This window comes from Elgaria multicarinata, chromosome 2 (genome assembly GCF_023053635.1).
Source record: "Elgaria multicarinata webbii isolate HBS135686 ecotype San Diego chromosome 2, rElgMul1.1.pri, whole genome shotgun sequence".
NCBI lineage: Eukaryota > Metazoa > Chordata > Lepidosauria > Squamata > Anguidae > Elgaria > Elgaria multicarinata.
Window position 1 is genome coordinate 90,294,573 of NC_086172.1, and position 423,847 is coordinate 90,718,419.

At 43.9% G+C, this 423,847-nt stretch overlaps 5 protein-coding genes and 1 long non-coding RNA gene across 9 annotated transcripts; 4 read left to right on the forward strand and 2 right to left on the reverse strand.

Annotated features, from left to right (window-relative positions):
• Positions 1-50,126: 50,126 nt before the first annotated feature.
• LOC134392656 (uncharacterized) lies at positions 50,127-334,994 on the forward strand. The gene is made up of 2 exons (XR_010025054.1): positions 50,127-50,172; positions 332,967-334,994. It is a non-coding gene; the product is annotated as an uncharacterized LOC134392656 (long non-coding RNA).
• ASCL2 (achaete-scute family bHLH transcription factor 2) lies at positions 164,196-164,951 on the reverse strand. The gene has a single exon (XM_063115829.1). It carries the CDS (start codon positions 164,949-164,951, stop codon positions 164,196-164,198), a length of 756 nt encoding a protein of 251 aa, XP_062971899.1.
• TSPAN32 (tetraspanin 32) lies at positions 194,462-243,804 on the forward strand. Of its 2 annotated transcripts, XM_063118751.1 has the most exons (8): positions 194,462-194,540; positions 195,757-195,874; positions 197,473-197,570; positions 205,603-205,677; positions 229,547-229,648; positions 235,065-235,157; positions 238,251-238,334; positions 243,164-243,804. In XM_063118751.1, the coding sequence occupies exons 1-8, from the start codon at positions 194,475-194,477 to the stop codon at positions 243,257-243,259; spliced, it is 732 nt and encodes a 243-aa protein (XP_062974821.1). In that variant the 5' UTR covers positions 194,462-194,474; the 3' UTR covers positions 243,260-243,804. The 2 variants fall into 2 exon arrangements, with proteins under 2 accessions (XP_062974821.1, XP_062974822.1); XM_063118752.1 differs by lacking the exon at positions 229,547-229,648.
• On the forward strand, positions 257,671-334,994 carry CD81 (CD81 molecule). The gene is made up of 8 exons (XM_063117160.1): positions 257,671-257,988; positions 298,512-298,626; positions 317,642-317,739; positions 319,398-319,472; positions 325,185-325,295; positions 326,369-326,467; positions 327,386-327,475; positions 330,345-334,994. The coding sequence occupies exons 1-8, from the start codon at positions 257,923-257,925 to the stop codon at positions 330,405-330,407; spliced, it is 717 nt and encodes a 238-aa protein (XP_062973230.1). The 5' UTR covers positions 257,671-257,922; the 3' UTR covers positions 330,408-334,994.
• Positions 334,995-345,765: 10,771 nt separating this feature from the next.
• TSSC4 (tumor suppressing subtransferable candidate 4) lies at positions 345,766-351,832 on the forward strand. Of its 3 annotated transcripts, XM_063117136.1 has the most exons (4): positions 345,766-345,871; positions 347,760-347,871; positions 348,587-348,657; positions 349,807-351,832. In XM_063117136.1, exon 4 carries the CDS (start codon positions 349,893-349,895, stop codon positions 350,943-350,945), a length of 1,053 nt encoding a protein of 350 aa, XP_062973206.1. In that variant the 5' UTR covers positions 345,766-345,871; positions 347,760-347,871; positions 348,587-348,657; positions 349,807-349,892; the 3' UTR covers positions 350,946-351,832. The 3 variants fall into 3 exon arrangements, with proteins under 3 accessions (XP_062973206.1, XP_062973205.1, XP_062973207.1); XM_063117135.1 differs by lacking the exon at positions 348,587-348,657; XM_063117137.1 differs by lacking the exons at positions 347,760-347,871; positions 348,587-348,657 and having other exon boundaries at positions 345,767-345,871.
• Positions 351,833-354,482: 2,650 nt separating this feature from the next.
• On the reverse strand, positions 354,483-409,719 carry TRPM5 (transient receptor potential cation channel subfamily M member 5; the record flags this gene model as incomplete). The annotated part of the gene is made up of 24 exons (XM_063118412.1): positions 354,483-354,586; positions 356,937-357,027; positions 357,866-357,938; positions 359,033-359,165; positions 360,461-360,639; positions 362,582-362,747; positions 363,664-363,838; positions 366,514-366,646; positions 367,304-367,422; positions 368,424-368,682; positions 372,756-372,851; positions 377,793-377,905; positions 379,233-379,378; positions 383,407-383,530; positions 388,646-388,777; positions 392,089-392,439; positions 393,077-393,195; positions 398,768-398,870; positions 399,869-400,060; positions 402,075-402,139; positions 403,887-404,067; positions 406,614-406,780; positions 407,390-407,570; positions 409,675-409,719. Coding segments are annotated over 24 exons (3,447 nt in total), but the record flags the coding sequence as incomplete, so codon positions are not given.
• Between the last annotated feature and the right edge of the window lie 14,128 nt (positions 409,720-423,847).

The following is a 423,847-nucleotide window of genomic DNA, read 5'->3' on the forward strand; positions in this document are numbered from 1 at the left end:
CAAATGAGAAGAGGCAGATGGGTAAATAGGATCTAGAACCTGCACTGGGGGGATGCATGTTAAGGGTTTGTTTTGGGGCAGGTTGGTGCATCAGGTCAGATCTTCATCTGCATGATGTGCAAAGCATTTGTCTGAAATGCTGGGCCTGTGGGGTGCAGAGCAGCTGGCTTCTGATCACCCACAGCTATGTAGGAAAAGGGGGATGAAGTGTCAAAGAGCCCAGGATGGGGGTTGGAGAGCCAAAAGTGGGTCTTTGTGAAGGGCACATTTGGGACACATTTCTACTGATTCAGTGAGCTCCCAAAGACTAGATCCCTGGTGCAAATGGGTGCTGTTCCACTGATTTTACACACACACACACACACACACACACACACACACACACACACACACCACCACCACCAACACCACCAGCAGCATCTGTTACTCTGCTGCTTCTGAACATAGAGGTTTCATTTAAAACTTATGATTAATAGTCACTGATGAGCCTGTCCTCCATGAAGAAAAGGTACAGCCACCCCATCATCCTCAGTAAAGCTTAGTCAGTAGGGATCTGTACATATGACCTATGGCACCTACACGTAAATCCCAGTTCTAGATGCTAGCAAGTCTGTCTGTCTTTTTCTTTATATTCATTGCCCACCTATCCCTGTTAAACCAGAACAAAAGTCCATCACATTGCAATATTCCATCACCCACCCTCTGATGCATGAGGTAGCTCTTAAACTTAAGTATTCTGATACCTAGATGAGGCTTGTCATAGGATGTCCTCTGGATGAGGAGACAGAGCCTAGAGCAGTCTGGTGGTAAAGCTAGGGTTTGGGGTGGGTTTGAGTGTGAACCCTAGTGCAAAAGGGGCATAGCTCAGGGGTAGAGCAACTGCTTTGCATGCAGAAGGTCCCAGCATCTCCAGATAGGGCTGGAAAAAATTGTGCATGAACCCCTTGAAGAGCTGCTGCCAGTCAGTACCAAGAATACAGAGCCAGCTGGGCCAATGTTCTGACCCAGTATAAGACAGCTTCCTATGTTCCTGTGAGGATGGCCAATAGAGAGATGTCCTTCTCAGTGGTGACCCCACCCAAGATTATGGAATACTCTTACCAGGGAAACTTGTCTGGCACCAACATTGCATTCCCTTCAGTACTACTTTAAGGCTAAAGACCTCAGTACCCAATGGAACTCCTTCTCCCTTACTGTCTACTTATGCCCTATGGTCATCTCATGCCCTCCCTATGCAATCCTCTGACATTTAGGAGAGGCCATAGCTCAGTTTTGGAGCATGTGCTTTGCATGCAGAAGATTGAAGATTCAGTCCCCAGCGTCTCCAGGTAGGACTAGAAAAACTCCTGCCTAAAACCCTGGAGAACCTCAGCAGCTCTGTTCCTCTTTCAAAGTCTGATAAATAAAAGAAAAATGTTTTTAAAAGTGATGGAACACAGAGGTAGCCTACTCTTTAATGGATGATCAGGGGTCTGGAAACAAAGCCCTATGAGGAGAGACTGAAAGAACTGGGCATGTTTAGCCTGGAGAAGAGAAGATTGAGGGGAGACATGATAGCACTCTTCAAATGCTTGAAAGGTTGTTACACAGGGGAGGGCTAGGATTTCTTCTTGATCATCCCAGAGTGCAGGACATGGAATAATGGGCTCAAGTTACAGGAAGCCAGATTCCAGCTGGACATCAGGAAAAACTTCTTGACTGGTAGAGCAGTAAGACAATGGAACCAATTACCTAGGAAGGTTGTGGGCTCTCCCACACTAGAGGCCTTCAAGAGGCAGCTGGACAGCCACCTGACAGGGCTGCTTTAAGGTGGATCCCTGCATTGAGCAGGGGGTTGGACTTGATGGCCTTATAAGACCCTTCCAATGCTACTATTCTATGATACTATGATTTCTCTTTGGGCATGCATGCAATGACCTGGTCAATAGCAACTCAACAGTCATTACTCTCATGATACTGACAGTGTGACAGGGGAGATAGGGCTGTAGCCACTGCCCTGCTCCCACCATCTGGTCCTTGCTGGCCCCATCCACATATTGGGGGGAGAAGGTCTCAAACAGGCAGCCTGCGCTTGACACAACGGGAAGGGTGGATCCAGTGAGATTTCCCCCTCACGTTATTGAAATCAAATGAGTTGAACACCCAAAGAAAGAATGGTGCAGGATATATGGTGATCCCATAGATGTTCTGGAAAGGTAGAGGACCACTGGTTTACTGGATGATGTTTCTCAAGCCTTCTACTCATTGAAAACCTAAAGCAGGGTGGGGAACATCTTTAAGGGAGGAAGGGTGAATTGCCCCTATCAGCCCTTCCAGGGGCTGGATGACATTAGCCGGTGTGGCTATACCTGCTGAGGTCATTGTCCATTTTGCTTTTCTCCATGCTTTTCTCAGCATGGAGAGAAGGACTCACGCAGTACTTGGAGGAGTGGTTCCTCCAGGCACCAGCTGAGTCAAGTGCCTCTTTCACATGCCTCCCTTGTATGTCTCTTGCCATCTGTATCAGGGCAGTAGACAGTGCAGGAAGGGCCTCGTGCTTTGAGGTGCAGATATTCTAGGCCATGGCTGACTGTCCAGCTTTGTGCATCACTCATCAGACCAACTGAGACAGCACACCATGCTTGAACGCACTGGGCTGGTAGGAGGAGCTGCTCCTCTCATTCTGGGTGAGTCCCTTGCTTCATACACATACTCACTACTTTCTCACATCTGTGATCAACAATAACATTGAGGATCACCAGTTGTGGGGAGAAGCAGCACATAGAGGAATCCCTGCTTTTACCTCCAATCACAGATAGGAAACAACACCAGGAATTCCTTGAGGGGGCAGGGATTAGAGGGCCAGCCTTGCTCTCCAGAGGACCCCAAGGAGGCTCTGCAGGATGGAAGTTCCTCATCCCTACCTCAGGCCACCATACATACCAATATTATGTGCAACATGGGTTGGATCCATATTTAGTTATACTTAGAGTAAACCCATTGAAACGTAAGTTAATCATGGCTAACTTAAGTCTCATTGATTTCAATGGGTCTACATTAAATGTGAGTAAATCTGGATCCAAATCCATTACTGTAACACCATTGTCATTCCAATGAAAATGGAACTGGGTGCATCCATGGCAATTTCTCCAATATTCATTTTTGGAGCATTAGAGATCCTAGAACTTGTAATGGCTAAGAGAGAAGAACTGCCAGCTCACATGTTGCTTGTGTGACTGCAGACATTGGTGCAGACATTGGTGAAGTCCCAATGCTGGCCTTCTTGTCCCTTCCACTCCACAGCCACTAGCCTTTCAGCTACATGTCCTATCAGCAACAACAAGGCAATTTGCAGCTCTGGTATTTGCCTCATATAGATACCTCAGTATCTCTATTATTTGTCTACCAGGTTAGTCCTTAATGCCAAGTGTGATTTGAGTATTTATTTATTTATTTATTTGCATTTTTATACCACCCAATAGCTAAAGCTCTACCATAACATTTGTGTCTCTGTGGTTTGATTAGGTCGTCATCCTCTTAATGAAGAAAAACAAGCTGTTAGGAAGGGAATTATACATGAAAAAAGCCACCCAGCCTTTGTTCTCCCAGCTTTTGAATGAAAAGATTCTATCTGCAAGGGTATTGGAGTACACACATTAAGGAATGCATGTGATGTGGTTCCTGAAACAAGTAGGAAACACAAAACAACCCTGGGGGGTTGGCTTAGCAGAACCACTCAAAAGGGAGAGACACAATTCCGGCTGTGCTCAAACTAAGGGCCAAAAGAGATAAAAGAAATGGCATCATCAAGTACAGTCATGCTAATCCGTTGGATGCTTGCTTTACCTTCAGAGCATTGTGCTAGACATATAACAGGGAGATAAATAGCATAGGAGCACTCACATTTAGGCCTTCCAGTCATATTCATTTAGACTTGGGTCATCTTAAAATGTTGTAATAAATGTTTTCACTGAAGTGCTCTGAATTAGGCTTGGTTAACTTAAAAGGTTTGGGATGGCGGGCAAAATTCCAGAAATGTGCAAGACATGGGTAGAGTTGTGGCGCGAGCAGAGTTGCATCCCACCCATGTTCTCATGAGGGTTAACACCCAAGACAGTCCTGCTCCGGGCAGATATTTCTCATTCTGTGGCAGCTCCCTGTTCACCACAAGTGGATCATCTGCCTGTCAGTACGCATTTGGTGTGTGCAATAACAGGGTAAAATGGATAGAGGAGCCCATGTGTGCCAGTCTACATTCCTTTGAGGAAGGGTGGAACACAAAATGTCATAAAGAAAGAAAGGACAGATAATGAAGGTAATGGTTTGGAACGTATTTTAATTGAGTCCCCCTCCTAAAATCTCACCTTCTGTCCTGCATACAATAGTGCTGGGACACAGATCCCAGGATCATGTCTCAAAGCAAGGCCAGTATGCTCTCTAAAGTCAAAGAAGGACAATCCAGAAGATGACCAAAAACAAAAAAACCCACCTAGTAATCAGAAACATCATCCCAGTATCTAGTGCTTGGAACTGAGGGAGTTTAAGCCTGAGCCTTGAGAACCCAGCCCAGAGCCCAGCTGCAAGCTATTAGTACTGCCAGAGAAAAGGTCTACTCATGAATATACCTTTACTCAGAAGGAGCCCATGTTCCTTAGGCTAGCAGTCCTATGTCTGGTAGCTGATGAGGTCTTAAGCAGTGCTAGGGTGACCATATGGAAAGAAGGACAGGACTCCTGTATCTTTAACAGTTGTATAGAAAAGGGAATTTCAGCAGGTGTCATTTGTATGCATGCAGCACTTGGTGAAATTCCCTCTTCATCACAACAGCTAAAGCTGCAGGAGCTATACTAGAGTGACCAGATACAAATGAGGGCAGGGCTCCTGTGGCTTTAACTGTTGTGATAAAGAGGGAATTTCACCAGGTGCTGCATGCATACAAATGACACCTGCTGAAATTCTCTTTCCTATACAACTGTTAAAGATACAAGAGCCCTGTCCTCCTTTCCACATGGTCACCCTAGTTAAGCAGCCTCCAATCCCTGCCTACATCCTCCTAAAATGACAGCTTCCCCAGGCCATGTTTGGTAAAAGTAAAGCTTTTAACAAATCAACCTATGTTTCTTTGTGTGTGTGTGTGGGGGGGCAATCTTCCAGTCCCCCACTCTGGAGTGGCCCCATTGACTGTAATGAGATGACACGCAAATATGTCATTTTGCAGAGTCTACATTCAGCATCTGGGCTGCTATGTAATGAGAGGCTGTGAAGTTCATGTAGTGCGGTGGATTTTAATTCTATTTTTCCTGCCGTTGCTCAAGTCCGAGAAAGGTTGCCGGTGGCGCTAAGGCGTGAGGTGTCATTATGGGTTATTAAACTCTATTGCTTTTGGTTCTGTTGATTGGGGCTGTTCAGGGGGAATTGGGACTGTTTTACAGTGAAAGCTAAAATGTGCTGTAATTGCTTCAAGTGACAGACTGTAATTATTCAAGATTATAGGAGAGAAAGAGACGGGTGGGGAAGGGGGAAAAAGGCGTGAAGATTGGGCTCCATCAGTGACATTTCATACAAGTTTCATCTCTTCACATGATCATCAGGAAGTACTTGCCATGGTCACAAAAGTGTATGCAGCCCTCAATAAGGACAATGTTGGGTTTTCCTGGTCATTGCATATGCCCTCATTGTCAAACTTCAGAGCACCATCCAGCCTCAATGTTATGTGCCAATACACATGCCCAATGCTGTCCACATGTGCTAAACTCCACATGTGTGGCAGGAGATTAGCATGCAGAGCTGCATATGGAAGGAGCTGGACTGAGCCCAGAGACAGCATGCTACTTTCTGGACACTGATCTGCCCCACTTCTTATAAAACATGTTACATAAGGTACAATGAGGAGGAGGAGGAGGAGGAGGAGAAGGAGGAGGAGGAGGAGAAGGAGAAGGAGAAGGAGAAGGAGAAGAAGAAGAAGAAGAAGAAGAAGAAGAAGAAGAAGAAGAAGAAGAAGAAGAAGAAGAAGAAGAAGAAGAAGAAGAAGAAACCACCACCACCAAGAAATTTTCTGGTTCACATCAATGCATAATTTTTAGCTAATTAAGTACTCCGGGTGCATCAGAAAGCCTTGAGTGCAAATAGGGGTCACAAAGGAGAGGGGGATGTTGTCTTGCAGCCAGGTGCAGCCAAATAAGTTTCCCTTTAGCTTGTTTTTGGGCGTATAAAAGTATTACATATTCACTAGGGGTGTGCCTTCCACCCCAGAATTATCTGGTAACCACAAAAATCCACAGAGCATTCAATCTTCCAGAGCAGAAATTGGCCACTTTCAAACCCATTGAATACTGTCACAGCACAGATGTGCCCAATCGGAGCTTCTAAAGTCTCCAGAATTAACCTGGTGTGTGTGTGTGTGTCTGTCTCCATATTTGAAAGATGCTGAGTGGGCTGAGGGGTAGCTTTCATATTGTCTTCTGTGGCTAACCAATAGGAATAGCCATAGTGCTGTTCTCCTCCAATCGCAGTGTTCAGGGAAGTGGGAAACAAATAACAGGGAGCATGTTTCTGCTCAGACTCATAGAAATCAATCATCCACATTTCCACAGTGTGAAAGTGCTGCTGGGATGGCTTGCATCATGAGTGAGAAAGCTTCTACATCTGAGTAAGGCACAGGCAGGCTTTTCACTTCAGTGGTTGGGTCCAGGGGGAAGGGGGTTATGTCAGTTTTATACTAGTGTAGGAAACTGTTTCATACTAGGTGAAACTATTTGTCTGTCTAGTCTGCCCTTGTCTAATGTAACTGATTGCAGCTTTCCAATAAAGGTCTTTTACATCAGCTACTACTACTTGGTTCTATTAAAAACTGAACTGAGATCTAAGCTGCAGAGCCTTCCCCCTCTGGTTAGGTATCCAGCTGTTGTATTTTACTACAGTAGATCTATGGCAGGGCAGAAAGGCCCTCATGTAGGTTGGGCAGCTCGGTGGTGTGAGCAGAGGCTTCAAGTAAGTCCCATGGATGGGCAGTCGGGGAGGGCGGAGCAGGACTTATCAAGCTTCCACTCATGCCAGCAAGCCACCCATCCTCCATGAGGGCCACTCTGCCCACTGTAGATCTACTGTAGTAAACTATGGCATCAGAAATGGCCATATCATAGAGGATGGGCAGCTCGCCAGCATGTGCAGAGGCTTCGGGTAAGACCCACAGGAGGGGAGGGGGGCAGCGGTTGGCCATTGGGCCAAAATCCAAGTGCCTACTCCGAGGGAAGCTCGGAGGATGGCAACAAGGGAGAGGGCCTTCTCAGTGGTTGCCCCCCGACTGTGGAATGATCTTCCCGATGAGGCTCGCCTGGCACCACGTTGTTATTTTTTCGGCGCCAGGTCAAAACTTTTCTCTTCTCCCAGGCATTTTAACAGCATTTAACAACATTAAGTTTGTTTTTAATGGACCCCAGAATTTATTTATTTATTTATTTATTTATTTATTTATTTATTTATTACATTTTTATACTGCCCAATAGCCGAAGCTCTCTGGGCGGTTCACAAAAATTAAAACCACAATAAAACACCCAACAGGTTAAAACACAATTACGAAATACAGTATAAAAAGCACAACCAGAATTGTTGCTTTTAAATAGATACTGTTGTTTTTATACTGTTTTTATGTTTTTTTAATTTTTGTATACTTTTAATGTTTACTATTTTTAATTGTTGTAAACCGCCCAGAGAGCTTCAGCTGTGGGGCGGTATATAAATGTAAATAAATAAATAAATAAATAAAATGGGCCAAAGCACTTCATCTGCTTTTGGCCAAGGCAGCCCAATCCAGTCTTGAAATTGATTTGGGCTAAGGCAAGCCAAATTGGCACACTTTGACTCCGATTCAGGATTCAGGACCATGGTGAAGCACACCCCTAGAACTGAACACATGTCTTGGCATGCCAGGCAAGAATGCTAGCTATTATACTGCAAAGCCAACCCAGATCAACAACAACAACCCCATCTTCACTCATATCTGAAGATGAGGGAGACATCAGGTTACTCCTCCAAGAAAAGATCCCCATGAGTTAATTATTGCAATGGCTTTATTTCTTGTTTATTTATTTCAGCACTGATTCTGAGAAAAATCCAGATTCACACCATAACACCTGTTATTTACTGGGTTATCAATCTTTTAATGGGATGTATAGGTCATCTGAACCTTGTCATTCTATTTCTGTTACAATATGGAAAAAAATCATAAAGTTTTTAAAAGGGGGGGAAAGCATGTGAAAGGCAAGGTATGCCTAAACAGATGGTTTTCCAAGTATGAAATCTATTAGGCATGTGCTCCGCTCCGATTAGAAGCGCAGAAGCAGGAGCGAATTGGCCTGCTCCGCCTTGCCCAGAGGCGGAGTAGAAGCGGACCGTGGACCCTAGAAGCAAGGAGAAGAGAAGCACCCATTTTCGGAGCGCTCCGGTTTCCGCGGTCCGGTCCGATCGCCATCTTGAAACATTTCACCCATAGGATTGCACTGCAGAAAAGAAAGGGGGATAACTGTGTTGTTTTTGAAGCTATCATTCTGAAAATTCTTGTGCTCAGAGAGTTGTGGATGGGGGTCATTTTGAGACTACTTTCAGCTCTCTGCGTGGTGCGGGTCACACACTAGAATTTTTTAAAAAACCGGCGGGAAATACCTTTTTTGAAGGGCTGAGGGGCAGAGTCAACTCCCGGTCATGATCACATGATCCCAAAGTTGGAGGAGGGGATAGGCAAAACGGGTAACTTGGGATTCTGGGAAACTTCTCTTTCTTAGTCTGAACGGACTTTTCCCAGTGTTTTTTAAAACAGTAGCCCCACCAAATGCACAAACACAACCTGAAATCATATACTAAGCCAATAATAAGTGAGCACTGCTACCCACCCTAACTTTGGGGAACAACTGAAAAGATGTGGTGCAAGGGGATGAGCTCCTCTAGGGCATGCCATGTGGACGTGCCCCCACTCTCTCCTGTACTTGGGGGGCTATCACAGCCCTCCAAAGAGAGTAACCCGGTGGAGCAATGCCTATCGTGAGTTGAAGTGAGCATTTACTTCTTAGTGGTGGAGCAATGTCTTTCATGAGTTGAACTGACAGCGTTGCTTCTTAAAAGACTGGTCACTAGGACCAGTAAAATTGGCAGCTGCTTCCCCCTCCCCCGTGCACGTCCCCCTATTACTGGTAAAAGACAGATATAGCCTTTTTAAAAAAGTTCTTCTTGTTGTTTATTCAGCAACACTGCTGCTTTTAATTCCACCCCTCCTTTGTTTATTTATTTATTTATTTATTCCATTTTATATGCATTATTGGCATTATCCTTGGCTCACTTCCTTATGCCCCCAGAAATGTCTGCTGTCTGCCTGCCTTCCCTCCCTCCATCCCTGCCCGCCTCGCAGGGATGTTGTGTGTGTCTGGCTTTGACTCAGGGGAGAAGTCCTTCCTGCGCTCAAGTTAGACTTTTGGAAGTTCCAAATCCATTTTTCAAGTGTGGAAGAAGATTTCATAGGTTTATCTCTACTCCCCAATTCATGGCATGTTGGGATTTCCTTTGAAATGGCCCCATTGAGATGTCTGCAGGTTTAAGCCCCGCCAAAAATCAGGGGATGATGGGACTGCCTTGAGTCTTGGCGTGCGCGTATCCCTGGATAAGCTTTCATGGTGGCGAGTTTGAGATTTTTAACGTGCAAATTGACGGAGCTATGGAAAGGGGTGTGAATGGGGTGTTGGATTTTCATAAATTCCCCAAAAATCAGGGGATGATGGGACTGCCTTGAATCTTGGCATGCTTATGTATCCCTTGACAAGCTATCATGGTGGCAAGTTTGAGATTTTTAACATGCAAATTGATGGAGCTATGGAAAGGGGTGTGAATGGGGTGCCCGATTTTCATAAATTCCCCCAAAATCAGGAGATGATGGGACTGCCTTGAGTCTTGGCGTGCATATGTATCCCTGGACAAGCTATCATGGTGGTGAGTTTGAGATTTTTAACGTGCAAATTGACAGAGCTATGGAAAGGGGTGTGAATGGGGTGCCCGATTTTCATAAATTCCCCAAAAATCAGGAGATGATGGGATTGCCTTGAGTCTTGACGTGCGTGTGTATACCCCCATGAGGTGTCATGGTGCCAAACCTGAGGTTTCTAACTTTCACAGAAAAAAAGTTGTATACTTTTTTAGTTTAATGCAAGCCTATGGGGGGGGGGGGGAAACAGAGCTCCAATCCGGATCCGGAGCTCGGAGCGGAGCGGAGCGGACATAGGCAGAGCGGGGGCGGGGTGGAGCGGACCGATCCGCAAATCGCAGATCTGGAAGAGAAGCAGAGCGGGGGGTCCGTGCACACCCCTAAAATCTATACAACTGCTCAAGGTATTGAAGGGGAAACTTCCAAAACAAGAGTCATTTAATTTCTTTCAGAAATATTGCATTTTACCCTGATGTAATGAAGTTTGTTCTAGGACGGACTTCTGTGATATTTTTAGAGCAGGATTTGATCTGGACACTGTTCATTTCAGAATGTATTTGTTTTTATTTCTAGTCCATTGACCCCAAAGACCTCAAGTTAGGGTGGCCACTTACACATCACCAAAACAGAGGAAAAGCATCAACAAAAAGGAGGACAAAAGAGGATACAGATTTGTATAAAAATTGAATGCGCACACACAAACACACACCACTTATTATAATTTAAATAAAATACAGCACATGTTACCATAGATGATCTTTGTGTGCCTGCTCAGTCTGCTGTCCAGGTACTAACAGTAGATGGACAAATTCAAGGCCCCTGCTCAGGCTTCTGATGGCTCTTTATCTTTAGACCAGACTTGGGCCTTAGCTAGAGCTACCGGTATAGTGGGACAGATGGGTGAAGCTCTCATGATATTTTACCCCCCTCTGTTCACACACAGTGTGCAACGACCTCAGAGGGAGAGGTGTCGTGCCCACCATTTTGGGTTTTTTTTCCGTAAAGAACAAGATGCACATGAGTGCTCATGTGCAAAAGGTAACTGTGTTTTTTTTAAAAAAAGTCCCTGCTACCCCACCCCACCCCCAATGGGCACAGTGCTCCTGAGGAGCTCTGCACCACATGCACAGGTCCCAGCTCCTTGCAAGGAACTGCGAGGAACCAGGACAAACCGCAATGCCTGCACACACGTTCCGCAGTCTCGGGCTCAGATACCTGTAGGGCGAGATCCCAGGGCAAGGGAGGGATCATCCCTCCCTGATCCCAGGATCCCCTGTGCATCATGTGTACATACAGGGATGGTCCCAGGGATTGCCCCAGGATTTTGCCCTCTCTAGCTAAGGCCTTGCACTCAACAACCCATCAAATAGAGGACACCTTCAAACAGAGGGCTCTTCACTCACAGTCCTTCAAATAAAAGAGACTCTGTAAGCAAGGACATATGGTAAATGGTAATACCCATATTAACCCCAAACCACAATAAATTATACCAAAACTTTGCCAATAAGCCTGGAGTCTGCTCTTCATTCTAAGCAAAAGCTTCAACTATTCTGAATTTATCTATTAAAATTCTTTGATCCCAACTCACAGACTCATTGGAGGTGAGTATTGTGCGGACGTTTCATATCCACTAATGGGACAAGGTGGTAAATGAAATTTGTTGCATTTTTTTATGTTTGTAAATACAAATAAACTGGTGTTTTGGCACTATTGTATGATTGGAAAGCCAGTTTTGACTTCTAATTAAGAAACTAATAAACAAGGGAAGGGGGTGGGTCTCCATCTCAGAAACAGAAATGTTATTGTAGCAATTAAATTCAAGAAGAACCAGCAAAAGGGCAGCAAGAAAACAAAACAAAAATGTTGAAAAGCCATATCGATGATTCAAATAGTAGTGCCAAATTCAAAACAATGATCTCCTCTTCAATCAATGTGGAAGCACTTAAGTATAATTTGGTTTATCAAAACTCTGGCAGCAAAAAGACAGAAGCGGGTGGAGGCAGAATAGAGTAGTGATAGGTCAATTCCTCTTGGCTTGATTTGGAACACAATTCGTTTTCAAAATAACACTTACCCAATAGTGGCAGCAAACCATCCTGACTCCATTAGACCCTAGATACTGAAAAAAGGCCACTGGGCACCATAGAAAATGTTCTCATGGTTCCTGGTGGGACCTCAGCAACATGGAAGCTCTAATGGAGGGCCTGTCCATGAGCCCTCACCACCTGGCAAGTGTAGGTCAGGGAAAGGAAATGGGGCATTGGTGGCAGCAAAGGCTCATAGCTTGGGGTGCCCAAGTGAACCCATGTTGCTGTGCCTGGACTTTAGAGGCATCCGGCCTTGACATGGGTTCAGGCAGATAAAACATTGAAGTTCATCTTTTGAGTCCCTTCTACCCCAAAACCAAATGTTCTACCTTACTAGAATAAAATGCACTTTCTGATGCATGATGGTAGGTTTTTGGTTTTTTTTTTACCAGTGTAGAGATTTATCAGTGGCCTGACCTCATAATGACAAAAATATCACAAATCAGAAATTGGAGATTGACAGACACCTATGAAGCTGGGCAAGTATTATTGGTAGAAATCCATTCAGACAATTCTCTCTTCACTGTACTGTCTTATGAAACCCATTCGTGTTCCCCAAGCCTCTCTTATATTTGGTGGAACTTTGGTGGAATGTTCATATAATCCATGCCTGGCTTGTCTTAGATTTGGTCATGGGTGTACAGTGGCATTCACTAAGGATGGCTGTGCGCACTCACTTGTTTTGCCTTAGCAGTGATTCATCTGAATATGTGCAAACCAGGCCAAGAGCTGGCGGGTGCACACACAGAACTGCACATCTAGATGCACCATCCATGCTTCTGAGAGCATGACACTTAAGAGGAGCCACAAAGCTATATTTAGAGGATAATTCCCAGAAGCCTCTGTGTGGTGACTACATGTCATGTTAAATCCATAGTGTGCAGCTCCGTAGGTGATTGTAGTTGTTGCTTTTATTTAAAGGTGTGAGGGACTCACTGCTGCCCCAGGCTAGATGGGAATCTCCATAATTTTAAGTAGTTTTTTTTAAAAAAAAAATCCTACAGGGTTGTAGTACACTGTACAGGTTACATTGTGGGAACTAGGCTTTTTTCCCACATGTGTGTTCTGATCCACCATGATCAACGCCACTAAGAGGAGGCAACAGAAGATGGAGAAGGGCAGGGCCAAAGTTCTGGAGCCAACTTGGTGCTAAGGCAACATCAGGACCCTGGACGGGGACAGAGAATCTGGTTCAGTGGCTAGAGTTCAGGACCATGGGCAGCAATCCTGCAGCAGAGACAAAAGAAAAAAAGTCGCCTCAGTGCTGTCCTAGAGCAACTCTCAAAACTTTAAATCTGGTCTAGAGAGTCAAGACTAAAGCCCCGCCCTCTGAGCGTTGCCTTGCGCCAGCTAAAGCTCCAGTGCCTTTTTATGCAGCCATTTGCTTCTTCTAGAAAATGGGGCTTTGAATTGTGGGGAATCATTAGAGGAATGATTTCCTGATCTCTCAAGGAATCTGAAGTGCATTCATCAGAGAAAACTGGCAGAGCTACCTCTTTGGTGTTCATGGGATAGGACATAGCGTCTGGTGCTGGAATGGATTCCGGTACACAGGATGGGCCAAGGAGTAAATGCATCTGCTTCTCAAAGCTATTCGTTTTCAAAGACTCCTGGCCTGCAGTATGGCAATGTGTGCACATACATGCTTGCATGCTATGTCCACAAACTAATATGGTCTTAAGCACACCTAACTATGTGTAGCCTATACATATGTGGACTGTAGTACTTCCAGACCTCAATCTACTACTTCATCAGATGAATTGGTTACAGAACCTATTTGAAATCTAAAGCCATTCATTGGACAGGACAAACGATTTCGGCACAAGAGTTATGCAAGCTTTTGACTTACACAGACTTCTTCTAAACAGAATTTACTTTTTAAATTCCATGTATGCGATGAAATCATCAACCTCAGTTTTGAGGACTTTGGGCAAATTATCAACATGTCAAACAATAAGTGATGTACCAAATGTGTTACAGACTCATTCATCAAACAGGCCTATGTATCAGCAGCTGTATTGTGACAAGGAATCATGGGTGATTGCAGTTGGCATGAGATTTCTCCCTCTTCCCCACCAACCTCATTTCAGTCTTTCCCATGCGGTTTCCTCTTTTAACTACATTTGCTCCTGTCTCATTTCTGACCAAGCAAACCACACAGAAAGCACTAAAGCTTGTTAAATGTTTTGTAGCCTGCATGGATCTTTTCAATAACCATATAGGTTTCAGGACTACGAAATTGTTTGGGGGAGTTAGGGTGCTGCTAATCATTAATATTTTTGCTGAGAAACTGAGAGATGGAAAATACATACATTGCTATAGTTGTGACCAAATGTGGGTACTGAAGAAAGAAAGCCCCTGGCAATTAGGGTGGGGTGGGAGGTCATCAGGTATCAAGTAGGACACTAGGCACAGAAGTGTCTGTCACTCATCTGTTCTTTAAGTGTCTTTGGACTGACTCCAGAGTTAGGGCCTAAGTAGATGTTAGTAGATGTCTCTCCCATGTCTCACCCTGGCAATGTCTGATAGATAATATGAGTGACATGTTGCCATAGTGTTACATATTTTCCTTCCCCTGGAAAAAGCAGCTAATGAATCAGAGCATGAGTAGGGAAACACTGGACATGAGAATGCCCAACTAATGTTGCATCTTACTTTCACTAGTTGTCACCAGAAAAATACATGGGAGTGAGGTGAGATTGTGGCAGCCATGTCTGTGTCCCTTGTAACATCTAATTAGGCCCTTAGGCATGTCTCAGTCCCATTGAAACCCATGAGACAGGGCACAGCTAAATGCTTCAGGCTATGATCCTATGCACATTCATGGGCAAGGGAGACTCTCCAATCTCAGTGTGCTTCTCCCATGTCTCAAATGCTCACCAGGGGTGAGTTTGAAATTTCTTACAGGACAGCAAATGCATCTCAGCTCCCCTCAGTCATCTGGGCAACCATCTGTCAGTGATGCTTTGAGGTGGATTCCTGCATTGAGCAGGAGTTTGGACTCTATGGCCTTATAGGCCCCTCCCAATGCTACTATTGCATGTTTCTATGTTTCTATCACAAGGAGCCACTGGGGGGGGGGATGACTCTGAGGAGGCCATTGCATCCCATGAGCTGTCCAACTATATCACCAGCCTCCTCCAGGATGCTCCTTCCTGCCAGTCCCCTATCAATGGATCTGTTCAGCACCCTAACTCTTCACCACTGAAAGGATTGCAATGGGAGGACAACTGAGGGAGCATATTTTGTGTCCATCCTTGGAGTCCAACCCTTTCCATGAAGGATCCCAAGGAAGGGGTGGGTGGGGGATAAGCTCTGAGGACATAGAATCACAGAATCATAGAATAGTAGAGTTGGAAGGGGCTTATAAGGCCATTGAGCCCAACCCCCTGCACAATGTAGGAATCCACCTGACAGATGGTTGTCCAGCATCATTGAAATGCAAGGATGGTTCCATTGCTGGTGAGAGACTGCTTCTCTTCACCCCTGAAAGGATTATGAGGATGGGGGGAAATTAAACTCCCCTATTGATTTTTACAGGTCCCCACTATATCACACATTCAATATACGGTCAGTGCTGTGACTGTCTTCTGTTTGATGTGCTGTGGCCTTGTTGGTGATTTCCATAATAATTTGGAAGTGCGGAGGGCGTGTGTGTCAAAAATTATCTAGCGGTATTTGCAACTATGAAAAGCACCAGACAAAGCTGTGGATATGACATAAATAGATGTTTACAGCATACCGTTGCATACATGAATAACCTTTCCACAAGTGAACATGACCTAGCTCTTGCTGCAGGTGCAAATAAAAAATGACAGGGTCAGAAAAGGGGAAACGTTTTCCAATTATATATGGTCTCTTTGCCAGTGTTTACCACATGATTTCCTTCACTAATACCATATAATTATAATATTGAAAAGCATATATTTTCCTCTCTTCCAGCACCTTTTATACTCATCTTTCTTCCTTTGGGCAGTGGTTTAAAGTCAGTCAAGAAAACAATAAGTGCAGCAATGTTACTAAGTCACAAAATGGCCTACCTGTCATGGTACAAGTACCATTTAATTCTAGGCTCAAGGGCCTGAACTCATAAAAATGTCATCAATTCAACTGAAGATAGCCATGAGTTTACTGAAGAGAGCCAGTGTGGTGTAGTGGCTAAGGTGTTGGACTGGGAGTCAGAAGATCCAGATTCCAATCCTCACTTGGCTATGAAAACCCACTGGGTGACTTTGGGCCACTCACAGACTCTCATCCCAACCTACCTCACAGGGTTGTTGTTGTGAGGATAAAATGGAGAGGAGGGGGATTATGTGTGCCACCTTGGGTTCCTTGAAGGGAAAAAGGAGGGATATAAATAAATTAATAAAAGTAAAATAAATACTCATGTTTTGTTAAATATAGAATATATTATGCACAGCAATGTAGGAACATAGCTGAGATGATTTATTATGTCAATTGAAGTGAATATAAATGATGAGAGTGTGTCAGGAATGATGAGAGTTGTAGACCAAAACAACTGGAGGACAGAGGACACTAGGTTGGGGAAGGCAGATCTAAATAAATAAATGAATAATATTTCCAAACCAAAAAAAAAGTGTCTTGATTTTCTGGATCTCCTATGTAACATCCCCATCACAACGTTCCTTACAAATCCTTTCCTTACAGAAAAAAGCAAGCAAGTCCATCATTGCTTCCTTTTACACGGAACCCTGAGAGGCTGAGACATGCGTACAAAATTATGCATGATGTGGAAAATATGGATAGGGAGACATTTTTGTCCTTCTCTCATAATGCAAGAACCTGGAGACATCCCATGGAGATGGCGGGTGGGAGATTTAGGTCAGATGAAAGGAATTACTTCTTCTCATAGAGCGTAGTCAAACTATAGAATTCACTACCACAAGACATAGTGCTGAACACCAATTTGATTGGCTCTAAAGAGGTGTTAGATAAATTCCCTGAAGAGAAGGCTATCAATGCCTACTAGTCTTGATGGCTATGTGTTACCTCCAGTATCAGAGGCAGTAAAGCTATGTACACCAGTTGCTGGGGAACATGGGTGGGAGGGTGCTGTTGCACTTGGGTTCTGCTTGTGGGTCCCTGGTTTTATTTATTTATTTATTTATTTATTACATTTCTGTACCGCCCAATAGCCGAAGCTCTCTGGGCGGTTCACAAAAATTAAAATCATAGTTGGCCACTGGTTGGCCACTGTGTAAACAGAGTGCTGGACTAGGTGGACCTTAGTCCGCTCCAGCAGGGCTCTTCTTATGTTCTAATCCACCACTTATTTGCACGTCACCTTACCATGGTAAAAACCCTGCTCAAATCAATTTACAGTAACATTGGGGGGGGGGGGAATCCATAGATTACAGAAACTTTTCCAGATAGTTAATCATTACAAGTCATAACATTTAAATAGCCATACAAATAAGCCAACATCTCATGATAAATATACACCATGATTAAACAACCCACAAATGATTCACACTAAAGCCTAACAAAAGAGAAACACAAAACAAAAATCTAATGAGGAACAAAAATGATACATTTCATCTAAAGGTAAATGTTATCCCAACCACAAAACTTTAACAAGGACTCACCCTGATGGTCTCTAAGTACCTTCAGCATGATGAATTGCCATCATACCTGGAGTCAGTCAGCGGCCCCACCCATGCAGGCCAGGTGGGAGTGGGCCAAACAGAGGAACAGGGAACAGGTCTTGCAGGACTTGCTGGTGGGTAGGCAGTCACTTTACACAGTCATTCTTTAATGGAAAGTCAGCAGATCCAGAGGTGCTGCTTAACACATCAAGGATTATTTTCCTACCCAAACACAGTGGAGGTGGGTGGCTCTGATATCGGTGGGGCTGTAAATCTATTCTGAGTTTCAATCAGAACCAGGAGGAACTCTAAAGGAGCTGCCCAAGGTGCTGAACCCCACCGCAAACTAGGTTCAGCACCCTGGATAGGTCTTTTGGAGTTCTGGCTGGTTCTGATTGAAACCCACCAGCCTCCGGCAGACCTACCCAGATGAATTTTAAATCTAAGAATTTTAAGATGTTGTGATTGTTATTTTAATATTGTATCAGTTTTATGTGCTCTTTTAATCAGTTTTATGTATTTGATTTATATTGTATTGCTGTATTTAATGCTGTTCCCCACCTCGATCCAGAGGGAGAGGCGGGTATGAAATAAATTATTATTATTATTATTATTATTATTATTATTATTATTATTATTATTATTATTATCCTTGTGAATCCCATCTGATGGTTGTCAGAATACCATGCCTTCGATGGGGGTTCCTGAGTCCTACCTTGCTGCTGTTCCCTTTGCCTGAAGGGGATTCCATGAGTGCACCCTTTGGTTGGGATCACATTTGACTCATTTGTCTCACCCCTGCTGGGTCCACTGTGTTTTGTATTCCCCCGTCTTTGTTTTTCTCTCTCCCATCTGGGGATGTACCATTCGGGGCCAAGGCAGGTCGAGAGGGTGCACACAAGTGACTTATGGTAATTGCAGGCTCTCAAGGGCTCTGCGGATCTAAATTCCTCCCTGACATTTCCAGTCTAAGGCTCGCACTGACTCAGCTGCTGCTTGTGATATTTAAACAAGGATTATCTCATGTGCGATTCTTATCCTTTGGATCAGAAAGGAAAGTTATTTTAACACTTTCCTGTGATCTGCCTTTGGTGTCGGAGGCATAGCTGGCCAGGGTGCCACCAGATCTCCAGTTGCCCCATCACTAAGGCGTAGGCAAGGCATCCCATCACAGAGTCTGATTCGCACCACCATGCTCAACTCAACATGGCTTCTGTTAGTGGAGCTTTTGAGACAGGAAGTCAGGTTCATGAATGTTTCAGTGGCTTTCAAAATTATAGTTTCCCAGGGCTAAATCCACTTTTCAAACATATCCAGGACAAGGGAAGATGATTCTTGACAGAGGCCAGAGCATTCAGAAAAACTGGAAATCATGTGAGCTGCCATTCAATCGTAGCAAGGCTTCAACAGGTCTGGGATATTATAATTATGTATAACCTTACTCCTCTAAATAAGCTGGAAATCCAGTTCAAGCACATGATTTGAGGGCTACTTAGTTCTATGAAACCCTTGCCATCTAAAGGCCAAGTACCCTTTAAATACTAACTTTTTTTTTACCCTGAACTAATACTATATCCTGCATTTAGATATATCTCAGGTGGGAAATATCTCTCTTACCTTTTTTTGGTTAAATATTAACCACTTTGGGGCTTTTGTAAGGGCTAAAATGCATGGTTTAATTTGTTTATTTTAAAAATATACAGATAAATAAAAATATCTTCAATTTATTTGTCCTCCCATCACCTTAGGTAAATCTATTATTATTATTATTATTATTATTATTATTATTATTATTATTATTATTATAAGTTACTACATTTAGATTCCCTTGCTGTATGTATTGCACTAATTCTTTTCTATGTCAATTTTTTATGTGTGTTTTTTGTTTGCTATTGCTTTCAGTTGTGTGCATCCTGATAAAAAAGTTAAATAATGTTTTAAAAATTGCCAAACTGGTCAGTAGGGAAGCCACTCGGGGGTGAGGTGTACAGCTTGCTTTGAATGAGGTAGCATTCCCCTTGAAGAACCAGGTTCATCACATGGCATTGCTCTTTGCCCAAATTGTGCTCCTGCATGACCAAGTAATGGCTGTGACCAGAACCAATTTCCCACTGTGCGTTCTGCCACCACTGGAGGTGTGGTTGGCAGGTAGATGGATGGATGCCACAGTGGTGTCCAGACCACAGAATGCCTTGCTCCAGAAAGCTCATCTCACCTTCACTCTGATGGTTCTTGGGCATTTGGTGAAAACAGCACTTAAAATCTTTCACTTTGGCTCGGCTCTATTGCCAGTTTTTATCTTGATTTCATTCTGATGCTGTTTAATTTCATTTTGATATTCATTTCCTATTTTAGGTTTTCAGCTTTTATTCTGAGCTGCCCAGAAGACTTTTTATTTATGGCAGTATGCAAAGAATACAAATCAACAAGCCATCTTATTCTGCTTAAAGGACTCCTCTTCCGTGTTAATTCCTGCTGTTGTCGTGGCCTTTTTGTTTTCTTTTATGACCTCTTTTATTTATTTATTTATTTATTACATTTCAATAGCCGGAGCTCTCTAGGCGGTTCACAAAAATTAAAACCATTCAAAGTATAAAACAACAGTATAAAACCATAATATTAAATACAATATAAAAGCTCAACCAGAAAAAAAACAGCAGCAATGCAAAATTACAAATTTAAAACACCAAGTTAAAATGTAATTATAGACTGTTAAAATGCTGGGAGAATAAAAAGGTCTTCACCTGGCATCTAAAAGCATATAATGTAGGTGCCAAGCGAACCTCCTTAGGGAGCTCATTCCACAGCCGGGGTGCCACAGCAGAGAAGGGTCTCCTCCTGGTAGCCACCTGCCTCACTTTCTTTGGCAGGGGCTTACGGAGAAGGACCCCTGAGGATGACCTTAGGGTCCGGGCAGGTACATATGGGAGGAGGCGTTCCTTCAGATAACCTGGCCCCAAGCCGTTTACGACTTGAAATGTTAATACCAGCACTTTGAATCGGGCCTGGACCTGGAATCAATAAAAATTGATTCATTTTTATTTGTTTTAACATTGGTTGTTATTAGCCATGTTGTGGAAGGTTCCTCTCTGGACAGAAAGATGGGATACAAATATTTTAACCATTAAAAAAAAAAAAAAACCTCCCCAACAGCCAACTGTAACTTTTGTTGTTAAAAGGTATTTTAAAAACCCACAAAATATGTTCTTAAAATATATTGCTTTGTTTTAGTTTGTTGTTATTTTTGAAATATCATGATTCCAGAATCAGGTCTTTGAACCTTGCTATGAATCTTGCCTTCATTCCAAAATGTTGTCTCCTGTCCCACTACTGTTCTTGGAGGTGGCACCCTGGTTGAGCTTTCAAGCACCTTCCTTAGAAACATAGTCTTATGGAAAGCTTAGAGGACATACCAGACAGGAGCCTAGACATCAAACTATTGACTCACTCCAACAAAAACAACACAGTAACAGGAAACTCCAGACTCCATCTGCTACAACTGGACGGAGGGTGTTCAATCTGTCCTGGATGGGGGTGCACTCCCCCTGAAGGAGCAGGTTCGTAGCTTGGGGGTTCTCCTAGAACTATCTCTGTCACTTGAGGCCCAGGTGACCTCAGTGGCATGGAATGCCTTTTACCAGCTTCAGTTGATGGCCCAGCTATGCCCCTATCTGTACAGGGATAACCTGTCTTAGTTGTCTATGCTCTGGTAACCTCCAAATTAGATTACTGCAATGCACTCTACATGAGACTGCCTTTGAAAATGGTTCAGAAGCTGCAGCTTGTGCAAAATGCAGCAGCCAGATTGATAACCAGGATCAGAATGTTTTAGCATATAAGACCTGTGAAGGAAGCCCGAGTCAATCGGGTCTTCCCAGACACTTTACGTTCATGGGACCAGTAGTTTCTGGAATAAAGACACCCAAACACACTAGGCTGACCAAAGCAAAGTTTAATACATAAACAAGACAATTAACAAGTAAGGCTTTGGTCTGGAACAGCCACAAAAAAATAAAAGAAACGTGGGGAATAAAGGGAGGGGGAAGGGAAGGGATGAGGTAGATTTGTAGCAGATATCACTAACCGCAATTCCATCTAAAAATTTGTGCATAACATTTTAATTTTAAAAAAAATCTATCCTGGCTTTCAGCATTAATTTACAGGGTAGTTTTAATAATAATAATAATAATAATAATAATAATAATAATAATACCACACTAATGGACATCATCATAATACAACCACAGCAAAATGCTGCAATTAAAAGCAGCAGCAGATGCTGCTGTGACCATTTTAAAAGAATAAAAAGGTCTTTGCTTGGCAGATAACAAGGTAGGTGCCAGGTGAGCACAGATGTCCAGCTCCTTTGAGGGAGCTCCTTTGAGGTGCACAGATTCTCCAAATAAGCTGATCTGCTTTGGGTGAGGAGGCCCTGGACTGGCAGGTTTGAGTGTTATTGCATTTATGAAAAGAACAATGGTATTACCTTAAAAATAAAATGGATTTTTTTTAATCCTTGAGAGAGCTGACAGGGCATGAGGATTAGGTGAGGCTAGCAAAAGGTTTAGTAGAATATTATTGTTCCAAAGTTGATCTAAAAACATGGCAAATGTCATTTTCAGCCAGATCTGAAATATCGCTAAAACTAATATACGCTGAAGAAGTGGAGAAAGGGGCAACATTGCCAAGACAAATAAGATAACTTTTCAAAAGTCCACATGAAAGGGGGATATTTCAGGGATGTCTGGGTGATCTGAGAAAGAACTGAGGATGTTCCTGAGGTGGTGCTGAAGCCCCAGGTTGGACTGAGATCCATAGTTCCATCAGCAGGTGGGAGAACTATCCTCCCACCTGCAGCCCACCCCCACTCTGTGCCAAGCCCCCTGGGCTGATTTGGAGGGGGTGCACAAAGCTTCAGGGGAAGGGAGAGGATGTGGAAGTCCTTCCACTGCAACAACAGATCTAGATCTGGTGAGTTTTTATTTGACTACTCTGTCATGACACAGACCAATGGAGGAATCTTCAATTACTCTGGCAGGAAAACATATATGAAATCATATAGGTATGAGGAGGTGGAAAGCATCGATCATCCCTGAAAAGGGGCTTTTCAGTTGTAGCACCCTATTTCAGGTATGCTACTCCCAAGGAGGCTTATCTGGAACTGTGTCTGGTGTTGGTTTCGGCACCAGGTGAAGACCTTTTTAAGAGCGCAAGGAGAGCCCTACTGGATCAGACCAAAGGCCTCTCTAGTGCAGTATCCTGTCTTTACAGAGGCCAACTAGGTGCTTCTTGCGATGCCTGCAAGCAGGACACGGTCCTCTCCCACTGTTAGTCCAAGGCATGCTAGTCTTCAAAGGCATGCTGTCTCTGATCCTGGAGGTAGCATATTCACTCAGGCATTTTATTTTTGCTCAGTTTTGGCCCTTCTACTGGCAGTGCAGGGATGCTGGTGTGAAGCTCTGCTGATGGGTCCATGAAGATGCACTGACAGCTCTCCACTAGCACAGGCTTATCTCGCCATTTGCCAGGGTAGTAAGGCTTCTGCCACCTCCTGAAGCCCCATTGTTTATTGCTTTAATCCATCTCATGTTGTTCCTCTGCTGCACTTGTCTTATGTTGTATTTATACATAATGATGATTACTTTATCATTATTTTATTGCTAATATAGCCACTCTGAGAGCTCTAGGCTGAAGTGTGGGGACATAAATTCTCCATATCATCATCATTGTCATCTTTGTCATCACCACCACCACCACCACCCTATTTCTATGACTTATTGCAACATTAAAACCAAATATGTGCATGACCAAAATATCCCCTAGTCATGGTTTGGCCATCTCAAGCACAGATATTGAATCAACCCATCATTTCAAGCTGATTTAGAACAGGTTTTTCTTTCTGCAATGGGCTTTGCCATTGCCAAATCATATGTTTAAGTACATATATTGAATAGTGTTTGGATAGGAGAGGGTTAATGGAGGACGGAATGACTGCAAATATTCCATAATAGTCCATGGAAAAGCTGCTAGATACATCTTCTGTAAGGGAAGGTACAGGTAAATGCTCTAGAAAGGCTAAGAGATGGTTGGAGAAGGTGAGTCATCCTGACCACCAAAACAGCAAGTGCCTTTTAAGACAGCAGGAGCACTGGAAAGATTCTTTGCAACACATTTGAAGAAAAGTAAGTAGCCCCTGAGGAGGGAAAGTTTCATCCTGACCACCACCAGCTTCCATCCAGAGGAAAGGGGCAAGCTAGTTGTGATTGAAAAAACAATGCGCATTGGGGGGGGGGAACTGCAGCTCTGAAAGAGTAACACAGAGAGCTGCGTTTTGGGTTGCTGTAAGCTAACAGCATGTTAGTGGGGCCTTGGTTGCCTTTCCCATTGGCCCCAGCTATCATGGGCAATGGTCAGGGATGATGGGAGTTTCAGTCTAAAACATTTGGAGTTCCCCAGGTTGCCTCCCTCTACAATAAACCTCAAGCAACCTCTTTCCAGAGGACACCAAACCAGGGTGAAAGCCTGCACCTCTGGAACTTCTCACTGGGGTGAACCTAACCATAAACCTAGATTCTTTTTAGGACATTCATCACATAACTGCCACTAGCTAAAGTAGTCAAATTCACACCACTTTTTTCTAAAATGGTTCTCTATATGTTGGTGACCTCTTGGTTAGACTACAAAAATCTCCTCCTTGTTGGCCTCTGCTAATCCCATTTTCCCTCTCCACATGACTTTCTGCTGGTCTCCCTCATGCTCCATCAACATCCACTTCAAGTTTCTAGTGCTTCTTGCTCTTAAAGCACTTCACTCTCTGCCTCTGATGGTTTTCCCCCTTACACCCTATGTCACTCCTGGCTCCACCACATTCTGGGCAAGCTCGTTTGTAATCATTCCTGCTCCCTTGTCCCATCTCTGTGGCTCTTCTTCCTAATTGGAACAGCCTTGCCCTCTCTCTGCAAGGGACGAAGCAGGACCTGGCCGGCTGACACGGTGTAGCTGTCGTACCTGGTGAAAGGCTAGAGGTGCTGCAAACCCATGAGGTCATTTGAGCTACTTCAAGACAGAAAAGTTTTCAAGATGATGTTTCATAATGCAGAAGTAATCATTTGTGCCTGATAACATGCAGCTATAATGTGCTCCATATTGCTTCTTCCTTGAAAAAAAAATCATCATTAGAAGTGGCCCTCCATTAGAGAGCAACCGGGGAACCAGTTATTCCTAAAATTGATAGACAAAGAGTCTGGCAGCATCTGCTGAGGAGCAAAATCCTGATAAGTGCTCAACGTAATTTCCTATCACCTCATGCATCTGGTATCTGATGCGGAACAACCACCAGCCCCATTTTAGATTTCCAATGGAAATCAAACAATTGAGATGTGTGAAGGGGTTTCTCCAATCTCTGTAATGAAGATGAACAGCCAGGGAGGGCTAAGTATGTGCACAGAATGAGAAAGCAGAGCAGTAGGGGCACCAAGGCAAAATCATGGGGTGGGGAGGCTCAGAAGGGGCAAAGTGAATTTCAGTGGGGTGAGGCTTGTCCCGCTTGTTAGATTTCTAAAAAAAGAAAAGAAAGAAACAGCAGTATATTTCACATTAAGAACATAACAGCAGCCCGGCTGGATCAGACCAACGGTCCATCTAGTCCAGCATTCTGTTCACACAGTGGCTGCCCGGCTGCCCATGGGAAATCCACAAGCAGCGCGAGAGTGCAATAGCACCCTCTCACCCATGTCCCCCAGGAACTGGTGTACTCCAGATTTGTGACAAAGAATATGACACCAGTATAATTGGCAAAAACCATTACAGCAAATTGTTCAGCAGCTTCACACTATTATCCTGATCCACAGGACCATAAGCCATCCTTCCCCAATCTGTTGCCCTCCAGATGTCTTGGTCTACATCTCCCATAATACCTGACCATGGTAACTTCCAGAGGGCAACTGTCTGGGGAAGCCTGCTATAAGCCATGCTAACCTGCATATTGCAAGTGTTTGGTGTTAACAGATTCTATAAAGCGCAGACAAGAGGAAGACCAAAAATCAAGGCAGAGGAGTTCTCAGGGGAGCATACCAAGGGGCTCGCACAGTGCCAGATCCAGTTTTTTGGGAGGGAGGGTCCTTGGAGAAGGCAGTCTCCCTAAGGGCCCATCCATAGTGTGAGTTCATTTCCTTCTCCTTGCCACTACCTTCATATTTGCTTGTCTTCTTCTGAGTCCAGTCTATGCTACTGTCCAGAAGAAGATGGTGAAATGAACTGAGCAGAGGTGTCAAACCTCAGGACAAATTCCACACTCCTTGGGGTCCCATGCCCTCCCTTTCCCCAACTTTTGTGCAATTTCCCCTCATTCTTAAAAGGTTGAAATGCCTCTCCTAAGGCTTAGTTGCTGGCAGTAAGAGCTTGAAGCTACAATAAGCTGGCACTATGGCCCTGCCCCTTTTTCTTTTGGCTTCATGCACCACTGGAATTTGGGCCTTGATTGCTTTTCCAAAGCTTTTCCTCCTGGCTCTGGGCTTGCTTGCTCTCTCTCTCTCTTTCTGGGAATAAAGGGAAGCAGGTAGTGACAGCAAGGAGAAGGTGTTGCAGAGCCAAGGGGTTCCTGGAATTGGTGACCAGCCCCCTGCTTGGATGTGGGACTCAGCAGGTGCCCCAAAATGCCAACCCCTGATGCCAACCTTAGGTATCTAGCAGCCAAGAGACCCACCAGAATACAGCCAAGAGACCCACCAGACTGGGAACTCCGTAGTTCCTGGACATGAACTTGATAACTGTAGCAACGTGAATGCGGTTACTGGTCATTTTGCTGTCTACTAGGGCAGTGCATAGCCCCACCCCAACTCACCTTGGAAGCTATTTTGGAGCCTCTGAAAGGTCCCCAATTTGACTCAGGCCACTTCGGGACTTTCCCTCCTCACTTCAGCACCAAAGTGAGACTTGGGCCCCCTGAAACTGATCAGCTTTGGCAGTGTTCCTGGGTACTGGCTGCATGGTGGGTAGCCCAGGAAAGCTGGGAGCAAGGCCAACTGGGAGTCCACTGGACTGGCTGCCTCCAAGCCTCCTGCCTGCTCCTTCCTTCCCCCCAAACCTGGAGCCGCCGCCACCAGGACTTAGCTTCCTGTGCATCCTCTTTCCTGAGAGCCAAGCTAAGATTTAAAGGTAAGATAGTGGGGGCTCTCTTTTTTAATAGCTCTATAGACACAAAGTACGTGAAATAGCCCCTTTCAGCCATAGTTTGCAGCCATATAGCTACTACAAAAAGAGAACTTACCTTCAAATCATAGCTCAGCTCTCAGGGAGGAGGACACATCAGAAAGTAAGTCCTAACAGCAGCAGCAGCAGAAGGTGACCGGGGAGGGCAGGGAAGGAGAGGGAGATGAGTCTAGTGAGTCCAGTGGACTCATGGCTGGCCTTGTGCCACCTTTCCCAGGTGGGTGGGCAGGCAGATGGAGCAGCCAGCCTGAGGCACCCCGAGGGCTCTGGTACCAACCCACATCGGCCTCGGGGTGTCTCGTGCCAACCCAGCACCACCTCGAACTCAGGCCAAGGTAGGCTGAATCGGCCTGCCTCAACTTGGATTCAGGGTTTCAGGGTGAGGCAGTGCACAGCCCTACTTTCCACAAGCCTTCCTCATGATGAGAGAAACACTAAACAGGCCAAGCATTCAGGGAGGGAGAAGACTCACAGGATCACTAATAAAATACTACCTAGTTGGGATCCTTGACATAGCTTTCCCTGAGCTATCTCAGAAAGGGGAGAAGGTTGGCACTACTTCCTTTTCAGCCCACTCCTGATGTGCAAGATTAAAAATGCCCTGTTTTTTTACTGCACTTTTCCTATTCACCAGAGGGACTCACAAAGTGTAAAGTAATAGCTTGAGAACTGCAGCCTTAATGGCATGTATTTAAACTGGAAAATAAATCCAAACAGAAATGGAAAGGCAGGCTAGATCCTGTGTAAGTGACAGGACGTCAGCACCCACGTCACGGCAGAGATAAAAAGAAGGAAGAGGAAGCACCATGTATCTCCTGACAGCTCCTATCGCACTGCCACATTCAGCCTAAGCAAACATAGCCCTCAATGAAGATACTTGAGCGCACCCCTTCATAAGCATTGGAGGGCAAATGTAGAAATGGCCGGCTGTTGGTTCCTGGCCTCCATTGACGCAACTCCTGCATTCAGTGAGAGCATCAAGTGGCAAAGATCCCTTTACAAAGCCCTTTGATCAGAATCAGGGCTAATTTGAACTACATTAGGGACAAAAGGGAAGAGTCCAGCAAAGAAGGTCATCAGAGCTTTACAAGTATCAGGTCACTGCTGTGGTCATCTCCAAGCTTCTGTTTATTATTTATTTATTTATTACATTTTTATACCGCCCAATAGCCGAAGCTCTCTGGGCAGTTCACAAAAATTAAAACCATAATAAAACAACCAACAGGTTAAAAACTCAAATAAAAAATACAGTATAAAAAGCATAACCAGGATAATACCACACAGAAAAATTGATGTAAGATTAAAATACAGAGTTAGAACAGTAAAATTTAAATTTAAGTTAAAATTAAGTGTTAAAATACTGAGAGAATAAAAAGGTCTTCAGCTGGAGATGAAAAGAGTACAGTGTAGGCGCCAGATGGACCTCTCTGGGGAGCTCATTCCACAGCCGGGGTGCCACAGCAGAGAAAGCCCTCCTCCTAGTAGCCACCTGCCTCACTTCCTTCGGCAGGGGCTCACGGAGAAGGGCCCCTGTAGATGATCTTAAGGTCAAGGCAGGTACATATGGGAGGAGGCATTCCTTCAAATAACCTGGCCCCAAACCGTTTAGGGCTTTGAATGTCAATACCAGCACTTTGAATCGGGCCAGGACCTGGACTGGCAGCCAATGAAGTTGTAAAAGGACTGGTGTAATGTGATCTCGCCGGCCAGTCCCTGTTAGTAGGCGGGCTGCCTTGTTTTGTACCAGCTGAAGTTTCCAGACCGTTTTCAAAGGCAGCCCCACATATAACACATTGCAGTAATCCAAACGAGAGGTTATCAGAGCATGGATAACTGTAGCTAGGCTATCTCTGTCCAGATAAGGGCGTAGTTGGTATGTCAACCTAAGCTGATAAAAGGTGCTCTTTGCCACTGAGTTCACCTGTGCCTCAAGTGACAGTTCTGGATCCAAGAGCACCCCCAAACTACGGACCCGATCCTTTAGGGAGAGTGCAACCCCGTCCAAGACAGGGCAAACATCACCTCACTGGACAGATGAACCACCCGCTAACAGTACCTCCGTCTTGTCTGGATTGAGTCTCAGTTTGTTAGCTCTCATCCAGTCCATTACCGTGCTCAGGCACTGGTTCAGAACAGCCACTGCCTCACCTGGGTTTGATGAAAAGGAAAGGTAGAGCTGGTTATCATCCGCATATTGATGATGCCTCAGTCCACATCTCTGGATAACCTCCCCCCGTGGCTTCATGTATATGTTAAGCAGCATAGGGGATAAGATAGAGCCCTGTGGAACCCCATGGCTTAGAAGCCATGGCACAGAGCAATAATCCCCCAGCACCACTTTCTGTAATCAGCCATCCAATTAGGAGCAGAACCACTGCAACGCAGTACCTCCAACTCCCAGCTCAGACAACCTATCCAGAAGGATACCATGGTCGATAGTATCGAAAGCTGCTGAGAGGTCCAGGAGAACCAACAGGGTCGCACTCCCCGGCAAAGGTCATCCCACAGGGTGACCAAGGCAGTTTCCATTCCAAAACCAGGCCTGAAACCCAATAGAAATGGATCTAGATAATCCGTTTCATTCAAGAGTGCCTGGAGTTGTCCTGTAACCACCCGCTCAAGCACCTTGCCCAGGAAGGGGATATTAGCCACCGGCCTGTAGTTGTTAACATCCTCCAGGTCCAGGTTTGGCTTTTTCAGGAGTTTTCCTACTGCTCTTCTCCACATGCTGCAGTCATGCATATGGGATGCAGGAGGAGGCTCACCAGGGTTGCTTGAATGTGCAGGCTTTTGAAGGAAGACTAGCGAGAAGACCAGTAAAGGCTGGTGGCTCCAATGTCAGTGCGGCGGTGAATCCATTCCAGGTTTCAGTCAGAACCAATCAGAACTCTAAAGAATTTAGAGTTCCTTTAAACCCTAAACTCTAACTCCTTTACTGTTCTGACTGGTTCTGACTGAAACCCGGAGTGGATTCACAGCTCCACTGACAATGGAGTCATCAGCCTCTACTGGAGGACAATGTAGACTTGACTCATGCCCATTCTGGGTGCACCAAATTGGATCTGAGTTTGAAGTTTGATGCAGAAAGGAAGGATCTCAGGAGGAAATTTCCCCTGAAGTCCCCCAAAGCATACCCTTTTTGAGCAGGGGCAGATCTAGACAGTGACCTGAAGGCGCTTGCATGAGCCTCCAGTGCACCTTGAAACTGATTGTGTAGATCCTGCCTACCTGCTGGCCAGAAGAGACAGAGGAGGAGGCAGCGGCGGCAGCCCCGCATCGCCCCTCGCGGGGACGGGGCGAAAAGTTTCCGGCCTTGGCGGCTTCGCTAGGGAGTCCTTGCCGCCGCCGCCGCCCATCTCCCTGCCGGCCTCCTGCTGCCGGCGAAAGAGCCCCCCAGGTCGGAAAGCTCGGCGGAAGAGGCGCCTTCTTCCGCTGAGCTCTCCAACCCGGGGGGCTCTTTCGCCCGCAGCAGGAGGCCGGCGGAGAGGTGGGCGGCGGCGGCAGCAAGGACTCCCCAGCAAAGCTGCCGAGGCCGGAAACTTTTCACCCTGTCCCCGTGAGGGGCGATGCGGGTCCGCCGTCGCTGCCTCCTCCTCCGTCTCTTCTGGCCAGCAGGTAGGCAGGATCTACACAATCAGTTTCAAGGCGCACTGGAGGCGCACACAAGCGCCTTCAGGACGCCTTCACGGCACTGTGTAGATCCACTCCAGGTTGCTGCTGTTCACAGCCCCAATCAAGCCCCATTACTATTTGCAAGTATAAAGTGGCCCTAGATCAGTTCATAAGGAAATCCAGTCCAGAACCTGGCACAGCTGAACAGAAGAAAGAACATCTTCCAGCCTTCACCAAAGTGATGACCTACAGATGTGTTGGAATACAAGTCCCATCATCCTCAACCAGCACTTCCTTTGCCTGCAGTGGGTGGGGCTGTTGCAAGTTGTAGTCTAACACATCTGGAGGGTGCCAGGTTGAGGAAGGCTGGCTGAGAACTCTCTAGGGGAAGGTGGATCGAGTCCCCCGGAACTCTGACAGATGGGAGCCCTTGTGACAATAGGATTAGTCTATGGCCCAAAGCCATTTGCTGTTTCTTTGTTTTATACATCTGAATAAAGTCCAGGGAAAAAACACAAACAAAAAACAAATCAGTACAATAATAAAAATCAAATCACAATTAAAAGCAGCCATCATGACGGCAACAGTGAAAACCCTTTAAAAGGCTAGAGGAGGGGGAAGATCTTTGCTTTGCACTGAAAAGATTGCAAAGTGGCTACCAGTGAAGCCTTCATGGAGGAGTTCCATAAATGGGTCCCCACCAGTGAGAAGGCCCCTCCCAAGTCATCACTCCCTTCACCTCCTATGGCGGGGCACCCTCCACAGAAGACCTCAGTGCACGAGCAGGTTGATGCAGGAACAGGCATTCTTTTGGAGACCTAGGCCTCAAGCCAAGTACTGCTTTAAAGGTAAGCACCATTCTTTTGATTTGTGCTTAGAAACGGATTGGAAGCCGCGTCGTATCCCATGTTTCTGACATTCAGTCCCAGTTAGGAGGCTAGTGACCATCTTCTGAATTCAATGTCATGTCCAGGCAGTCTTCAAGCTACTGTTACATATAACACGTTGCAGTAGTACTGCTTTAGAGTAGTGAGTCCTGGATGTTACCAGGGCATGGATTACCATGGCCAAGTTATCTCTGTCCAGGAGAGCCATCAGGTGAACCAGACTCAGCTGATGAAAGGCACTCCATACTGCAAAGCACCACTTGGGCTTCTGGTGACAAAGCTGGATCTGGGAGCAACGCCCCCCCCTCGCCCCCCAAGATTGATACTTCAGGGTAGAAGTGGGCAAGGTTCAGGGATTGGGGAAACCACTAGAAGCACAGGAGGCAGCCCTCCATTCCTGCTGCTGAATTTGGTCCTGCCAAATAGTGCTGTTTTGCCACTGCTGTCACCGGAGGGGGGGCCTCTTTGATGGTGGGTGGAGGGCTTTAGTAGTGTGCAGGGTGTTTTGGTGGTAGCAGGCAGGCGGGGACCCATCGGCAACATTATGCTGCGCCCCACTTGGGTTTGGTGCTGGCCCGGTTCTCCCAACCTGATGCTTTTGTCCTCCAGCCATTTGGACTTCAACTCCCATCAACTCCAGTTAGCAAGGCCAATGGTCAGGAATGGAGGGAGTTGTAGTCCTGAACCCCTGGAGAGCACCAGATTGGGGAAGGCTGACATAGACCAATGTTTCATTTAGCCCTTGCCTCTTATTATCAGCCCACCTAGCTGCAGATGCCCAGTTTCTTCATTTCCCTTAACTGGGAAGTCCAACATATACAGCGCACAGTGACTTCTTTCATTTCAAATGCCATCCTGAACTTAATTTGTCATACTCTGAGGACTATTTCACATGTTACACAGAGGCAAACCCAGCTTCGCCAGAGAGGATAAGCTATATGTTACGTTAAATCGCATTTAAATAATGTCAGTTTTGTTTTTTGCTCTCTCTCTCTTTTTTTTTAAAAAAAGCAGGCACTGGAGGATGATTAGAAGCAGGAAAAGAGACTATAAGCTCCATCAGATGAGCATTTTATTGCACTCTCATTACCAGGCACTCACGGATTTCCAAAAGGTCCCTCTCACGATGTCATCTGCCTCCCACGTGCCTCCTGCCCCTTCTAGCCTTCTTCATGCCACAAAAAAACACCCCAGTAAGTCTGACTTATTTTTAAAGATGTAAGTTGCCGCTATCTCCTGCTGTGTGCAGGAGAAGTAGCGAGATCAAAATGGCCCACTGAATGGGCCACGTGCATGTTGTTTACATCCTCTTTCAAAAAAGGAAGTAATGAGGGACAAACACACCAGCGGAGAAGCTATGGTAAGCAAACACAATTTTCCTTTGTGTGATGACGCTCTATGATGAGTGGGGTGAAGAAGGTTTAACCTTTTGCCTCCTGTTGCAGTCCTGGCAAAAAATCTCCCTGCCAAGCAAATAGCAGCTTTTGGAAGAGGAGGGGCCCATTTTCAATGGGTCCGCAGCAGGGGGGGACTCCAGATTCCTGCCCACTCTGGTCCCAATTCTGATGGTTTTGTTTCTTCTAAAACGCGCACACACACATCCAGTGTCATAACATATTTCAAAGAACATGTTGTTTGCTCTTGAGTATATACACCCAACAGGGGGCTGCAACCAATCCCAGCTCCCCACCCAGAGTCCCTGAGGCTTTGTCGCCATCACACTTCAGAGTCTTCTGTGTACACTAGCATTTTGCAAAACATAATATGAGAGAGGAGGTTCTGGACTAGATTGCCTAAAGCAAAAGGGCTGGTTGTGGCTACACTTTTTTTAAAAAAAAAATGGGTGGGGGGATGAAACAACACCACAATTAAAAGCAACACCACTCTCTATAATAATGCCCTCTTTTTCGGATACACATTCTCTGTAAAATGCAGTTTGAATTGAATGACAATAATATTGATGCAATTAATTGTTAAAGGATTGCCTTGAAAATGTCAGCAAGGGGGAACGTGCCCATCATTTGAAGCCTGTCTATACTTCCCCCCCCCCCCGAGTTTTTAATCACTGTTTGGTAAAGGACATGTTGTTGTGGGTTACAGAGCACCTGTTCTTCTCCTCTCCTGCTGCTGCTGCTTCTATTTCTTCTGCTGCTTCTATTTCTTTTTCTTTTAATTGGTGTTAGTCACCCAGCTTTTTAACGGATCCACAACATCATGCCAATTATGGCTTTCCACAAATGTGTTCTCACTGAGCTGGGCTCTGTAATTTCCAGCCCTCTTGCACATCTGTTATTTCCGTGACATAAAATGCTTGATGATCATCTATATAAAACAACAACTATACTGACAGGTGCCCAGGGGCTGATCTACACCAAGCAGGATATAACACTTTTAAAAATGGTATGAAAATGGTATACGTAATGTGTCCTGGGCCTGAACAGTTGTCATAAACCTTATAAACCGTTATAAGCAGTAGTGTAGATCCTGCCCAGGAAAGAGCAAGGGAAGAAATGGCAGATGTGGTAAATCCCTTTGGCTTCAAATCATGACATCTAGGGTCACTTAGAGCAGGGATCGTGACGCTTTCATTGCTGTTGTTGTTGTTGTTGTTGTTGTTGTTGTTGTTGTTGAGAGCCACATTCCCTTGGGGGTAATTTGCTGATCGCCACATGCCAGCAGTGGGAGGTGGGGGGGATGGGGAGGGTGTCAGAGCCAAAAGTGGGTGGGGCCAAAAAAGGATGAATGAATGAAATCTTCATTGCTAAAAGTGATAAGTCATCAAAATTCAACATAATAAAAACAAGTAAAAAGGTAAGCGAAAATAAATAAGTTAAATAGGTTAAAAATGGATAATATAAAGTAAAATTAAAACAATGAACACAATTGGAATATAAAGATAAAAATCGCATTAATATACATTAAGAACTCCTGAGTGGGGAACTAGATCAGTACATATACCAGAACAAATCTCCAGCTCTCCATTATGAAACTTATTGGGAGTCTTGGTGCCAAGCTCTCAACTTACTTGCAGCTAAGGCGAATTTTGCAACCAGATCAGTAATAAATACATTATTGCCAGCCAGCAATATACAGATTTGCTCAAGGGATGATTGGTCAGAAAGATAACGAAGAATGTAATCGATAATTTTTTGTCTAGGGGATGTATATATAGGGCATCGCAACAGATCTTGGTGGGGCCAAGAGATGCTGGAGAAATCTGTGACAAATTAAAATGACTTTGGATATTTAAGAACCCAACCTGCAGAATCCACTGCAGGCAGTCCCCACTACCACCCCGGCCGTGCGGAGTCCACCAATGTTCAGATTTTATTTTTTTTTACTTTCCCGAAACATACACAAATTTATTCGCAGAAAAATATGCAAGTTTCTCCTGAGACATATGTTATGCTGGGAAATATACACAGGGAAACGTTGAATGGAATGGGAAGGGGGCACTAAATGTTACATACTAACATAAATTATGTACATTGTTGTGAACTTTCTTATGGAATTCCTTACATATTTTTCCACATAACAGGGATGGGTGTGGATCAAATTCATCTATGAAGGGACACCGGAACAAACAACACTGCACAATCCATGAATCATACATGGGAGAGTTTCCCCAAAAGCCAGGCATCCCTAGTGGGGCCACCCCCATCTGTCCCCTCCATTCTCTCCCTCTTTATGAACATTGGGGCTTCCTGCCTCTAGAGTCCCACCCCTGAATTACAGGGCTGGGAACCTAACCTGGACTCAGGAGCTTCTCATCTGATCTCCCCGACAGCCCTTGATCTCAAGGATCTGTCCAGGGCTATGATGCACCTTGGTTGTTCTCTCTTGAACTTAATCTATAGGCCGGGAACCTGAGGCCCTGCACATGTTGTTGGACTTCAACTCCCATAATCCCCAACCATCCTCCATGGCTGGCGCTATGGAATCATAGTCGCATTATGTTTCTGACATTAAAGGTTCATAGAAACTAAAATAACCGTTGGCCTTGGGCATGCCCAGGGGTGTTTTTACTGGTTATGAGATGACCAGTGACTTCTCATCTTACCTGGAAGCAAGGTCCATCCACACATGAAAGGCATCACTTCAAATAGCCTTCCGCAACTGGTGCCCTCCAGATATTTGGAACTACAACTCCCAGTATTCCTCACCATTTGTTATGCTGGCTGGGGCTGATGGAAGTCAGAGTCCAAAACGTCTGGGCCACAGGTTCAGCAAAGGGCTCTTTAACCCCCTGACTGCCTCTCACACCGTGAAGAGCAATTTGGAAATCTGCATATACTGTATGTAATTAGTCATATTTTCTAGATTGCATCGGTGTCGTGTGCCAGTCACTGACTCTGTCCGTAGAGTCCCATTCCCTATCCATGGCTTGCTGGTGCCACCCTGAGAGGAGCTGCCTCTCTCCAATAATGGTTAACAAATGTCCCAGTTTTATCATCTGAACCATGTTGGAGGTGAGGCGATTCTCAGAAGCTTTAGAGCAACACGGGCTTCCTGGAGCAATACGGGGCCGGCGGGCCGGTTCTTTCAGTAAACGCTAATTTGCTTAATGGGTTGGCAGAATGTGTTGCCATTTTAAGGCTGCATCATTGGCTCAATAAAATTACATGAAAGCAAGCGTGGGGCTGCGCACTGTCACTGGGTGCTGAGAGCTGGGAAAGCAAGGCTAGCAGGGAGGCCTCCTTGCTCCCCCACCCCACCCTGCTAATGTCATTTAATCTGGATCATGTTTTGGCCAAAGGCGATTTGCTTTAAACCCGGGCAACGTGAGTCCCGGCTTCTCCCTCTCCGATTCTGTTTCATCCACCTGCAGTCCTGGACTATGTCAAAGATAGTGATGGAGAACAGCACAGCGCGTCCACGTGCGCCATCTCCCTCACACACCTCTTTTAGGAACATCAGGGGTGTCAGAGAGGATTCAGCGCCCCACTGACACCGGAGCCACCATCCTTTGCTCTCCCCCCCCTCCCCCCTTTGATTCCCCGTCAGGTCGACTCTCATCAGCCTTTCTTCAGCACAGCTGACATGACCCCAGGTGGAGCAGCAGAGGCTGCTTCATCGGCAGGGCTGCCCATTCTTCATCAGCCATCCCCTCCGGGCCTGGTATTTTCTGCACTTCTGACCTTTGCAACCTGCGCATGTGCACATAGGCTTATATACCCCAGCTCAGCTGCCAGCCCCCTTAGCCCCTTTGGCAAATGGTGGATTATTTGCAGGGCAGGAGGGAGTGGTCAGGGAGCAGAGAGGTGCGGCAGCGTGGGTGGAAAATAAATTCTACCTTTCTGGCTTTGAATGGTGTGTGTGTGTCTCTGTGTGTGTGTGTCTGTGTGTGTACGCATGTGTGTGTACGCGTGTGTAATTAAGAGGAGTGAGCAATAGCAAGCAGCAGAAAAGTAGAGGTGAAAGTGTGTGTTTTCATGACACTGGTTGTGAAAAGTTAACTTTTCTCAAATATGTAAATGTGGGAGATGGTATTGTCATTTAAAACACAAGTTGGCTTTTCAATCCTGGTTAGCATTCTTAGAAGAACATAAATATTCACTCATAAGGTCACTTTGCTTATCTGAAGCTTTACATGGAATTGCCACAGACTATAATCCCCCCCCCCTATTTCATGGCCATTTGACCCCACAGTTTACTTTCCCGCCCCTCTCTATCCGTGTGTGTGTGTGTGTGTGTGTGTGTGTGTGTGTGTGTGTGTGTACACACAAACACACACACAGAATTTTACACACATGTGTTCATGCATCTGGAACTGAAGATGCATTTGAAGAAATGGACGCTAAGACCGCATCAGCTCATGTCATAATAAATATGTTAGTGCCACAAGTTTTTCAGTTGTCTTCACTCATAGTAGCTGCAAACCGCCATCTTTTTTCATCCAACACTCAGAGAACATCATCAGGCAAGCGTTTCATCGCACGCTTGTTACTAGCCACTCACATTTTTTCGCAGGTCCTTTTGACATCACCATCTGCCTCCTGTGCTTCTCCCACTCCTTCTGGACTTCTTTCTGCAACAAAATAAGACCTTGGTAAATCTGATTTTTGTTTTTTTGGAAGCAAAATGTGCCCCCATTTCCTGCTGTGTGCAGGAAAAGCAGTATGATGGGCCATGTGGTCATAGTTTACTTCCACTTTCTTCCCCATATGAAGAAAGAGGAGGTGTGAGACAAGCGGGGGGAGGAGCAACAGTAGGGAAACATGATTCCCCCCCCCAATCTGATGACACTCAGAGTCTCCTTACACATCACTTTTTATTTTTATAGGAATGTAGAACTGCACATTATAAAAAGCACCAGCCTGCCACCAAAAATGGCAGCCCATGTCCTGTTTCTCCTCCTCTGTAACACACAGAACCTCATGTTCTGATGACACACACTGTTACATATTTCCCTGACCCTACAGCAGTGGCCAATAACATGGAGCTTGGGCAGAGAAACATACAGAGAGGTTCACATGTTCCTCCCCTACACGTTGAAAGAATGCCTAACTGAACTGCATGGACCCATGCCAATATGCACTGTGGCCGTGCCTCCTCTCATCTGCAGATTTGGCTGGCATGAGAAAGGGCTTATGGGAAGTATGCAATGGGGTACCTGCACCCCTGCCCGATTCTCCTGCATCCTGCAGATTTCCTTGTGCAAGCGGCACCCATTGAGTGCACAAGGGAGATTTAGCACTTCTAAGAGCAACTCGAAAAACCCAGAGACCCTCATTTCTGGAAGGAGGCAGGTCAGTGGAGTTTGCACAAGAGAGCTCCACCAACCTCCCTTTTCCCAAAACGTTTCGGGGTTTTCCCTAGGAAATGCTAAATCTCTCTTGATGCATAAATAGTGGGTCCTGCTTAGGCAATGGAATCAGCAGGACCCAGCACTTGCAAAAGGGAATTGGTAAGGCAAAGGAAATTAATGGCGCTGTAAGTGCCCCATTGGCTACTGCCCTATGGACGTGAACAGAGCTTCTCCACATAACAGGAGACATGGCCCATTGAATGAAGAATGGACAGTGTAGTGTTGTCATCAAGATACGAGGTAATAGTACTACAGGTTTCAGAGGGAATCAGAAAACTTACAATGATTCTTATACCATGTCATTCCAGCCAATGTGGAGGAGGAGAGGAGAGTGACTGCGACAACAAACACATGGATTATAGACTTTCGGTCTTTGGCAAGTGGTGGTTGGCTGCAACTTCCTGTTGAGTAAACATTTGCCAGCAACCATGAGCTTCCCTCTGTGTGATATATGAAATGTCCCTGTCCCACACAGTGACTCCACAAGTGTAAATTCAGGTGTTCAGTCATACATTTACATGGGCAAGCTTAGAGTTCATTCTTCCATAAGAAGCAGAGCCCTGCTGGACCTGACCAAAGGTCCATCTAGTCCAGCATCTTCAGCAATTGGCACCAAGAGGTAGCATATTGCCATCATAACTAGTAGCCACTGAATCCCCCATAGATTTGTTGGAACCTCTTTTAAAGCCACCTGATTTAGTGACCATCACTCACGCATCTGAGGAACATCGGAAGCTGCCTTATACTGGCCTGGTTCGGACAACACCCTAAACCGTGCTGCTTAACCACAAAATGGTTAAGGGGACTTCCTTTTGTCCTGAATCTCCTGCCATTCAGTTTCATGGCATGATGCCGCAGGTTCTGGGATTCTGAGAAGTTTTTCTCCCTTCCTTTGTCCATACCACATGCATCATTTTACACTGTACATCTCTATCATGTCCCCACTTAGTTGCCCTTTTTTCTAAGTTAAGGAGCCCCAGCCATTGTAGCCTCCCCTCACAGGGAAAGTGCACCAGCTCCCGTGAGCATCCAGATGGGTCACTTGGGCCATCTCAGACGTGCGTAAGCCTTTCTCTGCACATAACTCATGCCTGAAACCTTTTGTTCTTTTAAATAATAGAGAATCTTGCCCAGTAATAGTACTGTAGATTTTTATTGTTATGGGCTGGATTTTTATAATTGCACTGTAAAGTGCCCCAAGTTTATAAAAAATGTATGAACGGTGGAATGCAAATGTCTTGAACTAGGGGTGCAGAACCTCTCTTAGCCCAAGGGAGAAGCTCTGGGGGGCTTCATTCCAGTGGTGGGTGGAGCCGAAAGCAAAAGGGGCAAAGCGGGTCCAAAATACCAGAAATAGCAACATATTGTAGCTTAAACCTCTTAGTGCCTTAGGAGTCATTTCAACCTCTTAGAATGGGGGCGGGGGCACTGCACAAAGGCCAAGAAGCAAGCAAATGATCAATAGTTGGGGGAAAGGGCATGGGGATAGTTCAAGGAGAACTTTCTGTTCTCAATACGGAGAGCCATATTGGGACCCCAGTAGGGTTGAATTTGGCCCATGGGTTTGATGTTCAACACCCCCACCTTAGATAAAATAAATACACCATGCTCAGCATCTAGGTAGATGCATCCACTGACTTTTCAATTGATGGACTAACGTTTATCTTGAGGTTTCTGTCCAAGTATGCGGAGAGCTTCCTCATGTTTTCTGTTTCTTGAGAGTTGCTTTACAAGACCTATCTTTCGGGGCAGCCTTCCCTCAATAACTACATAGAACAACAGCTGGTTAATAGTGGCATTCTGATTCCAAGAGGTCATTAAAGCAGTCACACACTCCCCCCCCTTAATACTCTTGTATTACTCATACATCCGATTAGAAAAGGGAAGAGAATTTAACTGGAGAAAATGTCAGCAATCAAGAAAATGTAATTGAGCCTCCAGACAGCGCTCCGATGCGCTCTGCACCTGCTGCGAAAGCCAGGCAGGGCTATCGATTCAGTTTTGTCAAGTGGTCTATAACTCCTATTAGCTGCTTGATGGGTGTTGGATGTGCTGCATCAAAGGACTATGGATTGTTCACGTCTTAATGGTAAAGGGTGCTTCTGCAATCTTTCAGGCCTCCAAATAAGAGGAAGTTTGTGATATCTCTGCTCAACACAAAATGAAAATTCGGAATGTAGTGTGTGTGTGTGTGTGTGTGTGTGTGTGTGTGTGTGTGTGTGCGTGTTTAACTTTGCTAAAGGTTCACCTCCCATAATGCAATGGACTGAGGACCTAACAATGCTATCAACATTTGAACGAGTGGTATATAGGCGCTACTCACGAATGGATAAATATATGAATAATTGGTCTGCTTTTCTTGAAATTTATGCATAATCCCCCTTTTTTAAAAGCATATTGTATATGACAAAATATTGATATTTCTATGCATGTAATTTTCAGTTCCTTCTTCATTTTTCTTTTCATGATTTGTCATTTATTGTTGTTCCCCACCTCAATCAGAGTGGAGAGGCGGGTAAGAAATAAATTTATTATTATTTATTATTATTGTTAAATTCACAACAAAAGGGGAAAAAAAGATTCAGTAAAAAAAAACTTTGAGGAACACGGGTTAGGATGGCCAGGTGTCCTCTTTTACAAAGGACAGTCCTCTCTTTGAAGGTGTGCTCTCTTTGAAGGACTGTCATGTCCAATTCTGGCTGAAAGATAAAGAACCATAAGAATTGTGGCCCATTAACAATTAACACCCATACAGCAAGCTGAATAAGCAGGAACACCAGGCACCTGGTGACAATCTTCCATACTATTTATTGATTTATTATTATACTTATATGCTGCCTTTTTTTCTTCTTGCAAGGAACCCAATGTAGTTTACATGGTCCTCCTTCCCCCACCTCATTTTATCTTCACAACAAGGTTAAGCTGAGACTCAGTGACTGGCCCTAAGTCACCCAGTGAGCTTCATGGCTGAGTAGGGTGGGGGTTCTTTTAGATCCATCATTGTCACTTGAAGCTCAGGTGACCTCAGTGGCACGGAGTGCCTTTTACAAACTCCGGTTGGTGGTCCAGCTATGCCCCTATCTGGACAGGAATAACCTGGCTTCAGTTGTCCATGCTCTGGTAACCTCCAAATTAGATTACTGCAATGCACTCTACGTAGGGCTGCCTTTGAAGACGGTTCAGAAGCTGCAGCTCGTGCAAAATGCAGTGGACAGATTGATTTCGGGAACCAGAAGGTTCGACCATATAACACCTGCTCTGGTCCGCTTGCACTGGCTGCCTGTATGTTTCCGAGCCCAATTCAAGGTGCTGGTTTTGACCTATAAAGCCTTACATGGCTTGGGACCACAATACCTGACGGAATCCTCTTCCGACGTGAATATACCCAGTCACTACGTTCAACATCTAAGGTCCTCCTCCGGGTGCCTACTCCGAGAGAGGCTCGGAGTGTGGCAATGAGGGACAGGGCCTTTTCGGTGGTGGTCCCCAGACTATGGAACGATCTCCCTGATGAGGCTCACCTGGCGCCAACGCGGCTATCTTTCCGGCGCCAGGTTAAGACTTTCCTCTTTGCCCAGGCATATAGCGGCACATCTTAATTACCCACATGTTTAGTTTTTTAACAGCTTTTAATGCTTTATGTGTGTATGTTCTGTGTTTTAGAATTTTAAATTTTGTATACTCATTTTTATCTGAATTTTAGAATTTCTGTAAACTGCCCAGAGAGCCCTGGCTATGGGGGCGGTATATAAGTGTAATAAATAAATAAATAAATAAATAAACATGAACCTTCAGGAGGGCAGTCCGCCAAGCTTGATTATGTCTTTATTTGAACAGGAATGTTGTGATTATAGAAAAGGAATAAATGTATAATGTTTGTACTGCCCAGCTGGCAAATGCCCTTGGGCAGTTTACAATAATTGCTTTGTTGTGATTTTAACTTACGTGACACTCTTCTTCAAGCATGACTTTACATTCTTTATTGTTTTTAGGTAACCCTAATTTACAGTGTGGGAATTGATAGATACTCAAAGCTGTGCCGTTAACCCATGGTGTGAGTGGGACCTGATCAGGAGCAACCTAGATCTCAGTCAAACGATCTAAACTGTGAACTATACGGTTTTTACTTTTGTACCTCACTATGCTGTTCACTAGCCACAAACGGCAAACATGTTTTTTGAGGGACAGACAATTTTATTTATTTATTTATTTAATTTATTTATTACATTTTTATACCTCCCAATAGCCGAAGCTCTCTGGGCGGTTCACAAATTTCAATGCCATGGGCAGTTGGTATTATAGGTATCAGGATAGGGCCTGGTCTCCCTGGTGTGTGTCCCGAATCGGACTTGGAGCTTGAAGAAGAAGTAGACCAGTCAAGATGGGAAGTAGGGGAGGAATCTTCCCAGGAGATTATTGAACAGAAGCCCAGACCCATAGATCATCTTCCCCATCCCTGGGAACTCAGTCTTTGTTGGAAGGGCAGGGAGTATTGGAATTGACAGATCACTGAGTAAGCAGCAGGGTCAAATGGCCGGAGCTGAGAGGAGATGAGAGGGTGTCTGCTAGGCTAGCCACTCACTAGAGGTTACAGCTTGAAGAACCTCCCACAGACTCAGTAAAAGCCCGTCAGGCATAACGGGAAACTGTCCATTAACTTGATAGGTAACAGCCTTGTTTGTTAGGGTAATCAGCTTAGAGGAAAGTGCCTAGCTTTCACAGTCACTACAGGTGTGAAGAGGTGTTTCTTTTACTGAATAAAGACTTTGTGGATTGCATGGCAGACCTCATTATTGTCTCACATCTCGGCACAAGGGCTTGGAAATGGTTTGAAAACTATATACGGAGTGTGTCCTGGGCCCCAACAGTTGTCACTACTGCTGGACAACCATCTGTCAGGGATGCTTTAGGGTGGATTCCTGCATTGAGCAGGGGGTTGGACTCGATGGCCTTGTAGGCCCCTTCCAACTCTGCTATTCTATGATTCTATGATTCTATAACCCACTTTAAAGCAGTAGCGTAGATCCTGCCTAAGTCTAGGAAACCTTAAAAAAAAGTCATGGAATTAGTCTTCAATTGAATTAATCAAAAGAATAGGAATTAGTTCACAGGAATGTTATGTTCATCACTTAAGAATTGCAACAGTTAAGGGAAAGGCTGTAGCTCAGTGGTAGAGCACCCGCTTTGCATGCAGAAGCTCCCAGGTTCAATCCCCAGCATCACAAAGTATGGCTAGGAAGGAATCCTGCCTGAAACCCTAGAGAACCATTGCTATCAGTTAGTGGCCTAATCTACACCAAGCAGGATATTGCACTATGAAAGTGGTATGAAAGAGGTATATAAAAGGCAGGAGCTGCACCAAGCAGGATATAGCAGTATGAAAGCAGTATATGGGTATGTGTCAATGGGCCCCAACGGTTGTCAGTGCACTTCAATACCGCTATAAAGCAGTCGTGTGTCTGCTGCCTTTTATATACCACTTTCATACTGCTTTCATAGTGCAATATCCTGCTTGGTGTAGATTAGACTAGTATCAACAAAACTGGACTAGATGGACCAATGGTCTGACTTAGTATAAGGCAGCTTCTATGTTCCTGTGGCACATGGCCACCTTAGCATATGCATACCTTATTCACACAGACATACACACACCTATGGGGAAGGCAAGGTGCAAGTGGAGCCATTGAGAGCCACTTCTTCAAGGCACCAAGAGCATCTTGAAATATGAGCCTCCTCCATATTTATGGGCCCAGTGGCTCCCCATTGAGCTGGCTTCACACACACCTTGCCATTCCTGTGGGGAAAGGTGAAGGACAAACTAGGCTGACTGAGCTGTCACCTTGAGGAATGCTGCTCAAGACAGTGGCTCAGTCAGGAGCCTGCTTCACTCATCTTTCTTGACCATGGGGCAAGGGAAGACCAAGGCACCTTCTTTAGGAGCACTTGTAGGGAGCTGCTCTCCTGCCCTCTCTCCCTTCTCCAGGGCAGAGGGAGGGACCACCCTGGCAGCCTTCATAGGCTGGATGGGGAAGCCTGTGGCAAGCTTATCTCATCCTCTAGGCCAGATGGAGCCCATCCCTACCTTGTAGGCTGGTACAAGGAATAGCATTCAAGTTTTAGGCATAATTGAATTGGAAGAAGCAGGCAGAAGCCGAGCCACTCGGAGCCCATAAATGTAACCTTGAGGAGCTACAGCTGAGAATCTTATACATTGGGATTGAAGTAAGAGCACCTGGTAGAATCCCTGCTGCAAGAGTCTCTTGAAAAGTGGACTTCCCTCCTTCCCTGAGACTCTTGTATCAGCTTCCCCTTGTGTATGGACTTAAGCACTACTAAATAATACGTTACCTTGAGAAAATTCACACTGAGACCTGTATCTAAAGGCATGGCTAGATGGGGCGAAATTCCAGGGATCACCCCGGGATCATCTCTGTGCATCCACATGATGCACAGGGGATCCTGGGAGCAGGGAGCGATGATCACTCCCTTGCCCCAGGATATCGCCCTACAGTTTTATTCCAATTTTCCCACAGTCTCGGGATGATCCTGAGACCACAAAATGTGTGTCCCGGCATCACAGTTTTGTCCTGGCTCCTTGTGAGTAACCATGAGGAGCCAGGACCTGGGCATGGGGCACGCAGCTCCTCAGGAGCTCTGTGCCCATCAGAGGTGGGGGGAGTGGGAGGGTATTCTCCCTTAAAAACCTCACATTTGTGCAGCAGCACTCCTGCGCTTCTCTCTGATTAAAAAAAAATAAACAAAATGGCGGGCGCAACGTCCTCTTCCTCCTGGGATGTTGCACACTGCGTGTAGATGAGGGTGATGATCTCGCGAGCATAAAATTGCGAGATCGTTGCCCTCCACCCCCCTCATCTAGCCATGCCCTAAATCTCACAGCCATATAGGTCTATGTAGCAGAAGGCCTAGCATGCTCCAAGCCTTAAAGACAACAGCTTTGGTTCCAGTTAGACTCGCCAGCCACAAGAACATTTTAAAACTTCAAGCTTTTAAAAATTCAAGCTTTTAAAACTTGATTTTGTTCTGACTTTATACTGTTAGTTTTACCCTACCCAGTGCCTGCTTACCCTACCCTGTGCCTGTTTGCATTCTCTTCCCCTCCTTATTGTTTTACTATGATTTTATTAGAATGTAAGCCTCTGCGGCAGGGTCTTGCTATTTACTGTTTTACTCTGTACAGCACCATGTACATTGATGGTGCTATATAAATAAATAAATAATAATAATAATAATAATAATAATAATAATAATAATAATAATAATATCTAACACCAACTAATGGTGTTAGATGTCCTTGTGGCTGGAGAGAAATGCACCACCAAAAGAAAAGGACAGGTACCAATTAGCATAAAAATGTGCATATGTTAATGTAGATGTTCAGATGCACTTTTATAAATAATTATAATTTTAATAGAAATCCAACACACCTCACCCTAGTGGGGCAGACTGTGACCGGGTGAGCTGGGTGCCTTGCTCCGTCTGCTGCCCAGATACTGTTGATGGGCAACTTCAAGGCCCATTTCTCCCTTTGGATGGTTCTTTATACTGGGCTTGGGCTTGACAAGCCTTCAAATAGAATGCAATCGGGGTGTGCACGGACCCCCCGCTCCGCTTCTCTTCCAGATCCATGATTTGCAGATCAGGCCACTCCGCTCCGCCCCTGCTCCGCCTATGTCCGCTCTGCTGCGGAGCTCCGGATCCGGATCGGAGCTCCGTTTCCCCCCATAGGCTTGCATTGAAAGCTAAAAAAGTATACAACTTTTTTTCTGTTAAAGTTAGAAACCTCATGTTTGGCACCATGACACCTCATGGAGGTATACACATGCATGCCAAGTTTCAAGCCAATCCCATCATCCCCTGATTTTTGGAGAAATTTTGAAAATCGGGCACCCCGTTCACACCCCTTTCGATAGCTCCGTCAATTTGCACGTTAGAAACATCAAACTCGGCACCATGATAGCTTATCCAGGGATACACATGCACACCAAGACTCAAGGCAATCCCATCATCCCCTGATTTTTGGCAGGGCTCTAACCTCTAACGCACCACCCATAACCCCAATTCACACCCCTTTTGATAGCTCCGTCAATTTGCATGTCAGAAACCTCACCTTCAACTTCATGACAGCTTATCCATGTGTCCACATGGATGCCAAGTTTCAAGCCAATCCCACCATCCCCTGATTTTTTGGGAATTTTTGAAAATCGGGCACCCCATTCACACCCCTTTTGATAGCTCCGTCAATTTGCATGTTAGAAACCTCAAACTCGGCACCATGATAGCTTATCCAGTGATACACAGGCATGCCAAGACTCAAGGCAATCCCATCATCCCCTGATTTTTGGCGGGGCTCTAACCTTTTAACTCACCCCAAATCAAGTCCCATTTTACAACTATGTCAATTTGTATGTCAGAAACCTCACCTTTGGTCCCATGACAGCTTACCCATGTGTCCACATGGATGCCAAGTTTCAAGCCAATCCCATCATCCCCGGATTTTTGGGGAATTTATGAAAGTCCCAGTATCTGCAGTATCTGCAGACAGCTCAATGGGCCCATTTCAAAGGAAATCCCAACATGCCATGAATTGGGGAGTAGAGATAAACCTAAATATGAATCTTCTTCCACACTTGAAAAATTGATTTGGAACTTGCGCACAGGAAGGACTTCTCCCCTGAGTCAAAGCAAGACACACAAAAAACATCCCTGCGAGGTGGGCAGGGGAGGAGGGAGGGAAGGCAGGCAGGCAGCAGACATTTCTGGGGGCACAAGGAAGTGAGCCAAGGATAGTTTCAAAGCCAGTAATGCATATAAAATGGAATAAATAAATAAATTAATTAACAAAGGAGGGGTGGAATTAAAAGCAGCAGTGTTGCTGAATAAACAACAAGAAGAATTTTTTTTAAAAGGCTATATCTGTCTTTTACCAGTAAGAGGGGAGTGGACGTGCCCAAGAGGAGGGGGAATCATCTGCCAATTTGACTGGTCCTGTCTAGGTACCAGTCTTTAAGAAGCAAACACTCACTTCAACTCATGATAGGCATTCTCTCCAGTGATTTACCTTTGGAGGGCTCTGATGGCCCTCCAAGGACAGGAGAGTGCACAGGGCACGTCCATGCCCTAGGGGAGCTCATCCCCTTGCACCACATCTATTCAGTTGTTCCCCAAAGTTAGGGTGGGTAGCAGTGCTGTGCTTTTTCTATCTCTTATTATTGGTTTAGTATATGATTTCAGGTTGTGTTTGTGCATTTGGTGGGGCTACTGTTTTAAAAAACACTGGGAAAAGTCCGTTCAGACTAAGAAAGAGAAGTTCCCAGAATCCCAAGTTACCCGTTTTGCCTATCCCCTCCTCCAACTTTGGGATCATGTGATCATGACTGGGAGTTGACTCTGCCCCTCAGCCCTTCGAAAAAGGTATTTTCCCTGTTTTACCCGATTTTTCCAAACATTCTAGCAAGCGAACCGCAGCACGCAGAGAGCTGAGAGTATGCTCAAAATGACCCACAGCCACGATTCTCTAAGCACAAGAAGTTTCAGAAAGATAGCTTAAAAAACAACACAGTTATCCCCTATTCTTTTCCGCAATGCAATCATATGGGCGAAATTTTTCAAAATGGCGATCGGATCGGTCCGCAAAAAGAGAAGCACTCCACGTATGGGCGCTTCTCTTTGCCGTGCTTCTACAGGTCCCCGGTCCGCTTCTACTCCACCTCTGGGCAAGGCGGAGCAGGCCAATTCGCTTCTGATTCTCCACTTCTAGAATGCAATGCTCTGACAGCCTTTCAAATAGAGGACTCTCTTGTGCAAAAGAGGGCATACAGCCTCCCTACCAAGTGCCCTGTGTGAAAAGAACATTAGCTGCTAGCTCCTGGTCAAATGGAGCCAGTTTTGTTTTGTTTTCCTTTAAGTGTGTGGTTCTTGCTGCTGCATCTGTTGTGTGTTTCTAAATGTTGTGAGCCACTTTGAGGGCTGAAGTCAAAAAGCAGGATATAGATCTACTAAATAATGAAGGCAAAATATGGATAAAGTAAAAAAAAAAACCCTTAAAGAACTTCATTGCCGTGGTAGACTTTAAAAATGTTGTGGAGACTCTCTGAAGAACCACTACAAAAAAATCTGTCCAATGAAGAACACTGTTAGGAAAAGATAGTGCAAACTTTTATGGTACATGGATTTTGTTTCAGGAAATAGCATCACTTCTAAGTCACGGGGACCAGCACACAGCACAGAATCCGATACTGCAAAAAAAAGGCTGATGAACGTATTTGGGCGATACACAAAGATGACCACAAGATGGGGCCAGGAGAACAGCTTTTTGAAAAATGGCTCCATTGCCGCACTTAAAATTCTCAACATCTCCACACAGCTGGGACTCCTGAAAGATTCCTGCTCTTAGAAAGCAGGAGCTCGAGACTCCCTGTAAGCCCCTTTCAGTTAGACGTCTGAGGGAGGAAAGTTCCCCAGCGCTGGTATTCCTAATCACAACTCTGTTACACATTTCACTATAGAAACGGTTTAGAAGCAGCGTAGGTTTTAGAGACAGCGATTGGCCCAAGACTTCAGAGAACAGTGTGGGGATTTGAACCTGCCCCATTTTCACCCCAAACATTGTTCATGGCATCGCAGACAAGAAATGTTTATGCCTTTTGACCTTCCTGGGTCTTGCTAAGATGGCCTGGAGAATCTGAGGACCTGTTGACTAGTGCCCATCATTATGTCAGTGGCCCTAGCAGTCCATCGTTATGACAGGCAGGGGTGGGGGGAGGCTTGTTCAGAGCCAGGAACGCTGCGGGAGCGGGAGGGGGTGTTCTTCCCTGCAGCAGAGAGGCCCATTGCGCTCCACAGCAGCAGATAATAAGGCAGTTCTCTAGGAGGAGAGGAGGGAAGACAGCTGCTGCAATGAAGGGAAGGAAGACCCATTAGCTTTTTTCATAGGGGCAAAATGAGGTGGCCGCTTCAAGCATGGCGGCTGCTATCTCAGCGCTGTGCAAGCGTGTGGATGCTGAGGGCCAAACTAAGTCTGGCTTTAATTTATACCACACCTGGGAAAAGTGCAAGAGTAATACTAACAACAACAGCAACAATTAGAAGAAGGAGAGGAAAGGTGCGTGTAATTGTCTTTTTTCTTTTCTCACACTAATAGCAAATATTCTATTACTGGTCTCAGAATACACTTATGATGCAAGACCCAGGTCACCTTGGGTTGAAGCAGTCTCCCACTACCAGTCAAAAAAATGGGAACTTATATTCTCCTGGTCCATTGAGTCTCAGTGATATTTCCTCTAGCACTCATGCCTAAGGTAGCCATAGTTTCAGATGTAGCTGATGTTCGCATAGCCCAGCCTCTTTTCTTTTCTTTTCTTTTTGTCATTAGAGAGACAAGATTATAAGGTTGCCTTCCAGAAGCTGAAATAAATGCATGCATAAAAAACCAAGAAATACATAACAATAAGGCCCTCTTTTTTGTCAATGCACAATGAACTTCTCCTATAGATGGAACACAGAGAAACACCCACCTTGATTATCTTAATGCTCAGACAGGTTGGTTCGGGAGGAAGTGCTTCTTCAGAGAGTTGAGACTCTAGCCAATTAGGGCTTTAAAGGTAAGCACCTGTACCTTGAATTGGGCTGAGCAGCAAACAGGGAACCCATGTTGTTCCTTCAGAACTGATATACCATGGGTCCATCTAGATAAACCAGTCAGAATTGTAGCAGCCAAATGCTGTACTAGTTGGAGCTTCCAGAACATTTCAAGGTCATCCCCATGTAGAAGGCATTACAGTAATCCAACCTGGGACCTACCAGAATAGGTAAGCTATTCCTATCCAGGAAAGGCTGCAGCTGATGAACGAACCTGACAAAAGTACTCTGAGCCATTGAGGCAACATGAGCCTCTAGTGACGATGTTGGATCAAGGCAGATCCCATCAGCTGCATGCCTACTCCTTCATGTGTACGTGTGTGTGTGTGTGTGTGTGTGTGTGTGTGTGTGTGTGTGTGTGTAAGGGGTGCAATCCCATCCAGGAGAGGTAATATACCCACTTCCTGGACCCAGGAACCACCTACATACAGTTCCTTCATCTTGTCAGATTCAGATTCTGTTTATCGGCCCACAAGCACCCATAAATGAGTGGATTCAGCACCTTCTCTGCCTTACATGATTCAGATGAGAAAGAGAGAGATAGCTGGTTGTCATCAGCTTCTTTGAAAGGCAGAGAGCCAGTGAGCAAGTAAGCAGTGGGATCAGTTGCTGCTCCTTCCCACCACCCTGCTGTCTGGTCCAGAGTGAGAGGCAGGTTGCAATGGTAAGGAAGAGGAGCAACTACAGGGGGCTCTTGCCAGTAAGCTCATGCTGGGGTCTGGGTCCTGAGCAGATGCTCAACCATGCCTACCCCTGATGGTGTCCCTGACACTCCCCATCTCTTTCCTGACAGAAGTCATCCATCAGGGTGACCAACCCTGTTTTAGTGACAGACCCCAGCCTAAACCCAGAACAAGATGGGTCTAGATAATCAGTGTCATCCAACTGCATCTGGAGCTGGGCTGCCACCACCCTCTCAAGCACCTTGCCCCAAAAGGGGATATCTGTTGCAATCTTCTGGGTCCAGTGAGGCCTTCTTTAGGAGGGGTCTCACAACCGCCTCCTTCAATGCAGTCGGAACCCCACTCCACCCCTCTATCTCAATGAGGCATTAATAACTGGACCCACCCAGTCAGACTCTCTTCAACTCAGTGTAAGATGCCAAGATGGGCAAGGGGCAACAACACAGATGGCGGGGCAAACTTCTCCATGTATTTTGTCCACATCCTCAGGCTGCAACGACTGCAGCAGATCTATACTTCCCATCCTCTGCCCTGAAACCTCCGGTGTAGTAAGGGGATGGTCCTTTCAGCATATTAGGTAGAGAAAGGAGACAAAGTGAAGTCGAGTGTGGCCTCATGGGCCACTTGCTGCTCTGTCTCTCTCTCTCATATGCTCCAAGGCCTGGCCATGCGACAGTGGCAATATTGGACCAACTCAATATAGCAGAAGCCTTGGAGCGTGTGAGGGGAGGTCCATAACAGCCCAGGAAATTGTGAAAGGCCTTGCCTTGTCTAGTACGGAACTTCATCTTCTCTGGCATGAGAACTTCAGCATGCTGAGTGGAAAATAATATCAGTGTGCAGAAGGCTTCATGTTCAGAGCTGGGCCTTTTTGGTGCTATAATTCATTCTGGAGTTTTAATGCTACTGGATAAATTCATTCCACTCTCCCAAAGTGTTTTGGCTTAAAACCAACTGGTGCAAAATGCAGTGGCAGAATGTGCGTGTGGATGCCCCTCCTCCTTTCCCATATCTATAAAGCGGGGATCATTTAACTGTACTACCTTTGTAAGGCATGCTAAGCTATCAGCGTGACTAATGTGACATCAAAGCCAAAGTTCACAAGTGCGTAATGCAACATTCCATCCCGCATTCAAGAGACCATAATTCAGTACAGCAGCCTTCCCCATTTCCACTCGCTAGGAGCACATTTTCTAATCCTGGGCATGTAAACTGACAAGCTTGAAAAAGAAAATAGGCCCAAGGTACTGTGATTTCTTTTGAGCAAGCTTTATGGGACAGATAAGATGCTTTAATGGTAATGATGGATGATTTGTTGCCGGCTAGGGACAAGTCCCTTCTGTAAAAACAAAAAAGTTTACAGTCTGGAATATAACAGTAATCTGAAGAGTCCTTTGAACTATGATTACTTGAGGCATTTGAATGACAATGGATTTATGTTGCCATGGTTGGAGTTTGTGGACAGACAAAAAGGAGGAAACTGATATCTTTTGCTGCACTACTTCTATTGGGGAAAGAAAATGAAAGCTTAAGTGCATGATGAAGTTCTCAGCTGCAAACAAACAAACAAATGGGGGGGGGCTTTCTAAATGCTCCAAAAGTCCCAGAGTGGGTGGGTGGTGGCATCAATTAAACAATGCAGCTGCATTGTTTAAAATGCACCCACCCCTAGTGCTTTCTGCTGTAGCAGGGGAGAAGAAAAAGTTGGGGACTTAGCCTGACTTTTTCCTCTGGAGCAAAGCAAGGATGCACAAGACAACGTCAAGAGAGCCCCTTGCCTTGCTCCAGAGTCGCAGTGGAGGTGTGGCCGGGCAGTGCTTGGTGGAAGGTGACCTGTCGTTGGTCGCCTTCCACCAGGAAGAGGGCGGGAGAGGCTCCAGTCCCTGGATGGCCACCCAGGAACCCTGCTCTCACTCCTCAGCATCAGGATTGCCTGATGCCACCACAGGGGAGGGAAGTTGTGGGGTTTCCAAAGGACACAGTGCCAACCCAGTGCCCTGAAGACACACACACTCCCCTGAACAGCATTGGGTTCAATTCACACCTTCAGTCCTGTGTCAGGAATAATGGGGAGAAATGTTACTGTGAACCAAGCTTGGATTCAAAAACAAAGGGCAAGGCAATCCTATAGTTCAGTCGGAGTGCTCCAACTTTTTCTAAGCCCTGCTGGGCTCTTGCTGTAATGGAGGATGGAGCAGCCTTTGCCAGTCTTTAAAACAACCACCACCACCTAAAAGATGCTAAGGTTCAAATCTCAGACCTTCTTTACTGCTGAGCTGTAGATATGGCTTGCAAGTGTTCCATTGATTGCTGAGTGGAGCCAACTGCCAAGGTTCTCTCCAGCCAATTGGCAGAAGAGTGCTGTCTCCAAGCCTGTTGAGACCTTGAGGCTTGAAGACCATAAGAACTGCCCTGCCACGAGGCTGGGAAGACTTCAGAGCTGGTGAGAGAAGAGAACTGGGGGAGAGGACTGCTCTACCATCCACAGCAGCCTGCTGCTTGTGCCACTGCCCCGCCCACCTCCCAGTTCCATTGATTGCTGAGTGGAGCCAACTGCCAAGGGTCTCTCCAGCCAATTGGCAGAAGAGTGCTGTCTCCAAGCCTGTTGAGACCTTGAGGCTTGAAGACCATAAGAACTGCCCTGCCACGAGGCGGCGGGCTGCCCCGGTCAGGCCGTCCCCAAAGGGGGTGACCCCAAAGGGGGTGCACCCCTTTGGTTTGCCCCCTTCGGGATGCCATGAGGGTGAGGGTGATTCTCTATTTCTCTCTCTTCCCTTGGGCTGTCAACTCGCTGCTTCTTTGAACCATTACCTCAGTTGTGTGAGAAGAGTTTCCCTGAGTCAGAGCAGGGATCTCATGGGAAATGATATAATAACTTCTTGTGTCCTCCCCACCCTGAGGTAGAGGTTGGGGGCTTCACCAATTATAGCTGCTTCATCTGCCCAACGTGAGAGGCTGTGGTACTTGAAGCAGGAGGCTCCCCTGTGTGAGAGGGGGAGGAGTGTGGCCACACATCAGGTAGTAGTAGAATTAGCAGTTACTAAGAGAGGGAGATTGTGGGGGCGGGGGAAAGCACTTTATCGCTTAGTTGGTAGTAGCCTGATGTCCATCTGTGACCAGTGGCTGGTTACCACAAGTAAGAAATGTGACTGTGTTGTTTGTATGACTGAGTGTGGGTTTGAATGGTAAGTGAGTGCATAGGTGGTGTAGGTAAAGATGTTTTTGGGAAGCCGTGATGCAGGGACACATGGAGGGGGAGCCACTATTCCAGTGATTTGGGGCAGAAGGAGATATGGCAGGAGGAAGGGATTGCAACATCAGCGTAGAACGGGTTTCAGGTGTCTTCACACTGTTCCCCTTCTACCCTCCTCCTCTAGTTCTCATGTACCTGGTAGCTCATCCACTGAGCCCTCCTTCCTTGTGGTGCTGCTCTTTAATGCCAAGTCGGTCTGCAATAAGACCTCTCTTATTCATGATTTAATCCTGGATGAGAGGGCTGACCTGGCGTGCATTACTGAGACTTGGGTGGGTGAGCTGGGTGAGGTTGATCTGACTCAGCTCTGCCCATCTGGGTACTCAGTGCAGCACCAACATAGATTGGAGGGACGGTGTGGGGGAGTCACCGTGATTCATAGATCTTCCATCTCTATCACCAGGAAACCATCTTGGAGCAGGAAACCATCTTGGAGCAGGCCTTGAAGGTTTGCACCTGGTGTTGGGCCAGAGAGACAGATTGCGGATGCTGCTGGTATACCGCCCACCCTGCTGCCTGGCATCCTCCCTGACTGAGCTGGCGGAGGCAGTCTCGAGTGTGGTGTTGGAGGAACCCAGGACGGTGGTTCTGGGCGACTTCAACTTTCATGCTGAGGCTGTCTCTGGGGCTCCGGCTCGGGACTTTATGGCCTCCATGACAACCATTGGGCTGTCTCAGTTTGTCATTGGCCCAACACATAAAGCAGGGCATACCCTTGATTTGGTTTTTGCTCCAAGCTGTGAGATGGGTAGTCTGAAGATTGGGGGGGGTCCAAGTAACCCCATTGTCATGGTCAGACCATTTCTTGGTGAGAAACTCACGGCGTTACTACCCTCCTGCAAGGGTGAGGGACCCATTCGGATGGTCCGCCCCAGGAGACTGATGGAATCCAATGGATTTCTGAATGCTCTTGGGGATTTTCCAGTGGAGAGAGCTGGTGATCCAGCTGAGTCCCTAGCCTCACTGTGGAATGGTGAGATGCGGAGGGCCATCGACTTGATCGCACCTGAGTGTCCTCTCTGGTCCTGTAGAGCCCGCTCTGCTCCTTGGTATACTAAGGAGTTGCGGTCAATGAAACAGGCTGGACATCGGCTGGAGCGCAAATGGCGCAAGACTCGAAGCGAAGATGACCGAGCACGTTGTAGAGCGCATAATCGTGCCTATTGCGTGGCAGTGCGGGCAGCAAAGAAGGCTTATTTTGCTGCCTCCATTGCGTCCTCGAGTAGCCGTCCAGCGGAGCTCTTCCGGGTGGTCCAGGGGCTGCTAACATCTTCCCCAGCAAATGGGGCCCTGGCTCCGTCAAGGACCCACTGTGACCTTTTTGCATCACACTTCGAGGACAAGATCGCTTCTCTCCGCAGCGAGCTTGACATTGTTTTTAGTGCAGCTCCAGTTGAGGTGTCCGATGCCACCATCTGCCCAATTTTGTGGGATCAGTTCCAGTTATTGCGGCCTGATGATGTAGACAAGGTGCTTGCAGCAGTGCGGCCGACCACTTGCCCTCTCGATCCCTGTCCCTCCTGGCTTATAAAAGCAAGCCGAGGGGGTCTGACTGGGTGGGTCCAGGGGGTGATAAATGCTTCTCTTCAGGAAGGGGTGGTCCCTGCTGTCCTTAAGGAGGCAGTAGTGCGACCACTCTTGAAGAAGCCCACCCTGGACCCGATGGTATTAGGCAACTACCGCCCAGTTGCTAACACTCCTTTTTTAGGGAAGGTACTTGAGAGGGTTGTGGCGGAGCAACTGCAGGCACTCTTAGAGGATACTGATTATCTAGATCCATTCCAGTCTGGGTTCCGATCTGGTTACGGGACTGAATCAGCCTTGGTCGCCCTGATGGATGACCTTTATCGAGAGAGGGACAGGAAGAATGCAACCCTGTTAATCCTGCTCGATCTCTCAGCGGCTTTTGATACCATTGACCATGGTATCCTCCTGGATCGACTCTGTAGGATCGGCATCGGAGGCACTGTTTTACAGTGGTTCCGGTCCTACCTACGGGGTCGTTTTCAGAGAGTAGTATTGGGTGACCAGTCCTCGGCCTCCTGGCAATTGAGCTATGGAGTGCCGCAGGGCACCATCTTGTCCCCAATGTTATTTAACATCTATATGAAGCCGTTGGGAGCGGTCATTAGGGGATTTGGAGCTAAATGCCATCAATACACTGATGACACGCAGCTCTATCTCCCTGTGACAACTGAATCAGGTGAGGCTGTGCAAGTCCTGGACCAGTGCCTAGACTCAGTAATGGGCTGGATGAGGGCCAATAAACTGAGACTAAATCCTGGCAAGACGGAAGCCCTGTGGGTGAGTGGTTCCCGAGTCCGGGAGACAGGCTCATTGCCTGTTCTGGATGGGGTTGCTCTGCCTCTGAAAGAACAGGTTCGTAGTTTGGGGGTACTCTTAGACCCATTTCTGTCGTTGGAGGCTCAAGTAGCCACCACAGCTCGGAGTGCCTTTTACCATCTTCGGTTGGTTCGCCAACTACGGCCTCTCCTGGACAGGGATAGCTTGACCACGGTGGTACAGGCATTGGTAACCTCAAGATTGAATTACTGCAATGCGCTCTATGTGGGGCTGCCCTTGAAGCTGCTCCGGAAGCTGGAGCTAGTGCAGAATGCTGCATCTCGGCTGTTGTCTGGAGCTGCCCCTTTCCAGCATGTAACTCCTCTGCTGAGGGAACTGCACTGGCTGCCTATTCGCTACTGGGCCAGGTTTAAGGTTCTTGTACTTGTGTACAAAGCCCTAAACAACTTGGGACCAGGATACCTGAGAGAGCGCCTTCTTCCCCATCAACCTGCCCGGTCACTGAGGCCATCCGAGGGCCTGCTCCTGGTGGTTCCACCTAGATCCATCCTCCGATTGGAATCCACCAGGGGAAGAGCCTTCAGCGTGGTGGCGCCCCTCCTGTGGAATTCCCTGCCTCTGGAGGTCAGGCAGGCTCCGACCTTGTACTCCTTTCGGCGCCTCCTGAAAACATCTTTATTCCAAGAAGCCTTTCTTTAACATGCAGCCTTGGATTTCTGTGTTGTTGTTTTGCTTCTTTTTTAAAAAAATTTAACTGTTTTATTCTGTTTTTATTTTCATTTTACCTTGTACACCGCTCCAAAAAAATTTCAATGAGGAGCGGTATATAAATATTCTAAATAAATAAATAAATAAATAAGTGTAAACTGGTCCTTCACAGCAACAATGAAACTATTTGGGGCCAACTCAAGTACATCGTAACAACAGCTTCTATCACATGCAAAACTTGAAAATGGCCAAAAAACTGAAGGAAATCTATAGTCCAACCTTATCCAATCTGGTGCTCTACAAATGTTTGGGGCTACAACTCCCAGCATTCCTGACTATCGACCATGCTGAGTGGGGCTGCTGGAAGTTGAAATCCAGAACATTTGGAGGGCACCAGGTTGGGGAAGGCTGAGATACACCTATATAACTTTGCAGTCTGAAATGGAAGGACAGAAGTGAAGCCAACAGGTTTCTAACCATGTCTGTTCAAGTCCCCCAAAGGGAAAGTATTCTCTTGTGTTGTTTGTTTGTTTTATAGACTATCTCTACAGACAGACAACGGTGCATCCCGCAGCACAAAGCCCAGTCCAAGAAGAAGCATTTGAGAGGGACAATAGTGCTCCGTGGGCTGTGTTTGTTTGCCTCCGATCATGCAAAAGGGCCCAGTGCCTTGGAAGGGAAATGGGACAGTGTACAAGTGTCTCTTGAGTCACCAGGAGAGCCTTGGTCCTATTCCTGTCAGAGATTTATCGGGCATACATTGTCAGGGTCTTTAACTTTCCCCCCTCCTCCTCCACCTCCTCCTCCCTTCAACACACACACACTCTGACCCCTAAATTAGCAATGAAAAGAAAGATGTTCTTTTCATCGCTCCCACAGCGGCAGCTTCTCTGCACTCTTTCCTTCCCCAGTGGTCTTTCAGGAGCTACTCAGAGGCGGTGGCAGCCTGACAGTCAGCAGATGGTCTCTCAGCAGGGGAACAAGTATTAAACAGAGGAGGAGGAGGGAAGGAAGAGGAGGAGGAGGAGGAGGAGGAGGAGGAGGAGGAGGAGGAGGAGGAGGAGGAGGAGGAGGAGGACGACGACGACGACGACGACGACGACGACGACGACGACGACGACGACGACGACGACGACGACGACGACTCAGCACTCCTGTTCTATTTCACCTTGGTATCTGCTTGGGGGGTTGGGCCAGCCCTGGGACTGCCATCCTGCCCTGTACTTCTGGACGCCTCCTAACCAGGGCCACCTACTGACTCTAAAACCAAAACCATCATGCTTGCTTTTTCTGGTGAGCAGGTTCAACCTTCTTTCTTAGTTCAGGCATATTGATTGATTGATTTGAAATCTTCATAGATTTTTTTAAAAAACCACTGTTCCTCTTTGACGATATCCAAAATGATGAGCAATCTCCCCTTTTAGGATTGCAATCTCACACCGCCTTTCCCCATCAGATTCGCATGCATTCTGAATTATGGGAAGAAATTCCATAACAGCAGCTTTCCCCCATTTGGTGGCTTGTGGTGGTGGTGGGGAGGTCTGCACTTGTTCAATGTCTGCCTGAAGACATTAAAAGGATATGAAGATTTGTTGGGGAAGAAAGAGGAGCAGACATATGGCTTGGGCCTCTCAGGTGTGGAAACATCATCTCCTTCTGGTCCCAAACAGCATTCATTGTCCCATTCAAAACTGCACTGTTATGTCGGCAAGCAAGACAGAGGCCTGGTTCTCTCAAAGAGCAGATGAGGTGGGTGGCAAACCTGGGTTTCAGCCAAAACCATTCAGACTACAGCTTGTTCAGTGCTCCTCCATATAAAAGAAAAGCCCTACATTCCCTATAAATAGCCAATTAAGTGTTGGGGAAAGGGTTCTAGCCTAGCTTTCTTCCTGACATGCTTATTTTCTATGTGGGGGAATTGGTCAGGATTGTTCCAAGATGTTCTGCCTGAGACAAAGGCCAAGATGGTGCTTCCCCCATTCCACAAACAGAAGCCAAATGGCAGCTGAATCTTATTTCAACATTGTCACTTGGGGCCGATCTACACCAAGCAGGATATAACACTTTTAAAACGGTATGGAAATTGTATATGTAATATGTCCTGGGCCTGAACAGTTGTCATAACCATTATAAACCGTTATAAGCAGTAGTGTAGATCCTGCCTTGGACAGCATCCTCCATTACACCTGAGGGCAGCTAGCTAGCTGAAGGGGCCCCATGGCAGGGCACATGGCACACACACCGTTCTGTCCTTCACCTTGCTGACCCTCCCTGCCCCCTACATTTGCTGCTTGGGGCAGCTGCCTCACTCTGCCTAACGATAGGACTGGCTCTAGAATCGGGGGGAGCATTCCATCACTGCATGGTCTGAAGAGCTACAGTTCCCCACCTTTATTAGTCACTTGGGGGGAATTAGGCCCAGAGAGACCCAGTGCTCTGGCTTGCCCAGTTCATTTCAGCCCCTTCATTCCTAGCTTTCAAAAATCGCCATGCTGTGAGATAATTCCCACCTTGCTGGCCCCTGGAGCCAATGAATTTGTTTAAGCCAGTATCAAAAGGGAGGGTGGTGTGTGGAAAGGGTCCCTTGTATGTCTTGCTTAGCTCCATCCTTCTTTTGACTGCAAGACAAAGCTGCAGCTGCTGACATCATGCTGAAGTCCTGCTCCTTACAATCTTTCACTCGCATTCAAACTTAACTCATTATCACAGGCAGCCTCCTCACGGGAAGTGGTGGTGACTGGCCGGCTGCCTGGCTGCCTATACGGCTCGCACGCTAGTGAATGGACTGAGGATTAAAGCTTTCAGCCAACGCTCCCCCGAATGGTGGGTCAGGAGGACTCAGGATCCTTGTGGGTGGGTCGTTCCACTGACAATGGCGAGTGTTGGGGGACAACATTGCACAGAAGTCCTGATGAAGTTTTCTAAGTGAGACATTGGGCCTGACAGGTGGGCACCCTTTCTGAAAGACTGAGCAATCGCTTTGCCTCCATTATCTGTCCAGAAAAAGAAATGAAGATGATATTCAAGAATGTTGTCAGGGGCCAAGCTACACCTAAAATAGAGCTGGCAAGAATGTCGATTAGAACTCAGATTCTTTTGGTATCCCCAAATCTCAGCTTGACCTTTGATAATACAGCATAAATATAAAAGACATGATCTAATATTTTACCAGTTAGGCTTTGGGATGTTGGAGAAATCTGCAACGGAATCAACCCATAGGTTCTGCAGCGAATCACCTTTTCTTGAACTGCCCGGATTTCACGGACTTGCAGACAGGGTTGTTATTGTTTTCGTTCCAGAATTTTACACAAATTTAGTTGTAGAAAAATATTTAAAATAAAAAAAACTGAAAATGTGCATTTCCTCTATACAATAAAATGTGGAAATGTGCACTTTGGGGGTGGGTGGGATTGGCACATTTTCGCAAGTGCGAATAGCAAAAAAACCAAATTTGTGCTAATACAACTTTGCACTAATTCAGGAAACTGGAAAAAAAATCTGATTCCATCAATGAATGGCCACTGGAACAAAAAGCAACTTACAATCCATAAATTGCAGATGGATCAGATTTTACAAAATCCACACATCCCTAGTTAGGCTGCTCTTTTAGAGTTGCATTTCCCTTTGGTGTAAACAATTCAGAACTGTGGATTCCATTTCACTTTTCCTTCTAATCAACAAACCTGATTTCAAGCGAGTCAGCGCGAACTCCTTCACATGACTCATTCCTTCCCTTATCATGCGATGATTTTCCAGTCACCTCATTTTAAGATTCAGGTATAGATTCATCATACGAATGGGCCCGAATTATGCGGTTTCCCACTATAGCACATCACACCTTCTGTGGTGAGTGAAGTATATGATGGAATTCCTGTTCCAAAGCCCATATTTTTTCTGCTATATCTTAGCATGAGAGGCTCATAAATATCAATTCATGCTCAGAACACTATTCAGTATATGCATATGTGCCTTACCCTTGCTGAGTAAGTGTGGCTGAAATACACGTGCTCATTTCAAGTCCTACCCAGGGGCAAGTGCTTAAGGTTCCAGGTTTGAAGAGTCATTATTTCAATCAAACTGAGTGAAAATCCCATATATATCTTTTCTACAACAATAATATTGGGGGGCAGGTAAAAAAAACCCAAACCAGAAATAAATTCTGCCTTCTAATTCTTCAAGTTACACTGCAATCACATTCTCAATTTTGCTCCAAAACATACGAACCAGAAACATAATGTTTTAAAATGAAAACTAAGGCTGCAATCCGAAAACCATTTATTAGGGAATAAGTCCCACTGTCCCATTGAAGTGAGTAGGATCTATTTCTGAGGATGTTTACTTAGGATCAGACCGCATGCTTCTGTGGATTTCAGCAGCTGCAGATTGAATGAAATAAAATAAACCAAAGATGTACATTGAGAAGTTCACACCCTCCCCTCCCCAGCCTGCAACACATTTATGTTGGTTTTTGTGTTTGTACAACTTAGTATACATATAAAATTAGGTTCTTTTTAAAAAAACTGCTCTAGGTCCAAAGGCTGTATATTGTTTGGGGATTTGCCTCCTGAGCTTTAGAAAGGCAGAGATAAACTTTCTAAATGTGAGGCGTGAAAAGAAGGCTGAAATTGAATCAAACAGTGAATAGAACGCAGGCACCACCACCACCAACAAAGCCAGAAACAATGGGACAATAGGCAGCCCAAGCAAAAGGGGGAGGCGACCAAAGCAGGGGGAAAGTACTTAAAGTTTGTTATGAATGCAACAGTGTCATGGTCTTCTTCTTCTTCTTCTTTTTGCAGACCAAAACCCTTCCCGGGAAGCATGCAGCTCCATTATCACACACTGAGAAGGAGTGATAAATGGTCACCGCTAACATTGACTCTGGCTGATAAACGTTCTGTTCCTCAGGGAGGCATCGGCAGGGGTCCGCGCTACGCCATCACCGTTTGGGTCACTGACAATAAAAGGAAATTAAAATGCATCTGCTCTGATGGTGTTCAGGGAAGGCTGGGGTAAGGAGGCCTGTAGGTAACGCCGCCTTCTCCTCCCTCCCTCTCTCCTTATGATTCAGTCGCCCCCTTTTCTGGATCAATGATGACGTCCTTGCTGTGATTTCACGGTTGCCACATCCAGCTGCTGCTATGCAGAGAATGATGCATGCCCGTTTCCCCCATTCCATGCCGCACACTCCACGCCTCCCCGCACCCCCAGTACACATCTCTCTCTTTCACGTGTGAGACCGCAACTCATTGCAGAACAAAGAATTCAACTGCGGCAAACAAACTCTAGGGCTCGGGTATTAGGGAGACACGGCCAAAGTCTGCATGGAAAGTAACATTTGTTACTAACAGCAGAGCAAAAAGGACTGTCTCCAGAACAAACCGGAATTTCTAATTCCACTGCTCTTGTCACGCATAGTTTCAGAAAACCTAAATATTTAAAGGTCATACAAGTTCAGGCCCCCTAAATCATTAGCGCGACTTTAAAACCATGGATTCATTTCAGCCTGGTCTTCCACATTCTGCTCTCAAATGCATTCTTCAGGCTAATTCATTCACACAGTATGTTTTCTGTCAACACAAACAGTCCCAGACCATCCCAGGGTACAAATTCAGGCTGCAAGTAGAGTGTGTGAAGTAGGCAAGCACAGATCTGACTGAGAGCAATTCCAGTTATCCATTATCATTCAGATAAAACTGCAAGAACTATGCACGATAGCCTGGTGTTGGGGGAAGGGGGCTGGGGGAGGTCAAAAGGGCCCACTTACCTTGACAGAAGCTAAAATGAGCCCCTTTTATGTTTCATGGATTCTATTCCTTAAAGCAGGGGTGGGGACACTACTTTTCTGGGCCATGGGCAGAACTGGTACTATGAGAAACTGTCCTGGGCACCACCACAAAATGGCTGCCATGGGAGACATAGCAACGGACAAATCATCTGCCCAAAAGACTAAGTACAAGGCAGAGAAGGGGTCTGATTTCCAACACATAAAACAAGTCCTTTGAGATTTCAGCAGCAACAGAAAGAAACCTATTTTACAGCAATCCCAGGGAGGGCACATTTACAGGCAACAAGAGAGGTGTCTGCCAGCACACTGGTGCCTGTGGGCACCACATTGCCTGTTTCTGCTTTAGAGGAACAAGGATTAGAAATCTGGTCACTTTTCGAATGGATGCTGGCTATGCATGTGGGGTTTTCTAGCATTTCAAGAGCCAGGTTTTTAAAGGTGTTTCCACACGTGGGAGAGGAAGAGCAGGTGGAAGCACCTTCTCAAAGTGGTCAGAAAGGACATCTATTATTATTATTATTATTATTTATTTATTTATATAGCACCATCAATGTACATGGTGCTGTACATCTGCTGTGGTCTTGCCATCCAGATGGTTTCTCAGTGCTGCAAAACACCCTCATCAATCCAGCATGACTTGGACCACACAAGCCTGTCAAGGGTATCTTCTTAAAGCAAATCCTGTCCTCCAGGGATCCCCAGATGGTCACATCCCCTTTCCATGGCCACACTTCCTTTCCATGGCCACACCCCTTTCCCTCAACTACCAATCATTTGATGGTTTCCCAGGTTTTATGCATTTTCCCCACCCCACCCCACCTCCATTCTAAAAGATAGAATTTGGCAGCTTCCTCAGCTGGTAGATATAGGTGCACACAGTAGTGGCAAGGGATTAGAAGGCAGAGGGCAGTGCACACCCCACCACCATGGTTCCCCTGAGCTAGCTTGCTGCTCTCAGGTGTGATGGAGGATGCTGTTGAATCACCACTGTAAGTTCAATTGCCAGTCCAGTCCAATTCTGTACATGGAATGGTTTGGGAGGTATTATTATTATTATTATTATTATTATTATTATTATTATTATTATTTATATAGCACCATCAATGTACATGGTGCTGTACAGAGTAAAACAGTAAATAGCAAGACTCTGCCGCATAGGCTTACAATCTAATTACCATCTTGTCCTTCATCTCAGGCACCAAAATACCTTGGCCCAGTCCTGTTCCTGGCCCAAAACAAACACTTCATCTATTACATCACAAGTCTTGTCTGCCCACCACACCTTTTGTCTCCCATCTTCTCCCAATTTTCCCCTTCAGGTCACATGTCATCTTTTATCCTTCTTGTACAATAAGAAGAAATGAGGATTATAAATTGTTCAAGAATCTCCCCCGTCTCCCATAAATCCACATTCTTCAGGTTGCACTGGAGAGGTGGGCAACTTCTGGCCCTTTGGATGTTTCAGCTTACAACTCCCATCATGCCTCACCATTGGTTATGCAGGCTAGGGCTGATGGGGGTCGTAGGTAGAGATGTCAAAAAAATCTTCAACAGATTCAAATGAGTTTAGATTTCTATGAATTCAACCTGTGGATTCTGGAGCAGATCAGATTTTTCTGAGTTGTGTGGATTCAGCAGAATTGCACGCCATTTTTAATTTGGGGTGGGGTTTGCACAAATTTGCAATTGCAGGTTAGCACAAGTAGAAAAAAATCCAATTCCATCATCGACTGGATGATGGAATGAAATATGCGTCACAATCTGCAAAACACAAACGGAATGGATTTACAAAATCCGTACCTCCCTGGTTGTAGGCCAAAACATTTGGAGGGCCACAGATTGCCCACTCCTGTTGTACAGGTTTGAGCCTTGGAAGAAATCAATGCAAGACCCTGCATTGTCCCTTCCGCTCAACCGCCTCTACGAGGGAGGAGCTGAAAGGTAAACTCCGTGACCTTTGGGGATCAATGGCAAGCTTGCTTGAAAGGACGGGCCCTAACAGGCCGTAGAAAGTGCTGGCCTTGATCTATTGTCTGCCTTCCAGACTCTCTGTGAGCCGATGGTTTGCTTAGCAACCAACAAATACGGAACAGAAGGACTGGCCCTGCTCCTACCAGCAGGATGGCATAATTTTGTAAACCTGCTCTTTGTTTCATAACGCACATATCTCAGCACTTTCCTTTGGACTCGCCTCATGACATTTCCTGAAGTAAATTCCCCTGAAGGCACAATATCAAGTACGGATGACCATTCATCAATTTGCTCATTTAAAATGGGTATTTTTATACTACCCATGAGTCATGTTCCAAGGGCAGTTTACATTTTTTTAAAAAAAAAATAGGGGACACACCCAACATCATGTGAGTGGATGTCTGCTTGTGCAATGGGACCTCCCCTTCCTCTTCTTCCCCCTGCACTCTCAAATCTGCTCTAGAGGCCACCAACCCTCCCGAGAAGATTTGGGGTGTGTGGAGGGGCAGGAATCCATTCCACTGCTGGACAGATACCATTGTATACAACCCTAAGATATTGAAACAACCCCAGTTTTAAAGTTCAGATTGGCCCACGGGACTCAGAAGAAAGCAGAATATTCCAGAAAGAATTTTATGATAGACCTGAAATGAGCATTGAAATTTGGCCAATTTTCCAGTTTTGTCTTCAAATTCTAGAATGAGACAAATGTTTAATTGAATTGTATTTGACTGAGAAACTTTTACCTTAGCATTCAAAATGTGAGTGCTTTGAAATTCTTGGTTGCTTTGGTTTAACAGGCTTCAGTAAGAAACATTATAAGCTGTCTGCTGTCAGGAACTAATACCATTGCATGTTAGAAATGCAATGCTATAAAAAAAAATTAAAGATCCCCTTACATATCCACTGTGGAATACTACCTAATGTTAAATATTGTTGCTCGGCAGCCATCAAATCATCATTCAGTCCACAGAATCATCTCTTCAGCCACTGAGTGTTTCAATCTCATGAGTTCTCCCAGTCCAGAAGTGTTGCATTAAGTGCAATGTCCACCCAAAATAAGATTAACTGTGGAGAACAGCTTCAGACTGGAATCCTTCATAAAATGAAATGTTTAAAAATCATCCCCAAATGTGGATCTCATTTCTCGGTGAGTGGCTTGGAATGAAAGCCTTCAGAGTGTGTGTGTGTGTGTGTGTGTGTGTGTGTGTGTGTGTGTGTGTGTGAGAGAGAGAGAGAGAGAGAGAGAGAGAGAGAGAGAGAGAGAGAGAGAGAGAGAGAGAGAGAGAGAGAGAGAGAGTTTTAACATATTGCCCATCCTCCAACTTCACTCCCATCCGCTTACTCTGAATGTCATCTGTGTTTGAAAGACCATTCCTCCGGGGTCTGAAGGCAACTCCTGTGACTGGTGCCCTCTTAAATACCAGAGGGGGAATCTGGAGCTTGGGCAGCTTTCTGACTCTGCTTTGAAATGACACTTGGAAGGGGAAGAAAAGAGCCGAAATGTCACGGTGTCACCCCCGATGAGCTTGAGGGGGCTTCAGCCTCCCTGAACCTAATCTAAAGGTACAACTCACTCCTTCAGGGAGCAACGCAGAGGCACAGAGCTCAAGCAAAGGTGTAGCTATCCCTCGACTTGCTCTTTTCATGTCTGCAGCAACCTTAAAAAGAAAATTAATCCCAAAGGCTCATTAATCATTCTTGGAAGGGAATCTCAGGCACGGCACCAGACTGGTATTTTTGTTCTTACCAGGAGCGATGTTGTCCGTACCGCATGGAGCACTGTTGACATATTAAAACCCAGACTCATCATAAAAAACAACAACACCTCAGGCCATCTATGAAAGGAGAACACACTCCCTCCTCACCCACTCACCCCTGTAAGAACTTTCCTTCAGGTCAACAGCAGAAGTCCTCCACTTCTGAGTTCTCCCACTGTCTGGATTTAGGCTGGTGACAGTGACCAGTGATTGGGTTTCTTAGCTGTAGCACCACACGTCTGAATTGCCCTCCCAAGAGAAGCTTACTTGACACCAACGTGGATTTCTTTTCAGCACCAGATAATGACATTTATGTATTTAACACCAGATGATGACACACTATTATTGATGGGACTGTTGAGCTACACTTTAGCATAAACTGCCAAGACAACATACATCTGAAAGTGGTGGATGCTGGTAGCTCCAATTTCAGTGGGGCTATAAATCCACTCTGGGTTTTGGTCAGAACCAGTCAGAACTCTAAAGGAGCCATCCAAGGTGCTGAACCACCAGCCTCCACTCTGAAAACAGGAACAAGCCCTATACCAGAAATACTCAACAGTAAAAGCCAAGCAATCCAGCATGCTGTGTTTGTGGTGCAGATGTTATGGCTTTGACTGGTTTTCCCTCATTTGATTGAAAAATGTTTTATTTACTATAAGCAGCCAAGCAAGTGTACATGGTTTCCCACCCCCCTTCTTTATCCTCACAGCTACCCTGTGAGGTAGGTTAGGATGAGAAGTGCTGACTGGTCTGAGGACATCCAATGAGCTTCATGGCAGAGTAGTGATTTGAACCCAGATCTCCTCAGTCCTAGTCTAACACTCTAACCACTATGCTACACAGGCTCTCTGGTAAGGGTTGCTAGTCCTGCAACCTTTATTGGATTTATGGTTTTTGTGTGTGTGTATCTGTTTTATTTATTTATGTATTTATTACATTTTTATACCGCCCAATAGCCAAAGCTCTCTGGGCGGTTCACAAAAATTAAAACCATAATAAAACAACCAACAGGTTAAAAACACAAATACATCTTTCTGGAATCTTTATGCCAAAGGGCTGCTAACAAATCTACAAAACAAATGCATGAATGAATGCTTGCTTGCTTGAATAAAATGCCATTTAAGACATAAATGTATGGCTGACAAACCAGGAGCCTGGCTCTTAAACCAACGTGTAATTGGAGTGGCATCTTGGGCCAGCAACTCTGTTTGAATTCCATAGCTCAGGCAGACCAATCATGTCTCCCTGAGACAGCCACCTGAAGAGGGTTAGATTGTGACAGAAGCACCCCTCTGCCAGCGGAGAGCAGCCCTGCCTGCAGGGATGGGGCTTCGTCCTCAGAGGCCTCCATTATACCCACAAAAAGGTCTGTGGTCGCAAATCTACAGCCGGCAGTGCTCCTGCTGGTGGAAGGCCCTGAAATAAATGGGGTGTTCTGGGTGGAGGGGCAAATTCCATTCCCCCAAGAGGTGCCTAGATCAAATCCCTCAACTAAGCCAGCCTGGAGCTGGTGTAACTTATCCCCACCACCACCACCATCACGATTGGCTCAAATAGGAGGATTTCAACAAAAGAAGAACCGCTGGGGTCAAACACCCTGGTAAAGCTACCACCCATAGCCTCTGCCCTGGCTTGTGTGAGCGACCCAGGATTTGGAAGCAGTGGCCCACTTACAATTCACCAAAATAAAATTGGAAATGCAGCACCAAAAACAAGGACAAAATATGCATAAAACTTTCATCTGCTAATTTACATGTAAAGATGCCAACTTGCAAATATTTTTTATAATTTAAGAAGTGCGACGAGGTGACCAGTGTGCCTGGCTGTGTTCAGCATGCTACGCAGGTGCTAAACATGGATGGTTAACTTCAAGGACCCTGCTCTCCTTTTTTATTGTTCTTTATCTTTAAACTTAGGGTGGCCATATGGAAAGGAGGACCGGACTCCTGTATCTTTAACAGTTGTATTGAAAAAGGAATTTCAGCAGGTGTCATTTGTATGCATGCAGCACCTGGTGGAATTCCCTCTTCATCACAACAGTTAAAGCTGCAGGAGTCCTGCGCTCTTTTGAATCTGGTCACTCTAGTATAGCTCCTGCAGCTTTAACTGCAGTGATGAAGAGGGAATTTCACCAGGTTCTCCATATATACAAATGACACCTGCTGAAATTCCTTTTTCTATACAACTGTTAAAGGTACAGGAGCCCTGTTCTCCTTTCCATATGTTCACCCTACATTGAACTACAGCCCCCATCATTTCCATCCAGAAAGCCTAATAGTAAGGGATGGTGGGAATTGTAGTCTAACACATTGGGAAGGCACCCTGCCTTAATATATTTATTGGGTAGGAGACCCCAATGAATCCAATGATTCTTGCTTCATAATAGCTTCGTTTAAGATGATAACCTCTACATGTGCAAGCCTAGACACATGTACTCAGAAGTAAGCCCCACTAAGTTCTCAGGTAAGTGTGTGTAGGATTGTAGCTGAAATCTTACTTAGCCATGGGATGGATAGTGGCCTAAGTGGTTCATAATAATTCATGCAGGCCCAGTCTAAAATCAGATCTGTTCACAGTCTGTCTTTCATGCACACATCCTGCTGGTTTATTATAAAGCTTCATAAATGTCACTGTAATCAAGCAAGCAGACTAGCATAAATCTCAGTGTGAATCTCAATTTGCTTGCAGATGAAACTGAGGCTAAATCGGTTTGACAAGACTCTGAGGCCTTTCAGGGCAGGCACTGGTGGGGGAATAGCTTGTCATTACCAAGACAGAGTCATAGCCATAATATGGGAATGAAGGAGCAAAGGCCAGGCAAAAGGCTACTATTCCCTTACTCCATAATAATTGTCCTTCTGGATCCTGCTCCTGGAATGCTTTAAAGAGGCCTACTTTAAAGGGGAAAGCCCTCTGTTTAAAGGCATTCTATTTTTGATGGGCTCTCCAGCCCAAGACCAGTGTAAAGACAAAGGACCAAAAGGAAGGAGAGCAGGGGCCCTTAAGTTGCCCATCAGCACCTGGGCAGCAGACTGAACAGGCAGGTGCACAGATGAGATCTACTTTGAGCCTGTTCAGATGATACACTAAACCACAGTGGTTAAGCATTTTGAGCTAAACATTATGGCTTAGTGTGTCCTGTGAACCATTCCTAACCATGGTGGCTACAAAACCATGGTTTAAACACGCTCACGAACCATTTGCTCAAAGGGGTTAGCAGCTTAACCATGGCTTAGTGTGTCGTTAGAACATGCTGTGTATTTCAATTTAAAGTATACTAATGACTTCTAGATTGCATCTATACATATAAATTAGCACGTGCAAATTTTATGCAAATCTGGACGTCTTATAGGAGCAAACCTATACATGTCTAGACAGAAATGTCCTACAACTCCCAGCATTCCCCAGCCAGCATGCTGGGAATTCTAGAACTTTTTCTGTCTAAACATGTATAAGATTCCACCTTTAAAAAAAAATATCTAAGGCAGTTACTTTAAAGGTTTTTAACTAGAGGTGGGCAGACTTCAGGCGTGTTGGAATCAACTTTTTTGTTTTTTGGATTATTATTATTATTATTATTATTATTATTATTATTATTATTATTATTAGAACTGTGAGATCCATCAACTGGGACCTGGTGCAAAAGACACAGAATTAACAATCCCAAGCTTAGGAATTCATTACACAAAGATCCAGTCCTGGTTACCCCAATCTTTCAGTGGTATAATTTGGGGAGGGGGGTAGAGAATCACAGAAAAGCAAAATGTTTAAGTATGGCCATTTAAGTATAAGAATATCCCATTGCCTTCTACAGGGTAGTACTTAATGTTACAGCTGTTCTCAGTGATTGTGCTGGATCATGTTCAAGTACTTGCAGAATGAATTTAGGACCTCTCCAGGCCAGTTTTGGTGCAGTGAGTTGTAGCAACTTGTAATCAGGGAGCAGATCTGGGGTCCTACCTCCAAATTTAGCCTCAAAAAGGAGTGCCTCAGGAGCCTGGACTCACACATCGCTCAGGTAGATCAGGAGATGGGAATAGCTTTGGCTTGAAAGGAAAAGGTTTGGCTTGCTGCACTCCAAGGCAAAAGTGGAGAGAGTGGGTGGAGTATTTATTCTTCTAACTCAGAAATCAATAGGAAACTAAATGAAATAGCTCATTGTTTAGGGGCCCTTTCTTGCAAAGACTTGCACCACACAACAAGTACCATTCCATACAAACATAAATATAATCTGATCACAGATTGTAAGAGCTTCATGCTTATTTCAAGTTTCCTCCTGTCTAAAATCCCATATTCCTCCAGGCCACTGTCTAACAATTATGCACATGTGTGTGTGTGTGCTGTGTGTACATGCTTGTGTGTCACAATTTATTCTAACATGCAGGTGGTACATTTTGTGCAGAGGGGGAAATATGGTGCACTGGTCTGGTAGCTCCATCAAATGAGTGTTTTATTGCACACTTGTTACTGGATGCTCATGGATTTTTGCAGGTCCCTCTCACAACGTCATCTGCCTCCCACCTGCCTTCCGCCCCTTCTAGCCTTCGCGCCACAAAAAAGCACCCCAGTTAAGTCCAACTCATTTTAAAGATGGAAGTTGCCGCTATCTCCTGCTGTGTGCAGGAGATGCAGCGGGATCCAAATGGGCCACATACACATTGTTTACTTCCTCTTTCGAGAGAGGAAGTAATGACAGGCAAACGTGCAGGCGGAGAAGCGATGGTAAACAAACGCGATTTTCCCCTGTGTGATGACACTCCGGGAACAAAGTTGTGTAATTCGACATTTGGAGTTTAAAAAGGAGCTAGGCTGTTTCTTAACTATAAATAGATGAGGGGACAAAAAAAAAGGTGAATGTTATTTTCAGATGAATGCTACTTCCTTTCAAGCTTTAGAACCTCATGCTACTAGTATATTAGAAACTTGTCTCACTCTTTCAGTCCTTTCAAGGCACTTCCACTTCCAGTGGGGGCTGGTAGCTCCAATGTCAGTGGGGCGGTTAATCCACTCCGGGTTTCAGCCAGAACCAGTCAGAACTCTAAATGAGCTCTCCAAGGAGCTCCTTAAGAGTTCTGAGTGAAACACAGAGTGGATTCACTAACACATACACCCATTGACATTGGACAGCCTCTGCTGTCCACTTCTCTTCTTCCTTAGGTGAAGGGTGGTAGTTCATTGATAGAGTAGAGCACATGTTTACCTGCAGATGGGCCCAGGCTTCTGTCCCTGGTATCTCCAGGTAGGGCTGGGAAAGAATCCTGTCTGAAAACCTGGGGAGCTGCTGCCAGTCAATGTCAACAAAGCTGAGCTAGAAGAACCAAGGGTGTGGCTCAGGGAGCTTCCAGACAAAGCTTTTATTGTGCACTTGCCCAGCCTCATTCACTGAATTTTGCAGATGGTCAAGATGAAGTTGTCAGTCATTTCAAATCAGCCTGTGTTTTCCCTGTGTTGCTTCCAGATTTTTTCAAAACACAAAACGAATTATGCATGGTGTGGAGAATGTGGATAGGGAGACTTTTTCTCCCTCTCCCATAATACTAGAACTGAAAGGGGTCATCCCATGAAGCTGATTGGTGGGAGATTCAGGGCAGATAAAAGGAAGTGCTTCTTCTTCACATAGTGCATAGTTAAACTATGGAATTCACTATCACAAGATGTATTGATGGCCACCAATTTGGATGGCTTTAAAAAGGGGTTGGATAAATTCCTGGAGGAGAAGGCTATCAATGGCTACTAGCCCTGATGGTTGTGTGCTATCTCCAGTATTCAAGGCAGTAAGCCTGTGAGCACCAGTTGCTGGGGAACATGGGTGGGAGGGTGCCATTGCACCGTGTGCTGCTTTGTTGGTCCCTGGCTGACAGAAGGACCCTTGGTCTGATCCAGCATGGCACTTCTTAGGTTCTTAAGAATCTGGCAAGGAGGGAAAGAGCAGAAGAACAGCGCAGTTTTTCAGCAGGTGTAAAGGTGCAGCTGAGGCAGGGTGGGGGGAGGAGTTGGGATGTCAGAGAAATCCGTAATGGAATCAAATAAGTTTGAATTTCTATGCGTCCAACCTGCAGATTCCATAGTGGATCAGTTTTTCCCGAGTTCCATGGATTCTGCAGACTTGCACTCTGATTTTCTTTCTTTCTGTCTCTCTGAAATATTTGTATTTATGTATTTATTTTATTTATTATTGCATTTATATCCTGCCTTTTTTCCTCCAAGGAACCGAAGCTGGCGTACTTAATCCTCCTCTTCTCCATTTTATCCTCACAACAACAACCCTGTGTGGTGAATTGGGCTGAGAGTCTGTGACTGGCCCAAACTCACTGAGTGGGTTTCCATGGCCAAATGGGGACTAGAACCCGGATCTCCTGACTTCCAGGCCAACACTTTAGCCACTATACCACACTGTCTATTATCTACAACTAAATATTATGCAAATTTAGTTGTAGAAAAATACATATATATATTTTTTAAAAAAAACTGGCCATCAAAAATGCACATGGGCTAAAGCTAGAAAATGCACATTTTAGGGGGAAATTGCACATTTGGGAGGGCCCATCAAAAATGCACATGGGCTAAAGCTAGAAAATGCACATTTTGGGGGGAAATTGCGCATTTGGGAGGGAGGATTGCAGATTTTTGCAAGTGCGAATTTAGACAAATTCAGGAAACTGGAACAAATCCGATTCCGCTAATTGGTGGCCGATGGAACAAAGTGCCTCTGACAATCTACAAAATGCAGTCAGAATGTATTTCACAAAATCCTTACATCCCTAGAGAGAGATTTTCCCTGGGAGAGGTAGGTGATATGTTGGAGTTGCACTTTCTTCCGTCGTAGCTTGCCATGCAATTCCAATTGAAGGGCCATTTCATGCCCTGCAAAGGAAATCTTCCCTCCCACAGATTCTTAAAGATTACAAAGCAGAGAGATCTCACTGAACACAGCAGTGTTTACTTCTGAGTATGCAAGTGTAGAATCAGGCTGTAAAGCTGCAATTGTTTTACTGGTACTCAATTTATATATTTTCAAGCTCTTTTCTTTTTAGCTGAAATTTCATAAAAGCAGTTGGTAATTGTGCAAGAGCTGCCAATTGTTATTTTTATTTATTTTATGGAGACATGTAGGTGAAACTGGCACACATCTTGTCAGTTTCAACTGCAGCCTTTTTGTCTCTTTGAAGAAATGTAAAGTTCTGCTTCTAGCTTGGTTGTGGAACTGACCAGAAAAACCAAGGGATGTGTTTGAAATTGACTTGAAAAACAAAGGGATGAGTTTGAAACCAACTTGAAAAAGCAAGCAGGCAGTTCTGTTTAGTCAGATGTAAAGCTACAATCCACTTGACTGGTATTCTTTAAAACAGTTTAAAAACAACAATTAGGGTGACCATATGAAAAGGAGGACAGGGCTCCTGTATCTTTAACAGTTGTATTGAAAAGGAAATTTCAGCAGGTGTCATTTGTATATATGGAGAACCTTGTGAAATTTCCTCTTCGTCACAACAGTTAAAGCTGCAGGTGCCCTGCCCTCTTTTAAATCTGGTCACTCTAGTATAGCTCCTGCAGCTTTAACTGTTGTGATGAAGAGGAACTTTCACCAGGTTCTCCATACATACAAATGACACCTGCTGAAATTCTCTTTTCTATGCAACTGTTAAAGATACAGGAGCCCTGTCCTCCTTTTCATATGGTCACCCTAAACAACATACTCATAAAAAGGAGGGTGCTAAAATGGTGTTGAGAAGCATGGAATTCAAAATGGTGTGAGAGGGGTTGTATGGTGACCATGAGGAATCAGGAAAGGGGACAACATTGTTGACAGCTATTTCACATCCACTCTGTGGCCAGAATATAGTGAGTTCCACCTCACCCCACCCCAAAATGAACTAGACCCTCTGAAGTGCAGGCAGTCAACACGGATCCCACTTTTAGTTTACAGCAAGAGAGCAGTGATGGACATCTGGAAGTACCCACAGTGTAAAGTAATTTTGTATTTTCCTCACTGTCTTTTCTCCTTCCGGCCTTTCTCTGGCCATTTCTACAGTTGCCTTTTTTCCTGGGATTGTCCCTGGATCATCCCTGGGGGAATCCACACGTCGTACTGAGGCTGCTTCCATGAGGCCCCAGTGCGACCCCAAAGCGAGCGTGTAACTTGCCTGGCGAAGAGACGAAGAAGAGGCGTCCTTGCCGCCGCCGCCGCCACCCACCTCCCTCCTCGCCGGCCGGGATGGAGAGCTCAGCAGAAGAAGGCGGGGCGAGCTCTCCGTCCCGGCCGGCAAGGAGGGAGGTGGGTGGCGGCAAGGACACCTCTTCCTCGTCTCTTCGCCAGGCAAGTTACACGATCGCTTTGGGGTTGCACTGGGGCCGCATGGAAGCAGCCTCAGTACGACATGTGGATTCCCGCCCCCCCTGTGTATCCAAATGACACACAGGGGATCCTGGGAGCAGGCAGGGACGATCCCTCCATTTTCCTGGGATAACCCTTAGGCCTCTTTCTATCTTTATTCTCATTTTCCCTTCTCTTTCCATTTATTTTGTTTCTTCTGGCTAGAAAAAAATCCCTGGGCATTTGGGATGCTTATGGATTGGACCACGTGCCAGCTGCTTGTGCAGTCTGGGGGAGCGGGGAGGAGAGGTTAGAAGCAACCTTGAGATTGTGTCTGTGTTGCCGGTGGCTGTAAGAACAGACCTCATGCTCTGTGCTTTTGGCGAACCAGTAAAGTTTAAAATCTCTTGAATGAAACGTTCTACACACAAAAGGGCTGTTTCCACATTTGGCAGCATTACAGTTCACTAACTTGCATAATTCCCCCCTTTTAATTGCACTAAATCAAGAGCAAGTTTGGACATATGCCCCTTTACGGGCATCTGAGCTGGCATGAGACTGAGTCCACACCTTGTCCTCAGGAACAAACAAAACCTCCCGTAGAGATATGCTAATTTCAGGTCTCGCCCTTCATTCCTTGGGCTTGGGGTAGCTTAGGTTTGTTTCTTCTCTAGATTTCCCTGAAAGCTCTTCTGCTGCTGCCCATCATGATATCCTTAGGTATGAGGAAGAAAAGTTTTATTAATAGCCTGGCAAGCAAGTAAACCTGCGTATGGGTTTCCAAGTGAGGAAAGAGATGCTTTGCACTCCCACATGATCCATTTTATCCTAAAGCCGTGTGCATGTATCTTGATGGAGATCTCACTACTGTCATACAATACACTTTTTCAATGAGGTTTGCCTGGCACTGGGGGACTTAATTGATTTTGAATGTAAAATGGCTAGAAAGTGTCGCAATGAATGAAAGGGATATTCAAGTTTTATTACGTCTAGCATTTAAAGGGAAGAGCAAAAAAAGGGGGGAGTAGTAAAAGAGCAGTTGAGAATGTGAAGATGCATCGTCTCTGATATATCTTATGCAGCAAGGCCTGCCAGGTCAAAAGCCGGAGAATGGACATGCACGACAAAACACCCGGATGAAGAGGAGATAAGACAAAAGTCACTTTTTCTCCCCAGTCCTCCCCTCTTCCTTCAGACCAGCCAAGTGGGGATCAGAGTTGTCAAGGGGCATTTGATGCAAAAGAGGGTGTTCCAGATGAGGCTTTTATAGCACTATCATCCTGCCTCAGTCACGTAATTTTACAGGGTGAGGTGTATGTGTGTTTCTAGATGGCGACATCTTCCTTACTTAACCTTCCTTTATTTTCTTAATACAGCCTCCATTAAGGAGAACAAGAAAGAATTGCTGCACCATGACTTCTAATTCAAAGCACTAGGAGCACCCAGAGTCGTTCTCCTGTCTCATCATTACTGCTGCTTGTAGCTTTTCTAATTTTTTTTAAATTAAAAATTACCACAATCTGCCACCCCTTTATCTGCAACCTGATAAAACGGTAGCCTCTCATAGAGGTGGTTGGGGGTGGGGGACCATTTCCACTTTCTCTCCTGGTGCTGCCTTTGTGCAAATCTGCAGGTGGGTTTGAATGAAAGCAGGGGTGTTGAACGTCTTTGAGCCTGAGGGCCTGATTTAATTTCAGAGACGCACAGGAGGGTTGCATTCTAATAGTAGGTGGGGCTAAATTCAAAAGGGGTGGGGCCAAAAGACCAGTAGATTTACCTGAAAGATCTTCCTGCATTAGGAGAGGCATTTCAGAATGGGAACAAAAGTGCGCAAAAGCCGGGGAACTACCACATGATTCGTGATTGGGGCAAAGGGGGCATGGCTCTCTGGGGAACCCTGGAAGGCCAGATTGTGTTCCTAGAAGAACCAGATTTGCTTCACACAACTGAGGTTCAACAAGCCTGAACTAAAGGTTGAAGCCTGCATTGAGCATGGGGTTGGATTGCTCTTGCATAAACAATACAAGTGCTGTGTAGAGTTTTCAAAAGCATTCAGTCTTTTTTGTGTTCTGTTACACAAGAGCAAGCAAGATGAAGCACGGGTGTTCCCTGCAATGGAGAAAAGTCAGAGAGAGGCAGGGAGGAGAAAGGAGAGAAGCACAGGAAACCACACTGTAGGCTATAGAGATCTAAGGCGATCTATGCCCCCAAATTCCCATGCATTAACTAGCTAACTGCAATACTGCCGCCTTCCCATAACTTTCAGGTAAGGTTGCAGTATTCCCAACACTGTCTTATGCCAGTGCCATGGGAACTGGATGTGGACTGCATGGCAGAAGCTTGCCATCCTTTAAAGGTGGCAGAGGTGTTATACATGTAGCTAATCCACTGAAAAAGCCACTGTCTAAGAATCTTGGGAGTTTGCTTAGCTGGGGTGCTGGCTTAGGCCTAATCTATGCCAAGTAGGATATTGCACTATAAAAGCAGTATGACAGCAGTATATAAAAGGCAGGAGACACACTACTGCTTTTTTTAGTGGTATTGAAGTCCACTGACAACTATTGGGGCCCATTGACACATACCCATATATATTGCTTTCATAGAGCTATATCCCACTTGGTGTGGCTCCTGCCTCTTATATACCACTTTCATACTGCTTTCATAGTGCAATATCGTGCTTGGTGTAGATTAGGCCCTATATAGCCTTTGCACACTGACTAATGTCAGGAGTGCTAGCTGGCCACAGGGCCTACCTTAACTCAAATCACAAAACTTTAGATGCTTACTCTGCACTTTTTTACATTCTTGGCTTTCATAACTCAATGACTGCAGGAAATTGGGCAGCTAGATTAGTTATGCTGGTGAACGGAGGGCTAAAGGGTGCTGAATATGAAAGCGGGTCCCACCCTGCCCCTGCTAAGTGGTGGCTGTTGCTTTTTGCTCAGTAACACTTTTTAAAAAACCTTAATTCTACAAAGGTATTAAGTTGCATCTCACAACTTCTGCCTGGAGATAGACAGCAAAGGAAACCTGCCAGTGGGTCTTTCAGTAACTGCATCTCTTTCTACTAGCTGGAACTAAGCAGTGACTGCAAGGTCATAACTACAAAATTAAATTCAGGAGAAGGTTTCTGCCTGACATAAAGCACAGTGATAGACATATTCCTACAGATTCTATAGGATTCTATAAATACTATAATTCCTATAACAGGGGTAGGCAAAGTGTTGTCTGCAGGCACCAGTGTGCCCCAAATACACATTTCTTGGTACCTGCCAAGATGCTCCACTTCTCCCACTTTTTTTTAAAGTGCATTTCCTTACTAGCAGTGAGGACTGCTGTGAAAAAGGTTTCTGTGGGTACTGAACATTGTGGGTCCAAAGGAGTTGTCTAGTATGTTGTGGCTCAGACTCCACCTCTATCTTTTGAGCAGGTTACTTGTCCGTTGCCACACCTCCCATGGCAGCCATTTTGTGATGGTGCCTAGGACAGTTTCTCAAATTGCTATATGTTCCCATGGCCCAAAAAAAGTTTGCCTACCCCTGCCTATGAAATAGATGTTTGCAACAGGGAAGGATCTAAATCTCTTCATGCTTGCTCAAACATCAATTTCCACTGGACCCAAAGACAGTGCCAGAACCTGAAAAGAAAATATCAGGGGAAAGCCACAGAAGGGGCAAAAGGCACTTGGGGGAGGGGGGCAGAGCAGGTTTTGTCCCACATGTTGGATTCCTGAAAGGCAAATTATATATTTCACATTAACACTCGCTTCCAAAAGTTTTTTTTGTCATGAAGTAAGTCCTACTCATTTTGATGAAGTTAACTTTCAAATCAGCCTTATTTTAATTTTTGCTGTATGATTCAGTTATAATTTGTATATGAAAAGTTCCTTTCCTTCCGTGTGGAGGTGTGTGATTACTCCCTGCTCCTTCTTTTGTCTCCACAGATGCCCGAAGACCTGTTGCCATCTCCAAACTCTGCATCGTAAGGACCATAATTTCACTAGCACTTCATCAGCGGTTGGAAGGCCGACTGTAATGCCTGTGCCTGGAAGGCCGTGTGGGTCACTCGGCTGGTCATGGAATGTCAACAGGTGAGTCGGGGGGGGGGGGGGCTGAAGGGTAGAGCCTGGAATGTTTAAGAAGGGGAGTAATGAAGGGGAGGAGCCCTTAATGGTGGCTTGTAAGAGCCGGAGGGATGAGTGAAGCAGGGGAGAATAAACCAGGACATGGAAAAGGAACAACAATGTTAAATATATAGGACAGTATTCAAGTAGCTGGTGAGCAGGCACACATAATTTCTGCATTTACCATCTGATCTTAACATTCGCCACAGTTCTCCTGAACTGTAGACATCTACATTGGCTGTCAAGGTAGTCAAGAGTTCCAAAAGATGGCATTAGATGGTTAAAAAGGAAATTGTTGGGTCACTCAATCACTTTATTACGGTCCAAGACCAGCACAACATTAATTCAGCAACAACAACCATACAAAGTAGTACAGATCCTTAGTTCCCATCTCCCAGAGATTTAACAGTCCTCTGAGGTTAATAGGTTATGACGTGTCCTCATAGCCAAGTGGCAGAATTTAGCAACCTTATAGGTAACTGAGGGGTTTCTATCAGCAAGGAGGAACTTGGTATAAAATTCATCGGTATTACTTGGAAAGTCCTGTAGTAGAGGTTGTCCTGTAGTAGACAACCCTTCTGGGCAGTCCTGAGTGTAATTGTTTCTCTGCCTCTCCTTGCATCTATCTCAGCCTAGAAGAGCCTTCCCCAACTTGGTGCTTCTCAAGTGGCCATGATGCCTGCAAATGAAGGGAGTTGCAGTCCAATACATCCAGAGGGCATCAGGTTGAGGAAGACTGATCTGAAGGCTCAGATTCATTATTCACCTATAACTATACATTCACAACGCACTGGTTAGGGAACCAGTGTTACATCTATATTTTTCTTTTCTTTTTTAACCCAGCCAATGGGAAGATGGGTTTTTGAGAACGCTTCCTGCCATCTCAGTTGTATGGATTAGGGTTTAGGTGACAACTGAGAATTTGTAGATTTTCATAAAAATATTTGTTGCTTTTCCCCCCCCAAAGACTTCTAAAAAGAATGCAGAATTCACAGTAGCTGACATAGGAAGGACCTCTGAAGGAAGCTGATTAGCGGAGAATTTTTCCAGTACCATGCTTTGAAAGTTGGGATCAGAAACATGGTGAATGTGTGTTACCTGTAAAAGCCTAGAACACCTTCTCCTGGAAACTGGACAAGCTCCATTCTTTCTAGGTGATGTCCATATAAAATAAAAAAGGCTGAAGTACATAGCTAGCTATGAATACTTCCTCCACAATATGAAGCCTTTAAGCCCATTTCCCCAGTGGCCATATCCATTTTGAGTTCCCCACAGCTGCTGGTCACTTCCTTTTAAAGAGCGATCCTGACTATGGCTCTCCCATGTCACTTCTAGTAGTTTGTCCCTCCGTTCTTATCACACTCTGTCCCACCTCCTATAGCATCTGTGGGCTGGAAGTATACCCCTGCCACCAGCAACGCGGATTATCACAGGATCAGTAATAAATAACAACATGCTAACATTCCAGATTATTAAAGAGTAAAACAATAACAATGGAACTACATTGACATTAGCAGCAGCAGAGAAAACAATGATTAAAACACTGCACTACACAGTTGTCCAAATGTAGACGGGAACAAGAAAATTTTTAAGGCTCTTCTGAAAGCCAGTGAAGATGGGCCCATACATATTTTCCGGCAGAAGGGTATTCCAGAGATACAGAGCCACCACCAAAAGAGCTCTGCCTCTCATACTCACTAACCTAACAGCTCTCACCAACAGAACAAGGAGCAGGGATGAAGTTCACATGGATGCAGGTAATCCTGGGGGGGGATCCGCACGTCGCTCCCAGAGCGCTTCTATGCGACCCCAGTGCAGCCTGAAAACGATAGTCTGACTTCCCTGTAAAAGAAACGACGAAGATCCGTCCATGTCGACGACGACGACGACGACGACGACGACGAGGAGAGCTCTCCGCCGGCGAGGAGAGCTCGGCAAAAGAAGGCGGGGTGAAGAGGGGAAGAAGCTCTCTACCCCGCCTTCTTTTGCCGAGCTCTTCTCGCCAGCGGAGAGCTTTCCTCGTTGTCGGCGGCGGCAGCAGCAACATGGACGGCTCTTCGTCGTTTCTTTTACAGGGAAGTCAGACTATCGTTTTCGGGATGCACTGGGATCGCATAGAAGCGCTCTGGGAGTGACGTGCGGATCCTCTCCAGGTCTCAAACCAGGGTTTTTAAGGTTAATAATACAAGAACCTTAAATTGGGCCTGGATTTGGCAGTTAATGGAAGTGGTGCAGAATAAATGTGATATGATGAGAACACCTAGCTTCTGGAGGTGTTCTTGTTACCACGTTCTGCACTTACTGAAGTTTCTGGACCATCCTTAAGAACAGCCCAACTTCAAGCACATTACTGGAATCTATCCTGAAGTAACCAAAGGATGTTACTATGATCGATAATAGGAGAGAACCTGAAGCATGTTACAAAGCATGAATGTAAAAGCATGAATAATAGGAGAGAAACATAACCAGGGGCAAAGAGATTTCAGGAAGAGATCTGGGTTCAGGTTACTGTAAATAATGAGCCTTAAGGCTGCCAAAATACTGAATTTCTATTACATTTGAAGATAGGAAAACTGGTTCTTTGAAGACAGCTGTTTGCTTTCTTAGATCCTAAAAAACATTCTTTTTTGGAATACAGACCTTTTGCTCTGGGTATTGATTGCCCCTGTATTCACCTCTTCTGTGTAAGGATCTTTCCCTCTTTCTCCCTTTCTCCACCCCCCCCTTCCTGGTTTTATATCATGATAACATGTTTGTCCTGTTTGTAAAAGTGCAGGGTAGGGCTGGGGAGTTGACGTACTACGAGTAAGCTGTGCTTCCAGCTAACTACGTTCTTTATAGCATACTGGGAGAGAAAACCCTTGCGGACTTATATTTTTGTGTATTGTTCTCTTTGAAAACGAGGCTGCGAGTGAGAAATATGACCTTATAAACGTATTGAGTGTTCCTGATTTGATTTGATTTTTTAATCGCAAGTACTGCATCTGAGCCGATCTAAACTCACATTTTCAGATGTCTGTGCTTAGGCCCTTTGATTGACATAATTGTCATAATAACACCCCAACACCTGTGCTCCCATCCTTGACAGGGCAATGTCAGCTGGCTCAGATAGAAGGTGCCATGCAGGGTGGGTGGATTTATATAGCAAGGCAATTGAAATCTTTGATTTAAATTGTGGGGTCACTCTCCAAAGTGTGTGGGGGGGGGAGTCTAGTTTAAGCCCCTGATTTAAATCAAGTTTCTATTAAGAAATGCATATCTTTCTGCCACTCTCAGTTTGTGGAATGGCTTGCCGGGAGAGATTCGTCAACTTAACAATCTTCCAGAATTTAAGAAAGCCATAAAGACTGATCTCTTCCGGCAGGCCTACCCAGTTGAATTTTAAGATGCCTTTTTTAATGGTGTGCTGCTTTTAATGATGCACTGGTTTTAAACGTTTGAATTAGTTGTATGTATTTTATGGTGTTTTTATTAGTGTTGTACCCCGCCTCGATCTAGAGGGAGAGGCAGGTAACAAATAAATATATTATTATTATTATTATTATTATTATTATTATTATTATTATTATTATTATATTTCCTGGTTGCTCTGATAATGAAAACAGTTTTGTTTGTAACTAAATAGAGCCTGCATGATAAACCATGGTGAGTGACAGCTTGTGTGCTCAATACCCTTTCCTTTCTTCCTTGGGCATGGCTGTCAGAAGGTGTTTGGAAGCTTTAGCTTCCATTTCTGATTAACCGATAAACTTTAGTGTTATATCTGAACCCTAAACTGTGATTAATCTTAACTACAATTTGTTGAAACAAGCCAGCTTCCTAACCCATGGTTTGAAGTTGGCTTGCTTCAAATAAATTATAGTTAGGCTGGAGCCCAGTTGGTCAGATTCAAACAAATGGACAAAAGGAGGCTAATATAAACAGAAGCAAAAGCTTCTGAACTACTACTACTACTCATGGGTGCACCAAAGGAAAGAGCATGTGAACTTGCACAGGCTAATTCCCATCATGATAAACCTTTATTTAAGTGTAACATCCAGATGCAGCCATTATGTAACCTAGGAACATAATCCCAACCTTTGGCCATGCATGTCTTTTGGAATACTCAGAGACAAGGAGTTGGATCCAGATGTAGTCATATTTAGAGTAGACCCACTGAAATTAATAGGACTTAAGTTAGTCATGATAACTCTAGGTATGACTAAATCGAGATCCAACCCAAGCAGCAGAACTCTGTTTGGCAATCACCACAAACATGGAAGTTCACTTACTTGAAGGGTAAGGCTGCAATCCGAAAGCCACTTATTTTTACCCTGTTATACAAAATGGTATTTAGGTAATAAGTATTCAGGAGGGAAGCAACCAAAAATCTGCTAATAATAGTTACTAAGGAAAGTTGCCTTTCTCAACGTGATGGAAAGAATATGACCACGCTGCTGGTTGGCAGAGTCATAAATATTCATAGATTGAGAACTGAGCACACTGCAGAGCTCAGAAGTTGGGGGACATCGAAAGCCCTAGCAGGGGGAAAGGGGGCCCTGACATAGGGAGGACCCCACCAGATGACACATCGAATGGTGACATTTGGCCATGAGCTCCAGGGAGCAGGGACTGCCCTGAGGAAACAGGTACAGTTCTAAGCAGAGTGAAAGGAGATAGTGTGCAAGGAAAGATCAGAGATTGCTTGACACGTGCCCAGAGTTGGCTTCATGCCCTGTGTTTATAGTACTGAGCAGAGTGCCGCCACTTTTCTACAGGATGCAATCATCAGAACATCAAGCAGAGCCGGCCTAGTTTTATTATTATTCCCCCTGTTTTATGGCAGCTTAAAATGTTACGCTCACTTTGAAACTGGCTGTCCTCCTTTTTGTGTGGAGGCACTTAAAACAAAGGGGTTTATGATGTCTCTGATTGCAGGTGGCAGAGGCGGGCCAAGTTTGATAAGATGACTGATACAGCACAAATCGCTTTTCTGGGTCAATGTGCTGGTTAATCTGGAATCTTAAGACATTAGGACAGCCTTCCCCAACCTGCCGCCGTCCAAATGTCTTGGACTGCAACTCCCATCATTCCCTGCTGGCTGGGAATGATAGGAGTTACAGTCGAACACATCTGGAGATTGGGGAAGGCTGTGATAGGACATTGCTTTGTGGTCCAGTTTCTCTGTGTGCTCTCTTGCTGGCCATTACCTCAGGGGTCCTGAACCCCTCACCCCCCTCAAACAAAACAGATCTGAGAAGCGGGCCGTATCTCTCGTTCTGTGCCCTACTGTATGATCAATCTCGTTACTAATGTACGAGTCATCTCCCTCCATAATGCCCTACCCTAATGCAGGGATCCCTGCTACTTCTCAGCTTTCTTATTTTGAATTATAATGTACACGCATGGCTCAAAGGGAACATACACACTAGAAAGAAAAGTTTCTGATTAACTTTACATGTGCCTTTGCACATGCATGCATGTTAACATTGAGCCCACAGTGGCAGCTGCAGACAGGCATCCAATGGGAAGACAGGGCTGCAGTAGTGGGTAAGGAATCAGCCAGTAGCAGGAAGAAGGGTGTGGGGAAAGGACAGGCCAGTGGTTTGTTTAAGCCATGGCGCATGCCAGGCACCATTTGGCTAATTACCCACCCAGGCATGGCCTGTCGTGTCGTCTGAACTTGGGCAACATGGCTCGTTGGAACTCTCAAATACCCCATGGTCTGTTGTTGCTTTATTTGAGGGTTGTCTCACCCTTCAGCAAGCCATGCCATCCAGGTTTGGACAAGATGACAAGCCATGCCTGGGTAGTTAATTAAACAAATGGCATCTGGTGCACACCAACATGTGCCATAGTTTAAACAAGCAACCGTGGTTTGTTTAAGCTTTGGTGATCATGTGAACTGGGCTTCCATTTGGGTTTGGCATTTTTTTCACTGGTCCTCCTCCTCTGCTATTCATAGCAGACAAAATTATCCTCTGCTGATATGGAGAAATATAGCAGATGAAGATTTTTCTCTCATTCTTCTCCCCGCCAGGAAAAGTTTCCCATGACTTACTAAATTTCTGCAGCTCAAGGTGCCATTTAAGACAGAGGAGCAGGAGTGTAAAGGTGTTGTGTTTTTTTAAAAAAAATGGCAATCCGACTTTCTGTCATTCTTCCATTTGTAAGAAACAAAACCAAAACCCCTGCATGGTCCTCAAAAATGCGTATATATATATATATATATATATATATATATATATATATATATGAATTTAAAATCTCATGTTTGCGGTTGTTTTTCTTAATGAAAAAATGTTAGACATTTTTATGATTTAGAGGGGATGGTTCTTGTGGCAACTTAATAAGTAACCCTTTGTTTATTTTTTAATCTAATAAGGAAAGATGAATCAGAACTTTGGTGATTATAGATTTTGTCTTCTTTTGAAGTGCCCAACGATATTAAGCAACTAACATAGCTGATCTTGAGGCATACACACTTTGACTTCCTTTTTGTAAGAAATCAATTGTACAGAGATTCCTGCTTCATATACCATACACATTTGCATGTATGGATTAGGGAATCCCTTGTCCCCTTCTTCCTGATTAATTAGTCAATATGGCAATTACATTGGTGAAGATTTATTTATTTTCCAGGGCTTTAATTTGCTGGTTCCAGAGTTCATGTCTAGAGATTCATAATGGTCAATGAATGTTTCACCAAGAGTTTCATTAAATTTACAAATACACTGTTGGATACCTTCTGTACCACATCTACAAAGCTTCTTGGTCAACCTGACCACACATTTCCCATTCTGAGCTGGAGAAGGTCATCCGAGGAAAAATTATGCTTCATTCATAGTACATCCAAGAGGGAAGAATGGAATAAATCCATATTCCAAAACCAGGTCATTATGAACACTGGCGACATTTCTGCTCTGGAGTGGCTGAATCCACGGGCCTCTGCCTCAGCCACTTGCCCTTTAAATGAGCAGCCCAGGGGCAAGGACTCTGGAGTGCTTTCCACTGGCGCAGAGCATAGGATTTGCAATTTGCCTGCAGTTTGCAGCCAATGGGAAGAGTGTGAAATGGGGAGGTAGGGGACTGTGGAGAAAGCAGCTTGGGTGCTCCGGCTGGGAGGATTGTCAGGAGCCATTTTGGTCTGTGAGAGGATTTTGTAAGTAGGGATGTTTTCTATCCATCTTTCTAAATTAAGCAATAAGACATACCCAGGCTTAATATGTCATACTGTGACAGATGCATTATAGTTTTAATGTTCCTTACTTTCAGAGAAGACAGGGTATACTAAATTTTGTAAGCCTCAAACCATAGGAAGTTTATTGAATAAGCAAACGCAGGACTGACTAGGAAAGTGAAAGTTTACCACAAGAAACGGTTTAAGGGTGGAGTCTTTAGCTTCAACCCAATATATTACAGTTAAGATTTAAAGTTTAATCCTGTTCTGTCCCATTGTTATATTTCCCCCCTCCTCTTAAATCACAATCCAAGAATAGTCTTTCCAATCACTAGGAGCTCTTTCTCTAATGCCTCTCCTCAAAAGCAGACCTCCTCTGGAAGAGGCCTGTCTCTTGGCAGCAGTCTGTCCTCCAATTCCACCCCCCCCCCCCAAAGCCCCTTAGAATTGTCCATTGGCTTTAGATCATCATTCTGAGGCCAATCAGAGTGAGGGCAATGCTTCCAACCTATGCTCTAAGGGGGTTCTGGCTGGGCGGGGGAGGGGGGAGCGTGGGATTCAAGAGATTAGAAAAAATCTGATGACATCAGTGAGCAGATAACAGAATGAAGGGCATCTAACAATCCACGAACACAGAAGGGATGGATTATTTAAAAAAAACATACATCTGGAGATATAAATATGTACAGTCATATATTACATGCATGGTACATACACAAACAAAAATAACAATATGTCTTTAAAGTGTGGTGATGGATGGAAGTTTATTTCTAAAAGCCAGGATTCCTTCCACCCCGTCACCATTTCCTGACGAGGAAAACTGCACACTAACTTTTTAACTATATCTTGATTAAAATGTGAGAGGGTCCCAGGGAGGAGTTGGGGGCGGGGGGAAGGACAGATAAAATTGCCTCAGGAGCTGGAACTGGCCCACAGGCTACCTCTGTTCCTGAATGTGCTGCCCCCTAAGGAAGAGGGCTCTGAAAAGAAGACTCCGCTGTTTCCGCTGCAGATAAGGGACTGTGCCAAGCAGAACGGGAAATTCTGTGGAGATGCAAGTCAGACAATCAACTATACAGACATCACGAATAAAGAGCAAGGAAGTGCTGGCTGGCTGCAAATCTGGTTCGCGATTCTTTTTGTGCATGGCAAGAGAAGCTAACTCATCTGACATTCCAGAAATAGCACAGCTACATCCCAGAGTGAATAAGTCACTGGGCCGTGTGTTCAAGCTGCAACATGCCGGATGTTGGTATCTCTCTCCGACCATTGCATTCAGCGCTTCTCCACAGAAAAGCACCGGTGCCAGCTCCACTCAGAATAGAGCCTCCCCTCCCTGGCAATCGAGAAAGATGCCCGAAATTACTAAGAGTGAAAGGGGAGCCTCGCTTCAGGCAAAAGCATTTGGACAGGTCTGCCGGGTCCATGAAAAGCAGCCAACGTGAGAGGACAACATGACACAACCTGCCGCAGGAATTGAACTGAAACTCCCCAGCATGTCGGAGCAGGCGGGCGTCAGCAGAGTGACTGATGAAAATTAGTCGAGATAGGGAGGAGGAATGGTATGTCAAAGAGGGAGGGGGAGCTGGGGGGGGAGGAAGAGTAGGGTGCAGCCCTTGGTGCTTCGCCTTGGTGCTTCGCCAAAGTACATATATGTTAATTGAGCAATCCTGTTCCACTGCTTTTCTGAGCAGGTAACAAAAGGCCAGAGTGCGCATAGTTGGTGGGGTGGGGTGGGGTGGGGTGGGGTGGGATGGGGGGGGCAGGGGGTGAAGGAATTATGAATGCACCACTGGCAGTGTGGAACTATCTTCAGATGCACTTTTGCTTCACAAAATGCCCGATTGCTCTGGAATATTCCAGAACTGGTCTCCAGACAGGGGGAAGAAGAAAAAAAAGATGATGATGATAAAACAGGCTCATTTTGCAATTGCAGGCTAAGCTTTACATTAAGCTAATGGGAATTTATTTCATTGACCAGTTACTTGTCACTTAAAATGTGCAGTGTGATTTTGAATCTTTGTACCACTCAGAAAGCATCACTCTATGACAGGGGTGTTGAACCTCAGGCCCATGGGCCAAATCTGGCCTCCCAGGATTACCCAGAAGGCCCTGCCCTTTCCATTTGGTGGTTTCCTGGCTTTTGTGTGGTTTTCCCAATACTAAAAAAACAAATGCCTCTTCTAAAGCTTAGTAAGGCTAGGCATGCTTAAACAGAAAAAAGTCCCATAATTCCCAGCATGCCTCAGGCAGACATTGAACTGTAGGATCTTTTTCTGTCTAAGCATGCATAGGATTGCACTCTAAAGCTCAAATATCTTTGGTATTTTCTCCCTCCCTTTGCCTTTGCCCCAGCCACGATTCGATTGAAGCCCCTGAGAAGTTGAATTTGGCTCTCCAATAGGCATTCAGGAAGAACTCCTGAACTCCTGCAAGTGCTGGGAATGTTTAAAACAAAAAACAAAAACAAAATAAAAATAGAAAGAAGACCTCTCAGAACTGCCTACACTTAAAAAGCTTTGTGGAAACTCTGTCCCTCTCCCCAAGGAAAAAATTCTCACCACTCCCAGCCTCTTTCACCAGATTTTTTGTTACGCACACACACACTGCACGATATGCCGAAAATGGAATAATCAATTTTTTTTACACAGCACTAGTTTTAAGGGTTCAGAGGCAGCCCATGTGATGCGCTGGCTGGTGTGTTGGAATTGAACCAGAGTAGCAATGGTTCAAGAGCATTGTGATTGAAATGGTAGCAATAATATCTGTGGTGTTACATCTGCAATGGTCCATTCGTATGTGGAAGTTGTGAGGAAGGGAGATACACTCCCACCTTCTTTATGAGGTAGGACAGGTTGTGAGACACCCTGTGTGTTATTTACTCATGAACAGAACTGCCACCACCCTTGCATTGTTACCTTTAGTCTGACTCTGAACTAGTAGGAATTCAGAGTTGTGGTGTTGTTGAGGGGGAAGAAACAGCCCTGAGCCCACTCCCTTCTGTTCACCAAGTAGCTTAGAACTGAGCAACCAGCCCATGGTTGAAAGCATGTGCAAGTCATGTTCTTCAATCAACACAAGGCTCTGAATTCAAGGTATTTATTAAATGATTCAAGCAAAATAAGTCAGAAATCAGAAAATAAAATAAACAGCCATTTTGAGCTGATTCATACTCTGATACTGTTCTAAGTTAGCTCCAACTTAAATAGCACAGAGCATCCTTAAACATACCTTATACTGGGTCGGACCATTGGTCCATCTAGCTCAGTACTGTCTACACCAGCCTCCCCCCAATCTGGTGCCCTCCAGATGTTTTGGATTAACACTCCCAGCATTCCTGACCATCGGCCTTGCTGGCTGGAGCTGATGGGAGCTGAAGCCCAAGACGTCTGAAGGGCACCAAGTTGGGGAAGGCTGGTCTACACTGAATGACAGCAACTCTCCAGGTTTCAAGTCAGAAGTTTTTTCCAGCCCTTTGTGGAAATGCCAAGGTTTGAAAGCATGTGCTTCCCCACAGAGCTATGGCTCTTTCCTGATGCGTTGGCCAAGAATGTGCTGAAAATGCACCGCAAAAATGATCTCAGTAATCCTTACAACATCCCTGTACAATACCTCATTATTCCATTGCTATTACTCCCTTTCCATGACTTCCTTTATGGACTTATTCCATTGTTGCTACTCCCATTGTTTGGGAGGAGGGTGGAAGGGAAAAGATTATGTATGTATATGTATTTTAAATGGTTCTGTGCTGCCTTTCCATAGCTCAAGGGACTTATGGGGGAAAAAAGACAATCAAGGCAGTTTTAAAATCACAGGGGGGTGGGAGGAAAAAAAAACCAGAAAGAAGACAGCATCACACAAGCCTCACCTTGTACTAAGTAGGAACACAAAGCAGAGGAATGCAATGCAGCGGGGGGGGGGGGGGGAGAACACCAGCCTCATATGCAGAAGGTCTCAGGTTCAGTCCCTGGCACCTCCAGTGAAAATCAGCAGGTGAACTGAGAGATCTCAACCTAAGATGCCAGAGAGCCACTGCCAATCAAAATAGTAGACAATCCTTCACTAGAGGGACAAATAGTCTGTCCTGGTAGAAGATTGGCCAATGTGGCCATATTATGCCAGCACTTTTCCATCTGCACTGGCTGCCAGTCCATGTCCGGATCCAATTCCAAATGCTGGAATTAACATTCAAAGTCGTAAACAGCTTGGGACCAGGTTACCTGAAGGATCGACTCCTCCCATATACACGTGGCGCACCCTAAGATCAACTTCAGTGGCTCTTCCCACCAAGGGAAGTGAGGTTGGTGACTACTAAGAAGAAGGCCTTTTCTGCTGTGGCACCCCAATTGTGGAATGAGCTTCCCAGAGAGGCTCGCCTGGCACCTACACTGTGCTCTTTCCAGTGCCAGGTGAAGACCTACTTCTTTTCCCAGGCACTTTAGACTTTTGGTTTCTGTTCTTTTAAATCTCTATTTTAAATCTTTGCATTGGCACTAGGTTTTATTTTGGTTTTTACTTTTAGTTTACACTGTAGATTTAAACTTTTATATAGTATCGTGTTGTATTTTGTGGTTTTAATTGTGAGCTTCCCAAAGAGCTTCTGCTAGAAATGAAATGAAATGAATAAACATCTTCCTGTGTTACTAATTCACTTGGAGGCTGTCATGAGAAGAGGCAGCCTCTAACCAGCCTTCCCCAACTTGTGCCCTTCAGATAGTTTGGACTACAACCGATGGCCATGCTGGTTACTATGGATAGAAGCTGAAGTCCAGCAATATCTAGGGGTGCACCAGGTTGCAGAAGGCTGCTCTAACGTATGTGGGCCCCAGGTTGTGCAGGGCTGGAGTAGCTAATACCAGCATCTTGAATTGGGCCCAAAGGTGAATTGGCAACCAGTGCCCTGATATAATGCAGGGTGTATATGTTCACATGCTCCAGTGTCTGTATGGAAACATGCAGTCACATTCTGCACACGCCGAACCTGCCTTATCATCTTCAAGAGCTGCCCTACATCTCTAGTTAAGCCCAAGGGTTATGGAAGCGGGGATTAATGATGCAAATTCCCCTCTACATTTGTGGATGGAGCTGATAGAAAGTGCTCCTATATACCACAGCCACTGCATGTCAGTCATGAAGGGCTGGGTCAAACAAATCAACCCCATTGATCACCAGCATTCCTCTCCAAGACCCAAAACCGTCTCACAAACATCACATCCAGTTTGTCTGGATTGAGTATATTTGCCCTCAGTGCAATTGGGATTACATCAAACCTTGTGTGGAACTCTACATTCCAACCCCCTGGATCCAAGGTGGCATCCCCAACGGCCACCCTCTGCCTCTGCTCAGGCCACAAAATGAATGAAACCTGAAACCCCAACAGAAGGTTGAAAGTGTTATAGAAGGATCACATGATCCATAGTGTCAAAAGCAGCTAAGAGGTCCAATAACCTCAACTTGATGCATTGCCCTTATAATTCTCTAGAATTCAGCACTCCCCAATGTGATGCTCTCCAGATATTTTGGACTACAACTCCCATCAGCCCCAGGCTACATGGTCAATTATAGGCAGTGAAAGGAATTGCAGTCCAAAACATCTGCAGGGAAGCACATTGGGGAAGACTGCATCACCTGTCAGGACAAGAGTTGTCTTTGTCCACAATCAGGTTGAAAGCCAGAATGAAAGGGGTCACAAAAGGATGTGTCATCTAGGGATGCCACTACTAGTAGTACTAGTTGCTTCACTACTAGCAGTACTAGTACATGTGGCTTGCTCTGTGTTTTTGCTTCTTTGTATATATAAAAAATTCTGCATGTACAAACTGGCTCAACTATAAGAAGTTGCACGTACACGTTTTTTAAAAAATCTTACACCTCTTGGGAAGAGCTCAGGGAAGCATATATAACCCCTTTCCTGCATTTATCCTCATATTAACTCTATGTAGTAGGTCAGTTTGACAGATAGCAACTGGCCCAAAATCACTCAGTAAGCTTCATGACTCAATAGAGAATTGAATCCAGATGTCTGTGGTCCTAGTCCAAAATACACCGCACTGGATAATTGTTTGTTTATATCAACCTTTGATGCAAACACCCATAAAGCAGCTTACATCAGTTAAAGTAATAAAATATATACATACACACTAACAACAACCACAACCAAGGAATATGGATCAAAATAACAACACCAGGGAATATATAGCATTTAAAATAATTAAAGGATGCAATTTTATGAAGATGGTTGGCAACCTCCGAACTTGGACACTGCCGAGTATCCAATGCAGGGCAGCTGGAGCACCAACGCGATCTTTGCCTCCACTCTCCAGCTGCCCTCCATTGCTGTTAGATGGGCAGTTTTTTTTGTGGCGGGGGGGGGGGGAGAGAAGGAGGCTGGGGCAGCCACAGGAAACTTTATATAGCCCATGCCTCAGTCTCCTCTCCCCACCACCCCTGGGAACTCCATCTCCATTTCCAAGCCTGGAAATGTTGCCAGAGCCATACTGGCTGCAAGGGGGAGGGTCTGAGAGTGCAGCAACTCGGCTGTGAGGTCTGTTTCTGTCCTCGGAGCCCAGAAACCAAACAATCCCATGTCCCCCACAGATGCTGTCTAGGGGGCATAGGATGCTCTCTTAAAGGATGCTTTTCATGAAAGCTAGTGTGGTGTAGTATTGGAGTGTGAGACTGGAACTTGAGAGATTTGGGTTCAAGTCCCCGCTCAGCCATGAAGCTCACTGGCTGACTTCAGCCAGTCACTGATTCCCAGCCTAACCTACCTCACAGGGTTATTTTAAGAATGAAATGAAGGAGAATCGTGTACACTGCCTTGGACTTCTTGGAGGAAAGGTGGGTTATGCATGTAATAATAAATAATGCTTGAGGGAACAGGACAGATTTTGCCTACAACACTGATTGTGCCAGGTGATCTTGTCTAGGGAGAAGGCATCACAATTTTGGCACCACCACAGAAGTCCAGGGGACGCAAAGATGTTCCTCTAATGAAGTTTTCATGTGGTGGGCATACGCAAAAGAATATAGGCCTTTATGTACCCTGTTAATATGATACGATGATGTTTGTCCATGTGGGTATTTTATTCTTCTTCCCTGGTGGCCCCAATTGCTGCTCTGTTGTTATCTCTCCCTCCCTCTATTTCCCAGTCAAAGTAGGTGGTGCATTTTGGCTTAGTTGTGCATATGTCTTAAAACTGTTCATGGTTGTAAATATCAGTTACTAGTATGATCTGGATTCACAATTGACACAGTGGAGAAGAACTTCACAGTAAAATATTTTTTGTGGGGAAAGCGTATACATCAGGGACAGGCAACCCGGTGTTCTGCAGATGTTTTGAACTACACCTCCCATCAGTCCTAGCCAGCATGGCCAATGGTCAGGAATTGTGGAAGTTGTAGTCCAAAACATCTGGAGGGCACCAGATGTTTGCCTGCTTCTAGTGTGCCTGAAGGACTTTCTAAGACAGATTTGCTTTGGCTCTGGGTTTTCTTTTTATAGTTTCTTTCTATACAGTAAATATACAAGAGCCTGTGTGCATCAGTTCACCCAGCAAGCACAAGTAGGGCTTTAGCTGTTGAGCAGAAAGCAGTTCAGGACATGCACAAAGGGAAATAATCCTTCCAACTGAAACTGTAAGGTGAAACTAATTGAAATGCCTGTTTGTCTAGGGCTCTGTAGGCATATGAAAAATGCCCAGAGCAGCACCTCTAAAGGCACAAGGATGTTGGTTCAGCACAGGCCTGACTCAGAGAGAACAGCAAGCTCGACTGAATCACAGGCTCCTCCTTCCTGTTGGGTGAGAGTAGTTTTGCTATGCTGGCCCTAACTCATGAGAGGCACGAAACAAGAGAAGCATTGGTTGATACTACCAAATTTGCCAATGAGACTGGGACAGCTTTCAGGTTCTTCACACTCTGCCTGGAAAAGGAATGCTGTAAAACTCAGAAGATTGTGCATTTTCATCAACTAATAAAAGGCATCTCTGAGTATCTGTATTCTCATCCTTTCTTTGTCTCGGTAAGTAAGATAGTCAATCCAAGCTTTACCAACCCATGGTTTGCTTGAGAGAGCACAGCTACTGTTAAGGCCAAATTCGGTTTGGCCACAATGAGGCTGGCAAAGTTAACGCTGCAGGTGCCCTGCCCTCTTTTGTATCAGTAACTCTAGTATAGCTCCTGTAGCTTTAACTGTTGTGATGAAGAGGGAATTTCACCAGGTTCTCCATATATTCAAATGACACCTGCTGAAATTCCCTTTTCTATGCAACTGTTAAAGATACAGGAGCCCTGTCCTCCTTTTCATATGGTCACCCTACTTTAGGCCAACAAGAAGACAAGTTAGAAGAAGGTAGAATCCATGTGACGATCAAAGTTTACAATCAACATTGGTTAGAGAAAGCTGGACAGGGGGAAGACACTAGCAGACGGAGAGATGAAAGTTGGAAGAAGTAGAACTTTACCATGGTCATCAAGTGAGTAGACGGCTTGTATGGGATTTGAACCTTGATATCTCCAGCTTCATGCCCTGTATTGTACCTACAAGACTTCAAGTGCCTCCAAGATTGCTCTTGTGAATTACATGGACCACTTAAATCAGTGCAGTCTCAATCCACTGTTTGTCACAATCCTATATACTGGAGATTAAGCTCCACTGAATTCAATGAGACTTAGTCCTGAATAGACATGCACAGGATTGCATTGTAATGCTGCAGTCCTATGCACAATTACCTGGGAGTAAGTCCCATTGAACAGTAAGACTTTCACTTCCAGTCCCAAAGTCTTTACAACTGAGCAGCTCTGGAAACCTATGAAATACCTAGTAACCAGGGTTTACCTAAGCCTAAGAGCACCACATAGGATTTTCTTTTGATCCAGAGCCTGTTAGTTACTCACCTGCCTTTTAAGCATAAACCACCTGTTCATAAAGCCAAGCTACTCAGGCAGCCATCATAGAGTGCTGTCTCCCAAGGCAAAACATAAGCCCCGTTCAGAAGAGACTTTAAACCACAACTTTAACCATGGTGGTTAATAGGGGTGTGCTCTCCGCCCTGGAATTATCTGGTAACCATGAACATCTGTGGAGCATTCAATCTTCCAGAGTGGAGATTGGCCACTTCCAAATCCATTGATTAATATAAGAGTGGAGACGTGCCCAATTGGAGCTTCTAACGTCTCTGGAATTATTCAACTGTTTTCCAGGTGTCAATGCCATGTGTGTGTGTCAATTGAATATCTCCATATTAGGAAGACGCTGAGTGGGGTGAGGGGTAGCTTTGATATTGACACCTGTGGCTAACCAATTAGGAATTGCCACAGTGCTGTCCATGACCATGTTCTCCTCCAATCACAGTGTTCAGGGGAGTGGGAAACACTAACTGGCTCCTGATTCTGGCTGGGGAGGGATGAGAGGGAGCATGTTTCTGCTCAGACTCATAGAAGTCAATCATCCTCATTTCCACTGTGTAAAAGTGCTGCTGGGCTGGCTGGCATCATGAGTGAGAAAGCTCCTACACCTTAGTCACGCACAGGCAGGCTCTTTATTTCAGTTAAACTAATATTCCAGTTGGCTGGCTGGGCTGGCGGGGTGGGGCGGGGCGTTTCCATCCAATAGATCTGGAGGGCACCAGGTTAGAGAAGGCTGGAGTAGAAACTTCCACCAGCATCAGCAAAGTAAAGGATAAAAGCTCCTTCCGTAAATGTGCAAGGGTGTGTGTGTGTAAGGGGGATAATCATTTGAGGGGGGAAATAAAAAATTCCTAAAAAATCAAGACATAAATGGATCTGCTAGAAACTTGGCATTCCTAAAGACCTCCTTAAGAGATATCACTGTGCCAAGTTTCATCTCTTTAACTTTAAAAATGAGGGAACTGTAAGCATTTCATTAATTTCCATTGACTAGAGTGGTATCCGAAAACAGGCATTTCTCCAATGGGTAATCCGAAGGGGTGGAGTAAGGGGAGCTGCTCTGAAATTGGGGCAGAGAATTGCCTCAAAGGAGCTCCAGCTCAAATTCTGAGGCAGAGAAGACCACTTTGCACACCCCTAGTGGTTAAGCCAAAAAGCTGCTTTCTGATTTAACCACCATGTTTAAAGCCATGGTTTAAGGTGTCTTTTGAATGGGGCCATATTCAGCTTAACAAAAGAGTTTATTTGAAAGAAAGAAAGAAAGAAAGAAAGAAAGAAAGAAAGAAAGAAAGAAAGAAAGAAAGAAAACAAAGGGGGAAATAGATACTCCAAGCTACATTGTCAATCTTTATCTGGTTGCCCACATTAAACAAAAAACTGTAAATCAAGGTGACTCTCAATTGAAATTCCACTGAAATTCCCTTTCTGCTCTCCAGAACAGACTTTGGGCAAGTGAATCATATAAAGTGGCAACCCCTGGCAGGTGGATGTCTATCTGGAGTTGGATATCTGTCAGAGGCTTTTTTTATATACTCCTGAGATTGCTTTTTAAATTCAAGGTGCCATTTGTTTCTTCTTCTGTTTAGAGCTGCAGGAGCCCAGCCTGCCATGGCCAGATACAAAAGAGCTCCTGCAGCTTTAACTGTTGTGATGAAGAGGGAATTTCACCAGGTGCTGCATGCGCACAAATGACAGCTGCTGAAATTCCCTTGTCTATAAAACAGTTAAAGATACAGGAGCCCTGTCCTCCTTTCCATATGGTCACCCTATATAAAGTATATATAAAAATGTGACTGTAGGGTTGTTGTTGTTGTTTTACATATATTGTGATGGACTATGGCTCCAAGCAATAAAATTGCTACTATTATAGATGATGATGATGTTGTAGGGTGACCATATGAAAAGGAGGACAGGGCTCCTGTATCTTTAACAGTTGCATAGAAAAAGGAATTTCAGCAGGTGTCCTTTGTATATATGGAGAACCTGGTGAAATTCCCTCTTCATCACTACAGTTAAAGCTGCAGGAGCTATACTAGAGTGATCAGATTTAAAGGAGGGCAGGGCACCTGCAGCTTTAACTGTTGTGATGAAGAGGGGATTTCACCAGGTTCCCCATGTATACAAATGACACCTGCTGAAATTCTCTTTTCAACACAACTGTTAAAGATACAAGAGCCCTGTCCTCCTTTTCATATGGTCACCCTAGATGATGACAACAACAACAAACTGATCACCTGTTTGAATACAGCTGCAAACCTCTACCCACTTACTTGAAAGCAAGCCCCACTGATCCCAATAGGATTTACTTCTGAGTAGACAGTGATAGGAGATTATGCTCTCAGAGGAGGTCCTGCCCATTAACAGATCTGTCTTCTGCCACTACCTTCCTCATTCTCAAAACAGCTTTCATCAGCTCTCATTAATATAACAGCAAGAAAGCATCTGAGGACCCAGAACCTTTGCTAAGTAACAATAGATGCCTCACTATTTGCTGAAGTCCCTGGAATGCAAGGGTTACTGACCTCCACGTGGGCCCACACCTACATTCCAGCACACAGAGTGTGCCCTCCAGGCACACAAGATAAAAAAACACTACTCACAATTGGGCGTTTCCATTCTACCAAGCATTTGGATACATAGCCGGAGGCTTCGTTTAAAAAAGAAAAGAAAAAAGTGTACATACACACTGATGACACCACCTTAGTTCTTCTAAGTCATGGTGAAATATTTAACCCTCCAAGGCACAGGTACTGTGGAGAGAAGAGCAAAGGTATTAATTTTCCATGGCATTTGCCTGCAATTGGCCCACAATTATTGAAGCTGACTGATATTTATTTATTTATTTAGCACCATCAGTGTACAGATAGAGAATACAAGGCTATCTTGCAATTTGGGGGAGGTCATTTGTGTTAAAGAAGAAGTCAAAATTAAAAGACAACTCTTCGTATCTATGGCCAGCTAGTGGTTTAGCAATATCTGTGGATGATGAGAGTTCAGAAATTAATTGAACTCCTAATGTTATGGCCCCAAATCCTGAGATGTGGGCTTGCCCCTTTAACAGGCAAATCTGCAGCACTCCAATGGTGGCGCTTCAGTCTGGAACCTCATGACTGCACGATCACATTCTGGCAGTTGCAAAGAGCCCATGCTGAGGCATCCCATCCTCACTTGTAAGATCATTGCCTGTGGGCTTGGAACTCTTGAACTCTAATCCAGCACCCTTAGCGCTCTCCTCACTCCAGCACAAAATGGGCTTGGGCAGTCCTGAGCCTGCTTCCTGCCATCTTGTTTGAGCCTTTCGCCTCCTTGTGGTGATGGAGATTGCTGTGAATTAGGGCACCTAGCCATGCTTACTCAGAAATAATTCCCCATTGCATTCAATGGAGCTTAGCCCCAGGGGAAAGTATGCCAAGGAAAGCAGCCTAAGAAGAACAGCTTTATTCAGTGATGTAGCAGAACCAAGGCTCACAGTGACATGGCGCCAGCACTTTTTTTATCAGCAAGGATGCTGACATCATCTGCCACGTCCCTGTTTAGCTGCAATCTTCACAGTAGCTGGGGGTGGGGGTGGGGGTGGGGTGAATTTTCCCAGCAATGATATATTGCTCTCTGATGTAATGCAAAGCATTTTGGGGGTGTCCTGGACTTGAATGGGCAATTAAGATCTCTTAGTTTTTACACAAGACTTGCTCCTAGCAGATGAAAACTCCTAGAACTGTTTAATTGATATGGATCAATGCAGTTGCCTGCATTTCTGGATGGTCCTTGGTGTAGCCCCCAAAGGGTTCTAGGTGGTGGTGGTGAATTTCCCCCCAGAAGTTGCCCACCCCTGGTTTAGACACATGGCTTTGCTGCTGTATAGTATGTGAAGTTGTCATCAAATCCATCACCCCTAAGCCAGATTTCCCTTTCAACAGGTGGGCCATACTTTTCAGCCATTCCAATCCAGGGAAGGGGAAGTGGCAGAATGGGTGACCATGTGGAAAGAAGGACAGGGCTCCTGTATCTTTAACAGTTGCATAGAAAAGGAAATTTCAGCAGGTGATATTTGTATGCATGCAGCACCTGGTGAAATTCCGTCTCCATCACAACATTTAAAGCTGAAGGAGCTATACTAGAGTGACCAGATTCATTAGAGGGCAGGGCTCCTGCAGCTTTAACTGTTGTGACGAAGAAGAGAGAATTTCACCAGGTGCTGTATGCATACAAATGACACCTGCTGAAATTCCCTGTTCTATACAACTGTTAAAGATACAGGAGTCCTGTCTTTCTTTCTATATGGTCACCCCAGACAGCCTGAATTCACAGAATTATTCTAGAACCAACAGGAGGTTGTTACTTGACTTTTGCCATGTCTCCCATGGCAGCCATTTTGTGGTGGTGCCCAGAACAGTTTCTGAAACTGCCAAATGTGCCAAAGGCTCAAAAACGTTGCTTTACAGACTTACCTGGGAGCAAGTCAATGAGGAGTTCTTTGCCTATCTACCAGGGAGTAAGTCATTGAATTCAATGGGGTTCACTTCTAAATAGACATGCATAGGATTGCCACTACCCTCATAAGAATATGTGTGTGGATGTATACATTCAAGCCTAACTGAAAGCTGCTTCTACTATAACCAACTTCAGCACATTTCCTTTGAGATTGTGGGCCAGATACCATTTTTGCACCTGAAATGAAACATCAAAATGATGCAAAGGCATACTGTACACCTCACTCTGAGCTGGACTCATTAAATATATTGGCTGCGTGCTTTCTACAGTTTGCCACCCAGATTGTTTTCTGCCATTCACAGCAAGGTTGGCTTTAAGACTGGAATCCCCACTTCTGTTGTTGATTGCACCATGTGCTCTTTTGGCTCATAGAATTTGCCCTGAGCAATTCCAAATAGAGATGTCTTCATGTCGGCTCCAACTGCTATCGTTTGCAGGCAATCTACTCTGTACTGGTTCTTCACCAGCCATAAATGTAAGAACTTTTACAACATCTTTGGCAAACATTTTCAGTTCTTTATATAGAACATCCACTCCCAGCAAAACCATTCCCTCCACTGCTTACCGTAGACAATGAAATTTTGCATGAGTTAGAACATAAAAAGAGCCATCAGACCAAAAATCCATCTAATCTAGAATTTGGTTCACACAGTGGCCAACCAGCTGCCTGTGAGAAACGCACAAGCAAGAGTGTAACAGTAGCCTCCCACCCATGTTCCCCAGCAAGTAGTGTATCCAGGCTTATTCCTCTGATACTGGAGGTAGCATATAGCCATCAGGAGTAGTAGCCATTGATAGCCAGCCTTCTCCTCCAGGAATTTGCCCAATCCCCTTTTAAAGCCATCCAAATTGATGGCCATCACCACATCTTGTGGTAGTAAATTCCAGAGTTGAACTATGCGCTGTGTGAAGAAGTCCTTCCTTTTATCTGTCCTGAATCTCCTACCAATCAGCTTCATGGGGTGACCCCATTGGGTTCCAATATTATGAGAGGGGGAGAGAAATATCTCCCTATCCACTTTCTCCACACTATGCATACATTTGTACACTTCTCTCAAGTCTCCCCTCACTCACCATTTTTCTAAGCTAAACAGACCCGGATGTTGTAACTGTTCCTCATAGGGGATCATTTTAGTTTAAGGTGTTTGATTAAGTGATTAGAGTACGCCTTACACAGTCATAATTCAAAGAAGTTGGGGACTGAGCATAATATTTATGTATTAATTTATTACATTTCCATACTGCCCAATAGCTGAATAGTGACTTCTCAATTCTTTAATTTATGTCAAAAGCTATCCTGGAAATCTGAGTTATAGTGAACTAGCATGCTTGCTTTGTTTTTGTTTTTCAAATTTGGCATATTCCCAGATGCATTGCTATGCCTGGAAGCTCCGGTTTACATTCTTGGCTAGACACATCTTTTACCAACTCTGGTGAAAAAGGGCTGGAGAGACCCTCTTGGTGGATTCAGTCCAAGTGATTGTCATTCATGACTCCATAAATCATAACTCTGAGGCTAGACTATTCTAATGTGTTCTATGTGGGGATTTCCCTTGATGATTGCACAGAAACATTTAAGTCCTGCCAAACATAGTGGCTTACTTCCTCGTGTGTATAGGGCACTGATAGTACAATATACCAGTGATCCTGCGTCTGCATTCACTCTCCATTATCTTCCAAACACAATTCAAGGTCTGTTTTTGAACAATAAAGCTGTACATGGCCTGGTCTCTGACTTGTCTTGTGTTCTATCACAGTTGTCAAATTCAACTGAGAATGGCCTTTGGATTGTGTGATCCAAGTTCCAAAAGCAACTGCATGTAACACGGAGTAACAGCCATGGGGCTTTTTACTCAATTTGACTATAGAAGTAAGTAAGAGCATCATCAGTTGCAGGTCAGAGCGGGGGGGCGGGGGAGGGAGAATCACGTTTCCTTACCGTCACTTTTCTGTCTCACAATAGGGGTGAGCAGCTTCCTCTTTCTTCACACGGGGAAGAAAAAGGAAGCAAGCAACGACCATGTGGCCCATTCAGTGGATGTTTTTATCACGCTGCTTTTCCTGCACACAGCAAGAAATTGCAACAAGTTTCGCTTCAATAAAAAAACCCTGATTTACCAGGTCTTATTTTGTCACAGAAAAAAGACCAGAAGGAGCAGGAGACACATGGGAGGTGGACGGCATCATCAAAAGGACCTGTGAAAAAACATGAGTGGCCAGTAACAAGCATGGGATAAAACACTCATCTGATAGTATATATTTGATGTGTATATTATATACATCAGTGAATGCTTAATTTTGTTGCTTTGATGGGTTGGTTGGTTTCCAAATGTGCTTTTAACCAGAACCCTAAGAATGCAACGGAATAGAAATATATAGAAGTTTAGAGTTTGCAGGATTTTAGAGTTAGAAGGGACCGTGGGGGGGGGGGGGTGTATATGCAAATTACATACAAAAGCTATAACAGAAATGTCAGTGTACATTTATGATTTATCTGTGTAGTTCCACACACAAAAATGGAGGGGGGACAGCAAATATGATTGTAAAGATACAGGTGAATATGCTTATACAGGTTGCTTATACATGCACGTGTATACAAAAGAATGCATAATACTCTGACATTTCACCACATAAGGATATGCACAAAGGCTTGCCTTGATAGCAGTTGTTCACATTTCCAAGACTGGGACTGCAGGGCAGTGTTAGGGCACCTGCATGGCATGCAGAAGGTCCCAAGTTCAATCCTCACTACCTCCAGCTAAAAGGACCATGGAGCAAATGATGGGAAAACATCTCAGCCTGAGACCTTGGAAAGACACAGAGTAGACAACACTGGGCTGGATGGACAAACCTGGTATATGACACATAATGGAAGAGCAGGAAGCATCCTGGAAAAAGGTAGGCAAGCCGATGTGAAGGATAGGTATAGTTGGCCACCTGCCAAGGGCCCATACCTCAGCAGGACCCCACTGACAAGAGCTCCCTGGAGCTGCTGCTCCTCTTCCTCACCATTGCAACCTCTTTGTTCACCTACCTCTTGCACTGGCCCAGACCATGGTGGTGGCAAGAAGGAGGAGCGAGAGAAGTGGCTGCCTGTTTACTCACTAGCTCTATGTCTGTCAAGCAAGCAAGTGGTAGCAATGATGAGAAGGAAGATGAAGATCAGGTAACAAGGCTGGGGAGAAGGTGGACTCACTGAAGGAGGGGCCCATTGAGGGTGTCTGGCCCAAGCATGGTCAAACCCCTGGAGCTGGCATTGAAGTTAGGCAGCATTTCCCCTAAGATCAGCATTCCCCAACCTGGTGCCCTTCGGATGGGTTGGACTTCAGACTCCATCTTTCCAAGCCAGCACGGCCATGCTCGCCATGGGAAGCCAAGCATGTACACTGCACCATGTGGGCTGGTTTGTACATACCCCTGTTGGTTTTGTGTGGACTGGCAGGGAAGGAGCACAAGCTGAAGCCAACTTTGGCCATGCTGAGGGCGAATTGCATGGAATGAACCAGGGGCTCTTACCCAGCTCAGGGAATGACAGGTGGATAAATTGTGGGACTTGTGTGCACCCAGGTTTTCCCCCTGTGGTTCTGTGGAGGTGTGCGCATACAATACCCTTCCCCCACTCCCCGGCCAAAGAACAGGATTACAAATCAGAAGGTTTCATAAGCCTGTGATCTGCATGTCCAGACTTTAATACCCACAAGTGTACTTCATTTCCCGTACAAGCACCTTTTGTTAAACCACAATTGTCAGTTCAGATAAACAATGGCGGCCTGTCATAAAACTGCATGGTGCACATGGAGGAGTGGGGCATATGTTTGTTTGAACTGGGTTGGGTTTTTTTTAAGGCATGCTAGTACACTTTTTATAGCATTACTGACAAAGCTATGTTTTACTGACAACATGAATTAATCTCCTGGGCTTGCTCATTCTGAACCACGCAGGCTTCAGCCGGTAAAATTCATTCTTTACCAAGAATCTGAGCTTTTATCGGGCTGATAAAAAAAGAAGGATTGTCACTGAGAAGAATGACTTTTATATGAATTAGAGAGAATGCTATATAAAAACTGACACAGGAAGTCAGTCCATTTGGAGGTGAGGTGAGCAAATGTTGCAAAAGACATTTCTAATTGCTCAGCTCTACAGTAAACGCTTGCGATGCCTGTCTGTTATCAGATAACATACAAGGTAAGGAGACTGAGAGCAGGCAGCGAAGATAAGGGGCGGGAAGGGGAGGCAGAGCAGCTCTTCTCCAGAAACCAGGTACTAAGAATCATGCAGATGAATGCAACATTTGGCGATGATCAGCCAATCAGCTTAGCAGGACAAACATTAACTCTTTCATGCCACAGTTCAGAATGATATTCATGGAGGTCTTTGCTACACCTGCTCTCACCTTTGCACAGAAAACACACCATGTACTTTGTGAGCTTGATGTCCGGGTTGAGCCAACAAACAAACCTGGGAGTCAGATGTGTGAGATGCATTGAAGCACTTCAGAGCCAGAAAGATCTTGTGCCACAGGAAAGGCCTCAGCCTCGATAGGATACCTTAGCTCTTCCTGCCCAGAAGGGTCCCAAAGCCAGCAGGGGTGGATGGGGCCAGTCCAGACTGAGAGACTTCATTGCCAGGAAGACCTTCCAAGCTGCAGTTATGATGGCTAACCACATGAGAGAGACACACAAACACACAAAGGATTCCTGGTTCTAATTCTGCCAGCTCCTGACATTTATTATTATTGATATATTACAAGAAAAATAAAAATAAGGATAATTAATATATCATAATGACTACAAAGGCTTGGACATTACTCTCACCGATGATGATGATGAAAATTATTAGTATTAACAACAATGGTAACAATTCTGTGCTAATGTCCTTTAAAATTTTCATGTATTTGATATGTTTTAATGTTTTAATATTGGAATATATTTTAAACTTTTGTATATTTCTATTCATAGGTTTTATGTATATGTTTTCAATTTTATAAGGCCCCCTTGAGGCCCAGGACTGGGCAAAAGGCAGGATACAAATAAATTTAATAATAATATAATATAATATAATATAATATAATATAATATAATATGGGAAATTCCTGGACCTTTTTGTGATCACGATAGTGAACAAATAATTATTTGAGATATTTATAGTAGGCATGTGCTCCGCTCCGATTAGAACCGGAGAATCAGAAGCGAATTGGCCTGCTCCGCCTTGCCCAGAGGTGGAGTAGAAGCGGACCGCGGACCCCTAGAAGCAAGGTGAAGAGAAGCGCCCATTTTCGAAGCGATCCTCTTTCCGCGGACCAATCCGATCGCCATTTTGAAAAATTTCACCCATTGGATTGCATTGCGGAAAAGAAAAGGGGATAACTGTGTTGTTTTTGAAGCTATCTTTCTGAAACTTCTTGTGCTTAGAGAGTCATGGCTGGGGGTCATTTTGAGCCTACTCTCAGCTCTCTGAGTGGTGTGGTTCGCTTGCTAGAATTTTTTTAAAAGTAGGGTAAAGGGGGGAAAAAGATTACCTTTTTGATTGCTGAGGGGCAGAGTCAACTCCCGGTCATGATCACATGATCCCAAAGTTGGAGGAGGGGATAGGCAAAACGGGTAACTTGGGATTCTGGGAAACTTCTCTTTCTACTCTGAACGGAGTTTTACCAGTGTTTTTTTAAAACAGTAGCTCCACCAAATGCACAAACACAACCTGAAATCATACTAACAGATAGGAAACACGCAGCAGTGCTACCCACCCTAACTTTGGGGAACAACTGAATACATGTGGTGCAAGGGGATGAGCTCCCCTAGGGCATGTGGACGTGCCCTCACTCTCCTGTACTTGGAGGGCCATCAGAGCCCTCCAAAGAGTAACCCAGTGAAGCAATGCCTATCATGAGTTGAAGTGAGCGTTTGCTTCTTAAAGACTTGTACCTAGAGAGGACCAGTCAAATTGGCAGATGCTTCCCCCTTTGGGCATGTCCACCTCCCCCCCTCTTACTGGTAAAAGACAGATATTGCCTTTTTAAAAAAGTTCTTCTTGTTGTTTATTCAGCAACACTGCTGCTTTTAATTCCACCCCTCCTTTGTTTATTTATTTATTTATTTATTTATTCCATTTTATATGCATTACTGGCTTATCCTTGGCTCACTTCCTTATGCCCCCAGAAATGTCTGCTGCCTGCCTGCCTTCCCTCCCTCCTCCCCTGCCCGCCTCGCAGGGATGGTTTGTGTCTGGCTTTGACTCAGGGGAGAAGTCCTTCCTGCGCTCAATTAGACTTTTGGAAGTTCCAAATCCATTTTTCAAGTGTGGAAGAAGATTCATATTTAGGTTGATCTCTACTCCCCATTTCATGGCATCTTGGGATTTCCTTTGAAATGGCCCCATTGAGCTGTCTGCAGGTTTAAGCTCCGCCAAAAATCAGGGGATGATGGGATTGCCTTGTACCTTGGCATGATTTTGGGTCTAGATGGCATCTGTGAGTGTGCCCACTTCCCTTTTTTTTAACTGTCCAAATGTCAAAGAACAGTCCACGTCTGCAAATGGGGTGCCCGATTTTCATAAATTCCCCAAAAATCAGGGGATGATGGGACTGCCTTGAGTGTTGGTGTGCATGTGTATCCCTGGATAAGCTATCATGGTGATAAGTTTGAGGTTTTTAATGTGCAAATTGACGGAGCTATCGAATGGGGTGTGAATGGGGTGCCCGATTTTCATAAATTCCCCAAAAATCAGGGGATGATGGGACTGCCTTGAGTCTTGGCATGCATATGTATCCCTGGATAAGCTATCATGGTGGTGAGTTTGAGGTTTTTAACATGCAAATTGATGGAGCTATCAAAAGGGGTGTGAATGGGGTGCCCAATTTTCATAAATTCCCCAAAAATCAGGGGATGATGGGACTGCTTTGAGTCTTGGTGTGCATGTGTATCCCTGGATAAGCTATCATGGTGGCAAGTTTGAGGTTTCTAACATGCAAATTGACGGAGCTATTGAAAAGGGTGTGAATGGGGTGCCCGATTTTCATAAATTCCCCAAAAATCAGGGGATGATGGGATTGCCTTGAGTCTTGGCATGCGTGTATATACATCCATGAGGTGTCATGGTGCCAAACTTGAGGTTTCTAACTTTAACAGAAAAAAGTTGTATACTTTTTTAGCTTAATGCAAGCCTATGGGGGGGGGGGAAACGGAGCTCCGATCCGGATCCGGAGCTCCGCAGAGAAGCGGAGCGGACATAGGTGGAGCGGGGGCAGAGCGAAGTAGCTCGATCTGCAAATCGCGGATCTGGAAGAGAAGCGGATCGGGGGGTCCGTGCACACCACTAATTTATAGCAAAGTACCAAAGGAAAATTATCTCAAAGGAATTTACAATGTAGCAGTTAGGCAAGTAGTGTCAAAACTAGGTTGGGCAATCCCCCATCTCCAAAAGACAATTGACTTGCATCATACCTTTGATTGACCTGGATTAGTTTGTATTTCATTTCCCCTAGTGGCTGGAGATTTCAACCCTGAATGGGCAAAACAAGCTACACATGACAGTAAAGGCCAGTGTTCTGCTTGTTGTGATCACCCTTGTGTTAGGACTGTTGGAGCCATTTCTCCGCATAGTTCTCTGCAGGTCAGCCCAGGTGATCTGAGGGGAGGGGTGGAGAGGGGGTGGAATTGTTGCCTCCAAGTGAGGTCATCAGAGAGATTCTTTTCTTATCATGACAACAAAATCCTGGCCCTAAGACTTTCTTATCACTTTAGCAACCTGCTAGAGGTCCTGTTCTGAATAATGGACAGTTAACTGTGTTCCATGGTGTTGTGTGTTGTGTGGATTTTTCCCTATTATTGTTGCTGCTCTGACAAAAAGTCCCAGCTGCACTCCACAATGTCCCCGCTCTACTAGTGGTGAGGCCTATGTGCAAGTCTGCCTACTAACCTTATGCATTTTTCCCGAAGCCTCTGTGTGGATCTGCCCCAAGGCATTTTAGAGTCCTAGTTCTAGATTTTTATGGCTGCTTTATCTATTCCTGCACTATTTGTTGTTTTGCCCTGTATTTTGTTGTTTAAAATATTTGCATTGTATGTTATATTTTTCTAAATACATGCATGGCATTTTAGTGTTTTAACTATTTGTAATCCACTCAGAGAATATTAATTATTGGGCAGTTTAAAATATAATGGATTCAAATAAAATAAAATAAAAATCTAAGGCCTTAGCTAGGCCTACCAGATAATCCTAGATGGAGGAGGGGAGATCTCACCCTCGTTTACACGTAAGGTGCAGCGACCTCCGGAAGAGAGGCATCGTGCCCGCCATATTTTTTTTTAAAGAAGATGGAGCGCACAAATGCTCGTGCGCAAAGGTAAGGCTTTTTTTCCTTTTTTTTTTTTTAAAGTCATTATCCCGCTCCCCCCAAACTACCCCCGATGGGCGCGGCTCCTGGCTCCGTGCGAGTAAACCAGCGGAAACGGGCCACACGCTCCACAGTCTCAGGCTCAGCCCAAGACCGCAAAAAAAGCAAGCCCAAAGTGTAGGGCTGTTTCCCGGGGCCAGGGAGGGATGATCCCTCACTGATCCCAGGATCCCTTGTGCGTCATGTGGATGCACAGGGATGATCCCAGGGTTTGCCCCGGGATAAACACTGGTCTAGCTAAGGCCTAGAAGACAACAAGGGTATTATATTGCCCTCCCCACCACACCACACCCTTTTCCCACTAGAAACACCAGTGGTCTCTTGCAGAAAGAACATAACACTTGCTTCTAAAAGTGTATATTTTATGTCCCAAATGAAAGTTTGGCAGCATTCAGATCTAATTGAGTAAACCGATGTTATGCATTTTAAAACTGACTCCAGAACTTTATGATTTCCTACAGCATTTATTTATTTATTTATTTATTTATTTATTTGTCCCCTGCCCTCAGCTACTTTGCAAAGGGCCTCTCCCCTTTAGCATCTCAGAGTGGCCCCTTCTGCCGGGAAATCCATTAAACACTTTGAGAACGGTGGCTGTAATAAGATAACCGACTGACACCTTCTCACAGAGTAAAAGGGTCTTCTTTATCAATAGCAACGGGCATGAAGAAAAATCCTTCCCAGTGTGGACTGGATGGAAGCTCTGGTTTTTGAGATATTGAGGCAGCTGCTCCTTTATGGGAGACAGGGAGAGATTTGGACGGAAAAGTTGATGGAGAAAGGGACATTCCTTTAAACTGGAGACAGCTGAAAGGGGGAAAAGGAGGCACAGGATGGCTAGACAATAGGAAGGTCAGAGCTAATGAGTTAAAAATATACATGCCCTCTCTCCAGTTTGATTCTGTTTCCTGGAAGAAGTTTTATTTTATTGCTGCTGAAAGGCTGAAAACTCTATGAAGCCTTTGCCAGCTGGAATAGCCTCTTTGCACCTGTCTTTTTGTTTACACAAATCCCTTCTCTAATAGAGCTAATCACTGAGCTTTGATAAATTTGCCAGGGCCCCTGATAGGAGCTCCATTCTAGTCCTCAGTGCTAAACAAACAGACCATTGTCTCCATCCGGCAAGCCAGCTTGTTAATAGTTAAACTGGGGGGGGTAAGTGGGAGAGGGAATGGGGGGCACCCCCATGCAGGATGAAGCATCAGAGAGTCGGACTGTGAACCGTCAGCTTGTTTATGCAATTTTATGATGAATACATTGAAATGCGGATATTTTGCTCATCTGCTGGCATGGTGCACAGAGCAGAATCTGGTGCAAAAATTGGCTTCCTGTGAATCTGATTATTCAGCTTAAAAAAAAAAAGGAGACAAGATTCCTGTCCTTCTGGCTTCCAATGGGAAATACAGAAATGTTTAGGCAACGTCTAGTGAGGTCTCAAGAGCATGGGACAAAGGTTCCAGTGTGACCGAGGGGGCGGGCAGGCTTCACTACCCTATGCAGCTGCCCTTGGCCCATGTCCCTCTCCCCTGTTTTCCACCCCAACTCATGCCCTCCTCTCCAATTCCTGCCTTGGAGAGCACCAGCTCCTTGGCAAAATATTCTGGATTCTCTGAGAATGCCAAGATTGCCCTCAGAAAACAGTCAACAAAATGTTTTATATAAATGGGACAATTTGCAGAGCTCATTTGCACCAGCCTTCGCTAGACTAGGAGATCTCCAGATGTGTTGGAATAGAAATCCCATCATCCCCCAGCCAGCATGAAGAAGGCTGAATTTGTTCCTGTTTACTAAATTAGTGGTGCTGGCAGGGGGAAGAGGACAGAGGTATCACCAGTCATCTTGCCTGCTACCCGCCACCCACCACCCACTTTTCTCTAGTACTCAGATGTGATGAGCACCCAGCAGCCTCTAGGAGAACCACCATTTTAATTGCAAGGGACTGCTTAATTCTTAGTAGATTGGTTCTCCTAGAGGCTGCTGGCTGGGGGATGATGGGATTTCTATTCCAACACATCTGGAGATCTCCTAGTCTAGCGAAGGCTGGTGCAAATGAGCTCTGCAAATTGTCCCATTTATATAAAACATTTTGGAAGTGTTTCCAGGGAAGTGGGCTACGATTGTCAGGAAAATTTAAAGGCATACTTTCCCTAATTGGCAGGCCCACCATCAGAACCTGGCATCCTTGGGCAGCTGCTAGGGTCCCAGCAGTCTGGTATGACCCACTGCTTATGCCTGCCTTATTTGCCAACAACCCCACCCTTTAACTGGCATTCCAATGTGATGAGCACCCAACTGGCTCTGGGAGAACCACCATTTTAATTTCCACAGTACCTCAATGCAGTACCACTTGGGAGCATTTTGGGACATTTAAATGGTGCTACCCTACCACCTCCTGTGTGGGCTACCACAGAGAAGACACCAATGTAGAAGGGGGCCACAAGAGATACTTTGCATAGAACCCCTTAAAACCTGCATCCTGCCCTGCTAACTTATGCCTCAGCAGGCAAGGGATAACCTATGTGCACCTTTCCCCCCACCCGTATAAGGTGGGGCTTCTACACTTATCTACTTGCACATGGGTACCTCATCCTTCCATTTCAAATAGCAAAATGTGACACCTATCCTCAAGAAGTCACTCTAACCTGACTTCTTAAAACACAGGTGAGGGCACAATGTGACCAAACAGAACTGTCCTTCAATTTTGTGTTTAGTTTGGTTTAGGATAATTAGGGGATATTATGGAGTTAAAGTGTGCGTGTGCGTGTGTGTGTGCGTGTGCGTGTGCTACTCAGTTTCAGCCAAAAAAATTATCGTTAGAATGTAAAGGCCAGAAAGTTTATCCAGGAAGCCAAAAGGTTATAAAATTTAACAAAAGGTCAGAGGAACAGAGAGAGAAAGTTTTAAACTCTGGAAGTAGAAAAAGAAAAAAGAAAGAGGGAGAAATAAGCAAGAAGAGAAAGAAGGCAAGCAGGCAGGCAAGAAGGCAGGCAGATAGGCTAGAGTTGCTGGAATTAGGCAACAGAACCAAAGGTAGTAAGATGTTGCTTGGACCCTATTGCTCCTTTTTGTGAGTGAGTGTGTGTGTGTGTTGTGTGTTGTGTATGAGCGTGCCTCCATTCAGATTTTAAATCTTTTTTCTATTGATATTTTTCTTTAGTAAAATTTAATCCTTTTTGTTTGAAGTTTTGTGCTCACTTTTTTATGTTAACAGCCCCACATTGAACAGCCAACCCCCACACTACCTAAAGTAGATACATGAGACCAAGAGAGTTTTCATGCTGGTTTGATTGAAGCAGCCAGAGAAATAAGAACACAAGAAGAGCCCTGCTGGATCAGACCAAGGGTCCATCTAGTCCAGCATTCTGTTCACACAGTGGCCAACCAGCTGCCCACAGGAAACCCACAAACAGAACATGAGTGGAGCAGCACCCTCCCACCCATGTTCCCCAGCAACTGATGTACGCAGGCTTACTGCCTTTGATTCTGGAGAGTTCCACTTGGTGGCAGTGTAAAGATCTCAGGAAAGGAACAACAACAACAAAAATAGGGTGGGCACTTGATCTTCCCTCATTTGCCTTCCATACGTAGAACAGGTTATTGCCAATTCATGACACACACAAACAGAGGTGCTAGGAGGTGAAGGCTCAATCCTGCGGGGTCCTTATCTGCCAGTGAATCTTCTCATGAGAATGTGCTCTGGCTTGCTTCTGGAAACAGCAGGCTGGGTATCCTTGTCCACAAATAATTTCTGTACTGTTCACTGTGCATGAGGATTGGGCAGGTACAGAGCCACACAAGAACACACTGAAAGAAAGGAAAGTACTTCTTCACACAACACCCAATTGATCTATGGTATTCATGACCACTAACATAGCTGGCTTTAAAGGGGGATTAGACAAATTCATAGGGTTTGGTCTATCAATGACTATTAGTTGTGATGGCTATGTGGAACCCTGTGTAGGATCTACACTACTGCGTTATGATGGCATTGAAGTGCACTGACAGTTGTTGGGGTCCATGATTCATTTCATATGCTATTTTCAAATTGCTTTCAAAGTGTGATATCCTGCTTGGTATAGATCTGGCCCTGGTGTTCAGAGGCAGTGTACTGGTGAATAGCAGCCATTGGGGACAGCTATTGTCTTCCAGCCCTGCTTGTGAACTTCCTGGATGCATCTGGTTAACCATTCTCTGGGAAGCAGGATACTGGACACAAGGCACAATCCTATGCATGTTTAGGCAGAATAAAAGTGCTACAAGTCCTAGCATTCCTCAGCAAGCATGGCTGACTGATGCATGCTGGGAGTTGTAGGACTTTTTTCTGTCTAAATATGCATAGCATTTCACCTTAAATGGATCAATTGGTCTGGTCCAGGATGGCTGTTTTTGTAAATTTTGTTTTATTTTACTGTTTTCTTGCTTGTACCCCACTTTAGAATTAAGTTCTAATAAAAAGCAGGTAAGAAATATTTTAAATAAATAAATAAATTTCATTCTTGTGAGAAGGAAGAGTAAGTTGCTTCTCACCTTCATTTTGTAGTCGTACTTAGGAAATGAATTAGACTTGTGTTGGAATCACATCGGATATAACCCACTTTCTCGCAAGAACATTTCCCATTTTTTCCCAAGGAAGAAAAGATGTACCATTTATAGTCTTGGCAAAATGGCATATGAACATTTGTTAACCCTTTCTCACTCTGCCAGGAGTCAGGAGCCTGCAGCTCTCCAGATGTTGTTAGACACCAGCTCCCATAAACCCAATCAGCATGGCCAATAATTATGGATGTTGGAAGCTGTAGTCCAAGAACATTTGGAGGGCCACAGGTTCCCCAACCCTGTACTACACCATTTTCCCAGTTTAAATCACCCCCTCCAAAGCTGCTATTTGTCCCACAGGGAAATATATACAGACACCATATAATGCATGTTTTCTTCCATGGGTCAATCAGCAGCTTCAGGGGGGATTTAAATCAGGAAAATGGCATGGGGGTGTTGCCTCTCCCTACCCTGTACAATGGCCCTAATCCAACTCCACACACACACAAACAGAGAGAGACAGAGAGAGAGAGAGAGACAGAGAGAGATTAATCTTTTAAAAAGTGGGGATCCAATAATGGTTTATATTTAGTTTGGCATGTTGAACAGGCCTCTCTCTTGTGTGAAAGGAAAGGGTGATCTCTTCTGAGACAGTGCCTACCACCTGCAATTATGATGAATGTATTATCTGCTCCCCGTTTAATCAGGGGCATCTTTTTAATTGCTCAGAAGATCGTTTAATTCATAACTCAAACCCAGTAATTGACTACACGCTGCAATCCTATATCACAATCGCATGCAGATGTTGTGTACAGATTATATAGGGCCATTAGTTCCCTGGAAGAAAAGTGCCATGTGCGAATCAGCCCTTGGGTGAAAGTCACCAAGATATGACAAGCAACGGAGGCTGTTCCTTTGCTATCTCTTGCAAGAGATGTTTATTGCTCTGAGTCTTCAGGGTTTGAATCTTTTGCATGGATGCTCTCATCCCTTCCAGAGACAGGGGTTTCAGATAATTGGAGCCTAAGGTGGTGATTGCAGCAAATAGAGTCTCTATTTTCCTTCTCCACCCTCAGCAGCCTCTCCCATCTGATCAAAACCTTTGGAGAGCAACACAATAAACCATTTTTTCTTCTCTTTTTATTTAAGTAGTTCACCCTGCCATTGCATTAAAAATATCCAAGGCAGCTTACAATGATATTAAAGGGGGGATAACAAAATCCCATGAAAGCCAACGTTATAAAATATGTACAATGAGAAAAGAACCAAATAAACAACAGTGGAAGTAATAAAACCAGCAGGGCCACCAACAATTTAAAATATAGCAGCAATAAAAGATATCTCAAGCATGTTTATTTTCCAGTTACCTTTATTGAGGTTTTCAGCAGACAAATAAATAATTGGGGGGGTGGGGTGGAAACATGAACTCTGCTGGATCACACCAAAGGCCTATCTAGTCCAATATTCTGCTTTCAGAGTGGCAAACCAGACACCTACAGTATGTGAAGCCCAAAAGTAGGACATGAGTACAGTAGCACTCAGTAATCAGTTTACATTGTAGGTAGAACTGATTCACATTTGAATCAACTGTGAACCAATCACAATTAGTTTGTATATTTTTGTACACCTTCCGCCTCTTGTATTCATTTTTGTGCACAATTTTCCATAAAATTGTGCACAATTTTCCATTTTTACACATTTTTGATTAGTGAACTACATTGCACAATTTGGAGAAGTGCATAAATGGAAAGATAACTGTATTCTGGTTCGCACTTGCTTGGGAAATATGAGATAGGTCAGTACATATTAAAATGTGAAGCAAACAAATTTCTCCCCTATCCCTACTCTCTGCAGAAATTAAGAACTGAAAGCTTTGTCAATTTCACTTTTTTATTTTTAAGGTTATTAAAAAATATGTATTGGTGAATTTTTTTTTTAAAAAAAAAAAGTTTTAAAAACATAGAACATCAATAAAGATGCCCTATCCCCCCCCCCTTTTCACCACTTTAGCCTTTCCAAGAGAGGAAATGAAAATAAAAACTTGTAGGCCACTAGAAAAAGCAAATAGTGATTGACACCGCTATAGCAAATAATTTCCAACCAGTCCCCTGAGATCCTATTCTTGGGCGAGATGCTGGAACATATGATGGTTTCACAACACCAGGGATTTCTTGATGATGCAGGTTAGCTAGATCCACTTCAATCTGGCTTAAGGCCCAGTTATGGTACAGAGACTGCTTTGGTTACCTTGGGGTGGGGGGACAATCTGTGCTAGGAACTGGGCAGGGGGAGTGTGTCCCTGTTGATTTTGCTGGACCTTTGGGCAGATTTCAATACACTTACCATGATATCTTTCTGAGCATCTGTCTGAGATGGGACTGAGAGGAACTGTTATAGAGTGGCTCTGATCCTTCTTGGAGGGGCCATCTCAGAAGGTGGTGCTGGGGGATTCCTGTTCAATGCCATGGCTGTTGGCCTGTGGTATCCCTCTGGATTCAATCTTCTCCCCTATGCTATTTAACATATACATGAAACCACAGGGATTGTCCAGAGTTTGGGGGTTTGGTCCCACCAGTATGCTAATGGCACCCAACCCTATTTATCCTTTCCATCCAAAACCAATAAAGCTGTTCTAGTTCTAAATCAGTGCCTGATATACATTAGCAGTGGACCGGATGAAAGCAAGCAAACTAAAGCTTAATCCAGACAAGACAGAGGTGCTCCTGGTTAGTCAAAAGGTAGATCAGGGGATAGGAATTCAGACTGTGCTGGATGGGTTTACACTTCTGCTGAAGACTCAGGCTTGCAATTTGGATGTACTCCTGAACTCGGCCTTGAACCTGGATGCCCAGGTTTGGTTTCAGTGGTAGACAGATGTGCATTGGCACAGTTGAGGCTAGTAGTGCGCAATCTGCCCCCTTCCTAGAGATGGCCCACAGTCACACATGCCTTAGTTATATCCTGTTTGGACTATTGTAACCCACTCTATGTAGGGTTGCCATTGAAAACTGTTCAGAAACTTCAGCTGGTCCAGAATCCTGTGGCCAGACTATTGACCGCAACTGGTTACTGGGATCACACCACTCCCTTCTTACAACAGCTTCACTAGCTACCAGTCTGTTTCTGGGCAGAATTCAAAGTTCTGGTTATGACCTATAGGGCTTGGGACCAGGCTACCTGAAAGACTGCTTTCTCCCATATGAGCTTGCCTGGCCCTTAAAATCTTCTGGAGAGGCCCTTCGTTGGGGACCACTGCCTTCAGAGACATGTTTGGAGGCAACGTGAAAGAGGGCATAGTCGGTGGTTGTACCCAGGCTGTGGAACTCCCTGCTGAGGGAGCCTAGGTTCTCTTCCCCTCTGCTGCCCTTCTGCTGGCAGGCAAACACCTTTATTCAAGGCAGCTTTTGAGGTGTTAGCAGGTCTGTTGGGTTGGAAGCTCTTTTTTATTTATTATTGCATTTATATCCTTCCTTTTTTCCTCCAAGGAGCCCAAGGCGACATACATAATCCTCTTCCTCTCCATTTTTATCCTCACCACAACCACCCTATGAGGTAGGTTGGGCTGAGAGTCTGTGACTGCAACTTCTGCCCCTTCTGGCCTTCCTTGCACCGCAACCCACTCACGCCAGAAAAAGTCTGGTTTCTGCTCTCTCCTGCCGGACTGAATGGGCCTCGTTACTTCCTGTTTTCAGGAAGCAACGGTGGAGCAATGACAGAAAAGCAACATGAGCCGTGCGTTTCTACTTAGATGTGATGGGGCTCACAGTCACAGCACTGTATTTATTTATTTATTTATTATTATTATTATTATTATTATTATTATTATTTATTTATTTATTTATTACATTTCTATACCGCCCAATAGCCGGAGCTCTCTGGGCGGTTCACTGTATTTGCAATACAGGCCAGGCCATAGATGTATTATGTAGACCAAGGCCAGGTCTACACAAAGCAGGATAAAACACAATGAAAGCCGTTTGAAAACGGTATATGGAATATGTCATGGGCCCCAACCATTGTCAGCATGCTTCAATACCATTATAAAGCAAGAGTGTAGATTCTGCCCATGGAAGAACAGACTTCAGACTTTCAGGATCTACTTTGGTTTTTACTAGAACCTTAAAATCCACCAAGTAGAGCGAGATGCCAAAGGCATACACTTAGAATTGAAGAATTCTGAGCCCAGGAACTTGTTTTGAGTAGCAGAACTAAATGGAGTGGTGCACTGTAGTGGTTAGGGTCTTGGAATGGGACCTGGAAGATCCAGGGTCTAGTCCTCCTTCAGACACAAAGCTCACTGGGTGACTTTGGGCCAGTCACTCACTGATTCTCAGCCTAACTTACCTCACAGGATAAAACATAATGGAGGGTCAGGTACGCTATCTGGTACTCCTCGAGGGAAAGGCAAGATATAAATATAATAAGTACATACAGATGTTCACAGCCCTTCCACGCAAAATTCCACACCATGTTACCTTGAGCTTTCTTCATTTCAGCAGTATAATTTCAGGCAGGTACTATTTAACATTTCAGAATAAGAAATCCTTTCTCATCTACTGCAGATTACTTAAGAGTTCTGTCCAGCCCCTGATCTCGACTATTCCTACTCCGGATTTCCAGGAGCCAGGGAAGCAGAACAGACCAAGTAAAACACACACACACACACACACACACACACACCAGCCTACATGGGAGGCTACAGTATTCCAGCCAATACAATATTCCTTCACTCCAATAAAATACTTCACTCCAATGATCCCCTGCTGCTTCGCCAAACAATTAATATCAATGTACAGAGGCAGCAGGTGCTCCTGGCTCGATGCTTCTCTCTTTTTTCTCCCCCCCCCTCCCTCCCTCTTTTTTCCCCTTGCTTTTATTTTTGGGCTTTTTTTGTTTACAAAGCACTCCTTGAAGATCATTTGTGTTGAAATCTTTCTTGGCTCTTTTTTCTTTCTCCCCCGCCCCCCATCTTATTAACATTCTCTGGGCCAGTTTTAGTACCCTGAGGGCTCCCTGTGACAAGCCCGACTTGCACAGTCTGCAAAGTGAACTGGAGCCTGAGCCAGAGACATTGAGGGAGAGAGAGAGAGAGAGAGAGAGAGGGAGAGAGAGAGAGAGAGAGAGAGAGAGAGAGAGAGAGAGAGAGAGAGATTTCCCCCTCCCTGCAGGAGCCTGCAGGGTGAACAACAGCAGCAGCAGCTCATAGTCAACCTTACAGTGAAGAATGGGGACTCTTCCAGTAAACCTCTTCTCTCACTCCTTTTGTCACTTGCCTTGGAGAAGCGCTCTCTGCACCATTGTCCAGAGGCGGTGTCAGCCCTACGCCCCTGACCCCATCATTTCCATTTGAAAAGCAGAATTAATGCCAAAGAAACTCCCAGAGTCATGTTTAACTCTCCATCTTCATAACTCATGTCCTTCAGCAAGCCTTCCTGTATCCTTTCTCTTTCCATCGATTTACTCCCAACACTGAAACTGTACATTTTCCCCCTCTCCCCGCCCTACCAATCTGGCATTTTACTCTTTCTGCACCTAAATTACCCTCTTTTCCCTTTTACTCCATTCACGCTGGCTTTACTCCGATGTTTGGTTCACGCTATTGTGCCTTTCTTTCGCTTGGTGTGTTTGTAGCAAGCTTGCCCATATTACAAGGCATATTCTAAACGACTCCACACCTTGTGGGTCAGTAGTTTCTGCCTAGCAACTTTAAGTTCATTGTTCTTCTTTCAAAGAGAGTTTAGGGAACCCACAGCAAAGCAGACAAAAGTAGCCATTCTAGCTGCATCTCTATGCTCCAGGAGGACTGGAAGCGGAGCTTTGAGATCCAGACCTCAAAATCCAGGCGTTTTTTTTTTAATTTCACACCTCCGTTATGACACGCTGTTTAAAATATCCTCTTGAGCAGCTCCATGCATATGTCAGCTGTGGCTGTGAAATGGGCCTTTTCAAAAACACTGTTTTAAAATGAAAATTAACTAAAGACAATGCCAGCCATCTAATCAGGGAACACATTAAAACACTCTGGCAGCATCTGACCATCAACTTGTTATAAAACATGGCAAGAGACAGATACCTTTAGAAACACAAACAAGTGGATGAAATAACTGATCACACATCAACAGAGAATGGAAAACCATCAAGGAAAGAGACTATTTGGGGCCTTCTAACATATAAGCATGATTCTTTACATTACAGCCTATATGATACTGTTTTGGGATTCAGTGGACAACGTGGGCTTTCAGCACTCAAAGGTCCATCTGATGAGCGTTTTATTGCACGCTCATTACTGGGCACCCACGGAGTTTGCTCAGGTCCCTCACATGACATTGTCTGCCTCCCACACCCCTTCCGCCCTTCCTTGCGTGACAAAATAACCCTCATTAAGTTCGTTTTTTTTCAAAACTCAGAATTGCTGCTCTCTTCTGCTGTGTGCAGGAGAAGCAGCACCATTAGAACAGCAGACTCAATGGGCTTGTGCTCATTGTGTACTTCCTCTTTTGAAAGAGGAAGTAACTGAGAAACAAAAACGAAGCGAAGGTAGGGAGCATGTTAACCCCCGGTGTGATAGAGCTTTCAGTCACCCAAGAACACATGCTCATATTAATGTGGCTCTAAGTGACTATATGAAAAGGAGGACAGGGCTCCTGTATCTTTAACAACAGTTGTATAGAAAAAAGGGAATTTCAGCGGGTGTTATTTGTATGCATGCAGCACTTGGTGAGATTCCCTCTTCATCGCAGCAGTTAATGCTGCGGGAACCCTGCCCTCTTTTGTATCTGGTCACGCTAGGCAGGGCACCTGCAGCTTTAACTGTTGTGATGAAGAGGGAATTTCAACAGCTGCTGCATGTATACAAATGACACCCGCTGAAATGACTTTTTCAATACAACTGTTAAAGATACAGGAGCCCTGTCCTCCTTTCCATATGGTCACCCTACTTCAAGCAATTCACAAGAAGATTAATTAAGAGTACAATCCTATGAATGTTTAAACAGGAAAATGTCCTAAAATTCCCAGCATTCCCCAGCCAACCAAGTTGTAGGACACTTTTCTGTCTAAAAACATGCATGTTTGCACCCTACAGATTGGACCCCAAATAAGTCCTACAACTCCCAGCATTCCCCAACCAGCATAGCTGCCCGAAGGATGCTGGGAGTTGCAGGGCTTATTTCTCTCTAAATGTGCGTAGGATTGCAGCCTTAAAATAATCTCTCTCTCTCTCTCTCTCTCTCTCTCTCTCTTTCTCTCTCTCTCTCTATATATATGCATCATAATAAATACAATAGCAAATAACATGGATTTGCCTGTGGTGAACATCTGAACCTGCCTTGCACTGTGTCTGACAATCTCATCTAGTCCAGGATTCTCTACTATAATTGGCAGCTGTTCGTCAGGATCTCAGGTACTAGATCTTCCCCACCCTTGCTAACTGAAGTCCTTTAAAAAGAAAAGAAAAAGGTCCACTGGTAACAGCTAATAGATTCTGATGGACTCATGCTAATGTGCAGCACCTTAGTTGATTCCCAAGCTGGGCAACCTTGGGCCCTCCAGATGTTTTGGCCTACATTTCCCATCAGCTCTAGCCAACATAGCCAATGGTGAGGGATTCTGGGAGTTATAGGCCAAAATCCTGGAGGGCCTCAAATTGCCTATCCCTGTTTTACTCAGGTGACTTCATTTTAGTTATCCATTTCCTTTTCTAATCTTTATTTATTGTAATTTGCCCACCCTTCTTTCCTGGTGGAACTCCAGGTGGCATACATGGAGAATCCCAGGTAGTCTCCTCTCCAGGCACTGACAAGACTGAGATCTGCTTAGTTTAAGTACGGTGGCTTTGTCAGGTGCCTTCAACCTGTGCCCTGATAAGCAGTGCTCAACTCTCGAGACGGTGTGCTTCCTGATAACGTAATCTCAGATGGTAGGCTTCACCTCCCTTCCCACCAATCTTCTCAATCTTTGTGTCTTTAAACAGCACCTGGAGCCATGCGTAACCATCTCAGAGCACACTCCTTGTCAAATCGTATTGCCTACGCAAAGCACACACCGCAACCAGTCCAGGCTGAATAGTTTCCGATGGCAAGTTCAACAGGGCCCTGAGATGTTACATGTGCAGAAGAGACATCTCAGATCACAGCAGGGGAGAATTTTGTAGAAGGCAGCTCAAAACATCCATTTTCCATAGGGTTTATTTTCCTCCTCTCCTCCTTCTTTAAAAAGATGCAAACCTATGCTTCAAGGAGCCATTCTTTGATCAGGATTTTTGTGCATAAAACACAAGGGTGGGGAACCTCTTTCAGACCAAAGCCCAAATTCAATTTCAGAAGCTCGGGGAGGGGGGACACACATCCCACTGGTGAGCGGAGCCAAAAGCAAAGAGGGTGGGGCAAAAAACAAAAATAAATTGTGGCTTGAAGCATACTGTAGCTTCAAGCTCTTAACTAAACTTTAGGAGAGGCATTTCACACTTTTAGAAAGGATGTGGGTGGCTGTGACTGCAGGTCCATGTGGAGGGCTGAACTGGGATCATAGGCCGGGGGAGGTGGGCAGTTCCACTCCCAGGCCTGAGGTTTCCCATTGTTAATATCGAAGAGCCGATTATTTGGGGAGTATGACATGCCCAGGATTTTAAAAATCATCCTATTAAGGATCCCCACCCTTAGGACAAGTAGCTGGTCTGAATACTTTCCCGACATCCAAACTAAAACAGGCTGTTCTGACGCTTGTTTTGAGATTCCGTTGAGTTAACATGTATATGGAGCCAATTGCCTCCTGCTATTAATGTGTGTCAATTAGAAGGGGAAGCCAAGCACTTGGTGAGATTAGGGGCTCATCCACACCAAGCAGGATATTCCACTATGAAAGTGATATATGAAAGGCAGGAACCACACTACTGCTTTATGGTGATATTGAAGTACACTGACAACTGTTGGGGCCCATGACACATACCATATACCACTTTCATAGTGCTATATCCTGCTTGGTGTAGATGTGTCATGGGCCCCAAGAGTTGTAAGTGCACTTCAGTATCACCATAAAGCAGTAGTGTAGCTCCTGCAGTGCACTTCAATACTGATATGAAGCAGTAGTGTGGCTCCTGCCTTTTATATACCGCTTTCATACCACTTTCAGAAATGGAATATCCTGCTTGGTGTAGTTAAGCCCTGGATCAGGTGTTGGACTTTGACAGGGAAGGCCTGGATTTATATCACTGCATGGCCATTAAGCTCCCTGGGTTGCTGTGGGCTATCGCTGAGCCCAACTCACTTTACTAGGCATGGTGCCAAGCTCTTTTGGAAAAGGGCAGGATTATAGAGACCGACAAACTGAAAAGATTTTGGTCAGATGGCACCTCAGATAAGAAAGATTACTTTCATCTGGATTCTTCTACTCCCAATCCTGCACTTATTTATTTATTTATTGACAACATTTGTATACTGCTCCATATCTAAAACAGATTCGAGTTTGGTGAACATAAGAGATAAAATAGTAAAAAGATTAAAAGTTTAAGCCTTAGCTAGACCTCAGGTTTATCGCAGGATCGTCGTAAACGACACACAGGATATCCCAGGAGCAGGCAGGGATGACCCCGGGAGGATCCCGGGATAAACCTTAGGTCTAGCTAAGGCCTAAGACACCATATTAAAATTATTCTTTTTAAAAAATAAAATGCCAATAGAAACCATGGCTGTCAGTCAAGGAACACTTCCTGGAATAGAGCTGTTTTCAGGAGGCACTGGAAGCAACACAGTGTTGGCCCCTGCCTGACCTCCAGGGGCAGGGAGTTCCACAGAAAGGGGGCCACCATGCTGAAGGTTCTTCTGAAGGTGGACTCCAATTGGGGCATAGGTCCATGCGGAACCATCAGGAGCATGCCCTCTGATGGCCTCAGTTATTGGGCAGGGAGAAGGCATTCTCTCAGGTATCCTAGTCCCAAGTTGTTTAGGACTTGTATACTAGTACCAAAATCTTAAACCTGGCCCAGTAGCAAATAGGTGGCCTTTTCCTTTCTTTTCAGTTGTCAACTAGAAATTTGGCTCTTGATTGGTGAGTGAATGAATGGATGTAACACATCTACGTGAAGCTGTATGGTGGCTGGTTGATAAGATAACTTGACTTGGACTTGGTAAACCTGCTAAAAAGGGGGGGGGAGTGTGTTTTTCTTAGTTTAAGGCATCTGGTGTTACCTTAGGCCTTATCAGGGTATATGGGAACATTCTGGACTCGCAGAGCTGTTAGCTGTGAAGAGTAACAAATATGGCACCTTAAGGGTGACCATATGAAAAGGAGGACAGAAATCCTGTATCTTTAACAGTTGTATAAAAAAGGGAATTTCAGCAGGTGTCATTTGTATGCATGCAGCACCTGGTGAAATTCCTTCTTTGTCACAACAGTTAAAGCTGCAGGAACCCTGCCTTCTTGACTAGATACAAAAGGGGACAGAGCTTTTCTATACAACTGTTAAAGATACAGGAGCGCTGTCCTCTTTTCCATATAGTCACCAAGTGTAACTTCTTTTCATAGTGGCGTTGACCACTGCTTTGTCAGCATAATTGCCTGCATCTAAGTCTCCAGGCAGCAAAAGCTTTATGTCCTCAAGGAAAAGTAGGTCTGTTTATGAACCAACATTTCACTCCTATTATTCCATCCCATGACCTGAATGACCATGAGCCTGCTCAGCAGTTTCCCAGAACCTCCGTGACATGTCACTTACAGTAGAGTGACCATATGGAAAGGAGGACAGGGTTCCTGTATCTTTAACGGTTGCATAGACAAGGGAATTTCAACAGGTGTCGTTTGTATATATGGAGAACCTGGTGAAATTCCCTCTTCATCACAACAGTTAAAGCTGCAGGAGCTATACTAGAGTGACCAGATTTAAAAGAGGGCAGGGCACCTGCAGCTTTAACTGTTGTGATGAAGAGGGAATTTCACCAGGTTCTCCATATATACAAACGACACCTGCTGAAATTCCCTTTTCTGTACAACTGTTAAAGATACAGGAGCCCTGTCCTCCTTTTCATATGGTCACTCTACTTCCAGGACACCTGAACTCCACATTAAGGACTGAGGTCAGGAGCCCTGGAAAATTACATTTCCTTGGGTCCCTGATACCTGAGATGCTGCCATTACAACATTCAGTGTGACAGGAAGGGAGGGGCTGGTTTGGGATAAATTCCAAGCTGGAGAAAGCCTTTTGGGGGACATGACATTTGCTTTGCAAAGGAGCCATCCATTATGAGATGTACAAGATCCTATTCTGAGCCAGGTAATTATGAACTTCGGTGACATAATTAAACATTTCCATTAAACATTTGGAGCCTAGCCTTTCCCAGGTTCCACTTTCCACTTTCTCTCTTTCTTCTTTTCTTTTCGCACCGCCCCACATTTGTCCGTTTGGAAATAGGTGAAGCTATCCTTGCAGCATTCCAGAGTAGCAAAAAAATTGAAAGGATAATAAAATATAATCTGAAATTAATAATAAATTGTGCACACAGGATGATGTTGTTGATTTTAATCTTCTTTATAGGCCTGAGCCAAAGTTAATTGAAAATAATTATTTATCATCTAGTCTCCTGTTCATGAAGTCCTGATTCATCATTTAGAAATGTTTCGGGTTGTTAGGGTGTCACATGGGCAAAGGATGATGCTAGAAATAATAGGCATTTTAAAAAAGCACTGTCTATGCATCTTTCTCCATCCAATCTCCTTCATTAGCCTGACATATGGAAAAGAGCAAGGACATTTTCACACATGACACACTCAAAACTCTCTCCCCAGATGGACTAATCCATCAGTTTTGCTATCTCAAACATTCAATTTTTTTAACACACACACTCAAGTTCTTTCCCTCCCATTTATAAAGGAATTTGCTAATTTTAATAAGTTCCTACCCCAGCCCCTCCAAAATGAACTGAACAACTGTGTATCTTCTCCAAACGTGCCTATGAGGATTCATAGAATACTTTATGTACATGCATGCTGAACATAGCAACTTAGCTAGTACATACTGGACTTTTGAAATTATGGGAATTGTAATGATGGAGAGCTAGATCAGTATGACACAATGGAAAATATACAGATTTATGGCATTTAAATCTAAACAAATTTACAGTGCACTCTCATACATTACTATTTAGAAGTAAGTCCCATGAGTTTAATAGAACTTATTCTCAGGCAAGTGTGTGCAGGATTTAAACGTAAACCTGAAATTCTATAAAAACGTCAAGCCCCAGTGAATATGCTGACTTGCTTGTGCGTCAATGTGCATGGGATTATGCTGTAAATCTATGAGAGCAGTTTGTTCACACTCCTTATTTTGTGCCATGCTATGAGGAGCTATTCTGTCAATTGGTATTTAAACAAGTGTGCTAAATTTAATCTGACATTTTTTTAGACACGCAGCCTTGCACAACCTCAAGTTCCTGGATGTTGTTGTACTACAACTCCCAGCACCCTCAGACAGCATAGCCAGTGGTCAGGGATGATGAGAATCATAATTTAACAACCTCTGGGGACCCAAGTTTCGGAAAGACGGTGAAGAACTTGAGGTTTCAACCTGAGATCTTGGGCAGGATCTACACTACTACTTTATAACAGTACTGAAGTGCACTGACAACTGTTGGGGCCCAAGACACATGCCATATAAGTGGCGTATCCTGCTTGGTGTAGATCTGGCCTTGAAGAACTATGTTGAAGACTTGGTGCAAGCCAGGTTTGATTACTGGACTACATGGGCTTTACTCAGTAATAATGTGGCTCCTTAACTTTTTGAGATCTTTCCTTTTGCAGAAGGGAGTTTTAGGTTGCAATCCTATATCCACTTACTTGGGAGTAAGTCCTGTTGAATGCAACAGAACCTACTTCTGAGCAGTTATGCACAGGATTACACTCTTAAATAATAACCTCTCTTTTTCTGCCATTGTAAGACGAACATACACAAGAAATTGTAGATGTACAAACACATGCACACATAAAGAAGACAAATAAAGACCAAATGCCTCTGAGCAAACAATAGAGATTTCGGGACAATGCTAGCTGAGCAATTCTAAGGAGAGAGAGAGAGAGAATAGCTTTCCAAAACACTTTGTAACTCACATAGCCCTAATCCTTTTAAGGAAAAGGCTGCCGGGCTTGTCATAACCTGTTTCAGGTGTATCAGCAGTGCCCTGCCTTATGCCTTTCACAGCTCAGAGCTTGAGGCCTCAGGGCAAGTGGAGAGGAGGGGGTGGAGAGAGGGAGAAGACGATAGCATGTTCAAAATAAATGGAGCAGAAAGAGAAACCTGGAATCCACACTGCCTGGGGGTGGGGGCAGTGCCGAACAGGTTCAACCTGATGCAAGGAGAGCAAAAGCACTGAGGGAATTCAGACAGATTCCCCCCAGTGTCTGGGTTGTGGTGTTGAGGTGGCATTCCTGAGCAAGGCACACAACCTAGCCGGAGCTTCAAAGGCAAGCATTTAAGCTGAGAGGGAATGCATAGTTGCCCATTTTCTCTCCGCAATTTATTCACAACTAAGAAATCAGGACCAGGCTTTGCCATCTGTCCCTCACTGACTCAATCAGCTCTTTTTTCCCCCTTGTGCTGATGGGTTTTATATGCTGTAAAATAAGTCTTGTACACCTCTGCATGAACAATATCGTGGCCGGTGAAAGCAAGTAGATTGTTGTTAGCAATGCCTGGCTGGGGTCAGCCCTGGAAAATAAGAGACAGTAAGCAGAGGCCAACTGTCCGAGGAAGGGTGGCCACTTGCACATTGCCAAAAAAGAAGAAAGACGTGACCCAAAAAAGAGGACATCGATTTGCATAAAATTTGAATGTGTAAATGTCTATGTCCCAGTTGCAAATTCAGAAATAATTACTATCATGTAAATAGAAATCCAATCCATCTCTCCATAATGGGAAAGGCTGTGACCACTTGCCCTGTGGACCTGCTCAGTCTTCTATGCAGGTGCCCATTGCTGGTAGGAAAACTTCTGGTCCCCTGCTCTGCTCTCCCTTCTGGTGGTTCTTTCTCTTCAAACTGGATTTGGACTGGCCAACTCTTCCAATAGAGGACTGTCCTTGGACAGATCTTCTAATAGAAGACTATCCTCTATAGATTAACCACCCTGGTCTGGGCATGTGATGAAAGGAGGAGACCCATGGGAATGCGGCAATAGACCTCTTTCAAAAATCAATATAGGGAGTTCTGTGTGTTCCCAACTCAACAACCACTTGACTTGGGCCACAGCTAGACCTAAGGTTTATCCTGGGATCATCCAGGGTTCGCCCCTGCCTGAGCGCTGGATCCCCTGTGTGTCACCTAGATGAACAGGTTTGACCCCTGGACGATCCAGGGATAAACCTTAGGTCTAGCTATGGCCTTGATCCTTATACCAGACTCTAAGCCATTTAGTCAAGGCAAAACTACATGAGAGGATGGGAGATCCATGTTCAGATCTCTCACATTTCTTTTTGAGCCCTAAAAGCTTCCATGAAAAGTATCAGGTTGGGCTGCCATTAGGGATGTATCCATTTGGTTAAATCTGTTCCGTCTGTGTTTGTCAAGCGTCTTTCATTGTGTCATCTGCTCATTGACAGAATCAGATTTTTTGAATGTATGAGAATTTCATTCCACTTGCAGTAATGCACATTACCACTAATTCACGCTTCAGCAGACTTAAGGCCAATTCTATGCTGCTGCTGGACCCCTTCAAATGACTTAGTTCTTGTGTATCCTTTTTGCATTACCGTAAACAAAAGAAAAATCATTATACAGTGGGCAGAATAAAACACACTTGTCTGAATCTACTTAGAGCAGTCCTGTCCAACCTGGTGCCCTCCAGATGTGGTGGCCTACAACTTCCAGCATCCCCCAGTCAGCCATACTCACTGGGGGATGCTGGGAATTGTAGGCCAACAGCCTCTGGAAGGCACCAGGCTGGGTAAGGCTGGCCTCGGGAAGATTATTAACACCTGAACAAAAACTGGGAATCTCTATCCTCTCTATTCATCTTTCAAATCAACCTGTAGAGGAGATGAAAGAGGATCACATAAAGCCAGAGAGAGCACCTGTTGTGGCCTGGTGCCAGAAGGTGTTACAATCAAAGAACTGTTAAGTTACCGCAACAAGCCTGCTTGTGGCTTGTATAAGGTAACCTGAAGTGATTTGGGCAGGGGTGGCGGGAGGGGGATGTTGTCACATTCAAATTTAACCCAAAAAACTGAGTATTTATATTAAGGGGATATATAAATAATTGCCTTAATTCCTTTGGTGCCAAATTGTGCCACAAAGATGATAAGGGCAGTTCTGCCCCACTTGGGTCTACTCAGTTCCTCCTGAATCCTCCTCCACCATCACTTCAGATTCCCCCCACCACCACCATTAGGGAGATGGGAGCAGCTTGCCTGTATTTTGAGATCTTCTATTGAAGCTCTACTCCAAATCCCTTCCTTACCAGAAGCGGGCTATGCAACAAGCAAAGGAGAGGGCTTTTTGGGTGGTGATGTCCCCAGATCTACACCAAACAGGATATAAGACTTTGAAAGCAATTCAAAAATGGGATATGGAGTGTGTCAATCCTGCCCGGTTGTGCAAGGCCCTCCTTAAAGAGGTGCACCTAGTGACCACTTTGCTTTCTTTTCAGTGCTAGGTTAAGACATTCTTATTTTCCTGTGTATTTTAATTTGGGAAATGCCTAATCCTGTTTTATATTTTTATTTACTGCCTCAGTTTTATAGTTAATGTTTTGATTTTGCTGCATGTTTTAGTGTTCTGTATTAAAATAGATTTGCCGTTTACCACCCTGGAATAATTTAGATGAAGGATGGTATACAATTTTTTTAAATAAATAAACCAAGCAAGTAAATAAATAAATCCCCTTGACAAACGTAAGGATGTGGCACGTCATTGATGGTTCCATTTCTCTTCCGTCACATCCCCATCCCTGACTCTCTCCCTCTCTGTCCAATAGATGCTTTTACTCAGGGCCCAAACAGAGCTTACTTTCAATGTATGTCTAGCAGCAATGTCTAGGAATATTGAGAAATCCATTAATGGATCTCTTGCATAATGTGTAGTTTGGCTCTTGCAGAAAGATGATGGTGCAATATAAAGCAGAATACTTACGCTCACTCCTCAGCCATCTCCCAAGCACAACAAACGTAGCAGAATTTTTAGACACAGCAGTACTGTGGATACACATTAGGCACAAGCCAAAAGACTGAAATCTATTCCTTTTAGAGAAGCCCATACAGAACAGGGAAATAAGATTGGCCATGTATTCTTCTAGCACATTATAAAAAAGTCAGGAAGACCTCCAGTCCAATTAATTTTTAGAAGAACAAGAGAGCAATGAACATGGGGCATAGTAGCAGCCTCCACCAGCATGGTGCACTCCAGCTATGCTGGACTACAACTCCTATCAGTCAGATCTAGCATGACCAATGGCTATGCTGACTGGAACGATGGGAACTGTAGTCCAAAACATCCAAAGGGCAACTGATTCGGGAAGGCTGCGTGAAGTTCCTGCCCCAATTCCACACTTCTCCAGTTTTTACCTCAGAACCTGAGAAGCAAACCTTTCAGGAATGCCTGCTTTCACTTGGATCAGTTGTCTCCACTGACACCCAAGCTTCATCTCTCTCTCTCTCTCTCTCTCTCTCTCTCTCTCTCTCTCTCTCTCTCTCTCTTGGGTTCCAGAGTCACCCAGTATGCCTTATTGGTTCCCTCAACCCACTACAGGAGAAGTAACAAGGAAAGATTTAATAAAGGGAGTGTAATAAGTCAGTCAACACACTGGAGTTTGTGTTTATTTAAAAAAACAAATAAAGATTTATTTTAAAATATGTTATTAATAGTAAGCATTGCTTGGTCCTAAATTCCCTGCCTATTCTATCCCTTCTGAAATCCTATACACATGTGGCTTCTTCAGTCCCTAATCCCCCTGTTAGATCTCTCTTTATATAACCTTAGAATACACACACACACAAAGGCCCCTCCCACCTTTCACGCACTCTCCAGCATACTATTAACCCTATCTTACCCGGGGTTACATTTAATAGGGGCATATACATTAAAATAACAGGCATGTATTACAGCTGCAGTACAGTAACATATCTTTCTATCAACAGTGTCTGCTGTTATATGCAATGGCATATGGCTCAAAGCAGTCTTCCCCATCTTGGCACTCTCAATGGTTAAGAATGCTGGGAGGTGTCATCGAAAACATCTGGAAGGAACCAGGTGGGGAAGGTTGACCTATCCCTACCACCACCACCAAGGTGCCCCAGAAACAGGTCTCTTCCCATGCAGGGCCAGTGTTGGAAGTAAAGCGATGATATGCCCATTCACACTGAAGTGGGCAGTGATGTGGTTCAGATGGTGGAGGACTGGGAGTATGGCCTGCCTCTCCATCAGGCACTGAAAGGAACATGTGGCATAGGTGCTCCATATGGAAGCCTGTATGGGACAGCTTTATTTCTCCCCCTTCAAAAAGGAGACAGAGATCATGAATTGCATGTACAAAGAGCTATGAAAACTGGCCCTCACAATAGTAGAACCCTATGCATGGAGAGCTTTCCCATTCTTTTTCCCCATTTTTTTCCTGGGAGGGAAATTTTGAGTGCATTGTGAGCATTATGACCTGTGTACTCCCACTTCCCCTTATTATGTAGGATGACCATATGAAAAGGAGGGCAGGGCTCCTGTATCTTTAACAGTTGTACAGAAAAGGGATTTCAGCAGGTGTCATTTGTATATATGGGGAACTTGGTGAAATTACCCCCTCATCACAACAGTTAAAGCTGCAGGTGCCCTGCCCTCTTTTAAATCTGGTCACTCTAGTATAGCTCCTGCAGTTTTAACTGTGGTGATGAAGAGGGAATTTCACCAGGTTCTCCATATATACAGTAAATTCTGTTACTGTGTTGCTCTGAATTACCTATACATCTGTTTTAAACCCCTTAGTGAAGAACAAAACAATTGTAGGGTTTTATATGAAACAAATCACAATAAAAACAAACTAAGAGCATGATCTGGCCCAAGAGTAATTATTTTGAAGTCCCATTGATTTAAATGAAAGTGATTTGAACACATGGTTAACTCTTCCATTGAAACCAATTGGCTTAACTGCATTTAACTTTGGCAAGATTATTCCCCCGGATTCTCTAAAATCAGATGCCATGCATAAGTTCACTATCTTATTATTTATTGTTTACATATGTATAGCAAAAGCATTTAAGATTCACCATCATAGTCAAGGGCCCCCTTTGTGAAAGAAACGAAATGGAAGACTCTCACTGCTGCAAAACATTTACAATTGGTATTAATGGGGAAAACAAGAAAGGAGCTTATGAAAACATTGTGACAGACAATATTGACCAATATAATAAAATAATAATAATAATAATAATAATAATAATAATAATAATAATATAATGTTTATTTCTTCCCCCCCCCTCCCTCTGGATCAAGGCGGGGAACAACATTGAATACCAAGATATAAAATACATAAAACTGATTAAAAACATAAAACGAATACATTATTAAAATCCTAAAATCTTTTAAAATATTTTAAAAATTGACTTGGTAGTAATAATAATATGCTTGTATAGGCAACTGTTTTTATGGAATCCATGTAGAGCAGATTGTGAAGAAGGCATTGTAGTGCAGGAGAGGGATGCAGTTAAGTGGATGTGTGGAGCTTTCTTCAGCCATCAACTGGAACACATCAGAATGCAACAGAACAGCTTGTTTTAAAATATAATGCGCAGGCAATGAGGACTAGTACCACTTGTAGAGCTGAGGATGAAATCAGCATTGCCATATAGCAACATGTGGCCTTTCAGATGTTTTGGCCTATGCGACGGCACCGACCTCACACAGAAGGCCTTGCCTAGCACACCCTTCTCAAGCCAAGCGCTACCTCTTGAAAATCCCAAGGAAAGGGTAAAAACAACACAACCTTTCCCCTATATGTGAGGGAACAAGATAAAGGGGTTTGGGAAATAGGTTCTATTATTGAGGTACTGAACTGCAGGTGTATTGTTACGATTTTTTACACTGTGTAATATAGCAGGTAATAAATCCGAGCTGACATGTGGTTTGTGGTAACAGAACACAAAGTAAAGTTTATTGAAATTTAACAGATCTTTGGTATTTCAATTTAGATCAAACCTGCTTATTTATTTATTTATTTATTTATTACATTTTTATACCTCCCAATAGCCGAAGCTCTCTGGGCAGTTCACAAATATTTAAAACAATAATCCTAAGTCCCTTAAAATTCTATCTCTTCTCACTCCTCACACCAAACACTCTCACAAAGCACAAGCCAGACTAAAACTCCCAGACTAAAACCAAACCTCAAACTAAACTAACACAATCTCCTCAGCCAATCTATTTATACTCCTCCCTCCCCCTTTCTCACAGCATCACTAGCCACACCCATTCAGTCAAACATTCCGCATTCACTAGACATACAAACTCAGACATACCTAAGGGACAGAAAGGTGAGTATCGCCACAGCCTACAACTCCCATCAGCCCTAGCTAGTATAGCCAATGGTGAGGCATTATGGGTGTTGCAAACTAAAACACCTGGAGGGCCAAAGGTTGCCCACCCGTGCTATATAGGATGCAGTGATTGTGGTGGGGGGAGGGTGCTAGGCCATGAATTCCATGTAGTGGAAGTGGCTCAGCAGGCATTCCTCTCAGTATGCTTAAAAAGTTCACACCTGTTATATAGTGCTATGCTTTCTAATAACTGTGGTATATAGGTTTGTGGACAGCATTATGATCCAAACTTAATTAATTTGTGTGGCTTGTACTTGCTCCCACATAAAAGAATAACACTTTGTCTGGGAGATGGTTCCCCTATGTGGATTGCAGCCACAAATTTTACACTTCGTTAACTTGTGCTGTGCTACCTTTTCTGCCACACAGTGCTTGCATTCACATGTCCACCTGCTAGGGATGGATGGATCTATTTCTGGTCGATGTCACTTTCCATGCGTTCATTCATAAGTCCATTCTGTCCCATTTCCTCATTACTCTGCTAATGTTTTAGAATATCTGCATGGGGGGAAAAATGCATTCAAATATATTTGAACATATTTTCTCACAAAGTATGCATGTCCAAATAGACATTTCTCAACACATTTGATTTTTTAAAAAGGCACATTTTTAAAATGCATGTTCTTTGAGCCAAACACTGCATCCCAAATTTGAGACAAGTGCAAATTCTGAAGGATAGCTATGTTCTGGTCTGCCCATTCTTCCAAATCAGGTCCATTCATATTGGAATTTGCAAAGAATGAATCCCTCAAGCATCCCTCCTCTCCATAACATTCCTGAAATACTGTGTGCTTTTAGCTACATATCACCATTCACTCACAGCCTGGAAGATGCAGATTTCCTCTGTAGTGGAAGAGCACCATGCGCTAACGTGCAGCATTGGCCAGATGGGCAAAGTTCAGCTTTACCTTAGTTGCTTAGTAAGCTCCAGTCTTGTTAACGACTCCCTCCCAAACGATTTATCGCACGTATAAAGGCTCAGCCCTTGACCTTTGTTGAGCAGATAGAGAGACCTGAAACGAAAGGGTTCTCCTAAGCCTTTTGCATGGAAGGATGCTTGTTCTGTTTCTGTATGCTCCAATCTCTGATTCTTTGAAGGAGGGCGTCTATAATCTTTACAAGGCTGTGGCAATATGGGCGCTTTGAATACACAGAGCACAGCTAACCATCTGGCATGGTGTGGCAATATTCATCCCTGCCAAGTCCACACCCTTCCTATTTTACCAGACCAATGCCAGTCAGTAAACCTATTTCATCCACAGAAAAGATGTACAGAGCTGTACCTGTATGGAGCCAGCCAGGTAAGTGCAAGGGGTTGGGTTCCATATTTACGCTGGATCAACTACGCTGGCAGATGTGGACTTCCCTGCCCTCTTCTTCCCATGGCAGTCCTTCCAATCCCCTAAAACTGCTACACAAAGGAGTCCCTGCTGCATGGAGTGCACTGAAATGTGTGTGGGAGCGGAGATCCCCCCAAATTGGGAAGAGGGTATTTCTGTCAGCAGAGCTTTCTTTGGCAGGATCTACATTACTGCTTTAAAATGGTTTATAACAGTAGTGACAACTGTTGGGGCCCAGGACAGTTTGCAAAATATTTTCAAAATTTTATATCCTGCTTGGTGTAGATCTGGCCCTTGTTGCAGAAGGTCCCTGTCTCTCATGTAAGGCAGATCCTGGATCCAACCGTTTGGATTTTTCCAACAAAATGCAGTCTAGGGTTGCTCGACTAAATGGTGTCATTGCTGTCAATGGTGGCTATTGCCCTCATGTCCTGCTGGTGGGCTTCCCAGAGGCATCTGGAAAACAAGATGCTGGACTACGGGCCATTGGTCTGATCCCTTCCATTCTTATGTTCACAGGATTGAACTCGCTGAAGACTGCAAAGGAAGGGTGTGGCTGAGTAGTGAAATGTACCTCATCTGGTCAGTATCAGGCTGGCACCTCTGATCTCTTATTCCATTCCTGGAATCCTCTGCTGGATCGATTTTTGGTTCATGCAGCCCCATACCAGGACACACGCCATACACATACGCCATACACACACACACACACACACACACACACACACACACACACACACACACACACACACACACACACTTTTACTCTCGGGCTTAGGGTTCTACTGACGTGAAGTGTTTTGTGTTCAGCTTGCCATGCAAGAATAATAACCGAAGTGCAAAAGTCCCTTCTGGTGATTAATGCTGTTCATGTACAAAGGAGCTCTGTGGTGAGTGGACGCTGGAGCCAGGCATAATTGCATACCTTGAAGTGGAGTGGTTTATGTAAGGAAATAGACTTGGCAGGCTGCCTTACCCAAGGCTGTGTCCCCACACCTGTTGCACTGCAGGAGCAAGACATCCTTCAATAATAGCTTTGTGTGTGCCGCAGCATCCAAATTCAAGCTCTCCCGACCATTTTATTTCAACTCTAAAGGGGCAATCCTATGCATGTTTAGACAGAAAAAAAGTCCTACAACTCCCAGCATTCACCAGCTTACTTCCAAATAGACGTACCAAATCCTTGTCTTGCTTGCTTCTGAGTAGGCTTCCAATTGGTAGTAATCACATTTTGGGCTCCACCCACAGATGGAATGTGGCCCCAGAGATTTTTCTCAGATTGGAATTGAGAACATAAGCGCAACAGCACCCTCCTGCCCGTGTTCCCTAGCAAGTGTGATACATAGGCATACTGCCTCTGGACATTTCTACATGAGGCTTTTCTTCCTGGAACTGTACCACTGTTTCTGGTCCCTCTTCAGTCATGGGCCCTTTACCCTGGCTGGTTTTACCCTGGAACTTTCCATTTATTTTCTTTCTCCTGAGCAGCAGCGTTGTTCCGAGTCAAGCCTTTATACAAAAGCTTGACTCTCGCATCTACCTCTGTGGTTCACGCCCATCTCCCTCCCCCTAGCTGGTTATTGGTCACCCTCTTGTGATTGGCACAGTCTTCCAGTATGGGTGACCTGGCAGCCAAGGCTCAATGGTTTCTACCCTGGTTTCTACAGGCAGAAGGGGAATCTTATGTGTCCAGTGGAAAAGCAAGTGGAAGGAAAGTGGTAAATTCCTATTCAAGAAATCTAAGCGGTGTGGGTGTCCATGTGTGGACATTTCACATGCTATATACTCAAAGGAATCAATGTCCCGAAGGATCTGAAGAGTTGTTCCTGTATTTTAGTCTCCCCACAAATATCCAGGAGATCAAGGGCTGCCAAAAAATCCCATGGCCCTGGAGGTCATGTGGGGCAGCAGCAGTGGGAGAAACAACACGCTCCACATTCTCAGCCATGTCGTTCTATCGTTGTTCAGCAATGGCTGATCTGCTGACTTGCCAACGCAACTGGAAATGGCAGAGGCAGAAGACACTCACACCCGTTGTTGTTCACAGCCTGGAAACCACACCCCTCAGTTCCTCCCACATAAACTGATATGGCAACAATACACAGGCAGACAATGGCGGTCTGAAGGCATGAGTACAAAAAACCTGCATTTCCCCCAGCTTAATAAAACAACTTGGGGTGGGGGATGGAATCTCAGGAAAGAAACAGTAGAATGATGGCGTCATGTAAAGGTCCCAGTACATTCTGTGCCTGAGGAATGTCCATTGCACCACAAAGTCATCATGTAGAGAAGCCCTCTGATACTGGAGGTAGCATATAGCCACCAGGACTAGTAGCCATTAATAGCCTTCCCCTCCAATTCCTTTTGAAAGCCATCCAAGTTGATGGCCATTGCCACATGTTGTGGTAGGAAGTTCTACAATTTGACTATGTGCTATGGATGTATCCAAAACCACGCCTAAGTGGCTTTGAAAACCACAGATGACATTTCCTAATTTAACCGCGCTGCTACTTCCAAGAGTTTTCCCTTCGTTGCCAGACAGTCCGGAATGATTTGAAGCAGACACCTTGACCTGTCTCCTGAAAGGATTGTGCTCAAAGGGATGTTGTAGTTGTAGTAAATATATAATTATTGTCCGCAGGCAGTCTGAGAAAGAAAAAAGAACCACCAAGTTTATTAAGAGTAAAAGATGAAAGCCCTTTTGAGCTTAATTGAAGCTCTGTGAGCAATACAAAAACTATTTCAAGATATGTTTAGTTCTACTCACATCTCCAGACAAAGAAAACTTGGGGTGTTGACAATACTTTAACATCAGGAAAACTTTGCCATCAAGTGATGGCAAAGAACAACCTGAGGCAACTGTCTAGAACAGAAGCAGAGCTTCCCCCTGTGCAAGGGCTAGTTTCCACCACCATTACCACCCATCTTTCCCTTGACATCATGTTTTGAGGGAAAATATGTTTCCATCACTTCCATACAATACAAAACTTTCAGGTATGACTTCATCCCTACATCAGACAGCAAAAGGAAGCTTGTAAAAAAATTAGCTAGCACAATCCATTCAAAGGGTAACGCCTATATTTTCTTCCTACCCCACAATTTTCTGCAGTCCGATTTGACTTCATTCTGCCAGTATACATAAAAGACAAATATTGCATAGAACTTCTAAGTTGAACAACAACAGCAAAAATTAGCACACCCAAGTCTGCACCTTTACTGAATTATATCATGCAATTATACTATTGCCATAGCACCCACCAGGGGTGTGCAAAGCAGGTCTGCTCCTCCCCAAAATTCAGGGCAGAGCTCCGTTGAGTGGGTTCCCCACTCCAATTTCTGGAGGTGGTCTCTCTCCACACTGTCATTTTACTGGTCAGAAAAACTCTCCATTTTCGGAGAACCGTGCTATTATCGTCAATGGGAATTAACAAAAATGCATAAATCTCCATCATTTTTAAAGATAAAGTGATGAAACTTGGCACCCTGGTAGCTCTTAAAGAGGGCTTTAGCCATGCTCTTCATCCCTTGATTTTTATGATTTTTTAAAAAAATCCCCCCTTAAACCACCACCCCTACGGACACGGACACACACACACACACACACATCTGGAACTGCGCAGGACCTTTTATTCTTTACTTTGCTGAAGCACAGTTGTGTATCTACAGTTTATAAAAATAAAGATCTGCTGCATTCCCTGACTGTTTGCTCTAATGGGGTGAAATGGGTGGGGGGTACTCTCCCTATGAGAGGTCAAACAAGAACAAACATAAATATTAGGCATGTGCTCCGCTCCGATTAGAAGCGCAGAAGCAGGAGCAAATTGGCCTGCTCCGCCTTGCCCAGAGGCGGAGTAGAAGCGGACCGCGGACCCCTAGAAGCAAGGCGAAGAGAAGCAGCCATTTTTTGGAGCTCTTCTTTCAGGCGAACCACTCCGATCACCATCTTGAAACATTTCGCCCATAGAATTGCATTGCGGAAAAGAATCGGGGATAACTGGGTTGTTTTTGAAGCTATCGTTCTGAAAATTCTTTTGCTCAGAGAGTAATGGATGGGGGTCATTTTGAGACTACTCTCACCTCTCTGCGTGGTGCGGGTCGCACACTAGAATTTTTTAAAAAATCGGCGGGAAAAATACCTTTTTCGAAGGGCTGAAGGGCAGAGTCAACTCCCGGTCATGATCACATGATCCCAAAGTTGGAGGAGGGGATAGGCAAAATGAGTAACTTGGGATTCTGGGAAACTTCTCTTTCTTAATCTGAACGGACTTTTCCCAGTGTTTTTTAAAACAGTAGCCCCACCAAATTCACAAACACAACCTGAAATCATATACTAAGCCAATAATAAGAGAGCACTGCTACCCACCCTAACTTTGAGGAACAACTGAATAGATGTGGTGCAAGGGGATGAGCTCCCCTAGGGCATCCCATGTGGACGTGCCCCCACTCTCTCCTGTACTTGGAAGGCCATCAGAGCCTTCCAAAGAGAGTAACCCAGTGGAGCAATGCCTATCATGAGTTGAAGTGAGTGGTCTACTTCTCTTAGTGGTGGAGCAATGCCTATCATGAGTTGAAGTGAGTGTTTACTCCTCAGAGCTGTTGGTGAAGCAATGGCTTTCATGAGTTGAACTGGCAGCTGCTTCCCCCTCCCCTGGGCACGTCCCCCTATTGCTGGTAAAAGACAGATATAGCCTTTTTTTTTAAGTTCTTCTTGTTGTTTATTCAGCAACACTGCTGCTTTTAATTCCACCCCTCCTTCGTTTAATTATTTATTTATTTATTTATTTATTCCATTTTATATGCATTACTGGCTTATCCTTGGCTCACTTCTTTATGCCCCCAGAAATGTCTGCTGCCTGCCTGCCTTCCCTCCCTCCTCCCCTGCCCACCTCGCAGGGATGTTGTGTGTGTCTGGCTTTGACTCAGGGGAGAAGTCCTTCCTGCGCTCACTTGGAGTTTTGGAAGTTCCAAATCCATTTTTCAAGTGTGGAAGAAGATTCATTTAGGTTGATCTCTACTCCCCAATTCATGGCATGTTGGGATTTCCTTTGAAATGGCCCCATTGAGATGTCTGCAGGTTTAAGCCCTGCCAAAAATCAGGGGATGATGGGATTGCCTTGAGTCTCGGCGTGCATGTATCCCTGGATAAGCTTTCATGGTGGTGAGTTTGAGGTTTCTAACGTGCAAATTGATGGAGCTATGGAAAGGGGTGTGAATGGGGTGCCCGATTTTCATAAATTCCCCAAAAATCAGGGGATGATGGGATTGCCTTGAAACTTGGCGTGCGTGTGTATACCCCCATGAGGTGTCATGGTGCCAAACTTGAGGTTTCTAACTTTCACAGAAAAAAAGTTGTATACTTTTTTAGCTTAATGCAAGCCTATGGGGGGGGGAAACGGAGCTCCGATCCGGAGCGGAGCGGACATAGGCGGAGCGGGGGCGGGATGGAGTGGGCCGATCCGCAAATCGCAGATCTGGAAGAGAAGCGGAGCGGGGGGTCCGTGCACACCCCTAATAAATATGATACCATTTTTTTCCAAAGCATATAAACTTGAGTCCTGTTTTCAAAACAGGAGATATACTAGTACTAGCAATAGTAAATTTTTATCTTGCATCTGTGGGTGGATCCAAAGCCAGAGTGGGTGGAGCCCAAAATGTGATTACTACCAATTGGAAGCCTACTCAAAAGCAAGCAGTTAAGCCATTTCATCAGACAAAAAGCCACACACATACACCCCAAAAATGAAGGAAGCATTGAGCTTGGACTTTAATTTAAAGTGGTTATTGAGTAGTCCAAAAAGAGCAGCAGGTAAAATTTTTGGATACAGATTCATTCTCTAATCCAAAAGATATTGAAGATCAATATACAATTGAAGCCAGAATATTTTCTTCTGGGTTTAATGGACAATCAGGTGGAAAGGAATTATGGAACCTTATTCTTATATATGATAACGGCAGCGAGACTATTATATGCACAGAAGTGGAAAGGATCAACATTACCTACAATGGATGAATGGCTGGTAAAGATGTTGGAGTTGGTGGAGATGGCAAAATTTACGTCAATAATTAGAGAAAAGTCAACATCTAGGTTTATAGTTGAATGGAAACCTCTCATTGACTTTTTGTGGGAATTAGAAAAAAATATTTGTTTATCTATGGATTCAACAAATAAGGAGAAAACTTTAAAACAATAGAAAGAGGGGAACTTCGTGGTTTTTTTTTTTTTTTGTAATTATAGAGTAAGAGAAAATATTGCTACATATCTTTGCTGTGGAGAAAATTGGAAGCCCATTTTAAGTTTGTGTGTTTGTTGTTGTTGTTGTTGTTGTGATGTTGGTTGGTTTGTGTGTGTTTTGAAACAATAAAACATTTAAAACACAAAAAGAGCAGTGGGTGGGTCCATGGGCAAGAGTCTTCACTCTTGTGATGCAAGAGAAAGCAGCGCAGCAGCACAGATTACAATATCATGTATATTTGAACGTTTAATAATTCAAGTACAGATGGGCAAACCTCCTTGTTTCTAATTCAGTTTGACTTTGGACTTGCTCCTGCAGGATACTCAGCTTGTTCTTTCAGTCTGATTTGTTCTGATAGCATTACCATCTAGCACACTCTGAGAAAGTAGAGAATCTCTTTTATTTGCGCGTCGTAAGAGATTATTGTTCCTCTGAAATTATTGGCACATAACTTTTCCTAATTATCCAGGGCCTAAGAAGGCAGGGTACCACCAGCTAGCCTTGTCTTATTGAGAGGCAAATGGATCTGGCAAAGGCCATTGAATTCCTTGGGCCAAACACAGCTAGCTATTTATAGGCGTCTACTGGGAGTGGGAAGGCATCTGGGCACATGGGTACAAGCATGCAGCCATGTGCTGGATCTTCAGGGGAACTCCTTTACATTTGGGTTAAAGGTTTAAAGTGCACCAAATGACATTCATAGCACTGGATGCTATTCCTGGCTTTGATTTCGACCTGGTGTGTGACTCTGGGAATATTACATCATCCCCTTGCACTTCTATTTCACCTTTCACCATTCTTTTGTCTGGTCTGATTAAAGTGTAAAGCCACGCTTGGCAAGAAGTATTCACATGCTGCAATTAAATATAGCATCCAGTACAAGTTTGACTCAATTGAAAATAGATCCTTGAAGGGTAAAAACAACATCATAAACCATGCTGAAACAGTGTTATAGAAGAAACTTTATGCATTTTCTGAAAAGTAGAGTTTCCCCTTAAAAACCAAGGATTTTCCTGTAATACCAACTCTAAAATCACTTCACTGGCTGCCAATTAGTTTCCAGGTGAAGTATAAAGTGTTGGTTATTACCTTTAAAACCCTATATGGTTTGGGTCCAGGTTACCTGCAGGATTGCCTTCTCCCATACAATCCACCCCGCATGCTCAGGTCCTCTGGGAAGAATTTACTCCAGTGAGCCAAAACTAGGCTGACCCAGACGACCTTCCCTTCTGCCGCTGCCAGACTGTGGAACGGCCTGCCGCGAGAGATTCGCCAACTTAACAGTCTTCCCAAATTTAAGAGAGCCATGAAGACTGATCTCTTCCAGCAGGCCTACCCAGTCAAATTTTAAGATATTTGACTGTTATTTTAATATTGTATCAGTTTTATATGTTTTTAACCGGTTTATGCATTTTATGGTATTTGCATCTGAAGTTGTTCCCTGCCTCGATCCGAAGGGAGAGGCAGGTAATAAATAAATAAATAGATGATGATGATGATGATGATGATGATGATGATGATGATGATGATGCAGGGATGGAGGTGGGGATCTCTTTCAGCCTGAGGGCAAATTCAATTTTGGTGAAGTTGTTGGAGCCACAAAAGGGGCAGGGCCAAAGATGAAACAAAAATACCAGCTCTTACTGCCAATAACGAAGCCTTAGTAGAGACATTTCAACCTTTTAAAATGGGGGGAAATTCTATGCAAAAGCCGGGAAAACAACAAACAATTAGTGGTTGTGGGAAGGGGGCGGGGCCAGATGAAGTAGGCGTGGTCATCTGGGGTGCCCCAGATGGCTGGATTGGGGCCCCAGGAGGGCCAGATTTGGCCCTCGGGCCTGAGACTCACCACACCTGCTGCAATATAACAGATGACACATTATGATGTGGCTGAATGGTGACCTGTATCACCTGCCAAAGGCCACCTCCTGTTCCCTATATTATTCAATTGTGCCACAACCTCCTACCACACACACACACACACACACACACTTCCAGTGGAAGCTACCAACTGTTATGTTACTATCCTTCATTTCCATGTCTGAGCCCCATAACTGTGAGCCATCAAGTGGGTGGGCCATTTAGTCCATCTGACAGGGACCCCTTTATTTCTAGATGTTATGATCAGAAACTGTATAGTACTATGTTCTTAACAATAACCTGAGACAGCGATGTGTACCCACCAAAGCAGACATAAATAAAGAGCATGTGTGGTACAGGTCGCCGCACTCTTAAAATCAACAGTGCACAAAAGGCATTCAAATATGAGACAAATATTTGAGATTGATAAAAGATCACTCGAAAAAAATGAAAGTCTGTTTGCAGTCATTGGAGTGGTGCATTGAGCTGATTTGAATATTAATTGGATTTTGTTTGATCATTTGCATACTTATCAATGGAGCTATGAGACTCTGAGGCACTCAGGCACGCAATACAAACCCATTAAACTTTGTTCTCATTGTGAGACAAAACTTTCTAGTGATTATAGGCAAATGAAAGGCAGAGCAGAGGAGCAAAGGCGGATGGTGGCGCAAGACAAGAGTGTAAAATAGTCTTTTATAAAACGAACTGTGAACGCTGGTGGCTCTGATTTTGGTGGCTCTGTGAATCCACTCTGGGTTTCGGTCAGAACCAGCCAGAACTCTGAAGGAGCTATCCAAGGTGCTGAATTTCTCTGAGGATAGGGCTCAGTACCCTGGATAGCTCTTTTAGAGTTCTGGCTTTTTCTGACTGAAACCCAGAGTGGATTCACAGAGCCACCAAAATCTCCCCACTGTGACCAGCATTGATTTTATATGAACTCCATAAATTCTAGCTCACTTTCATAAGCTCGTCTTGCATTCTGATTGGACACATGATTTGTTCACTTGGCTATAGACAAACAAGTTCCTGTTGATTTTGAAAAAGGTTATTTGAAATGAAGGGAAAGGGGAACTGTGCACAAAATTGAAAGAAATCAGGTTTGAACAGGAAGGTAGCTCGAATGTCCCATTTCCTCTGGGCAGTATCCAAAGCTGCCCTTCTGCTAGCAGGAATGACGCCTGGCACCATAGGAAGTGCTTCCTAGAACAGCCAGAAATAAAGCAAAATGACCATTTCTGGAACATAAAAAGGGGTTTGTGTTACCTGGTCTTGGTTCCAGTGCAAGAGGAGATTGGGTGAAATCCACTTAAGTTGTTCCGCTGATGGAACTACTTCTGTCAATCCCCCCCCCTCCTACTATAGCCCCCTGTGTACTCTCAAAATCTGCTCCAGAGAGTTGGGAGACCTCTGGAGCAGATTTGCAATGCCGGGGGGCTGCAAGGGTGCAGAAGAAGAAAAAGTTCCCTACTGCCAAGTGCGAACGGACATCAGATTGCACCCATTTCATATACCTCTCCTCTGAAACCACTCCAGTTTAATCAGAGTGGCTCAGCCCCTTCAAGGCAGCCCAACTGCAGCGTTAAGGAAAGATGCCCTTTCCCGCAGGTACTGAAATGCGTATTACAAACTCTAGAGCTGATGCAAAACTGCATTGCTCTTGAACAGGATTCCTGTGCTGCCGTGAGACGGTTGAGTTAATGTAATTAAACCCAACTTGATTCAGATTAGATGAGCATGCAATGAGAGTATAAGGCATGCAGACCCAAATATCACAAAGAGGATCTCGTCTGGGGCCCTCAGCATGAATTGCACATTTCATAATGATTGAAAAAACCCTGAACCCTTTAATAGTCCTCTGGGGAAATGGAAAAAATGAGCTACTTCTTAAAGGCAGACAGCTTTGCAACTGGTTAACAAGTTCGTTAATGCCAGCACAATTTCCTTTTGCCCATAGAACATGACTGGTTCTCTCTTTGACTTTATCTCAGGAGATAGATAGATATATATACTCTCTCATACACACACCCTGTGGAAGACACTTCAAAGACGCTTTTGATACCACCCTATTTCAATATGAAAAGAACAGGAGATCTGTTCTCCAGAGACCCTGAATGGCTCCTGTTCTATTTCATGTGATAATCTCAGCATGGGGCTTAAAAGGGGAAGGAGGGAAGGTTTTTAAAGGTTAATCGCAAACTGACTGTTGCATTCACTACAGGAATGGCAGATTGATGGTCACCATTAATCACTGACCACAGGGCTAAAGGTAATGCTGAAGCGCCAGGGTGGGGGGCCATGGGTGAGGAGAAAGAAGGAAGGGCAAGGGTGCCCAGACGCGAGCCAGGGCCCAATCAGGGAAGCGCCTGAGCAGGAGCTGAGGGTGAGACACGTGGCTTGCACACCTGCTCTCTGCTGGAAGTGCTGGGGCTTTTGAGCGGCATACTTTTCACGGGGCCGGGTGGCGGAAGGCTGAGAGCATCAGCAATATGAATTTATATCTGCACAGCCATGAAAAGGAAGAAAGAGAAGATTTACACATAGATCTTGCTGAACACCCATGTTGTTGTTGTTTGCACATACGTTAGGGCTATTGGTTTCCACTTGCGATACATGTTTTATTCAGCAAATGTAAGACTTTGCTAGAGGAAAAAGCAAAAGGGATAACAGTACAAAGAGCCTGGGGGGAGGGCGGAGAAAGAAAGATAATCTTAATATATGGAGAGTGAAAGGACTTTATTGGAAATGGTTATTTTTATTGTGTTTGTCAGCCTTCGGGCCATTTCTCATTACTGAATTAAATCGCTTTGGAAATTTATTTATATGGAGACAATCACAGCAGTAAAAGCCCACCCAAGTAAGGTCTGTGTGAGCTGGTGATTCAACATTTCCAAATGAGCTAATAACTGGTTTTAAACTTTTCCAACTCAGTTGACTATTCAGTGTGATGGGGAGTGAAAGATATTTACACAGTGGTAAGATAGATAGATAGATATCCCCCCTAGTCCAGTGCCAGGATCAGGTCCAGACAGGGTTACCAGATTCAGCACATGCAAGGTTGCCAGTTTCACCTAAGACCTGGTTTATACAGACTAGGGGTGTGCACAGACCCCCCCCCCCCGCTCCACCCCGCGGGCCGATCCTAAAATTTCGGATCTGCCCGCTCCGCGCCGCTCCGCCCATACTCCGCTCCTCTTCACTGCAGAGCTCCGGAGCTCTGCAGTGGAGGGGAATGGCGCCAGGTAAGGCCGGGAGAGGAGGGTGGGTGGGGGTTTACCGGGCCCAGACTTCCTGGTTGAACCGCGGGCTCAATAGAAGAAGCCGACGGACCGTGGACGGAGGCAGGTAAGGGAGAGGAGGGCGCGGGGGGGTACCGGGCCCTGCCGCCGTCGCCGCCCGTGCAGCGATGGCAGCAGAGCCCGGTAATGGACCAAGGGGGAGGGGGGCCTTACCTGCCTCCGTCCGCGGTCCGTCGGCTTCTTCAATTGAGCCCGTGGTTCAACCAGGAAGTCTGGGCCGCAAGTGCGGCCTAGACTTCCTGGTTGAACCGCGGGTTCAATTGAAGAAGCCGACGGACCGCGGATGGACGCAGGTAAGGGAGAGGAGGGGGGGTTTACCGGGCCCTGCCGCTGTCGCCGCATGGGCGACAGCGACAGCGGCAGGGCCCGGTAAACCCCACTTACCTTTCCGGCGGAGCTCCGGATCGAGGTGAAGGATCCGCCTTCACCTCGATCCTCTTTGCCACGCTCCGCCAGCCCCCCAATCCTCTTCGCCTCCGCCTTAAGGGCAGGTGAAGCCCCCCACTCCGCTTCTAATTCGCCGGTCCGATTAGAAGCGGAGCACATCCCTAATACAGACAATGGTTAACCATAGGCCAAAGTGTTTGGTCTTTATTTTGTCTCCGATTGCCCTGCTCATGTTAGACCACATCACTTAATGTTTGCACCTCCACAACTCTCATTTTGATTTTTTAAGATCCATGCCCTTGCAAAATGACACATTTCGAGCAAAGCTCCCAATAATTTTTTGAAGTGTGTGCACACCACATATACAATGTGGGATATTGCCACATTTTTAACAGAATCGAATAGAATAGATTTTATTTGTCTATGGCACAAAGGCCATTACAACCACAATAAAACAAGGTATCTATGACAGCCAAAATTCTTACAAACTCAGAGGGAGAGAATTCCTATAAAAGAACCAAACTGAGAGAAAAGGTTGAGATTTATACTGGTGAAAAAATGATACAGACCCTAGTAGCAATGATAACAGAAAATTATAGCAGGTGGGCCCCTCTGCAATCTATGCCTGATTTTTTTTAGAAAATTTTGGCAGTTTTGTTGAGCTGCTGCAGCAAACATTGCAACCTTGATTGTAATCACTTTACTATAATCTGCTAACACATCAGCAGTGGGCCAAACCACTCTTGCTCCTGGGATATTGCTACATTTTTAGTATTTAGGGGTTTTTTTCTTCTTCTTTTTCTTCTTTTCTTTCCCTAGAGAGCAAGTCTGGCTTCCCTCCTAAGAACATAAGAAAAGCCCTGCTGGATCAGACCAAGGGTCCATCTAGTCCAGCACTCTGTTTACACAGTGGCCAAACAGCTGTCAACCAGGGACCCACAAGCAGGGCATGGTGCAACAGCACCCTCCCACCCATGTTCCCCAACAACTGGTGTATATAGACTTACTGCTTCAGATACTCATCGATGATTCAAATGCTGGTTTCAGCCATCGACCATTGTAAACTAGTGATAGGTTTGTGATGTTACAAGTATCACCCAATCAGTGCTGTGTATTTATTTATTTATTTATTTATTTATTTATTTATTTATTACACTTATATACCGCTCCCATAGCCAGGGCTCTCTGGGCGGTATACAGCTAGTTCCCGCTGAAAACTGGCAAGGGCTGATCCCCTCTGATCTCGATCATGGACAGGGAATGGTAGGTCCCTACATAAGGCGGTTAGTATGCTTGCACAGCAGCTTGACTGTTCAAACTGTGTTCTTCCCTGTGCACCATCACATTCTGAATATTGCCTTTTACTTTACTGAAAATGAGATGATGGTGTTGCCTGAACAGCAACAATGACAGGACTTGAGTCAAAAGTAATGGCCAAAAGAAAAGCTATGGAGAAGGGAGATTGCATCTGTTTTCTGGTGTCAACGTGAATTAATGCATAGATAGGTTGGTAGTCTTCCTCAGACAGAAGGGCCCCTTAGGAGGCTCCTGATTCAACAGGAGAATCCAGGTGGCAGAAGGGAGGGGAGATGTTTGGTGATTTTCTCCTCCCCTTGCAATCTCCTAATACTCCCCCCAACCAAATCTGCTTTGGTGGGTTGGTGGATGCTCTGGAACAGTGGCAGAGATGGTGCTGAGATTTGCATAGGGATGGGAAATCAGTGAAGATCACCTCCCCCCACCCCAGCATAGGCTGGTGGCTTCAATTTCAGTGGGGCTGTGAATCCATTATGGGTTTCACTCAGAACCAACCAATACTCTAAAAGAGCTATTCAAGGTGCAGAACCCCAGGCCCAAAATGAATTCATTACCTTGGATAGCTCCTTTAGGGTTCTGGCTGAAACCCAGAATGGATTCACAGCCCCACCAAAATCAGAGCCAACAGCCTCCACTGACTCCCTCACTCCTGCTGCTGGGAGTGTTCTGAGCACTACTTGACTCATCAGCTGTTTCTAATGTAGGAGTAAACGCTGGATTATAAATTGTTCTCCAAGAATCCAACTTTTTATTTTTACACATGCTATAAACATTTTTAAAAAAATAATAATCAAATATTACAATATTACAATCTTAAGATGCAAACAACAACAACCACATTACCCAGTGTGAGAGGCAGTGTGGCATAGTGGCTAAAGTGTTGGACTGGAAGTCAGGAGATCCAGGTTCTAGTCCCCATTCAGCCATGGTAACCCACTGGGTGACTTTGGGCCAGTCACAGACTCTCAGCCCAACCCACCTCACTGGGTTGTTGATGTGAGAATAAAATGGAGAGGAGGAGGCTTATGTATGCTGTCTTGTGTTTCTTGCAGGAAAAAAGGCAGGATATAAATGCAACAACCACAACAACCACATTACCCTGCATCACTTCAGTCAGATCAGATTTGTTAGGGTGACCAACTGTCAGGATTTCCCCGGATTTGTCCTGGTTTTTGTTCTTTCCATGGTGTCAGGGGGGATTTTCTATAATTTTCAATAATGTCCTGGAATGACACACCTTCCCCTTTAAGGCTGCCATTAGCATGGCAGGAGGGAATGACATGCTTTCTTGAGGCACGTCATTCCCCCACCCCGAGCTCCAATTGAGGTCTTAAAGGGGAAAGTGGGTCATTTGTGGACATTATAGAAAAGGCCCCAATTGGAGTGGATGGTGGTGGTGCAGGATGAAATCCTTTCCCTCCTCCACTCCAATCGGGTTCTTTAAGGTGGCGGGGGAATAACGTACTTTCTGCAGGACTCAGAAAGCTGCTTCCCCCCACACACACTAGGTGTCCTCTTTTTTGGTTTCCCAAATATGGTCACCCTAGATTTGTAACATGCACACTCTACCTTAAGGACACATGTTCCATTTTGTTTGCCACACATATCACAAGCTTTGTTCAGAAATTACATTACAGACTTATTACTGATGGTGGGTACACACTGGGCATTTCAGAGCATTCAATCCTCCCACTTCTTACAATCTGCATAGTGAAACTGCATGTGAAAGCCTATGGAACAAGGTTCCCTCTGATGGAGGAAGCTGCTCCCCACCCACATTTCTGGTTCTCTTCGAAGGTTGTGAACTCAGAGGTCTGGGGCACCCAGTTGATAGCATCCACACAGAGGTTCCCAAAGAAAGCCAGCATCTGTTTACAAGATAAAGATGAATGTCGTGGTCCTGGGCATTGCTGGTATAATTTAGTAATCTCTGCTACTTTAGATGCAGGTTTTAATTGTAACATTATCGTTAAAAATAAGGGGGGAGGGCTTCAATTGTATACTGAAAGATAAAAATCAGCATTCACATGCAAATGAATGGATTCCAAAAGCTAGCTAAGAATAAGAGCCAGGGTTATTGTGCAACCAGAAGTGTCTGAAGAAAGGGAATTTTGTGGGCCAAAGTTCAACAGATTATAAAACTCCTAATTTGTAGGTTTTCATTGCAGATCCCTTTGGCATGTCTTATATTCTTTGAGTCATACAGTTCTCAATGTGATTCAGCACAGTAAAGAAATGATTAATAATTGCTGATACAATTCTTCTGGTGTGTTGTACTTCCGAGCCCTTATGGCCTTCATTCTGACAATTGGACTGTGAGGTAGGCAGTCATTAGATCCATTTTAAAGGAGCAAAATCAAGTCTGAGAATCAGTGGGCTGTAGGAAGCTGTACTATTTGCCTATCTAGCTCAGAACTGTCTACTAACGTTGGGGGCGTCTCTCAGTGTCTCAGGCAGAGTCATTTCCCATCACCTACCACCCAATCTTTTTAAATGGAGATGCCTGGGATTAGGGATACTGGAGAAATCCGCAATGGATTCAAATGAGATTGGATTTCTGTGAACCAGACATGTGGATTCAGACCAGCTTTTTCCAAATCATCGATTCCAAGGACTTGCAGACCAGTTGTTGTTTTTACAGTGGGGGGAACATTTCACAAATGTGCATTTGCAAGTACACATTTGCAAGTGAACAAAATTCTCATACTAAAAATCGAGTTCCGTCAATGAGCCGACAATGGAACAAAAGTCACCTAACAATCCTTGAAACACAGATGGAAGGGACTGAACAAAATCTGTACATCCCTTCCAGGGATTAAACCTGGGACCTTGTGCTTGCAAAGCAAATGCTTAGCCACTGAGCTATGGACCCTCCCCTTTCTAAAGGACACCTGACTTCATAGCTGAGCCCACTCTCCAGGAAACTACAACCATTTGGCCTGCAGTCACTTACCACTGATCATGGATAACCATGAGTGAAACCCATAGTGTCTGGTGGCCATGTGGCAGGGATGTGGAACATGTGGCTCTCCAGGTGTTGTGGAATTGCAACTCCCATCATTCCTCACCATTGGCTATGCTGACTAGGGCTGATGGGAACTGCAGTCCATCAAAATCTGGAGGGCCACGAGGTCCCCGTCTATACCATATGGCAAAGAAGGCTTCACCATACTCTGCTTGCCAGTTGTAAACACAGAGAAGCGGGGAATGCTAAATTCTTCTCATCATATGGGTTACCGATAAACATCTTAAAAAACCACTGGAAATCTGGCCCAAAATATACTTGAACTCACATTTGGGGACACCCATGTTTACTCAGTGACACACCACATTTACCCTCCCACTGCCAGCATCTCCTTCTTCAAATAAAGTAGTTGGGAGATCAAATAATGGTGTGGCTGGGTAATTTTAGACCCTGCACTTAATGCTCTTATGGGGGGATGGGGATGGGGGGGGGTTAGATGGCTTTTTGTATTATTTCAGTGGCAAAGGATGCAATTAGCAATATTCCTCCCTCTCCCACCATTCCATGATTTACAACTGTGTCTACATTCTTTATATGACAGCATGTTCACCAAACCTGATTTAAAAATATATTTAAAAAAAAAAATACTGAGCATATGCACGTTTGCATTTTCAGCTCCCTTCAATGGTCGCACCATCGTGACTACAGGAGTAAGATGGAGCCTATTTCTGCTGCTCTGACACCCTCTTCGCCTGCCATTCTCAGGGTGGTTATTTGGGCGGCCACCCCGAGCTTTGTCCCCAAGGTTGAACCGTTGCAAATAATGATGCCTTAATCAAACTGTGTATAGACTGCCATGCTCCCCACTGAGGATGGAGACCCCAATAGCACAGGGTTAGTTGTCAAATAACAACCTTTATATCATGTGTTTGTGTCTCCCCCCCCCTTTATTTCCTCCTACATGCCCTTTCGTCCTCTTTCCTGGGAGACCATTTTTCTGTTGCAGCTCAGATTCGCCCAATGACAGGTGAAGGGGGGAAAGAGGGACCTCCTCCCCATCTCAGCCCCCTCTTCTCTCCGCCTTCCCCCCTCCCTGCTCAATCTCCCATCTCTCCGCCCATTGCCATTCTCCCAGCCTTTCACTATAGAGTTTATTTACAAGGAGTTGGGACAGGATAATGGGGGGCGCACAATGAAGATAATGAGGTGCAAAAGGCCTCCACAAAAGGCTGCATTGTGTCATACTCGAGAGAAGAGGGAGCTGAAAGAGGGATTTGGGGAGGGAGGGGGAAGCTACAGAACCCCTTTGATCCATTTAGAGAAGGAGAGCCAGAGGGGAGGGGGAGGAGCAAACAGGGAGGAGGAGCCCGACAACAAAACAACACAACAAAACAAAAAACTCTCCCAGCTGGGACACAAGTCAGAGCCTTCTCTTTATTTAGATGGATAGAGCTGGGTACAATGAGCACGCTGACCCGCTTTCATTGTCCCCAAAGTTGCGCTGAACTCTTTCAAACCTCCCTCCCTGCCTCCCCCCCTCCACGCCCCACAACCCCGTCAAGGAGCTCTCCCTCAGACTTTATTCTGCGTCTGCTTTTCTTTCTTTTTTTTCTTTCCACACTCCCGATTTGTGAAAAGAGGAGGAACGAAAGAAAGCTCTGAAGTGATATATGATGTGAAATAGGTTTAGGAGTGTCAAGAGGAGATAGAACAAGGAAAGTACAGGGAAAGTGCGACTCAGTGCAAGTCTCTTCACATGAACAAGCCAGAAGTGCTGTGGGCCTTTCAGAAAAAGCCAAAGACTTGATCATCAGGGTAAAGGTTTCACTTTTAAGATACATTAAAAGTATCATGCCAGTTGTGCTCTCTTGTGGGCCTTCTATTTCTTCATTTCCCCCCAGTGCTTTCCCATTAACATCTCCTTTCCAGCCAAAGAAGTTTGCATGTGCAGGACACAGAGATCTTGAGGATGTCTACACGCACCCAAAGCCCTGCAATGGCTGTGAATCTGCACTGTGTCAGTTATATGCTGCAGCTGCAGATTCACAGCAACCACAGGGCTTTCCCTTGAAACTCTGAAGAAAAAAAAAGTCAGGGACTTACTTGGACTTTTTTCTCTGGAGTGAGGTGAGTATAGCGTATTCACCATCCAGCCTCACTCCGGAGTCACAAGCATAGGCATGACTGGGCGGATGGCGACCTCTGATTGGTCACTGTCTGCCCAGGCAGAGGACAGGGGGCATCCAGGCAGAGGAAACCCCGCATATTCACTACGGCAACAGGATTTGCCACCCACCCACAGCAGCAGCAAAAACATTGGGTTTGAGCACATGGCGGCGGCAACCACCGCCGTATAGATAGCCCCCTTGTTGACAGTGCGGAACGTGCTTGCGTATATCTCTGTAGTTTTGTGCACATATTGCCCCAGCAGTTGAGCCATAGATTTCAGATTGGGATGCAAGAGGCCTCTCTGATGAAAGGCAAACCTTTGCAAACCTCTAGCCACCTTGAGCCCCATCAAAAGTACATGAGGTGAGAAGGCTGACAGTTTAAGAATGAAAAGGCAGTTAGATTGTGTACAGGCAGTGTGGTATCGGACCGGGAGTCAGGAGATCTGGGTTCTAGTCCCCACTCGGCCATGGAAACCCACTGGGTGACTTTGGGCCAGTTGCAGACTCTCAGCCCAGCCTACTTCACAGGGTTGTTGTTGTGAGGATAACATGGAAAGGAGGAGGGTTATGTACGCCACCTTGGGTTCCTTGGAGGAAAAAAGGCAGGATATAAATGTAATATAATAATAATAATAATAATAATAATAATAATAATAATAATAAGAAGAAGAAGAAGAAGAAGAAGAAGAAGAAGAAGAAGCCGCCGCCACCACCGCCGCTGCCACTGTAATCTGGAAGACTTCTCTGGATATAGTTGGCAGACATACACATTCCTTTCAAGGATACAGCTCAGAGGGGATGAGCATGGACTTCTGGTGGCACGGGGGTGGGGGTGGAAAGTGGGGGTGTTGCAATCATATTGGCTGTGCACAGTGCTTATTGGCTGGCAGCTGTGACATCTTGTTCCTTCTATATCCTGGAGTTGTACGACATTATCAACACTATGCATTACAAAAATGTGCTGAATGAATATTAATTACTTCAAAGAAAGAAAGAAAGAAAGAAAGAAAGAAAGAAAGAAAGAAAGAAAGAAAGAAAAACCTGAAGCATGAGGGAGAAGCAAAATAGACAACTCTGTTATGGAGTTGCTGTAGCTTCATCTGGTTTCAAATGGCTTACAATATAAAGGATACAATTCTATATCTGCACAAGTTCATAAAATCATAAATTACTTTTCAAACCAATTTAAGCATGATCCAGTAACAAATAGCACGTATCATTTTTTTAAATTTAAATTTTAATAAAATAAATTGAAAGCCAAAACTTTAAATTCGAAGCCAACCAAAAACAACTTTAAAAACCTTCCTAAAAACTATAACAGACCCAACTGTTATATCACTTGGGACGGAGAGCCATAGGGCATGGGCCACCACTGCAAAGGCCCTACCTCTAGTAACTCCCAACCTTACATACCTTAATGGTTGGCTAGTGATGGCCTCCAACAATGATCCTAATATAAGTGCATATTCATAAGGAGGAGGTCCTTCAAATAAACTGGACCCAAACTGTTTAAAGCTTTAAAGGTCAAAACCAGCATCTTGAATTGGGGATGGAAGTGCACCTGCAACCAGTGCAACTGGTGCAGAATTGGTATAATATGTTCCAATCATCTACCACCAACAAAGACTTCAGAGACTGTGTTCTCCACCAGCTGAAGTTTATGAGATGCCTTCAAAGGCAGCCCCTTATAGAGCATATTACAGTAGTCCAGACTGGATGTAAGCAGTGCATGCATAACCGGGGCTAGGTCCGCTTTCCCTAAAAAGGTATGCAGGTGACATGCCATCTGAAGTAGGCATATCAGTTGCATACTCCTGGCTACTGCAACTACCTGTGCTTCCAGAGACAGTGTTGAATCCAGAAGCATCCCCTGACTAATACCATTTAAGTCCCTCTATCCAAATCGGCAGATTTCCTCACCCACAATATTTCCCTCTTGTCTGGATTAAGCTTCAGCCTGTGTCCCTTCACTAATCCTAAAAGCACCTCCAAGCAGCTATTCAGGAGTTCCACATCCTCCCTGGGATTAGTAAGGAGAAAACAGAGGTAGAAATGTATGTCATCCACACATTGATGACTGCAGCCCAAAACTCCGGATGACTTCCCCAAGCAGTTTCATGTAGATATTAAATAACCGTGAGGACAAGATGGAATCTCGCAGTACCCCACAGCCCAAAGGCCGTGGGGCAGAACAGAAGTCTCCAAGTAACACCTTTTGAAACCAACCTCCTGCCAGATATGAACAGAGCCGCTGAAACACGTGCTCTCCAAACCCAACCCAGGGGGCAACCCCAAAGGATTATCACGGTTGCTGGCATGGAAAGCCGCTGAGCAGTCCAGGAGAACTAGCAGGGTTGCACTCCCCCTGCCCATTCTTTGGCAGAAGTCATCTGTCAGGACAACCATGACTGTTTCTGTCCTCAAATTAGGTCTAAAACCAAATTGGAATGGATCCAAAACTGTAAATATAAAACGTTGCACCACCTATAATCCTCTTTCTGCTGGCTAAAGGCATAAGGGAGTAACACAAGCATTTTCTATCCAGATTGTTTTCCTGTCAGTTATAGCAAAACTTAATCAAGGTAACAACAACGTTTATTAGCTGTTGGTTGCTCCCAGCGCAGACTGTGGTTGCAAGACTGCTTCCTCAACAGGGCATTTATATCTTTAAGGGCACAATTCAAAGGTTGCTGCCTCCTTTTCCATGTTTCTGCTTCTGACTTACTACACACACACACACACACACACACACACCTTCCTCTGTGTGTGGCATGGTGAAGAACTGTAGAAAGTGATTGGCTAATCCTAGCCACATCATTTTTTCCCCTAAGCAGATGTTTCTTTTCAAGATTTTTCATACATTATGCCCCCCTACCTGCAAAAAAACCTAGGGGTGTGCACGGACCCCCCGCTCCGCTTCTCTTCCAGATCCGCGATTTGCGGATGGGCCCGCTCCGCCCCGCCCCCGCTCCACCTATGTCCACTCCGCTCCGCTCGAAGCTCCGGATCCGGATCAGAGCTCCGTTTTTCCCCCCCTCCCATAGGCTTGCATTAAGCTAAAAAAGTATACAACTTTTTTTCTGTGAAAGTTAGAAACCTCAAGTTTGGCACCATGACACCTCATGGGGGTATACACACGCACGCCTAGTTTCAAGGCAATCCCATCATCCCCTAATTTTTGGGGAATTTATGAAAATCGGGCACCCCATTCACACCCCTTTCCATAGCTCCGTCAATTTGCACGTTAGAAACCTCAAACTCACCACCATGAAAGCTTATCCAGGGATACATACGCATGCTGAGACTCAAGGCAGTCCCATCATCCCCTGATTTTGGGGGAATTTAGGAAAATCGGGCACCCCATTCACCATTTCACACCCCTTTCCATAGCTCCGTCAATTTGCACGTTAGAAACCTCAAACTCACCACCATGAAAGCTTATCCAGGGATATATAAGCACGCCGAGACTCAAGGCAGTCCCATCATCCCCTGATTTTTGGCGGGGCTTAAACCTGCAGACATCTCAATGGGGCCATTTCAAAGGAAATCCCAACATGCCATGAATTGGGGAGTAGAGATCAACCTAAATGAATCTTCTTCCACACTTGAAAAATGGATTTGGAGCTTCCAAAAGTCTAATTAAGCGCAGGAAGGACTTCTCCCCTGAGTCAAAGCCAGACACACACAACATCCCTGCGAGGCGGGCAGGGGAGGAGAGAGGGAAGGTAGGCAGGCAGGCAGCAGACATTTCTGGGGGCATAAGGAAGTGAGCCAAGGATAAGCCAGTAAGCCATATAAAATGGAATAAATAAATAAACAAAGGAGGGGTGGAATTAAAAGCAGCAGTGTTGCTGAATAAACAACAAGAAGAACTTTTTTAAAAAGGCTATATCTGTCTTTTACCAGCAATAGGGGGACGTGCCCAGGGGAGGGGGAAGCAGCTGCCAGTTCAACTCATGAAAGCCATTGCTTCACCAACAGCTCTGAGGAGTAAACGCTCACTTCAACTCATGATAGGCATTGCTCCACCACTAAGAGAAGTAGAACGTTCACTTCAACTCATGATAGGCATTGCTCCACCGGGTTACTCTCTTTGGAAGGCTCTGATGGCCTTCCAAGTACAGGAGAGATTGGGGGCACGTCCACATGGGATGCCCTAGGGGAGCTCATCCCCTTGCACCACATCTTTTCAGTTGTTCCCCAAAGTTAGGGTGGGTAGCAGTGCTCTCTTATTATTGGCTTAGTATATGATTTCAGGTTGTGTTTGTGCATTTGGTGGGGCTACTGTTTTAAAAAACACTGGGAAAAGTCCGTTTAGATTAAGAAAGAGAAGTTTCCCAGAATCCCAAGTTACCCGTTTTGCCTATCCCCTCCTCCAACTTTGGGATCATGTGATCATGACCGGGAGTTGACTCTGCCCCTCAGCCCTTCGAAAAAGGTATTTTTCCTGCCGATTTTTTAAAAAATTCTAGCGCGCGACCCGCACCACGCAGAGAGCTGAGAGTAGTCTCAAAATGACCCCCATTCACGACTCTCTGAGCACAAGAATTTTCAGAACGATAGCTTAAAAAACAACCCAGTTATCCCCGATTCTTTTCCGCAATGCAATCCTTTGGGCGAAATGTTTCAAGATGGCGATCGGAGCGGTCCGCCTGAAAGAGGAGCTCCAAAAAATGGGCACTTCTCTTCGCCTTGCTTCTAGGGGTCCGCGGTCCGCTTCTACTCCACCTCTGGGCAAGGCGGAGCAGGCCAATTCGCTCCTGTTTCTGTGCTTCTAATCGGAGCGGAGCACATGCCTAAAAAAAAAACCCCTCAGAGTTTAGGAGAAACGCTACACATTTCAATAATTTTATTCTGATTATAATGTCTAGGCAGTGGAGGCTGGTGCCTCCGATATCAGTGGGGTGGGGAATCTTCTCCAGGTTTCAGCCGGAACCAGTAAGAACTCTAAAGGAGCTCTTCAAGGTGCTTGGATAGCCCCGTCAGAGTTCTGACTGGTACCCAGAGCAGTTTCACTGCCCCACTGACCTTGGAGCCAGCAGCCTCTAGGTATTCACAGAAATCAGAACATTTTGATAACACAAGTGGAAGAGAATAAAAGAAGGAGGAGAGGGACAGAGTGAAGTAGAAGAAAGGAATTGGACACTAAGAGACACAGGGATCCCAAACCCTGACCACTGCAACCCTGTCCCAGGGTCCCTCTACCATTGGGGCTTCAGGAGACACAACAACCAATGTATTTCAAACATTTCATCTGCGATTGATGAGGGATATAAATATTTCCTTTTAAAAACACTGAGATTCTCAATAGGGCAAATTTGCACCACAAAAAATACCATCCTTCCCCAATCTAGTGCCCTCCAGATGTGTAGAAATACATAACCCATCACCCCTAGAATGGTTGTCCAATGCATCTGGGATGGGAAGGCTGATCTACTACACCCTGTGCTACACAGCTGATACTTACAAATATTTAAAACACCCTTCAGAGATTGGGAGGCAATTCAAGGAAGTTGTCTAGTTATAGCAACCGTAGTTGACATTAACAGCTTTACATATCTTTGACACATCCAAACTTCATTGGTTTTTTCTACAGATACGTTACGTAAGACTGGTTAACCTTGGCTACAGTCAGAAAGCTTTTTGGCACTAAATCTGCATCGACATTTTCTTCCTGGCAAAGGGGGCAGAAGTCTCAACTACTGCTTTTGGACAAAATGGTTAATGCAAGTTTGCTTTGGTCTCCAGTGGTCCCCAGAACTACACATGAGTGATGCAAAGTCCCCATTGCCTCCTTACCTCTTGCAAAGCAATGGAGGATCATCAGTGACTGTTCCTGCCCTGGCATAGGGACCTGCTTACCAGCAAAACTGAGCAAAACCATGCCTTTCCTTTGAACTGTCTGTAAGGAGGAATATTGTACAAGGTTCTGAAGAAGTTGCTTTCCAGACAAAACTACTAGTGAACCAATCAGGAACAAAGTATTCCTTCCAAGGGTGTGTCCCCTATCCTGTCCCCCACCTCACCCCAAGAGGCTGGTTAAATATACCAGTTCAGATGTAACAATAAGCCAGAATTTAGAGTCGATTGCTCTTGCTTGGCGCTTCCTGGCAACAGGAGAGCTAAACAAGCCAGGGGGTCTCATCTGTTTGTTATTTAGTGCAGGGGTGGGCAACTTGTGGCCTTCCAGGTGTTTTGGCCTACAACTCCCTACAGCCCACACCACTGGCTATGTTGGCTAGGGTTGATGGAAGTTGTAAGCTAAAACATGTGGAGGGCCACAAGTTGCCCACCCCGGTTTAGCATGATGCCCAAGCTGGGATCTCCATCTTGTAGCTCTCCCAACAAGCTAGAGTCATAAACCGAAAGCTTGGTTTATTATTCTGCCTTGTTAGGACAGCCACATCCCAGTTCGGACAGGAACATGGCTAAACAAACCACAGATTAAGGCTTCCCGGTTAATTTAGCTCCTCCCACTGGCAGGAGGAACTAAGCAGTAGCAATCAAGAGTGTGCATCAGTTCCTGATAAGTCAGAACTCTATGAAGAATTCTGGTTTATTGTTACATCTGAACAGGGACTTTCCATGAGCTATACAAATCCAAAACGTGCATATACTGGATTAAAATACACACATACACTAAATATTCTCATACTTGTTTCATTCCACCACCACCACCACCACAAGACACTGCCTGACGTAGACCTGCTAAGTTCAAATTAGCAAGGCCTTACTAATTAGGAAACTCTACCAAATAAAGCCTTGCCGAGTTTAATGAGAGCCTGAACTAAAGCCTATGGGGCACTTCTACAACTACTGTGCAATATGTGGTCTGCAGATTTCAGCCTTGATTACCAAAGTACTCTTGACTTGGGGCAGGAGAGGCGATCAGCATGGAAAGGGGAAGCTTGCACAGCTTGTGAGTGTGTTGTAGCTGGTCTCTTATTGCCCAGATGCTGATCTGTACACAAAATATATTCCAATCCAAAACCATGGAAGGGTTTAACACATTAAAATAAAATAAAATGGCAGAACGTGGCCAGAACAGCCTGAGAATACTGTTCAAAAAGAGTTTCAGGTTGGGACTTCTCTGTGTTGGTATTGCTTTGGCTTGTGGTTCTGTGGCTTCTGCAGGACAATTAAACATATGAATATTTTAAGAATGAAATTGTGTAATAAATGTGTGTCTCACACACTCTCTCATTTTCTTTTGGATGTGACAACTCTACACACTGAAAGAGGCCTTCAAAATAAAGCTAGAGGCAAGATGACTCTTACACAAGGTATCCTGACAAACCTTTGATGCTTATTCATTTGAAATACTCCTAAGTAACCTCCGGGTACAAACGAAATTGTCTGCTCATCAGCCCTTTATGCTTACCTCCAGTTAACAATGAGCCAGTTTTTGACACCCTTGTTAACACTGTACAACCAACTTCAATGGAGCTGAAATTTCTATTCCATTCCAAGCAGTCAAAGAGTAACAGGAGGCATCACAACACAAAGACCTCGTGCCAGCCTTCACTTTACTGCCACCCTTGTCTTCGACATTACTTTGGACTTCTAAGCCTTTTAATCCAGCTCAATAAAAGAAGTCCATTCAGACATGATCTAGATCAACTTTCACCAAGCTGGTACCTTCCAGATGTGTTGAACCATGGACACATTGGCTGGGGCTGATAGAAGTTGTAGTAGTCCAATACATTTGGAAGGCACGTTAGGGAAAGCTGATCTAGATTTTGATTGCCAAACAGTTATCATAGGACACAAACCCGAGGCCACTCTTGATGGCTTGATACCCCTTTACCTTTACTTAGTTTTGGATTTATTAATGACACCATATCTTTGCTAAGAATTAAGACAGTAACACACAATGGTTGTTTTGTCTTAAGCAAAGCCTCATGGAAATTGTGGGCTTTCCCTTCCACTGATGAAAAAAATACAGCAACATAGTAAGTATGGTGAATACTACTCACATTAAGATTTTAGTTGTAAAACATTCTCGTCAGAAGAGATAAGCATTTGCGTATATGCTTATGCCTTTGATCATAAAAAAAGCTGTCCCACTCACCAAAGTCACTTCAGAACTCTGAGCACCATCAGATGAGTGTTTTATTGCACGCTCATTACTGGGCACTCACAGATTTTCGTGGGTCCCTCTCACAACATTGTCTGCCTCCCGCACACTTCCCGCTCCTTCTAGCCTTCTTCATGCGACAAAAAAAACACCCCGGTAAGTCTGACTTATTTTTAAAGATGGAAGTTGCCACTATCTCCTGCTGTGTGCAGGAGAAGCGGAGTGATCAAAACAGCCCACTGAATGGGCCACATCCACGTTGTTTACTTCCTCTTTCAAAAGAGGAAGTAATGAGGGACAAATGCAATTTCCCCCCCCCCCCGGTGTGATACTGCACTTTGTTGTAATTGTTTGCCATGTAAAGAGCGTCATCAGATGAGTGTTTTGCCCCACTCTCACGACTGGCCATTTACAGATCTTCACGGGTCATTTAAACAACGCAGTGATCCTGCCACGTGTCTCCTGCTCCATTTCCCTGTTTTCATGTCTTAAAATAAGTCACAGAAAACCTGACTTTTTTTAAATAAGCCCGAAATTGCTGCCATGTGCAGGAAAGTTCTGCTATAACGAGCACTGTTCCCATTGTTCTGTAGGGGCCACATGGTCTCTGCACTCTCCCCCGTGAAATTTGAGCTCATCCCCAAATGCGGAAGTGAAGCAGAGAGCAGAGCAACGGTTTGTGATGGTAGGGAAATGCGATTTCCCCCATCTGATGATTCCCCAAACACTAAAGACACATTAATAAAGTAATTGTCCTACGCATTTGGCCTTTATTTCTGACAATGGCACTAGCTTACATGCCAAGCCAATATGATGGAGAAATGGTTATGCTGGCTGAGGAATGCTGGTGGCTGTAGAACATTTTTCTGTTTAAACATGCATAGAATTGAGTCCTAAAGTCTTTGTGTTGTTGTGTCCCCTATCTTGTCCCCCACCTCACCCCAAGAAGCTGGTTAAACATTTACCTTGGATGGTTTAGTTTAGTCAATTTGATGTCAATGAAGAAGGGTGTCTTTATGACTCTAGAATCCCTTCCAATGCTAAGATACAGACCACTTTCGGGGTTGGGATAATGCTACCCATAACAGTGTAATAGTCTGTGAAGACCCTAAGCAGTAGGTAAGTATATTCTTCCCTGTGGCTTTCCCCTTTCCACAGCCAGGAGGACAGAGGTGCACAGCTACAATAACAGCAGCTTATTTATAAATAGATTTTATTATAAAGTTGATTTACATAAAATAGGATACTCTTTTAAAAACTGCATACACACACACACACACACACACACACACATCTCAACAAATCTAGCAAGTGCATACAAAAATACCTTCAATACATTAAAAATAAAACTTCAGGGTTTTCTTTTGCTCCAGAGAAATGAACCTTCACACCAGTCCCAAAAACAAACAAACAAACACAAATGTGGACATCATATTTAAGACGAAGAATTTTCCACTCCTTTAGTATAAAATGTTAGGAAACTTATCTAAGTTGTGTAAGTTCTCAAAACATCCTAGCTGGCAGTGTTAAGAAGTAAAGAGTGTAGTCAACTTCTACAAATCTTTCCTCTCCTCTTGCAATTTCTAAAGATAATTTTGTACAAAAATAAGTCTTCATATTAACAGTGTTTTCATAGGCAGTTCAAGTTACACACAGAAAGTCTGTTTTTGACATTACAATAGTCCCCTTCCCCTTGAAAAAAAGGAAGCATCAAGTTTTAATCATTTCACCCCTTCCATATAAAATGCACACATCAAGTGGAAGCCCAGTAGATCTCCATCTGCCACTGGAATAACAAATAAACCTTTTCATTGGTCGTTCAAGAGTCAGAGGGCACCATAAACTACTGTACAACAGCAGGTAAAAATGTTGGTCCCTATTATCTATTTACATAATTGCACTTTTTTAAAAAGAAAGAAAGAAAGAATTATCACAAACCACCAGTCTTTTGCTTCATGAAAAAACATTGAAACCACGATGCCATGTGGTCACAAAGATCTGACCATCAAACATCCTTTGTAATGAGGCTTGAGGAAAGTAGGAAGCATATTAAATTAAGAGTCCTTGTTGCTCTTCTGTTGCATCTTAACAGGCGCCTGGGACAATGAGGTACTGAGGTTCTATATAGCACGGCTTTCAGTGTTGCTACAAAAGAAAACAGAGAGGCCATTAGGAACATGTAACTGACAGATCCAACAGAACTCAGGGGAGATGTCTGGGACTGTCTCCCTGGTCACATATCTAGACTAATCAGTGCATTTTAAAACTCTCTACAAATTCCTGTTGAAATGATTTAGGGCACAATCCTATGCATGGTTAGACATTAAAAAAAAGCCCTACAACTCCCAGCATGCCCCAGTCAGCATGGCTGGCTGTGGAATGCTGGGAGTTATAGGATATTTTTATGTCTAAACATGCATAGGATTGCACCATTATTGTCTTTAATGTCAGTAAAAGCAGAGTCTGGCCTATATGCTCTTTCAATATGTTCACTGTTATTTCAGTATGGCAAGCAAGTCTTCTATACATCTACCTTCTTCCTGCTTTCCTTCGGAAGATCTGACTGGATTTGTGATTGGGGGTGGGGGAACAGTAATAGCATTTTGTCTGAAGTTTCTTGCATGTAAAGCTGCAATAAATGAGCATATCTAGAAGGAAGTTCCACTGAAATCAATAGGCCTTATTGCAATCCTATACTCTCAAATAAATGACTAACGGTGCAATCCTATGCATATTTAGATAGAAAAAAATGGCAGGTTGGGGAATGCTGGGAGTTGTAGGACTTGTTTTCTCTCTAAACGTGCTTTTCTGTCTAAACGTGCATAGGACTGCGCTTTAAGTCTGAAGTTCTGCACTAAGTGATTGCAGTAAGAATCAGTTAATCTGCAGTACAAACTTGCTGCCAAGACTATATTTTTGTCCTTTCCAAATAACTAATCGCAAAGCTCTTCCTGAATCAAAACGCAAAACGAGAAGGAATTTAAGGGCAAACAGTACCCAACCAGAAATCTCAAGGTTTAAAGTTACCAATCAAATTGGTCCACACCTTTGAAGTGAAATCAGCTTGGGCACTATGCCCCTCCCTCTTCATAGAGAGAAACATATTCAACAGAAGATCAAGGCCACTGGCACACCAACTCTGAAGCACATTGACAGGGAGCCCCCTCATTTCAATGGAACTTAAGACTTGCACAGTAATCAGGACCGCAGGTGGGGGTTTAAATGCAAACCACAGCCCATTTATTCCAGGCTTCATGAGACGTTGTTGTACTCCAGTCTTCTCCAACCCAGCACCCTCTTTCTAGTTGTGTTGGACTACAATCCCCATCACACAACCAGTGGCTGGCATACTCTGTGGCTGAATGCAATCTCCAATCCCTCAGGGCAGATTCACAGAACAGCATGAGCCCTGGTTTTCAGTCAGTCAGGGTAATTTCTAGTCACATTTATTTATTTATTATTGCATTTATATCCTGCTTTTTTTTTCCTCCAAGGAACCCAAGGCGGCATACATAATCCTCCTCCTCTCCGTTTTATCCTCACAACAGCAACCTTGTGATGTAGGTTGGGCTGAGAATCTGTGACTGGTCCAAAGTCTGAGAGTCAGTGTGGTGTAGTGGCTAGAGTGTCAGACTGGGAGCTGGGAGATCCGGGTTCCAGTTCCCACTCAGCCATGGAAACCCACTGGGTGACTTTGGGCCAGTCACAGACTCGCAGCCCAACCCACTTCACAGGGTTGTTGTTGTGAGGATAACATGGAGAGGAGGAGGAGGATTATGTATGCCACCTTGGGTTCCTTGCAGGAAAAAAGCAGACTATAAATGCAATGATAGATAAATAAATAAATAAAGTCACCGTGAAAGTTTCCATAGCCGAGTGGAGTGTAGAACCTGGATCTCTTGACTCCCAGTCCAACACTCTAACCACTGAGCCAAGTGTGTGTGTGGTGCCACCACAAGCTGGATGGACTCAGCCCAGGTGACCCTTAGATTGCCTTTGCAAACATGTGCCAAAACCCAATCCTGCATGACAGGAACAAGCTGCTGCTGCTGTTGCAGCAGAAGCATGTGCCTAAGTCTATTGCCAAGGCTGATGGAGATGGCACAGCAGTAACAGTGGGCTAATGAAAACACACAGTTTAAAAGGGTCATGTGAAGGGAGCCTCACCCTAGAAGTCTCTTGCAATGACTTCATTGGCTACAATGAGAACATCACACACAAGCACACGCACACACACACTGCTTCCAGAAGGGGGGCTCCTACTGAAAACAATCAAAAGGTATTGATTGGCAGCCCCTCCGTCTTTTTTTCTTTTCTTTTTTTAAAGAAAAAGTGGTCTGGACTCCTTGAAAAAATTCCTGAATAAGGCCCGTGAGACTGCACAGTAAAAGGCCCGTCTGGAAGCAAGATGTTGGGGAACGCTCCCACTTTTCAGCCCAATCGTACGCAGGTGTACTCAAAAGCAAGCTCCCCCTCCCCTACGTTCAGTGGGACTGACCCCCCAGGTCAGGGCGCGCAGAATCGCAGTCCCCGGCTGCAACCCAAACCCCCATGGGGGCAAGCTTCATGGAACATTGCGGGGTGGGGGCGCCTCCGAGGAGGCATGCACCGAACCGCTCCGTTCACGTGCAATAGCACCAACTCCTCGACGCGCGATGTTTCGCGCGCAGCGATCGCGGCGTTTCGGGAGAAGTTTACGGCGTAGCGGGGAGGGCTGGCTTCGCTGCAGCGCGCCGAGCGGCCCTTACCTGCTCGGGGGCGGGAGAGGCGAGAGGAAGGGCGCCGTCAGTAGTTCACGAACCAGCTGGTGAAATCGAGCAGCTCCTGTTCCTCCGGGCTGAGCGCCCCCTCGTAGCCGCTCTCGTCCGAGGAATAAGCCGAGTGCGGTGAGCCGGGCACCGAGCTGCCGTCGCGGCCGTCGAAAGAGGGCGAGGCGGAGGAATACGAGCTGCCGCTGCCTCCGCCCGCGCAGGCGGCGGCGACGGCGGCGGGGAGGCCGCCGGGGGGTAGGAGCCCGTCCTGGAAGGCGGCGCTGACGGCGTCGTGCTCGTCCAGCAGCTGCTGCAGGGCGCGGATGTATTCCACGGCCGAGCGAAGCGTCTCCACTTTGCTCATCTTCTTGGCGGCGGCGCCGTTGGGCACGTGCTGGCGCAAGGTCTGGAAGCCCAGGTTGACCAGCTTGACGCGGTTCCTCTCGCGCTCGTTGCGCCGCGCCACGGCTGCCGCGCCGCCGCTCTGCTGCGCTGCCAGGCCTGGGAACGCCAGGCGCCGCTTGCAGCGCAGCAGCTCCGGCGAGCTCGAGCGCCGTTTGGAGCCTTTGCAGCGCACCGCTGAGGAGGACGGCTGAGCCGGCCCCGGGCAGCTCTTTGCAGCAACCCATTGCTGCTGCTGCTCGGACGAAGACGAGCCCGCGCTCTGCCCCGCCTGCAGCTTGATCCCCACGGAGCCGTTGCTGCTGCTACTGCTGCAACCGTGCAACGGATAACTTTTGCAAGCGTGGGCTGCTTGTTGCATGGCCGTTGCTACTGCCCCACCGTTCATCTTTGGGGCATCTACCCTGTTGCTGGCCTCCGCGCGAGTGCAGTTTGCTCCAAATTTTGCAAGACAAAATTCGGTGGCTGGAAGAAAAATGCGGTTGGAAGAGGGATTCTCCGCTCCCTTGAGATACACGCGTTGGCTGCGCGTCCCCTGCGCTAAAGCCCCGGCTCGGCTTGGAAGGAAGATGTCCCGCTCGTTCACTTCTTCCCTCTTCGCCAACAATCTTGCTCCCTTGCGCGCTGTCAAGGCACCTCTGCCGCGAGTCCCTCACAGCTCTGCCCCTTATCAACACGCGCGGCTGCTGCCGCCGCTCGCGGGCCCCCGGGAGCAGCACGCGACGCGCCTTGCGCCACACACACAACCCCCCGCCGCCCGCTTGGCTCCCGAGTCGCCTCCCACCCAATGGGAAGCTCGCTTGGCAACTTCGTGCGCCCGGCGCGTGGCTCCCGGCAGAGGTTCCATAAACAATCCCTCCTCCTTGCGAGGAGCACGCGCGAGGGCTCATTTGCATCCCAATGCGGCCAGGTCGGGGTCTGGGCATGCTCCTTCGCTCGCCTTCTAGCACCTGTGAGCTGTGCGCGAGGACGGGCGAGACCTCCCCGGGGAGCCGCCGCTGGCCGCAGACCTGCCCTAGTGCGCTTCTCTTCAAACACTTGAGGAGGTCTCGCCCATACACCTGAGGGGGCCTGGCCGGATTGGGGGGCGGAGGGAAGCGAGAAGCCCTCTCTCTGCGTCCTCGTATCAGCCTAGGCAGCTGTCTCAATCTGGAAAAACTTGCGTCTGCTGTTCCCTAGTACTGTTCACCTTGACTGGGCTGTCACCGATTTTGCTGCAATGAAAGCAGAGCAGGGTTGCCTGCAGTGTCCCTGGCTGCTCCTGCGTTCAGCGGAGAGGCAGCATCCCCTGGGCTTAGGGACGAATAAGGACTTTTGCATCAGTTCAGTTTTGAGAGGAATGTACTACAACTCATTCTCTGCATTTGGAACAAAAAGAATGGGAAACCAAAAACAATTCAAGTGTGGGGAAAACAGACAGATTCCTCCATCGGAGCTCAGGGCTTTGAGTGCTTAACACTTAAATGCCTGGGTTTAAATCAATTCTTTATATTCAACCATGTTAGTGCTGAATAACGTTGCCACTACTCTTCTGACAAGCTCCTAGACTATAACAGCTATATAGGCGGGCAGGCATATCATGGTCCTCCCCATGCTGAGAACAGCTGTGTCCATTGAATTTGGCTGGGACAGATGGGTGAGAATTTCATCTCAGCTCGTTTTTTTAAATAATAATTTACTAGATTTTGCAAAGTTATTCATAACCCTGAATTGCCCAGAGAGCTTCAGCTGTTGGATGGTATAGAAATGTAATAAAATAAACAAACATTTGGGAAAGAACTTGAGGTTTAAAAAATTCAAATGGGGAAAAGAGCGAAACTACCAAGAGTCATCCATCCCTAACTGCATATATAACTGTGGCTCCTTTTAGACAATCAGCAGAGGGAAGCAATGCAATATGAGTTGTTCCCTTCACCCCAGCACGTGCTGGTTGCGCAACGGGCATTTCCCTCATTATCGGTGCCATGTCATGGATTACCATGTCCTCTGAGCCCAGGGCACGCAGTGCGGGTTGCGTCTCACCCCCCTACTGCAAGGCGTGGGCTGTAGGGTGGTGATGAAGCCACCACTGCCACTGTTGTTTGGGCGACACGGCGCGTTGTTTCCCTCACTGATCGTCTGAACTTGGTTGGTAAGTGTGTGGGGCTCTCTATGTGGTTGGTAGCACTGCTTTTTATGGTCTCCTATTGTGCAGAAAGAATCCTGCATATGGACATTGGCTCTATCTAGATATTCAACTGAAGACCTGGAGGTCAGGAGCAGGGACACTCCAGCCCACATGCCTGCTTCCTCCCATCCCACTCCACCATGTGCTCGTGTTAAAGTCAGTCCTGAATCTTGTTAGGATTTCCCAGTGTCCAGAACAAGGGAGTTAATCCAAAACCACAGGGCTGAGCATATTCTGTATATTCCATAAGGGCATGGGAAAGGAAAAAATGGGATCTAGTATTAGGAGCATAATTTCCTCTTTTAAAAAAAAGGAACGTTTCTATCTCTCATGGCTACAAAGAGAAAATGTTGGAGCAATGGCTGGTAGAATCTCCAATTCTCAACCAGGCAAGGAGGGATAGAACTGGGTGTGAATGCTGGAATTTTGCACCTAGTGTCGAATGCCATGCTTGCAGGGTTCTTTCACAGAGCATACACAGCTCTATTTATATTGAGTCAGACCAACCGTCTATCCTATGACCTACTAGGAGCAATCAATGGTTACAATCAGAAGTCTGCCTCAGGCTTGCAACCTGAGATTCTTCAACAAGAAATGTCATAGAACCTGGGAGGGACCATATGCATATAAGAAGAGGGCTCTGCTCATGGGGTATGGATCACCCCCTTCTATCACCTTATGTTTATCCGAAGGCTACAGATTCACAGCAGTGATTAACATGAAGCAGAAGTCTAAAAGGTCTTCTGCAGAAAACTTAATTTAAAAGAAAGTGGGTTTTTAAAGGAAAAATCCCCTGACATATTGAACTAACAGAGGAACTTGCCGCACAACCACACTTCCACATTTTAAAGTAAGTCTGACTATCTAATGGGACTTAGTCGCTAATAAGTATTCTTAAGATTGCAGTTTAACAATGCAATCCAAAGCATGTCTACTCAGAAGTAGATCTCATTGTGTTCAGTGGCTTTTTCTCTCAAATAAGGTATCAAATTGCAGCCTTTCTCTACCTTCTAATCACTTCATACCAAATAAATTCATGATTAAATTCATAGATTTTTCCAGTTCCAGTGTGTCAGTTGTGAATGTGTCCTGTGGATAGCAGTTAGTGCATTGCTTCATAGAGTGCCTTGATGTTTGCTGTATTTTTCACAAAATCGTGATTTTGTGACTGGGTCCATTTAGTACACAAAAATATAACATACTGTATCACTTGGTCCACGTTTCCCCACAGACAAATACTTGCTAAGACGGGTGAGCAAGGTTGCAGTAACTATAAAACTATTGACAGGAATACAGGAAAAGGCAGTGCAGAGTGCCAAATCTTTTACTAGAATGTAAGCCTATGCGGCAGGGTCTTGCTATTTACTGTTTTACTCTACAGCACCATGTTCATTGATGGTGCTATATAAATAAATAAATAATAATAATAATAATAGTGTTGACCTCACCTACACACACCTCTTCCATCCATTCCATCAATGCATATACCTACTGACACATCGCTAGATCTACACTCCTGCTTTATAGTGGTATTGAACTGCACTGATAACTGTTGGGGCATAATCCACATTCCATATACCACTTTCATATTTCCTGCTTTTTATTCCACATTCGTAATGATTTGACATTGGTGTAGATCTGGCCATCCTTCTCAGGATCACTTTCCCTGGCTGAACTTGCAAGAGAAAACACAATAAAGCGTTGCCTTTTTGTTCCCCTGCAAACACATAAATTGTTGATGCTACTGTATTCAGTTTACACTTGTTTATATAATAACAAGCCCTCTATGCAACATTTCTTTAATTGCCACATACAAACCTTTCATCAACTTTGCGCTGAGTTGTAGTTTTGAAGAAGTAATCAAAAGGATTTTTTAAAAGGCCAGTTGTTGCCAAAATATAATGCTTTGTATTTCAAAGTTCTCTCTGCTACATCACTCCTTGAATAGTTCTTTCCACTTCAGCACAAGATACCACTGTAAGCAAATCTTGTATCTGATTCAATATTGATTGCTGCTTGCTTCTGAGACCCAATGGGATACTAGTGAAACTCCTAGCTGTAGTTCTAAGGGCTCCTCTCTTGCGAAAACCACAGGTTTTAAATTTCCCAGGCGGGGGGGGGGGGGAGCCTTTTCTTTCCCATTCACCCAGGATTAGATCCAGATCCATTGTTCAACCAGTGGAAGGATACCATTTGCAGAATAGAACTTCCCCATCATCTCCTCTCCCTTGCAAACCCTGGTGTGTCTTTGAAATCTACTCCAAAGGTTTGAGGGAACCTCTGGAGCAAATGGGGAGGCGGGTGCATGGGCAGGGGGTGAAGGCTGCATTCAATGGGAAGAGAGTACATGGAGTCGTGTTACACAAGTGCTATCCTTCCACAGGCAGAACAATGGATCTGGACCCAGCCCCCAATTTGGAAATATCCTTTAGGAGTTCTTTGCAGCCTGCTTTGATTTTCACCATTCTGAAAAATGTGGTGTCATTCCCAAACTTGGCTATCTAACTGTTTATCCTTGATTCCAGATCATTTATAAATAAATTAAGAGTTATTGGTCTCAGTACAGATCCTTCAAGGATCCCACTTCTTACATCCCAACTTTTTAAGAACTGTTGATTTACTCTTAAGTTTTTCTAACTATTTGCTGATCCATGATGTTAAGTTTTCTGAGGACCCTTTGATGGGTGACTAAGTCAAAAGCCTTTTGGAAGTCCAAGTATATGGCAACCCACTAGATAATCCTTACACTAAAAAGGTTACTGAGGTAGGAATCCCCTTTGCAGAAACTATGCTGATTCTTCCGCAATTCAGCTTGTTTGTCAACATATTCAATAACTATAGCTTTAATTATGCTTTCCAGCATTTTACAGATTTTTAAGGAAAAGGTTTGCATGTTTCAGCTCCCCACTTCCTGCAGTCCCTGATGCCTATATAAAAGGCAATAGTGTTACATTAGTTACCCTCCAGTCCTCCAGTAAAGTACTTTGTTATATGACAGTCTTGTGATGGCTTCAAGGACCGCTCTGACTTCTGCCTCAAAGGAATTCGGCAAATCAGCAATTTGCAGAAATATAAGAACAAAAGCCCAGCCCTACTGAATCACATCAAAGTCCTATCTAGTCCAGCACTGTGTTCACACAGTAGGCAAACTGCTCTTAGTGGGCAACCCACAAGCAGAACATGAGTGCAATGGCACTTGCCCATCCATGTTCCCCAACAACTGGTGTACACAGGCTTACTGCCTCTGATACTAGAGGTTGTATGTAGTCATCATGACTAGTTGTCATTGATTGGCTCATCCTCCTTGAATTAGTCTAACCCCCTTTTTAAAGGGAGAAGTGACAGCTACTACCTGTGTACTCAACCCTTGCCTTTCTTTTGTAATTAAATTGGCTAAAGGGAATCATTAATGCTTCTTTGCAGGAGGCAATTGCTCTCTTTTGCTTAAAAGAGGTGGTAATAAAGCCTTTACTAAAGAAACTTTCCCTTGACTCTGGAGATGTGTCTAGGTATTGGCCAGTCTCAAACATACCATTCCTGGCTAATGTGATTGAGGTGGTGGTGTTGCACATCCAGATGCATCTGAATGATCATGATTATCTGGACCCATTTCAATTGGGCATTTGGCCAGGATATAGGACTGACCTCTGTCAGGAACTGGATGAGTGTAATGCTATCCTACTAGTTCTCCAGGACCTCTCAGCTGCTACCATCTACTTTCTGGGCTTTCTGCCAGGGTGGGCTTTGGGGTGATGTTTTGCAGTGATTTTGGTCTTCCTGTCGTGTCACATACACAAGGTGGTATTGGAGAAGTACTGTTGAACTCAATGGCTGTTGGCCTATGGGGTCCCACAAGGTTCTATCTTGTCCCCCATGTTATTTAACATTTACATGAAACTGCTGGGAGAGATCATTTGGAGAAAGGTGACACTAATGTGCTGATGACACTCAGCTCTATTGCTCTTTGTTGGTCTGTAGAAACCCTGATTTGTGGGTTCGTAGCTTGGGAGGGCTGCTTGATCTTACATTGTCCCTGGTTTATCAGGTGGCAGCACTGGCAAGGTGTGCATTTGCACAATTGCACTTGATGAATCAGCTGTGACCCTTTCTTAGTCAGTCTGCTGTGGCACCAGTTATCCATGAGTTCTAGAGCTCCATCACATCAGCGATTTATCGCACTTTTGCCATGCCTGGTATGCGTTCTTGCAGAGTGGTACTCACATGACGTTGTCCCTTTCCTGTGCTCATCTCACCTCTTCCCCTCCTTTTCTTGTCTTATTTTGGAGCAGGGAAAGTCTGTTTTCCCCTTCCCTGTGCAATAAAGCCGTTCCTTCATCCCATGTATTGCTGTCCTTGCACTATATCAGACCATCCCCTTTTTGTTGGGGGCGTGTGTGTCAGAGGGCAGTCTTGCTGACAAAAGAGCATGGGGTGGTCCTCCGCTCAACTGTGATGAGGGAGGGAGAGAGGGCCAAATACCTTGCAGAGAAGGCGAACGAGGCCACTGCCATCCATGCCCGGGATTCACGGAACAGGTCTCCTCTGCTCCAAAATTGGAAACAGGGCTCCATTGATTGGCTTCTCTGCACTGATTTTTTGAGCAGACCGCTCCGTTTTTGGATAACCGTCATATTATGCCTATGGAAATTAACAAAAGTCTTACCGTTCTGTCATTTTTAAAGGTAAAGTGATGAAACTTGGCACAGTGATAGCTCTAAAGGAGGGCTTTAGCCACACTATGTTTGAATCAGATCTGTTTTCAACTCTTCTGTTTTGAGATGTGGTGACCAGCACTGTACAATTATTTCAAGTCTGATTACATCATAGATTTGTATATGGGCAGTATGATATTGGCAATTTTATTTTTAAATTCCTTTTCTAATTATGCCCAACATGGAATTTGCTATTTTCACAGTACACACACAGCAGGTCAACATTTTTATCGAGCTGTTCACCATAGTCACCACCAGTCCAGCATATATGTGAAGTTAGGATTTTTTGCCCCAACATGCATCATTTTACACTTGCTTACACTGAACCACATTTACCATTTTAATGCCCATTCCCCCAGTTTGGAGAGATCCTTTTGGAGGTTTTCTCAATCCCTTTTTATATTAGCCATTCTAAATAATTTGCTGCGATCCTGGCCACCTCACTGCTTGCTCCTAATTTCAGATCACTTATGAATAAGCATTGGTCCTAATTCAGATCCTTGTGGGACACCCCCACACACTGTTAAAGTCCATCCATTGTGAAAATGGACAATTTATTCCTACTCTCTTATTTCTGTTCTTTAACCAGCTACCCATCCATAAGAGAACTTCACCTCTTATCCCATGACTGCTACATTTGCTCATCGATCTTTGGGGACGGATTTTGTCAAAAAGCCTTTGGAAGCCTAAGTAATCAATGTCTACTAGTCATTTATTGATACTGTTATATATACTTCTGAGGTCCTCAGTCTCTATATTTTTCCATTCTAATATGGATCTTATAATCTAGAATAGAATAGAATAGAATAGAATAGAATAGAATAGAATAGAATAGTTATTTCTTACCCGCCTCTCCCTCTGGATCGAGGTGGTGAACAACATTAAATACAAAATCACCATAAAATGCATAAAACTGATTAAAACCATATAAAACTGATACAATATTAAAATAACAATTGGACATTTAAAAAAATATCTGGATAGGCCTGCCAGAAGAGATCAGTCTCTATGGCTTTCTTAAACTCTGCAAGACTATTAAGTTGATGAATCTCTCCCGGCAGGCCATTCCACAGTCTGGGAGCAGCAGAAGAGAAGGTCCTCTGGGTAACAGTTGTCAGCCTAGCTTTGGCTGTCTGGAGTAAATTCTTTCTAGAGGCCCTGAGTGTGCGGGTCAGATTGTATGGGGGAAGGTAATCCTGCAGGTAACCTGGACCCAAACAATGTAGGGCTTTAAAGGTAATAGGAAAGGAAAGGAAAGAAACCTCTCGTGCAAGCACTGAGTCATTACTGACTTTTGGAGGGATGCCAGCTTTCGCTGACGTTTTCTTGGCAGGCCTTGTAGCGGGGTGGTTTGCCGTTGCCTTCCCCGGCCGTGATTACCTTTCCCCCAGCTAACTGGGTACTCATTTTACAGACCTCGGGAGGATGGAAGGCTGAGTCGACCTGAGCCGGCTGCCTGAAACCAGCTTCTGCTGGGATCGAACTCAGGCCGTGGGGAGAGTTTCAGCTGCAGAAACTGCTGCTTTACTGCTCTGCGCCACACACTTCGCCCAGAAACTAATTGGCAGCCAATGAAGTGATTTTAAAGTTGGTGTACCATTCAAACTACTCTCTTCAGTAATTATCAGCACAAAATTGGTCCTGAGTTGTTTGGGGCTAGATAGCTCCCCTTCCCCACAATTTCAAGTATTGCAAGAAGACTAACACCTTTGTGTTCATCAAAAACCAACTCCCTGTTCCAAACTTTCTTCTGTATAGTCAAGTCCAAGACAGGGTGGCCTGTCCCACAACAGTCTTTGGCATCGGAGGCTAATACTGTGAGGCTGAAAACAATGTAGTGGTTGCCCAGAATTTTGAACCTGTCCACATGGAGACTAGTGAAGCAAATGTTGGCGACAGATGGCAGCAGTGCTGGTGTTTCTGATCATTCCAGAACGGGGACTTGTGGCCTTTGGCATCAGAATTGCCTGCAGTTACGCCTTTTTCAATAAAAGAAGATACACTGTCAACAGGAAGGCCATTTACACCCACCTTTCTGTTTAGAGTGACAGCCTGGATAATTTAAATAGATGATACCCTTCTGAGCCTGATCTCTTTCCTAGACTTGATTTGGCACAAGGCCTCTATTAATGTTTAGCCTCTTTCTCTCATAGACTGCTGAAATGGTTCTTCATGAAATTATTTATGTATTTGGTTGTATTTGAGCCTTGCATTTTAAAATATGGGTTTAAACATGCAAAGAGATAAAAGAAAAATCACTTTCATTTGGGGCTTTCCTTACAATACATTCACAGCAGAATAAACTTCACTTTGATTTATTTCACCGAAAATCCTACAGCAAGAATCTCATTGGCTTAGAACAATTATACCATTCTATTGAATTTATGTAGAGTGCTAAATTGAAAGTTATGAATGGATAGAGGTAATTGTTGAAGATTGGTGGAGGTTTGTGGGGAACATCTAAGTGTTCTTCTGCACACAGCATTGTTTCTACAGATGCTACATTTCCTGATAAATCGCTGTTTCTGAGCAATGAAAGTATATGCTGAGATTGCTGGGACTTTACAACTGAGATGTAAACAAGTACAACTTGCTCTTGTGTTTTGCTGTGGGGTGATCAGGCTGTGTCTCTCTCACCCCTCATTGGATAGTGTCTGTAATTCTTTATTCCCAGGCCTTTCATTACCTGGCTCTATTTGGAATGCCTAGGAACATCCGATTTTCCTTTCCTTTTTTTTAGGTCTGTCTGCTCTGATGCCCTAGCTTATTTCATCAGTAAAATAAATGTATTAGAGTAGCAGTCTCCAACATCAAAGCTTTCCTCCAGTACAAAGGGTAGCCACACTCCCCATCATTCACATGGGGATAGGGACAACTTGAAAATGATCATGTACTAGTGAGGAAGGCACAACATCACAGGCATATGCCAGTGCAGTGTACATATGAATGAATCTGTCCATTTGAGTTTCTCTCAGTTTCTCATTTTTTCATTCTTAAATTCGGTTTAACTCAAACTTTGAGAACTTATCCCGTCTTCAGTTTCATTTGTCTTCTACTCCCATAATTTCTTTTTAAAAGTTCACATAAAAAATCATAAGCATTTTTTTGCTCATTTCTCCTAACACATACATTTTTGTATGTATTTTTGCCTAAATAGTCATATTTTTGCAAGCAGTTTTCCTAATATAATGCATTTAATGTTATTTCCTCTAATATATGCATTTTTGTACACATTTTTTTGATTGAAGAACATGGCAAAATTAGGGAAAGTGCAGATATTGAAGAATAGTTGAGTTTCAGTTTGCATAGTGCTTCAAAAGTACAAAATTAGGTAAGTTCACTGATGGAACTAACTTTGCCCCCACCCCACCCCACCCCACCCCACCCCACTCCACTCCATCCCTAGTGCACTGTAGGGATTTTTTGCTCTTGATGTAATTAACAACACAACAGGCGCAGAAAACTATATTAAGGGCACTCAAATGTTTTTTGTGCCCCAGCGCCACCCTCTGGAAGAAAACTAGTCAGGCCCATGAACGTTGGGATTTGGTAGTCTCATTCCTACACTATCCTACAGCTTGATCTGTAGGTAGGTATTACAATCCTTGGGAATGCAAAGATTATTTTCTGTTTGGTGGCAGCATGCCATAATCTGTGCACCACCAGATAATATGGATCTATCCCCCACTTTCCTCCCAGACCCTTATTTCCAAATAGTTAGTTGCTTGCTGAGTTCTTTGTGGAAAAGAACTTCCAGCAAGTCTGTTACAAAACTCCCAATCTGGCCAATGAATTAATCAAGTTCATTTCTAGGAAATGAGAAGCTCCAATATTAAAATATAACATAGAAATACGTAATTGCTCTTTATTCTGTTTTGAGAGTAGAGTTGCTATTTCCCCCCCTGCATTTGCAAAGGCCCTACCCTTTTAATAGTTACACAACAATTCAACACATGCAGCATTGACTACCACTGAGTTGATATGCTGGGGAAAGCTTCATCTATTGTATTTCTGCATGTCATGGAGTCATTGACATGGCTTTAAGATAGAGCAGGGATAGGACAGAAGCAGATCAGATCTTTGGTTTCTATATCAGAGTTTAAAAAAACAGTTAAACATAAAATTCTGTTCCTGTGCAAAATCTATAGAGAGAAGTGTGGCTGGCTCTTTGTTGGGAGTATCTATCATCTACATCTTCTGGTAGGATAATCCATTCTCCTAAGAGAATGTATTTTATTTCATTTCTTTGATGTCAGAATTAAAGATTTCGGGTGTCTTGGCCTATGTATGCACCAATTCTTTAAAGGTACATAATTGTACTATTTTAATAATAAATCACTGCAAATTATGTTGACCTGTATAGAAACATTTCACTTATGCAAAGGCTTTTTCTTGTATTACATTTCAATGCCATCTTTCCTCTAAGGAGCTCAAGGTGGCATATATTGTTCTCTCTCCCCTCCCCCCTTTTATAAACAAAATACCTATTTTATATTCCCCTCCCCATTTTGTACTAAGAGATGGTGACTGCCCCAAGATCACCTAGCAAACGTCATGGCTGAATCAGGATTTGATCCTGAGACTTCCCAAGCCTAGTCCGACACAGTACACTGCACTGTACAGTTCATTAAAATTACTTTTTATATTAAAATGCCATAATATCCAGGTGCTTAAACTCAACTCCCCTTCTAAATTTTCTTTACATTCTGAGCCCTGTGAAACAGGTGGGCAGAAGCATAGATCTCCAGATGTTTTGGACTTCAACTCCCAACATTCATGACCATTAGCCATACTAGCAAGGGCTTATAGGAGATGAAGTCCAAAACATCTGGAGATCTATCTGCTACCTACCCTTGCTGAGAATACTGGCAGCTGCCACTTTAATAGGCATGCATACATAATATTTTTTAATCCTGTAACATGTGCATAAGAATCTATAGTTTGGGGCACTGACCTAAAACTAGCATTGCAAAATAACTAGAACAAGGCGTCTCAGGCTCCCTGCTAAAACCAGCCATCCAGAGGAGGAGGCAGGAGGATGGAAAAACTGCTACCGCCATATGTTCCCTGCCAATCTGCCCTTCCCTGGCAGTTTGGGTGGCTGCAGTGCTATACCTCTGCTATTAGCAGAGAAATACCACTGGTTCTGCCTATTGCAGGATCTTCTCTCCTACTGCCCCCCCCCAATCATATTGTGCCCCATTGTTGAAAGCCAGTACTTGAACTGAACAGTAACCCTTTGTCTTAATCACTGAATATACAGATGACATTCAACTAAGTGGCTTAAGTACTTCCTAAATAAATAAATAAATAAATAAATAAATAAATAAATGTTTCCCTTTGAGTGTCATTGAGGCAGATTACAGGGCTTTACTCCTATTCTAGTGAATGAAAACTGAATTTTGGAAACGCAAGATGTGTGAATCTGGCTGCTACTGGAAGCCCCCCCCCTCCCCCCATTACAAGTCTGATTCAAAAACAGAACTGCAACCAAACATTCCATCCCATGTGTGTGTAAGTTTGCTTTGTGTTGGAATCCTGGCCTCTATCTATGAGGTAAATGTCACGATTTTTACCATTAGAGGGGAAAAACTTCCTGTTTCAGACTTTTCTAATAATCAGTTTGTTTTGGACTGCACTTAAACTTTCTGCGTGTCCTAAAAGCACCTCATCTGCAGATACAATTCTTGCCTCTCCCGTATTTAAGAAGTTGTACTAATGTCTTCCAGCATTTTTCTAGCAGTCTGTGTGTCTTTGGCTACATGTATGCAAAATTTCAGTTTTCTAGACAGCCTGTAGATTTCTTAACCATTTGGGCATAATTTTCCTTGTTTCTAGGGTGGGACTTACAAATAAACCTCTGTTTCAGATTTTAATAGTAATCAGTGTGTATTGGGATATGTGAGTTTTGAATTTAACCCTTTGCAGTTAAAGTTTTGAGTATGAAAGCTTTGAATTCCCTGATTTGGAAGAGAGATGTACCATTTCCTATTATCTGTTTTTGTTTTACCCTACTAATCAGTATGCCTTGGACTACACATATCAATTATCAGACCTGTAGGTCATAGGGAGATACAGAGCTCCATCACACCTACTTTTTTCCCCTGGTATGTATCTGCGATTTCGACCTCCATTTCATTAGCGCGTCAAGCACTGGTCACTTTCACGTGCATGCATTGTTGCGCTATTTCACCTTGTTTTCTTTTCACCTGCACCAGCTTGCACTTCCTGATATTGCCTCCCCACCCCACCCCTTCTCCTTCCCCCTTCAGTTCATTAGTTCTTGTGGTTGATGGGCATTCTGATGGACGTGGGCATCTTCCCCCCACCCGCCCCGCTCTGGTTTTCTTGTCTAAAGTTTAGCAATTTAGCATTTCATCAGCTGGGCACCTCTTACAGTGGGCAAAAAAAGAGGGAAGTTGAAATGTGTGGATGATAGAGCAATGAGAGTGGGTTTGGAGCAGTGAAAATCCATTTGACCAACTTAGCATGCTGAAGAACTTCCCCCACCCTCCTCTTTTGTCAGCAAGACCACCCTTCAATGCACATAGCGTGAGAATGGCAATACACAGGGACGGAAGAGCACTTTTATCCCATATGGAGAAAAAATACCACACTTTCGCCGCCCTAGAGAAACACAGAAAATGGATGGGAAGAGGTGAGATGATTGCAGGACAAGGATGACATTGGGTGAGGGTCGTAGGGCAAAATGGTAAACAAGGCAGGATGACAGTGTGATAAAATGCTGGTGTGATGGAGCTCACAGTAAGAATGTATTAATTATTTTAGTTATATTTCACATTTCCATGGACAAACCCACAAGTGCCTCTGACAAAGTTACTTGGCCGCTTTACATTTTGTGTTGCCTCGTGTTTATGTTATTATTTATTAATTTTAAAATGACCTTCATATTCCTTCACATACTGCATTTCTGCTTTCTCCACCAGGTGAATTCTGTATCATTTGAGATTGTGTGAGTCTTCTTTAAGAGAAGGCGTTGTTCATCTTTGTGCTCTATTTCTATGTGATGTTTTCTAAAGGTGAGTGGACTTTTGTAGCCATTTCCCCTCTTCAACCTATTCACTTGCTTTAAATTCATTTGAAAATGCCTGGACCTTTGTTTAGGTTTCTAAGACACATTTTGAAAACTTTTTTTTTTATATATAACACCCACCCTCCCTCTCATTTGGGGCTTTTTTGTGAGGTTTCTCTTGATTTGGTTTCTTTTAAGCCAGCTACAGTCAAACTTTGTTCCCATTCACTGCAGAGTCGCATCATGAATTTTAAGCCTGGCAAACCCAAGAGCTCGCCTCCCTCCCTCTGCAACCTCTTCCGCTTCTTCCCTTCTTGAAAAGGAGACAGGCCTGGGTTTAAAAGTTTATTTTAGCTTTGATTGTGTGTATCTGCTAATGCATGTTAATCAGCTTTCACAATGCATCCTTGTGAGGCACCAGAGAATGCAGACTTGGGCTGTGGGGCCTTTTTGTTCTCAGGTAATTGTGATGGTGAAGGGGAGCTTGCTCTAATTAATTTAGTTAGTGTATGTTTTGATGAGGGGAAAGGGGCTTGGTGATTTATAGTGCATTGCTTTTCTTCTCTTTAGCAGGCAAACTCCAAAGTGCATATAACCATATTAAAACCAGTAGGCAAAAGACTGATTGGAAGGAGCCAGGGCCGACACCCCCTGTAATTGTCTGTTCTATTCTGAGACTGGTTTCTAGAGGAAGAGAGAAGTATTTCCAATGCCTGGCTTCTTTGTCTGCCTACAATTTTGCACGCAATGAGTGTCTGAATGGCCGTGAAATTATTTTTGTTCTTGTTTCATCTGAATCCCAAAAGAATGCCCCAAAGATTCAAGTCTTTGGTAGTGGTGTCATCAGAAATACTAGATCTAAAATAAAGAAGGGAAAACCCCAATATCAGAAGGAAATATTTATTCAGTCATGATAGTCTAGAATTAAAGGCGAAGTCTTTAAAACAAGGTTCATTTCCAATCAATTATTATGGGGTTGGAAAATCTATTGCATTCAATGTTATTGGACTACAGGTCCCATAATGCAAGACCATTGGCCATGCTGGCAGGAGCTGATGGGAGGTCCAACAGCATCTGGAGGCCTACAGATTTCCCAGCCCTTAATTGTAACTTTCTTGGCAACACAAAATAGAATGTTCTTAGCAGGGAAGCAGTGGGGGTAGTGCGATTTGGGTTTTGGCCCAAAATTTGGGGGTCAGATTTTGAATTCAACTATACTCAAGAAATACTTTTGTAAGCCGCCATGAGAGCCTTTTTTGGCTGAATGGCGGCATAAAAATACTTAAATAAATAAATATAAATAAATACTCAGGGCTCAAATGAAGTTGTAACTGAGCTTGATTGTCACATGCAGTATATTTACATGCATAGTTGCTGATACTTACACATAATGGAAGGCATAAACCCTACCCAATTAAGAGATTATCTCTTTCCCTATATCCTGGGACAATCTCTGAATTGTATTGTTATTCTTAAATTGGGGTTTTTATAGATCTATTTTATGTTATGTTTTATTTAAGATTTTGTTTTAAACTTGTCCTTTTATTATTGTCAGACTTCTTAAGCACCATTTCTGGTAGAAAGGTGAGCTATAAAATTCATAAACAAAAGCATCTGAGAAGGCTGTGCTGTTGGTTGTTCTGTTTGAGCAACATACATTGTAAATCCTTTTGGTTTTCACTGGCATTTAGCAGGGCTTGCAGGCATAGCAATACAGCTTCAGTTTGAGCTTGGGGATCTGTGCCTCAGATCTGAAACATGTGAGATAAGATTAGAAAAAAAGGATGCCACTGAGTTGTGTCACTACTGTATAGTCAAAACCACCCAATGCACACCTAGAATTAGGCCATATAATGCCAGGCTGGAGGACATGAATTCCAGGCAGGCTTCGCTTTTAATTTCTTATTAAAGCATTTTTACTCATCAGGGTAAATTAGTATAGTGAGGGGAAAGGGTTTATACCTGGGTTTACTTACAAATCTGATGTACTGTAGATATGCACAAGAAACAGGTATAAATTATTCCCATGTTATCACATTCATCACAGGGGTTACTAGTAGGCCCACTATTGGGAAAGAACTAAGTACCTATTTGGTTTGTTGTATCCAGGCCATAAGATGAATCTCTCAAGCTTTGCTAGCCAACCTAGCAAGGTGCATTCTCACCCCTTTTACAAACTTCCTGCATGTTCCTCCTCATAGCACTACATCAAGTCCTCAGAATATGGAGGATACTTGTTGTGGAGATTAGTCCATTTTGCTAAAACAGGCTTGTTTGCTTTTGTAGGTCTGTTATCATTTATATTCCCATTTTTCAGATTGGAATGGTGGTTTGCCCAAAGTCACCAATGTTTATCATGCTGCAGCTCAATACTCTGTCCATTTGACCATCATGGTTCCATGAATGGTCAACTGCTGAAAAATAATAAGTTTTCAGCAGTTGACCATTCAAATAAGACATCCATATTTTGAATTGAGAAGTCTAAAGTGGTAGCTTCTAATATAGCCTTCCCCACCCAGATGTATCGAACTGCACGTCCCATCATTCCCAGCCAGCCTCTTGTATACTGCCATGGAATGATAGGAGTTGCAGTCCAACACACCTGGGAAGCACCAGTGTGGAGAAGGCTGTTTTAATATGTAGGCAGCACTGACTGTTCCCTAAACAGGATTCACTGATTTGGGCTGCACTCCTAAACACAGACCCAATAAATTTCAAGCACATTATGTCCCAGGACTGCAGCCTTTGTTTATATGAAGTGGTCCCCTGAGGAAATATTTGTTTCTCAATTACTAATGGAATGAGAATGGACGTTTTGCTAGCACCTGGAGCTATTTAGAAAAGGGTAAATAATACATGAGAGCGATCAAAACAAAATGAATGGAAAACATGTTTTATGTTTTATTCCTTCTTTACTGTGTTCAACAAGAAGAAAGTGCATTTGACAAAAGGACAAATGTAAAAACTGCATGGCTATTATTCATGCAGTCATTTATTTTATCCAACTTGTACCCTGCCAGAGCCAGCCCAACCATTTGGCAGATGGAGACAATCACCTCTGGCAGCAGATGCTGGGAGGCAGCCTTCCGGTTTTTCCTCATGGACTCACTGGCTGTTCTTGTGTTGGAGGAAAGAGCTGTGTATGCCACATATTGTCCTGATCATCCTAAATTACCCTGCGGCCTCAGATGTGGTGCAGGGCTCCATCCTATCACCTATTTTGAAGTGAGATTCAACTGCCAGCCCAGTCAACTTCTGTATGTGAACTAGGGAAGTGGGTGCCACCTTGTCCTTCACCACAGGCCACAAAATGTGTTGAGGCAACCCTGTACCCTGCAACTTCAACACACTAATGTATTTCCAGGTAAAAACTGAGCAGCAAAGTAACAGCCCTACCCTAAACTTTTCAAGTTAAAAAGATCAGATTAAAAGAGCTTGGGGAAAATAAAAAAATCTACACCTGGCTCCAAACTGACATTAGAGCAGTATGACAATGGGACAAATTACTTAAGAAGGTTGTGGGCTCTTCCATAGTAGAGGCATTCAAGAGGCAGCTGGGCAGCCATCTGTCAGGTTTGCATTGAGCAGGGGGTTGAACTCGATGGCCTTATAGGTCCCTTTCAATTTTACTATTCTATGATTCTATGATTCACAACACATCATGCAGATATGTTCCCTTGATTGGACATCCCATACAACTATGATTTGACCTGTTACCAGATTAGAAGCTAACTTACATAGGAGTGGTGTACCATCTGCTCGTCATTTTAAAGGCAAATCCTGTAATATTAGCCCAAATAGGAAAAAGTGGGGCACTTAACTCATGGTATTCTTTGAGTATCATCCCATGCTATTTGTGGATCATTCCTCCAAGTTTCCATATAGTGGGTTTTCGGGGTCTGATAATGTCACAGGAGCATCCTTATAAAAGAGATAAATTATAGCTTTAGCGACTCCTTAACTAGAGAATACTTTTTTAAAAATATCAACAAGAAATGAGACTACGATCCTATTCAGATGACATGCTAAGCCACAGTTAGGCCACTAACCCTTTTGCGGGAAATGCTTATTGAGCGTGTTTAAACTGATTTTGTAGCCACCATGGTTAGGGATGGTTCACACCACATGCTAAGCCATAGTGTTTAGCTCAAAATGCTTAACAGCTGTGGCATAGCATGTTGGCTAAACAGGGTCTGTAAAGAATTATGGATAGCAAGAAACATTTCAGAGACAATCAGACAGCTCTGGTGACTTCTGCTGTTCTCCTTAATGCCATTTCGTTTACAGTCAGAACAGATTTGGCAAACAAACAGATAGTCTTGCTCATTAGCAGCAGCGGGGATATACAATGGCTGATGTCAAATATTAATATAATTTAATTAATTGTTCCTATCATATGTCCTACAGAAACAAAAGGAGAATATGTATTTGTAAATTAAAGCCTTTTTAAAAGAAATTAAAGAAGATCACAGATTAATAGCTTTTAACCTAATTAACCAAATGCATTTTTTGTAAACCACCCAGAGAGCTTTGGCTATGGGGTGGTATATAAATGTAGTAATAATAATAATAATAATAATAATAATAATAATAATAATAATAATAATAATTTAGAAAGTTGGGGTAAGAACAACAAGAATCCTGCTGAGCTCTTATAGGGCAAGGGTCCATGTTTTTCCTTTCTTTCTGCTGCTTGCTTCACATATCACAAAGGGAGTAGAATGGATAAGCTAACACAGCCTGAAGGCAGGATTACATGTTGGTAATGATGTTATCTCATCATCCCAAGAAGCCTCCCATTACATCCCCACAAGGCTTGTTCCCAAAGATGCGCTGCTGTAGGTGCCTTCTTCTCTTGAGGTAATATACACCAGATTAATCCAAATTTACTGCATCAACTTCCCACCCAACTTAATATTTAGCAAAGATTTAGAATTATACTCCACTCAGTAGTGTTGAGCAAGAGAATACAGGGCATTCTCACTTTTCAACTATTCCAATTACAAAAAGGGATAAAGTGCAGACTTGCTGCAATGTTTCATAATCCCATGACTCAGGATATGCAGGGGAGCTCAATACATTTTGCTGCTTGAAGTGAGGGACAAGATGGCGCCCCCTCATATTCCATATTCAAAGGCTGACTAGTCTGGCAGTTGAACCTTCCTACAATGCTGGCGTTGGAATAGTGTCTTCCACCGCATCTCAAGCCAGCAGGCGAGCTTACAGGGCACAAAGCAGGCTGCAAGGCACTCATACTTCTCTCCAACAATTTGCCGCTGCCTCCGAGCATCTGCCACCTGCGTCTGCTTCACTTTGCCTAATGGTAGGGCTGGCCCTGAGAATATGAACTTGGATGGCTGTTGATGCCTTAAAAGCAAGGGAAGCTTTAGGAAACACCCACCCACCCAAGTTCTTCTCTCCCACTATCGAGGTTAGTTGCTGGCTGCACCTCAGGAATCGATTGCGGCTATGGCAACTGCAGGGAGTGTGCACAATATATCTTCCCTTTCCGCTCTCTTCCTCTCTGCCTCCCATTCCTTGCTGGCATCTGGAACACTGGGGAAATGTAATTTTCCCAGAATGCCCGACAATGGCAGGTACCCCTGGGAAAATGGCAGGTGAGAGGATGGAAAGGTGCCAGTGAAGGGGCAGGAGAGAGGATGGAGAAAGAGAGTAACAAATCTGATCTCCTAACATCACTCAAACCTGCCTATCATGGCCACAGTAGCTTCTGTGGAGGGAGATCAGAGAGCACTCATTCCCAGCTTCCAATACTAGAGCAGCAATTGTAGCCATTATGAAAGGATTGTGGGTTCACAAGGGAGTGGGTTTGGATGCAGCAAATATGGCCAAATTTAGAATTGCCGGGGGAGGGGTTTCTGAGCATTCTCTACTTTTGATTGTAATTGCTGATCCCAATCCAAACTGAGCCTGGGAGATGTTGCCCATCTCTACTGAAATACGTTAAAAGAGCAGTGAAGTTGTGAGGTGGGCTCACACTGAGGAATCACATAGCTGCTTTAATACACATCCTATCACATATGCTAAGATGTGGCTTGACTGGTTTTATATGAATACTATATCTACTATCTAAGCGCATTAATTCATTCATGTTAATTGGATCTAATCAACATTGCTTTATTTAAAACATGTATATTCTGCCTGTCCAAAAAGTGATCTTAGACATGAAGAAGGTCTGGTGAAGGCAAGGGGAAGCAGGGTCACAGCTGGACACCCAAGAGATCCAAGGAAAAATGGAGGAGGAAAGTAGAGAAAAAGAAGACATGGACCCAGTTTGCACAGCACAGCCTGCTCATTGTGGGTAATTTAACCCACAATGAGCTGAGGCACATGTCAGGCACATGCCATGGCAGTTTTGATTGCACTGGGGTTTGATGACATGAGGGTTGGACCGTGTTACCTGAACCAAGCCATCTTAGGTTATTTGAGAGTTAAACTAACCTCTCTTAACCTGTATTTGCAATAGGGTTTAAGTGAGGGCTGTTTAAGCCTCAAATAACCCTCAACAGGGTTTGGATGACACGGTCCAACCCCCAACCAGCAGATTGGGGGGTTGCACAATTAAAACTGCACCTGGCACATGCTATAGCTCAGCATGAGTTAAATAACCCATGATGTACCAGCTGTTTCTACACCATAGAGATGGTGGGAATTGATTAGGAAGGGGGTTCCCCAATATTTTGCTCATTTCAACTCAAAGGAGCCACTGAGCCTGTCCTCTTCCTCTTATGTCTGCAGGTAACTACCAACATGAAAAGACTTGGTATCTTACTTTATCATCAGACATATCCTGGAAAGACACATGGATTCCTAAGTGCTTGCTTTTCTTCCTGTGCTATCACTAAAAAAGAAAGAGCTCTCCATCACATCGAACTGGTGTGGTTTATAAAGTATGCATATTAGGGAGGAGTCCTTATACAGGATGAAAGACATTTTGTTTTCCATATACAGGGAGAAGATAAAATAGGCATGTCTTGCTTAACAGTAAAGCATATAACATATAGCTGTCTTATATTGAGTCAGACCATTGGTTCATATAGCCCCATATGGTTTACTTTGATTGAACCCAGCTCTCCGGGATCTTAAGTAGAGATGATCTGATGATTCTTAGGGTCTGAGAGCCTTTAAAAAGAGATACCAAAGATTTAACCTTGGGCTTAATGCATGCAATACATACGTTATACTATACATTATGGGCTTAGGGCAGCAAAGAAGATGTCGGCCTTCAGGTTTAAGCACAGATGAATGGCTTGATGGGATTTTGCTAAAGTACAAGAACCCCGCATCTTGCATTAAAACCTAATTTGCTCTGAGAGCACTGGATCGGGTTTGCTCTGAGAGGTAAGACAAGAAAGTGTTGTGAACTTACTGACCGGCTTTTTTTCCTTTTCTTTCTCACTGTTGATTTGATATCAAGACGTGTGTTTCTAAATAATTCCGTTCTGATAACAGGCAACTCACCAGGGCTTGTTAAATGAAGTACCTGGCTGGCTAATCCTGATTTCAAAGTATGGCTCCTGCCACCTTCAGGTCTTCAGCAGAAAGGCAAAGAAGATCATTCGGCTCAGCTCTAGATGTTACAAGTAGTGTTGAGCCTGACATACCCTGGTGAGAAATTGGTGCAATTGGTTTTGAGGAGGGGTACCATTAGCTGTGACAACAATTCAGTGTTCCGTTTTTTTCTTTTACTATTTTAGCACAGCTGTCAAGTATTCTCTATGGCTGTCCTTCCCCCCAAGAATGCCCTAGACATAGTATCATTCAGAGACAAACTGTTTAAAGAATTATGGAAGCCAGCTAGCCACTGCTGAGAAAACACTCTGATCCCTGTGGCAGTGATGCTAAAATAGAGGGTGGGGTGGAGCATAAGGCTGCCAAAAGAAACGGTAAGCTCCCCAAAACCTTTTGGAGAATTCCCCCTCCTGAAAAATCTCCAAATGCCCTCCTCAGTTCAGAAAATGGACCGGCAAAATTGGAGAGGGGCATATTTGCCCACTCCTAGTTACAATAGTTAAGGAGCTGGCACTGCTGCACTTATCCACTTTTCCATGTGCCTTTGTCCCCTCTTCTTCATAATAACTAGGAGATAAATGCAACATGTGAAGGGGTAATCACACTGTGCATTTCCCCACCCATAGCCAACATTCAATGATGTGAGGTGGAGCAGGCAACATATGATGATGACACAATGCCTAGATATTACAAGGAAGAAGAGGATGAGACTAGGGCTCCATCTACACCAAGCAGGATATTGCACTATGAACACAGTATGAAAGCAGCATATAAAAGGCAGGAGCCACACCAAGCAGAATATAGCAGTATGAAAGCGGTATATGGTATGTGTCAATGGGGCCCAAAAGTTGCCAGTGCACTTCAATACCACTATAAAGCAGCAGTGGGACTCCTGCCTCTTATTTGTATACCGCTTTCATAGTGCAATATCCAGCTTGGTGTAGATTAGGCCATGGTAACTCCTTGTCTCTTCTAGCTTAAGAAGGACCCAGACTCTGTGGTAGAGGACATGTTTTGCAGGCAGAACTTCTCAAGTTCAGTCACTGTGGTAGAGCTGAGAAAGGCTCCTGTCTGAAACCCTGGAGAGCTGCTGTCAGTCAGTGTAGTAGAAAATATTGAGCCAGATGGACCAGTGGTCTTGACTCAGTATAGCGCAGTTTCTCAAGTTTTCCAGAACTACAAAAGATCTTTAGGGGGCGGGGAAGAGGGATCTTAAAACACCTCAATGAGGACTAAGAATGCTCAGTAGGTAGAACATACAGACTGACTGGTGTGTGTGTGTGTGTGTGTGTGTGTGTGTGTGTGTGTGTATGTATAACAGGGAAGGCAGAATGGAACTGGGGGTGTCTCCACACCAGGCTCACATCATGTGATCAAGATTAGTTCCAATTTTTGGTATACGGGGAGGCACATGTATTGTGCCTATTGTAATCCCTCAAAGATTCTGGACAAAGAAAGCCAGGTAAGGATGTGGGATTTTTGCTTTCATGTAGAGAAGCCCTGAGTATCCTGGAAAAGGATGTTTGATTGACTGGCATTCTCCAGACTGCAACATTTACTAACCAATCACCATTAGCCAAATCCCTATTCATTTTTTAAAATACATATAACCTTAAACAACTTGCTGTTATATTGCAGTCAATGTATGTCCCCCTCCTTTTTTCTTCTTCATCTTTCGAAGTGCAGCCAAGCCCAGATGCTGCCCATTTATTCTCCTGTGTTGCCCAACTTGATCATTGCAAAATCATCAGTGGACAACATAGACCAGGACCAACCATACTTTTGTTAGGACTTCTGGATGTTTAATTAGGAATACTTGAAGAATCCAATATTTGCAATATTTGACCTGATCCATGGATTTCCTGCTTTTATTAATGTAACATGAACTGCTGGATCTGTGTGTAGCTGCCCTGTGACAAGGCTTTTCAGTGAAAAATCTCCTGGCTCTGACTGACTCCACCCATCCAAGTGGAGTGGGTGGAGCCATTGGAATCTTCTGGACAACTGTTTCAGCTAAGCCTTACTTGTGCAAGATGGGCTTCCTGAGTTATGGTGTGTTCATAAGAACATAAGAAGTGCCCTGATGCTGGATCAGACCAAGGGTCCATCTAGTCCAGCACTCTGTTCACACAGTGGCCAACCAGCCATCGGTCAGGGATGAACAAGCAGGACATGGTGCAACAACATGCTCCCATCCATGTTCCCCAGCAACTGGTGCACACAGGCTTATAGCCTCGAATACTGGAGGTAGCACACAACCATCAGGGCTAGTAGCCATTGATAGTCTTTGCCTCCAGGAATTTATCCAACCCCCTTTTGAAGCCATCCAGATTGGTGGCCATCACTAGATCTTGTGGTAGTGAGTTCCATAATTTAACTATGCGCTGTGTGAAGAAGTACTTCCTTTTATTTGTCCTGGATCTCCCACTAATCAGTTTCATAGGATGACCCCGGGTTCTAGTATTTTGAGAGGGAGAAAAATGTCTCCCTGTTCATGTAGCCTTGGACATTTTTTAAGCTCCGCCTCATGGTTTAATCATCGGCTTCTGGCTTGCTGATGAGTCCCGGCTCCTCGCTTGCCCCTTCATCCTGCCTTCTATCCTGCCATTTCTTTAGTCCTCACTACTACTACTACTACTACTAATAAAAATAATAATATATTTATTTCTTACCCGCCTCTCCCTTTGGATCGAACTAACTCATCCCTCAGCCTCTGGCTCCTGGCTCACCATCAGCCATTTGCCCATGGTCCAATCCTGAGAAAATATTACGATAAATTTGTTAATATATTGTAATATTAAATACATATTTTCAGAGAAAATATACATTTAAATATTTTTGAGGGAAATGCACATTAAAATAATGATTAAAATACATAGTGAGATTTTTTTAAAAAAGAAATGCACACTTTAATATGGAAAGGAACAGAATTATGGGTAAAAACATGCAAAGAAAACATGGATGGGAAAATTAACAGATTTGTCCATTCCAATCTTTTATGGTTCTAAATATTTTGGATGGTGAGGCTGTTAGGACCACTGCAACACAATGCCATGAGAAGCTGCAACTGCTGACATTCCCTCTTTGTCACAAATAGTGACAGTACAGAAACCCAAAGTTTGAAAAGCTTGTTATTCCCAGCATAAATAATGCGAGGACTAATTCATCACAGAATGACAGATTTCACATTTTTCTATTATATGCAGATACACTTTGCTATTTGAAGAACTACTAATGCAATTGGACTGAAGTAAAATGCTTGTTTTAGTCTCTGAGGTCCTCTAGTGGACAAAGTGAATGTACATCTTTTATTATCTGGTTTAAGTTACAGAAAGATGTTCTATCTGCAAAAGAAAGGAAGAAAGAAATAATATTTTTCCATCTCAATCAAGATTGTTATCCAAATCAGTTTAGCATATGGATGATGAGACTCTTTAATATTACTGTTCCTGCCCACCACATAGAAAGGGTATTTTTAAGTGTAGAAATAAAACTTAAACATCTTAAAAATATTTGCTTTCACATTTTAAAATCTTGACATTAATTGCATTTGTTTACTACAGTGTTTCCTCTCAAGCAATTACGGCAGCCAACCAGACATTAAACCTGACCTAAATTATTTCTCTTTTAAAGTGTATTAAAAGGAAATAACCCTGGATGATAGAGGAAGTTGCCATTGATTACAACTGTCCATAAGGGTCAAACTGCAGTTGTGTGATGTTTGTCATCAAAGTTTGCTTTGCGTGGCAGGTTGGGTGAGGGGCAGTAAACTGAAGTGGAATCCCAACATGATGGAGGCAGTGTGGAATGGCAGGTCTTGGAATGAGACGTTTATGCTGCTCTGGATAGGGTTCCAGATTCCCTGAATGAGCAAGTGGGTAGTCTGGGGGGCGGGGGGTACTCCTTGATCCTACCTTGTCACTGGAGACCCAAGTAGCTGCAGTGGAACAGAGTTGCTTCTATTCCAGCTTTGGCTAATTCACCAGCTATGACTGTTCCTGGACAGAAATTGCCTTGCTACAATGAGGATAAGCACTCGAGACTGAAATCCTACATCCTTACCAGGGCTTTCTTCTTTGGGTTCTTTTTTTTTACGGAGTTATGAGAGGCTCTTTTAGACAGCGGACACATTATTTGAATTGAAAACTTCATTTCTCGGCAGTGCTCTATATGTTCAATGAAACAGCACCATCTGGCTGTATTATAGCAAAATGACAGCATTGCATACTGCTGATGTGCCACATTAGCAATATCAGAAGGAATCTTTAAGCGTGCATACTCTCATTGCCCGTAAAAGCCATTTGCAAGGACAGCACTTAGGTAGAGTGAGATGACTGCTTCAGATGGTTAATGCTGGGTGGCAAATCCCCAGTTCTTTCTGAGGCCTAATCTACACCAAGCAGAATATTGCACTATGAAAGCAGTATATAAAAGGCAGGAGCCACAATACTGCTTTATAGAGGTATGGTATGGGCCCATTGACACATACCATATACTGCTTTCATAGTACTATATCCTGCTTGGTGTGGCTCCTGCCTTTTATATATTGCTTTCATAGTGCAATATCCTGCTTGCTGTAGATTAGGCCTGATTCCCCCGGCAGTTCCTCTCTGTTGAAGGACAACCCTGCATGTGCTACACAGCCTGTCCTGCACCCCTTAAAATAGCTTACTACTCTCAGGTTTGATGGGGGGTGTTATCCTGTAGGCCAGGAGTAGACAACCTTTTTGGTCAGTGAACATATTTGGCAATTTGAGAAGCTCTCCTGGGCATGAATGTAAAATGGTTCCTGTGTGTCGTGTGCACACAAAACTATGAGAGGCAAGACAAAGGACTGGTAACCTGCCCAAAAGACTGAGAACAAGGCAGAGGTGGAATCTGAGCCCCAACACACTAAACAACTTCTTTGACAATTTTCAGTACCAACAGAAAGCTATTAAACAGTGATACCAGCTGCCAGAAAGAAAATGTGTTAATTGAAAAAACAAAAAAAAAAGGAGGAGGAGGAGGAGGAACCCATGGTGGACACCAAGAAAGGTGTCTGGGGTTGTATTGATGCCCACAGGTATAGGTACTGCAGTATTGAAGTAGATTCAACTTCCAGTCCAGCTCTGTACATGGGTACATGGAATGGAGGGAGGGACATCTTGTATTTCACCTCAGGCAGCAAAATGTCCTGGCCAAGTCATGGCCATTTGGCAGCTAACAAAATGTCTTTGAGCACCTTCAGATTGGGGGAAATTGTGTTCCCTTACTGTGGCTCTGCTTCCTGCCTCTCTTCTGGTTTTGCAACGGATTGTAATTACACATGGAAGAGAGCAGCGTCCACATGGCTTGTACAGCTCAATGTAGTTGAATGAGACAGTGCCCTCTAGTGGGAATTTTATAGTGCAACTTTGCCTGCACACAGCAGAAAAATCAAAATATCAATATATCCCAAAAGAGTTGGGTTTTCTGAGGTTTATTTTTTGTATGCTAAAACTAGAAAATGGAGTGAGAGACACACAGGAGGCTGACGTCATCAGAATGACTCATCATCAGAATGACCCACAAATATCCGTGAGTGGCCAGTCATGAGTGTGCTATAAACTGCTCATTTGAAGAAACACCTTGTCTCATTCTGTCCTGTGCACTATCTGTGCTTGCCTTCCAAGTTTTCCTACCACTACTACTTACTTTTTTAAAATAAAAATTAACACATTTTCTTACCGGCAGCTGGGGTGGCTGTAAAATAAGTTTCTGTTGGGTTCAAAGGAGTTGTTTAGTGTGTGTTAGGGCTCAGACCACCACCTCTGCCTTGCACACAATCTTTTGTACATATTTACCTCATACACTGGCAGTTTCCTCTTCATCTGTGTGAGAGAGTACTTTTCCATTAAATCTCATACCCTTGATTTGGGACATTGCTGTGATTAAGATTCATTCATATCTTGCAAAAATTACTTATTATTTCTTTATTACATTTCTATACTACCCATTAACCAAAGCTCCCTGGACAGTTTACAAGACAAAGCTTAAAAAACATAAAATACAATAATATAATGAAACAAAGTTGCAGGGTACAAGGTTGTGAAATATTGGTTTTGTATACTTGAGGCCTGTTATTGTGCAATTTGGCTTTGTTTGCTGCTTTTGGCATATTTTTCTTGTTTCTCCATAGTCATCATTGTTCTATTTATCATGAAATATTGTATTGACTGTGATGATATGTTAGAATTAGCCAGTATTAATCCAGGATCTTTGCTGTCCTCAGCAGAGGCAGCTGCTACTGAGAGCTACTCCCATAAGAACATAAGAAGAGCCCTGCTGGATCAGACTGAGGGTCCATCTAGTCCAGCACTCTGTTCACAGTGGCCAACCAGCTGTCAACCAGAGACCAACAAAGCAGGACATGAGTGCAACAGCACCCTCCCACCCATGTTCCCCAACAACTAGTGTATACAGGCTTACTACCTCTGATACTGGAGGTTGCACTTAACCATTAGGGCTAGTAACCATTGATAGCCTTCTCCTCCAGGAATTGGTCCAATTCCTTTTCAAAGACATCCAAATTGCTGCCCATCACTATGAATTTATGAATTATGAATTCCATAATTTAACTATGCACTGTGTGAAGAAGTACTTCCTTTTATCTGTCCTAAATCTCCCACCAATCAGCTTCATGGGATGACTCTGGGTTCTAGTATTTTGAGAGAAGGAGAAAAGTGTCTCCCTATCCACATTCTGCACGCCATGTATAATTTTGTACACCTCTATCATGCCTCCCCTTAGCCTCTATTTTTCCAAGCTAAACAATCCCAGCTGTTGTAGCCTTCCCTCGTAGGGGTGAGGCTCCAGCCCCTTAATCATTCTAGTTGCTGTTTTCTGCAGTCTCACATGTTACATAGGTCATAGACCTTGTTTTCTGACAAGATGCCCTCCGTTCCACTGATCATCCAATTGACTGATCACCAGTGTAGATCATTCATGACCCTGGCTGATGAGAACTGCTTCCAGCTGAAATCCTGGCTCTTCTGTGAACGAAATGTCTCCTTACCCTCTCCTCTGGTCTCTTATTTTTGCTTTGCTGGCTCAGTGCCAGATCCAAAGGGTGGTGGCAAGGTCAGACATTGGCCCAAGCCCAAGAAGATCCACTGTGCCAGCAGCAGCAGCACTTTCCCTTTACATAGAACCCCCAAGAATTTCAGAGGCAGTATTAGAAAATTCTTACAAATCACAGGCCGTAGCTAGACCTAAGGTTTATCCCAGGATTGTCCTGGGGTCAAACCTGTTCATCTAAGTGCTACACAGGGCATCCAGCACTCAGGCAGGGACGAACCCAGGATGATCCTGGGATAAACCTTAGGTCTAGCTACGGCCACAAGCTACCTCTTCCGGGCTAAGGAGGACCTCTGAAGTTACCTTTGTCAGGGCCCCCCACTCCACTCTAGCGCACTCTAATAAACCTGCCTCTGCCTGCCAGTTCGACCCTTAAGGTCTCCTGCCTCCACTTCTTCCCATGTTCCCTGCTTCTGAACCCAATATTCAGATTATCCTTCCTCTCCATCAGTCTGGCTTTTTCTGTGGACTGACTTTCCAGCAGTGGCCCTGAGATTAGTGTCAGACTCTGCTGACTGCACCACTTTGTTCTATGCCTATCATAACAACATTCTTCCTCCAGAGCAGAGGTGGGGAACCTTTTTTCTGTTGGGGGGTGCATTCCCTTCAGCGTAATCTATCCGCATGACAGTGGTGGACAGGGCTGAAGCTTGCTGTGAGTGAGCCAAAGCCAATAGTGAGTGGGGCCACCTCATTTTCTCAGTTTCTGTGACCCTCTTCTCTCCCTCTCCCTCTCCACCTGGTATGTTTCATTAACATAAAGCACTTGCAGGCCTTAGATTAGAGGAAAGGTCTTTATTCAGTTGTAGGTAGGCTCAATCACTCAGCTCTTGACAAGCTGCCATAAGTAAAAAAGCCCCCTCACAGACTTCCTGCCCTAGCACTTCTTGTCCTCTTACTAGGTCCTGAGTCTGTCCACTTCGCTCCATTGCTCATGATGCTCAGGAGGCTGCTGGGAGAGGAACAGATCCCTCCTGCAAGAGGTCTGAACTGATCGCTTGCAAGGGACTTTTGAAATTAGGCAGACGGCTGCAGGTTCCTGACCCACCAGCTCCAGAGGGCTTTCATCCTGCCAATGCATATAGTGCCCCCAAGCATTGACAATTACGGGTATCTGCGTAAAGGTATTGCTCTAAGGACATGTGAAAAACCTTTTTGTGATTTTCTGAGCTATTAAAGTCAATGTCCTAGAAAAAAAAACATGAATGGAAAGTCTTAGTACAATCATGAGAAAGTGTATGAAGTAATAAGCAGGACTACATTTCTCAAGATGCAGTGACGCAAGCCCCTCCTGTAAGCCAACCCATCTTTCCAAACGCTGTTTAGCAACATCTGCAGCAGAATGATTGCCAGTAAGAAGACGAAGGCATGAGGCAGCGATGTTGGGTCCGAGCGATGAAGTGTCAGCTGCTGGCAGCCAGCCTCTTCGTTATGGTAATGGAGCAGGGAGCTTTGCAGAAATTGTGCTGACTGAACAGATTATTGCAAATTGAACAGAGGTGGTAGTTTAATTTCATTAACCAAACTATTAACTGAACTGACTTTTAAAGAAGTATATGCCGAGTGTGTCTTCCTAAACAGCAAGGCTTGCCAGTGGGTCTGACGGTCTTATCACTTTTGCACAGCACTGCCTTTTCTTGTGTGTGGGGGGGGGTTTTTTGGTTTTTTTTTGGCCACTTGTCAGTCTAAAAGTCGTAAGAAATGCTCTTGAGAAATTTAACATCAGCAGACGCTGCAGCCTTAAATAGCAAGTTTCATTATTCATGTTATTTTAATGAGAATAATATATAGTTAAAGATGTTTTTTTTTTTAAAAAAAAAAATGTCATTTCTGTCATTTCTGAACTATACTTTCTGATAGATGTCTGGGTAGGTAACTTTGGATGATTGTTTGGAATAGTTTCTGCAAAACAAAACTTTTCCCTAAAGGGATTAATTGTGAATGGAAAGCACTTCTTGAAAACCTGGCCCTCTTACCTGGCCCATATATATATCATCAAAAAATAACCTGCTGGATTAAACAGCCATAAAATAAATGGATCCAAACTCCTCGAAGCCAGGAAACTGGAATCTGGCATTGTTTGTGCAATGTCATGATAATAGAGAATCTTCCTCACTATTTATTTGATGGTTCAATGTCTCAGGTCATAAGCAGAAAAACATATATTGCTGACGTTTTAAAGAAAAGTGCTAACTGCTCTGACCTTCAGTGGATATGGTTTTGGTGTTTGCTTTTTAATAATGACCGTACGATAGCAGGTAATGCCAGCATATTTTAAAAACGGCATTAGCCCTAGTCAAATAATCAGTAGATTTTATTGAGAAGAATGTAACTGAGTGTATTATAGGTGTTGAATTTTGCTGTGCGATGTTGGCTTTTAAAGTCTTAATATATGGATTGATTTTAGATGTTTAGATTTCTGCAAGTTGGCAATTCTGTTTTCTTGGAGTGTTATAATGGCCAATGGCTAAAGTATAAAAACTGTACTGAACACATAACCATGATTCATTCATCAATCTTAGTAATACCTGCAAGTCCAGTTTGAATGCCATTTTTTTGGTAGGAAGGCAGGATGCAAATCAAATCAAATAAATTAATGTACATGTTTTGCAGGCCTTCCCTTCAGTTTTTCTTTCTGCTCTCTTTTCAGCTGCTTGGGCTCTCAGTAAGCATTTTGACCCTTGTCACCTACTATGGGAAGCACTTCACTGTAATAAATGATGTCTCTTTGGAATCAAACTCCTTCTACAGAACTTTTCACAGTGCAAGTAAGTATAAGGGATTCTGGGAAATAGAAACACTACTCAAGGTTCACTATTTTAGCTTTACAGTGAAAAAGGGAAGCTAACCTGTTTAGCTGCTGAGACAAGAATGTATTCTGCATCTTATTTCCTTTATTATTTTAAATAGTTGTAATCTTATGGCTTGAATTCCTAGCCTTCCATGATATGGAAGAAATTCTGTATACTGTGGGTTGTGTCCAGTGCTCTCTGTCCACCAACAGAAAACCTCTGGCAGAACAGATTTCCCCGCAGAATAGGTTTTGAGGCACAAGAGGGGCTGCAAGAGGTAGGAGAGCAAAGGGAAATCCTGTCACCACGTTGGATTTAATCCTGGATGGTGGTTGTTGTTGTTTTTCTAGTTAAAAATGACATCAGTTTAATCATAGATTGATCAACGAATGCTTTGTTTGAGTAATCGGTGAGGCCAATTTTAACCCTTGAGGTAAAATTTTAATTGGTGTTGAAATTTAAGGGCACACTTTCTTATTCCCACCCCCCTGCTATTTTGTTACTGATGTGTTATTGTAACAGGGAATGTGAAAAGAAAATATTAAACATGGCCTTTCCTTCTAACAATGAGTGGTGGTTTTGCAATGTGTAATATCTTTAAAGGGTGCCTATATTGAAATGCTGATAATATGCAAAGAGATTTAAGTTTAATCGTTAAAAGCCCAGCTAATATTATTTAATCAACAATCAGTTGACCAACTTTGATAGCCTAAGGGCACTAAGTGGGAGGAAACCATATGTAGTGAGAGATAAGACTTAGGAACTGCAAAGAGAATTGGGAAAGACATAGGAGATGTAGTTTATCTTCCCACATATCCTATGCAATCATTGGTGCTTACAGATCTCCTCTTCAAGACCAGTATGGTGACACTAATTTTCCTTCTCTTCTTTGAAAGATAGCTCTCCATGGGCCGGATGACATCAGGGGGCATCACCACACCCACTGCTCTGCTCCCCACCCAATTTAGCATTGTGCTGATAATGGAGTTCCGTGCCTCAACATGGAGAAAGGGACTCAGTAGCATTGGGAAAAGCAGCTTTGAACAGTGCTTAGAGTACTCATGGAAACTGTGGGTGCCATGCAGTGACCTAGCTGCCGCCACCTGCATCATCACTCTTATCTCCTATCTCCATCCCCTGGAGAATCCCCAGGAGGCTCTACATGCCATATTAGGGAGCCCAGCAAAATGGATTAGGCCTGAGAAGTGGGAGCACCCCTGATTTAGTTGATAGAGAGCACTTGGCCTCCCTGTCTCACATAAGATTCTTGTAAGAGGCATGGAGTGTCCTTTCTCAGACACAAAGTTAGGGCATTAAAAAAAGGAGAGAAAACTGCAGGAATTCATCTCTTAGGGGAATTATCTTGGAAATTAGAAAATGATGCAGAGAAGCAAAAGGTACTGTCTGCAAAACAGTTTTGCTTACAATGTTGAGGCTCAAGGAAAGTCTTAGTATAATGTTTTTCCATCTTTGGAAAGGATACTAGTTACAACAGGATAATCATCACTGAGCGGAGAGCTTCCTAAAGTAGCAGAGCTTTGTATTCTTATTTGTATATTATCTCCATTCCTCAGTTTTCTACATTGGGATATGTCTGAGCGTCGTTCTGATCATTGCTGCCCTGCTGGGTATCGTTGGGACACTGAGAGAACTGGAGAGTGCCATGGCAGCGGTAAGTAGGCATAACATCTGTCCAAACTGGGGATTGCCAAACTGTCAAGATCAGAGCTTTGCAATAGGTTTAACCATCTAAAAAAAAGGGATCTTAGCTTGTTGCAGTTTGTCAGTGCTACCCAGCCTTGGGGGAATACTATTACATATTTTTTTGAATGAAACATAATGTATGCTTTTGTTTCAGTCTTCACTGTGGATATTGTAGGGCAGATACCCATGTGTGAACTGACTTTTTCAGGAAAGGAGCCTGACAGGCTGAGTGATGACAAGAGATGGAAGTTCTAGGCCTTACTGACAAATTAAAAATTAACAAATCTCCAAGACGAGAGGACTGGAAAGCAGCAATGTAACACCAGTTCTTAAAAAAAAAAGTGGGTTGGATCCAGGAGATTATACGCCAGTAAGCTCAACATCTGTCCTGCGTAAATTGCTGGAAAGCATTTTTTTAATGACAAAATAATCAAGCACGTAGAAGGGAAACTCTTGCTGAAGAACAGTTGACTTTTATTTTAGAGTTCTTTGAAAGTGTCAGCAAGTATATGGATGGGGTGATCTGGTAAAAATTGTGTACTTGGATGTTAAAAAAGCTTTTGACAAAGTCCCTCACCAAACATGTATGTCCTCTTATGGACATACTGGTTAAAGAACAGGAAGCAGGATGTGGGGTTAAATGTAGGGCTTTATACATCAGTACAAGCACCTTGATAAGCACCTTGAAGTTACTTGGTAGCTTATTGGCAGCCAGTGCAAGTCTTTCAGCACTGGTGTAAAATGTTCTCAGTAAGCTGTCCCACTCGGCAGCCTAGTTGTGGCATTTTGCACAAGCTGCAGCTATGTGTATTGCATTTCCAACACTCATATTGTTGTACAAGATATTCACTGTTCCACCGCTAGAGGACGCATAATTCCTAAAAACAAAAACAAAAAACCCAGGCCAGTCAGATGCTTCTTCAGCACTGAATGGTGTTTGCCATTATGTATAAAATAAATACTTGAAAGTTTGTCACACAGAGGAGGGCCAGGATCTCTTCCTGATCATCTCAGAGCGCAGGACATGGAATAATGGACTCAAGTTCCAGGAAGCCAGATTCTGGCTGGGCATCAGGAAAAACCTCCTGGCTGTTAGAGCAGTACAACAATGGAACCAATGACACAGGGAGGTTGTGGGCTCTCCCACACTACAGGGCTTCAAGAGGCAGCTGGAGAACCATCTGTCAGGGATGCTTTAAGGTGGATTCCTTATTGAGCAGGGGGTTGGACTCGATGGCCTTGTAGGCCCTTTCAAACTCTTCTATTCTGATTCTAATGTGTAACACATGGGTATGAACTGCAGCCAGACAGATGAAGCATCTGAAAACAAGCTTGGAATTGCACTAGCCGCATTCATAGAATAGCAGAGTTGGAAGGGGCCTACAAGGCCATCGAGTCCAACCCCCTGCTCAATGCAGGAATCCACCCTAAAGCATCCCTGACAGATGGTTGTCCAGCTGCCTCTTGAATGCCTCTAGTGTGGGAGAGCCCACAACCTCCCTAGGTAGCTGATTCCACTGTCGCACTGCTCTAACAGTCAGGAAGTTTTTCCTGATGTCCAGCCGGAATCTGGCTTCCTTTAACTTGAGCCCGTTATTCCGTGTCCTGCACTCTGGGAGAATCGAGAAGAGATCCTGGCCCTCCTCTGTGTGACAACCTTTTAAGTATTTGAAGAGTGCTATCATGTCTCCCCTCAATCTTCTCTTCTCCAGGCTAAACAGGCCCAGTTCTTTCAGTCTCTCTTCATAGGGCTTTGTTTCTAGACCTCTGATCATCCTCGTTGCCCTCTTCTGAACACGCTCCAGCTTGTCTGCATCCTTCTTGAATTGTGGAGCCCAGAACTGGACGCAATACTCTAGATGAGGCCTAACCAGGGCCGAATAGAGAGGAACCAGTACCTCACGTGATTTGGAAGCTATACTTCTATTAATGCAGCCCAAAATAGCATTTGCCTTTCTTGCAGCCATATCGCACTGTTGGCTCATATTCAGCTTGTGATCTACAACAATTCCAAGATCTTTCTCATTTGTAGTATTGCTGAGCCAAGTGTCCCCCATCTTGTAACTGTGCATTTGGTTTCTATTCCCTAAATGTAGAACTTGGCATTTATCCCTATTAAATTTCATTCTGTTGTTTTCAGCCCAGCACTCCAGCCTATCAAGATCACTTTGAAGTTTGTTTCTGTCTTCCAGGGTATTAGCTATCCCACCCAATTTGGTGTCATCTGCAAATTTGATCAGCGTTCCCTGCACCTCCTCGTCCAAATCATTAATAAAAATGTTGAAGAGCACTGGGCCCAGGACTGAGCCCTGCGGCACCCCACTCGTTGCCTCTCCCCAGTTTGAGAAGGTTCCATTGATAAGTACTCTTTGAGTCCGATTCTGTAGCCAACTGTGGATCCACCTAATAGTTGTTCCATCTAGCCCACTTTTAGCTAGTTTGTTAATCAGAATGTCATGTGGTACTTTGTCAAAAGCTTTGCTGAAGTCAAGATATATGACATCCACAGCATTCCCACAGTCCACAAGGGAGGTTATCCTATCAAAAAATGAGATCAAATTAGTCTGACAGGATTTGTTCCTGACAAATCCATGTTGGCTTCTAGTAATCACTGCATTGATTTCAAGGTGTTTACAGATTGACTTCTTTATTGCTCCAGAATTTTCCCAGGGATGGATGTCAGGCTGACTGGTCTGTAGTTCCCAGGTTCCTCCTTTTTGCCCTTTTTGAAGATAGGGACAACGTTAGCCCTCCTCCAGTCGTCCGGCACCTCACCCGTCTTCCATGATTTTGCAAAGATAATAGACAAAGGTTCTGAGAGTTCTTCCGCTAGCTCCTTCATTACTCTTGGATGCAGTTCATCGGGCCCTGGGGATTTGAACTCATTCAAGGAAATTAGGTGTTCTTTGACCATTTGTTTATCAATCTCAAACTGCAATCCTGCCCCCTCAACTTCTGCTTCACTTTTTCCAGGGGGGTCATAGATCCGCTTTTGGGAGAAGACCGAGGCAAAGTAGGAATTGAGCACTTCAGCCTTTTGTTTGTCGTCTGTTATCAATTTGCCATCCTCATTAAGCAGTTGAACCACCATTTCTTTCCTCTGTCTTTTACTACTCACGTATCTGAAGAAAGCCTTTTTATTGCTTTTAGCATCCCTCGCTAATCTCAGCTCATTCACAGCTTTAGCCTTCCTGACGCCATTTCGGCACTTCTGCGCCACTTGTCTGTACTCTTCTTTTGTAGCCTGGCCTTCCTTCCACTTCCTATATGTATCCCTTTTTGTTTTCAGTTCATCAATAAGCTTTTTGTGGAGCCACATTGGTTTCCTCTGTTGTCTTCTATCTTTTCTCCTTGTTGGAATTGTTTGTAACTGTGCCTTTAAAATTTCATTTTTGTTTATCAATTAATGCATCCTATGCACATGCAAACATGAGAATAACCTTCACATCTGCAATATCAATATAATACAATTTCAAACCAGCTCAAGAAAGCCCAGACTCAAGGTTCAAACAACCCATTCACAGTATACAAACATCAGAATAATTACTCCTGTTCCCTGGGAGATCACACGAAACACAGTTAGCCTGCATTCTTGTTCATAATTACATACAGGTAGATCCTATTAATTTTAATGCGTTTCATCCACATACAACTTAGATAGGATTGCGGCCTACATGGCTCCCCCACCACTGTTCCAATACGGGCCTCCAGAAAGCATATCATTCCCCACCCCCGCCGCCACCACCACCACCACACTAATGGTGGTCTTAAAGGGGAAAGTGTGTCATTCCAGGACATACTTTTGTATTTTATATCATGATTTTATACTGTTTGTTTTATACTTTGAATGGTTTAAATTTTTGTGAACCGCCCAGGGAGCTTTGGCTATTGGGCAGTATAAAAATGCAATAAATTAATAAATAAATTATTGAAAATTACAGAAAATCCCCCGACACCCAGGATAGAACAAAAAACAGGACAAACCTGGGAAAATCCTGACAGTTGGTCACCCTAGCAAATTTTCACCTGCTTCTACTTGGCCAATTACAGGAAGCCCAGCACAAGACAACAAATTGAATCTTAGCTTTTATTTTATTAGGCACAACCAATGGGTTGGTCTCTTGCATAAGCTCCATTGAAATGAAAGTAAGCTGGACAATAGTATCTTCAGGGAAAGTGCAGAACAGACAGGGAAGCACCTGGGAACAGTATACATTTAATCTTTGTAAACCTCCCAGAGAACTTTGGTATAATAATGATGATGATGATGTAGCTATTTGTAAAGTTGTCAGCTGTAATCAATAAGTTAAGTAACTTAAGCATTAGCTGATTAAAATTTGCCCTCCGCAATCTATCCGTGGGGATAAAGGCAGCATGTGTTTGTGTTTGCATCTATTTTTGTTCTAGTGTATGTATATTAGGGAACAAAAAAGAAAATATTTAAGAAAGCCTCTCCTCACAATGGGTTATCAGCTCTTGTTTATTAAACTCTACATTTTACACTTTAAGAAATATTTTCAAAAGGTATTTATATTGAGATATCGTATTGATAATATGCAAAGTTATTAAAATGTGATTAATTGGTTATGAGCCAAATTATAAATTAACCAGAAATACTTTAGTTGATTGGACATCCTAAGTATTTGATGTATGACTAATCTAATCAGGTAAACAGCCTTATATTGTCTCCAGGGCAGAGAAGCTTCATCATGAACAGCACATGTGTGAGAGAAAAGGAGGATAGGGTTAGGGTTATGCTTAGCAGTGAGGAGAAAGATGAGGACAAGAAAAAGGTAGGTGTGTGTATGAGGGAATGTGTGTGAAGCTGAGTGTGTGAGAAAGACAAGATGCATGATAAGAGTGGCATGGAAAGTTCAGGGGACAAAAAGAGACGGGACTGTTGTGATGGGAAAAGATATTGTGAAAGAAATGTTCTATGGAACATACATCAGGAATGGGAAAGGCTATTGATTGGGAGGCTAGGTTGGTGGGATGTCTCATGTACATGTTGGAATTTAGTTGCTTTAAACCTCAAGTATATAAGAATGTAAGTGCCATGCTGGATCAGACCAGGGGTCCATCTAGTCCAGCACTATGTTCACACAATGGCCAACTAGCTGTCAACTAGAAATCCACAAGCAGGACATGAGTTGCAATAGCACCCTCTCACCCATGTTCCCCGGCAACTGGTATATATAGGCTTACTGCCTCTGATACAGGAGGTAGCACATAGCCAGGAATTTATCCAACCCCCTTTTAAAGCCGTCCAAATTTGTGTCCATCACTACATTTTGTGGTAGCAAATTCCATAGTTTAAGTATGCACTGTGTGAAGAAGTACTTCCTTTTATCTGTCCTGTATCTCCCACCAATCTGCTTCTTGGGATGACCCTGGGTTCTAATATTATGAGTGAGGGAGAAAAATGTCTCCCTATGCACATTCTCCACAGCATACATAATTGTGTACACCTCTATCATGTCTCCCCTTACCCTCCTTTTTCCAAGCTAAACAATGTCAGCTGCTGGTAATCTTCTGTCATAGGAGAGATGTTCTAGCCTATTGATAATTTTAGTTGCCTTTTTATGCACTTTTTCCAGCTCTACAATATCTTTTTTTTTAAAAAAAAGAAAAGAAGAAGATGTGGTTACCAGACCTGTGCACAGTATTCTAAGTGTGGTCATACCATAGATTTGTATAAAGGCAGTATTTTACTTGTGTGAGCAGCACTTATTGAGTATAGTTGGTGAAGGGATAAAAATAAATTAGACGCACAGGCATAACTGGATAATAAATTGGCCACAAGTTTATTGACTCACTTGAATAGGCTTGGTGGCAGCATAGGGTGTGGATCTTGTAATCAGCCAGCCTGCCTGCTGACCGATTCCCCTTCCTGGCCCGCATGCCAGGGGCATTGGTGGTGGATGGTAGGGGCCAGGGACACACCAAGGCATGGACCACAAGTGTTAACCCCTTTCTACCACCCCAGATGTGGCCAGCTCACAGCCCCTATGTTGGTCTGGTCTTGGTGCTGTGTCCCCGAGATTCCTTATGGAAATCCTCACCACGGGGATCAGGGAGGCCAATCCCGCTCCCCCTCACCAATGGATCCAGCCCAATGCCTATCACATCTACGTAAGTTGTGACAAATGTTATATAATGACACATCCACACAGAATATTCTGATAGTCCAGATCAACATAACCTCCCTTGTGGACTGTGGGAATGCTGTGGATGTCATATATCTTGACTTCAGCAAAGCTTTTGACAAAGTACCACATGACATTCTGATTAACAAACTAGCTAAAAGTGGGCTAGATGGAACAACTATTAGGTGGATCCACAGTTGGCTACAGAATCGGACTCAAAGAGTACTTATCAATGGAACCTTCTCAAACTGGGGAGAGGCAACGAGTGGGGTGCCGCAGGGCTCAGTCCTGGGCCCAGTGCTCTTCAACATTTTTATTAATGATTTGGACGAGGAGGTGCAGGGAACGCTGATCAAATTTGCAGATGACACCAAATTGGGTGGGATAGCTAATACCCTGGAAGACAGAAACAAACTTCAAAGTGATCTTGATAGGCTGGAGTGCTGGGCTGAAAACAACAGAATGAAATTTAATAGGGATAAATGCCAAGTTCTACATTTAGGGAATAGAAACCAAATGCACAGTTACAAGATGGGGGACACGGCTCAGCAATACTACAAACGAGAAAGATCTTGGAATTGTTGTAGATCACAAGCTGAATATGAGCCAACAGTGCGATATGGCTGCAAGAAAGGCAAATGCTATTTTGGGCTGCATTAATAGAAGTATAGCTTCGAAATCACGTGAAGTACTGGTTCCTCTCTATTCGGCCCTGGTTAGGCCTCATCTAGAGTATTGCGTCCAGTTCTGGGCTCCACAATTCAAGAAGGACGCAGACAAGCTGGAGCGTGTTCAGAAGAGGGCAACCAGGATGATCAGAGGTCTAGAAACAAAGCCCTATGAAGAGAGACTGAAAGAACTGGGCATGTTTAGCCTGGAGAAGAGAAGACTGAGGGGAGACATGATAGCACTCTTCAAATACTTAAAAGGTTGTCACACAGAGGAGGGCCAGGATCTCTTCTCGATCCTCCCAGAGTGCAGGACACGGAATAACGGGCTCAAGTTAAAGGAAGCCAGATTCTGGCTGGACATCAGGAAAAACTTCCTGACTGTTAGAGCAGTGCAACGGTGGAATCAGGTACCTAGGGAGGTTGTGGGCTCTCCCACACTAGAGGCATTCAAGAGGCAGCTGGACAACCATCTGTCAGGGATGCTTTAGGGTGGATTCCTGCATTGAGCAGGGGGTTGGACTCGATGGCCTTGTAGGCCCCTTCCAACTCTGCTATTCTATGATTCTATGATTCTATTTACAATGGAATTAATCTTGCAATGGGGAAGGCAAAAATCCTGCACAGTCTTCGCCAATCGGTGTGCAGGTAAAATTCCTTCGCAGCCCCATTAACTGGTGACTACTTCTGCCACTGCAAGACATCTTACTACCAGGAGTGGGTGAGTGGGGAAGACAGCAACTGCAATCCTGGAGCCACATGGGAGGTCTGCCTTTGAGAGCCTCAGGTTGAACTGCAGGCAGAACAGCGGAAAGATCTCACGCTGCTGGGTCTGCCTCTTTGGCCCCACCCCATCATCGCACTGATTGGCTCAGCAGTCCCCTCCTGGGAAGGAGCTGCTGCTGGGTCTGTGCCACCACTCTCCACCAGCCTTTCTCCTTTTGCTGCCAGCCAGCGCGCCTCAACATTCATTGCGCCCCGTTAAGCAGGGAACTCGGCTTGTATAATTGACAGGAGGCTTAGCAGCCGCTCAGTAGTCGTTTGCATTCTCTCAATGCAACAGAGATGCTGTAAACACCAACTCCCTATTTTTAACAAAACATATATGACACTGCATATAAATACAAATGCCTGACAGCACTGCCCAGAAGGATTTATTGTAATGGTGCCTTCTGTTTATCTGTAGGGGTTCTTTTGTTTTGCTGTGATGTTCTGTGCATCAGTGCAGGCAACATATTGGACGATTACCAACAGTACTGCGGTAAGTACAAATGAAACACCAAGAAAAGGTACTGTATGATTGATAGTTAAGTACCACAACATACACTGATTGTCAAAATTATTGTGCAATTTCACGCATACCAATTACAAAATTCTCATTCATGCAAACAGGAAGTAAATGTCAAGAGTTCTAGACAGCCACTTAAGTCTCTTTCAAGCACTGCTTCTTTGTCTGCATGAACCTACAATAGGATCAGTAAATAGAAAGATATTTCTAATGCATTTGTGAAATCTATGGCCTGGTTCAGACAACATGCTAAACCATGCTGCTTAACCACAAAATGGTTAAGGGAATGCATTCCCTTAACTTTTTTGTGGTTAAGCAACATGGTTTAGCGTGTAGTCTGAACCAGGCCCTTCACAGTTTGGGGAACAGACTCAGGGCCTTCCTAGACAAGGGTTTAGCCCGGGGGATCCCGGGGTCAGGCTGGGCTAAACCCTCCCTTGATCCGGGATAACCGGATCTGCTTGTGGCCTGGTTTTTTCGCAGCCCCGGGCTGAGCCCGGGGCTGCAGAAGGTCTAGCTAGTTCCATGGCTTTTCCCAGCTGCTCGCTTACTCGCGAGAAGCCGTGCTGTGCCCATCGGACTGGGGGGGAGATCACGGAGGGGGCATCGGACATGGCGAGCGGGGCGAGCGAGCTGGGGGGTGGACATGGCGAGCGAGGGGGCAAGCGGACAGGCGAGCGGACGGGCGAGCAAGGGGGCAAGTAGATGGGCGAGTGAGCAGATGGGCAAGCGAGGGGCAAGCGAGCGAGCGGGGGGACGAGCGGGGGGGCATCAGACATTGGGGGGAATCGGGGCAGGGGGGAGCATGGAACCCTTTGGTGTTTTTTTTGTTAAGCCTACCTTCTGTCGCTGGTGCGCTCCTGCGCACCCTGCCCCTTTAAGTTCTTAAACAAAATGGAGGACGCGACGGGGCTTTCCTTTCCCCATCGCGTCTGACATGTGGAAAGGAGCGACAGCCCGCGCTACTTCTAGCACGGGCTGGCCCCTCCTCCCACACGAATTCTAAGTTAGGTCTAGCAAGGCCCTGAATTATATCCAAAGGGAAAAATCCCTTTCTGGGCTACAGGGCATTTGGAGTAGCTAATTTTTTTGGCTTATGAGAGCATTGGGAGTCTTGGGCCGTAGCTAGACCTAAGGTTTATCCCTGAATCGTCCAGAGGTCAAACCTGTTCATCTAGGTGACACACAGGGGATCCAGTGCTCAGGCAGGGGCGAACCCTGGATGATCCCAGGATAAACCTTAGGTCTAGCTGTGGCCATAGTTGGAAGAATGTCTTAAACCTGAAAGACTTGGAGCGATCCGAGAAAGAATGAACAACGCTCTGTGCAATTCATTCAGGCCCCAATGTCCTTATTTTACCTGCAGTATTACCATACAACTACACGTATTTTGGGTATGATCCTGGTCAATACCAACAATGGGGAGCCTATAGAGAATAAGCCCTTGCTAGTTAAGAGCCAGGTATGCTTCTTTCATTGGCTTCCTTTCATTTAAGTGAGTCTAAGGTTAGGGTTAGAGTTGGGATATACTCACAGGATGCTAATAATGTTCCTGGAACCATTCAACAAACAGGATTTAGCATGTGCTACAATTTTTACAAGGGTGAGCAATCTTTTTCCAATTATCTGAATTCCCTGACTCACTCAGAGCCAATGGAGGTATTTCTGGAATTACGCTTCCAGACTATGCCTTCTGCATATCTGGATTGGGGGTATATAAATGTTCCCATATTTCAATGCCTGTGTATATGCAGAGCTCCACAAATAGAGGAATATATATTGAACTGTATGCCTTATTAGCAGTGCTGGCTAAAAAGATTAGAGCAAAAGTCCTTAAAAATGGTGCTGTAGACGTGTTGTGCTAGTATCCCGCTATGTGTAATGGACCAGGACCCTGGCATCTCATCCTCAGAGGATCCTAGCATCTCATCCTCAGAAGAAGAGGTTCATGAGTTAACTGTTCAAGGAGAGGACTCAGGTACAGAAAAGTGTCACAAAGCTTCCACCTCCCCAGTACCCAGTTCTCCAGGAAGATCCCAAGAGTCTGCCTCCTGCATCCAGAGGAGGTCGCATTGCCATCTTCTCTGGGGACTCTGTCCATGAAGACACCAGCATGCCACAGCCACCTCCATGTTGTCACAGCCTGAGGCTACTTAAACAGAACAGGCTCCTTTATAAGAAAATGCCTTAGTCAGTGTGGAGTAGGGGTGTGCTCTCCACATCGGAATTATCTAGTGACCATGAACATCCGTGGAGCATTCGATCTTCCAAAGCAGAGATTGGCCGTTTCCAAACCCATCGATTAATACCAGAGCAGAGACGTGCCCAATTGGAGCTTCTAAGGTCTCCGGAATTATTTCCAGAGTTGCTATTTGTGGTGTGTGTGTCTAAAGTGAATATCTGAGTGGGGTGAGGGGTAGCTTTGATATTGACTTCTGTGGCTAACCAATAGGAATAGCCACAGCGTTGTCCCTAATCGCATTCTCCTCTAATCACAGTGTTCAGGGAGGTGGGAAATACTAACTGGCTGCTGATTCTGGCTGGGGCAGGGGGGCAGGGGGGGAGAGGGAGTCATAGAAGTCAATCATCCACATTTCCACAGTGTGAAAGTGCTGCTGGGCTGGCTGGTAAGTGAGAAAGCTTCTACACCTGAGTCAGGCACAGGCAGGCTCTTTATTTCAGTAGGTGAGTGCAGGGGTGGGGCTCCGTCCAATTGATCTGGAGGGCACCAGGTTGCAGAAGGCTAGAGTGGGGAATATTATTAAAAAAAAAAAAAACCTAAAAAAATCAAGGCATGAATGGGTTTGATTCAAACCTGTCACGGCTAAAGCTCTCCTTAAGAGCTATCACCTTGCCATGTTTCATCTCTTTATCTATAAAAATTACGCAGATGTAAGCATTTTTGCTAATTTCCATTTTAAAATTCCTAAAAAATCAAAGCATGAACCGATCTGACTTAAATTTGGTAAAGCTAATGCCCTACTTAAGAGCTACCACTGTGCTAAGTTTTATCTCTCTCTTTATCTTTAAAAATGAGGTTGCTGTAAGCATTTCTGTTAATACCGGCTACCCAAATACTGAACGGTTCTTTGAGGGTAATTCAACAAGGCAGAGGGGGAGAGAGTAGGATGGGCTCCAGATCGAATTTCGAGGCAGAGAAGATCCACTTTGCACACCCTAGTGTGGAGGTAGGACTGGTCAGCCTAAAGGAAGACCCTACTTAAGGTTCAGTCACAATCTTCTGCTTGTTGGAGGAACATACATACAAACAGGCATTGCTGTCTTCCAACCCCAGCAACACTCCAAGCATTCCAGGGTGCTGTCCTCTTCCCATTTCTGCCTTCCTGGGAACCCTGGCTTGTCCCAAACCCCATAAAGACCCAATCCACAGTGGAACCCTGTAATGTAGGCCTCACCAGTTGCCAATGACACCCAGCCCTCATCATGACAGAGGCAAAAGAAAACACAATGGTCTTTGGGCAAGCAAAAACATAGGCAGCAACCTTCATTATGCATACACTAGTATGAAAGATTGGGAGAGGGTTGCTGTTTAAGAAAGTCTCCTCTTACACAGGTGAATTTCAGAGCCACAGATTTAATTTATATAATAAGGCTACAACAACAACAACAACAATAATAATAATAATTTGTTACCTGCCTCTTCCTCTGGATCAAGGCAGGGTACAACACAAATGCAAGCTCCATAAAATACATATAACTGATTAAAACATATAAAACTAATACATTATTAAAAGCAGCTCATTATTAAAAGGCCATTAATTATCCATTAATTGTAAAGCACTGGATCTTAAGAGGTTAATTATGCTCATATCAGTTGTTATAAGTCAAATGTCTATGAGCGTTTCCTTTCAGGTTACAAGGAAATTGCCTCCTTGGACAAAAGTGTTGCCAGCTCTGTCCTCTGCACACAGGCACTCTGATCTCATAGCCCAGGCAAATATCCAGTGGCAGCTAGTTTTTTGGTAGACTGCAATCCTAAAGGATCGTTACTTGATAGAGAATCTCCCTGCTTCCAAGTAAATACGTAGAGCCAAGGTGTCAGTGAAAGAAATTTAAAACTTGCACAAAGACAATATCATAGAATCATAGAATCATAGAATAGCAGAGTTGGAAGGGGCCTACAAGGCCATCGAGTCCAACCCCCTGCTCAATGCAGGAATCCACCCTAAAGCATCCCCGACAGATGGTTGTCCAGCTGCCTCTTGAATGCCTCTAGTGTGGGAGATATCCCCCTTAGCTTTGCTATTGTCTCTGTTACCAATCAAAACCCTGCTAGTTGCAGGGTTTATTTTAAGGATTGAAAAATAATATTCTTATTTCACACTTTTTTTTTTTTTTTTAGCAAAGGGGACTATAAAATGATTATTCAAATGCATATTTTGTAAAAATGATTCAAAGCGCCACTGAAATATGTTATGCTGTTAGGTCATTCAAAGGCTAGATAGAACTCTCAGTCACCTCCCTAGTTTGGTACTAAAACAGAATTGGTGGGTATGAATCTCTATCACTTGATCAATTCATCTTCGCAACAACCAGCAGCCTAAAACACAGCAGTTCCAGTATTATTAACTGTGCATCTTGTTTGCCGTTGAGGAGCAAGCTGGGCCTCAAAGATAAAGCAGCAGTCGGTGGTGCGGTTTGCAAGCATTATCAGGATAAAAATACAAGGTGCAAAGAGAATATGTTCATGTGTTAATAACAGAAGACAAGATCCCACAAAGCTCTGCTTAGCAGCTGTCATTACACACATTTGCAAATAACTGAGAATTGGCTTTTAATTGTAAAATTGAATGAGAAGACTTTATAAATACAGGCTGTGTGTGCAGAAAAACATTGCATATCCAGTCAGAAGGGGCATCAAAGGTCATCTAGTCCTTTCTCAGCCAGTGTTGGAAATCCACTGTGATAGCATTCCTGACAGGTGGCTGTTCAGCCTCTACTTAAAAAAGCTTTAATGAGGGAGAGTCCATCACTTTCCAAGGCAGCTGGTTTCATGGTTGTGTGCAATTGTATGTTATCTAATATACGATGCCTCTGGGAGAGACCATCCAGAGCTTAGAAACATAGTCTTATCAATATGCTGATAGCCCTAATCCACTGCCACAGACCCAGAATCAGTTTCAAGTGGTCATCCATCAGAGTGCATACCTTTGTTGCCTCTTTAAGTAGTTTTTGTTACTATTTATCAGGGTGTCCTATTGGTTCAACCTTGTGGGCACAGTGAAGGGCCCGGTGATATGGTAGTTCCATTCCTACCTGCTAGATGGGTTTCAGAAAGTGGCATTGGGGGGGGGGGACTTCTGTGTGACTCTATAGAAATTGTGCTGTGGTTCCAATTGTACTGTAGTTCCCAGAAAGTGTCTCAGGAGATTTGGGTGAGGTGCCAGCAGAATGCTGACGACACCCAGCTCTCTCTTTCCATGTCATCTGAATCAGGGGAAGCTGTGCAGTCACTGGATCAGTGCCTCAAGGAGAGCTAATAGAATCCTGAATTCTGTTAAGATGGAGGTCTAGGGGGTAGTCCTGAGGTCTGGTAACTAGGGGTGTGCACGGACCCCCCGCTCCGCTTCACTTGCAGATCCGCCATTTTCCGGATCGGGCCGCTCCGCCCCGCCCCCGCTCCGCCCACTTCCGCTCCGCTCCCCCCGGAGCTCCGGATCCGGATCCGGAGCTCCGTTTCCCCCCCCATAGGCTTGCATTGAAAGCTAAAAAATTATACAACTTTTTTTCTGTTCAAGTTAGAAACCTCATGTTTGGCACCATGACACCTCATGGAGATATACACACGCATGCCAAGTTTCAAAGCAATCCCATCATCCCCTGATTTTTGGCGAATTTTTGAAAATCGGGCACCCCACACACAACATCCCTGTGAGGTGGGCAGGGGAGGAGGGAGGGAAGGCAGGCAGGCATGCAGCTGGCATTTCTGGGGGCATAAGGAAGTGAGCCAAGGATAAGCCAGTAATGCATATAAAATGGAATAAATCAATCAATAAACAAAGGAGGGGTGGAATTAAAAGCAGCAGTGTTGCTCAATAAATAACAAGAAGAACTTTTTTTAAAAGGCTATATCTGTCTTTTACCAGCAATAGGGGGACGTGCCCGGGGGAGGGGGAAGTAGCTGCCAGTTCAAGACACTGACAGCCACAGCTCCGAGAAGAAGTAAAACGCTCACTTCGACTCAGAACAGGCATTGCTCCACCACTGAAAAGTGAGCATTCACTTCAACTCATGAGAGGCATTGCTCCACCGTTTTACTCTCTTTGGAAGGCTCTATGGCCTTCCAGTGCAGGAGAGAGTGGGGGCACGTCCACGATGAGATGCCCTAGGGGAGCTCATCCCCTTGCACCACATCGATTCAGTTGTTCCCCAAGGTTAGGGTGGGGAGCAGTGCTGTGTTTCTATCTCTTATTCTTGGCTTAGTATATGATTTCAGGTTGTGTTTGTGCATTTGGTGGGGCTACTGTGTTAAAAAACACGGGGAAAAGCCCGTTCAGATGAAGAAAGAGAAGTTTCCCAGAATCCCAAGTTACCTGTTTTGCCTATGCCCTCCTCCAACTTTGGGATCATCATGACCGGGAGCTGACTCTGCCCCTCAGCCCTTTGAAAAAGGTATTTTTCCCGCCGATTTTTTAAAAACTTCTAGCCCGCGACCCGTACGATGCAGAAAGTTGAGAGTGGTCTCAAAATGACCCCCATCCACGACTCTCTGTGCACAAGAATTTTCAGAATGATAGCTTAAACCCCCCCCCAGTTATCCCCGATTCTTTCCCTCAATGCAATCCTATGGGCGAAAAGCCGAAAACGCAGTTTGAGCCGTGCGGTTGACCCGATTTTCACAAAAACATTGCACGTGAACCACAGCACGCAGAAAGTTGAGAGTAGTCTCAAAATGACCCCCATCCACGACTCTCTGTGCACAAGAATTTTCAGAACGATAGCTTAACCCCCCCCCAGTTATCCCCGATTCTTTCCCTCAATGCAATCCTATGGGCGAAAAGCCGAAACGCAGTTTGAGCCGCGCGGTTGACCCGATTTTCAAAAAAATATAACATGCGACACGGACAACGCAGAGAGGTGAGAGTGGTCTCAAAATGACCCCCATCCACGACTCTCTGAGCACAAGAATTTCCAGAGCGATAGCTTCAAAAACAACGTAGTTATGCGCGATTATTTGCCGCAATGCAATCCTATGGCGAAATGTTTTCAAGATGGCGACCGGAGCGCTCCGCCTGAACTCGGAGCTCCGAAAAATGGTCGCTTCTCTTCGCCTTGCTTCTAGGGGGTCCACGGTCCGCTCCTACTCCGCCTCTGGGTAAGGCGGAGCAGGCCAATCCGCTACTGCTTCTACGCTCCTAATCGGAGCGGAGCACATCCCTACTGGTAACTGGGTAGACAGCCTGTATTCCCCATGAAAGAACATGTGTGTGGTTTGGGGGTAACCCTTGATCCAGGTTTGTCACTGGAGCCCCATGGCCTCAGAGTCATAGAATACCTTTGCTCAGTTTTGGCTGGTGTGCCAGCTACAACTGTTCCTGGACAGAGATACCTTAGCCACAGTGACTCGTGCTCTAGTAACCACATGTTTGGATTGTTATAATGTGGGGCTGCCCTTGAAATTGATCTAGAAATTACAATTGGTATGAAAGGTGGCAGGATACTGACAGGAAAGGCTGTCAGGGATCATATAATATTGATCAGGTAAGGAGCTGCTTTGATTGCCTATCTGTTTCAGGGCTAATTTCAAGGTGATGGGGATGACCTACAAAGCCCTAAACAACTTCAGACCCAGGTGTCTGAAGGAACACCAGCCTGTCCATGCTCCCAGATTTGTGGGAGAGGACTATTTCATTGTTCCACCACTGGGAGAAGTACATCCAGTGATGACATTAGATAGGGCCTTCTTTGTGGCGGCACCCTGTCTTTGAAACGTCCTCACCCAATAAGTATGTGTGGTGCCAACTTTAGTATCATTTCGGCACCTGGCTAAGGTCCATTTGTTCACTTGTTTATGAGCAGCATGAGTCTGCTGCTGACTCATTGACTTTATTAGAGATTTATTTTTTGATTGTTGGATGTTTTAATATTGTTCTTATCTGAACTGGGATTTTTTCCTAAGAAGGGCAGGATATAAACAGAATATATATATATATATATATATATATATATATATATATATATATCTCCCCTCTGGCAATCGGCAGTACAAGAGACAAAAAGACTGGAAAACAGGGTGAGGACACACACATCAAAGATCAAATGCAGCTCCCCAGTAAAACAAGATGACTCATCAGAGCTCTTGGTTTCTTCACCCTGGATTAGGAGAAGAAGCTTCTCTTACATATAGGCAAAAGTAGCTTATGGAGCTTACCTCTGCTGATTTCAACCTCCACCTTCCTAGAAATAGGTTAATAATATGAGCAAATAAACATAAGAGATCAATAGGGAATCATGTGTATTTCATATCAATTAACAATGACAACCTCACGTCTTTCAAAATGCTAGAGCTGTGATGTACCACCTACTACATAATGGCAGCCTTTACAATTCAGAGACATTGGGGTCTCTGACGGATTGTCTGACATTGCTCAGCGATGCATCTTCTAGTGGCAATCCGGATGGAAACATGGCACTGCAGAATATTTAAACACACACATCGAGCAAGCAGATTATCTGGCATCTTAACTAATAATAAATCTCTCAGCAACAGATGCTAATATGGAGAGCTCTTTTTAAGCAATTGCTTGTGTATCTAATGGTGGTTTTTTGGGCCCATACAAGCACTATTCTGCCACAAGGGAGTTAAGTATCAGAAAGCGCTGTAACTTAATAGATTATGAAATGGTCCATATATAGCTAAGGTCTTTACACCTTAAATATCTGCTTTCAATAATATTGTTACTCAATTATAGCTAAGGTCAATAGATTCACCTTATGTAACTCTCTGTGTGTGTGTCTACACACACACACGTGTCCAACAGACCAATTACACTTGGGGAAAATCAATTTGCAAAACGGTATCTGTCATTGACAGCCCAGATAGATGCGACGGCCAGGAGTGCCTACTATCAGCTTCGGCTGATACGCCAGCTGTGCCCCTTCTTAGAGTCAGAAGACCTAAAGACAGTAGTGCACGCGCTGGTAACCTCAAGGCTTGACTTCTGCAATGCACTCTACATAGGGCTACCATTGTACCTAGTTCGGAAACTTCAACTAGTTCAAAATATGGCAGCCAGGTTGGTCACCGGTACACCTAGGGATGACCACATTACACCAACATTAAAATCACTCCACTGGCTGCCAATTAGTTTCTGGGCAAAGTACAAAGTGTTGGTCATTACCTTTAAAGCCCTAAATGGTTTGGGTCCAGGTTACTTGCGGGATCGCCTTCTCCCATACAGTCCGCCCCGCACACTCAGGTCCTCTCGGGTGAACTTACTTCAGTCAGCTAAAACTAGGCTGACATCAGTTTCCCAGAGGACCTTTTCTTCTGTCGCCCCCAGATTGTGGAATGGCCTGCCGGAGGAGATTCGTAAAATTAACTCTATGTGTGATTTTAAGGCAGCTTTAAAGACTAGCCTTTTCCGGCAGGCCTATCCAGATCAATGTTAAATCATGAATTTTTAAGATGTATTGATTCCTGTTCTAATGTTGTTCCCCGCCTCGATCTAAAAGGAGAGGCGGGTAAGAAATAATTTTATTATTATTATTATTATTATTATTATTATTATTATTATTATTATTATTATTATTGTAATGCTTCCACTGTGAGATGGGCCAGTTGTGCATGCATCTTTATAATTGGTAGAAGGTTGCTGCCACTCCCTTTTTGTCTAACCCTGGGTAGGGAGACCCCAGAGCTATGAGCTAGTTATCTGCCTGGTGACCAGCTGAGGCCTCTGAACCAAGAGTAGGCCAAATGTTTTCCTCACACTTATCCATAGATATAATTAAGTAAATCCTGGCAGCTGAATCAAGTGGCTAGGCTGGTGGAGAGAGAGTGGGGCGGGCTTTGTGTGGTCACAGGAGGAAGTGGTCACAAGGACAGAGAGACCGGTAATGACTGGAGTGACAGAAGGCATAAAGAAGCATATTCCATTTTCTTGTTTGGCTGGGGCAGAGGGGGGGGGCACCCAACATGTTCACTAGGGATGTGCTCCGCTCCGATTAGGAGAGTAGAAGCAGTAGCGGATTGGCCTGCTCCGCCTTACCCAGAGGCGGAGTAGGAGCGGACCGCGGACCCCCTAGAAGCAAGGCGAAGAGAAGCGCCCATTTTTCGGAGCTCCGAGTTCAGGCGGAGCGCTCCGGTCGCCATCTTGAAAACATTTCGCCATAGGATTGCATTGCGGCAAATAATCGCGCATAACTACGTTGTTTTTGAAGCTATCGTTCTGGAAATTCTTGTGCACAGAGAGTCGTGGATGGGGGTCATTTTGAGACCACTCTCAACTTTCTGCGTTGTCTGGGTCGCGGGCTATATTTTTGTGAAAATCGGGTCAACCGCGCGGCTCAAACTGCGTTTTCGGCTTTTCGCCCATAGGATTGCATTGAGGGAAAGAATCGGGGATAACTGGGGGGGGTTAAGCTATCGTTCTGAAAATTCTTGTGCACAGAGAGTCGTGGATGGGGGTCATTTTGAGACCACTCTCAACTTTCTGCATCGTACGGGTCGCGGGCTATATTTTTGTGAAAATCGGGTCAACCGCACGGCTCAAACTGCGTTTTCGGCTTTTCGCCCATAGGATTGCATTGAGGGAAAGAATCGGGGATAACTGGGGGGGGTTTAAGCTATCGTTCTGAAAATTCTTGTGCACAGAGAGTCGTGGATGGGGGTCATTTTGAGACCACTCTCAACTTTCTGCATCGTACGGGTCGCGGGCTAGACGTTTTTAAAAAATCGGCGAGAAAAATACCTTTTTCAAAGGGCTGAGGGGCAGAGTCAGCTCCCGGTCATGATGATCCCAAAGTTGGAGGAGGGCATAGGCAAAACAGGTAACTTGGGATTCTGGGAAACTTCTCTTTCTTCATCTGAACGGGCTTTTCCCCGTGTTTTTTAACACAGTAGCTCCACCAAATGCACAAACACAACCTGAAATCATATACTAAGCCAAGAATAAGAGATAGAAACACAGCACTGCTCCCCACCCTAACCTTGGGGAACAACTGAATCGATGTGGTGCAAGGGGATGAGCTCCCCTAGGGCATCTCATCGTGGACGTGCCCCCACTCTCTCCTGCACTGGAAGGCCATTAGAGCCTTCCAAAGAGAGTAAAACGGTGGAGCAATGCCTATCATGAGTTGAAGTGAATGGTCACTTTTCAGTGGTGGAGCAATGCCTGTTCTGAGTCGAAGTGAGCGTTTTACTTCTTCTCAGAGCTGTGGCTGTCAGTGTCTTGAACTGGCAGCTACTTCCGCCTCCCCCGGGCACGTCCCCCTATTGCTGGTAAAAGACAGATATAGCCTTTTAAAAAAAGTTCTTCTTGTTGTTTATTGAGCAACACTGCTGCTTTTAATTCCACCCCTCCTTTGTTTATTGATTGATTTATTCCATTTTATATGCATTACTGGCTTATCCTTGGCTCACTTCCTTATGCCCCCAGAAATGCCAGCTGCATGCCTGCCTGCCTTCCCTCCCTCCTCCCCTGCCCACCTCGCAGGGATGTTGTGTGTGGGGTGCCCGATTTTCAAAAATTCGCCAAAAATCAGGGGATGATGGGATTGCTTTGAAACTTGGCATGCGTGTGTATATCCCCATGAGGTGTCATGGTGCCAAACATGAGGTTTCTAACTTGAACAGAAAAAAAGTTGTATAATTTTTTAGCTTTCAATGCAAGCCTATGGGGGGGGGAAACGGAGCTCCGGATCCGGATCCGGAGCTCCGGGCGGAGCGGAGCGGAAGGGGGCGGAGCGGGGGCGGGGCGGAGCGGCCCGATCCGGAAAATGGCGGATCTGCAAGTGAAGCGGAGCGGGGGGTCTGTGCACACCCCTAATGTTCACCTCTCAGAGGAGCAACATATGAGCAGGAAGGTCCTCTTCTCACCCTTTTGGTGGCAAGGAGACAGACTAGCAAAGTGTACATTAACAGGAAGATGGCTTTAGCTAGCTCTGGCAGACTTGATACAACAGAAGGTTTCCTGTTTTGTGCATTTGGAAGCCCCAGAAAAGATGTGTGGTATTCCAAGTGGGTTATGGATGTCAGTATCAGGGTTGAAAATGTTTGTAGCTTTTGAGAAATAGACACTGAAGGAAAGCACAGTAATTATTACATTTGGGGTTTTTTAATATAAAAAACATCTAAAGATAAAGCTGTCTTATTTGTCTTTTATTCCAGTGGTTCTCAAACTATGATTTGGCCTCCTGTTGTAGGGGCATGGCAATACAGTTTGCCGGGGCTGGGGGGGAGCAAAGTTCCAGGAGAGATTGGATCCTGCAGCAGGCAGTGCTAACACATTTTCCTCCCATCAAAGGTTTAGAAAACGGCTATGTTTATCACAGAAGCTGAAGAAAGGCAGGGAATTTCTTTCTATCTATATAAAATTGAATTTTACATTAATAACAAAAGGATGTAACATCCAATCATGTCAAACATAACACAACAATCAAACATAGCAGCTCCTCTTTCTTCTGCCTTCTTCTCTGACTGCCTGGTTTTATGCCAGTGGTGGGCTGCTGCCCTTGTTCACAGATAACATACACAACTATGGTGGACTGAAATGACTCAGGAGTATTAACCATGGCTTGGCTAGCTTGTTTAAATAAACCATAGTTAACACAAACTACAGTTTGTTGCCAAACAAACCAGGGTTGGTTGAAAATGGAAGCAAATGGTTCCAATATCCTCATGCCTGTACTAGAAGAGGAAGGGGTTATATTTTACAGGAATCTGTATAGTAATTCCTGTAATGCTTATTTTTGTAGTCTGATAAATGGTGAAATGTATATATTCCATCAGCGCTGAGAGATAAAATAAAATGTTCTCTTTGAGAAAGTGATGTTTATAATCAAGAATATTACAACTGGCTAACAGTAATATTTACTCCTTTTAGTCCATCTTCATTTGTGCAATTATCAACCATTTTTCTACTTCTTTCCCAACTCTGGAAGGTGAAATCTAATTAAATCCTTCCACTGGCAGAAACAGGGAGGGGATTGGTTTCCCCTGCGCACCCTCAAAATCTGCTCTGGATTGCTAAGGGGCTCTCTAGAGCAGATTTAAGGAAGGCACAACATTGGATTTCACCCAGAATCTAAAATGTTGAATTTAAAAAAATAAAAAAAAAATCAGCAAGGTGACTTTGTTAGCATGGCTGATTTGTTATAAATCACACATGGAATTTTACTATTAAAAAAAGCCAACATGGAAACTGTAAATTTCAAACTGTAAATTAGAAGTGAAACTCTGCAACAAAACGTTGCATAGTGAAGTACTTCCGTTCAAGGTTTCAACCACTCCACTCCACTTCCCCTTCCCAAAATTTCCCTCCCCACCGCATCAGTCAGTCAGCATTCTGACTGGTTTTGGGCATGGGCTATGTGTGGACACACTGGTGCCCAATCTCATCTACATTACATTAAAATATTTGTCCTCCATTTTTTTGATATCAGATCACCTTTTATTAGAGAGGCTGTTGAGGAAAGATGGAGTAAAGGGACTCACAAGATAAGAGAGAAGGGCTGAATATGGAGACAGAGAGGAGAAATATGAGTTTGCTGCCTCTTCACTCACCCTAACCCATCCCCCACATACATGCACCAATAGTTTCAGCTATTGGGCGGTATAAAAATGCAATAAATAAAATTAAATTAAATAATAAATAAATAAACAACTGTTCAGGTTGGCTGCCTCTCGATATGCTGGAATACGAAACCCTTTGGGGAATCTCCCCTCAGTGTTTCTCTTCATCTTCTTACTCTTGGATTAAGGCTAGGAGGCAGCTGCAGTCCATTTATTGATAGCCATGTTACATTGCTAAGTACTGATAATGGGGGAAATGAAAGGGAGAAACCAATAAGTTGGTTGGAGTTTCCCCATACACACAAACACACACATATACACACACACAATTTCTTACTAACATTATTTATATCTTGCAAATGCTTCTGGCATTTCATTTATTGTGCCACCGTATTGCAAATAGTAGGGGAAAACATCCTGCTATTCTTTACAGTTCCATTAGAAGGGAGTTGTCCCTAAATGTGTCCCTTAAGTTTATTTAATGCTTTTCAACCTCATTCCTGATAAGGAAGCCAATAGATCCCTTCCTTTTCCTGACATTTCATTCGGATAACTGCTGAGACGCCTTGGCTAGGAGCATCTTGCTAGCTTTTACAGTCTTTCCCCCATGGAATTTGAAAGGTTCATTTTGGTTTAAAATGATAGCCAAATATCATTCTCAAGTCAATATTGAAGAGAACTAAAAGGGTAGTTGGAATTGACTGCCTATTAATGGAAAATAAAACTGCACCAAGGCTTTCATTAAAAAAAGAAGAAGTATGGCCTGCCTGTTAATGTGAATAAGAAAGACAGCTCTTTTAAGAGGAGCATAGGGCTTACGTCCAGTTCAAATATACATGAGTGCATCACGTCTCTCTTTACTTCAAAAGAATTTGGATCAGAGCCTTTAAACATTCCTGCACAGTATATTCAAAAAACTCATTTTATGATCTTAGTTTCTGTTCCAGAATCTTCATTTACGTTTTTCACATCCCATTTTATTTTGATGACAGATCATTTTCCTAGTCATTCTTGTCATTTTCTGCCTTCATTTCCTCCTTTGGAATGTTGCATTGTACACGTGCATATTAAGACCTGTATTTTAATACATATTCAAAGGTAACATAATTATGACTATATGTAAGCCTATCTTACTTTAGAGGTATGCAGTCAGAAAATCCCCTGAAATTAGCCCTAGGATGTGTTCCTATGTGCATGCCCTGTACTCAGTTATTGCAACATTAAATGCTGATTTGCATGTGTAAAACTACTATGACATATTAAACATCAGAAGAGCCTTGCTGGATCAGACCAAGGGTCCATTTAGTCAAACATCCTGTTTCCAACAGTAGCTAATCAGACGCTTCCAGGAAGCCCAAAAAGGGGGCATGAAGGAAGCTTTGTCAAAAGCTTTTTGGAAGTTGAAGAACACAATGTCAGCCTTGTGTTCCAGAAGTCTTAGACTTCAACTCCCAGGATTCTTGACCATTGGCCATGTTGACTAGAGTTGATGGGAATTGAAATCCAAAACATCTGGAGGGCACGAGGGTGCAGAAGGCTGGTCTAGAGGATCACCCCAATTATATTCGTTGATGCTCACAACAAACTCCAGAAGGTTGGTGAAGCCATTCTGATTTTTCAATATGGTTAATCATTTCCCCTTTTCCAGAAATGTTGTCCCTTTGTTATAACCTAAACATGCATATACCCAACTGATGCATGAGTAGCTGAAGTTATGCCACTGCCTACTTCCCCGATTCCTTTCTCTGTCTCAAGATCACCCTCACCATTTTGGTCAGCGAGGAAATAGTCTACAGCTGTACTAAACTCATTTTTTCTTTCTTTTTTTAGACTGGTATTTCCACCCACAGATATTCTGTAGAGGAGTTTGCTTCTCATATGTTTTCACATTTATTGGACCCTATGTCCTCTTTTGACATACAGAACTACACTTTTGTCAATATGCCTTTCCTAACTGTTCTATAGAATTTGTATCTACCACACTGATTCAACTCTGTTATTCCAATAGAGTTTTACATTTCCAATGATTCTCAATGTGATTGCCATTACGTGCACCCCTTGTTGAATCCACAATGCTTCTGTACGTTTACTACATGCAGCTAAAATCCACAATTTGAAGTAACCCAAAATTCTGAGGTTGAGAATGGGAGTTTCCAATTTTGGGCAGACACAATGTTTATGCTGTGGTACACATTTTAACTGAGCTTCTAGAACAGTGATTTTTTTAAATACCTTCCTCTTCTTCATACAAAAGGATGCTGAGGTCAAGAGCTCCAGTGAGTCTGGTTCTTTTCTTTTGAATAACATCAGAAGAGTGCCTTTTGCCAATATCTAATTAGACTATGAAGTAGAGTAGCAAAACTGTTCTGCTGCATCTCTTTGTTCCTTCCCCAACAACAGTTTATTGGTGATAAAGACAGCATTGCAACAACAAGAACATTGCACTGCCCCATCTTCCCTAAGGGACTCTCTGTTTGCTAAAGCCAGAAGTTGTAAACATAATATTGTGGATGATGTAAGGGATGATGATGATGATGATATATTATTATAATATATAATAATAAATGTATAGGATTGCATTGTTAGCCCACTATATGCAATAAGGAAAGTGCTCCCTAATTATAAAAACAAATGAACCTTTGCAAACCATTCTGGTTGTAGAGCTGGAGGCGTCAACTTTGGTTGGGCTCAAAGTTACCTACATAAGACTACGGTAGTGTAAAGGCTTATTATTATCAGACCGATTTTGCTCATTTTTGTTTTAAACTGAAGCTTGAGCAGTGTAGACATGCAGAATATTTTGAAAGTCTGAAAAAGTTCAAAGCCTGAGCTTTACTAGCAAGTAATTTTCTCCATGCCAAACAGACAGGGCAGCCCCTCTGCCAGCTAGATGATGGGCAACCCTGCACCAAGTGTAGCATGAAGGTAGGCCCTGGGCAGCCACACAGTTAGGCTGGCACAGCCAGAGGGAAGGGAACTGAGGCAGCCAACTGGGGCACACGAGGGGGGGGGGGGCGGACCGCATACCAATTTCACTATGCATGAGCTACCGCTGATGTGAGGCATCTGAGGGGCAAAAGTGGGAAAGGCGCAAGACTACTAGCACCCATGGCGACATGGGCTTTACACTAGTACTTAATAAATGTGCAAAGGCAGAGGGTGAATTGGGGTTTTGGAGTCTTTGGTCTGCTTCTTTTTTAAAAAATAATAATAAATCTGATTCTTCTGTATTGCATTAGCCACAGGCAGTTAGTGTGAAAATAAATCCTATAAATCAATTCCAAGGTACAAGAGAGACCGCAAACCAAGAAACACCGCAGCCTTGTAGCTCTGATGAATACAATTCATTATTCCAATTCTCATTACATGACAATACTAACTGGTGACCTTATTTAACAATCAGAGTTTAACCCAGAAAGAAGATAAGCACCATCCTAAAAAAAAAGTGGGATCTTCCGCCACTAGATGGTGGTGTCTCCAACTGAAGTAAGTATTAAATTCAAACTACATGCTCGCCCCTCTCCGTCCATGTAATTAAGCCAATAACAACCGTGCCAAAAATCAGGAAGCACAAACGTCCCAGATAAGCAATGCGATTTCCCCTAAATGTTATGATTCCCTGTTTCTTGAGGAGTGTATTTTTCAAATCACAACCATTGAGATTGGCAAGAGTTCAGATTGATTCTATGGCACACCTAAAGGGGAGTTAAGTGGGGTGACCATATGAAAAGGAGGACAGGGCTCCTGTATCTTTAACAGTTGCACAGAAACTGTTATTTGTATGCATGCAGCACCTGGTGAAATTCCCTCTTCATCACAACAGTTAAATCAGCAAGAGCCCTGCCCTCTTCTGTATCTGGTCAGAAGAGCAGGCCTTTCCCCTCACACAATTTTCTCAACATAAAGCAAGTTCTGGAAACTGCTATTAGCCATAAAGGGGAAATCATATGGGCATAATTTTTGTGCCTAAATATTCTCCTTTTCACAGGCGGGTGATTTTGGTTGAGGAATCAGTGAAGAGGAAAAGGCTAGCTCTTTCCCCTATATCACAACCACAATCCAAACTGCCTCCCCTCCCCACTGCTTATATAAAAGGGAAAAGGAAAGTCCTGGAACAGTGCTGAGTTTGTCTCTTTATAGTTATGAGGAAAGAGGATGGATCCTCTTAGAGTTGGTAACTGGTTAAACAGGATGGAGTAAAAGGACAGTTCTCGGAGTGAAGTTTTATTTTATTTTATTTTTCAAATAAGGTCTCCCAAGAATCTGTATTGGGACCAGTGCTATTTAATCTGTTTATATTTGATCTGGAGCTGCAGGTCAGCAGAGAGGGGCACAAGGTTGCAGAGGACACCAAATTATTCAGGATATTGAAAACCCAACCCAGTAAGGAAAGGCTAAAGCACTTGGCCCTTTTTAATTTAGAAGAAAAGATTGCTGAGGGGAAACATGTTAGAGAGTTATAAAAAAAAATGCATGGTTTGGAGAAAGTGGAGAGAGAGAGAGAGAGAGAGAGATTTTTTTCTCTATACTTAGGGGTCACCCGGTGAAAGTGATTGGCTGGGGTTGGTAAGTTCCACACCATGTGTAATTAATATAATGAAAATATGTTGATGCCTATTATCTTAGATGGCTAAAGAGGGATTAGTCTAGCCTTCCCCAACCTGGTGTCCTCCAGTTGTGTTAGACAGCAGCTCCCATCATACCCAGCCAGCATTCATGGATAGCATAGACAAATTCCTGGAAGACAGTCTATAAATATTAGCCATGCTAGAACTTGCAGTGGCTGTTGACCATGCCCAATATGTTTGGTGTCAGCTGCTATAGAAACTGCCTCAGGACAACTTACAGCGGCAATTCAATAGAAAATGAATTATTATTATTATTATTAAACAGCAGCATAGAGGTCTGCCCTCATTTTAAATAAGAATGATTTGCTGATATTGTTGGGGCAGTAGACACAACGCTAATTCATATACTATAATCTGGTTCCCTGTGGCAGCTTTTTTCTTTTTTTTTATTGCATCTGGTTGTTGTTTCTTGCCTCATTTTCCATCTGACCTTTCATTCACATATGGCCAATTTCCTCGGCTTCCTAACAACACCTGCTGTGTTACTGATTGTATTACTTGTTACCATCAAATCCACTCTAGGAAGATTATTGGTGCACCACATGTTAAACCCAACAAATCAGTCGCTGGGAATACTGTTCACTCACACAGATGTGTATGAAGTAATACACATGCTGAGAAAAACCTTTTTTTATTCTATTATTATTATGGAGGGCCTAGTATGAATGCTAAAACACCCCTTGACAATAAAATGGCTTCCCAGCTCCCATCAGTTCTTATTCCCCTTTGATTTGCAACCCCCTAAAGTGAAAATTACTTCTGATAATAGTGATTAGGATCAAGGAATGTAACCTCTTTTCTATGTTTGTTACATATTCGAATCATGAAGAGGCAGGATATACAAATGGAACAATGGGAAAATATGTGGTCAAAAGGTTTAAAGTTTAAATTAAGTTCAAGTCTTAAAGAAAACATTTATAAGATGATGTAAAGATGGTATATGTTCTCTTCAAAATTGCCCAAAATGTATAAAGGGGCCTCAGGAACCTGTTGGAAATGTGAACAACAAGAAGGAACATTTTATCATATATGGTGGACTTGTAAAAAAGCTTTAAAAAATGGATACAAATTCAAAAGATATTAAAGATCAATATACAATTGAAGCCAGAATACTTCCTTTTGGGTTTAATGGACAATCAGGTGGAAAGGAACTACAGAACCTTATTCTTACGTATGATAATAGCAGTGAGACTATTATATCCACAGAAGTAGAAAGGATCAACATTACCTACAATGGATGAATGGTGAAGATGTTGGAGTTGGCAGAGATGGCAAACTTACATCAATAATTAAAGAAAAGTCAACATCTAGGTTTATAATTGAAGGGAAACCTCATATAGTCTTTCTGTGGGAACTAGAAAAAATATTTGTTTATCTGTGGATTCAACAAATAAGAAGAAAACTTTAAGATAATAGAAAAAAGGGAACTTTTTTTAATTATAGAGTAAGATAAAATATTGTTGCATGTCTTTGCTGTGCAGAAAATCAGAAGTCCATTTTAATTTTGTATGTTTTGTTGTTGTTATTGTTGTTGTTGTTGAGGCATTTGCTTGCTTGTTTGTGATTTGAAACAATAAACTATTTAAACTGAAGAAAAAGCCTTCCCCACCACTGGGTTGCTGTAAGTGAGTAGTTCACTAGGCCAGAAAGTCTATATTTTCGATGGGAGGACATGGGAATCCAGAATCTCCTGCAGTTCCCCTCTCTGGCTGGCAGCTGGGTAATGTAAGTTAACAGGGAGTCATAGTGATTTGTAACCAGTGCCAGTTCTGCAGAGCTCCTAGTTTTGAGCCCTGAAGTACCTGGTACCCTGATGCAACCTCCATCTGAAGCAAGTTCTCCATCACATAGGTCCCCTTTACAGGGACTAGGGATTGCAGCAGCACTTCCCAAGTATAGTGGATACAGTAGGAGAGGTACACATGACTCGTCTCAGGTGCCCACCCAACATGAGAGGTGGTCATGGGACCACATTGGCTGAGTTCGGACAACATGCTAATCAACTGGGTGGGTGGGTAATAGGAACAGAATGGGAAACAACCATTGATTAGTGTGTCGTCCAAATTCAGCCATTGACTAGCCACACCATGCCCTTTACGAACTGCATGTTCAGTTGCAGTGAGAATGGGCCTAATACACATACAGATGATGTGTGTTTCCCCCTAACATGAAGGAGCCCTATGCATCTACACCTATATGCAGATTAAACAGATTAACTGAGAAAAGAAGTAGGAGACTCACAGGATGCTCACGATGGCATCAAAATGACCCATGAACCTCCGTGAGTGGCCAGCCACAAGCGTGTTATTAATTGCTCAACTAAAGAAGCTCCTAAACAGCTGGCAGGGGCTATAAGAAGCCTCCTGGATTCAGTAAAAATCCTTCATGTGACTTCAGCAGGCCTCAGCTAACACCCTTCTTGCTTCCCTCAGTTCTGTTCTCTGTATTATTGATTTTTGTGTTCTGAAAAGCTACAATTTGCCTTCAGGCCCACACAGATCAATAGGAAAGAACAGGGAAGAGAAAAAGAATAATAGAAATGGAAATCCACCAACTTCTTGATAAAGCCAAGATCAATTGTCTTTTTCTGAAGGCTAGACAATGGTCTAAATTTCCCAGAAGTTCTGCTGCTTACATTTTTTAGTAAACATTTAGGGTCTCATTCACTACATTATGGGCATGAATGTGGGGGGGGGGGGGGCAACAGTGACTTACTACAGTGTGCAGCTTTATTGCAGTGTCGTCATTACCCTGAATTTCTGATCTAGTGAGATGTATGGAAAACATCTGGTAAACATTACAGATGATTGGCACACCAAATAGGAACATTACCTTACATCAGGTCAGCCTGTTTGTCCATCCATCTAGCCTAGTATCGTTTGCCTTCTGCCTGGCATCAACACACCAGGGTCTTTGGCAAAGAGCTTGCATTCTACCTTCCATCCCATCCTTTAAAATGGAGTTGCCAGGAATCGAACCTGTGAGCTTCTGCATGTGCTCAACCATTGAGCTGTGGTCCCTATGATTGCTTACATGTGCACTATTGTCATTTACCATTTAGTAATTGGTTATCTGTGTTCGTCTTTACTCTTCCTAGTTCCATTCCATTAGACTTATGTAATTATAATTTTCTGTTTTTTGCTAAATTGCAAGTTGCCATCGGTGAAACGTGAAGGGATTCACAAAGACAGTCACCAGCTCATTAGTAGCAGCAACTGTAACTTTATTTCTGGAGCAGCAAATTGGCAGATCCATTTCGTCTTCCTCCTTGGATGAAAATGTTACTCTAATTCAGCTTTAGTGAACCACCACAGTTGGTCAAAAGATCTGGTTACGGAGACAGGGCATGAGAGGTTCTGATTGGGTTTTTGGCAGGTAGGATGTAAGTGTTCCCTGGTGCTGTCATTCTAAGAGTGTATGGGGTAGTGATGGACCAGTTAGGTAAAACCAGCAGTCAGGGGTAGTGGAAGATGCCAGGAGTCTGGAGCACCAGTGAATGACAGAGGGACTGATGCTGGAAGGCAGACAGACATAGCTTGCCAGGGCTTCAGAAGAATATAGTTATAGCAGGACTTGGGCTGTGGGAACCTTTGAGGGAGTCAGGAAGCATGGCACTGGCAATTATGGGTGATGAGGATGATGTGTATACCGCCCCATAGCCGAAGCTCTCTGGGCAGTTTACATAAGATTATAACTCTTAAAAACAATACACAAAATTTAAAACTACAGAAACATACATTTAAAACAACTATAAACAGCTTTAAAAACAAATCTAGGATCAGCAAAGCTCATCACATATTGCTAAATGCCTGGGAAACCTGGCACTGAAAAGATATCAACGCTGGTGCCAAACAGGCCTCGTTGGGAAGATAATTCCATAATTGGGGGGGGGGGGACTACAGAAAAGGCCCTCTCCCTTTGCTTGCCGTCCTCTGAACTTCCCTCAGATTAGGCACCCGGAGAAGGATCTTATAGTGTACCAAACCATTTGGGAAGAAATGCTATTGTTTGTGTTTTGAGTATTTTGGGGACCTTTTGTATTCATTACATTGGTGAATGGGACAATTCAACCAGTCTTCCCCAACCTGGTGCCCTCCAGATGTGTTGGACTGCAACTCCCATAATTCCCAGTGAGCATCTGCTGGGCATCAGTTTGGGAAAGGCTAATTTAAACAAATATGGGGTGATGATACCCCATACCTATAATTAAGCAATTGCAATAGAAATAAGTTAACTAAGTTCCACAGGCACTTACTTCATGGAAACATTGAAAAGAACCAGCAATGTCTGTTCTGCATCATGGTGAGAATCCTTTTATTCTTCTCAGAGGGATTATGGCAAGAATGTATGTTTTCACAAATACTGAAATATTTGTTTCTGTGTATTCCCTCCCATAGCAAAGCTGAATCAAATCATGCTCTTTTAGTTTCTGGATCAATCTTGTAGATCTGTTTATTTGGACAAATCTTTGTTTTGCACCATAAGAATGTAATTCATGTCTTGAATTCTAAGTCAACTGTGAATATTAATTTCAGCTGTTTCACCAGCAGAGTTAGTCAGGGTGGTGTCACAACGGCTTGTGGAGGATTCTTTTAGCTCTGCAATGCTATTAGTTGCTGAGTTTTGTTTCAGTCTCTCAAGAAGGTTTGGAGCAGGGCTGTCTGTACTATGCATTACTAAATATACAATTCTGTGCCCAGGCACAACCAAATTGTGCTCCAAGAAATGTTGAATTTAAAATGCAAATTAAGCAGAGTTTCACGGTTTACCTGATTTTGCATAATTTATTCTGGTTTGCTAATCATGAGAGTGGGGCAAGAAGATGCAAAGGCCTAGCATGATCGTATGAAAAGGAGAACAGGGCTCCTGTATCTTTAACAGTTGTATAGAAAAGGATATTTCAGCAGGTGTCAATTATATATATGCAGTACCTGGCGAAATTCCCTCTTCATCACACCAGTTAAAGCTGCAGGAGCTATACTAGAGTGACCAGATACAAAGAAGGCAGGGCTCCTGCAGCTTTAACTGTTGTGCTGAAGAGAGAATTTCACCGGGTGCTGCATGCATACAAATGACACCTGCTGAAATTCCCTTTTCAATACAACTGTTAATGATTACAGGAACCCTGTCGTCCTTTCCATATGGTCACTGTACAAAAGCTATCTCCAACCATTGGAAATTTTATTCAGCCTTCTGTCGTTTCTGAAATTTTAGCCGGCATTCTCCACAGCTTTCAGACATATCTTTGCAGTCCATAAGCACTCAACATTTGCTTCTTTTTTAAAAAAGAAACCTCTGATTCTCATGAAACTGAATTCTGTGCCCTCTACTACACTGTGAAATTTCTGTGCTCTTGAATAATTTTGGCACAGCCACTTTGATTGTTTGCTTACGAGATCATCTTGTAAAGAAAGTCTGGCATCTATGAATGGTTCTTATAGGCATATAATCTTTGTAGGTTGAAGATGCCATGATGGATGCATATGACTTCGTTTATGAGGATGTGAGGAGCAATTCTTCCGACATCAGAGGACAGGAGCTACATACCATCCACCAAACGGTGACTTGCGCGCATGGTTTGGTCTAAGCCAGGGGTGGGGAACATTTTTCAGCCTGACGGTCAAATTCCAATCTGGGAAAGGTCTCAGGGGCCGCATTCCATCTATGGGCAGGGCCAATGGCAAAGTGGGTGGGGCCAAATGGGATGCATACTATTTTTATGCCTAGTCAGAGGTAAACTGGACAAGGCTTTTGCATGTCTTCTCAGAAATAAGTAAGACTGAATCACGCAGCAGCATTCCCAAGTACCAAGCCTTTGCAGGTCTACTCACAAGTAAGCATGAACATCATGTCTGCTGACAAATAAGCAGGTTAAGCCTAAAAAGTAAGTAGCACTGAATCAGCCAACAGCTTCCTCCCCAGTACCTGCCCCCTCTCCCCTACAGGAAAAAGCTCTTATTTCAGATCAGCAGCTGATCAAAGTTTTTTCCCCTACCGGAGATGGAGCACAGCCAGGAAAAAATGCTGTTGGGCTTGATCGGGAACTCCCATGGATAGTATCCAGCCCACGTTCTGGAGGTACTCCATCCCTGATCCAGGCAGTTCCAATGAAACCAGAAACAATCCAATGTTTTCTTTTAGCAAGATCGCTTTCTCATTTATAATAAGTTCACAATTATGTTTTGGACATGATCCAACCAAATTTTAGTGCATTTAAGTCCCACTGATTTCCATCGGGGGAGATATAGATATAGATATCTCCATCCATCCATCCATCCATCCATCCATCCATCCATCCTATGGAAATCAATTTTTTATTTATTTATTTATTTATTTATTTATTTATTTATAGATGTAAATACCACCCTTCAGTGGAACTTCCAGGGAGGGTTACAAGAACAATACAAATAATTATAATATATAAGAACACCTTAGAAAAATACTTTTAAAAGCCTGAGGAGATGAAAATGTCTTTGGCATCAAAAGGCTAATGCTTTTGGTGCCAGGCAGGCCTCTCTTTTAAAGTGCTTTTACTTTGTCTGAATCATGCCCTTTAATGTTTGAAATGGAAAATGCCCAGTGTAAAACTTCCAAACTGGAGGAGAGAAGGAGACGCTTCCTGGGAATGCACAATGAGGCTGTCCTAAGGGGAATAGAATGGAAGGAGAGGTGTAACAATCTAAGAATGGATGGAACTACAAACAGTAACCTAGAAAGAGTGTTCCAACCCTCCTCTTGCATTAATGGGGCATGAAAGAAATAGTCTTGTGGAGATGTGAAGGACACAGCAGTGTAGAGGGAATATTTGTTGGGAGAAGGGGAGAGGTATGTAGGTCCTCTACAGATAGCTGACGAAAGGAAGTTCCAGATCCTTGCATTGTGGGGACTGTTTCTGATCAAGAGCTAATTGGAGCCATTGGGGAAGATCAACATGTGCTCATTCAGTTTATGGACTCCTCCCTGCTTTCTACACTAATCTTCCATTTCTCTGCACACAGAATTCGAAACGATGTTTTGTGTTTCTAATGACAGGATTTGTATGTTTTTAAAAGTATCAGCCCCAAGTCCTACATTCTGATGATATGAACACCAGCAAGGCACAGGGAAAACAACGAGAAGCCCATTTTTGTGGGTGGAGAAAATAGTAAAATATAGATTTAATTTCCTCCCAAGCATACTGGGAATCAGATGAGGTAGTCGAATCGTTGGTATAGGTTTTAACCTCTGTGAAAACCACCTGTACACTCAAATATCTGTGGCACCAATTAGGAAAACACTGCCGTTGTTACAGCACAATACTATGCATGTCTCCTCAAAACTAATCCCTACTGAATCCATTGGGGCTTAAACCTGATAAGTGTGCATAGGATTGCAGCCCTTCTGTGAACAAGCAGAAGACAGACTTTACTTTCTTCCTGAGCCAGACTCAATGGCTTCCTTAACCAGTCATGATGACCACAAGACAAAGAATCTGTTTGTATGCACTACAGGGATCCGGGCATCTAGCCTGGACTCCCCCCCCCCCCGTCTTGTTTTAGCCACTGCAGGGATGGGGGCAAAACCCTTTCAGCTTGAGAGCCAAATTAAATTTCAGAGAAGCATTCAGGAGCCACATTCCAGTGGTGGGTAGGACCAAAGGCAAAAGAGCTGGAGCCAAAAATATCAAAAAACAAACAAACAAAAAACCCCACCCTCCCCCACAGCATATTTTACCTTAAAGCTCTTACTACTAGTAACTAAGAGTTAAGAGAGGTATTTTAGACTTTTAGAATAGAGGAAAAACTGCACAAAAGCTGGCGAGCCACCAGACGTTTGGTACTTGGGGGAAAATAGGTGGAGACAGGAAAAAGGGGTGTGGCCATCTGGGAAATCCTGGAGGACCGGATTTGACTTCCCTGGTCTAAAGATCCCCACCCCTGTCATTGAGCTTTTCTGCACAAAGTATTTCTTATGTACTCATCATTCCTTTCTCATGGTTGTTCATGAGTCCTGCAGATGTTGCGACCTTCCAGTTTTGCTTCTTTGTTTTAAGAGCACTTTCCCAGTTGTTTGTTTGTTTAGAATGGGGGGAAATGGAGAATTATTTCTGAAAGGGAAAGAAAGGTATTTTCCTAGTTGTGTAATTGCAGTATTCTGCTAGAGCACAGCACCACCTAGAGGTTATGTAGTGGGAAAGCAGGAAAGGATATGCTCTTTCTGTAGAGCTTGGATCTCAATTCTGCAATGAAACTGAAAGCAGATGCAGCAGATTAACAGCCTCGTCTAGAAAAGTTCTTAGTGTGAACAAATGTAATGCAAGACAAGATTTGTGCATGTTTAAAAGTCATGGAGAGAAGGAATTTCAGCACCCTGGAAGCATTATGGGAATTTCAGCAGGCATAAGGTGTGCCTGCTGAAATTCCCAGAGGAGCCTGTACGGACTGTTTCTGGTCACCCTAGCAGTGTAGTGCTCTAGGGACAAAGCAAGCTCCTTCACTACACCAGGCTTTTTATTCCACAGTTTACCAGGGCTTCTGGTTCTGGATTCTTTGAGGGATTAAGATCGGCTCCTTATGTGGGGTGACATGGGCTGTTTTTGGAAGGCTATCTTTCTTGGGAAGTTCTATAAGTTTCAATTACAGCCACTAGATGGTGCTGTGATTATAGTGCAACTCAGTCATTACATACAGCTGTTACCGCAGATTAACATTCCATGGTTCTGAAATTCTCCAATCTTTTTAAAAGTGGGATAAGGGTCAGAAAGCATGGGAGACGCCCTGGAGGATGATAATGTTTTGTAAAGGTCCCACAATCTTCTCTGAATGACCAAGCATGAGCATGCAGTAAAAGCCTTATGTAGAAATGCTCGCTGTCTGGATACCCCTGTAGAATTCCCTGAATGAACTAGGAGATTTGCACAATAAGAGTCTCATCTGGAAGCACTCTGTGTAAATGACTCCTGTGCACTACAGTCTGTGTCTTCAAATAGTGTAAGTCAGCCTTCCCCAACCTGGTGCCCTCCAGATGTTTTAGATATCAACTCACATCAGTCTCAGACAGCATGGCCAATGATCAGGAATGCTGGGAGTTCTAGTCCACAACATCTGGAAGGCACTAGGCTGGGAGAGGCTGGTGTAGGTCATAGGTAATGGACATCATGTAAAATGCTGAGGCCAAACACATGATTTCATGCTTCTGCAAATACAGATCCTGAATCAGACTGATGCACAGACACATGAAACATTCTTATAGAAGATTTAATAAAAGCAATTTCATGGAGTAATCATCTATTTCAGATAAGTAAATATAAAAAGGGGTACTACTTTTGAGGAGCCAGACATGTACAATTGGAAAAGCTCACCCATGACAACCCTTTTATTTATTTATTTATTTTATTTATTTATTACATTTCTATACCACCCAATAGCCAGAGCTCTCTGGGCGGTTCACAAAACCGTGGGCTTTTACGAGCCCACAAGTGTGGCCAAGTTTTGATGCAGCCCATACAGCACTCATGTGCCAACTACCAATTCTGAACATAATGGGAATATTCATCTTATGTCTTACAGAATGCATGCATGTATATATGATGTACACGGTGTGGCCCAAGCAGGGGTGCATGCTGTACTTCCCCCTTGGTGCCACAGAGTGGCAGCCAAGGAAGAGGAGTGTGGTTTAGACAGTGCTGCATAGAGGCTCTGACCTGCTGGTGTGTCAATGAGATTTAAGCTTGCAAAAACGGCTTTAAGGGATCCATCACACCAGTGTTTTATCACACTCTCGTCATGCCTGGCTTGTGGTTTTGCAGCACAGCACTCAGATGACATCGTGCCTGTCCCCTCCCCTTTTTGTGTTTTCCTGGAGGGAGGAAAGTATGGATTATTTCCCCCAAATGGAATTAAAGCACCCTTCAGTCCCCATGTAGTGCCATCCTCTCGCTATTTCCTTTGTTGGGTGTGTGTGCTTTGAAGGGAGAACTTGCTGATGAAAGGGGAGGGTGAGGTGGTTCTCTTCCTCCAGCACCATGTCGTGCTGAGTCAGTTGAATGGACTTTTACTGCTCCAACCCCACTCTCATTGCCCGCAGAAACGGAGCCCAGCCAATGAAACATTAAATCGATAAATCGCTAGGCAACAAAGCCAGAGTGAGCGGGGAAGGAGCCCACACCCATTACAATATTACAACCAATGAACTGGAGCTGGAAGGAGAAAGGGCGGGGTGGGGCGGGGCGGAGGGGAAGAGCAAGCAAGTGAAAGGGAGGTTTCATCGGCATAGCACAATGCTACAAACCCACGTGAAAGGGGCCATTAGCTTAACTCATTAATGAAACAGAGCTTGAAATCACAGAGGAAAACCAGGGGGGCGGGGAAGTAGGTGTGATGGAGCCCTAAGTATGCTTGCCAGGAACAATGGCACAGAACCCGCATCACATGGAATCACATGAATGTGCTTCTCCTCCCAAACTCCCCACACCAGTTACAATTATATATTATATGCCTATGTAAAATGACCTGACCCTGAACAGAAGTACTCCATCCTGCAAGCTCCTTTTAAAACTGGAGAGAGACAATGAGTGGGTTCCAAGTGGATGGGCTCCTAGCGCCACCAGTCAAAAGGTATCATGCAGTTATCCTGTCTTGCCCTCCTTAATGGATTTTGGGTGGTATGAAAAAAGATGGAAGAAGCAGTGGAAATTACTGGAGAGTTTCAAATGGAATTTTGTTGCAGGACCTCGATCAATAGATCAATAGATAGACTAATTCAAGTCTTTACACATTCATGGAGCTGGAGGAAAAACCACACCATCCACATGCAAGGCACAATGTACTCCTAAGGTTTGCAAATACACCCAAAAACATTGGGGGGGGGGACCCTGAGGGTTGGGTAAAAAGAAAAACCAAACAGTCCCATATTAATTCAATAATTCTTGTGGGGTCTACATTTGAAAAGGAGACAAACAGTAACATGAGTGACGTTTTATTTATTTATTCTTTCAGTTTCTCTGTTGTGGGAAGAAGTCCCCCTTCGGAGAAGTAAGCAGTATTGAAAAGGAGTTGTGTCCATCAGCAATGGTGGGAACAACAGAAGAGGTAATCAGATGCAGCCCTTTTGCTTCAATCACATGCCAGTGCTGTTTATACATTGCAGCAGTAGTGTGGGAACCATTTCATTTGTTTTAGAAACTGCAATAGTTTGATATGTTTTAGTACTGTTGAGCCTTTTGGGTGAGAAAGCAGAGTAACAATGGAAAATTAAAGATAACTATATTTTGCGTTGTAGCCTAAACTCATTTAACTGAAGATTATCTTCGTTATCCTGCAGATCTTTATAAAACCATCGCAAGAACCCAAAAAATACACATTTACTTAGCTGCCTACATAGCTGTCACAGAAATGTGGTCACTGCATCGATTAATGCATTTTTTGTAGCGGAAGGGTAGTGTCATCTAAGTCCGATGACATCTTTCCTGCTTGTTAGGGCCAAACTATGTATTATGCTAAATGAGTAGCGTGTGCAGCTATGTCTCTGTGTGTTTTTTCATTAAATAATTACAGGTACAAGGCAGGTCAGTTGTGATCAGGACCCAGTGCATGAGGACGGGAGCTTTATCCCTTCCTTCCCCAGCTGCAATCCAGATGAAAATGCCACCCCACCCCACCCCTATGCAGGGGAGTGAGGCTTCGGAAAAAGTTTCCAGGTCTGGTTAACAAAGGAACACATTCCTATCCCGGAGTCCTCATTATTTTTGCAAGCCCCACTTTCATTGTCTTATTTTTAACATGAAGAACAATTCTCCGGCTTTCATAGCTGGAGAAAAACCTGGCAAAGTATGGGTGAAGACCAGTGAATTTTCAGCAACCCTGCATTTCAAATCTTTATTACCCCTTTTATCACTCTCCTATGGCTTCTAGTTTCTGTCCCTCAGTTCTTCTATTCACCACTTACGTATTTCTCTCCATCTAGACAGCTCTTTTCCTTCAGCTCTTGCCTCCTGTTTCTCAAAACATTGCCACGATACACTCTTAAACACATCTGCTTTGCGACTGCTTTACCATCCCTCCCCACGAGGTATTATTTTGAGGCTTCTCATCACCCACAATCTTGCCTTAGCTTTTCCCGATGAGCCCCAAAACCGCAAGCTTAAGAACATGTTGGGATGCGTGCGAGGCCGTTTTACTGCAAATTACACTCCAGTGTCAAGTTACTGAACAAACAGATATGCTGTTATGGCAGGAGGTGGCAGAACATAGCTCAGCCCTTGTACATCTACAGCAGAGAGAGTGTGGGCTGCTTGTGCTCCTATGATCCTCTTGTTGACACTGAGGACTGCAGCTGTGCACTGTGTGGCATGTATGTGAAGGCGCCGTATCCCTTCTGACGCTGTTTACAATCATACTCAACACAGTTTGGCAGAGTCTTGAGTGTTTCCATTGCCTTTGGCACGGCATTTACATGTATTTGTTTTATTTAAATCCCACTCTTCTTCACAAAGAGGCCAACATGGCTAGCAACCTATATAAAAGACAGTAGATATCAACAACATGAAAATCATGACTCTAAATTCACAACTATAGAAAAAATTACAATGAAACCATCGACACAATACATTCATCATCAACAACAACAATAACAACAACAAATAGACCACTTGCCTATACCCCCAAAGCCTGCACAAATAAATAGATCTTTAACTGGCACCAAAATGACAACAGTATGGGGATTGTTGGATCTCTACCAGAAGAGAGTTATGTAAGCCAGGGTGCTGTCACTGAAAAGGCCCTGCCACAGGTGTGGTAGCCCCATGGGCCACATTCCTCAAAGTCTCCACAAGCAAAGACTCCTTGGCTAATCTTAAATCCCAGGATGCTCAGTATTGGGGAACACTGTCCTTCATGTTCCTGGGTCCTGAGCCATTTGGGGCTTTGTATGCTGGTACTGGCACTTCAAATTGGGCCCTGTAGCTCACTGGCAGTCAGTAGAGAGATGTATGAGTAGCTGAAGTTAATGGATCACTACACATGCTACAAACGTATAAAGGCAAGCAAGTGTTCCCTAGTAGGGCGAAGAGTTGCGTGTGCATGCAGCTTCAAGTAAGAAAGAGGCCAGGCCACAGTGGCTGAGCCCTGCTGTCCTTTTCTTGCTGTCTCTCCTACGTCTTTACTTTTGCAAACATCTTCCTTACTTTTGCAAGCATCTGTAGTACAGTCTTTTGAAACTGCACTGCAGATGCTTGCACAGTACATTAAAAATGGCAAGACATCATGCCCAATGGTGGTAGCAGCAAACTGACGGGGTGCAGATCCACAGCCACTGCAAGGCTTTTCCCGTATGTAGACAGCCCCCTGCTCACTTTCAAACAGGATACATGCCAGACTTGCCCCTTCTGGGTGTTGGACTACATCTCCCATCACTCCCATCATTGGCCAGGCTGGTGGGGATGATGTGGGATTGTAATCAACACATCCCAAGGCTGATATATGCCTTCACCTGCCTAGAATATGATTTTGCTCTGTACAGAAAGTCAAGCAGGTCTAGTACACAAAAGAATAAATGGGGACAAAGCTGACATAAGGACTGGCAACACTCTCTAAAGAGAAGAGACATCAGTCTCCCAGGTCCTTCATCTGGTGACCTGAGACTCCCCATTCTTCAGCAATACAAGGCTCTTTGTTAGTTTTGCTGCAACAGACCAACGACCATCAGAACTGAATTTCTGAGTATACAGAGATGGGATTCGGGTGAAGCTTCTTTGTTTCCTTTCTGCATCAGCTTCTTCTCAATTGAGAGCAGAGAGCTAATATATCATTTTGGCATACAAGTTACATTCATCCCTATTCAAAACCAGCAATCGTGGCTGCTTTGAGGTTTAGAGGGGTGGGGGAATAGCATTACCTTTGTGAAGACATCATAAGAGCCTTGCTGGGTCATACCAACTCTCCATGTGATCAACCCATGGCTGGTCTGGTCTAGCATTTTCTGTTTCACAGTGGCCAACCAGATGCCTCTGGGAAAGCCATAAGGAGGACAGAAAAGTCCTCTTTCATCATGGCTCCACAGCAGCTGCTATTCAGAAGTAAGTCCCACTGTGTTTCAGAGGGGCTTATTCCCAACCCAGTGTGCATAATATTACAGCCTTAATTAAGGCTCCCCATGTCCTTAAAACTATTTCTCTCATAATGCAGGATTGCCTCCAAGAGATCCAGCACTTCCTGAAAAAACACATGGATTTTGTCTCCATATTGATGACCATCACCATTTTCTTCATGGTAAATATGTGTATCCTGGTATACTCCAGCTGAAGCTATGAAGAGCACCCCGTTTTGTGGGCATAATTCTGCAAAAATTTGCAGCGATTTGTTCAGTGGAAATAGGAGCTTAATCATTTGATGGGAACCTTAATCATTTGAGGGAGCTTCATCATTTGATTAAGCTTAATTCTTTTGGTGGGAGCCTAACCTTTATGAAATGAGACTTCCAGCTTCTTCCCTGAAAATAAGGCATTCAGGCTTTAAATTTTATTGTCAGTTGTGCATCCAGGCTTTATGAATATGTGTATAGGGACAGAGACTAGCCTGCCAAGTATTTTTAAGGCACTGGGTCCAGATTTTAGCTGGATCAATTGTGCTGGTGGAATCAGACTTCACTACCCTTCCTTCCCACTACTAACCCTCCAGTCCTCCGAAAATGCTGCACAGAGACCCTTTGGATTGGGGTGAGCTGTGGTTTGGAGGGGGAATCCCCCCAAAATTGGGCAGAGCAGCCTTCCATCAGCAAAACTTTGTGGAAGGCAGATCCTGGATCCAACCTATCTTCTATTCTTTTCTTTTTAATTTTATTTGACTCTTTCATATGAGGCTGCCTTATACCAGTTCACCCAATTTGCCCATCTAATATTGCCTGCTCTGAGAGGCAGCAGCTCTCCGTTAGCCTTCCCCAACCTGATGCCCTCCAGAAGTTTTAGACAACACCTCCCAGTGTTCCTGACCACTGGCCATGCTGGCTGGGACTCATGAGAACTGACAACCATAACATCTGGAGGGCACCAGGACAGGGAAGGCTTCTTCCCAGGGTCTCAGGCAGCAGTCTTCCATATCATCTCCTGTCTGGTCCTTTTAACTGGAGACGCCAGGGATTAACCCTGGAAGTTTCTGCATGCGAAGCACGTGTTCCACCATTGAGATATGTTCATATTAAAAAGTTAAAATTGGGCTGATGGTTAAGATGGTGTTCATTAAAAAGCATGGGTGAGTACAATCTTATCCCAGCTTATCTCACACTGATTATCAGTGAGGGTCCCAATTCTATGGGAACAACCCATGTGATTGACACCATCCATGTGGTCACATCATATGATTACACGCCATGGAAGCGGCTCCCACACTGCTGGCAATGCCTGTGAAGGAGGGCAGATTATACTCTCAAAATGTCACCTTCATTCTCCAGGTTTTAAAAACAAAATTTGTCATTAGAGCCAGAGTCACAATAATTCATTTAGTCTAGTACATTTACAAATACAGCTGTCACTTCCATGTAAAGAAAGCTTAGTTGATTTATATCAGCCTTCCCCAACTTGGTGCCCTCCAGTTGTTTTGGACTACAACTCCCAGAATTCCTGACCATTGGCTATGCTAGGTGGGGCTGATGGGAGTGAAGTGCAAAACATCTAGAGGGCATCAGAATGGGCAAGCCTAGTTTATGTTAACAGTTTGAGATGATCGAGTCTGCATAAATTTGCATATGAGTAAAGACAGTATTTCTTGAGGGGGAGACATATTTGTTTGGGTTTTTTTATATAACGCAAAAATGTATCATCATCTAAGTAGAGGTATTTCCTCCTGCGCAAGAAAGAAGGAGGAATACATGCTCTCTGATGGCACTCACCACTGGTGGCTTTTGTAAGGTCTTGTAGTAAAAACAGCAACAGTTCCCCACCCCCACCCCACCTGCAAAAAAGGTGCTGTCCAATTAATGACAGTCACATTTTTAAACAATCCAAAGGTTTTAAGGGATTAAACTAACTGTTTAATTGATAGGCACTGCAATCCTATTCATGCTTATCTGGAAGTAAGTCCCATTGAACTCATCTATACATTTGAGCTCATTGGGACTTACTTCAGAGTAGACCTGCATGGGATTGGGATGGAAATATTGCAATGCAAAGGCTGTAACATGTTGATGCATGTCCTGTTCTTGGTTAAAAGTTTGGAACAGGTAGTGCTAAATGAGGCTTTTATGGTGCAATCACCTTGCCTCATTCACATAATTTTACTTGGGAACGAGGGCAGACATCTTGGTCTTCGGTTTGTAGCCCTCTGCCCTCCTGTTTTCCTACCACTTTTCCCAAAAAAAAATCTTACCAGAAAAAGTATGTTAGGGAAGAAAAGGCAGAATAGTTGCACATTGCTTCTTAATCATTCACAGTAGGAAGCCGCCACCCCATTTTCTGGCATAATGTCCCGTTAAGTTCAAGCCATAACATCTTACCTGAATTTGGGCACTGAGGTCAACTAATGCTTCAATCCAGTGCACTTTCTTGATGTATTTTCCATTGTAATCAGTGGCTTGCTTCGAAATAATGGTAGGTATGATCAGCATGCCACACTTTTCATTTTGCAACTATTTCTAGGGACAAACTAGATGCAATGGTGGCAGACTCATATCTGCTGAAGCTATTTTATGATACTGTTTTTTCTTCTTATTTGGAATTTTATTTTGTGTTTTTATTTGCTTTAATTGTTGCTGGCTCCCCTGATTGGGGCATAAGGTTATTTATAAAAGAATTGGGTTATCCTCAAATTCCTATGAAGTGAAGGGCAATATACAATTCATCATGGAGGCTGACACCACATCCTCATGACTAAAGAATATAAAGGAGAGGGCTGGAGTGCAGCTGGAGAAAATCGAATACTGGTGTGTGCCTATGGTCATGTATACACAAAGAAACAATACTTGCTGTCTCTATTAAATGCTCTATGTACTTTCTATTGGAGCTTTTCAGGCTCATCCAGGGCTTATTACATGCTGGTGAGGCAGGGGTGGTAAGGGACGGACACACACACACACACACACACACACACACAGAGCTGCCTGCCTCTTGTGGCATGAAAGGCATTGGGCTGGATCTATTGGTGAGAGGGAGCGGGATTGGGCTCCCCGCTCTCCCATGGTGAGGGTTCCCATAAGGGATCTTGGGGACATGGCACCATAAGAACATAAGAAGGACCATGCTGGATCAGACCAAGAGTCCATCTAATCTAGCACTCTGTTTACACAGTGGCCAACCAGCCATTGGCCAGGGGTGAACAAGCAGGACATTGTGCAATAGCACCCTCCCACCTGCAATACCTGACAGAGCGCCACTCTGAACCTACTCATACTCTATACTCATCATCCAAGGCCCTCTTCCAGATGCCTCCTCTAAGGGAGGCTCAGGGAGGGGCACCAAGGTTGAGGGACTTCTCAGTTGTAGCCCCCGATTATGGAATGAACTCCCTAGCATGGTCCACCTGGTTCCAACATTGTTGTCTTTTCGGTACCAGGTTAAAATCTTCCTCTACTCTCCAGCATTTTGCAGCATACTGTTGTTTTTATGTTTTTGATGGTTTTTAAATTTAATATACTTTTTAATGTTTACCATTTTTAACTGTTGTAAATTGCCCAGAGAGCTTCAGCTGTGGGGCAGTATATAAATGTAATAAATAAATAAATAAATAAATAGCACAAGGTTTTTAATCAGGTCATGGGGTATCTAATTGTTGTTTGTTAAAATTGTTTGGATGTGTGTGTGTGTGTGGTCTGTTTTTTACGTTTGTATGTAAACTATTTTTATATTACATACAATTCTGCATTTTAAAGGTTTTTAATCTCTACAAACTACCCAGAGAGCTTCCGCTATTGGGTGGTATAGAAATGAAACAAATGAATGAATATACCTTCTTCATATACCTTCTTCTGCAGACAGGCCATGCACATCTCCCTCTAGTTCTTCCCTCCCTCTGTTTGGGAAACAGAGATTTGTATTGTATTGCAGTGATCTGCAGGTGGTTAGATTTTGCCAGGAATATGTGGCTGCAACCTCATGGATCAGTCTTTCTGCACTCATAAGGACTCTCTCTTCCCATAGGAGCTCACTCTCCAGTCGAGGTCTAGTCAGCAGGTGTTATTGTCTTTGCCAGGTTGGCAGCAAGGGGGGATCCGCACGTCGCTCCCAGAGCGCTTCTATGCGACCCCAGTGCACCCCGAAAACGATAGTCTGACTTCCCTGTAAAAGAAACGAGGAAGAGCCGTCCATGCCACTGCTGCTGCCGAGGAGAGCTCTCCGCCGGCAAGGAGAGCTCGGCAAAAGAAGGCGGGGTAGAGAGCTTCTTCCGCTCTTCACCCCGCCTTCTTTTGCCGAGCTCTCCTCGCCGGCGGAGAGCTCTCGTCGTCGTCATCAGCGGCATGGACGGCTCTTCCTCGTTTCTTTTACAGGGAAGTCAGACTATCGTTTTCGGGGTGCACTGGGGTCGCATAGAAGCGCTCTGGGAGCGACGTGCGGATCCCCCCCAAGTTTGAACGAGGAGCTCAGAACAGAGCTTTTGGGGTGACTGCTACAAAACAATGGAGCCTCCTCCTGGAAGGAGGAAGAACTGCAACTACCATCTCTGTAAACGGTTTGACTGAAGTCATTTCCTGTGTATGTTGAGAGACACTTTGTGGTTTGATATTCTTCATACTAGGGAAATGACACAGGGAGAGATATAAGGCTTAAATGACTGTGTAAATGGTGTGTGTGTGTGCGTGTCTGTCTGTGTGTGTCTGTGGCTGAGTGGATGAGTGTGTGTGTGTATGTGTGTATGAATGGGATATGAATGTGGCTTTGGTCCTGCTCACACTGCCAGGTAGCCCCTGGAAATTTACACACAAGGCAAAATGGCCCTTGGGCTTAAAAAAAGATTCCCTCTCCCTGATTTATAATATTGGTTTTACTTTAATTGTATTTTTATTGTTCTGATATAAACCACTTTGAATATGTGGGAAAGCAGTATAGAAAAAAATATGTAATGAATGTTTGAGTGATGTTTTTTATTCCCTTTCATTTATCTATCCACCCCAGGTATATGGCATGATCTTAACTTCATTCCTCTGGTACTCTATCCACTTTATGCACAATTTGGACCGGAAGGGCAAGTACATTCTGGCAAAGCGATAGGAAATAGACTTTTGACTTCTGTACCAGAGGAAAGACCAAGGCTATCAGAGGCCCTAATAAATTGGATTGTTTCTCACAACGACTGGACTGTGGATGGCCCCTTCTATTGCCTTATTTTCTTTTCACAAATGTCCCATTCCAAATACGGCTGGACTAACATTATGTAGCCAAGATAGATAAAGACTGTCCAGTGTGTGTTGATCTGTGAGGACATCAGAAGCAGGCAGTGTTGTTGAAGGCAGGATATAAACCAGGAACCAAGACTTGGTCCAACCACAAGTGTGTTTGCCAGCTGAAAGCTGTAATTTGGAGCTCCAAAAATAGCGAGTCAAAACAGAACAACATACCCCTGTGAAAAGGAAACTCATGGAAATGGAAATTGCTCAGCTCAGTAATGAGGAAGAATGTTTTAAAATTCAGTTCAGAGAGACACAGAGTATAACAGCTTGTTTTACATTATTCTTTTCACCAGTTTCTTTTAGAGCCCATTTGCATTTTTTTTTATACTTTGTCAGGTTAAATAAAGATACTTAAAATACGAATAATGCATTTGTATGATTTTTTTTAAAAAAAACACTGAATACAACACTGTGAAAGAAATGGAGTACTGTTCTGTTGAATTAGACCAAGGTTCTGACCCATCTAAAGTTAGTCATGATTAAAGCTGCAATCCTAAACACATTTATAAACACAAACTCAGTGTGACTTACTTCCAAGTATCAAGTAAGTGGGACTTCAGCATAACTAACTTTAGCTGGATCAGGGGCCTGATATTCTGAGTTCAATTTGCAAACACATGGTTATGGTTTTATATTCAAAATCTTTCTTTCCCCCTCTAATTTGTTCTAGTGTTGCCAGCTAAGATGCAAATATAGATCAATGAGCATTGCTTCAAGAGGTTCCTCTGCTAGATCAAGTGCTGAAATGCATAATATGGTCTTCTTGGCCAGGGTCCTGGGCCATTTGAGTAATCAAAATTCTTTTGTAAGGGACATTCTTGAAGACACCCTCCCCACAGGATGTGGAAAGTCTAGCATTTATGATTATGTGCATACATTCATGTTTAACTCTTTGCATATGTAATGAAGCTTGACTTGGAAAAAAGTGCCATGAAAAACATGCCAATTGGCTAAAAGCCAGTGATCCACAACATGAGAACTTGTAAAAACTCAATTGCAAAATTCTCAGATTACTAGTAGTCTGTACATTAAAAGGCACACCCCTCCACCCTGCCCACCATGGTCCTGAGCCTGCTGTAGGTATTTTCACTGAAAAACAAACAAAACCCACCATACTCATTACAACCAATAATGCATATATATAGTTTGATCTGTGGGTTCCCATGTTCCCCCCCCAAAAAGAATCCAATATAAGGGCTTTAAATCCTAATTTCAAGAATGGTTTCTTTGGGAATTGGTTCCCGTTTCTGGTAAATGCTGACTCTCTAAAGGGGATGTGTGTTGAGACCTGGCAATCTCAAATAGGGCTGGAACCATCATTTTGTTATGGGTTGGAACAACTGGGCCCTGGTTTCTTCAGTGGTGATTTTAAGCATTAGCACAAAATATAATGAAAACAATAATGTTTCACATTTTTGCAAGGGCTACAACTAAGTTACGTGAAAAAGGCCATGGTGAGGAAGAACTATCTAAAGCAGGGGAGAGAAATGTGTAGCCCAATGTGAGATTGCAAATCCCATAAACTATTGTCAGCATAGCCAATGCTGAGGGATGATGCAAGTTGAAATCCAACAACAACTAGAGGCTCACACATTCCGCCTCCTTGTTCTAACGATACAGTAGTAAAGCATTACTATCACTTCCATGCTCCTAGGTAATACGGGTTCACCTTGCTGGATACTACAGGTACAGTTTCCACTCCTGCATGCCCCATTCTGTGGTTCCTTGAGGCTCACAGAAGAAGCCGGTAGCATTTGACGGCAGTCAGATCAAGAAAAAAACAGGACCTTGGATAGCTCCAAGTGGGCTCTGCTGCCTGGAATGCTCTCCTACAGGAAGAACAGGAGGATGTTGTCATAGCAGGGAGCTAAAGCCAATTGAAGATATATATATAGGCTGACAAGACCTACAGTGTGGCCAGCTCCGCTCCTGGAGAACCTGCTGGGCTGTTAAAAGGCCCTTGCCTGGCTATGTAGCCCAAGATATCTGTGAAGCAGTGGAAATGGATTGCCTACTGGGGACGCATCCAATGGCAGGATTGCATCATCTAGCTGGTAGAGCCCTGAATAAGGCACTGACTGTCCTCCCCCTGAAGGAGTAGCCTGTGCCTCATGCTCAGCAGAATCCTCTGCTGCACACTGGAAGGGCTGAGGGTCCTGACACTCCCCTGACCTAAAGTTGTTCCTAACGGGTTATCTCCCTCTGGAGTCCCTCCATTGATCACAGGCTCTTCGATCCAGAAAAACAGAGAGGGAGCTGGTTTTCAGCAATGCCTTCCTGCTGTCCTCTGTGCCCCCTCAAATCTACCCCCTAGAGGTTTAGGGGAACCTTTAGGAAAGCACGGGAGGTAGAGTGGATGGCTTCAGGGGAGAGGGGGAATTTTCCAATGTCACTGCTATCCTGTTCCACTGAGCCTTCGCTTGATCAAACAGCCTTCCATCAGCCAATGGATGCCAATTGGACTCAAGCCAAAAGCTGCAGCCACTTTCAAACAATTCTGAGTTACCAGCATGGAAAGTTTTAAACATAGATAAGGCTCTTAAAAGGGCCTGCTCTAAGAAAACTAGCTCTTGGCTATCATTGCTAACATTGTTATCCCAAAGGCCAGATGGGAGGTCACATGACTTCTGGCTGCTTCAAGGAAAATGAAATTAAAGTGCTCTTCTGTCTCTCCCTTATGTATGCAGACAGCGTTGTTATAGTTGCCGAGGTATCAGCATAATGCGTGCTAGGCAGTAAATCTTCCAACACTGAGAAGACATATGCACAGCTGGCAGTGGCTTTGGCAGAGACACAAAGGACAAATAATATCCCAGTTGAGCTCTATGCAGAACTTGCCTGTAACCTCAGTTGCCTCAGATGGAATCAGTTTTTGTTTTTTCCTAGCCTCTGGCCAAGTCCTACCCCTTCCCCCATCATCTCCCCATAAGTTTGCTAAAATTGACAAGCATTTGGATAAAATGGGTGGACAACATGTGTTCCTCCAGATGTTTTGGCCTACAACTCCCATCATCCTTCACTATAAGCTATGCTAGTTAGGGCCGATGGGAGCTATAGGCCAAAACATCTGGAGGACCACAATTGCCCACCCCTGGGATAAATGGCCAACAGAAGGAAGTGGTGGGTACAAACTATGATGGTCCTGATTGATGCTACTTTAAGGGGGGAAATAGGGTTTGAGATTCTTAGTGCAGAATTTGAGTTCCATTGGCACAGTAGGTGAACTTGGCCACAATAATCCTGGAGCTAGTAAGGATGTCTTGTTCTGAGAAAGGAAAATATTAGACATTTCAGTCCACGTAATGGTGAGCTGGAAACCTGGAAGAGATTCCACCATGTCACTGTGCTGCTACTTCTGCTGGCCAGGCTTTTCAAGTTCCATTTCTAGTGATGTCCAATCTGATGGCGTCCCTCCTTCAATATGTCCTGATATACAGTTCTGTTTTTATGGCAGCCCTTTAGATATTTTGAAACTGATAGCATTTCCCCCTCCCCACTTAATCTCCTTTTCTTTAAGTTAAACGTATTGGATTCCTTTAGCCTTTTCTCATGTCACATGTTTCGCATCCTCTACTATAATGCTATGAATCCTCTTCAGCATGTCCATCCCTTTACCTCTTCCAGTATAGAGACCAAAGCTGGAAATGAGCTTAACAAGGGCTCAGTATAGTGGAATTTGCTTTTTTGCAGCATACATGTGCTTATGTTTGTATTGTGACCCACTATAAACACTCGGCCCTTCTCGTGAAGTCGCCACTTCAGATTTCTGTTGAGGAGCTTGGGCAAGATTCAAAGCAAGTTCAACAGCCTGCCCTTCAATATATGCAAGATTCACAGCACAAGCCTATACATGTCTACTCCCAAGTAAGTCCCACTGAGTTTAATTGGGCTTACTCCCAGGTAAGTCAGGACAGGACTGTAGGCTAAATCACAAAAATCAGGCCCATTAAAATCAATGAGATTTAAGTTAGTCATGACTAATTTAAGTCCCATTGATTTCAGTGTGTCTACACTTAAATACTCTAAGTTATCCCAGTGGAAAAATCACATGCAGGCTGAAACACAAGCGATGCCCCTCTGCCATTCCAAAATGGCTCCCATGCCTCTCTGCTATTTTTGCCCAACCTGGCGCCAGTACCAGCTCTGGGTTTTGGAGAGCCCTTGGGTGAGACACCCTCAATGGGCCCCTTTCCTCAGTGAAGCTTCCTTCTCACCAGCCTTGTCCCCGGCGCTCTTGCTAGTCCTCCTCTTTCTCATCATCACTACCGTTTGCTTGCTTGAGAACCGGTGAGCAGATTGGCAGTGGCATCTACTGCTTGTCCTTGCTGCAACCATTGTCTGGGCCAGAGTGAGAGCCAAGTGAACAAGCATTGCAATGGTGAAGATGAGCAACTCCAGGGGGCTCCTGTCAATAGACCCCTGCTCAGGTTTGGGCCCTTAGCAGATGCCTGACCATGCCTTCCTTTAATGCCAGCCCTGCCTGTTGCCTTTCAAATGTGTGGCTGGGGAGAATGCTGAAGTTTTAGTGCAACCCATCTGGAGGGTACTAGGTGGGGGAAGGATGCCCTAGACAATCCTCCCAAACCCAATGTTGATTTAATTAACTTAAAAGCAAAATTGAATGTGTTATTGTTGCTGTATTTGTTCTCCCCGTTTATTTGATTTATCCTCCACTGCACCTAAATATTTCTTTCTGACCCTTTCATTTGTCTTTCAGAATATGCTATTCCCAAATAACAGTCTCTCTATATGGATGGTCTATAAGGTACCAGACCATCTTTTTTTCCTTTCTGCATTAAGAGGCTGTTTAATTTCACAGATTTGGTTATTAAGCCCAGGAAAGAAAAGGCTTGCGATTAATTCCAATGGGTAGAATCCAGTATAACTTTATCGCTAAAGTAAATTATGTTGCATGAGCATAAACAACCTCTAGTGGAACACAAAACCTGTTGTGTTTATGCTAGACTTAGGTGGCAACGATGGAGAGGGCCTTCTTAGTGTTGGCTCCCCAACTGTGGAATGATCTCCTCAATGAGGCCAGTCTGGCACCAACATTGTTCTTTTCGGCGCCAGGTTAAGACCTATCTCTTTTCTCAGGTATCTGGCAGCATATGATGAATTTTTAATTGGTCCTGGGTCTAACTTATGGTTATAGTTGACTGCTCAAAGTTGTTTTTAGATATATGTTGTCTCTGTGTATTTTATGTAAATGGTTTTTAAACTTTTATACTGTATTTTAATGTGTCTTTTTAAATCTTTGTAAATCACTCAGAGAGCTTAAGCTATGGGGAGGTATAGAAATGCAATAAATAATAATAATGTAAGTTACATTAGTGATGGTGCCATTTTGGGTACTGCCCAACATTTCATTGTCCCGCTCATATTTTGAAAACATGCAGGAAGGCAGCAGAAAATGGCCAACCACATTCTTTTATTGTGGTTTGCAGTTTATGTTGAGGGTGGGATATCAACGTATAAAATAAATACACAACTAAATCAAATTGTTTTTCATTTTCCATTGCTTATTTCCTCAAGCCATCCAAATGTAATACTTAAGATCAAACTAGATGAGGCGCCATTCACCAAATTGCTAACTAGGTGTATGGCTTTTTAAAGGATATTGCAAGCATAGAGGGTTCGATATAGATCAAGACATTGTTAGGGGGGTGTTAATCTTTGCCCCCTTCATGGTCCCAGTCAGGGTGGGGGTGGAATAAATGGTCCTGCTCTTTGCATTGGAATAAAAGTTTCTATTGTGTAAATGGGGGCTGTTCTTCTAGTGCAACTGGCAGGTTTAGGGCCCTGACCCACATCAAGACCTTAGTGGGGAGGATGGGACAAAAAGTTAAGCCTTCCTACTATCCTCCATACCACAGTTCTGATCCATGCCAGGAGCCCCACACCTGCTACGTCCCAATTGCACAGTTGAGGATGGGGACTAGTTTCATCTAGCTTAGCCAGAAGACTGCGAGCTCTTTGGGGGCCGTGCTGAATGCTGATGAAAATGCTCCTCTGAGCCCACAGGATAAATGTAGTCAAAGAGTGGGATCAACTTCCATTAAATAACTAATGCACAAATGAATGGAAGGGACTGAAAGATGCAGTAAATGGCACATGTTCCAGTTCTAGAATTAACGTTTAGAAACCCAACAAGTTATTTATTTATTTATTTAACTTTATTTAAAACATTTCTTGGCCACCTTTCAGGGCTGACGCCTACCCCAAGGCAGCTTGCAGCAATAAAATATAAAAACAAAAAACCCAGTTAAAATATTAAAAGCAATAAACACAATAAAATAGCAATAAAACTGACAATAAAAGCCAAGAGAACCCCTTTAAACCCATGTCTCCTAAGACCAATCCAGATAAACGATCCAGAAGGATACCATAGTCAATGATATCAAAAGCCGCTGAGAGGTCCAGAAGAACCAACAGGGTTGCACTCCCCCGATCCATTCCCTGGCATAAGTCATCAACCAGGGCAACCAAGGCTGTTTCCATCCCATAACCACACCTGAAACCTGAATGAATCATCATCGGCATCATCATCATCATCAAAGTAATCAGTTATATCCAAAACAGCTTGGAGGTTTGAGGCCACCCCAAGTTAAACTGGAATTGAGGAGGGAAGGATTTCAGGATATACTGGATCCACAGGAGAAAGAAACTGAAAGCCGAGGGACTATTCATCCTTACTCTAGAGCAGGGGTAGGGAGTCTCAGGCCTTTCTGGGGTCCCAAGCCAGACCTCCAGGGTTCCCCAGAAGGACACGCCTGCTTCCCCTCGCCCTTTTCCTCTGGCCACCAATTGTCCACTCATTCTTTGGTGGTTTCCCAGCTTTTGCACATTTCTTCCCATTTTGCGGGTGCAATCCTGTGCATGTTTAGACAGAAACATGGCTAGCTGGAGGGATGCTGAGAGTTGTAGGACTTTTTACTCTCTAAACATGCATAAGTTTGCACCATAAAAGGTTGAAATGTCTCTCCTGAGGCTTAGTTTCTGGCAGATGGAGTTTTAAACTAAAATATGCAAGTATTTGACCCCTCCCATGCTTTTGCTTGGCCCCTCCCACTGCTGAAATTACCCCCCCTCCCCAGAGTACCCCCAATATTGAATTCAGCCATCAGGCTGAAAGAGGGACTCCACCCCTTTTCTAAAGTAACTGAGGGATTCAGTGTATCATTGAATCTGGGGTGCTCATGGTTAAACACAGAGATTTTTATGGTTGAGAAGCTGAATCAAGGATGACTGGTACTGGCTAATACACTTTGGGGGTGGGACCGTCTCCTCCATTCCTCTTTTGGATGTGGATTTTTCCCTTTGTTGCCCCATTTGAATGACACCTCTGCTCTCTGATGTGCCTGGTAAAACTCAGTGTATTTGTGCTAAGTCCCTAGTTTTCTCATTTCCCTATTCAGCAAGAAAAAATGTTATGTGCATCCAGGATCAGGTTTGGGGCCAAAACATGAACTGTTTAAATACGAGCAAGAAACAGTCCATTCCAGTGTGTTGCAGTAAAGTCAGAGACCCATTAAATTCTGAACTATATTTAGCTCATTAACTCTCAATATGCTGAGTTGGTGTTTTTTCCTTCCTAAACTGGGCTGGCTAACACATGATGGCTGAGGATGAATTTGACTGCAGCAGCACTAGGATAGTTAAACATAAACAGTTTCTGTCTTCATATGGTAGAAATATAAAACTTCTGTTTAGACTGTGTACCTATCTTGGAGGAATGCTTTAAAATGTGTCCAGAATTGTCCAGCCAGAAGAACTCTCCTGTCGATATACAGAAGCAGAGCTGCATGAACCTGAGCCAGTACTATTTTCAGTGCTACAAACAGCTCTGGAATACGTGGAAAGCCTGTGGGTACTAGTGTTGGCAGAGTCCTAGTTCCTGACCACCAAGTAACCACTACTTCTTTCCGTACATCAGCTTTTCCTAATCTGGTGCTCTCCTGATGTGTCGAACTAACTCCTATCATCCCCAATCCTGACACATCAGGAGAACACCAGGTTGGGAAATGCTGCTATACATGAACACCTGAGGATTAGGGAACATACTTCCAAGACTATCTCGCATGGCTTCCAGATAGACTTGGAGGGGATCTACACTACTGCTTTTAAAGCGCTTTGAAAACGTTTTGAAACCTGTCTATGCAGTGTGTCCTGGGCCCCAACAGTTGTCAAAACTGTTATAAAGCGCTTTAAAGCAGTAGTGTAGATCCCCCCTTGTTCGGAAGTAGCCCACATGAGTCGAGCTGAACACACACAAGTTCTCTCTTCAGACCAACATTTGGAAGTGTGGGAGTGGAGATTTGATTGATTGATTGATTGATTGATTACAATTTTATACCGCCCAATGGCCGAAGCTCTCTGGGCGGTTCACAAAAATTAAAATCATGAAGAGCATAAAAACAACCAACCATCTAAAAACACAAATACAAAATACAATAGAAAATAAAAATACAATATAAAATAATACAATATAAAATAAAGATGGAGCTGTACGCATGCCCCTACCACACATTTAAGTATTTGGGACAAGTATTACAAAAGAAACAAAACAATTTCCTAGGGTGACCATATGGGAAGGAGGACAGGGCTCTTGTATCTTTAACAGTTGTACAGAAAAGGGAATCACAGCAGGTGTCATTTGTATGCACGCAGCACCTGGTAAAATTCCCTCTTCATCAAAACAGTTAAAGCCCTGCCCTCTTTTGTATCTGGTTTGTATCTGGGTTTGGCAGGAGATGAGGAGAGTGTTCGCTGTCTGTGGTGCGACAGCAAGTCCTGATCCTTATGCCATCTCCACTGCTGTGTCTGAAGAGGGGGCATAATCCCATCCATCAAATTCTTACTCTGGAACAAACAAAACAAAACGGCAGTACTTATCTTACTTGGATTAAGTTTACACTCCCTGCTACTGTATGGCAGTTGAAAGGGGTTGGTGTTGATGCTAGAGTGGATAATGGCATCACACATGACTGTCATCAGATAGTAGTTTCAATGGGAAAATATTTGCTGCTGGTATCGCAGAATGGTTAATACACAAAAACACATATTATCTGAGCCTTTGAAGTCAGGCTCCTTCCCTTTCTCTGTATTTTGTTGTCTATCAGGAATGAACAAACACAGCTCATAATACGTTTTATTTTAATTTGATCAAATTTAGAGGTTCAGTCCCTTGTTGCTATTTTCAGAGCAGCAAATCATGTCTTTCCCCCCTTGTGAGCACTACACTTCAGAAGGAAACATGTAACTACACCCGTTTGGGATCAGTCAAGAGACATATTACACACAAAGAAACCATTCGTAGATTTGGTTGTTTAAGAAATAGTAAACCTAGGCAATAGCACTTTTCCATCATGACAAGGATTACAAACATTAGGAACCATGTAGAAAAGGTAAGAACACACTTTACTCTCCCATTGAAACCAGTACTTAATTCTGACTGGCTTGTACTCAGAGTGGAGGACGACACTTAGGCCATAGCTAGACCTAAGGTTTATCCCTGGATCGTCCACGGGTCAAACCTGTTCATCTAGGTGACACACAAGGGATCCAGTGCTCAGGCAGGGGCGAACCCTGGATGATCCCAGGATAAACCTTAGGTCTAGCTGTGGCCTTAGTGTGGGTATGAAAAAAGCTGAGATAATAAAAGTAGAAAATTTGTTAAATCCAGAAGCATATATACATGTATATATTCAAGCTTGTCACACAATATGCAGGTGCGGGTACTCCCTATGGACCACACAACAAATTTGGAAAAATCCTTCTAATAAGACATGAGTAGTTTTATTCCACTCTAAAGAAATGGCACATGATAAAACATTACCTCTGCTAACTCCGTATTGCTTTTGTCCCTATGAGCAGGATCTTTGATCTGCCGCTGCACTACTGGTTTGTGTGAGCTGTGGTTAGAATTTTGAGGGGGAATTTGTTCCACAGGTGATCATCTGTCAAGCCTAATGAAGCCATATTCTGTTTTATTTGCTTTCTTGTTTCAGTTCAACATGTACTCTGTATTTGTAGATTCTGTTACCAAGATTCACACTCTGCTTGAGCAAGATTGGTTTCAACAACATCCACCCAGGCCTATTCTGGAAGGGCCCCCAATCACTTGATATTCCTAATGCTGGAAAGCCATGAGTTGCCATTATAGTAAAACAAAATTATTATTGATTATTATTGATTATTTACAATATTTACATACTGCTCAATTATCTAACACAGATTCCAGAGTGGTGAATATAGGTATAAACAGTAAAAGAAAGACTAAAAAAGCAAATTAAATTGTTCAATTTAAAAACAAAGGAACAGAAAAACAGTGGCTAGTCAATGGGGAAGACTTCGCAAAACAGTTGTTTTCAGGAGGCGCCAGAAGCAGCCTAGTGTTGGCACCTGCCTGACCTCCAGGGGCACAGAGTTCCACAGAGAAGGGGCCACTACACTAAAGGCTCTTCTCCTGGTCCACATGGAACCACCAGGAGCAGGCCCTCTGACTACCTCAGTGATTGGGCATGTTGGGAATGGAGAAGGTGCTCTCTCAGGTATCCTGGTCCCAAGTTGTTTAGGGCTTTGTAACCAGTACCAAAACCTTAATCCTGGCCCAGTAGCCAATAGGTAGCCAGTGCAATTCCCTCAGAAAAGAAGTTATATGCTGAAAAGAGGCAGCTCCTGACAACAGCCGAGCTGCTGTGTTCTGCACTAGCTCCAGCTTCCAGAGCAGCTTTAAGGGCAGCCCCACATAGAGTGCATTGCAGTAATCCAGTCTTGAGGTTTCTAATGCCCGTACCACTGTGGCTAAGCTATTCCTGTCCAGAAGAGGCTGTAGCTGGCGAGGCAGCCGAAGCTGGTAAAAGACAGTCCAAACCGCCATGGCCACTTGGGCCTCCAGCGACAATGATGGATCTAGGAGTACCCCCAATTTACAAACTGTTGTAAACCGCCCAGAGAGCTTCAGCTGTGGGGCAGTATATAAATGTAATAAAATAAACAAATAAATAAATAAAATAAAGGGAGTGCAACCCCATCCAGAACAGGCAATGAGCCTATATCCTGGACTCTGAAAAGCCATGAGTTTCAATAATTGTAAAACAAAATCAGAGCTTAAATAAAGCTACTGGCAAAATACTGAAAAATGTCACCACTTTTCAGCAGTTTTTCAGCACTCATTATAAAAATGTTCATTTATTGTTTATATTGGCCTCACACCTTCATTCTTCGTTGCCCCTTCTTGCTATCAGCAGTGTCGACTGAAGGCCAAAACTGATTGGCTACAAGATCTTGTGACACATTCCATTCACCATATGATTCCTGATTGGGTAAGATCTTATTAATTCAGATAGGAGAAAAGAGAGGCATTCAGGAGAACCCACAGCACTGAACCAGATCAGATATTGGTGAATATTCACACTTCTTTTTCATGGGGAAATTTCTTCTGCTTCAAAAATTGCCAGGTACTTCCTGATCACCAAGTAAACGAGAGAATATTTGGTACAGCTCTAAACAAATGACACTTGTTACAGAATTCCTAGACACAGTAGGCATGTGCTGATACAGAACCAAGGACTGTAGGTAAAGCTTCAACTCCCTGACCCAGTTCTCTAAAACATTATGCTATTACTAGTGGACAAGTGGGTTGAACAATGAACAAAGCTAGGAGCTGTTCCTCTTTAATAGTCAAAAGATGTGTGGGAGATCATGATCACTGACTTAAGGCAGGTTGTGTTTACCTACTGTTCCCAGTTAAAAACCATTCAAATATATCAACTGTGGTCTACAGCCCATCCTGGACAATGACACTTCCTTCTCACAGGCCTTGAATGGTAGGTCTGTACTTGCTGATGGACAGCACACTCACCCACCCACCCTGCTATAGAACTACTCATTAGCAACAACAGGCCACACACCAAGGATAGAAACACTGTGACCAGACCTGCAACACACCCAGATGCCAGTTCTATCCCCATATCTACTCTGGGGCCCTGTCTTGATGGCGGTGCTTTGGCTCCATGAGGCCTCTGGCTCCCACACTTGCGTTTCTTCCTGGCATCTGCACAGGAAGGAACGCAAGTGCGGACTTTCTGCCACAGCTGCTGCTGTGCTGAGCACTGGGAGGAATGAGGCAGCAAGAAGAGGACGAAGAGAGGGACGCAGGGCACCCAAACCACCTCTCCTCCCTCTGACCTCCCTCTGGCTGCCTGTTCCTCTACCCCCCATGTTGTTGTTGTTGTTATCTGAATCTGCACAGCTTCACAGATACAGATAAAAAAAATAATTTAAAAAATCGGGGGGGGGGGAGGAACGGGCCCCATTCCTCCCACCCCCCACGTTTTTAATTTTTTTTAATTTACCACGGGGCTCTCCTGAGCTCCCGGAGGTCCGCCTCCTTCCCTGTCCAGTCGATGGTAACCAATCAGGGGGTGCCATCAGCTGTGACATGCCTCCGCAGACAAAAAAGTTGAGGTGAGTGCCCGACTTTTTTCATCAGAGTTTCCAGGGTTTGTTCCCGAATGGCTTCGCAATGGCGGCTGCGTCATGTAGATGACCTGCCACTGCTGCGAATCCACCCCGGGCAAACCCTTCATCTAGACAAGCCCTGGAAACACTATTCCAGGACCTTATAATGTCACCCACAATTTTCAGGGGTCATTCATTGGCTTATCTTCCTATGTGATATATGCCATTTTCTGTCAGCAATATCCTTCTGCATTTGACATAGGGCAAAAAGGCCAATCCCTATGAAAAAGAATAAATGGGCACAAATCTGACATCAGAAATGGCAATGTTCAGAAACCAGGGGGAAAACACTTCAGGCTTTCTGGACACTTTGTCACAGGCCTTAAAGTGTCCTTTTGAGGGGACAAGGAACTTCAAAGGGAAATCAGAGTGAAGGACTATGAGTTAGGATTGATCAACAGGCTTATTTCTGTTGCTAGAGGCTTCAGTACATTAAATAGGACAACACCACTTCAATCAAGATAGGTTATCCAGCTTAAAACACAACAATCTCCTATGAAAGCGTTTTGTAGCCTTTTAAAATAGTATTCCTGTAAGGATATATTAACTATTTGCAAGTACGGGTACCTTATGTCCACCTTTGCAAGCAAGCAACCCACTCAATGAGTATACAGACTATACTGATAACTGCTTTTCTGGTTTAGACTCTCATCCGGTTCTTTATTTCCAGGTGGCGGTTCTCTGTTGGTGGCTTCGCGCCCAGGGCTGAGAGCCTCAGCCGAGAGCCCCTTAGCTCTCGAGCTGCAGGCTCGCACCTTCTAGCACCCAGGGGCCTTTAGCACCTGCAAGGGGGCGGGGCAGACAGACACTCAGCTCCTGCAGGTCACACCAGGCCTTCCCAACGGCAGTCTTTCCCCCTAGAGTCTTCAGTAGGGATAACAGATTTTTAATCACACTGCATGCGTTAATTAGCTTCTTAGTGTCAGGTTGTTTGTATTATCAGCAACAACTACACTGTGAATGATCAGTTAAGAAGGAGTTTGTAACTTTTTGCATTTAAATTCCTTCTGACATCACTGTTTAAAATTTGTCTCCCCAACCCCAGTGGAGACTGGTGGCTCCAATGTCAGAGGGGCTGTGACTCCGCTCTGGGTTGCAGTCAGAACTCTAAGGTGCTGAACCCAGACCTCAAAATAGGTTCAGCGCCTTGGGTAGCTCCTTTAGAATTCTGGCTGAAACCCAGAGCAGATGTAGCAGCCCCACTGACATCGGATGCACCAGCCTCCAATGCCCAGCCCCATGTGTACTGTATAAAAGAACTGAAACTCGCCATAATGCTCCAGGCATCTGATGGAGTGGATTACAGTCCACGGAAATCTATACCTTAATAAATGCGTTAGTTTTTTAGGTGCCACAAGGCACGTCGTTGTTTTTGTCTGGTCTTGGAAACCCACGACGCCTTGGGCTGCAACGGAAAGTCGCCGTCGACTGGTTAGAGATCGGTTGAAAACGTGTGTGTGTGTGAGAGTGTGTGTGTTGGTCCCCGGCGGCTCTGCATTCATTTTGCATGCTCCGGCCTCTGCGGCGGCGACGACATCCTCCACCCAGCTGCCCAAACGGCTCCCGGCGCCGAGGGAAGACAGAAGGCGGCAGTGAGCAGCCGCCGCCTCCAGGAGGCAGTGCGCTCCGCGCTGAGGCTTCTCCGACGAGCCGGAGCTGCCAATGGGAGAAGGAGGAACCTGGCTCGGCGCCAGGGTCAGAGGGAGGGTGTCTGAGGCCGAACGAGAGAGGGAGGAGAAATAACGGGCAAATAACAGAGAGGTGCAGCCTGGCCGTCTGTAGCCCCGGAAAACAACAACAACAACAAGAGAGCTCACCGGCGGCAGCGGCAGCAGCAGCAGCAGCATCTGTGTCCGCCGCGGCGCCGCCTCCTCTTCCTCCTCCTCCTCCTCCTCCTGCTGCTCGCAGAGAACAGGCCAGAAGACCGTTGCCGGACAGTCCAAGCAGAGAGCCGCCGCGATGGGAGTGGAAGGCTGCACCAAGTGCATCAAATACTTGCTTTTCGTTTTCAATTTCGTCTTCTGGGTGAGTCGCGCCTTCGCCTGCCCTTCTGCCGCGCATCCTTGGCGGAGGATGGCTGCGCTTCAGGGCCGGGGCGTTTGCGTGTCGCGGCTGCTTCTCTCTTTCCTGCCCGTGGCGGCCGCCGCCGCCGCCTCCTGGGCTCATTCTCCCACCCCGACAATGAAGCTGGCTCCGAATGGAGCCCAGCAGGCGGGTCTTCTTGTTGCCTCGTGGACCCCAAGGGAAGCGGCGCTTTCCCAGCCGGGCCCCGTTCTCTTCCTTTCGGCGAGGCTCCGGCGGGGAGATGGCTGCGTGCGAGCAGCGACGGCGTGGGGCTTGGAAGGAGAGCGACGCGCTCCGGATCCTGCTTGTGGCAGGACCCGCTTTTCGCTGCACTGGCTCCCCTTTGAAAAGGAAATTGTGGTGATGGGACGCAGCCTGCAAAGCGTGGAAATGTAGGGCTGCTTCTTGCAAGAAATCTCGCGTCCAAACCGCAGTTGTTCTTAATATTTTATTTTATTTTTTAAAAAAACAAGCCTTAAATCAATGTGAGGTTTTATTTTCTAACCGCTACTTTCATCCTCTTGAAAAGTTCGCCTCCAGAGACTCTAAAGTTAGCAGGAAATGTTTGGAGGGGAGGCAAAACGGTCTCTTTTTTGCCCATTTATTAAAGTCGCGTGTGTAACTGACTGCAGCCACAGGAAAACGCAGTGGTAAAAGATTTGTAGTGAACTCTGAGGGAGAAATATTTGGATGTCCCGAAGATTGTTTTTTAGTTTAGTAGACATGCAAAATTTCAAACACACATCCCAAAATGCTTATGTATAGAGGGAAGCATTAGTTTCCTGTCTGGTTTTTAAAAAGGGATCTTATGTTCTGTAGCTTTTGGGGTTGTTCCTGTTTTGGTAAGAAGCTTTGGCATGTTATAAAGTTCTCCTTGTTTTACAAGGCAAAATGGCAAAAAATAAATTTTTAAAATCCAGCATTTTCTTTCTTTCCTTCTGTCATTTAACGAATTCTGAAGAATGATGTGTTTCTGTGCCTAAGAACTGACGGCTTTTTGGGGAGAGGCAGAGAAAGGGAGGTAGTGATTGTGGGTGTGGAAGAAGCTAAAAATATTTCTGAGAAATAAGGTTGTTGTTTTTTTAAAAAAATGGATGACTTGCAGTGCCTTTCAGACTGCCTCTCATGATCTCATCTTTCCTTCTTGCTTGGAGAATTTTGCACCGACCACACCCCAAATCCCAGAACAACTTTGGTTTCTCTGAGTTCCTGTGACTTTGAGCTAGAAGGGATTCAGATCTTCTGAGATGATATTTGATAAACCTATATGCAATTGAGTTGTATGAATTTGTGGATTCCTGCTTGCTTACTTGCTTTAACCAAATGACACTGATAATGGGCTAGGGTTTTTTGGGGGATAGGAGATGTCCCGCTACAACAGGACATCTTTTTATTCCAACATTCCATCAATGGGAACTGCTAATGGAACTTGTTCTAAGCATTCCTTTGGGTTCTAACTCAATTGAGATGCATTTCCACTTCTTTTAAACACTATGGATCTCCATCATCATGGATGCCAGGGCCAATGGGATCGAGGGTCTCAAGATCTACCCACATAAACGTATTTTCTATGAGGGGAGAAATTGGCTTGAAGAAGGATTGCTAAACCCAGTTGCCATCCCTACCATTTTTAATGCCCTGTCGCAGTTCTGCTGCCAACCCAACTATCAACCACCTTTTGGATGGTATAACTGAATGTAACAAATGCTAACAGCTTTGTGTTGTAGTCAAGCAAAGAGGCTAACATGTCTGCTGTATACTCATATAAGGCCACTGTGTTGTCCCTGTTGCAAGTCCTCTATGGTATCCGGTGGTTTAGGAGTAAAGAACAAAATCTGTTGTGCTTTCTCCCTTACCCTTCCACATTGTTTGCATAGACATTTAGGCTATAATCTTATACCTTACCTTGCTTGAGAAGAAGCCTCATTTAATATTGCTTCCAAAATATGTCATTTCGCCATGCTACCTAGTGTTGGCTAATGTTTTCCATTGGACTATGAAGCCGAAAAGAGTCTATGACAGTAGTCAATGATAAGATCAAAGTAGAAGTGACCAGTCTAGATTTCCTTTTAATATGTTATGTTATGCTGGCTTCCACCATTACCTTCTTCCTTCCCAACCACTGCTTATAGAGAGGCTACATCAAAAATCATGAAATATTTGCCTAAAAATGTATTGTTTAGTGATTTGTTGGTGATGTACAAATGTGGTGTGCTTCATTGTATTGTCCAGCAATGGATTTATTAGGATTTGGAAATGTTTTCATTACATTGCTTTCTTTTAATCCTATTAGACTGAGCTGAGTTGTTGCTCTTTGATTCCTCCTCCTATAAATACTGTGAATATGACTCAATGATTTCAAGGCATTACGCGGATGTTTTATATTGCACAGGTGCACATAAGAGTTGTTCTGATGTGCATCCTTCACCATCTGTGGCTAAGAGCAATGCCCAAGTCTTGCCGACCATCCCTGAGTAATTGATTATGTTGAAAAATGTAACATATGACCTGTTCCTAGATAGGTACATTTTGCCATGATAGTTCATTGTAGTGACATTGGGAGTAGTCACAAGTGCAGGAATTGTGGCTAGAGTACTGTATGCAGGTTGATCCATGGAGTCCTGTGTCTTGAAATGGAAGAGAAGGATTGCATAGGTGCAATGGGGAAAGGTGGCTAACTTGCATGCATGAACCAATCCCTTAGCTAAACATATGGAAGCTCGATTTTGTTCTGATTATGTGAACTCTGTGGGAAAAGGTATTAAAGCTCTGCTTTCTGGCCTGAGAGAATGTAACCAGAACTCAGGATAATGGGACAGTGAATTAAAAGGATTTCAGTCAAGTTCTGTAAGAGAATGATGGAGAATAAGATGGGTGGTATAGTCCAAATTCTCCTTCTGAAGGGATAATTACTGTTGCAGCCAACATGTGAAAGTTTGGAAATGGACAAGGGAAAATTTGAGAAGTACAGTACATGCAAGAGAGAAGACATGAATTGTGGCACTGAAAACAAGGAAGTTGAAGATCTGCACTTACTGAATTACCCACATTGGACTAAAATCAAGAGGATGAAATGTGCTATAATTTCAGACCATTCCATTTTTGATACCCTCCCACTAGAGAATGGGAAAACATAGCATACCTCTCCTTTTGTCCCCCACCCCAAACCTTTCCCCTTATCTACAGTCCCTTTTCTTACCTTTTTGTCTTTGCTTCCTGTTGTTGTAGTTTGACATTGTGTTAAGGGTGTGGGGCTCGGTGGAAATCACAAAAGTTAGCAGGAAGGATATATAGGAGCTGCTGTTCACATCAGTCTTTTGCCATGTCACAAATATCCCATAGTAAGTGTTATGGCTTTGTCGTAAGAACCCCTTTGTTTTTTGTGGTGTTTTTTTTTTTACCATTTTGTTCCATGCAACACGGTGAGGAGCACATTTTACATTAAGCAATTATTCAAGATAAATGCATTCTGTGGTAAAGATAACAGTGCCACCAATTGAATAGGGCTCTTTCTGTTCTTTCATTTTCTGTAAGCCCACTCCTAGACTACCTTCAGAACATATGAAGGTTTTGTGAACCACCCAGCGAGCTTTGGCTATGGGGAGGTATAGAAATGATTATTATTCATGTATGCAAGTTCATCATTTGATTTACAGTTGAATATAGGAACCGATACCATTGAATAATGCTTCATGTTTCAGGTGATTCAAAACTCTACTTGTATAATTTGATATAATTCTTTCAGGATGTCCTGAAAATAGGTTTACAGAGAGTCTGACTGGCAAGGTCTGCCTTCATCTCTGTGATTGTTCTCATACCATCCAGGGTCTATCTAAACAAGGCTTCTTCCCACATAGTTCTTTTAATAGTAGCCATCACCATATTAAACATTGATACCGAGCCATTTTGAAAACATTCTAATCACTCAGAGTGTCACACAGTGTGAATGTATCATGCATTGTTGCTAAGAATCCTATGTATTTCATAGGAGTGCTATTCCTAATTATCTGTGTATGCTGTCTGTAAGTAATCAGTAGCAGACGTGACTAGTTGTGTATATGCGTTATTATTATTATTATTATTATTATTTATTTATATAGCACCATCGATGTACATGGTGCTGTACAGATAACACAGTAAATAGCAAGACCCTGCCGCATAGGCTTACAATCTAATAAAGTTGTAGTAAACAATAAGGAGGGAAAGAGAATGCAAACAGGTACAGGGAAGTGTAGACAGGCACCGGGAAGGGTGAAGCTAACAGTATAGAGTCAGAACAAACTCAAAGTTTAAAAGCTATAGGGAAAAGAAAAGTTTTTAGCTGTGTTTTAAAAGCTGTGATTGAGTTGGTAGTTCTCAGGTGTTCTGGAAGAGCATTCCAGGCATGAGGGGCAGCAGAGGAAAATGGGCGAAGCCGAGCAAGGGAAGTAGAGACCCTTGGGCAGGCAAGAAGCATGGCATCAGAGGAGCGAAGAGCACGAGCGGGGCAATAGTGTGAGATGAGAGAGGAGAGATAGGCAGGAGCTAGACCGTGAAAAGCTTTGAAGGTCAACAGGAGAAGTTTATATTGGATTCTGGAATGAATTGGGAGCCAATGAAGAGATTTCAGAAGCGGAGTGACATGGTCAGAGCGGCGGGCCAGGAAGATGATCTTAGCGGCAGAGTGGTGGACAGAGACCAGCGGACTGATGTGAGATGAGGGGAGGCCAGAGAGGAGGAGGTTGCAGTAGTCCAACCGAGAGATAACCAGTGCGTGAACGAGAGTCTTGGCAGAAGAGACAGACAAAAATGGTCGAATCCTGGCAATATTATACAGGAAGAAACGACAAGATTTAGCTACTGCCTCGATATGAGGAATAAAGGAGAGCGAGGAATCAAATATAAAGCCAAGGCTACGAGTTTCCTTGACCGGAGTAAGCGTGACATCGTTGACAGTAAGAGAGAATGAGAGATGAGGAGAAGGTTTAGGAGGAAAAACAAGCAGTTCAGTTTTTGCCATATTGAGTTTCAAACGGCGATGAAGCAGCCAGGCTGAGATATCTGAAAGACATGCTGAGGTACGATCGTGGACATCAGGAGAAAGTTCCGGAGATGAGAGGTATAGTTGTGTGTCATCGGCATACAGGTGATATTGGAGGCCATGAGATTGAATAAGTTTACCCAAGGGCAGCATGTATAGAGAAAACAGCAGCGGGCCAAGCACCGAGCCTTGCGGAACCCCTACTGAAAGGGGAAAGGAGGAGGACGAGCTGCCGTTAGCCGACACGCTGAAGGAGCGACCCTCTAGATAGGAGGCGAACCAGTTATAGACAGAGCCACAGAGTCCAAGGTCATGGAGGGAATCTAAGAGAAGATCGTGATCAACCGTGTCAAAGGCTGCAGTTAGATCAAGGAGAATAAGGACGGAATAATGGCCCTTAGACTTGGCAGTGAGAAGATCATTGGTGATCTTGGTAAGGGCTGTTTCAGTGGAATGCAAAGGACGGAATCCAGATTGAAAGGGATCCAGAGCAGAGTTACTAGAGAGAAAGTCAAGACAGCGAGAGTAGACCACACGTTCCAGAATCTTTGAGACAAAGGGCAACAGGGAGACAGGTCGGTAGTTAGACAGAGAAAGTCGATCAAGAGTGGGTTTTTTGAGAATGGGAGAGACGGTAGCATGTTTAAAAGCAGAGGGAAATGAGCCAGAGGACAGAGAAGAATTAATGATGTGAAGCAAGGACGGGAGGATAGCGGGGATAAGATTAATAAAGACGCGAGAGGGAATTGGATCACGGGAACAAGTGGAAGGCTTCGACGAGCGCAGTATTTTAGACAGTTCATCAGCTGAGACTGAGGGGAACGCCGAGAGAGTTGCAGGAGGAACTGACAGGTGAGGCACAGGAGCTGGGAGCGGAGCAGAGCTGGCCAGATGAGTAATAGAATGTATTATTGGAATTGAAGGGAGGCTGTGACCAGTAGGTAGGTTGGGTGCTAGAAGCAGAAATCTGCTTAGCAGAAATACTTTCATCAAAGTATTACTGGTGTCAATACCAGACCAGGCTGCATTGAGAACAGTAATATGACCAATTCCAAAAGGATGAGGTCATTGACATAATAAGGGTTATAAATGGCAAAGCTTAAATCTGGTTGCCCGGAGAGATCCTAGGAAAATGAGATTCCTACACAACATGATTACCTAAGATCTGCAAACCATGCTTGCCAGTTTGGTAGCTATAAGATCTTAATGATGACTGCTTTGTTGGTTGAGAAGAATAGAACTTTAATTTTACTAAGGAATATGCTAGCCACAATTTCAGTTTGTCCTAATTGCATTGCCTGTAGTAATGTGTTTTGCTTGTTTTATCATTTCATAATTTGTTATTCTCTAATACTGTTTGAGCAATAAATGTATATTTTGTGCTACCACTTTGTGTTATTTGGTTTGAGAGAAGTTTCAGGAACCACAACCCATTAATTCTTGATGCCCAGAATGCTCTGTTGGATTCATAAATCTATCACTGAGTGGAGTCTGTCCTTTAAAGCCATTGTATTGTCTCTTGACCTGGTGAATTTCAGATAACACATGTTCAAGTTCTGGAAACAAGCTAGTCGGATGAAGTGGAAAAGAATTACCTTCTCAAGAGGAACCATAGTCTTTACTCTGACTAGCTGGTTACTCCCATGCCAATGCAAGGAGGGGGCTAGCATAAGGGAGTGAAGGGCAAGTGGGCTGGTAGGATTATTTTGTGGGCCATTAACACTTGTGGAATTATAGAATCATAGAGTAGTAAAGGCCATTGAGTCCAACCCCCTGCTCAATGCAGGAATTTGTAAGGCTGATCTAAATGGAAGCTAAGCAGTGTTGCAAGACATGATTTTTTAAAAATAAATAAATAAATAAATAAATCATGGGAGTTGAACCCTTTGGGATCCGGATGAAAAGTGCCCACTCATCCACGTGTTCCATGACTTCCTGGCATACAAAAACCTGTGGGAGCCAGAAGGATTCCCAGGACTGACACCAGTCGGACTGATTAGTATGCAAGGCTGCTCTCTCCCTTGCCCTCCTCTAGTCCCCTCACTCATTTGCTTATCTGTGGTCTGGCATTGTTGGCAACTGCAAGTGTGAAGTAGAACAAAAACTTTGGCAGCTCTCTACAACAGCATTGGCATATCAAAGAGAAGCTTGTTTGGAGGCTTAGAAGAAGAAAAGAAGCAGTTTAAGGGCTTGACTATATTCACTAACAAGACAAAAAACTTTGCTAGTTTTTGGTTTAACATCTCAAATTAAGCTCCAGTGTAAATAAGCCATCAGCATCCTTTCCTTCTAGTGCATTTTAGAACGTGGCAATGCCACTAAATGGAAAGAATGGCATACGTTTTTCTATTCGTGTACCATCCTTTCACTCTCCTAAGGTAAGAGAGGGTTGTAGGTTGGTCTTTTCAATAACGGTGTATACTTGGAGGGAACACATTTCTAATCCTCCATGATTTGATGCATCATTTGAATTCAGCCGTGGTCTCCTAAGTTTGTGGCATTTCCTCCTCTTGGATATGAGACACTTCTTCCTGCAGCATTCTGCTGAGAAAACAGAAATTGCCTCTTAGGTCTCATACACATTGGGGGAGGGGTGTGTGAGGGGAGGCTTCAGATGCTTAGCTGCCTGGGGATTTTGCCATCTTCTCTGTAACCATAATCCACTTTCTTCCTAAAGTAGAGTTAAGGGCAGCATTGTAATCCAAGAACATCCTTTATAACCCTACTGAAATTGACTGAGTAGCGCTTGCTTCTCTAACCATTGAATTACTGCAAATCTGTCTTCTCTCAGCATGGTCAATTGAACTTGTTTAGGTCTCTTTCAAAATGAAATAGCCTTAGTACTAGCCTGGCTTTTTCTCTGACAACTAGTTTTCCACATGCAGGTGTGTATATATATATATATATAGTAGAAAGGAACATTCACTCATATGAACCTACCTGTGCAGTGGTACAGCCTAGACACAGGTTTTCCTCTTCTGTGAGAACCAGGTTGTTCGACACATAATGCACCCTTGGCAAAGATTGTGTTGTTAAGATCTCCAAGGAAGATATTTCTATATGATGGCTTGCTCCAGTTCTTAGCAGCTTTTTAGTAAATCTGTTTCCCTGTGACCTGAAATACTTGCTTTTTTATCATAACTTTAGTAGAAAGAATAAATAATTGCATCCCAACTCTGAGATCCTATGAAATGTTTTGAAAACTGACAGTCAACTATTTTCCCTCCCCCAGACTAGATATTTATTTATTTATTTATTTATTACATTTTTATACCGCCCAATAGCCGAAGCTCTCTGGGCGGTTCACAAAAATTAAAATCATCATAAAACAACCAACAAGTTAAAAATACAAATACAAAATACAATATAAAAAGCACAACCAGGATAAAACCACGCAGCAAAATTGATATAAGGTTAAAATACAGAGTTAAAACAGTATAATTTAAATTTAAGTTAAAATTAAGTGTTAAAATACTGAGTGAATAAAAAGGTCTTCAGCTGGCGACGAAAGGAGTACAGTGTAGGCGCCAGATACCCCAGTTAATAATCCTGGCCATGTGGGATTGCCTTCTAGATTCTTTATCACCTTTGTAGTTTAGCGGTACTGAAATTATGGTCTTGACACATCTTCTCCAGGTGGACTCCAATCAGCCATCAGTCCATATGGAACCACTAGGAGCATGCCTTCTGATGACCTCAATGTCTGGGCAGGTTGGTAAGGGAGAAGGTGCTCTCTCAGATATCTTGGTCCCAAGTTGTTTATGGGATTGTACACTAATGCCAAAAACTTAAACTGGCCCAGTAGTGACTAGGCAGCCAGACTGTTCCCTCAGCAAAGGAGTTACATGTCAAAAAGGGGCAGCTCCTGAGAACAGCCGAGCTGCTACATTCCGCACTAGCTCCAGCTTCCAGAGCAGCCTTAAGGGCAGCCCCACATAGAAAGCATTGCAGTAATTCAGTTTTGAGGTTACTAACACCTGTACCACGGAGGTGGCATAGGAAGCTGGGTTCCATCCAGCCCAGTATTGCCAACACTGACTGGCAGTGGCTCTCCAGAGTTTCAGGCAGAGTGTTTCCAGCTCTACCTGGAAATACCGGGAATTCTGCATGCAAAGCATGTGCACTGTGCTACAGCCTCTCTTACATTTGTTAATCTTAACAGTCTTTATTTGGCCCTGGGATAGTTCCCAACCCTGGTAGGGTGACCATATAAAAAGGAGGACAGGGCTCCTGTATCTTTAACTGCAATGTAGAAAAGGGAATTTCAGCAGGTGTCAATTGAAGAGGGTGAAATTCTCTCTTCATCAACACAGTTAAAGCTGCAGAAACCCTGCCCTCTTTTGTATCTGGCCACTCTACTATAGCTAGTGTAGCTTTAACTGTTGTGATGAAGAGGGAATTTCACCCACTTCAATTGACACCTGCTGCAATTCCCTTTTCTACATTACTGTTAAAGATACAGGAGCCCTGTCCTCCTTTTCATATGGTCACCCTAAACCCTGGCCAGCAACAAAGCATTGCCTAAACTAAACTAAATTAGAATTACATGTAATATAATGCAAATATGACTGGACTGTAAAGCCACTTGACTTTAATTTTAAAAAGATATATTTGTCTGCTTGTGGATATCTGGGGACCCCTGCTTACCTGGGTGTAAACCACAGTGTCAGCTGTTCAGGTTAAGCCCGATTTATTATTTATTTTATTTATTTATTACATTTTTATACCGCCCAATAGCCAAAGCTCTCTGGGCGGTTCACAAAAATTAAAACCATAATAAAACAACCAACAGGTTAAAAGCACAAGTACAAAATACAGTATAAAAAGCACAACCAGGATAAAACAGGAGCCCTAGAGAAGGATCTGGTTGACTCAGTCCAACTTTCAAGTATTCATATTAACCCAGAGTGGATCTCAGAGTGACAAAGATGTGGTGTCACCCACACAGAAGACAATCTGGACGCCACTTACGACAGCTTATTTCTAAAGCAAGTTCTCTCAGGATGCTGTCTTAGAGGTCTTGAATGGCACTGCTTCCTCTTTGTGCTGTAAGTAGAGGAAAGGATCGAGTCTTTTTGGAAACATACCAGCAATACACTTAAATTTCCAGTCTGTCCACCTTTGGTCAAATCTTTCCCAGCCTCTTCTTTGGATTTTTGGGTTCCATTTTTTGTAAAGGCAAAATGGAGCAATATAATAGAATCCAATAACAAGAAGCACTGTATTTCTCTGTATCTGCCAGATCTGGACTAAAAGCCAAAATAACCCATGTTGAGAAGTGCAAAATTTTTGACTAAAGATATAATTAAATATTTTTCTGTTCTTGGTTTGCTCTGGAAAAGACACCCATCTTTGTGACTAATGCAGCCTGTGGCAGCTGTCCAGATCAAGATCATACATTTTACATTGCAAAGCAGGTATATAATTACAAGACATCAGAGTTGCTTTTAATGTATTTTTTCCAGATGTCATATGTCTGTTTTCTTTTTCCTGTGGTAGCCATAAGCACGATTTGAGCATAAAATAAAGAGTTTGAGGAATTTAAGGTTTTCATCTTACTTCAATGTGGTTATATACATTATCGTTGGCAATTTTCAGTTTCCTGATCACGGACCGTAATTAGGGTCGTCATTCATGATTGCTGTAAGAGAAGTCATTCTGAAAGAGGAAGTGCTTCCATTTATTTATTTTTTTGGTTGCTTATGGATTCCGTGCTACATGCTACCAAGTTTTGCATGTTCTTTGCAACAGTCCTGGAAATATAATTCTACTTTATTTGTCTGGTTATTTTGGCTTTTATATGTGCACAGCTATTATGGAAGAGTTTGAGAATTCTCTCTCATAGGAGGGAATGACAAAGAACGATTGCGTCACATAGTAAAATGTTGTGAGAAGGGATGTGTGTAAGAATGGAGAAACATGGATTTGGGGTCACAGGAGCACTACATGACAATTGCTGTGGAAGACACTGACCGGGTTTGAATGATATACTGCAACACATACAAACGGGTTGTCATGTGAGGTTGTTTAACCCTCAGATAACCCATGCTTACTCATGCCACAACAACCCTCAAGCGGTGGTTGCATATTCAAAATGGCAGCCACATGTTCTGCAGCCTCACCGTGTGTTAAAGAACCCACTGTGGGTTATCATGTTGTGTGAATAGAACCATTGTGTTGCACTAGCATTTTCCACAGCAGACGCATAAAAGGTAGAATTAAAATACATTTATGTGTGCTTCATTAAACACCTGCGCACACATGTCTGGGAAACCTGATTAGTCAAGGAGGAGGGCCTTTTCTGCTGTGGCACCCCGGCTGTGGAATGAGCTCTCTAAGGAGGTTCGCTTGGCACCTACATTATATGCTTTTAGACGCCAGGTGAAGACCTTTTTATTCTCCCAGCATTTTATCAGTCTGTAAATAAATTTTAACTTGGTGTTTTAAATTTGTAATTTTGCATTGCTGCTGTTTTTATCTGGTTGAGCTTTTATATTGTTTTTTATATTATGGTTTTATACTGTTGTTTTATACTTTGAATGTTTTTAATTTTTGTGAACCGCCCAGAGAGCTTCGGCTATTGGGCGGTATAGAAATGTAATAAATAAATAAATAAATAAATAAAGTTTTCCAGAAGCATATGCATGCATATTGTATTTCCACACTGTAAGCATTTGATAAAAATAGTAATGTAATACCACTGTCTTCTTCGGGGAATATAAAGGTTGGTTGTACACATAGGCGTACTTAGAGTAAACCCACCAAAACCAATAGGACTTAAGTTAGCTGTTGGGTCTGCTCTACTCTAGATTTTGATAGTACTATTCTAAGTATGACAAAGCCTAGAACCACCTCTAAAAGTAGACAGTTGTCCTAAGAGTTTAACTCAGAGATCTGGTTTGCATGATCACCGCAGCCCACTGTGGCGTATCTGCCATGATGTGTTGTGGGGCTTGCAGATGCCAATTTGGCAGTCCAACACCTGCTGCCACAGCTTCTCATTATGTGCAAATCCAGAGAGGGTATGTTGTTGGGAGACTTGACAAGCCACTCAGAAAATATGGGCTGTTTTAGGGCTGTGGGTGGCTTGTCAGCCACCCCAACAACTCACCCTTCGTGGGTTTCAACGTAATGGCAAGCTAGTGTTCCCTCACCTTGTATATTCAAAATGGTGGCCACTGCTGCAATGAGAAGTTCTGTGGGGAAATTCCAGCACAGTGGCTACTCATTACATGTGAACCAGGCCAAAGAGAATGTAGCACTATGGCTGTTGTTGGGAGCTACCTGTTTTCAACATGGAACTCCTTTGCTGAGAGAACTACACTTGCTGCCTCGCTGCTATTGGGGCAGGTTTAATTTTGTTGGTTTTACAAGTTTATAAAGTTCTAAACAACTTTGGACCAGGATACTTGAGAGAATGCCTTCTCCCTTGCCAGCTAGCCTGGTCACTGAGGTCATCATCTGAGGTGCTCCTGGTGTTTCCAGATGGACCTAGCTAAAAGTGGGCTAGATGGAACAACTATTAGGTGGATCCACAGTTGGCTACAGAATCGGACTCAAAGAGTACTTATCAATGGAACCTTCTCAAACTGGGGAGAGGCAACGTGTGGGGTGCCGCAGGGCTCAGTCCTGGGCCCAGTGCTCTTCAACATTTTTATTAATGATTTGGATGAGGAGGTGCAGGGAACGCTTATCAAATTTGCAGATGACACAAAATTGGGTGGGATAGCTAATACCCTGGAAGACAGAAACAAACTTCAAAGTGATCTCGATAGGCTGGAGTGCTGGGCTGAAAACAACAGAATGAAATTTAATAGGGATAAATGCCAAGTTCTACATTTGGGAAATAGAAACCAAATGCACAGTTACAAGATGGGGGACACTTGGCTCAGCAATACTACAAATGAGAAAGATCTTGGAATTGTTGTAGATCACAAGCTGAATATGAGCCAACAGTGCGATATGGCTGCAAGAAAGGCAAATGCTATTTTGGGCTGCATTAATAGAAGTATAGCTTCCAAATCACGTGAGGTACTGGTTCCTCTCTATTCGGCCCTGGTTAGGCCTCATCTAGAGTATTGTGTCCAGTTCTGGGCTCCACAATTCAAGAAGGATGCAGACAAGCTGGAGCGTGTTCAGAGGAGGGCAACCAGGATGATCAGGGGTCTAGAAACAAAGCCCTATGAAGAGAGACTGAAAGAACTGGGCATGTTTAGCCTTGAGAAGAGAAGATTGAGGGGAGACATGATAGCACTCTTCAAATACTTAAAAGGTTGTCACACAGGGGAGGGCCAGGATCTCTTCTCGATCCTCCCAGAGTGCAGGACACGGAATAACGGGCTCAAGTTAAAGGAAGCCAGATTCCAGCTGGACATCAGGAAAAACTTCCTGACTGTTAGAGCAGTGCGACGGTGGAATCAGTTACCTAGGGAGGTTGTGGGCGCTCCCACACTAGAGGCCTTCAATAGGCAGCTGGACAACCATCTGTCAGGGATGCTTTAGGGTGGATTCCTGCATTGAGCAGAGGTTGGACTCGATGGCCTTGTAGGCCCCTTCCAACTCTGCTATTCTATGATTCTATGATTCATTCCGTGTCGAGCCTTTACTGTCTTGCCTCCCTCTCTGTGGAACTCCCCTGCCTGTCAATTTCAGGCAAGCACCAACATTGTTTTGTTTTTGGCACTGAAGACACCTACCAAAGTCATATTTCTTTAAGCAAGCAGTCCCTGATTGATCAGTCATGGCTTTTTTTTTAAACCCTAATCTAGTTTTATGTCTTTTGATTCTTTTTTTCTTGATTGCTTACCACTCGGGAATCTTGTTAGATATAGATAGAATTAGGGTGACCATATAAAAAGGAGGACAGGGCTCCTGTATCTTTAACTGCAATGTAGAAAAGGGAATTTCAGCAGGTGTCAATTGAAGAGGGTGAAATTCTCTCTTCATCAACACAGTTAAAGCTGCAGAAACCCTGCCCTCTTTTGTATCTGGCCACTCTACTATAGCTAGTGTAGCTTTAACTGTTGTGATGAAGAGGGAATTTCACCCACTTCAATTGACACCTGCTGCAATTCCCTTTTCTACATTACTGTTAAAGATACAGGAGCCCTGTCCTCCTTTTCATATGGTCACCCTAGATAGAATGGTATATAAAACTTGCAAACAAACAAAAGAAGACCCATTTCTCCAAACGCCAGAATTGCCTTATCTTCCTTTATCTTGTTTGTTGGGGGGAGGGGGACGGCACACTTCCATATTTGCATTTGCACTCACATGGGATAGAAACTTGGTTCTCCTCCCTGAGTGTGCTTTTTTATGGGGGGAGGGGGAAGACTCAGGATTCTTTTCAACATCCTGCTTTTTATTTTAAATGCTAAATTCCTTGAGGAATGGTCACAGCTGTGCAGATTGCCCAAGCATTTGCTTGTACAGTTCCTCCTACTACAGTGACACTGAGTACTGTAGCTGCTGTAATATTATATTGCTGTAGTGATCTGCTCAGTTAAGAAGGCCTGATTCTGACCATTTATACTGAGATTTTAATTCTCTTGCTCATGATAATGCAATGAAAGTAGAACTCCTACTGCCTTTTCAAGTCCAGTCTGCTGCTGCAGTCATTGGAACATTGCTTTTATTGGGTAAAGTAGTTGCAAGAACCAGGTGGGCTTTGCCTTCTTGCATGTTACATTTACTTATTTTTTTAGCCTATTTTGCACCTCCCCCACCCCCAGTTTTAGCTAGATCCATCTGTGTCAGAATCAGATTAGACTAGATGGTCAAGATCTGTGATTGGTTCTTCTTTCAAAGTTTAACACAGCCAGAGGGTGTAGGGGAGAATTGAATTGGGACTATGGTGCTGCTTTCCTGTTCATATTTCCTGATCATAATCTCCCAAAGCAGCTGTTAGCTATTGTGCAGGAAGGAAAGATATTCTGTATCTGTTTGGGCCCTAAGAATCCTAGGCCACAGCTAGACCTAAGGTTTATCCTGGGATCATCCAGGGTTCACCACTGCCTGAGCACTGGATCCCCTGTGTGTCACCTAGATGAACAGGTTTGACCCCTGGATGATCCAGGGATAAACCTTAGGTCTAGCTATGGCCCATGTTCTCAATACTCTGATGTATAATGAGTGTTACATCACAACATGAGTGCCAAGTCACTCCATTGGAATGCACTGCAATTATCTTAGCTTAAAAACTCCAAAGTGCTAGAATGAAATACTGAAACAGTTGTTAGGAATAAGATCACTTGTTTTGCCAACCCATCAACGGAAAATAATGTTTTAATAGTGGTAAGGGCATGTTTTTTGTCAGACGTCATTAAGAGTGACTTTTATTGAGAATCGATGTGGATAATCACAGCAGGTTCTTTAATCAGGATTCTCATAACTTTTATATATAATATATATTATATTATATATGCATAACATACTCTGTATAACCTGTTTTGTAGAAACTGTGTTTTCCTTGTTGGTTATACATGTCTGAATATATAGTGTGAGTATGTTAGGGTAACCATGTGGAAAGGAGGACAGGGCTCCTGTATCATGAACAGTTGTATAGAAAAGGGAATTTCAGCAGGTATCATTTTTATACATGCAGCACCTAGTGACATTTCCTCTTCATCACAGCAGTTACAAAATACAAAAGAGGGCAGGGCTCCTGCAGCTTTAACTGTTGTGATGAAGACGGAATTTCACCAGGTGCTTCATGCATACAAATGGCACCTGCTGAAATTCTTTTTTCTATACAACTGTTAAAGATACAGGAGCCCTGTTCTTTCCACATGGTCACCCTAGTTTAACCATGGGCTATCTTTATGTGTGAACCAAGTCTTTGTTGCTGAATCGTGGTTAGCTCTGAAAATGAAAGGGAAGGGAACTTCAGTAGAGGCGGGAGAAGGAGCACTCCCCTGAAGAGATCAGAAATGTTAAGTCTGCCCTGAGCTGGCAAACATAATACCCTGTGTTGTATACAGGACAACCTTTTCAGCCCAGCAACACCAAGGGCCGGGAGTCGAGGCGATGGCGCGCTGCAACTAGCGCGCGCCATTGCCCTTTCCCACATGTAAGTCGCGAGGGGGCAAGGGGAAGCCCCGTCGCGTCCGCCATTTTCTTTAAACCTTAAAGGGCCATGTGCGCAGGAGTGCACCGCCGGACAAGGTAAGGTTTAAAAAATAAATATAGGGTCCCCCCTGCCCCTGATTTCCCCCCCACAATGCCTGATGCCCCCACTGCCCGCTCGCCCGCCCATCCTCCCCGCTTCCCCGATGCCCTGTCCCCATCCTTCTTCCCCCATCCCCCTTCCCCGATGCCCTGTCTCCCGTCCTTCTTTCCCCCATCCCCCTTCCCTGATTCCCGTGCCCGTCCTTCTTTCCCCCCATCCCCTGTCCGCGATGCCCAATGCCCTGTCCCTGTCCTTCTTCCCCCCATCCCCCTTCCCAGATGCCCGTGCCCGTCCTTCTTTCCCCCATCCCCTGTCCGCGATGCCCGATGCTCTGTCCCCATCCTTCTTCCCCCATCCCCCTTCCCCAATGCCCGTGCCATCCTTCTTTCCCCCATCCCCTGCCTGCGATGCCCTGTCCTCATCCTTCTTCCCCCCTTCCCCGATGCCCGATGCCCTGTCCCCCGTCCTTCTTCCCCCATCCCCCTTCCCCGATGCCCGTGCCCGTCCTTCTTTCCCCCCATCCCCTGTCCGCAATGCCCGATGCTCTGTCCCCATCCTTCTTCCCCCCATCCCCCTTCCCCAATGCCCGTGCCCGTCCTTCTCCCTCCCCTCTCCTGCCGGGTCCGGCCTTTCCCCCGGCCCCTATCTCCCCTCCCCGGTGATTCCCCCCCCCCGGCCCGATGGGCACAGCACTCCTATGAGCACTGTGCCCAGTCCGTGGCTTCTCCTGGCTACTCGCGAGCGAGCAGCTGGGAAAAGCCACGGACCCTGCTAGACCTTCCGCTAGACGAATCCGCTTATGCCGGTTTAAGCGAGGTCTTAGCCCGGCCTGACCACGGAATCCCCTGTGCATCATCTGGATGCACAGGAGGGAGACTGGGCCTCACACCGCGCTAACGCCTGGTCTAGCAACGGCCCAAGACTCCTGCAGCACTCTCTGACTATATCTAGTCAATTACTATGCTTCAGCTTTACCTTGCACATAAAAGTGGTTAGGATCAGAGCCTCTAGAGATAAAAAGAAACTGAGATTTATAATACTTCTATGTGGCATTAATAGCTGTATTTGTCTCTTATCTGTCAGAGCATCCGTTCTGTCCTCAGCAACAGTCAGCAATGTGGTCTACCAGCATGCCCAGCAAACCACAATAAAAATAAATACAATACCTAACATTTGAGATCTTCTTGTTTTATGGCATTCTAATACTAGGAATGTTCCATTGTACCATATTAATTTTTGCCTATTTCAAAACTCTTCCCCTAGCAATTGTATCCAGCCAGTGTGGTGTAGTGGCTAAAGTGTTGGACTGGGAGTCTGGAGATCCGGGTTCTAGTCCCCACTCGGCCATGGAAACCCACTGGGTGACTTTGGGCCAGTAACATACTCTCAGCCCAACCCACCTCACAGGGTTGTTGTTGTGAGGATAAAATGGAGAGGAGGAGGATTATGTACACCACTTTGGGTTTCTTGGAGGAAAAAAGGTGGGATATAAATGTAATAAATAAATAAAATAATTAAATACCATTGCCACTTGCTTCCTTCCTTCCTTCCTAAAGCAAACTCATGAATTGTTCTCTTAAAAAACCTTTTCTATGTAGGGTAAAAGAATGCTGACATTCTTCACTGTGAATAATTTGAGGTATCAGCTTCTTCTCAAGGTTTCTTTCAAGTTTATTTATTTATTTAATGCACAGCAGTGTTACCCTGCCCTTCAAGCAAAAAAAAAAAAAAAAAAGGCTCCCAGGGCAGCTTACAAAGTTTAATCACAAATTTATAGTAATTCATACCAATGCAAGCAGATAGCACACACTCCCTAATGACATTTGTCACTGAATATTTTAGGTGCAGTTGTGAGGCATAGCATAGGGAAAGGGACAATAGCTCAGTGGCAGGGCTCCTGTGTTGCATGTGGGAAGTCCCAAGTTCATTCCCTGGCATCCCCAGTTAAAACGATTAGGTAGCAAGTGATGGGAAGGTCCCCACCTTGGAGAACCATTGCCTGTCACAATGGACATCAATATTGGACTAGATGGATGGACAGTCTGATCTTAAAGCAGCCTCTTAAAATAGTATAATACAAATGCCAAAAAGCAAGGACATGCCAAGTTGAGCAATTCTGCTCTCAGTCACTATCACGTTAACCTTTGCTGTATGGAAAAAAAGATATCTATGGATTAAAGTTCACAAATGATTGACCAAATCATGGACAGGGGGTGGGGAACCTGTGGCCATCCAAATGTTGTTGGACTCCAACCCTCATGAGCCCCAGCCAGCATAGCCAATGGTCAGGGATAAAGGGTGTTGCAGTCCAATAACATCTGGAGGGCCAGAGGTTTCCCACCCCTGTTTTAGAAGAATGCAATTTATTTTTTTGGTTTCCACCCACAAACATGCCACATTTAATCTCGGAAATAGATATCAGATTCCAGATAAACAGCATTTGCTGTTGGATATCTACTGGATTAATTGCTTCCCTCGTGGATAAAAGCTTACCCCAGTCTACTTTATCTGGTCTTTCCGCTCTTAGTTATAAATCTGTCCCAGATGTCCCAGTGAAGTGTTGAAGACTACCCGTGCACTTGCAGCTTTAGCTATGATCCTAACCATTCTAAGTGGAAGGTCAAATTATTTCAGATGAATTATTTCCCTGAAGTGTGTGTTTGGAATTCTGATTGAACAGCTACAGTCGTGTGAAAAAGAAAGTACACCCTCTTGGAATTGTATGATTTTACATATCAGGACATAATAACAATCATCTGTTCCTTAGCAGGTCTAAAAATTAGGTAAATACAACCTCAGATGAGCAACAACGCATGACATATTACACCGTGTCATGATTTATTTAACAGAAATAAAGCCAAAATGGAGAAGCCATGTGTGAAAAAGTAAGTACACCCTTACTGCTTCCATAGGAATTAAAATGCTAAATAGCAGGCAGGTGCTGCTAATCAAATGCCTGTGATTAATTGATCATCAGCAAGTATGACCATCTCTATAAAAGCCAAAGATTTTTTCAGTTTGCTGGTCTGGAGCATTCAGGTGTGTGTTAATACAATGCCAAGGAGGAAAGACATCAGCAATGATCTTAGAGAAGCAATTGCTGCTGTCCATCAATCTGGGAAGGGTTATAAGGCCATTTCCAAACAATTTAAAGTCCATCATTCTACAGTGAGAAAGATGATTCAAAAGTGGAAAACATTCAAGACAGTTGCCAATCTTCCCAGGAGAGGACGTCCCAGCAAAATCACCCCAAGGTCAGACCGTGCAATGCTCAGAGAAATTGCAAAAAACCCAAGAGTTACATCTCAGACTCTACAGGCCTCAGTGAGCATGTTAAATGTTAAAGTTCATGACAGTACAATTAGAAAAAGACTGAACAAGTATGGTTTGTTTGGAAGGATTGCCAGGAGAAAGCCTCTTCTCTCTAAAAAGAACGTGGCAGCACAGCTTAGGTTTGCAAAGTTGCATCTGAACAAACCACAAGACTTCAGGAACAATGTCCTTTGGACAGACGAGACCAAAGTGGAGATGTTTGGCCATAATGCACAGCGCCACATTTGGCGAAAACCAAACACAGCATATCAGCACAAACACCTCATACCAACTGTCAAGCACGGTGGTGGAGGGGTGATGATTTGGGCTTGTTTTGCAGCCACAGGACCTGGGAACCTTGCAGTCATTGAGTCGACCATGAACTTCTCTGTATACCAAAGTATTCTAGAGTCAAATGTGAGGCCATCTGTCCGACAGCTAAAGCTTGGCCGAAATTGGGTCATGCAACAGGACAATGATCCCAAGCACACCAGCAAATCTACAACAGAATGGCTGAAAAAGAAAGGAATCATGGTGTTGCAATGGCCCAGTCAAAGTCCAGACCTCAACCCGATTGAAATGCTGTGGCGGGACCTTAAGAGAGCTGTGCATAAACAAATGCCCTCAAACCTCAGTGAACTGAAGCGAAAGAAGAGTGGGCCAAAATTCCTCCACAACGATGTGAGAGACTGATAAAGTCATACAGAAAACGATTACTTCAAGTTATTGCTGCTAAAGGTGGTTCTACAAGCTATTGAATCATAAGGTGTACTTACTTTTTCACACATGGCTTCTCCATTTTGGCTTTATTTCTGTTAAATAAATCATGACACGGTGTAATATGTCATGTGTTGTTCTTCATCTGAGGTTGTATTTACCTAATTTTTAGACCTGCTAAGGAACAGTTGATTATTATGTCCTGATATGTAAAATCATACAATTCCAAGAGGGTGTACTTTCTTTTTCACACGACTGTACTTTATCTCTCCTGCTCTTTCATATTGCCTGTTTATAATGACTTACTGGTTTGCATGGGATTAATCTCTCTCTCTCTCTCTCTCTCTCTCTCTCTCTCAGTGTAGCATCATTGAAGATTTAGTCCTGATAGGTTCCCAAATCTGTATTTCTATCAGATTGAATTCATCTCTGGGAGAAAGGCATTGGCTGTACAGGGGGTGGCAACTATGTACCTTTGGAGAAGCACTCTATTTTCCAAATAGTGATCCAATGGCAAGAACTACATTTTCCCCTTCTTGCAATGCAGACCCTTCATACTTCTGCAGGCTCTGTAATCGTCAGCATCACACTCTTATTGATCATATTGTTGTGAGATAGGGGATTGGACAAGGGATGGTTAGGGGCCCTTCCACACGCCATAGTGAAGGCGGTGCATACGCCCCAACTACGGCCTCAAAACGATTGTGTGTACCAGCCTGAAGAGGCGGCGGCGGCAGCTGGGGAATCCGGGCGCGTCTGCTGCCGCCGCTGCCGCCCTCCTGCTGCCTGCTGCCTGGGTAAGAGCGACCCGGGTCGAAGAGCTCGGCTTCCGCCTCCGCCAAGCTCTCCGACCCGGGTCGCTCTTACCCAGGCAGCAGGAGGCCGGCGGGGGGGGGGGGCGCGGAGGCGGCTGGGGAATCCGCCGCCGCCTCCCCGCCTCAGCCGGGGCTTCGGAAGAGCCGCCAGGAGGAGGCGAGGAAAGGGGAGGAGGCGGCGGTGGCGGCGAGGAAAGGGGAGGAGGCGGCGGTGGCGGCAGGAGGAGGCGCCGCTTTCCTCGCGGGCTTTCCCCCCTCCGACCCGGGTCGCTCTTACCCCGGCAGCGTCTTGGGGCGCGTCTGCCGCCGCCACTGCTGCTGCCACCCTCCTGCTGCCGGGGTAAGAGCGACCCGGGTCAGAGGGGGGAAAGCCTGCGAGGGTCGGAGAGCTCGGCGGAGGCGGAAGCCGAGCTCTCCGACCCGGGTCTTACCCTGGCAGCAGGAGGGCGGCGGCGGCGGCAGACGCGCCCGGATTCCCCAGCCGCCGCCGCCGCCTCTTCAGGCTGGTACACACTATCGTTTTGGGGCCGTAGTTGGGGCGCATGCATGCGCCTTCACTACGGCGTGTGGAAGGGCCCTAGGCCAAGTATGGCTTGGATCATCCTTTGTTAGAGGTCATATGTTGTCATAGCCAATTGTTTCCTGATACAGGATAATTTGGGGGATGTTATGAAGAGGGAAAAACTGAATAAAGAAAAGGGCAGACTTTCTCCTCCTCCCCAGCAAAGGATGATGTAATCCTGGTGTCTGTGTGGGAGGAGAGACTGCAGTTTGGGTGAATCAGAGATGAAGACACAGGGGGCTGAGTTTTCAGACTCCGTAAGATAACAGCATATTGGGGCGCTATCTGTTTCCCTAGAAATCTGATGTGAGAATTGGGAACTCTGTCTTTGGAGTATTTTAAGCTGTGTGACTCTACCAGTGTTTAACCTGTATATTTGTAAGTAAACTAAATATTGTAAAATGCCGATACCTCTCCAGTGACTGTCTTCTAAAACTAACCAAACCTCGGTAAGCATTGTGACCCTGGAACCTCTCACTGCCAGAGAGGCATGCCCAAACTTTGTGATGAGAAGTTCCTTCCCCCAGTCAAGAATCTGACAGGGTATAGGGCTTCCCCCTTTTTTTTACAAGCGAAAAAAGAATGTGTTCAGGCCTTTATCTTTCATTGTGGGGAAACAAACATGTCAGAAGATTTCCTGTTCTCCACCACAGGTTGACCTTCCCCACCTCTGGTCAGAATAAGGGGCATTCTATGGCATCTCTCAGAGGAAAGGAATGCTTTTAATATTTCTATTTTCCAGTAAGACTTGCTTCTTTTGTCTCATCTGGATTGTCCCTGGTCCTAGATCCAGTAGCTCTGTGGTAGAGTACATGTTTTGCATGCGGAAGGTCCCAGATCCAATTCCTGGTAGTGTTTTTGAAGGGCCATGTGCAAGGCACCCTCAATAGGCCCTGTCCCTCAGTAAGTCCACCTACTCAGCATCATTCTCTCTCTCCCTCCCTCTCCCTCCACCCCTCTCCCTTTGCTGCCACTTGCTTGCTTGAAAGGCAAAGAGCCAGTGAGCAAGTAGGCAGGGGCATCTGCTGCTCCCCCTTTTTACTGCCACCGTCATCTGGGACAGTATGAGAGGTAAGTGAACAAGCAGGTTGCAACAAGGGAGAGGAGAAGCAAGTCCCGGATCCTTATCCGTGGCTCTCTGCATGGTCTTTGGCAGGTGCCTGACCATACCTACCCTTGATGGTGGCCCTGATTCCTGCCATCTCCATTTAAAGGGTTTTTAGGTAGCAGGGCTGGGAAAGACCTGTGCCTGAGACCCTGGACAGTGGGTGTTATTCAAAGGACACATATTGGGCTAGATGAACCAATGGTTTGACTCTGTCTGAGGGAGCTTCACTTTTCCACACATGGTTAGCAAGGGCAGAGCAAGAAGTATATGGAACTGCATTACCTGTCTTGCACATTGTGGAAAAGGTACTTGCCAGGCCAAACCACACATTATGTGTGAAATCTTTTTTTAATTTTTTTTAATATTAAGAATGTAATGATTTTAAAATATATATTAAGAAGACTTCCATCTCTGTTACTTTGTTATGTGATGGTTGTATCACTTTTACTGATTATGTGGCTTTTATTGCTTCTGAATGTTGGAAACTTGTGTGGAATTATCCTTAGAGCAGGACTGGCCCTACCATTAGGCAAAGTGAGGCGATCGCCTCAAGTGGCAGAAACTGGGGGCCGCAGGTGGCAGTGCTGACTTCAGGTTTTTGCGGGGCCCTTGGCCAAGGCACCTGCAGTGGGCCCTCCCCTTCATTGAGTCTACCTTCTAAACACCGTTGTCACCTGTTGCTATTGTTCTTCATCCTCTTTCTCATCATTGCTAACACTTGCTAACAATCTCTCCAGTGACCTCCTTCTAAAAGTAGCCAAACCTGGTTAAGCATTGTGCCCCTGGAATTTCTCACTGCTCTGAAAGCATAACAATATGAAGCTGCCATCTAGCCCAGTATCTGATAGACAGCAGCTCTTCAGGGTCATGAACAAAGGTTTTTTCCATCGCTTTCTACATAAGGGTACAGCCCTATGCATGTTTAGCTAGAAAATAGACCTACAACTTTTAGCATGCTGGAAACTGGGACTTTTTTCTATCTAAACATGCATAGGATTGCACCTTTTAACTGGAGATGTCAGGAATTCAACCTGGGATCTTCTGCATGCAAAATATGAGCACTAGCATTTAGCTACATTTTGTGTGGTCTGAATAGGGCTTTTCAAAGGCAGTTTTCATGTCAGAAAGCCTGGAATTTGGTGCTAAGTAACTCCAAATATTACCCAGAAAATCCTAGTTCTTTGGGCATAGCTGTGACATTACATAAAAAAACAAAGAAAATATGAGCTAGGTTCAAAATATTATTGTTATATAGCCATTAGTCTGTGGGTGGGTGTGGTTTCTGCCCACATTTACTTGTTCCATACCTTAAATAAATGTATTATGGCCTCTGAGCCAAGTAAAGTGTCTTTGTAGATGAGGTACAGCCCAAGGACTGCCAGTTGGCCATCCAAACTACGTAATCAATTGCCTCTGTCCTCTTAACACTGTGTCATGTTATGTCTAAAGTCATCGTGCCCTGGGTCCAGCTCCAGCTGAGAGCCCCCTCCCTCCTGCTGCCAACTGTCTCTGTAGAGGCCACCAGTGAGGGAGGAAGCAGCAGCCGGGCACCTCTCCACCATGCCTGGGTCCAGCTCCAGCTGAGAGCCCCCTCCCTCCTGCTGCCAACTGTCAACTGTAACTGCTGAACTTTGCAACTAAGATTGTAGTGCCTGAATTTGCTTTCCTTTCCCCCCTCTTCCTCCCTCCCAATCCCCTTTCCTTTTGTGTCATGTCTTTTAGATTGTAAGCCTGTGGGCGGGGACTGTCAAGAAATACTTTTGTAAGCCGCCATGAGAGCCTTTTTTGGCTGAATGGCCGCATAAAAATGCTTAAATAAATAAATAATAAATAAAGTCAGTCTAACAAGATCCATAATGTACATGCGAGGTCTTGGATGATGACATGAAATATCATATTCTAGGTATAATCTAATGGATTCCTATTCTTCCCTTGAAACCCCCCCTTGACGTTGAATGTGCTTTATCTTCATTCTAAGGCTATTTTCTGTAAAACGTTTTTTTGGGGGTGGGGGTTCCATTTGTGTAAATTAACCTCTGAGCCCTGAATCAAGTCAGTAATTGAAGTCTTCCAAGATAAATGACTGATATCAATAGATGCCCTTGAAATCCTACTTGAAACCCAGGAGAGCTGCTGCCAGTCAGTATGGACAATACATGGTTAGATAGATCAATGATCTAATTCAGTATAAGGCTGGTTCCTATGTTCTTAAGTATAGTGTTTGCAATCTACATTTGCTTGTGGATTTTTGTTTCACGTGTACACAAACCCTTTGAAGAAACTACTATGCCCCCTTCTTCTTTCCAGCCCCTTTATTATCCAGGATACAACAAACCCATATTATAGGCTTGTTGTCTCCTTCTCTTCCTCCTTTTTAAAATGTTTTTAAACAAATGAACAAGAAAGATAATTGTGTGCCCTCTGAGTTAAATATTTGCATGGAACTGAGAAATGTCCGTTGCTACATTGAAAAGTGGGGGAGGGACATGGAGAGGTGAAGCAGAACATCAAGATGTTGTATTTTTAGCAGCACTGGTATCTGTTCCGGTAGACGAGGTCAGGACTTGTCATACCCTTGCTGTGTGTCGGGAGTGTGGAGAGAACTTGTCTTATTTTGTGTTTGAAGGAGCTTGCCCTTGCTTGCATTTCTGAAAGCCAAATGCTTTCTGCACCTTTGTTGTGTGTCCATTTGTGTGGAATGTATCATCAAAGCACTTCCTTGTGTGTGGGGGGGGGGTGTCTCTTCGTTCCTTTTGTTCCCAGCTGGAATTCACCAAACTAACCTCTGTCTGCTAGGGCAACAAGTGTCAGAATTCAGCATTTTTAAAAAGCCCTTGCTACCGTTTGCTAGTGTAGATGCAAGATGTTTAGTTTAAATTTTCAAGGTTGCTTAGAAACCTATGCTGTGTCAGTTGAATGAGCATCAAAGTTGCACTTGTGGAGAACAAATGATACCTGTACTGCACATGTTATTTTCACGTTCCAGCTTTAGTCTCTCTACTACTAGATAAGAATAGAACATTCAGAACAGAACATTCACTAGTAGTTTACACTCCAGTAGCAAGATTGACATGAGTTAACTTGAGATGTATCTATAGGCCAGTTGGATGTAAACCTGAACATACAGATAAAAACACGGCTTGTATGTGAGTGAGTGACCACTTGGCCCATTGTGTCTCTATGTGAGGAATCCATGGGCCGCATGTGGTACTCAAGAGTCACTCCTGTGGCCAGCGGGTGCCCTAGGTACTCCCCTGCCCCGCCCAATAGTTCCCTTCCCTACACATCTCTCACAGTGTCTCTGTTCCCTTGGAGCCTAAAACAAACTCTTTTGCCACTGTAGTGTGCTCTACTCTGTGACAGGGCAAGCACACCACCTTTTTTTAAAAGCCACATAACCCCTCCCCCCGCAATCCTCCATTCACATACATGCATAGGTACTGCAGTAATTTTTTTGAGAAAGAAACCACGGACTATGGAGGGCTCACACATCATCTGCTGCTCCAAACTGCTTAACTCCATTGTCTCGGTCTCAAAAATAAAGCTCCAGCCCTGTGTTCTTTCTCCCCCAAGAATGTTATTCTCTAGAGAGAAACAATGAAATAAGGTGGACTAGAGCAGCTTCCTCTCTTCTCCAAGTGAGGAGAGGAAAGATTTCCCTTCCCATGGAGGGGGAGTTGAAGGGGGAGCAAAGGTTTAACTTTTACCTCCCCCAAGATCTGATGATGATCCCCCTATAGGGGAGACATAAGGGTGGGGTTTGCAGGGGGTGTTGTATGTGTCTGTAGACTCTGTTTGTGAGAAGGAAGTGTGTGTGAGAAAGAGGGGGGCGAGATGTACACCAAGCAGGATATGACACTTTGAAAGTGGTTTTAAAACTATATACTGAGTGTGTCCTGGGCCCCAACAGTTGTCACTACTGTTACAAACCATTTTAAAGCAGTAGTGTAGATCCTGCCAGAGTCAGTGAGGGGGGATGAGAGATAGTGTGTGTGTGGCGGGGGAGGCCTATGCATGTGTGACTGCGTGTGTGTGTGTGTGTGTGTGTGTGTGTTTGGGAGAGAGGGGGAGATGGAGTCCAGGCCCCACCCACTGCTGGCTCAGGCCACATGAGTCTCTTGGAGGCAAAAAAAGTTGTTCAACCCTGTGCTGTATTTAGCATAACTCTTGCCAGTTCCTTTGTCAAAAGAGCTAGTAAAGATTTTGGTGAGTGCTTATGAGTGGCAAGGAAGGGTGTGCGTGCATGCATGCAGACTTGTGGACAGGGTACTGCAATTCTTGTGGTTTAGTTTAGCTCTACCCAATTGCAGTGTACATGGTTTTTATGCAGATGTGTTGATACGGTGGTACTTTTTGTGGTCTAGTATAGCTCTATCCAGCTGCACTGTACAAAAGCTTTCTACTGAATAATGAGTTAATGGGACTTCTTAGAAAAGCTGCAAAATAAAATGTCGGAGCCACCCACATTGTCAGGTAGGCGTAAGTAAGGCTTATAGAGTTATCTGCACATTCCAGCTCAATCTTTAGATCCCAAAGTAAAGAGCCATAAGCCTCCTAAAATTAATGACAGAAATGTTTTCTAACTCTTCTGTCCTATCTCTGTCCTTTACCTGGTACCTCCCTTGATGTTAACCAGTAGGAAAAATGCAAAGAAGGCAGGAAATACTCAAAGTATTTTCTGCTGGTCATATATTTCACCTTCACAGGTGCCAGTGCTCCATGTATACTGCACCAAGCAGGTTTACCTTCATTGAGGCTTTCTCTTAATTTTGGGTAGTACCTTCTGACTTGTATTCCCTAACCTGTCATTTTCTTGCTAGTTGTTCCCAGGTTTCCACACTCTCTCCACGACAGATATATTGGCGTAGTTCACACATGATACTAAGCTAGGAATTGTTTAATCTAATTGTAGTTGGTTTGAATATCTGAACCCACACCAGGCAACAAACCATGGTTTATTTTGTGACAGCAAACTGCAATTTCAAGTCATGGTTTGAAGTTGGCTTATAAATCCTGGCTTGCTTTAACCATGGTTTGTTATTGTGTTTCAACCCAGAATCCTGGATTATTCCTGGTTTGTTTCTGTCCTGCTCAAGCCTATCACTACTTCACAAAGGTTCAAGGCAAAACTAGCTTTAAAAAGAATCACTCCTCAGGCTCAACTGCTCTCACTTGCTTTTTCTTTACTCTTCCTCATTCCCCCCCAACTCCTCTCTGACCCCAAAATAGAAGTGGCAAACTATATATTCCCCCAGCCCCAATGCAAAACAAAGTTCCTATTCACAGAAGGAAAATTGGTGGTGCTCAGAAAAACATGCACAACCACAATCTCAAAACCTACAGGCAAAAGACACACCCACCAAAGAAACCTCAGCTTCCTGCTAATATACGCTACAACAAATAAGCAAAACTGTAGAATGTAGTTAAACACCCTCACCTTCCACAAAAAGCACAACCCCTCTGTAGCAAAATATACATTGTGTGTATTTAAGTATGTTTGATCTGCCTCATCTTAGCTAAAGCTTGTAATTCTCTTTGACTGTTTGAGCAATAAAAATGTACTCTTAGATACTGTACTTGTCTTATATAGCTTGAGAGAATTTTCAGGGACCCCACTACCCATGTACTTTAGTTGTTGAATCCCTTTACATAATAAATAAACTCATTCATTCAGAATGGAGGTACTAAAAGATAATGGCTTGGATCCTAAGCAAAACTCCAGCAGGAGTGTTCCTTCAGTGTAGTTCCATCCACAGGTCATTCACATCTATAGATAATAACAACAACAACCAGTGTGTGTGTGTGTGTGTGTGTGTGTGTGTGAAAGGAGCGGGGCAGCGAGAGGGAGGTCAGAGGGAGGAGAGCCAGTTCACATCCCTGTCTTCCTCCCTCTCTGGCTGCCCGGTTCCTCTCCCCGGCATTTTTTTTTAATCTACAGATGCAAAGGATCGCATCTATAGATTAAAAATTAAAAAATATGGGGGAGAGGAACTGGGCAGCCAGAGGGGGAGGAAGACAATGCAAACTGGTTCACCTCCCTCTGACCTCCCTCTCGTTGCTCCATTCCTTCCACACCCCTTTTTTTATCTGTAGATCCGATCCTTCGCGTCTGTAGATAAAAAAAAATGGGGAGTGTGAGGAACTGGGTGGCGAGAGGGAGGTCAGAGGGAGGAGAGCTGGTTCATGTCCCTGTCTTCCTCCCCCTCTTGCTGCCCCGTTTCTCCTCCCTTCCCAGTGCTCGGTGGCGGCAACTCCGCAGTTGCGGTGTTTCTGGTGCAGATGCCAGGAAGGAACACGACTACGGGAGCCCGAGGCCTTCCAGTGCCAAGGCGCTGCCATCAATATGGAGGCCTAGTTGGCCACTGTGTGAACAGAGTGCTGGACTAGATGGACCCTTGGTCTGATACAGCAGGGCTCTTCTTATGTTCCTATTTGCTAATGGAACTCTGGATGAAACCAGTTTCCCTGACTTGTGCTGACCACTATGAGGGAAATGATCTGGGACTTTAAATAGGGTGACCATATGAAAAGGAGGACAGCGCTCCTGTATCTTTAACAGTTATAGAGAAAAGGGATTTTCGGCAGGTGTCATTTGAATGCCTGCAGCACCTGGTGAAATTCCCTCTTCATTGCAATAGTTAAAGCTGCAGGTGGCCTCCTTTCTTTTGTATCTGGTCAAGAGGGCAGGATTTCTGCAGCTTTAACTGTTATGATGAAGACAAAATTTCACCAGGTGCTACATGCATTCAAATGACACTTGTTGAAATTCCCTTTTCTATACAACTTTAAAGATACAGGAGCCCTGTCCTCCTTTTCATATGGTCACCCTACTTTAAAGAGATGTCCAAAAAGCAACTTGTTTACCAAGAAGCAAAGCATCTGGTGTTCAAAGAAAGATTAGATCTTGTCTACTAGATTAGTGTTTCTAAATTGAAGCTGGATAAAACATGATGGTCTGTTAGTGATAGTAATCAGCCACTAGGATAAACAACCAAGTGATGTAGCAATTATCTACAGTATTGCCTTTAGTCTTTAATCAAGATGGGTTTGAGTTAAAGTAGAAGAAATTGGGCTCACTTGTAGAAATGAAAGGCTACTTTCTATAGGAATATGGTGCGATGCAACTGAAAATACTGAGACAGACCTCTTAAGCTTTAATGTCTATGGAAAACAACATTTTATTAAAGCTTTTATTAATTAATTTGCCTTTGGAATTGGCAGGCTGCTTAAGATAGAGACTACGGCCCTTTCTACACCTCCTGGCTTTCTGGGAGGGAGGGGGAGGATCTCGCTTGCTTGTTTCCTGCCTCTTTGCATTTACTCACAAGGAGGCGGGATGAAACGGGCAGGTAGCCACACATCTCCCGTGGTCCCAGGATGGTCCTGGGACTGCAGAAAAAAACAGGAAATATCCCTTTTCGGTTTCCCCGGGGTCATTCCTGGTTGACCCCAGGATTCCCTGTGCATCATTTAGACACACAGGGCCAACCCCGGGAAAAACCAACAGTGTTGAAAGGGCCTATATGATAGACTTGATTTCCCCAAATTGAAGTGGTGATAGACTGCAATCCTATGCATCTATTTGAATATGTCCCATTGAAATAATGAAATGCTTCTTAAGGACAGAATCCTATGGATACCTCGACAGAAATAAGTCCCACCATTCCCAGCCTTCCCATCCAGCATGGGAGTTGTAGGGCTTATTTCTGTCTAAACATGCACAGGATTGCACCCTAAGTGTGTGTAGAATTGGCACGTGTGTCTACATCTTGCATCAGATTTCATCCAGTTCTCAGCCTTCTTAATGGTCCCACTAAGTGTTAGTTTTGGAATCATGCAATTTGGACACCCCACACTCCTAGTCCACTTCAGTACCAGCAAAAGAGAATGTGGCACATCCCAATCATGGGATTCCAAAACACGCTCATGACTAGTTTGATCCTTTGTTGATGTTGCATCACGTAGTTCTTAGAATATCTGGCAAGCTTATCGCCAACAATTTAACAATAGCGAGTTCTGTCTGTACTAGAGCATGGTTCACTGTGGAAAAGGAAAACTGAACACACACAAAAGGCGATGAAGTTGCAGCATACAGCAAGCTAGACTGTGCAGCTAATCCTTCCATCCTTTCTCCTCCCTTCTCTTCACAGATGAGGGAAACATCCCATAAACCATTGCTGCCTGTGTAAAGAACAAAGGGCCTCCATTATGAGGACATTTTGTGTGCTCATACGCAAATATCTGAAAAATCCGAGTAGCTGAGTGTATCATTAACTTGGTCAGCAAGTCTGAAGCAAATCCTGGGCAAGGAGATAGTGCTGGAGGCTAAGGAATAGAAGCTTTACTACTTTTACTACTGCTTTACTACTCTCATTGATCAAACCAGGGTAGTAGTTTGTTCTGCAGAGGAGAGTTTAACCCATGAATCCCCTCCTCACCCCTCACTAGCAGGGCTGGCATGGTCAGGCACCTGCCAAGGGCCCACACCTTGTCAGTTGGCCCACTGACAATAGCCCCCTTGACCTGCTTCTCCCCTTCAGCATGGCAGTCTGCTTCTTCACCCACCTCTCATTCTGGCCCAGAGGGGTGTGACCAAACAAGGAGGAGGAGGAGCCACTGACTCTCTGCCTGGCAAGCCAGCAAGTGTAGTGGTGCAAATGAAGGCAGCAGCAGCAACAGCAGCAACTGGTGATAATGGTGGTGTGAAACGAGCCCACTGAACGAGAGGAGCACATTGAGGGTGACTTCTTGCCCAGTGCCACCCCCCGTAAAACCTGGAGCCAACATTGCACACTAGCAGCACATCTAGCTACTGAAACTGGGGAGGGGGGAGGGGTGCTTCTACCTGGAAGTGTGTTGAAGAAATGAAGTGGAAATGGATGAGTTTTGTCCATGTAGAACAGTGGAACTCTTTAAATGAGGTTAGGTGCACAGGATATGCCTGGGACAAGCTAGACATGGTAACTTCATGTGCTGAAATGTAGGAACATAGGAACCTGGCTTATACTGGGCCAGACCATGGGTCCATCTAGCCCAGTATTGCTGACGCTGACCGAGAGCAGGTTCTCCCCACGGTTTCAGGCAAGAGTTTTTCCTGCCCTGCCCGGAGATACTGGGGAACATACCTGGGACCTTCTGCATGCAAAGCCGGTGCTCTTCCACTGAGGAGGAGCCGGTGCTCTTCCACTGAGGTTCTCCCAACATCAGCTTCCCAAGCAGAAAGAGGGGGATCTGACCACAAAACCAAAGGGAGTATGTGGGTTAAGAGTGCAGAATCCTTCCCCCATTGCCATCACCTGCCTATAGCCTACTTCCCCAAGAACGTTTCTCTTCAGCTGAATTATGGTACCAAGAGTATACTTGGCTTGGTTAGGAGAAAAGCGCTTGGAGAAGAGGCATTTGGGGGAGGTAAATGGCAGGCAGAGGGAGATGCTCACATGTGCTTTTAATGTTGGGTATGCATGGGGTAGTTCCATCTTTAAACATGTGGGACAGCCTCCATCGAATCTACTTTGACCCTGAAGTGAGAAGGGGAAATAGCTAAGGAGTGACAAGTATGCTGTTCCCAGGCAGCTTCCTGCGTTGAACTGACTCTTGGCTTAGTTTGGAGATTTCCCCCTTCCCCTTCTATTTTCTCCCTCTCTCCCTCCCCCCTCCATATATACAAACTCAGATTTTTTTACTTATTCAGTGTGTGTGTGTGTGTGTGTGTGTGTGTGTGTGTGTGTACACGCGCACACACACACATACATGCAAGGTTGGACAGGGAGATGAGAAACTGAGAGTTGTCACTGTTCTTTCCTGGAAGCAATAAATCTTTGACTGGGGGAAAAGGCAATAAATAAGGCATTTGAGAGGCTAATTCTATGATCTTGCATACACAGGAACTCTCATACAGTTAGGGATAGCGTTCCAAGGCCAAACCCTTCTTTAAGATGCCCCTGAGGTTGGGTCATCTGTACACTGTAAACGTTGTTTCCTTCCGGCGGTTTTCTGCCTACTGGCCCGTTCTGTAAGAGTTCTTCATAGAATTGGCCAAGGCTTCACTTCACAATCTCCCTCCTCCTCCCTGACATCCTATAACTAAACCCTGACAAATCTTCTCTTCAATGTCTTCCTCGAAGAAAGGAGATCCCACAGGCCAAGGGTAGGCAGAAGGTAGATTTTAATCTATTCGTAGGTCTCTGAATGATTGGCAAGGATTTCTAAATCCCAGTTGTTTAACAATAGCAATAAAATGGGTCCCTCCTGCCTTAAATTTGTGTTTCGTTTTTAATTTTATGAGTTTGCATTGTTTCATACTGTTCTTAATGTGTTTGTTTGTTAGCCGTCCAAAGAACTTATATTATAGGGCAGCTATATAAATGCAGTAATAGAGAAATAAATAATGCTGAAATAACGAAAGTGGAGAAGGACTGTGAGCTGTGTTTAGTTCCAGTACTAAAAACAAATTTCTGGCTTCAGAATTCTTTATTTCTAAGTGTCTCTTGTGCCACATTCTGATTCTGATCTCAAGGTTCTAGTAAAAAAACAATGAAGTAGGTCCTGGAAACCGGAAACCTGCCTGCCCCTGCCTTCGGCCATGTTGTAGTGCTAAAGAACTCTTTCAGGCTACAAAGTTCTTGCTAATCTTTAACCTAAACATCTACCTCCCTATCTTCTTTTTTTCTAAAAACAACTGCTCCTTGTTCTTCCTCAGTGAAATAGAGTGCCTTTCAAATATGTGAAGACTGTCAGGGATAGTCTAAGCTAAACATACTCTTTTCCCTTCAACCAGCTCTCATAGGATTTGGTTTGGGGGCTACTCCAGTCTTGAGACCTGTTACGTCAATTCATATTTCACCCCCCTGAGTTTTAACCTGTAGTTCCTTCCTGAGATACAACCTGTGAAAGAGCAGGTTCTATCCAGAAGATCCCACATTCACATTTTAGAAGCAGGATTTCCGTGCAGTGAAAGGTACAAGAGCATGGAAGAGGAGGCCAGAAGTTCACAGTTTACATCTCTCCCCCATCCCCAGCCTGTGTATATAAATCTGCCAATTTGAGGTTAACATTTCATGCATCTGATGAAGTGGATGCTGTCCATGAAAGTTTATGCCAAACTAAATTTGTCTGGGTGTAATGCTATGTACGCTTCGACAAAAAGAACTTCTATAACTCCAAGCACCCCTCCATCCAGCCATACTGACTGGGTCATGTTGGAAAATGTAGAACTTTTTTATGTCTAAAAAGGCATAGGATTGCATCCTTAGTTTTTAAGGTGCCACAGGACTCTTGGTTGTTTTTCCTACAGGTACTTGTATCTTTTTACTCCCACAAGAGAAAAAGAAACCTGGAGGGCTGGTTTTGATGAAAGTTGGAAGAATGGCTTTCAGAGAGACGCTTCCGCTTCACATCATGCAAACGTCCAATCCCGATTGCAACTTTCCACAGCTGTATTGGTTTAAACTTTTTTGTGTAGTTTGGCCCTCAAAATAACCATTTCTCCTAAGATATCTGTCTCTTGAACAGGTTGCAATGACCAACGGATATTTATAAATATGTGATTCTGGCATTTAAAATCTAATTCCATCTGGACAAGTTTAAAACTTGTCAGGCATTAACCCTTGAATTCCATTGTGAGGCACCCATTCGCTAGCTCGCATTAAGCTTTCGCCGATGGCAAATTGGGAACCAACAGGTTATATCTAAATAAAAGTTTCCATAGAGTTCAAAACACTGTAATGTGCAGTGTGTGTTTGTTTTTTGTTTGTTTGGGTTGAAGCTAGGAAGGATGAAGGGTGAAGATACCTCCATTTAAAAAATAATATTTTTTCCCCGCCAAGAAATTACATTTTGAAGTAGTTATTTTAAAAACAAAGGCAACATGGGCCTTAGCTAGACCTAAGGTTTATCCCAGGATCATCCCGGGGTCATCCCTGTTCATGTAAATGACACACAGGATATCCCGGAAGCAGGCAGGGATGACCCTGGGACGACCCCGGGATAAACCTTAGGGCCCCCAGTTGTGAACTGAGCTCCCCAGATATGCTTGCCTGGCTGCTGTATTGTAGTCTTTGGGGTGCCAGGTGACGCGTTGCAAATAACTGGGGGCAGAATGAGCCCTTGCTTCCCCCTATGACTGTGTTACCTGTCCTTCATTTGCCTAAAGCTTCTTTCCCATCAGAGTTGCAAATTGCACTCTGGATATAAAAGCATTTTAAAAAGTGATGATATAGTAATGTTCTTTGAAGATGTCCTTTAGTGTTCTTCTGACAAAAAGGTATAAAAAGGTTAGAAACATTGGATATGTATTTTAAAATGAAATGAATCTCTTGTGGTACAGTAAGTTGCTGTCTTTAATGTTTTGAAAAGGGGGGAAATGAATGAAAATTGCATGAGTTTGAGCTGCCTTTCAACCATAACTCCCTAATACACACGTTCACACACATACCTGGCAGACTGCAAGCACACACATCCCTGGTAGTAATACTTGCAAGGCTCCCATGAGATCTTACTGTTTTGACCAAAATGTTGAACTGTGCTTTCAGCACAAGCGAAATAAAGGCTGTACTTTGCTCTAAGTGAATGATTTTGCTGGGATATTTCATGGCATCTTTCCCATGTTCTGAAACCCTCATTAGGCTTAAAAGAGCTAAACACAGATATTACTTTGGTATCCTGGTTTTTCACTCCCCATAACTGTAACTTCCATGAAGCTTATAGACACATGCTGGACTTCCGTCCCCGCTTGGGTGTCTGCTTTTTTCTTCTTGGAAGAATTAATATTTTGATCAGAACTGAGGGCAATTTGAGTAGGCCCTCTAAAATAAGTGTCTAAAGTGCCAATCCTATGTATGTTTAGACAGAAAAAAGTCCTACAGCTCCTAGCTTTTGTAAACCGCCCAAAGAGCTTTGGCTATGGGGTGGTATATAAATAATAATAATAATAATAATAATAATAATAATAATAATAATAATAATAATATCCTCCAATCAGCATGGCTGGCTGGAGGATGCTGGGACCTGTAAGACTCCTTTTCTTTCTAAACATACATAGGATTGTGCTCTTATTAATGAGTATACAGGATGTGGTATGGTGGTGTCAGGGTTCTTTCTATGACCTGGACTTCCTGAGCAACTTCTTAAGGATCTTTTGCCTCCTTAAGAGTCTCATTTCTTTGTTTATCTCCTCCTTCCAAATAACATGGGGTTCAGGCTGTAGATGTGGAGTGAGTGACACTCCAGACACTTTAGGATTAACACACCAGTTTACTGGAATATTAAAACAACCAAATTACAAGTAAAGATATTTAGTCAATAGAGCTGAGTGACACAAAGGCATTAAAAGAAAAGAAAAATTGCAAAAATGCAAATTCTTTTGCCCTAGCTGCATTTAGGCTTTTCCAGCTGCTGCTTCCTCGTGCTCTTGCCTTTTCATGCTCTTCCGGCTGGCTTTCTCCTATCTTTTTATACCCTCTTCTCCCAAAACAGAAAGTACTGTTTCAACCTTGGGGAAATGAAACTTACCCAGCAAAATGAACTGCAGAAATGAAACTACTCCTTTCAGGGAAACCCTCTTCTAGCAAACCTTTTTTTAATGGTGTGCTGCTTTTAATGATGCACTGGTTTTAAATGTTTGAATTAGTTTTATGTATTTTATGTTGTTTTTAATTGTGTTGTACCCCGCCTCAATCCAGAGGGAGAGGCGGGTAACAAATAAAATTATTATTATTATTATTATTATTATTATTATTATTATTATTCCTTCACAGATGGTTACTACATCTAAACTGGACTTGTTTTCAAGTACACGTGGTTGGGATCAGCCCCTTAGGCTGCCATTCTGGACACATTTACTTGTAAATAAATTACATTGAAATCAGTGGGATTCGCAAATAAATTTGCTTAGCATTGTTATTATTATTATTATTATTATTATTATTATTATTATTATTTATTTATATAGCACCATCAATGTACATGGTGCTGTACAGATTATACACAGTAAATAGCAAGACCCTGCCGCATAGGCTTACAATCTAATAAAGTTGTAGTAAACAATAAGGAGGGAAAGAGAATGCAAACAGGCACCGGGAAGTGTAAACAAGCACCGGGTAGGGTGAAGCTAACAGTATAGAAGATTTATTTCTGAAATGCTTTTGGGTTTCATCAGAAGCCTCTACTTAAAGAAATATACTTACAGGCTGGGTCCAGGTGAATAATCTAGCCAGCTGGATTTAGGAGAACTGACTAGTATCCTCTGCATTTCTGTGTGGATTCACTAAGCAAAGTAAAGTAAAGTGAAACTGACTAGCTTAGTTTCCAGCTACCTTTCCCTCTAGACAGGCCTTGCCGTTTTCCCTCCTGTGCTTCCACATGACGCACAGGGGAATCCGGCTCCAGGCCGCACTGAAGCCTCCTCTAACGCGCCATAAGCGAAGTCGCTTATGGCGCGCCTTTTCTGAGGCGGGGGCTGGGGAACGTCTAGCTACTTCCGTGGCTTTTTGCGGCTACTCGCTTACTTGCGAGTAGCCGCAAAAAGCTGCGGACTGGCCACAGCGCTGAGCGCTGTGCCCATCGGCCGGGGGGGGGTGGGAGATCCCGGTAGGGAGAAGGGGAGACGACACAGGACAGACACACACACACGCAGGGAGAAGGGGAGACGACACAGGACAGACACACATGCAGGGAGAAGGGGAGACGACACAGGACAGACACACACACACGCAGGGAGAAGGGGAGACGACACAGGACAGACACGCACACGCAGGGAGAAGGGGAGACGACACAGGACACACACACACACACGCAGAGAGAAGGGGAGACGACACAGGACACACACACACACACGCAGAGAGAAGGGGAGACGACACAGGACAGACACACACACACGCAGGGAGAAGGGGAGACGACACAGGACAGACACACACACGCAGGGAGAAGGGGAGACGACACAGGAGCGGATGGGGGGGGTAACTAAAAAAAACCCCTTACCTTCTCCGCAGTCTTCGGGCCGCATGTGGCCCCTTTAAACTTTTTTTAAAAATGGCGGACGCTGCAGGGATCCGACGTCCCTGCGCGTCCTGCGTCTGGAAGCCCGGGCAGTGCACACTAACATCAGCACGCTGCCACCCCACTTCCCTGCCGGCTTATCCCGGCAGGTCTAGCAAAGCCCACTTTGTCTATTCCTCTTCTCTCTATATTACTGCACGGGAGCCTTGCCTACCTTTGTATCTCAGTATCATAAGCAACATAATTATCTACTTGCAATGTCTCGCAAGCACCTTTTGAATAAGATTCTGTGCTCTTCTTGCTGGAGTTCCCTACTGATTTAAAAAGCAGCCAGGCCAGATCTACCCCAAGCAGGATGTGACACTTTGAAAATGGTTTGAAAACTGTATACGGAGTGTACCCTGGGCCTCAACAGTTGTCACTACTGTTATAAACCATTTTAAAGCAGTAATGTTGATCCTGCCCCAGACTGAGTATGCTTTTGTACATCGAAATGTAAAGGTGTTAAGGGTCCCCTGGATATGCTTTAGACATTTGCAAGCTTCTCCCGCTAAAGGCCTTACTGACACATTCAAACAAGCAACCATGAGCAAAATATAAGGCATGCCAGTCTGCAGGAAATGATTATCAAGGAGTACCAGCCATTTGCAAATTGGGGAGCATGGGAGGCTTTTCATAAAACATTATAATATAAATTAAAACATATTGGATTTATTCTTCGAAGTTTTGCATAATTACTGGATGTAGCTCTCATAAAGCTGTATACAAATTAAGTGTATTGATATTTCAACTTGTGTTAGAGAATACCATTTTTCTCTTTTTGAGAGAGACTGAGATTTTGGTAACTTTCTTGAACTTTTGGTGGCTGCAGAATCTGCACATGCGCCACAATTTAGATTTGAGGTATTATACAGATGCTGCCCACTTGCCCCTTCCACCTGTCTTCACATAAGAAACTGAACATAGCCCTGTTACTTTAGCTGCGTGGTGTTGGTGAGGCAGTTGAGGCCTTGTCTTATTCTGGAACATGGAAAACAGAATTGAGCACTTGGAATCGCAACTGGAAAAACAGTGTGCTGGAGACCAGGACCAATGCAGTGTGTTTTCAATTTGTCAAAATTCTTGCTTAGCGGAAAAAGTAAAATTCCAGTCTGCGCCAGTGTTTAGCTTTGCTTTTGGATTTTATGAGAAACTCTAGGCTGTTTTCCTATTTGTCCAATGCTGAAGTGGAAGTCAGAATTACTGTGGCAATGCCAGATGTTTACTTAACGCTCCTGGAAGGGGTCTAATTCCCAGTTCATCTTTAACATTTCTGGTGGTTGCTTCATATATTTGCCAGACTTGTAGCGATGGGTTGGATCTTGAAAATGAAGAGCTCTGGCATTCGTGCTGCTCTGAGGAGAGGAGGAGGAGGAGTTGTTGTAGTCGTCTCCTCAGCACAGCCTACACTGCTTTAAACCCACATGAGATTTACGTTCATGTCTGCAAAGCCCTGTGTGTGGAAGGGAGGGGGTATTATTATTTGGAGAAGGCTAATAGAGGGGGAAATATTGAGAAAAAAATCAAATAAAAAACATGAAGAGTTAAACTGAATAGTGAGGGCATCCCAGAAAACAAATCAAAATACTTTGTTCTTGACTGTGCTGGCTGCTGCAGAGATGTTTCCAGTTATGTCTCATCCATGGTGGACATACAGTTGGAGACACACACAACAAAACAGAATTTTCTCAGTCTGTCTGTCTGTCTGCCTCTCTCTCTCTCTCTCTCTCTCTCTCTCTCTCTCTCTCTCTCTCTCATATACACACAAACACTTGGACACACACACACACAGAGAGAGAGAGCTTTGAAATGATCAGGGCTGGAAATTTGCATTAAAAATAAATTCAGGTTTTAGGAAGGTTGAATTCCTCACTCAGTTTCACATTCTGTACTTTTTCTGAAATTTCACAGAATATCTGCATGCACGGATCCCTAACTGTAGTTAAGGCACTGGAAATGTGATACAGCCTTCTTGGTTGTCATTGTAACATATGCTAAAGTAGTCTCCCACAGATGGAATAGTGAACTTGGATGTGAACTTCAGAACTCTGGCTTCATTTCCCCTGCTCAATAGCCTTTTGGGTGGCTTTAGACTAGTTATCTCTCATCACTTAGTCCAATTTTCCCCAACCTGGTGCCTTCCATGTGTGTTAGACTGCAATGACCATCATCCCTGACGACTCACCATGCTGACTGGCTGATGGAAGTTGTACTCCAAAACATCTGGAGGGCACCAGATTGGGCAATTCTAACTTAGCCTATCTAATAGACACTGGACGACTTCAGACAATTGCAGCGAGGGAAGCAACCATCGTGACGTACTCCCAACGTGTGTGTTGTATGCACGAACACCATTTGCATTATTCCCGCACTGAAACATGGGTTGGTGTGTTGTCTGAACCCAGTATGCAGTACAGGGCGAGGGGAGGGGTCATACTCACCCTACAACCTCAACATGCAGTAGAGGTTGCTGGGGGGCGGGGCAGGTATGATTCCTGTTTCACAGCTATGCAGCGTGCTGAGTTCAGACAACACTCCAAACCGTGCTATAGTGCAAGGAATGGTGCAAATGGCAGTCACTTGTGCAGGGGCCGAGGGAGCAGCCATGATGGTTGCTTCCCTTGCTGCAATGCATGATGAATCTTGGAATACTTTCATGAAGCATTTATGGTATAAACAGCCTCTGCGTCTCAATCATTTGAAAGGATCAGAATTGTGTTAATCTGCCTTTTTTCCCTTTTTTTCCCCAGCTGGCAGGAGGAATAATTCTAGGTGTGGCATTATGGCTTCGTCATGACTCACAGACCACAGTTATCTTGGGATCATCACTAGATGACCAGCAAGCTCCAGGCACATTCTACGTTGGTAAGCAAAAAAAGGATGGTGGGAGAGAGGTGTGAGTGAGGGCCAAACTAAACGTTCTGCTAATTATACATAGCTATGCATGATAGTTTTGCTTAGAATCATAGGGCTGGAAGGAACTCCAAAGATCATCTATTCCAACCCCCTGCCAATGCAGGAGATCTTCTGTTATAGCATTCCCAATAGGTGGGCATCCATCCGTTACCTAAAATCTCCTAATGAAGGAAAGGCCGCCACTTTCTACTATTAAACCGCTTGTACTGCCAGGAAGTTCTTCCTAGTCTAAATTAGGGTGACCATATGAAAAGGAGAACAGGGCTCCTGTATCTTTAACAGTTGTATTGAAAAGGAAATTTCAGCTGGTGTCATTTGTATATATGGGGAACTTGGTGAAACTTCCTCTTCATCACAACAGTTAAAGCTGCAGGTGCCCTGCCCTCTTTTAAATCTGATCACTCGTATAGCTCCTGCAGCTTTAACTGTTGTAATGAAGAGGGAATTTCACCAGGTGCTGCATACATACAAATGACACCTGCTGAAATTCCCTTTTCTATGCAGCTGTTAAAGATACAGGAGCCCTGTCCTTTTCATATGGTCACCCTAGTCTAAATCCTTCTTCTTGTAATTTTGAACCCACTGGTTTGAGTTCTTTCTTCCAAAATCACATTGAGATGAATGGGGAGCGGTAAAGGTACAGTCAGCCGCACAAATCCAATGTGGTTTATTGAGGGTCCGCTGCCAGGGACTTTCAGTCTGCCCAGAACTTGGCTGGTAGGGGAAGGAAAGTATCACCTGCCTCAGGATCCTATCTCTCCCTGGAACTTTACATGCACAGCCCTTCAGGTGCTCCAGGGCCCTCAGTCCGGACCGCCGGTACAGTTCGAGAGCCGCTGTTCTACTGAGAAGAACACAGAACAGCTGTTTTCAATTGAAAATAAACGTTGGTGATCAGCATGACTCACGCTTTCCGGGCGCATGTGTGTCTGCCTGACTGTGCGCATAAGTGTATTTCGGCTTAATAGGATCTCTCTTTTTGTAAGTAAATCAACCAGCTTGCTGACTTGCTTGAAAACAGAGCGCCTTGTTTGGATCCATTCATTCTCTATGTGAGCAGCAGTCCAAAACAGCAGCACATCAAACTATGTGGAACACCTGCTTTCAAAGGCCCCGTTTCCCCATGAGGCTTGGCAGTGCCCCCAACACTGAAGGCTCTTAATGTTCTGCACTTTCTTCTTCCTTCTGTATGCACAAGTGATGGGATAGACAGAGAGAAGTGGGCCTCAGTGCTTTTTTCCATAACCTTCCTATCTATTGCCATTTGCTAGGGGTGTTGAAAAATATGGATGCTGATGTGGAAGAGATGAAGGCTTCAAGTCCTATCTTGTGTAGGAGTGAAGCTGCAGAGAAATGGAAGGCATAGACTAGTAATTTGCACTATTTCTGGGCAATCGATGCTGAGATTTTCTTGAAAGTGCTTCACATAGTACCGAGTTGGATGCCTTGCAATACAGAACAACATTCGCTTTAAAATGGAGCATGCTCTACACCAGGGATGGGCAACTTGTGGCCCTCCAGATATTTTGGCCATGTAACTCCCATCAGTCCTCCCCCTTGGCTATGCTGTATAGGGCTGATGGGAGTTGTAGGCCAAAACATCTGGTGGGACACAAGTTGCCCCCACCCCTGCTGTGCTTTACAGTTTGACATGGTCTTCTCTGTTGTGGCACCTGATTATGGAATGCCCTCTCCTTGGAGACCCAACCGGCGCAGATGCTGGCTTCGTTTCAGCACCAAGTTAAAACATGGCTTTTTATCTAAGCCTTTGAGAGCCAAAGTTGCACGTAGTTTAGTTGTTTTTACAGTTTTACATATTTTTACTGGTATTAGCTGTTAATGGTTTAATATGTTTTTAGCAGGTAAAAAAATATTTATTGTTTTATATTGCTTGAATTGATTTGATCTGTATGCTGCCCTGAGATCCTAATGATCTAAGGCGGGATACAAATGTCTGAATAAATAAATAGATAAATTTTAAAAATGGTAAGCAAACCAGGTATTTCTGCCACACAAAAAAGGGGCAATATTTTTTGTGGGGTGGCATCATTTGTTAAACATCTAGTTATCCATTTCCTGACTCCATAAGACTATGTCTGCCACCGGTTTACATGAAATGCACGCATCCTCCTGGCCCTTGATAACCAAAGCTGATACAGCAATAACGTTGAATAAGGAAAGAGCTTAGTTTCCAAAGAGCAGTAGGATTAGGCTTCTGGTTGTCCAAAAAACTGGCCCACCCTCTTGTGGGGCCGTCTGCTTCTTGCTGTTTGAGACAGATTCCGAGAAGGCTCTGCTTAGATTCTTTGAGATCTTAGTAGTTTCCACTAAGTAATAATAGCAGCTCTTTTCCTACAGCTATTCTCAACCCGTTTTCTAAAGTCTCGAGTCTCCAGTGACTTATAATTGAGATTCATTGCCAGACACGCCACACCCAGCTTAGCTTTAGTGCATCCTCCCCGCGCTAACATTCCTGCTTCATGGTGAGAAAAAGATGGCCCAGTATATCTGAGCATGTGTTGCTGTACCGTGCAGTTCTGCCCCCGCAGCTCTTGTATCATTTGAGACCTTCTTAAATGTGCTAGAATATTTTAGCCATGTTGGAATGACTGAATGCAGAGCTATGCTTTGCATCAAGCACCCTGCTGAAATGGGCACACGCTCAACACATTGGCACAGACCGTGCTTAATTAGTATGCTTTTACACCAGTTTTGCATAGCTGTGCAATTTGAAAGAGGAAAGGTTACAATATAGAGAATATGGTGTTTAATGTCTCTGGTGAGATTTGGGAGTGAAGGAGTGGGAAAGAGACATGAATCGTGAGCTTTCGAGAGCACGTGATCCCTGTGCCGAAAGACTCTTCTCCCCCTCTGTATCCCACCACCGCTACCCTTCTCCCAAATCTTTAGATTCTACATTTTCTTTTCTTTTTTAAAGCAAAAACTTCCAACACCAATCCCCCTCTCTTTCAACCAAGAAGTCTAGAATATTTTTACAATCGGAGAGCTGAGGTTTCCAAGTGACGTTCAATCTGCTCAATTTTGTATTGACCTCCACCAGAGCCCCCTGGTTATAGGGCAGCCTTCCCCGGCCTGGTGCCCTCTGGGAATGATGGAAGTTGCAGTAGGGTGACCAGATGGAAAGGAGAACAGGGCTCCTGTATCTTTTAATAGTTGTACAGAAAAGGTAATTTCAGCAGGTGTCATTTCTATGCATACAGCACCTGATGAAATTCCCTCTTCATCACAACAGTTAAAGCTGCAGGAGCCCTGCCCTCTTTTGTATCTGGTCACTCTAGCTATACAGTCTAGCACATATGGAAGGCATCTGTTTGGGGAAGGCGGCCATAGGGAAATTGGGAAGCAATAAGTTTTTCTCTCTCTCTTTGGCCTTAGCTAGATGAAAGGTTATCCCGGGCTGATACCCGGGATCGCCCCTGTGCATCCAGATGATGCACAAGGGATCCTGGGCTCAGGCAGGGATCAACCCTCCCTTGCCCCGGGATAGTGGGCACCACTTTTGGTCCGGTTTTTCTCGTGGTCTCAGGCTGAGCCCGAGACCGCGAGCGTGTGGCCCTTTGAAGCGGTTTCTCCCAGCTGCGTGTGATTACTCACGCATAGCCGGGAGCCACAGACGAGGCTCAGCAGTCCCCAGGAGCGCTGAGCCCATCGGGGGGCAGAGTGGGGAGATCGGGGAAACTCACCTCCGCGCACGAACATTCGTGCGCATCCAGCCCTATTAAAAAAAATGGTGGTCGCGACGGGTCTTTCCCTTAGTTTGTCGCGCCTGGCGTGTAAACAAGGGCGAGATCCCGCGATAGTTGCATTGCATGCTCTCCCCTCGTCAGTCCCGGATTTTCAGGTGGGTCTAGCAAAGGCCTTTATCTCTGTCCCTTGCATTCAGAAACTGTCTAGCAGGGCTGGATTTGCAGCATTTGGATCGAAATAGTCCACGGTGATGAGAGCGGCAGCCAGTGTCTGAGGATGCAATGCAGGGCGAGTGGGAAGCAACAGGCAGCTGCGGGGATTAGCTGCTCAGCAGGGACAGGCATTTTTGGCTCTCTCCCTGGGTGTGTCCATGTCGGATGGCTTCTTCTCCCTTCCCAGAAACGGAGCTCCCTGCCTAGCTGCAGAGAAGCGTCCGTCCCCCCACCCCACCGCGCCTGCTCTCTCTTTGTGTTTGTTCTCCAGCAGCCTTCTTTCATTCCATCTTGGCAGAGTCAGTGGAGCAGCTGGATGTCTTTTTCGGAGCTAGCAAAAAAGAGGGGTTCCCCCCCTTCTTTTTTTCCATTCTGTTGCAGCTCTGGCTGTTGAGACCGGGCCTCAGTGCCACGGCGCCTGTTTACTGTCAGCTCCAAGGCAAGAAGCGCTCCTCCCGGGAAGTTGGGGAGGGTAGAGCCATGCAGTAATGTGAGATGGAGGACCCTGGGTGGGGCAGAAAGCAGAAGACTCGTCTTCCGCGCTGCATTCCTAAGGGCCTCTTCCTTGGGAATTCTTCTAGCTGCAAAACTGGAGCTCCAGCGGGGAGCTGCTCTGTCCTGGATGACATTTTCATTCCATGGCTCCAAAGGGGTTGGGGATTGTTCGTTTTAAACCCAGAGAAAATAACCTGTCATGGAGATGTCTTCTTCCCAGTCTTTTCTCCAACTTCAGCTTCAACTGTTTGAATTAACATAGTGCTTCAGCTACTGCTGGTTGCCTTACTGGTCTATCCAGTGGACAGGCACTGGATCTGGACCCAGCACATACTGTGAAGTCTGGCAGGGGAAGAGTCTGTAAAATGGGAGGATACCCTGCATGAGTGGCTCCCGTCTTTTTCCTGGGAGCCCTGCACTCCTTGTTGTGTGACAAAGCACCAAAAGATTACCCCAAAGGCTAGATGAACCAGCCCTGCCCTTGGATTCAGATATGTGGCTTTCTTGTTGTGCTGTAGGGAGGATCCCAAATGCATCAGAAATGATTGGGTTCCTAGAATTATTTCTGACTATGCGAGGACCTTTTTCTTTTTTTAATTGGCATTTAGGGTTTCCGGGCTTGATGTGGTGGGCTTCTGTTTCTTCCCTTACCACCTCTCTCCTCACATCTTATTCCTCTATTTCCCCCTTCACATTAATCTGGTTTCACCTTCAGATCTTTGATTTTCAAACCGCTGGTCTACAAAAGCACCAATCCTCAAGCATACTAGAACGCAACTCACAGTGACTTTGATAGGAAGTAAGAGGGGAGTATACACTTTAAAGCTTTTAACTCTGCTACAAAAAGTACTTTAACCCCAAATTGCAAAATACATTCACTACTGATAGTGTTGCACAATGGTGCACGTGGGTTTATACGTCCTGGCTGTAGCAGAAACACGGAAGCCATCATGGGAAAGGAGAATTTAGACCCTCCGCTCCTTCTTTGTTTGTTATAGAATAAACCTAGCCCAGGTTTATTTAAAGACCCTCTGCCTTGAATGATCTGCTTAAGGCAGCCTTCACCAACCTGGTAGCCTCTAAGATGATTTGGACTTCAACTCCCACAAGCTACAGCCAAGATGGTCAATGTTGAGGGATGCTGGGAGTTGTAGTCCCAAACATCTGGAAGGCACCAAGTTGGGGAAAACTGGCTTTGGGTGAGAACTGTTTGTGGGGCGTCAAAAGTTGAGCTGTTCCACCTATTCCATCCGACCTACTCAGGCCTAAAATCTATTCTTTAAGGAGCAATTAACTTTGGGTGAGAGAACTCATCACAAAGGTCCAGCTACTTGGCTTGGGAGAGCTGAACATTGTCAGCAGCTTAACTAGGGAAAGCCCTGCCCAGTTGATCTTTTCTTTTCTCTTGTTACTTGACCCTGTGCTGGCAAAGCACCTTCCCGGGGCTGGGGTGTTCCCCTCTGTGGCTATTGCTTCCGTTTGCAGCCTTCCAGACAGAAACATCAGCAGAACCAGCAAGTGTGGGAGAGAGAGAGAGGGAGAGAGAGAGACTCTAATAAGAGCCAGTGTAGGTCCCCACTAACTGTCTAAAGTCCCCCAAACACTATAGGAGCTTGAGTTTTTCACATTCTTCTACAGCTTTTACATTCACAGATACCATGCTTTAACTGCTCATGTAGTCATGCCAATGGAGAAAGAAAAGGCATGGGGGATTGCACAGCATGTATCGCCCTGTTTGTATTGCAAGTGAAAAAGTCTTCAGTGCAATGCTGTATGTTATCAATAGAGTAGACAGAGGTATCTACCATCCAGGAAGTACTTTCTAATTTTTTCCACATTTGAGGTTCTCACAGAATGTTGCTATTTCTCAAGTTGCTCTTATATACAGTTGTTCATACCAATTCATGAAAACGTTAGCCAATTCTGGAACAAACCTACGACCCATTGCTGTCCCTAAAATTTCCCAAAAACATTTATCCATGAATTGAAAGGGATTTTTCTTTGGTATCAGTTCAGCATTTTTCTTTAGTATAAAATCTTCTGCTAATAAAAAAATTAGCAGAGGATTTATATGTTGCTCATTTCTTCAGGGATTCTTCAGTTACTGTCATTGCCTCCTCCTGTGGGATATTTGTGGTTAATATGGATAGGCAACCCACATATAGAATCATAGAATAGCAGAGTCGGAAGGGGCCTACAAGGCCATTGAGTCCAACCCCCTGCTCAATGCAGGAATCCACCCTAAAGCATCCCTGACAGATGGTTGTCCAGCTGCCTCTTGAAGGCCTCTAGTGTGGGAGAAGCCACAACCTCACCAGGCAACTGATTTCATTGTCATACTGCTCTAACAGTCAGGAAGTTTTTCCTGATGTCCAGCTGGAATCTGGCTTCCTTTAACTTGAGCCCGTTAATTCATCTATTCCTTCAGGGGATGGGGACATTCCCACCCGCTACTTATCCATTCATTAATCAACCCACCCCATCCATCCACCTCCTGTCCATTTATTTGTGTTATCTATCTATCTATCTATCTATCTATCTATCTATCTATCTATCTATCTTTTGCTCTTTCCATTCATTCATCTATCCACAGATACCCATCCACCTATTCCTCCATCAGTGCATCCATCTGGCTTTTATCACTGCACACTGTTCTACCAATATAATCAGCAATAGGAAAGTGACCCGGAAGAGGGCGCAGCAGTTTTGTCTGGCAGATTAGAGGCCAATAGCAGCCATCTGAGTGGAGCTGGGTCCTCTAAACGTAGTGGGGCATTGTCTTTGATGGGAAGGGTAAATGACCTTGGTTCTTGAAAGAAATGGTAACGGGAGGAATTGAGAAGGAGCAGTTAGAGCAGCAGTGGGCCACAGAAGAGACCCCAAAGAGTCGCAAGTTACCCACATGTGGGTATATGATACACCCATAGCCACCAGTTGGACTGGTGTAGAGTGCAGCTCACACAAACAGTACAAAAATATATATTGAAAAATATGTGCTGCTTTCTAAATAAGGTTCCATCTGTGGAAGAGAAGGTTTTTAAAAAATTAATTAATATAGGCAAAGGTTCAGACACAGACCCACAGCCTGAAATTGTAGAACAGCCATGGGCAGGACAAGTTTCTTTGCTTATTTCAGGAAGGCGATAAAATCGTGGCACCCTCTCTTCCATTTGAGGCTACAGTCCATATGTCAGACTAGGAGGAGATGTGGCCGTGGGAGGTGGAGATGCCGGAATAGTGGACGAAACAGTGTGTGTGAACCTCTCCCAAATGTGCTCACCAGATTTATCAGGTGCAGCACTGAGCACAGCCTGAGGGTCAGGGAGTGGAGGTAGCATTTGTCTATAGGAGTTCAATCTCCCTGGTCATGTACCCTGTCCAACAGTTTTGAGTGCCTGTACCTGCTGCTGGGAACCCAAGACAAGGGCCGATCTCTTTGCCATTTGTTCATGCCCCAAGGGACGAAGCAGGAAGCTGGGAACACTAATTTCCTCTCCTCTGCTCACATCTAGGCAAGGTGAGACGGGGCTTCCTTGCCTGCTCATCTTAGCAGCGAGGGGCAACATGGAGCTGATGAGGAGTTCAGGGCCTTAAGTTCATGTTTGGGCCAGGCTGCTGCTGATTCAGTGGCACAGGTGGCTGATGGGCAGGGTGTGCAAATTTGGAATGATAGCTCAAGTTTTAGATTAGTTAGGAAGTTGGCTGTGTGTGCGAAGGAGAGTGTGTGAGGCATAGATAGTTTTCTGCCTATGCTGGTGTATGATTGTATGGATGGGTCCTGTGTGTAAAAGAGTAAGAGGCAGTCTCTATAAGAAGGCTTGTAGTAAAAGGGTTGCCCACGTCTCGTAGATTGATCTGAATAGTCTCAGCTTTATTGTTCCCCATCTGTAAATGGGTCAGTTATTTTCTGTGCTCTGTGTCTGTGACTCAACCTGTGTCTGTGGCTTAATTTAAGGAAGTGAGTCATCTGCTCTGCATATAGGTTATTTTCTGATTGTGATGTAGTTGTAGTCCAGATTGTGCTGTTATCCTGTACACGACTACACTTGATAGTCGAAAATTCTTCCCTTCCTTATGGTAACAAAGGGCATGTCTACACCATGCCTTATCCCAGGGATTGTCCCGGGATCATCCCTGTGCGTCCACATGATGCACAGCGGATCCCGGGGGCAGGGAGGGAAGATCCCTCCATTTCCCTTGGATAACCAGGACGGCTTTTAGCCCGATTTTTCCTGCAGTCTTGGGATTGCCCGAGAACGTGGGAGGTGTGGGTGGCCATCCCGTCTTCATCCCGGCTCCTTGCAAGTAAACGTGAGGAGCCGGGAACCAGGCACAGAGCTCTTCAGGTGCTCTGTGCCCATTGGGGTGGGGTGGGGAGAGCGGGGTGTTTTTCGTTAAACAACAACAACAACAAACCTGACCTTTCCTTTGGAGCGCTCCTGTGCTCATCTTCAGTAAAAAATAAAATAAATTAAAATGGCGAGCATGACATCCTCCTTCCTCGCTGGATGTTGCATGCTGCGTGTGGACAAAGGGGAGGATCTTGCGATCAGCATATCGTGAGATCCTCCCCCCCTTTCCTCCCCAATATAGACATGCCCAAAGTCTCTTAAGCCAGCTCTGCTGATATGTACTGTTTAAAGAGCCCTTGCCATCTGTGTGGTTGTAGTGTCAGCTGCTGCATTATTCTACAATAGCCACCCAACCTCACACTGCTCCTGACTGGAGACATACAGCCTGTACTCTGATGCCGCTTCCTGTTTTGGGGCTGTGAGAGCCACCCACCCCTGGAGTCTGAAGTGAGCAGCATTTCTTTCCAAGCCTGGCTGTGTATTTACTTAGGCAACAGTCAAAAGCGCTTCCTCTCTCTCTCTCTCTCTCTCTCTCTCTCTCTCTCTCTCTCTCTCTCTCTCTCTCTCTCTCTCTTTTCTCTCTCTCTCTCTCTTTAATTCCAGTGGAATTTGTACTTTGCTATTCCCACTCGAGAGGCCTCTAATATGTATATTTCTCCTCTTGCTTCTTTGGCATATCATCAGACCTTTACTCTGGCCATCAAAAATGGAGATGCCACAAGTTAGTCTGTCTTTTCTTGTGGCAGCTTTCAACCTTGATTTTGAAACTAGGAAGATAAGTTTCCATGGATTTTCAAACACACACATGGTGTTTCCATGTATTTTCAAACACACACATATTGTTGGTCTGCTGGCCAGTTGGGAGTACTCGATACATGAAAATTATCAGTCCAAATGTGAACTTTCTCTTTGGGCGGCCACTTCCAGTTCTACAAAGTATGCAGCTAACGGTGGCTGGATTGGCTGCTGACAACATTACTTCCTTTTGTCTATCAAAACAGGTCTTCTCTAACTATAAGAGTCTCGAACTGCTGGCTGGCTTCAGGAGGACTTTAACTTAGGCATTTCTCCAAGGCTAACTGTTTGGAACTGCCGTGGCTGCCTCCTAGTAGCCATACTACGCTGGATCTTTGGGAGAGTATTCCCATGGTGTGTCTGGCTTGGTTTGCTGCATCTGTGACTCATCTGTGACAACAGACTAGCTATATTTCTCCCTGAGAAAGAGGGAGAAGCCGGGGATTTCCCTCCTCTCCTACCAGTGTCAGCAGAGAAGACTGGGGTGGGGAAAGTCCGATGCTACTTTCACTGCAAGAGGAGTCTATGGCCAGATCTACACCAAATAGGATATTCCACTATGAAAGTGGTATGAAAGCAGTTTATAAGAGGCAGGAGCCACACTACTGCTTTATAGCAGTATTGAAGTGCACCGACAACTGTTGGGGCCCATTGACACATACCATATACTGCTTTCATACCACTTTCATAGTGCTATATCCTGCTTGGTGTGGCTCCTGCCTTTTATATACCACTTTCATAGTGCAATATCCTGCTTGGTGTAGATTAGGCCTGTGAGTGTGAATCCAAATGATGAAGTAGTTGGCTGGGCCAGCTCAGCTAAGCAGCTGAAGGACACAATCCCTCTCTCAATATGTCTGCTCCGTTGCAGTTTCCATCTCCTATTAATAAACTGCGTTCACATATCTTAAATTCTCTCGCATGAATATAGATGAATCCTTCACGGATGTTTTAAGAGCAGAAAGCCTAAATGTATTTTATTTCCAAATACTTGTCTACCTCAAGAAAACATTCAAAGCTGCTTGTCCAGATTGCGTTATGATCCCACAGCATTAGGGGACCCTATGTATTTACCTCATTTACATCCAGTGGCTTTGGAATTTTGGCTTGCTTTGTCATGGAGCCAGTGGGGTGGGGAGAGGAGGCATTATGGGAAAATATAGAGACTCTCCAGAGAACATCTGGAATGACTTCCTGCCAGATGCATTCTTTAGATATAAGAGAGTTTCGTTTCCATGTTATCTTGAAGAGCTTTCAGCAGCTGAATGTGAAAATGATCTGCATCATTGAAGCCATATACCAGCAGCTCTGTTTATTGATTGTGCATGTAGAGGGGTTCATCATGTGGATCACTACAATTGCACGTAGCGTTTCTGTGTAAACACTACATGCATTCCCTCATTCCATAACTGACAGGAAACATCCAGGCTACATGGAGGAAAATCATAGTCTCCTAGCAGTCTTGACATACTGTATGCTTTCCTCTCCTGCTTCTTAAGCTCCCAGGCTGCATAGTGTAACAAGAAATCAAACTTGAGGTCTAGCTGCAGGACCCCTCTCAGAAGCCTATATAAGTGTGTGTGTGTGTGTGTGTGTGTGTGTGTGTGTGTGTCTATTTCTGTCTATCTATCTATATAGATATCACATTAATTGTTTTTTTTCCCTGTAAACAAGAAAAGACATGGGGCTTATCTTTATGATGTGTTCCCATTTTAACCCAGATTTTCATCAATTTGGATTTGTTTCCCTGGTGGCAGACATTGCAAGTAAATGCTGTATAATTAGAAAAAAGTGCTTGCACAGGCCAAACAACATGTGAAACTGCATTAGTTTGGGGTTGGGTGGGCAGAGTCCCAGAAGTGGAACAAAGTCGTGAACTGCGTAGGTGTGGGGCAGCGCGTGAACAGAGGCTTGCTCCCGGACTCTGTGAAGTACAATGGACAAGAAAGAGTTACTTCCAAGTAGGCACCTTTAGCTTTAAAAACCATCAGAAGTTTTGCAGACCTTTGCTCTTCCTTATGTGCGCAGGCCTAACAGCAGGCTTCCTCCCTGCCCCGTCTTCCTTTCTGTGCTCAGTGAAGTGCAATGGATGAGAATGAGTTACTTCCGAGTAGGCATATTTAGTGAACACCTACCTTTGCGTCCACTCTCTCTCTCTCAGGGGGATCAGCTTTAGGAATCCAAGTTCTGCAGATGTGTGTCCCTTCATATGACATCACATTCAAAACTACAGCCTTGCTCCCATGCTCAGTGAAATTCAATATGAAGGCAAGGGGTTACTTCCAGGTAGGCAAGTTTAGCCAACTCCTTCCTTGTGTCCACACTGTCCTGATGGAACTTTACCTTCTGCCAATCAGCACAGCTCCCCCGGGGCTGCATCAAAGGCAGTTCAGGTCATAGTTTCCATAGTTTTTATGAGGTCCCTATTTTGGTCCCTTTTTTTGACCTGAAAGTACCCTAAAGTCCCTAAAATAGACCTGAATATGGAGTATGAGGCCTGCATTTGTTGAAAAGGAGGATATAAACAAAAGGAGCATATAGCCCAGTGATGCATCTCTTGCCTTTCCTCTTCTTCTTTGGAAGATTGAGAAGAGATGTAACTGTGACCTGGCTTTTCCTCTGTTTCTAAAAAACCAACTGTTGTAAGCTAGTTCGGGTGGCAGATGTGGGTCCACCTGTTGCAGAGGGTGGCTGTTCACTAAATGCTTGTACAACCCAAACTTCAGAAAAAGGGAGGTGGTGGAAAGCCATCTCTGACACAGAGACAAATGTGAACCTAACCGGGGCTTGGAAGAGAAGGGAGCCTCCCTCTCTGGAACAGCACTTGTCTGCCTGCAAAAGATTGTGTGTCTTAAGCTTCTGAAACCGCTGAAAGGTCAAGACATTTAAAACAAAACAACCCTCCTATTTGAAAGCAGAAAGGCAAAGGATAGGACTAAACAAAGCCACTCTGTAAGAATAACTGCTTGCTTATGGGGAGGGGACATTCTAGCTTCCTTTGCAGAGAAGGAGCTTCTGATTGTGCAGCATCCATATGCAGGGAGGGGTTATACCCAAGGGAGGGGCTTCCAAAGGCTAAGATGATGCAGACTTCAGTGCCTCATTGCCTGCTATTTAAAATTGAGAGCACTCTCTTTTCTTAAATGGAGCTATTAATTGGCTGAAATGAGGTCTGGTCAGATACAGAGGATCATTGTCCGCTGGGGAGGTTTGTTGTTCTTTTTTGTTTGTTTTTTAAAGTAAATTGTGCAGAATAGTCCCACTCTGTGACTCTCCAGTTGTCTATTTGGCTCCAGCTCTCGGGGACAAAGAGCAACCTAATAAAGGCTGCCTATCTGAGAAGGAATGTGGCTTTTCTCTGAAAGGCGTCTCAGTGATTTTATTACTTCCTGACTATGGTTCAGTTATATCTTATCACACTTCTCTTTCTTGCTCTCCACTGCACTGTCACTGGGTCGATCCCACTTCTTGTACTAAACAGTTTCCGCTGTCCTCAGTGCCAGCTGAGAAATTCAAATAAGACATGGGGGGTTACTTATCTATTCATTAAGGGTGCAATCCAATGCATATTTAGACAGAAAAAAAGTCCTCCAACTCCCAGCATTCCCCAGTCTGGGAAATGCTGGGAGTTGTAGGACATTTTTCTGTCTAAATATGCATAGGATTGTGCCCTTAATTTATAACCTACCTTTCTGCTAAGGAATGGTGCCCAAGGTACAGCTAACAGTAAAATCCAAATTAAAAACAGAATCTTAATTAAAACATAATGTACAAATTGAATAAATTTAAAATCCTCACCCAGTAGGATTGTGCACTGCTTCAGCTCTGAATCCGAATTCTGAATGGCAGCGAGCTGATTCGGCCTGAAGCAGCATGGAACCAAAGCGGGTCAGCTCCAGGCCAGTTTGGACCAATGCAGAGTCCCCTGCCACATGAGCCCCCTGCTCCTTACCTGGACACATCGTGAGTGCCCACAGCTGTCCAGGTGGCGATGAATAGGCCCGGACAGCACGGGCACTCATGGCGGGTCCAAGGAAGGAATAGGGGGCTCATGTGGCCAGGGAAGGAGGATCACGTGGTGGTGTGGTCTCTGGCCCAGACATCCATCCAGCCTGTCAGATAGATGAATAATTCAGACATCTGAATCTTGTTTGAGATTCGAGGTCAAGGCAGATCAGAAGAGCCGAAGCGGATCAGGGCTGATTCAGAAGCTCCGAATCAGCCTCTGAAGCAGGGTTGGGGGGTTTCTGTCCACAGCTCTACCACCCAGGTCATTGCTCCTTAGCTCCATTCTCAACTCTTCACAATGGCCTTTAGTCATTCTCCTGCCACCTGCATACCCAGACAGTCATATTTAGCATTGTAGTCCTTAAACAATGAGTGTGCAAGTATAGTTCCATCCTCACCCCTTTTAATCAGAGAAAATCCAATCCTGCCCCCCAAATGATGGGATACAGGCAGACTTCGTGAACAGGAAACCATGGGTGGTAGAAAACGGCCCCTTTCTCCTTTGCTTTAACCCCTGAATAAGTAAGTATAAAATCAGTGTGGTGCAGTGGCTTGGATGTGGCAAAGCTGCCTTGAAATCCCCACTGAGCCATGCAGCTCCCTAGGCAGCCTGAAGCAATGGTGTTATTTCTCAGCTGACCCTTCCTCCCAGAGTTATTGTAAGGTTAACATGAACCCAGGTATGCTGCTGAGAGCTTCCTTGAGGCAAGCAAAGGATACAAAAATGACAAATAAATAAAAAAGAGCATTGCTGGTCTAAAAGGGCAACTCTTCCTTGTATTTTTTTTAAAAAATCTTATGTGCCTGGTGTTTTTGGCTTCCAGGCAAGTGGCTACTTAGAAACCTCAAATAAATATGAATTAAAGTAAATCTCCTCCTTGTTTCCCCACAGTCTGATACAAGAGAGGTTCTACCTGTTTTTATATTAGTGCTGAGAGATGAGCTTCTGTCTAATATTTAAAGATGTTGTGCTTCTTCTATTTCGGATAGCCCCCTCGCCCCAGCCCTGCACTCCAACATAGTAATTGCACAGCTTGTGAAAGCTTTCAAACAAGGCCTTTTTGTAGGTTTTCTGGCCTCTCTTCTGGCTTCCTGCCAGTCTACCTGACACAATGTGTTTATGCCTTTCCTACGAGATCTCTGTCTCTTGGCCCCCTTAAAATCTTCATTTCCCCAGTCGTTTTTGGCTGGTTGCCATTTCTCATCTCGATCCTATCCTAGATCCAGAGCCGAGCTCCTTTCCCTTGAAGAATGTTACTTCAACACAGTATTATGGAAAGACATCTCTGTTTTATAACAAGACATTGGGTTGATATTACTGTAAAGATCTATAGTATGCTTATGTTTTACAGTAGCCAGCCGTTCCTTTTCTCCACCAGTTGTATCAAGTGCTTGGCAGTAGGTCAGTTTATGACAACTTCTTTTTTTAGCAGTTACTGTAAGAAACTGGCTTTCTTCATGGTTGACATTTGGTTGAAACAACATAAATCTGACAATGCCATTGTGAGCAGTTAACAGTCTACTGAGAGTTCTGCGTATTTGTCTTTTTGGAACCTCCATGTGTATTTTTACAGTAGGCCTTTTGATGGTTGCATGGTTGGTTTAAAACACCATTCCTTTCCACAATTAACTATGATGGCTTTTGACTGAGTTGCAGGTCAATTGTAATATAGTTACACAGTGAACAATGGCAACATAGTGAAAGAGGAACATTATTATAGATCAGACCATTTCATTTTTAGTTCTCACAATTTGCTAGCTTCCTCATTGGCACTAATCGAGATGACAACCCCACCAAAGAGCAAAGAACACTTTCAGAGGCAGGATTTTCCTCAACAGTGCAGCAGTGGAGGAAAAGTTTAAATACCCACCACCAACACATAGGCCTTATTAGCTAGACCAGGCTATATCCCGGGGCGAACCCCAGGATCATCCCTGTGCATCCGCATGACGCACAGGGGATCCCGGGATCAGGGAGGGATCATCCCTCCTTTGCCCCGGGTAGAGCCCTCCCCTTTGGGCATGCTTTTTCCGCAATCCCGGGCTGAGCCCGAGACTGTGGAATGTGTGGCCCGTTTCTGCGCCTTGACCCCACTGCACCAGGAGCTGCACCCATCGGGGGTAGGTTGGGGGGAGCGGGGAAGTTAATTTAAATTTTAAAAAAAACCACTTACCTTTGCGCATGACCGTTTGTGCAATGCCGTCGCTTTAAGAAAATATAAAAATGGCGGGCACAACACCTCTCTTCCTGAGGTTATCACGCCTTACGTGTAAACAGGGGAGAGATCTCGCGTTAATCACACGTGAGATCTCCCCTCCTCTGTCCCAGAAGGCCGGCCACACACACACACACACACACACACACACACACACACCCCTGCTGATTCTACCTGAATTTTTTAAAAAACTGCCCTTTGCATGTAAAGATACATTTAACTTCATGTCTAGTTTGGCTATCAGTTAGTGAGTACATTAGTATTTGTTCAACTTTCTAACACCAGGTACTGAAAAAAGTATGTATGAATAAAACAATGATAGTCATACTGAGAACCCATAGTAAGGAAATATCTTTATTAAAACAAGTAAAAACTTGGTATAGAAAGAAAATCTGGTGTCGAAAAGCCCCCAGTTTTAAAAAGGAGATTTGCAAACTAAACACAATAGTCATTGGTAGGTATAGCAGGTATTGGATTAGGTGGTGCACTAAGTTAAGAAAAATCATTTTTATTGACTTTTTTACCTAGTGCAGAACTAAAATCAATCTCCATCTTTATTATGCTGCAGGATTAAGAAGCAACTTGTGCCTCTTAACCCTGCCATCAGAGGCAAATGCCTGGTATGTCTGCCTCTGATCATACAAAAAAGCCACAGCTGTCCAACGTCCCAAAATATCATCTTAATATTTGCTTGTCATGTTTCTCTGTAAGTCTGCTCTAAGCCAACTCAAAAACCTGTGAGTTTTACCAAAGGCAAGAGGCAGGTCTGTGTTAACAGCTGTCCTTTTATGTTTTCAGAAATAGAGAGCAGCCATTGCTTCTAAGTGTAATATGATACCTGGTTGGTCTTAATAAGGGTATTGCCCAACAATGTGTGGTCTACAGTTCTGCTTATATCGATTTTTTGAGCCTTTGTAACGTTGTAACTTGTATCACTACCTTGAATACCGTTGCTCAGTAGTGTTACTTAACTTTTCTTGTAACGTTGTTGCGGAGCACACTGTTCGTTGCCCCATTGTCTTTGTTGTTGTTTCTTCTAGTTTCTGTGATCCTTGCAATTCCCAGACTGTCCTTTCTCTGCGCTTCCCTCTTCCTTGTTTTTGTATTTTCCGCGCCTCTCTAGCTAACATTCCTTTATGCGCATGCTCTTAATTTCACATCTTTGTGGCGGGAGTTCTTCAGAGAGAGTGGTTTGTGGATTGTCGGAGTTGTCTGTCTCTTGAGGAAAGTGTAGGGATGCCTGGTGAACGGAATGTGTTAAATCTTTCTCATTTTTTAAACATTCCCGTGGCATTACATGCAACCTACCTTGGGTAAAAACTATATATATATATATATATATATATATATATATATATATGTTAAAGGATGTGCATATGCGCATAATTTAATTTATTTTTTAAAAAAAATAAATTAAGGATGCACATCCTTTAATTTTTTTTTTTTAAGTTTTTACCCGAGGTAGGTTGCATGTAATGCCACGGGAATAATGTTTTAAAAATGAGAAAGATTTAACACATTCCGTTCACCAGTTCTAACAACGGTTACTGAAGGCGCGTAGAGGAAGTTACATCAGACAGGAAGCCTGGTGAGGGATCATGTGACATTAGTTTCACAATGCGACACAGAAGACATCTTAACAACGGAGCACATTCAAAGAAGTCTAATGACGCAGAAGTGTTACAACGAAAGGTAAAATGGTACAAAACCTTTCTGTATAATGTTATAAGGAACACATCACATGATCACTGACGTCATTCAGAGCTATCTATAACGTTACAGCTACAGTAATGTAGATTCAGCCTGTATCTATGCACAGAACAGCATAGCATAGCTGGGCTGGAAATGGCATGAAGATTGCTTAGTCTAAGGGTAGACAATCTGGTACCCTCCAGTTGCTTTGGACAACAATTCCCATAATCCCTGAGCATTGGTCATGCTGCCTGGGGCTTATGAGAGTTGTAGTTCAAAACATCTGGAGAATACCAGGTTACTAGCCCTGCCTTAGTCCAATCTCTGGGCAGGATCTTCTTTTCTTCAACCTGTGCAAATTTAGCCAACATCATATATTTTTAGAACAGGGGTGAGGAAGCAATGGCTCTCCAGATGCTGCTGGACTACAGCTCCTATCATCCCTGCTCATTGGCCGTGCTGGCTGGGGCTCATGGGAGCTGGCATCCAATCCGTGGAGGACCCCTGTCTTAGAATATTTGTCATAAGGAGGAGCAAGGAAGATACACTATAACAAAGGAGACTGCAATACAAGGAATAAGCTTAATCATGCAACATGTACTGGAAGAAAAACATCCCAAAACTGTCAGAGAAGTTTAAGTGAAACTTTTGCATTTTGACCGTGCAACTTGTGCATTTTGTAACCCTGTCATCAGAGGCAAACTCTTGATGTTTAGCTCTGATCATGCAAAGAAGTCGCAGCTGTCCATCAAAAACATCATCTTAATATTTTGGGTCTGTATTACCATAGCCATTGCTGTACAAGTTTATTTAGGCTCTCAACAAACGTGTTTAGAAAGAGAAACGTTGGATAAATCCTTCCCAATGGAAGCAGCAACTCTGGCCTGGTTTGAGATGGTCAATGTCCCTTCTACACCTAAGGATTGTCCCAGGAAAACAGAGGGATCGTCCCTGCCTGCTCCCGGGATCTCCTGTGTGTCATTTGCATGCACAGGGATGATCCTGGGATGATCCTGAGAAAAAATGCAGGTGTAGAAACAGCCTATGTGTCTCTTGTTTAGTACTATAAGTCAAGAATTCCATTGATATATTTGTCTAAGGTGGGGTTCCCTCTCCCCTCTGCAATTTATAACTGGCATGGAATTCACTACCACTAACTTAGATGCCTTTAAAAAGGTGTTTGACAAATTTATGAAGAATAGATGTATTAGCAATTACAACTAAAAAGAACTTCTGTATACAGAAAAAAGATACATCTGAATATGATGATTTGACTGGCTACTTTTGGGAACAGGGTGCTAGATCTATGTAGACCTTTGGCCTGATCCAGCAGGTTTCTTGTTTATATTCTAAATGTAAACGTATGCTTTCCCCACCATTGGCCATTATCTATCCAGTACTATAATCTACCTTTCACAAGAACCTTCGCCTCTTAAATGCATTGCAAGATATTTCTGATCCACCTGCCTTTTGTTCTCCCTTGCAGGAATCTACATCCTGATTGCTGTTGGAGCGGTGATGATGTTTGTGGGTTTCCTGGGATGCTATGGTGCTATCCAGGAGTCACAGTGCCTTCTGGGAACAGTAAGAAACCTGTTTTCTTTTTCTTGTCAACATTTTCCAGGCATTTCTCCTTATGATCTTCATAGATTAAAAGGATATCTGGCAATAGAAAAGAGCTGATGTTCACATGGGGCACATGGCATTGAATGGGCAGGCATCTCTGCAATTTAAGAGTAGTTTTGGTTCTCCTTAGCTAGCAATTTGTGTTTAGGAGGAATGGGAAAAGAGAAGAAAACTGCAGAACACATCTGTAACTTATTTGGTCCCAGTGTATACTAAAGGCTTCTGTGATTCCCATGTAAATACTATGGATGATAAACACAGTGCCACTGTGTTCCCTATTCAGGAGGGAGTAGCCAAGTGTATAAGTTTGGGGTTTTTTAATCTCTAGGACAGATCTTTAATTTTCCCCTATGAAAGTCTTGGCAGAATCTGGGGGTTGTCATTTTCTTGTGAACTCAATAATCCAGATTGTGTAACCCGTCTACAGAAGAAGGAAAGCTGACTGGCTTCATTCATTCAGATTTTTCCCCCCAAAGGGGAAACAAGGCTATTTAAAAATCTGTAAAACTGTGAAAATTGGATTACAGGAAAGGTGTTTGTCTGAATGCATGATGGCTTAAACTGGGTAGGGGGGCATGGCAGCACATGCTGGCCCTGCCCCTACTTCTGTGTGCACACCAGCCCCCTGGCCCTTGTGGGCTGAATATCACCTTTGATCAGAGACTGGAGGGAACATCACACTATGATTATAATACAATTTGGAGAATGCATCTGATAATTCCTGGTTCTCCCTTACACCATTGCCACTATGCACGGGTGTCAGTCCTGAATTTCTCCCTTATTCTTTCCCTGCCTACTGTAAATCCTCTGGGAGGGATGGTGTCACTTTTATATTGTGTACATACCCTTTCCGTTGGCGCTTAAGCAAGTGCTCAGTAGCAGTTCATTGCAACAGAACCTTGAGCCCTGGAGACAAAAGAACGAGGGCATTTTGGAAACTAATAGCATTTTGCTGTCAGTTTTGAAAAACACATTCATATGTTTCTTCAGCATGTTTAGAGAAGAATCAGTGGCTGAGATGTACATCTTGATGTATGGCCTTTCTTCAAGGCTCCTCAGCCACAGCAGAATGTTAGGAGGAGGTACTTTCCCCTGGGGTTGTGATCGAACTGCCCCCCTCCTACGGAATTCCCTGCCTCTGTAGGTCAGGCAGATGCCAACTTTGTATTCCTTTTGGCGCCTCCTGAAAACGTCATTATTCCAGGAAGCCTTTCCTTAATGACCAGCCACGGTTCACTGTACATTTTGCTTCTTTTAAAATCTTTTTTAAAGTGTTCATTCTCATTTTATTTTATCTTGTACACTGCTCCGAAATTTTCCATGGGGAGCGGTATGTAAATGTTGTAAATAAGAATAAAAAATAAAACGTGTTGTTCTGCCCCTGCTTACCACAGTCTTCCTACATGTTGTGTGTGCTGAAAGCAGGCTTTAATGGAAGCCGGAGAAGCAGGATGTATCCTCTGTGTATTGAGCGTTATGAGGATGTGTAGTCGGCATTGGTTTGTGGTGATGCTATTTATCCTCCGTGCTGTAATACACACACTCGCACCCAAGCCCTTCTCTATTACCAGGCAGTTCTGCCACCTTCTCTTACGTGATCTTTGTATCATTTACAGTTTTTCACATGCCTCGTAATCTTGTTTGCTTGTGAAGTGGCTGCTGGAATCTGGGGGTTCGTTCATAAGGATCAGGTAAGGGTTTGTTATGAAGATTGATTATGTATATGTAGGTAGAACTTTAACTTTACAACACAGCTGAGAGTCCCACGCATAATGGCTAACATGTTTATTGTGGTGTAAGTTTCATAGGTCAAAGACCATTAAGTTTAAAGAGTGACTGTATTTTCCCCTCTCAAAACCCTATGGGTAAGTAGGTTGGGCTGAATGCCAAACCAAACATTTATGAAGATGAGGAGCAGCAGCTACTGCTTTGTATTCATTTATTTGCTTCTCCTTATGTCTAATATAAACAATTCGAAATCACTGCACACTAAACATCTCCCTGCCTTCTGCCAGCCAGTGATGTGAGGCAGCTGTTGAATAGCAGGCCAACGTGCTACGGGGAAGAGGCGGGCTCTCCCACTCTCCCAAAAGCTTCGAACAAACTAAGCCATGCTGTTCAGATTAGAGCATTTTACAGCAAAAACTGGATCCCGAGACAGCAACTGTCTTTAGTGAAACATGGATACTTGGTTGGAGATAATGGCTTTTCCTTTCCTGGGGAGATGGGGCATGTCCTGGGGGAGAAGCTGGTAGGTCACATAAGAACGCATCCCCCACCCCATCCCTTCTTAGGGAAGATATGGCCCATGGGCTCCAGGTTCCCAATCCCTGGGCTACATGGTTTTCCCAAAGTCTTGAAGCTAGTATAGTAGTACTTCTGCCTGTAGGTACACACACTCATATTTCCATCCCATTCTGGTCTCTCGGCAAACAGGTTTTGCATGCTGTTATAGTATATCAAAAACATGTTTGACCCAAGACCTTTGTGGGATAGAAAGCAAGCGCGTGTGCCTTTAATTTTTGTGAACCGCCTAGGGAGCTTCGGCTATTGGGCAGTATAAAACTGCAATAAATAATATATTTTTTTAGCAATGTCAGCCCTGTCATATTTTCTTTTATTATCTGTACATAGTCATAAAACAAATTACCTATGCAACTGCAGACTAGAGCTCACAGAAACTTGGAGATAGTTTTTTTAAAAATAATAATAATAATAATCCTTATGGATAACCATAATGTTGTGGTTAAGTGAGTATTAACATCAGATTCAGAGGTATGGAGAAGTATACGTTTGTAGGTTGGTCTAATGTCTAGACTTGAAAAGAATGATGAAAATAATAGGGGAAGAAGAGCCAGAAAAGTCTGTAAATAAAAGACTGATTTGGTTGCCTCATAAAGTAGATTAACAAATGGCTTTAACTGCACTAAACAAATGTGTTTGCTGGGAGAAAGAAGTAGGCAATGGAATGGGTTATTAAATCAAGAGAAGGTAAGCATTATAGCAATGAATGACTAGAAATAAAGAACATGGAGTTTCTTTTAATTTGTGAGAGCAATTATCTGATGGGAGAGACTACCAGTGAGATGGAGAATTCTCTGTTCCTTGCAATCTTTGCATCAAAGACTGTGTGATGTTTCCCTGAGACGTGTATAGACTCGCACACCCATTACAATCCTGGACTTCTGAGTAGACAGCCTTTTACAATATCACTTTATGTTGTTTTTCTATCGCTTTTTCCATAAGTTTGGGTCACTGATACTATCCATCCAAACATGCCCAGAGATATATACACACGCAAAATAAGTGGTGACAATATTCATCCAGTGAATCACAGGCCTTAGCTAGACCGAAGGTTTATCCCGAGATCGTCCTGGGGTCGTCCCTGCCTGCTCCCGGGATCCCCTGTGTGTCATTTACATGAACACGGATGATCCCGGGACGATCTAGCTAAGGCCACAGGCACGTTGCTTTATCACCCTTTTGACTCTTTGAAGCTGTGGTAAAATTTTAATTCTGAGGTTTTCTAGTAGTGTTGTTCGCTTCTTGGAAGGCAAAGGAAAGGTTCCATTTTTCCTTTTACGTCATCTTTAATTTCCTGCTTCTGTCTGTTTACTCATACCCTTTTTCTCTCACCCAGTCCAAGTTAACTATGCCACTATAGCTGGATGACCATATGCAAAGGAGTACAGGGCTCCTCTATCTTTAAAAGTTGTATGAAAAGAGAATTTCAGCGGGTGTCATTTGTATGCATGCAGCACCTGGTGAAATTCCCTCTTCATCACAACAGTTAAAGCTGCAGGAGCCCTGCCCTCTTTTGTATCTGGTCAAGACATCAGGGCTATTGCTGTGATAAAGAGAGAGTTTCACCAGGTGGTGCATGCACACAAAAGACACCTGCTGAAATTCCTTTTTCTATACAACTGTTAAAGATACGGGAGCCCTGTCCTCCTTTCCATATGGTCACCCTGCCTATAGGGAGGCCAACATGGTGATGTTGTTTCAGTAGGGTTATACTAATTTTCCCTCCAATTTTCATTCATCCCACAATGCCGGGGTGGGGGTGAGGCGTTTCTGACAGTTTTGATTTACACAGAAAAGAGCTGAGCACCGACACCACACAGCCCTGATTCAGGATAAGAATCTGAATGTCACACACCCATTCCTCTGTATCAAATAGCCACTCACTTTCATTAGCACTGGTGTCATCTGAGCCCTTGTGTATGCTGTCCACAGTGGGAGGAAATTCTATTACCGGTGTTTTATCCACTAGTCAGTTCCAGATGGCACTGAAGAAATGGAATAGAGGCATTTTGTAGTTCTTAATGATCTTCCCCCAGGACAAATTATCCCCTTAATAAAAAAGCTTCCCATTCTCACTTTTAAAAATGAAACCTGACGTGCTGTTTCTCAACGTTTCACTTCCCAAGGGGTAGCATAAATTGGAATGGGAAGGGCAAAGTCCTCTGACCATGCTAGCAAACAGCTGGCCCAGACTTCCAGTTATCAAAACTAATTGTGTTTTTGGAGGTATTTTGGCCCAAGTAAGAAAACGGGATGCATTTCTCTAAAAGACTTCCAAGCCACAACCCATTTGCTCTGCTGCATGTCGATGGACTGTTATAAAATTGCTTTGGTGCTGTGGTTTGTAACATTCATGGTGCTTTATTTAGTACTTGGCTTTCTTTTTTTTAATCCACAATGGGAAATTCAGAGGTGCTTCCAGATGGAGGGCTCCTAAGCACTAACAAACCAAAGGCACGGTGTAGCTATTCTGTCGTTTTCTCTATAACAGATTTTTGCTAGTAAGAAAAAAAGACAGTAGCAGCAGCGGGAAAGCTATAAATGGAAGACTATAAGTCATTTGGACACACACGCACGTAAAATTCCATGAATGAGGCAGTGCGATTGCACAGGGAAAAACTTCATCTGGAAGCACCCAATACCTTGATCACTCCTTTGAGCTTCTCTATGTAAGATCCAGGTCATCAAATCAAATGCAAAATGGGAGAAAAATCATGTTCCTACCCTATGCTTCTCCCAATAAGTGCCTTTTTGTTTTTCTTTGTTGTTGTTGTTGAGTTTCCTTCTTCACTTTTCTTATGCTGACTGACTGATTCTAAACAGTCAGCATAAGAAAAAGGAGTCTAAGGAGAGACCTGATAGAGGTGTACAAAATTATGCAGGGTGTGGAGAATGTGGATAGGGAGACATTTTTCTCCCTCTCCCATAATACTAGAACTGAAAGGGGTCATTCCATGAAGCTGATTGGTGGGAGATTCAGGACAGATAAAAGGAAGTACTTCTTCACACAGTGCATAGCTAAACTATGGAATTCACTACCACAAGGTGTAGTGATGGTCATCAAAGTGGATGGTTTTTAAATTCCTGGAGGAGAAGACTCTCAATGGCTACTGGTCATGATGGCTGTGTGCTCCTCCAGTATCAGAAGCAGTAAGCCTGTATACATCAGTTGCTGGGGAACATGGGTGGGAGGTTGCTGTTGCACCGTGTCCTGCTTGTAGGTCCCTGGTCAAATGCTGTTTAGCCACTGTGTGAACAGAGTGCTGGACTAGATGGACCCTTGGTTTGATCCAGCATGGCTCTTCTTATGTTCTTATCTTGAGGTCTGCATATCTTTCTTCTTCTTTGCTTTCTCCTTCTGTCTTATCACAGCTTCTGTAAGTGGTGTGTTTGGGGAGTTGCACTGGAAAAGCAGTGACCTTGGGAGGAATGTGCTTTTTAATACCCTGATTTTTTATCAAAATCTGGTGACGACATGAATAAAACAATTAAAATAAAGTAATGTAATGTTAGTATTAAACAAGTCAACATTTAAAACAGTTCTTAGCCACTTGTAGTCTATCCAAAAAGAAAAGTTTTCCCGACCTTCCTAAAAGGGTTAACTAAAACAATGTGGTATGCTTACAATGGGAGAGAGTCCCACAATAGCAGGGCCCTTTGGCAATACTGACCAACCTTTCACCTTTTTATGGTGATAGTACCCACACACAAAAAATCTCATTGCCAGATCTCAAAATCAGGGAGTTACAAATGGAAAAAGACATTCCCCCATATATCCCAGATCCAGACCTTGGAGAGTTTTCAAGATTAAATGTGGCATCGTGAAATTAGCCTGAAGTTTACCTGCTAACCTGAGGAGAAACAAGTATTGGTATGATGTGCTCCATGTGACTAACCTTGGATACAGGTTGTGCTCCAGAAAATGGCAGTGTTTGGAAGCTTCTAAATGATCTTCATGGGGATCACTACACTAAATGCATTAGAGTAGCTAACTCAAGGGGTTACCAGAATGTGCACAACAGGACCAAGGTCCTTGTTTTCCAGGAAGAGGCGGCTTTAACCATGGTGTTTAAGCCAGAAAGCTGGGCCGGGGTCAGAAAATACCTTAAACCCTGGCTTTAACCACGGTGACTAATGCTTTTTGCCCAGCTTTCTAGCTTAACCACCGTGGTTAAAGCCGTGGTTTAAGGTGTCTTCTGAATGGGGCCAGTAGCTTCTAAACCTAGCTGTTGTACCTGACCACAGTGACCACCTGGGAATCCAGAAATGGCCTGAAACTATTAATCTTTCCTTTACGTGATCCCATACATTCATACATCCATTGCCTCACTGGTTAACTGACCACCTTCTCAATGCATCTCTCTCTTGCCCATACCGCTGCTTCTCCGCTGCAGTGAAGAAGCAGTAGCTGTTCATTTGGAAGCACAAATTGTCCTGGCTCAGTTAAAGATTTGGGCACACATCGGTATCTGTGAAGAGGGAGGCCCTGTGCCTGTTCACGTCCTGTGCTGTTCCCGTCACTGCTAAACACTTCTTGCTGGAGTGTCCATGATATTCAACTATCAAACTCACCAGTTCCCTGCTCTCAACTTGGTCTCAATTCTGGATGATGGTGTCTGATCTACAAGCTTTATTCAGTTTCCTGAGCTCTGTTGGACGGCTCTCTTCTTTTAAAAGACACACACACACACACACACACACACATATATATATGGAACCATCATGATGCTGCTCCATTTTACTTTTACTTTTTATTGTTTCAGTTTATCTTAGCTTTGTTGTTCTAAGTTGATTTTTTTAGAGTTATGCAATATTATATGAGTATTTTTCATTATGATTGTTAATATTTTTGTATGTAAACACTTAAAGATGTTGTTATATTAATACATATTACTATTACTACTAATAGTAACTCACTGATGAAAGAATTATTTGTATTCACATTAAGACTAGTGTGTAATGCAAGACTGCCTACCTGCCACCATGCAGTATATCTCCCTAAGAACTGAACACATTAGGAAGCACATTTGAGGGTTGTTGTTCTTTTGCAACCATATCATTTTCCCTCTCTCTCCCCCCCCCCCCCCACTCCTTTGCAGGTTGCCAGAGATATCAAACAGTTCTATGATCAGGCATTGGACCAAGCAAAGTCAAGCGATGAAAGCAAATCGAGCAAGGCGCGAGCAGTTGTGAAAACTTTCCATGAAACGGTAAGCTCTATGGTGCACTCTTTAGGGAATCAACCTTAACCTTCCACAAACAGGGCTGTTGACAATTTTGTTATTCTTTTGTTTTCAACAAGTGCCAGAAGTACCCATAGAGCATCATGGTGCTCTCCAGATGTTATGGACAACAACTCCCATCAGCCCCAGTCAGCATGGTCAAGGATTATGGGAGCCAAAACTTCTGGAGGACACAGGTTGTCTACCCTTGCCACAGAGCAGGGGTCTCCAGCCTTTAAGAAAACATTTTCAAGTGGAGATACCCAATTATCCCCTGCCAGTTTACTCTGTAGTCCCTCATGTTCAGCTATATGTGTGCTAAGCTTCAAATGGCCCCACCCACAACAGCTATGTCATCCTATACAGCAGGATGTAAACACAAAAAAAGTACAATGCTCCTGATGGTGTAGACAGTTGGTTGCAATTCCATCCATTGCTTACAATAAAAATAAATAAAAATAGATTGGGTAGTGCTAGGGGCCACCTGTCTAGAAACAGTCCAGGATGCAAAAAAAAAAAAAAAAAAGGCAGTGTAGATCCCAAAGAGAGGAAATTGCAATGCCCCCCAGCCCAGGTTTGTCATCTTCAAAATTCTTCCCCAAAGATTATGGGGAAGAGGAACAGGAATGGCAGGAAATGAGATCTGCATAACGAATATATTGTTACTTTCCATTGGACTGCACCAGTGATATAGGTGTGTGATCATTTTATAAGCAAGGGGGAAAAGAAAGCCAACTTTATACCATATAATTACCCCTGCAAAACTTCAGACTTAAGGCACTCTTCCAGTATAAAGTTGCCACCTTCCACCCAGTGCTCAGAACCTTTCAAGACTTCCAGTCCAGGGCTTTCCTCCCTTCTTGAAGGCTCTCTGTTAAAGCACCCTTGCCAACCCATCTCCTGAATTTTCCCTGGATGGTAGGTAACATGAGGAGAGAGAGATATTTGGGCATGAGAATGTACATGTAGGAGGTCTTAGGTGATTCACTGAAAAGATAAAAGTTGAAAACTTTGGAGATGAATGTCTGTAGTCAATTTCTGTGCCTTTTCTCTTCTTGCAGCTAAAATGCTGTGGCTCACGTACTGTGGAAATTGTATTCAACATGGCACTTACCAACAATTTCTGCCCTAGCGAAGCAAACCTACTTTCACTAAATAACGTAAGGAAACATCCACATGGTGTCTTCAATGCATGGGTTTTTCCTCTCCAGCAGGACTTCACCTGATTAAGGTTGTGGGCGAGTGGAATCGTACACCATTTTTGAGCTGTAGTAGCTATGATGTATGAAGGGCCTCTGGCTCCATCCCTTGGATGAGGAAGTTGCTAATGCAAATTCAGAAGTGGTGTTAGGGTTCAGAAGTACCTTATTCTTAAGCGTCTTCAAAATGGTAGTTCCCAGCCAGCTATTTGGCAAGGCACAGTGCTCCATTTTGTATTTGAGATATCATTGCCCAGTGAATTGTTGAGTATGAAGGGTAACTCTTTTAAATTTCTAAGGTGTTTTTTTCCATGGACATATGTGGCAAAACACCTGTTTTGTCGTTGTACTGTGTTTTACTGTGGGACTAACTTAGTCCACCTTTCAAGGGTAAAAATCCTGTTGTTCAAGGGTAAAATACCCTAAAATCCTCCGCTTGGAAAAAGCCTCCATTTGAAACCAATGGACAGCTTTTTGAGTTGCAGCACAGGGGCACAAATTGGCAGAGAGTTTTTTGCAGCTGTGTGTGTATGTGTGAGGTGTGTGTGTGAGAGAGAGAGAGGGGGGGATAGCCCCACCATTGTCACTTTGGCCCCACCCACTTTTGCAGGAAAACAGCCATCTCTAGCATGTGGCACCTGAAAGGCTCTCCATAAAGGGATGCGGGCCTCAAACTGAGAAACCTCTCCTTCTGTGGGATAGGCTCATAATGTCATCATTATTTCCCCAACAAACTAGAATTAGGTTATACTTAATGCTCATGAATGGCTTTTGCCCTGCCATCAGTCTTCCTCATCTCTATACCTATGATGGGGGGGGGGGAGTGTTCTCACCTGCAGGGGGTTTACCTGATACATGCTTATCTATTTTTTACCTCAGGACCTAAACTGTCACCATAAGATTGATGAACTGTTCTCGGGAAAGCTGTACCTGATTGGCATTGCTGCCATTGTGGTGGCTGTGATCATGGTAAGTGTTGGTGGGTGGGACATCTTGTGGCACAGTGTGATGTGGGATACTCCTGAAGGACTGGATGAGGTGCCATCTATACAATAGAGGTGTGGAGTATGCTGATGGACTTCTTGGGGCCTTGCTAGATGAGGCCTTAGCGCGCTTTGAGGCACGGTTTCCCTGCTGTGCGTTCAGATGACGCACAGGGGAATCCGGGCTCAAGGCGCACTGAAGCCTCCCTTAGCGCGCCATAAGCGAAGTCGCTTATGGCACGCCTTTTCCGCAGCCCCGGCCTGAGGCCGGGGCTGCGGAACGTCTAGCAAGGTCCGTGGCTTTTTGCGGCTACTCACTTACTCGCGAGTAGCCGGGAAAAGCCACGGACTGGGCACAGCGCTCATATGAGCGCTGTGCCCATCGGGCCAGGGGGGGATCCTGGGGGGGACATAGGGGGGGAAGGCCGGACCGGCAGGAGAGGGGGATGGCGGAGGGCGACACGGGAGACGGGGAGGGAGGGCAGGGAAAGAGTGGGCAGGGGGCTTACTTAAAAAAAGGGTGGGGGGCTTAAGTAAGAAAAACCCTTACCTTCTCCGGAGTCTTCGGGCTGCACGTGGCCCCTTTAACCCCCCCAAAAAATGGCCGACGCTGCAGGGCTTCCGTAGTCCCTGCACGTCGGCCGTCTAGGAGGCGGGGCGACGCGCGCTAAAGTTAGCGCGCCGTCGCCCCACCTCCGTGCCGGTTTATCCGGCATGGTCTAGCAAGGCCCTTGGTCGGGTGTCTCTTCAGAATTATGGGGAAGGGAGGAAAAAAGGGTGAAAATGGTGCTGTTCCAAGCATTTAGCTTCTATCGGGGTGCAGAGACTAGCAAGTATACACCAAGGAAAGTCTTGGAAACCTTTGAGAGCTAGCGTGGTATAGTGGTTAGAGTGTTGGACTGAGGCTCAGGAGATCCGGGTTCTAGTCTCCACTCGGCCATGAAGCTAACTGGGTGATTTTGGACCAGTCACTGACTCTCAGCCTAACCAACCCCACAATATTGTTGTGAGGATAAAACGGAGAGGAGGAGGGCGACCATGTAAGATTCTTTGGGCTCCTTGCAAGAGAAAAAAAGCTGGGATGTAAATACAATGCTCAAGAAATAAAGAAATATAGGGCAGCTAAAGTAGATCTCCCAACATGTTGAACTGATATGGGGATGCAGAGAAGGAACAGGACTACCCATGTACTACCTCCAACTTTTCCTCATTCACTCCTTGCAAAAAAGGGAGAAGTTGCAGCTAGGCACGGACAAATCATTGGTTTGGCTTTCTCCTGCACTCAGATTTTTAAAATCCCAAGTGCTTTCTGTCCTGAATATGAAGATAATTGTGATTTATTATTTATTTGTAAATTCTTATAAAAACCAAACTGAAGCTAAATTCTCCCTTTTAGCACCGGCCAAATTCAATAGGTACAGCTATTCCCAGAACAGAGAGGGCCATATTGTACCCACCTGCCATATAGTTGTTGGGGCAGCTGTTGGGCTCATATCCTGCTTGTGGGTTTCCTGTGGGCAGGTGGATGCTAGACTAGCTGGACCCTTGGTCTGATCCAGCAGGGCTCTTCTGATGTTCTTAGGAGCCTTTCAGAAAAAGAAGTGGCAACTGTAATGCAGCACTTAGCATGGTTGACAAATCGGTAAATTTCTATATTTCCCACATTTATGATTTTCTAAATGTCAAGTTCTTTCCGTCGCAAATATGAAGACATTTGTGAATTTTGATAAATTCTTATTGAAATGAACTGAAACAAAATTCTCAAACAGCCCTAGCCGCAGCTCCCCCATGCAAGAACTGCCTTCCCCTCTCCTCCTCAACTCCCCAGAGGACTTCCAGAGAGCAAGAGAGGGAAAGGACAGCTTCAAAACATTTATTTATTTATGTATTTATTACATTTTTATACCGCCCAATAGCCGAAGCTCTCTGGGCGGTTCACAAAAATTAAAACCATGATAAAACAACCAACAGGTTAAAAGCACAAATACAAAATACAGTATAAAACATGCACCTAGATCTCACTTTTCTTCAAGTTGGAGCCTGAGCATGTTCCTTCCCTCTCTGTGCTCCCGCAGAAGATGAAGTATCATTTCAATATTCAGGCCCTCCTTTATGGTAGTTCACTTGTTTAAATCCATTTGGATATTATCCATCTGCAGCATTTCATTTCCAGTAGAATTAATTTCCTTGATAATGTGGATGAAATGTATTTATGAGTTGCTGACTTTGCATCATTCACCGTGAGGAAAACTAGAAGTTCAAAGCAATATTGAGCAGCAGCAGCATTTCATTTAAAAGTTGTACGTTTGGGGTTTTACGGTTTGCTACTTAAACCTGCTAAAATTCATACTGGGTTTTAATTCTATATTTTTTTGGACTTGCGACAATGACCAAGAAAACTGTCTGACATTAAAACCCATCTGTGACTTCTGTACCAGAACTAGTTTGTCCTGAAGGTTCTTGCCATGATGGGATTGTCTGCAGTTACTTTGCCTAGAACAGAAGTAGAGAACCCTTTTCTATGGGCTAAATTCAATTTCAGAGATGGTCTCAGAGATTCCCGTGGTGGGTGGGGCCAAAGTTGAAAAGGGGTGGGGCCGGAAACACCAAAAATGCCAGCCTGTTTTAGTTTAAAGCTCTGACTGCCAGTAACTAAGCCTTAGGAGAGGCCTTGCAAACTTTCGGAATGGGGGAAAACTTCACAAAAGCCATCCAACTGGTGGTTTGGAGAAGTGAGCGGGGCCAGAGGAAGGGGCATAGCTTCCTGAGGAGCCCCAGAGGTCCACCTTTGGCCCCTGGGCCTCCCAAATGTAACTTGGAATCTCACTATTTCTGCATTCCCTCTTGGCCTGCAGATCTTTGAAATGATCTTGAGCATGATTTTGTGCTGCGGCATCAGGAACAGCTCCGTCTATTGAGAAGTAGAAGAGCAGGGGTGAAACAATGGTGCCGAAAGGAACCTCAAAGTGCCACTGTCTGACCAGGAGACACTTCCAACAGAAGGCAAAGAAAAAAATATGTATATAAATATTTCAGATATTACCATACAGTACTTATCATTCTTACTTGGAAGTCTTCTTTTTGTTTGTTTAAGCAGGGGGAGGGGGAGGGGGAGGGGGGAGTTTTCTGTATATTTGTGGCGGAGTTAGTTACACATCAGTTTGTGTGGTAAAAAAGCTATCATACCAGTGGTTCCAGGCCTTTATCAGAGATAGCCTTTCTCTCTCCTCTCTCCTTCACCAATGTTCCTGTGCTGCCTGCATGGAATTAAAGAGTGTTTACCCATGCACAGGTACCACCCTTTTTATGAAGAATGTGGACGACCTCCTCCTTGACCTCCTCCTCCTCCTCCTCCTTCTTCTTCTTCTTCTTCTTCCCTTTCCCCAACAGTGATTTTGGGGGTGGGGGAGGTGGGTAAACTGAAGCAGTCTTTTTGACACCTATTCCCAGCATTTCATGTTCTAACATTCTCTGCCTTGGTTTATAAAAGGGGTGGGCAACTTGTGAGTCTCCAGAGGTTTTGGCCTACAACCCCATCAGCTCTAGCCAGCATAGCCAATGGCAAGGAATCATGGGAGTTATGGGCCAAAACATCTGGAGACGGGCCTCAAGTTGCTCAGCCCTGGTTTATAAGGAATCTTGGATTCTTAGTTTAAATCTGTATAAGACTGCAAGAATCTACTGCTGCTTTCAGCCCTGCAAGTTTGTTATTAAACATACACATTTAACAGTATTTCCCACAACACCCACCACCTCTTTCAGTGAGGAGACTTCTTTCATAAATTTGTATAAACCTATTAACATGAAAGTCTGTTATGTCACAACACAGACGTAAGTCGAGGTTAAATCTCTGAATTCCAAAAGTCCTCACAAGATGTTAATTTATAACAGGGAGGACTTTTTAGATGAAAAAAGGACTGACCATGGAATGGTTATGCTTTTTATATTTTACTGCTAAACTGAACTCCCACATGTGTACTTACATGATTAGTTCAGAATGCAAGTACTGTCAGATGGCATTTACTTGGTAAATGCATAGTATTCTAAAGATGCCAAAAAGTATCTGTTGAAGGAAATTGGTTAAATAATGGCTGGACACTTGTTCTCTCTCTCTCTCTCTCTCTCTCTCTCTTTAAAGTAACTTTAATGGAGGCATCTATTCTTGTGCCTTTTTAAAACCTGGAATAATAGAGTTGGATAATAGCCAACTAGATGTCTATGGGTATGTCCCTGCAAATAGAATTTAGAACATGTTCTCCTCTCCAAACACCAGAAGTAGAAGAATAGGATGGAATCCAACATTGCATGATTTGGGGTCTGCTTGCTTGATGGGACTCCATCCTCCTCGCTTCCACTGTGCAGCCCCCCACGCTTCCCAAAAATCTTCTTTGGATCATCCCCCAATCTTGCAGAACATATTTTGATGGTGTATGGGGGACTGCAAGGAGAGTTCCACTGTCAGAAGCAATTCCATCCACAGAATGATAATAGCAGTCCACCAGTAGTGAGAGGACCATGTGCTTTTTAAGCTGAGCCATTTTCCAGTACCCCCACCTGTTTCCTCCATTGACCAAGTTTACATTTTTAGACCATCCTCCATCCCCCCCCAAAACCATCTTGCAATATTGCAACTTGACAAGTTGTTCAGTTTGGGGCAAGAGGCCTTGTTTGTTACCCAGGTTCCACTATTGCCTTCCTTACTATAGAATGAGCATGTTCATTGGGGTTTTAAAAACAACAACACAGGATTAACGAGCAGCGCAGATGTGTCCTATCCTAGTAGTTCAAGTTGCATGTTGTTCAGGCAGAAGTATTTTTAATCTTGGTTTTCCTCTGCTGTGTACTCGCTAACTACGGTGGACTCAATGCCTTTCAGAAGAGTAGGCCAACAGCTTAAACAGAAGTGATACATGCACACAATGTTGCAGATATAACCTTCCAACACTAGTTGGTGTGATTTTAATGCACACTTAGAAAAACTGCACTCCTATGCAGACTTCAGCACTATTCTTCTTTTAAATACAGCAATTGGAGCAACCTAGAAGCTTTGTGTAAATGCAACCGTATGGCATTCAGACGCATCAGAGAACTGAATGAAGAGATTGATCAGGTGGTTCTTCCCCCCCCCCTCACTTTTCCCTTTCTGGCTTGGCTAGCTCCCACTATATAGGAACTCTTTAAAAAGCTACCCCAAATCAAACTCTGCTTATAGTACCCTAAGAAAGCAGTGTCTCAGAGTCTTGCTGGATGTGGTTGATGGAATCAAGAAGACCTCTTTTAGCCTTAGAAATAGCCTTAAAGCAACACTGCCCGAATGTCAAGCTTCGCATGCACTGAAAACAGAAATTGATTCTTCCAACCTACCCACACTTCAAAAGCTTTGGGGTCACATGTTCCAGTATAATAGACTGTATGTACAATCTTTAGGTATCAATTCTGCATGTGCATTTATTTACACACAATGTGTGTGTGCATAGAGGTTACCAACGTACAGAAACGATGTGTGTAACTCACTGCCTTTTGTTGAGTGTCCTTGAGAACTGTATATAAATGCACCACCAAGCATTTTGTGTTTTGTCTTTACTATACTATATGTTTGATATTGTTCCCCATTCAGTTGATGTGTAAGTAGCCAGAGCTCTGTTCTGACAATTCACTAGTCTACCTTCCAAGAACTGAACATTGATTGAGGGAAAAAAGGGTTTGTTTTAGGCAGAGGACACTGTTTCTGTAGATCTCTTGAGCCTCACGCTGCATTGAAGCCTAATACAAGGAGAAAAACAAGCCCTTGAGCCAAATTTTCCAGAGTTTGTCTTATGAGTAAGGCACAAATACACATCGCATGCAAATCTGTGTAACAATGCCTTGTCATACTTTTAATTGAAAGCAGCTTCTGGAGGGTGTTGTTTTAAGGGGAAGGGAAAGGGGAGTGCTTAATAAGGACAAGTAACATCTGGAACTCCATATAAATGGGGAGCAGCAGCTAAGCAGTTTTTAAATAAAAAGACAGTGGAGAAAGGCTTAAACTTATATGTGCACTCTGTGGTGCCTGTTTTTTATTTATTTTAATTTTTCACTTAAAAGCAAACACACACACTTGCATATGTGAAGTCTGTGCCCCAAGAGCTAAGCATTGAGAGCTGAGAAGGGATAATGAATCTCCTCCTATATGGCTCTAGCATTTAAAAGACGAGGGCTTGAGTTAGGAGCAACCAGTTCCTAAAATGAGGTGAAGAGGGGAGGAGAGAATGAAAGATTCATGCAGATTCTTTTGGGTGAAGCAAAAGAACCACAGAATCGTTTTGACTCATTAGATTATCTAGCAGACTATGCAGACTACACAATATTGCATGGCGTGTTAACTTCACAAAGATTTGTGGCAGAGTTGTTGTTCCCCAGAGAACACCAATTGGCCAGGTTGGTCTTTGAGGTGTGAATATGCCCGAAGGCCAGTGTGTCTTGGAAGATATTATGATGGGGACGTCTGTTGTAAGCCAAAGGAGAACCATAGTGTTCCCTTTCTCCAAATTTGGATCCGTGTAAATTAAAACAGGAGTAATTGCAAAGGAGACCTTAGAGGAAAGTCAAACAGAGTTGCTGGCCACATTATGCTGGGAGCATGAGTTTCTTTTATACTGTGGAGCATGCCACAAGCTATATATGTGTGTGTTAACTACTATTTCTTCTCTGCCTTTTTTTTTGTTTTTTGGTCACTTTTTAAATTTTTAATAAACATTTCCTCCTCACGCGTATTGTGTGAAGAAGCTCTATGTTTCTTACAGCCAATAAATCGTAACACCTGAATGCTTCAACCATCACTTCTTCGCAGCACTGGCAAAGCCGACCTTGGGCATAGAGAAAAAATGGGGGCATGGCAAAGAAGATAAGGGAACAGTGGAATGTCTGTTGGCCAGTTGAGTTCAGAGAAAAGCCATGAGGAAACTCCCTTGGTTCCAAAACAAATGGAGCTTTATTTAGGGTGGGGATAAAACTAGGTTCTGAAATGCAACACAGACTGTCCAAAAAGATTGAGTGTTTCCAACTAGGCTAATGAGATGGGTAGTCATCAATCCTGAGGGTTTGCTACCGTTGCCCATAATAATAAATAATAATAATAAATTTATTTCTTGCCTGCCTCTCCATCCTGATCGAGGCGGGGAACAACATCACGATAAAACCCATCACAACTACAGGTGGCAGGAATCTAATGTCCAAGAGTTAAGAATGTACACAGGGACCCATGATCCTTGCCTCTGTCTCATATTGGTTACAACAAAGAGTATGGCCTTGCTAAGAAAGGGGAACAAAGGATAGACTGGGGAAAGTGATATGTTTTTGCCACTTCCCCCACACTCTCTCTTCTCACTCGCCTTGGCTGTGCTTATGCCCAGAAATCATGTCCACTTGCTGTTGTCTTGCTTGTTTATCTGAATGTTAAAGGAATCTGTCAAAATAACTTTTTTTTAAATGATATATGAAAACAATTAAAACAACCAAAAAAGCTAGTGGTGTACTGTCAGATTTATTCTTTCCCTAACACCATGGAATGACTGTGCTGACTCTAGCTTTCTGGATAAAGTCCAGCTTTGGTGAACTCTGCTTCCTTAATACTTCCTTTGGGGGCTTTTGTTGTTGTTTGTTTCTTTTCCTGTTTAAAAGCAATAGTCAGCCACTTCCTGTTCTATATATGAAAATATGTTGGTGTTTAAAAAGCAGCTATGCTTCATCCTGGTATTGTGTAACATGACTGCCATATCTCATCTGTGTCATTCAAGAGGTCTTCTCAAGAGCAAAACTAATGGAGATCACATAAAGGGAGTGGTGATAAAGATCTGGGGAAGTGGGAACAATTACTAGGAGCTACAAAGCAATGAAGATTCATTTGGTGCTCAGCTTGAAAAGTCTGAGTAACTAAGAATTTAGGGATCTGAAATATTTCTCCAGCGACTTGTAACGGTGATAGCTGTAGACATTTTATAATTCTACAACCCTGCTTGTATTTTATAGTGGCAGTATAAAGGGGAGGGTGGGCAGGGACTCCTACCTTGTTCAGCTCTTAATTTTTGTAGTCCACATGCAGCCAGCCAGTGGGCCAGATGTGTCCCTCACTCAAACCCTTTTGTGCAGCCTGCCACTGGTGCTCAAAATGCTCCTGCCCCGACTGACAATTTACTACCAAAACTGCGACCGATATTGCTGCTGCCACCACTAATATTGCTGCTGCCACCACTAATATTGCTGCTGCCAATCAAGCTACTGAGAGTGGCAGGATAGCTTCTGCTATTGCTGGGGCCTTCTTCACTGTTGCCCTCTTGAGTGCGGAAGCTAGAGCGTTTTCTAGTGGATGCTCTAGCAAACCGTGGCAGAGAGCTCTATGGTCATGCCACTCAGCTGCTGCAGCTGTTGCTGTGGTGATTGACAGGTGCTGTAAATGAGAAAAGAACTAAAAGTTTTAAAGGGAAGGGTGACTGAAGAAAAAGGAAATGTGGGGAAAGTGGGGGGAAAGTTTTAAAGTGCCTCTCTTTAATCGGGTGGAGGTAAGTTGTCAAGAGGGGAAAAGGTGCTTTTTATTCTGGTTGCTGTTTTTGCATTACAGCTGGAGAAATTCAAGACAGACAAAAATGAGTTCAGATTTCTAAGAATCTGACCTCCGGACCACCCCACCCCAGGCTACTCAGAGTCCACCGACATCCTGATTTTCATTTCTATTCTACTTTCCAGAAATTTACACAAATGCATTCGGAGGAATTTAAGCATGTTTTTGTTGAGACATGCCATGCTGGAAGATATATGCAGGGGAAAGTCGAATGGAATGGGGGACAATACACTAATTATGTACTAATGTAAATTGCTGCAAACTTTCTTAAATCTGTCTGTGAATAGATGCCGGAACAAACAACACAGTCCTGAAAATACAAGCAGGATGGATTTCACAAAATCCGGACATCCTAATTGCAGGTCAAAAGATGAATCACCCCATTTTGGCTCTGGACCTGACCCCTTTCAATACGTGGCCTTGAAGCACCGAACGCAGCCCTCAGCAGGAAAAAAAACTTTCGCCCCCTGGTGTAGTCCTTGGCAAAGGACACATTTCAAGCGTTCAAAACACTCAAGTCAGAGCCTCCTCTCTGCCTTCGCCTCACCTCCTTACCATCCAGCCAGTTCAGTGCTGGGTACAGAGAGGCCATTTAAAAAAGAAGACTGAAATAATTTTAAGCAGCTGTGTGGTTTTTTTGTGGTTTTTTCCGGGGAGGGGGGTATATTTAGTTCTGCCCTTCCTGCCAAACAACTGATCAGAGGAGATTTTAACCTGGGGGGTTCCAGACATTTATTTTAAAGCTGCTTCACTGAAGAGCAGAAAATCTATGCGAACCCACACTAGCCCTGTATGAATAGACATAGTGTAAAAGGTAGAAATTGCCATGGTGTGTAGTGTTACATGGACAAGAATGAAGCTTTGTGGCTTGAAGTGGAAGGGCAGGCAGGTGAACCGGAAAGATGGGGTCACACACTGTCGCCAAGAATGTGGTTTTTGACATCTCCATGGCAGATATGATCGGATCATCATCTCACAGCTGAGAAGTTTAGGCTTGGTTTGGGTTGGACATCTCTGGAATAAATAAGGCTGCAAAATCCCATGCTCATTTACTAGGCAGTAAGCCCCATTGAAAAACTCAGTTTCTGAATTAGTTTCTGAGACACCCACATAGGATTGTGCTTTAAGTGAGCAAATAGTGTCAATACTAGAGAAAAAGGCTAGCATGAAAGTGCCCAAAGGCCTTGCAGAGTAAAATAAAGAATAACATATAGGGGTGAGTGAGATGACTCCTCTAATGATAAAATGAATGCGGGTGACAAAGCCAATTCAGAAAACTTGGGGACCCATTCCGGGGTACTCTCTCAGAGAGGTATAAGAAATGCTTTCTCATATACCATAATACAAAATTGAACCCAGACTAAGGCATTCCTGTGTGCTAATACAATGCTCTCTTACTCTCATCCTATTCTGCTCCCCTCTCCCAAAATCTTCTGCAATACATTATTCTGTGCTTTATGAAGTTAGGTGAACACTATTGTCTAATTTTCTCTACCCTGGAACTTGGATGTTGCTCTTCTTTCTCCCAGTAAAACAACAGATTCCATGTTCTGAGTTATTGGAATTTTTCCAAGCAGCTCTGGGCTCATTTCCCTCCCTCCCTCTCCCCCCCTCTCTTCCATACTCTGCTACTCCCTCTCCTTAAGCTATAGCAAAGAGCCCCATTTGACTCAGGTCACATTCTGTAGAAAGCTAAACCAGCCTATATTCCAGGGGTAGTGAGACAAATTCCAATTTGAGAAGGCTCTCGGAGGGTGTGTTCCAGCAGTGGGTGAGGCTAAGGGCATGAGGTAAGGCCAAGGGCAGATGTAATTCTTACCAATTTGGACATTTCCCCACCAATCATATAAAACAGCTCAGTTCTATGCATCTCTACTTCGCCCCAGTACAGTAGCTTTTATGCCTGCAAAATCACTGCTCAATTCTATGCAGAGGGCAGTATCCATCACTGCTGCTCTGCTAACGCTATTAACATATTGCTAGCTTAAGCGACCAAGCTGGCATGACAAGTTTTCTGGGAAAACCCATCGCACCAGCTTATGTTTATTGGCATACTAGTAGAAGTTGCTTACACTAGTGGTGTAACAATAACGTAATCAGACAGGCAATGGGACTGTTAAGACAATACACTAAGCCATGGTTAGGCTGCTAGTTCATGAGCGTGTTTAAACCGTGGTTATGTAGCCACCATGGTTAGGAATGGTTCATAATGCATGCTAAGTCATGGTTGACATGACACACTAAGCCATCATGTTTAGCTCAAAATCCTTAACCACTGTGGCTGGCTTAGTGTGTCGTTTGAACAGGGAGACTTTCAGATACTGCCCAGGGTATTTATTTTTGATCACTGATGGAAGGTAAAAGCAGAAGAAGCTTTGCCCCAGATGGGGAACTCCAGGAGCTACATCCAGCTGGAGGTTTGCCATTCCTGCCATATTGGATAGGAGGGGTTTTGGCTAGCCTAGTGCATCTGAAGTTTTGGTGCGCTAGCCAAATAAGTGATCATCTGCTACTCTTGTTTTGAGCATTTTCCCTCAGCATCGTTCAGCACTCTGTTTTGATTTGCCTCACCTATTTCAACACAGTGGTTGGAGAAAAGTGCTTTACCATCTGTTCTTCCCACAACTCGCTTTTTATTTTATTTTTTTCATTTGTGTATGCAGCCCATACCAAAAAGTCCCAGACACTCTCACTTCTGCTTCTAAAAACACAGCCTACCCCTCTAACTCTGTGCTGCGTGTCAAGCTTCATTTCCCAGAACAGGATGTCCCTATGAGCTCTGGATCAGCAAACGCGTGCTCAATGCAAAGAGGACCAAAATGATCAGCACTTTACAGTAAAAGATGACCACGCTGCAGCAGCATGACTAATTTTCTATGTGGCTTCAAATATTTGTATTATCAGAACTTCAGATGAAAAGCGGTGCAAAGTTTCCAGGGGAAACCCCTATGTGTGTTAGAGGTTTGTGACCACATTACTTCCGTATGGTAGGAACCAGTGGCGGCTCGTGGCTCCAATTTCGTTGGAGCTCTAAATCCATTCTAACCCAGAACCAGCCAGAACTCTATAGGAGCAATCCAAGTGATGAAACTATTTTGGGGACAGGGTTTATCACCTTGGATAGCTCCTTTAGAATTCTGGCAGGTTCTGAATGAAACCCAGAATGGATTCACAACTCCACTGAAATCATAGCCCCAAAGCCTCTACTGGTAGGAACTCTATCTAGCTGGGGATTATAGGAGAAATGACTCTCATCCATCAAGCCCAACGTTTATGGACTTCAAAGTATTTTTATTTGTGAAGTCCTTGTTTCCTGACACTGCTGCTCCATTAATTTCTAATTTATGGTAACACCTCACTTGTGAATTGCCAAAAAGAGGACAAAACAGGCCAATGATCTGCATAAAATGTGCATGTGCTACTTTATCTGCCTAGATGCAAATTTAGAACTAATTATAATTTAAATGGAAATGCAGTACATCTCACCAAAGTATCAAAGACTGACCTGTGTACGTACCTGTTTAGCCTGCTGCTCAAGTGCTAACGGTGGATGAGCAACCAATCTTATGGTTCTTTTTCATTAAACAGGAATTGCTCAGCCCTTCAAACACAGGATTGTCCTCTGTTAAAAAGACACCTGGCCACCCTATCTCACACAGTAGAAAGACTTGAGTGGGCATATTAACTGGATTGTAGACACAGGAAATCCTTCAGTATTTCTATTTCAAATCTCCCTTTTCACACCAAAATTAAGTTTTTCATTCTAACCTTGCTTGCTATTGTTGCTGAACGTTTTGAAAAAGAGCTCTCTTGACATAAATTACTGTAATTAGCAGTCCTCTAGAAGGCATATAGATTTAAACTGATGATGCAAATGAAAGAACAGCAGTTTATATTACAGAGGGCACACAGTGAAGGACATCCTTTTTTTGTTTAAAAGAAAGACTGTCAAGTCCTTGACATCACAATTAACCTTGAACACACGCAATCTTAGGAGGCCCTCTTGATTTCCTTTGGGCTACAGTGCTCATGTCAAAGACATCCAAGAGAAGTTTGCTAGGGATATAAAATGGTATTTCCAGTGTTTTTAAAAGGGGGCACAGCAGAATGCCCCCACCCTTCCAATTCCTTGAAGATTTATTATTATTATTATTATTATTATTATTTATTTATTTATTTATATAGCGCCATCAATGTACATGGTGCTGTACAGAGTAAAACAATAAAATAGCAAGACCCTGCCGCATAGGCTTACATTCTAATATTTACATTAGGCTTACATTCTAGATTTGCATCAGAATATAGGGTCGAACCAGGTCCCCACCTGGGACTGGACCCTTACAAAGGCCTTTAAAAGAGAGTGCCCTGTGTGCAGCAGAAGAAGTGAACTGTCATCATCACTACCATTTAAAAAGGCTAGTTTACTGTTTGAATGATTTTATGACAGTTTATTACTTATTATCCAGTCAGGCTATGCGCATACAGAAACATAATAAAATACTCCTCACACCAGAGGTAATACCAAAATACAAAGTGTTAATAAAATGGCTAACAAGAGCAGGTTAAAACATCTTGTGATCCTGGACAATATTTGCTGACTTATTATATCAATAATTTTAGTCTTTTATGGCTGCCAGTGACTTTTGTTTCTCCAGAGCCCATTTGACAAACTGGGTAGTCCTATATGACGTGAAATAGTCTGTACCAGCCAGTAATGTTAGAGTTATGCTTGCAGAGGAGATATAATTGAACCCAACAATTAAGGGCTGAAGATATTGATTCCTCAGCTCTGCGTACAATGGGCATTCTGCTAGGAAGTGTACCATGTCCTCTGCCTTAAGACAGCCAGCTGGCCAATCTGCTTTTACACTGTGGTAGGACTTATAGCATCAGCTGGAGCCATGCCTATATGACTCTACTTTGCCCACTGTTCCCCCGCCCCCGTCCTGCCACCCAAACCCCATAGCATTGCTGCTGCGAAGCAGAAGAGCTACACAGCGGGAGTAAACACGGGAAAAATTGCAGTGCTGTTATCAGATGGCACGAATGGGGAGCAAATATTGAGGGACCCAGGAAACTGCAAAAAAAAGTCTTTTTCTAATGGTAACTCTGCGCAGCTTTGAGAGCTTGTAGCAGTGCGGCATATATCTTACCTGCCATTACTTTTGTTTCCTGACTTTTCCATTGCCATGGCGGCCATTACGAGTCTTGCTGAGCCCACGGCCCTGCATTCCCACCCACCCCCGCACTGAGATCTGCCCCTAGATCTGCCCACTTCTTTTTTTTAGATCTTAAAAACTTTATTTCAAAATAAGATAAAGTTACATTAATGACATTACAAGTATGGTGGTTGTTTCTTCATGATGAAAATACATACTTACAAGAGTATTTCAGGCTGAGCAGTTACATTGTCTGTATTGTATGAATACATTACCAATTCTAATTACAATCAATATGTCCACTTTCTAAACCTCAACTGAAGCCACCGCTGACAGATGGAGAAACAACTGTGGTGATATTGGAGCAATTGAAAAGTCACAGCAAATGGACACTTCGAAAAAACGCAACTTCAAGGGAAAAGCCTGCTGTGGCTGAAAGTTGGCAGCTGCGTCATATATTATTATTATTATTATTATTATTATTATTATTATTATTATTATATTTATTTGTATCCCGCCTTTTGCCCAATGCTGGGCCTCAAGGCGGCCTTACAAAGTTTAAAATATACATGGGGGGGGGGGAGGGAAACAAAACCATAAACAATTAAAAAATACACAACAAAATTATAAAACATTAACATAGATGGAGGGCTGGATTATTCTCCAAAGGCCTGCTTGAACAAAAAAGTTTTAGCCTGCTTCCGAAAGCCCATCAAGGAGGGGGCCAGCCTAGCTTCCCCAGGAAGAGAGTTCCAGAGCACCGGAGCAGCCAACGAGAAGGCCCTATCCCATGTTCCCACCAAGCGTGCCTGTGAAGAAGGTGGGACTAAAAGAAGGGCCTCTCCAGAAGATCTCAAAGTACGGGCAGGCTCATAGGGGAGAATACGTTCTTTCAAATAACCTGGACCCGAACCATATAGAGCTTTATAGGTCATAACCAGCACTTTGAATTGTGCCCGGAAACAGACTGGAAGCCAGTGGAGCTGTTTTAACAGGGGAGTTGTCTGCTCCCTGTAACCAGCCCCGGTCAACAATCTGGCTGCAGCTCTTTGAACCAGCTGGAGTTTCCGAACACTCTTCAAAGGCAGCCCCACGTAGAGCGCGTTACAGTAATCCAATCGGGATGTAACTAAGGCATGTGTCACCGTGGCCAGGTCCGACATCTCTAGGAACGGGCGCAGCTGGCGCACTAGCTTTAACTGTGCAAATGAACTCCTGGCCACCGCCGAAACCTGGGCATCCAGGCTCAGGGCTGAATCCAGAAGTACACCCAAGCTGCGGACCTGTGTCTTCAGGGGGAGTGTAACCCCATCCAACACAAGCTGAATCCCTATTCCCTGATCTGCCTTTCGACTGACCAGGAGCACCTCTGTCTTATCTGGATTGAGCTTCAATTTGTTCGCCCTCATCCAATCCATTACTGCCAACAAACAGCGGTTTAGCACAGAAACTGCTTCCTTGGAATTGGGTGGAAAGGAGTAGTAGAGTTGGGTGTCATCATCGTACTGGTGGCACCGCACCCCACAACTCCGGATAACCTCTCCCAACGGTTTCATGTATATGTTAAATAGCATGGGGGACAAAACAGAGCCCTGAGGGACTCCACAGGCCAATGGCCAAGGAGTCGAACAGGAGTCCCCCAGTACCACCTTCTGGGTCCGTCCATCCAGGAAGGAATGGAGCCACTGTAAAACAGTGCCTCCAAGACCCATCCCAGCAATGCGGCCCAGAAGGATACCATGGTCGATGGTATCGAACGCCGCTGAGAGGTCCAGCAGAACCAGCAGGGACACATTCCCCCTGTCCAGTTCCCGGTGAAGATCATCCACCAAGGCGACCAAAGCTGTTTCTGTCCCATAACCAGGCCTGAAGCCAGATTGAAATGGATCTAGATAATCCGTCTCATCCAGGAATCTCTGGAGTTGGGAGGCCACCACACGCTCCAATACCTTGCCCAAAAATGGGATGTTGGAGACTGGCCGGTAGTTATCCAGTACAGTGGGGGCCAAGGAGGGCTTTTTCAGTGTGGGTCTTACCACTGCCTCCTTCAAACAGGCTGGGACCCTTCCTTGGCGAAGGGAGGCATTGACCACTCCGCTTACCCACTCAGCCAGTCCCCCTCTGGCAGCTTTTATAAGCCAGGAAGGGCAAGGATCTAGTATACACGTGGTGGCTCTCACCAATCCAAGGACCCTGTCCACATCATCAGACTGTGCAAATTGAAAGGTATCCAATAATGCTGGACAAGCAGGTGCCAAAGTTACATCCACTGGATCTGCATCAACAATAGCATCCAAGTCAGAGCGGATCCGAGCGATTTTGTTTGCAAAGTGCTGGGCAAATTGGTCAAATATAAAAGACAGGGAACAACTACACAGCCACGAAAAGGTATTTAGAGCGTGTAAACAAGCCCTTAGTCTACCATTAATATCCCCATATAATAGCCTTATCCAATCCAGTTCCTTCCAGACAAGTTGTATTGCAACCCCCTATTACAGATTTGGCCTTTGCAGGTTGTTCTTAATCTACAATTCTAGTATACAGGAAGTCTTTGGCTGCCAGTTAACTATCTATTGATGATCAATACATTTTAAACAAAGCATACACCAAAAATTGTTTTAAGTGGATTCAATTTTGGTTTTGTACTAACAAGAATTTGTAAAGAAAAATCATTTTGATCTGTTCTTATTTGAAATATACTTGTAATAATTAAGACATAATTTGCATAAAATGGCATAAAAACATTTATGTTGGTAAACAGAGCTTTGTTAAAGATTCTTAGATCTTAATACTTTAATCGGGAATAACATTTCTTAAACATTTCTTGGTAGGTAATAACTAATATTACCTACTGTCCCATAAATGAGGACTCACAGTCTTAATTATTTCATTGCCATTAAACATTCTTTAAAAATGTGAACATACATAAAAGGCTTGTAAATGCACCTTTCAGGTTAGATAAAATCAATTTTGATTATACATTTGCGAAGATAACTCCTTACTCATAACTTGCCAATCAAACTTAAGTCTATACATTTTCCTAGGCATTTGTATATTAAGCTTTTTGATGTGCAGACCTTACACAATATTTTTTTGCTTATTAATTGATAAGCAAAAAATTAAGTACATTTTTGACCTGGAATAATACAGTCTCAAACCAGTTCATTATTCAAATAACTTTTTGGCCCAAGTGACAGAGCTTTAACTCCACATTTTCTCTTTGGAAACCATCTAGGTCATTTTGACCATTATTTTTTATGCCAGTTACCCAGCATTCATTGTGAAGCTGCATTTTCCCTTTAATGCAATTATCCCTTTTTACTTACATTTTAAAATTCTTAATTATTCATCATTAACATTTGGTATATGCATTTCATAATAAGACAATCTTATATTGTTTTAAAGAGGCGGTTAATACTTTTCTCAATCTTCCCAACAACTCCAATAAAATCAGCTATTTCTTAAAAAATCCAGGACATCCAATCATCCACAGCTGGCCACATGGCTGAGGAAGACTGCCATATTGTTACAATTATCATGTGTTATGATCTCCACAATTCAGGTGGCGCTAGGCATGATAGTGACTTAGGAGTTCATCAGACCAGCATTTTATCGCACGCACACCACTGCTGCCCACATGCACCTCCCGCTCCTTCTTCCTTTGCAAAATAGACCCCTTTTAATCAGACTTTTTAAAAATGGAATGTGCTGTGATCGCCTGCCTTGTGCAGGAAAAGGGGCATGATAAAAATGGCCTCTGAATGGGCCACATGGTCTTTGTTTGCTTCCTCTTTCCCCTCCCGGAAGAAAGAGGAAGTAATGAGGGACAAAAGTGGGGGCGGAGAAGCGACAGTGAGGAAATGGACTTTCCTCTTGTGTGATGATGCTAGAGCTCCTCTCTCGTAGGCATACAGCTTTAAAGACTGACTCAGCACTACAGATGCAGGTTTCTCCTCTTCAACCTACAATGTACGCGCAAGTTACACCAAGATGCAGTAGAACAAGGACTCAGAATACGGATTCAGGTATTTCAAATGAATTCACTTCACTACCAATGTCCATCTTCTGACGTCTAAAATCATCGTTCTTGTTGGGTTTGGGGTTTCCAGGAAAATATATCCCACACGAAACAAAACAAAAGGAAATCTAGATCAGCTGCCACTTTATCACTTTCAACCCCCACCAATGTTCACTTGTAAGCAAACGCGTTGCGCTCTTACCACGTTGCTGGGGATCCCAAGTGGTGCCAGGCGCCAAGCGCAAGTGTTACTCTTGTTTTTCTATCTCTGTGATGACGACACGCACTTCACGCCGGATCCCCGATGTGGAGATGATAACAATCATTGCGGCTCCCAGAACGCATCGGGACAAGAAGTCGAAGGAGAGGGTTCGAGTTATCTGCGAGATGCCTTCTGGGATATGTCGTTTTAGCGGCTCCAAGTTAGCGTAAGGTCCTATCGCGTCCTGCGCACAGAAAAAACTTCATGTCCCAGCGTGCGCCGGAAGAATGGCATGGAAGACGGTAGGCCGCGGCAGGAATCGAGTGCAGTAGTCGGGGGCAGACAGATGTGAGTCGGAGTGGTGTGCGGGGGCTCCCGAAGACGTCGAGGTGCCGGCCGTGTCGGAGGTAAGGAGGTGGATGTAATGTCGTGGGTACGGCGGGCTGTGGCCCCAGTTGGTGATGCGGATTCCGCGGGGAGGGCGGCACGTTATCGCCATGTGTGACAGGGAGAAGCGCAGGTTAGCAGGAGAGGGAGAGAAGGATTGCCTCGCTGTATCGGGCCGAAGGTCCGCCTGCTTGTGTCCCAAACCGGCCAGCCAGAGGCGCCAGGAAAGCCCGCGATCGGGCATGAAGGCGATAGCTCCCCTCGGCCCCGGCCTCTGGAGTTGGAGCCGTGGCCCCGCGGCTCATGGCTCTGGGTCGCCCTCCCGCCCCGAGTTTGTCTCATCCTGTCTTCAGGAAGCAAGTCAGAGTCGGATCCACGCAATCAAGACTAGATCCTATTAAATTTACATGCTTTCTACAGGCAGGATCCCCCAAATGACAGATCGCATCTGCCCTTCGCGAACTGAACTATAAAAATCACGTAGCCGGTGTTCGTTTTGGCACCACCATCTTTTAAAGCCATCTAAACCAGAGGCCTTTACCATAAGCAAATTGTGCAGTGTGTGTATAAGTGCATTCTTTTGTCCTCCCTGAATTTATGGCCACAGTCGCATTGTGTCAATAAGTAGAGAAAAAAATATTTCAGTTGACTCTTTCCTTGGTTATTGCCCGGAGAGTAAAGACACAGCGGCCTGTGCTTGTCTTGGTTTTAAATCACAGTCTTCAGTTAGGGGCAGCAACTCGGTACAAAGGGTAGCTTCTCTCCTCCTGACAACATCAATAACCAAATAATACTTTTCATTTATATTGCACTCTAAAGCATTACGACGCTTATGAGGTTTCTCATAGCTTCCTCCTGCTCACATAATACCTGTCAGTTAACAGAGCTTTAATTGGCTTTTAACTGAAAGTGACAAGGGTTTACTCATGCTTAGGCCAGGCTAATTGCTATATTTGGGATCAGAAAACTATTCCACACATGCACTCATGTTATTTAGAGACTTGTGGGGGATTGTATTTCCAATAACAAGTGAGAGGAGACACGGTAGCACTCTTCAAGTACTTGAAAGGTTGTCGCACAGAGGAGGGCCAGGATCTCTCCTTGATTATCCCAGAGTGCAGGACACGGAATAATGGACTCAAGTTACAGGAAGCCAGAGTCCAGCTGGACATCAGGAAAAACGTCCTGACTGTTAGAGCAGTACGACAATGGAACCTGTTACCTAGGGAGGTCATGGGCTCTCCCACACTAGAGGCATTCAAGAGGCAGCTGGACAGCCATCTGTCAGGGATGCTTTGAGGTGGATTCCTGCATTGAGCAGGGGGCTGGACTCGATGGCCTTATAGGCCCCTTCCATCTTTACTATTCTATGATTCTATGACTCTCTTGACAGACTTACCTGAAGCATTTTGCTCTGCCAGATAACTTTCTGCAGAATTCTACCCTTTGCTTGTTTTCTTCATGTGGGTTGATGCCTGTGTGGTAGAGGGAATAGATGGTGCATGGAGGGGCTTGCTTTTGGACAGTGAATCCAAGCCAATGGTCTCTATAATTTTTGTACTGGGGGACAAACGAGTGTTTTCCAGTACTTTTTTTTTTTAGTAACTGCTTTGTGGAGGTCTTTATGGAATTAGGTTGTATAAAAGAGGCCAGCAAGTAGTAGTCTCCCTCCTCCCTCCCCCAACCCCCCTCCCAGCAATGGCTAGTAATGCTTTTGACAAGTTACGAAAATGTTACTTGAAGAAAAATTTAGCTGTGGAGTCCCATTATATATTTAAGCCCCAACACACAAATGTCAGCTTCATATCTGAGTCACGTATGAGACAATGGCAAAAATGAGGACTTGAATTGCTGCAAGGGTATGAACTAGAGGGGGGGAAAGTAATGTGCTCTTTGGCTTTCCCACAGTTGAGATAACAGAAATCAAGACTAGTATGGAAGATTCTGATGGGGACCTTTCCAATCAGAGAGAAGCCATCCTGTCTGAATCATATCCTAATCAGATCACTACAAAGAATCTGTGAGTCTTCTCTTTCTGTAAACTTTTTTTTTCTTCATTTTTCTATTTATTACCAGTGAGGAGCACCTACAGCCCCACTTTAAAAAACCAGAACTCACATAATGTAGGTATATTTTTGGGCCTTTAGATTTTGCCTACATGTTTTATGTTAATGCCTGAAATGCAAAGCTATTAAATTAATATTTGGTTCTGTTCTTCCCATTCCCCTCAAATGTTTTTTTCTATAACTAGGGAAATTAATTGGATTGCTTTCCTAAACATTTGCCTAGGCGCCTGCTCACACAACATGACTTCCCCTTGCTCCCTTTCCCCCTGCAGCCCACAGCACCCCTAAATCTGCTCTGAAGGGCCAGCCTTCCAGAGCAGGTTTGGGCTGGGCCTGCAGTCGGCAGGAGGAAACTCTTCTGCCAGGAGTTCCCATTCTACTCAGCACTGGATCCAACCCTCTGTTTAGAAAGTGAATGTTTAAATATTCATGCAAGCTGTGTAAATGGCACACCAAAGTCCTGTGCAATGGGTACATAGATATCTGATCAAAATGTGCAAAGATTCTGTTTTCCAATTTTAAAAGGATTACTTGTAGAGGTTGTTAGGTCAAGGCTAGAGGTGACAAAAACTGAAATGGCAAGTACTGTTGATGCACTAGAAAACTGCTACTCCACACTTATTTATTTATATATTTGCGCTGATGATATGTCCAACCTCTTACTGCCAGGGTACAAGATCTGAGAACCTTGGTGGCTTTAACTGACCCAGAGGATGGAATACTGGTTCAAACTCCAGATGGTGAGTGGCTAGTAGATTTTTCCATGCCTGTTTACTGTCACCATAAAGTAGGATCTGGTACAGCTTCCATCCAGTACAATTTTTCCCTGTTAGGCTAGAGGCTAAGAAAATCAGTTTTATAGGACCACTGAACAGGCATAGCCACCTGAGTGGATGAAATGGCCTTTGGATTTGAGAGGTGGTGCATGATAAAACTGGGATGAGGCTCTCCCAACCATCTTAGTGTTTGGCCACACAAAGGTACCACAGAAATTCTGTGAATTTTGAGTCCTCAAATGCCTTGTCATTTTTGTAAGTCATTTTAGGGAAGTGTAAATACAAAAAATAGTTCATGCCATGTTTCAGAGTTGGACACAATGCTGCCAAGTAATAAAGACACCTCGTCAATGCAGATGGTTATAAAAAGAAACAATTGCAATACAAATGCAAAAGAAGGGACACATCTTTTACAAAAGGTGAGGCGTAAGGCCACTGACATCTACTAAAGACGGTTTTATTTTTCAAATGAGAGGCAAAATCCTATGACTATTCAGGAGCAGGGGAGATTTACCACTACTAGATTTCAAATTGTATGTTACATATTTGGTTAATTTGTCAGTATTAATCTGTTCACAGTTCTTGGCAGAAGTGTACTGACAGCCTAAATACAATCTCTACAAAATTCTCACTTAAAATGAACTTATGTTCTGAAAATCTATGCCCAAACCTAGAAGTGTGGAAATTGCTCAGCTGACAGGTCTTCCAAAAGTGTTTTTTTACCTGATTGTGCTTTGCAGCAGAGGATGTGCTGGTGGATTTAATTAAACAAGGAATGACAAACTGGTCCATAAAATCTGCACTGTCTAGGACTACAGTTTTATTTTGAAAAATGTAAAGAATATCACATTACAAGAAGGTGGATGAAATCATATAGCGGGCAGTACTTGGCACCTGGCAGTGTCAGAATAGTTTATAAAAACAAAAATGACTGCAGAGCTGTTAATTGAGCATATGTCTGGGTTGGGACTTCCATGCTAATTTTCTCTCTCTCCTTTTTGTGACTTGGAGTTTTCCGTTTTGAAGTCTCTTGATGTGAATGAAGGACCGGTTCTCATGTGAAAGTTCCCTTTCACAGCTGAATTTATTTAATTGTTCTTTTTTTTATTCTAGGCTTTAAACTCCCCAGAGAGCTGGAAAACATAATTGGCTGTAGTAGGGCCTAAGCCAAGTTAGCAAAACCAAGTAACTACCCCAAGATGGGAGACGAAGGTGCAGGTGAACCCTTTGTGGGTATAGTGGCTGGCGGGGCCACCGACTATGAGGGCGTTCTTCCCTCAGACACAATTTCTCTGAGTGATTCCGATTCCGATGACTTTGGGTTTCCAGGTGATGCTGAAGTCGATACAATATCTCCTGAGGAACCCCTTTCCTCAGATGATGTGGTCAGTGGATCAGGTGAAAGTGGCGACCCTCTGCGCAGCAACAGAAAATCACAGGTCCAGCCGTTCCACCTGAAAGGCATGAGCTCCAGCTTTTCACAACGCAGCCAGAGCATTTTTGACTGTCTGGAAGGGGCAGCCAAACAGGCAGTGCCCTCAATGGCTGAAGATAAGGTAATCGACGGAAGGTTTAAGCGCCCTCTGCCTCCTCCCAGCATTTCAAACAAGGTACCTGCAGAAAGCCTGGGAAGACAAAGTAGGCCGCCTCCATCACATAAAAGCTCCCCTGCAGTTCCTGACTATGTGGTACATCCAGAACGCTGGACCAAGTACAGCTTGGAAGATGTGTCAGAGTCTAGTGATAAGACCAACAGGTCAGTTGCCATGGAGTTCCTGGAGGGCTTGAAGAAGAGTAGGGGGGAACAAAGCGCCACCTGCCCTGAAGGCTATACCCCGTCTTTCAACCAAGATTCCTCCAGCTCTGGTTCTGGAAGGATTGTCTTCACCAAACCCACAAAGACAGGTTTAGATAGGTCGGAAAGGAAAAGGGCAGCTGCAAAGGAGGATGAAGAGGCCGAGCTTTTCGATGTAAACCAGGAGCTCAAAGGGAAATTTCCAAATAAGTCTGACACTCAGAATGAGAAGGAGAAGGTTGTACGAGACCCCTCAGAGAGTGGCGTAAAGGGATTGGAGGATGAGAAACAACTGAAACTGGAGGAGCTGGGTGTCCAAAGAGGTGTCGAGGCAGATTCTTCGGAGGCACATGAAGAGAGAACGGTGGTGACCGTGGGGTTCCATGGTAGCAAGAAAAGGAACAGGAAGCATTTCCGACCCAAAGTCAGCCATGATGAAGGGGAGGAAGAGTCCTAAAAGCTGGAGGAATTATTATCGTGTCTTCCCAAAGGTGTTTTCCTGAAAATCTTTTCTTCATTGTTTGCATGGGTTTTGCCAACTTGCTTGTTTTGTTTTGTGTACTTGGAGCTGTGACTTAACATATCTAGCAACGTCCCACTTAATCCATCTTTCTGTGTTTTAGAATCGAAACTAGATCTTTGTTAGTTAGTTTGAGGTGGTCTAGAAATGCCTACTGAGATTCTGCCTGTCAGAAAAGGTCCATTTTTTTCTGTTGTGGAACAAATCATAAGACTGTACTCAGTTCAGATTTTATGAGCTGCTGCTTTGCTCACCCGTTTTTTGATGGGTGTCCTATCACTGAATATCCTAGAGAATCTACATAGACCCATCATTAACAAAATATGTGGTGTGGATGAGGTCCAAGATGTATTGGTGTATATATGCTTGATTGGCACCATGTAAAAAAAAAAAAGTTTAAGCTATACCTTTCCACAATGCCAGTGTAAATAAACACGCAGTAAAGGCAACATGAATGGTACTTAGCCAAATGCCATGTTATAAAGAAACAACAAGTCGTTAATGTCATAGAAGTGAGGCTTGGAGAAGTGTAGGGAAATGCATCTTAGAGCTAAAAGCACATTGCCAACAAGTCCAAGACTCGAATTCATTGGCTAATGAAAAATGGAGAAAGGCCTCAGCCCTGAATCAGCACAAACTCTTCCCTTTCAACAGTGACGCTTCCACCTGCCTATCCGAGAGTTGCTCCCTAAAGTACATTGATTTCATGTCAGCTTCACCAGATTTTGTTTGGAATTTAAGGGACTTAAGAAGATGGACTTTTAACAAATCTCCCATAAGATCCTTTTCATAGTTCTCTGTGTCAATAAAACTTTGAATTGCTACTTGCTTTGTTTCTGAATTTTTGTGTGTGACCCTATTTGCACATAATGACAACCCGTTGGTTTAAAAATGGATGAGTTGTTGTGCATGAGCGGGAGAGAGTTGATGTACTGCCTTCAGTGCGCCCCCCTCTTCTGCTTTTATTCATAGGTTGTGGAGCGTCACATCCAAAACCAGCACTTACGCAGGAGCATTTGTTGGGTTAACCCCTAAACAACCCTGCAGTCTGAGTTCGCATGTTGCACTCCACAGCCTACAAAGGAGCCGATCATGGATTATGAAGTAAAAGCAGAAGAGGCAGGTGTGCTGCAGGCAGCACGCCCACTCTCTCCTGCTCATGTAGGACAGCTCATTCGTTTTTAAACCGTCATTACGTGCAAATCAAGTCTGTGTGTTGGCAACTGGCAGTGCTTGTATTTCCTTCCCTGCCTCACTCTGTTCATTGCAGCAGTCACCCTTTTCCACTCTGCGCTTGCTTTTTTCACGCCCATGCTGCTTCAGCCTGTAAAGAGCAGTGCCAGCAGGTGTTAAATCATTCTTCGGTGGCTGTAGCACAAAGGTAGGCACCCTGGAGCCCTTCCAGTTTTTGGACTTCAACTCCCAGACTTCAACCTTCTGGCAGACACAAACGTCTAGTTGCCTTGATCAGATATACTATCACCCCATCCCCTCCAAATGATCCAGTACAAGGAGTTAAGGTGGACCAAAGCTACCTGTTTTAGAACATGAACTAATTTGAGCTCTTTTTTTTATGGGTTTGTCTCCTGTGGTGGTTTTCTAAGAGTCATCTGTTCCCATTTGTCTGCTTTTCTAGCTCTCTTAAGCTATATGCGACCAGTCCAGCAGCAATGTTGTAAGTTCATTGTGAAAACCTTCTATCTCCATTGTTCATTGGATGGGAAGCGGGGGTGGTTGGGTAAGGTTGTCAGTTTTTTCCTTGATGAGCATAAAATCTGCATGGCCATCAAATTCAGCACATCCCAATCCCTGCATCTTCAAACTGGGAAGATTTTCATCTGCTGAATGTTTGCTTGCCGTACAGATGTTGAACGTAAAAGAGCCTTGCCAAAAAATAATGTAGCAGCATTATTTGCCATTCTTGTAGCTGCAGCAGGGCTGTAATGGCATTTTTCAGGTGACATTTATTTTTAAGAGATACAGAACATAGGCTGCATGGAAGTGTAGGCTCCTGCAACACCTTGCAACAGTACTCCTTAAATTCCCCACTATAGTACGTGTCAGGAAGACCCAGAGATAGACACACAGAAAGATTGACTTCATTCAGACTCACAAACTCAATGAAACTGTTATAACTTTAAAACAATTTAAGAAACAGACACACAAACCTCCATTCAGCAAAGCAAATTAAAAAAATATACTCATAAGTCTGGCAGATTTCTGGAGAACAAGATCTTTGCACAGATAAACACCTCCCCAATAACAACATGACAAGAAAGACTGTGGTCTCAGGCCCAGCAACTAGGCCTAAACCACCACTGAAATCAGTGGAAGTCTTGATGGTTTTAGAGAAGAAAAAAGTATCTGCCTCATTCATACTGACTCTGCAAAGGAGTTCTTCTTCACAGAGGGACTCCCATCTCTCCCAGGCAAGACCAAGTCATGCCTGAGAGAAAGGGAAGACATCTTTGTCTTCTGTGTTCAGACTTAAATACCCTCTCAAATACCCCTCCCTCCTAATACATATTAATTTATTCTGAAATGGCTAAATCTATTGGTCCACATCATTAATTTAGATCATCCTCTTCCCAGAATGTTCCAGCCCTTCCTGATGTTATTTGTTTGCCTCTAAGTTGGACATTACTTCTGCTTTTCACGTGGTCAACTGTCTGGCTTACTTCTTATGGACATGGGGATTTTTCCAATCACGACCTCGTCTTTCCTTCACCCTGAACCCTTCACCTAGTTACAGATAGGTCATGTCACAAATTCTTATGACTAATGTCTTTTGAGCAATACCAAGTTGCAAGTTCTTATGAGTAATGTATTTGATCAACCTCAAATCATATTTCCAAATCATTTCCCAGCAGGCCTCATCCAAACTAAAGCATCTGATGCATGAAGCATACAGTGTTCTATGTGTGTATGCCTACTTGCCCCGTTGCTCCCCCACCCCAGCATTCACTAATCTCCCCCTGCCCCTGTACCCTAGCATCATCATAATAACAGAAAGCAAATCTCTTACAGGGCTTAAGCTTAGTGCTTAAGAAAGCTACTTAAGTCACTTGGCAGAACTACCACCACTATTGGCTGTATCCAATAGTGCCCTTTGTTTTCCATTCAGAAACTAGAATGGACAGCACTGGCAGACCAAATTTCCCCTCTCCCTTGCAGCGGGGAGGAGAGGATGCAGAAGTCCCATTCCATCAGCGATATTCTTCTGCTGGTAGAAGTACGATTCTGTAACTAACCCCAGAACAGCAAAAGAAGTTCAGTATCTCAGAATGCTGAGAAGGAGATGGATTGCTGGAAGCAACACTAAAATAAATTGGATGCAATGTTAAAATGAGATAAGCATTATACGTCTAGAACAGAGCAGTAGTCATTAAGAGAAAATATCCTTTAGGTGACTGAAGAGCATCTTGAGTGTGCAAAAAAGCCAATCAAAAACAGTAAAGTGATCTGGAGTGAGAGTTAGTTATCGATGTACATTATGTCATCTTCAAATTGATTGGTGCTTTCTCCATCTTCATTGCTTTCCGATGCAGGCATTTGATGAGTGTCTGTATTAACAGAACCTATAAGGATTTTTAGAATGAAAACACTGGTTAAATGCAAAAGCGTAGATAGGTGCACAGTTTAATTAAGTATCTACAGATTTGCTTTCTTATAATCCCATACATCAAACCTACTTTGATTTTCTTTAAAAAGAAAAATAAGTCATCCAGAGAATTCTCTTGCATCCTTTGTGTCTGTGCCTGTACAGATTTTCAATCCTGGGAGAACAGGAAAAAGTCTTGTACCTTAGAAACTTGACCGATTTATTGGGCAATATTCCATACTACTGCTGCACTCCCATTGTTTCTATTCTGCTTGCTGGACCCACTGTGAGTGCAGCAGGAACCAGCGCTTCTGACAGGAAACCTGAAACTGAGTGGAAAGTCATTTCTGGAACAGGACAGGACAGGACAGAGGCGCTCCCTTCTACTAGCTCCATTCCAGAAATGAGCATTTCAGCTCCTTTCCGATTGCTGCAGGATCCGCTAACTTCCTCTTGCTCTAGTGGTGTATCCCATTTGCATGCGGGCAGCTTTGGATATTGCCCATTGAGATATGAACCTTTTGTGGGCTAGAGCCCACTTCATCAGATGCATTCAGGGATGTCCTCAGTTCTGAAATGCATATGAGCACCAAGGAAAACCCTGTAAATAGTAGAGACAAAAGGCCATGAAATGTCAAGGTGTTATAGGCCCGAATTTCTATGCAAAAGAGAATATAGGTGACCCATTCACAATGGCAGTCATTAGTGATGCTCTCTTCCTAGCTATGCTGAGCTAACAATATCGGTAACCACCCTGGGAAGCATGAGTTTATCTCCCACTACAGGTGTTAAAATTAGCATAACTAGGAAGATAGTACTGCTATTGTGAACAAGTTACTTCTTATCTTGCACCGCTGTGAGCTTTGCATACAGACGTCACAGACGTTCCTGGCTCTCACATTTCCTGGTCTTGTGGGCCCACTGTTTACAATCCTTTTCCCTCTGTAAGCATGTAATGTGCCAGCTGAGAGAAACACTGCCCAAAGTGTCATTTTCCCCTGCAACAGCCAAACATGGCAATCCCTTCATACATGTCCCTCTCGAAGGCCGTGGATGTAGCCCTGCGAAGTAGAAATCCATTAATCCCACCAAGATACTCATTAATCCCATGAAGAGAGAGCCGGCATCTTCCTATCTGAGTGCAAACAGCAGGACATTGCCGTTCTAAAATCCCATCTGATGAAGCAGGCTTTGATCCACCACAGTGCGCCACGTCACAAAGCAGTCTGCTCTTCTCTGTGCTCCAGAGGGCCCAGGCATACCCTACCACAATGTCTCAAAGGGGAAGCGAAGAGGGGAGCCTTTGCTCAAAGGGAAGCACCACATGTGGAACGGAATCTGCACAGTTCTTAGACGCCAAGAATTTCAGCTCTTCATTTCACCGCTGAGAAAGCCCATCTGCACACTGTGAAACCTTGCAGCATGCATGGGAGCGTGTGGGGAGGCACCATGACCTAAAGCAGCCTTCTCCAACCTGGTGCTGCCCAGATGTGTTGGACTACAGCTCCCGTCACTCCCAGCAAGCATCAGCCATGTTGCCCCTGGATGGTGGGAGCTGAAGGCCAATACGTCTGGAGAGGAGCAGGCTGGGAAAGGCTGGCCTGAGCAAGAGTGTCTCCCTTTGCTTCCATGTCAGCGTGAACTGCCTCCCTGCGTCCCCCACTGCATGTAGGGAGCACCCAGTCTCCTACGCTGGCCTGATTGGGAAAGCCCTTGCTCAGGCAGAAAGCGTGGCAAAGCTACAAAGTGGTCACGGAAAGGGAGAGCAGTCTCGGGATGCTACAGAAAGGTTTATTATACAAAAGCCTGAGGCATTTCAGCCTCCTGTATTTCAGGCCTTCTTCAAGGGCTTGTTATAATGTCTGCAGAAATTATTCACCACAAATTGCCTTGTGATGGCGACTTGTTAATAATTTCTCCAGATATTATAACAAGCCACTGAAGACAACACCTTAGTGAGCTTCATAGATGCATATAATATTATTTTTGGATAGGGGGTTGGGGGTGGAGAAAGTGGCTTGCTGTAGGCTTCCTAGCAAGTTCATAACTGTGGTTATGGAAGGTACTTGATTGCTCAGTTTCTTAGCCGCTACACCACACTGGCCCTCTACTATAATACAATATTGCCTGTTAAATAATTATAGACTTGAGAAAACAAAGGATTTGGGCCAGCATCTGATAAACTATGGGGTAGTAAACAGAGATTTGTTTGCTTTTTGCGGTCTTCACTATAGAGTCTTTTATTGATCATTTTCTTTTCCTTTTTTTTTTTTTAAAACACCACTTCCCATATTTTATTTTAAAATCACTGTCAGCACCTTACTTACATGCGTTGTTCAGAGCTGGTCGGTTGCAAAAGATGCTGTTTTTGGTTAAGGTATCTGCCATTGAGGAAAGGATAACTGTGCAATAGTTGATCTATAAAGCAAATTGTTTCAGCGTCAATTCATTTTCCATTACCAGTAAAAAAAAAAAAAAAAAGGCACATTGGCATTACAATCATAAAAGAGATCTCGAAAAGGAAATCTTGTTTTCAACAACAACCACAATAATAAGCAACAGCAACTAAGCTATAGCAAAGCTTCATAATTACATTCTCTGCGGTTACAATTGTATACCCATTTACTTGTTGTCTAGACCTGCATTGTTAATGTTTCTTTTTAATGCTCTTGAAGTGCCTCCTGCCCAATCTATGAATAGCCCCACAGTGCCTTATGGAATTGATGTGCCACTGAAGTGAAAACTAAGAGATTTTGAAGGCAACTTGGTTTACCTGCACTGCTATTTCAGTAGAGATCAGTGGGGAGAAATCCTTGAGAAGGTTTAGAATACAGATGGAAAATGAAGACAGAAGTAGAATTATATTACAGAGGTTTCACATCACAGAGGGATTCAAAAGAACAGTTGATAGTATGACAGCAACATAAATATTGGTATGAATGACAGATATTGCTTGATCTCTATTTTCTTGATCAAGGTCAATAAAGTCTCTCCACAGTCATAAAATAATTTATCCTCTTTAAAAGTAGGCTAATAAATTCATATTTAACAAAATACGAGCAAATCCTTGACCAGAGAATAGCTAATCAAGGCTTTGTTTCTTATGTAACCAGAAACAAATAGCTGAGCTGTACAAAACTGTCCTTGCACATTTTTAAAAGCAATACTTGGGAATAAATGGATGCAGTTTAATCTAGGCTGTACATTTTGCCCTACATGAACGAAAGCATTGCTGAAGCACAAGGAGAATTCTTACTTGAGATTCCAAGCATCCAAGCCGTTTTTCTTGCTCTTTCAGACCATTAAAATACTTTGAAAGATGGTTCACTCTGTTTAATGAAAAAAAATAATACGAATAATTAAAAGCACAGTGAGCAAAGAAAAGTTGGTGCTAGAGGAGATTCCGCAAACCTTGCCCTGGCTGGAATCTACTCCATGTTTGGGACAGCATCTGCTGGGTCTATCTCAGCCTTCTCCAGCCTGGTGCCCTCCAGATGTGTTGGATTGCAAGTCCTATCATCCCCAGCCAGCATGGCCAATGGCTGGGAGGGGTGAGTGGAGAGGGGAAAATGGCAGAAGAGACAGTGAGAGGCTGCAAATCAATTGTTATTGAAGAGAAAGTACTGATTTAGGATGATCTCAGGTGGGATGCAAATGAAGTGGAGATTTTATTTTATTTGAGGTGATTTGGATGAGAAATGAATTGGCTGGCTTTGACTTCTGTGAAATTTAAATAAATTCTAGTAATGATCCTATGGGAGCCATTGAGCATCTGACCTGGGCCCTAGCCAGTAGAGATCCATGCTGCTCAACTCTGCTTTACATAAGGGCCACGAGCTATGCACAAAGAATGGCTTACGTGAATGCTGTGTTACCTATAGTGCTCATTCAGTCTATTGTTCAAAGAATTGTTCCAGGTGTCATTCTGAGTGTTTTAGGGCACAATCCTATGCATGTTTAGAGAGAGAAAGAGAGAAAATCCCTGTGTTAGCTAGGGAATCCTGGGACTTTTTCCTACCTAAACATGCATAAGATTGCACCCTTAGTTATCCATTTAGTTGACGAGAGGATCTGCTGATCCATGCTTGCATCTTATGCAGGTGCTCACTAAATACACTATAAAGCAGGGGAGGGTTTTTTTTAACTTTTAAAAAAACTAAATGGAAGAGATGGGGACACTTCTGAAACCAAGTTGGGGGGCGGGGAATAGCTTCAAACAGGGGATCCTGGGGAGGGAAGGCAGGAGAGGGTGCAGGTTTCACTCTGATCCCTGCTGCGTTCCCTTTAATATTAAAGGTAAACCCCTGCCCTCTCTTTGTAACCAAACTGGCCCACACATGTTTAACAAACATACATACATCTAGTTTGACCCTCAATGAGCATCAAACTACTGGTTTAGAAGCCCTGAACCACAGATATTTACTTGTCTGACATGTTCTTTAGTCTTTCTTCATTGCTTTCCTTTTGCTTGGTTTCCAGATTTGCCAGGTAGTTTTCCTTTTGTAGAACCTCCCAGGTTATTATTTTTTGATCCAGACCTTCTGGCAGATCTCTTTCTACAGAAGAAACAAAAAGGCACCATGTGATTAAATATTTGCTGAGGAGGAAGAAGAAGAGGAAGAGGAGAACCTAGTGAATCAGGTTTGCCATTCAATAAACCATATTTTTTTATATTGTTTCATTCCTAAGCCATGATCTAGGGAGTCTTGAATACATCAGAATGAGGTATGCCCACTTTAGGAATCATGGAACACTCTCACTCTCTCTCTCACACACACAGACATCTACACATACACACACACATACAGAGCGAGAGAGAGAGCGAGAGAGAGAGAGAGAGAGAGAGAGAGAGAGAGAGAGAGAGAAGTTAATTGTGCAGTGAATACATCCTTCCCCAAATTGGAGTCCTCCAGATATTTTGAACTAATCTCCCAACTATTGGTCTTGCTGGCTGGGGCTCATGAGAGCTGAAGTCCAAAACATCTGGAATGAACCAGGTTGGGGAAGGCTTGTGATGACACCAATAATCAGTTAGAATGGGAAGGCGGCATCTGAACTAAATTACGTGTCTTCTTTATTGTTGTTCTGTCTTGCAAGGTGCTCTCCTCTGTCAAGTGACATATGCCGGAGCACCTTACTTGCATCCCAGGAATTTGGAAATGCCCCCCACCTCCCAGCAGCCCTTCCCATTTGTGAGTGAAAAGTGGCTTCCATCTATATGCTGGAGAATTTGTGGGCAACAATACTAATCTATGCACGCTCTCACAATTCTGATGTAGATACATTTCATATATTGGTTTAAAGTAACCAGATCCATTTCATCAGAATCAAACAGATGAAAAATAGGATGTATATGGTAAGTTCACATCTTTTTTATTTATTCTGTAAACTACATTGAAAACATCTTCTAGAAATCAAACAGATTCTGTTGTTAGTATTCTGTTTCTAAGGCTTCAAACCTATACACAGTTACTGGGAGTAGACATGTATAGGGTTGCACTAATAGTAATCTTGCAGAATGCAAACTCTCCAAAAAACCATACCAACCCCCCTATTCTTAATACTCAAATCAAGTGTTTGTGATGCTTCTTTTTTTTTAATGATCGTCAATGTCCTATTCACATTGCTATCTCTTTCTGTAATCTAGACTTTAAAATCAGTAGTAGCTCACAATTACATATTTAGGAAGAGCATTTAATTACTATTGCACAAAATTGGTTTTAGCTGTATTCTGATCGTTCATATAATTTCCATCGCCTCAAAAGCACTGCTTTCCCATTGAGACAGTCGACACATGCAGCTGAAAACCAGCCATCTGATGGTTCTGTATGCTTCTTCGCTTACAGCTTACCCAGATGCTCTTTTTTGGGCTCCGACTTCTTAAAGACTCGTCTAAGAAACAGTTTAATGTGGTCAATAATGATAAAAGGAGGGGCAAATGCAGGGCGACCATGGTACTCGACAATCAGGTTGTAACGCTGAAATTTCCAGAAGATGTCTGCATTTCCCTGAACAACCTGAAACGTGTAACTTAAAAGGAACAAGCATCACATCAGCATCTCTCTCAGTTTTTCAAATATACAAAGTACTTAACATTTTTCTAATTAACGTAAGAGGGTGCCAACATTTTTTTGAGCCAAGCCCTAAGGGCATTTAACTTCGACAGTGAACAATTTTGCATTCTGATGAAGACGAATTCGGCAATTTCAAAATACTGCTTTGAGGCATGACGCGAGGGCAGGAGAACTTCATGGAGCCATCTTCCATTCATGTGCTTTGGCTCGCTGTTTCGGGTGTCCTTGCCTCGGTCCAGTCTCACCAGTTTCGGATAGTTCTTTCGCCATATAGACAGAAGCAATTGAGGAAGTCGTCTCCCAGTACAGATACTTTGTTTATCAGATCTTTTTATATTTCCAGCACTATATTTTAGTAGCTCTATGTAGTGGTGTGCATCGAAATATATAACTCCCTGCATTTGGCATACACATTTGCTAGCTGGGAACCATTATTTTAACTACCTACAGATTATATTAACCGAAATTTGCTTCGCTTTTTGTTAGGCATCATTCGGTTTTACAATAGGCAAGACTTCAGATTTCTTCCACTTCCTATACTACTCATTGCTGAAGGTGTGGATCATTTAAGCACAATACTTCCTAGCAAGTTAAGCTCCTTCTGGGATGTAATGCTTCAAGGTCAGCCAGAGGTAATGTGCTGCCTTTGGCTGATCTAAAAGCAACCTACTGACTTAGGAACATAGGAAGCTGCCTTATACTGAGTCAGGCCATGGGTTCATCTAGCCCAGTATCGTTGACACTGACTGGCACCAGTGGCTCTCCAGGGTTTCAGAGGGGATTCTTTCCTCGCCCTACCTGGAGAAGTCAGGGATTGAACCTGGGACCTTCTGCTCTATCACACTGTGCTATGGCCCCACTAAAGATGGTAAGTATGCTTAATAAAGGTACACCTAACCAAGGTAGAAGTCCAGAACCTCACATGCTATACAATGGCACTGGCATATTAACTTCAAGGAGGTATAATGTTCAATTAAGGGAAGCACTACTAACTGTACTGACCACAAATGAACTGGGTTAAAGTATGTGCAGCCTTATTAAGAATATGAACTCTGTACATTTTAAATATTGTATTTACATATATTTGTTTATAAATTCAATTGTGATCAAATCTTTATAGTGTGTTGGTGTTGAGGGTTATCCATCAGGGTCTCTATAGTATTAGCATCTTCATATACACCAGCCTTCCCCAACTTGGTACCCTTCAATGATGTTGAATAACAACTCCCCTTATCCCCAGCCAGCATGGCCAATTATGGCAGCTGTTGTCTAACACATCTGGACGCAGCCGGTTGGGAAAGGTCAATGTACACTTAGCAAAGGGTGAGCTCCTGTCTTAAGGTTCCTCACCACTGCTCAAAATAATCTATGTATACTGAACTGTGTTCCGTAGCAGAAATGAACAGATGTTTTTTCTTTGCCATTTCATGGCTATGGTCAGAAAGAACAGTTAGCATGTTCAGCCCAGTCTGGAGTAAGTCAGCAGAAATGCAGCTGTTCTGTTTTATATGGTTTGAGAATCACACTGACTATATCAGCAGTTCTTCAGCTGAGAAAGTTGGGTGTGCCTAAGTTCCAATGAAATCAATATTTAGGAGTAACTATATTAAGCACCATTAAAGCTACAATCCTATACCACTTACCTGAGAGTAAACCCCATTGAACTCAGTGGGGCTAACTGTGTGTGCTTAATATATTTACTGCTCTATATTTCAATTGGGCTTAGGTACACCAAGCCTTTTCAGGATTGTACCTGTTAAATGCAAAAGGAAGGTAACCATCAATCAACATCCATGCCCATGCTGTTATACTTAATATATTTCACCAGTCATAATGGTAGCCGGTCCCTTCCATTTTCTTGCCTTTCCTCCTTTTATATTCTCTGAAGTAATACTTGCCTGAACATGGCAATCAAGAGATTCATAAGCAGCACATTTGTAACCAATAGGAAAATGACCAGTAGAAGTATGACAACCCAATTAGCATAGATGTTAGGGCACGACATGTTCTCCACATGGTTCTCCTCTAGACTGGGTGTGCAGTTTCCTGAATTCATCCGAGATGCTGTAGTAGTAAAGTGACAACAAAGCAATTATTTTGAAATTATACTAAGGATTCAGAGTGATCTACTAAAAAAAAAGTTCCTCTACAAGTTTACCAAAGGATTCATTGTCACAATTTAGCTCAAAGCTGAACAAAAGCACCTGCAATGAAGAAAGAGGCTTCAGAATTGGTAACTTCCAAAAGGGACAAAATGTTCCTACTTCAGTCAGAACTCTAAAGGAGCCAGCCAAGGTGCTGAACCTATTTGGGGGACGGGTTCAGCACCTTGAACAGCTCCTTCAGAATTCTGACTGAAACCCGGAGTGGATTCATTGTTCCACTGGCATCGGAGCCACCGGCCTCCGCTGTCTCCACCAATAGTGCAGAATCTCTTTCAGCCTGAGGGCCGAATTCCATTTTTGGAGATGCTCTCGGGATCTGCACTACAGTGGGGCCAAAGGCAAAAGGGGCGTGGTCAAAATACCAGCATGGATTGGCTTAAAGCTCTTTCTGCCAGTAACTAAGCCTTAGGAGTGGCATTGCAATCTTTTAGAAAAGGGAGAAGTTCGCAACAGCCAAGCAACCACCAACTGATGGGTGGTTGGAGGAAAAGGGGGTGAGGCTTCTGAGGAACTTCAGAAGGCTGGATTTGCACCCCTGGTGAGGTAGAATTGGCCCATGAGCCTCATTTCCAGCATTGGTCTAGGAAGTGCTAGCAGTGGATCCTGCTGGCCCAACAGAAACAGCAGGAGTACAGCAGCACTATGGGAGCACAGTGCAAGTATTTTCACATAATTGACTCAAGACACTATACATGGAGGGTTTATTTAAGCAAGGGGAAGGAGCTGTTCCTGGCAGGTTCCACCTTAGTTGCTTTGCCTTGCTGTTCAAAGCATAAGAAGAGAGCCCTCACAGGGCTTTCACCCATTAAACTTACAATCTATTTCATCTAGTGGAATCTGTCCAAATATTTGAAGATAGGGGCGATAGAGCACCCTTCTGAAGATCCACTCCACTCGTTTGTCCTTTGGATGGAGCAAGGCTTGTGTGGTCACACCATAGGCAATGAGCCACACACTCAGGAAGAAAAGGAAGAAGAAGACATCCTTCATCTGATAAAGAAAGGCAAAACAGAAGTCTGAAAGCAATACATACATTAGGAACATCAAAAGGGAATAAGTAAGGGATTTTGTAGTTCTCAAAGATCCTCCCTCTCTCCCCCACCCCACCCCACCGAACTATGGCCCAGGCTTGCTGGAAGGCCCATGTTGTGCTACATATATGCAGCAAAATGTCAATGAAATTGTAGGAAATAGCTCAAACCTGCTCCTATACCCGTTCATATTAAAATTCAGACCCATGTTATTAGGACATTCTCCTACAATGTACTATTGGTAAGCTATAGGCAGGACACAGATGAAATAATCTAGGGTGACCAACTGTCAGGATTTCCCCGGATTTGTCCTGGTTTTTGTTCTTTCCATGGTGTCGGGGGGGATTTTCTATAATTTTCAATAATGTCCTGGAATGACACACCTTCCTCTTTAAGGCTGCCATTAGCATGGCAAGAGGGAATGACATGCTTTCTTGAGGCACATCATTCCCCCACCCCGAGCTCCAATTGAGGTCTTAAAGGGGAAAGTGGGTCATTCGTGGACATTATAGAAAAGGCCCCAATTGGAGTGGATGGTGGTGGTGCAGAATGAAATCCTTTCCCCTCCTCCACTCCAATCGGGTTCTTTAAGGTGGCGGGGGAATAACGTACTTTCTGCAGGACTCAGAAAGCTGCTTCCCCCACACACACACTAGGTGTCCTCTTTTTTGGTTTCCCAAATATGGTCACCCTAAATAATCCTTGTCTCAGGGTTGGGATAAGATGGAAAAGGGGAGAATAGAGGCTCATAAAATAGCTCTTGTGTCCAGCATCATCATAAAGACTAATGCACACACCACCACCGCCCCCTTCAGGGAGCCTTCCGTCACAGCCTCATCCATTACATGTCCATAAGGTTTGACAGTATCAATGTGGAATGGAGGGAGCCTTTCAAATCATAAAGCAGAAGGGGTGTGATGTCCCTTTCAACCTAGAGCTGAATTTAATTTTAGGGACGCTCTCGGGGGGGGGGGCATATTCCAGTTAAGGGGAGAGCAAAAGGCAAATGCAACAGAGTCAAGATTCCAAAAATGCCAGCAAATTTCAGCATAGAGCTCTTACCGCTAGTTAGGGGAAGCATTTCAATCTTTCAGAATAGGGGGAAACTGCACAAAAGTCAGGAAGCCACCAAAAATCGGTGGTTGAGGGGGGAGGGTATTGGGGCTGCAAAAGGGGGCATGGCTGTCTGAGATATCCCAGAGGATCAATTGTGGGCCCACAGGTGGGCTGCATTTGTCCTGGGGGGTCTAAGGTTTAACACCCCTTTTGTAGAGGGAGCTCTTTTGGTCTGATACTTTGTCTTCATGATTCCATAATGCTTCAATGTCAGGAGGAAACATCTGGAGATTTCGTGTCAGAGTTTAGTTGGAGCCTGAAATCTGTTTTCAATGCCAGGGCTTAGTAGTGTACCTTAGAGGATGTGCAGAGTGCGATTCACTCACCATCACATAACCACAATCAGTCTACACACACCAGCCGCATGAAGGCAAGACCTCTTGGCATTTTACATCACTCCTGTTCAGGGAAGGGCTTAACGCAATGGCCGGGTTCAAACAATTAGTTGGGGGGGGGAGCTGCAGTGGCTTTTCTCCCGTTCCCTACCCATGTTTCAACAAACCAGGGCTAGTTGTAGGGGTCACAGGGTGGTTTGGAAACCAGCCCTACCACGCACCTCGCTGGATTCGAACGACACAGCAACTCACACCGTGGTGAGGGTAATTAAGGAAATGGCAGGTGCATGAGTGGCATGCATGGGGTGGGGATAAGAAGACACAGTGACTTCTTTTCCTCTGCTGATTGCCTGAACCCAGTCAATGTTGTCTAAGATACATTAGTAAAGGAGCTTAACTCCATGGAGCCCTTGCAAGAGATCCTCCTATGGCTGCTCCTATCCACTTGGAGAAATTTAGGAGGCTTCTCCAACTTTTTTCCATTTAATTTCCAGTATGTCTGAAACAGTAGAAGCTGTTTCAAACATCTTCAGAGGTTCTCTGTACTACATCAGCTTTCACCAACCAGATGCCCTCAGACATTTTGGATTTTGGCTCCCATCAGCCCAAACTAGCATGGCCAATGGTCAGGAATGCTGGGAGTTGTATTCCAAAACATTGGGGGGGCACACCAAATTTGGAAGGCTGTAATACATAACAGGATGGATCCAGACCCATTTATTTATTTATTTATTTATTTATTTATTTATTACATTTCTATACCGCCCAATAGCCAAAGCTCTCTGGGCGGTTCACAAAAATTAAAACCATAGTAAGACAACCAACAGGTTAAAAGCACAAATACAAAATACAATATAAAAAGCACAACCAGAATAAAAACCATGCAGCAAAATTGATATAAAATCAAAATACAGAGTTAAAACAGTAAAATTTAAATTTAAGTTAAAATTAAGAAAATAAAAAGGTCTTCAACTGGCGATGAAAGGAGTACAGTGTAGGTGCCAGGCGGACCTCTCTGGGGAGCTCATTCCACAACCGGGGTGCCACAGCGGAGAAAGCACTTAAGATGAGGCTTAAGTTAGTTTTGATCAACTTAAGTTCCACTCATTTCAACGGTTCTGCTCTAAGTATGACTAAGTCTGGATCCAACTCAGTTTGTTTTCATGTCTCTCTGTGTACTTACCATTCTCTCCACAATGATAATCTTTGGGCCCAGTTGCTTATGAATGGCAAAAATATGAATCAGTCTGAGAGTGAACACCATAAAATCAATAGCTAGTATTGTACGGCCATCTTGAAAAGTTGAATAAAACATTCTGAGGAAAAAAGAAACCATAAGAAAATATGAGTTGACCCTTCTTCAGATTATAATTTATAGCTCATGGGCTCATGCATACTAATTCAAGGGTGAGCCTAGAATTCCTTCTATTGGAATCATATGTACAACGGAATTTCCATATATGAGAATACAGATATCTCCATTGTTTTTAATGACCCTTGACTGCATTTCTTTAATTCTGCTCCTGGATGTTGGGATTTTAAAAGTATTTTTCTGTATGGATTTTATTGACTTTTCTTCTAGTATTGTCAACCTTCTCAAATCCTCAGGACAGTGTAAGCCAGAAATTTGAACAAATAAATATCCATCAAATACTATCAGTTGGTGGGAGTGGGTGTCTTTTCCCCCCCAACTAGATATATGATTGGCTATCCTGTTCTATGGTTTGGACTGACTGCATTTCTTAAGCAGCTCTCCAATTCTTATACTCTATGAAGAGTACACAGGTCTTCCCTAACAATTATTTTTTAAGCCATGCAAGATTCTGAAATGTTTATCTTTTCAGCTTCTACTTGTATACTGGAGGTCTCACATGGCCATTTTACTGCCTTTTTAGACCTTTTCTGATTACAAAATTATCTCCCCATATACTATTTGTGGCATCATATTAAAAAACATTCTTAAAACCACAGACCTGCAGGTGACTCCAATGATGAACAAAAAGATGGCCACCATATCACACTTGTTCCAGTTGTCTTCTACATATAGTTTGAATTTTTTTATTAAATTCATATCTTCATCAGTGAAAAAACTCTGTAAGTTAACAATAATTGCTAAGTAATGCAGTTCCATGTCACATCATTAACGTAACATTCCCAAAGTTGTGTCAAGTGAGATCAGGGCCTTGTCTTGATGAGGGAATCAACAGCATCTGCCGTCTGTCGCCTTGCTCCGGAGTTGCGTCATCGGTGTGTCCGGGCAAAAATGGTGGCCCCTTATTGGTCACCATCTGCCCAGACCGGGGGGGGGGGCAGCAAGCTGGATGGCCACTGGAATGTGTCTGCGCTTCTCCAGTGCATAAATGTGAAAAAAGTTTTAAAACGTGGGGGGACGGAACAGAGAGACAAGAGAGAGGGGGCAGCTACGAAGGCCCAGCTGCAGCTGCCTGGGGCAGCTGCCTGGGCAGGGAGGAGGAATCGCGACTGAGGACTTCTGCCTCCCTCAGTGAGCCTCTGAGGTTCTCCCAGCCAGCCTGGCTCTTGCTCTGGATGCAGAGGCGAACTGTCCCCCCACTCCCGGCAGCAAGAGAAATGACCTGTGATGGTAGTATCCTGGGTGGGAGCACCGCAGCACCCATGCAATGATGTGCAGTTGTGTGGCAGGGCACTGGCACGGCGGCTCGAAATCCTCACTCACTCCTTAGCACGGGGACAACCCACACATGTGCAAGCGTGGGGTTTTGGTGGCTTGTGGTGCCAATGCACCGTTGTCAAGACAGCCCCCAGCTTTTCTCTAGGCCTCTGCATGGCTGAATAGCTAAAGATGTGTTTTTTTTAATGGCCATTGGTGCCTAGAAGATTCTTGCTTGTTCTAAGGGGCATTGTTGTCCCACACAGAGAGCCAGTGCAGGGACCCCAATCTAGCATGGGGGGGGGAGAGGGGCTCTAACTCCTCACTCCTTGGTGCAGTCCTAATTTGAATTAGGCCCTCTGCATCTGCAATTTGTATTGCCAAAGAAGGATCTAAGCCAAGCTGTTAGATGTAGCGGAGTAACTGTAACGGAGTAACTCAGAGCTATATAGTAGGTTACTGACCTGTCGGATTTCTTCCAAGACCAACGTAAAAACCCAAAAGTAAAGTATGATCTCCTGGATGGATGGACCTTTAGGTGGGGGTGGTTCAAAATACATTAAGAGGACACAGGCAAACAGAAACAGAAAAGCAAAGTACATGATAACATTCCCCATAAATACTGTGACTGGAGCAGTCCAGAATTTCTTCCACCGTGTAAACACAAATGCTGCACATGCTATATTTTCAGAAGTAAGTTGTGTTTCTAGTTTGGCATCTCCCCTGCAAAAAAAGAATAAAAGGGGGGGGGAATAAAAGGGGGGAAGGGTTTGCTTTTCTCAACAACGTTTGCCAAGTAAGTTTATAGTTTGATTGTAATATGTATGTGGGCTAACAAAGCGATTGCCTTCAAACAGAGTCCTGTTTCTGTCCATGAAAGTGCTGAAAATTCTCTTCTCCCAAATACTTCACAAAAAAATAAGTTACTGAAGTTTACTTCTTCAGATGGTGAGCATTTTTTTTTACTTCCACTGTTCCACAACTTCAGTTGAGAGGATTAATAGGTAACTTTAATTTTATTATCTATCTTACCAAAGCAGAATAATATTTAATACAACTTCTAGGACAGCCTTCCTGAACCTAGCACCCTCCAGATGTGTTGGACTCCAACTCCCATCATCCCCAGTCATTATGCTGGTTGGGTATAATGGGAGTTGGAGTCCAACACATCTGGAAGGCGCCAGGTTAGAGAAGGCTGTTCTCGGAAAACAAGCTAATGAAATCCAGAATTCATTGAAATGAACTCCATAGTTGCTATTGATCTCGCTGGTAGTTGAAACACTTCAAGACACACCTTTTTTTTTTCTTGAGAAGTAATCATACAAACACAACCTCATATTATTTCAGGAATGAGTTCATATGATCCACCTTTGAAGAGTAATACACAGCATCACAACGGTTCCACATGAGCGGGCATCTCTCCGCTATAATTGATCACTTCTAATGGCTGCATCACGTACTCACGTACATCAGTGATATTTGATGAATCACATTTGATGAAACACAGTGCCTACCCCCAAACTGCATCACAGTCATTGTGCTGCAAAGCATAATTACAGTTGATTTATTGTAACAAAAAACCACTCAGTTTTGTGAACTGTTCGTTTAACAAAAGCTCAACTGTCTAGACATGGTAAAATGTTTCCCCGTTGCAGTAAAGCAATTTAGGCTGCAATCCTGTAACACTTTCCTGAAAATGTGTCCCAATGAACTCAATGGGACTTACTTCTGAGTAAACATGTATAGGATTGTACCGGAGGAGTACAATTTTTGCCTCTAGTGATACTGAAGTCACAGAGGCATCTCTCTCTCTCCACCCTCAACAGGCCTCCTGGGATCCCCTCACCCAGTTCACAGGATTACAACCTTAATGATATTTACTGGAAATAACCTCTTAACAGGTAGTATGTTTTTGTTAAAACCACCTAAGGTATTTTTTCTGCTGCACCCTTTTCTGCTTAACCTACAGCTCTATTGCCCTACTGTAGACTCACAGTGCTACCGGGCCTTTTGTATTATCATTATTATTATTCCTTAACGTTAAGAGTGCACAGTGAGGAACATGAACACAAAGACAGCTTCCAAATGAACTTCAGAACAATGGACGCTTTGCGTCCTTTTAATTTCCCCTGGCACTCCGATGAAATATTAATTATAGCTGTTCTCAAAAGGCCTCTTCCTCCAAGCGCCCTCTGCACGAGTCCGTAGTGAAGTCATCATAACCCTGGATTGATGTCATCGTCACAGCCATTCCTATAGCAACACACTAATAGCGCAAACCCGCAATTAGGACTTCACTGCAGGGTTTTCAGAGAGCGGCACAGGCGGAAAGCAAAGGTTCTTTATTAAAATACACCATGGAAGGTGGGGGGAGAGGGAAAATGGAACAAAAATCAGGCTGGCTATGCAGGACCCTCCAGATCTTGAATTCTCAGCAAACCTCTGGATCTACATATATGAACGACACATTCCAGCTTCCCAAGAGGATGGCTGCAGTCCTGATTATTTATGAGGAAGACATTTAACTTCATGCACAGGGAATTTAAGGATTCTAGCCAAAATAACTATTCAGCATCAAGGTTAGAAGTGGAACCCAGCAGTCTTGTCTTTGCTTAGCTGTTAATCCCACTGATTTTGATGGGACTCACTTGCAAAGAGTTATGATTCTGATTGTAATATCTTTTCATGTTTAATTTAGGGTAGGTGCAGGGGCCCCCATCAGGATCATAAAAGCCCACCCACCCCTGCACACATGGGTCCTGATCTGGATCTTGGGCCCTGCATCTCCTTTAGAGTAAACATGGGGACAAAAAGACATCACTGTTAGACACACATTTAAAAGTAATGTCTGTTTTGGCCCTCAGTCTTCATTCTGATTCCAAGAGAGCTCTGCCTGGATCTGCTTCTAATTTTCTAAATGGCGCTCCACAAGATCTTTGCAAACTGATTTCTTCAATGACAAAAATACTCTCCTTAAATTCTAAAGACACATATCCTGGGAAGCCCCCACAGCCCCCTCCCCAAGGTTTCCGATACTGGAGGAAGAGGAAGCAACTCCGCCAGTGAGTTGTTGATGTCCGCCAGCAGACAGCCTCTTCCTCCCCCCACCCACACGTTTGTTCAGGCAGGCAGGCCTGAACACATAAATGCAAATCGCCGGTGATACTGGGCCCCCCTCAAACATCCACTACAGCCCAGTTTTTCAACTGTAAAAACAAGTTCCGCCTACCCCATAGTAATTTTTAGTTAATTAATATTTTAAGACCCTCAAGGCAGTTTCTCAGTCTGTGAGGGTTGCAGGATCTCAGCAGCTGTTGTATTAATTATACATCATTTTATAACTTTTCTAGGGACCTCTGCTTCAGAATTGGAGACCAGTAGAATTAGGTTGCTTCCTCAGTCTGGTTTATGTTCGGAGAGAACAGCCTCTTGCTCCTGAGCTGCCATCTCTTCTGCCCTCCTTTGGCTGATCCCTATCACATTCATCGCCCCATTGCAATCACGTTCTGCTGCCACAGATGCCGGCTAGTGGTGTGGCCTGCAAGTCATCAGAGCATGGTTCATTCTAAAACTTTTGGAACTGGCTACCATGCACTCGAGTCATCATTTTGTTTTGGTTTTTTTTTTTTTTTTAAAAAAAATGAAAACAGCATAGCACAAGTAACAAAACCCTGTGTAATAAGCAAACCAAGGGTCATTTCACTTGTCATTGCTCATGGGGGGAGAGGCGACAAGGATTGTTGGTTTACTCCTTGACTTCAGTATGCAACTATGCAAGTGAGAAAAGATGGCCCTCCCTGGTAAACCTGGGTTCTGCCTCGACAGCCAGAGCTTGCCGATGTGTTGGAACCCCCCACCTGCACTTTCTCTGTTGCAAGGTGGTGGAGGCTAATCCCGATGCAGAGGGAGGGTGCTGGCTTTCCGGCAGCCATCTGGCTTGCTGGGGCTGCCCTCTGCCCCCTGCCCGGGCAGACAGTGACCATTACGCCAGAGCAAGGTTAGACAGCAGATGTGCCACATTTGCCTCACTCCACTGAAAAGGTTGGGGTAAATCTCCGCTGTTTTTAGCTTGCAGCTTTACGGGGAAGCCCTGCGATAGCTACTAGGTGGCCGCTGTGTCGTATAACTGATGCAGTGCCACCACGCAGCCATTGTGGGACTTTCAGAGCATCTAGGCAGCCCCCTAGAATAGAACCGGGCACCAAGTGAGGCTGTCCATTCTTTAAAAAAGTCAGTCTTGTATTGGAGACATGATAGCACTCTTCAAATACTTCAAAGGTTGTCACACAGAGGAGGGCCAGGATCTCTTCTCGATCCTCCCAGAGTGCAGGACACGGAATAACGGGCTCAAGTTAAAGGAAGCCAGATTCCAGCTGGACATCAGGAAAAACTTCCTGACTGTTAGAGCAGGACGACAATGGAATCAGTTGCCTGGTGAGGTTGTGGGCTCTCCCACACTAGAGGCATTCAAGAGGCAGCTGGACAACCATCTGTCGGGGATGCTTTAGGGTGGATTCCTGCATTGAGCAGGGGGTTGGACTCGATGGCCTTGTAGGCCCCTTCCAACTCTGCTATTCTATGATTCTATGATATTCTATGCTCTAATTTCCTCAGTAAAACCAGCATTGCTCTTACTATTGGGTACTCCGTGAGGATAAAAAAGATCATTCACAATGTCAAAGTCAGCAGCCTAGTAGACCTCAGTTTTTCCTAACTGGCTATTAATACCCAATAAGTGTCTTCTTTTGTTCCTCTGTCCTAAAACTTCCAGATTACATTAATTTGTATGGCCTTACCTCTCCGCTTCCTTGGGAAAAAGCAATGTCCTTTCAGTATCCGGGCTGTCAAGGTCTTTAAATGATTCTGGCTCCTGCATTGATTGTATTTCCTCACTGCAAAGAAATAGGTTTACTGAAAAATATTGGAAAACAGCAGCAGTGTTGTGTGTGGGGGAAGGTGTTTCCACTGCTGAAGTAAGGCGAGATTTTCAATTGAGCGGAAGGGAAGGGGGTTGAGATTTATATTCCAATCTAATAATGTACCATAAGTCGTCTTCACATATTCTTCTAACATATGCGGGTGGGAGCAGGATCATATATCTATTGTTGATAGGTAAATAAACTGAACCTTTGCAGACATGGAGTTCTTCTCCACTATAATTCTGTTCTGGAAGGTGGAGCTAGTGCAGAATGCAGCAGCTTGGCAATTGTCAGGAGTAGCACCTTTTCAACATGCAACTACTTGGCTGAGGGAACTGCCCTGGCTGCCTATGTGCTACCAGGCCAGGTTTAAGGTTTTGGTACTAGTGGATAAGCCCTAAACAACTTGGGACCAGGAGAGGATCCACACTTAAGCTTTGGGACGCCCTGACGGCGCATTGGGGTGTCCCGAAATCGATGATGTGAACCCTACCTTAAGCGTTGCAAGAAGAGGCGGCGGAGGAGGAGGAGGAGGAGGAGGCCCCGCACGGGGACGGGATGAAGAGTAAACCGCGCCCGGCGCCTTCGCCGGGCAATCAGCTGCCGCCCACTTACCTGCCAGCCTCCTTTTGCCGGCGAAAGAGTCACCCGGGGCCCACTCCTTTCGCCGGCAAAAGGAGGCCGGCGGGTAGGTGGGCGGCAGCTGATTGCCCGGCGAAGGCGCCGGGCGCGGTTTACTCTTCATCCCGTCCCCGCGCGGGGACGCCTCCTCCTCCTCCGCCGCCACCGCCGCCTCTTCTTGCAACGCTTAAGGTAGGGTTCACATCATCAATTTTGGGATGCCCCAATGCACTGTCAGGGCGTCCCAAAGCTTAAGTGTGGATCTGCCCCAGGATAGCTGAGAGAGCGCCTTCTCCCTTATTAACCTGCCTAGTCACTGCGGTTGTTAGAGGGCATGCTCCTGTGGTTCCACATGGACCTAAGGCCCCACTGGAGTCTACCTTCAGAAGAACCTTCAGTGTGGTGGCCCCCTTTCTATGGAACTCCCTGCCTCTGGAGGTCAGTCAGTCAGTCAGTCAATAACATAGTGTTACTTCCTGTGCCTCATGAAAACATCTTTATTTCAGAATACCTTCCTTGACTGACCAGTCATATATTTATATCAGAATTCTGTTTTTTTAAAAAAAATAATGTTTTTTAACATGGAGTTTTATTCTTTTATCTGATCTTTGTATCTTTTATTGTTCACCACTCTGGAATCTGTCTAGATATGGTGCTGTATATAAATGTTGTAAATAAAGAAATAAATAATGCAGCTAGAACTCCAGTTAAGCCATTCTCGTTCTAAACTGGTGTTGCCCAGATGTGTTTGACTATAACTCCCATCCCCAGGCATCATGACTACTGCTAGTTGGGGTGATGGGAGTTGTAGTCCAATACATCTGGACAGCACCATGTTGGAGAAGGCTGACTTAGGTCATTCTACTTAATGGAGCCTCTCCACTATCACCACTGTATGCAGCCAGTGAATCAGGAAGTCTGACTGTGTATAGATGGGCTTTCCCAATGAAGAAATTGAGAGCTGAGATTCCTGAAACCTAAGTACTGTGCAGACTCCATTCCACATGTGGTGCTTCCATTTGAGCAAAGGCTCCCCTCTTCACTTCCCCTTTGAGACACTTCTGTATATGTCAGAGAGGGGAGGCGACCCTGGATTTAATCCTAAATGGCATCGCCATTTACATTTACATTACAACCGCCCAGAGAGCTTGTGAACTGCCCAGAGAGCTCCGGCTATTGGGCGGTATAGAAATGTAATAAATAATAATAAAATAATAATAATCGCCCAAGACCTAGTATGAGATGTAAATGTTGTTGAACCAGTTGGTAACGCTGACCACAGTGCTATCAGATTCAATATATATCTAAGTGGGAAACTGCCCAGGAAGTCCAACACAGTCACATTTGACTTCAAAAGAGGAAACTTCTCTAAATTGAGGAAACTGGTGAAAAGGAAGTTGAAGTGGGGAGTCAAGAGTGTTAAATCCCTTCAAAATGCTTCGAAGTTACTCAAACCCACAATAAAAGAAGCTCAGCTAAAATGTATACCACAGGTTCGGAAAGGTAGCACCAAGTGCAAGAGGTCACCAGCATGGTTAACTAGCATTGTCAAGAAAGCTATTATAGAAAAGAGGGCTTCCTTCAGAAAATGAAAGTCCTGCCCAAGTGAGGAAAATAAAGAGGAGCACAAGCTTGCACAAAGGTGATGCAAGCAACAATAAGAGATGCAAAAAAGCATTTTGAAGAGCACATCGCCAACAATATCAAGGAACGACTGGACAGCTATTTAGGAGTTGAGATAAATCAGGGGCTCACAGTGTGTTAAGTTGTTACTAATAAATACTTAAGTTTTGTAAAAAGAAGGGCTTCCGTGTTTTACTAAGTCCTGGTGCCTCACCCAGATTCCTTACCTACTGTCACACTTACATTATAATAAATGTGTTAAGTCTTTAAGATACTACAGAATTCTCTGTTTTTGCAATCCTTAGTGCTGGACTAGATGGACCGTCGGTCTGATCCAGCATGGCTTTTCTTATGTTCTTAGGGGCCCTCTGAAGCAAAGTCAACAACAGCCTTGTGACACAGCAAGTTGTGGATGAAAGCCTACTTCATCAGATGGGATTTTATAACGGCAATGTCCTGCTGTTTGCACTTGGATAGAAAGATGTCTGGCTCTCTCTTCATGTGATTAATTAGTATCTTTCTGGGATTAATGGATTTCTACTTTGCATGGCTACATCCATGGCCTTCCGGAGTGGCAGATTCCAGAGGTATCATCACATTATGCAGAAAAAAATGACACTTTTGGCAGTGTTTCCCTCAGTTAGCAGATGACACACTTACAGAGGAAACAGAATTGTAAAGAGAGTAGTAAAACATGTCTGGAAGTCACCCATTTGGGGAAGGTTGATTTAAATAGTCTGTGGATTAGACTGAAAGAAGCTCTAAATGCACAAGAAAGGAACACACACACACACACACACACACACACACACAGAGAGAGAGAGAGAGAGAGAAGACAAGACAATGAGCTGATGGATGTGAATGCAGAAGCGAATGAGATAATGTCTGGTCTGGCACATAGTGTGCTCTTATGAGGTAGCATAAGAACCTGCAGAAAATATTCGTCAGGAGACCTACAGCCAGTGAGACGCTGCACCGAGCCTCTCTCAGGAAGAACAGTGTGGTAAGAGGAAGACCAACCTTTCCACACCCACCAGCCAGTAAAACTGTGGCTGCTCCAAGGCTCACTTTTGCGTTCCTTTTTTCCTTTTGTATCATATCTATGAGATTGTGAGCTTACAGGCAATATCTTTGAATATCTGTACAGTGTAGGGAACTTGCGGCTCTCCAGATGTTGGCCTCCAGTTGCTGTCAGTCCCACCCAGCTTAGCCAATGGTGATGTATATGGGAATTGTAGTTCAGCAACATTTGGAGGGCCACCGGTTCACCATCCTTGTTTTGCTCCTCATCCTCTTTTCTTTCAGCATCGTAATTGTGGTTCTGACATAGGAATACAATTGATGCCTTTCTTTTTTCTTAGCAGAGGATGAAAAAGTAGCACAATGTCCAGAAATTAAACTGGTGTGATTACCCTCATGACTGCACCTCTTTGCCAGGAAGAGATCTACTAGCTAAATTTTTGCCTGCCATGAAGGCACAGACTGTGATGTGGAAATAAACTGAGCTATTAAAAAAAGTGGAAGGAATAGCTTTGCTAATTTCAATGTACATTAAGTCCACTAGTCCCAATACCCATCCCAACCCATGTTATGAGGTCTTTTCTCCTTCTCTCTCCAAGGCATGGGATATTGGTAGCACACCAGGATGAAAGGCTCCATTGGACTTTGGGAAATGTTTTCCCAAGAGCTACTGGCTTCTGGCTTCCCTCTGCCATTGCTCCATTGGACATGTAAATGTTTGTTTTATGGGAAGAGGGGGTTCTGGGTGACAAAAGGATGGATGGATGGTGGTTGGCACATGATGTTTGAGGGTCAAGATAAGCTGGGCATTTTTATCCAGCTTCAAGAATTTTGAAGTGAGCATTATGTGCTCCCAAAGCTCAAGGCCCAAATATGGCAGGCAGGGCCAGGGTCAAGGACAGTCATGGTAAGGCACCTGCTGAAGGCCCACACCCCGGCAGGAGCCCACTGACATCAGCTCGCCTTGGCCAGCTCCTCCTCTTCTCCATTGCAACCTCCCTCTCCCTCTGGTCCAGACAACAGTGGTGGTGAGAAGGAGGAGGAGCAGATGCCACGGCCTACTTGCTCATTGACTCTCTGCCTGTCAAGCAAGCAAGTGGGAGCAATGATGAGAAAGAGAAGGAAGAGCAATGCACGGCACCTGGTGACATGGTGGTGAGAAGGAAGAGTCACTGAGAGAGGAGGCCCATTGAGGGTGTCTTGCCCCAGGTCCCTCCAAAACCTGGAACCAGCACTGATGGCAAGTTTCATTGGCTCTCTAGCCTTTGTTGGAAACAAGGGTAGAAAGAGAGCTTCAGCTATGGGGCAGAATAGAAATGTAAATCATCATCATCACCATCATCGGTCCTAGCCCAGATTTGGTGGGGCTAAAGATCCACAATAGTCAGCCTACCTGTGAGCAAACAGAATTGCTTGCAAATATTTGAAATCATTCTTTTTTATTTCCTGTACCTGTGTCTGCACGTGTAAATGAGCACATCTGGTTTTCTATATAATGTTTTTCATTGCATTTTACCTTAAAGTGCTTTCAGAATATAGAAGGAAAATATTGTATCACCACATGAGTAATGGTTATCAGATGTAAAATATTTTTACAGTTGCTTTTCTTCCCCAAGCCTCTTTACACAAAACAACTCTTGTAATTCATACCTGAATGATATCAAATTAGTATAGATCAGGAGAGGACACCCGAATCCACAGATGAGCTTCAAGATCGGGGTGGATTTTGCCATATCTCCCCACCAAATTTTTGTCAGAAAAGCCTGGAATTGAGATGACAAAGACACAAAGTTGGCATGATATGAGTCAAAGAAAATATATATAGTGATTCTGCTCTATGAAAACTTACAATAAGAAAGAGAACCCTAAAATAAATTGTGATGAGTTGGAGCTAAAAGAGCCATACAAGGGATCAATATGTTTGTAACTCTATTGTCTCTATATTCTATTATAGCCTATATATTTTCCACACCAACTTTTCTGTTTTGGGGTTGAAAACAGTGGTTTTAGAGCTCAGACCCCAACTCTCCCTTGCACTTAGGTTGTTGAGCAAGTTAAGTTTCCTTTTAGTCTCACCAGGGGGGCTGTCTATATACTGAGAGAGCATCCTCCACTGCTGAGGGTAGCTGGTTAGCTTTTGGGGTGCAGAACAAGTTGCATGGTAGTGCTGTGTTGGTTATACAATGCGTCATCCACCTTTCAGCCACCATGCGAAGCTACAAATAAGAGCTAGAAACTTACCCTGACTTTTTTGGATGGAGCGAGGCGAATATGGCCCTTCTGCTGTCTAACCTCGCTCCAGCTTCACTGCGGAGGTATTCCTTGGCTGAAGGTGACCTCTGATTGTTCCCTGGAAGCCAGGATGAGGGCAGGGGGAGGTGGGGTGTGTGGCTCCAGTACCCATTTGACTGCTGGAAACCCCATGCTCCCTCCTTGGCGTGGGGATTTCCCAGCACCACCACCACCCACAGGAGCGAAATCACGGTGTTCAGGGGGAATGCAGCTCCAATACGGTGCCATCAAGGCAGGTCCCAGTTTGCCTTCTGGGAAATGAATGGTATTTTTTACTGGCCATGACAACCATGGCAGCCATTTTATGAATGGGCAAGCCACCCCATGGCACCATTTTGTGAGAGCAACCATGATTCAATGGCGCACCAATCTCCATAGCTGGAAACCGTAATCTTCCGTAAAACATATCTCAGGTAAACTAGTTTTGTTTTTTGCCCAACAAATAAGGTCAAAATGTCATAATTCCTAAGGTCCTGCAACACAGTATTATCTGTGTGTATTACTCTATGGGAGCACTACTCCACTGATATAATTCTCTCCCAGTAAATTCATCAATTGCTTTTGATTCCCAGATATCACAGGGGGTTGTTGTTTTTAAAGAAAACAATATATCAGGATGACATTGATATCATTTATGTGCTCACTTCCACAGAATATAAACATTGTCCTTTATTTCATATACCAGACTTCTAGTTTGCCTCAGGATTTGAAAACTTGATTGGGCTACTCTAACTTCTGCTTACATTAATGAGCATTTGTAATGACTTCTGAAGAGAAACACCCTTGAATTTTACTCACCTGTACCCCATCATGTGCAAAGAAAGACTTGGTATCTGCTTCTGTGGCCAAGTGAAGACAAGTAGTTTTGCTCCAATACCGATTTCTTCTCACCAGCAAGGCAAAAGCTCGGTCTTCACTATTGTGGTAGCATTCACTGAACAGTTCTGCCAAGGAAAAAGCAGGCGTGCAGACCAAAGGGAACAGAATGATGTAGAGTGAGAACTGCCTGCATTCATGTGTTTGCGTTTCGAGTAGAGATGTCAAAGCCCCCAACCTGTGTTTGGAGGTGTGTCAACCAGTTCTGGATGGGGTTACACTCCCCCTGAAAGACTGCATTTGCAGCTTGGGGGTGCTCCTGGATCCGTCGCTCCAAATGACAGCTCAGATAGCTGCAACGGCCAGGAGTGCTTCAGCTGATACGCCAGCTGCACTCCTTCCTAGAGTTGGAAGACCTAAAGATGGTAGTGCACGTGCTGGTAACTTTGAAGCTTGACTTCTGCAATGCGCTCTACATAGGGCTATGTTTCTGCCTAGTCCGGAAGCTTCAACTAGTGCAAAATATGGCAGCCAAGTTTGTCACCGGTACATCTAGGGGTGACCATATTACACCAGCCTCAAAATCACTACACTGGCTGCCAAATAGTTTCTGGGCGAAGTATAAAGTGTTTAAAGCCCTACATGGTTTCATTCCAAGTTACCTGTGGGGTCGCCTTCTCCCATACAATCTGCCCTGCACACTCAGGTCCTCTGGGAAGAATTTACTCCAGTCAACAAAAGCAAGGCTGACAACCATTACCCAGAGGACCTTTTCTTTTGCCGCTCCCAGATTGTGGAATGGCCTGCTGGGAGAGATTTATCAACTTAAGAGTCTTCCGGAATGTAAGAAAGCCATAAAGACTGATCTCTTCCGGCAGGCCTACCCAGTTGAATTTCAAGATGCCTTTTAATAATGTGCTGCTTTTAAATAATGTATTAGTTTTATATGTTTTGATTAATTATATGTATTTTATGGTGTTTTGCACTTGTGTTGTACCCTGCCTCGATCCAAAGGGAGAGGTTGTGGTTGTTGTTGTTGTTATGTTTATCCAAACAGAATGCAAGAATCCATTTGTGTCCTTTCCTATTTTTTTTTCTGACACATAAAATTCAGTTCTACTTTGGCTACGAAGATACAGAGATGTATTACAAGCCTAAAGCTATTAATTGCTATGGGTGCAATCCTATGCATGTTTAGAGAGAGAGAAAAAGTCCTTCAAGTCCCAGCATGCCCCAAGGCAGTTTTACAGAAGGAAGCTGGCTGAGGAATGCTGGGACTTGTAGGATTTTTTTTTCTGTCTAACATGCATAGGATTATTCACTTTATGACTTTCCCACAAGGTCACCCATTCTCATATTGAGAATTGCTGACAAAAATTACGGCCATCAAAAGTGATTTCTGATATTCAAAGAGTGCAAGTTTTACTTATTTCATACTTTTAACATTTTGCATATTATTTATTTATTTATTTATTTATTTATTGTTGTGGTCATCCTTCATGGAATAGTTCAGTTCTGTTGTATTTTCCTTTAAAGAAAAAGAGCTTAATTGAAAAAGTATTAGAATCATAGAGTTGGAAGGAGTCTCAGAGGTCATCTAGTAATGGGGGTAGAACTAGTTTGCACAGCCCTTCTTCATGCTTTCAAAGTGGTTTTAATTTTTGTGAACCACCCAGGGAGCTTCGGCTATTGTGCGGTATAAAAATGCAATAAATAAATGAAGATACACTCACCAGGTGTCATTTGACTACCTGTAATTCCAGGTAGTCAAATGACACCTGGAATTACAGGTAAGCATGGTCTAGGAGAACAAAATGAAGCGGGACACAGGCTGATAGAATTTTGCCAGGACAACTCACTGTGCATAACAAACACTCTCTCCAACAACCTAAAAGACGGCTTTATACATGGACCTCACCAGATGGCTGACACCGAAATCAGATTGACTACATCCTTTGCAGCCAAAGGTGGCGGACATCTATACAGACGGTAAAAACAAGACCTGGAGCTGACTGTAGTTCAGATCACGAACTTCTTATTGCACAATTTAGAATCAAACTAAAGAGAATAGGGAAGACCCACAGATCAGTTAGATATGAGCTCACTAATATTCCTAATGAATATGCAGTGTAAGTGAAGAATAGATTTAAGGGACTAGATTTAGTAGATAGGGTCCCGGAAGAACTATGGACAGAAGTTCGCAACATTGTCCAAGAGGTGGCAACAAAAAACATCCCAAAGAAAAAGAAAAACAAGAAGGCAAGATGGCTGTCTGCTGAGACATTGGAAGTAGCCCAAGACAGAAGGAAAGCAAAAGGCAGTGATAGGGGGAAATATGCCCAATTAAATGCAAAATTCCAGAGGTTAGCCAGAAGAGATAAGGAACTATTTTTAAACAAGCAATGCTCGGAAGTGGAAGAAGACAATAGAATAGGAAGGACAAGAGACCTCTTCCAGAAAATTAGAAACATCGGAGGTAAATTCCAGGCAAAAATGGGTATGATCAAAAACAAAGATGGCAAGGACCTAACAGAAACAGAAGAGATCAAGAAAAGGTGGCAAGAATATACGGAAGATCTGTATAGGAAGGATAATAATATCGGGGATAGCTCAGACGGTGTGGTCAGTGAGTTAGAGCCAGACATCCTGAAGAGTGAGGTTGAATGGGCCTTAAGAAGCATTGCTAATAACAAGGCAGCAGGAGACGACGGTATCCCAGCTGAACTGTTTAAAATATTGCAAGATGATGCTGTCAAGGTGATGCATGCCATATGCCAGCAAATTTGGAAAACACAAGAATGGCCATCAGACTGGAAAAAATCAACTTATATCCCCATACCAAAAAAAGGGAAACACTAAAGAATGTTCAAACTATCAGACAGTGGCACTTATTTCACATGCCAGCAAGGTAATGCTCAAGATCCTGCAAGGTAGACTCCAGCAATTCATGGAGCAAGAATTGCCAGATGTACAAGCTGGGTTTAGAAAAGGCAGAGGAACTAGAGACCAAATTGCCAATATCGGCTGGATAATGGAGAAAGCCAGGGAGTTCCAGAAAAACATCTATTTCTGTTTTATTGACTATTCTAAAGCCTTTGACTGTGTGGATCATAACAAATTCTTGGTGGTATGGGGATACCAAGTCATCTCGTCTGCCTCCTGAGTAATCTGTATAATGAACAAGTAGCAACGGTAAGAACAGACCACGGAACAACGGACTGGTTTAAGATTGGGAAACGAGTACGGCAGGGTTGTATACTCTCACCTTACCTATTCAACTTGTATGCAGAACACATCATGCGACGTGCTGGGCTTGACGAATCCAAGGCTGGAGTTAAAATCGCAGGAAGAAACATTAACAATCTCAGATATGCAGATGACAGCACATTGATGGCTGAAAGCGAGGAGGAGCTGAGGAGCCTTATGACGAAGGTGAAAGAAGAAAGTGCAAAAGCTGGGTTGCAGTTAAACCTCAAAAAAACCAAGATTATGGCAACTAGCTTGATTGATAACTGGCAAATAGAGGGAGAAAATGTGGAGGCAGTGACAGACTTTGTATTTCTGGGCGCAAAGATTACTGCAGACGCTGACTGCAGCCAGGAAATCAGAAGACGTTTACTTCTTGGGAGGAGAGCAATGACAAATCTTGATAAAATAGTTAAGAGCAGAGACACCACACTGACAACAAAGGTCCGCATAGTTAAAGCAATGGTATTCCCCGTAGTAACCTATGGCTGCGAGAGCTGGACCATAAGGAAGGCTGAGCGAAGGAAGATAGATGCTTTTGAACTGTGGTGTTGGAGGAAAATTCTGAGAGTGCCTTGGACTGCAAGAAGATCAAACCAGTCCATACCCCAGGAAATAAAGCCAGACTGCTCACTTGAGGGAATGGTATTAAAGGCAAAACTGAAGTACTTTGGCCACATAATGAGAAGACAGGATACCCTGGAGAAGAGGCTGATGCTAGGGAAAGTGGAAGGCAAAAGGAAGAGGGGCCGACCAAGGGCAAGATGGATGGATGATATTCTGGAGGTGACAGACTTGACCTTGGGGGAGCTAGGGGTGGCGACAGCCGACAGAAAGCTCTGGCGTGGGCTGGTCCATGAAGTCACGAAGAGTCGGAAGCGACTGAACGAATAAACAACAACACACTCACCCACAGCAAGCTGTTCATATTTGGCCTCTTTCATTCCGCGCACTACTTCTGCTTCTGTCTCCAGGTGGGACATCTCTCGGACGATTTTACAAGCAACCAGAGCTGCAGCTACACCTTCCTGACCCTGGAAAAAATAGACACCCAATAAAATCACTCAGCTGTTCTTGTTGTCGTAACCATCATCAGCAGCGTCATCTAGTACCATATCTTAAAATAAAAATAATAATCTCTAAGTGGTTTAGATAGTAAGATTAATATACACTAAAATGCATCATAATAAATTCAAATCATATGTCTAAAATAACTAAAATAACAACATTAAAACCAAATACTCAAAACAGTTAAGTCTTCTGGCATCTCTGAAGAGCTAATTTAAAAGGTATCCCCTTTGGGGTGTCTATACAGTGCCACATTGGAAGTTGATTAGCTCAAAAACCCATAGCATCGCTGCTGCAAGGTGAAATAAAAAAACCCTAGATGGGACAGAAGTAGGATGACCATATGAAAAGGAGGACAGGGCTCTTGTATCTTTAACAATTGTATTGAAAAGGGAATTTCAGCAGGTGTCATTTGTATATATGGAGAACCTGGTGAAATTCCCTGTTCATCACAACAGTTAAAGCTGCAGGTGCCCTGCCCTCTTTTAAATCTGGTCACTCTCGTATAGCTCCTGCAACTTTAACTGTTGTGATGAAGAGGGAATTTCACCAGGTTCTCCATATATACAAATGACACCTGCTGAAATTCCCTTTTCTATGCAACTGTTAAAGATACAGGAGCCCTGTCCTCCTTTTCATATGGTCGCCCTATGTGACAGAAGGGAGTATGGGCTATCCAGCCAGGAAAAACCACAGCACCAGCAGCCGTTCCTTTAGTCAAGCCTGCCGCCCACCCCTGCCCTACGTTCCCACACTTACAACCACTGGATAACCCAAACCAAAGCCTGTGTGTGTGTCTGTATGCTCTGAAACAACATGATGACCTCGAGGCGAAGGTAAAAGTCATGGTAAATTGGCACTTTGAAAATGTGCAGTTTTTTGAGGAGGGGACCCTGATGTGGCTGTGAGTTGGCGGTTGCATCGCATAAACAACAGCGTCACTGTGCAGCCACTACAGGGTTAATAGAAGGTGAATTCTGTTCAATGTATATATGTGCAAATTCAATGGCCTGCCCCTTCCTGAACTAGGAAGGCTGTAGTCCAACCAGGTAGGGGAAGGTTCTCGTTCACCCCTTCCTGACCAGCAAACACCATTACAATCACATCTGTAGGTACTTTCAACATGTACTCCTGTATGTGTCTACTCAGAAGTATGCCCCATTGAGATCAATGAGACTAACTCCCTGGTAAATGAGTATAAGTATATGCAACTGTTAAAGAAACAGGATCCCCGTCCTCCTTTTCATATGGTCATCCTAGTTAATTTCCCCAGGAGGAGTGGTGCATACCCCCTAGTTAATTTCTGGCTAGCCTTGAAACCACTGGGCCTCCTGGGTTCAGAAGCCATAGCCGCAGAAACCCCTGGCCAGGGCTTGCATATTCATAATGGTAGGGGGTATGCATAGAAAAGGGAATTTCAGCAGGTGTCGTTTGTATCCATTCAGCACCTGGTGAAATTCCCTGTTCATCACAACAGTTAAAGCTGCAGGAGCCCTGACCTCTTGACCAGATACAAAATTTCACCAGGTGCTGCGTGCATATACATTTTTAAGGCTTATATCGGCTTGTAATGCAAATATGGTGCCTACATTGGCTAAAAAGAATGCAGGTATGAACTGCAAGTGCCTCTCTTCCCCCTTTCTTTTCTGCATTAGCAACTAGGAACATCTCTAGGTGGATTCTACGAAGCACTGTATCACTCCCATCTAGTTCTGTGGGGTGTGTCTATTTCAAGGATGAGCAACTTAGAATCATAGAATAGCAGAGTTGGAAGGGGCCTACAAGGCCATCGAGTCCAACCCCCTGCTCAATGCAGGAATCCACCCTAAAGCATCCCTGACAGATGGTTGTCCAGCTGCCTCTTGAAGGCCTCTAGTGTGGGAGAGCCCACAACTTCCCTAGGTAACTGATTCCATTGTTGTACTGCTCTAACAGTCAGGACGTTTTTCCTGATGTCCAGCTGGAATCTGGCTTCCTTTAACTTGAGCCCGTTATTCCGTGTCCTGCACTCTGGGAGGATCGAGAAGAGATCCTGGCCCTCCTCTGTGTGACAACCTTTTAAGTATTTGAAGAGTGCTATCATGTCTCCCCTCAGTCTTCTCTTCTCCAGGCTAAACATGCCCAGTTCTTTCAGTCTCTCTTCATAGGGCTTTGTTTCCAGACCCCTGATCATCCTGGTTGCCCTCCTCTGAACACACTCCAGCTTGTCTGCAACTTGTCGTCGTCGTCCCCAGGATGTTTTGGCTTACAACTCCTATTAGTCCTCACCACTGGCTCTGCTGGCTATGGCTGATGGGAATTGTAGGCCAAAACATCTGGAAGGCCACAAGTTGCCTGTCCCAGTGCCCCTTGTTCTTTAGGATACCTCAGACTAATCTGGTGATGATGGTGGTAGTAGTTTCAAGTCAGGTGCTGCCCAGAATGGGCTATGGAAGGTGAATTCTTTGGAGGTTTGGGACATGAGCACATTATTGCCATCAAGTCCTATTTCAAGATGCTGTATTTTGTGGGAAGGGTATCAGAAAATTGAGATTTGGGGCTGTTTCTGCTGTTAAAACAGCTTTTTGGTTAAAAATAGGTTAATTTTGAAAGTGTTCTTAGTGCATGGTTCTCATTCTTTAAGGGCGTAATCCTACGTATGTCAAGACAGAAAAAAGGTCCTACAGTTTCAGCATTCCCCAGCCAGCCATGTCTAAACATGTGCATAGGATAGCGTGCTTAATGTTGTTCTCAAGTGTTTCTAAGGGTGCAATCCTATACATTTTAGACAGAAAAAAAGCCCAACAATTCCCAGCTTTCTCCAGCCAGCATAGCTGGGCTGGCAGGGGAATGCTGGGAGTTGCAGGACTTGTTTTCGGTCTAAGCACGTGTAGGATTGCATCCTAACATATCCAACTGTTTTTAACAACAATTTCTATGATAAGAGTTGCAATTCTCTTCCATTTGGCCTTGCGTGTTTGTTTTTTGCACTCTCTGGGGAATCACTCTTTTTCCTGCCATAGTAAATTTAAGGTCTCTTCAGTTGCAGCTCATGCCAGAGAGGCGTGCTCAGGCTGTGTGATGGGAAATCCCTTCCTCCAGTCAAGAATCACAAGGCTGTAGGTACAGGCGGCATAGTTCTTCCCCCCGCTTTTTTTAAAAAACAACAACAAGAGGAAACACAATGTGTTCAGACCTTTATCCTTCATTGTGGAGAAACGAAAATGTCAGAAGATTTCCTGTTCTCCACCACAAGCTGACCTTCCCCACCTCTGGTCAGAATAAGGGGCATAATATGGCATCTCTCAGAGGAAAGGGAAGCATTTAGTAGTTCTCTTTCCCAGTAAGATTGTTGCTTCTTTTGTCTCATCCGGATTGTCCCAGATCCAGTAGCTCAGTGGTAGAATACATGTTTTGCATGCAGAAGGTCCCAGATCCAATTCCTGGCACTGCCAGCTCCAGGTTTTTGGAGGCCCATGGGCAAGGCACCCTCAATAGGCCCTGTCCCTCAGTAAGTCCACCTTCTCAGCCTCATTCATTCTCTCTCTCTCTCATCACTGCTGCCACTTGCTTGCTTGAAAGGCAAAGAGCCAGTGAGCAAGTAGGCAAGGGCATCTGCTGCTCCCCCTTTTTACTGCCACCGTCATCTGGGACAGTATGAGAGGTAAGTGAACAAGCAGGTTGCAACAAGGGAGAGGAGAAGCAAGTCTCGGGGTCCTTATCCGTGGCTCTCTGCATGGTCTTTGGCAGGTGCCTGACCATACCTACCCTTGATGGTGGCCCTGATTCCTGCCATTTTTAGGTAGCAGGGCTGGGAAAGACCTGTGCCTGAGACCCTGGACAGTGGGTGTCATTCAAAGGACACATATTGGGCTAGATGAACCAATGGTTTGACTCTGTGTGAGGGAGCATCACTTTTCCACACATGGTTAGCAAAGGCAGGGCAAGAGGCCCTCCCAAGCAACAGTCTGCAATCCCATTTCTTGCATTTTGTGGGCTGTGGCATTACACAGAGAAGGGACTTGCCAGGCCAAACCACACATTATATGCAAGATCTGTGGTTAGGATCCTCTTTAAAACTTTTTTAAAAAATGTATTAGGAAGACTTTAATGATTTTTAAAACCATATTAAGAAGACTTTCAGCTATGTTATTTTGTTATTTCATGACTGTATTGCTTTTACTGACTTTCTTGCTTTTGAAATTTGCAAGCCACTATGTAAGAAATTATCCTAAAAGCAGGGCTGGCCCTACCATTAGGCAGAGTGAAGCGATCGCCTCAGGCAGCAGAAACTGGGGGGGGGGGCATTGGCAGTTCTGTCTCCAGGTTCTTGTGGGCCTTGGGCAAGGCACCTGCAATGGGCCCCTCCCTCAATGAGTCTACCTTCCCACCACCGTTGTCACTGACTGCTTTTGCTTCTCACCCTCTTTGTCATCATTGCTACCACTGCTTGATTAACAAGCAGAGAGCCAGTGAACAAGTAGGAAGTGGCATCTACTGCTCCGCTTTTTCACCACCACTGTTGTCTGGGCCAGAGCAAGATGCAGGTTACAATGGTGAGAAGGAGCACATCCAGGGTGGCTCTTGACCATGCGCCCCTGCTGGGATGTGAGCCCTTTGCAGGTGCCCCACCATGCCTAGCCTTGACATCAGCTCTGGGCAGTGGTGGCAGCAACCTCCTCTCTGTCCCTCTCTGTTGGGGGACAGAGCTGCGTGTGGCATGCAACCCAACCTTCCTAAACTTAGCCCACTGCCTGTGATGTGGAGGAAAGCACTGTCCCACTGCCAATGCTGAAGTAAGATTCAACTGCCAGTCCAGCTGGCTTCTACATATGAAAAAGGGACAGGGGTGCCATCTTGTTCTTTGCCTCAGACAACAAAATATCTGGGGCCAACTCTGCCTAAAAAAGGCAAGTTATAAAAAAAACCAACAGACATACTCAATATCCGTCACGGGAGAGGGCCCATTCTGGTTCAGGGCCGTGGCACTGAAGGAGTGGAGCCGTAACTTTTTCCCAGTCTGAAAAGCTCCTACCTGTCTCTTTTGCAGGGGAACCAGTATAGGTAAAATTTACATTTGAATTATCTGGCACTGAGCTTACCATAGCCCAGAAGTAGTACGCCATCTTGTGCCGGTTTTGAAGTACTGCCCATAAGAACAGATCTCTCCAAGGATTTTCACTTTTCTGATTCATATCCAAAGAGCCTGGTAACCTTTTCATGTGTATCTTATCCTAAACAAACAAAGAATTGACTACAGTACAATTGTATGCTGACAAACGTTAGAATCCTAACTATCAAAATAGATTAGTGCTTCCAGAGCCATTTTCCCAAAATAAGAGAGACTCTCTGCTCTTCAGCAATCCTTCACAGCATCCACCACCGCCAACACCCTGGCTACATTTCACTAGAGAGGGCAGCTCTGTATTCCTAAAGGGATGAACACACTGAACTGACATCAGTGACATGGGTAGACCACAGCACAGGGATCTGGATCAGAGTAACTAATGCCATTCCCTATCCTAAGAACTTCTAATCTAGAAAAGGGATAAAACCTTTAAACTAAAATATGCCCTTTAAATTAAGGATCATCTGGCAACGAATAGCTACAAAAGCAACCCCTATATATACCTATATGTTTTATGATTCTCCGTAGGGGAAGGCCTCTCTAATGTGGACAAATTTTATTTATTATTTATTGCATTTATATCCCGCCTTTTTCCCTCCAAGGAACCTGAGGTGGCATACACAATCCTCCTCCTCTCCATTTTATCCTCACAACAACAACCCTGTGAGGTAGGTTGGAGCGAGAGTCTGTGACTGGCCCAAAATCAACCAGTGGGTTTCCATGGCCAAATGGGGACTAGAACCCGGATCTCCCAACTCCCAGTGCAGTACTTTAGCCACTACACCACACTGGCTCTATTCTATTCTCTCAAAGTGTGTGGATGAGAGGCTTTGTATGGCTAGGATGGCCAGTGAATAATTGCCAAAAAGAGGGGGTGCATCACTAAAAAAAGAGGGCAAAAAAGTCTACTGTTTTGTGTATTATTGTAAGCCTCCTTGGGAAGGATTCTGCCCTGAAAGGCAGCTAAGAAATGTTTAAAATAAATAGTCTACTGATTTGCATATGGTATTTTATATGTCTATATATACAAATTTAGACAAAATTATTTTAATTTAAATGGAAATTACCTCTCACCATAGTGTGGAAGATTGTGATCAGGGTGACCTGCGTGCCTGCCTATTCAGTCAGCTGCCCAGATGCTAATTGTTGATGGGCAACCGTTTCCATGGTTTATTTTCTTTAAACTGGAACTGGACAGGAGGGACCTTCAAATAAAGGATTGTTCTCTCTAAAAAAGGACACTTGGCCACCCTATCATGCCCCAAATGGAACCTCTCTGTGCGTAAAATGCAAAACTAAAGGCTTCCCAGCTCCCTTAAATTAGCCCCTTAGATTATTTTTTGGTTTAGGTTTGGGATGACCCTGAGATAATTTATTCACTGTCGATGTTGAGTTAAAAGGGCACCTGTGTCCTGGATACAAATGCTGCATGAAATATGGTGCAAAGAAGCTGCAATTACCCATATGATCCAGCTTTTTGTTATATTAATTTTGTGCTGGCAAAAAAGGCTGCACTCTTCAGCAGACACCAATTAATGATGTTTCATTAAAACTCCAACAAGTCTCTGTACAGCCTAGCATGCAAAGGCTAGCCCATAAACCCAAGAACAAACAATTTAAGCCCTTCACTGATTCCTTTATGCATAGAAAAAATATCTCAGCATTTGGATTCTTAGGCTTGATCTACAGTTTACCTATCTTCCCATCAAGGAACAGCACCATGCCTGGATTCCTGATTTGGGATTTTGTGACTAGTAGAGAGACCATATGAAAAGGAGGACAGGGCTCCTGTATTTTTAACAGTCGTACAGAAAAGACTAGAGAATTTCAGCAGATGTTATTTCAATGCATGAAGCTCCTGGTGAAATTCCTCCTTCACCACAACAGTTAAAGCTGTAGGAGCCCTGCCCTCTTGACTAGATACAAAAGAGGGCAGGGCTCCTGCAGCTTTAACTGTTGTGATGAAGAAGGAATTTCACCATGTGGTGCTGCATGCATAAAAGCGACACCTGCTGAAATTCCGTTTTCGATACAATTCCCTGTCCTCCTTTCCATATAGTCACCCTTTTCATATAGTACAACAAGAGCATTATGTTTTTGCACAATACTCTCAGCTTCAGTACAGAAGCAATAGATCTCATGTCTATACACAATGGAAGGAGAAACAAGCATAGGGCATTTGTGCTTTTGTTTGCCACAACAATTTGTTAAGAACCTGTTTGGAGATATGCTCCAAAATAGGAAAGAAGGAGCACACCACAATATGAAGCTTTAAAAATAAATAAATCACCAAACAACATAGGCAGGGGTTAAGGATATTTGTCATCCATCACTGAGAACATCCCAGAACAATATTCAATGAATATACGTGACATTGATGTAACCACATTCCAGAAAAATACAATAACAATGGATAAGCTCCCAGGGGAAAATAACTGATTCCATTGTCGTACTGCTCTAACAGTCAGGAAGTTTTTCCTGATGTCCAGCTGGAATCTGGCTTCCTTTAACTTGAGCCCGTTCTTCCATGTCCTGCACTCTGGGAGGATTGAGAAGAGATCCTGGCCCTCCTCTGTGTGACAACCTTTTAAGTATTTGAAGAGTGCTATCATGTCTCCCCTCAATCTTCTCTTCTCCAGGCTACTTTCTCTACTCCTCTGAGATTTTAACTTACAGTGCTAACCTGTGCATGGGCTAACCTACTGAGCTGAATGGAACACACTCCAATGTAAGGGTGAGTAGGATTCCTGCCTGAAACTCAAGCCTAAACACACTTAGTAGAGAATAAGCCTAACTGAGCTTAATGGGACTTCTGTCTGAATTAACTAGCTAATGCAAATTTGCACAAATCTCCTCCAAGGCGGGGGTAGGGGCAGGAAAAAAATCCACCCCAAATCTGCATTTTCATACATCATACTATGCATAGGGGTGGGGGAAATGCACGTTCTTGATTGATTTTTTTTTCCATATTTTTGTACAACTGCCATTTGCATACAATTCTTGGAAAGTTTTTTAAAAAATGGTCTGCAAGTCCACAGATTCTGTGCAACTTGAAAAAGGCAGTCTGTTGCAGAATCTGTGGTTCAGATTCGTAGAAATCCAAACTCATTTGTATCCGTTATGGATTTCTCTGACATCCCCACATGGTTCACCATCTTTAAACTGGAATTGGACAGGGCATGCCTTCAAATAGAGGGCTGTCCTCTGTAAAAGATGACACCTGGCCACTCTATGACAGGATTATACATTACATTTCCACACTGGTACTACTTGAAAGTGTACCTCCCATCTGTGGCTTCTTGGCCCTGAAAATAATTGAACTGTGTGGAGTGATGGGATTAGATAAAGGTTCCCAGAGGCCCTGATAAGGTCCCAGGCCTTGTGCTAAACACTCCAACTTGTCTTTGAGAAACTTACAGCTTTCTTTTTGCCTCCAGACTTTGGGTCTTGGTAGAAACCTCTGCAAGCATCATGAAGAAAATCCTTCAGCACCCTGGAAACTTCATGAAGTGTAAAGAGCAGGCAAGTATCCGTCACTTCCTTGTGCTGTTGACCACTCATCCCTGCCAAAGTGAGTTTGTTTTCTTCATGTTTTTTAAGCAGAAGTGTATAGAGGAGACACTTTGGCGAGATGGTACAGTAGAGTCTCTGAAGCCGGCTGTAGGTCAGGAAGTCATACATGTTGGCCCCGTTATCAATAAATAACTTGACAAATTCTGGCTTATCATTCACCAGGGCATCCATCATCACTTCCTCCAGGTCACATGACTAGGTTTAAAAGAAATGCAAGGGAGGGGGGAACGTTAGGAATTGCGCCATCCTTTTCAAACGTACAATGTCACATGTAAACCTGGACTGAACAAGCAAAAACATGGCAACGTGAATATTCTGTTCTCCTGCCTAGAGAAAACAACCAGGAAAAATTGGGGAGGGGGGGGGGTCAGGAAAAATTGGAAAAAACAAACACCTTTTTCATTCTCCTCCCAGGGGAGATATAGCTCCTAGGTTGGACAGGACAAATAGAACTGCAATGCTGCAACCAGTCTATGCTTTAATAGAGGACAGCAACAAGAGAGGGGGCTTTTTCTGTGGTGGCCCCCCAATTGTGGAACAATCTCCCTGACGAGGCCCGCCTGGCACCGACATTGTTATCTTTTCAGTGCCAGGTCCCAGGCATTTAGCAATATGTAATTAGCCTGGGTTTGTTCTTGTATGTTTTTGTGGAAAATTGTATGTTTTTGTGATGTTAAATTTTTGTAGAGTGTTTTTATCATATGTAAACTGCCCAGAGAGCCTTGGCTATGGGGCGGTATACAAATGTAGTAAATAATAATAATAATAATAATAATAATAATAATAATAATAATAATAATGATAAATAACTAAAGCAGGTAAAAGAGCTCACCTTCCATTCAACATCTCCGTTGAATATTTCACTCTTCGCTATGTCCACTCTGTTCCAGGCCACAGCCAGCTTCAGTTCATCCAGGTATTCTTGAGCTTCCTGACTATGACTCTTACAGGCTATCACAATCATAAAATGAGAATAAATTCACTAATCCTGTGCATGTTTACTCAGTGGTGAGTCTCACTCAGTTCAGTGGGGCTTACTTCCAAGTAACTGTGCATACAATTACAGCCTCAAACTCTTAAACGTGAAACAACATTTTAAAATGGACTTTATCTCTGTTACTTTGAATCTTTTCCTTTCAAGTTTCCAGTAAAAATCAACCCAAACCTGTCTACCCATTTTAAATAGCCCTCAGTTGTCAGATATGTCTTGTGTGTCACCAAGCAAAAATGAAAACTTTTTAAATCCCATGGGAGACAATTAGGCATCTGTTTAACTCTTCCATAAAAATTAATGTGATATAAATATGCTTAAATTACCTGGAATTGTGTTCATTCTTATTTCATAGGAATCCTTTTGTTTTAGAAAGTGAAACTTCTTAAGAGAACTTTAAAGGCAAATGCCTTTGGGGAAAGCAACCAACATCATTTATACAATGACCAGGTTTGCAGGTCATTATGCAGCCCATGATGGGTTATTTAACCCATGCCAAGGCATGCTTGGGGGTTGTCATGTCATGCAAACCCAGTGAGCATGGGCTGTGAGAGGGTTAAAACAACCCTCATATAACCTATGCTTGCCGGGTTCACATGACATGGCAATCCCCAAGTAAAGGTTGCATGTTCAAAATGGCAGGCACACACACACACCCCTCAACTTTATAAATCTTATTCCCGCTATCCTCCCTTCCTTGCTTCATATTGTTAATTTTTCTCTGTCCTCTGGTTCATTTCCTTCTGCTTTTAAACATGCTACAGTCTCTCCCATTCTCAAGAAACCTACTCTTGATAGGCTATCTCTGTCTAACTACCGACCTGTCTCTTTGTTGCCTTTTGTTTCAAAGATCCTGGAGCATGTGGTCTACTCTCGTTGTCTTGACTTTCTTTCTAGTAACTCTGCTCTGGATCCTTTTCAATCTGGATTCCGTCCTTTGCATTCCACTGAAACAGCCCTTACTAAGATCACCAATGATCTTCTTACTGCCAAGTCTAAAGGCCTTTATTCCGTTCTTATTCTCCTTGATCTAACTGCAGCCTTTGACACGGTTGATCATGATCTTCTCTTAGATTCCCTTCATAACCTTGGACTTTGTGGCTCTGTCTATAACTGGTTTGCCTCCTATCTAGCGGGTCGCTCTTTCAGCGTGTTGGCTAATGGCAGCTCGTCTTCCTCTTTTCCCCTTTCAGTAGGGGTTCCGCAGGGCTCGGTGCTTGGCCCGTTGTTGTTTTCTTTATACATGTTGCCCTTGGGTAAGCTTATTCAATCTCATGGCCTCCAATATCATCTGTATGCCGATGATACACAATTATATCTTTCATCTCCGGAACTTTCTCCTGATGTTCACGATCGTATCTTGGCATGTCTCTCAGATATCTCAGTCTGGCTGCTTCATCGTCGTTTGAAACTTAATATGGCAAAGACTGAATTGCTTGTTTTTCCTCCTAAACCTTCTCCTCATCTCTCATTCTCTCTTACTGTCAATGATGTTACGCTTACTCTGGTCAATGAAGCTCATAGTCTTGGCTTTATATTTGACTCCTCGCTCTCCTTTATTCCTCATATTGAGGCAGTAGCTAAATCCTGTTGTTTTTTCCTGTATAATATTGCCAGGATTCGATCATTTTTGTCTGTCTCTTCTGCCAAGACGCTTGTTCATGCACTGGTTATTTCTCGGTTGGACTACTGCAACCTTCTTCTCTCTGGCCTTCCTTCTTCTCACATCAGTCCGTTGGTCTCTGTCCACCACTCTGCCGCTAAGATCATCTTCTTGGCTCGCCGCTCTGACCATGTCACTCCACTTCTGAAATCTCTTCATTGGCTTCCAATCTACTTCAGAATCCAATAGAAACTTCTCCTGTTGACCTTCAAAGCTTTTCACGGTCTAGCTCCTTCCTATCTCTCCTCTCTCATCTCACACTATTGCCCCGCTCGTGCTCTTCGCTCCTCTGATGCCATGTTTCTCGCCTGCCCAAGGGTCTCTACTTCCCTTGCTCGGCTTCGTCCCTTCTCTTCTGCTGCCCCTTACGCCTGGAACGCTCTTCCAGAACATTTGAGATCTACAAGCTCAATCGCAACTTTTAAAGCTCAGCTAAAACCTTTTTTTTCCCCTAAAGCTTTTAAAACTTGATGTTGCTCGGACTTTATACTGTTAGTTTTACCCTACCCTGTGCCTGTTTACCCTACCCAGTGCCTGTTTGCATTCCCTTCTCCTCCTTATTGCTTTACTATGATTTTAGTAGAATGTAAGCCTATGCGGCAGGGTCTTGCTATTTACTGTTTTACGCTGTACAGCACCATGTACATTGATGGTGCTATATAAATAAATAAATAAATAATAATAATAACTTCACCATGGATTAATTTTTTGTGAACCACCCAGGGAGCTTTGGTTATTGAGCAGTATAAAAATGCAAAAATACAAATTAATTAATTAATTAATTATATAAATAACCCATTGTGGGCCTTTGTGTCATGCGAACAGCCCTAACGTGTCAGGAGAACTATCTGTCTATGTAATTAAAGAGGACAATAGTACATGCTACTTGCCACTGGTGAAGCATCATTTTGTTATACACCCTCTCTATCATAATTTTCAAGTTTCCATCACCTGTCACAACAGGAACCAATACCATGAGCTATGTAATTAGTTAAGACATTGTGTGGTAATTACTTTATTAATTTTGGTACACATATATATTATTAAGTAAATGCAGTTTTATGAAGGGCTGGCCCTATCATTAAGTAGTTTGAGAATGATTGCCTCAGAAGCCAAATTTCAGGGTACCATTAAATAGGGAGTAATTCTAAGCCTGCCAAAGGTTGGAATTGGGACTGCTGGAAGCAGTATAAGTGCTGCTTTGCTGACAGAGAGGGAGGCCCACAAGCAGAACGGCACTGACACCGTTGGAATCGCACCCCACCTCAGCACACCTGCAGAAAGCTCCACAGGAATTACGGAGAACAAACCATGGCATTTCAGGCGCCCTGTTCAGAAGGCACCTTAAACCACGGTGGTTAAGGCTTTAACCATGGTAGTTAAGGCTTTTTTGTTAACCACTGTGGTTTAAGGTGTCTTCTGAACAGGGCCAGGGGCATGTTGGGGGCTTGCCAGGGGTGGCTGGTGATCTGTAGGATTCTCAGACAGAAATGTCAGAGAAATCTACAATGGATTCAAATGACTTTGTATTTCTGCGAATCCAACCTGCGGATTGGATTTGTAGAAATATAGTCACAAGGACTTGTAAACTGGGTTTCCCCCCATTTTTTTTATTTTTTTATTACTTTTGACGGGGATTTGTGCATATGAACAATTGTGTGAGTGCTCATTAGTGCAAGTGCACATTTGCAAGCAGGAATGAAATTCTTATACATCCCTTAATTTTTTTTAAAAAAAAAAATCCGTCAATGAGCAGATAACAGAATGAAAGACACCTCGCAATCTACAAAACAGAGAGAAAATGGATTTAACAATATCTGTACATTCCTATTGTCAGCCCCCTTCCCAAATCCTCCCTACACTGTACTATCTCTGGTTAATTCCCTCCCATTGACCACAATGTGGAAGTAGAAAATCGTTTCGCCCCTACCTCCGACCCAGGCTGCAGAGAGCTGGTAGAGGTAAGGAAGGGTCATTAGTTCTGCCATAGAAATTTTCACCCCACATTCACCCCACAATGAAGCCTTGCTCTGTTTGTTTATGGTGACATTTGGATGCTCTACCTCTGGCACTAGAACGTCTTGTGTTATCTCTATTTGTGAAATATCCTACCCAGGAAGGCTCCAAGATGTTTAAGAGCTCCATTGGATGAGCTTTTTTTTTTTTCATGCTCATTTCTGGCCACTCATGGATTCTCGTGGGTCCCTCTCACAATGTCATCTGCCTCTTGCGTTCCTTCTTGCCTTCTTTGCACCACAAAATAATACCCCAGTACGTCTGACTTATTTTTAAAGATGGAAGTTCTTGCTATCTCCTGCTATGTGCAGGAGAAGCAGCAGGATCAAAACAACCCACTGAATGCACATTGTTTACTTTCTTTTTCGAAAGAGGAAGTAATCAGGGACAAATGCTCATGTGGAGAAGCAACGGTAAGCAAACACGATTTTGTTCTTAGAGTTTCGGACATCCCGTCCCATTTGACCAAGCATTTCATTTGCAATAGACAATCCAATGGTTTTTAGTATTGTTTTAATGTTTTTGAATGTTTTAATTGGAATTGGTAGTTTTAACTTTTATTGGCCAAATCTACATTACTGTAGCTGTAACATTATAGATAGCTCTGGATGACGTCAGTGATCACGTGATGTGTTCCTTATAATGTTATACAGAAAGGTTTTGTACCATTTTACCTTTCGTTGTAACACTTCTGTGTCGTTAGACTTCTTTCAATGTGCTCCGTTGTTATGATGTCTTCTGTGTCGCATTGTGAAACTAATGTCACATGATCCCTCACCGGGCTTCCTGTACACGCCTTCAGTAACCGTTGTTAGAACTGGTGAATGGAATGTGTTAAATCTTTCTCATTTTTAAAACATTTTTTCCATGGCATTACATGCAACCTACCTTGAGTAAAAACTTTTTTTAAAAAAAAAATATTAAAGGATGTGCATATGCACATCTGTAATTTATTTATTTTTAAATAAATTAAATTATGCGCATATGTGCATCCTTTAATATATATTTTTTTTAAAAAAAAGTTTTTACCCAAGGTAGGTTGCATGTAACGCCACGGAAATAATGTTTTAAAAATGAGAAAGATTTAACACATTCCGTTCACCAGGCATCCCTACACTTTCCTCAAGAGACAGACAACTCCGACAATCCACAAACCACTCTTTCTGAAGAACTCCCACCACAAAGATTTGAAATTAAGAGCATGCGCATAAAGGAATGTTAGCTAGAGAGGCGCGGAAAATACAAAAACAAGGAAGTGGGAGGCGCAGAGAAAGGACAGTCTGGGAATTGCAAGGATCACAGAAATGAGAAGAAGAAACAACACAGACAACGGGGCAACAAACAGTGTGCTCTGCAACAACGTTACAAGAAAAGGTAAGTAACGCTACTGAGCAACGGTATACAAGGTAGTGATACAAGTTACAACGGCTCAAAAAATCGATATAAGCAGAAGTGTAGATCCACACATTGTTTGCCACAATATGTGTCTAAAAGAAAAGCAGTCTGAAAGCCCCATCACATCTAGGTCAAATGCGCAGCTCCCGTCACTTCTCTGCCGCCGCTCCCACGTTGCTTCCTGAAAACAGGAAGTAATTAGCCCCATTCGGTCCAGTAGAAGAGAGCAGTGACCAGACTTTCTCGGGGAGGGGGGGGGTTGCAGCGCAACAAAGGCCAAAAGGGGCGAAAGACATGAGAGAGGCAGACAACGTCATGTGAGTAATCTATGAGTGCCCAGTAACGAGCATGCAGTAAAATGCTCGTTGGATGGAGCTTTATATTTAAAATAAATCAGGAGCTACTCAGCAAGGCATGGCCATGGTGGGGGTAGACAGCATTGATTCAAAATATGTTACCTTTAACCAGAGCTTTCAAAATGACTGTATCCAGTTCTTCTGAACCTTCTTGTTCAAAGTTATGTACTGTCAGAAGTTGCTGCTGGGCAACAATGCTTTGGATCTAAGAGGTTAAAACAGGTTAATGTTCCCCGCCAGCCATTTCATTAGAAGCAGAATTAAAATATACAACTATTCATGCTTTTGTCATTCCTTCCTGAGAGATGTTGGGAGAAAGCAACATATTTGGGGGCACCATTAAGGACAAATAAGTGGACTCATCTCAAAGTAATCAGTGCAAGTGTAACTCAGGCAAAGTCCATTACTCCAGCCCTGTTTAGTTCCAGACTTGACTACTGCAGTGTGCTGTATGTAGGGCTGCCTTTAAATAAATATAGTCCAGAAAATTCAGCTGCTACATAATACAGTAGCTTGAATAATAGTGGGAGCTAGGCAGTCAGACCATATAACACCTACACTGTACCAGTTGTACTCACTGCCTATTTATTTCCAGGCCCAATTTAACATGCTGGTAATGACCATCAAAGCCCTACATGGTTTGAGACTAAGTTATTTGAAGGACCATTCATACCCATATGAACTTATGTAGGCCTTGAGATTGGCCTCAGCAGCTCTGCTCATGGATCCACCATAGAAATCTAGTAAATTGTTAGGGGTGAGGGAGACGGCCTTTTTGGTAGTAGCTCCACGTTTGTGGAATTTCCTCCTAGAGAGATACAAATGGCCTCCAATATATTGACTTTTAAGGGAACCCTAAACACCTTTTAATTTCAAACTGTTTTTAATGTGTCATGTTCTGTGTGGTTAAGTAACTGCTATTACTTAATGTTGGAATTTCTTAGTTTTATATTGTGGTTTATTGACATCTTGTGCATCAGAATCCTGACATAGGCCACCTTGAGAGGGTTCTGCCATGAAAGTCTTCATATTAATGCTAAATATTGAAAGAAAGAAAGAAAGAAAGAAAGAGAGAAAGAAAGAAAGAGTAGTAGATTAGAGATCCAGAAAGGTGGCACCTAGACAATAAGAGGAGATAGGTGTTCACCAAATACTTCCCCTAGTCTGGGAATCTATTTTATGTTTACCAAGAAAGAAACTTACTACTTCAGTCCACTGAAGAATGTCCTTCCACAAGAAATCTTCTGTGGGCAATTTCTCTTTTAATAGTTTTTTTACCAGCTGTGGCACAATTAAGTGTGGCTCATTCATTACCGCAGCTAGGATATCAGCTATGCCACCAGATCCAGCCAAAATGAGCCAAGGGGCAGAATTTTCCAATCCCCTGCAAATTCGCTGTTCAAAAAACAGGAACAAAAAAAGATGAGACCAGACATGTTCAAATGAATGCAACCCTATACATATCTACTCAAAAGTAAGCCCAACTGAGTTCAGTTGGACTTGCGACCAGGTAAGCATGTATATGATTGCTGCCTAAATTAATATTCTCAACCATAATGTTCAGACTGGATAACTTAACATTCACTTTGTAACCTTTGTAGGTTACTCCTTGTAATCTCTCTTTGCATAAAGCTAAAATTCCTGGACTAAACTGGGATTCATTTCTCCAAGGCCCGATCTACACCTCGTTGTGAAGTCGCTTCCGTGCGCGGTTTTTTAATATGCACCTAAATGAAGCACGTCTTTCTTTGCTGTCTCTGGCGCTTTTTCTTTCGTTTCATTTTGTTGGAGTGGTTCACACTCTTCTAAACTGCTGTCCCTTCCTTTGCAAGTGGGTTGGAATCAATGAAATGAAATCAATGGGATTTACTTTTAAGTAAGGGAACCTGCAGATATGTAGTTTATGAACTTGAAGATGCACAGCTTCGCATGATCAAAGGAATGGAAGAACTTACTTTGAGTAAACTCCACTGAACAGGGACAGTTTCATTCATTACTTTTTTGAGGGGGGGGGCAGGCTTAGGCAAGTCTACTCAGAAGTAAGCCTCATTGAGTTTGGTGGGGCTTACTCTCAGGTAAGTGGGTTATTTATTTAAAGGGCAGAATGGAACAAACCGAGAGTCTTACTTCTGAGTAAACACATATTACAGTTCTAGAGAGTCACGGAGGGCTCGAGTGTGTGCGTGTGCGTGTTTGACAGATGGAGCGTGTATGTGAGATGCACCGTGTGAGTAGGGGAGAGGAAGAGGGAGAGGTGCCCTTTCCACAAGGCTTGGACACCAGCTGTCTCCGCAGTTGGCTGAGGATACTAATCCCGGGAGGGCTGCAGCGGAGCTTCTTTTCTTATTCCAAGTGTTTCTTATAGCCTGGCTTTGGTGGATGCTTGTGACGTTCTCCCTTGCTCCCCCCTTTTTTAAAAAAATTCCTCAAATCCCGGAAATGTTATTGGAAGTGGAAAGGCAACAAAATAAGTCTGGGCGGAGCGGGGCGGTGAGGAAACAGCGAAGAAATGTTACACACACTGGAAGAAGGAATGCATTAAATTGACTTAAGATGGAGTAAATAACGGCACTCAAAAGCCGGGAAACTGTGATTTTAAAGTAAGGCTGTGTGTCTCGAGGAGCTTTCGGGCGCGCTCGAGGCACACGGAAGCGACTTCACAACGGACATGTAGATCGGGCCCATGATCAGTGCTGCTGCCAGCCAGCTCCATTGAGCAGTTGCCCCAGCAGCAGCAGCAGCAGCACTGATAAGGATGCCAGACCCACATAGCTGGAGTTGCCACTCACATGTTGCAGGCATTGCTCTGTAGGAAAATTAAAATGGTGGTGGTGCTAGTAAATCCAGTAGCTTTGACCTGTTGGTCTTGTCAGTACCAGACCAAAAATAAAATGAAGTAAAAATTAAAGGGCCTGAGATGAGAAGCAGTGATCCCCCCAAGGACTTGGACACCCAGGCATGCCAAATGGGTGTGCCTACATTTGTACCTAGCAGAGACTACTATAATTGAGTCTGCCTAACACTTCCTGTTGTCCATCTTAAGACTGTAACAAAGTTGGGTGTCATCTTCATGCCCATCTTTCCCTTCCTTTCCCAGATTGAAATGAGTTCTAGAGAACTCAAAAAACTGCTCACTACTTTGTGGTATTGTTTTTGCTCCTAAGAAAAGTATGGCACTACTAAATTCGTTTACTTTATTTTGCAGTCCATCGATTTAGATCATTTATTTGCATGGGTCTATACTTTGTCCTTTGTTGTTAAGTGCAGAGTTGCAGAATATTTGTTTAAATAGCTCCCTCTGGGCAGTTTTGTGATCTGCCCAGACAGCTTCGGTGACTGAGCGGTATAGAAACGTAATAAATGTGTAACCTAAAATTCTTTTAGTTAAACAAAATAATTAGCTTCTTACCTCAAGTATTTGAGGTCTTCCATTCACAAGTAAGCAGAGCACAGGGATTTCAATGCTACCTGTTCCTGGGTTGATAAAAGATTGAACATTTCAGTTAATAACATCCATGAAATGGATGCATTTTTACCACCTTATCAAACGCATTCGATTACCGCCTCTGTTCATTTGTTTCCTCTAATCTAAGAACATGCCTGCATCTATCATCATCACTGCTTCATCATGGCAAGAAACAGCAGAATGGGCTGTGAGATATTTAGTATCTTTTTGAAAGGCAATGGGCTAGCATGGGACTAACCAATTGCAAGCCTATTCTACCCTCTGTGTAGCCATCAGAAATTGCATTGGACTGTTATTGGCCTCCTGTGCTGTTCTGGCTTCTTGCAGTCTAGGTCCATAATGCTCAATATGTCGCTAAGCCAGCCTTCCCCAACCTGTTGCCCTCCATTATGGCTAGATCTACACTACTGCTTCATAGCAGTATTGAAGTGCACTGATAACTGCTGGGGCACAATCTACACATTCCATATACTGTTTTCATGGACAGTCATCAGATGGGGGGCAGGGAATCATAGATCCCTACTATTGCTTCTCCGCCCCCCCTTCTGTCCCGCAATACTTGTACAGAAGTTGCTTTAAGGCTCAATCCTATGCTTGTTTAAACAGAAAAAAAGTCCTACAACTCCCAGTATTCCCCAGCTATGCTGGCTGGGGAATGCTGGAAACTGTTTCTTGGGGAATGCTGCGAGTTGTAGGACTTTTTTTCTGTCTAAACATTTGTTTTATTTATTTATTTATTTAAAACATTTATATCCCGCCCTTTATCAATAAGATCTCAGGGCGGCATACAGATAAAAGCATACAGTATAAAAACAGTAAATATACACAGTTAAAAACAAATTAAACCATAAACCAAGTTAAAACAATATATAATTTCAAGAGTGAGCCCTTAGATTCTGTTGCTGCCTCCAGATGAATGATTGTCTACATGCAGCATCTTGCCACATTGATTGGAGATTTTTCTCTATGTAACCCTGGAAATAGAGCACATGCTTTGTAGAAGGTCCCAGCTTTACTCCTTGGCATCTCCCGGTAGCCATTTTCTCCATGTAACCATGGAAAAAAAACACCTCCTAACCTATGTGGCCAACTGCTTATTAAAGCTGATTGTTGATCAAAGCTGTCTCATGTGCAAAAGCCATAAAGCCAAAAGAATGTCACAGCTATTCTTTTGGAATTCAGGTGGACCACAACCTAACTAAAAATGACTATGGTAACACAGAGAATTAGGCTGCTTAAATTCCATTGGCTTCAGTGGAATTTATTCAGCCTAACCTATGCAGGATTGTAGCCAAAACTTTTATTTCAAAAATACACATAAAGCCAACCAGCAGTCAGTTTATACAGTATTGTTATAAACAACATCCCATCAGGTTGGATCTAGACTTGGGCCCTTTCTACATCTAAGGATTATCCTAGGAAAATGGAGGGATCGTCCCTGCCTGCTCCCGGGATCCCCTGTGTGTTATTTGAATGCACAGGGATGATCCTGGGACAATTCCTGGAAAAAAGGTAGGTGTAGAAACAGCCAAAGTCATGCTTACAGTAGACCCATTGAAATCGATGTGGTTAGTCATAACTAAATTAAGTCCCATTAATTACAATGAGTCTACATGAAGTATGATGAAGTCTGGATGCAACCCATCATCTCTATTTGAACAAACCAATGTTTCTGTAAATGGCAGAAGCTTAAGCATTAACTAACGAACAATGAAGGCCCTTCCTTCCTTCCTTCTTTACTTCCTTCCTTCCTACCTCCATAGCCAGTGCGTTGTTCTGAAATATGTTTCTCCAAGGTGAGACGCAGCCTTGTTGTCCCATCTGGCTCATTTGGATCCTTTTCGTCCACCAAAATGAAATGAGAATGATGGTTGTCAAGGGAATATGGGGGGCATTGAACATGATGGTCAGACTTGTAGCTTATAAGACTGTCATTCTAGGGGAAAAGGAGAGGTTTTTTTTTCCAAGCACAAACATTGATCTGGTTCAGATGTAATGAGAAACCAGGGTTATCCACCACATGGGTGAACCACAGTGAGACTCAAGCTCGCACACTCTCTTCTTCCTCCTTCTCCTCTTTCACACACCAGAGGAGGACATTGGAGGCATTCATTTCCAGCACACACAGTTTCCTGAGTTTGGGCATTATAGGAAATTGATTGTTTTCTATAATGGGAGGCAAAAACTTCCATCTTCCTCCAGCATGCAAACAAGAGTGGAAGGGTGGGCCCACAAGGCCAAGGCTTGTTGCTCATTCACATTGTGGGAAACCATGTTTTCCGATTACACCTGAGACAGGCTGTTCTACATGAGGCATTTATCATGTACTCGTCATTCCCGACTCATGGTTGTGTATGAGTTCCTTAGACAATGTTGTGATCCTTCAGTTTCGCTTCTGCGTTTACCCAGCACTTTTGGTGAGTTTACTTAGAGCAGGGAAACTGCGGCATATAATTTTGAAAGCGAAAGAATGCACAATTTTCTCTTGTTTATTTGCACTATTTTGCTATATCACAGTGCCACCTAGAGCTTTATGCAGTGAAAATCAGGAATGGAAATACCCATGTAGTGCTTGGATCTCAATTCTGTGATGAAACCAGAAGTAGATACTGCAGATTATCCATGGATTAGCAGCCTCGTGTAGAAAAGCTGTTAAATTATTTTATTATATGCTTTGCTTGTTTCATACTAGCTTTTGCTGGTTGCAGATTCATATGGGAGCAGGCAGTCTGTTAGGTAACCACTTTAGAACTGGGTTTAATAAGAATAGATAAAATAAAAGCACATTTCTGAAATGTATTGGAGCACAATCTCAATGTTCTGGCAAAATAAAATATCTACTAGGCTAATAAATGTATTCATACACACACACACACACACACACACACACACGAGACACAGCTTGTTTCAGAAAATACCTCTGCTACATATATTCTAACATTAAATTCTGCATTTCCAGTTAGCATGAAGGAAACCTCCCCCTTTCTTGTGCTCCTCCTAGTATAAATTTTCCATTACACTCTCAATGCTGGAGCAATTAGTTGGCCTATTCAGACAACATGCTAAGCCATGGTTAGGCTGCTAACCCTTTTGCAACAAATGGTTAGTGAGCATGTTTAAACCATGGTTAGGAATGGTTCACATGACCCGCTAAGTAATGGTTCGCATGACATGCTAAGCCATAATGTTTAGCTCAAAATGCTTAACCGCCATGGCTTAGCATGTCATCTGAACAGGATCATTGTCAGGAGACTTCACTGACAATAATAGGAAACATACTGCCCACGTCGTAGCAACATCCTGGCATCTAAGTTTAATTCCCAGTTCTTCTACCATAGATTTCTATCATGGTTTTCCTCAGTTGATTCTCAGGAGTTCAGTCAGTACACGTGTGATTGAAACAAGATGGGATTTTATTGATGAATCACTTTGAGTGCTGGAATCGTCTTTAGCTCACTAACCATAAAAGTGAGGTTACATGTTTTCTCATTTCCCCAAGTTGCGAGAAATTCCAGGTTTAGTTTCCTTTCAATGAGAGAATAGTGGACCCTTAATGACTTCTGGAATATTTGCTTTATATTGCAGAACATTAGTGGGTTCAAACAGGCACTGTTTGGGGCATGCTGGGAGCTGTAAGCCTTTTTTCTGTCTAAACATGCATAAGATTGTTCCATAAGAGATTGTCCTCTGAGGGTAACTGTCATATTATATACAATATACAAATAAGATGCTGCAGTTCCATACTGGAAACTCTGAAAATTATGGGTTTTCTATTGAAAAATAAAATCATGATGATGAACATTCCAATTTCTTTAAAAGGAAAAAAAAAGATCTTCAAAACTAAAACTTTGAAACATGTTGAAGTTTCATCTTGGTTAACTGACAGGGTGACAAGTTGACATGAGGTAAATCAGTCATGACTCGAGAAGAAGAAACAGCTACTGGATTCATCCCATTGCTATTATCTTAGGACCAGATACAAAAGAGGGCAGGGCTCCTGCAGCTTTAACTGTTGTGATGAAGAGGGAATTTCACCAGGTGCTGCATGCGTACAAATGACACCTGCTGAAATTCCCTTTTCTATACAACTGTTCAAGATACAGCAGCCCTGTCCTCCTTTCCATAGGGTCACACTATCTTCACTTTGCAAAGTTTGGCAAAATTTTAGAATTATCTGCAAACACAAAATAATCCCCAAGTGGCTAGAAATAATAATAAGTGGGAGAGTAAGGCTTTCCCCTTCCAATATGAAATTTTGATTCAAATAGTCATTCTCAGCACCAGTAGTCATATAGTTCAGTCCTATATTGCAAATAAAGATTTCCATCTAATAAAATCCAAGAACTGATTTGTGATTTAAGTAGCTCCCACACCACTATCCCACCACGTTAACAACAGGACCCAAAGGAACTAATTGTTCTCGGGCACACTCTATACATTTCTTGTTCATACTTTTACCAATGAGGAAAAAATAATACATGCCTTAACATTATCTAGAAGTTCTCTCTGCTGAATTTTTTCCAGTGAAGTTATTCCTATGGCAACCACTTTGACTGTGGATGAAGTACTTGCCAACATGTGATCTCGGACTGCTTGTCCTATATGTTTTGTTATTCCAACACGCAAGGCACTGGTGAAGATCCATGCACCTGAAATTAATTTTTATAACCATGAGTCTGAGAAGAAGAAGAAGAAGAAGAAGAAGAAGAAGAAGAAGAAGAAGAAGAAGAAGAAGAAGAAGAGGAGGAGGAGGAGGAGGAGGAGGAGGAGGAGGAGGAGGAGGAGGAGGAGGAGGAGGAGGAGGAGGAGGAGGAGGAGGAGGAGGAGGAGGGTACTGTAGCAACTTAAAGACAGATTTATTCTGGCATAATCAATTCATCGGATGAAGTGGGCTAAATTCCATGAAAATATATGCTACAATAAATTGGTTAGTCTTTGAGGAGCCACAAGAATCTGTTGTGTTAGATCAGATTGGGGAACCTCTTTCACAAGCTCTTGGGGCCCACATTCCACCGGTTGGCAGAGCCTAAAGTAAAGAAGCCATAGACAAAGGGGGTGGAGCTAAAATTGTGTCTCATTCAGTAGTCTCATTTTTAGAAAGCTTATTGATATTGAATCAGCAAGGGCTGAACCCTTTTGAAAAAGGGCCGATCTTAGTATATCAAATCATTAAGAAATCTGCCTGTTTGACAAAGAGTAGGAATGTTATTAAACAGGGTCAAGAAAAATGATGCTTCCATTCTAGGAGTAGAACCAACCAGTGCTTTGGGTGGCCTTGACCAGGCCTTTCCTTAAGGTGTCATGTAACCAAGGTTTCATCTGGAAGTTTTCTTCTTCTCCAACTAAAGAGACAACCAGGTTGGGAGCAGGAAGGTTCCATTTGTTACTCATGACATCAAATATAACTCCAGGATGGATGTCACATGGGACCTTGATAAACTGTAATCAAAAAAGGGCATTCAGATACCATGCATGAAAAATATGGGGAACTATCGTACTTTCCTACTATAGAGCCACCTTGCATCAAGAGGCTTGTAGACCTTGGGCATTTTTGAAGGGACTGCCTAATATTTTGTTACTGTGACACGGGGAAATTACACAAAGAAAGCCATTTTAAACAAGAATAATTAGGAAGCTTGGAAGCAAGGTGGGTGCAAGGTGAAAAAACCTAGAGTGAAGAAATCTCGGGTGCACCCTTGTGCATTTTCCCCTTTTGGAAATGCTGCCACAGCACCATTGCAATGGCACACTGTCGCTAGGAAATCAATATCTGTGTTGCCATAGCACATCATTCTGTGTCAGCCTTCCCACAGGTCCATGTTATGAGGGAATAATTTCCTGTTCATTGATTGTCAGCAAGGAAAAGGATCCTCTTTGGGGAAAACCAGTGTGTGTTTCTTGGCCATATCAGGCCTCTTAGGGAGTTTTTATATGTAAAAGAATATCATATTGGGTTGGATCCAGAGTTTCTATAAATGGAACTCCACTCATGGGATACTCCCTCTGGAGGCAGGGGGAGGTGATCTATACCAATTTCTCCTTCCCTCTGCAGTCTCCTATGTTCCCTGAAAAGCTGCTCTAGAGTGTTTGGGGACCCACCAGCATAACTGGGTGGCACAGGAGGCTGCAGGGGAAGGGGGGAATTAGTAAAATCACCTCCCCCTTCCTCCTGTGAAACTTCTGCTGGATCTCAGTCTCTTCCATGAATGAAAGGATCCATTCCATTCGTTGAATGCATACTTTGGATCCAACTGAGCCATTTTTTGCTTTCACAAGCATGCACAATTTCTTCTTTTGCATAATGCACAAACTACAGGTAGGTTGATCCTCTTGATACAAGGCTATGTCTGGTAGCTTGTCACCTCTACATGGTTTATACTTTGATCCTAAATGTATTATTTGAGCCAGTTCACACAAACAGTTTCCCCTGTATGTGAGCAACCACAGCACTGCAGACACATGGGAGGAAATGTTGGTAGGAACATTTTTGTCCATGGAGACTGTAAACATTCATAATTTATACAATTGTGACTATGTTTTTTCTTTTTAAAAACAACAACAATACACCATCATAACTGTGATCACAAGTACCACTGTGGCTATGTCCATGTACAAGCCCAGTTCGCACTCATGTTTCCCTGTGCTCTTGGGAAGTATTCTTGGATCAAGGAGAGACTGCAGTTGCTCACTTCAGGTTGTGGGGGGAGAAAGAAGGAGGCTGGTGAGGCCACAAGATAGTGCATAGCTGGGCCTCTCCAGTCTCCTCCCCTTCCCATTCTTCAAAACACCCCTTATTCTCCCTCTCTGAGATTGCTTTTCCAACCTTGGAGAGCAGCTGGTGCAGTTCTTTCCATGCAAGCTGCGAGGAGTCAGGGGAGCAGGCGTGGATTTTTGATTCCCCCTTCTAAAGGCAGAGCACTGTCTCCCTCCTCAAAAGAGGAATCTGAATAATACTATGCCGCCTTCAGATGATATCCAGGGGCCATAGGATCGCTCCCTTAGTGTGTCAACAGTGTTTAGTACCTGTGTTTGTTTGTTTGGTTTTAAATTAAACAATGTAAGGCAAGTACATGCTACTGACTTTAAACTTTTGCAAGTATTCCAGTAATAAATGTCTACATAATACAACATTTAAAAATCACATTAAGTATGCTTTAATTCCCCCCCACACAGATATTTCATATTCTTGTGGTATATTGGGACAAAGAAATAACATGGGGTACTTTTCAAGCTTTGTTTAGGCATCAGAAAATCTTCTGATGCAAATTGAAATTTTTCCAATGCAATTTTACAGTACAGTAGAAAAAAAATCCAATTCAATTTCCCCCTGAAAACCCACATCACTAATTGTACCTAAGTTTTCTAATTTTTAGGTACAGGTATTTTATCAGATGTGTATGTAGGAACCCTTTTCCAGAGGTGAACCCAGATCTTGAAATAGAAATTAAGGTTCTACCAATTATACTAGATAAAAAAGATTTTTAGAGTAAAGAAAGGTAATAGAATTCCAGCTGAAGCCCTTCATTGAGAAACTTTGCACTACCTTTCCCCGCTTCTTTCCAGAAGCCATGAAGTCAATTTCTCCTGTGCAATACGGCAATTCCCTCCTACATGCTTCTTCTTTGTCATTATTGTACAGTTTACCCTGTGTGTTCTCCTTTTGAACAACTGAAGGATCATTGGTCTGACTGGACTCCCTGAAATAACAATAATAACAACATTTTAAGTGGCTTTAATTATGTGGCTTTACCCCAAAAGTGAAATAGAATTTCATCAACTGTCATAGTTTTTTAAGAAAATGTGGATGTAATAGTAACAACTCAAATTTTAGCTCATTTCACTATTTTAGAAATAATTTGATTGATTTTATATAATCTACACAACTTACCCATTCCATAGGTTTGATTGATGATAGTATATTTATTGATTATTCTATAGTGTAGTCTATAATCATCAGTGCACACACAAGAATCAATTCAGAGCTTCCCTTCCTTAATACATTCTCTCAGACAATCAAAAAAGAACTTACACTTTACCCCCTGGGTCTGATTTCTCATTTGAGATGCTCTCTCTTCTTCTAAAGGCTTGGAGGACAATACTCTGAGTGGGGTGAGAGAAAAGTCAAGACATATTTGCTGTACAACATTCTATCAATTATTGAGCATCTTTAAATCAGCATTTTATAACATGCATGTGACTGGCCACTCACGGATGTTTGCAGGGCATTTTGATGACGTCAGCCTCCTGCATGTCTCCCACTCCATTTCCCAATTTTAGCGATAAAAAAATAAAGCAAAGAAAACTTGACTCTTCCGAGATATATCAGTATTTGTCGGGATTTCCTGCCGTGTGCAGGCGAAGTTGCATTATAAAATGCTGTGTGAAAAAGTACTTTGTTTTGTCTGCCAAGAATCCCGCACCTTTCAGCTTCATAATATGACCCCATTGAGTTCTAGTATTATAAAAGAGGGAGAAGAGTGTACACACAAGTTCTTGTCCAGGAAGAAAATAAATCCGCAGTGTTATTAATGGTTGCAACTTGAGTCTCTAGTTATGCATAGCCAAATGATTAGCTGAACCTTTCCTAAAAATTTCCTAGTGTTTAATTTTTGGATCACAAATTGGCCGTTGAAGGAGTTGGTTGTTGTTGTTGAAGAAGAAACTCCATTGCTCCCCCTTTAATTGATGTCTCTTTGAGGGTTTGCCATTCTATCAGCCTGTGTTTACAGAATGCCGTGACCAGGCTTCAGTGAAGGCCATATGATTCTAATCAAAATAAACCCGCAGATGAACACTGTGAGAGAAGAACCAAAAATGGGGCAAAAACGGAAGGAGACTTTTGGGAAATACAAACACAGAAATAAACAACAGCGACTGGTCTTGCTTCAGCTCTAGACAGAAAGTCTCTCTCAAGTCAACATATTCATTTTGGCTAAGTATGCATATGCGGGTGGTGGTGGGTGGTAATCATGTCCATTGGCTCTATCCCCCTATGCTAGGATGACCATATGGAAAGGAGGTTTCCGTTTGGCCTCGAGTCAGAATGAGCTTTCAAGAGGGAGTTTGGAGAACTTCAATGAGCTCAGGTTTTGCTGATTTGCACATATCATGCATTTGAAAGCTTATGATAAGGTTTGAATTGGTCTTGGGATATTTATTGTTGAGTGATTTTAAATTGGGTGGTTTTTTATGAAAACTGTTTTATGTTATGTTTAATATTGTATTTTTAAAGTTTTGATCTTTTGTAAACTGCTAAGAAAGCTTTGGCAATTGGGCAGTATAGAAATGTAAATACTAATACTACTATATCACAACATCCAATTCGATTCTAAGACGCAGTCCATTTTTAGAGCTGTTAATTTAGGGAAAAAAGTGCATCTTAGAATCGAAGAAATACGGTATTACAGTTCCCAGTTCCCCTATTTGGCACGTTTCAATCCCTTTTTCCTCTTGCCCACTCCCCTTCCTTCTTCACTGTACAGTAGCATTCAGAAACAACCACTAGATGGCTGCATAGAACATCACTTGGCAAGGTGAGCATGCCTGGCATTTCTGTTGAATGTGTGCGCGTAGAAACATATGAGAAATTTGTTTGTTTGTTTTTGATCAGGATTTACCCAGTTCACATCTTCTGGATTGAACACAGACTCAGATGCGATCTGTGGTTGAAGTCCATACATTTCTGAGCTCGCAATGTCATTCGTGGACATGTATACATTTGAAAAATATGCATAAAAATGCATACTTTTGAAAAATGCACCCCAAGTATGTTTTAATCAACTGGAGAAGAATGGGTGCATTTCAAAGATATGCACAATTGATGCTTAGATTTGAAGAAAATATGCACAAAAATATGGAAGAATTTTCATGTAAAAAGAAAAATAACTAAGTTCTCAATTTGATATGGACTCAAGTTGGTACAAGCTTTGAGATGGAATTCAGAGAACTTTGGCAAGTTTTGCTGATTCACACATCCTGATTGTGCACAGAAAGGCTTCTCTGTTCACAATACTGTCCTGGCGCACATGTTTTTTCTACACACAAAAGGCTCAACAAGCGTAGGAATATTAGGTCTGGCTACAGATTAAAGTCTTTTCATTTATTAATGGCCTCCTTCCTTTCCCCAGTTGATTAACTGAATTTGCATATCATCGAAACCGCAGTATAGTGTGGGCGTTCTGAGACACTAAAGGAAATGTGACATGAACTGCTGTTTAATAAACACCAGCTGCCACTCATTATTAGAAGGAAGCTGACCCTTAATGTTATCTTTTGCTGTGTGTAGCAAGCTGCCTGGCTGGCCTGGGAATTATGGGACTTGCTGCCCATCACATCTAGAGGGCACCAGGTCGGGGAAAGCTGATCTACCCGGCCTCTACCATCTTTTGACTGGCAGTGGCTCTCCTTCCCCCTTTCTAAGACGAAGACACCCAGAGAATGAGCTCAGGCCTTTCTGCATGCAAGACATGTGCTCTACTCCCTCGGGCAATGGTGGACACCCTCATTTTCATTACAGTAACTCACCAAAACTAAAATAGCCGCAGCAAGTAAACAAGTGTGCCCTTATTCTCAATGCATTGATTAAAATGTTCTCCCACCAATTACTCAAATAAAGCTTTAATTGAGTAGTCTGCTGATTAAACCAATTAAAGCTTGCAGCCCTGACGGGATGAGTTCCTCTTGCCATTTTGAAACAGCTGCCTGGTTCCTGTTGTCAACACTCCTGGTTCTGACCTCTTCTCTGCTGCCTAGCAGTCAGTGTTCATTTCTGGTTTCTTTCCACCACTTCAGGCTGGCCTGATTATCACTGTGATGGCTAGTTTTGTTGCCCAGGCAGCCCAACTGGTATACTTCCAAGGCTAATCCCTGCCAAGGATATATGGACTTAGCTTTCCTCCAGATCTCGTTTCCCTTACAGGTTGCAAATCTTCCAAGATTCTCTGTTTCAGCCTTATGACATCACACTAGTGATGGATGAACTTACCCTGAGTGAATTCATTATGTAATCAGAAAGTAATGAATTTGTCTATGTGAGCTTGGATGAAAGTTCTCCTTGAATATGAAATATCATTCCATATATGTGAGGTTTTTTTTTATGCGTGTGCAGTATCAAAGTGCATTATGGGAGCTGTGTTTGGAATTGTGTGGTGTGGGATGACAGGCTTACAATCTAAAACAATATGACACAAAAGGAAAATGAGATGGGGAGGGAAGAGGGGGAAAAGCAAATGGCTTTTCAGCAGGTGTTAAATATAGGTGAATATAGGTCAATATTAAGTGCAGTGCATAACCATATAGAAAAAACTGTGGCAGAATGATCCTTAGAGGTGTTAAACGTCCCTTCATGTAGGTGAGGATTCATATCTGCTTCAGAATCCAGTACTTAGCAGGCTATTTCAGAACAGATGAATAGAGTTTATTGCAGGGAGAAAATACTATTTTGAGCATAAGCTTGTGAGGTGGTCTCTGTATTGTTGTTTTAATGTTTTGTACAGTGCAGTTATATTATATAAACTCTAGTTATACTTAGGTGAGGAGCTTAAGAAATAATAAATGTTTTTGTTATAGCATAAGACAATTCAGTGGTGTGGAAGAGTGGAAAGAGGAGTACTTAGTTGGTTGATTGCTGTTTTTTAACCAAATTGTAATTTTTAAATCTTGTAAGCCATCTTGAGTGGTGCTTTTGCATTGGATAGATGAAATATAAATGTTTTAATAAAATAAATAAAAATAACTCTCACTCTGCTGGAAAACAGTGAGAGTAAGAGGCATGTGATGCGAGATATGAACCACAGGTTGAAATTGAAAGTGACTAAAAAGCATTTTAGGAGCGCTTCCAGATTTAATAGTTTCGTCCCACTTTCTTACATTAAATAATCTGTTTACATAGGTGTTATGACAAGAACTAGAAGAATGCTTTTCAAAAAAACGTCCTGATTGTTGTTGCTTTATTTCATCTGTTTAATGTATTTTTAAATCACCTCTCCTCTGAATGAGTGCTGGAGGTGATTTAAAATAAAACCATAAGAATAATAAGATTCAACAATTACAAAAAACAACAAAAAACCACTAAATCAAAACAGAATGCAAATATTACAATAAAACTGGGGACCCTTCTAAAATAAAAAAAGGCATTAATAATGAGAAGCTCTTCAGAACAGTATAGGTTTATCAGCCATCTAAAATCCAATAATGAGGAAGCCAACCTGACTCCCTAGGGAGAGAGTTCCACAGTGGGGGTGCTACAACACAGAAGGCCCTGTTTCAATCCTTACCAACCTCAGGGCTTTGGATGATGCATGTAAGCTCCGGGCAGGTTCATAAGGAAGGAACCAGCATCCTGAAGTGGGCTCAGAAACAAATAGGAGGCCAGGGAACTTGTTTCAAGACTGGTGTTATGTGGCCTATAAAATGCACACCAGACCAGACAAAAGTCTGTCCGCTACCTCTTTCACTAGCTGTAGTTTCCTAACACTTTTCAAAGACAGCCCCATGTAGAGTGTGGAAATTAAACATGAACTGATTAAGGCATGGGCTACTGTGGAGGCAGCTAGCATACCAGCAGAAGCTGGGCAAAGGCACTCTGGGCAACCTCTGGCACATGACCATCCATGACAACACTGGATCCAAGAGCACTCCCAAGCTGTATCCCTGATCTTTCAGAGTGAGTGCAACTTCATCCAGAGCAGGATTAGTCTGTCTACTGATCAACAGAACCCTCACCTTGTCTGGATTGAGCCTCAGTTTATTCACGCAAATGTGAGCCATTATTCACAATGGTTCCTCACTTCCAAAATCCTCTTTGAAATCAGTTGAATGAGAGGGACAGAGCTGAGTATCATCAGCGTATTTTTATAATACCCTGTACACAACCTGGGTAATTTTCTGATGTAAGATATAGCTCCAGTCAGACTACTTCCCCACCCCCACCTCAACAAGTGTGTTTTAATAGTGGCCACACTGCCCTAAATACTTTTGGTTTATTGATTTCCTGTAATAGGAAGTGGATGCGCATTGATGGGAAATGAACACAAATATCCCTAGCAAGAACGCGCCATGTAATCATGCTATGTTCCTAAAATACAATACCCTACCAGGTATTGTAAACTAGTCTAACAAGTTAATGCAGTTGGAAAAACAGAGCAGCCAAGCACCACCTACACAGAAGGGTATGACTCAACATAGCCTAGACCCAGTGATGACCTCAATAGGTGAATCAATCTTCATGCCAACCGCTTATTATAATCTTAAAAGAGACATTTAGCATCATCAAAGGCTTTCATATCCAAATTCCACTTTGCTAGTTTCAAATTGCCCAAGGAGGTTGCTTTCTTTCCCTGCATTTCTTCTTTCTTTTTATTTAATTTTATTTAAATTGAATGTAATATACAAATGATACATGACTAGAATTTATCCCCTTCTTAGTGCTGCACCAGATTTGATGGGGGGGGGGGCTCTGTGAGCCGCCTCCTCCATTGGTAAATCCTGAGAGGCTTACTTGGTGGCAATGATAAGCTGTGGTGGTGGCCACCATCTTAATTTTCTACATTTCCATCCTATAGCATTACTGTAGGGCATTGTGGGAACTTAAAATGGCAGCTAGATTCAGCTGTCTGGCAATGCTCGGAGCACTAGGCATCAATGGTGGGCACTGCCAAGGTGTTAGAGCCGAGACAGATGTTCAAGAGCCCAGGTGGTGACACCAGCACTGTCCTTCTAGTGAAGATGGCAATCCTATGCCTTAACAAGTTGCAGTTGGGCTCTGATTCATCCACAAAAACAGCTAATGCAGGACATTTTGAAGCTGCTGCCCTGCATAGAGTTTTCCTTCTCCTGAAAGAAATGTTATTTTCCAGTTGTGGTTCTTTTTGGATGAATGGACAATTTATATTTCTGGGTGTATGTTCCTTGCTTTTATTTGGACAAATATCACATAACATCCCTCATCCCAGCCAATAGCCATTATCTTGCCCATCATTCATTCTGAGCTGTTTTCATTATTATTTCTTATTTTTTTAAATGACACTAATTTTGAATACATTTGCCTATTCAACGGAGATACCTTGCTATTTTCTGCAAATTTCCAGATCAGGGTGTGGGAGGGACTTGACTCTTTGTATCCTGGTTTAAATGATAATAGCACAGAGAGATCTCAAGGTTCCCTCCAGCTTTTTAATACTGTGAACATTCTTTCCGGTTTTGGAATATTTTATAATGAATCATAGAATTGTTATGCTGGAAGAGACCACAAGGGTCTCTTGTGGTCTCTTCCAGCAAAACAAAAACAAAAACACAAAACCTAAAAAATCTTATTTTCCCTTAAGACATACTCATATAGTTGTGTACCTTCAGAGAGGACAGGACAAAGCAAAGGCAATTCCACTATAATCAGAAAGGAAAAAACAAAGCAGAAATAGACAATATGGATGTAAAGGAGCCCCTAGAGGTGGTAACCTGCAAAGGGTGTGCAATGTTCGTGTTTCTGCCTGAGCTCAACATGGCGTATACCTGCAACAAGTGCAAGCTGGTGGCACTTTTGGAAGAAAAAATGAGAGGATTTGGGCAGCGGGTGTCCACCGTCCAGAGAATAAGAGAAGACGAGGAGTTCTTAGACCGAATGGTGGAACTGCAACAGCAACAAGAAGCACACGAGATTGAAGAGCAACAGCCAGCTGAAGCAGAAGTGGAGTATGCTGAGGGGAGGAAAGCCAATGAAGAGGAAATTCTCTGGAAAAGAGTGACAATTAGGAGCAGAAGAACTAGAAGACATTCTGCACCGGTGGAACCATTAGAGTTAAGCAACTGCTTTCAGCTTCTGGAGGATGAGTCTGAAGGACAGTTTGCAGAGGAAGAAGTACAGGAGACACTGTGCAACAATGAACAAGAGGCAGAAGGTAGGTCAACCAAGAAGAAGAGAAGAGTAGTCGTTGTGGGAGACTCCCTGCTGCGTGGGATTGAAACCCAAGTATGTCGTGAAGACCCATGGACTCGCCAAGTGTGCTGTCTCCCTGGAGCAAAGATTAGAGATGTGATTGAAGGGTTACCGAAACTCATAAAGTCCATGGACACATACCCGTTTCTTCTCATCCATGTGGGAACAAATGATGTCGCCAAGCAGAGCTACGAAGAAATCATTTCAGACTATGAAGCTCTGGGAAGGAAACTGAAGAACTTTGGGGCCCAGGTAGTTTTCTCATCCATCCTCCCGGTTCTTGGAAGAGGATTAGAAAGGGAAAGGGAAAGAAAAAGGGAAAGAAAAATACTCCGGATGAACGACTGGCTACGAAGGTGGTGCCGACGTGAGAATTTTGGATTCTGGGACCACGGGCTACGCTACTTGGAACATGGACTGCTGGCAAGGGATGGGTTGCACCTCACAAGGGCTGGAAAGAATGTGTTCGGCCACAGCATGAAGAACTTGATCAGGAGGGCTTTAAACTGAATCTTATGGGGGCGGGAGACGTAAACCTCGGGGCGGGAGACGTAAACCTCGAGGCAACAATGGATGAAGGCCAAGGCACCACAGTACAGAGAACAGCTCCAATAGTGCCCCAAAATAGTGTCCGCAACAATGTAGGAACAAAGCCAGACTATAAAACACATGGTCTTCGATGTCTATATACTAATGCCCAGAGCATGTGAAACAAACAGAATGAACTTGAACTCTTATTACATGAAGGCAAATACAACTTGATAGGTATAACTGAAACTTGGTGGGATGACTCCCATGACTGGAATATAGCAACTTGTTTAAAAAGAACAGAAGAAATAGAAAGGGAGGTGGAGTTGCACTATATGTTAAAAATACCTATCCCTGCACAGAAATACAGGCGGATCAGACTGGGAGCCCCATTGAGAGCATCTGGATTAAAATAAATGGGGCAAGGAATAAAAAGAACATGATAATTGGAGTCTACTACCGACCACCCAATCAAGGAGAAGACGAGGATGAAACTTTTGAGAAACAAATTGCCAGTGTTTCAAGGAAGTGTGATGTAGTAGTGATGGGGGACTTCAATTACCCTGATATCTGTTGGGAGACCAATACTGCCAAAAGTTGCCCTTCCAAGAAATTCCTGACATGTGTGGGTGATAACTTTCTCCTACAGAAAGTGGAGGAAGGAACTAGAGGATCGGCAATCCTTGACTTGATATTGACCAATAGGGATGACTTAGTGGATAAAGTGGCCGTTACGGGAACTCTGGGGGAAAGTGACCACATCATACCTGAATTCTTGATTATGAAGGAGACAAAAGTTGAGTGTAGCCATAAAGTACTCTGGATTTTAGGAAAGCTGATTTTAATAAACTCAGAATTATGATAAGTAAGGTCCCATGGCAAATGAGCCTAATGAGAAAAGGAGTGCAGGATGGGTGGGAGTATTTAAAAAAGGAAATTTTAAAGGTACAGTTACAAACAATTCCAACAAAGAGAAAAGATAGAAGACAACACAGGAAACCAATGTGGCTCCACAAAAAGCTTAGAGATGACCTGAAAACAAAAAGGGATACATATAGGAAGTGGAAGGAAGGCCAGGCTACAAGAGAAGAGTACAGACAAGTGGCGCAGAAGTGCCGAAATGGTGTCAGGAAGGCTAAAGCTCAGAATGAGCTGAGATTAGCGAGGGATGCTAAAAGCAATAAAAAGGCTTTCTTCAGATATGTGAGTAGTAAAAGACAGAGGAAAGAAAAGGTGGTTCAACTGCTTAATGAGGATGGCAAATTGATAACAGATGACAAAGAAAAGGCTGAAGTGCTCAATTCCTACTTTGACTCAGTCGTCTCCCAAAAGTCTATGACCCCCCTGGAAAAAGTGAAGCAGAAGTTGAGGGGGCAGGATTACAGTTTGAGATTGATAAACAAATGGTCAAAGAACACCTAATTTCCTTGAATGAGTTCAAATCTCCAGGGCCCAATGAACTGCATCCTAGAGTAATGAAGGAGCTAGCGGATGAACTCTCAAAACCTTTGTCTATTATCTTTGCAAAATCATGGAAGATGGGTGAGGTGCCGGATGACTGGAGGAGGGCTAACATTGTCCCTATCTTCAAAAAGGGCAAAAAGGAGGAACCTGGGAACTACAGACAAGTCAGTCTGACATCCATCCCTGGGAAAATTCTGGAGCAGATTATAAAGAAGTCAATCTGTAAACACCTTGAAATCAATGCAGTGATTACTAGAAGCCAACATGGATTTGTCAAGAACAAGTCCTGTCAGACAAATTTGATCTCATTTTTTGATAAGGTAACCTCCCTTGTGGACCGTGGGAATGCGGTGGACGTCATATATCTTGACTTCAGCAAAGCTTTTGACAAAGTACCACATGACATTCTGATTAATAAACTAGCTAAAAGTGGGCTAGATGGAACAACTATTAGGTGGATTCACAGTTGGCTACAGAATCGGACTCAAAGAGTACTTATCAATAGAACCTTCTCAAACTGGGGAGAGGTAACGAGTGGGGTACCGCAGGGCTCAGTCCTGGGCCCAGTGCTCTTCAACATTTTTATTAATGATTTGGACGAGGAGGTGCAGGGAACGCTGATCAATTTTGCATATGACACAAAACTGGGTGGGATAGCTAATACCCTGGAAGACAGAAACAAACTTCAAAGTGATCTTGATAGGCTGGAGTGCTGGGCTGAAAACAACAGGATGAAATTTAATAGGGATAAATGCCAAGTTCTACATTTAGGAAATAGAAACCAAAAGCACAGTTACAAGATGGGGGATACTTGGCTCAGCAATACTACAAATGAGAAGGATCTTGGAATTGTTGTAGATGGCAAGCTGAATATGAGCCAACAGTGCGATATGGCTGCAAGAAAGGCAAATGCAATTTTGGGCTGCATTAATAGAAGTATAGCTTCCAAATCACGTGAGGTACTGGTTCCTCTCTATTCGGCCCTGGTTAGGCCTCATCTAGAGTATTGCATCCAGTTCTGGGCTCCACAATTCAAGAAGGACGCAGACAAGCTGGAGCTTGTTCAGAGGAGGGCAACCAGGATGATCAGGGGTCTGGAAACAAAGCCCTATGAAGAGAGATTGAAAGAACTGGGCATGTTTAGCCTGGAGAAGAGAAGATTGAGGGGAGACATGATAGCACTCTTCAACTACTTAAAAGGTTGTCACACAGAGGAGGGCCAGGATCTCTTCTCGATCCTCCCGGAGTGCAGGACACGGAATAATGGGCTCAAGTTAAAGGAAGCCAGATTCCAGCTGGACATCAGGAAAAACTTCCTGACTGTTAGAGCAGTGTGACAATGGAATCAGTGACCTAGGGAGGTTGTGGGCTCTCCCACACTAGAGGCCTTCAAGAGGCAGCTGGACAGCCATCTGTCAGGGATGCTTTAGGGTGGATTCCTGCATTGAGCAGGGGGTTGGACTCGGTGGCCTTGTAGGCCCCTTCCAACTCTGCTATTCTGTGATTCTATGATTCTATGGTCATCTAGTCCAACCCTCTGCAATGTGCAGGAAAACCAATTAAAAGAGTCCAGCCTCTTTTAAAAAACCTCCAGAATAGAATCATGGAATGGATGATACTATGAACAGTGAGTAATGTTATAAATAGATGTGTGCAGGTGTACACTACCGGTTTTGCATAAATTTACCCATTGCACTCATGTCTTGCTGTGGGTTTCCCATTGATCCCTGGTTGGCCACTGTGTGAACAGAGTGCTTGACTAGATAGACCCTTTGTTTGATCCAGCATGGCTGTTCTTATATTCTTAGCAGCATTAGTGTGGAGAAATTTTATCACTATACTTTGCTGCAGCTTGCCTCCTCCAATTTTTTAGTTAGAGAGGGTGAGAGGACCCTAGTTGGCCCTTAGCAAATGTGGAGGTTTAAGTGCAGCTAGCCATGTTCTCTCAAGACTTTCTTGAACCATGTTGTGTACGCATTTATGTATGTGTTTGAAACCTACTTCTAATAAATGCTTCACATGCATTGAAGAATGGGACCAGCCAAGTCACAGCTGTTGCCCTTTTCAGAACACAGTCGGAATGATCCTGTGCTTTGTTAGCTGCCCATGGAGGAATTAAATTGTCCAGAGTTGTTTGGTTTTGGCTGGCAGAATGGGAGTGCAGTGCCAATTAGTTTGTAAGCCCTAATTAGGGTAAGAATTCCTTTTGCATACCAATGCAGGCAGGCATTAAGAATGTCCTCACCTCCACCCCAACCAACAGCTCTGTAACAAGAGAAGCTACATTTCCCAAAGTCATTTCCACAGCCTTACCTGCCAGGCCATACCTTTCAGTGAGTCCTGGATCCTAATGGGCAACTCATCCGTGATGCTTTGAACACTGTGACTGGGCTAACCTGACAGCTTTAGCTGAACTCTCTCAGTGCTACTGGGCTCCTTGACCTTTCTTTGCTATGAGGTCATCTGCCCTATTCCGGAATGAATTGGGGCAGAGGTAAACAGGCATAGTCTAGCACTTACTGGGCTTGGTCCAGTTGCACACACACACCAGGCTAACTGACACCATGACCCTGTGGGGAAGAAGGAGCTGCTGGTCTGCCCCTCCTTTGGGAGATAATGTTGATGGGGGGAGCAGGGCCTTTCCACCAGCCATGCTGAACAGCCTACTTAATTTCTTTTTCATTTTCCCCTCTTCCCTCCCCATGTCCTTTTCCTTGCCCCCATCTATACGACGACGGGATTGCTCCTCATTAAATATAAACCCGAATTTTCGTTGATTTGAATGTAGGTAAAGAGTGTCACACTACAGCAGCACCAATTTATTTCCTGATTTTTTTATAGAGTTATGAATGCGCACATGCGCGTTAGTGGATTATCGCATACACAAAACTATGGAGGAGAGAGGAGCGAAGCTATAAATTTTATATGCGGAGCTCCACAGAATCATAGAACACGCAAACTGGGAGGGGGGAAGGAACGAGGCAGCAGAGGGAAAGGAATGAGGCGGCAGAACACGTCTCCTTCGTCTGGCTGCCCATTTCTCCCTTTGCTCCCATAACTGTCCCTGTCAGACTATCCAGAATTTTATAGTTCTTGTCATTGCTCCCTGTAAGGAAATTCAAAGAATGAGGGGGGTTTGGGGACAGGGTTGTTGGGGGAGGGGAAACAGCCTCCACAAGCCAGGAGCAGGGGGTGGGGAGAGAAACAAGGCTACAGAGGAAAAGGAATGAGGCAGCAGAACACGTCTCCTTCATCTGGCTGCCCATTTCTCCCTCTTTCTTTTTGCAAACCGCCCAGAGAGCTTCGCATATTGGGCGGTACAGAAATTCAATAAATATATAAATAGAGGAATAAATTTGTTTTAAGAAGCTTTCACTGCGGAGCTCCGCAGAGAGTCTTCAAACTAAAATTGTTGCAAACCAACGAGGCAGCTGATTGGTGCAAAATCACGTTGTCCTACCCTCAAAGCTCTGCTCACATGTCAAAATCCGATTTAAGTCCCCCAAAGACACATAGCCATAACATGGTGCAAACTTGGATGTGATCTAAAATTCACAGTAGATCACGGATGCAAAGATGCGCATTGTCGGGTTAAAAACCCGGTGCTGCAGTGAATGGACAGCTGTGTCATGTAACCTAAAATGCAAATATGTGCATTTACGTTGGGGTAAACAAGCCGTGTAGACAAGCCCCTTGTGTGTCATGTCTTTTTTTAGAATGTAAGCCTGAGGGCAGGGACTGCTGCTCTGAGAGCCTTTTTGGTTGAGGTGCAGGATAAAAGTACTATAAATAAATAAATAAAATATTTCATTGGGTGTTGTGTAAATGCACTGACATCCCTTTAAGACTTCATTTTTATTTAGCACACATAGGTGTGCAGGATAAATATTCTAATGCAAATATGCTTATTGTTCCTCTTCATATCTCGAAGGATCAGTTCAACACTGTACTCAACAGACACAGGTATTTGACTATTGTCATTTTAGTGAATTGGTAAAAATTTGCTTATGAGCTCTCTTGGCCCTCAGCTGCAGAGAAGAAAGAGGAGCAGGCAAACGGGAAGCATTGGAGCAAATGGTGGCAAGGATTAGGAAAATGGGGAATGACAGGGGAGAAAGCACTTCTTGTGTTGGTATCTGAAGCTGGAAAATGGTGGCATATAAAGCAAGCTATGGGACCCATAGCCAAGATTTGTATAGCTCATTCAAACCAATGATTGAAATCCAAGCACTCCCACAACCACATTGGCTTTGGTGACTCCAGCTTTTGCTTTCTCCTCCTTTCTTCTTTGCCCCTCGTTTCCTCCACAATGCTGTCTTTCCTCCATCACCCTCCCCTTCAGGATTTTGCCTCCTCCATTTTGCCTTTCCTCCAATCCCTGTTTCTCAGACTTCAGACACCCTCCCACTGGGTTTCTTAGCTTTCCCACCTCTTGAGCCCTCTGCCAACTCAGTCTCCTGCCCTCATCTGCCTTCTTGCCAACAATACTGTTTTAACTGTTATAGCAAAAGTGGGGGCCCTGGGTGGTTCCAGGGGCCAATTTCACTCTACTTAGACCCTTCCATGGGCCACACACCCCTCTCACTTGCTACTGCATTTCAGCAGCGGCAACAGTAAAAGAATCATCCATTTGCTGCTGAACTTCAGTGGCAAACTGCAACAGTGGCCAAAAGGGCCACATTTAGCTTCAAAACAAGGGCTTAAACTTAATTTTGGCCTTTTAGGCCACCATTGAGGTTTGCTGCCAAACTCCAGAAGCTAACAACTGGTTGTAATGCTTCTGCCATCACAG

Bases quoted from the DNA above. Each gene is read 5' to 3' on its own strand.
- ASCL2 (XM_063115829.1), bottom strand. From the start codon at position 164,951: ATGAACGGTGGGGCAGTAGCAACGGCCATGCAACAAGCAGCCCACGCT.
- TSPAN32 (XM_063118751.1), top strand. From the start codon at position 194,475: ATGAGGCAGCGATGTTGGGTCCGAGCGATGAAGTGTCAGCTGCTGGCA. The intron at 235,158-238,250 runs GTAATCAGATGC...CTCATAATGCAG, and splicing joins TGGTGGGAACAACAGAAGAG to GATTGCCTCCAAGAGATCCA. The intron at 238,335-243,163 runs GTAAATATGTGT...TATCCACCCCAG, and splicing joins CCATCACCATTTTCTTCATG to GTATATGGCATGATCTTAAC.
- CD81 (XM_063117160.1), top strand. From the start codon at position 257,923: ATGGGAGTGGAAGGCTGCACCAAGTGCATCAAATACTTGCTTTTCGTT. The intron at 317,740-319,397 runs GTAAGAAACCTG...TATCATTTACAG, and splicing joins CACAGTGCCTTCTGGGAACA to TTTTTCACATGCCTCGTAAT. The intron at 319,473-325,184 runs GTAAGGGTTTGT...ACTCCTTTGCAG, and splicing joins GGTTCGTTCATAAGGATCAG to GTTGCCAGAGATATCAAACA.
- TSSC4 (XM_063117136.1), top strand. From the start codon at position 349,893: ATGGGAGACGAAGGTGCAGGTGAACCCTTTGTGGGTATAGTGGCTGGC.